The 576,716-nt window shown below is 40.4% G+C and overlaps 6 protein-coding genes and 2 pseudogenes across 28 annotated transcripts in view; 2 read left to right on the forward strand and 6 right to left on the reverse strand.

Annotated features, from left to right (window-relative positions):
* Positions 1-16,439, reverse strand: part of GNB5 (G protein subunit beta 5) — a 33,100-nt gene extending 16,661 nt beyond the window's left edge. Inside the window, exons 1-4 of the mRNA XM_081048869.1 lie at positions 16,195-16,439; positions 6,203-6,339; positions 3,088-3,129; positions 1,814-1,890 (exon numbers count right to left, since the gene is read on the reverse strand). Of these exons, the coding sequence (XP_080904995.1) occupies positions 1,814-1,890; positions 3,088-3,129; positions 6,203-6,339; positions 16,195-16,306 (368 nt within the window). The 5' untranslated portion in view covers positions 16,307-16,439. The remainder of the gene's footprint in view (positions 1-1,813; positions 1,891-3,087; positions 3,130-6,202; positions 6,340-16,194) is intronic.
* Positions 16,440-23,038: 6,599 nt separating this feature from the next.
* MYO5C (myosin VC) lies at positions 23,039-110,527 on the reverse strand. Its single transcript, XM_081048637.1, has 41 exons — positions 110,342-110,527; positions 98,941-99,051; positions 95,644-95,809; positions 94,914-95,058; positions 91,841-91,997; positions 89,929-90,072; positions 88,400-88,481; positions 87,356-87,463; positions 82,046-82,152; positions 80,550-80,815; positions 76,660-76,741; positions 74,378-74,518; positions 72,435-72,560; positions 70,054-70,137; positions 68,194-68,328; positions 67,663-67,760; positions 66,826-66,912; positions 66,193-66,304; positions 65,217-65,428; positions 62,722-62,887; positions 61,941-62,087; positions 61,033-61,197; positions 59,637-59,730; positions 56,813-56,876; positions 54,606-54,786; positions 52,606-52,699; positions 52,232-52,295; positions 52,066-52,146; positions 51,000-51,180; positions 48,744-48,837; positions 48,213-48,276; positions 46,762-46,930; positions 42,471-42,558; positions 39,145-39,243; positions 37,769-37,923; positions 35,717-35,806; positions 33,599-33,749; positions 32,652-32,934; positions 26,270-26,444; positions 25,674-25,754; positions 23,039-24,402 (listed from the first exon to the last, which is right to left on the reverse strand). The coding sequence occupies exons 1-41, from the start codon at positions 110,366-110,368 to the stop codon at positions 24,250-24,252; spliced, it is 5,229 nt and encodes a 1,742-aa protein (XP_080904763.1). The 5' UTR covers positions 110,369-110,527; the 3' UTR covers positions 23,039-24,249.
* A 3,104-nt stretch (positions 110,528-113,631) lies between these two features.
* MYO5A (myosin VA) lies at positions 113,632-279,024 on the reverse strand. Its single transcript, XM_081048126.1, has 41 exons — positions 278,872-279,024; positions 225,637-225,747; positions 222,466-222,637; positions 220,184-220,328; positions 211,514-211,670; positions 206,602-206,745; positions 203,887-203,968; positions 203,168-203,275; positions 201,224-201,330; positions 194,917-195,182; positions 194,204-194,285; positions 188,213-188,353; positions 187,115-187,240; positions 185,704-185,787; positions 179,755-179,916; positions 178,509-178,606; positions 175,107-175,193; positions 174,910-175,018; positions 172,963-173,174; positions 171,425-171,581; positions 167,908-168,147; positions 166,672-166,920; positions 163,890-163,983; positions 161,406-161,554; positions 157,224-157,337; positions 152,117-152,260; positions 151,768-151,821; positions 149,600-149,827; positions 145,287-145,387; positions 142,303-142,383; positions 140,285-140,483; positions 137,748-137,822; positions 137,004-137,097; positions 131,765-131,911; positions 129,138-129,292; positions 127,189-127,278; positions 125,446-125,596; positions 123,244-123,526; positions 121,539-121,713; positions 120,246-120,326; positions 113,632-119,962 (listed from the first exon to the last, which is right to left on the reverse strand). The coding sequence occupies exons 1-41, from the start codon at positions 278,896-278,898 to the stop codon at positions 119,810-119,812; spliced, it is 5,634 nt and encodes a 1,877-aa protein (XP_080904252.1). The 5' UTR covers positions 278,899-279,024; the 3' UTR covers positions 113,632-119,809.
* Positions 279,025-286,872: 7,848 nt separating this feature from the next.
* Positions 286,873-302,279, reverse strand: ARPP19 (cAMP regulated phosphoprotein 19). 7 transcript variants are annotated; one of them, XM_081047297.1, is made up of 4 exons: positions 302,197-302,279; positions 301,918-301,986; positions 291,395-291,517; positions 286,873-287,423 (listed from the first exon to the last, which is right to left on the reverse strand). In XM_081047297.1, the coding sequence occupies exons 2-4, from the start codon at positions 301,960-301,962 to the stop codon at positions 287,253-287,255; spliced, it is 339 nt and encodes a 112-aa protein (XP_080903423.1). In that variant the 5' UTR covers positions 301,963-301,986; positions 302,197-302,279; the 3' UTR covers positions 286,873-287,252. The 7 variants fall into 7 exon arrangements, with proteins under 7 accessions (XP_080903423.1, XP_080903422.1, XP_080903425.1 ...); XM_081047296.1 differs by having other exon boundaries at positions 302,192-302,278; XM_081047299.1 differs by having other exon boundaries at positions 301,918-301,972; positions 302,197-302,274.
* A 5,190-nt stretch (positions 302,280-307,469) lies between these two features.
* Positions 307,470-391,561, reverse strand: ATOSA (atos homolog A). Of its 15 annotated transcripts, none has more exons than XM_081047284.1 (13): positions 391,048-391,561; positions 389,625-389,739; positions 335,738-335,922; positions 334,520-334,722; positions 334,046-334,171; positions 331,432-333,280; positions 329,542-329,658; positions 325,472-325,551; positions 324,668-324,776; positions 319,357-319,515; positions 314,098-314,166; positions 311,634-311,833; positions 307,470-309,037 (listed from the first exon to the last, which is right to left on the reverse strand). In XM_081047284.1, the coding sequence occupies exons 2-13, from the start codon at positions 389,638-389,640 to the stop codon at positions 308,884-308,886; spliced, it is 3,267 nt and encodes a 1,088-aa protein (XP_080903410.1). In that variant the 5' UTR covers positions 389,641-389,739; positions 391,048-391,561; the 3' UTR covers positions 307,470-308,883. The 15 variants fall into 15 exon arrangements, 12 of the variants coding, with proteins under 12 accessions (XP_080903410.1, XP_080903417.1, XP_080903420.1 ...); XM_081047291.1 differs by having other exon boundaries at positions 329,542-329,661; XM_081047294.1 differs by lacking the exon at positions 391,048-391,561 and adding an exon at positions 390,069-390,907.
* LOC308497485 (large ribosomal subunit protein uL22-like) lies at positions 354,359-354,925 on the forward strand (annotated as a pseudogene). Its single transcript has one exon. The product of its transcript is annotated as a large ribosomal subunit protein uL22-like (transcript).
* A 59,076-nt stretch (positions 391,562-450,637) lies between the features above and the next one.
* On the reverse strand, positions 450,638-486,022 carry ONECUT1 (one cut homeobox 1). The gene is made up of 2 exons (XM_081047989.1): positions 484,820-486,022; positions 450,638-451,476 (listed from the first exon to the last, which is right to left on the reverse strand). The coding sequence occupies exons 1-2, from the start codon at positions 485,922-485,924 to the stop codon at positions 451,184-451,186; spliced, it is 1,398 nt and encodes a 465-aa protein (XP_080904115.1). The 5' UTR covers positions 485,925-486,022; the 3' UTR covers positions 450,638-451,183.
* Positions 470,157-470,502, forward strand: LOC308497347 (large ribosomal subunit protein eL33-like; annotated as a pseudogene). The gene has a single exon. The product of its transcript is annotated as a large ribosomal subunit protein eL33-like (transcript).
* Positions 486,023-576,716: the final 90,694 nt, after the last annotated feature.

Below are 576,716 nucleotides of genomic sequence, written 5' to 3' on the forward strand. Positions count from 1 at the left end.
CAGGTGGCAATACTCTGGGCATACAGTCACACTGTAGCTGGGAGGAGGTAATGCCGGAACCCTCCTGGGCTCTGCCCTGTGCGTCTCGTCCTGGTTCTCATTGTATCCTTTCACTGTCATAAAACTGCGAGCCTGAGTACAGCACTTTGCTGAGTTCGGGAGTCATTTTGGTAAATTACTGAGCCTGAGGGTGGGGTGGGGACTCCTGAATTTGAAGTTGGTGCCTGAGGGGAGGGAAGTGTGGGGACTATTCCTTCTGACTGTACAGCTGGCTGAATTCCTTTGCACCTACCTTGTAATTGTGGTATATATACGTATGAATGTTACATATGTGGCATATACATAAATACATATATATTCATATATATCCCAGTGCCAAAAAAATGTATACAAGTGTACACTTCAGTCAACGTTGCTCAAGCAGTAGTTCGTCATAATCAGAAGTGTCTGGACTCTGATGGCAACCACTTTGAGCACCTCCTGTAATTGCAGAAGTCAAACGTGACTTGTATTCATCTTTTGTTATCGGTGTATATTGAGTTTTACAATTTTAATAGTTTTTTCCTTTCTTAACATGTGTATACATTTTTTTGGCTCCCTCTGTGTGTGTGTGTGTGTGTGTGTGTGTATTATATCTGTGTCTTTTACTGTGATCACCTCATATCCTTTCAGGAAGTAGATGGGGATAAATTTTATATAAATATTGCCATCTAGTTACAAAATGGAGAAACAATCTACTTTTGAATTATTTAAAAAATTCAAAAATGTGAAATACACGTATGTGAGCATGGGTTTAAAGGTACACCGAGTCTTGGCAAGTAGAGACAGAGAGTGGGAAGATGCCACCAAAGCAGCCACCTAAAGAGAGGGACACTGGGGATAGTGGCTTGTGTGACATTGGCTGGAGATGACTCCAGAGCTTTTGCTTGGAGGCCCAGGGTTTTCATATTTGAAATAAAACTCTTTTCTCCTGATTATAAAAATAATACATGCTTATTTTTAAAAAAAGAAATAAGAGTATAGAGAAAAATACCCCTAGCCATGTCATCCCGAAATGCATTTTCAGTATAGTTCATCACAGCCTTTATATTAATGCCTCTTTTCTAAACATGGCTGAGATTCTACAGTAGAAATAATTTGAACATTCTCAGAATTGTTTAACACACACAGGGACAGGAAATCATTTTGGTTATAGTTCTGTCAAACTGAGCTCCAGGAGAACAGAGAATAAGGTACAATCTTCCTAGTAACCTGGATGCTCTTTTCATTTAGTGTAACTAAGAATTTCCCTTTTAATGGCTGTACAGCCACTCAATTCATGTACCACAATTCACTTAATTTCCTGTTATGGGCATATTGTTGCCCCTTTTTTGGTTTAATTTTAAATAATACTACAATAAATGTTATTGTTCACATTTTCCCCCCTATATTTTGGATTACTTCTTCCAAACAAGTTCTTAGATGTAAAATCACTATATCAAAGGTTATACATTTTTCCAGGCTTCTGATGTACTTTACCAAGATGCTTTCCAAAATGTTTGCACCAATTTAGAGTTCCCACCAACAGCACTTGAGAGTGGAGGGCATAGGTTTAAAACTTATACTGTTGTAAGTCCATAATAAAAATTTAGTCTGAAAGAGATTTTTGTGTGTGTTTTTTGTCTTTGATAAAGTTCAGGGAGGAATTTAACACATTGCTTAACAAGTGAGAAACAAAAACAACAAGTTCTTATTTGTTTGTGTGTTTTCGCCCATACAACAGTATTTTATAGCTAACTAGGAAACCTGAAAAGCTGCTGTCCACCCTACTTACCCACATGCAATGGCACATCCCGACGGGGCATACGCACACGCCATCACCCACGTGCAGGGCATAGTGACTGCATGTTCCTGAAACACAGAATGCACTGTTCATAGCATCAATAAGGGCCGGTTCTACACAGAGGCCTTAACTTTTCATTTTTACCAAAAAATAAAATAAAATAGTAATCACTGGTGTTCCTATTGAATTTCATTACAGTTTCAAAGGGCAGTGGAGTGGGATAACAATGAGCTTGAGACTGACAAGGAGACTCAGCCCTCTATAATCAACGAAACTTTATGTCATAAAGTCTCAAAGTTAAAAATCTCACTAGCAAAAAATAAATAAATATTCTTAATGTTTAACTTTCTTAATGTTGTACTGCCCTTCTTCTGAAGGAATGAATATTGGGGCTCCTTTCCTTTAAAAGGTCCATCCGAATGTCATTTCTGATATATACTTCACCGTATTTATTGACTCCCCCTATTTTCAAAATATGTTCTTGAATGACTTTTTCTATGTATACTGTAAGTCTGTTGACCTGTGAGTATATAAAGAGGCTGCTAGAATGCAGAATATGGACACTGTTCAACCTGAGACACATATAGGTCTCGGTTTTTAATAGACTGAAAAGGAAGTCTTTCTAAGTAAATATCGGAATCCATATGAGTATTTAATACATAATACTTGTTATTGTAAATGCCGCCACAATGGAGGCACGCAAGCGCACCTACGCATAGATTTCGGTCTTTCTCTTCAGTGAAGAGTCTAAATTCAGGTCTAATATGGATGCTCAGGCCAGAGTCGCCAGGGGCTCAGACTCCACTGCAACCCGGGAGAGTGCCGTTCATCCCCCTGCAGCCTGGGCTCTCCTGCCCACCATCTGCTCACGTCCACAGTGCTATGGAGTCTGGCCCCAGACAGACAGGGGAGAGAAAGCTGTGGATTTGAGTGTCTCTTACCATCACTCAGAAGAAGAATGAATGCAGCTGCATGCGGGAATGTGAGCCGTCTTCCAGGCCACGCCCTTTGTGCCCCCCTTTTTTTGCACCCTCTGTGGTGACTCTGCATGCTCTTCACTGGGTGAGGGGTTTCAGCTCGAGAGAGAGATATGAATGCTAAAGTGGGCTGTGGAGCTGTCCAAACACAGATGGGCTTTTGTGGGATTTCCATCCCCAGAAAGCTCCCCGAGAGGCAGAGAATGAGGACAGGGCTGGAGAGCTAGACTACCTTTAAACTAGGCTGGGGTTCTGAGGTGCCTCAACGTACCAGGGATGCCACTGTACCTTGTTAGTTGTGAAGGAATCCCACACGATCACCTTCCCATCCTGGAAGGAAAAGAGTAAACAGCTCAGGAGTTGACAACAAGTCCACTTTCACCATAACCACACTGGGGGTGGGGGTCATCTATTTGTAATACAAGACCACCAGAGATAAATCCACACGAGCCCTGGTTCCTACAACACAGTGTCCTGCCCAGACGTGGTGTGTGGGTTCTGAGACCCCCAGGCTCTGGCTGAGGGTAAAAGAGGATGGATGAGCCTACGTCCTTCAACACATGGGTCCCCTAGGCACCCTGAGAGATGATGAATCTACATCCTCTACGGCACACTTGATTTTTTTAATCACTCAAGCATTTGGAGCTATATATGGTGAATGAGGGGGTGGCGAGGGTGTGGAGAGCAATGCCACTTAGGGGCATGAACAAGTTCCCATTATCTGAAGTGACACAGCTGCTTGCTTTACATGATTGGATGGAGGAGTTCCATATCCACGATGTGTGTGGCTAAGGGGCCCTGAAATAAGGTCAGAGTCAGCACTTTCAAGTCTTTCAAGATTCCTAAGTACATTGGTTCTTCTGGTCTCATTTCTCTGACTACACACCCAAACATGACATGTGGGGTAGATTAGGTAACAGCAGAGAACAGAGCAGGGGCTCCAGGCCTATCTTGGGGTCTCCCACGTCTGGAGCCCCTGCTTGCTGGGCGGGAGTACTGACTCAGTGCACGGCCCACGTCAGTATTCACTTTGGTGACCTCCTCCCCTGTTCTGCCTGCCTGCCCGCCTGCCCCCACTGCCCACCCACTGCACACTCTGGAGAGAAAAAGGCACCCAAGAGGCGAAAATCAATCTCATGAAACCAAATGGAGTCCCCTCCGTGAGCACAGATGTATTCAGCAGGGGCCCACGTACCTGGACAGACTGTGCCTCACCCCAATCCTGGCCCACACACTCAGGCTGATTAGCTTCCTGCCTTTTAAGGGAGAAGGGCTGCTCTGAGTCACTCAACATCTGTTCCAGAGCCTTCCTGCAGTTTCCAGCTTCCTCCCACACCCCACCCCACGGGTCTTCTTTCTGCAGCAGAGGTAGATGGATGGAGGGCGTCAGCCCTCCTCACCTCCCTCCCTCTCTAATCAGAGTTCTACGTGAGGGAGAAAGAATCCAACATACATTATACTTTTAAGGATTAGAAAAGTCTAAAAGGCTAGGTAGCAACACGTCCATCTCCATAACCACTTTGTAAACATGAACATTTGGAAAAATAAATGTCTAGAAAGAAATGCTCTACAATACAAATAATGGTTGTGACAGGATGGTGGGAGTGAAAACCTTTCCTGGGTCCTCTTTTCCAGTGTTTCTGCAATGTGGTGAAAAAAAAAAGTGATAAATTTTATACGAACACAAAAAAGCAAGTGCAATGCGACATCCTAGATTTGTGACACACAGGAGATTAACAACACCTGTTCTATCAAACACAACACTGATATAGATGTTAGAGCTTGTGGGTTATTTAGAATATGTACTGTTTTTATACTTAAAAGTGTTATTTAAAAAAATTCCAAAGTGTCCTCTGAAAAAGCTGAGCTGAAGGCAGGGGTGGGGGAAGCCCAAACTGGCCATAAAAATATATGACTTCATTGGAAACAACCAAAATGTCCTTCGATAGATGAATGGATAAAGAAGCTGTGGTATATACACAATGGAATACTATTCGGCGGTAAGGAAAGATGATATAGGAGCATTTGTGACAACATGGATGCATCTTGAGAGTATAATTCTAAGCGAAATAGACAGAAAAAGCAGAGAACCCTATGATTTCACTGATATGTGGTATATAAACCAAAAAGAACAAGACAAACAAATGAGAAACAAAAACTCATAGACACAGACAATAATTTAGTGGTTACCAGAGGGTAAGGGGGTGGGGGGTGGGTGATGAGGGTAAAGGGGATCAAATATATGGTGATGGAAGGAGAACTGACTCTGGGTGGTGAACACACAGTGGGATTTGTAGATGATGTAATACAGAATTGTACACCTGAAATCTATGTAATTTTACTAACAATTGTCACCCCAATAAATTAAAAAAAATATGACTTCAGCTTATGGTTTTATGTTCAATGCATATAACATCAAAATAAACATAAAAAGTACTAAGCTGTGGTAGCTACCCTCCTGATACTCACACCCTTGTATAGGGCCCTCCATCATGACATCAGAGTTGGTCTGTATGAACAATGGAATACAGCACAAGTGATGGAATGTCACTTCTGAGGCCAGATCTATGACCTGTTCTATGGCGTGGCTTCTGCCTCTGTTTCCCTCTCGTGGATCACTTGGTCTGGGGGAGCCCAGCTACCATATCCTGAGCAACCCATGGAAAGGTCCGCATGGTATGGAACTAAGACCTCCTGCTAAAGGCTATGTGAGTGAGCCATTTTGGAATTGAGTCTCGGCTTTAGTCAAGCCATCAGATGCCTGCAGCCCTGACCAACATACTTACTGCAACTTCACGAGAGACAGCCGGGACCACCCAGCTCAGCCGCTCAGGACTCCTGACTCTCAGAAACCACGTAAGATAATCAATACTTGTTTTAAGTTGCTAAAATTTGGGATGAGTTATCCAGCAATAGATAACTAATATGTAAGACCTAAAATAAACTGCCAACCATATAAAATGAATGAAAAATTATACTTCACAAAATCTATATCTTCAATTTGTTCTTTACTGTATAAAAATTGCTAAACTTTTGAAAGAAGCCACGGTGGACTCGCAACCACTTATGCCTTCAATTTGGGGGAAAAAAACAACAAGAACCCACTGTTTTAAAAATGGTTTCACTTACAAATAAGACTGTGAAACATGCTCAGGAAGAAATACTTTTGAATGGTTTGTCAAATAGAGTTTACAATGTTTCAGTTATTACCAATTCCAAATTTTTCCTAGTTAGTGAAATTCTGCAGTATAAAAGATAATTCTAGACTATGTTAAACTCATGTCCTTTGGAGAATGAGCAGAGTCATGTGGATCAGAAAGGATTTTTTGAAAAGGACAGTTCTAGTCCCCCTTAACTATAAAATCAGAAACCTGCTCACCATCACACAACAGGAGCGACATACCTGTGATGAGCTCACGATCCTCCTCTTATCTTTGCACCAATCCATGCAGAGAACTTTGTTCCCATGGCCTTTTAGGGTCCTTCTGGTCTTCATGACAAACTGCCCCAGAGCCTCCACCCGCTCTGCCACCTGGTGCACTGGAAGAACAAGGCCATGGTCAATTCCGTTGCCAAGACCCGGCTCTGAGCCACACCCTGGCACTAGAAAAACTGGGTCTTTTTCTGTGGCCACGGCTTGAGTCTCCTGTTCTTTACCACCATGCCCTCGCAGTGCTCCCTTTAAACCTCAGTAGAGTGTAGAGACAACACTGTTATTCTCTCTTTGTGTTTAAGGCCCTACAGTTTTCAAAGCACTTTCATATATGCACGTTGAGGGATGAAGCACAAGACCATCTCGTGTTGGTAAAACATTCTCCAGTGGAAGGACCACAGCTCTGCAAGGTGGGAAGGACGGCAGCAGAGTGCGACGGCTATCGCCCTTTAACAGGTGAGGTGACTCTGGCTCATAGAGATGATTTGGCTAATCCAAGTTCATGCAACTAACTGGGAGCGAAGCTAGTGCTTGTGGTTGTTTTACCTACCACTTTCCAGTCACCAGGAAAAGTGGCTTTACACAAATTGTCCTGGCAGGTGCCATCCTGTGCACCCACGCGGCTCAATGGCAGGTACTGGGACTCATAACTGACCCTCCGAGGCCTATCACAGGCCTGGGACATGGTAGGAGACCCATTAACGTGCTGCAGGAAAGAATGAAAGAGCAAACCACCAAATGGTACACCGGTGGGTTTACTGAAAACCTACAGTAGGGGGAGATCAATGCAATATCCTAACAGTTTAAACGTATGATCTACAGAAAGTACCTAGACCAGGAAGGAGTTCCAAAAATCAATCTCAGGGCTGGGGCCACAGCTTCTTTCCTGAGGCTAAGGAAGCACTTTTGAGGGGCTTATAGAGAGGCTGTCACTGATGAGTCTCAGAGGGAGACAAGTTCCCACGAAGCAGTGGGAAGGGCCGCAGAGACCATCTAGTCCAGGCCCCTCATCGTGCAGGTGAGGAAACCCACCGGGCAGGGTATCACTTGGCTTCTCCCCCCCCCCCCCCCCCCCCCCCCCCCCCCGGGCAGTGCCACTCCCTTTCTGGTAGAGGCTGTGTCCAGGTCTCCTTCCTCTAAACCTCTCAGCTGGGCCTTTCTTCAGCGAGGAGCTGCGAAGCTTACTGGGGAAGTACCCACCTCCCTTACTTCAGAAGTCTGGGGTGGGAGGGGCTGACTGAAGCCCAGTGACAACAGCATTCCTTCTGGAAACCCTTCCTTCCTTCTTCCCTCCCCTGCTCCGACCCTCCCTCTCTTCCTCTAAACACTTTAGCGTGCATTTCCTAAAACCAAGGAACTCTCTTACATAACCAAGTATAATTACCTCGGTCAGAAAATTAACACTGAAACAATAATCCATGGGGGTGTCCTGAGCTTTAACTAGGAAAGCAAAGAATGTGTAATTATTAAAGCACCTAGCAGGTGCTTTATCTGCCAGAATAGGAATCAAAAATGTCGAGTTGCAGTACTAGGGGCTTGGGACTAGAAAATCAGACAACATAACCCGGAGGAGAGAGGGCTTCTGAAATGGAAGGGCCAGAAGGGCCATGAAACTAGAGATTGTGTTTAGGATAGGAGAGAAGGGGAGAACTAAAAGAGGAGGCTACGGAGAGGGAGAGGGATTTGTCTTGATTTATTTTAATAAAATTACAGAAGTGCATATCCACTGAAAATAATCAGAAAATAGAAACACAGGATCACTTATTGTTCTGCTTTGCCCAACCATTCTTAACATTTGGTGTACATCCTACCAGACTTTTTCTCTGCATATATACATACGTGTATATGTGTGTAAACAGATTACACTCCACATACAATTTTGGGGACCTGTTTCTTTCACTTGATATACAGAGGGTGCCAAAAAGATGTATACACAGTTTAAGAAAGGAAAACTGTATTAAAATTGTAATACTCAATATATATCGGTAACAAAAGATGAATACAAGTCACGTTTGACTTCTGCAATTACAACAGGTACTCAAAGTGGTTACCACCAGCATCCAGACACTTCTGATTATGGCGAACTATTGTTTGAGCAACGTTGACCAAAGTGTCTACTTGCATACGTTTTTTTGGCACCCCCCGGTATTTGTGGATGTCTTTCATGTTAAATGTAATTATCTGTCATTTTAAGTGACTGCATAACATTTTAAGTGACTGCATAACTCTATAACTCTATGGACGGACCATAATCCAAAATCTGCCTACTGGTGGATGCTTTGCTTCAGGGCTGCTCCGATGCCCAGGTACTGCTTTAGTTCTTAGATACATTCCAATTCGTGGCATTGCTGAGTGAAAGGGAAAGCACATTTTTAAAGGCTTTCCATGCGTGTTGCCATTACCGACCACTTATTGCATGTCTCCTGGGTGACAGGCGCTGGGCTGAGAGCTTTACACATAGCCTGAGGATACAGGCTTCACCCCCATTTCTACAGAAAAGGAAACTGAGGCTCCAAGAGGCTAAGGACCTAGTGCACATGCACACTCAGACCCCTAATAAGAGATGAACACCTCCCAGAGAGAGGTAAACTCTGGGCAGGTGGCTTAAGTCTTTAGAAAATCAAGGGTTAAATGATGCAGTGATAACAGTTTCTCAGTACAGGAGACACCCCAACCTTGGAGCCCCCACACTTCTTGAGGTCAGATAGAGACTCTAGACCAGGAGTAAAGAAGCCTGCCCTGGTCCTGGCTGGGAAAGTGGTGGACACTTAGAGCCAGAAGAGACCTTAGCGACTCAACAAGTAGTGCTGGGCACCCTGCCCTCCTCCTCTTCCTCCTGGAGAGAAAATCTTACTAGAATTCCCTTACAGGAACAGTGCGGAGCCGAGCTCCTGAATGGACAGGGGAGGACGCCGGGCTCAGAGGCACAGCTCTCTGCTCAGCACGCCTCTCACCCCCTGGTCCCCAACGTCCAAACAGCAAGTGTGCAGGCCAGCGAGCTGCACCGGCTCTGTCACTTCTCAGTGAAGGAAAATGAGTCCTGAGGGGAGGACGTAGTTTGCCAGCTACTGGTAAACAAATGTCTCCTCTGAGCCTGTGCCCTCCTCTGAAAAACAGGGTGTGAAGAGTTTATCTAGATGGATAAGGCACCTAGAGGAAACCTTGGAAATCATCTAGAATCCTCGTTTTAGCAAAGATGAACTTTCATCAGGATGTGGCTTCCTCTCAACTTTCAGGGAAGAGTGTTGCTATGTGTTTTATAATCTGTGCACACGTGAAATTCAAATGTATCGTGTGCAGGTCAATACACAAGAATTCAAGCCACGTAAATTCATAAAGTGAAAATATGCTACAGGGTCCTTCCTGTCATTGAAAAGCCATGAAAAAAAAAATGTCCTGAGCGTGCACAAGCCCTAAGATCTCCCTGAAAATAAACATCGTGAAGTTGCTATAAATACTGAAGACAAGATCAAAGGCAAGGGAGATGTCTAAGGAAAATGGAAACATTTTAAAACTTATCTTGCATCACTTTCTAAGTGCTGGACCAACATACAGTCTTTTGATGGCCACTATTTGGTAGATCAAAGGAATCGAGGAGGAAAAATTATACAAAGCTAATTTAAAAAAGCTTATTCTGATTCCACCCCAAGGTAGAATGGGGTGGGATGTATACAAACCCTCTACCACCTGGATGGAAGGAAAACATCTACAAGCACATTACCTCGCTTGAGTTTTTCAGAGATTTTGAATTGCCTTAACACCATGTATTCGCCACACAAAGAAAGTCCTAACCTGAATTCCCTAATGAAAAGTTAGAAGGGTTAAGCTATGGTACAGCATTTAAGACGGAATACTATGAGGTATAGCATGTAGTAATTTTTAAAGTGACATTAAAAAGAACTGTAAATGACATGGGGAGCTCTTCGATCCAATGTATTAAATTAAACAGGCTCCAACTCTATACCTATTAGAGTCCCAAGTGTGCATGGGTATAGATACACACACAAACAAAAATATAAGCTATGAAATACATGGAAATATTAAGTGGCTACCTCTGGGTGGTGCGGTTATGGATGACTTGTTTTCCTCTATATTTCTAAATTTGCTACAGACGGCATTAGTTTATTATGACATTATTCTAGAAACATTTGCATTGGCCAGCTTGTGTGCATTATGAAGGCAGAGCAAAAGCACGGGGAGAAGCAATGAAAGGCAGGTTTGCTTTCTGCTCCCTCTGGTGGCTGCAGGCAGCACGTGCAAGAGCAGCCAGAGAGGATTACTCTGCAGGGAAATGCACTTCTGTAAGCATCACTACAGGCAGCGTGAATCAACACATTTCTGGATTCAGACGAATCCAGAAATCTGGTTTTCCTAGATGTCTCCCTAAGCCATAAAATCAGAATCGTCCAAGGCTCCAGCCATAAAGCCTGTCCAAAACAAACAAACAAAAAAACAGAGCCACTTTAAAATGGAGCTGGAGCTGTTATGCCAGAGGAACTGCCTTGTACATATTATGTCTCAAACCTTGGGACTGTTAAAACAGGGCAAAATAACCTTTGGACTGGGGCTAAGGCAATATTGTGCCCCAAAGAATTGTTTGCAAAGATAATAAGAAAGCAGTTTTTATGACTACTGGACTGATGACAAGACTGAAAATTCAAAACATTGTTTAGCATTAACTTCACTATGTTATATTATCTGCACCGATGGAAATGTCTTCCTTCTATTGATGTAATTGTTCTCCTTCCCTTTCTCATAAATACCCATTGCCTTTGTCTCCTAACTGGAACATTATCTGGGCTTCTGCCTGAATCATTGCTTCCCAAATATTCTTACTAATCTCAAATAAATGTTTGTTGCCTCTCTTTGAAAGACCTTTTTATTTTTATGTTAACAAGCCTGTGAGAACAAAACCCTCCACTAAGCTACATTTAGAACAGACAGAAAAATGAATAGCAGCCAATGATAAACCCTGTGATTTGCCCAAATTTCATCTGGAGTTGTACTTAGAGAAATTACATAAATCTTCTGAATTGCTTTGTTCCTGCATAATATTAGAATGTGCCCCAGAGAAGCTGGCGAGCTGGAGGAAGCTCCACACAGCCCCATGAGGCTGCCATCCACGTTGGCTGAAATGAACCTGGTGTCTGTCCTGCTCTGCTGCTAGCCTGTCTCCTGAGTCATTTGTCAGACTTATTTCAAGTGAAGGACTCTTTATAGATGAATTCTCTCCTTTTTGTCTTGATCTTGACTCCCATTCCAGTACTCATTCTTTATTATAAAAGTAGTACATGCACACATGGGTATAAAGGGAAAAGAACCTCTACTTCCCCCACTCCCTGGGGGCCCTCTCTAGAGATCAGTTTCTCATGTACTCTGCCACAAACTTAATGCATACACAAGCATCTCGTTTAAGCTAATGAGATCATGTTATATACACTATCCAGCATTTTGCTATTTTCCCCCCCAAAATATTGACCCCTTTTCATAGACACACATGGATTTACTTTTTTTTTCCTTTTTAGTAAATCTCAACTTTCTGAAAGATGGCCCGGCATGGTGAGAAGGAAAGCTGTACTAGGAGTCTGAACCCTGGCACCTACTCCCCTTTGCCTCTTAGAGCAGCTGCATTACCTTAGGGAAATCTCCTGAACCTTCCCTAGATCTCAGCTGCTTTCTCATGCATAAGGACAGGGGGTGGGGTTATTGGGAGAAGAAAACTTTTTGTGCCTGAAGACTGAGGATGAAGCAGGTGACCCTCTAGTTTAAAGGGTTGTGTGATAGGCCCTCCAAAGATGTCCACATCCTAATCCCCGGAACCTGTGAATATGTGACCTTATGGGGTAAAAGGGAGCTTGCAGATGTGATTAAGGATCTTGGTAAGGAAAGATCATTTTGGATTCTACACGTGAGCCCAATGGAATCACAGGATCCTTATAAAAGGGGGGATCAGGTAAGGGGCTAATATTCAAAATATACAAGGAACTCATGAAACTCAACAACAAAAAAACAAACAACCCAATTGAAAAATGGGCAGTGTGGGGACAGAGCCCCAGAAAGCAGTTTCCAGGCTCTCGGCCTCACATAGAAAGGTGCTGGCTCAGGTAGTAAATGGCCACCAACTGTGATTGGATGGCCATCAGCTGTGGCTAGTTGGCCGTCAGCTGTAACCAGTGAGCCACTGGCCACTAATATAACTGCTGTGGCTACGCTAGCGGAAGAAATGGAGGCTAGCAAGGGCGGATTGCAGAGAGGCGGATGCCGCCGGTGAGAATATAGTGATATGACTCCCCTACTTATGGCTCCGTGGGTGTTCCTTTTTGGCCTCACCATGTCCTGCGTTCTTACGTGGGGAGCGGGAGCAGAGACCCCGCCTGACACCCGGCACAACAGGCAGATGATCAAGATTTAACCTCATGATTCCAAAATGCCTTAGACTCAAGCAAGGAAGCACTTACAAATGGCAGAAGGCAAGCTGAAGGGATAAGGAGAAACATCCAGGGCAGGAAGCTCTGGAGGAATAAGGGAAAGGCAGGGACGGGGACATGGGCCTAGGGCTGTGGAGTTTGATGGCGGTTGGTTTCCCTTTAGGCCGCCCACATAAGCCACTTCCTGTATGTAATATTGGCTGAGGAGGGTCTGACTCGGGCATGAGGGCCCCACAGAATGGATGCTGTCTGAGGGTCAAAGGGATGGGAGGTGAAGAAATTAGTGTCTGGAATTGGGGAAAGTTCACTTTTCCTCCAAGTTCATGTTGTACAATTTTGTTGTGTTGATTTTTTTTTTTAAGATTTGTTATTGGGGAAGGGGAACAGGACTTTATTGGTGAACAGTGTGTACTTCCAGGACTTTTTCCAAGTCAATGTTGTTGTGCTTTCAATCGTAGTTGTAGAGGGCGCAGCTCAGCTCCAGGTCCAGTTGCAGTTGTTAGTTGCAGGGGGCACAGCCCACCATCCCTTACGGGATTTGAACAGGCAACCCTGTGGTTGAGAGGACGCGCTCCAAACAACTGAGCCATCCAGAACTCAGCAGCAGCTAAGCTCAAGGTGCCTTGTTCAGTCTTAGTTGCAGGGGTGCTGCCCACCATCCCTTGCGAGACTCGAGGAATAGAACTGGCAACCTTGTGATTGAGAGCCCACTGGCCCATGTGGGAATCGAACTAGCAGCCTTCGGAGTTAGGAGCACGGAGCTCCAACTGCCTGAGCCACCAGGCTGGCCCCGTGTTGATTTTTTTTAAACCAAGAATTTGGGCAAGTCAGAGCTAACAGAAGGCTGACCAACTTTCCTGGTTTGCCCAGGACTGAAGGGTTTTCCAGGATGCAGGAATATCTGTTTTACTACTGAGTCCCAGGCAAACTGGGATAACTTGGTCACTTTAAGCTTATGATCCAAAGAGGTTTCCCCAACTGGGGTAGGGGTCACAGGGCCACCTATATAACACCACCAAAATGTGAACATGTATAGAAAGAGGCTGAGAGACTGGAAGAGAGAAGAGCCGAATGATGCTAGATCATGGAGATCTCCAAAGGGAGAGACTGTGGTCAGAGGAGGAGCAGTTCTGAGTGCTAACAAGATCCCAGGGGGCTATCACAGAGTGTGAGGGGACAGTATGTTAGGAGGGTCACCCCTGTGAACCCTGAAGACACCAGGGCTTAGGGTCAAAAGGAAGGCTCAAGCCATGTGCTAAAGTCCTTAAGAAAGAGGGGGCCTGGCTGGGAGGTCAGAAGACAGCCCGTGGGGGAGGAGAAGAGGGAGGGAAGCCAAATGACAGGAGCCTCAGAAGAGCCAGGGTTTTATATAGGAGGAGCGAGTGGTCTGGAAGCTTCAGGGGGCATAGACAGGAACATGACCACATGACTTCTGGTCTTTTCAAATCAAAAATTCTGACTTATAGGCAGGTGAGGATAGATCCTCTTACTGTGAGTCCAAAGTTAGCCGTGACCTTTGAGGGCACTGTATCCTTGGCAGGACAGGGACTCCTTATTGAAAAAAACTGCATCTTGACTATCTCTCTGCCTTAAGGCAATTTGCAAATGCACAGAAAAGGCTGAAAAGTATCCCAGTGGGCACTACTGAGTAAGGGTTTCTGGAGAGCCCCTCTAGACCAGGCATGAAGCTGAAGTGAGGTTAGATTGGAGTTCTGACTGCTTGCGCTGGAATCCTGATCCCACCACTTATTAGCTTGGGTCTTTCCGAAAGCCCTGTCACCTCTGTGCCTCAGTTTCCTCATCTGTAAAATGGAGAAACCAGACCTACCTCAGAGGCATTAAAAGCGCACTCGTTGCATCATCATCACCATCTGCAGAGTGTAGGAATTTGCAAAGGGAAATGGGGAAGACTCTGTCCTGCGCCTCCCAATCTTCATTCCTTGCTTCTCCCCTGATAACAGAAACCCAGCTCTGCTTGGGGATGACAATATGCTCAGCTCAGTCCTCCCTTTTCCAGCCTCCCCTTGCAATCAATAGCCATGTGACCTAGTTCTGGTCAATGAAGTATAAGCAAAAACCTGTTGGGGAGAAATGAGGTTTAGGGGGAAACTGCTTTCCTGATAAAAAGGAGAAACAGAGGTTGGTACCCACATTCCACCTTCTTTCTGCCCTGGATACAGGGGTGATGTTTAGAGCTGTGGCAGTGATACGATAATCGTGGGGCAAATGCCACTGCTCTCAGGGTGGTGGAGAAGACAGACAGAAGTGTGGGTCACTGAAGGCAGCTAAACCAAAGCGGTGACTGCCTACCCTTGTTCTTGTTATGTACGAGAAATAACTGCCAATTTGCTTAACTACTTTATTAGGCGTTTATGGTTATTTGTAGCTGGACATGTTTCTAAATGACATAGGGGCTTAGTGTGCTTCCCATTTAAAAGAGGCCCCTCCAAAAGCACAGCATATTCTAGAATCAGGTCACCTGCTTCTATCAAGTGATTTTCAAAGAAAGGAATCTGGTGCTGAAGGACCTAGCATGAACCCCATTTTTCTTTTCCAAATAGAATTTAAAGGGGGGTGATACCAAATAGGAATGGCAGGAGCACCACGTAAACGTGTGCCTGAGGGCACACCAACGGGAGGCCTTGCTCAGCAAAGCGGAGCTGCCACCCTTAGAGCTGAAACGTAAGCAGATAAGACCACTTCCCCAAGCGTGGCCCCCAGCCCAAGCTCTGCCGAGGATGAACCACTGGACACAGAACAGGGGAGCTGATCCTGCCAAGAGTCATTTCACCAGGCTAGTTAATGGCTCACTCGTAAAAAAAAAAAAACAATATCAGAGAGCCTGTTCTGAATTATGGTCGTGGTCCATAATGACGCTTGTGTAAGACTGCTATTACTCTCTGATGCTAACCATACCGCATCCATCCAAAAGCTTTTCAAACAGCCTTAAGTGAACTAAATGGTTGGATGTGGTAAGCGCCTCTGCTTCCCTTCCCCCATCCGGCTGTCCACCTCCAAGGAGAGTGGGCAGATTGGAATAACGAGCTCTAAAAGCAGTGTCTGGTTCCATGTAAAAGCAAAACTGAGAAAGGACACAACAGTGATGGAGAAAGCCAAATAATTAAAAAACCAGACAGTTTCCCCTAGGCCGCGCCCACAAGGGCTCGCTGTGCTCGCCACCCCCCTCCATCCGGCTCCGCCCGGGAATGGCAGGAATTCGATCAGTCTGCATCTTCCAGGCAGGTGATGACCGTAACTGGTCCCCGATCCATCCTTGGGAGGCCAGCGCCCAGGGGCTGCTAGCCTCAGGTGCCCCGGCCCAGAGGCGGCTCTGCAAGGTGCCGGGAGCCTGGCAGGGCCGCCCCGCTCCTGCCCCACACCCGGCACGGAGTAGCCGCGCCTGGAGCCGGGACAGCCCAGGCCGCCGCCCCCACATCCCGGAGCCGGGTCTCGTCTCCTCGGCCCGCCCCCCCCGCCCCCCCCCCGCGCGGCCCCCCCCCCCCCCGCGCAGCCCCCGCCCCGGCCCGCACTCACGCTCCACGTCGTGCAGTTTGGCCCGCTCCTCCTCCAGTTTGCCCTTGAGGCTCTCGGCCTCGCTCTTCAGCGACGCCAACGTCTCGTTCTCATGCAGCCCGTCCGTGGCCATCTTCGCGCGGGGTCGTGGCGGGGAAGGAAGCCGAGAGCCGGGATGCGGGTGAGCGGCGGGGGGAGGCCAGGGCGGCCACACGCGCAGCTCCAGCCGCAGTCGCCTCGCGCGGCCCCGCCCTCCGGCGCTGACGCGAGTGGCTGTGAACCCGCGGGGGCGGCCGACCCCACCCCCCCGCCGGCGTCGCCTGCGGGCACAGCGCCCCCTCGGCTCCCCCCCCCCCCCGCCCCCCTTGGCACACAACCACCAAGCAATAGAACTAGGATTTGAACCCAGGAAGTCAGAGATCAGAGTTCACACCCTACCCCCCCCCCATGTTATACTGTCTCAGCCAGTGCAGCTGCGCTGAAAATGTTTGTCTGTGTAAACGGTTTCCATAGCAACTTGTCAGTCACAGGACCCTCACATTTGACATCATGTCAAGACAGGCCACCACTTACATTTTTAAAAAGTGGCACTTACGATTTCTGCACATATTGAACAGTAGCTGAGCTGTTGAGATTTCTTGAAAACTGGTCTCAGAGCCCTTTGCTTGAAACATTTGTCACAGGAGCCAAATACATTAACTAGAAAGGTCTGATCACACATCTTTTACCCAAGATGAAGCTGGAAAAGAGAGAGAAAAAAGGGATGTAAGTGTGTGAGAAAAACCAACAGAAACAGCTTTTTTAAAGCTCGTCTTCCTGTTATCATGGTAGTTGCTCAGACCTCTACATGTAGGATAAAGTATATGCAGTTAATTTGTAAACTTTGATTTACTACAACATGCTGGGTCAACACCAACTCATTTATTTAAACAGCAAGAAAGCGTCAGACCATAGGTGTTCTGAACTTACAGTTAACCAGTTGTTTTGGCAGCTTGCAGACAAGGACACCTGAATTTTTGCAGTACAATGTTAACCTTGTGGGGCTTCAAAACAGAAAGCATCCTTGTAATGAATAGTATAATTTAAAAAAAACAAAGAACTCCTCCCATCAGAGTGAACTTTTGGAGTAAAGACAAGAGTCAGAAAATGGTGGAACCTGACCGCAGCCAATGCCATGAGGCTGAGTAAATGTGTTGGTTCCCTGCCAGGAATGCAGCATCCCATTTACTTGGTAAACATTTGACAGCCACAGACCCAGGATCCCTGCCTGACACCCAGAAGTTGACAGGCCCAGGCCAATGAAGGGAGGGTAACGTGGAGAAAGCAAAACCATCTCGTGGCTGAAGGTGCTGTCTCTGGCTGGCTGGATCCTGGCCCCACTGTTTAGGCAAGTTACTCAAACTCTCTGAATCTTCGTTTGCTAATCTATCAAATGAGGATCTTAAAAATATACCTCATAGGGTTGTCAGGGGAATTCTAAGAGACAGTGCATGAAGCATTTAGCTCAAGGCCGGAATATAGTGAATGCTACGGAGGTTATGCTTCCTGTGAGTGGCTGTAAGAGCAGCAGCAGCAGCGGCAGCGGCAGCGGCAGGAAGGAGGGAGGGGTGGAGCGGGAGACACGGAAAGAGCAGAAAGGAGCCTGTGGCCACAGTTCAGGCAAGAAGCGAGAAGGCCTGACCTGAAGCTTTGCTGTGGGATGGATGTGGACCACACTTAGAAAGGAGAAGGAGCTGGACTCGGAGACGTGGAGACGAGAGGGAGATGTCTATGATATCTCCTAGGTTTCTGTTTGGGAGGCTGAGGGGTCAGGTGCCATTGTTGGAGATGGAAGACGAGGAGGTGAAGGTGGAAGGGAGTGGCCATCGTAGCTGTGCCAATTCAATAGGTGTTTCAAAGAATGGGCACGTCAAGGTTTAAAGAAATGACTTCCTGAGTATAAAGATATTTGGGGACACTGATCTGTACATTTCAACAGAGCCACATTTTCAAGGATGTATTTGTAAGGCAGGTATTTGTAAGGCAGGATGTATTTGTAAGGTAGATATTCCTGCTGAGGGGAATATCTGTCATGCAGAGGTCACAAGGGGACTGCAGGGAGAATGTGAAATCATGAATTGGGTGAACTCCTACAGCAAAGGGGCAGCTGGCATAGTTCTGAGAACGCTAGGTAACAAAGGAATAGAGGACAGTCCCTTGTGGGTGAGAGAGCAGAAGGGAACTAGCTAGTGATCAGCTCTGACCTCTCACAACCACCCTGAGAGGGAGGCAGGACATCTGTGTGACAGCTAAGGAAATGCTGTCCAAGGGATTCAATGAGTTCAAGGTCAACGGTGGAGCCTGACTCTGTATGCAGTGGGACTCCACAACCCCTACTGTGGAGCCAGCACCACCACGCTGCTCTGCTTTGTCACAACTGAGTTCAAAAACACAAAAGAGCTGGTCCACTAGAGCCTGGCCCATGGTAGAGGTCCAGTAGTGTTGCCCCCCACTGCCCGAGCCTGCCAAGGCAGCCAGTCACAAGGTTGTGCTGAAGACTCCAAGTAATAGCATTAGGAAGGTGAGCCATGGGTTTTTCAGCAAGGGAGCCACGTCATTTAAGTGGATTATTCCAGCATTTGTGCTTCTAGAAGTAGGTCAGAGACAGACTGTACAGCAGGAAAATCAGCTAGCTTAAGAGATTATTATCACGTTGTGGGAAAGAGGAAATGAGCTCTGGACAGAGTAGCAGCTGCAGGAATAGATGGTGAGAGGAACTGAGTGGGGAAGGAACAGAAGGATGGCTGGGAGTTGTGGGAGATCAAGAGAAAGAGAAGCTGAAAAAATTGCTAATATTTCAAATCTGGATAGAGACAATGTTTTCATTCCCAGACTGAATTAAAATCTTTTTTCAAATTATAAGAGCTGTACATGTTTTCATTATAAATTATTGGAAACAGAAAGACACAAAGAAGGAAAATTAATCACTCACATGCCCTATACTAACAAATAATTGACCTCTGTTAGCATTTTGTGTTTTCTTCTCACATCTTTATAGGCATATATATACTTTTTTAAAAATTGGAATTATATGCCACATACAATTTTGAACTTTAGTATTTTGCTCAACAGTGTTTTCATCTTCACATGTCATTGTATATTCTTGGAAAACACCATTTTTTAATGGAGACCACAAGTTTTGAGTCATATCAACCTTGAATCATATCACATTTTAGATCTGGTTGGCTACACATGGGCAAGCTACAAACCAAGTTTGAAAGACTATAGTATTTTAAAACCATAAATGTTATGGTCATTGTAAATAGACTGGAAAAATGAAAAAGGTATAAGGTAGAAAAGAAACACTTAGACTCCCTGCCCACAGAGACGCCTTTTCACGTTTTGGCATATGCAAGATTTTTAGGACCATTGCAGTTACACTGTTCATGTATACTCTTATATCTTTTTATCCAGATACTTTCCATTTAGTATTTATGTCATGTGAAAAATTTCATTTTAGACTATTCTATTGTACTTATTGTCAATAATCCTCTTTATGACGAGGGAACTTTTTATAGAGAAAATACTTCAATAAGCGAGTTGACAAGAAAAAGATAAAAATGCCTCATTTTAATAAGTTTTTACATGAAGCTGCTCTGCAGAAGAAGTTCATAGAACTTCTCAAACCTTCTGTTTACCCTACACCAAACACAAAATTTATTTGAAATGTTTCACCTAAATATATGGTTTAAAAATTACTGAAAAACCCACCACTCCATATTTATTTTTAAAAGAGTCAATGCCAAAGATAGAAAGTCAAAAGGGAAAAGTCCCCGTTACCTGTTCCGCATCTACTCTCCTTATTTAGTTTGGTTCATATTCTTTCGTATTTTCTGACACCATAGATACTGCTTTGTTAATTATATAATTGGGGCTGTTAGCGACTTGTTTTTTTCTCCTACCTTATTCTGTTAGCACTTATAGAGCTGCTTTTTTATCTTTCGGTAATAACTTTAGTATTATTCTATACTATGGAGTATCATAATTTATTAAACAAATCTATTTTTAGATACATAGAGTATCTCTACTTTTTACTTTTAAAATAATGCTTCATTGACCCAATTAAAAATGAGGAAAAGAATTTTGCTGGTGGGAATGTAAAACGGTGCAGCCGCTGTGGAAACCAGTTTGGCAATAAACAGAGTTATTACCATATGACCCAGCAAATCCACTTGGGTATATCTAGGCATATACCCAAGATAAAACGTATACACAAATGTTTGCAGCAGTATTTAAGCCAAAAAGTGGAATCAATTTAAATGTCCATCAACTGATGAAAGGATAAACAAAATGTGTTATATCCATACAGTAGAATGTTATTTGGCAATAAAAAAAGAATGAAGTTCTGGTATATGTTACAATATGGATGAACCCTGAAAACATTATGTTAAGTGAAATAAGCTAGACACAAAAGGCTACAAGTTATGTTTCCATTTATAAGAAATGTCCAGGATAGGCAAATCCACAGAGACAGAAAGTAAATTAGAGGTTGCGGGGGGAGGGGGGGGGACAAGGGAGGATGGGGTGTGGGGTTGGGAACATTGCTTAATGGGTATGGGGTTTCTTTTTTGGGGTGATGGAAATGCTCTGGAATTAGATAATTCACATCCTTGTGAATATACTAAAAACCACCGAAATGTAAGTTTTAAAATGGTGAGTTTTATGTTATGTGTATTATATCTCAATAAAAATTATTTTTAAATGGGCAAAAGACTTATTGAGACACTTCACAAATACAGATATTCTTGTAGTCAATAAACATAAAAAGGTGCTCAACATCATTAGTCATCAAAGAAAAGCAAATTAAAATCACACTCTGGTATCCCTAGTTACCCACCAGTATACCTAAAATGGAAAAGACTAACAATCTGAAGTGTGGGCGAGGATGTGAAGAACTGGACCTCGTTCCTTGCAGGAGGAATAAATTGGTAAAAACAAACAAACAAACAAAAACAAAACAAAAAACAAATGTCATAGCAGCTTTATTCATAATAGCTCTAAACTGGAAAAACCCAAATGTTTACCAATAGTAGACTAGATAAATAAATTGTGATATGTTGGTGCAATAAAAAAGAATAAACCACTGATACACATGACAGTGTGGCTTTATCTCCAAACTTGTTATGACTATATAATATTTACGTCAAAAACCTCTTTCAAGTCAGTAAACTGCACTTGGAGGCTTATGTTGACATGTAAAGTGTTACCTGGATCAAGTTTTAAAACTGATTAAATGATTTTAAAGAGGCTTAACTTATTCCCTAATGCCAATACTAAACATATTTTAAAAACAGAACACTTTTTTTTTTTAATTTATTGGGGTGACAATTGTTAGTAAATTTACATAGATTTCAGGTGTACAATTCTGTATTACATCGTCTATAAATCCCATTGTGTGTTCACCTCCCAGAGTCAGTTCTCCTTCCATCACCATATATTTGATCCCCTTTACCCTCATCACCCACCCCCCACCCCCTGACCCTCTGGTAACCACTAAATTATTGAACAGAACACTTTCTTATTTCAAAAGAAATGCATGTAAATTGTAGAAAAATTAGAAGATGAACAACCGCCACTATCCTTCACCTTCACACAGACCACTGCTAACACCTTGGTATGTACACATCTGAACACTTATCTGGGCATTTCAGAAAGCCTGAGTATTAATTTAATGTTAACACATCCATACCTTCCACAGACTCAACACTTGGAACTGCTCAGCAGAAAGGCGAGAAGTTAGAGCTGCAGCTGGAAGGTGACGGTGGGACAGGGACTGATTGCATCCTGTCTAATCTCCTTATCTGGGCATTACAGCTCGGCTGCTTCATCCCTGCCCCCCTGCAGCTCCGTGTTCACTGCTGGGGCACTCACTGCGGTTTGCGTCACTTACCCCTTGAACCTTCTGCCCATCTGTGCTGCCAGGTGCCCTCAGAACCCCTGTGGGCCAGTTTCTTGAGCTCAGTTCTCTGCCCTCAGTGGGAGGCAGAGTTCACAGGTTTGCCTGTGAATCCACGCCCTGTTCCACCAAGCAATCCTGACGTTCTGTTCACCTGTGACTGGATGTTATTGGCACCTCCCACCTCCTCACTGCCCTCATCTCACCAGCACCTCTTTAATGTTGGCCACCCCGCCCACCTTCAGCTTTGTAGCACTGATCAACTCTGTGGGGTGAGCGAACCCCCACTAACCCTTCTCCATGCATACGTTTCTTAGCTTCTGCAGGTCCCCTTGTCCCCAAACAAGATCCATTCCTTCCCAATGCTGACCAACCCTCCCCCACTCCTCTCCCCAAACCCTGCCCCCTCAATAGGACCCAGCTCCCGCAGTTCTCTCCACCTCGCCAACATCCATCGAGATGAAGGCAGGGATGAGTAAGATGTGGACCTGCTCTCCAGGATCTCACAGGCCAGTGGGGGAAATGGGGAACATGACTGATTTACAGCCCAAGGTAAGTGCTGGCCAGGTAAGCTCGCCCAGGGCGAGAACCTGGAGCTATGGGAGCCAAAAAGTAAGGGTGATGGGCTCCTCAGGGCATAGGGAAAGTCTGGAAGGAGCACGGAAAAGGCCGTGGTGCAGATCAGAAACCCAGCCGACTCTCTGAAAGTCGCCTCTCATTCTGGCAGCCTAGGAGCCCCACAGAGACACCGCCTGAGCTAGGACTTAGGGCATATTTACTCCTCTCTAAAAATTCTTATATACGTTTTAAGAGCTATAATGACTCTATAAAGATTCCAGCATCTGTAAGTATGACCCATAGAGAAAGGCATAAACTTGTCTGCTTAAGAAAAATATAATCTCCTAGCAATTAAAAGAATCTGACCCAATTCATATGGGAATTCATTTTATTGATTAAACTATTACAAGTTCTACTTTTCATTTCTTCATATACAGTGTATCTAAATGAACTAAATTAAATCATTTATAATGTGAAGAGACATTATTACATACTACTAGGGTGATCATATATTACTTTCACTGCTAAAATAAATGTCTGTTACAGAAGCACACCGATTGCCTGTGACTTTCAGAAACAGAATTGCCAGTTGGGATTCATGGGGTGCTGCAGAAGGGTGCTTGGCCCACCGGCCACAGGCGAGGAGGCTTATTAAATGATGTTTTATGCTCTGAAAGGGAGGAATGGAGGGTGTGGAGGCCAAAGAATAGTCAGTTTCCATAAAACTTGGGAAACAGTGACTTCTCAAAACGAGGAACCTGATACAATTCTTCAAGTACTTTTATGAGAAAAATGTAAAACATATTTGAATGCTGATAAGATAGAGAAAATCATTTAGGTTGCTTTTTTAAGCTTTGTTTTTTAAAAAGTTATTGTATGAAAAATAGTAATGAAAAATGATGGCAAATATGTTGGCAGACAAGATTTAAAGAAATGTTCTTTCAGAGAAGATGATAGATGTAGCAATTAAGCTTTAACATTATGTTCATTTTAAATATATATATATATACATAAAATACTTCATATGGTTCTTTTCAAATTAAATATTCTCTTAAAAATTAGAGGGGTCTGAGATAATAAATACTTCTTTATGCAGGAGCATTTTTAGTAAAAAGAGTCAGTAAACTCAGCCCACACTGAGGCATGGGGTGAGAGGCCTTTTGGTAGGCCATCATGGCCAAATGGAATTATTTCCTGGAAGACTCGCCTCTGGACCCCGCTGTGGCTTCATAAATGTACCTGGACTTCACATGAACCTTAGAAAACTTGGGAAACAGTGTCCCCCTGGATCTTATGCCCTCTGAGTGGTGCCCTGTACAAGATAGATCTGGACCAAGAGGCACCAGGAAGAAAACATGAGCCTTCCAGGAATTCTAGTAAAAGCCAGGTGAGATTCCAAGTTTTACAAAACAACAGCGGCCACACCCTCACAGTGAGTGACAGAAGATGTGGCCCATCTGGGAGAATTCTTGTTTTCTTCTTCAAATCACATCCTAGAGCATTTCCAATCCCAATGAATAAACCACATCCCCATACTTGAACTTTATTCAGCTTCAGAGGTAAAAGTATTCTTTCTTCTTCTGCTATAATCTATTGAGAAAGCCTAGCTTGAAACTGCTGGGGATCTCGATCATTTCCAGAGCATGGGGAGAGGGGGTAAAAGGAAACGTGACTTGAAAGAGATATTTGGTATCCAACATCAGCTGTGATGAGTCTTCTCGACTGTTTAGGAGAGCCTAAAATTAGAACCAGAGGAAACGTGAATAAGGAAACCAGCTTTATGGCTAACTGGAAATCAAAGGTAAGGAAACACAACTCGATCTCCAGTGAAACACCCCTTTCAAAATCATGTGAGATAACACACAAAAGAGCTTTTAAATAGCACAATTCCAAGGTGAAATAGTCTATCCAGGACTTTCAGATCAGCTCTCATGAATACTTCTTGTTCTGTTTCTCTTCATAAGTTAATTTCCCACAGGATGGAGTGACTGTAAATTGATGTTTTCTCTTCTTATCTATTCTCATGGCATAATTCTAAGCCCAAACGTGAGTAGACCTCAAGTATTGATTTTTTATCACACTTGTCTTTCTTTTTAGTTCAGTGGTTTGGAAACTCTTTGGTCTCAGGACTCCTTTATACTTTTAAAAATTATGGAGGACGCCAAAGAGCCTTCGCGTGTATTGGTCTAACTACTGATATTTATCACATTAGCTAATTATTTGTCATATTAGTAATTAATCATATTAGTAATTAAAACAATAACTCAAAATATTTATTAATTCATTAAAACAACAAGAATGAAACCAACACATATTCACCTATTTATTTTTTTTGGAAAAATAACTATATTTTTGAAAAACAATTAGTGAGAAATGGTATTGTCTTATATTTTTGTAAATCTTTTCTTTTTTAAATTTTTATTGTGGAATATTGGAGAACAGTGTGTTTTTCCAGGGCCCATCAGCTCCAAGTCATTGTCCTTCAATCTAGCTGTGCAGGGCGCAGCTCACTGGCCCATGTGGGAATCGAACCGGCAACCCTGTTGTTCAGAGCCCCCTCTCTAACCAACTGAGCCATCCGGCTGCCCCTTGTAAATCTTTTTAACATTTGACAATATGATAGATGGGATCTCATATCTACCTCTGTATTCCACCTATTGTGATACGTTATTCTTGTTGAAGTATAGGAAGAAAAGTCGGCCTCACACAGATGTGTAATTGAAAATTACACATTCAAGTGCTCACTTGCATAGCACTCAAAGACTGACAAGAAACAAGACCTGCTGAAGGAACAGACTCTGAGTCATGGCTCTGGTGTTTTCATTCCCTTTCCACAGGGCTAAAATCGGTTCTGAAAACTGGGGAATCTGATGGAAAATTCCTGCTGCTTTTGATGGGTGCCCTTTGTGTGCATGTTCGGTAAATAGACTTTAATCTTGGACTTCTATAATGTTAATTAAATATCAACTTAACTATAAATTAAAAGGCACATTCTTAAGGATCTCACCTGTACTTTGCGAACAAAGGATGGAGTCACTCTTTTCTCAAAGTCATCTATAGGTGTGTATAAATTAAGGATCTTTATGATCTGCAAACAGTACAGAAGATGGTGTTAGACCATGAAAAAAGATGATTCTGTCCATGAAATAATGGTTCTGGTGGTTTGGCAACTGTTGGGAACCATGGCTAATTCTTTTATACTGTAATTTGCCTCTAGGAACCATGGGTTATTTTTTTTCAAGAAAAGAAAACAAGGTGAGAGGAGCATAGAAGGGAGCAAAGACAAACCACATAATTAGGTGACAGTAAGACAATTCCCCACTTCTAGTCTCCTTCCCTCCATCCACCCCCTTCCCACACCCTCAGCACATCTGTGAGTTTAGTGGGCAGGGAATGTGTCATATGCACTTTTGTGTTTTTAAGGTCTAGAGTTAGTATTTAATAAATGCTTACTAGAGAAGAGGGTGGGCTATGGGAGATATTATGCTCCCCAAAAAGCAGAGACTCAGTTGCATACCCCATGGCTGGCTATGCCAGGAAAGGTGACACCAATTACATGACCTGTCGATGTAGATCAGGGAGATATTGAGCAAGCCTGGTCACCTGCACAGCAGACAGTGAGGTACAGCGTTCATAGATCTCCTTGGCATCGCTGTCTGTGGTCTTCTTAACCTGAAGCAACCAGGCTGCCTGGGAGAGAGGCTCCAAAGTTTCCTTGGCCAAGCTGTTCTGCAAATTCTTATCTTTAAGCCATTCTTCTAAGTAGCTGATGTTGCACCTGGAGTAGAAGCCAGAGGAGCAGAGAACAGTGGATGGTTCCATACACATTTGGAGAGGGTACCCAATCCCCCAGTATGTCCCGAGGGGGTTCACTGAGAGCCTCAGGACCACAGTCCAGCAGTTTTGTTTGTACCGTGAGGAGGTTGGACCAGATGATCAGCTCTCATGATTCATGCTTCTAAGGATCATGATGGTCTATGATGAGGGCCTGTACCAGGATAAACTTTGGGGAGAATCTGAGCAGAGCACAGTGCAATAATTTATAAAGCAGAATAATCTACTAAAATACTCTTAATAGAATTGAAAATCTGTTAAAGGAAAGAAATCATAGTACTATTTGAAGACTTACAATGGTATAAAAAAATTGTTTGATTTCTCTTCCTTAATTGGCAGAAAGTTTTCAATTGGCAGAAGGCTGTCCTTTAGTCTAATGGGGTTTTCATTCTTGTTTCTGTCACTAATTATCATACGTTTATGGGTTAAGAGACATGGGTTTTAGTGTTATCAATCCACTGTGTGAGGTTGGAAAGTTACTCAACCTCTCTGGGAAAATGAGAGTGCTGAGAACACTCACACATTGCTAGTAGGAATGAAAAATGGCATAGCTGCTAAAGAGAACAGTTTGGCAGCTCCTCAAAATGGTAAATATAAAACTACCATATGACCCAGCAATTCAACTTCTAGATATGTACTCAAGAGAACTGAAAACATGTCCACGCAACAAATTGTACACAGATGTTCATCGCATTTCACTTAGCTAAAAATGGAAAACAACACAAATGTCTACAAACTGATGACTGAAGAAATTTTGGTCTATCCATGCAACGGGGTGTTATTCAAAAGAAATGAGGTAGTGACACCTGCTGCCACGGGGAGGAACTGTGAAAGCATTACGCTAAGTGAAATAAGCCAGTCACAAAAGACAACACATTTTATGATTCTACTTATTTAAGTAATGTGCAGAATAGGCAAATCTATAGAGAAACAAAATATATTCATGGTTGCTTAGGCTCAGGGTAAGGGGACTGGGACGTGGGACATAGATAGGGGATAAGAGTGGCTGCTAATGGCTATAAGGCTTTTTTTGGAGTGATGAAAATGTTGTAAAATTGCATTATGGTGATGGCTGCACACTCTGTAAGTATACCCCAAACCACTGAACTATACACTTTAAACAGGTGAACTTCATGGCATGTAAATTATATATCAATGAAGCTGTTTTTAGAAATTGAATGTTGAATTATGTGATCTCTAAGGTCAATTCCAGCTCTGACCTTCCAGATTAGCAATTCCCCATGGGTGGGGGGTCTTCCCTTGGTTATAACACTGGGACAAGAATGCTGAATTAACGTATTCCATAGGGATTAATGAGTGTGAGATAACATCTCTTGCACTTTTCCCTCCCCCCCTGCCCCCCTGCCTTTTTTTGCATTGTCCATTTTGTCCTGCTAGTTTGAGTTCTTATTACAATAGATTCCTAATGGGCCTCCCATCTCATCCCTGCTAATTCATCGTATTCAATCCTGCCACAGTGCTTTCTAAATCTGAATTTCCAGCACGTTAATTCTCCTGCTCAAAAATCTGGGGTGGAGTTCTGGTTCTCGGTAAGACGGAATAAGCACACTCCATTTTGTTTCTCCCACTGGATGCAGCTATAGAGCCTGGATGGAATCCTTGGAGCAGCTATCTGAGGACTCTGAAAAGTAAATAGTAGCAGGTGGATTGGGGAAAAAGACCCGACTTTGAAGTATCTCCAAATTGATAGTGAGTTTAACAGTTTTTTCCCCCTCTGCTCTTCATTGGCCTAAACTCAGAGCAGGCTGAAACTAAGTAGTGGGCACGGAGGCCAACAAAGAGCTCAGAGAGGAACGTTCTAGTTCCGTCTCCAGGAGATGAAGGGGGCATCCTCATGCCCTGAAAGAGGGTGGAAATCTGATTTTCTTTTTTGTTTTCTTTCTTTTTCTTCATTCTGTCCTATTCAAGCCCCAAACGATCCTATGGTGGTGGCAGTGGGGTCCAGTAGAAACCTAAAACTCTGAGAGAAGGGAACCTTCTGCAGGTGGAGGAGCTGTAGCTCAAGAACCCCCATTGCTCTATCTTCCCACCACTTGGTCCCAGATGGAGACATTTCTAGGAAGTGAACCACACAGCAAGTTAAGTAAAGCCTCAGCTTTCTGACTGGGGGACCAAAGAGGAGAACCCCCAAGGATCTGGAAAGTACCAAGGGGATTATGGAAAGGAGCTTGGGAAAGTGACCCCTTCAAGTTGTTTATGAACTCCTGGGCACATCTCTGGGCCCATGCATGGATCTGACCCTCAATAGCACACAGAGATTTGAGGACTTATCCTATGGGATAGAACACCCACGTTCAGATGGCCACTGTGTGTTACACATGAGACAAAATCAAATAGCATAACTAAGACTTTGAAAACTAAACTGACATGGGAATCACAACCCTCAGAATATGGTTAGAATGTGCAGTATGAACCCAAGTAGGTTGATAAAAATATCAACATTCCCCATAGGATTTAAAGACCCAGAGTTTCATAGTATAATATTAAAGTGTCCAGGAAACAATTCAAAGTTACAGACGGTCCCTGGGTTACAATGGTTTGACTTAAAATTTTATGATGATGTGAAGTGATACTCATAATAACTTACATGAGTTAGTCAACACTAGTGTGAAAAAGGCTTTGTGTTAGATGCTTTTTACCCAACTGTAGGCTAATGTAAGTGTTCTGAGCACATTTAAGGTAGCCTAGGGTAAGCTATGATGTTTGGCAGGTTAGGTGTATTAAATGCATTTCCAACTTAAAATATTTTCAACTCACAATGAATTTTTTAGGATATAACCCCATCATAAATTGAGGAGAATTTGTTTTTGGCATATGAAGTACCAGGAAAATCTCAACTCACTTTTAAACAAGATAATCAACAGATGTCAACAGTAATCACCTCCTCTCAGTAATCAATAAAACTAAAAGAGAAAATCAGCAAGGATATATACAAGAGGTGAAAAACACTATCACAAACAACAGTCTAATTGACATGGATAGAACATTCCACCGAACAACTGCAGAATATACATTCTTTTCCATTGCATGTGGGAACATTGACTAAAACAAACCATATTGTGGATGATAAAAGCAAATCTTAGCAAATTTAAAAAGAATCAAAATCATACAAAGTTTATTATTATTTTAATATAAAAATATTTAGAAGTTTTTATGTTAAAAATAAACCTGGAAAAGTCTCGGGCAACACCATTCTACCTTCTGTTTCTAAGAGTTTGAACAAGTATGTTCTTTGGGTATAATAGAATTAAACTAAAGATCAATAACAGAAAGTCTCTAAACACTTGGAAACTAAACAACATAATTCTAAATAATCCACGGTCAAAGAGTAAGACTCAGTGGAAACTGGAAAATATTTTGAAATGAACAGAAATGAAAATATAACATAAAAAATTTGTCGGATATAGTTAAAGTAGTGCTTAGAGAGAAATTTATAACATTAAATGCTTATGTTAGAAAAGAAAGGTCTCAAAGTCAATAATCAAAGCTTCTACTTTAGGAACTAGGAAAAAAAGAAGCAAAATAAATCCAAAGTAAGCAGAAGGAATGAAATAATAAAGACGATAAAAGAAATCAATTAAATTTTAAAAAGAAAATAATTAATGAAATCAAAAACTGGTTCTTTGAAAAAATCAGTAAAGTTAATTAAACTTTAGCAAGACTGACCAAGGAAAATAATGAAGACACAGATTACCCATGTAGGACCTTAAGAGGGGATATCGCTACAGATTCTGCAGAAATCCAAAGAAATATAGGGAAATATTATGAATGGCTCTACACACATAAACTCAATAACTTAGATGAAGTGGACCAGTTCCTTGAAAACCAAAAACTACCCAAAGTTATCTAAGATGAAGTATATAACCTGAATAGTCCTACAACTATTAAAGGAATTGAATCATAGTTTAAAGCGTTCTGATAAAGAAAAAAGCATCTATAGTGGCTGCCACTGCTGAGGGACTAAAGCATCCATTCCTCCCTCTGGCATTCTACTTTCTCTTTCTAACCAATCTTTCTAGGTTCTCTCATCACTCCTGGTGCTCCTTTCAGACCCTGCCATCACATTTTCTTCACTGAGGCCTGTGCTCATTCCTCTAATTTATGGCCAGCTGAAATCCTATCTGTCCTTTAAGACCCAATTCAGTGCCTTTGGTATTCTCCCCAGATTCTCTCAGGCCAGCAAGCAATGTGTGTGGTCAGGCCTCGTTATTCTGGTTCATAACAGAACTGTCTCCATGAACCCTATCTAGGCTATTCTCAAGGATCACTGGGCAAAACAGCCACAATGAAGTGTGCTGTAAAAATGCAACTGTGGAGATTGTGAGACAAAGTTCCATATGATATAGTATTTTTATAATTCATGAGTAGGAACAAAGAATAATTAGGTGCTAGGAAAATCTAAAGACCACCCCAGGGACTGGTCTGTCTCACCAAACCCAATGAGACCAGAAAGCTGGTGATGTTTTTTCGCTTTTTGTCCCAGCTGCTGGAAAGCCCAGAGCCAGTTTTCAAGCTACTCTGTTATTGTTTAATTTTTTCTTTTCTTTGGTCTTGATTTTCTGCTTGTGTTCATGTTTGATTATTGTGTTTCCCTTGTAAAGCCACCACAAATCCTGGTGGGCCTTGCTTAGGCAGGAGCTTAAGGAATATCTGAATGAATGAACATCTCTAAAATGCATGTGCTAGCTCAGAGCAGAGCAATGCGCTGTAATGGCGTTACTTCTTTGATGGCCACTTTCAGTTGGTGAAAGGAAGAAGTGCTGAGCAGCTGAGGGAACAGATCCTGCTTATCCTCAAGGCAGTTGTCACTCATGTCCCATGTTCACTCATCTTGAGGGACCCACTGATGGAATGAGATCTGTGCCGCAAAGGCTCTGGTGGCACATTTAGGATTATGGCTTTACTTTAAATAGGGTTGACATCTACCTCAGAGAGCTACAGGCCATCTGCTCGGAGTCTGTGAAATAAACAGAACTCTTTCTTTTCTCAATGAAGAGAAAAAGGTCCACAGAGCCCAGTCTTTGTGAATGCCCACTCCTATCTGGAAACCACAACCTGGTGACATGGGAAGTTGCCAGTCTGGTTTGTGGAAATGTCCAACTCCATGTTTCACGCATGCCCAAAAGATACAATGGATGCCTCATGTTTAATTCTTTGCTTAACATACTTCCTTTGTCACTGTCCCTTACATCATTGCCATCATCGCCACCCCAGGTTCTCATTTCACATACGGGTATCAAATTCCTGTACATGTTATAAAAGTCTTAAATATCTACCCCCATATTATGTGTTTTCCAATCACGTGACAGCATTCCAACAACAGCTCAGGGTCCGTGCTTCCTCAATTAAGAGATAAAGAGAAGTTGACACACTTCCCAGCTAGAACCCATGACGTCAGGATGAATTCCGAATGCCTCCCTTAGCCTGGCATTCTAGACTGTCCCACTCTGGATCCAAGCTGCCGCTCTGCCTCAGCACGTCTGCTCCCTAAACAACCCTCTGACTCCTCTGGACACAGCTCACTGCTGCTGCCTGAAGAGAAGAGGGTCCTCGCTCAGTTCCAACACTACGTCTTTGCTCACCTCATTTCCCTGCCTGGAATGTGCTTCTCCCTTTTGAAAAACCGCTCAATCCACAGCTCTCAGGCTTCTTTTACTTTTCTGTTCATCGTAATATCTTTCTTCTGAAGCACTTCCCGCACCACTTGTTCCTGACTTGATCATAGTCGCCTCGCATTATTTAGTTATTTTGAGCTTCTCAAGGGCAGGGATCAAATCGCCCTTTTCTTTGTTTCCTGTGTCCTCTACCAGGCTGTGCTATTCACAAAGGTGGTGGTCAGTAAGTACTGGCTGAATGTATGATAATCACAGAGGGCCAGAAGTTAAAATCTACAATTACTAGCTCCTAGTGATAGCCTGAGCGTCAAGTTAGGGTGGTGGAAGGTGATGGGAGGAGGGGCCGGGCAACAGAGGGCAGACAGCTCCAAGGTTCTAACAGTTATCTCGTACACACGCACCCCAAGCCAGCATTGCAGCTCTGGTGAGGGAGGCATGGGAATGTGTGGCTGCAGATTTTATGAGTATTCTTTGCGACCAGCCTCTCTGGAGTAAGCAGTGGTTTATGGTTTTACCTGATCTGCATCCCTTTTCTGCAGGAGCACATGTCCTTGCGCAGGAAGAGGCTGTTCAGGGTGACGGCTCCAATCAAGAAGAAGAGCTGCTTCACAGCCTGCCTCACGAGCTCTGGGTCCAGGCCACTTTGGCACATGGTGCTGTAGAAATAGCTCAGCTGCTGCAGGACTGAGGTCATTGTGTAGGCGTCGGTGTCATCTATGCTGGATGACCGCTTCCGGAAGCCTGTGGGCTTCAGGCCGGAAATGCCCTGCAGACTCTCATACTCCAGCATGCCTGGCACTACAAAGAACAATGGGAGCTTTTCTTATACACACAGTGGGGACAACCACAGGGCATTTCTCACTGCTCTTATGTGTCTGTTTCAAGAGGTGGGATATTTTCTACAAGAGTTAGTAGTGCATGTAAGTTGTGACAGAGAAAACAAGAGAATAAAGGGCAGGGGAGCACCAGCCTGTAAGGGGTGGATGGGGATGGATGGCTGTTTACAACAGGGCAGCATTCCTTTTTCTAGGCTTGGAGCACCTCCTCTTTCAACATCACAGGAAAGAGAACATGTTAGCATGATCACTTGTGGTCTAGAACCATTTAAAGCCTAAAATATTTAAATTTCAGAAAATTGGAGAATGTATACAAGAATTTGAGAGGGACTTTAGGATTTCAAAAATACTTCACTAAAACCCAAGATTAGCCATATAAGTAGCAGCAATTCTTCCAAGTTTTTCCCTTCAGGATGAATCACCCTTGCAGAAAGAAAACTATGAACCATGTACTTTTATATATGTAATCCTTTCAAGCAACCAAAGAATTAAAAACTGGACATATACACAACTAAATTTTCTTGGTTTTAAAATTATATTCTTTGTAACCCCACATTCCATACACCTGATTTGTTTTTTAAGGTTTCAATGTTACTATAAATATTTTTTGGTAATTCTTTTCTTACCTATTATTGGTTGAATGCTGTTTTCCATTACGGTAATGAACTGATGATATATTCGTATTGCCACATCACTAAGAATCTGTCTGTATTCTGACAGGTCAAAATTGTTCAAGCAATTCTTATTCTGATGTGGGCTGTTATGCTTCATGAATTCCTGAAAGTAATTTTGAGCATATAAATATGAAAATAATATAGACATGTAGGAAATTAAAATACTATCTTTACTACTGATATTATAATCAGCTTCTACTATAACTCCTATACTTTAAAACGTAATGTCTGATTTACATCAAATGAGCTCTTGATGTCTGAGGTAGCATTTTCTATAAGTTACTGTCACCGTACTGCCTTCTCCCCCACAAATATGTGCCCCCAGTGCCAATAGACTATAGTGGGAAATAATTTCCATGGAAGCGCAGAGGAAAAAACTGCAAAGGACCCAAGAAACAAACTGCTGTAAGAGGTCAGTAGATCCAATAAATAAGATTCATAACTTTATAATTACAGAGCATAGACCTATCTGAAATATTTTAAAATGTGTTATGGACTGAATGTTTGTGTCTCATGTTAAAGCCTTTCATTCATGTTAAAGCCTTTACCTCCCGTGTGGCTATATTTGTAGATTCGGTTTCTAAGAAAATAAGTAAGGTCACATGAGGTCATAAGGGTGGGGCCCTCATTTATTAGGATTAGTGTCCTTATAATAAGAGACACTACAGAGCTCAATCTTTCACCACCCCCATGCACTGAGGGAAGGTTATGTGAGGACTAAGTAAGAAGGCATCTGTCTGCAAGCCAGGAAGAGAGGTCTCACCAGAAACCAACCCTGTCAGCACCTTAATCTTAGACTTCAAGCCTCCAGAACTGTGAGAAGATAAATTTCTGTTGTTTAAGCCACCCAATCTGTGGTATTTTGTATATAGCTGCTCAAGCAGACTGGTACAATATGTTTAATATATTCAAAGAGAAAACATAAAAAGAAAACATTAAGAAGAAGACATTATGATAAAAGGCAGAGGTGAAAAAGAACCATTGAAATTTTAGAAATAAAAATATATACTTGAAACTAATATAAAATAATATTGAATGTTGACTATAATATAAATATACAGAGGGTGCCAAAATAATGTATACACATTTTAAGAAAGAAAAACTGTAATTAAAATTGTAATACTCAATATATACTGGTAACAAAGATGAATACAAGTCATTTGACTTCTGCAATTACAAGAGGTGCTCAAAGTGGTTACCATCAGCATCCAGACACTTCTGATTATGGCAAACTACTGCTTGAGCAACGTTGACCAAAGTGTCCACTTGTATACATTTTTTGGCGCCCCTGGTATATATAGTAACGGGATGTACAGTACAGCATAGGGAATATAGTCAATGGTATTGTAATAGCTATGTACAGTGTCAGATGGGTAGTAGATTTGGAGGGGTTATCACTTTGTGAGGGGTGTAAGTGTCTAATCACTATGTTGTTTTGTACACCTGAAACTAATAATAATAAAAAATATATAATTGAAAAAACATTGAGACAGGGAAAAGAATATTGTATACATGGCTGAAGGGGGCAAAGACAGGATCAAAAAATAAATGCTGTTGGATATTATTCTTTCTTTAATGTCTCACAGATGCCAGTTTGTCTTAAATGGATTGGTCTGTGCCACTCCCTGCTTTTTGGTATTTTCTTTTTATATTTTTTTAGTTAGAAGTTAGATTTTCTTCACTTGTTTCTCCTTTTGTTCTATAGTACCAGTAGGATTACTTTTATATATTTTTTTTCTCTCCATTGGGCCAATTGGCTATCTGTGTGGAATAAGATAATGAAATCATTACTTCACATGTCAACTTGGGACAGATAAATAATCACACCATTTTTGGATACACAAAAGCATAACTGTGAACTCTAAATTTGAATTATAAGAGTTTAGGAATAACTAAGAGAATATCTTCATGATCTCAGGGTAGGAAAGAATTTCCCGAAACATCACAAAAGAACAGGATAGATTTAAGTATATGAAAATTCAAAAATTCAGATCTCTAGCGAGATCTGGCTCATGAGGAGGTTATAGACCGGCTGCCAGCACAGAACACAGAGCAGGCCAGCGTCCCTACCTCTTCTCCACTGTACTGCTTCAGGCAATTGAGGAAATGGCAAGTATTGGAAAGCCAAAAAGACAGCATCTCAAAGTCTTCTAAATGTGCCTTTAAAAAAAAAGAAGAAAAAAAAGACAGGTGGATTTGGTGATTACCGGTGCCTTGGAGCCAAGAACAGACATATCTTACTTGTTTGGTTAGTTGGTGGCTTTTAACCAAAATGAATTCTTATTGTATTCACTAAAGCCTTTATTAAATTTCTTTTATGATGATAAGCTGTTATATTTACTTAGCAGGTTAAGGTTCGCAAAATATTTCTGTATACGTTATGTCATTTGTCATGAAGCTTGAAGCAGGCACGACGGCAATGCCTGAGAAATGTTGGTCTTGGTCCTCGCCCTCCGAAGTTCACAGTCTGACGAGGGAGACAGACATAACACATACAGGGCACAGTAATTAGGTGGCCCGTTGCCCACATGATGGGTGCGGACTGCGCCACAAAAACTCAGAGGATGGAGAGATGATGGAGAACCAGGGCAGCTGAGCAAACCTCATGAGAGAGGCAGGAGGATGGCCTCCTTGAAAGGGGTAGAGAGACACGAGCTCAGAATCTAGGACTCCTTTGGGAAGAATACCTCCATTTATGCAGCAGGAAGAAGAGGAACTAGCAAAGGAGGAGGAGGTTCGATATCAGAGAGGTAAAAGGAAAAGCGGGAAAGTCCTGGAATTTGAAAGACAAGGAACCAGGGTTTCAAAGAGATAGCACTACTGCTTCAGTCCTTGTAAGGAGAATAGAAACGAAGAACACAGCATGGGATTTAGCAAGACGAATTACTGGTGATCTTTCTATGGAGTGAGAGGGGTAGAAGCCAGATTGCAAGCGGTGAAGAAGAGAACTGGCAGAGAGCACCTGTTTAAGCGCTGTTGGCAGTGGAGCGGGTGGTGGTGGAGGAAAAGACACGATGGCTGAAGGGCTGTGTGGGCCGAGTGAGGGTTACTCTGATGTGCTGTGCACTGGAACCCGAGGGGCAGGTCCTAGCCACCAACAAAAGCAGAGGGCAGCGGGCTGCTGGGGAAGATGCTGGTGAGAAAGGGTTTATACTTCTCATGCCATGCATCTTTGGATTTCTAAATATGTAAACATTCCAGAGCAGCAAGACAGGGCAATACTGTGTGCCTATGCCCTAGGACACAACGCAAGTGTGTGCAAAGAAAACCTAATTTATGAAAATATGGATGGGAAATATTAATTCACAGGAGCCCCTTCTAAGACCATTCTGGTGGCTACTGTGAAGCAAGTGACTATAAAGCACCCAGCACCAAACAACTTTTCTACTCCTAATTCCTAACGAATAATGAATTCTTGGTATAAAATTTGGAGGGGAGAGGGAACAATTACCCATACTCTGACCTCTCATGCATCCATTGTTTTTCTTCTTCTTTTTTCTGAGAGTATTTAAAACAGGACTTAATTACTGGTGACTCTATTAAAACATACATTTTACTAAAAGTGAGATAGGACTCTCCCCAACTAAAAATTCAAATGTATGTCAACATCAAACACTGCTTCTCATTTGGAAAGGGGATGAAAATATTAGATCCATACTTTACTACTTCCCACTAATACGTAGCTCATCTTTGTTTCTGGGCTGGGAATAAAGGTACATAATGTGGTTTTAGAAGGGAGAATTACAGATGAGTAACTTTTCAGCCCTTCCTATTCCTCACCATTCACAGTTGTTACATCACTAGACACTACTCGCTGGAGATGGGATTCTACACCCTGAGAGGATAAGAAGTGGTGGGGAGGATAGCTACCATGTTGTCATCTCACAGGTAAGAATTCAAGGTCTACCGGAGATCCCCATCCCTGGGGATCCCTGACCTAACTTGTCTTTCCTTAACAGCTTGGCTTCCTTCACCGACTGGGCCTCAGACTGGTCTGAGGAATCACGTGGTTCACCAAAGCCTGGAGGTGAAGGAGGGGCACAGGAAGGCCACCTGGTCATTCCCACAGGTGTTCCTAAAGTGCCTATAATACCACAGGCCAATGGCAAAGCTGGGTCCTACCTTAACCACTTGCTTGATGCCGTTGATGGTGCTGTTCATGAGGGACTTGAGCATGTTGGCATCATTCAGCGAGTCTGCGTAGCGCACACACATGAACAGGATGTGAGCCGGCAGCCCGGGAATCATGTTCACCACCACACCACGCGGCTTCAAGTCTGCAGCAGAGAGAGGCGATGAGGATTACAGCTGGCCATCAGCTCGCCCCCTAGGGAACCTCTGACTGCGGGACAGGGCTCGTCTGCTGTTCTGCACCGGACGCAGCACCTGAATGCACAGGGATGTCTTTTCTCTTTGAGGAATTCAATCTGGCTCTTTCCTTGGCAAAAATATACAGGGGCCACCTGCTCTTCTTCTCAAAGTACTTTCCCCCTCGTGTGGAGACCCTGGATTTCAGATCTCTAGTGTAAGAGAGGAATCCCAGTGCCAAGTACGCTGGCACCTGCCTCTATGATGAGGATGCAATACAATCTTAGCAATCACAGGCCCCTGCCTTGAACCTGGGAAACGGGTACATGACAGTTTGGCAGAGGAGGCCTTGCTGACCTTAGGCAGAAGAGAATGGCGGGGAGTTAGATGGAGATGAAAGAGGGAAACTTTATAGAACAAATTAAGATAAACAAATCCCTCCCCATGGTGGCATGAAGACTGGGAAACAAAGCAGAGGCCCAACAGCTGTGTGCCAATGAGGGTAGAAAGGGTAGGGGTGCTCTTGTGCTCTGAGGGGGTTACTAAGAGGAAGAGGAAGTAAGGCTACACATCGACTTTTTGCTTTGAGATCCTGGGGCCGTCTGAGAAAGAGGCAACTTTTCTACTTCTCTCTGGAAAACCATGTGGTTTTCCTGGTGAAGACAGTCTAGTAAGATTAGTTCTAAGACCACAAACCCTTGTGCAAGCACAATGGGACACTCCTGTAACTGAAGTGTGGCTGGGAAGCCCCTGTCACACTGTCTGCAAATACATTTCTTAGTAGAAGTCAAATGGAGCACAGAGCCACGATCACTTCCACCACGTATCCTACACTCAGACACAAACACGTGTCTTCTTATTCAGTCCCAATAAGACTTGGGAAGAGGTTAGGGCAGTGTTTCTCAGCTGACGGCAACATGCCCCCACAGGGCATTTGGCAATGTCTGGAGACCCTTTCATTGTCATGACTAGGGGTTGCTACTGGCTCCTACAGGTAGAAGCCAAGCATGCTGCTCAATATCCTAAAATGCGCAGCCCCGCCACCAACAGTGCTGAGGCTGATAAACTCTGGGCTACGGGAAGAAACAGTGAAGGAAGAGAAGGGACTGCCATCACCCGGAACTGCAGCAATGACTGACATTCAAGTTCTCAAAGATAAAGCAAAAATTCAGAGTTCCAGGTTTCACTACCAAGAATGAGGTTTTGAATGAGCTTGGCCTCATCTTCTCTCTTGTATTCCAGCATTCCAACGTACTCCTTGGGTCCTGAGGACAAGTGCACGTCATTGCCTGTAGACAGAGGTAAACAACCAGTTACATACACAAAACAGCTGCCACAGGCGTTATAATGGTTCTGCTCTGTCTCCTTCCTCCCCGTTCCAACTGGTTTGCACATGAACTCCTGCATCTTTCTGATAATTGAGAACTTGATTGAATCCTGGAGAATTTTTTCTGGTAGTGATTGTTTTCTTTTTAAGATTTTTTTATTGGGGAAGGAGAACAGGACTTTATTGGGGAACAGTGTGTACTTCCAGGACTTTTTCCAAGTCAAGTTGTCCTTTTCAATCTTAATTGTGGAGGGCAGAGCTCAGCTCCAGGTCCAGTTGCCATTGCTAGTTGCAGGGGGCGCATCCCACCATCCCTTGTGGGACTCGAGGAGCCGAATCGGCAACCTTGTGGTTGAGAGCCCGCGCTCCAACCAACGAGACATCTGACCACCCGGAGCTGAGCGGCAGCTCATTGACTTCATTCTAGTTGCGGAGGGCGCAGCTCGCTGGCCCATGTGGGAATCGAACCAGCAGCCCCGTTGCCCAGAGCTTGCGCTCTAACCAACTGAGCCACCCGTCTGCCCTGGTAGTGATTCTTATGTGGGTATCTCAGATGAGTGTAGTTGGTGCTGAAAAGGCTGAGATACCCTTGAACGAATCCTTATGAGTACCTGGTGTGTGTCCAGCACAGTGGGGATATGAAAGTGACCCAAGAGGCAGCCCCTGTCTTCAAGACGCTGATGTTACAGACAAGGAAGATTCATGGACCATGTGGTGTGCAAAGTACCAAACTGCACGATCCTAAGGGACTATACTGGTGTCCTGTTCGCTATACCAAGTTAACACAAACTTAGTGGCTTAAAACACCATAAACTTGCAGTTCTGAAGGTCAGAAGACTAAAATGGATCTTATGGGGCTAAAATCAAAGTGTCAGCAGAGCTGTGTTTCTTCCCGAGTCTGTAGGGGAGAATCCGTGTCTTGCCTTTTCCAGCTTCTAAAGGCTACCCACCTTCCTTGGTTTGTGTAACCTCGGCTTCTGTTATCATATCCTCTTCTCTCCCTGTGTTTCCATTGTCACATCACCTTTTCTCACTCTGATATTCCTGTCCCTCTCTTATCACATTGGGTCTACCTGGATAATCCAGGATAATCTCCCCATCTCAAAGTCTTTAACTTAACCACACCTGCAAAATCCCTTTTGCCACATAAGGTAACATATGTAGAGGCTCCAGGGATTGGGACGGGAACATCTTTGGATGGGCCACAACAGGCCCTCTGGGCCCCAAAGATTCATATCCTTTCTGAGAGAAGGACATGTGATAACAGACGCAGAGGTTAGAGTCAGAGAGATTTAGGAGATGCTGTGTTGCTGGATTCGAAGAAGGAGGGAGAGGAATGCCAAGGAATGCAGGTGCCCTCTAGAAGCTAGAACAGGCAAGGGAATGGGTTCTTTCCTAATGGCTCCAAAAGGGATGCAGCCTAGCTGACACCTTGATTTTAGCACAGTGAAAACCATCTTGAACTAACCTCCAGAACTGTAAGATAATAAATGTGTGTTCTAGTAAGCCACTACTTTTATTGTATTTTGTTATAGTAGCCATAGGAAATTAATACAGGGGCCATAAGAATTCATGCAGACGGGGGTGGGGGGGTTGGCACTGTTGAAAAATGCTTCTTGAAGGAGGTAGCACTCCGGTTGGGCCAAGAAAAGTGAGTATCCTCTGGTGAATGAAAAATAAGGTAGTGTAGGTAAACAGCTGACAGAACACTCTCACCACTGCATGAGAATTTCTGTTAACTTACTAGCTCTGTTCCCTCAAAGACTGATACAGGTAGAATGTCAACTCTTTTACTAAGCAACACTGTTCAGGGCAAAAATGACCTCTGTAAATTGTGTCTGGACTGGGAAGAATAATAAATGAAGCAGAAATACCTGGTAAGGACATACTTTGGATATCCTTGACTGTGGTGACTTGTATCTGGGCATGTTTTTTGGAGGGACCCTAGAAGCTAATGCCTTCTATGCAGTGTTCAAGAGACACCGGCTTCCTGCCACAGCCACGTGAATGGGCTTGGGTGCAGGTCTGCCAGCTGCAACTAAGCTTTCAGAGGACTGCGGCCCTGCTCATGGGTTGGCTGCAACTCGGAGCCAGAAGCACTGAACTAAGCCTCTCCTGGATTCTTGACTTTCAGAAACCGTGTGTAATGACACAGAGTATCTGTTGTTTGAAGTTGCTAAATATGGGGTTATTTGTGACACGACAATAGATAACGAATACATAAGGGGAAGCCGATGCATGCCACTTGAGACACGTTGAGTTGGAGGTGATAATAGGAAGGCAAAGAAGGTAGTCTTAGAGTCAAAAAGGGACCGAGACTCCAGAAAAGAGGTGAGGAGTGGGAGGTAGATTTTGGAAGACTTTATATAGAGATGGCAGTTCATTCATTTATTCCAACAATGGGGACACAGTGTGGGTCGGGAAGGACAGACATGGTCCCTGCCCTCCGGGGACAGACTGACAGTTATCATTTATTATTGAGAGGAAAGATCACTTTGGTTTTGAACACTTTAATTTGAGGTAAGAGTTGAATAAATAACAATAAAGGAGTTCTTCAAAGAAATGAATGTAGAAAAAGGAACAGATAGTTCAAAATACAGTCTTAGAGATTAAGATTTGCAGGAAGAGGAAACATGGACCAAAAGATGAAGAATGTTAGAAGAGGGCAGAAATCAGAAAAGTTCAGTGACACAGAAGCAGAGGAAGGAAAGAAAGGCGCGGGGCCCTTTCCACGGGAGTCCATGAGGACACTCAGAGTGTGCAGTTCAGGCCAAGGTCAGGACTACAGTCCGGCTTCTCAGTTCTCTACTTTTTCCTCTAATAGGAATTGGGATACCGATCGTATGTAATTGGGGAGGAAGTGAATTTCAAAGCCGTTCAATTGGAAACTTGTTCACAGTTTCATTTTTAAAAAGGGAGAGCTCATAGAGGAAGAGGATAAAAATACTCATTATAGGGTGTCCCTTACAATGGCATTAGCATAGCTGGTATTATCTGAGGGTTGGGGAGCTATATGTTTGCCTGAAAGATCTTTCCATCGGCCCATCACTGAGCCCCAAACGCTGCCAGCTGAGAATCGTTCCTTTGGGTTTCAAAGACTTTGGGCCACATCAGGAAATAAACACTTTAAAGCATGTGGATCTGAGCTGAAAGTTCAAAAAACAGGAAAGTGAATGTTATCTTTCCTACCTTTTTCAATTGTCTTGGTTAGAGTCTTGACTTGATCTTGTAGCTTTTTAATCACTCTGTCTTTCATGTCTAATTCCTCTTCAAGATCCTATAGAGACCACAAGAAACAAGGACATTAGCTTAGAAGCATGTAAATTCATTTTTTGGTATTAGCTTTATTGAGCTATAATTCACATACCATCCCATTCACACACAATATAAAGTTGACTATACAACTCAGTGGTTTTTATGTAGCCTGTTATGCAACCATCACCATTCTCTAAATTCAAGAATATTTTTAGCACACCAAAAAGAAGCCTGTAACTTCTATCTGTCACGCCCTAGCCTCCCATTCTTTTCTAGCTCCTGGAAACCACTAGTCTACTTTTTGTCTCTATATAATTGCCTATTCTGGACATTTAGTATAAATGGAATCATACAATGTATGGTCTTTTGTGTCTGGCTTCTTTCACATAGCATAATGTTTTCAAGGTTTATCCATACTGTAACATGCATCAGCACTTCATTCCTTTTGTGGCTGAATAATATCCTATTGTGAGGATATACTACATTTAGTTTGATTTATTTTTCCCTTAATGAACTAAGGCCCATTGTAGAGAATTTAAAAATATGAATGTGTGAAAATAGGCTCTCTGGATATCAGAAGGTGGAGGCAGAGAAATTCTTCAGAGATTGGAGCCCTGGCTTTGCCTTTCTTTCCTGAAAGGGGGTGGCTTTGCCCAGGCTGATTTTGGCTCAAGAACTGGGAGAGTCCTGGATACCTATACATATTTCCTATAATCGGCACAGAGTGTTTAGGTTCTTCCTGAATTCCAAGGGCTCTGACACCGAAAAGATTCAAGCTTCTCCAGTCCAGCGATGCCCATGTTGGAGAGTCACTGCACCCCTGTGTCCTCTGGGGACTCTTGGGACCAAGGGAAATGGTGCTGTTTCTGCTCTGTGGCTACCTCTCCCCTTCTACGGTTCTGTGTCCCTGGCTAAATACCTTAGAAATTTTATCTGACCTTTCAAGTGTGGATATGGGTATAGTTTTTTCCCTCCAATTTCAGCCCATCCTATTATATGTCTAAGAATAAAAAAGTCACCTATCAATCCATAATCTGGAGGAAACCACTGTTTTCATTTTATTTCATTCCTTTCTCTTTTCCTAATATGGCACAGGTACGTTTTATAAAATGGGGATCATACTGCATGCACATAATGTTTTATACCCTATATTTTTCTATAATTATATGACAGACGTATTTCCCATTGATGATATACCCAAACCATCATTTTAATGGCTAAGTCATATGATATACAATTTAATCTATCTAATCTTATTGGACATCCATTCTGTTTCCTTTTTTTTTTCAAATTTTGCTATGATTAATAACTCTACTATGACTACTCTGAACAAAAATCTTTGTCCACGTATCTGTTTACTCACTAGGGACAGAAGCTTAGAGGTTGCATTACTGAGTCAAGGGGAAGCACTGCCAAAGTTCATGATGTTTGCCCGCGAATCACCCCTGAGAAAGTTGATACCAATTTACACTCCCAGACACCACATACGACAGTGCCCACTTCAGGGTGGTCTCCCCAGCATCCTCAGATCTCTATGGAGAGGCAAAAATGACATCTGGTTTTAATTTTGAATGTCTGATAAATATTGGCATGTTCACTAAAAATTTTTTGTTTTCATTATTCCTTTTTTAATAAGGATTTTCTTTGACTCAGATGATCATTAGTGGGTTATACTGTATTCCCTCAAAATTCGTGTCCGCTCAGAACCTCAGAATACGATCTGATTTGGAAATAGGGTCTTGTCGTTATAATGAAGCTAAGGATCAATGGGAGATCACACTGGATTAGGGTGGGTCCAAAAATCCAATAAGACTGTCTTTAGAACAGACAGCGAAGCCACACCCACAGACACAGACGCGGGGCCATAGGAAGATACAGGCAGAGAGCAATGCCATGCTGTCACCAACCAAGGAATTCCGGAAGCCACCAGAAGCTGGAAGAGACAAGGAAGCTTCTAACCTAGAGACTTTGGAGGGGTATAGCTCTGCACACACCTTGAATTTGGACTTCTGGCCTCCACAGCGGTGAGAGAACAAATTTCTATTGTTTTAACTCACCCAGTTTGTGGCAATTTATTATGGTAGCTCTAGAAAACTAACCCAGTTAAGTCTCATTTGTGGATAAAATCCACCACTTAATAATAGATAGGAATTGTATTCTTTTGTGACATATTCATTTGTAACACGGAGGCTCCTCATTGGTTCAGGAAGAGTTTGCTGGAACGAACGTGTAGACATAACTGTTCCCCAGCGCAGTGCACTGTGGAAGCACCAGGGCTGGTCTATCCCTGCCTGAAAACAGAGCCACACACGTGGGAGGGCTCTTGTGGAGGCGCACTGAGTGGGACAGCACTGTTCCCGGAGTGTCAGAAACAAATTCACACAAACCCCCCACAATCCGGGGACTGGCACATACCCAGAGACACATGCTCGCAGCTAGGGAATGACAGTTCACGTGGACAAGACATGCAGCATACACACAACCCACCCACATGTCCTCTCCCTTAGCACTGGCCCCAGCTGAGAGCCCGGGACACGCATGCAGACACAGCTGCAGAAGGCACGATGGCATCTCACACACGTTCAGCAGACAGTTGCTTAGTTGGTGTGATTTGCAGAGTCTGCTCTCTGAGGAAGTTGTATTCCCCTGAGAAACGATGGCTGTCATCTAGGGCCCCTGACTGGAATTTGTTACTTCCTAGTAAATGTTAAACTCCCTAGATTCCTCATTTTAGCTACAATTACTCTTGAAGGTTAAATTCTGACACTGTAAAATATAATTTTACCCTATCCTGGTTTTCTTATGAGACATGAGATCTGACAACAAAGTTCGTAAACCTGTTGCAACGATGTTGCTAACCTTTTTGATATCAGAGGGATTATTCATTATGAACTTGTACCAATGGGATAAACAGTTAGCCAAGTTTACTAATATTGGGAAGTGCTAAAAAGGCTGCAGAAAAAAGTTAGATGACAACAGCCTGAATTTTTTGCCAACAATTCATGGCTCTTGCATCATGACAATACGTCAGCTCACACGGCACTGCCTGTGAGGGAGTTTTTAGCCAGTAAACAGATAACAGTATTGGAACACGTTCCCTATTCACCTGATCTGGCTCCCAGTGACTTCTTTCTTTACCCGAAGATAAAGGAAATATTGAAAGAAAGACACTTTGATGACATTTAGGACGTCAAGGCTAATACAATGACAGCTCTGATGGCCATTCTAGAAAGAGTTTTGAAGGGTGGACTAGGTGCTGGTGTTGGTGCATAGCTTCCCAAGGGGAGGACTTTGGAGGTGACTGTAATGAAGTATGTAGCACTTTTTCTAGGGTGAATTCCGACCTTGTATAAAATGGGGGGCCCTGATAACGGGGAGCAGGGCCTGTAGGCATGTTAAGGTGCCCACTGTCCTGGTGAACTCTCTCCTGGTCATGGTATTCGATGATGCCAAGCCAGCACGGGGCATGAGAGTGCCCAGCTCCCAGGAAAGCGTCCCATCTGCTTCTTTGGTGCTTCTCAGTCTTGTGGGTTTCACATGCCAATTAAATCTCAAAAGAATGACTGAGGATGGACACAGCGTTGCCAAATTTCGTTCTCTCTTTTTTCTTTAACAGATATTATCTATCAATTCTTTTTTCTTCAACTACAGTTAACATCCAATTTTACCTTATATTAGGTTTCAGGTGTACAGCACAGTGGTTAGACATTTATTTAACTTTTTAAGTTGTCCCCTCAATTAGTCTAGTACCCACCTGACACTGTACATAGTATGTCGCTGAATTGCATTTTGACAAGGGCATTTACAATTTGATGAAGATTTGAACAATTTTAAAAGTTTGTCCTCTACTGCCATCATCATTTCATAGAAGGACACTTTGACTCTAAACAAAATTTGTAGGAAGGACACACCCCCAGAGGCAAGCATGGGCATCGTCATCTCAGATGAGCACCGTCCATGGGACAGTGCTCAGGACCACTGAACCGCCTCATTCTCCTCTCTACCTTCCTTTACCTTATCGAGTACTTCCCTGGTGTGGCCCATTAAGTCCCAAGGCTCCTGGCTGTGGGCTCAACCTCAGCGACCACTGACCACCAGAGATAAGGAAATAGACGGTTGTGACAGAAGGTGGCTCTTCATCGTATACTTTAGGTGGCATGTCCCCCTTTCTGTGACATCCACACACACAGGCAGCGATTTATCTACAAGTTAGAAAACTTCTCACCCTGTTTTCCATAGTGAGACGAGATGCTTCCTGCTGGAAACTACTCTCAACTTCACTTTCAGTTTCAATTTGTCTCTTCAAGTGCTCGCTGGCCTCCTGCATTTCTTGACTCTTATCAATCAGCTTCCTTTTCTCTTTGGTGGGTATTTCATTGTAGGCTTCTGTGGTCCTGAGAAAGGGAGAGAGGAAACTTGGGCATCAGTTTGACTGCCATGGAGAAGTCATTCCTTGTCATAACAAGCACTGATATTTCCAAAGATGGAAAAATCTTGGCCAATTTATGTGTAAAGCAAATAGTATCTGAATAGAGGAGTCCTAGAAGAGGGCGGAAAGAGACCACGGTTGGCTGGGGTATAAAATTGTCCATGGACTGCCCCAGTCTCCTTAACCCGATAAAACATACTCACCTCTACCCCATCTACACCCCTTGACTGCTCCCATGGGACATCCACTCCCACTCATACCCTTATGACCAAAAACCTAATGATTGTCTCCTTTGTAAACAGCCTGGGGACCAGATACTCAAAAAGCCAGGAATCAGAGAGAAGAGGGAGCCCATCACAAGAGTTCTATCACGGGTATATACTACACAGCATAAGGAATATAGTCAATAATATTGTAATAACTATGGATGGTGTCAGATGGGTACCAGACCTAACTGGGGATCACTTTGTAAGTCATATAAATGTTTAATCACTATATTGTACACCTGAATCTAATATAATACTGTATCTCAAGTATAATGGAAAATAAATTAATCAAAAAAGAAGAGTTACAAAATGATGTCTCATCATTGCTACTGTTTTGGGCCCTCATTTCATCCCAGTCCTACCAATCAAGTCACGTGACTAAAAATGATCTCTGGGACGTAGAGGGTCCATTTATTGTTCTTAAAATTAAAAATCTCAACAAGCTGGAAGCAAAACAGAACACTTTCCTCAAGAGGCTCCACCAGGGCACCAGGCTCTCTGCTGGTCAACATGTAAATTTGGGGAGATTATCAATGAAGGTTCTCTATCAACATGGGTTTTAAGCCTTATCCTAAATGGTCTGCTAAGAGAAAATCTGTTCTGTCTCACACAATCTTTTTTTTTTTAATCAATTTTTTGAACAGATAATACATGTGTACATGGTATAACATTCTGAGGGTTTAAAAGGGTATGCAGGGAAAAGTAAGTCTCCTTCCCTCCCCTGTGCACCAGCCATCCATCTACCTTCCTTGGAGGCAACGATGATTTATTTGTTTTGTTTCTTGTACATTCTCCTACACAGGGTGTGTGTGTGTGTGTGTGTGTGTGTATACACATGTATTTCTGTTCTTCACATTTGAATGCTATTATATACCTTAATTAGCATCTTGCTTTCTAAGCTTAGTAACATATCTCCCACAATTTCAGTAAAGAAAAGCATGGCATGAACTTGAACTGGAGATAACACATATTAACACTTACTTTCTTTGCATTCCTGCCTCTTCTGGATTGCGATTCAACTGAGTAGAGAATTCTTCTAATTTTCCTATAGTGAGAACAAGTGTCAGTAATTTGGGAGCCATACCAACTGCATTCTGATTTAGGCTTGGGCCTATTTATCGTTATCAGGGGTCCTAAGCTGTATCCAGCTAGAGATTAGATTTTGTTTGGTATGAATGATGTTTAAACATTTTTTAAGCCATTATTTAAAAGTTATGATATTTAAGATCAAAATCTGTATTTCTGGCTTTTTTAAAAAAATAGAAATGTCAAACAACACTGGGGCCTGCATTCCTACTTGGCAATAAGCCACAGAGCTGGGAGGCAGCTGCCCTCTTCATGTGCCTATGCACCTTACTGTACCATCCACCCAGCCCACCTCTCACATTTATGTCAGCTGCCTGGCCCCACAGAAAATCAGAGCATGAGACCCCTGGGTACAATGACTTTTCTGTCATTTCCTGGATATAGGAAACTGATTTCTAAAAGCAGGTTCAGGATGGTTCCAGTTACCTTTCATGTTTTCAGTTTGTTCCTTCAGGCGGATTTCAAGATCTTGCTTCTGTGTCTCCAGTTCTGAAATTTGCTGTTTAAAGTCTGGGATCATCTTCAGTGAAAAATTAGAAATATTAGAATATGAAATACTTTAATTTGTGAACTTTAAAATCTCAGAGCAAAAGGCCAGTTGGCTCAGTGGTTAGAGCTCAGCACTCATAACACCAAGGTCTGATTCAATTCCCACATGGGCCAGTGAGCTGCGCCCTCCACAACTAGATTGAAAACAATGACTTGACATGGAGCTGATGGGTCCTGGAAAAACACACTGTTCCCCAATATTTCCAAATAAAAAATAAAAACAAAACAAAACAAAAAAACATTAAAAAAAATCTCAGAACTACTCAGAAACAAACTAAACTGTATAGGTATTGAACCCCATGAAACCAAAGCCTAGTTAGCTATGTCAGAGGGACAGCCAAGACATTAGATTGCATTGGTGTCATGATTGTTTACCCCAAGACCTGTGTAGTCACAAGAATCACCAGCATGCTCAGAGGGAACGGTTCTCATACAGCCTCCACCCCCATCTCACTGAGGTCTCCTGGGGAGAAGGAAGTGTAGTGTCTGGGAATTCTATGCTGAGTTGAGGGAGAGGTGATGTAAAGAAATGGCAGCCAGCCTCTTTGCTCCAGACCCAGAGACATTATCTCCTCGTCTAGGAACAGGAAAATCATCCCAAAGGCGTCCCATTGCAAACTTTGAATTCCAGGCTGTGCTTCGTGGAGGTCTGGAGTCATGTCGTATGTTTCACAAGCCTTTGTCCTTGTCTACCTGTAGGGTTCTTTAAATATCCACCACCTCCTTTCTTAGGTAGGCAAACACAGTCTTTCTGTTGTCCAAGTGTATAGAAACACTCATGCGTCTGAAGTTCACATGAAGAATACTGGTTTGACTGTGCAGTGGATCTCACTAATGCATAGTCCTCATTAACGTTTGACCCAAGGCGTCAACAAAGGTGTGAAAGTCCTTACCTACTGTCCCTCATGTCCACTCTGCCCAGGGTCACATCTCCTCATCTGTTCACACAGCCCTGATTTCCTAAGACTCCCAGGTTAGGCGTAAGGAAGCTGAGAAGGGGCAGCCAGTGAGGCAGGATGAGAAACCTAGGAGAGCATGGTTTCCTGGAAGCCACCAGCACAATGTGGAGGGAGAGGGCATGATTACTGCCATCAAATCCTGCTGAGACTAAGATGAGGGTGAAAAGGAACCCTTTGTGCTCAGCCTGGTGTAAGACTCGGTTAGTGGTAAGGACACATGACAGAAGGGGGTGGCCTAGTAGAGTAAATGAGAGGTGAGTGGAGAAATCACAGTTGGATGGCCATTGAGAAGTCTGGCTAACTCCTGCAAAGAAATAGGGTGGTGGCTGCAGGGGACGTGAGGTCAAGAAAGGGATGTGTTTACAATAGCTCAATTGTACAAGATGCTGCTTCCTCTAGTACTTGCCTTTCCAGCTCCTGTCAAAAGGCCTTTGCCAAGGGCTGGTAGTTTACATTCTACTTCAGAGGTCACTGCCTCAGAGACACTTTCCTTTCTTCCTGTCTGTCTTAACAAGATCAAATCAGAACCTCACAGAACTTGTGGGGATTATTTTAGGTAAAAATTTATCAAAGTGTACACCTTAAAGACGTGCAGTTTGTTGTATGTCAAGTATACCTTAATAAAACGTTTTTTAAAAAAGAGAGAGAGAAAAAAAGAAATGGATGTGTTTTGAGTGAGGAGATTCCTAAAGCATTTCTCCATGCCAATAGGCATGAGATGGAAGAAAGGATGAGACACATGCAGTGGAAATGACACGCATCATGGAAGAGGGAGGACTTTGTAAGGTAAGGTAAGAGCACGAGTAGAGATTCTGACCTTCTGAATGCATGACCCTCTCAAGAGCTACCCTTTATCTTAATGTTTTTTTCCGTCTTTCCGAGTGTTAGGGCTAGATTTTAGATAGATTTAAACACACACACACACACACACACACACACACACACACACACACACACTTTGGACCCAGCCTATGGTAAAGAAACACTCTCAAATCAAAGTACTCTCTAGCCTGGCGTAATTTTACAGTTTCTCTTCTGATCCAGTTATCTCACTCCTAGAAAATGTAATTCTGATACAATCTTTAATGCCAAGAAACTGAATGTTACCCCACTAATGGATCACATCTCTAGAATAACGGCCATGACCAGGGCCCATCTATGGCTGAGACCATACCATGTTTTCTGATGTTAGCCTAGTAACTTCATGACGAATACTTTCATTGATGTCATTCTCTTCTCTAAATAATTTCTGCAGGTGGTTGATCTCTTGACTTAGATGCACCACTTTGAAGTTTAAAGCTTCAATCTCCTTTTCATAACAATCTTTCTGGGACTGGAAATGGTTCTCCAAAACGCTGTTAGGAGAGGGATCAGGAAATGAACCACGTGGTCTGGACCCCACCGTGCTGGTGACCGTCAGCACGTGCACGTGTGGCAGTCACCAACGCCACAGTTAGAGCCCTGCGCTAAGCACAGAGAGTTTTCTAATGTGCACATTCTTACAGGCTATGGAATTAGGAACATACAATTACAAAATCCTTCCAGCTAGTGAGGAAGCATTGGATGATGTTAACAAGCAGTTAATGATAAGAAATTTTATTGTAGACATTATTAAAATTACATTTTCACTCCAATAGCTTAAAAGCATGTTCTATATGATGCAATAGTGGTGAAGATACATGTCATTAGACATTTGTCAAAACCCACGGAATGTATAACATCAAGAGAACCCTAACGTAAACCATGGTGATTATGATATGTCAGTGTAGGTTCATCAGTTGTGATAAATGTACCCTTTGCTGAGGGAAGTTGGTAATGGCTGTGTGGGGGCATGTGTGGGGGCAGGAGGTATATGAGAAATCCCTATACTTCTGCACAATTTAGCTGTGAACCTAAAGCTGTTCTAAAAATAAAGTTTATTAATGTAAATAAGACAGCAAACTCCTTAAATTTAAACATATGTATATATCTATAGCAACACTGGCTAACTTATTTGATACAATCAGTTTTCACTCTATAGGATATGGATTTTATTACTCAGCAGTTTAGCCCATAAAGAGATTGTTCTTCATTACTAAACTAATTACTTAATTCTTGAAAAAATATTTCCAATGATTATTAGACCATTCTACTACAAGAAATTTACTTTGTGTATCAAATCTATGTAAGATAAACATCTGACTTTCCAATAGTCTATTATCACTAAGAAATCAAAAAGAACCCTGAGGGGAATTTCTCACCGCGTTGCTTTCTTTAATCCTTCATAAGCAAACCAAAGTTCTCCATCTTCATTTAAATGTTCCAAATCCTCCACAGAGAGCCTAGAAAACAAGGAGGGTGAGAAAATCTATCATCTCTCTCATGCGTTACATGTTTCTAAATGTTTGATAATGTAAAAATGATTACCTGCTTCTTACATCTTTAATGTCATAGCTTTCAAGAAGTTGTTTAGTGATTTCGGACATCTTTTCTGAGAGGAAAAGGCAGAGTGGGCATGAATTACACTTTTGCATGATTTTCCTTCCCCCTTTCTCTTTCTAGGGCCTAGATTTCCAACCTCACAGTCTTCAGCTAATCATCCCATCAGCTAACTAATTGACCAGCTATTCAACCAGCCAGCTACCCAACCAACCAACTAACCAATCTACCAGCTGTGAAGCCTGTAGCCAGCCAGCTATCCAGCCCATCGCATATCCAGTCAGTGGACACATTTGCTTAGCAGTGACACTTATGATAACCTCCATCTGCACCCCATGGGCCCAGTGACGCCTTTTTGTTACCTCTCATTTCCCGTTTCTGTGACTGCACATGTTTCTCCACATCTATCTTCTGTGTCTGAAGTAGCTCTATCTCCTTTTCAAACTCAGAGATTGTCTGAATCACATCAATGACCACACCAGGTGAAGAAAAAAATAGCTATTATGATTTGTATCAGACAAAGGGAATACCGTTACAGTACTGTGTCTATGCAGGTGTCCTCGCTGCAGTTTCTTAGTTAAAAACTTGTTAAAGCATCACTGCCCCTACAGTGTGGTCTTGAAAGATGTTTAACTGCTTGAAATAGTGTTACTTATTCCCAGATCTACTCAGTTGTATCAATAGAATTAGTTCCCTTACATAAACAATAGCCACTTACTCCAAGCTTGAGTGGGGTGGGGTAGGGAGGAAGGGGAGCCATGAGAAGTAAAATCAATGGGGCTAAATTCTTTTTCACTGTGTGATGGAATGTTGGGTGCAAGGATGTGGGTAAGGCTGCCAACTTTGGAACTGTGGGTTTGGCCTCCAGCTAGGTTTAGAAGTGGCACAGCAGCAGAGCCAGGACGCACGCGGAGCTGGGAGCTGGCCATGAGAGTGCGACCGGGTCCACGGAGGGGCCGCTCTGGTTGTGGGGAAGAGGCTGTATTCTGCCTTTATCACCATGTGAGCTCAGCTTGAGTAAGGATCTCAGGTGTGTGGTGTTGTAGCTGTAAGAGTCATACAGAGGTGAATAACCCCTCCTTGATATTTTCTCAGTCTAAGTGTTTAAGGGTTACAACTCCTGTTTCTACAGAGGGGAGAAGGGAGATGGAATTGACATTTATGGATCACTTTACATAACACCACCTCATCCTTGTAACAGGCCCATAAGGTGAGGAAAGTGATTTTTTGTAGATTGGAAAACGGAAGCTGTAGAAAGGGTAAATGGCATGTTCAGGGTTACACAGCAAGCTGAGGGGGGCCCCAGGACTATCCCACCCGAAAGCCCTGCTCTCTGTAATGTTTTAGTAGATGTTCCAAGTCACCTGTGTATTTACTTATACACGGATTATAACAGGTATAACTTGATGATGATGGGTTTGTTTTCTTTGAAAATCAGATTAATCTCCTTAATGTATCACATTGGAAAGTTTGGACTGAAGTTTCAGTTACCAAAGAGGAAGTTAAGGGACAAATATTGGCGCCCACTCCGAGTTCAGCCACATGATTTCCCAAGACACAGACTATAGCAGATGGCACGACCGCCACAGATTGACATCAGTCTTATGTGACTGCTAAGAATGAAGCGGTCGTACGAATATGTGGTCCTTCCTGATCCCACAGCCCAATGTCTTACTTTTAAGCAATAGGAAACCAGGGCCCAGAGAATATGGACAGCACTGCTGCGAAGTTCAGGGGCGACCCAGATGTGATTCCTAATGCTCTTCCAAGCCACATGTGGCTATTCCATAACAATGACAGAGAATATTTGCATAACCTTAACAAATATGCTACTAACATGTGTTTCACATATTTAGGGAAAACATAAAAGCTTTCCAACCTTACGCTGAAATGTTTTGCAGTTAAGAACAGAGGGACACATAGGTTTGTGTTTCCTGGTACAGAAAGAATGCAATTAAGCCTGACTTTTCAAGCATGGATCATTGCTTTTGCGGGATTTTTCTAATAACAGTTTAAAATGTAAGATTCTGATAATAAGGTAATTGAGTTTTAATCATTCATGTATAGATATATAACAACATGATGAATTGTGTAATAAGCGCTCATGCCAATTTATAATTTAATTCAGACATATCCTCCAGGTCAACATATTTGAGTAACTTCATGTAAATGTAATTTCAAGAAAGTTAGAAAGCTGACCTTTAAAATACGAAAAACAACTATTGCTAGGTTAAAGGTGGCTTGGGGTTTACACATGGAAGAGCTGAAGGCACCAGAGCCTGTGGGAACGAGAAACTGCTCCCTCTGTGCAGGTGAACTGACTCAGCCAGAGAGCTCATCCACAAGTGAGAAGGGCTCCTACCTTTGCCTGCTTGCTCAGTCGGGCCACCTCCCCCTTTAAGCCATCAGAGGTGACCCGCTCTTCCTCCACCTGATGCTGCAGTTGCATTTTCTCATCCTTGAGAGCTGTAATTTCTTCTTTCAAAGACCAGATCTTCTTCTCATAGTCTTGTATTTTTAGTTCAAAACTTTTTTCAAGAATTCTGGGGCAGCAAAAGGAAAAAATAATTTAGAATTGTCTCTAAAGTCTTTACGCTGAATTAGAACTATATGTCATTTTGAAAATAGTAAGAGGAGACTTGGAAAGGAGGAGACAAGCTAATTAGGCTCTATTGTGACAGTTACAATAGACACTGGCCTTATTTTTAGCCGTTTCCTGTCCCCTTAGGTTAAGGAAGCTTCTTACACCTTCTGATCTGAGAAGTGGGGCTCTCCAGTGGTCACCCACAGGAAACACAGGACAGGGAGGCTGAAGTTAAAGACTCAGTGCTGGTTGGGGTGCTGTATTCCCAAAGCTACCCTGGTTCCCTGCGGTCCCTTGGAGGGGCTACTTCCCTCAGCAAAGACCTTGGTATAGTCTACCAAGTCCTAACATCGGCCAAGTTCCAAGGATCCTGGAGGGTTTGGCTTAGTCCCACACAAGTGAATACAGCCATTTAATATGTCAAAGGCTTTAGCCCTTCAAACATTCTAGAATAAATAGCAGCACATCCAGGTGCCCCAAATTCCATGAAAACCCAATTTCTCGTAAGACACTTGTTCAATTAAATATGGGATGACTGACCAAGAAAATAATCAAAGAAAGGTACATGACCTGTCCCACCAGCCCAACATGGCCCTCAGGGGCCCAGTCAGAATTAGCAGTCCTAGGGGTGCTAGGAGTTTCTTAATCATCCTTCTACTTGCTGGGCTGACAGCTCAGTTCATTTGATGACTTGCTTTCACAGCACAAAGGGAAAAGCCCCAAGTAAGAGAGTCGCATTCCCAATAGGTTGTTTCGCTTACTTTTATAGATATTAACAAACTTTTAAACTTTGTTTTCGGGTCTTAAGAAAAACTGCAGTGTCCCTAAGAGGCCAGTGAAATACCTTTGAAGAAGCAGACTGCAAGCAGAAATGTCACGTAAGAAGAATCTTAGATTTGCAGCCTACACTGGTCAGGTGTGCACCCACAGGCTGTGGGCATCTTTGCCCCTCTTGAGGGTTGGGAGAGGGGCCAAGGCTTCCCTAGTCAGCTGACCGGGCACTAGACGAGCTACAGGTGAGAGGTGGAGAGGGCTGTAAAGAGCTCAAAGGGACCCGGCCTCAGCCTGGCTCTCCAAGTCCTTTGCTTGAAATGGTCACTCTCAAGTGCCCCCAGTCCACAGTGAGATGCCCACTGCACTCCTCTTCTCAAGAGGTCATTGAAAAATAGATTTTCCAAGGTAAGAGGTCAAATATCTCTATTTTAAAACTGATGTAGGACCATGAACCATCGTATGTATTTCTTAACTCTTAAGAGCTCTCAGGGACACTCCTTCCCCTTTTTGGCCTCCTGCCTCCTTACCCAGACTCAGCTTCTCCTGCTAACTAACTGCATGGGGGAGTTGTATATCCTACCACCCCAGGCAGCCCGGAGCCTTTTAAAGCCCCCAACGGGACATGCCAAGAATGTTCCATCTCTCCCCAACACCCTGCCACGCATCCCAACTTTGAGATCTAACACCTTTCAGTTGACTTCCTAAGAGAGGAAGCATGGATTGAAGTCTTTGGAGATTAACAAGGGTTTGATATTGACATAGGAAAGGTGGGGCTGGTACAGTGCAATCATGGGGAGCTGCCTTCATTTTTGTGAGGGGGTTTATATCCCTTATTTTTTGGGGCAAGAGTCAAGTTAACAGATATAACAGGTAGGGGAAGAGAAGGAGGTTTATTTCCTAGGCAATAATCTTCTTGGACTTGATGGAAGTTAAAAGGGGTGGCAGTCTCTTAACTTTTCACTGTCTTAGCAATAAAGGGAAAGCAAGAAATTCCCAGTGGTCCACAGTCCAGAACTGCAAACCTGTGCAGTGTCTGAAAGGTACACACTGTGGGACTTAGCTCTCACAACTCTCGAAGTCTCTCACTTCCCCCAAATATTCACACCTCGCTCTCCTGTACCTGGGATCTGCTCTGTGCAAGCTGAGAAGCTAACTATAAAACAGCAGAGAGAGAAAGAAGCAGTAGTTGTAAGGCAAACTAGATTTCATACATCCTTTGTTGTTGTTCTTTTTGGACATCATCAAAGAGCTGCTTGGTGAGGTCATCCATTTTTCCTGTGAAAAGAGAACGCTTTTTGAAATATGTCTGCAAACCAATGCCCTGATGGATTCACATCATCTTTGAGAAAGTGAGAATGCAAGAACAATGATGGGGTATTTATTACTAATAAGACTTAGGATGAGAATGTAACTTCCACTTCTATAAATTAGAAATATGGGTAAGGGGGGGGATTCAAAATAATAATTCTCACAAATTTGTCTGGGTTGGAATCTATGGAACTGTTTCATTTATAGTACTTTATTGGTCTGACTATCGCTTGTCTAATTAAAATACACATATTGGCTTTGAGATAATAAATATGATTATTAAAAGTAAAGAGGAATCCTTTGGGAAGAAGATGATCAACTTATGACAGGGTTTCTCAATTCCAGCGCTCCGGACACTTCAGGCTGGGTAATTCTTTGTTGGGCAGAGGGGGCCTGCATTGCAGGCTCTTGAGCACCGTCCCTGACTTCTACCCACTAGCAGCCAGTAGCACCTCTGCTCCAGTTGTGACAACCAGAAATGTCCCCAGGCATTGCCAAATGTCCCCTGGGGGGCAGAGGTGAACAAAAGTGCTTTGGTTGAGAACCACTCATTCATGGTAATCAAGAAAATGATAAACTGTCTGCCTGCATCTTGGGAAGAGGAAGTATAAAAAGATGCTGCTGCATTTAAATACAAGAGTCTCTAACACACAGTGCAGGTTAAAGGGGCACTGGGCAACTGGGAAACAGTCACCGGGATTCTGGATATTCTCTGGCTACGAGAGCCCCATGTGCCCAACACGTCCTCATACAACAGGGCCCTTCAAAATGGGAGCAGGATGACAGATGCAGCCCATCAAAGCCCGACGTCCCTATTTGTACTTAGCTGACACCTCATTTTGAGTTCTGCCTCATTTCTGAGTCCTGCCCCAGAGGGAAGCCCAGGGATGAGGAGATGATAGCAATCTTCCAAATTACTCGGTTAAAAAAAACCCAAACAGCCAAGGTTAATAGTTTGTCTAATGCACAGTCTCATGTCTTTGAATCCAAACGATTGCTTTAGAATGACATGAGTCAGCCAGAAATAGGAGGCGAGACGCTTAAGCTTTAATTTAGAAGCAGCATATTTGATATAATTTCAATTTTCAGTTCACTCACAGAATTGGCTTCAGATCTGGTGCTTACCATCTTGGGCCATTGCTGCAAAGGGGCTAAAGAGGTGGCTCAAATGTGACTTTCTTCCCGACCACAACGGGATGGTGTCCACGTTGGAATCTCAAAATGGGGAAATGACTTTGATAACATCCCTTATTTACAGGTTGCAGAGTAAAGTGAAGCCTGGTGCGTTTCACTAAACATTGTTTGGCACATGTAGGGAGACCCTCAGGATAAGTGCTTTATAAACACTGGATTTGAAAGTTTTCACACACTTTTTAGAAGAAGGTATCAAATTACCCACCCAAACATGTCAACACCGTCAAATATGTAATTTTCAGAACACACTGGTGGGAATTTACATTTTCTTGGGGGGAATTCCACTTAAAGCTAGAGAAAAAGAACACCTAAGAGGAGTGTATTATAATAAAAAGGAGGCAGTGGGGAAGCCCTTTCCTAATTCAGGTTCAAGGTTAAGTCGCAGACCTCTGACAGCCCTCTGTTCATCACCGGCCACATACATCACCAGTTCTTAGAGATAGGGTGGAGGGCACACTGTATCTGGAGCAGGCGGGCACGCCCGTCGTTGGCATCATCCAGACGGCCTTTCCTGCTCGGCTGGGCAGGCTCAGGATGTTTACTTCCTCCTACGGACACGTGCCTCTCCTGCTCTCTGACTTGAACCCCCAGGGTTCCTGCTCTCCTCTGGATCCTGGTACATCCAGCCCCTGCTGGGCCTGGGGTGTGTGCCAGATCTCCAAGCCCGAACCCTCGTGACTCGCGCCCCATATCAGAGCCTAAGGAATGGATCCCTGGACAAGACGGATAATCAAGTGTGCTGATTTAAATTATCTGGTCAGGAACCACCAGACTTATGTTCCTGTTGGAATTTAGCAAGTGCTTGCAATTAGAATTCGAGTTGGAGAGCTATGAATAGACAGAGCTAAGCTAAAGGTGGCTGCTCCATACCCCTAAATAAACGTGATACCACCCCTGGTTCCAAGGGTCTGCGTCTGACAGCCTGTGGGTGGTGCAAGTGCTAAGCAGGGTCCTGCAGGTAAGGCCAGGGCAGTAGCAGGGGATGGAATACCACGGAGGCCAAGCAACATGGACAGATCTGAAATTTGATGGCAAATCCCTGGCAAGCAACAAACATTACTCCAACATTACCCTGCCTATGCAGCAGGATTACCACAAAGTTCAAAAAAAAATAAAAATGCAGATGTCTGAACCACCCCTGCCACCACCACCCACAGGCACACCCATGTACACGTACACACACACACACACACACACACACACACACACACACACACACACACATCTTCTCCTCTCCTGATGGAAAAGCTCCAGGCTTATGGCACAACCATCTGTACTTTGCAAATAGCCCAGGAGGGTTGAGACCGGGATTGCTGCGCTGTCTGACAAAAGATAGAAATAAAAGCAGATGAATCTGTCGTTACCACAATTTAAATAGTTATTTTCTGTGGGGCAAAAATTTTCTCATCACACTAAGTATACACCAGAGAGTCTTGATTCTGCCTAAAACTTGGTTCACACCCAAAAGTTATTTCCAGAACAACTGGACAAGTGAACTCATGGATGTACAGATCAAGCCACTTTGGGTTTTACCTTTCAGCTCTTCAGTTTGCTCCTGAAGCTTCCGCTGTATTTGCCCTTTTTGTATTTCCAGTTCTGAATTATGTTTCTGAAGCTTTGCCAATTTCTAGCGAAGGGAAAGGGAAAAAAAAAACTTTTTTGAAAACCTCATTTCAAGTTTTGTCACCATTGCCTTTCTTGGTGAAAAGATGTATATTTTTAAATGAATATGGATATATATATCCATAGCTTAGCTCCTTAGCTCCTATCTGTGGCTAACAGCCAGCACCAGCCCATTGCACTACATTGCATTTACTTTAACATGCAAGGGCCCCAGGTGACTTCAAACAGACACCAGTTTCCAACCTGGCCCAGCAATGGCTGAAATCAAGGAGAAAGAACCAAACTAAGGTCTCCTCAAAGTCAAGGATCCTCCTCTATCCTTTTCTTGAGCTTCTCAATAACCAGGGTATTTATAGATTTAATATAAATTACTTATGATATAACACAGATTTGCACTTCAGGAGTGTTATGACTCAGGAAGGATGTGTGATCATGACAGAATTTCTATTATTTTAGCTTCTCTCGGTCAAGTGTCTGCTGGCCTGGCAGCTGGGCCCCTGGGTGCTGATTGGTGGTGGGTGCCCAGCAGTGTGGGTGATGCCAGCAGCTGTGATGGTGCAGCTGGGTATGGCTCCGTGGGGAGTGCAGAGCAATGCTCTCGGGCTCCAGGCTGCCACAATCCTGGGTGCTGCAGGACTTTGGAAAGTGCAGGAGAACAGACAGTAATAAAGACCACCTCCTTAGAAAATATTAGCTCAAGCCTGTGCACGGCTCTATAATAGGCATTTGGCTCAATCATTTCATCTGGAAATTTCATCCTCACAACAACTCTCTCAAGTCCCTTTTTGTTATCACTGAATGAAATTTCAGACAGGGTAAGGGACTTGCCTACGGTCACCCAGCCAGACAACAGCAAAGACAAGACTGAACCTGGGACGTTGGATTTTTATGGCTACTGCTCTTTTCACTACACCACAGACATGAAAACTTGCCCGGAGCTTTGCACTGCTGTTCTGGGCAAGATGCTTCAGGGGACACACCAGATGGGCAAGCAATGGGGGACCGAGATCACCCTGGAAGAGGGGCAGCATGCGGCCAGGGCTCCTTCTCGGCCTTTTTCACTTTAGAAAAGTTGAAAGGAAGAGGAAACCTCGTGTTGTGTTTCTTAAAGATTGAACCTCCTCCTCCTATGCCAGACTCTAGGGCTCTGTCCCCCCTCCCCTAAAAGGAGGCTTCCTCGGATCATGGAAGCCAACAGCAAAATCTGCTCTGCTCTGCAGAATCCTGCCTTGTGGGAAAATGCTGCGCTCTGGTCTCTTCCATGGAAAGACTCCCAGGTATTGCCAGAGTCCCAGCCAGCACAGACCTCTTCCACAGCAGCCTTGTATTTCTTCCCCTTCTCCTCATAATTGTGCCTGTGGGCAGTGGCTCTGTCCAGCTCCGATTCCAGTTTCTGAATCTTCTCCATGTCACCGGCCCGAACAGCAGCCAGGCTGGCCAGCTTCTCCATCAGCCCGTGGTTCTCTCTGTTCTAGAGAAAAGAGACAACAGGTGCTTAGGGGGTTATCAAAACTAAAAAAGCAGCACGACGAGAAGAAATTACACCAAGACCTCACATTTATTTATTTGCACATTCATCCATTCATGAAGGATCCCTATGGTATAGTTTAGGGCTAAGTTTAAAGTTCACCTTAGGAGAATCTCGGTATTAATTGAGACAGGTCCAGGAGTGAGTTTTATACATCTGGACGCTGCATATTCTGCAGCCCTCACCCACTGGCTGACAGCATGTGGACTTTTTTCCTACCAGTGGGAATGGCATGGGGAGTCTTCCTAAATGAGGGAGGGCTGCAGCTAGATCATATGGATCTTTGGGTAAATTAGAAAATGGCAACTCCTCAGAGCCAACACAGCCCTGAGGGAGCGTGGCTCGGCACACAGACAGCAGCTTTGTGCAAATTTTAAAAAGGAGTTCCTGCCTCAAGGCAGCCCAGCTCTATGCCAGGACACATGGTTGGCAAGCAGAGCCAGGCTGGATTTCAGCCCCACTTGCCTTCCTGGGCAGCTGCCCTTGTGCAGTGTACAACGTATACCACTGTACAGAGCAGCTCTTTACAGTGTGCTTCTGTTTTCTAGCTCAGGTGGTCCATGTAAACTGTTTGAACCTCCTGACATGGGTATAATAAATCTTAACTGCATTGCTAAGGAACTGGCCCAGAACAAAATAGATCTGTTAGGAAAAGTAAGCATGAAAGATGTGTTACCAACACCTACTTGGTCTTCTAGCTTTTTCTGCAAACGCTGGACCCTGTAAGTAAGCTGAATGTTGAGCACGAATCGCCGGATATTCTGGAATCTGCGTCTGGCCAGCCATGCCCGAGCGTATTTCTGAAGAATCACAGCCTTGTGTTCCTCTAGTATCTTTAAAAAAAGATTTTGTGAAATGCAAACTGGATCTCCATTCTTTGTCTCATCAACTCCTCTAATGTGGGGAATGCAACTACCCAAATATTCCCACTGTGTAATATATGAATTTCTTGCAATCAACCCACAAAGACCTATGACAGACTTTTGAAACAATAACTAAATTCTACCTATAGCAGACATTCACATACTAGACCTCCCTGCTCTTCATGAAGAAAAACTATCTCACTACAGGCACACCTCAGAGATACTGTGGGTTCAGTGAATATCGCAGTAAAATGAGTCACACAAACTTTTTGGTTTCCCAGTGCTTAGAAAAGTTGTGTTTACACTATACTGTAGTCTACTAAGTGCACAATAGCATTGTGTCTAACAAAAAGCACATATCTTAATTAAAAAATACTTTATTGCTAAAATATGCTAACTACCATCTGAACCTGTTGGAAACATGGTGCCAATCAATACATTTGCGCAACACAGAGTTGCCACAAACCTTCAATTTGTAAAAAACAAAACAAAACGCAGTATCTGTGAAACACAATAAAATGAGGAATGCCTGTACTGTTGGTGAAAAATAACACGAGCCCTGGGAAACATGTGTCCCCAAAAAAGCATGTGGTCTTAGTCACACCTTTCGATACGTCCGCCTTGCCAGGAATCCTCGGGTATAGGCCTGGATGGTGATGGTGGCCACGCGAATCAGTTGGTACAAGTTGCGAACAAGATATCCACGACAGTACTTCTGAATGATGATGGCTGCCCAGGCCTCTTTCAAGGCCGCTGCAGTAACAGCTCTCCTGGGTTAAGAAGAATGTGGAGTCCCTCCGTTATTCACAGAGCACTGACTAGCTCGTGCAGCTCTTTTCTACTGAGCAATAGTCAAATGTTTTGCAAATCTACCCATTAAACTGTAAGCGATGTGTTCTAATGCCTACATGAGATCAGTCATGGCTACCTCCCCTTTCACCCTGTTCTAAACGTGGATCTATTCCAGGCATGAGGAACCATGTGGGAACATTCACCCTTTTTATATCCAGGCCGACCCATCCACTCGCAGGCCCACAGGGATCGTGACAACAAAACCGTGCTTTGGCATCGTACTTGCTAGTTCTTCTATTCCCTCATTCTTGTGGGAAATCATGCCGGAGGCTCTAGACCAGGGCTGGCAAACTATGGTTGGAGGCCAAACCTGCAGTCTCCCACCTGTTATTGTTAGCGTATCGGGACACAGCCACACCTATCACATACTTACTGACCGTGGCTGGTTTCATGGTGTAAGGGCAGAGGCGAGCAGTTGTGGGAGAAACTGCAGGGCCCCCCAAGCCCAAGGCATTTGGCTCTTACAGAACAAGTGTGTCAACTCCTATCCAAAGGATTGGAGGAGAAGACAAAGTTCTTACCTTCAGAGTTTACAGCCTCATAGAGTAGACAGACTTATAAATGACCAAGTGGGATATGAGAAAAATAAAATAACTACGAAAAGACCTATTAGAAAGTTCTTACAGAACTACCATTCTGCTTGGGAAGGGTTGAAGTGTGAGCCAACCTTTGATATAAAACGATTTCCGTGAAGGTTGGAAAAAGCGTTACACGCTGAGAGACGAGCGAAGAAGGCATGGAGGCTTAGCAGTGCCCGAAATATTCAGAAAAAGAGAATCTGTCTGGAATTGCTAGAATATAATATGCATGAAGAAAATTTGTACTCAATGAGGTTAGAAAAATAGATGGGGCTATTTAAAATATACATACATATATATATATATATATATATATATATATATATATATATATATATATATATATATATATATATATATATATATATATGTGACAGGCACTGTGTTAGGTCCTAGGCATGGATGTACTGGAAACCAACAAGTATGGTCCTTATCCTCACAGAGTTCCTATTCTTACGAATGCCTCGAGGCCGTGGGGCCCTGAGTGCCATTTCGGAGACTGAATGCTATTCTGTAGGAAACATGGGGTCACTGGAGGCATTAAAGGCAGCTGCAGGGCAGTGGCTCCATCAGGCCCTGCTTGAGGAAGACAGAAGAGAAAGGTGGCAGGTGAAGAGCTGTGCTGCATGAGAGTAAGGTAAGTGAAGATGAAGGCATCATTCGGCACGGGCGTGGGAATGGAATGAATGAAACAGACACAAAAGGCAAGCACTGAGGAGGGGTAGAATGATCAGGCCTTGGTGGTCCCCAAAGGAATGGGAGCACAGGTTTGGGGAGGGAGAAAACTCTAGCATTTCCTGCCTAGGAGACTGCTGTTATTAACCAAACCTGGAAGCAGTGGTGGCTGCGTGACCATGTAGATGGTTGCCTGGGGGAGCGAGGGATGGAATGGCAAGCACAGTGTGGGGTGTGCTGAGGCGAAAGAGGAGGTGCACCAACCACATGGAAAAGCCCAGATGCCGCTGGAGGTCAGGCCTCAAGCTCAGGAAGTGACACAGCCTGACCCTTAACACTTGCCTTCTCGACAATCCTAACAGCCTGCGAAGCAAGGAGGCAGAACCCAAACACAGAAGCACACGATGCTGTGTGGGAAGGACACCAGTCTCACCGGCCAGCCCAGCACGGCCTCTTGGGAGCACTTGAGGGATGGGATGGCAAGGCTGACGGAACTGCCCTCCACTTAGACGCCCCTTGGGGCCACTGCGCTAGCCTTGCCCAGGGGTTCGGCCTTGCCGTGGATCCCCTCAGGCATCGTCTGCCCCCCACCATCTGCAGGTAGGCTGGTCAGTGGCTATTTACAGCATCTTTACTCAGGGGCTTCACTAAGACCATGGTCATCTGAGGCATTTTCAATTCCCACAGCAAAGTGGCCCAGTCCCTCTACCTGGTCTCACCCAGAAGCACCTCTGACCCTCTTCAGAGACACCCTGATGGGGCTTCCACTCTCCAGGTTCTGGTTGTCACCCTTCCCACATGGGGACAGCAAGCAGAGTCAGCACTACCTGTCCCCGAGAGACACACCTTCTCACCTCGAGGCTCACGGCCACCTCAAGGAGATGCACTCTGGCTCCCAGGAGAAAGGCCCTTTGTATTTGACAGCACCCACCACCGGAGGTCATCAGCAAAGATAGCTGTACAATTCCACACATCTGCCTTTGTTCCAACATACCTCACGGTTTTCTGACGCCGGAAGTACTGCTGGATTATCAGGGCAGCTTGTCTCTCTCGGAGGAATTTTTTTCTCTGGAGCCAGCCACGAATGTGCTTTTGTATCACAACACAACCCTGCCTCAGTTTATCTAATCGGAGTTTCTCTAAATAAGCCACTTGCCCTGCTCTGAAGAAAATTTTGGTTTTACCAAACTGGTACTGATTAGAATCCTGGAAGAGAAAAATGATATCATCAGAAACAAAATCTTCTCAGGTTTTCTGTATAGTAATTGGAAAAGATGTTTAGAGATTCAAAGATACCAAAAACATTGTTATTTGGACATATCTGGTCTTTGACATAAAACAGAAAAACTTGATCATGATCTAGAAATTTGTATTTTGACTTGTTTAAAGCCATGTTAGGGGAAGAAATGGACTTGAGGTGGAGGTGTCCATCTGTGAGGTGCAAAGGGGTGTGTGCATTCTCAGTAATTCTCGGTGGAGCTGTTGGAGAACTTTAGCCTCTCATACGTGGTTTTCACAAAAGGGCAGAGATGCCTGCAAAGGCTTGGTTTCGGTCTCCATTTTGGCTTCTCTTCACCACCCTTTTTCCTGGCCATCATACCTCCTTCCCTAGCTCTCCTCCATCAGAACTCATCACTTGAGCAATAATCTAACTCTACACTGAGTGCCATGTCTGGAAGCCCCTGGCTTAGTAACCATCTAGTTGACCAGGTAAGACTGTGGGAAAATAAAGCAGGACAGGGGGTCACCGGGGGAGGCCAGGGTTCGAATCTGGGTCACTGCTATCAGGAGCTGATGCTCCATGCATGCATCTGCTTTGAACTCCTTAGCACGCAATTGCTTGGGACACATTCTCCTTCTTCTTAGCTATTCGTGACAATTGTGGTCCAGAGACTGAGGCACAGATGAGGAAATGCATTTGGAAGACATGCTTCTAAGAGCTCATGACTCAGGAGGTGAGCAAGACTGACCTGGATGAGCCTGTGTAAAACCACTTTGCACACCTCCTTTTTATCGCTGAACGAAAGCTCATGTTTGGTCATGAGGATACCGTAACGACTGTAGAACTCGATGTACGTCCACCTAGAATGTCAAAGCAGGATCTAAGGAGGCATACCAGAGAAGGCACGTGTTGAGTCTGTGCTCCCTGCGGCCTTACCTGTCTCTGCTGGGGGGGGGGGGGTGTAGGTAGAGGTGGGCTAGAGTCTGTTCTGAGGATATGGCACTGACCTCTGACCTGCCTCCCTCCTGGGACATCACCCGAACCTCACACTGAGCACACCCATCTGCAATCTGGACTGTTTATGCTAAATTTCACTCCAACAATTCTCTTCCCCACCCCCAGCTCCCTTTCCCAGGTGCACTGGGAGGCAGTGGGTGACCCTCTCTAGCAGTGGAGGTGGGTGATGGGTGGTGATGATGGCAGCCTCTGTCCTGCACAATATCTATATGTCATCCTCTTCTGGCCTTCCCACAGCACAGCGGGACAAATTTTGGGAGCATCTTATGAAAGTCTCTGACAACAAACATGGCAGCTGCTCCCTTGGTTTTCAGCACAGATGTGAAATTGGACACTTCCCTCCCATAAAAGACTGACAATATACCTGGAAGGGTAGCTCTGTGCACTGATGCGAATCGTTTCTAAAACACCACAGGCTCGCAGCTGCTGAACAATTCTTTTGGAGTCAAACCTTAAAGAAGACAATTTTATAATGCATTAAGTTAACATTATAATTGATAATAGCACCTCTGTAAAACAGTTCAGAGAGCTGAGGATACAGAGAAAGGAGCACCTGATTCTGACCCAAGGAGAAAAACCTCATGGGGGGAAATGGCTTTTAGGTTGAGCTTCGAATGACAAAAAGAGTGGAATCTCGTCCAAATACCCATCTGATGCTTGAGTTCCCCTTTGTAAGACACCTAACAGGTGGCCTCTGGCTCAGGTGTACCCTCGGGTGACCCACAGACACACTCACCACGTCCGTGGACAGCTCATCCCCCTGAGACACCTCTTAGCTGGAGTCAGCTAAAAGGGACTCTACAACTTGCACTCATGGGTCTGAAGCCTTTTCCTTCGGGCCCCGGGGAACAAGTCCAATGTTTCCTGCCACGTTTGAGGGACCCTTCTAAAAGCCTTCCTCTTACAAATTACATACACATTCTTCTATAATCAAGGAACAGGTTCTGGCTTTGGCAGTTGCATCAACTTCAGGTGCAGATGACGCTTTCAAATCCAGCCACTTTGTATAATCCTGGAGATGAGGTGGCTTAGCCAGAGCGGTTGTGTTAATGTGATATGGAAAGGGCAGGAGTGTTCTGAATCAGTTGAAAACCCAGAAACAGGATATAGTTCAAGACAATTGTAAGCCCATTCTCCAACATCATGATAGACACACTGGATTGCTCAGTGTTTTCCCTGTTGGTCTCATGAGAACACTTACTCAAAGGGCAATTTCACATCATTGGGTTTGATGCAGCGAACGTAGTGGGGCGTGGTTGCGTTGAGGGTCTCCATGAGCAAGGACAGAGAGCTGCGGAACTAGGAGACAAGTCAGGCAACAAACATCGGGCTGAAATGTGAGGCTTACATCGAGGCAGAAAAAAGGCCCCACCTTGATGAGAACAGGAAAGGCTAACTTCATGCACAAACACCTATTACAAAAGGCTTCAGCTCATGACTGTGATTGTAAGAGTGTCCCCCTGTTCTGGATGGAACACCGCCCTCTCCAACACTCCCACATAGCATGGAATGTAATAAATCAGGTTATTGTGCAAACGTGCCATTTCATCAGTTGTGTGCGGCCTTGGAGGCTGAGGTACGATGACGATGAACTACAGCTGTTCTTTGCATTTGTATTTACACTAGATTTGCAGAAGCTCGGTGCCCATGTGCAGGCCTGGAATGTGGGTCCTCCCAGCGGCAGCTCCCAGGGGCCTGGCCTGTGTCCCCCTCCCCCTCACTGTCTTGTTACCTTGCTCCCCACTGTGGTCCGGAATTGCCTGTTGTTTGGCTTGATGACTTGCTTTGCAGATTTAATCGTGATTGCTGAACCAAAAGGGGAAGGAGGAACTGGATTTTCTTGGAAAAATTTGGCACAGAGATGAAACTGCAAGGAGCAGAGAGGATTTCAATGTCCGGAAGTACTTTCCCACAGGCCTCAGCTGTCACAAGCCAAATAAGTGGTCACGAGCCCATTGAATCCAATGGAAGTTCAAATGATAGCCTCGGCCAATCTCTACAGCAAATTTCAATTCCACACAGTGGATTGTCCTCACTCGGGATGACTGTGGCTTGTTTCCCAGGAATGAGGGCTGAGAATGTCTACATGTGGGTATCACTCAAAAGGTCAGGAAAGTGGAACTGTTATAATTCCTACCTCTGTGCCTTGGCCCATATTGTTTCTGCACCTGGAATTTCCTCCCTCTTACCCCACATTCTCATGCCCACAAATCCAAATCCAACCCATTATTCAAAGTTCAGTTAAAATATTTTCCTGTCCCACCCCAATACCTTTTCTGATGCCTCAGGAGGAATGAATCCCAAGTTCCTCTAAACAACCTTAATCTTTTATTTGTACCTCTCTTATGACTTGTTACTTTCTTTCTTGCACCAGTTTTCTTTAAATGTTGTATCTTCTTTCTTAGAGTCAGCCTCATATTTTTTCTTTTAAATCAGACATGGAGAATCTCCTTCAGGGCAGAACTCCTGCCTGATGCATCTTTGTGTGTCCCCCGTGCGAGGAGGGGATCTGAAATGCCCACGCCTCTCTGTGCTTAGCAGGGAGAGCTCTCTGTGCTTCTACACGATTAGAGCTCATCTTCCAGCCTGGACCCCAGGGTAAGCTTGGGGGCGAGTAAACAATTGGTGAATTAAGTCAACTAATTTTATATACAAGATGCAGGCCACTTCCACATTGAATTCTCTACCATGAACCAGTTTTAGTAACTGAAGGGGTCTTGGCCAGTGATTTATTTGTGATCATTAGTGTAAGTGCTCATACTTACTTAGGAAACGGTCAGAATATTCGGTTGGTGCAAAAGTAATTTAAAAGGTTAAAAATAAGTGCAAAAACCGCAATTACTTTCGCACCAACTTAATACTTGCACATCAACAGAGGACTAGCATCTTTTAAAAGAAGGACAGTAAACATGATAATCAAATCTTCACAAAAATGAAGGCTTATGCATGAAATACCCCTAATCTCAAATTTTAATAAAGAAATGTTCAAAGAGGAAACAAAAACGCCGGAAGTCATTCTTTGAGTGGCACCGCTCACCACACAGAACTGTGGACGTGAGGAGCTCACACACCTAAAGCAGGAGGGCCCCTCCCTGTGTAGCTGTGTCGCGTCTTGCTTTGGCTTCCCTCACGCAGGCACTTAGCACTGCCTCCCATTGCTTCATTAGGTGTTTAAGGCATGTCACTCCCTCTAGGATGTGAGCTCCACCAGGGCAGGGCCCTAACTGCCTTGTTCGCTGCGCTGTCTAGGATAGCACTTTGGCACATAGTAGGTGCTTTATCAATATTTCAGCCTGAATGAATAAAATGTGAGCTGTGGCTCTTTAAATGGTTGTGTCAGTGGCCCTTCTCTGTCACCTGTACATTTGATTTTTGATTTTGCAAATAGTGGAGATTCGCATGCTTTCAGAAGCTAGGAACATATTTCAGTCCCAATTCTAAGATAGTTCTTTTTGTATATATGAGCTATAATTTGCTCCTGCAAGACAGTTTCTCTCTCTCTCTCTCTCTCCTTACTCTTTCCTGATAGGCATCTGGATCTGTGTCAGGTACATAACGCATAACATTAATTACCCCTTAGGACGTGACAAACCTTGCTTGCTCTCAGGATTTCAACCAACATATCATAGACGGTGTCTCTGTTCTTTTCAAGGAAGCCTTCACATTTATACTCAACCTATGCAGAGAAAGGAATTAGTTATTTCCAAAGAGATAAAGCAGACAGCATCTAAGTACCACAAGTTTCTTTTCTTTTTAGAGAAAGATTAATGTGGGTTTATAAAGGTTATCTCTAAAAAAGAGATTCAGTTTCTGTTTATCGCAGCTACCCCATTATGTAAAGCTTAGAGAGCTGGGACTACATCACCTGATGGAAAGAGCCAGGCCTCCCACTGCCTGGATTTCTCACTGGCTGCTGGTCACCCTGCACTCACCTGTGAGTTTCCTCTGACGACATGTGACCATTCTCTGCAATGTGTGTAGTTAACACACACACATAGGTCTCAGAAAACCCAAGTTAGGGCTTACTTTGCCTTAGAAGCCACCAGGAGGGGAAAAAAGTTCAATGGTGTCCTTTGGGTTCAAACAGAAATGTTTTCCTAAATCAGCATTAATGTGGTAGAAACGGGGAAAAAACCTGACCACAAAGCTCCGAAGGCCCCAAAGCCCTCAGAGTCGGGTTTAGAGTGGGTCAGTGTTTGCACTGCTTGAAATTGCCTTAGAAAAGCTCTCCACGCAGCCCTTCTGATTCGTAAGGCTTCTCGAATCCCTTAAACAACAATGTATTCCAGAGGGGCTGCTTAAACATTCAAAACTCAATAGTTTATGCCTCTGGGTTATATATTTTAATATGTGATTATATTCTTCATAAATTAAAAAGAAATACATGTTAAAAAATAAAATATAAAAAAATTAACTGGGAGGAAACAGGCTCACGTGGGTGCTGGAATCTGGAGGCAGAGGGTGTTCAGTGACCCCTGGGTGTGGACTCTACTTTGTTCCCCTGGACCAGGAAGTGTCCTTACTGGTACAGAGTTTGAGTTAAGAACCAGGAATATTGGCTGTTTGTAAATACTCCTTTGTGAATGAAGTACTTGGATTCTGGTGTAAATTTTTCCAGGCTGGTGGTATGAGCCATTAGTCTAAGTGGGCAAAGGTGTAACAAATATAGAGCTTTCCCGATCCAGAGAGACCATCTGTGGGGACAGTGTCACAGGTGGCTGATTGCCTCTGTCGGGGGCTCTGGGGACGGAGGGAAGATGTGCTGACTTATTGCATCTAAGCATAGCTGCCTCACTTTCAAAATGATTTCATTTCTTTGGTTAATTGAATTGAGAACCTAGGCTGACCTTCACATGCATGTGTTTTCTTCCTACCAATTTACAGTACACCTGAATTGCTGCATTGTTAGCTCTTAAGAGGGACTTCTGGGAAGTGCCAGGTGAGAGAATTAAATGCACAGACACTATATCTATAGAGAAGGCCTCCGGAAGTAAACCCCATATGGGCTTTGTATGAAGTCTGATGTTTTCTTTTTCCTTTTCCCCATGGGATCCCAAATGTGAAGTTATAAAGGACAACAACTAGACAATATAACCTGATATATCATCACTCATTTCACATGCATGCTTTCAGGAACCAACCTGAAAACCTCGAAGCACTAAAAGGCTATCATATTTAATAGTATCCCTTTAGTCCACAAATGTTATTATAGCTTTCCAGCTTGTTGTCTCCTCCCCTGGCCCCTCAGTCACTCAGGAACGACCAGCAGACTCTGACCCACAGCACTAGCCTCTGGGACAGACAAGTACAGGCTATGCCCACGATCCTCAGGCACCGGCCAGGCCACCACAGTAACACCCACTGAGGATAGGCGTTTCCTTGGGAAAGGACAAGATGAGAACACATATATAGGGCAGGTAGTTATGGTGATTTTTCTTTTTTCCCTTCTATTTTCTAAGCTTTCTGTAATGTGATTTTTAAAAAAAATAATTTTCTTTTTATTAGCGAACATTTGTTTCATAAAAAAATAGGAGTGATATAAAGGAGAAAATAAAGATCACTTAGAAAACACATCTTTTTGAGTCAACCTATGTTACCAACATAATATGTTACAACTTGGAAAAGGAAAACCTCAAGAAAAGATACAGCTTTCATTTTAGGGAACAATTATGCTGTCTTGATCGTGACAATTTCATGGAGAAAAATAAACTGATAAGAGATTAAGGAATTCACAATAAATCCAAAATCAGAAATGAGATCCGCTAGCAACACACATTGATCTTTAAAGCAGTACAATCAAAACTCATGTATTTTGTGATAAAAAGACTTTAAGACTTGCTAACACGCACACACTCTCTCTCACGTGTATCCTACATGCTAAGTGTGACTTGAGAAGTCTCTGGACTGCCCGTTCTGTCCGGGAGGCAGCTTTGGCTCCACGGCAGACAGCTTCGTTCCAGACGCTCACTGTACCTTGTCAGCAAAGTGCTGGATGATAAAGGATGTATTTGACATTCTGGGTTTTTCAAACAAAGAGTTCTTGTTGACGAAATTATTATACAGCTTTTGAAGCCAGTTTTCATCAGTTCCATGTGGTAACTGGAAGGAAAAAGCAAACCAAACAGCAAGTAAGAAAACTAGAGACGGAAGATGAGGAGAGGGAAATGCCAATTCTGAGAAAGCAAGATGGTCTGGCACCTCAAAGTGAGCTGCTCTAGACCCGTGGCTCCTTGTTTAAAAGCAACTCTTGGCATAAGTCTGTCCTTGATCTCAATAATCTTTAGAGTGATATTTAAATGGATATAACAATGACCTTTCAGAAGAAGAAAATGTTGTAAACTAAAAGAAAATGGCCATATAATGACTTAAGAATGAAGAATTTTACTTCTGCAAAATTGGCAGTACTTTCATATTTCCCCCCCAAAAGTCCAAAGGTTCAGGAAAACATAGTACAGATTCCATTATGTGAATGTGACTTTTATTCTTAGTTGTTGAATGGGGAAAGACTGGCACCTAAATGTAGTCTTCCCCTACCCCCCAGGAAAATAGTTTTTCCTTTGCTTCACTGCCTAATGAATAACTACCTCCTTGCACAAAGATCTTACATCTTCAAACTAAGCTCATTGCAAAACTCCTTCTGGATAACTAGTGATTTTAAAGCTATCAAGTACATTCAGCCCGAACGTTGTAAACCAATACCCTCCTGTGTTCAAATGAGTCATGCATACATACTTCTCTGTGACACTGGTCACCTAGGGAATGTCTGTGTTGCGTGGGTACAAGCATTTCCTAGAGGCTACTTGGCCCCTGCACCCTGTCCCTAGTTGGTCATTGCAGAATGTTAGCCCTGATGGCAGCCCTTTCATCTTATGTCACTGCAGGGGCTAAAGCACATGTGGCACTTGAAGAGATAATCTGTGAGGAGAACCAGGCACTTGAGAATTCTAGGGAGGAAATGCTATTAAGTTTTCAACATTATAATTGCGGTTTATTGTTTGTTGTTTTTTTGGTACAAACAAATCTCTGGAAAAGAAACAGAACCTATGTTTAAACATCAAAATACAACCATTAAACCAAAACATTAACACTGTCATGAGGATTACTTGTTCTAATGGCCCCATGGAGGACGCTGCTAGGCTGACTCACTATAAAGGTGCCCCTCCCAAAGGGAAAGAATAATAGGAAAACTCTTAGAGATCTCTTCTCTTGAATTGTATGGTGTTGATTTTTCTGCTTCACCTCCCGAGGGGTGACTCATAGACTCAGGAAGTAAAAGAAAACTCCATTCTTGTTAGTCATTAACAATGGTGTGGGGTCACTTGCTGTTTCCATGTCCACTGTACGGTCACCTAGGGATGGCCTCAAAGGGCACTTCCTTGCTGGACATGACCTGAGAGGTTACCCAAGAATGGGCTACGCATGCTGAGGGTGGAAGGCTCACCGGACCTTCCAGGGTTCTGGCTAGGGTTACAGCGTTAATAGCCTACCAATTGGGTAACACGTCAGGAATTTACACGGACATTTAAAACACATCCACTTTGTAATATGCTCACCTGTTACTACTCAGAAGTTGAAAAAAAATTTTTTTTAAATAATTCAAATCACGAGCCCTTTGAGCAATGGGCTGCATCCTACTCATCTCCGGGCCTATGAGACAATGTGTGGAGGCCCTGATGAGACAATGTGTGGAGGCCCTGCCAGTACCTGGAGCAGTACCTAACACAACAGGCACTCAAATATTTAAATAAAAATTTTTATAAACAAACGTGTCACTTAAAAAAATTATACCTAAAAGTCTAAGCTACTTTATTACAGATTCCAAAATAGGTATGACAAATGACATACACTGAAATATTAATACCACGCAGCTGCATTCACTCTATAAAGGCATAAAACCAATAATTTTTGAAAGTTACCAAGCATTCTTCATCCAGTAACTCCAAAATGCCCATTTTTGCTTCAATCAGGTCAATCACTGGTTGGTTGTCATAAAAATCTATCAAAGTCCAAGGGATATCTTCCTTCATATATTCTTCTTGTTCAAGTTTAAAGACATGCTGGGAAGCCAGAAGTTAATACAGAAAGTAAAACAGAATTTTAAAGTGTGCTTCTGGAGAGCAGAATGTAAGCATTTGGAAAATGTAGATACGTGACTGATTTGCAACGTTTACAGCAGACCCTGAGGTGTGGGCCACCCCCCGACCCATGATCAATGCAGTTGAGTTCCTAATGTGGGTTTAGACATCATCCTCTCACCGGGTCTGAGTGGGTGCCCATGTCCTGTCACCTCCAGCACCGCAGGTACTCAGGGTGGTCCTGGAGTCCCTCCGTGCTCACAACCACTACTGCTACCCAGGACAGAGCCAGCCTCTTTGGCGGGGTAGAGGCCAGCCTGCCTGAGAATGCTGACTGTGTGGCCAGGGTGACAAGCCAATAACTGGGAAAGCTCTGCTCACTACTTGTTTGGGCCCCAAGGGCATCAGGGGGGCTTCCCAGAGGGCTGGCTCAGGCTCCTTCTGGCTGCAGGTGGCTGGAGGGGAGGGGTGTCGAGGAGACAGCCTCCCGCAGAAGAATCCAGTGGGAGCAGCGGGGAAGCACAACAGGTGGTTGAGAACCAAACAGTGCTTGTACAGACCAGGCAGAGAACACAGTGATGGGGGCAGTGCAGAAGCACAGCAAGATGGCAGAGGGGGATCACGCAAGACCCTTACATGCCCGAGAGCATTCTGGTCCCGTGGCGTTTTCCTAAGGGCAGTGAGGACCCACAGAGGACATGAGGGAGGGATGAGACCTGGAAAGTTAGCTCGGCCTGGGTGGCAGATGGCTTTGAAGAGGGCATGACTGGAGGCAGAGAGGCCAGTCAGGACTCAGCTGAGTGTTCTTTGGTGGCTGGACACTGTGGGAGGAGTCATGGAGGACTCTGGGGGAGGAAGATGAGCAAGAGTGATGAGTTAGGCCAGGACACTGGGTCAGTGCTGGTGATTTAACCACACAAAGGAGCACGGAAAGGAAGGACGCCAAGAGAGGAAGGTGGTGGGTTCGCTTTGTCACTGTTGAGCTCCCGGAGGCCCCCAGGCACAGGAGTCCATTAGCTGCCAGATTTATGGAACAGGAGCTCGGAGACCGTCCTCACTAGGGCTTTTGTGCTGACATTTTAAGGTCTTACCCCTTCCAGAAGGATCTGCACATTGCACATTTTTCTTCGAAAAAAGAAGAAAAAGAAGAAAAAGAGAAAAAAGGGAGGAGGAGGAAGTGGAAGAAGAGGGAGGAAAGGGGAATTGCAGCCTCTGATATGCTCTTTTCAGGGGGTGTCTCACATGTGCATTATCGTCAGATTCAGGTGATGTGTGCATTGGGGGACAGCATGGCTCTGGAGTCCTAGGAGGGGGGCAGAATCTGCAGAAATAGTTTACTTATGCTGTATATCTACTTGGAATAAACCTTCATTGTGGTTACTAAATGCTAAACTGCCAGGGAATCCTTGAGAATGCTAACAAACTAGAAATTTGCAATAGGATGAAATTTAATGCTTATATATGGATTTAATTCTGGGGCAATGAAAAGGAAAGAAAAGAAACATACTGGGTATGATTCATTGTTAGGCCTTTTCTTCACAACAATATTAGGCAGACACTATTGGCCCATTTTTGAAGTGAGGAGAACTGAGACTCAAAGAGCCGAAGGTTCCAGAGGAAGGAGGTAGTAGAGCTGAGATTCAAGCCCAGTTCAGTTTGGACAAAAACACATGCTCTCCATGATGTCATACTGTTTTTTCCTCAGGGGGTGTGTGGGAGAAACTGAATTTCAAAAGACAAGCAGGAGTTTGCCAGGTGAAGACGAAGGGTTGGAAAAGGACAGGAGCCCAGGCGGGTTATGGCAGAGAGTGCAGCAGGTGCAAAGATAGAGGCCCACAATGACGTGAAGGCTTCAGGAAGCTAAATCATCTGGTCCGACTGCACAGGGGATCTGTATCCAAGATTGGCATACGAGGAAACCAAAAAGTTGGCAGCGGGCTCCGGGAAGATGCAATAGGAGGGGAAGGTGCAATATCAAGATACAGCCATAAGGTGGTGCAGCGACACAACGTGCAGCTCCGTTACTAGTCAGGATTTGGAGAGAGAAGCCTGACTCGGCCTCTTCCCAGGTTCCCAGAAACAGGGCTGTGAACAAGTTTCAAGAAGGCAGAAAAGTCACCTACCAGGTTAAACTGCTGTTGCAGCTTTTCATTAGCATAATTGATGCAAAACTGTTCAAAGCTGTTCACATCAAAGGTTTCAAAACTGAAACACAGTTTAAAGAAGTTAAAATATGACTTGGAGGACACTTTCGTTTATAGGACAGTATTTTTTGAAAAACTTCATAGTTAAAAAGTTTGCTATGTTTTCGGAAAATTTTAATATCCTGGCAGTTGGTTTATAAATCAGCTTTACCCAGGTGGCCTCAGAAGGAATCTGGTATGTACAAAAGACCTGCCCTGAGGCAGACATTAACACAGGCCCATCACAATATCATGTATCATTTCATCCACACCATAACACTGACAGAATTATTATCCTCACTTTATAGATGAGGAAATAGACTGAGAGGTTAAGAAACCTGCCTAAGGTCACACAGCTAGTGTCAGACGCAGGTGAGTCTGCCTGACCGCGACGCCTCGGCTTTCAGTGAAAAAGCAATGCTCTTTCCTATTCCCCCACTCTTTGCCTGTTGAAGGCAGAGGCAGCACCGTTTTCTGCCTCTCCCAGGGGTGCTTTCATTGTTCTTGGAAGAAAAGGGCAAGGTCATTTAATACCTATAGCCCAGCAGACCCCATCAGGTCTGGGACAGACACGGCCCCGCCTCCATTTTCAGGCTTTCGGTGGCTGTCACTGGAGCTGCCCTGGAGCTGAGAGGAGGCAGTCAGCGGACAGACACGGGAAGCAGGCTGGAGAGAGCACACAGTGAGCTGTGCGAGGCCCGGGCAAACAGGACTGTCCAACGGGGCAGCTGCTACTCAGCTCCAGCCAGCTGTGGCCATGGACTACTGCAGGTCAGGACGTTAGATCGCCTGATTCTCAAGAGAAGCCAGAAATCTGGACTTTTTTGTGAATCATCCCACTCTGTAAAACATGTTGTGGGCTGCACAAAACTCAGGCACTAATCTTACCACCTGGCCAGGTGAACTGCCCTAGGTGGAAGGCTACAGTGACCCACTGCTATACACGATGGTCAGAGGAGATGGTGACCATCGCAGAGACCAGCAGCCAGCAAATTGTGCCAGACACACAATTTGATCCCAGCTCTTACTGCCTCCAAAGCTTTGGTTCTTAATCACTGGAATCCTGAGGGGTTACTGCCAGTGCCAACCATGGGTCCCTTGAGAGTCTCACTTGACCGAGCCAATTTGGCTCAGTTTAGACTTCCTGGGCAGGGCAAGGGCCTGGACTTTCCTCTAAGCAGCTCCACAGTGACTCAGAGCAGGCGCTGAACCCACACAGCTCTGACAGCCCCATTCCACATGTGCTCTGGAGGTCCAGAGGCTGGACAGTGCGGGCAGGTCTGGGCTGGGCTGGCGGGGCGGGGGGAGAGTTAAAATGACATCATTGAGTTTCACATCCCACAGCTCAGGCCAAAGACAGGGCTTTCTAGAGCACGGGCGGAATGTCAAGCATCAACGATTATTTTCCTGCTCCTTTGTCCCCTTTCCCCCAAAGAAAGAGCAAAAGGAGCTCCAATTCAAATCCCATCCAATTCTGGGATTCTGGCTCCAAATCCCAGAAGCACGTTAGCGATGACGACACTTAACATCTGAACAATGTATATGGCCCTTTACAATTTCTTCTATTTGATTTTCATAATAACCCTGCAAGAGAGGCCCCGTCTTACAGAAACTGAGGTTCAGAGAAGTTCTGTGACTTTCTCAGGGCGATACAACTTGCATGCTGCAGGGTCAGCTCAGGCCCAGGCCTTTCCAACTGAGTCTAGAGAACACTAACACCTCAATGGCTGGGGAACTACAAGCCCTCATGTTATACTCAGCGGAAACCTCAAAGCCTGCAGCTTCGGATTTAAACGCTTTCCGGGAGGGTAACTCTTCCTCTGAGGTTACCTTATTTCCAGGCGAATCTGGGCTCAGTTCTCTCACAAGTTGCAGGGCACACATGGGCGAGCGCTAATCTACACTTGACTGTACTGGAGAAAGGCGTGAAAGGATTAACCCCAGGCCGTACCTCTGTTACTTACAGAGGGGCGCTTATGATTTTTGGAGAGTGTACCATGAATGCATGGGTGGGAGCAAGCATGTTACTTTCATCATTTTTAAAGAGGAATTTAATTTTAAAATTAAGATTTCGCACGTATGCTAACAAGTTCTTGTGAATCTATAAATACTCCTGTCTCACTCAGGCTTGCACACTTCGCCAAAACAATTCAGATTCTTTATTGTGGCCCCCTCAGGAGGGGCCACAGTGTTCTACGGGCCCATGGATCCAACTCCTGCTTGCCTGCCATTCTCCTTACTCACTGCTCCTTGCACTCTGCCGCCGCTCTCTTCCCAGGCCCCGTTTACCCCCAGCACATTCCTTTATTCCATTCACAGGAATCATCCCCATCTAAATTACCCACCTGCCTCCCCACTAAATGTAAGTCCCAAAAGGGTTGGGCCATGTGTCTGCTGTTCACTGGTCACACCGAACACCGTGCCTGGCATACAGATACTTGTTGGATGCATGAAATAATATATTCTTAACATAAGGGCCTATTATTTTTAAGGCATTTAAAAAACACAGCCAAGAACACAGAATAATATAACAATCACCTATCTCAAGAACAAAGAGACTATTGTTAAGCAGGATTCTTTCTTTTTACATCTACTTAAATTAGTACTGGCTGCTCACATGCTTTTTTAGGACAAGAAAAGGTAAATAATTTACTAGACTATCCCAGCAATTTAATGGTATTTTATAACTGTTGACATACACTATTAATTGGGAGTCACATGTATTAACTCAGAATGTAATTTAAACAAAGTAGCTCCCTGGAGGCATTGTCTTACTAAACTCTACCTGGATTCACTGCGGTGCCTCTGCCTTTCCTGCCCACCATCCCCCGCAGGGAGCAGCAGGCCACAGGCCCAGAGCCCAGGCTCTCCCCTCTGCATGAGGAAGGGAGTTGAGCTGCTTTTCACAGGATGTGGGGGACGACTCCTCCATCCAGGGAGAATAGTCCATGATGTCTTTCCTGGGACAATCTGCCCCCTTTCCGATGGTACAAACCAGGGTTGGTGCTGGGACGGGGGAGGAGTTGGGCATGGGAGGCCTGGTACTAAGAAACAGAACCTGAGTGCTGACAGGCCCTCCGAGCCCGCCCCCGGCCTCCTCACCTCCCTGCTGCCTGGCCTCACACACTCCCGCTGCCTATTCTGCCCGCATCTTTAGCACAAGTCTGACCCAGGATGTAGACAAGCAGGATGGGGCAAAGGAGGAAGAAGGAAACTCCAATGTGGGAACTCCGGCTCCCTGAAGTATTAGAATTCCTGGGGAGGGGCCAAGGTTAATACAAGACCCTCATTATGCAAGAAAGGATGAGGATTTAAGGCAGGTTGGTAAAAGGTCTGAGTCCTCCTCTGGCCTGTGAGCCTGGGCCAGGTACAGGACCTCTGGGATGGTCATTCCCCCGGGGAAACAGGAAAGGGATGTCAGGGGCCACACCTCACGGGGCCTCCCCCAGCGCTAGGCCCTCCCGCCAGCAGAGCAACTATGAACGAGGTACTGAGCCTTTCTAAGTCTTGGCTGCTTCATCTCTAAAATGGGGATAATGATAAATGAAATTGCTTGAGCAGTAAGTGAGAACGTACGTGGGAACCACCCAGCATGGTAGCTGGCATATGGAGAGCTCTTGATCATGGCCATCACTAATTTAGCATTTATTTAATACACTAAACAAAAGACACTACAGCCCAAGAGACTGTATGTAACACCCATACATAGGAAAACAGAGAACTTTCTGATCATGTAAAACACAAAGGAGAATTCTCAACAAAATGATCTAAAAATAATGGGCATGCGACAGCTAAACAAGGAAAGACAGGCTCACGGAAGAGAATCTTACCCATAAATGTCCAAAACACCAATAAAAGTGTGCTGCTTGCCTGAAAACTGCAATGCTTGGTTAATTCTCTCCACGATGAAGTCGAACAGGTGAGCATAGATCTTTTTGGCCAGTGCATCCCTGGCGTTGACAGCCTGGGGCCTGGTCATGGGTTTCACCACTGTCTCAGAGGTTGTGACGATTTTGCGATTGCACAGCCACTGGGCAACTTTGCCACTCTCCAGGCCCAGGAGCTCACAGAACACCTGCAGGTGATTGTCAGCCTCCTTCAAAAACACACACAAGCCCCGTCAGGCCCATCCAGCCACCTAAACCAGCACCCACCCACCCAGCCGGGGCCCCTTGGCCTCCACTCGGGCCAGTGTGAGATGACCACAAGCTCGTATGAGAATGTCCAGGGCGCACGAGGCAGAGTCGGGCCTGGGAGTAAAGCAGGAGGGGCCACAGTGGCACTGAGCCTGCCCCTGCCCTTGGCACGGCCCCACTGCCGTTCCATTTCATGGAGACATTTTCTACTGTGTTATTTTCTTCTTTACATGGATATTGATGAGAATAACGAAATGTATACCTCCTACCAAGAATCACTAATAAATATTTGTCACAGAAGAGGCACCCACATAAACTTACCTTGTGTCCATTAAATAAAGAAATCTGTCACAAAACTTACATGGGACTACATTTCCAGAGAGGAAGCCAGCACCACTGGTGTTTGATTCAGGTGAGTGTCAGGGGTAAGAGGTGTCCTTTCTGTTTCCAACTGTCCAGTGACCCTAAGACCCTACATGACCTGCACCCCCAACACTGCACCCCATCCCCACCCTGCACCCCCGCTTCCTGGCCTCATCTATGACCCCTCTTTTCATTAACTCCTCTTGGGATACAGGAGTTTTTGCTATTTCTTAAATTACACCTCCTGCCCAAGGGCCTTTACACTTGCTGTTCCCCCTATTTCGAATGTTCTTCCCCCACATATCGGTACAGTTCACTTCCTTGCCTTCAGGGCTCTGCCCACCGCCACTGTATCAGAAGGGCTTTCTCTGAATGCCCTGTACAAAAGGCACAGCTCCTCTCCAGCTTCTGCTCTGCTTTATTTCCCTTTTCAATGGCCATCCCCAGTTGTCAGAGCCTATAATTATTTATTGTATCTCCTCCTCTCTGCTTCCTTCCCCTAGATCATAAGCTCCATGAGGGGCTTCTTATTTCATTTTGTTCACTGCTGTTTCTCCTGAGCCTACAACACTGCCTGGCACAGAGTAGGTGCTCGGTAAAAATTGGTTGAATAAAAGAAAAACACATAGAAAATGCCCTTTTCCTCTCCTCTCCTGTTGCAAGGGGAACAACCTTTACTCTTGGAAGGTACCCCATGGGAACTCTTGCTTCCTTGTTAGACTGGTCCCCCCAGTTGGTCCAATTTGTCTGATGCTAAAATGCAAAAGCAGGGGCACCTACTGGGGACCCTCCAAACACAGGGAGGGTGAGACAAACAAGTATCTTACACTAACTGTAGATCTCTCACTGCCCAATGCTGCGATCTGCACGTTGCCCAGATGTAGGATGGCTGCCAGGATCTTAAAAACATCCATCTGAAAATCCTCCTTTAAACCTGAAAATAAACATTTTCCCAAATTAGGAATACTGCATTTCTTCTCCAATTTAATCACTCGTAAGATAACACCTGAATTCTTTCAAGAACTCTAGTACCATCAGTGACAACGCTGGGACAAGGAACGTGAAGTGGACCCCAGGAGAACCTGGTTCACTATTCTTTCCAGCTTGGCTTGTGTAGACACACAAGGTGAACAGCTCTACAACCCACTAGGTTCCCCTTTTGCCATGGCTGCTAGGAAGTTCCACATAAAAATTCAAGTAACCATTTCACATCAAGAACATGGGAAAATCACTTCTCATTTGTTCTGTGATGTATTTGCTGTAGTTTTAATGTGTATTTTGTGTTTTCGCTCATGAGCTCCCTGAATTCGTTTTATGGTGGAGTGCTAGATGGATTCTTCTTGTGACCTCAGCTCTGCACCCTGCTCTCTGCCCCAGGGTTTGACCTGTCTGGACCAAGGCAATGGGCTCTGATGTCCTCTGGCCTCTGGTTGGGTTTGGCCAGTGGGGACCCTGGTAGGAGGTCAGAGGGTGGGAGGACCGAGGTGCTGGTACATCATCCTGTCTCTTTGCCTGCGAAGCTGCCTCAGGCTGGCTGTGCTGCCGACTAACATGGTCTGGGACTGACTTTCCCCCACACTCCTTTCAGGCTCCAGTAACACCTGTGCCCAAACGGAACGAATAGTGAACAGCTCTGCAGCTGTCCCGGGTCCCTACTGCCCTTGTAGCTCCCCTCGCCCTACCCACATTGTTATAGCTGCTCCCTTCAGAAATAAACGTCCTCCTTGCATCCTAATTGGAGTGAGCCCCATGTTTCCCACTGCGTCTCTAACTGAGACGAGTAAAATATAAACTATGAATATATAATGTATTTGAACATCATGAGGAGATAAGCACATTTCCTGGAGCCAAAAAAAAAAAAAAAAAAAGGAACAAACAAGCCAGTTCCTGGGAAGGACTTTACGCCTGGCTCCTGGAAATCACAAGGGAGAACCTGCCCATTGTGAACAGCACGTTGCTGGGTCAGGATCCTGGTGCAGGAGCGAGGTGGCTGCGGGTGAGGGCCAGGTGGTAGTAGTGACACTGCGGTGAGTCATGGAGCTTGGAGATACACTCCGGCAGGTGGGGCCGGCTCCTTCAGATCGGTAGCTATACTTTTTGGTCTGCACTGGGACGGAAACTGGAATGGGGACTCACAACTCCCTCCACTCCCTCCAAGCCCAAATGCTGAGTGACAGCCACTATGGCCACCCACTACTTCTATACGAGGACACCTGGAATATTTCTTATATTCTTAAATAAGATTCTTAAATAATTTCAAAACCTAGAGAGTCTTCTCCACTTCAAAGATTAAGCAAAATCAAAGTCAAAAGATATCAGGCCAAAAATATATGGATGGCTCCAGCTCAGTCTGGGTCTGCGAATTTGCTGCCTTTCCACTTGAAGCTAATGCCTCCATCTGAAGGACAGATGCTAACAGAAATAAGCTCTGCCACCATGATAAATGACAGGTAAGTGATGAGGAAAAGCAACTAAAAATCAAAGTTTGGTCATCTTTGTTCGGCCACTTCATTCTCTGCGTGATTCACAACTAAATCACTTAACTACTCCATGTCTTCCAGAATCAACAAAAGTGAAATAACTCCAAAGCAATGATGTAAAAGGAAGAACTGAAGACCTCAGTTAAGTAATTATCAGTTAAGTAATTATCTCTAGTGAGACAAAGGCATGCAAAAGCACTATTGGCCTGAGTTAGATTTCATCAAGAAACAATGGTCAAGTTCCTGGAGACTGAGTGTCTATTTCCAGGGTGTTCTTTCTGTCAGAGACCTAAACACCCAGGCAAGGATCAAAGGATGAATTCAATGAGAATCAGCAGGAGAAGAAAGGCTTTTGAGCAAAATGCTTCCCCTTCTGCTTCCTCACAGGGTAATTGTGGTTGGTACCTCAGGAGCAGAATGGGAAGGGACAGTGAATAAAACTCTGCATCAGGCTCTGTCCCCAGTACTTCCCACTGTCCTCTCTATAAGGCTTACAATAACTATGTGAAGTAAGTACTAGTATTATTCCCATTGGACATGGGGAAACTAAGGCATAGAAGGGTTAGGGAACTGGCCCCCAGTCATACTGGCTATGTCATATCTAAGCAGAATGTGAGTTTATGAAGCCCTCTTAGCTTTACCCCGTGTGTCTAATATGGAAGCCCTCTGAAGACCCCGTGCCAGGCACAGAAGTTTGCAGGCTCCAGAGATCCACTTATTGGGCATGTTGTGAAGTGGATTTGTGTGTTGAACTAATGACCTCACTGCTAACTGTGCCCATTTCTTTACACTGTTTCTATAACAAAACACAGGAATGGACACATCAACCAACAACTACTAATTCAGCAGTCACATTTTTAAAAAGGGTGATCTGCCCAAGTGGAAGCCTATAGAAGATTCAAGTTAGGCAATCTGCCCTTGAGGAGGTCCCATCTAAGATAGATAACACCGAGACACAAACAAGAAGACACGGCCAATGGGACAAGCAGTATAAACACGGCATTCACATTGTTAGGAGATGCGCTGTTAAATGGAACTTTCTGAGATGATAGAAATATTCTATATCCGTGCTATACAATACAGAAGCTATTACCCACACATGCTGAGGAGCACTCAAAACATGCCTAGTGCAACAGAGGAAATGAATTTTTAATTTTATTTCATTTTAATTAAAGTGAAATGTAAACAGTCGCTTGGGGCTGGTGGCCACTGGATTGAACAGCACAGGCTTAGAGACCACAAAATCAAGTCATAGCATGAGGTCATTGGTTGTGGGGGGTCACAGGAAGATGTCAGTCTCAAAGTTACAGTGAGGTCACCCTGTTCCCGGCATGAATCCCCTCCACAACAGTAAATGGACCTCTGGAGCCTCCTCAAATTTCCTTTCCTGGCAGGGGGTCACCAAGGGACTTCCAAGTGTAGACACACTGGGGTGAAGCTAAGACGGTTTCATGAACTCCACAGGTCTTCACATATTGCAAGAAAACTCTAAGGAACTCATTGACTATTCTCACTCTATCGTCTAGGACAAAGGGCAGCAAATGTTTTCTTATTAGGCTTTGCAGGCCGTGTAGATGATGTCACGGTTACTCAACTCTGCGTGAAAACAGCCATAGATCATACGTACATAAATGAGTGTACATAGTTCCAATAAAATTTTATTTACAAGTATAGGTTGCAATCTGCCAACCTTTGGTCTAAGACATTTTTTAGTGATTCATGCAGTGAAGTCATACTTTTGTTCAGGGTTTACTGATACCTAATATAGCATGTCACAGTTGATAAACCATTTTAGACATTACCTCTTACCCTCACTACGTCCCTAACGGCTACTGCTACTGCGGTGGGTACTCCAGAGATGGCCCCAGAGCACACCACTCCCGGCAGCCAAGCCCTGCGTAGCTCCCTCTCGTGAGTCGTGAGTCTGGGCTGGCCCTATGACTTGCTTTTGATTCTTAGCACATGGCAGTAGAGCGGCTGCATTACCTCTGAGTTTGGCTCATAAAAAGTCCTGCATAGCCTGTTGGAACTGGCTCTGGGAGAAGGTAGCCACAACACGTGCAGTCCATCCACCCTGAGGCCAGCATGCTGTGAGGAGGCCTACATGGAGACACAGAGAAAGGCCCACCCAGCCCCCAGTAGTTCTAGCCATCCCAGCCCATGTGAGAGAAGACTTCAGAGGATCCAGTCCCTGCCACCATCCTACGAAAGTCCCCAAGCGAGAAATGCCCAGCTAAGCCAAGTCCACCTGGACTCACAAGAGATAATAATAAATTACAAGACACTAAGGTTTGCAGAACAGCAACAGATAATTGGAACAACTAAATATTCTCATTATTATCCCAGTGTACAGATGGCAAAACTGATGCCCAGAAATAATAATTGACCTGTACGAGGCCAAAGACCTATTTTATGACACATGAAATAATTGGAGCAAATACATAGCAACAGATAATTAAGTATTAAATTGTGAGGTTTAATGGCCAATGCACAGGCTATCTGAGGAAAGAGACGTCATTGGGCTAACGTCTTTGAATAGCAGGCTTGGTGGAAAGTAAATGTATGCAGATCCCACCGCAGTCCTGGCATTCTGCCAGCCATGCCCACTCACTTGCTGAGCTGCCTCTCTGGTCTCACACTGATTGGAAGCTTTGACTGGCAGTTACGTGTGGGTGCCTAGACTAATGCACAATGGGAAAGACAATGACTATTTTTATAAATCATTTGGCAGACAGTCTTTCCAAACATGAGCTCCATGTGGGAAAGGCAAAGTGAAGAAAGACTGGGAAGAGGACCTGGTTCACCTGCGTCAGCCTCCTAGCAATTGAAAAATGTGGTTTTCCATATAAAAATGAGCTGTTTCAGACTCTGCAAATGTCAGTGCAAATGTCAGTTCCCCTCTGTACTAGCCAAGTGACCTTGAGTAAATCACTTATCATCTCTGTGCCTCAGATTCCCTTTTAAAAATGCAGGAAATACCAGTGTCTAGCTCATAGGGTAAATACAAGGTTTCAATGAGTTAATATGGGTAATAAAGTACTTGGGACAGTGCCTGGCACACAGCAAGCACCACATAAGTGTCCATATTTTGTCATCATCAAGATAGCCATGAAGGTCATGTGGAGTCAATACGACGCTCCTGAACCGAGTTACAGCCCAGGCCTCTCCCTGCAAGCCAGTGAGCCTGCGAGGAGCCTGAGAGCAAAGGAGCTGACTTCTAGACCTTTTCAGGGAAAGGCACAGTCTTGACCTCTTGTCCTCTAAATATGACCTGATTGGCTCATTCTGAAATTAGGACTTACTAACAATCTTCAGAATACATACATACTGGGCATCCTTGCCTTTTTAATTATTTTTTTAAATTTTTATTGGGGAAAATTGGGGAACAGTATGTTTTTCCAGGGCCCATCAGCGCCAAATCAAGTCGTTGCCCTTCAGGCTAGCTGTGGAGGGCGCAGCTCAGCTCCAAGTCCAGTCGCCATTTTCAGTCTTCAGTTGCAGGGGGCGCAGCCCACCATCCCATGTGGGAATTGAACTGACAATCTTGTTGTTCAGAGCTCGCGCTCTAACCAACTGAGCCATCTGGCTGCCTCTTTACACTTTTTATTATTTTTTAAAAGAAAATGGCCATACTTTGGACAGGACGTTTTCACCTACCCAGGAGTGTGAAGGTCTTCTGAGTCTCCACCATGTCGGCCCTGTCATTCACACCCTCAATGACAGTGCTGCCTCCCATTCTTGTATAATTAAATTCTTCCGCACTTCCTGAAATAAAAAATAAGATTTCGATGTCTGTAACAATAACTTGGAATGCATGTTCATCAAGAGAAGGGAAGTTCACACTTAAGCTATATTGAGCATTTTACACACATTATTCCATTTATTCCTTAGAATTCTGCATTACAGACTCAGAAGTTGGGGCTCAGAAGTGACTTGTTCAAGGTCCCAAAGCTGATGGCAGGGCAAGAATTTAAACACAGGCCGGACTCCAAAGTTTATGGTGTTTGTTCCCCCACCTGACAATTTTATACAGCTTTTGGTGTCAAATTTCTGTACAAATGTCTGTGTCACAGACATTTTTACTAAGGTTTATTAAATGTACACTAAAAGCACTCATTCAAGGTGTACAATTTGATGAGTTTTGACATACGTATACCCTTTGAAAGCCATCGCCCCAACAAGATGATGACCTCAGGTACATCTAATACTTGACCCTTCAGAAAGCTCTTCCATGTTTGCTATTCATGTTCTGTTTAGCAGACAAGGCATGGATATTATCTTCACGTGACTTCATTATGACTACAAATAAGGCTGACCTTGAGTCATCGAGGAAGTTCAAATTATGATAGGGGTACTCTGTCTCAGAAGACAGGAAAATATGTCACACATGTTAGAAAAACGACCATCCAAGGAATTCAAATAAAAAGAAAAGTTTGGGGACGTAGAGCACAATTACCCATGGGCTTTGAAAAGAACCCTGGGGTTTGGAGGGTTCCTCCCTCCCTGGACCCACCCCACTCCCAGCCCTATTTTGTCTCTTTAGTTAGAGGCATCAATTCTATCCCAAAACTCAAGGATCTTATGTCTTTGGGCAGAATATTTTTTAAGTGATATTACTATAAGAAGAAGAAGAAGAAATTAATCTAGAATTTAAACCCCTACATAAAAGAGAGACTCTCCCACACACCATCCATCACATACCCAATTTAAGATGTTTAAATTCCGACTGCTGTGAGGATGCACAAAGCTGATAGAAAATGTGGTAATTTCGTTCATTTTCCGACTGTAAAAAAAAGAAAAGTCCCAAAATTACACCAACCTTTTATAAGTGAAAATGTGAAGTTTTTAACCGGAAGGTCTTAGGTGGCTAATCTGGATTGACAATTCTGCTCTTAGGGACCTTGACACCTACGTGTGTGTTTTGCTGTGGTCAATAATGCTATGACCCAACCTGTTCCCCTGTGCTGGCTCACAGGTGGGCCCTTCCTCTCACAGAGGGAGAAGTGGTGGCCCAAGATTGCCCCCAAATAATGACCCCAGGGAGGATGTTATTAAAGGAAAACATTCTATGAAATGGGAATAATGTAATTCATACTTACTGAAATTTTAAAGAAACTCCTCACAATACAAGGCTTATTGCTACTCTCCTTGTGGGCCAAAACTATGAGACTTTTCTCCATTTTACTGACAGAAGAGTCTTTCTTAAACTCCCCCTGACTAATTCTAATCCCATTCTCTTCCTGATAGAAAAGCCAGTCTAACAGCTTTGTCTGTTTCAAACAGCTTCTGTGTCCTAGAAAGACAAACTTGATTTTTAAATTCTAACGATTTTTTAAGTGCCCCAAATTAAAAATCATAACCTTTTCTCTAGGTCATACAACTTCACTGATATTGTACCTATCCATGAATTTTGTTTGTTTTTTAGTACAGAGGTTCCTCAAAAAATTAAGAATAGAGCTACTATATGACCCAGCAATCCCTCTTCTGGGTATCCACCCAAAAGTCTGAAAACACTTATTGGTAAAGATATATATGTACCTCTGTGTTCATTACAACATTATTCTCAATAGCCAAGACACGGAAACAACCTGAGTGTCCTTCGACAGATGATTGGGCAAATAAGATATGGCACATGTATACAACGGAATACAATTCAGCCATAAGAAAAAAGATGAAATATTGCCATTTGCAACAACATGGATGGATCTTGAGAGTATTATGCTAAATGAAATAAGTCATATGGAAAAGGACAAGAACCATATGATATTACTTATATATGGGATATAAAGCAAAAAGCAACAAATAAAACAAATATGCAAATAAACAGACAAAAATAACTCATAAACACAGACAACAGAATGGTGGCTACCAGAGGGGAGAAGGAATGGGGATAGGATGAAGAGGGTAAAGGGGGTCAAATATAAGATGACAGAAGGAGATTACACTTCAGGTATGAACATGTAATACAGAATACAGATGTCATATTAAAAAGTTGTATACTTAAAATTTACATAATGTTAACCAACGTTACCCCAATAATTTTAATAAAAAGTAAAGTAATAATAATAATAATTGTTTTTAAAAAAACAGAAAAAAACCAAACTGCAAATGAAAGCTAGGAAAACTCTTCAAGTCACAGAACAATGTAGGTTGTCTAATGAGTATGTAAATTGAAACAATACTTTAAAAGTTGGGGAAAAGGAAATTTAACTAATATTTTTTATCCTTACTTGAAAGACAACTCTGGATTTCTCCAGCAGGTAAGTTCTCATGTTGGCTCCTATAATTTGATTTCTCTCATCAAAACTGATTTCCGTGTATTTCCCAAACCGACTACTATTGTCATTGCGGGTGGTCTTGGCATTTCCAACAGCCTACAAAACATAGAACCCTCTTTAAATAACAACATTAAAAAGATCTTTGCATCAATATTATTGGAGCAGTTTCAGTAAAATCCAATTATGTATGCGGCAAGGTCTGATTAGTGAGAGAGGTCGGGGGCGTGGGCCAAAGCAGCCCGAAGGTTACAGGGAACATGACACACCTTCAGCCTGCCATTCAAGGCTCTCAATCTTCTTGGGAGACACTGAGCAGAACCAGAAAGAGTACAGCTGCTGGTTTTTCATGGCCCTAGGTTCCTATTTTATTATCTGTGTGATGCTAGAAAGGTTATTTCATCTTTCCAGGTCTCAGCTTCTCTGTCTGTAATATGGGGATCTTGCAGAGTTGGGAGGATTCAATGAAGTAATATAAAGTGCCTCGACTCATCCATGCTCCAAGAATGCTCAATTAAAAGTCCACATCCTTCATCTAACTTTTATTACTATCCTTAGCCCTTACGACGTCCACACTCTAACTTTCTACTCAACCAAAAATCTACCCTCTACCATCCCTCCCACACTCTGAACATGATTTTTGCTTTTTAGTTCTACTCTTGAATTCCATTTCCTCTGCCCATCCTCTCCCCCTTCCTGAGCACCCTGAGGAAGTACCCTTCTTATGTACACACAGTGTACTTCCTGCCCCGGTCATCATACTTCATTACAATATATATTTACTGATCATCTGCTATGGGTCATGTGCTCGGTAGGCAAAGGTGAACCAAGCAGACGTGGTCCTGCCTTTGTGGAACTTACAGTCTAGTGTGCAAGACCAACTCTAAACAAATAATCACACAATATTATCCACTGTGCATTTACCTAGGCAGTGCCTCTTGGCAACTTTTCTACTGCTATCTTGGATTATGATTTATGTTTCTATTTAACTTTAAAATATGCTTATGTTAGAGGAGTTTTAAAACTTGGGGATTGGGTCTTATTCTTTTCCATTACTTCTCATATTATCTGGCACAGTGGCTAAAACAAAACAGGTGGTCTGATAAATATTCATCGAGGATTTTGTTTTGAGAAAACAGGGCCAAGAGGTCTAGGAATTTAATGCTCTTAATTGTTGTACTTCAGACTAAATCCAAATCAGTCCTCTTCCCATTTTGTGAGGCAGCCAGAGCTGGCCTTTGCCCTGCCTGTTACCTGAGCCTTCCAGATGCCCCTTCTTCCTTGAGGGTTGTCCCCTTACCCCTGGGTGCTATCATGGCTGGCCTTGCCCACACCTCTGATCATCAGTGTTGTGCTGATGAATCAGATGGAGGAAAGGGAAAGAAGAAGAGTCTTGATATGTGGCATTTGCCAATTTCTAGGGTGTAAAGTCTCCCACTGTGACTGATTTCAAGCTACCATAGGTTTAACAATAGCATGTAAAAATATTACTGAATATTTAACAATCAGCTCAGTTGGTACCCACTGGCTGGAGAACTCCACTGGTTTCAGTGCACCAGCAGTGTCTGTGGTAGAGGAAATTTCCCCTGGGATATAAATGTAAACAGGGGACTCCTGAAATCTGATGATAGAATTTCTAGCCCAGCAGGTGGAAGAGGAAAGTCTTGGAACCGCCATCTCTGCCCCAACCACCTTTCAAATCCCAGGAGAACAGAATTCCAGGCTCTGACACACTCATTTCTTTGGTCCTCAAAGGGCGGGAAGTACAGTTAGTCAGGACAACACAGAGATAACCTACCCACCTGTCTCTCCATCACCTCCGCCTCTGCCTTTGATCCCGCGCCCCACTCCAGCACAGGGTACCCACCTCAGTTATGGGGTTTGACGCCAAAACCTTCTCCTCCACTCGAGAATTACTGCTCGACTTGCTGACGGTGGCAAAGTACCTCATGGCATAGCGAGCAGACACTGTCTTTCCAGCACCCGACTCCCCGCTTACAATTATTGACTGATTTTTATTGTTTCTAGAACAAACAAATGAAAGGACTTTTTAAATGCTCATTTCTTCCTATTAAAAAGGCAACATATACTCATTAAGAAAAATGCAGGCAAGCTGGAAGAAGGGAGACTTTGTTTCATCACTCTAAAACAACTGTTCTCAGCATTCCAGTGAATTTCCTGCTCGTCTTTTTTCCTATGGGATCATGCTGAACACACGTTTGTTTCCTGCTACGTATCTCCTGTGTTGAGCGTCCCCAAGAGTAATTCAACAATCCACTAGGAGGACTCACAGGGCTCAGCACTGAGTCGTACCCATGGCTAAGATTTATTACACCAAAAGGATACAAAGCAAATCAGCAAAGGAAAAAGGCACATGGGGTCAAGGCCAAAGGAAGCCAGGCGTAAACTTCTAGGCGTCCTCTCCCAGTGGACGCACTAATTTTCTCCAGCAGTGGAATGTGACAACACGTAAGAAATGATGTCTACCAGAGAAGCTCATTAGAGACTCAGTGCCCAAGGGTTTTATTGGGGGCTGGCCCCATAGGCATTCTCTGTCTAGAAGACACCAAACTCCTAGATGCCTGGAGGAAAGCAGATGTTAGGCGCAAACCACATTGTTTACACAAACAGTGTAAGCTTAGGTACCATGAGCCACTCTTATCAGTTAGGACACGGTGGGAACCTTCCTGAAATCCAAATTCCCAGCGGACAGTCATGTGCCAGCCTTGCTAACAAGCCTCTGAGGAGAGCAGTCTCAGGCCTATGTCAACTCCTTTCTGCATAGTCCCACTTAAACATAAAAACATTTTAAAGGCATTATTTGGAGAGAAATTATTCAAAATATGCCTGAGAATGCATGTACTGCAAGCCACTGTTATATAATTTAGAGATCTTAAAAAGTGCATCAAACTTTTCACGTCATAAGATTATGATGGTAGAACCTTATTATAATGCCATCCTATGTATCTAGCACCACTTACATGCCAGGGGTTTTTTAATACTTTACAGGGATTCTCATCGAAGCCTCAAAAACCCTATGCCACATATATCCATTTCACAGATGAGTAAAACAGTGACTCAGAGCGGCAAAGCGATTTGATGGAGGGCACAGGGCACAGAGCCTCCTTTGTGATCACGGGAGAGGACCTGAGAGAGAGCTCCTGCTGCACACGAAGAAGCTAAGACCCTGAGGTGAACGATGTCCCTGAGTCCTTCAGCCAGGCTGGGTTATTAACGCCAGGCTCGCCTGGTCCCAGTCTACCATCAACAAGTCCAGCCTGTCTTAGGTTTGTTCTGCTATTACAGTTAGACAGGCAGACCTCCATAGAAAACTGGCTCTTCAAGCTTGAACCTGGCTCAGGCCTGCAGCTCCAATGAGCTCATACTGCTGACGCCCTGCCCCTCAGGCTCTGAGCCAGGGACTCTAATCACGCAGATGCCCTGGAGACCGCCAGGGAGCCCCGGCAAATCCCAGAACCACAGGGGATCGAACAAAACTTGCTGCTGCAGAAACCAAGGTAATTGGTTATTAAATGGTAATTCACTACGCAACTTGTATCTGCCCCTTCCTTCCTAGGGACCGTGCCCAATTTTCAGTGGGCCTACTGCTGCCCATATAAAAGACTACATTTCCCAGCCTCCCTTGTGGTTAGACACAGCCATGTGAGTAGGTCCTAGTCAACAAGCTATGAGCAGAAGTGCTCCGTGGGGCTTTTGGAAAGTCTCCTCAACCAGGAAGGGCACAACCTTCCCCTGGAATACTGTTATCTAGAATATGGAGGAGATGGCTAAGTACCATCTTGGTCCTGAGGATGAGAGTCTCGCCGTAGGGACAGGGGAGCAGGAAGCTACCAGGTCCCTGATGACTCGGTAGAGATGCCACGTTAGCGCTGGACTGCCCATCAGACTTCTCTGCAGGAGAGAACCGCACGCTTCTATCTTGGTGAAGCCACCATGATTTTCCCTGCTGATAAGCAGTGGAGCTTGGAATGGGCACTCTCTGAGCATCTAGCTCCCACAGGAGGACACCGAAGCTGAGGGAGATGAGGTGCTGTGTCCTGGGTTATGTGGTAAATAATGAGCAGGTCCAGGTGCCTTGCTGCAGGTTTCTGTGAAATGAAGTGATGACAGCGCAGTCGGCTTCGACAGGGTGTTGCAAGACTCAAAGAAGCCCACTGTCTGTGAAAGATTTTTTGCAAACTGTAAAAGGATCTGCAAAGATGGTATTTCTATTCTTCATACTTTACAGATGAGGGATTGAAGTCAAAAGAGGACAGTTATGGGAAAGAGAAATGACACATGGAGTCAAAACATCAGAGTGCAAATCCCAGATCTGCCTGTTACGTGCTGGGTGACCTTGGGCAGATGACTCTCAAATCTGTTTATTGCCCTGGCATCTTCATTATGGGCTATTCTGAGGGCACCCAAGATCATGTACAGGAATGTGTGCATGGTTCTTGGTCCACAGGAGGCTTTTAATCAATATTTGCTAGCAAAACAACTCCACAAGGCCACACAAAAAACAAGTGGCAAACCCGGGATAAAACCTCAAATCTCTCACAGTTGAAATCTACCACTAGACTCCACTGCTTTGGATGGGTAAAAAAATCTCAAAAGTCTCACAGAGGAGAAAAACTCAATATTCCTCCAATCTAACATACTGTAAGAGAAGCATGTGGTATTCCTACATTGAAAGGACCGACTTTGGACGACTTAGAAGGAACAAACCCAGGAAACTCGGTGTAGACAGGTCAGTTACACATAACAGTCATTTGCTGCTCAGTACAGGCAGTCTGCTCTACCAAGTGGCCCCTCTGGTCTGATGGGCACTTTTGATGACGTCAAACCAGATAGACGTATGTCTCCTCTCCACAGTGAAGACCCAGGAAATGCAGGAGCACTGGAAGAGCAAGAGGAAGCCCCGCCTGGCAGGAGACTACCTGGCCATCTGCTTGTATGCCTCTTCTGCCACGGCAAATATGTGTGGGTCCATATCGCCCATGTTCTGCCCGCTGTAGGCGTGGATGATGGCATCTCCGTATATCGGCAACTGCTTATAGGGATTCATGGCCACCAAAATGATTCCTGAGGAAACATGTTACATACAGTGATGGGATACTTACTGTCAGCCATTTCTCCAGGTTCTTTTGATAAACACCAACTCTGCCACTCATTAAACCTTCTGGGTGACTTTGGGCAGGTGACATAATGCTTTGAATTCAGTTTCCTGCCAATGCCACCTACATTTCTGGGCTATGCTGAGGGTTCGATGAGATGACAAGTGGGATTGCCCTAAAACTGAGACATTTTTGCAATCCTCAGTGTAAATATCGTGATACTATCATTGTCTAAAATAAATAATATATTTATCAAGTCCACTGAGAAACTCGAACACAAGCTTGATCCACATACATGTATATTTTTCTTGGTAGTCCAGTCTTAGTTCCTGTTGAAAATTCTTCCCACCTAGATACTTCCTTTTATATATACAGACTCTAAGATCAAAGGTCCTTTTAGACAGAAATTGGGCAAATGTTTATGTGTTATTACACATTCCGACAGATGTCAACATTTATAATATAAATGTGACATAAAAGTAATCAGGACACTCTAGACAGTAAGCATTAAGTTTCCATGCCATTCCTGCTCTCCTGGAATCACCCTCCTTACCGCTGTAGGTGTAAATGAGCTTAGATTCTGCAAAGCGGATCCTGAGATTGTGGAGCACTGCGGGCTCATGGAGATAGCTGAGGGCCGTGAGGTCATTCTCACCCACGAGGATGTCAGGGTTCCGGAGCGGAGGCAGAGATTCTGGATCAGTGGGGTAATCCAGCTCCTGGGGACCAAGGTTAAAGGAAAGTTCTGGACGTAGAAGATTTTTGGTGTTTCTGCTGAACCACTGTCTTCTGTCCTATCTACACCCCTTTGGAGTGATCCCTGACACTCTGAAAAGCACACTTATGTACAGCAGTGAGAACATAATCTTCATGGCTGACTTAAAAAGTGGGAACCAGGGGACCAGGGTATTGGCTGTGTGCCCTATGACAAGTTATTCACCCTCTCTGGGCCTCTCTTCTCTCATCTGTGAAAAGACTGGCTAGACCAGGTCATAGGTCCTCAAGGGGTGACAGGGAAGCCATGTGGGCACGGACCTGGGTGTCCCTTCCCTGATCCTACCACAGGGGCTCCACTTGTATATGGTTTACATGTTGGGTGTGATGGAAGCTTTGGTTTGAAAACAGGGTGCTGCTGCTAAAATGACATGATGACCCCAGGTCCCTTGCAGCTCAAAGGTTGCCGAATCTCTATTGAAAGTTGACATGTTTCGTGATAAGAAGTGTCTGAAGGGGTCTGTGCTGGTGGCCTGTCTGGGAGAAGGTACAGTGCAGTGACTCCTGTGTGCTGCTGCCCCGTGTTCCCGGGGTCCACGGCTCCCCCTGCAGGGCTGCCTGCTCCTGTCCTCCTCAGCCGGGGCTGAGTGACTTACAAGCTGGCCTCTCTTCTGCCCGATTTTACAGTGTTCCTAACGTAGCTGCCTGAGCAGAATGAAGGCCAGGTTAGCATGCCTGTGGTGTCCATGCCACAGACGACTGAGCCGTCGGAGCATTAAGGGACCTTGTGACGACCACCTGTTCTAACTTCCTTCACTTTCATTTCACTTGGCGTAGTGACTTGAGCGAGGTCACCTGGCAAGCTTGTTTCCCTCCTACCTTTCCAGGCGGCCTTCCTTTTATACCTGGTCCTGGACCAGCTCCACAAGGTGATTCAGCTGCCCCTTAAGAGTGCCCACTGTCCAGACCCTATGCCAGCGCTCAGCACTGGTTGTTTCATTTAATCCTCAAAACTGCCTTTGAAGCAGGACATGAGTATGCTACCAGTTAAGAAGACAGGTTCAGGAAGGTTAAATTCTTTGTCCAAGGTCACACGGTTACTATGGGTCTGACTGGCTCTGAAGCTTACGTCGTGATGCCTCCTATGAACGCTTAGAGTTTGGTTTGTTGATTGCTTGGTCTGTTTTGCAAAAGGAGAACAGCTCAGGGAAATCCAAGACAACTGGACATGAGTCCTTGTAGCAGCTGCCTGCTTACAATTATATCCGTAGACCTCCCCCAAGCAGAATATTCTTCGTGTACACACTTTTACTTTGAGAATGAAATCAAGAAAAATGCTGTTTACACGTAATTTTTATAGTCCCTGAGTTTTTCTGTTATCTGCTTTTAAAAAATAGCCTCCTTTTCCAGGTAAGCCATTGTGTGTGTGTGTGTGTGTGTGTAAGAAACAGAGGGCGAGAGAGAGAGAATGACAAACAGAACAGACAGTCTTGGGGAGAGGAAAGAAATGTGAAGAACATCAGATTGACAGTCAGAGGCAGAGATGCCATGTTCCTACACAAAGCAGGCTCTGTCCTTCGTGGTATAGACAATGGGTTAAGTTACAGAGCAGTTTGGCTGCCTGCCATCTTACCTGCCTCTTTCCTCCTCCTCTGGGCAGCTGGTTCAGGGCCAGGAATGTTGCCACCTGAAGCCCTGCTGATATTATTAAAGCAGCAAACCATCACTGCAGCTGCTGTCTTGAGATTTTTCTCCCAAAGCCATCTGATCCCTAATCATAACCTTGTCTGTGGCCAGGAGGTTCTGAACAAATGCTGCAAGAAGTTACGGATTGGAAAGAAAAGGCTGGATGGAAGCCAGGATCCTCTCACTATCTCTCTTGCATTTGAACATGCATACCTGGATTATCTCACTGGATCTTCAGCAGCCCTCCTTGTGATGTTGTGTCATTATTAACTCCATTTTACATATGGCAAAACTGAGCGGCTCACTGTCACAGACTTAGCAAGCGGCTGTGGCAGATTTGAATCCAAATGTCTTGATTCTGGAGGATGTGCCCTTAATCTCTATGTTCATCTCCCTTCCTAGTATCCCAGGAAATGACTCCCAAATCCACCATACTCTGCTTAGAAATACTGTGTCGTCTCTCTACAGAGGCCATTCACATGCCTTGGAAATCCCAGCATTTTAATATTCATATGATATTCCCCAGAACAACTCTGGCACTGAGATGGATCACAAAGCCTCTGTCCAGCTCTGCACCCAGATACTTGATTCTGAAAAAGTAAGACCACCCTCGCTGTGGATCCAGTGGGATGTCATTAGTGCTATTCAGGGGAAGGACGACTCATGGTGGATACCTAAAGCAAAGACAAAATCTGCAGAAGCTGGTCATCAAGACACACCCCGCCTTTGAGAGGTCCTCCTTGCCAGCGTACTCCACCACGGGAACAACTGCTCATCTTTCTGCTCATCCTTCGTCTCTCCCTCACCACACCAGCACTGACAGGTCCCTCAAAATGTCACACAAAGCCTAGCATTCCTGTCTTCTTGTCCCGTCTCCCGTTCCTTTCCTAATTGCTCAGTCACACTCCCTTCTGGAAGCCCCAATACTTACATGTTTCTATCCATCCAAAGCCTGACTCGCTCTCCCTCTGTCCATCTCTCACACCTCCCTCTACCTTTCTATTTTCAGTCTCCCTCCTCTATTTCTTTCTCTTCCCATCCTGATGGTTTTCTCTGTCATTTTATGCCTTGGGATCGAACTATTTCCCTCCCAGTTTCTTATCTTTGCCCAGTCTCTGTGCTGAGACCCATGAAACCAAAATGGCTGATCACCTTTCCCCATTCTCCCAACACTGCTGAACCCCTGGAAATGCAGCACAAGGAACAGACCTGTCTACTGCATCTCATCACAGAGAGAGGCCCGGCTAAGGTCAGGCACTTTTCACCTTCATTAGGGAGCTTGGGGTGGGTGGGGAGAGAAGGAGGAGTGGTACAAACACATGAATGGCCGTTGGAAGTGCCCTCTCATGTGCCTTCCCCTGGGCTGCTCCCACAGGGACCCTCCGCCCCCCCCATATTCTCCATTACCCTATCATACATCATGGTAAGTATGGCCAGCAAGGACCCTCACCGTTCCATCCTCCAGGAGCAGTCGCAGGACTTTGTCACCGACTCTGTAGTCCTTTGCTATTTCAGCAGATTTCCAAACTTCTTCAGGATCAGGAATCCAAACCCTGTTGTACTGACCAACACAGTAAGACAGGCTTAATTTTAGCACTTTAAAAACAAAACACAGATTATTTGGTGATTAGAATCAGGGAGATTTCTTTCTGTTCACTGGGTCAGTTTCTTCATGAGGAATACGTTTACTTAATTTTTGCTTGTGAGGCGATCTTTAGTGTATCTATTAGGTTGGTTGGTGCAAAAGTAATTGCAGTTTAAAAGGCTAAAAATAATTGCAAAACCGCAATTACTTTTGCATCGACCTAATACAATGTACCAGGCCCGGTAGCTTCATTTCGTAGGCAAAGGAATTCCCAAAGCCTCCTGAATACACCTTGAAAACTGAGAGCCTGGGAGTGAAAAGGAAATTCATGAGTGCCTTGAAAGGTAAGATCTGAGTGCTGTTTAAAAGATTTGGAATAGAGGATCTGGTTTACCACTGATAGACTAATGGAGCTCTGGGCCAGACACTTAACTTCTTGTGTCTCATTTTTCTCATCCATAAAATGGGTACAATACTTATCTCAGAGGTTTGCTGGGAGATTAAATTACACTATGTACCTGAAAGCACTTTGCGAAATGCTATGCAAGTATTGTTATAACTGCATTATTACAGCCTTATCACACGGGCCAGTAGCCAAGGATTCCCACTGTGGGAAATGTGGAAGTACAGATGTAGCTGCCCAGCTCAATTCCCAACAAGCAAGTGGTACACCTTGCTCCATGCTGATGGGCAAGTCTTTAGGCAGAACCACGCTGCTATGTGCTTCTGAACTGTGTCCCTTCCAAAACTGTTATGTTGAAGCCCTAAACCCCAGCATGCCTCTATTTGGAGATAGGGTCCTTAAGAGGTAATTAAGGTTAAATGAGATCATAAGGCCCTGCTCTGATAGGATTAGTGTCCTTAGAAGAGACACCAGAGAGCTCCATGCACACTCTCTACCTGTGTGCACTGAAGAAATGTGAATACACGTGAGAAGGCAGTCGTCTGGAGAAATCCTCACCAGACACCAGTCTGTGAGAAAATAAATGTCTGTTGTTCCAGTACCCAGTCTGTGGTATACTGTTATGGTAGACTAATACAGATGTCTAATAATTCACACAGTAGAAAGGGGGCAGTCTCACTTCAGAATTTATCAGTGGTACCTCAATGCCGACCAAAATAAAGACAAGGTGACAGCCATATGCTTATACTGCAGCTGTAGTCATAGGGTCCCACGATGCATTCCTCTCTCTCCTCTCGGCATGCTGTCTGCATCCTGCCCTGACTACGTTCACTCTTCCACCTAGACCTCATATCTAAGTCTCCTGCAACAGTCTGTTCATTCGTCTGTCTGCCTTCTCATTCATTCATTCATTCATTCATTCATTCATTCATTCATTCAATAAGCACTTGCTACACATCTATTATGTACATGTTTGGCACAGTGCTGGGTTACCAAAAAGGAAAGGCAGCTTCTCTTCGTCATCATGGTTTTCCTACTAACCCAGCCAATCACTCACCTGAGGTGCATGTGCATATGTGTGTATTTGCATCTCTCTGCTCATGTATCAGTGGTTTCTACCAACAGGGCAGGATACACTGCTGTCCTGGGACATAACCAGGCCAACCGGAACAAGAATTGGGAAGCACTCACAGGGAGACATAAAGCAACACCTAGGAAAGCTCTTGCATCCAAAGGCTCAATAAACAGCCCAAGATCCCAGATCTGGATGAAGCCTGAGAGGCCATCAGCATCTGATCCTCATTTCCCAGAGAAAACTGGGCCCAGGCCCCCAAGTTCCCCAGCAGCAGGGCTGAGATGAGCGCCACAGTTTTCACAGTGCTAGAACCCGTAAGACTGAAGCGCAGTGGGGATCGATCAGAACAGTAGTCGCCTCTGGGGGTAGGTAGGGCCAGAGAGTGACTAGGAAGGTGCCCAAAGGAATGTTCTGGGGTGACGGCCACATTCCATATCCACCACACAGGTGTTACGCACTTTTCATACCTCAGAGAATGTAGACTTAAGATTTGTGCATTTCATTGCCTGGAAATTTTACACAAAAAAACTAAACAAACATGGAAATCACAATATCATACTAAAATATTTAGGAGGACATGTACTGATGTATACAATTTACTCTAAAATGCTTCAAAATATACGATAGGTTGAGGACAGAAGGCTAGAAATATGGACAGACATGAGATACAACAAATGCAGTAAAATGTTCAACCTAGAATCTACGTGGTGAGACAGACACTCACTGTAAAGTTCTTTCAACTTCACTGTACCCAAATTTTCATAAAAAGATGTTGGAGGAAATAAAAATTATGTATAAAAGTTGTTTCGGGGCTTCAGTACTAGACTAGGGCAAAGTTGATTGAGGAGCATATCTATTAATCTATTAGTTAATATAAATTACATATATATATATATACATATATATATATATATATATATATATATATATATATATATATCATAACTCCCTAAGTTATGTGGGTTGCTTTAATTCTTGACAGCTAGCTAAGAGCAGAAGCTTGCTAAAATGTGGCATGGGATGGGCAGGATTTGAGAAAGAAAGAGAGACAGAGAGAGAGAGAGAGAGAATGGAAGAATGACCTAGCAGGCAATGACACATACTTAGATACACACAGCCCTGCAAATAGGTGGACAGAAGCTTCACACACAAACACTCAGACACACACCTCTCAGACACACACCCCCACACTTCCACACATCCTTGTTGCCATGGACTACCATTTCTTACTTCAGGTCTGCTCTTGAAAATATTTATTGCTAACCTCATAAAGCCAAAATCATTAGCAGAATATCCCAATTTATCAAGAATTGGCCACTATGGGATTTTAGAGCTGAAAGGGTCCTTCTTGATTGTCTGCTCCAAGTTGTTTGTCAAAGTTCTTTTTACAGCCGCAGAAAGCTACTTCAAATGAAACAGTGGCAGCTCACTTGTGAAACAGGTAAAAGTGGAGGAGTTCTGGTGGGAGCCCAGCTGGGGGCTACAGCTGAGGTCTGTCAGGCCCTTTTACAGAAGCCTGGGGTCTGAGAAGTAATGTTAAAGTCCCTAAGCCAATCCATCCCTTTTGTTTTACTGATCCCCAAACTCAAGCCCAGAGAGGTCAATAACCCACCAAATACCACACAGAGAGTCTCAACAGCCTGGAACTCACTTTTACTTGAATTAAATGAGTCTGGCCCTGGAAATAATCCTAAACTCCACTGCAACCATCTACTTGCGGGTACACAGGCTCTCCCGGCACTCGTTTTGGATTTGTTAGTTTCAGCTAAAAGTAGTATTAAATGGTACGTGGTATAAGGACCTATGAAACCAAATGTCTGCTTCTCTCCTGGAGTGAACAATGGCCTCCTTGGCCCCTGAGTCCTGGGGCTGCCCACACCCCACTGGGCTTGGTGCCTCTACCAGCAAGGCTGCCAGTCATTTAGGGCCCTGCAGTTGAAACCCAGCCTGGTAAGTAAACACACGGAAGTTTACCCAGTTCCACAGAAGTTACTCTCACCCAGTCCCTCCCTTCTTCCTCACATTCCTCTACCCACAAGGCAACGCTTCAAACCGAGGAAGAGCTAACTGTGCAGCATTTGGTCAAACAAACGCACTCCATGCAAACAAAGCGATTTAGCTTCCCTGTGTGATTACTTCTCACCAGGCAGGAGCCTCCCAACTCAGGCCACCCCCTGGGGGCGGGCCGGCCTCCCACACCTTTCCTGGGAGTCCTCACTGGTGGAGGGGGAGGGGAATAGTAGTGTCCCTAAATCATGGGAGGCTTGGGAATAAGGCCAAGGCTTCAGGAGCACTGACCCTTAGGAGTGATATGTCCTCAGGTACGTGCTCAATCGGCCCATCCCACAGGCTCAAGTGAGACAGAGGAGCGTATTCTCAGGTCGCCGCCTATTTGAGGGGGTCTACTGGCATCAGCCACAGAAATAGCTGGAAGAACTTACAGAGAATGTGGGACGACACGAGCATCCTTCCTGCCGCCTTCTGGCCTGGAAGGGCCTCTCCACATTCTGGATCAGCCAGACCAGAGAAGCGACGCTGGGCCCTGTCTCTTCCCTCATTCCTCAGGGCCCTCCTTGGGCTCTCTGGCCTGCTCCTGTACCTTCCAACGTCTTTCCTGGCTTCACCTGACAGGCTGTTTCCGGAGAGTTTCATCCATTCCCACGGTTTCCACAACTGCCCTGGCACCTGTGTACCAGGAAGCTCTTCACCCAGATCTCTCAATGGGTCAGGACTACGTTTTCAGTTGCCTCCCAGATGTCAGCCCCGAAACGTCCTCAGACACTCACAAATCCCAAGCTCAAGTGGTCATGATGCCTCCTCCAAACCTGCTCCTCCTCTGGTCTCGTGCCCCTCAAGACAGAAACCTGGGACAATGCTGGGCTCCCCCTCCCTCCCTCCACACTCAACAACCCAACAGTCGCTGGGTGCCAGAAAGCCTACATCTTAAACAGGTCTCATCTTCTGTCCTATCCACCCCCACTGGCACGGTCATCCGTCAGCTCCCCTGCCCTGCCCCTGCGGCCTGCTGAGTGCTTCCTCAACCAGGCTGAGCACCAGGTTTCTGTGGACACACAGATTCCTTCACCCACACCTGAATCAGAATTTCCATGGGTGGGGCCCAAGAAGATGAAAACTTTAAAAGTTCTCCCCTATGTATTTTGATGAACAGCCTGGCCTGGGAGGCTAATCGGGCCTCAACCACTTATCAATCCACCCTCTGTCTGCTGCCACCCCAACCACTGGCAGTTTCTAGAATATGCCCAGCTCTTCCTTGGCTCTGCACTGTGAACTTCTTTCTGTTCCTTCCACCCCCATGTCACCCCTCCTCTCCCCCTTAGTGAGTAAACTGCTCTGAGCTCTCAAGACTCCCCTCCTCTGTGCCCCTTTCCCTGCCATCCTCAGCCCAAGGAGGGCTGAATGCTTCCTCTTTAGAGCTCTCTCTCCCCTTCCCCAGGTTTCTGGGTCACTTCCATCTCCCCCACTGACATTTGAACTTTAAGAGTCTTGTCTTTGTGCCCTGGAACCCAATACAATGATTCCCCAGAGCTAACACTCAATAAACATCTATTGAACAAAAATTTATATTCCTAGTAATTCCGTTGCACCATTTAAAGACTAAACTTGGTATTTTAGTCTTGATGTCCCTTTTTTTTTTAACTCTTTTGAACTACCCATCTATAATACACTGGATAAATCTAACTTTCCAGACTTGTTAATGACATCTAGAAGCTGCCTACAATAGCCAAATACAAAGTCAGTAAACTGAATCTGATTTTATTTTAGCCAGAGACCCTGGACAGCTATTCAAGACACGTCTCTTGGTCTCGTACATCTGAGTTTCAGCAAAACTTCCGTGAAGATATCTTGTGAGTTTCTCATGCACAAGTGAGAGAAATGGATGGTTGAAATATAATTTGTGAATCTGTGGCTAAAACCAGTGATGACCTGAGTCCTGATTAATGAGCAAAAACAATTTAAGAAAGGTTTCTAGAAGCAGGCCGTAGGGCTCTGCTGGCTCATCCTCCATTCATCACTTTCACCAATATCTTAGATAAAAAAAACAAACCAAACCACGTGTATCAAATATACACGTGAAATGATTAATTAGCTAAAGACGGTCAAGATGTAAAGTCCCGTATGGTACCAAAAATCAACTGTATTTTAATAGCATCAATATTTTTAAAAAGCTTTTATTAAGCATATGTGTCAGGTGTTGTGCTAAGGATTTTACATCGATTATTTAACCCTTACAATGACTGTTAAGACTTAAGTCCATTTCACAGGTGTGGAAGCTCAGAGAGGTTAAGTAACTTGTTCAGTGTCACTCAGTTAGGGGCAGGACCAAGACTTAACACCAGCCACATGCATAGTGCGTTCCAGAGGCAGCATGGAGCAGCTCTGCTTAGAACAAACAGAACACTAACTTAATGCTAGTCTGCATTGAGGCAACTCGGGGGAGGGTGCAGGCCCACGATTTCACGGTACTCATGGCCGAGCAGACCAGATAGAGAACAGTGCCACTAAGATGGGCACCAAGGTACTGAAATTCGCCCAGAGATGGCGGCCTGGAAGGTGATCTGAATTGAGGCTGTAAGTGAAAAGGTTGGTGGTATGGTCACTCTGATCCAGCTCTCAGTCCTGCCCATGCAGCCTTCTCAGTAGCTGTGAAGTCCTCTGGGCTTCCTTCGTTTTAAATATATCCGTGTCTTCCAGTCGTGCCATCACAGCCTCGGGTCCCCCACTCCTTTCTGAGGCTAACCCCTGCCTGGTGCCTGTCTTACAGCTTCCGATTCCATTCCTCTACTGGTTCCCTCCCTTCAACCCATGCACATGCGCAGGTGTCCCCTTGCTCCCTCACAATTCTACTGAAAGAGCAGCAGTGCCCAGGACCTCCTAAATGGCCAGGTTGAAGGACGCTTCCTCAGCCTTTGTCCTCCTTAACTTCTCTGTAGCCATAGAACAATGGACTGCCCAGTCTTCAGTTATTGATATATCCATAATTTTTGCATAGTTTATGTTTATGATCACATAGCAGATACAATTTTTTGTGCCCTCATTTTTCACGTGCTATAAGCATTTCCCATGTTGTTATGAAGTCTTCACTAAGCAGCATTTTTAATGACTTCATACTATTCTACACTGTGAGGTATCGAAGGATAATTCATCTAATTCTACCCCTTTTGCTGGACAACGGGTTTCAGTTCCATTTATTATTAGAAGGAAGAATCTGATAAATAAGCAGGTGTCGGGCAGTTATAGACAGATGGACTTCCCCACCGGTCCTCTGGTGGGGGAAAGGTGAGATCTCCTGCAGAGGAGGAAGATGACAGGCAGTTGAACCAAACTGGTGGCAGCCGGAGGTATTACCTTAAGAACATAGGCTTTTAAACTGAAAGCAACAAAGGAACAAGACAAAGAAACAAAAAGTCATAGACACAGACAATAGTTTAGTGGTTACTAGAGGGTAAGGGGGGTGGGGGTGGTAGATGAGGGTAAACGGGGTCTAATATGTGGTGATGGAAGGAGAACTGACTCTGGGTGGTGAACACACAATGTGATATATAGATGATGTCATACAGAATTGTACACGTGAAACCTATGTAATTTTACTAACCATTGTCGCCCCCATAAATTTAAATAATAATAAAAAAAGAACATAGGCTTTTCAATCTGGCTCCATCACTTCTATGTGACCTTAGGCAACTTAACCAGAGCCATTTGTAAAATTGGGAGAAGAAAACATTAATTGTTCAGATTTAGTAACAGGAGGCACAAAAAGTTCTGAGGATGGCATCTGGCACATAAGAAGTACTCAGTGACTGTGAGATAAAAGTAACCATCTGAACATCATCATCTTCATTCCCATAGCTTTTCCTAAAAGCAGAAAAGCTCATTCACTCATGCATGCACACATCAAACATTCATTGAGCCCCCACTGCTTCCTGTTCTCTAGAAACTCTCGGTCAGCAAGGGGGACAGAGAGTTAATGAGCTGTTACAAGTCAGCGTCAAAGACGCCCAGCTGGATTTGCTGCAAAGATTTTTCAGAAGAGGAACTGCTCAAATTGAATGTGGAAGGTGCGGGTGAGCAAAGTAGACAGAGAGACAGACAGACAGACATTTCAAGCAGAGGGAGTTTCATGTGCCAAGGCGCTGAGGGACGACAGCAAAGAGTTTGGTGAAACAAGAGCCAAGGTAGGAGCAGGCAGGCAGGGGGCTGGGCGAGGACGCAGAGAGGTAGGACCCAGTGGCTGGTTAGTGAATTTGAAAGTGACTCCAGAGGGCTCAGGTAGAGAAGGGCGCGACTGGTTTTTCTCAGAGAGATTTCAAAGACTGGAACTGCTGGGTCAAATGCTCTGAACATTTCTAAGGCATATCGACAACTAGCTTTTGAAAAGGGATGGGTCATTTTATACTTCCACCTTCCAACTGCTACTCTCACCGTGCTTCCTCCCAGGAAGCCCCTTTCTCAGAATCTCGCCTCCTTTGGTTCCTGATGCCCGCTCTCCTGTCTCCACCTCCCTGAAATGGCTCTGCCTCAGTCCCCTCTGCTTCCTCTCCCTCCTTGATCAGATGCATTCCCTAGCATTCTGTCTTCTCTCCCTTGGGGAAGCCCTCACTGCCTGAGCTTCGACTCCGCTTCTGGGAAGAAGACACCTGGCCCGTCCTCCACACAAACCTCTGACCACCAGGCACTTCCCCTGGAAACCCACCACCACCTCAACCCCTGCAGGTAGTTGCCTCATGACTTTCCTAAGAAATCTCTCCTCCTTCTGATGTCCCTAACTGTGTCCATGGTGCCACCCTGCTCTCACTCATCCAGATGCTAACCTCCACGCCATCCTTGGCCCACCGCTCTCCCCACTCCCCAGTCCAGTCTCTCACTCTCTCCTCCTCCAAGCGCTCTCCAGATTCTGCCCCCACTGTCTGTTTCCAATACTGAGGCCCTAATTCTTTCCCCAGATACTTAGGATGACCTGAGAATTCAGCTACCTGACTCCAGCTTTCTCCCACAGGTACAGAGTCCTATAGGCACTGCTGGCATACCCAGCTTCCTAAAATATCCCCCTTGATCCTGTCATCCCCATTTAAAACCTTCACTGGAGTATAAAGCCCTGACCTATGGCTGCCAAGAACCCCTCCCCCTGCCCCCGCTTTGCTCTACTGCCCAGCAGGATCCTCCATGCCTTCTATGTCTCAGCAGACTGAATTACTTGCCATTTCTCATTTTTCACAAGCCAGAAAACTCCTTGAGAGGCAAGACTGTCACTTAAAATCTTTCTAACTTCCTCCAAGTATAATATTTTATGTACAGGAAGTGCTAAATAAGTGTTTTATGGGCGATAATATGCCTGTCTTCAAGGCTTATGCAGGAAAGGAGATTAGCCAGGGGACAGGCAGGTAACAGCAGTGTAAAGTGGGTGACTGGGGCAGCCTAGAGGTCAGGGGGTAGGTGTGGCTGCCACACAGGACCTGGCTGCCAGGGGTGGATTCCTGAATGGACAGCCCACCCGCCACCCTACTGCAGGGTCACTATTTGCCTGGGTGCAGAAATGGGTTTCAGGTTGTTTGAAAACATTGTGGGGTAAGATTGTACAATGGCAGTTAAATGTGGCCAAGGGTTCCCTTTCCATTTAAAGAGACACTTTTGCCGTAGATATAAACAATTGTTTTAAATAGGTGTTGCAATGGTTTAAGCAAACTTTTTCCTTCTACTTTGTTTAATTAGTAACAGTACAAATACAAACGAACCAAACAGTATTTTCTGCTCTAATGCATTTTCATTAACTAAAGTTCTAAATGGACAGTGTTTGAATTGCCTCTGTTCTACAACAGTTTTACCAGTGAAAATGTGAGCCATCAGATATCCAACAGTGCTTCTTTGGTCTTCAACTTACTGGCGGTAAAAGAAAATTCTTGAACAAAACTATTCTTGGAAGATACTTTGGAGGACAGAGAAAATTGTTAACTATTTTAAATAACAATGCCCTCTCCGCCCCCAAGCAAAAATACACAGGCGTGAGCACCCCTATCATCAAGTGCCTCACGCCACAAAAATTTATCAAATACTAACTAGGTACCAGGCGCAATGTAGGAAAAATGATATGGAAGAGTTTTCTAGAGACGAGCTTGAACGGACAGAGAATCGGAGAATCCCAGAGTCAGAAGGATTGATGGTTGTCCCTACCCACTTTGTATCCGGTGTCTCTAGGCCGCCACCTCCCTTCCAGGTGGTCAGTCAGCCCCCCACTTTATCAGTTCCAGAGGTAGGATGCCCCCCCATTTGTATAGCTGCCTGTTTAGGTTTTAGAGTTTAATTTGTTAAATAGTTCTTTCTTAATCTAAACCCTCTCCCTTGCTTTCCTACCACTCCTCTCAACCCTCCCGAGTCCCAAAAACTAGCCAATTGTCTTGGATGCCCGCACACAGCATTGGCCTACGTCAAAGTGTGTGACTGGGGACCCACGTTTAACTGCCATTGTACAATCTTATCCCACAATGATTTCAAACAACCTGAAACCCATTTCTGCACCCAGGCAAATAGTGACCCTGCAGTAGGGTGGCGGGCAGGCTGTCCATTCAGGGATCCACGCCTGGCAGCCAGGTCCTGTGTGGCAGCCACACCTACCCCCTGATCTCTAGGCTGCCCCAGTCACCCACTTTACACTGCTGTTACCTGCCTGTCCCGTCTAATCTCCCTTCGTGCATAAGCCTTGAAGACAGGCGTATTGCAACACTTATTTAGAACAATTTTTATATCTACAACAAAAGTGTCTTTTCAAACATAAAGGGAGGGCATGTGTCAGGGTAAATGGATGGATACTAGTCTCATCCATCTGAATATTGGGAACTGTGGATTTCCTCCATTACAGTGTAGAAAGGTCCGGCTTTATGGTTATTCAAATGGATATTTTTCAAAAGGGCCAACACTTTCACACCTTTTATCCAAATAACTAACCAACATCATTTCAGCCGGTTCTGGATAGCCTGTGGGAATGCGCCCTTCCTAGATAAGGGTGGAGTACTCGGCCCCTGGAAGATGAGGTTTCAGAGGAATGTTCTAGAGTGACTCCCAGAGTCGGGTTGTGTGTGAAAGGAGCTACACAAACTATGAAACAACACCGTATAAATATTAGGTGAAGAGCTTGTGGTCGCATGTCAGGACCCCTGGGTTCCCAGAAGCTCTCAACTTCTACTACAGGCGATGCCTGGGCCACACGTCCAGGCAGGTGCAGCTTTCCGCCGCAGATGAACTTCAACGCACGTGCAGGTATTTTGAAGGCTCAAGAAATCTAGACATCGTCCCGAATATTGGGGCCCTACACTAGGCCAAACTGTTCAAGAAGCTACCAGGAGGGTCGGAAAGATTATGGATAATATTACTCGCCCACGTCTGAGATTTCTACGTCGCCGCCAGCAACTCGGATTCCACTCGTGGCTCCCGAAGGGGGGGCCGAGGGGCGCGGGGGACCGCGTTAACGCGCGACCACTAGGCCCCGAGGCTCGGCCCCGCGAGGCGCCCCTCTCACTCTGTCTTCCAGTCACCAGGGGACCCAAGCTCGCCAAGCTCTCGGAGGCGCCTTTCCCGTGAACGAGGGCCCGAGCCCTCGAGGGGCGCCGCTCCCCGGGCCCCACCCCCGGGCCCCATCCCCGGGCCCTCCGCGGCCCCTCCCCACGGCCGGCGCGCCAGGTGCACAGGTGTGGCCCGGCCAGCAGGTACAGTCAGCACTCGCGCCGGGCCGGCTTCCCCCGCGCGCGCCCTCCCGCTGGTCGGGCCACCCCGCCTACCTGCGTGTACAGGTCGGCCACCGCCATGGGCCCGAGAGCCTGGGCCGTTCAGGCACGGCGACCGGGCGGCTCGGGGTCTGCGCCTGCCACTCTGAGGCCCGGGGCAGGGAGCTGCAGGCGGGCGCCGCATCAAGCAGCGCGGGGCCACCTCGCGGAGAAGTTTTCCAGCGGCCCACACACTTCCCCGAGGGCTGGCGGCCGCGGAGCAGAGAAGGCGCGGATTGGTCTCTCCCGGCCCGGCCTGGCGAGTCCTCGCCGCGATTGGCTGGGGCGGGGGCGGGGGTGGGGCGCGACCCTCCTCCCGGCGAGTGGTCGGCGGTGAAGTGGGTCCACCTGGCGGGGACCCAGCGCTTCTCCGAGAAGCAGCCCCCGCGGGACGCGCGGGCTCTCGGGGGCAGGAGACGTAGTGTTCCCAGGCGGTTCCGGCCCGAGTTGCAGCTCCCTTCGGTCGCAGTGTGTTTACTGGGAAAAGGACATGACCATGTCTATGGAAACCCCAAGAGAATCACCAAACTATTAGAACTTGTAAGAGAGTTCAGTCAGGTGACCATATTCAAAATCAAATACAAAAAAGTAACTTGCCTGTGTATCAGCGATAACCACTTAGAAAAAAAACAATAGAAAGTAAAATAGAAAAATAAGATATTTACAATATCAACTAAAATATAAAGTGTCCAGAAATTACACTGACAAAAATGCACTTGGCCTTTGTGGAGAAGTATTTAAATTTCAAGGGCATAAAGGGAGACCTGAATAAATAGACAAACGTGCCATTTTCATGGATGGGAATGTTTAATATTGTACAGGTGTCAATTCTACCCAAGTTAATAATCGATAAGACTAACATAATTGGAATAAAAATCCTAGCAGGACTTTTGGAAAATTGTGCAATGACTTGATATCGTATATAGAATAAAAGTCCCATCCTGGCCGAGTGCCAGCCCTTGGGAAAGTTTGTGGACCGCTGCAAACTTCTCCCGCAAGATGGCTCAGTCATGTTTTGTACTTTTCAGTGTACAAATCTTACACTTCTTTAATTAATTGGTTCCCAGACTATTATTCTTTTTATTATAAATGTATATGAATGTTTTCTTAATTCCATTTTCCAATTGTTTATTGCTAGTGTATAGAATATAATTGACTTTTGTATATTGATCTTATATCTTGTGACCTTTTCTGGATTCGTTTATTAGTTCTAGTAATTTTTTTTGTGTGGATTCCCTTAGAAATTTCCACATAAAAGATTGTTATTTGCAAATAAATACATTTTTTTACTCTTTCTTTTCAATTTAGGTGCCTTTATTTATTATTATTATTATTACTATTATTATTATTTTGGTGCCTTATTGCATTGGGTAGAACCACCAGCACAATGTCGAATAGCAGTGGTAATAACAAACAGACATGCTTGCCTTGTTCCCAATTTTAGGGGGAAAGCATTCAGGATTTTGTTTTTCGTTTTTTTGCCATTAATTATGAGGTTAGCCATAGGTTTTTCCATAGATGTCCTTTGTCAGGCTGAAGAAGCTCCTCCTATTTCTAGTTAATTATAATTTTGCTTTTCAGTCTTGAATGGGATCGGTATGTCTTTTTCTCTCCTTTTTTCTCCACCTATATGTTTTTAAATCTTAAGTGTGTCTCTTATAAACAGTATATAAAAAAACAGTGGATGTTTTATTTTGTTTGTTTGTTTGTATCCAGTTGGACAATCTGTGCCTTCTTGTAGAAGTATTTAATCCATTCACATTGAATGTAATCATTGATGTGGTTGGATTTACACCTGTCATTTTGTTGTTTCCTATATGGCTTGTGTCTTTTTTGTCCCTGTTTCTCCTTTACTGACATTTTTGGCAGTAGATTTTTTTTCTTTTTTTCAGTGGACCATTTTAATTCCTACCTTTTAAAAATAAATAAATGAATAACTATTTCTTAATTTTTTTAGTGGTTCTCCTAGAGATTAAAATATTTATCTTAACTCATCACAGATACTTGTTTAATACTGTATTACTTTACTTTCCTACAGCTGCTGTAACAAAATGCCACAAACTGGGTTCCTTAAAACAGCAGAAATGTATTCTCTCACAGTTCTGAGACCAGTACTCTTACTACTAAGTGTGAGGTTTCACTGCACTCCCCTCCAAACAAGGGAGGCCCTCCAAAGGCAAAGCTGCTGGTTTTCACAGTTCATCTGACTGGTAGAACTACCATGCTATCTGAGCTGGGAGAGTGGAGGATGACGGGAGTAGCCCCCGACAACAATGTCAGACTCCCACTATTCTTACTCAGAGTTCAGTGGTTTTTAGTGGATAACCACTACTAATTTGTTGTATGCTGTTGGTCAATTTACAAAGCCCTAAAATTGTTGTTTTTGACACTTTTGTCCAGTGTTGTGCTTGTTTTTTCTTTTTGAGTAGAGAATTTGCGGAGCTCCTTCCTCAGTCTGCCATGTCAGAAGTCAAAAGTCTACTTAAAAACATATTGCAATATAATTTTCATAGCATACACTTCACCCATTTAAATTACACAACTCAGTGGTTTTTAGTATATTCACAGATATGTTAAGCTATCATTACAGTTAATTTTAAAACATTGTCATCATCTCAAGAAACTCCAATGGCCTTTAGCTATCACTATCTCATTACCCTCCTCCTTTTGGCCCGAAGCAACCACTTATCTACTGTATGTCATCACTCTTTTTTTTCTTAGTTAGCCTGGCTAGAGGCTTGTTTTCTATTGATTTTTTTTTCAAAGAACCAGCTTTTGGTTTCATTGATTTTCTATATTGATTTACTGTCCTCAATTTCATTGATTTCTGCTCTAATTTTTATTTCTTTTCTTCTGCCTACTTTGCATTTAATTCTCTCTCTCCCTTTTTTAGTTTCCTAAAGTAGAAAGTTAGATGATTGATTTTAGGGCTTTCTTTTTTTCTAATAGTATATACATTCAATGCTATACATTTCCTTCTTTCACTGCTTTCACTGCATCCCACAAATTTTGATAAGTTGTATTGTCATTTAGTTCAAAATATTTTTAAATTTCTTTTGCGATTTCTTCTTTGACCCATGTGTTATGTAGAAGTATGTTGTTTAATCTCCAAGTATTTTGGGATTTTCCAGTTATTTTTCTGTCATTGATTTCTAGCTTAATTCTATTGCCATCTGAGAGCATATATTACAGGATTTCTACTCTTTAAATTTTAAAGGTGTGTTTTATAGTCCAGGATGTGTATGCTCCATGTCCATGTGTGGTGGGTTTATTGATAAGACACCAACAAAAAATCCTTTATATCCACATCTTTATTTCAACAATTTTCTATAACAGCTAGGAGACTACAGCATTAATGACGCACATTTACTAAGTACAACATTAGACGACTACAAATTTAGAGCATAAATATCAGTCTGATATTGTTTTGGTTTTCATCTTAGCACTAGGTGATATCTAGTGAAAACCCATGTTTCAAAGGCTTTTGTTGATATGAGGTGAATTACTAACTTATTTTTAAAAACTCCATATGAGATATGCTGGGATGTGTTCAGTTTAAAACTAGAGTTGGTTGATAATGCCTTCATTTCTCAGTACTTCTGTTTTCTTTTTAATGGATGAATACTTTACCCAAGAACTTTCCAAGGATTAAAACTATATCATGTTTTTCTGTGTAAATCAAAGTGGAATTCCTTTCCAGATCCAACAAAGAAAAATTTTTGGAAAATTGCAATGTTCAATTTCATTTTAGTTAAAAGGCATATCCATTTCACAGTAAATTAACAATTAAAGTTAATAATTAAAATATAGTGTGTTAAATGTCATGAGCTCATTTCTATGCAACACTGTTAGAGCAATTTAAAAATTTCCAAGGATACAAAAAAAAAAAAAAAATCAATGTTACTCCAGGATTCCACAAAAATAACAAAACTAGGAATCATAAATTACAACATACAACATACATATCCGCATTTAAAGGAAAATTTCACCATTTGTTGGAAAAAACCCTAAATGGCTTAAGAGATTTAGAGAGCCTGAAATGTAGGCAAAAATCATACAACATATGGTAACAATAAGATTTTTAAAACTATTGACTCTGAAAACTGCATGAAACTGTACTGACCTACCAAGCATTGAATTATACACACCAATTTCAACTCAAAAACCATTTTTTCTTTCAAATATTTCAGGCAACATTACAATACTAAGGAAATGTTAGTCATTTTTAGATATTTATGACTCTGACAACACCCGTTATGTTAGGCTAATGAACATTGTAGCCAGACCAAATTGCAAAATAAAAAAATGTATAAAATGCATGTTGGCAGATATTTTACATAGTATTTTTCAATTTCTGATCTACTGAGAAATCCAACTGTGACTCCAGCTTGTTTTAATTTAGGGTAATACAGTTGTTCAGAATTTATAGCATTCTTTCTTGTTTTCAGTCAATCTTCTATAGGGTTCTTAAAAATTATATTTGAAGAATGTCCATAAAAGGTTTTTATAGTTGTACTCTTTATCTTTATTAAGAAAAGATCAGTGGAAAACAAGCCATTTAAGCGTTACCAAGAATCTAACTCATCTCTATATTTTTTCCATATGTTCATTTGCTTACTTATGACACAGAGCCCCCAAAACTCAGGAACACTCTCTAAGCCCACATTTCACTGGCTCTGAGATTGTTGCTGCCTCAGAATTCTAATACCTATTTGGGAATAACAGAAAAAAGGAAGAAGTAACAGGTCGGGGAGGGTCATGCAGAAAGGGGAGAAAGGAATTAGTGGTTGGAGGCCACACCCAACCAAAACCTTCACAAAACCTTGAGAAACAGGGCTTGATATCCTCTCCAGGCAAGACATCCCCTTACAGAGGAAAAGTTCCAGAGAATTTAAGGCAGCTCCAGGAGGGAAGGGAGCAGGGGGTAAGGCGGCCCTCACAGCACAGCCTGAGAAGAGATTACAATGCACTTATCCATGAACAGAGGCCACAGCAATACAGAGCTCTAACATGCATACACACAGCACACCTCCTAACTCCAAAGTAAACACTGGCGGCATGCACACACCATAAAGTTCAAACACACCCTGACTTGTATATGGCCTGCCCCGGGACAGCCCTCGGAAGGCACACAGGGGTTTGGCCGGCAGCTTCAGGGTCTCCACAGGCAGCCCGGCTGGATCTGACAGCGACTCTGAGGGGTGTGTGTTGAGTGACCTTCCTCTTAACTTTTGGGAGGCTTTCACTGCTTTCCATCAGGACGAGACAGCCTGCTACGAATTAATGAGCTAAACACGGAGCATTGCGCCTTCCAAGGGGGCACTGATTCAATACAAAAGTCACACCTAGTTACAGCAGGTAACTGATATAAAGAACCACCAGGCTCCAGGCGCTTTACCTTGTTAGCACGAAGAACTTGGTACTCGGCATTGCTCTGTTCCCATATGCCAGTTGCCAACTCTGATAAGGAAAAAGAGCACCTCTTGCTAACATGGGGCACCCCACAGGTACCAGGAGGAACAGAATGTAACCTCGGGACACTTTAAAGTCCCCTGCCTCCCATCTGCCCACACCGCCACTGCTGCATATAGGAAAGCAACTGGGCCGGAGGGCTGTGCCACCTCAGGCAAGTCTCTGGCCTTACCTTTCTCTCCAGTTATCATCAGCAAATGACGATAGTAACTACCTCTCTGAGGAGTTACTACCCTTTCAGCCTTCCAGGGCTGCTGCGAGGTTACAGTGAGGTAACAGAAAGTGCGCTGAAGGAACGCATAGCCAGACGCAGGGTACCGCTCTGCACAGCGGTCAGCAGAATGTAAGGGTCGAACTCTAATTTTTGCTTTCTGTTTTATCCAAAATAGTTGAAGTTACCCAGAGGATCCTTGATTGTGCCTCCTGGGGAACTTATGGACTGGTGCCTGTGTGTGTGTGTGTGTGTGTGTGTGAGTGTGTGTGTGTGTGTGTGTGTGAAAGAGAGAGAGAGAGACACAGAGAGAGAGAGAGAGAGATCATAAGAATATTATGTGAGAACTCAGGATGGTGACAGGTGACCCTTTAGCTAGGGTTACCAGGAAAGTAATTTCTCAAAACAATCACTGAAATTCTAATTAATAAAGTAAAGAATTTTCATAGCTTCCCCCACTGTTATTAAAAGATGTGATCTATATTAAACATAATTACTCACCTAGAAAAAGCCAACTTTCAATTATTCACTGAAATAAAGCAAATCACACAAACGGATCCAAATCCCCCAATCTCCTTTTAGTTGGCTTTGGAATATATATTTTTGTACTTTTGCTCTTGAAGAAAGAACTGTCAGGTATATGGGGATTTTTTAAAACTTCCGAAAGAATCATGAAGCTACATTTGTGGATTTTATGCCATATTCATCTTCCCCATCTTTATAGTTATTTTATAGTTATTCTCAGGCAGACCAAAACCTTAACCTAAGAAAAGCTATAAGAAGGGAAACGGCTTCTAATTTTTCAACTTTGCATTCCAGGGTGTGAGCTCAATCTGTCTGTAAAGTGAGTAGGGTGGAGAGTATTGAGAAGAGGCTGTTAAGACATTGAACTGTTGTTCTTTCAAAATCTTTCTTTGATTCCTATTGTGTGTCAGTCATAGAGGAATTATGAAAAAGCAAATGAGTGATAATGTTAAAGAAGATACTGCAGAGAAGCGAGGACAAAGAGAACTTGTGCACAGACCGGCCTGAAGGTAAGCCACAGGCAGGCCAGCGGGGGCAGCTGAGGGCTGACCCCACCACTGCCTTCAGTGCAGCCAGAGCAGTCGTATAGGCAGGTGATAGGATCCATGGTTGACTCGAGGGAAAGTGAAGAGCGGACAGATAAATGGGCAGGTAGAAGGCTGCTGGAGGTGTGTTTGAAGCTTCATGAGAAAGTGTGGATGGACAGAAAAAAGGGTGAGCTGTCCTCAGAGTGGCCAAAGGATACCCAGAGCCAGCAGAATGCATCCTCCACAAAGTAGTACCCAGAGTCATTACCAGGTCTTGGGGTTCTTGGTTGTAAAGTACTCTTGTTAGGACTGAAGCTCTTTAGGCCGCTAAGATAAATTAATGGAGATCCCCACCTGGGGTTCTGGGTAGGCCTTGGGGGAAGCTAGAACCCGGGAACAGCAGAATCTTTGTGTGGCCGTCCCTGAACAGGAGAGACTCTGGCCCATGTGTGGAACTGAGGCTGCTGCACTTTCCAGCAGAGAGACAGGAGACAGGAGAGAGAGAAAGGCCCAGACTAGAGGGGCTTTGGGACACAAGCTATCCCGGGGTGAAGATAAAAAGCTGCAGTGGCAGTGGGAGCTAAGACATGACAAGAGTGAGGGTTTACATGGGACATGCTCCACAGGACTAAGCTGGGGCAGACCCGGGAGAATCTGCAGCTCTGAGGTGAACAGCCTACACCATGTGGCATCTCCCCAGCCCAGGCCCATCTATGCTCTTAGACTCTGACACGTTCAGTACTAACCAAATGGTTATAAGTTCATGGTTCATTGAAAGTCACATTCACAAACCAGGCAAAACTGAGAGAATCTGATCAAATTAGTAGTGTTTTTGGTTGGTTTTGCAAATAAATAAATGTACCCAAACAGAATACAGCATTATGGGATTCAATAAAAATTCCCTAAATTAATTAACTTTCTAAATGCATGGATATAAATTATGTACATTTAAGAAAGTTTATAGCTCCACAAGCTGTGATACTACATTTGATTAATCTCTCAGAATTAACAGGTACCAAATGCTGGTCTTTCCATCAGAGCATGAACTTACAGAGTAACTGCAGCTCATTTCTCTAGGATCCAAGTGCTTGGAGGAGAGAAGGTTAGACATGGAAGGGACCTTAAGAAACAGTTGTCCAACCCTCTTATTGTATAAACGAGGACTTTGAGGCCCAAATAAGTTGACAGTATTTATCTTTTAATAACAATCTTTATCATTGATTTGAAACTGTTTGACTTCCATTAATAATATTGCACATATCTTAATAAGATGTCATTTTTTATAAACCATCTAAGAGTTAAATTATATAAATCTATGATTGTAATGCAGAACCAGACTTTCTAATGAAAGCTACTAATTTGCTTTGTACAACCTGAAAGATTAATTATATAAGATTTCTAAGAAAAAAAATGGAGACTATGTTTAATTAGAATTTCAGAGTGAAAACAGAATCTGGGTCATACTGAGCCAAATCCTCTATAAAATTCAGCAATCTTCTTATATTTCTTATATAAGTCAAAGTATTTCTAGTATGATGCTCTTTAAAGTATCTAGTGGTACTGAGAACATTTATACATGGTGCAAAGCCTAAAAAGATGGAATCATAATTATTTATTATACATCTTCTTTTGCATAATTTATAGGATAATCAAGGTTTCAAGACCTGAATCATGAATATTCTGACAATGCTCTCTAGATAGTGACTGAGATTAATTCTTAATAAATTAAGAAGAAAGAAAACCTGTCAAGGTTGAATATATGCACTGCAGGAATCAAATCTGGTAACTAAAAATAAGTCACTTCACAGAACACTGTACCCCGATGTGATACCCACCCAGGGAAAATTAATGAGCACGTCCATGTAATACATCTTCAATAAATAATAACAGCAACAATAGCCATTCTGTCTAATCCTAACCCTAAAAAATGTCATTTTGTCACATTACTATATGACCTCCCAGTGTCTGCTACTTCTGCAAGTGAATCTGTGGATATCTGCACATAATCCAGTTACAACTGTGATCTGATTGAATTGCAAACAGAGTTGATATAAGAGAAGCTTATTGTTGTAGTGCCTAATAAGAATATCGCTTACATTTTAAAGAACACAGGATGTAGCAGCAATTTAAAATGCTCAGGAAACTACAGTACAAATGGGCTTCTATGCTATACAGCAAACCGACATTCTCTTAATATCTCTACATTCTAGTGACACACACAAGGAAGTTACTTGACCAACCACTATACATATTGCCAGTTTATTTATTTGATGCAGTTCACCAACATCAACATAATTCATTCCTAAACTGATATGCACTCAATAGTGATTTTTCTTCTGGTTAGCACAGAGGAGGTTCTTCTCTGTTGGTACCTTTCTAACAACAGCACATATCTGGAATTTATGTTTTTTATACCATTTAGACGCAGCGATAAGGATTTAAAATAAATGCTAGCAGCTGAAGACACATATTTTTTCTTTCTTTCTGTCATTCACCTACATGTAAATTCGGGATACCTAACTGAGAAGGGTGAGTGTTGCTCTATAGGGTACACGGCAGAAAAGAGCCTAACTTCCTTTCTTTCCAAGGTGATGCAAGTATTCTAGGGAGATTTCCAGTTAGTAACCTCTTGTTTGAAAGATAATCACTACTTTCTCTTTAAAAATGTGTTTTCAGTAGCTCACTGGGAATAATGCGTTCTTATTTCAGGCAAGAAATGTGCTGTCACTGTTTGCCTTGACATCACTTTCAGACCCGGGCTATGAATCCCAGGCCCAAGCTGGCCGGAATCTGGATGGTTTCGAGCGCGAGGGAGGACGGGTTAAAAGGAAAGGTGACAGGAAAGATGTGTTTAGCATCCATGAGCAGCTGAGGAGAGTCTTTCCTGTCTCGTAAACGCATCTGAGAAAATTGAAACACAAAAAAAGAGTATCAGTTCTTTGAATCTATAAAGATTTTTCTTCTGCCAACAATCCTACCAAAAACTCAACTAATGAATAACGTTTATATTTGTTTTAAAATCACTTCATTTTTCCAATAAGCTGTTATCAAAACAACCTCATGCACTATAAAAATAAGATAAAACAATATAATAAAAAACACATTATCCTTCAATAAATTGTAAAATTTCCATTCAAAAGTTTGTGTTGGTGAACCATAGGAAAAGAAAGCCGGGAGAGCTTACCTGTATAGTACGAATAAATGACACAGAGACTCTTTCTTCAAACTCATTAACTGGCGTATACAAATTCAACACTTTGACAATCTGTGAGAAGTGAAATGATCAAAGTTTTCAACATATTAAGAAATATACACTGGGTGCTTATAATCTGGGAAACTGAAAGGATTGTGCATACAGTTTTATATTCTGCTCGGGGCTGGGTTGGGACAACAGGGAAGATAGAGACAGTCTGAAGCACATTTACTTTCATTATTTGAATTTTTACAATAAAAATGTATTAATCTTTGTGCATTTTAAGAAGCAATATAAATTTGGAAAAACATTCAAACTGTACAAAAGAACATAACATGAAAAATGAAAGTGCCCCTACTCCCATCCTCCTAAGTCTCCCAAAGTGGCAATTTTGGAGAGTGTCCTTAGAATCCACCTACGTACTTTCTGTGCATATTCTGTGTGTAATCTATGTAAGATTTCCATGTTATGAGATATGTGGTGAACATTAAGAAAGTTCACGAGTCAGCACAGAAATAACTGGGCAAAAGACCAATGGGCGTGTTTAAGCCTACGCCTTGCTCCATACTTTTGCCCTTGTTCTCAACATCTTTCCTTCCCCTCATCTCACTCCTTAAATTCAATGCCAAGCTTGATGGGACCTTCTCTGAACACACTCAGTTATCACCCCCATCACTTCCTGTAGACATCTTACCATTGAACTTGCCAGAATCTCTTATAGTAAAATCAATTGGGTACATCTGTCTTCCCTACTGAACTTGAAGTTCCTTTTAAGCAGGGATTGTTCCTTATTTATTGAAGTATCTCCCCCAAAAGTAAGTATGGTGCCTTGAAATAGCAACTCAATTCATCATTTCATGAATTGCAGGAACAAGAATGTTCTGTCTCAAAATCAAGAAGTTTAAAGAATCATTCCATTATGAAATAATATAGAAAATTATTTTTTGGAATACAAGCTCCACAGAATGCATAGAATATATAACCCATGAAAGCAGGGATTTTGTTTTGCTCATGATTGTGTCTCGGTGCCTGGGACATTACACAGAACACTGCAGAAACTCAATAAATGTTTATACAATGTTGACTGTGGATGACTGTGACTAGCGCCGAAATGTACTACTTTCTGGTAAAATTTCCTTTCTTCAAGATCTGTATAGATATAGTATCATCTCTGACACAGATGAAGTCAGCTCATAGACAAGAGCAACAGCTAGGTGGCTTATTTGCCTAAATATCACCCTTGATGAGTGTTAAATTACTTCATACTAGGGAAAGCTACTTTACCTGGGCAGTAGTTAAAGCATTGCACATGGAACAAATGGCTTCTGCATCATCATCTGTTTTCTTTTTCACTTGCAAAAGTTGAGCAGCCTGAATGAGAGGTTCCAGGGTTTCTTTAGCCCCACTGTTCATCAGATTCTTGTCACGCAGCCATTCTTCCAGTTGACTGACATTGTACCTATGCCAGAGAGAGAGAGAGAGAGAGAGGGAGAGAGAGAGAGAATGCAAATTTACTGGATGTTGTCATAAATGCCTCAATTTTTTGTATGTGGCTTTGTCAGGAATTTCAGTTAAAATGACAGGCAGTATTTCTGTTCGCTTTTCTTAAATCTTATCAGCTGTGCTTAAAAATATCATTATAAATAGTCATGAGGTTTATAATCATAATTATATAAAAGATTAGAGAATATAATTATCTTTAATGGAAGAGAAATAGCCGAAGTTATGAAATAAGACTTGCTAAAAGACAAAACGAAATACATTCTACGTACGGCTGCGTCCTTATTAAACAGCTGACCAGAAAACACTTTCTAGCCTCTCTTACAACTTCAGAGGTGAGAATTAATAATCCTTTATGTCCTCGCTCTTTCTGAAGTCAAACTGCAAGCTAGTTAACGAAATAACATAATTCCCTCACATAGACTTTGCGCTACAGCCTTTTTTACGGAAGAGCCTGGGCAATGGAGTTAGTGGCCTGAGGAAGCTTAGGAATGGAAGGAGAGAAAGGCGAGTGGGGGCCATTGGAAGTGACGAAGAGCCCAAATATGGAGAGAGACAAAGAAACTACACAGAGACTGAGGTATCAAGAGGTGCCCCACCAAGTAACAGTGGTTCTTAAACTAAAACGAGGTAAATGGACACACAATCAGAACTTAGTAAACAGGCAAATAGCAGGAATTATGACAGTACTACAGGTGCTTCCCATGTATAAACAAAGGTTATAGAGAAATAAACTCTACTGCCTGAGTGGAAGGCATTATCTTCTTAACGTCAACCATAGTGGATGTGGGTCAAAATGAAAAATTTGAAAAGAATGCCAAGGTGTCCTGAGATTGACTCACTAAAGACTTTTGTAGAACTCTTTTTTCCCCTCTTGGTGAATATTGTAGCTATTTTAAAATAAATTATTTGCAAAATAAATCAATTTTATTATGGTAATGAGGTTATGCAGAAGAGTAAGTAGTCGGGCATAAAATCGAGTGCAGCTTTTCTTGAAATATAGAGGGGCATGTTTGCAGTGTGAGTAAAACATCTGTTAGACACGTCCTTGTTGCCCTAGGTACAAAAAGGAAGTTTGTCAAAATAAATTTCTAGGAGCAATCAAACATTAGAAACCTTCACCATCATTCGATATTTTGTTATTGTACAATTAAAATACACACAAAAGGAGAGGAAGCAGCTATCTCATCTTTACGTGTTTTTCACCATCTCTCCACTCCCTCAAAAGAGTTAGCTTCACAGTGGAGCAGAGTTCCAAACAAGCAGTGAGTAGAACCTGCTGGAAGGTACAGCCAGGAGCAATAACGGCTGAAAGTGGACAAGTCCAGCCAGGTAAGAGGTAGCGGCTCCAGGCCAGGTCTCCCCTTGCCGCTTGGCTGGTGGCAGCAGACATCAGGTGCACGGACCTGAAACAAGCCATCAGCTCTCCACACCCCAGCAGGCAGCTGGGCCTCGAGCAGGGGCCATCACCAGGTTGGTGTTTGCTCACCTGATCTGCATGCCTTTACTCCATGAGCACATGTCCTTCCGCAGGAGGAGGTTGTTCAGGGTGACGGCCCCCACAATGTAGAACGTCTGCTTCACCACCTGCTTGATGAGCTCGGGGTCCATGCCATGCTGACACATGACCGAGTGGAAGGAGTTGAGCTGCCGGAGGATAGAGTCCAGTGTGTAGGTGCCCTCATCGGCTATGCTGGAGGTCCGCTTTCTGAGCCCTGTGGGCTTCACGCCAGACACGCCCTGAATGGTCTCATGCTCCAGCATGCCGGAGACTGCAGGAGTAGTTCAAGTGTTAAAAGATCTGGAGGGAAACCCGTTTCATGTACAAACACACAATCTCACACATTCAGTTTACAAAAATGATAGGAGCATCAAAATAGAGGGTACAAGAACTTCACGAAAAATGGGCTTCTGGATTTTCAACTTCAGTGAAGGAATAATTCTTTAATGCAAAAATTTACCATGATATTAAAAAATCTTAATGATGTATTTTCTAAAATATGAAGTAAAAAAAAAAAAAAAAAAAAAAAAAAAAAAAAAAAAAAAAAATAAAATATGAAGTAGCAGCCTTGTAATAGCACAAGTGAGTGGTACCTTGGAAGGGTTTCTGAGAGAGAGGTATGTAGCGTTAGGGAGAAGGTGAGCGTTCTCCAGAGCTCCGTGAGCCCCAGTGGAAAACACATCAAGTAGCAAGAAAGGCAGGAGAGTGGGAGGTCTTGGAGGAGACTTGGGTGGGGAGAGGGCAGTCCTGCAGGACTGGAGAGCTGGGTCCTTCCTTTTCCTGAGCTTCCCACACTGGCAGGGAGACCTGGGGTTAGCCTCTGCCTCTCAGGATTCAGTCTTCTCATCTGGAGCACTGCTGTCCCCTCTGCTGCGCTCTCATAGCATTTGGCTTATGTCTCCTCTAGGATGGTTTTAATATGCCCACTCCTGGACTGGGAGCCCCTGAGAGCACAGGCCAAACCTGATTCATTTTTTTGTCTCCTAGTGCTAAATTCAGCTTTCACAGAACCTGTGGAGCCAAAATGTTTGTTGTTAAATCACTGGGAGATGGGGGTAGTGGGTTAAAGTGGGACATCTTAGAGGTGAACTCCTTGTTTAGCCAATAAAAATAGGCAAAAGGTTGGCTAAAGCTGACCTTGTATCTGTTACCTCTTGCACTTTAGCTGACCTAGATTGTTTTAAATTCATAATCTTTTAGAAAACAAGTGACAAAATCACTGCTATCTCCAATGGTTTCCTCAGCCTTTTGTTTTCAGTTGTTTAATTGTGAGAGTACGATAGAAAATGGAATACTATGAGCCCATATAAGGGAAATGAAGTTTTAGAAATGAGGAAAACACCTGGGTGGGGCAAGAAAGGGTAGCTTTCAGAGGGAGTAGCCTTCGGAGGCTGCTGGCAATTTGTCTGAAGATAACAGTTTGGTAACTTAAAAATAATTTCTTTAATTTCATGCATTCTAGATTAGCAGCCTGCAATTTGTACATGCCTCCTAATTCCTACTTCACACATGCTGCACATTCCAAAGGAATATAGGTAGCATGATACATAAATACCGAGAATGAGTGTACACATATAAAGAGAGGTACATGGAATCACACAGTTAGCTGAACATACACACACACACACACACACACACACACACGCTCATCCAATAAGAAACTGCTGCTTTAAACCAAATTGCCTTTAACAATTCCAGAGGGCCCTTGAGATAGATGTGCACCTCAGCATGGGGTGCCTGAGACCTGTTCTGCCGCCATGGTACCGTCCAAACCTTTTCCTGTAGCCTACTGGGCAAAGTGCAAGCCCTCCCCAGCTTCTTTAGTTGTAGGTGGAGTAGTGTAGTAGGGTCCTACACCAAAGTTTAAAGTGTTTTTGAAAACTGGACAAGGAATGAGGTCTACTGCTGGATATAAAGCATAACCCAATCTTAAGAGAGCGGCATTCCACGCTGGGGAGGGAAACGAGATACTGCTGACTTCATCATATGGAAGCAGTGATTTTGATGCGTTCTCGTCAGTCATGGCTAACACCCCATGTTCTGAGATTCCTCAGCTAACGTGAGGACTGAATACACGCCCTGAAACGTGTCCATATGAATACACGCCCTGTAACGTGTGCCACTGGTGGTCATCTACCGGCGGACATGTGAGGTACACAGATCTCGATGTCCGCAACGCCCTGGCCTTACCGATCATCGGCTGAAGGATGTTTTCTAACACCCGCACGAGCTGCTGGTAGATCTGAATGGCCAAATCACTTAGCACCTGCCGGTACTCAGCCAGGTCAAAATTGGTGAGGCAGTGTTCATTCTGGCGAGATGTGTTGTGTTTCATAAAGCCCTAGAGTCACAATGCAGAGTTAATGATACACATGAAGTAACCCTCTCGGGGGACCAGCATCCACCTGCCCTTTTCATCGCTCTGAAGAGTTTCCACCCCTCCCACACATGGTGCCAGCATAATCAGTCTCAACACTGTGTATTTGTTTTCATCATAAAGGTGCCACTTCTTACTAGCTTTTGAATGATGTCTAAACTTGGCAACCCAGCATTTAAGCCTTTCCAAGGGCAATGGCAATGAAACAAGATGGGGGAACTTAATTAAAAAATAAGTTAATGAGTGTTTTCACTTATGATACAGGAGGTTTACTGCCAAACACTGAGTTATCAAAAGTACTAACCTCTTAAACTTCAGTTTGTTAAATATAGTCCTATTTATAAATACTGCACTCAAAGGACATATATAATCTTATTAAAATAGACCAATTTCTACAGAGACTGGTGAATAAATTTTAAAAAATTTCCTTTTCATGGTATCCACACATGATTTGCAGTCTGAGCTTGGAATAGCATCCTTTGGTAGTATATTTGTTAAATTGGAAAGCCAACTGCACGAGCAGGTACTTTTGCCAGACACTGCCTGACAAACTCAAGTCTGCTGGATGGATGCTGCCCACAGTCAAGCATCTGCCGCCCTGCAACCTACTTCCCAACATGGTCTAGAAGTGAGGAAGGAGGACAGTTAGTTAATGGTCCCTCTGGGGGACTTGGGTCTGTCAGTCCCACCTTCTCAGGGACCACATCTTGCTCATGTTTGTATTTCCTATCATTTGCCAGGACAGCCCCCTGTTCCCTAGCCTCTGTATGGGTGCTGAGAAAGTTGCGACTGCTCGCCTCTCGGCCTACCCTCCCGGCAAATGATGGGGAGGCATGGAGGGTAGTGATCAGGGTCACAGGCTCTCGGAGGCAGGCTGACCCGGAATTCCAGTTCTGCTCCTTACGGCTGACAAGACTTGGGCAAACTAATGAACTTCACTGAGCATCAGTTTCCTCATTTGTAAAACTGGTTTATAATTCCTACCTCATAGAACTATTGTAAGAATTAAATAACATAATGTATAGTAAGTGCTATCTGACACATACTCAGCAGCCCTTAATAAATAATTATTAGGTAATTATTAATATATTATAGTTCTAAAATATGAAGTCTGTCAAACAACAGATGAACATATCACTACAAACAAAAGCAAAACAGATTTCTGGACAAATCTAAAAAGACAGGTCTTAATTTATCACCTTTAATGTATTATAGTAAGCTGACATTTATTAATTTTTAAAAATAGTTCAATATTCCTGTATTAGTCCTTGAAAAGCCCACTTCCACATATTGGCAAAAAATTCTATTGTTACATCTAAAATGCTCCTTTATTTCTTCTGTGTTTTCTCATAATACAAACTCTCAGAGGGAAGAAACTGTTATTCCCCAAAGTCACTGTTCTGTAAATAATGAACATCAAAGCTATGAACCTCCAAGCCACTTCTAAATTCAGGTTTCTAAATCAACAAATGGTTAAACATTTTGTGCTTTTAAATTTTCCTTAAAAAGGTCAGAGAAAGTATAGCATGCTGGTTTTATAATCAAGATTTTCTCACCTCTTCTCCACTGTACTGCTTCAAACAGTGCAAAAATCGGCATGTGTTAGAAAGCCAGAAGGAGACAGTTTCAAAATCATCACCTCTTTTCTGAAACAGAGAATTAAGTTTAAATTCGTTTCTTCCTTAGAGAAATAACCTGAAAATAACCGAACAGATACCAGAAGGCCCGTTTCTTGCAGTTACCATTATAAATGATTATAAAAATAAATCACATTGCAATTTTAAAGTCTTACATCATTTTAGAGAATTTCAACTCTTGGGTTAATTGGTTGTTTGTTACGTTGCTTGGCATCCATTTTCTTGCCATCAGAAAATGATTCCCAGTAATTCTGCTTCATGGGAGCTTAGCAGTCCCTTTAAGCAGAAAAAAATTCACCAAGCCGCAGCTTACCCAAACTCACTTCCCTCAGGGTGACTGAGGGAATCAAAGGACTAAAAGCACAAAAGGGAATCACAAAGATTGTGAAGCGCTGAAACCCAGGTTAAAGGTCTGTCAACAATAAGATACAATTTCTGAGCAGTGAATCAGAAATGGGATAGCGGAAGTCCAGGGCAGAGCTGAACAGAGAGGGGAAGCTGCGGGACTCCTTATCAGGACTGGGGCACATACCAATGACAAATCACTTCAATTCAAAATGAGGATGCAAGACAAACACACATCAATTTTAAATGACATCAAAGGGTGTTATGCTCTAGTACCCACGCCTTTTTAATCTTCAAACAATTTGGTACAAAATTAGTTAAATTAGATAAATGTCTGCTTGCCATTAAGATGAGAGGGAGAAAACTTTATGATTTGGTTTTGTTGTCTTTATAAGAGTTGATGTAAAAAGCAATAAAATGTATAGTCTATTTAAGCTCAATACAGCATCAATATACCCCAAATTAAATGAGTTACATTCAGAAGACATTCATCAGTTTGTAAATGTTAAGTTCCTGATCAGGGTTGGGGAACGGTGTGTTTAATGGGAACAGAGTTTCAACTGGGGAAGATGAAAAAGTTCTGGCCACGGATGGCAGTGATGGCTGCACAATAATATGAATGTGCTTAATGTCACAGAACTGTGCACTGAAAAATTGTTAAATGGTATAAAATTTTTGTTATGTATATTTTACCATAATTAAAATAGTTCATGAAAGACATCTTAGACTTGAGAGAGTCCACTGGTCATGTTAACAATCCACTTATCTCCATCCTAAAAGTTCTTCTTATGTTAGACAATCAGAAAACAACGTACTTAGAGCACATTCTCTTAGCTTCCAACAGAAACACTGAGAGTTAAAACTAGGAATAATGTTTATTTTTTTTTAGAGTCAAGAGGATTATGTAACACGACTCAGTGATTACCGAGTTATGTAGAGCTTTCTGCTCTGTTATATAATTTTGCTGCCTTTTCCAAGTCTTCCCTCTCTGATTAGTATCTGTGTGTTGCTTCTCACCAGAAATCAGGCATTTCAGGTAAGAGGAAAATTATGGGTGAGTTGGAGAAAAATGGGAAGAAAAGTTAGAAGAAAAATTTTAATGTTTTATCAAACAGTTTTTATATCAATGAGTCATGTATTATTGAACTTATTTAATACCAATTTGAACTAAAGCATCATATTCCCCATATACTCATATATGGACTCCACTAAATAGTTCCAATTTAGTTCTAAGACCTTAAAGCAGACTATTTCTGTCTATGAAGAAACAATTTATTCCACAATTAAATGCCATTATATCAAATTAATGTTGATTACTGTTCAACATGAGTCCTGTTTTGAAAGAAGCAGACAATTTTCAAGAAAGAATGTTTCCTACAATGGCAGGTAACAGTTAACACTGGAAAATGTTCTTAACCGGTAATTTACCTCAAGGCTAAGGAAGGAAAAGTGCCTCTGTACAGATTCTGTCATAACTACACAACTAATATTCATTGTGAAAATATTGTTGAACTTGAACTGACCTTTAAGACTTTTTTGATGCTGTTAATTGTTGATGTTAGCAACGACCTTACTTTCTGATCATCATTCAGGTAGTCAGCATGTCGAACACACATGAACAGGATATACGCTGGTAAACCTGGGATCAAATTGACTGCTACACCACGTGGCTTCAGTTCTGAAAAAATAAAAGAGGACAAAGACTCTTACATAACATTGTAAGTCTTCATGAGAAATGCTTTGTGAGATCCTGAAAGCACAGTTCTCATGTAAGAGTTCATTCAGGGTAAATAGGTCATATAAAAGACCATATTTTAATAGCTCATTAAAAGGACAAGTTCTTAAGGGTGAGGACATGTGAATCCTCACTGTCTATACAATGACAACTCCCAAATTTCTATCTCTTGCCCTGACTTTTCCCTTGAATTCCAGTCTCGTGTATCAACTGCTTTTTTTTTTTTTAAGTTTTTATTGGGGAATATTGGGGAACAATGTGTTTCTCCAGGTCCCATCAGCTCCAAGTTGTCCTTCAATCTAGTTGTGGAGGGAGCGGCTCAGCTCCAAGTCCCGTTGCCGTTTTCAATCTTTAGTTGCGGAAGGCACAACCCACCATCCCATGTGGGAATTGAACCGGCAACCTTACTGTTGAGAGCTCGTGCTCTAACCAACTGAGCCATCTGGTCATCCCTCCGGAAGCTCAGTGGCAGCTCACTGTCTTCAATCTAGTTGTGGAGGGCGCAGCTCAGCTCCAAGTCCAGTTGCTGTTTTCAATCTTTAGTTGCAGAAGGCACAACCCACCACCCCGTGTGGGAATCGAGCCGGCAATCCTGTTGTTAAGCGCTCGCGCTCTAACTAACTGAGCCATCCGGCCACCCCTCAATTGCCTTGTTGACAACTCTGCTTAGGCACCTCAAACTGAACCCCTCCAAACCAAAGTCTTGATTCCCTGTGGTCCCTGCTCTTCCAGGAATTGTCCCTATCTCAGTAAATGGCAGTTCCTGTCTCCTAGTTTCTCAGGTTATAAACCTTATCATCATCTCTGACTCCTTTTTCTCACACCACACCTCTAATTCATCAACAAATCTTGTTGGCTCTACCTACAAAACACATCCAGAATCCATCTATTTCTCTACTAGCTGCCCTTGTCTATGTCCCATCATCTTCTCCTGGATTGTAGTGAGAGCTTCCAAACTGGTCTCCCTCATTCATCCCTTGCTCCCCAGTAATACAGTTTCACACAACAACCAGAGTAATTCTATAAGAAAATGTAGGTCAGATCATAACACTCTTGTTCTGAAAATCTTCCAAGAGACTTCTCATCACATTCATTTACAAACCATGGCCCGTGATCTGGCCCTGTTCCCCTTCCCGAGGTCACCACGCTCCAGTAAGATGGGTCTCCTTGCTATTGGTTGAACATGTCAGCTATGCTCCCACCCTAGGGCCTATGTACTATTTTCTGCCTGGAATGTTCTTTCCTCAGATATCAGCATGACTTGCTTCCTTACTTCCTTGGTCTCTGTTCAAAGATCATCTCATCCAAGAGGCCTTTCCTAACAACTTTATATAAACTAATACACCTGCCTTCATTCTTTACCCTTTTTACCCCATTATATATTTCTTCATTTTTTCCCTCTATTTTCCTTCCAACTGGAATGTAAATTCTATGAGAATAGGGACTTGACTTTGTTACCCAGTACCTAGAAAATGCTTGGCATATGGCAGGAGGGTAGTGAATGTTTATCGAACCGATGAATCTTTGCTTAAACTCTATGCTTAAAAATCAGTGGCTCCTTAACATTTTTGCTGAACGAAGATCATGTTGAAACGTAAGTGCCTCTACATCTATATATAGCACTAAGTTTAATGCCAGCCACCCTAGGCACATTAACGCAGGTGTAACTGCCAATCAATTGCTGTCACCCTGGCACCCGGGGGAGGAATGCTAAGTACAAACTGAAAGGAGAGGTTCTCAACCTTTTAGGTTCACAGCTTTCAGGCTGTGTATCCTCCCTCATCATTTCCCACCCTCCCCTCAAACGTCTCCTTGCAGAGCCCGTGGGCTGCCCCCCCTATCTTAAAGGTCTTATGCTGCTCTGAAGTGCTTCCTCCACGCCCATTTCATTTGTCTGGTTCTCTCCTTCCATTGCTGGGATGTTTTCCTGAATTCTTTTGTTTTTTTCCTATCACTGAACTGTTGTTCTTGACATATTTAGTCATACATTTTCTAGGGAAGTAAGGGAAACAGAAATTCAGGAACTTGAGTGGCCTAGAGCAGTGGTGTTCAACTGTGGCTACACTTCAGAAACCCCTGAAAGATTTTGAAAAATACCAGACATGGCCCAGCTCTTCCTCTGGAGATTATGATGTATTGAGTCTGTGATGAGGACCACACATCAGTACTTTTCAGAAGCTTCCCAGGTTATTCTAACGTGCAGCCAGAGCTGAGAAGGCCAGGCTGGCCTCAGGGGCTCCTCACAGGCGGTCTGTGAGTTAGACTGGCAGCGCATGGGGTGGTCAGGACGTCTCCGCATCACAGTGAAGCACAGCACGCCATGGTGACTAAACACACTGGTGTCGGCTACTTCAAAGGTTAGTGGCCAGTCTCGCCCACCAGAAAGACCTGTTACCCCATGCAGAAAACACTTGCCCAGAATCAGGTTCTTAACGAGTTTTTGCTCATCCTCCTTCTTGTATTCCAGCATTCCTTGGAAATCCTTTTCTTTCCTGGGAATGTTGACTGGACGAATGGGTTCATCAATGATCTGTCCTGGGGATATGTTTTCCATCTGGCCCACTTCGTGAGAAACAAAAAGGAGAAGAAAATGTTTTCTAGGTAGAAAAGATGAGAAGGTGCCATGTTCCTATAATTTTTAAATGAACTCTGTAACAACAGAAACGTGCCACATGTGTATTTGCCACTTCATTGTCCCCTCTTTAAATATTTTTTCCTGCTAAAATTGGCAAAATTATATACTGTCACTCTGACAGCCACGAGTGCATGGCTACTATCAACATCAGAGAACCTTACTTCATTCAAAAGCATTTTTTTGGTCATAGAATGTACTCTGTAATAAGATCAAATGTCCCCAAAGTGGTTGAACTTCTGGGTTAATGAATTGTTACCAATCATAAATGGTTAAAGATATTTAGAGTTTAAATCACAGAAGGAAAACACAATATTCTATAGAGAGGCAGCAAGAGTGTAGAAGATTCTTGCTCACTTTTCACTCTATGAATCTAGTCATAAAGAAAAAGAATGTCTACTTTAAATGTATCATTGCAAACAGTTCAAACCACATCGAGATCGCTGGCAGGATGGTGCTTCTTCGCACTAGCAGATGTGACATAGATTATTTTTCACAGAGGCTTCCTAACACAAAGACCTAACTTTCTCCCACCACCCCTCATTCCCAAAGAAATCATGAGCAGATAAAACAACCTTTATCTCATGTGATTTCCTAAATACTATTCAGTTTTTAGTTTGTTTTTAGTAAAATGCTAAAAATCATACTATGAGGTTGCAACCATTAAAGTACAACCACTAGTTCACAACCCTTTCAGATGTTAAAAATGGTCACTACTGTCAATAGCAGCTGCTGGAGAAGAATTATGCTAAGGATTAAAAAATGTCCTCAATTTCATCTCAAACTTCAGAATTAAATGGGAAATGCAAGAGAAGGTAAGAGAACACAGGAGTGAGAGTTACGGTGGTGTTTGTGGAGACATATGCTAGTAGGCAGGTTTTTAAAAAACTCTTTTACCTACAGGAAGGGGGACAGTTGAGAAGTCTCTTTAGGTGTAGATTAAGTTTGAGTTCAGAGATTGTGTTCAAACAAACAAAATGCAGATCAGATGCATCAGAAAGTTGAACGTTGCTGCCTCCACAAGGTGTCAGTAGTGCTGTCTGTCACTCTTGGGCAGTTGCCGTGTTAGTTCTGGGAAGCCAACTCCACAGAAGCGGTTATCACAGAGAACACCAATACCTGCCAGTGCTCTTCCTTGTGTGGCAGACAGCCTGGTGACACCCCGTCCACCTCATGCTGCAGCATCACACACCAGGACTAGCAGCGCTGCAAATCACCACCATCCATCAACAGTATGATATCTAAAGTGTGATCAGATTGTGACTGGACAAAGAGGGCTGTTGAATCAAGTGTTTCATATGCATGATGCAGTCGGGAAGCCACAGGACTGACTGTGAAATGTCTGCCTCTATACAAGAGATAGGAGAGGCGAACTATTCAGTTCTACAGATATTGTTTCTGGAGTCAGTTTAAACACACCCCCACCAGGATCTTAAAATCAGCATACAGTGGCCGGCCTTCACGGCTCGTGTACTTGCTGCATGTAGAATACAAAATAATAAAATCCCTGCCATCTACGTTACTGCTCGCTTTCAGCCACAGAAACAATTCTAAAAGGGGAAACTGGGAGGAAATAGATTCAGCATATTAATTTTAACAATCAGTGTACATATTTGGACTACATATGATGTAAAGAGAATGCTTTGAACCTACTGATTTCATATCTAAGGTGAAATACCATTATTTTCTATAACACTAAAGAAGGAAAAATACTGCCAATTAAACTATAACCCATCAACAGTTATAAGTTCCAGTTATAATTCCAGAAGATGTTAAAATGTCAAAAATTATGCATCTCAGAATTTATGAAATATGGTGAATATTTTTACTAAGAGATTTCATGTTTTAAAAGAAAGTTTCATTTTCCTTTTGCAAAATCTCTAACTAAGATATTTTTGGTTCTATACAAAAATGTCACAGACAAAATTTGCCATACTTTAATTAAAATTTTTCTCTCTGCCTTTGAATCCTCCCCAGAGATTTGAGTCTTTACAAAAACTCACATATAAAATATGGATGTCAGCTCAACATAACCTTGATTTATTTAGCAAATCATCTATTAACTAAAATAAAATTTCAACTCTTATATAGAATCAGGAAAATATAAAGCCTGAAAGAGAGAAATCAGGACACCACCCCAGTTTTCAAATACCCAAGAGACTTTATGCTCCATCTAATTCTTCTAGAAAAACCTGAAGCAATCCCTATTTCCATCTTCTAGATTCTTTCTACTTGAGGGAGAGATTTCCTTGAACCTTTTTGTCCTGGAAAAGGAAAGGAAACTGAAAATTTTTTAAATTTATTTTTTCCTTGATCTCAGGTTTAATTGAGACAAAATCAAATAAATTCCTGTAAGTAGAGAGATTCTATTGGAAAATATGACACAAAGGAGAGAAGTCAGTGGTTCTCAGAAGGCTTGGGTTCTAGTCCTAGTTTGACCACTAGCTGGCTGAGACCTTGGAGGTCACTTATGATTTTTGAGCCTAATGACTTATGGGTCCTATGATTTTTCTCCTATGAAGCAATTAACTGATTTCTAGAATTCTTGTAGGTCTAAATTCCTTGACTCCATGACAATTGAGATGGAACACCCACTCCTGAATTAAAATACAGCACAAAGCAGATCAAATTTTGAAACACTCTCGATTTAGCTATATAATTTCTGCTAAAAATTGTATATGTTGTCATTTAAAAAGTTTTCATTCGCGTCTTAAAAAGTTTCCTAAATTATTAAGTGTAGACCATAGTAGGAGGCAAGAGTCTTGCTATTTTAAACCAGAAAAATTTAAGTATAATATACTTAAAGAAAAATATCAGAAAACTTGTAGATATTAGAAGGTGCTTTGTTGTACAAGGTTGCCAGTATTTTCTATGTAATGGAGGATAAGAGAAAAGTGTTGTAAGTCTGTCACCTTTATTTTCTAATTTCAGAGAGGGGTGGGGATACTGCACTCACCAAGTACCCAGACCACATAAACAGATTTCATTTAATTCTTTAGTCATGCATCTTTTCACTCCACTTTTCTTAAGAATATGATAATATCTTTTTTGTTTAATCTATGAATGCCTTCTCAAATGCTATTTATAGGTTAAGAACATAGCTGGCAGGATAGCTTAACTGATGAAGTTGATTTCTGATTGATAATTACTTAAAATTGCTAACATCTTGAAATACCCTAACTTACCTGTTCAGTTAAAAACATACATGTGAAAGAAAGCTGAGTAAAAACTTAAATAAAAAGTGGAACTATTAGAAGTTTAAAAAATAATCTTACAAATTAATATCCTTGAAATCAGTTTCTTTCAAGCAAACACTCTGCTATCTAATCATCAGCTCATTATATAATTAGTGCAAAGTTAAGTGCAAACAAGTTCTCTGAATAAAGATTTTTAAAGTTCTGCCAATAGACCTTAAAGCCCATGTGTGTGATTTGGAGGTTCAAAACGTTAATGTAATATCTGAATCACAAAATGCCAAAGGATTATACATAAAATACGACAGCAAAGTAATCTGATCTCTAAATAAATATTTCAGCATTTTTATATAGAAGGGCATATTATCCTCTGCCATGTAAACATCCATGTTGCCATTCTAAATATTTCTGGAACTGACTTACTCAACAAACATTTCTGGAACAATCATGACAGGTCAGACACTATGCTAGGTGCTGTGAAAAGAAGGCGAAATGAGAGGTGGTGGCACCTTTGCTCTGGAAGCTCACAGTCCACAGAGGAAGCCAGTAATTAATTCAAACAGAAAAATTCCTAAAATTATAACAGTGAAAATGGTAAATGATGTGAGTCAAATTGTGGTACCACAGAGGGTGTAAGCCATAAGGTCTGTCTCAGTGGTCAGGCAGGATGTTTGTGAGGATGTGACACGTGACTCTGATCTCAAAGGATGAGCAGGACTTTACCAAGAGAAGCAGGAAGACCAACTAGAAGGAACAGTTATGACAGGCCTGGCATGTTGGAGAATGAAAACCACACGGAGTAAGTCATGGCAGGATCTTGTGAACATTCCCGGTGATGAGGACTCTTCAGCCATTGAGCCAGGCAAAAATTATGAAGAGTGACATTGAGAGGATAGATGGGTAGTCAGACTGTATAATTTTCGGTCAGAATGATAATAGTTTTCATAGATTTGCAGGCAATTCCAAAGAGGGTCTATAAACCTCTTAAACAATGAGAGTGTTGTTGGAATACGCTTAGAATTTGTCTTTAGCCCTGCTCACTGCTATATCCCTGACATCTAAATCAATACTTACTAAATGAACACACTAATACACAAGACAAGATTCATTTGTATATAATAGTAACAACTGATAGTTCAGTATTTCTTTAGGTATTTTACCATCATCATCATATATAAATCATAGGTGTTTTAAAAACATCTTCTTTATAATCATAATTCATTTTTTCTTATTTACTTCCCTTTTTCTCTCCATTAGAGGTAAGTTCTTTGAGGACACAGACTTTGTCTTACTCACCTTAGTAGTCCTAATACTAAAAATTAGAGCAATCATAATAACTAAGTTGTACATAGCATTAATTATGTGTCAGGAACTATACAGAATAGATTACACATATTAACTCGTTTACTATTTACAAACTGTATCATGTATACCATTATAATTCCCATTTAACAGGTAGGAAAACTGAGACATGGGGAGATTCAGTAACTCGTCCAATATCAGATGACTAATAATAGAAGACCAGTATTTGAACCCAAGAAACTTGGTTCCAGAATCCATTTCCTTAACCTCTGTGCTATAGCACAGAGCCTGACAGATAGACACTAGTCATTGATATTTGAATAAATTATTTTGCTTTGTAAATTATTAGTATACCGAAAAGAACATTTTTCCCCACCTAGCCATGGAAATTTCCACTCCACAGACACTAGGTTTGCTGAAAGTCATTTTTGTTATTATACTTGATATTCACATGCAAACCTATTAGGCCACTAGTTATAGCAATACAAAACAAAGAGTCACCAATTGTCATAAAAACATGACCTACCTTCTAGTTCACCAATTTTTTTGGCAAATACTTTCAGTTGTTTTTTCAGTTTCCGGACAGTCTTATCTTGTTTTTCAAGTTGTTCCATCAAATCCTAAAGATTAAAATGAGAAATATAACAGAAAGATCAAAACAGGCCTTCTAAAATGCACAGAAGGAAAGCAGACACAACATCACAGAAACAGCACGTTAGTTTTACAGAAAAGCTCGTCGGTGGAGCCACCACCTGGCTAAAACTAGTAGGCACGGGAAATGCAGCTACAATAAAAGCCAAACGTTAGCGTATTCAGTGCAGTCAAATCCTTTACAGCGTGATGGATAGCAGGCTCACTGGGGAGTCGTTTCCAGTAGACTCCCTGTGGGTAAAGCAATTAAATGCTCATAAAATGTACTGCTGTTCCAGTGGAATGTTTTCTTTTAACAGGGAAATAGGCAAAATAAATTTTGATGAATGCACAAAAAGTTTATGAGGAGTTTTAAGGATGGCTGAACTTAAGGAGGGCGGTTGACTTTTTATTTCCATCACACTGCAAGCCTAGTGTTAATAACAAACCAAACATGACAATGGACATAAGACACTGAGAGAGGTGACACCACTGGCTAAAAGATAGCTGTAGGGAGAAACAGGTTTCGTGAAAGTCTTTGAAGAGACTCCCTGGCGAGGGGCAGGCAGCAGCGTTCTTCAGTGATAGAGGGCTAGAAGTAGCAAGGAGGACAACAGAAAAGCACTCTGAGTTTACATACAATCATCCGTTTGTAAAGTGAAATCCGGTATGATTGATACTTCTTAGGGTCATCTGCATATAATTCCTCAAAATACTGAAAAAACAGGCACAATGGATATTTGTTTTTCTGTGTCTGAGGGGAATGCTACCTCTCAGCAAAATCAATCTTAAAATATTTTAAGATACAAATAATGAAACTGTATATACTCAAAAGGCTCTAATTTGTCACCTGCCATTGCCATCTGGTCTTTCTAGTGTCGATGATTTCAATTATACATATATACACATCTATTTTCATATGCTCAGAGGAAACCGGCTATGGCCAGGAAACCATCTTTTAGCAGGTAAGCAGCGTGGCAGTCCATATTCCCCAGATAAACCTGCTATTTCACTCCTCAGACCTGTTCACAAGTTGCTGCACTTGTTTTGCTGCCAGCAGCAGCAGCAGCAACAGCCAAGAGTGGGGAAGGCAAATAAAATGAAAGTGAGAATATTGGCAATGTTGGCACTCTTCTTTGAAGGTGCAAAGGCTGGTAAGAAGCTGTGTGCCTTCCTTCCCGGAAAGGCAGCACGGGGGAGGCCTGTGAAGCATGTTCCCGGGAGGAGGGGGAGAAACTGTTTCTGGGTTTGTGTTGAGGGGTAGGCGGATTACACAGGGCACAGTTTCCAGGAACTAAGCCTAGGTCCACGGCAGCTTTACTATTCTGATCAAGTGTATCCTAAAGAAATGCACAATTAAGATTGAGAAACTATAATGACTTCCAAAAAGCGCATTATTCCCAGTACTTAAACTTGAATCTATTCTGAATCAGCCGTCAGTGAGGCAGGAAAACCAGCTGACTTACGAAGGGTTTTCCTAAAACTCAAACTCATTAACTAGACTCTACCAGCTTAGAATTTGGGGACTTAGTTTATTTTTGTATTAGCTATGGAAAATTGCCAAGAAAATTAAAACTGTAGACAAAGTTGCAAGGGAAATGTTTAACTTAGTGAAAAATCTCTGGGTAACTGCCACCCAGAAGCATCTGTATTTCACGGTGTCACCTCGTACTTTAAGACAATCACTTATAAGCACAGAATTTATATGCTGATCAATCATTATTATACTATTTAGTATATTCATCAATTTTTAGGCATTAAAGCATTGTTAGTTTAATTTCAGCAACAGTGTACTTGACAGTAATAAAATGACATTGCAAAAATAGTCCATAATTCAGAAGACTTCCCCCCACAATTGAGTGCTATTTCAGTTACTGTAGAAAGAGTCCAAACACTGCCCTTAGCCACCTCTCCCATTCCCACAATGGAGCTCTCTCGCAGCATTTTGTCGTCCTCTCCTAGCATGGACAGACAGGATGTGAAAAGAACACCTTTGGGTTTTAATTCTAATTAACATAAAAGATGGTTGAATAGATGACACTGGAACACTATCTGTAATGTAAATGACCACTAATAGAGCAATGGAGGAATAATTCAGATTGTTAAATCTTCAGAGACAATCCAAACTATTTTATTATAGGTCATTAAGACCCTGAACTTAAAAAAAAAAAAAAAAAAAAGACAAATCACTACCAGTCCTGAAAAGCTTTTCTCAAAACCAGCAGTCACTATAATATAGATTTTACATAGAAATGTGGAATTAAAACTTTTCAATGACTTTTAAAACTATTTTTAATTATAATTCACATACAGCATTATATTAGTTTCAGGTGTACAACATAGTGATTCAACATTTATATACCTTACAACTTTTCAATGGCTTTTAATTTAATAAATATAGTTATTAAACTTGAGTAGGTAAAAAAAATCTGTAAATCTGTAATAAGTTATTTTGTAACTGAGAAAGAAATATTCTAGAAAGTATTTTCTGTGAAAGAAAGAAAAAAGAAAAAGAAAAAACTTGGACTGTGTGCCAGTGTTTAGAATCTGGCAAGGGAATAGAAATCTCCTTAATCATTGCACAAGTTCTGTTTAAAAGAATAAAAAAATGTACAAACTTGAATCCTGCTGTCCGTCCTCCCTGACCTGGGAGCTCCATCCAACACCAACCAAAGTGCCTGCTTGGTCCTGCCAACCGCCTTCCCTGACCGTAATCCTAACCCCTGCTCGTTGCTAGCCATAGAGGCTGGGATGGCCTGGGCGGCTGACTGGGGACCAAAGGTGAACGCAACTTGGCCCCAGTCTCTCTTGTGACAAAAGCATACCCAACCTTCTCCAATGGCAGAGAATCTTCAGTGGAAATGGAAGAAGTGACCGCCTGGGTTCACGAGGATATCAAAGGCCAGGCATACAGTCAGGTGATACTTTCCAGACCCTTCGAGTTAGGTCGGAGAGCCTTCTGTGAATAACACAGCCTGCACACATGCCTTTTTCATGTCTACCAACAAGGTCATATGTTCCTCACCCTGTCTCTGCTAGAATAAGAGAGGAACAAGTATGGCGCAGTGAGTTTTCCCAGCCCTGGAAGATGTGTTTGATCAACAAGAAAGTAAGATGATCCTGGAGGGCTAGGCCCTGCCTGCTGCGGAGTGAATGGGCCCGGGCAGCTCTGCTCACCAAGTTCTCATTGGTCAGCCGGGTGATCTCATGCTGCAGGCTGGCCTCAATGCGGGCCTCGGGCGGCAGCTGCAGGTTCTGGGCCAGCAGCTGCTGCTGCCGGTTGTTCTCCTCCTTCAGGCTCTGGATCTCCCCGCGGAGGGCCTCGGCCTCATTATCATGGCTCCTCTTCTGCGACTGCAGCTGGGATTCCAGGAGCCTGTGGAGAAGCCACACAGGAAGGACAGGCAGATGAGACCAGAGTCCCTACTGAGGGGTGGTGGGTGCAAGGCTTGTACCCATTTGCAAGAGCTGGCAAAGTGGGGACTCTTTAGCACCTGCAGAACTTCTGACTTGATTAAAGTCAAGAAACTCAAACAAGGGCCAGAAATGGAAATGAATGCTCTCTCATTTGTCTTTCTGAATTGTAGGCCCTGCTACAAATATAAAGTTCTCAAAGGCCCTGAGAAATAGGAAGAGTTGCAGCTCTTTTGAAATGATGACTAAAACAATCAAAAGTCACAGCTTTAACCTGGCTTTCTATATTTACAAGCCAGCACTGAAGTTGGCAAAGACAGTGCCTTTGCCACAGAATAAGTCTGCACTGTAGGAAGACAAGATTACAAACTTCCAATCTAATTATTACAGCTAATAAATATGGCTTTAAGAATTTCAGCGTTACTAATTTCAGGCAGAGGGTGCAACCAGGGTCCCGTTTTCACTTTCTGCTTTTATCTCTGAAGGACAGAAAGGCTGGAGTACTCCTCTGAAATATACACAGACTTACCCAAATCCAAACAGGCAGTTCTGAAATTTCATATACATATATTCTCAATTTGTCATCTTCTCTTTCCCCATAAACTTCCCTATCAGTAACAAAACTCTAACAAGACATGGCTTTAGAACATAAATATTCATAGGACCAACAAAGTGGTTACTGCCTCTGAGCATTAAACATACAAGTCAGCTGTGCCTATAATTAGACCCGAGCACTGAGAAGAGCAGGGAGAAATAGCATCTTCCCTTTACCATGCACCTTGCACCCCCACTTCTCTATTCACCCCTTTCTAAACACAAAACAAAGTTACAGTTAGGGATTAGTTAACATGGAGAACGAAAAAATATCCTTTTATTCCAAACCCCTTGGTTACCGATTCTGGGCAAAACTTTTTGCTGTCATTGCAAGAAAGCTATTAACAGCAGACTAAAACTATATGTGATTATACAATTTCAAAAGGATTTGAACCAATAACACCACAAAGTTAATGACAATGGTTTAGGATTAGAACAAACAAAACAGAATAAGCAGAAGCCCCTTGAACAAATAGCATAAGTATTTTTAAAATTTAATCACTAAAATGGTATTTTTATGAGATTTTTAAGACACAAATATCACTAGAGCAGATGAGTGTCTGTTAGAAAGGTGTTGCTGTTTCAATTTCACTTGTTTTCCCCCAACATATTTAACATGTCGAGTTTGGATAATTATTTTGAACTGTAGCAATGCAGGAAACCCTCCTGATTTGCTGTTTCACAAATGTGAACTTCACAATAACCACATAGAATGCCAAATCATATACTTAGTAGTGCTGTTAGGCAGCATGATAATGATATACGAAAATGTAGCCACGTTACCATAGGCACATATATCCTTTAGATTATTCCGAACAAGAAACCCCTAAGCAATAGGTATTAATCTCTCCCACAGTAGTTTGAGCTCTAATTGAAAGGTTTTGGTTTTCTTCCAACTCCTAGTGAGATATTCACAAATTCCAGTGCCTAAAGGGAACTCTAGATAGCATCTTTCACTTATGGGCAGCAACTCTTATGTTCACCATCAATCCATTTCAGCTTTAACAGCATTCCTTAGTTAGAGATGGTTTTTAGGAAGGTGTTTGGCTGAATGTTCTAAATTTTACTGAAATTTACCTAGGAAGACAATTAATGTAAAAGAAACATAGAAGTTAAAGTTAGGAGGCCACTGTTAGTAAGAAAAGCAACAAATTAATAACATTCCCTTCTGAGGAGACAAATATAACCTGTTGGCTTGTTTTAACCCTTCATAAACCAGCCACAGCTCTCCATCCTCATTCAACTCATGGCAATCCATAGCAGGTGATCTTCCATGCAAAAGGAACAACAATGCAAAACACAAAAGGATACAGGATGGGAATGAGATGATGATAGTCAAGAGCAGCACATGGTATTTCAATATTTTATTAATTCAATATATTCTTTTTGTTAATTACAGATGACTTTAAGACATTATCACAAAACATTATTTTTGGTTAATTTCTAAAAAAAATGTGTAACATGTAACATCATATGTAAATGGGTAGAAATCAAAACAAAATAATCAAGGACCTACAGCTACTTTTCCTGCAAAATAGGAAATGACTCAAAATGTGAGAAAGAAGTTGCTTTTCAACATTCTTTTCAGCTAGTAATCTTATATGTCACATATTATATTAGAAACAACCACAGTAGTCATACACATACATAATGAAAAGTTCAGATAGTGTCTTTGTGTGCCAATCTTCACAATCCATTTCAAAATGAAGTTTTATGTCTTCTGGGCAGGAACTTGTTTTAACTTAATAAAGTCTAATTTCCTAGCTTTAAAATTGCTTTAAAAATTCTTATAGGAGTAACTTCGAAATAAGAAGATATCCAAAGTTCTCAGCTTTTACAACACAACTTTTAAAAGATTGTTTTCGTGTCAAAAATAATTTTAAGACCTGGGGAAACTGCTTTTATATTAGAGATATGACACGTTTTATTTAAAGTATGTATAATTGATAAATAATAAGGACAAACTTTATTATAGGTATTTTTCTACCCCTGCTATATAAATAATATTTTTGAGTGTTTGTTAAGTGTCAGACACTGTTCTACATTTTCCCGCATGTATTATTTCATTGAGTTCTCCCAGTAACGCAATATATATCCTTTGCCACATTGCAGAGGAAGACCTGGAGGCTCAGAGGTATGACACCTGTGAAGGCTACATAGCTACAAGGCTACCTGTCTCCAGAGCCGAGGTTCCTACTCCTCCTCCTACACTTCTGTTGTTGATATAATGTTTACAGAAAACAAATTCCAGACCATGTTCCTCTATTTTCCACCTACCATCTCTCCCTGGAGGGTTCATCTATTTGCACGGTCTCCATTGTATTACCATATCCCGATGACTTCAACATTTATATTTCAGCCTATGCTTCTCTCTGGTTCCAGATCTGTATTTCAACTGTCTAAGGGATTTCTCTCCTTAGATGTCTTCTTAGCTCCTTAAATTTAATATCTGTGACTCTATTAATCATCTCCACCCCGGACTACCCCACACCCCAGACCTAGGAACATGAAATGGCATCACCGTATCCAGCCAAGAACCCACAGCAGATACTTGATTCACCCCTCATGATTCCCTGTTTCTCACCCACGCAGCCAATAAACCACAAGGTTTACTGACCTCATCTTGTGTGTCTTTCAAAGCATCCCATTTCTCTCAATCCCAACTGCCAGCAACCAAGTCAGTCACCAAAAATCGGTCATCTGATTACAGTAATAGCCTCTTCACTGGTCATGATGCTTTCAACCCTGTTCCACTGCCACCTAGTCTCTAACATAAAAGCCAGGCTTAGCTTTCTAAAATTCAAATCTCTGTATCATTCTCCTACTTAACACCTTTCAACAGCTTCCACTGTCACTGGAGTGTAGTCCAAATTCCCTTGGCTATCCCCTCAACAGCCTATAACCCTGTACAAGTAAGGACTGTATTCACCTTGCTGACTGCTGCCTTCCGAGAGTGTGTCACAGGGCCTGGCACGGAGGAGGCATGCGGCACAGGCCTGGTGACTGAGCAGCTGAGTGGGTGGCTGAACAGTGTAATCTAGCTTTTTTTACACTTGCACAGTCTTAGATACAAGATATGTGTTATTTATAATTGACATTCATAAATTTAAATTCAGGTTTAACCAAATACTTTTATGGACATTCTCCACCCTTGTCCATAGAAGAAAGTAACAAGTACTGTGCATTTTGGATGGCGATGTAGTTTAGTTTGTGACATTTTTCTATCTACCACCCCTGATACTATGCATCAAGAGACCTAGACTGCACACTGATAATAAAAATCTCCAGAAGTGTCTTTTTCGCCGATCATCGCTGGCCATGTTCTTGTAAGCATGTAGTCTTTTATTTTTTTATGTTTTATTTTTTATTTATTTTTTTAAGTTTGGTTTATCTAGCATGTAGTCTTGTAAGTTCAGAATTCAACAGCACTAAGGCTAGGAAGGTTGGGAAGGGGTGACAAGAAGGCCGAGGGAATTCCACAGATGAGCCTTTATTTTGTGATAATCTCAGCTATAGAAAAAGCTTCCGGAAAGTTCAGTCACTTATGACTGTGCAAATCCTACTGTCTCATTCAGCCCACCTCGGCTGCTTAAATGTATATTGACTGAGCTAAGTGCCGTTTGCAACTTCATTCATATTTAGAGTAAATAGGATAAAACCAGAGTTAGGATTTTCTCAGAACACCTTAGGGAAACATGACAAAAACTTGCTCTTGGTTATCAGGGCCCCATTGCAGAGATCATGGTAACCTTTTAGAATTATATGGCTACACTGATGTAATTCCAGATACTTCATCATTGCTCTTCGCATTAAGTTCCAATTACTAAAAGCTGCAGTTGCCTCTACAAACCTGCCTGAATAACCAGCCTGAATAACAAATAAAAGTGACTCCCCAAGGCAGTCCAACAGTGAGTGACTGGTTTCCCTCTCAAGGCTAGGCCTTTAAATATACAGACATATATTTCCTTGATGTAAAGAACATTTTCCCTGATACCTTGCATCAATACTGCTGCCTTACATTACAAAGGAGATTTAACTGGGGATATACTGAAACACTTGGATTCCCTTTAAAGGTCAGTGGGTGCATAAACACGCTGACTTACTGTACAAGAGGCTTGAAGACACAAGATCAGGAAGATTAAAACAAATGAATAAAAAAGGGTGAACTTACCTGTTTGTTTCTTTCAAACCAATGTATGCTTGTGCTATTTCGCCTTTATCTTTCATTTTTTGTACATCTTCCAAAAGTATTGTGGAATCTGTCATTGTATTCTGAAGGAGGAAATGACACATTTCCACATTCACTAAGAATCAACTCAGAAGCTTTGGACCACATACAACATGTTTCTTTCCTCCAGAATAGGGGGCTTTTTGTGCTCGCCCACAGCTCGGCCCCTTCTGAGCATCAGCTCCAGCCACAGAAATGCAAGAGGAGAGGGGGCTCAGGCAGCTAAGAGAGAGGAAGCTTCAGTCCCTTTCCTGAGAATCCTTAAAGCTCCATTACGAAGGTAGTGAGATTCTAGGGTACCATTGCCCTGTAAACAAAATAACTGACGGGCTATGTGTGTTTTACATTATGTGTGTCGGGGTAGAGAGAATACAGCATCAGAATAATAACCAGGCAAGATCACTAAAGAACTATTTAGTGAAATGGACAAAGCTGTTCTTTCTACTACTTTCTGATCAGTTATAATGAAACAAAAACACCCCAATAAAACACTAAACGTTTGACATAAACCTCATTTTTCCATTAAAAACTCAGTACAGATAAGATGGTATTTATATGACATGCTTTAGCAAAATTAAGTTTTTTTCCTCACTTCTTTAGATAAATATAAATGGGAAGGATTTAGCTTCTTGTAAATATCTATCATTTGCTGTTATTCAATTCTTTTCCCCTTTATTACAGTACAGCATGAAGCTTTTGAAATAAACATTTGACAGGTCAGAATTACTAAAGATTTTGTATAAAAAGGAATTTTCTGCCAACATTTCTACTTCCCTTTTTAGTCTAATCTACCTGACAACCCATGTAATTTCAAAGTCTTGCTTCTACTCAGCTACTCTCTTCACCTCTCTCCTAAACCAGGGCAAGAACAGACAATGAGAACTGCTGCTCTATAGTTTCTAATGAAAAGTACACTTTAGAACTCAATGGCCCACTCCATTTGCCTCAATAGTATATATGTCTGATCCTTTAGTCATGGTTTGCTCTATAGTCTGGTTTCACAATGAAATGGTGTCAATAGGATACACTTCAAATACCATGACCCTAGAGACTAGGTTCAAGATAACTCTAATGCCAAGTAGAGCCAACAAATACGTGCTTTTGAATTTCAGCATTCATAAGAAGCATCCTTTTTTGAAAAATCCCACTTTTCTCCTAATGCTGTCCTTTTGTGCGCTTATAAATGCTTCCTTAGAGAAAACCAAATGTAATCTGATAAAAGCTATTAACAAAAGCTTATATTTGATTGAATTTTAAATATCTTTCCCATAAACACCCCATATAGCATTTCTTTGTCTACGTTTTATAAATATTTTAGTACAAATTTCATAGAAAATTTCTTTTTCCTTTTTCCCCGAAAGGCAGAACATCTTTCTATTCTATAAAGGGTCATACTCAGATTTTGAAATGTTAAGTAATCACTCTCAAAGGCCCAGGTTCTATAACGCTACATGGATTCTCTGATATGAGGACCTACCTACAAGCTGTGGTCTTGAACTTTTAGCAAATTAGCTAAGTCACCTGATTAACTAACCCTAAGGAAAGACAGGCTTCTCAGGATGGTGCTGCCCTGGCAGCAGGTGGTCAGTCCGTCCTTCACTCATCTGGCCCATCTTAGCTAAGAAGCGGTGGTTGGTGCATGAGATCACACTTAGATGGCCAGTGTTAGGAAGCTCTGACTCACTGCCCAGTTTGTCTGCCCCAGTTCAGTGACCAGAAGTGATGAAAGGGTTGCACCATGTAGGAAAGTCCCAGCCTCCTCAGGAAGGGTGTGCTCAGCAACTCAGGCTCGTCTTCGCCCTTGGCCAACAAACCCACAGCCCACAGAAATGAGAGCATGGGAGAGCCTGTGCGTTGGAGTGAGCTGCAAGTTAGGGGCTTCCCTCCCCCACCTGTGGATGGCTTACCATAACTACTACAGTGAGTCACGGAGCTGACGGAATTAGCAGTTGTGGAGCCCTTGTTTGGGCCAGACTGGAGCCTGTTACATCCGTATTTTCCCATGCACCTCCCAAATAAGGAGGGGTTAAAATAGGAAATCAATTTGTAAATGTAAAAATAGACTTGGTGTCCAGAAAGCGTCAACTACATATATAAAGCGATATTTGTAAACTAAAATTAGAATTAAATAGAAGTACTTACTAAAAATTTTATAATTACCTTATCATCCTGAAAAATCACAAATCAGTGAGCACAAAAAAAGGGAGAAAACATAAATAAATAAATAAATTCCATAAATAAATTCCATCAAGTCCCCATCATAACAAATAAAAGCTAACTGTAAAAACCACAAATTGTTTATCCTAAAACTATTTCGATAAACAAATATTCACGGAACTGACATGAAATGGACATTACTATTTATGTGATGGCAACTCTTAATTCTCAGGAACAAGTGCTTGAAATCCTTTTTGAGTTTTTTTCCCTAATTGTAAAGTATTTTTGAGTATGTGAGAAAATGAACCTCCTGTTAATGTATATGGGTGAAATTTTTATCCTCGGTCTGTGAGAGTTACAGCAATGCCCTGATAGGATGTCATTTGTCCAAGTAAAGCCTCCCAGAACACTCGTGGAAGTGGAGCAGATAAACTAGACCTGGCTAGGCTGGGTCATCCCTTGCTCACTGGGTGTCACTCACCACTGTTCTGCACGGGAGTTGTAAAATGATGAGTCTATGACTTAGAAACTGAGTGGGATGAATAGCCCTGTGGTATCTGAAAGGTCTCAGTCAGCATCATAGGCATTTTTCTGAGGACAGGACAAGCTGCTGCCAGGTGTAGGCTGGGAGCTTGGAAAGCAGGGACTTCAGTTTGACAGAGCCAGCCCACTAGGGGCGGGCAAGCAGTTGTCACATGGAGTATGTGAGATGGGTAGGTGAGAATGTGTGATCCCAGAACGATGTGCTCTGTTAGCTGGATTGCTTTTTGTGCCCCTTGGTTCATTTTTTTCTTTTTTTGTGCCCCTTGGTTCATTTTTCTTTTCATTTAACTTTTACTAAAATTTCTAGTGAGAATACCAGTTTGTCACAAGGGAATCAGAGAAAGGAATCCTGATTGTGGACTCTGCTCCAGCTAGCATGCAGAGGAGCCTTGTTTCATGCGGCCCAACCACAGTGGTCATCATGGGAACCAAAGTGAGACAGGTGAGATGTGCAGGGCCGAGCCAAAGGAGAGGTTCACCTCTCCAACTTCTCATTTCAGAATTAAGGGGTATGTGATTTGTTTTAAAATAAGGAAGCCCTTTCTTTATATAACTCCACTTATTCCTAGAACTTCCCCCCTAGGATTCTTCAGTCACACACCTCGTTTTGATAATTGGGTATTTTTTCCGGATTAATCCTAGGTGAGAGTTGCCTTTATCAATCCAGACTTTACGCACCGGGTTCAGTGTCTTAACCACATACAGAACTATCATTTCTAAGCGACGCACTCTCAGACCTTTCAGACATCCAGTTCATCTCGTATCACAGTCATATTTTATACAGCATGTCACGCAATTGGGATAGTTGACTGCCTAAATTCTTGATAACACTTTGCTGCTTCCACATGGGCAGGGATACAGGTTAGGCTCTAAGACGATTACTCAGACCATTTTTGTCTGAGGGCAAATGACAGAGGCCCTTTTCTGATCAGCATATGGCAGTGACAGATCTCTAATTACCTGAGGGCAGGGAAGGACTTCAAAGGGCCATCTACATTCTCCAGTGCAGGTCCTTCCTGTTGACTCAGTAAACACAGCCCCTCCCCACTGGGACAGCTCCCCCTCTTAAACAGAACTCCCTAAAGTGAGCAGAAATCATCTCTATGTAACTTCCATTGACTGATCTCATTTCTAACCTTTTCATATGTTGCCTTTCCAGTTAAACAGGCTATTTTCAACAAATAATTTTAAAATTGTATTTTACACCTTCCCACAGCAAGATAACTTATGAACTTTTGTATTTAACAGAATTTTATTTTTGATAAAAATTTATTGTGGCCACATTACTACAAAAAGATTAATTTTAAAAGCCCTTTGCTCATGAGTGAGAGATGAAACTTTGAAGATCATCTGGGATTTTATTGGCTTTTTGCTCACTGTAATTGACACAACAGTTTTAAAACAACATTGAGTTTTTTTGCTTTAAAATGATGATATCCTCAATTAGATTAAAAAACGCTCTTAAGTGTTTGCTTCATTTTAAATGTGAGGGAAAGGATAGGAGGAAATAGGGGCCAGTCCCCAAACACCCTCTTTGGCCACTTGCTCGTTCTTACCTTGGGTTGGATGGCCTCTTTCTGGCTCACCAGCTGAGACCTCAAGATGAGGACTTCCTCTTTGCGGACGTCCAGCTCCTCACTCACAGAGGTCAGCTGCTCCATGAGGACACGGTAGGCGGGTGCTCCTGGAGCAGTCACCTCGGGGGCACTTTTCTCACTAAGGGCCTTGCGTAACTCATTTAACTCATTTTTCAGTTTTTTGTTTTCTGATTCTAGTTCTTGACGCTGTATGTAGAGACAAAGAATAGTTCATCACCGTCATTCTCAGCTTTACATTGGAATGCTCATCTTCCCCCAAGACTGCAGAAGAATTCTTCTGGAAAAGGTCATCAGAGCTACCCTAGTGAATGGCTTCCAGGTTCTACTGAGAGCTCTGCTTGCAAATTTAGGAAGTCTGACATCCATTGGAATTGAGCAAAGTGAATGGTAGCTTGCTTCATCAACCCAAATTCCAGAGTCAACTTTATTCCAGGCCTGCCCAGGGCGTGTTCACAGGCCTGGAGAGATTGCTGAGTTCCCAGGGATGAGTTTAGCCTAGCCCTAGGAGCGCAGGTTTCATTTGTGGGTAAATATAAGGGCAACTATGAGGGTCCAGCTGGTCAGGTTATATCCAATGAATATTTCAAATGAGCAGATCCCTGAAATCTTGGGTAGCATCCTCTTAATTCCTTTGCAAAGCAGAATGGAAAGATCACTGAAATCTTAGGCTTTTAACTTCTAATAAAAAAATTACCGTATCCCTTAAACCAATAAAATTCCTTTTAGCATTTTGATGACAACAAATGGTGTTTTTTTTCATATTTACTTCCTGTATGGCAGGCTTTGAAGTTGCTGGCAGAAGCTTAGAGGTGGGAGGAGAGGATGGGCCACCTCTTCCTTTGGCCGTACAGATGGACGTACACATCCTGTGCCCCCCCCATACTTGCACACACCGCCCGCCCTCCTTGTGCCACCAGTTAGTACTGACCTCTGCACATTCTGCTCACATAACAGCATATAAACCCAGAATAGAGCTCTGATACTAAACTGTATTTACTGACATTGAAACACAAATGGCAAAGGATACTGGTTGGCAGACACTGAAGTAGACAGTCATTTAAAAGCACCACGGTGCCTTATTTAGTCTCAAAGGGTTCTGATTCTGGAAAGCAGAGGAAGGAGCCAGGTGGGACCCAGCCTGCTCTGTATCAAGGAATGGGCCTTGTTTTTCTTTTTTAAACTTCAACTCTTGTGTTACCCAAGATGCTTTGTATTTCAGGAACTACTGTTCCTAATCCAGAGCCTTTTCCAACTGCTCTGGGACTCACATGGGCAGCTCATCACTGTCTAGGTAGACATTGCCTTTAACCAGTAGGAAGACAAAATTCTCCACCTTCATCCTCGCCTCTCGACTGTTTTTTAAAAATAAGTTAAAATGTTTCTACTCTGCAAACTAATAGCTAGTTACCTTTGTCTACAACACATAGTTTCAGTAGGTTTGGTGGTTAGAGAAGGGGATTGGGAGCCAGAGACCCCAAATCCTGTCTAGTTTCTAGTGGGATTATCTTAGGAAAGTTATTTATATCTCTTAGCCTCAATTTCCTCATCCATAAAATGAGAACTAAAATACTGACTTGCAGGATTGTTATAAGCATTAAAACTGATATATAAAGTATCTGTATTTAAAAATGATGATAATGACAGCTGCCGGCATTTGTTGGGTACTTACTATGTGCTGGGTACTATTCTACACAGGTTACATAGACTACTTCATATAATCCTCATGATAGTCCTATAAAATAAATATTATCATTATTCCCATTTTACAGATGAAAAAACTGAGGCACAGAAAGGATACATAACTTGCATGCAGCCACATAGTGGAGGATCTAGCATTTGAACTCAGGCAGTCTGACACTAGAGTTCAAGTCCTTTACTACCTTCTATAGCTTCCAATGGCAGCTACTGGTCCTGTTTTTGCTTAGACTGAACTCTAGTTTACATGAAATAGATTCTACAAAAGGGAAGAACACAAGGCTAGAAATAACACAAGGCTACACATAATGCCTGAATAAGGCTTAAGCTAGGGCCTTGGGTGCCCTTAAGGATGTTCTATGAGAAAAAGAGAGGCTCTGAGCAGGCCTCTTGCCAAAACATGACATTCTTGGGCAGAAACTTCCCATTACCTTGAGTGACTCATATTCCAGTTCTGCACCTCTAATTGGTGGCCGTTCTTCTTCCTAGGGAAAAATATAAAGTTTTCGACTTTACAAAGAAGTAGTTATATTTTAATTGTTACATTTTTACTCTTAGAATATTTCCTTGCTCTGCAGACAACAGTGAGGAGAGTTTAGCCCGTCACTACTTAAACCAAAGGCTGCTTGGTTAAGGTATTCCTGGGATGAGCTCCCATTAAACAGAGACTGCAGAACTGGAGCCTCTGGGCCCCATTTGCCTGAGGCCCTGGGCGGTGTGTGTGTGTGTGTGTGTGTGTGTGTGTGTGTGTGTGTGTGTGTTTGTCGCAGCTCCACGCACCTTTGCCCTGCTTCGGAGCACCTGCTCCTCTTTGCGGTCCAGCTCATCCTGCATCACCTGCTTCTCCTGCTCCAGCTCCGTGACCCGTTTCTGGAGTTTGAGGAACAATGACATATCCAGAGGCACCTTCCTCTCGCTTGGCTCCTAAACCCCAGAAAAAATAAGATGGTTGAGACGATCCAAAAGGTGTACAAGCCAATGAGAAAATGATGAATGGCCCAACAGAAAAATAGGCTAACTTACAGAAGAAATATAAATGGCGGAAGAATATACAAATAACACGTCCAACCCAGCTAATAAATAGAGACATGCAAGTTAAACAACAGTGAGGGTCTACTCCCCTCTCACATTAAGATTAATGATGCCATGTATCAATAACAGTGTCTTATATGATATTAGTGGAAACATAAGTAGGACTTTTAAAAGAGCAAGTTAGCTGTATTTATTAACATCTAAATGTGTAATAGATACCCTTTAACCTAGCAATCTATGTTTAAGACTGAATCCTACAGAAATATTTATACAAGTACACAAAAATATATGGAAAAATATGTTCATTCATTGCAGCATTTTTTGTAATTGCAAAAAACTTGAAAGAACCCAAATGTTAGTCAATAGGAGAGTTGCTTAAATAAATTATGGTGTAGCCCAACTGTGACATACTTTAAAATGTCAAAAAGAATGAAGTAGATCTACATGAGGAAATAAATGTGTCCTAAATAAAACTATTAACTGAAATACACAAGGTGCAGGACAGTATTTATATTATGATCTTATATGTGTTTAAAAAACAAATATACGTGGACTTTTAAACATATCTAGCACACGGCACATACAAACCTAGAAGGCCATCAATGGTTACATTGGAGAATGGGAGGCATTAGGTTGGTGCAATAGTAATTGCAGATTGAAAGGTTAAAAATTACAAAACACACAATTACTTTTGCGCCAACCTAATACTAAGGGAAAGTTTCATTTACTACTTTACACATTCTATATTTGAATTCTTTTGTAACCAGGAAAAATGATTTTTGAAAAGGTGAAGTGCCAGCATAAATACTTGAGATCAAGCAGAGAGAAAACTAAAAAACCAAAACATATATATCCCTTAATAAACTGAAAGATAACCTAGTAGCATTTTAAAAGTATGTCAATTGGTTCTAAAACAGTGAAAACTACTAGGATCAATAAAGACACGTGAATTAAAGCTAAGCAAATGGAGAGAACTAACCACCATCATGGAAGTTCTGAGAGTGCCATAATTGTTTTACTTTGAATACTTTGGTTTTGAACTTTTAATGAGGTAAGAAGAGAAAGAATTGTATCCTTAGAGTTAATGGAAAGGATAAGGAGTCTCTTTTTGTTAGATAGAAAGAAACAGAACAATAACAATAACACTTATTTAATTAAATAGTCAAAGTATAATTCTTAACTGGCTAGCAAATCTTATATTTCCAATTGTCAGTTTTTAAAAAGAATGTTTTTTTCTGATATAAAGGCAAAATAAGTTTTTATAGAAAATTTAGGAAAGAAGAAAAATGCAGGCATAATTTCATATCCAGAAAGAAACTCACAATTTTTCTATGCTATTTTTTCTATAGATTTATAGAATTTGGAATATTTTTGTTATAATTTTATTTTGTCTTTTAAACTTAGCATCATATTACAATTGTTTTCCAAATTTATGATATGATATTTGAAACCTTAATTTGTAATGGCTGTGTTGACATGTGTATCATCATTTGCTTTGCTATTACCTTACTGATAGGGAGTTATGCCTACATTTTTGCTATTGAAATATACTAAGATGAATATCTTAGCACAAATATCTAAACTTTCACATTTTTAAGTCTGTTAAATTGGTTGGGCCAGTTTATATTCCATCAGCAAACACCACTTTGCCTAGAAGAGCAATGACTATTAATAAAAAACAAAAACAAAATTGGCTCAGTTGATAGACGAAAAGTGATAGTTCCTTATTGTTTCAGTTTACACTTCTTTGCCTTTTGATAAGGTTGAATAATTTTTATATTCATTGACTATCATTGGTTGTCTGTGAATTCTTAGTAGTGTCAAGTTCAGTGTTATTGCAGTTCTAAAAAACACACCTAAGAAGAATCAATTAAACTAAGAAGTCTGACATTTATAGGTTGTCAAGGTCATTTACCCACAAACTACTTAGATCTGGGCTTTTTCTTACTGTCCACTTTTGTAATGCTAAACAGTAAGAGAAAGTTTAGATATGTGATCTTCACCATAAAGTCTAGCCTGACCTAGAAAAAAGATAACATCCTGCCTGAACATGATTACTATAGAATTCATTCATATAAAAACTCATTTCAATACATCTCACAAATATTTATATTCTAGCTTTGTTACAATGTAACCATTCCATATTATGTATTTTTAATATATATCTATTAATAATATATGTGTCTGTGAAATTTCTAATTATTTAATGTTTTTTATGCTGTAATAGAAGACTTTGTCCTACGGAAAAAATATAATATTGAAGTGTCATCATTGTACCTAAAATGTTGCCATTTGGGAATCATTTCTCTTAGGCTTGAATGGGCATTTTTGTTTAAAAGGAATCCTCTCATTAAAATAGGATGGGGTAACTTTTTAGCTATCAGTTAATACTGTATAAAGAATTAGGTGATTGCTAGATAATAGCAACATTCTATAGATAGGAACATTAAAACAGATGGAAGAACACAAAAAATAACATTTAAGAACTGCAAAATTGCTTGAGGCATAATAATTGGTAAGAGTGCTCTGGATGGCACCCGTTTTTCTCCCCCATGACTCATCTAATTGAAGAGATACCATTTGTCTTCTCTATACGACAGCACATGAGCAAGAAGGAAGACTGGGTGTCAGGCCCAGGACAGAAAGTTCTGTGGTCTGTCCCGTGGTGAAGACAGCATTCCCAACCAAAGCCAGCTACGTTTCCGATCATGTACTTACGAGTAGGCACAAGAACAAGCATGACTAGTCTGGTGAAAAGCCTTCCCCGTCACTGAGAGAAGGTTCTGGGGGCAAGGCCGACTGCTAATGCCCCGCACTTGTGAAGGACAGTACACAATACTCTAAGACCTGTCTGTGATTTCTGGAGTCCCATTCATAGTCATTATCCAAAAGCTATGAGAAATGTACTGAATCTCACTCTAACCGATCTCTTAACTTGAGAAAAGATTTGGTAGAAAACAGATAAGAATTAGAAACAAAAGGCTTACCCCTCCACTCAAATCTGTAAGAATTTGGAGAATACTTGAAAAGAGTAGAAAAAAGAAAAAAAAGAAAAGAGTAGAGACCTTGACAAGTACCATTACTGGTAAAAATTACATTAAGCACATAAACGTTTTTTAGTTTACCAATGTAATGCCCTCAATCAAAACTACCAACAAGAGGACTCTTTGGCCTGAGTTAATACTAATTAATTTGCAACACAACCTTTTTGCCATGGCTTTCTCCCTCCCATGTAGGAGATGCTCATGGTGTTACATTGAAACCAACAGTTTGTAAACCACTTACTTCCCTGAGACTACTGAAAGGAGTATTCCCATTGAGACCAACAGGATGTGATCCAAAAACCTTCATATCCACTAGAGGCTCAGAAATTGTCATTTTGAAATCTTCAAAGTCTAACTTTGTAGGCGTCTCCAAAGATGGCCACCAACGTTTCCTCCTAACACAAATGCCTTTCCTCCCACCAAGAGACGAAGTTTATTCCCTTCCCCATGAATTTGGGCTGGCTTTGTTACTTGTTTTGACCATAGAATGTGGCAGAATTGACACTGTGCCAGTTCTGGGCCTGGCTCTAGTAGGCCTGGCATCTTTTGCTTTTTCTCTTAGAACCCACTCACCACGCTGCTAAAGAGAGAAGCCCCAGGGAGAGGCGCGAGGAAGAGAACATGGGCTCCCCCGCTGAATACAGGGAGGAACTCCATCTAGCACAACACGGGGCAGAACGGCTCAGTCAAAACCCAAAGAACGTGAGCAATAATAAACTGCTGTTATTTGAAACCACTAACGTTTACGATGGTTTGTTGCACACCTGGAACAACCTCTCTCTGCTGTGTACTGGCCATACTGCTGTGTTGAGAGTCTCCAGCCTAATGTCAGCTATAGACAGAAACGGGACTAGAGAACTACACAGTAGAATCCCTGGATGGGAGGAGGGAGAACACGAAGAGCCGAACAGACAAGCCCTAGGGAGGTTATTGGCCCTGCCACTTACAAGCGGTGACCTTGGACAAGTAACTTAGCTTTCCTGCATATATGATTCCAACTTGTATATATGACATCCCAACTATGTAACATTTTTTTTTAAAATGATCAGAATGAGAAGGCAGGAACCTTTCATTCTTAAGTAAAACTAAGACAAGAAAGGAAAGAATCATTCTATTTTTTTTCCAGCTGTTCTGCAAGAAGTCTATTCCTGACTTGGCCATTTTCTCAGAGTATGATATAAAAATAGAAGAGTTGTGCTTCAATTACCCATTACTGAAACTAATGTCAGAGTTGAAAAGAAGATCTGAGAATTGGTTTGGGAACAATCTAACTTAAAGTCACTATGCTCTTGGAGTTACAGTAATATGTCATTTTGGTTTTGTACCACATAACAGAAAACACTAAGGCAGATTTATAAGCTGTTTTCCGTGAATATTTGTGGAAGGAAATGACATTGGTAAAAACTGTCATGAAACAGAGGCAGTAGTTTTGCTAAACTCTTGGGCACTGGTATTTGTAAGATTCAAGGGCAAAGGGCTTACTTTTTAAACAATTTACCTCCACCTGAAATAAATTCATGACAGACTATGTTTCTGTACATAGAATAAGCGAAGGTGTAAAAGGGAATTACAAAAGGGAAAATCTGGTCATCAAAACTACATTAAAAATGAAAATGTCTATTGACAAAAAGTATGTGCAATAAGTATGTATGTACACAGCTAATTAAGCACCTATGAGCCACTTATGAAGTATAAACAGTTCAAACCAAATGTTATACTTATGGGCAAATGGGGTCCACTCTGCAATGGAAATGTTCTGTTCATAGCAGCGCGATCACATTCTACTGTTAGTGACAGGTGGCTGAATGTACCTCTGTCCTCAACGGAATGTCTTCAGTTTCTGCAAGTTCAGAGCTAAAGGTGTATTCGGACTCATTGCTGCTGTGGGTGGAGTCTGTTCTCTTGTGTCCAGGCTTAGGCACATGCTGCAAGGCAAATAAACCGGACATAATAAATATGACATCATCAAAGCAGCTATAGTCAAGGCAGCGCCCACTGTGACGTGGTTCTAAGCCCCCCTCACTGACTCTCATGCGCAACTGATCTGCGCCACATTGCCTTGACCAAACGCTTACGAAAGGGTGAAGTTCTGAGCAGAAAGTGGGAGATGCGCCTTCAGGGCATGACAAGAACTGCTGTAAAACCAAATGCTCAAATGAAGATCATCTGTGATGATCAGTGGAGTGGTCTTCAGGTTTCTAAAGTTGTCAGTGGCCAGCCAGTCACACAGGGTGAAGCGCAGGTATGATGCCTCAGCACCCAAGCACTGACTTCAGTCTTGTGATCAAGTAAAACTCACCCAAAGTTCACAAGATATGCTTAATGACGGCATAACCATTTTACTGCTCTGTATTTGGGTATAAATAGGCAGGGAGGGAGGGAGGGAAGGAGGGAGAGAGGGTAGGAGTGACAGAGAGAGGAAAAGGGAGGGAGGAAAGGGGGGAGGGGAGGAGGGAGGGAGGGAAAAGGGTAGGAAGGAAGGAAGGAAGGAGGAAAGGACAGAAGGAAGGAAGGAAAAATGGGAGGGAGGGAGGGAGTTTCACTTAGGTGACTATAATTTCTGTCACTTTTATGTATGAAGTTGACTCTGGAGTCAGCAGTGGGAAGGACGCACAGTGCAGGAGAGATAAGAAACTGCTCAAAGAATCCTCTGAAGATCCTTGGGTTATTAATTCAGGGAGTCAAGATGACAATTTTATGACATGCTTATGAAATTGCATTCAGAAAGCTTGTGGGGAATAGGAAAATTAAGCAATTGTAGTCCTTTTCTTTCTGGAGGAGCTTGAAGGAAGAAGGAATAAAAGGCTGGGTTTGTGCCCCTCACCCCTAGCGTGCCCTCAAGGAGAAGGGTGGTGAGGTTCAGAGGCCTAGATCTCGCAGGCTTATCGATCCTGGGAGCTTCAGAAAGGCCTCTGAGAGCTTTCTGGTCTGTCCAATTTCCTTTACTCCTTCTCCCCACTGCAGGAAGAACCCGAAGCCACAAAGAGCTTCTTTGCCGCTTTCCTTCCAAACATCCAGGCGTATGGAGACATCCATCTGTGCAACCACAGGGACACCAGCGGGCCGAGGCACTGGAAGTCTCCCAGGCCGGCCCAGCCTGTCCTCCCGTGTGTAGGGAAGACCCAAGCACACCAGAAGCTCTGCACTCTGTAGCAGCTGGGGTGCACACTAAGGGAGAGAACTGCCACACATCAAGCCAAAGGCACTCAGGTTTACTCTCTGTTTATACACACAGGTGCTCTTACTTCGATTTCTTAGCCCAAGCCAACATTTGTATAGGATGATGTTTATTTAATAAATTGGTTGTGTCATTAAGAGAAACAGGTAGGTCCAGAAACTCTAGGACAAAGATTTTTAATAAGCTTATTAAAGAGGAGTAAGACCCCTAGTTTTTTCCTACATGTGTGTATTATTAGACACATGTTAAAGTATGAATAGAAGCAATACTGTATATTTGCTACTTAATGTAACTTTTGGATACACGGTCGCAGTTAAGTGCTCTGGCTCTGAAACAGGAGAGAGCTGAGTAGGAATCCCAGCTCTGCCACCTACCTGTCCCTTACCCACCTTCTCCAGGCCTCCCTTTCATCATACGGATAAAGGGGACTATAATATTATCTACCTCACAGGTTTTATGTGAGGATTAAAGAAGACAGCGCAAGTAAAGAGTTCAGCATAGCACCTGGGATATAACAAGCATACAATTAACGGTAAGAGATGCTGCTATAATTGTTAGGACCCTGCAGTAATTCAACAACTACCTTGTTGGTGGCCTTTCAGTTTTTATTCAATGTTATTCAGTTATAAGGACAAACAACTGACTTGATCATCCTGTTTTTCAAGCTCTGCATGCAGCCCCTCCTCTTTTCCTTCTGTCATTTCTCCCATAGTTCCTTCTTTTCTTGAATCTGTTTCACTCCCTTCATCAGGACCCTATTGGTGACTGATGGATTCCTTCCTTACTAGGAATTAATTTATCTTCACACACTTCACAAGCCTGGATTCCCTTGCGTCATTACCCTTTCATTGTTGGCTTGAAACTCCTTAGCCCTGGATCAGTCTTTTCTCGTTGCCGCTGCCCTCCAATTGAATGTTCCTGGAGAAAAATCCCACGACACTTCTCGGTACCAGAGAAAACAAAGCTCGGCTCTGGTACTCAGTGGCACTATCTTTGGCCCCTGTATGGCACAGAGTAAGGGAAGCCCTGAGGCACTCTATCCATTCCCCTCTCTTAAGTGTCCCGCCATCCATTTGAGGAATCTGTTTACTACAAAATGCTTCTTTAGCCTTGTGGCCAGTGAGAGCTCCATTTGCAGAACAGTGTCAATGAAATATTAGGCAAGTACCACCTGTTAGTTGTAAATTTCTATCTAAACATTAAAATAAGAGATGTTGCTATTAATGTTTTAATTAGTCCTAAATTCTAAAGGCAAATTTTTATTCTCTGCAATTCAAAGCAAACATTTCCTGCAATCTGCAATCTTGATTGCATCTGGAGCTAGGAAATGAGACCTAATGAAGAGTAGTGTAGGAGGCAGGCAACCTCTGAGCTTCCTTCCTCTGTTCTTTTCCTTTCCCTTCCTCTGAGCATTTTGTTACCCAAGAGGAATGACAATGAGTCATAGTCATACAATAGAGAGGGTTATAGGCTGAGAAATCAGAAATCAAGCAGCTGAACTGCCCCTGGAACTTGGTTACATCTTTTTTTTTTCCCACAGCACTACTGAGGACAGAATGGATAGCAGGCAGAGACTTGCTCAGCAGGAAGGAGTAGCTAGCCCTGTGAAGCTGCTGGAGGATGGCCATTACTGGAGGGGCTTTTCTACAGATGGCTCCCTCTCTGACTAAGCAGACTAGCTAACCTCACAGATGTCCCTAGAATGTGCTCAGGGAGTGATATAAATGGCATATGCTTCTCTCATTTTATTTTCTGAGGTTTAAAAGGCATACACTGTTGAAAAAGTCCAAAAAATTCTGTAGGAAAAAAAATCTGTTTATCTCTATGTAAACAGGTTGACCCCCACATTATTTGACCTCAATCATTTACTTTCCCAGTGCCACTTCTTAACATCCCAAGTAACCAGGGGCCTCAGAAACACCCCGTGGGATACAAAGCTCAGCTCTAGCCATAGCTGAAGCATAGATTAACCACAAATGTTGGTGCGGTTATCCTGTAAATAGGATACAAATACACACAAGAATGGAACTCTGGGGAGCATGATGTTGAAAGACAGAAAAAGAACTCGAGAGAAAGCTGAGAATGAGAAAATTTGAAAGAAGAAATGTGACTTTGCAAAGTCACATTTTAAAAAATTTTGTCAAAGGATCCAGATAGAAGCAAAATTTGAAGCAAATACCCCATAGATAATCAAATTACCTTTTTTTAAAAAAAAGATATTTCAGAGCATTTTTTGCCATTTGTACCAGGAGGGTACCTTTAAGGCTGATACTTTTAGGGAACAAGAGAGCTAGGGAATTCTTTGTTTCCCGATAACAGGTGAAGTAGAACAGGGAGGGAGAGAAGAACTATTAAAAGCATGGGAGGTACACTGCCAGATGCAGAAGAGTCCTTGAAATAGATAATTTATTACAAACAGAGGCTGAACTTTCTTTTTGTAGGAATATGTCTTTGAAATTATAATATAAACCAGTGGAGAAACTACTCAATTATATGTATATTTGCTTTATATTCAAATTTTACATTAAGTCATTCAAAACATAAAGTCTAGGTATACTGACTTTATACTGTCTTATAGTCCAGTCTTCAAAGTGTTCGACTTTATTAAGTATTTATGAATAATGTCATGATTTCTGGAATTTGCATTAAAACAATCCAATCCATTGGGTGGGATGGGGCGGAGGGGTAGAATGGAGGGTAGAAATGTGTTGACCATTTTGGAATTGGGTTTTGAGTACACGGGGGTTCATTCTACTATTCTATCTACTTTTGAATATGTCTAAAGCTTTTCATTAAAAAGAAGCATATGACTCACCACCATCAGAGTCATTTCTTCTTTGAGGTCATCATATCGTTCTTCTAAGCGACTGAACTCATTCAAAAGGTTCTGATATCTCAGCCTTTCATCATTAAGATCGAGTTCCAGTTGTTTTGTTTCTTCTACTAACTTCTTCTCCATAGTCTCTGAAAGAAAAGTATACCAAAGATGGCTCCACACTTACACTGACTTCCAGTTTCTCTGCAACTCTGCAAGGGGTTTTACTTTTAGCACTACTATGATCTATGAAGAGTATCGTCATAGTGAATGTAGAAAAAGAAAATATCATGACGCAAAACTGAAATAATTGATTCAAAGAAACAACCATCATCTACTGAGTTCTTCCATGTACCACAGACCAGCGCCTCTAGTTCACTCAGTGGTTACAGCATATCCTTGATAAACTTCCATTAGTCGTTGTCTAGTAATAAAAGTACATATTTTTTATTCCAATAGTATTCTATTTCAGGCTATTCATAAAATTCTTTTGTCCAAGTTAGTACATGCTGTTAAAAAGTCAGAGATATTCCTCAAGCCTCTGAGGGAATGGTGGCTTCTCAGAGGACCTGGCTATCCTACTCTACAGAATCTCCATTCATCTCAGTCCCGGGTTCTATTTAACAATTTCCTGCACTCTGAATTCCCTCGCTGTCATGTTACTCCCCCATTTCTAACCAGAGGAGATCCCCATGCCTGGTCATGTGTGTTGTTACTTCTCCTATGGGCTGCTGGGGACCACGACCTTCCTTTTACCCACTCCACTCTGCCCGGTCTGTTGCCAGAAGCTTGCATGTGCTTAGCACAGCATCTGGAGGCTGGAGATGACCCCCTGAGTGCAGATAAAGCAAAGTGAAAAAAAACCTCAAAGCTCAGCTATGTTTTAACTCAATGAGCCAACCATCCATATTTATAAATGTTAAGCTTCCTACCACTATGGCCCATTTTACCCTCATATTTTGTGGCTAAATCTTCATCTGCCCTGCCTGCTTCTACTGTTTCACTATTTGTTTCTCTGTCAGCTCCATGAGGACAATGGCTGCAAGTGTCTTACCACAACTGCTTCTCTGGTGCCCAGCACACCACACTGTTTCCTTACCACAGGGCTTTCATCATTTGTAAATGAATGAATGAGAGAATTTCTTCTCCCTATAACATTCTAGAAATTGCCTTTTATTCCCACCGTTTGTAGAAGCTGCCTAAGGCTATCAACAGATTTTTCCCTAGGTAAACCCATTATTAGTTCTTTGTTCTTATCACTGAATTTTGAATAACATTTTATAATTTCCCAGAAGTATTCTCATCATTCTGAATCTTTCCATCACTTCTGCACCCTAGCAGACTTCTTTCTATGTCTTTAGTGACTGTTTCTCCCTTCCCTTCTTAGTTTTCTTTTCTGGCTTCTTCTTCTTCTTTTTTGTTAAAACTCTAAACCCTTACTTATGGTCATCCTATAAGGCTTAATTCCATCTTTTCTTCTCTTTCTTTTACCTTATTTCCTTTAATTGGGAGGGAGGGGGCGGTGTGGGGAAAGCACAAAGGGCTCTCTTATCACCATAGTGTTAGTGGGTACCTTACGGCTCATTTCTTTCTCTCTCTAGTCGTTAATCTCAGTTTGCTTTCAGAACATCTCTATCTGGAGGCACTAGCTGACGTCCAAAATTTAGCACTCTAACCAACTGATCTCATTAATTTTCCTCATGAACGTGTACTTTCCCCCCTCAATTTCCTCATTACTAATATCATACGTCATATCAAAACTTTAGATATTTTTATTCCTTTTATGAATATAACATCAAAAATGCTAACATTTTATTGATTCTTTTAATATATCCTCCTTCCAATCCATTACTTCCTTTCCATTTCCACCACCAATTACTTTAGTTCAAATCTGTATCTTCTTATCCAGTTTATGTATATGTGGATTCCTTGTAAATTATCACTCCATTCTCTCATGAAGAGAAAACAGAACGAATGTCCACATCGAGTTAGTTCTCTATTCAAAAACTTGGTGGGTTTTTTGCTTGTTTGTTTGTTTTTTGGTCTGATGGCAAAGAGTGGTTGATCTTGGGAGAATAATATCCATTGGTTTAAAAATAAATAAATAAATAAATAAATAAATAAATAAATAAATAAGAATACATACAGACACATATACCCATTAGCTCAAGAATTCTTCCAAAATCAACAGGAATCTTATAAGCCATAACTGATTAATCATACATGAAGAACAATTAATTTTTTAAATTACATATGATATTGACTAAATATGAGTTCACATTTGTACATAAAAAGACCAGATTTACAAGTTCGTCAACTAATTCAAGCAAAATATTTAGAGCACTTGCCTCTTAGAACTTCATAAACTTATTGATGACAGTCTCAACTCTTAAAAATATTTAAGCTCTAAGCAAAGCTGTAACTTATAAAACTTTGGTCTGAGGTAGGTTGGCATGCATTAGGTTGAGACCACGTGAGCTTTACCTGTCATCTCCTTTGCCTGCTCCACGATAAGGTGATTAAGGGTCTCTTTTTCCTGCTTCAGCAAAGTATTTTCTTCCTTCAGATTTGACACCAGCTATAAAATGAAACAATAAATTGAAGTGACTGCAACAGACAGGTGAAGCCCAGAACGAAGTAGAAAGACCACATGCAGTCAGTCACTCCTTCTTTCCACATCTCTCTGCCTCATTTCTTTGCTGAGTTATATCTAGTCACCTTTCAAACTTGGCTCAAGCATTATCCCCTCCAGAGAGCCTTCCTGAAAATTCCTTCCAAGTAGATGTCTCTCCTCGGGGCTACTACAAGACCCTCCCTGTCTACGCCTATTTAGAGCCCTTATAAATGATTTACTTTCACTTCCCTAATAGACTAGAAATTCCTGGAGGACAGAGATGATTGCTGCTGTTGTTCTCCTTTGTACCTTGAGCATTTAGCAATTGCCTGGCACCTAGTAAGAATTTGCTCTTAAAGCAATGATAATGCTTTCCTCACCTCAACAGCCTGACACAAAGCCTATGTGTATCCGTGATTCAAGTAGACACTGAAGAGGTTAAGAAAGACATGAAGGGTATTTGGCTTCTGCAAATTCACTGAAGACTTTCTGAAGCTCCCTGCTGTCTGTCTTTAAAAAAAGAATTTCCCTTTGATCTTCTTTCAAGAATTTTGCAAAGTTGCAAACTAGTCCATTGATTCCACATTTAAGGACTGACCTTAAAATAGTATGAATGGACGTAAGTCCACTAAACTATACACTTAAGAATGGTTAATATGGTACATTTTATATTATATATATGTATATTTTACCACGACTTTTTTTTTTATTTAAGCATTGACTTTTAACTTTCTAGTTCCTGGCTGGATAACAATTCCCAGGAAGCAAAAATCAAAACCAAACACAACTTTGCAAAGTTCATAATTTACTAAGTTCATCTTTGGAATAAAATATGTGCTTGAAATGAGTGAAATCTGAATTCCTTTCTCTAATCATAAGTTCAGGGAGCTCTCAATAGGATAGATTCAATAATAAAGAGAAAGTGTTAGGAGGCCAGAGATAGAGAAAGAAGACTCTGACTAAGGAATCCCGAAGAACAAGGCAGTCAGATAACACTGTGCCACAGCAGAAGTCAGTCCAGAAGGTGTTCCTTCTGATGGTCCAGTCTCTTCCCTCGGTACAGAACGCCCTTAACATCAGCCCTCAGTAGAAAGGCCCAAATTCTCTATGTACTCTTGAGAGAAGATGTGCTTTGTCAGGGGTGTGCACCCAATAACCTGTAGTGCTTTTTCAAATACATGTGCCTAGACCACACTCCTAGAGCTTGGGCAGGTATACTTTTAAAAACTCTCCAGCAGATACTGATACACACTCCTGGTCAAGAACCACAGTTCTAGCTTACCTTCTAGGCTCCTTGATCAGTTTGACTGGGAATGTAGCTTTCCTAACCATAAAGCTGGCTGTCACAGTGAAAGTTTGCATTTTCCCCCACTATTACACTCAGTCCAAAAGAATCTACTATAGCTATCCCTGTGAAAAGCATACGATACTAAGATAAAAAGAAAGGAGAAATCTGAATCTGCTCATGTGTAATATTCTATCATACTAGAAAGGTATAAACTTAACTTTGAAGAGGAAAAGAGAATATTTCTACCAAGCTAAAATACTCAATAGATTCAGAGGAATCTGGAAAACTTCTGTGAAATGAGAGAGAGAGAGAGACAGAGAGAGAGATAGAGAGAGAGAGATCTTCAACCTCAAGGGTATTTCTTTGAATGCATATTTGAATTTTGACAGAACAAGCTTTCCATGTCAAAATAACATATATTAATGGCACTGCTGTTTCCCTAGACGGCGCTCAGATCTACTAGAGATATAGGAGGAATTGTCTTGTTAGGACCTGAACACCATGGAAGAATTGTAATTTTATTAGCTACGCTATCCTACCTGAATTGCATCTAAGCTCCTTCTGAGCTTCTCACTCCATATGTTGTGGTTAACATTCAGAAGTCAACACAAAAACAGCACATTGGGATTCTTGCCCACGGTTACAACCAATAGAGTCAACCTGTTTTCATTTAAAGACAGTCATCCTAGTGGAATCTCTGAAAATTACTTTTTTTCCAGTACGCCTTATGTTGAGGTGCTTTTATTTGGTTTAAACAATACATCTCATTACCACTTGAGAACCTTAATGTTTTTTTTCCTGTGTTTAGTAGAGTTTTGACATAAGTTAATACAAATTTGTAGTGTGGAAGCACTGATCAATCGGTAAGGATCTTATTTTATTTTTTTGGTTCAATGTGCATAGCAGCTCTTGGCTATAATCAGTGTGCGGACACTTAGATTTCTCCTTCTTGGACCTCTTAGCACAGCCTTAATGCAGGTTTCCAGAAAGGTCTCTAGCATCAGCTATTGACAGTTCATTGTTTGACTTGCTCCTTAATCGTGTTAACCCTACAGAAGAAAAAGGAGTCTACACTCCATCCAGACCTCTGCATTTAAAGAGGGACTTTGCCATTAATTATCTTCTTACAATACTGCCTTTCCTCTGTTCTCATTAGAGTCAAAAAGTTCTACTAAAAGACCTACATCTACTCATCTATAATGTGGAAGAAATGCTTGGGAAACACTAATAATGAACAGTAAAACAAATGAAATTTGTATTTCAGCTTTGATTGAAACCAACACTGAACGACAAGGGCCAGGTCAATATGACAGCATATTTCTTTTGTGAAAGTAGATGGGGAGATGACATTAGTTCCTTCCTACCTGCTCAGTTTCTTGTTTGTATCTATCTGCACGTTCCTCAATGGATTTTTTCTCTGACCGAGTTTGTTCCAGATCTTTCCGGAGCTTGGCAATTTCTTCCTGCAGACTGAGGACCCGCCCAGTGGCAATCTTAGCTTCCTCCTCACTTAGCTGAAGACGCTCTAAGTCACTTCGTAGTTTCTCAGTCTCAGAGTTGTATATTCCTTCCAGATTGGTCAGTTTCTCCATGAGGCATTTGTAGTCTTTGTTCTTTAAACACACACATAAGTAACAACAAGTAAATATACACATCATCACATGTATTTAGTGAGAAAACCATGCTTATTCATCATGTTCGTGCTGTATCATCATAGCATTGATGTAGTATCTGACCAAAATTCTAACCACAACATTTATAATAACACAATCAATACCCTCTTAGTGATACAAAGAGAGAACAGGCACCGTTACTTCTGTTTACATCATGAGCAACATAGATATGATTTTCTCAGTCACAAGGTGAGTTACCATTGTACAGTCTTAATTTCCTGAATCATAATCCAGAAAGAGGAAAATCTATACTTGCTTTTCAAAACAAATCAGTGCACTACTAAAAGCCTTGTGCTAGCCACGTGATGCATAAAAATGATAAAATGGCATTAAAATCACAAATTTTTGACAAATCTCTTTGTTTAGTATCTCAAAACTCCTCCTCCCACTCAGAAAACCTTTCTGATGAACCCTATTTCATTCTGGTTTCCTTTGCCCTACTTAACATTTATGCATTATTAAATCACCTTTATATCATTTGCATGTCCTAAAATATTAAACTTAGTAACTGTCTCTAAGAAATCAAACTTTGATGTCTGCAAATAGACTGTAGATTCCTAGGAAGCATGGACATCTTCTTATTCCATTTGCCCTCTCAGTCCTAAACAACCTGCAAAAGGAACATCACACTACATGCAAATGGACGGTAATGACGAAAGAGCTCTGCAAAGCATAAAGTACAATACGGCTCTCCGTAAATGTTTGGAGCACCGGTAAATCTGCTGTTTTCTCAGAAATAATTTTCTGCCTTAGTCCTTGCAATTGTAATCTTACCTATGCGCTTGTCACTATTGCCACACTCATTACCGTCATCATTTCACTTTCTTGCTAAGACTGAAAGGTAAGTCAGGGGAGACGATGCTGCACATAATCCCCGTGGGTTTCTTGAGGCATGCCCCACTTTCAGGGTTCCTGTTTAAAACACACCTGCTCGTCCACTTTGCGCTGCAACTGCATAATCTTGTTCTCCATGCCAATGTGCAGTTTCTTGTAGCGCTCCACGGAACGGGCCTCAATCTTGAGTTTTTTCAGCTCGCGCTTGGCCATCATCCGCCGGAAGCAGCACTGAAGGTAGATGATGGCATGCATGCTCCTCTTGTAGCAGGTACGAGCCAGCCAGCCCCGGACCCACTTCTGAATGACTACTGCTTTGTGGTCATAGAGTATCTGCAGAGAAGGGTAAGTGCAAGTAACGTCAGGCCCTGGACTAGACTCAAAGTTCAGTTCTATCAACCTATGCCTGTCAGGCTGAGAATCCATAAGTCACCTAAAGGGATAGACACAAAAGCTGAAGTACCAATGTATTATGTGGATTGTACATATCACAAGTATATGGAAGAACAAAATATTTTTAAAAGTGATTTAAAAAGTAGACTTTAAAAGGTAATTAGAGATAGAGTATACACATAGAAGCTGTCTAAATAAAAGGTACCATATTACTAAAAGGCAAACAAGCCTAGAAAGAAATGAAAAACCCACTACGTTTCCTCCTGGAATATGATATCTGTTAGCAACAGGTGATCCTCTATAAAATGAACAGAATTTGGCACCCTGTGAATTATGTGCTACTAAAATAAAAGACTTACCCACCACCCTTACTGCTGATACAATCTCACTGTGTATTAGGTCTATAGGTTAGGACACAGGGTATGGCTAGTAAGCTGGCTATAAAGGCTAACAGTTGGGATACTGCAAAGTGTATTACTGATTTATTGATTTTTTTTTTCAGAAACAAACAAAAACATGACACTCTTGGTTGCCCAATTTGAGGAACACCATTCTAGTGAGGATTTCCCATTGTTCTTTCAAATGTAGCAGGAATCCACCTACGGAATTCAAAGGTAGTAGGGATCAAGTTTTAAAAGGAAGACTAAAAGTAAGATGAAGTAAAGTAAACGAATCTTAATTCTGATTTAATATTAAAAAAAAATGTTACCCTAAACTTATAAGCAATTTATTCATAACTAAATGGTTGCCTTGCAAGATGAATTTGTCACTAACAACCATCAAGCAGAGACTGTGTAAATAATTTCCAAGAATGATAGAGAAGAAATTCTTGAAATTAATAAAGCTTGAACTAACAAAGCCTTCTAAGGTCCTCTAAGTCTATGATTTTATGAAGCAACTCTTGCATGATATAAATGATACTTAAATGTATGCATGGGATTAAGGACTTTTAGTGATTATTACAAATGGACACAACATATCCCTCATGAAACTTCTTAAATGTTAAAATCTCTGAAACCATCTATTCAAATAGATAGCAGTTTAATGAGATCATTAAAAGAACAGTTCCTATTTTTAGGTTATATGAGTATATCTGAGAAAAACAATGAAAAAAATGTGCCATTCTAGAAGACACATTTTGGAAATAAGTGGTTAAGCTTTCCACCCTCAAATACAGGAGAAACATAGATGGAGACCTAGACAGTATCATCAGCTAAGTCAAGGCTGCCCCTTTTGGCTGTTTTCCTAATGCTAAGGCAGCCTTCAGTTTCCGGTCGGTGCAGTTACTGTACATCCTGCTGCAGGGAGGCTGGGCGTCCTGAGCTCTCCCTGAACATCACATCCCTAGGGCACCCCTTGTGTTACCCAGATGACTAGTGACCAACTGGACAACACTCAGTGAAGGTAAATTGGAGGCTTTCAGACTTTAAAACTCAAGCAGCACACAGTGGCAAAGCTATTAATGCCCATTTTCCTATTCCATTTCCTTATCTCCATGTAGCTTCAGACATTGGTCCATTTCTGTAATTTCAATCAAATGGAAACAGTACATAATTAGAGTTTCCATTCTCGTTTCATTTCCATCAGTGAGTCAGAGACATTAAACAATACTCCTTTCCCTCTAAGACTCCCAAGCCCCATGAAGCGGAAGCTTGGACTGGAAAAACAACCAGAAGGAGCACTAATGGGGTGCTTTTGGCCTATACGTGAGCTAGTTGCTAACCTGCCATCCCTACGGTGTCACCGCAGTGGGAGCTGAGCTGCCAGAGACTGCTGCTGCGAAACCAATGACCTCAAAATCCTGCTCAGATGGTCCTGGGAAGAGTAGTGAGGACAATGGAAGGGTAACCAGTTTCCTGTGTCCAAAAGGTCAAGTTTAATAAGGATTTTCCCTCCCCTGAAAGCTCATGCTTGTGAAGGAAGAACACCAGACTATAAAGCCAGCACGGGCAGAAAGACCTGCAGTAGCCGTCTACAAAATTTCTTCCAAACACAGCTATTAAACATGCTCATTCAAGCCTCATTAGCTTTCTATTTTTCTTTGTTGTCTAAACTTAGTTCAAAATGAGGAATTAAAATACATACATGAATGGAGGCTAGGTCACTCCCACATACTGCCTATGCTTAGACAGCTGTCCCTCAAAACACTCTATTGACGTTCCTTTTAACTGTGGTGCCCATAAAGCACTAAGATCCAGACTGCATTTCCTAAAGGACAGAGTCAAAATTGTGCCAAAATAAAAGAGAAAAACCTTTCATCAACGAGGTCATGTATTATCAGAGGTGATGATTCAAATTAATCTGGTGATCCATTATCTAAAGTCATGTTGATTATTACTAGATATAAAGATTATTTGTCAAAAACTTCTAGAGCATCATATTGCAAGTTTATGTAAGTTTAACCACATTAATGTTATTTATTTCCTTTTCACCATGGTAAAATTATTCCAAGATGATTTCACTCTTGGAACAATCTTCTCCCCATTAGTCATATATTCTACCTCGTCAAAGCCCATGATAACTGAATAAAGGCCCCCCAAAGATATCAGATCCTAATCTCTGGAATCTGCAAACGATACTTTATTTGACAAAAGGATCTCTATAGATGTGATTAAGAATCTTGAGATGAGGAGATTATATTGGATTATCCTGGTGGGCCCTAAATCCATCACAAATATTCTCATAAGAGACAACAAATGAAGCGAAGTTACACACAAAGGGAAGAGGAGGATGTGAAGATGGAGGCAGAGATTAGAGTGATGTGGCCACAAACTCAAGATATACTGGTAGCCACCAGGAGCTGGAAGAGGTAAGGGACAGATTCTCTCCTAGAACTTCTGGAGAGAGCTCTGCTGACACCTTGATTCTGGCCCAGTGACACTGATTTTGGGGTTTTGGCCTCTAGAACTGTGAGAGAATACATTTCTGTTGTCTTAAGCAACCAAGTTGGTACTGTAATTTATTACAGCAGCCACAGGAAACTAATACACTAGCTTTTTTTCAAATTACATAGACAAGGGGACGAAAAGGAGGCAAATTTTCTTTTTCCGTTGTCTGGTTATTAAACATATGTACTAATTTAAAAGTATACTTCAAATGTTGGTTGTCTCCATATGGTTCCTATGTCCATAGGAGCCCCTGTGGTGACTTTGTACAGATGTGGAATTTGATTTACTGTTAATAGAATGAATAAACAAAGTTGAAAATAATGGCTCACCTTGCGATACCTATTTCTGGCCAAGTAGCCTCGTAAATAAGACTGAAGAACGATAGCGGCATTTCGCGTGATCTTGTACCTCCTTCGGGCTACATGCATCCGCCAGTACTTCTGAATGGTAGTTGCTGCCCTGGTTCTGCGCAGGAACTTCGCGTAGCTGGCCACAGGAAAGGGTCGTGCGTTGTCAGTAATTGAAAAACCCAGGAATACATGTGGTAGAAATTTAAAGCACTAATACCTTTGGCATACCAAGTAGTACTTCCATGGTATCATTATAATAATATACATGTAAAATCAATATTTATATTTCTAATATTTATATAGCAATTTATATTTCCTTAAAATATGTTTGCATTCATTATCTCATTTCAGCCTTCCCTAACCCTGAAAAGTAGGATGTCTCATATTACCTGATTTTACAATAAAGGAAGTAAAGCTCAGAAAGGTTCACTCTTCCTAGAACAGTGCTCACCATCCCAGGTTATGCTCCCCTTTCATAGCAGACCCGCTGTACACAGCAATCCCATACTTACTTATCACCAGTTTTCTTAGATCTACCCATTGTAGATTTAACGTGCAATATTTCCCCAAATCTATCCATTTGGGCAAAGTCTTTAGCAGTAGTTCATTTCTACTGATATTTCTAAATTAAAATTATCCCTGTTAGGCCATATTTAAGCCAGGAATAGGAAACTTCCTATCTTAAAAGCCATCTTGTCTTGCTTTGTACCTGTACCAGCCGGCTTGTGTTTGCCTTAGGCCTGGAGAAGCCACCTGGAATGTAGAAACCATCTTATCCTGTCCTGCTTTGTACTTTGTCTCCTAGGGGCTTGTGATCAGTAGACCTGGGGGGACCTGGGCAATCCAGACAGAGGCCTGGGGACTAGGGTACAAATGACCGAAACCCTTGGTTGCTAAAGACAATGCAACGAAACCCCCCTGAAGCATTGAAGGGGAAACAACCTGTTTACCCCCTCCTATAAAAAAAACTACATACCCCTTTTTGCTCGGGGAGGTTATGGTATTTTCTAGCCTGACCTCCCGCAGTTCAAGCACGCCAAATAAATTCTAATAGACCAATTTTGGTCTTCCGCCACTCACTCCTCTGGCCGTGCCTAACAGTCCTAATATGTAATCACACTGCAGTGTAGTTCTAGAAAGACCTCAGTTAATCACTCCTGAAAGCTCCTCAATGGAGTCATTATTAACTGCTCAAGTTCATGACTGTTTTAGTTTACAGATGATTTCTTCAAGCCCACATAAAAGTATAAAAACATAAAAAATACTGAGGACACGAGTATGCAGTAATTAGTAAATTTTTTTTGGAGGATGAATCTGAATCATTCATAAGGGTGAACGAAACTTTATTTAACTGTTCTATGAATTAATTTGTTATTCCTTGAATCTAAGAAGAGGCAAGGTGTTGTCTTCTCAGGTAGGGTGAGCACTCAGAACTGTCCTAGGGTGGACAATGAATCAGATGAGCTCTCTAATCTTAGGAGCCAGGTGCTGCACTGGACGGGTGCCAGGAGACTTACCATCGGGCCTGGTAGCCTCGCACGTATCGCTGCACGACGATGGCTGCCTTCCGCTTGCGCACGTACTTCTTTCGCAGCAGCCACCCTCGGATTGTCTTCTGGATCCGGATGCAGGCAGCCCTCAGCTTGTCTGCCCTCAACTTTTCTAGATAGGCCACTTGACCGGCACGAAAAAAGATCTTTGTCTTACCAAACTGGTATTTGTCCTTGTCCTATTTTTGGAAGAAATTGTACACTCAGAAGTAGAAATAATGACCATATAAGTGAAATTTTAAAAGAGAAAAAAAATATGTCTAAAAGCAGAATCAGTAAAGGGATGAATCTATAAGCTAAAACTTGGGCTACATCACAATGAACTAATGGAGCCACTGTTTTGATCCTATGCAAGTTGAGCAAATAGAAGGGATTTTAAGGAAAACTGCAGTGTAAGAGTTATTTTCCAGAATTATTCTACCTGGAATTATTATCTGAGGCCAAAACTTGGTTGTGGGTTATAGGCAGCTATTATTTGCTTGTTTGTATTTTAAATATCTCAGGGAAATGGAGATGCTGAACTCCCTCTGACTGACCCGGGCTGTAAGGATTACATCGGGCTGTATGCTCCATGAGAAAGCTGAAGGGACAAAAAAACCAGTATGAAGAATAAGGCAGGAAGTAATGCACACAAAGTAAAAGTTAAAAAACAAAAAACCTTGCTTATTCATGTTAAGAGTTAAATTTGTGTTGTATCTTGGCTTTATCATCAGTATCTGAAAATAAACAAAACACTGTAAGTGTGTTTTTCTCTACATTCCCATCTAAACCCAGGTTAGAAAGGAGTTGGGACAAACTCAAAAAGTACCAGATTCTTTTACACATTACTAAGAAAGGGGTCTTAGCTCTTTCAAAGAAAAAATAGTATGACTAAAAAGAAATACTATATTTAGTTAATAGTAATCATGATTAACTACCCCAGAGTGAGGTAATCTATTCAAACTGGTGTCAAACAAGTGAAAATATATTTTTTAAAACATTTCATGAATCTTAAGGTCTCCATGACGGAGGGGTTCTCAAAGTATAGTTCAGCATCGCATCCCCTGGGAACTTGTTAGAAATGCAAGTTGTTGGGCCCATCCCAGACCCACTGAATGAGAAATTCTGGGAGTGAGGCCCAGGAATCTGCGTTTCAAAAAGCCCTCCAGGGGACTCTGATGCATTCTAAAGTTTGAGAACTCCTTTTCTTGGAATGCAAGATTCCAAACACCAACCTACATTTCCTAAGCATTTTCCTACTGTCCCACATACACCAATCTTATACTGCAAAGAAACTACTGTTTTCTGAGCAAATTCTATGCTTTCCTACTTCTTTCCTATTAGGAGACTCCACCACGCTTCCTACTAGAATATTCTCTTTTCACTTTTACAAAATCTTACCCATTCTTCAGGGCCTGATTCTATAATAAACATACATCTTCCATGAAATTGTTCTTCCCTCCCACAGCAGATGTGGTTTTGCCTTATTCTGGTTTCTTGTCTCACTCATCTGATAGACACTAGGGTATATTATCTTTATCCTTAAAATACATTAATTTCCAAGCTAGATTATGTTACCTGAGGACCAGACTTTTTGCTTACTCACACAGCATCTGGCCTGGTATCTTCCCTGAGTAAGTAGTAGGTAAAGTTTTCTTGCTAATGATTGAAATCTAACAAGAATATGTCTCGAGTCTGCATCCGAGCCTCACCACCTATTTCCTGATGGTGGACCACCATCCTCACTAGTCAGTGCTAACATCCTAAAAGCAGTCAGCCTTGGCCTCCAAGACTGGGAGCATGCCCTTTCACCCCCCGCCCCCAACAACGTGGATTTGTGCTATCTGGATGCTCCCAGGGCTTCCAAAGGTTACAATCACAAGGCCTTGGGCCATAACCTGTTCAGATACATATAAGAAAGAAAATCTTTCTTACCACTATCAGTTTCTCTAACACATTCTTGCATGTTTGCTTTCTGTCACTCAGCACATCTTTTTGCTTCATTAGGACACGGTAGCGGCTGAAAAATTCTTGATAAGTCCACCTATAAAAAGAAATTCACATCAGCATATTGAAAGACGTAGGAGTCTCTTCTGTTAGGACCCCTTGTATTTGAGGAACACCATGCTCACCGTGAGGGGAACCCTGCCGCACTGATTCGGATGGTTTCCAGGACACCGCATGCTCTCAGTTGCTGCACTGCCCTCTTCTCATCAAACCTACACGTGAAAATGAAAATTATTAATACACAAAGAAGCCTGGCTCACTCCCCAAACTACTCTCCTCAGTTCAGAGATTAAATTATTCTATAAACAGCCAAATAGATAAATTAGGAAAGAGAGCATTCCAAAAGTTGGGACAGTGATCAAAATAGTGAACTCCATGTGAGAGTGAGGAGGACACAATTAGCAGTAAAAATAAAGAACCATAAACATTACCTGCCATTCATACCACACACTCGTAAGAAACGCCACTGAGCATTCACATTTTAAAAAACCCCAACTCCTCTGCACTTTGCCCACACTCATTACATGGCTTGGGTTCGCTAGACATTCTCATAATTCTTTAGCTCACCATACATAGCTCCCCTGGAATAAAGACAGGCCAGCTCTGGAGATTTCTCTAACAAGAAGGGCAAATTCAATATGCACTGTTCACTTATTAAAAAAAAAAATACATTGGTGTTCTAAAAGCTATTCAACTCAGCGTGTATATACTAAGAATTCAGAGTGTCCACATCAATGAAAAATGTTTTTTGCATTATATCTTATATACTTTATGTTTATTTCACTCTAGACAAATGGCATCTTAATGTTAAACTGATCCTAAAAGAGGAAGTGGTAAGGCCTGCCTCTGGCTGGCTCATCACTCCTCTGACTCCCCGAGTTAAGCTCTGAATAACCTCTCCAAGCCTCTGCTATGCTCTTCTCAGGTGGTGCTGGAAGGTGGGCTGATGGGAGGCAATGGCCTCTAGGGAGAGTGGCCAGAATGTGGCAGTTTCTTCCTGCTTCCCACTTCCTACAGAAAGGGTTGCTTGGCAATGAGGAGGATATAACAGTCTTTTAGAATAGTGCTGCCAACTAAGGCAAAATCTTCAGAGGGCAAGACTGCCAATGGCACAGAGAAACAAGCACTCAAACACTGTACAGTGGGAGTTGGAATTATTACAACGTTGGTAAATGTGTTTAATCTTTGACCCACAAATTCCACTTCTAGAAATACATTATCCTAAGAAGGTAATCAGGCAAATATATAAAAATGTTGGGCAAAAGATGTTTATCACAGCATTATTGGAATAACGTAAATGGCAGTCACTAGAAAATCATTTAAATAAATGATAGTATGCCTATACAATGGGATACTATGTAGCCATTAGAATAATGATGTGGATTTTTATTTACTAACATAAAAAGCATTCACAATTTATTAAGATAAAAGCAGATACAAAACAGCAATTACAGCATGAGCCCTTCCCTTTTATTAGTTTCTCTCTCTCTCTCTCTCTCTCTCTCTCTCTCTCTCTCTCTCTCTCTCACACACACACACACAACACACACACACACACACACACACACACACACACACAAAGCGGGGAAGGAAGAAATGTTGGCCAGTTAATACCAGTTATCTCTCTGGATACAATGAATACTTTTTCCTTTATTTTCATACTATTTTATATTTCCTGAAAATTGTTTTTACAATGTGCATGCACTACTTTTAAAATTAGAAAAATAGTTCCATTTTGAAAAAACCTTCCCTTTCATACATGGCATATGTTTGGGAAAAGTAGATATTCTCTGATGGTTTCAACAGTTAAAAGGTAGCAGGGATAACTCTGAGCCTTTTCCAAAGGAGCCTTATCCCACCCAGCTCTGGTTGTAACTAATGCCCAAATTAACAAAAGCCTAGATATATCTTGAACTGAAATAAATTTAAAACAAAAACTAGAACTAGGAATGCTTGGTTAACCGCAACTTTTAAAATGTTCGGAAGGCCAACTGCTAATTTGTTCTCACATTCTCACAGGGTACGAAAACTGAAAAAAATGCAACCAAAGCAATCTTGAGAAAGAAGAACAAAGCTGGAAGCTCCCTGATTTCAAACACTACTATAAAACTACAGTAATTGAAACAGTATGGTACTGGCATAAAAACAGACATACAGAACAATGAAAAAGAATGGAGAGCCCAGAAATAAACTCATGCATATATGGTCAATTAATTTATGACAAAGGAGTCAAGAATATACAATGGGGAAATGACAGTCTCTTTAATATGAGGTGTTGGGAAAACTGGAAAGCCACATGCAAAAGAATGAAACTAGACCACTATCTTATACCACACTAAAAAATTAACTCAAAATGGATTAAGACTTGATCATAAGACCTAAAAACATAACATTCCTAGAAGAAAACACAGGTAAGGTCCCTGACATAGGTCTTAGCAATGATTTTTTGAACCTGGCATCAAAAGTAAAAGCAACAAAAGCAAAAATAAATAAGAGGTATTACATCAAACTAAAAAGCTTCTGCACAGGAAAGGAAACCATTAACAAAATAAAAAGGCACCCTACTGAATGGGAGAAAATATTTGCGAGTCATATATCCAATAAGAGGTTAATATCCAAAATAGATAAAGAACTCATACAACTGAGTAGCAAAATAACAAACAATTTGATTTTTTAAATGGGCAGAAGATCTGAGTACATATTTTTCCAAAGAAGACATACAGATAGCCAACAGGTACGAGAAAAGATGTTCAAAATTATTAATCTTCAGGGAAATGCAAATCAAAATCTCAATGAGATATCACTTCACATCAGTCAAGATGGCTATTATCAAAAAGACAAGAAATAACCAGTGTTGGCCAGGATGTGGAGACAACGGAACCCTTGTGCACTGTTAGTGGGAATGTAAATTGGTGCAGCCACTATGGAAAACAGTTATGGAGATTCCTTAAAAAATTAAAAATAGAACTCCTATAGAATCCAATAATTCCCCTTCTGGGTATTTATCTAAAGAAAACAAAAACACTAACGCAAAAAGATAAATGCATTCCCATGTTCAATGTAGTATTATTTACAATAGCCAAGGTATGGAAACAGCCCAAAGTGTCCACTGATGGATGAATAGATAAAGAAATTGTGGTATATATAATGGAATATTCTTTAGCCATAAAAAAAAAGGACTGAAATCTTGCCATTTGTGACAACATGGATGGATGTTGAGGGCATGATGCTAAAAAAGTCAGAGAAAGACAAATATCATATGATCTTTCAGATGCTAAATGTAAAAACAAAACACACACACACAAACTCATAGATATAGAAAACAGATTGATGGTTGCCAGAGGTGGGGGGTGGGGAATGGGAGAAATGGGTAAAGGAGATCAAATGTAAAAAGAAAAAATTCTATTACCTATGTAATACTTTCCCTACAAGACATGAAGATGTACCCACTCTGTTTTCCTTCTATCGGTTTGGTAACCCTTATGAGATATGGACACTTTTAAATTCAGTAGTTGAGAAATGCTTACGTGAATGGGAACTTGAAGTCATTAGGCTTAATACAGCGCACATAGTGAGGGGTAGTGGCATTGAGGGTCTCCATAAGCAGGTGAAGGGAGTTTCGGAACTGCAAGGAAAAGGGCAAAAAGGGGCATCAAGGTTTTGTCCAAGTCAAAGATAATGTAAAACAACTAAAAAATTTTTTCCAGTGACAGTAGTAGAGATGACGTTGCTACCTGTGGACCTGATCCATCCTCAGAAAGGGAGTTGCTACTAAACAAGAATGCTAGGGCTTTAGGTTATAATTTACTTAAACTCTACCATTCACATGTTTACTCTGCTAAATATCCATTTACTCTCTCCCACCCCTTTTTTCCACCCATCCCCTTTTTTATAGACTTTTTAGGTTCACAGAAAAACTGTAGAGAAGGTACCGGGATTTCCCATACATCCCTTGTCCCCACACAGGCACCGCCTTCCCCACCATCACCATCCCTCACCAGAGAGGAACATTTGTCACAATTGATGAACCCACGGGTACACTGACACATCAGAATCTTCCAAAGTCCATCGTTTACATTAGAGTTCACTCTTCCCACCCTCTTTTTAATACAGATATCCATAGCCTTGTATTGTGAACTCAGAATTTTGACTAAAAATATAACCTCACTTTAAGACTATTTAAGCCCATTTAATCATGTACAGTGGGAGTTTTGCTGTAAGATACTGAAAAAAGTAGCAGATGGCTTAAGCATATGGAAAATAAGTGAGAGAAGGGGAGAGTCCAGTGAGGGTGGGGTTACCATTAGGAACTTGGGATGGGGACTGGAGGCTCTGGCCCTATGTCAGGTCCTTCTTCCTGTCTGCACTGGGCACAGGGTCCCACGCACAGGGAAACACACTGACTGGTGCTCAGTCTCCTGTCCAAAGTCTCCAGCCATTATTCAGGCACTATGCATGTGTGGCATGTTTCCCACTCCCTACGGAGAGCATAAAACATCAAAGAAAGGAAAGGGCAAGGTTCCTGGGCTGAAGGAGCTGATGCTCTGTATGAATCCAGAGAGGAAACTACCAGAGAACAAAACACAGGCAGCAGTGGTCTGTGAGGGAAATATGCATACATGAATTAAGACACAGAGATAGGAGAGGACGGTGTTACATGTTCTCACAGTGAAAGCTCCAGCCTCTCCTCTTGGGCGGCTGGGAAAGGAAGCCCTGAGGCTTCAGCTGGGCCAGAGGGGCAGGAGTGCCACAGCAGGGGCTCCCTGAACTCACCTGGTGCCCCACCGTTTTCTTGTGCTCTTTGGCTGTCTGGGTTGGTCGGCCTTTGGTGGGCTTTGCAGGAGTGCGGGTGAGGAGTGTGCGCCCTGAAGAGGTGGCTGAGGTTGGACTGATGGTCTTCTCATCATCCTGAAATAATTCTGGTAGCATCTTAAACTGAGTCAGAAACAATAAAAAGAAAGTATGCTCTAAACCCAAACTCAAATGTAAACCTTTACACAAACATTATGAAGATTTGCAATCCATAGTGATTCCCTTCCGTAAGTAAACCTTTTCAGAGTCACATTCCAGAAATAGTCAATATCTGTGCTGGGAGCCAAAAATATTAGAGAGGAGTGTGATATAAATGCTATAAAAATATGGGTGGAAAAATGCAATAATTCTACAATCATGTTTGGGGGAAACAAAATCAAAACTACTACACCAAGACTTGAAATCCTAATCCACAGGAATTGGCCACTATGAACATATTACTGGTTTTGAACTACAATCATTTTATGAGCAAAATACTAGTTGAAAATCCTATCTTATTACCTCAGTTCCACAAAATGTTTTCTCACCATGCTTCATTTGTCTGCCCACTAATTTAGCACCGGCTAAAAAATATCACTGAAAATCTAAGCAGGAAGGGTATCATGCATTAGTTCTACAGTATTATGAAATTAAAAATTAATACAAAATTAATAATAATTTTTAGAAAATAATTTGGATTACAGAAAAAGGTAAAAAAAAAAACCCCAAAACCCATCTTTATCCTATAAGCTGTTATATTTGTTTTCAAGGGATTTATAACTTGATTGAATAATTCCTGTAATCAGTTTTGTGTTCCATCGGGTTAGCAGTATGAAAGTCTATTAACAGATCTGGTACTTAGTAAGTGGATGGATGGTATTAGTCAATATGGTTGGGAGAAATTTTATGGAATAAAACAGACTTCAAATTAATTCACAAGAACATCTTGATATATGTCCATATCTTCATAACAGTGCCACATTCCATATAAATAAAATAAATCCTTCTCATAAGTGAAATTATAACTGTAATTACTAATTATTTGTCTAATAATTTCAGAATGTCTCTAGAAGAAATAACTTTCTTAGAAGGATTTTTTTTCATTAAAAAACAAAATCAAATAATTTCATTTACTGTGAATGTGTATATAAACCATAAGGATAATTTGGAAAATAATTCACGATGTATATAACAAATTGTTATATATAACATACCAAAAGTGGTTGCTTGCTACACAAATGAATGTATCCCTTGCTTTATAGGTAAATAATACATTCTAGCTTGGTTGGTTATAAAGAGGAAATATATGTTTTTTTAATATCTTATATTATAATGTTAAAGCTGTTTTCCAACGGGGGAAAAAGAAGAGTTCCTAATAGATTTGAGGTGAAAACTCAGCCCGGGATTAAGATGCTAGGCTAGTCAATGACAGACCAAGTACTTAAGAATCTTATCTACGTGATTCTATCATTTCCAAATAAATTGCTCACTACACATTAGCATTGCCTACCTAAACTTTGTTTTCCTCTCTTCTGTGTGAAATGGTTAATAGAGCTGGGCTCTAATATCATATTCACCATTAGGTGCTAGGTTGTCACGCAGCAGCCTAACCGTCTGTCCCCTCGTGCCTATCCCTAAAGAAAGAAGGGTCTGTGAGACTGTTCCTTTCAGGGACTTGGCTTCACCTTTGTGCTTACACTTCCTGTCTCTCTATTTGGCCCCCAAAAGATGGCTGGTCAGCCACTGACGGGCAAGATTCCTCACGGGAGGAACAACCCAAGCCAGGTGGAACCCCATGGGGACCACCAGGAGAACTCACGGGGTCAACAGAGGTGGGCACAGCCCCCACCTTCCCCCGGCTATGCCTATGTGGCTGTATTCCTTCCCACAACCTGCTTGGGTGAGTCAGTGATGTGATAACAGCAGTTCTCCTTCCATTCTTAGCAATAAGTTTCAGCACAAAGGATTTGTCCCTGGGGAGGCACATACCGTAATTGTTAAGACATCATGGGACTTTCAATTCTGGCTGTTTGCAGCAAAGGTGATTTATTTGAATCAGTTTTCTGGTATGATGTATGAGACTCACAGACCGTGGAGAAAACAATACTACTTCCTTGTGTGCATATCAATAAAAGCCACAAGGGGGCCCGATTCCATTCGGGACTCTCAATCCTTTGAGGCTGGGAGACCCTTGGCCCCCAGTTTCACAACTTTCTTGATTTCTGTTTCTTTCTTAACCCTTTGCCGCCCCTTCTCATTCTCTCACTGCCTGCATTGCGATGGACGCGACAGTGCTACAATTTAACTTAATATCTACTAGAAAATTGCGTAGTGGTCAGAGTTCAGAATACATACGTATATATGCATATACATACATGTGTGTGGCTTCCTCTTTAAAGAAACCATAAGAAACCATAAATTTAAAATTCTCTACATTGAGTTTTCTTTTAAAAAAAGTACATTTTACGTTGTTGTATTAGGAACTGCTCTATAATTTCTTTAGGCAGTTGTGAAGGAACAACAATGTGAAGTTGTTCCTGCTTCATCATTGGCCATTTTTCTCAGATATCTTTCCTGATTCTTCCTCAGGCCAGCCTCTAAAAGTTGGAATGCCTACAGACTCTGGCCTTACTCCCTACTATTTTTTTTTTAAATCTATTTGTTCTCCCTAAACAATCTCCCAAAGCATTGCTCTACATACCATCTAGTTCTGAAGACTATCAAACTTGTATCACGTACTCTGACTTTCCCCAGGAACTGCTGACTTTTATTTCCAACTTCCTTTATGACATGTCTACTTGGATTATCTAATTGCCATCTCAGGCAAAACACATTCAAGGCAGAACTCTTGATTCTTTCTCCCAAAGCCTGATTTTTTACATATTTTCACCTCAGTAAATGGCACCGTCATCCATCCAGTACCTCAGGCTAAAAACAGAAGTCTTCCTCAATTTCTTCCATTCTTTCACTCTCCATACTGAATGCATCAACAAGACCTGTCAACTCTATCACAGATCATATCCCTCTCCACTGTTACTATCTCAGTTCACCACCTCCCCCCTAGATCATTACTGCCCCATCTCCACTCACACCAAATACATCTCCTCCCAGCAGCATATCATTCCCCATATGAAAACCTTCTAGGTTTTCCAAGGCAGTAGAAATAAAATCCATACTCTTTACCATACTTCCCTCCAGAAAGTGGCCCCTGCCTATCCATCCTACACATTCTACTCACCTCCCATGCTCCAGCCACACGGGCCTTCTTTTTGGATTTCAAACACCACCAGCTTATATAGTCGCAGTGCTCCCCACTTGCTCTTCTATCTGACTTGACGTCTGTCTCCCATTTTTCAGGGTACAACCTGAATGACACTTCCTCAGGGAGGCCTTCCCTGATCACCCCAGCTAATGTAGACTAAGATACTCTCTAGCTTGATACCCTATTTTACTTTCTTTATAGCACCTACAACTTTATTGAATGATATTATCTAAATGTTTGATTAAGTGATTATTACCTAGCTCCCCACAAAAGCAGGGACCTTTGCCTATCTCATTTACCTTGTTTACCTAGCTAAATTCCCAATTTTCTTAAATCATTTATTGAAGAATTTACCCATTTTCCACTGACTGAGGATGCCAACTTTATTTAAAGAGAGAAAGATAGATATACAGATATATAAGTAGACAGATATGCCTGGACATTCCACCTTGTTTCTTTCATCTATCTATATCTAAGATAGGGAATTGCTTAAGACTGAATTGCTTAAGACTGCACTTATATGTCTAGGAAATAGTGTTAAAGAAAACAGGAGGATCCAAGTAAGAGCTTCATGAAAATGTGGGAAATCATTTCAGTAATGACAATATTATTTACTCAGAGCTTTTAATATATAAAGCCTTGTTTAAGGGCTTAATAAAACTTATTTAATAAATGAGTTTTAATAAATAAAAATGTAATAACACTTAATCGTCATTAACAACCCCTTAAAGTAGACACAATCATGATTCTATTTTATAGATGAGCGATCTAAAACATAAATTCAGTAGATAAGCTATGCTTCCTCTCATCAACGAACACATGGAAAGTTGGAGTTATAACTCTTTTTAATGGTATTTGGTAGAGTTGCAATTTAGTAGCGTTCAGTGGAGTTGCAATTTATGCATGTGCTCCCCAGTATTAGATGTGGCAACACAGGATTTCTTAATGATGAAAAAATATAAATTAAGACACTTTCTGTTAAGTTCATAACACCTTAATTCCTTTTCAAGTTACAGATTTGGCTAAAGCGTACAAAATTAAAGAAAGAAAAAAAAAAGGACAAAATACACATACATAAGTAAAACTCCACACTGCATTATCACAAACCTAATTCTATTCAAAGCACTTAAACCAGTCTTAACGGTCTAAAATTAGTACTTCCAAGAGAACAAATCAATATTATACTACACTTGCTTCCTACCAGGTGCAAAGAAACTAAAATATGAAGTTCACACTCTCAGGTCGGGTTTCTGCTGACTGGGGCAGGAGGCCTTTAAGCTTTATGCAAGTCACTCAGTGTTACCATGCCAACTGCGACACCGCTGCACAGACTGGTAGTCACTCCAGTGACTCCTCAGAATGCGTAGCTACCTTCTGATGATGACGCTGATAACTATCCAATCAGAAAAGTTGGGTCAGAATAACGACACAACTGATTATAGGTGCTTGGGGAATGAGAACCTGTGGATGCTCTATTTAACCTAAATTACTTAGGCAGAATCGTAACCCTAGAATTTCATGGTTTTTATCACTTCTGTTTCATGAAAATTATTTATAATTTTTAAATGAATAATACTCAAGGATTGGCACTGAGAGAAGATTTTCTCGTATAGCTCAATCTTATAAGCTATAAAGCACTAATGCCCAGTACCAAGGAGGATAGGTGAAAACCTGACTCTTTCTACAGATACCTAGACTCATTATTTTCTGAGTGTTAAAACTGGAATTTGGTCTTTATATGATCTTTCTATTATTAATATAATTGAAATAAAACAAGAGTCAAATGTTCATATAATATTCCATTGAAGTTAAAAGGATTGTTTTAGAATAAACCAGAAAAACAAAAACGTGTTAGTCAGTAATCTAGAAGAATATGCATCAATATTTTTAGCTTTTTACTGATTATTTAAATATTCATTTTGCTAAACTGAGCAACTGGTTTCCTGGTTTGCTCCCTATAGAATGAAAGTGAGTTGTGTCTCCCTATCTTTTTCTGATGAGAGTCAAAGAGTGGAGGCTGGAATCAACATAATAATCAATCTAGTGTAACCATCATAGTTCTTTGCCATCTGGAATATTCTTTTCCCACTAGAAAGCAGTGTTTCTAGTATGAATGCCTAGGAAAAGTAATTTCAAAGTGCTTTGGGCCACACTTGAAGCTGTACTCAATGACCCAGAGATCAACCTCCATCTGGATGGGGTGCATAGGGCCATGTTTCTAGTGCATCCCTTCAGAATGACACAGAAAAATACTGTTTTCTCTCATAGTCTCTCACAAAGGCACAAAAATATACAACTGCTGTGGAGGCAACAACTTCACATAAAACTGAAAGACAACATTGCATTGTAGTTAAGAGCACAGACTCTGAGCCATACAGCCTAGTTTTTAATTTGGCTTGAAAACTCATTAGCTATAAAGTCTCTGCCTCATGTGCCTCTTCTGTAAAATGGACAGAGTAATGATAATATCTCATAAGGATTAGATGAGTTAACATTTGTAAGGCATTTAAAACAGGACCTAACACACAGTAAGTGTTATGATAAGTTACAAACTAACAGTAACGCTGATTTTGTTAGAAAAATCATTATTATTGCTAAAAAGCTAATGCTTAAGTAATTAACATTTTATTGACTATATCCTGATTGGAGAAAATCATATACATGGTTACCTTGCTTGATTTAAGAACTTTAATTTGTTCTTCAAAAACGGTGTCTTTATTCTTTTCCAGAAAGCCTTCACACTGGTATTCCACCTGAAAACACAAGGAAAAATCTCCTTAACTAATAAAACTTTTGAGTAGATATTATAATCATCAACAACAAAAAAAGTATTAGTCTATATGATAGGCTCTCAGCAATGTGGTATCATTGGTTCTATTCTAAGAAACTAGAAACTTGGGAAGAAGTATGTTAACTACAGAGTGAAACTCCTTAAATATTGTTTTTCCTAGGGAACAGTGGTAGTACTTGACTAATTGCGGTCTAAAAGATCCTCCCAAGTCACGGGTAAGCAGACCCATTTGAAGTGGATTCTTGTCTCCCATGTTGGCAGCTCCTCCAAGGCTGACCCAATGTATCTCCTTCTAACCTAGTTCACCATCCAGCAAGGGTCAATCTCCTCTTGGGAGAGAAGAGATTAAAGAGAGAGGGGATCAGGAGGAACAAATGGCTGTTTCACAGAAAGTACAATAACTGATGATGGATGCAGGTGGAGGCTTGTAAATACTGTATGATTTGGTAAGTGGAACTACTCTAGAATGGACTGTTCCTTCTTCCAAAACTCCAGTGACTTCAACTATTTACCACTCGTGGGGTTCCCAGCCTGTACCACAAAGCCCTCAGAAGGCCCTAAAGTCATTCTAAGGTTTCTAGCCAGGATTATAGTGGACTCAGAAGACCCTCAAACCCTGAAGGAGATCCTGGAAAGCTTACCCGAAAGCCTGCCTCACAACCTCCTTGAAATATAAATTAGTCTCATGGCTCCTAATTTTCACAGGAGACCACAGAACTTCTGGAGCAGAAAGTCTGCCTGCCTTGTTAGTAGGGATACAGTGACTCAATCACAAAGGGTGACACAAGTCCACAATTTCTATCCTGAAAACCTTGTGGTCAGCTATGTTTTAGAACTCAGAATTTTTCAGCAAAGTCTGAAGCAGCAATCTGTGATCAAACATATTAACATTTCTATATTGAAATATGTAAATATCCAGCCTAAATGGGATAAATAAAGACTATACATAACCTCATATTAGTTCCGGTCAGAGATCAGGTTTAGCCACTAAATAAATTATAAAAAAACTTGGTTTTCAGAGTTTCTTGGATTTCAAAATTACAGATAGAGCATTATAGACCCATATTTATTTCATAATATAATTCCATTTAGGTTAAAGGAAGAGAAAAACAATAAAATAACAATGAAGATTATTTTTCCTATAAAGCCTTAAAGAATGTAAATGTAAAGAATGTAAACGTAAAGCCATAAAGAATGTCAGCAAAGAAAAAATGATACCTCTTGACAATTGATTTTTTCCCTCTTTGAACTTAAGTATTCAAAATGAAAAAGGAATAAAGCTTCCTTACTTTATCAGCAAAATGTTGGATGATGAAAGCTTTGTTTGATAGACGGGGCTTTTCGAAGAGTGCACATTTGTTCAAATGCGTGTTGTACAATTTTTGGGCCCAAGTGTCATCTGTACCTTTAGGCATCTACAGTCAATGAAATAAAAAAGAAAGAAAACAAGATGGATATTGTTATAAGACTCTTCCAATGCATCAATCAAGAGATCATATTTTGGCTTCACCTAACAGTTTTGATATTCAATTTAGGAACTCATTCTTTTCATATTTCTCTCTTAGAGGCCCAAAACCAATTACTAATGAAGAACAATGACTGAGACCTTCCCATGGATGAATCTGCCCAATCTCTGGGCAACTTAATCTGCCAGTACCAGGAATCATCAAATAAATACTTGATTTGCTTTAGAAACAAAGCCTCATAAATAAAAGACGATATATCATGATATCATGTTATTTTCTCAAAACTCGTTAAATAAAGCTAACATTTGCACAAAGTGAAATATTTACTAATTCAGAAAGGTATGAAATAGAAAGTAGTTTTCTGGATTATTAGGAGGATCAATCTATGTTGGAGATGTAATTTATGGCATATAAACTAAAGAGATATTAAGAGAAAGCATAGGTTACTTGTCTAATATCAGTCAGTGAGTAATAAAGCTGGGGAATCTCACATTTTTCCAACTTGCTGCATCTTCAAATAGTAAAGCTAAAACTCACATAATTTTAAATTATGGATATTTAGAACTATTATTCTAAATGTCTTTTGTACAATTTCTTGCATTTCTTTAAGTATATCATACCACTGGACAAAAAGTACCAAATATAAGCATATTGATCAACAAAAGTGGTTAAAATAGGTAGTAGTTGTATCTAATGTCAATTTTTCACATAACTTAGGCTCAGCTGAAAAGAGAAGGAAATTCTCCTAGTTCCATTTATATTTAAAGTCCTTTGGGTGTAGGGCCCCTTCAAAATGCAAGTTAGAGCGACCCCCACAGTGGCACCTCATGGTGTACTATGAATCTCTGCTTAAATCCACTTACCTTCTGACCTTGATATATCTGTTGTGATAGACTAAGTACATCAGAAAATCATACTTACTTTGCATTCCTCATCCAGCAAATCTAGAATACCCAGTTTAGATTCTATAAGATTAATGCAAGGTTGATTATCATAAAAATCTATGAGAGTCCATGGAATTTGTTCCTTCATATATTCTTCTTGCTCTAATTTGAAGACATGCTAAAAGAAAAAAGAAAAAAAGTGGCATTACTGGATTATCATCATAAATGTTAGTCAAGTAACAACGTTTATATAAAATACTCTAAGAAAATACCAACATAATTTGAGATAGTCCATAGCTTCCAGCAACAACAATCTCGAGGGAGAAACATCATTTACACACAGAGAACAATAAAAGACAGCAAAGAAAAACCACTGGCAGTAAAACCTCAGCTACATACAACACCAAGACACATCATAATTAAAATGCCAAAGGTTAAAGACAAAGAATCTTAAAAGCAGCAAGAGAAAAGCAGTTAGTTACCTACAAGGGAGTGCCCATAAGACTATCAGCTGATTTCTCAACAGAAACTTTGCAGGCCAGAGGGATAGGCAGAAATATTCAAAGTGATGAAAAGTAAGGACATAACAACCAAGATTACTCCATCCAGCAAAGCTATCATTTAGAATGGAAGGACAGATAAAGAGCTTCCCAGACAAGACAAAGCTAAAGGAGTTCATCACCACAAAACCAATATTACAAAGAATGTTAGAGGGACTTCTTTAAGATGAAAATAATGAATAAATAAAAAATATGAATAATAAAATAGTAATGACTACATACCTATCAACAATTACTTTCAAAGTAAATGAATTAAACACACCAATCAAAAGACGGGGGACAGAATGGATAAGAAAATAAGACCTTTACATATGCTGCCTACAAGAGATTTACTTCAGATTGAAAGACACAGACTGAAAGTTAAGGGATGGAAAAAGACGAAAGTGGAAACAAACAAAAAAGTTTGGTAGCAATACTTATACCAGACAAAAAATAAACTTAAAAAAAAAAAAACTATAACAAGAGACAAAGAAGGACCAGGTACTTCTGGGTATTTATCCAAAGAAACCCAAAATGGTATTTTGAGGGGACGTGCTCATCCATATGTTCACCATACCATTATTTACAAAAGCCAAGATATGAAGGCAACCTGTGTGTTCCTGAATGGATGAATGGATAAAGAAGAGGTGGTATATATGTACAATGGCATATTACTCAGCCATAAAAAAGAACGAAATCTTGTCATGTGACAACAGATGGGCTTAGAGGGTATTGTGCTGAGTGTAGTAAGTCAGACAGTGAAAGACAAATGTCTTATGATTTCACTTATAAGTAGAATCTAAAGAACAAAATAAACAAACAAACAAAACAGAAACAAACTTATACAGAGAATATTTTGATGGTTGCCAAATGGGAGGGGTGCTGGGGGTGGGTGAAAAAGGGGAAGGGATTAAGAAGTTCAAATTTGTTGTTACGCAGTAGTCATGGGGATATAGGGTACGGCATAAGGAATATAGTCAATAATATTGTAATAACTATGTATGGTGTCAGATGGGTACTGGAGGTATTAGGGTGATAGATGGGAAGGGGGTTGGAGGCAGGGTGAAAAAGATGAAGAGATTAAGAAATACAAATTGGTAGTTATAAAACAGTCATGAGGATGTAAAGCAAAGCATAGGGAATATAATTAATCACATAGTAATAACTATGTACAGTGCCATGTAGGTACTAGCATAGTCAGGAGCACGACTTCGTAAAGTATGTAAATGTCTAACCATTGTCCTGTACACCTGAAATTAATATAAAATAATATTAAATGTCAAATGTAGTTGAAAAACTGAATAAGTGGAGAAAGATAAAGGGGAATAAGAGGTTCATATTTCCAGGTATAAAACAAATACGACTTGGGGGTGTAATGTACAGCGTAGGGAATAGAGTCAATAATATTGTGATTGAGTGGTACAGTGTCAGATGGTTGCTGGACTTACGGTGATCACTTCTTTAGCACAGGGAATATAATTAATAATATGGTAATAACTATATATAGTACAAGGTGGGTACTGTTGAATACCTATAATGTGCACCTAAAACTAATATAATATTGTATGTTAGCTATATTTTAATAAAAATCTTTTGAAAAAACTCTCAGCTACATAGGGTTCTTGGTAAACAAGTAAATCTAGGTATGTGGCTGTTTTAAGTAGCTGATAAATTTAACTTAACTGCAATTCACCCATTAACTGCCATTCACCCATTGATATGTATCCATCCCAAACTGCACTATATACTTTTTCGCCTCTTTAATTATTGCACCGTGCTATTAAAACAAGGGAACAGAAATGCCTTAGAGGGCCTTGAACAACTATGCAGAGTGGGTGACCTACAGACCAATGAATCACGCTGCGCGATGCTTGCTGCCTAACAAAGTAATTCTCTCATGGGTCTGTGGTGTTGAAGTTCCTGTGCTTCAGAACTGGATAATAGTCAGGCTTTTGTGTCTGCCTTGATTATTCTCCAGTCAGGGAATCTATAGCTCACTTCTCTGGATTCTAGATCCAACCCTGTAAGCAGCTGCAGCCACTACCAGTTCAGGGCTATTTCTGCTAAATGCCCCACCATTGCTCCTGATCTCCATTTACTCGTTTAAGCAAAAATATGTACTGACTCTCTACTATGTGCCAGTCACTACACACCATGAACAAAACAGACATGGGCTCTGCCCTCATGGTGTTTGGAGACTAGTAGGAGAAACAGACAGAAATCAAATAATCACAAGGAATATAATTCAAACTGCAATAATGTTACAGAGGAAAATAATGCGAGCTATGAGAGCAAGAGTGCTCACCTAGTTTGGATACAGGATAGTGAGAGAAGGCTTCCCTGAGGAAGGGCGTGTGACCTGAGTTCTGCAGGGGAATGGCAGTTACGTTAGTCCAGGTGAGAAGGGCACGCCCACCTCTGCTGTAGCCCCTGCTTCAGGCCACCCAGCCAAAGCAGCCCACCCACAACTTCCAGTCCCTGCAGAAGCTAATGGCCCAAGCACTTGTTAGTGCTTGGAGGTTTCTGCTTTCCTTTACTTGCCTTTGTCTTCCTTAGTTCTCTCACACATCTTGCTACTTTTCTGGGATGATTAGCCCTTTATGGCTATGACCAGACAACGCATGTAGGATCCAAAACCCCATGAAACTTAGGTGTCACCAAGATTTCTGATACATAACTCTCCTCAGGCTCCGGGAACTTTCCCACTTTTTTCTATACTTATAATGCCACTCTTGGCTCATTTGCGGCATTTATAGTCTAACCAGCTGTAATAAACTTTAGTTAAAAAAAAACAAACCATGGTCAACTTTCTGAATATTTATGTCATGCTAATTAGAAAGCAAATGTCTTCTGTTCTTTTGATTAATGAGAAGACAAATAGGGCACCATGTTGTCAGCAAGATGCCTTGACTGATGGAACCAATATTGTCCAAAACAATAAGCCATGCTTTTTTAAATTAATTTATATGCAGTCTCCACATTGACAACAGAAACACTGCTCCAGACTTGAAATAGGGCTTGTTTCTCACACATATCTCTATGTCTATGTTTGGAAAAGTCTGTGGGGCCTCAGAAATGTTGGATGCTCAATTGTCAAAATGACAATGTGGGCATGAGGTTCAATATGACGAGATCCTTGGTCGATAGGGTAATGTCTCTCAACACTAAACCTGCCAGTCACCGTGTTTCTCCCGCCCACTGCCCACCCACAGCTCCTGCTAAGGGAGCAGCCCTAAGTCGCCAAGTTCTTTCCTGTGACACCCGATGTTCCTAGTCACAGCTGACTAGACCAAGTGTGGGGATGCACCTGAGGGCGCTATTGCCAGAAACGTCGGATGAAAAATGAACTGGGTTAATCAGATTCTCTTTCTCAGGTATAAGAATGGGGGAACAGGCAAGTAACAGTGGAAGCTGGAGCTGAAAGAAGAATGGGAGCTATCGTGTTTCCCCGAAAATAAGACCTAGCCAGACCATCAGCTCTAATGCGTCGTTTGGAGCAAAAATTAATATAAGACCCAGTCTTATATTGTAGTAAAATAAGACCCGGTATTATATTGTGTGTTATGTTGTTGTTGTTATGTTATGTTATATTATGTTATGTTATGTTTTATGTTATGTTATGTTATGTTATGTTATGTTATGTTATGTTATGTTATGTTACACCCGGTCTTCTATTAAAATAAGACTGGGTCTTATATTAATTTTTGCTTCAAAAGACGCAGTAGAGCTGATGGTCTGGCTAGGTCTTATTTTCAGGAAAACACGGTCAGCAAGTTAAGAGAATGGGAGGAGCACTCCAACTACTGCTGGGTTCACAGGAAGTTAGAAATGACTGAGGAAGCAGAAACTTTGAGGAAGCAGAAATCTTGAGGTAAAGAAAATATGTACAGAATAGAAGAAAAAATATACTGTTTGGTAATTAGAGGGAATGGAGCAGTTGTGCAGAGAGAAGCTAAGATGCAGTACTGCATGTGTGTGTGATGGGGAAGAGGGGAGAAAGATTGAGAGAGATAAAGAGAGAAAGAGAGAGAGGAGGAATGGATAGAAACAGAAAGAGGGAAAGAGAATGAGAAAAAAGAGGATCAGAAACACATTCAGAGACCCGAGGCCCTTGAGAAATAGACAAACTAGCCAGTTCCTAATGAGGTTGACACTGGTTCCTTATACTTCTAGTCAACTTGTGCCAAAATATACTGGGAAAGAACAGAAAGCTGTGGCACTGATTAAAGTGTTAGGAGACTCTGAAAACCATTAAGAAAAGATAGTACTCAATTTAGTCTCTGATAGGATCTTATTAATGTTCCTTATGCAGAGATGAAAAATACGCCCATCAAATTCTTAGGGAAACAGTCATAAGCTTACGGTTTTAAGCTCACCTCTGCATCATTGTGCTAACTAGCTTAATTTGCTAAATAAAGATGGTCTAAATTTTTATCAAAGTGTATGCAATATTTTTAAAAAGTCATAAGTTCTAAAGATTTTATGCTCACAAGCAACAATCCCTTGTCCCATCCCTCCCAACCTCAGTCTCACTTCCGACAGGCAACTGTTTTTAATTCCCTTAGCTGTTTCTTCTGATATATATACCTTTAAAGAATATGCTTATCTGCTATTTTTTTATTTATTCATTGGAAACATTATCTATTGATTTCTTGATAAGATAGATGAGTCTAAATTCACATACACCACCTCTTCACTGCTCTTCCCCATCTTCCCAATATTACTATTTTTAGATCTTTTTTTGTTTTTATTAATTTTGTAACATAAAATAATACATATATTTAAACTTCTGTTTTTTTCTTCATCAGCAATAGATGATACTATGGGGATATCTCTCTTTGTAAGATGAGGATATTTATTCAGGGTTCTTTTCCTGTCCTTCGGCCCTCTTGTCTTCCATGTGTCTTCCAATTCCTATGGGTGACTCTTTTTTTTTTTAAGGAAGGTGCAGCTCACAGTAGCCCTAATGCTAATGTTTTAAGATATTTCATATTACTAATTCACAAGAGTTACTCTCAAAATAGTCCCATTGCCATTGTCTTGTTGAAAAGAGAATACATAAAAAAATATGTAGAAAAGAATTTGCTCTGATTTTTTGTTCTGACAGCTTGCTACTACAACAAATCAGAGTTAACTCCACACATAATTAGTGTCAGGAACAACAAACTGAGGGATATCCCTGGGCTCAAAGCTCCATACTCCCTATGTTACTCCCTAACACACTTCCTGCTTCTCTCATTCAATTTACTTGAACCAAATTTTCACTATTCTCAGAAAGCAATCCAAGAAGGACCTTGAATCCTATCTGGACCATAAACATTTTCCAGTGTTACATCATTTATTAATCATAAGTTCCAGTTTAGCTGTTCTAAACTCCAGATGATAATTGTAATTCACAACTTCATTTCAGGAACCAGGCTTTAAACACAGACTAGGAATTCAAGAGAATAATTTATAACAGAATAGTATTGAAGGAAGAAAATTCTTACCATATTGAATTGTTGCTGCAGTTTTTCATTTGCATAATTTATGCAAAACTGTTCAAAACTATTTATCTCAAATGTTTCAAATCTGTAAAACCAAAAATAACATGGGAAGAGAAGAAAAGGGAACAAAGAGCTTTTTAAAAATTTTCAAAATGTGCACATTAGAAAGAAAAAAATTGGGAATTCCCCAACACTGTAAAACTTTCTTTCCACATCAGTGAAGATAAGGGTTATAAGTCATTAACATGGGATGAATATCCAGCAGACAGGCATCAGCAAGTGGCTGAAAGATTTTTTAAAAAGGCTCTAGCATGCAGAATTGTTCAACAATGTGAGTTTTTGAAGGCTAATTCATCCCTAAACGGGAAAGACTCGAATTATGAAAAAGCCATTGCTCCTGTCAATGTACAGACTCACAGTGTCCACATAGAAGGGAGCTGGGAATAGAGATCTCACAGATTCTTTTGAAAAATTGAACCAGATAATGAAAAATTAGGCATCAAAAAGCACAAATTGTACAGGAAGTGTTTTAACAATAAAGAAAGGTACCCAGGGAAGGCAAACTAGCAAATAAATTTAGATTTTTAGAAATTGTCTTCTAATTTTCCCTTCTCCTCACCAGTAGGAGACAGAATCAAATACCCACACAGAGTCACTGCAAAAGAGTCACTAGAAAGAAATGCTCTCTGGCAGACCATTAAGCCAAATATACTTACCCGTAAATGTCCAGCACACCAATAAAAGAGTGTTGTTTGACAGCAGCATGGAGAGCCTGATTAACATGATCTACAATCCAGTTGAAGAGCTTGGCATAGATGTGCTTGGCCAAAGCATCACGGGCATTTGTGGCCTGCAGCTTGGAGATGGGCTTGATGTATGTCTCTGTGGCAGTAGCCAGCTTCCGATGGCAGAGCCAGTGACACATCTCCTCATAGTCCACGCCCATGAGGTCACAGAAGATGCTGAGAGGTTCATGCTTGGGCTGCCAAAGGAGAATGGGTTATTTCCTCTGATCAGATCCATCAAATAAGAATTTACTGAAAAATACTAATAAAGTAGAAACAAATGAAACCTAGCAATTTCTTTGTTATAACAAACACCAAGATCACTGAAAGCTGATCAGTGATAATAATCACAATCATCCATCAAACCAGCATCTAGGAGCATTTTACAATCTCTTCCAGGGTTCATTTCAAAAACAACCTCTTCCTGTCTCTTCATAGCATTTGTCTGTGTCTCTCTTCAGGCACACTCAGTCAGTCAATCAGAAAATCAGTCAGCCTGTCAACAAATATTTACTGAGTGCCTCTAATATGCCAGGAAACAAAAGCAGACATGGTTCCTGTCCTCCAAGAATTTACGGTCCTGGGGAAAAAGGATAGCCATCAAATGATGACTTCCTAAAATGTAAAATTACTGCAAAGGAGAAAGACACTATACAAAGATTGCATGTAAGATGCGTGTGCCCGATTCAGGGAGGCAGAAGACAGTTGCTTGAGAGACGGAGTTCAGATTTAAAGGATGAGGTGTTAACTCGGTAAAAGAGGGAGGAAAGGGTCTTCCAAGCTGATGAAATAGCTGGTATGGAAATCCTGTGGTGGAAGGGTTACCAGCAATATGAGGGACTGAAGCTTATGAGGGAGAAGATGCATGACAGGAAGCCAGAGACGGTCCATTTGGATGGTGTCACTATATTGTTCTATTACATCAAGGTTGTTAACTGTTTGGTTCACATTTTCTATACCTTTACTAATTTTTGAACTTCTTCACCTACCAATAATTGAGAAAAGTCAATAATCTCCCACTATGATAGATTTGCCCATTTCTTCTTGTGGTTTCTGTTGATTTTTGCTTCATAGATTTTGAGGCTACGTCATTAAGTACGTGCAAGTTGAGAACTGTTACATCTTCCTGGTGAATAAAACCTCAACCATTACATGTTGACTCTATCTCTAGTACTGCTTGTGGCCTCAAACTCTATTTTGTCCAGCATCATTAGAGCTCTGACCGTTTTTTTTGTTTTTTTCTAGCTATTAGCTTTTCTAAACCTTTTATATTCAAACTTTCTGTACCTTTATATTTAGGAATGCTCCTTTCAAAAGCATACACCTGAATTCTTAAACCAGTCTGACAATTCATTTTAGCTGAAACATTAATCCATTTATAATTATTTTGTGTCTTTATTTATTCCACTATTTCTAAGTTTTTCTCTCCCTTTCTTGATATATGTGGATTATGTTTTTCAGTCCATTTTTCTCTCTACTAGTTTGAAAGATTTACTTTCTGTTTCTATTTTTATAAAAGAAGCACTAACTTGTATTAGTTAGCTTAATGTAGTTTAATAATACTAATTCCAAACACTCTCATCCCGATCTATGTGTTCTGTTATCCAGTACTTTAATTCTATCCTTTTTGGGGGAGGAGGGGCTGGTGATTTACTTTATTTTTTTTTTAACTTTTCACTTTGAACTAATTTTAGACTAACAGAAAGGTTGCAAGAATAGTACAAAAAATTCCCTTCATCCAGATTCCCTAAATACAGTTTAACATTTCACCACATTTGCTTGTATCATGTTTTTTACCTCTCTTTCACACATACATTTCCACATACATTATTTTTTCAGAATGTTTTGAGAGAAAGTTGCAAACATAATAGCCTTTTAGTATTAAATATTTCAGTGTGCACTTCCTAAAAACCAAAGACATTATCTTACATAACTATGGTATATGAACAAAATCAGAAAATTAGCAATGGTACAACCCTATTTTCTATCCTCCAGATCTAATTCAATTCTGTTGATTGACTTAATAATGTCCTCTATGGAAACACACACACACACACACACACACACACACCATTTCTATGGTCCAGGATCCAACCTAGGTTCATGCACTGAATTTACTTACCATAATTCATTAGTCTCTTTTAATCTGAATGTTTCTTCACTTTTTTTTGTCTTTTGTGACCTTGACATTTTTTAAACCTCCCTCAATTTGAGTCTGTAGGATTTTGCCTCATAATTAGATCTGGGTCATACCTTTTAGCAGGAATACCAGAGAAGTGATGTTGCACTCTCCTCAGTGCGCCATATCAGAAGTTATGGGATGTTGACCGGTCCCCTTACTGGTCATGTCAATCGTGGTCACTTGGTTAAGGGAATGTCCACCAGATTTCTCCACTCGAAAGATACTTTTCCCTTTGTAACTAATAAGTATTTTGTGAGGAGTTCTATCTTTTGTTGCCCAATACATTATTCATTATTATTACTGTTTTAATTAATCAACTTTTATCTACATTTGCCTATACTTTACTAGTTTATTGATTCATCCTTTCTTCTCACATTTTAGATCTTCTACCTGGGATCACGTTCCTTTTGCCTAAACAATGTCCTCTAATATTTCCTTTAGTGTTAAGGCCTTATGCAAATTATGCAAATGAAAAACTGCAGCAACAATTCAATATGGTAAGAATTTTCTTCCTTCAATATTATTCTGTTATAAATTATTCTCTTGAATTCCTAGTCTGTGTTTAAAGACTGTCCTTCAGGCCTATTGGTGACAAATTCTCACAAGTTTCATTTGTCTGAAAACACTTCTAGTTTTCCCTCATCTTAGAAAGATATTTTCACTAGATATACAATCTTAAGTTAATAGTTATTTACAACACTGAAGATGGTAGTCCACTGTTTTCTGGGTCACACTGTTAAAGTTGGGAAGTGAGCTATCAGTTTAATTGCTATTTCTTCAAGACTAATACAGAGGGTGCCAAAAAAAGTGTACACATTTTCAGAAAGGAAAAAAACTATTAAAATTGTCATATTCGATATATACTGATAACAAAAGAATATAAATCATATGTGTACATTTTTGTGGCACCTCTGGTATATGTGAGTGCTCTGCCTTAAGATTTTCTCTTTGCCTTTGCTATCATTATGGGGTGCCTTGGGTGGATTTCTTTTTATTTATCCTAACTGGGATATTTTTGAACTTTCCAAATCTGTGGTTTAGTGTCATTGCACAAGTTCTGAAATTTGTTAGTAATTATTTCTTCAAACACACCTGCATCATCCTCTTCTTTTTTCTTTGTTATGAATTCTCATTAGATTAAAATTATTTTAGACAGCTTCAATACCATGTGCCTTGGAGAAGGCCTGTTGGAATTGAGGTAATTAGGTGTTCTATTTGCTTCTTCGATTCAAGGATCCAGTTCTGTCCACAAGTTTGGAAAGTTCTCATCAACAATTTGTTTGAATATATTCTCTGTTCCCTTCTCTCTTTCTTCTCCTTCTGGTATGCCCATTATTCTTATATTGCTCTTTCTGATGGAGTCAGAAAGTTCTTGTAGAGTTCTTTCATTTCTTTTAAGTCTCAAGTCTCTTTCTTCTTCCATCTGTGTAATTTCCAGGTTTCTATCTTCAATGTCACGGATTCTTTCCTCCATCTGGTCAACTCTATTACCTAAGCTGGTTATTTCATTCTTAATGTCTTCTATTGAGTTCTTAATTTCTAAAAATTCTATTTGGTTCTTTTTTAAAATTTCAATCTCTTTCGTAAAATGCTCATGTCGTTCTTTGATTGTGTTTCTGAGTTCATTAAACTGCCTTTCTGTGTTTTCTTGCATCTCGTTGAGTTTTTTCAGAACTGCAATCTTGAATTCTCTGTCATTTAAGTCACATATTTCCATATCTTTAAGTTCCCTTTCTGGAGACTTTTCACTTTCTTTCTGAGCTGTCTTGTTGCCTTGGTTATTCATGGCAATTACTGATTTATTATTTCTCTTCCTAGACATCTACAGGAGTGGTTTCTACAACAGGTTGACAGGAAGAGGTCTGTCTTTTGTTTTCCAGTATGTGTTGGTAGAATGTTTTATTTTCTCTCTGACTGCAGCCTTTTTTTCTCTCTCACACGGTAGTGCTATGTTTTCTCTACACTATTCCAGCTTCTCACACAATGGGGGGACTCCCTGGGAGACGGGCTTCTCCTCTGTTAATAGTTCGCCTGGGTCACAGGGCACAGTGTCCATGTGGGTATGCAGAGAGCTTTTGAAGTTCCAAAGCTCTTCCTGCACCAGATTTAGAGCCAGTATATTTCAGCAGTTCTGTTTACTCCTGCAGGGATCTGTCCAGATAGGTGGGGTCGGGGGCTTCGTGAGTTGTGAGAGGTGGCCCAGAGCAATGGCGGCGACCACCACCACAGCCGGTGCTGCTTCCAGAGCTCCCTCCCCTTTGCTGGAACTAGTTGGGCTACAAATCTGTGTCTGCAGTCCACAGTTCTCAGAACAGCAAATATTCTGTTCTTTTGATCTGACACTGCTACTGTTCCACTTCTAGCACCGGGCAGGTGGGGGCGGGGCGAGCTCTGGGAGGGTAAGAAGGGGCCGGCTAGTCTCAGTGCCTAAGGCTTCCGTTCTCTGTGGCAGTGAGGGCTTAAACCACCGTTTTCAGCCTTCTTCCCTCAGTCTTTTCTCCGAGGTCTCTGCCGTGAGCGTTGGGTTCAGCCGTGTTATATGCTGCCTCCTCAGCCCTGTGGGCCATAAGCAGAGCTCTAGCAGTCCGAGTTCTTCCCTCTCCCGCAGCTGCGGAAGTTCCGGGATGCAGCGAGCTCGGAGCACTGAGCTAGGTCTGCGTCCTGCGCCCAGGTGGCTCTGTCTCCGCAATTCTCCCTTCCCTCCTCCCTGCCCGCGATTCACCCACCTTGAGGTGAATTCAGTAGTGGGCCTCTTCGTCTTGCCTGTCTGCTGTGCAGGGAGTCCTTTGTGGAGTTATTGTTGTTCGATTAGTTGTAAATTCCAGGGGAGCTTTACAGAGGCTCACCTCACGCCGCCATTAAGATAACCGTGCTGTTTCATTTTCTGAGTTCCTATTTTCACCTCGTTTTTGGCCTTTGCGGAGTTCTTGTGTAGTTATTTAAAAAATATTTTTAAGTACAATTTGTTCAGCATGAAAGTCAATCAGAGCACCTAGTCAAAAACTCTGAAGGTCAATCAGAGCACCAAGAGGCTTTCATTTTACAGATGAGGAAACTAAGCTTCAGAGAAGCTAAGCAACTCACAAAACACACAGAGCAGGTAAATAACAGAGTTGGGATTGAACCCAGACAGAGATACTGAAACATACATTTCAAAACAAAAGTCAAATTTATCCAAATTTAAGTCACACACGTTAATTTACATTTTATTTGCTAATATCATCTCAGGTATCTGAAGAGTGTAACATATATCTCAAGATTGTCGTCTATTACAATCTTTGAGGAAGCAGAACTGAAAACTAATTAATTATATTAAAACTTACTCCAGTTTAATAAAGTTAAAAGATATCTAATAAATGTGTGTGTGTGTGTGTGTGTGTGTGTGTGCTTGTGTGTGTGATCTTTGATGGAGTAATCAGCAAACACTGCAAATCACAAATGCCCAATCGGGACAATCAGGACTGTCAGGTTTGTTACAGTTTAAACACAAATGTTTCCACATATGGAATTGGGTTTTAATTCTCAGTATGCAGTTATCACTAGGTGTAAATCAAAGTGAGGACATCCTATCCCACAGCCATCTAGTCCCTTTTCCCAGGAGTAACCACTGCTAACAGTTTCTTCAATAGCTTTTAAATCATATTACATTTCCACAGCTGGAGACATAAAGTTATCAGTTCTTGGTACTGGTGCCAAATGAACCCTTCTCTCCAGACTCACCAATCCAACATTTACATCTCATATTTCCTATCTCTGTTTATATAGATCAGACATGTATCCAAGTTCGGGTCCCCCCGCCATAATACACACACACACACACACAGACACACACATACACACGCAAACACACAAACACAAAATCATTGTGCACCAGGGATTAGAATCCATATTTCATTATTTTCAGTTCAAGATTTTATTTTGGATAATACATTTTTCTGATAATTATCTCTCTCATAATGTTAATAGAGAGATTTTAAATATATTTCTTCCATAAAGAAATCAACAAAACTAAAACACAAATCAACTGTCATCACACTAAGCTTGTTCTGAACTTACAGGTATTGTGCAGCTGTCTGAATCTCGAGACATAAATCCAACATTGCCTAAGTGAAGGATGCCAGCAAGTATTCGGAAAATTCCCATCTGATAAGATTCACTAATTCCTGCAACAAGAGTAAATGAGCAAGTGATTAATTTTGAAATAGGAACTAAACAATTATAGCAGACAATTTTAAGCCTATTTTTAACTGTTGAATATTGCCAGATGTTGTGCACATTATAACGTGTGATAGTTAACAATACTTAAGAGGGTTGAGAGCCTGGGCTGTGGAGTGAGACAGACTCGGGCTCAAGGCCTGGCTCTGCTCCCGACCTGCTATCTCACGTAGGCAGGTAACTTCACCCTACTATGCTTCCACTTTCTCATTTGAGACAGGGAACGACTGTTACTACCTCAAAGGGTGTTTATGAACATTAAATGAGAAAGTACTTGTAGTATATTTAACACACTATATGATACATGGGAAGTGTTATATAAATCATTATTGTCATACACCAGATTTAAATATTTTATTAATATGATTTGCTTTTGTATTTATCTCCACTCCAAATGCAAGTTGCAGTCAAATAAAGCTGTTTTAAGTCAGATTATTTAATTACTTCTTTTAACTACAGACCAAATATAAGTCAAAGGGACCGTAAGATTAGTGTTCAGGCTGGTGTAACCCACGCTGATGAGTGATGCAAATGCAGCATTAAGCAGGACCTGAAGGGTGAGGCAGGATAAGGAAGCTGGACAGCTCTTGGCTTTTTATCAGATCTGGCTTCATTTTTAAATAAGGTAGGAATTTCCACAATATCAGATACCCTTATATGCAAGTAAAAATAATAATACTATTTCCAAATATGTAATCAGATACAGCATAATTGAGCACTGATCTTTTTTCCCCTTATTTTATTTTTTTTTATATTAGTTTCAGGTGTTCAAAACACCATGATTACAAAGTGATAACAACCCCCCCAACATCATATATAGCTGTTACCATACCACTGACTATATTCCCTGTGAGTACTGATCTTATAATGAATGTTTTTGCCATTTCCTGCATTATGGCTTTTTCAAATTTATAATTTTCTGTTTATAAACAGATTTAGGCCTAGAAGTAAAACAGTGTTTCCCAAAATTGAATATGTATATGAATCACCAGTGGATCTTGTTCAGATGCAGACTCTGATTCGGTAGGTCTGAGGTAGGGTCTGATTACGAATTTTTGCTGTCCAGTGGTCCTGGACCATACTGTGATTAGTGATGCTTTTAAGTTAAACTAACTCACTTCAGGGTAATCGTCAAAATACGATTTTAAGTTTATTCATATTCTGAGGTTTTTAAACACATAATTCACCAGTAACGTTGTACACTGCAGCTCTAAAGGTTAATTTATTTATACGTAGACCTAATATTTTTAAATACCAGAAACAAGACAGTGACATCTGAGCCATGTCAAAAACAGAATAAACTACATTAATACATTGTTTTGTCACCCAGCCTGCTCAGCCATGTAAAAACACCCAAAGCAAAAAACCCCACAGAATGTGAGTTTGCACAGGAACCCATTTAACTATGGGTTTCAGATTTTGAAAAAACTTAAGCAAAGTTCATTAGTCCTGCCTCCCTGATGCCCTGAATGTGTGTGTTAAATAATTTTATTGAGGGATAATTTGCATTCCTTAAAATTCACCTGTTTTAAGCAAGCAATTCAATGACTTTTAGTAAACTTACACAATTGTGCAACCGTCACCACGATCTAATTTTAGAACAGTTCCCACCACCCCAAAAAGGAACCTCATGCCCATTTGCTGTCCAAATGTGTTTTATAAGGAATGTGAAATCTCTCAACAATACTCACCACTTTAATACCAAGCTAAGTAAATATTCTAAACAAAGATTGCTGGCATCAAAATGCTACTGTTCATAAGCGCTCAAGACTAAAATTACATTACCTAGCAGAGCGCAGGCCTGCCTGGTGTGTGCCATCTCCTTGGCATCGTCGATCCCTTCAATCACAGGGCTGCCACCTTGCTTTGTATAATGAAAGTTATTTGCATTTCCTGCAATTAAGAAAAAAAGATTTGTAGTCTGTGAAAAAGACTTGACTTCTACCCTTCTGTCTACTCTAAATTAGGGGCAGTGATAGTACAGTTAAGTGTGTAGAGTTCCATTGCCTATGTTTTCAGTTATATTTTAATGCAAAACTCAAAATTAACTAACGAAGGGAAATGTTTGTAGTTTACTTATCTTAACTGATGAGATGAATAGTCCTTTCCTAAATACGTTTTATTCCAATCTACATGCTTCAAAACTTTATTACCTTCATCAAAAACCTCACAGGCCTCTATCACATAAACTCCTTTAAATTTTTTTTATTTTAATCAAGGCAAATTTCAAACATATATAAAGGTAGAGAGACCAGTATAATGAGCCCCTATGTACTCATCATTCATTGTAAACAAGTATCAACTCAAGACCAATCCTGTTCTGTTTATACAGCCACTAACACCTTCCCCAACCCATGGGTTTATCTTGAAGCCAACTGCAGACCTCTTAAGTCATCCATAAATATTTCAGTATGAGATAATCTCCTTTTCAACAAGTAAGCATATGAACTCAGAAATTAACAGAAAACAATACCAATGCAATAAATCTAATGCCATATTCATACCTAATCGCAGCATTTTAAATTCAGGTAACTTTGCTGAGGCACAAAGCTGATAGAAGATATGATAGTTTCTCTCTTCTTCTGCCTTTGAAATAAGAAGAGTTTTCAATTACAGCATTTTCTCCTAAAACTCAGAATATGCAATCATAGAATAAAATTTTAATATTTAATTATCTCAGTGCAATAAATTGTCCTTTCCCAAATCTCCTAATACATATTTCTTATTACTCAACCTTATGATTTATTAGCCATGTATATATGTGTGAGTCTGTATCTGTTAGACACATTCAACATAAAATATCTGATAGCAATGCTTTTTGAAAGAGTGAACAGCTTGATATATGGCTTTGTCATAAGAGAACATTACCTTTAGGGGAAGCTAAAACCATTTTTTTGGAATACTCAGTATTTTCTCACAGTACCTCTTAGATTCACAGTCTTCTTAACACTCTGAATAAAAAAGAATATCCTGTTTTTGCCATATTTTATTTTTATTTTTTAAATTTTATTGGGGAATGTTGGGGAACAGTGTGTTTTTCCAGGGCCCATCAGCTCCAAGTCGCTGTCCTTCAATCTAGTTGTGGAGGGCGCAGCTCAGCTCCAAGTTCAGTTGCCATTTTCAATCTTTAGTTGCAGGGGGCACAGCCCACCATCCCATGCAGAAATTGAACCGGCAACCCTGTTGTTCAGAGCTTGCATTCTAACCAACTGAGCCATCCTCTTTTTGCCATATTTTAGATGGGACCATCTACTATGGTTGTTTCAAGAAACCCACGAATGCGCTATGTCTTCTACATCATTTTAGTTTATATATTTTAATATCAATACAAATATTTTGTAAAATAAAAAATAAATCATGTACAATTCTAAGATCATTTCTTATTATTTCCTGTTAGTCTTTTTTCACATGTACACTTTAAAAATACAGTTGTAACAATATTATAATAATATTCATGCAAAACTGAATCTTTATACTCTATTATCATATCCTTGAATTCTGCAGTGTATTCAGTTGACTAAACAACACTGCAAGTAAGCCCAAGGTCAGGTTTGATGCTCAAAGGGGTCTGATATCTGGTAAAGAAAACCTATTACAGGAACATAAGCTACTGAACAAATTAACAATGTACCAATGCTCATAAGCATGATTAGGCAAGAGATCAGGTAGTTCAGCTCACAGACAACTAGAAAGCCAGGTGGATCTACAGAAATGCTTTGGTTGTCTTTGTACACGGACAATAGCAATAATGTTCTGTCTGACTTATTTTGACATTCTAAATTCCTCAATATTATATAGCCCTGGGGATTGGGGAACAGCTAGAATTGCTTCCATGTCTCTAGATAAGACAGGATTAGGCCTCAATGTTTTGTCTTAAGCACTACTAACCTCTGGTCACCATACCCACTGACCCTTTAATTGTCTACATACCGATCAATCAAATCTGTACCATTTAAACCCAGTCTTCTCTTAGATCTACATATTTTCCCCATTCTTTCTTTTGGCTATTAAATATCGTCTTTAAAAAACCTATACAGGCATGGCCAGTTGGCTCAGTTGGTTAGAGCGCAGTGCTCGTGACACCAAGGTTGCCGGTTCGATTCCCACACGGACCAGTGAGCTGCGCCCTCCACAACTAGATTGAAAACAATGACTTGACTCGAAGCTGATGGGCCCTGGGGAAACACACTGTTCCCCAATATTTCCCAATAAAAATAAAAAAAACCAAAAAACTATACAAGTATATATCTGTACATATTAACATTGCTCTGTATGTACCTACATTATTAAAAAAACTTTATATTTTTCAATTACAGTTCACATACAATATTATATTATCTTCAGGTGTACAACATAGTGATTAGATATTTATATAACTTAAAAAATGAGCACCCCGATAAATCTAGTACCCATCTGACACTATACATAATTATTATGATATCATTGACTATATTCATTATGCTATACTTAACTTTCCCATTACTATTTTGTAACCACCAATTTGTACTTCTTAATCCCTTCACCTTTTTCACCCACACTAGAACAATGGCGGAGGGTGACTATTGCTTTACTATACAAATCAAGTATTATAGTCTAGGTGGCCCTAAATCAGGCACATCTCCCAAACCAAAGCCAGGATAGTTGCAGGCTGCTGAAGCTCATGGCTCTCAGTATGTCCCAGAGCAGACATGTGACTGAAATCCTGCACACAGATCAGTGTGCTCTTTGACAGTAGTTCACAACTGGGCTATGAAGATTTTTTCACCCTTATTATTCTATTTAAACATATAATAACGTCATATTCTAAGAGAGGAGAAGAAAGAAGAAAAGAGCACAGGATAATTTCATTTTTCTTGAACTGAGTTCAAACTGTAACTCATTGAAAGCATAAACCAATGTCTTTCCTATCAATTGGGAAACATGAGAGACGAGACTAAACTAATAGCACCTCTTCTTACCTACGTTTTTCTTACAAGCATCCATAGGAAAAGTCACAACCATTAAACCTAAATCAGGGCTCTGCCCCAAAGACTGTCTAATAGGTATTCCTCTGTCTCTAACAGGCATCATTTTACGTCTTTCAGTTCAAATGTGGTTTGTAGTAATATTGTCATAACATGCTCAAGAGTACCTGGGAATAAAATACATACCAGCAAGCATGAGCTCTGGAATTATATGGCAATCTAACACATGTATATACGTGTACATGCCCAGCTTACCTGGAACACCACTCGGGATTTCTCTAAAAGATAAGTTCTCATATTGGCACCAATGATTCGATATCTCTTATCAAAACCAATCTCGATATACTTCCCAAAACGGCTACTATTATCATTCCTGGTTGTCTTAGCATTTCCAATTGACTAAGAAGCAAAGGGAAAAAATAAGATTTTAGAACTGTAATTCATGACATATCACCTACAGGGCTGGTTCAAGAAGAGAAAAAATGGCATAGGACACAACCCTTTAAAATGGACTCTTTTAAGAACAGCACCAATTTTGCCCCTGCAGACACAAGTGTATGTTTTACTCACTGCACAACCATGCAAATATATACTAATAGCTCATATCTGCCTTATTATGCTCACACAAATTAGTTTCAAAAATAGTACACCTAAACCAGCAGCTGGGCAGTTTCATAGACCGTTTGGAGTATCTGAACACACTCATTCATGCCAGCAAAGAAAGAGAACGGATGGGACTCGGAGCTGCCAAGGCACAAGCTCTCTGAGTTAAACATCAGGGTTTTTTGTTTTTTTGTTTTTTTTTTTTAATTTTATTTTTACATCCCTCACACCGTGAACCCCCCTCCCCCCCTCCACCACCACCCCGACCTCACACCGAGCCATCACATCATACACATAAAATTATAGTTGGCATTCATTAATGTCCAGCCTCTGGTGTACAATGCAATCACCAGGCATCCACAGCATCCCTGAGGTGGTCTCCCAAACAGGACACATGTCCATCGGACACCCAACAAAATCCCCAAACACTATTGAATAAGTTCCCCAAAGTAATTGTCAAAAAACCCTGAGGCCATCCTGTGGTCACCAGCCGCCCCCCAATCCCTTCACCCTTCCCCCCATCCCCAACCCCCTCACCCCCGCCCATCTAACAACTCTCGGTTTTTTCTTTGTGTCCCCAAAACTTAAACATCAGGGTTTTGATTTCTTAAAAAACTTGGTCTGTTTTACGTAAATAAGCTGGTTAAGACACATTAATATTCTCCTGAAAAGGTTGCTTTGGTATTCAAGATCTCGTTAACCAGAAGTTTCTATCATCTTATCCTGTGACAACAAAGGTCCAGTTGGACTGCTTATTTGTGAAGTATTAGCAATATTCCACTCAATTCAAAGTCATTTTCTGAAACCAGAGACGATATAATTTGGCTTTGGATTTTGATAGCTGTATCAAACTTGTAAAACATCTGTTATAGAATGCAGAGAATGTAGCTCAGCTAAATTTTTTATATAATCTTAAAATAACGTATGTACTGCTTTCTGATTTAAATAACATGCTTCTATACATTTTTCTTTCAAGGCAAAGCAAAAAACATGGTGTAGTTAGAAAAGCAAGTGTTCACATAATGCATATGTTAAATGTTTCGTATGCTAATTTCATAAGATTAGTGTCTTTCTCTCGTGCAAAACCACAGCGGATAGAAAGATGTAAAAATGTTTTGGAGTGTTACAAAAGCAACAACATAAGTGATTAAAAGAGCAACACAGGCACAAAAGTCAACACATTAGGTTCTCTGATCCATCAAATAAAATGTATTTTCACTCTCCGAAATACAGAGCATGTAGTATCCTATTTTGTTTTGGCAATGAGAACACTGCTATATTTCAGAATAACGTGTTAAATGGAAAGAATGACTGAAAGCTATCTTTCCAGCAAAATAACAGCGTGATCTGTTTGTGGCCTAAGGTAATTTAACAATACAGATATTTAATCATAGTCCTCTTCTTGATACTACAAAAAGCACAGCAAAAAGTCTCGACATATTCCCATTATTTTTATTTTGTTTAGAAAAGGAAATTAATGATAAATACAGAATTTTCTTTCAACACAATATATTCTGTCAAAGAGCAGATGAAGGGTTACATACAGTAGCACTGGCTGCAGCAGTAATAGTTACTGAGTGCTTACCAGCCACTGTCCTAAGCACTTTTAGCAACGAAGCAAGTTGGTAGGAAGGGTGAGCCACAGCTTCTCCTCCTTCCGACTCGTATCCCACTTTCCATATGTCATCCTTCCCCCATCTACTCAGAGTGGGAGTCAGAGCAGCCAACCTACCAAAATAACACTACAGTCTGTGAGAAGAGGCAGTGAGTAGGCAAGGGTTGAAACAGACCCCTTTGTCTTTGTGTAAAAGGTACTTAAACGTAGAGCAATGGTAGAAGAAGCAAGTGAAATAGAAATCTAAAGGGTATCAGACCAGGCCCTATTACTAACTTGCCATCATTTAATCCTCCGAGGAGTCTAAGTGTCCCCAAGTGTAAACTGACTAGGATAAATGAACTCTAGGGTCCTTTTTAAAACTAAAATGATAGGATTCTAATCCTTGAACCTGATATGGAAAGAAGGTTCTATATACAAAGTAATATAAACAGTATCTCCTGTCATTCCCCCTAATTGCTTTATCTGCCTTATAAGTACTGTATTTACAACAGCCTCCCTTAATGCTATTTTCATTTGAATCAGTAAGAAATTGCTAAAGGAAAGAAGTTTTGTGGTCTTAATTTTACCATTGATTTCAGTGAAATATTGAGTTACTCTTCTTTACTAAATGGAGATGAAAATCTTCAACGACGGTGACTGAAGACGAAAATAAACTATTAAGACCCAGTGTGCCCCAAGAATCCTCCCTGTCCCCATCTTAGGATAAAAATTTCCAGGAGAAAAGGGAGAAAAAGAAAACAAGAACAAAAAAAATAATTTCTCTGTACATCATTTGTATTTTGCAAAAGCAGCCCATGCCGAGGATGAGGGGTTTGCTTTTTAAAGGATAATGTGCAAATCCCAGTAGGCACGGGGCTCGGACGGTGATCAGGTAAGATGTCCAATGAGGAGTTATCCTTGAGGAGTCGCAGCAGATCACTGGAGACCTGGACTTGCCTTTCTTGACATCACAGTAAAGGGCTCTGGTACAGAAGCACAGTCTTGAGGCAGGCTTAAAGCTAAAAATGTTCTATTTTACCTACTTTTTTTCCTGCACATTTTAATCTTTCAAATTGGGATGCCGTCATTTGTAGTTGTTGAAAATTAGTTCTCTCTTTACCAAATTTCCTTACTCCAAATTGTTATAAAGAAACTTAATGATAATATAGAGGGAAGTGGCTAGATATAACTGATGACTTTATCTCTTTTTGTTCATCCTAGCAAACTGGGTAAATTCCTTACAACCACATATTTAAAAGTAGTATCTGTGACCATTCCAAATTTTTAATATCATTCTTAACTAACACAACTCAAATCTATGTTGTAGAAAAAACACGGTAGCTATTTTTCAAAAGAGAACATCCAAGGTCATAAAATATTTCATTCAACTTGACATATTCTAGAAGCTTCATTCCAGACTCGTGTTATTATATGATCCAGGCCTAGAAAAGATGGGGTTCCCTGATGCCATCACAATCAAGACTTTGGGATATTCTAACATTAGGGACTATGAATGGCCTAAACTATTGCCAAATGTCAAGAATTCATTGCCATGATCAAAATAATGGTAGGAAGCAAATCCCTGCTGCTTTCTAATCCAAAACCTAAAACCAGCTCTACAGACTGTATTTCCTTAATATTAACACCAGTAGTATCCACCACTATATCTGTAGCTTAAATTCTTCAAAATCTTAATAGTTGCTTAAAATCTTCACTACTCTCTTTTGGCACAAATATCTGTTTCCTCCTCTCCGTGCTATTTCAGAAAACTTTTCCAGTTCTCTTTCCATAGTGCACTCCACCCAGGAGGCCTCTTAACTTCCCCAGAGAATCTTGTCCTCTCAACCCCAAGAACAGAAGTCTTGCTGCTCTAGAGGCAGCCATGCAGGCAAGGGGAAACAGCATTCTGTCCTGAAGTATCACACACAGCACTGCACACCAGGCACAATTACCTCTGGACTGATTATTGCAAAAACCACTTGTACCACAGGTTCATCGGGCCAATTTTAAACTCCATCTGTGTTTGGGTGACAAATAAGGCTTGACAAAGGAGAAAAACAGGAATAAAAAAAATGCTGAATTGAATTTTTAATAAGAAAGTTTTGTTTCTGCATGTCCAAACTAATTTCTCTCCATTTAATGAGGCTTCCTTTTCCCATTTAATGGGACTGCTTACAAAAATGTAACTTTCCTAAAATCATATTAGACAAATAATTCTCCAGTTACAAATCCTAAAATACTCAAATTCTCACACAAATAAGTCCATTTTTTTTGGCATAAGCATTTCTACTTTGCATACATATTCTGCTTTTGAAACAGACTTTATAGTGTTTCCTTGCCTCAAGAATTTATAGTTATTGAATTTCTTTTTCTAACCTAAAACTGTGAGGTATGCTTGACAGAAACAAGAAGAAAAATGTTTATAAAATCACAATTTAAGTTTATAGTTCAAACCTGGAAAAAAATGAAAACTTTACAGCTAAACAGGTTGGACTAAATATAGAAAACGAAATGTGGGTAAAGGAATAATGAACCTCATTCACGCTTAACATAGTGAATCCTGTGTTTTGGAAAGAGCTTGAATAAGAACTCAGGATTGGGAAAAAATGAGTAATTTATACTTTTAGTACAAGGAGCAATAGATCTGAGTCAATTAACTAGAAGAAAGAAACTTTAGAAAATGAAGTACCACTACCAGCTACTTAGAGGCAAAAATTCAATGGTAGGTTAAAAAAGCACGATTCTGAAATGAAGTAGAGTCCTTTATAGTTGAGCTTTACTCAAAATGTCTACCTTGGTGAATTTTCACTTTTCCTATGTCTCTTACTAACACGTGGAAAAGTATTTTCCTACTTTTAGTGCATGGGAGATCCCAGACTGCCTGACATGTGCTGCATCAGTCATTTTCTTTTACCTGTCTCTTAGGCAGAGAATACAGTCGGAAGGCCAAGCCTGCTGCTGTCTTACCTCCATGATGGGGTTGGATGCCAAGACCTTTTCCTCAACATTGGCTTCACTGGCAGAACCACTCACAGTGGCAAAGTATCGCATGGCATACTTAGCCGAGACTGTTTTTCCTGCCCCAGACTCTCCGCTTACAATGATGGACTGATTTCGTTCATCTCTGTAAAACAAAGAAGAGTAGCTGACAGTACTGCTCACTTCTCAATGTGAGTAACATTATTTCCTCGTGTTCTCCTCAATGAGCCATGGTGAATTTCTGCTGGTTCATACAGGCGGCAATGTGGGAAGGAACTTAAGAATGATATTTCCGGATAAAAATAACCATTTATAAACTAACAATGAACAGAGAGGGAGAAGAAGACATCAACCATTAAATTAGAAAGCATCACATCTAAGGATAAATCTGTAGCAGAGGATCTCTGAATGTTTTGTGTATTCACGTCTCAAACATATTATTTTATTCCTAGAGGATTATTTTGGTACATTACAGTGCTGTTGTCAATCACCTCAGAAAAGGAAGGAGTCACAGCAAAGGAATTTGAAAGAAAATTCTGTTTAATTAAAATTACAAATTGTCCATAAAATAGTGTTTCCCACAAGCTCTGTCTTCTACTACAGTATCCTCACTACCAGAGAAGAAATGGTTCATTTGTTGGCTGATTTGTTCAAATATGTCAGAACTCAAAGACTATCACTATTACTTCTTTAGTTCACTCACACAATGACTCAAAACTCTAAGTGATGAACTTGCTCATAAGACTGTTATTTCTTTGAGAATAAGGACCTATGTCATCTTTAATATCCAGCACCTACTCCAGAGCCTGGCACATCACAAATGCTCAATAAATGTGTATTGACTATAAGGAAATAGAACTTCAATGAGGAGCGTAGCCTAGGAATCAATCTCTCTGCTTTGGCTATGATTTCTATTAGGACATAAGCAGGAAATGTCCACTTACTGAGATGAAACCCGCAGCTAGCTTTAATTCACCAAAATAACTGAACAAGTACATAATAGGGGTATCATTTGCGCCCTTCATTTACAAAGAGACAAGATTACTTCAAAGGTTTTTAATGGAACTATTCTATAAGGCCACAAGATAGGGAGGTTATTCCACTACAAAAGAAGATCTTTTAATCTTTTAAAAGAGATTTATTTATCCAACAAATACACATGCCAAACATTGTGCTAAATTAAATAGTAGAGATGCAAGTTACATAAACCATGATTTGCATCCTCAATTGGTTGGTGGTCTAGTAGGAAAAACAAACTAGTATTTCAAGGTTTTAATATATATGATGGGGCACTGAGAGGATGAAGAGGTAATGGGGAAGACTTCCCGGGGATGAGCAAGGTCTAGAAAGAGGAGTAGGAAAAAGCAAGCAAGGGATGAGAAAGTTAGGAGAGAACGTTCCAGTGAACAGAGATAACATAAACGAAGGCTCAGACATGTGAGAAGTTAGGAAAAAGAAGATAATTCACTTTGGGTGGAACATGGAATAATGACAGATAAGATTGCAAAGTTAGCAAGAACTGAATCATAAAGTCTTATATGAGATGTTAATGAATTTGAAGTTTACCTAAAGGTCATCGAGTGCCATAATAGGGTTTCAAACAGAAAATACCACAAACCAATTTGTAAAATCACTCTGGCAGCAATGTGGAGTATAGGTGTCAGGGGGTCCAGATGAAAAATTATGACAGTCTGAACAGAAATTGTGGTGGTCGTGACTGAGAGAGGCAGATGGGTTTAAGAAATACAAAAGTGGTAGGAATCAACAGTACTTGGTAATAAATTTCCAAAGTAGAAATTTAGGACTTTTCTAAGGAAAAGATTCTGTTTTCTTCGAGAAAATGAGGCTCACTGCCTTATTTTCCAGACTTTGAAAAATACAGTGGGAGTGCTCAGTGCAGACCTGATAAATACATTCACATCCCTCTGACATGGCCCTATAACAGCCTGTTCCTGTCACGCTGACTCCCAAATTGTGGGGAAATTCAAGAGGACCTTGGTGACACACTAAGGAATGTCTGATTCTTACACTACAAGCTTGCACATAATCCCATTTTTATGAAATTTCCTTGAACCTCATACTTACCATCTCATTTTCTTTCTATTTGAATTTCTAAACTATACTGGATACTCCCATTGCCTCTTTCATTCATGGCTGATTTCAAGATAAATCACTCTAGTAAAACAGTTCTCATTGTGGTGCCAATATCCTTTTTTTCAGTCATTTAAAATGTCTTAAGAATTTATCTTTTTCTATACTTTAATCAAGGGACAGTACCAGCAGTCTTCAGATTACCTTCTACAATATGATTAGAAAATGATCTCTTCCTAATTCCTGTGTGATCAGTTCTGTCACTACACCCTGTGTGACAGCTAACTTGACAAAAGTCTCCTAGCACTTCTAATGGCAGACTAGGTGAGGAGGCTGCCACTAATATGATGAAAAGGAAATATTAATAGGAACCGCTATCCTAAACTGTACTACCTTTGAAAAGTTATTTCAAGTCTTAATAACAAAGTTTTGTATCAAAAAATCTAAAAATTCATATAAGCCCTTTCATATAAAACTTCATATAAAAATTCATAAAAGCCCTTTCCTATAATACAGACAAGAAGAAAAATATTAAAGGCAATAAGATCAAGATTATTCAAATGAATAACAGAGATTTGTACAAATACCTACATATACACACTGATGTCAAGCACATGCCAGATACATTTTCTTTTCCACAATTTAGGATCCTATATTCATATAACCAATAGTTTTTAAATGTTTTAAAGGGACTTTATTGTTTCTTATATTTTCCTCACTTTTGGCAGAGAGAATTCCCTTTTATCCAAGCCTACTAGAGCATTCCAATATATAAATAAGTGCCACTCTTGCATTATATAAACTTCTCTGAATCCAGATTCCAGTCCTACTTCTGTCATTTACCAGCTTCATGGCTCTGAGTAATTGCATGGCCTCTTTGGGTCACAGTTTTCTCATCTTTAAGATTAAATGGCTTCTAAAGTCCCCGCTCAAAAGCTAAAGTACTATGATCTAAAAATCAAAATAAGTCTACAGTGGAGTTTTCAGATGTTGGATGGGCCATAGCCTGTACTCTAAGCCAGGGTAAACTCTTGGGACAACTGGACCAGGCCAGGCCTATGGATACTTAGGTGGTCTTGAATGGCTGTATGTGAGATGGAGGATTTCTTCTCTGGAGGACCCCTGAGTCAGAGATGGCCAAAACCAACAAAGGTCTACAAAGAGAAAAACGTAAAATAATCCATTGATCTGCTTTTAAATTAAGAACAGGAATCAGAAATCTTTATAATAAGTACAATAAGTCTTTAAAAATGTCTTTGAGTTCTATGTGGCCATAGGAAGAAATGCCACAAAGACAGGACAAAAGCAAAGACAGACAAAGTAAGGAGCCAAGCAGAGATACAGAAGGGAGTAAGGTAATACAAAATGAAGAGATAGAAGGGAAATATGATAGAGATGGGGAGAAAACAGACAGACACCTCAGGGATAAAAAATTTATGGTTCCAAAGTAAATATCAGAATCTACCCTCTTCTATTCATTTGAGCTGTGGCTTTTAGATTACTATGTACATGTAAATAATAATTTAGTATTCTTTGAAATTCTGATTGGCTGATCAGCCACTGTTCATAATATTTCAGGGGTTCGTGTCCTTACATTGCAAGAACCTTCTTTGTACTTTTGGAATGTAGATATCACTTCAAGGGCCTGATAAAACCAAGTTAAGGAACAGAGATTCTCCACTCCTCATCAAGGACAGATCAATCTAGAACATCCGAGTGATGCATAAACGAAAGATTTATGATTTCTGGCCTGGCTTGTCACCTCAAGGGCCTCTACAATGATTGTAAGTAACCTGGGTACTGGATGTCCTGGAGTAGAGGCGAGCTCTTCTGACCTGTCTCAGTCAATGGTGGCCTCACAGGCTCCTATGTGAGCTAAAAACCCCACCTAAAAATACTGCTTGATTCATTCATTCATTCATTCATTCATTCATTCATTCATTCATTCATTCAACAAATGTAATAAGTAGTCACAATGTGCCAAGCACTTTTTGAAGATAAAGACTTTAGGGTCATAGCTTACTGAGGGAAAGTGAAAAGTGCACAGTTAAAATACAGTAGAGTAAAACAAAAAACAGTAGAGTAAATGCTAGAAAAGCAGACTATCCAGGACACGATGAAAGCATTGAGGAAGTGTATGGAATTACTGGGAAATGTGAGGAGGGGAAGTCAGAAAATGCTTTCTAGAGAAGGCGATGCCTGAATTGACTCTTATGTAGTGATTAGGAGAAACCAGATTGTGTGGGAAAAGGGAAATGGAATTAAATAGGTAAAAGCACTGGAAACCCCAGGAAAAAAATTATTTAAGTATAGACTATCTGCTCTGCATGATGAAAGAGATTTTATGCTTTATTCTATTTCTCTTCTATGGTCTTCAGTATCCATATCTATTTAGTATCAAAATCTCTGTCTATTGGGTCTGTCCAACCTTTCCCTATATTATGTCAATCAAGTTTTCATTTTGTAGCAGGTGTATTATTTTATAGATTTTTCCTTCTAATCTTTACCCTTTAAAATGTGTAATCTCTAGTTTACCATCGTCACACTGAAAACTATTCATATCTTCCAACACCATCACCTTGTCCTCTGCAAATTTAATGATCACACTCCCAATTCACAGCCAGGTCATTAATGAGGAAACGAAGAAATGCCGGTCTCTGGGCTGACTCATGTGGAACACAGTGGAATATGCCCACCCATGTAGATGCCGTCTCTCTGATAACCACTCACTGGTGCTGCCGTGTGCCCTGGTAAAGTATAAAGCGCCTAGGACTAACTTTTAGCTTATAAGTGATCATGGTCACGTGAAACAAAACGTAAGTTTTGCTTTTTTGCAGGCAATCAATCTAATTATTTCTCCCTTTATTTGGTCCCTGGTTTAAAAAAGAGAACATTAAGTTAGTGTAATATAATGCTTTCTTCCCAAACTGTGTTTTTACTGTGGTGGCTTAAAGGTGTGCCTTCACTTGAGACTCTAATTCCTATCTCTCTTCTCAGAGACATAGTAAGTTTTTCTACATTGTTATCACTTGTCAAAATCAAGCTACTCTGCTATGTCTCTCTGACTACCACTTTTGATCAGTCCCAAGAAGAAAAGATTTAAACTTTAAAGGATTTACACTGTACATGAGTTCACAATGACAATATTACTTTTGAAGTGTAAATGTTTACTATAAGAGTGTGTTGGCACTGGTGAAAGCTGTGCTTTAGAGAGGCAGAGAAACTATTCAGGAAATGAAAATAAGCATTCCCTGGAGATATGTGCTGAGGTCATTCAATTCCTGATGAGAAGCCTCTCACATGGTTATCAGATCCTCTCATGTCCATCTGACTTTTCTGTGCCATCAGCACAGAGCCTCCAAGAGTCATATAAAAACGTCGTAACAGAAATAGCTAAATTATATTTGTTTATAACTTTTATAGACTTTTATAGTTACTGTATTTTATTCCTATTGCAACCTTACGGATTACCGTGTTTCCCTGAAAATAAGACCTAGCCAGACAATTAGCTCTAATGCGTCTTTTAGAGCAAACATTAATTTAAGACCTGGTCTGATTTTACTATAATATGAGACTGGGTCTTTATAATATAATACGATGTAATGTAATGTAATGTAATGTAATGTAATGTAATATAATATAACATAACATAATATAATATAATATAATATAATATAATACTGGGTCTTATATTCATCTTTGCTCCAAAAGACGCATTAAAGCTGATTGTCCAGCTAGGTCTTATTTTCGGGGAAACAGGGTAGTACTAAGCAAGTCCCAAATTCACTTAATAAAGAACCCTGAAGAGGAGTCGTTTACTGGGAACTGAGATGGTGTAAAAGTAAAATTTGAGTGGGATCATGAAAAACAAATAGAAATCAGGCAGATAAAGGAGCATGGAGAAGGGCATTCTAGGATGAATAGAAGGTGTAGAAGTAGAGGTATGCAATGTTAATTTGAAGGAATAGACATGTTAGAGTGAGGCCACATAGCTGAAAGTAAGAAAACTAAATGACAAAGAAGAAAGGCTTTGGAGTCTCAGAGCTGGACTGAAATCTCAGCTCCCAGATACTATTTATCAGCATGACAGCCTGAACAAGTTACTTTCCTCAGTTTCCTCACCTGTAAAGCAGAGGTGATGATAGATGTTCCCAGGGACGTAAGGAAGATTAGAGGTGACAGCTGACACCATGCTTGGCACACAGCAGGCATCTAAACGTAGTAGCTGTTACTTAATGTAGGTTAATCTACCTTTCCATTCCATACAGTAAATTCTCCTTATCTGGTAGCACGCATTACTTCAAGCCTACTTGCGTAGACAGGATACTTGGTACCACATGGCAGCTGAGTCACAGATGGTCAGAAGCGTACTATTTTTCCAATCTTTTTGTAAGTCTAAAATTTTGTTTTTAGGTTTAGAAAAAAAAAGGAGCTTTATAATGAAGTTTTTCCCTGGGCCTAATACATACACCCTCTGGCCCACCCAGCATTTCTTACCTTCTTTTCTAATTTTATTTCTCACAACACCACATATTAATACATGACAGCCTGTGTATCTTGTTTATTTTTATTGTTCATCATGCCTCACTTCATGAGGGTAGTAGTTTTGTCTAATTTGTTCACTGCTGTGTCCCCTATACCCCAAATAGTGCTTGGATGGTGCTCAATAAAGGTCTAGTGAACAAACAAGGAATTGGACCTTCCCTGAAGATGGCAGGGGCCTCGAGGAGACCAGGATTCACATCTGGTACAGATGGCACATCTTCATTTAGTAAGAACAAGAATGGCAAGACATGATGCTGCGACAGCAATTCCCAACCGTAAGTCTAAGCAGACATAGTCAATTTAGCTGTTGTGGCACATTTTATGGGTGTAGATTTATTCATAATATCATAACTGAATGAAAAATACTTTAAAAACGCCTGAAAAACAAAACTGAGCAAAGAGAAAACCAACCAACAAACCTGCAGTCAAGAGATCATATTGAGTGGCTACGCCACAGAAAATAAGAGAGTGGGGGAAATGTTAGAAAACCAAAGTAAATCTAAGGGTCAAAAGGCAGAAATATTCATATAAATCTAACACTACTTGTGGATTACCAGTAACAAAGATGGTAAGAGCCAAGCTTTCATATTTAAGGAGAGTACGTTCAAAGAAGTCACATAGGTTCTCTCTATGAGCAGTATAAAATTTTTCAGAGACTGTTTTTAAGCTCTAGCACTCTATGCAATTCCCTCTCTGCCTAGTAGTTGTCAGGTTGTACCTGTGTGGTGCTGACTCTGTACTGCAAGTCTCCAGTACTATATGCAAAACTGCTGGGTTTTCTAACTTTAGGGAGAAAATTATACTGACAGATGGAATTTGCTTAATTTTAAGCTTAAAAAAATAAAGTTTCTTAAACTTGGGACACTTGTTACTATTTTACAGTACAATCTGGTATAACATGGCACATTACATAGTACAAAACTCATTTTATATTTAATATGTTAATATTTCATAGTGTAAGGCTAATGGAATTTGAAAACTAGTCTTCCTAATTATGTGGCCTTGGAAAAGTTACGTAACTTCTCAGTGCTTCAGTTTTCTCATTTGTAAAATGAAGATTGATAACAATACCAACCTCAGAAGGTTCTGTGAGGATAAAATCAGTTAATAAATGGAAGGCAAATAAAACGTATCTTTCACACAGAGAGTACCTAATAACTGTTTGTTGCTATTAGATTAATAATATTTTATGAATAAAAGGGCACAGTGATTTCTATGGACTCTGTCACTGAAATAATTCTAAAATTCTGGCTCATGCTGATCTAATTATGTATAAATAAACACTCTGTCTGGTTGGAAAATAAAAATCTCTGCAGTATTAGTTTTCTCTCCACTCCAGAAATTGCTGGAGGGTTTCCCGTATCAATTTACAACATTCCAAGTTCTTATCTGTAAGCTGGAGAAATTTCTTAAATATATACTATTCTTCGACGCATCCATAGTTTTGCATTACATTACATTACATTGTTAATATAATTGTTAGTATAATCTAGTCTCGAAAGTAGCCTTTTTCTCCCATTTTCCATTCTCAAAATGTTAGGGTTCCATGGTTAATATCAAAGACATTTTGCTGGTGCTGCTCAGGACCACTGAAGCCCCAGCACATAATCCTAACATTAAAATTCACACTTTCCTACACATGTAATTCTCTAAGATACAGGCAGATTTCTTGCAGCTCTCAGGCCTTTTAGTTCTGAACTGCCACGCGTTACCTGAAAGACACTGGGCGAGGCACTTCATACCACCAAACCTTGATCCACTCATCTGTAAAACATGACACCTGACCTTGCAAAGTCACAGGAACATGATAAAATTCAAAGGCAGTTTTTAAAAACTGCATGTCCTTTTATAGGCTGTTTTAATAATAATGCAGGCCATCTGAGACAAACTAGTCAAGGCTGTTTATTTAATAATAATTTACAAGTTGCTATTTGCTGTATTTTAAAATATCTGTGACTCAGCAAAGAAGGAATTATCACATCTAATAAAAGGTATGAAATAATAAATAGAGCTTCCACCAACCTGGCCATTTGCTTGTAAGCTTCTTCAGCTACTGCAAAGATATGTGGATCCATATCACCCATATTCTGACCACTGTATGCATTGATAATATCTTCTCCATAAATAGGCAGCTGTTCATAAGGGTTTATAGCTACTAGGACTATACCTGGGGAAAGGCGTGAAGAAGCAAAAGAAGTCAGTGACATCCTAAGGGACACATCAAACTTGGTAAAGTGAGAATCACAGTTAATACAAATTTCAATGTCAGTTAATACTGAATTAACAAATTGTTAAGGATCAAAATATGTCATAGTTTTTGCCTCTGAATCCATTATATCTATGTAGTCCTAACTGCAACACCACTTAAAATAATGAAAACTGGCACTGTTAAAAGAACTTTAAATATTTTCACAATATTTAAAAATTCCACTTCTAAGGGTGGCTGGATGGCTCAGTTGTTTAGAGCTCGAGCTCTCAAGAACAAGGTTGCTGGTTCAATTCCCTCATGAGATGGTAAGCTGCATCCCCTGCAACTAAAATTGAAAACAGGCAACTGGACTTGGAGCTAAGCTGTGCCCTCTTGGAGCCGATGGGTCTTGGAGAAACACATTGTTCCTCAATAAAATTAAAAACAAAAAATTCCACTTCTCGAAATTTATACAAATGAAATAATCATGCAAAGGGTCTTATTTTAAATAAAGATGTTTATCACAATGTTATTCACAACAGTGAAAAATAAAACAAATAAAAAATATACAATAAGGAGTGCTTAAATACATTCTGTTACATCCAGATAACAGACTATTTTGCTACCACCACAAATCACGTTTGCAAAGAATATTAAATGTCATAGGAAAACATGACACAAAATTATATAGAGACTGATTCCAATTTTATATCTATTTATACTCTCTCACATATATATACATATAGGATGTAAGTCAACATGCCATTTGTTATTTTTCAGTGGTGAATTATATGTAGTTACATGTAATTCTTTTCCTTTTTATACTTTTTTTGTATTTCCTTAAATTTTATAGTAGGTATATATTAACTTATTTAAGTCATTCATTCAACAAATATTATTTCATTTCCAACTATGTTTCAAGTAGAAGGGCTAGGTTTGCACAACAGTAAGCAAAAAAAGACAAATCTTTATCCTCATGGACCTTATTATATTCTAGTAGAAAATTCAAACAATTAATAAGGAAAAAATATGTATTATAGGTTAAACAGTAGTAAGGAAAAAGGAAAAAAATAAAACAGAGAAGAGAGATAGAGACTAAGAAGATGACAAGGGGCTTGTGATTTAGATGGGAAGTTGGGGCAAGGGAGGCTTTACCAAGAAGGTAACGTATGTGCAAGCAAAAAAATACATTAAACAAAAAGGAAAATTGAGAAAAAGAACTATTTAGTTAATAGATAGGGAAGAAAAATATTTACTGTCTAGGATATAAAATTCTTTGAAGAAGAATATATAAATTCTTTGAAGAAGAAAAGATATCTGTCCCTGTCCAAAACAGGAGAGTAAAGAAGAAATGACAGATAGCACTCAGGTGGGTATACTAAGCAAATAAAGTTAAAAGAAAACGAATGGAAATCTCGAATCTTAGTTTCAGAGAAGAACGATTAGTGAAAGAAAGATAAGAAGTCAGTACAGAAAAAAAGAGCCGGGAATGAGAGAGAAAGTAAAGGATAAGAAGAAAATAGAGAAAGAGAGAGAAAATTAGGAAAGAGGGAAAAAAATCCAAATGTACACACATGTGTCTGCTTAATTTCTAAGAGAGAAAAAAAGAAACCTGAGCCGGGTCCCAGGCAGCTAATACTGCAAAAACCAGAGGCCTAGGCAAGCAGATCAAGCTAGAATAGTTACTATGAGTCAAGTCAGTCCTGCATTTCTAAGCAATTGAGAAAAAGAGAACACTAAATTTCTCAAACCAGCCCCAAAGGTAAGTCTTTGGACATTGACTCTTCATGTAATAGTTTTTGTAAGGAATAAAAAAAAAAATAACTGGAAATTGGCATTGAATTTGTCATATGACTTCCGCAGGGGAAAAAAATCCAAAAGATGAGGCCCGGTTCTTTTCATTTTGAGAAAATTATGTAAGTTCACAAAAGAACTTATTTAGCATAAAATGCAACTAGCTAATGAACACTGGTAAATCCTTTTGATAACTCTGAAGTGAATTTGTCTCTCAGAGAAAATCCAAACACAGTCTTCATTCCCCATGTACAATATTTTCAAGGCTATGTCCATTAGAGGAAAGAGTTCCCAGTCCACTCAGACAGCAAGGCACACTTACCACAATATGTGTAAATGAGTTTGGAATCAATAAAGCGGACTTTGAGATTGTGGAGCACAGCTGGCTCATGAAGATAGCTGAGGGCTGTGAGGTCATTTTCACCCACAAGGATGTCAGGGTTTCTTAAGTGAGGCAGTTCCTTGGTCTTTGGATCTAGACGATATTCCAAATCCTGCAAATGCACAAGATACAGCATGTGGATAAATCAGGGCCATAAACATGGAACAGGCCCATGCATTTTGCTTATTTCCTATTTCTGATTTGCTTCGTAGTTATTAAACATTCTTTTCCTGGGCATCTTCCAAAAGCATATAAACTGATGGAAATGGCAACAAATAAGGAGTCTTCTTTTTCATTAGATGTATTAACTCATATTAATAATTTTTGCCAAAAAAAATAATAGTAATTTTTGCCAGTATATTAACAGTTTGAGCAGTCATAGTCTAGACTTTTTTTACCCAGTTACTGGACCAGAAGTTTCTAAATTTCATTTAAGTTTTTTCTTTTTTTCTCTTCAGCAGTGATAAGTGAAAGGTAGTAAAACACAGTGGTCAAAACCTTGGTTCTAGAGTCAGATCTACCTGGGTTTAAATCCTAAAACTGGTACTTAACTTCTTTTGTAGTTTTAGGTATGTTATTTAATCTAAATCCTTCATTTGTAAAAAGAGAATAATAAAAACAGCTCACAGGGGTGTGGTAAAAAATTAAATGAGGCAATGCCTGGCTCATGGTATATACTTAGGAACCCCTAAACCCCAAGAGGTCCAAGAATCCCCTGATATTAGGTATATGTGTATATATTTCTCAATATATACACATGTGTGTACTTTTTTTGAAAGACAGTCCAAGTTTTCATTTGATTTTTAGTGAAATACTTGCCCCCAAAAGTTAAGAAGGACTATTCACTTTTAAGCCAAGGGAATACGGCTTTATAGCAAAGCCAAGCATGGAAGTATCAAACAACTACATATTAAGGGCAAATAACATACAAGTGAAAAGGAAAAAAATGCAATTTAATCGTAGGGAGGGATAAGCAGATTTTGTAAAAAGCCACTTTTGTTAATACTGAAGAGATAAATAGAGATCCCATATTAAATCTGGTCTAAATGAACTATGCAGAATGGGAGAAATTTTACAATCTGCTCCTTTATCTCTCTCTGCCTGTTTACTAGGGTACAATGTCTTTCCCTAAAGCTGACTGGTCCTTGCATTGGCCCCTGCAAGACACAAAAGCTACTTCTGGTCGTGCAATCTCTGGCAGAACGACTTACTGTCTCTGAGCCTTGGCTTCCTTATTGGTAAAACAGTTCTAATACCACTTACAAACCCTAAGAGTTGCTGTGAGAATTAACGTAAGAAAATATAGGCCAAAGTGTCAAATGTATACCTAACACAGAGTAGATGATCAGTATGTGTTGTGTTGAATAAATTAATTCCCTACTTTGGCATTCAAGGCCCTTCTGATTTTGCCTAATTCTTCCCTACCTTCTTCACAACTAATCTCCTTGTCTCTGTGTTGCTGTCCTGAAATTCATCCTCCATCGGGAGGCCACCAATGAGTCCTTTGTAAAGCAAAAGCCTAGTACCTTTCCTCTGTTTATAAACACTATAATCACTCCGTGTAGCATACCAGTTGGAGTCCGAGCTTTAGCATAGCTACCAGGCCCTCTGTGGTCCTGTACTGGCCACTTTACCCCCAACAACATGGAACTTGTGGAACTTGTGTAGTTCCTGAAACACACCATGCTTTTCTGCATCCCCGAAATTCACTCCCCCTTGGATACTCATTTCTCAGAGAATGAATCCCAGACTCCTCACCTTCACCAGCTCCCTGACCACTCCCCGCTCCCTTCTCCTTTTTTTTTTTTTTTAATTTTATTGGGGAATATTGGGGGACAGTGTGTTCCTCCAGGGCCCATCAGCTCCAAGTTGTCGTCCTTCAGTCTAGTTGTGGAGGGAGCAGCTCAGCTCCAAGTCCAGTCACCGTTTTCAATCTTTAGTTGCAGGGGGTGCAGCCCATCATCCCATGCGGAATTGAACCGGCAACCTTGTTGTTGAGAGCTCGTACTCTAACCAACCGAGCCATCTGGCCGTCCCTCGCTCTGTTCTACTTTTGTTTCTTGTTTATATTTATTATATCATGGGTCACACTTTTCATAAATACATCTACTTCTCTTACCTGACTCTGATGTCAGAAAGCATACCTTTTGCCACCTCTTACAGAGGAATACAGCAGGTACCTTAATATGCAAGCCTTGAACTGGAACACAAACCTTTCTCAATCTCTGCTCCAGTCAACTTGTTACATTCATGATCTCCAAAATACAACCCTCATAAGGTCTACCCCCTTTCTCTTTTTCAATCCAAATTCTATCTACATTTTAAGACCCAGTCAAAATCCTTCCTCCTCCTTAAAGCGTTCCCTGACAAAGCAGCCCACAATGAACTTCCCTCCAACAGGAGTTACAGCAAACAAAGCACTTAGAATTATGCCTGGCACATAGTAAGTGTTCAATACATGGACACTGTCAGGATACTGTTACTCATTTGGTAGTTAATCAGAAACTAACCTTTGGCACCGTAGCAGTGTTGAACTACTCTTTATATTCTATATTTTATTTAATGTTTCATGTATTTATATCTAGTTTCTCTAGCTAGACTAAGTCGTTTAAAGAAAATTAATGTCACAGAGGTTTTTAAGAAAAAAGTGTGACATGCCCTGTCAAATGCAGTGTAGAGATTAAAATGGGTGGAACTAAGCCGAGTCCACTCGTGCAGTGAATGCAAACAGGAAAGTACAGAGACGCAACTGATTTTCGGCTTTTCTGGTCATTAACCAAGTGCTTATATATGATAACTTCTCAGTAAATATTTCTCAAGTGATTAGTTCCAGCAAATATCAAATCTCAGACTGGCTTCTTAAATGTTTCCTTAGTTAATATGAAAACATTCTTGGTAGCCTAAACAAAATACACATAAACAGATATATCTGGGAGGATTAGATGTGAATCTAAACCTGATCATAATAAATTCATGGATTTTTGCCATTTTTATCAGTCAGTGAGTAAAAATATTAACCTCCAACTGAAGTCAATTACGTCACAGCAAAGTTACCATTTTGAATTCCCTTCACTTTATACTAATGATAACAAATAAAAGCAAAATTTTTACCTTTCCTTCCTCAAGGTGAAGCAAGAGGACCTTATCTCCTGGCTTATAATCTTTGAGCAGCTCTGCTGACTTCCAAACTTCTTCGGGATCAGGTATCCAAACTCTGGCAAACTAGAAGATGAAAAGAAAAAAAAATTTTAAATGAACAAACCAATTACTTTTTAATGACATATAAAACATATCATGGATTTACTTGTAATTAAATAATTTATGAAAAATAAACCTTGGCCAATATGAAATTTAACTTTTAAATTAGTAGGTGAAAAATCTTACCCTTAGAAGTAGTACCATCATGCCCACATTATATAAAAAGTATGCTCTGTAGTGTGTAATAATTTCACAATATATGTAAGTCAAATCACTATGAGGTACACCTTAAACTTAGATAGTGTTGTATGAAAACTGTATCACAATACGGGAAAAGTATGAGGAAGAAATAGCTACAGTGAAAGTATGACTTTCCTTTATTCAGCAAATGCTGAATGTAAATGAGGTTAAAATGTGCATATAAATGTGGACTTTCATAGATTTCAAAACATGGTTTTGAATTACTGGTGTGGCAGCTCTGCCAGTTTCAGTACCACAGCTATCCTTTCATGGAAGGATTTACAATCTGAATTTCTTATTGTGGTTTTTCATTCTATGCTCTGTGAGCTTTAGTGATTTCTCAGGTATTCCTCAGGGGCCATTATGGTGTGGAGAAGAGGAAAGCAAGCATGTGGCTTCACAGCTGGTTTACATACTAGGCACCTGGAATTTTCTTTAAAAGTAGTTCTGTTGCTAATAAAAGAAAATTGAGAAAGTATTATTGTCTAGTACTTTGCCTCATTATTTTATAAAGATGAGTACAAATGGTATATTTGGTCAGCAATAAAGTTGGTTCTTGTCACTGAAATATCATGAAAGAAGTATGGTAACCACCAAGGATTCCTGAAGCAGCAAATCTTTAGCTTCAACTAGACATTCTGATCTTAAGCCAATTTTGGACTTCCAGTCAATGTTGAAGAAAAATAACAAAATATATTAACCTGAATGAATACTCCAAACACCATGTTGAAGAGATGTTTTATAACTTCTTAGATTCCTCAGGAATTAGTCTCCCTTTAAAACACAGGTACACTTAAACCTAGGTGCCCATTTTTAGGAATATGTAACATATGAAAATACCACCACCACCGGCCTTTCTCAACTTCCTTTTTTTCAGAGCTCTTATTACTACCGGAACTTATTTACTGTTATGCTATTGCTTGTTTACTTATTTATTATTTCTCTTCCTTCATTAGAACATAAGCTCCATGTCTGTCTTGCTCAATACAGTATACAGTGCCTGTGTACCTGGTACACAGCTGGGCACTCAGTATTTGTTGAAAGAATCTCAGAATAAAAGGCATCTCCTTAAATTGAATTAAATAGTATGGTAAAAACAAACTCACCCATTGCTTTATTTTTCTCTTATTATCACAGACTCATGTAAACTTTTTGTCCCAGCAGTTGGCAGAGGAAAGAATACTGAACTCGGTTATGGGTTCTAATGCCATGACTACCATATTGGCCATTTAGCCTGTATTTCAAGAATCCGTAAAACGAGGATGACAGCGGTATTCATCTAGTTTAGCTCAAGGGCTCATACACATAGAAACCTCATGAAAAGCATAAACCCAAACATAAGCATAATTGTTACTAAGTATGTTTTCCGTAAGAAGTGATTGCTAATGTTCTATGTCAAATATGTTACTGAAATTTGTTTGATAACTTTCTCCCCAGTGACGCAGTCCATACACTGTGATATCTGTACACATTACTAAAATCTTACTCAATAAACATTTCTGTGTACCAACTGCTCCCACCCTGAAGCTCACTTTAGAAAGCCAATATTTCTGTAACTTTCTCTGGAAAAATTTACTGGCTCTAGACAAGATATGTAATATGTGAGATTCAGAGTCATGAAATGACCTACTATCCTGACCAACGAAAGCACAATAAAGCAAAAGGGGTCCAACTGAGTGTGTAGAAGCATGCCTGACCCGCTCTAAACAAGAGGAGATTTTAACTAAATCTAGAGAGAAGCGCGCCTTTGTGTTCTTTGTCAACAGCTCTGATTTTCACAAATATTAGACACAGGAATGAGCAGATATTTTGCCAAAGGCTGGATTCCCAAAAGCTGGGTGTTAGCAACAGATAGCATAGGGAGGTTAAGGCCCTGACACTCGGCAGAGAAAAGATAATTAAATACCACACATCACCCTGTTAACCAACTTCCCCTTTTTCCTAACTTTGTTTCTTGGTAAAGTATCCAATGAGAAATAGGTCAGAAATCAGTCTATTCCTACCATTGTCTTTTTATGGTTCCTTTCCATCTTTAATGGTGACTGCAGAAACAACTCTACCAGAACTGGGTCAATTTGGGAGGTATATATACCTTAGTTGCTGAAACCCGGGAGAATCTCAACCTGACAATGCCCCTTCCTATTGCCTCTGTCACTTCCAACCCTTCTTTCCACTCTTCTAGGCTCCCTATGAAAATATACTTGGCAGTCCTGGGAATAGGACTAAACTAGTCTAGCCACATCCAGTGCAGAGTGCGAGAAGAAAGACAAGGCCCTAAGATCACACGGGAAATCTAGAAATGGGACATGGAAACAAGAGTCAGGCAGGAATCAGAAACCCATAAGTCTGCTCTCGGGCTTCCTGGTGAAACAGATGCAGTTAGCAAACGACAGCCCTGGCCAAAGTGAATCAGACTGGACACAACTTCCAGAAAGACAAGTGAGGGTCAGAGGCCACGTAACTCACTCTTAGCTGGTGGAGGGTGGGCTTTCAAGCAATGCTCCTCATTCCTTTTTCCCTTCACACTGCTCCAGTTTTGTCCCTCGTTATCTTGTGAGCACCTCAAATATCTCACTCATGATACCTCAGACCTTGTTTGAGTTATTTATGGGTCTATTGACCTCCCACACTAGGCTGTATATCCTTAACCCATCTGAAACGTCTCTAAGGTTGGTCAAGTTCCTTGCCCACAGTTGGTGGGCAGCACATTTGTGTTGATTTTATTTAAGAAGAGGTAGGGCAAGGGAAGGGGGAAAATGGGAGAACTGGGATGAGAGGTAGCAAAGGCAAACTTCACAGTCCTACCCCAGGATTTTCCTGAAGCCACAAAACACAGTTGAGAAGTGGGAGGAGTCAGAGAGAAGAGAGATTCCTGAAGTAGTAGCAATGAAAAAGGAAACGGATGTAGGAAGTGGTAGGAGAAGGGAAAACAAAGATTTGGGATATGAGGTACTGTCACTAAAGCCAAAAAACAAACAAACAAACTAACTAACTAACTAACTGTAGGAGATGAAGAAAAAAGGAAAAAGGCTTCAAGTAGATAACATTAAAATGTAAACACGTATCAAAGATTTATGACAATTCAAATGAAGACCTGATTAGAAAGACATTAGGGACAAAACGAAGATAGGCTTAATTTTACAAGTCAAAACCTGAGAGAATAATGCTTGCACAAAGTTACAAAATATTATAGCTTGCAAGGAAAATAAAAACCATCTATCGTTCTACAGTACAATGTAATGAATGAGGTCTGAGGGGCCGATATAAGGTAATTCTGACAGAGTCTAATGGACGAGCACCAGAAAGGCAGGTTCGCGGGACCTGCTTGCACTAGTACTCTCCAGAGAGGGGCACTAAACAGTGCCGGCTCAGACTCTCAGGGCCTCAGACCTGCCCAGCGGGTACACCCATCCCTGTGCCCTTAAGGAGACACCAGTTATCTTTGTTTTTGTGTCCTACCACAAGGACAACACTCAAGAGGTCCGTGATTAGTGCTGATAACTCACTGGAAGTTTTGCTAACTTGAATGTTGTCAGCCCAGGTGTGCTGAGATGTGGGCACCAAGAGCAGCTGTTTCTGATGTTTCAGGCGCTTCGAGAACAAGACTGACAACACTTAAGGAATAAGTGAGCAGTCCCCGAGTCCCACGCTATGGACCCATGGGCTTCTCCCTCCTTGCCCAAACTCCCACATTCATTACTTGCTTTACATACAGCACATCTGCACATCTTTCCAACTCCCCCATTACAACACAAGCGGCGTGGCAACATGGAATCCGCCTTGGGTTGTTTTTTTGATATCTCATTGTGAATATTCGCAAAAATGAAGTTTTATGTGACAATTCAAACAAGCCTATAATGTAAACTATCCCTCTAGGCTAAAACTGAAGCAGGAGAGAAATCCTGAATCATCAATACCCTTTCTCTGAATCCTGACATTAACATTGGTACTCCATGTGGTTACTAAGTAATTCAAATAACCCTCCTGGTATGTTTTTGATGTAAAAAATTCAGAAACTACTACTCTAAAGCACATAATGGGCTTTCTAGAATTTTTACACACACACACACACACACACACACACTATTTGTTGAATGAAAGAATGATGTAATGAACTCCCATGGGCTCAGAAATAGAACATTACTCATATTGAAACTCCTCAATGGAATATGTTCTTAAACATTTCATTCTTCCATCCATTTTTACTCACCACCATTATTCTCCAGTCCTACCAAACTATGGGTTTGCTGTACCCTGAAAAAGCCCTGCTGTCTCACACCTGTGTGCCTTTGGTTTAGCTATTTCCTCCATCTGAAACACAATCCTTCTGTTTTTCCAGCCAGCAGACTCCTATCTATCCTTCATACCGGTGTAAAAGTACCAGCTCCGCTAAGAAGGCTTTTCTGACTTACCATCATCATTTGGCATCCATTCTCAATGTCCCCTCCTATAATCTTCCACTAGAATCCTTGTCCCACTGAGTGATGACTCTGTGTACCTATCTCCCTCCCGAGACGGTGAGCTCCTTGAGAGGGGCTGCATCTACATCTTTGTCTCTTCAGCACTTAGCATAGGGCCTGCCTAGAATAATTTCTTCGTGAAGTTTTTTTATATGAATATTCTTGGCCTCAGTTATTACATTCTAAGAGGGCAGACTAAAAGCAGTATTGGCAAGAGGCTCTCAGAATCTTCTGAAAGAGTCTATAATCCCTAGAAATAGAGAAAGATATAAGCAACATTAGACCACTAAATTATGTTGGAAATCTTGGTATGACAGAAAGAAAAAGAGCCAGGAACTTAGTGGGTAGAGCAAGTAACAAAACATCCTTTCCTCTCCCCCACACACAAATCATACTTCTAGCCCTTCATGACTCATGTGTTATTATCCCTCACTTCTAGAACAGAGAGCCCCACTCCCAACCCCACCAGAATGCCTCGCTTCAAAGGTCAAAGTGTTGTGACCATCTCTCACCAGTCATCTCCTGGAGCAGCAAAGGGGGGAATAGATGGAAAGAAAGGAAGTCAGGGAGTCAGGGCAGGGCAAGGGATCACACTAAAATGGGAGCAAAGAGAAAAGAAGGGATGGGGTGAACACATGGTGCATTCTGGGTAGGGATGGTGAAGAGTGGAAGTGTCTTATGCCCCTGCTGCATGCTACTGCTGAGCAAAATGACAAACACCAACCTGCCTCATGGAACTTGACAAAGGTTGTGGGGAATGAGAGCTAACATTTACTGAGCACTTTCTCTGTGTCAGTAGAGGCCTAGGTAGTTTACATATATAATTCCACTCAATCATCACCATAGCCCTATTACTAATCCATTTTAACAGATATTGAGGCTTCGACCTTAAAAGTGGTAGAACTGGGGTTAAATCTATGGCTACTCTAAAAGCCAAATACTCTCTCCACTCTACCACACTTCCCCCTTGTTAAAACAGCAGATTTCATGAAGAAGAAACTCCCTTCACCACTCCAAAAATGTTCCTCTTGGTATCATAATGAACACAGCTATTTCACTGGTCGGTGTCATCAGGTGAGACTTAAAAATGTCTCATCTAAGACAATGTGTCAAAGCCACCGTAATCAGCCTGGCATCCATCCTGCAGTGTTCCAATTGGCTCTGACCACAGAAACGAGCTTAGGGAATAACAGCAAAAAATAATCTGAGGATGCCAAGGACTAAAATTTTAATAAAGGAATGATGTCGGGTTCATTTACTTCTATAAACAAACAAAGTGATAGGGTAAATTTAAGATTTTTAATTTCTTTGTAACTCTTGAAGTTACCCCGCATGCACATGATTTAAAAGTAAAGTTCAAGTCAGCTTCCAGCAGACACTAAAATTATTTTAAATTCATGAAGAACTTTGTTTTGTCACCATCAAGGAGCAAAACTTAAATAACCTTATTTCTCTAGAATTTTATGTGAGATGGCAGAGCTTTGTAATGAATATTTTTAGATACTGCAGTTCTGTAATATTCCTATAGATTATTTTTGGAACTAGGTCTCACTTTATAGGCACAGTCTTAATATGCACATCAAGAAAAATTATTATTTCCGTCTACAATTAGCTAGTGGGTACTTGAGGATAAATTACAAAATTCTAAGTAAATAAAATAATCAAAAGTAAAACAGAATCACCAACAAAAAAAGGAATCATGTTGATCATTTTCATCACAAAGCTTTTTGTTTGATTGGGATGGAGAATGCTCCTAACTTTCCTTTACTTAATTTTGCAATATTCTTTATAATTGTTATTACTAACGAAGTCCCTCACTCAACAAACAATCTAAGAGAGGTTAAACAACTGGCCCCAAAGTCACTCAGCTAATAAATGACAGAAGCAGGATTCAAACTCAGGACGATCTCTCACTTCAAAACGCTTAGTATGTACCGTCTAAGGAAGAATAAAACAAACATAGTCCCAAAGAATCACTTTCTCCTGATTGTGACCAAAGTTGCCCAATTAAGAAAACAACTCACTTTTTCCCACCATTTTCAACACTTTCCTACCATTTTCAACAAATATTCCATCGAGGAGTTTAGAGAGAAGTATAAAAAAGGGTCATGTTAAATATGTCCAGACTTCTGCTATCGATATTTTCCTCCGGTGCAGAATACCTATCACTCTGATAAATGATTTGGTGTTAAGGAAATCATGGATAATTTTTAAATCTGAAATAAAATGTTTCAACATCATAAATTTTGAAGAAATCAGAGACTATATAGATTATATGAGACAACATAGATAAGCAGGCACCAGTATGTGGTTCCTCTTGTTTGTAACAGGTGGCTGCCTTTGTTTTGCTCCCAACTTTGGGGACAGACAGTTCTGGCTGAGATCATGGCCTGGTGCAAACTTAGGGCACATTACAGGTCTCTCGTGATCTGGCCCCTGCCAATTTTTCCAGTCTCATCTCTCACCATTCGTGGCTTGTACTTGGCTCTCTAACAACTGCAAATAACAACTGGTTCCTCCTTATCTTCCTCTCTTACTCACATTCTCCCCAAGCCTGGCACACCCTTTCCCCATCCCTGTCACCCATTTAATGCCTACGTATCCTTTCAGAGCCTACCTTTCAGCAGCATTTGATCACTGACCTTAACAACCTACCTGGAATACTCTCCTTGGCTTCTGAGACACTCCATTCTCACAGTTCCCTCTTACCCCTCAAATCACTCCTTTTCTGTTTCTTCTGCCAGGTCTACCTTCTCTATCCGACCTCTAAATCGGATAGAGAGTTGGAATTGCCCTCTCTCTTCTAATGTAATATTAAGAGTTCAGACTTTAGGAACAGAATGTCTGGGCTTTATTGTTTACCTGCTCTGTGGATTTCTTGTACCTCATCTACAACGAGAGTAATAATATCTATAACACTGAGTTAGTATGTGGATTAAATTGGTTAATATGCATAAAGTCCTCAGAACAGTGCTTGGCACATAGAAGGCAGACAATACATATTAGCCATCCTCGTTAATATTAACATTATCATTATGATTAGATATCACTATTGTGATTTTTATATCGACACTGTATCCCACCCTCGTGAGTTTAAATACCATTTTTTCTCAAATTTCTCTCTGGCCCAGACCTTTTTATTCAACTCCAGACCCACAGACTCACATAATTATCTTCGATCTCTATTTAGGTGTCTCATACACATCTTAAATCTAAGTCCCAAACAGAACTCTCCTTGCACTGCCTTTGAAATCTGTCCTTCCAGCAGTAACCCCATGTCAGTAATAGGCATACCTGACCCAGCTCTTGGGAGAAAACTGATCATGAGCTCCATTCTCTCTTGGACTCCTATCAAATCCATCACTAAGTCCTACCTCCAATATGTGGCAACTTGGGTCCACCTTTCTCAACCTCCACGGCCACCCCCAAATCCTAACACCATCATCTCTCACCTTGATGCTTGAAATAGCTCGATATCAAGTTTTCTCCCTCATTCTCCATTCAGCAGCCGGAACATTCTTTTTAAAATGGGGGGAAAAAATCTGATGATGTTTTCCCCTTGCTTAAAACCCTTAGTAACTTGAAATAAAACATTCACATCACCTCCTAGAGCCCTGCATCATTTGGCATCTGCCTCCAGAAGGTCTCGCACACCCAGCCTCATCGCATGACATTGCCCACTGCCCCTGCTGCTTAGCCCCTATCTCCATCCCACTACGGGCCATCTGCACTGGTTTTCCTTAAACCACTGAAACAATCCATGCTACCTCAAACCCCAAGACCTCTCTCATACTTTCTCTTGGCCTTGAATCCGTAGCCTCACTGGTAGTGTTACTATTTCCACTTACCTATCACATCTCAGCTTTGAGTATCTGTTATTTGGAAAGATCCTCCCTGAGCTGTCCATGTAAATAAAGCCCCTGTTACGCTTTCTCACATAATCCTGTACTTTTCTTACTATAAAGGCCATGAGGACAAAGACTTATGCCTATCTTGCTCAAAACTGATGCCTAGGGCTAAACATAGTGTCTGATCTATACTAGGTGCCCAACAACTACCTACTGAATAAATGAACGTCCTATTTTATCAAATCTAAGATACCACCAGTGATAAAAGATGCATTCCTAATGTGCTTGTCAGAATTGAGTGAATACAGCAGATCATCATTGTACACATTTGCTTAGCCACTTCTCTGACTCTATTTTGTCTCTGCATTGTTTTGCCTTCTCTTTTTTTCTACTTTTTAAACTTTTGTCTAAAAGAAAGGTACAACTTTTCTTGAACAAAGCAGAATTTAAAAAATAAAACAACTTATTGAACAACTCAGTTTAGTGTTAAAGCCTCCAGGAAGCCTTCCTTGACCCCCAAGTTTAGGTAGGGGCTCCTGTTTGGATCTTCCATAATACCTGGTTCTTCTCTCTATTCACATGCCACATTCCATTAGTATTATCCGCTCACAGGCCTAGTTCTTTAACTAGACTGTGACATCTTGAGGACAAGATCTGATTTAGCCATTGGCATAACTCCCACACCTGGCCCAGTGCTTAGCAGAGTAGATGCTCAAGAGATGTCTGTTGAGTGAGTGGATAATTCAATGGCTTAGCCTTTAGGAGCCACAGAGCTCCCACGGACTTGAAATGTGAAGGAATGCTATGTATGCGAAAACAGAAAGCCAGTCATGGCAGAAGACAAAGAGAACTGAACGTAATGTAATTAAGCTACTAAATACAAGCATGAGTGAAAAGTAGTAACTTGGTCATCCACGCTTCAAAATACAAGCCTGGCTTGCCCCAAAGAAATAGCGTTTCTCAATAGGAGGTTACTTTAAGGATGGTGAACAGAACATGGATAAACATGAAGAGCCTAAAGGTTAGTAAAACATATTCATGTTTACATTGGATGTGCTAACTATCCCTCTGACCATGGCTTGGGTAGACTTTTGATCAACAGAATCCTTATAAAAACTGTTTGAAAAAAACTCACAATTTCTACTTTGTAGCATTAATATTTTTAAATGCATATACAACAGGTTAAGCTAATAACATAAGGCTGCAGTGTTCATTTGATATATTGAAGGCACAATGAGTACCAAGGAGGCAGGTAACCCCAGAGTTACTCCAAAGAAAGAGGAGAACAACAGAAGTGGTGCTGGACCCAAGACAGCTGCTTGTCAAGCTTGCACCTTGATCATGGTAAGACAATTAGTAGAGAACCAAGAAGCAGAAATAATTAGATATTGAGGCTATGAAACTCTGGGTCAACAATTCCCAAACTTCTAGAAAGACCAAGAGTATATTCTTCTTTCCTTAATTGTGACCGCCTTAGGTGCTAAATGGTATTACTGGATTGATAAAGATCATTTGAATTGGTTGGTTGGGGGTTCTCAATAGGAATGAGAGGATCTGACAGGACAATGACGGGGGAGGGGGGGTTATAACAGAAAAATCAAAATCAACTGTCAGTCTATATTAGGTTGTAAAAATCTCATAGTTCATGAAATAAATGACATTTGAGCAAGAGTTACTCCCATGTATATGCTGAGAGACTATTTTGAAAGATAAAGATAGATGCAGCACAAACAAGTAGAGATTCTGAAAGAACTTGTGCCTCAGCTTTTTCCTCAGGTGTCAAGCTAGTGTCCTGACACTGACCACAACATCCTTTTCTAGCAGACCAAAATGGATTTCCCTGGAAATAAGAATGCCACTCTGTCTGTGATGACTGAGGAAAGATATTATTTCCTTCTATCCTTCTATAGTGGCTTCTCATTAAGAAAAAAAAAAAAAAACCATGAGTTTATATACTTCTTAATACATAAAAAACTAAAATTTATAAATATTGTAAAATTATCACACCTAAAATTGTTTTTATTTTTTTATTATTATACATAGAGTTAGTTTCCTCTTACTCATTCTTCCCTAATTTTCTTAGTTATTTAAGCTTCCATTACAGACAATTTCATTGGTATTTTAGTGTGCTTCATACAAAATAGGTTCTGTTTTGCTAACTAACTCTACAGCCTTCAGAAAAGCTGCTCTAAATTTTATTTTCAATCTGTACGTGGGATAATCGGCTTCTTCTGTTTACTACCCACTGTTTAAAAAGCACTTCCTTTTATTTGACATGTAATTACTTCTTTGAAGTTTCAATAGATGCTCCTGAGTTCTTATTGATATGGTGAATAAGTCCATGTTGCCCACTTCATGTGGCTTCATAGCTTTCTGAGATGCCACCAGATAAAAAGTTCATTCATTATCCTCCCAGATCGAAGAGTCAATTTTTTTAACAGTGCCTCACATCCTCTTACTCATTCTAGCTTATTTTTAATCTCTCTGAATTTCAATGTTCTCAGTTACAAAATAAAGCAAATAGTATATAATTGAAAGTCAAGGTTAAGAACACGTGCTCTGGAGTCAGACAGATCCAGTGGCTCCAATACTTTCCAATTGTATGACCTTGAGCAAATTACCCAACCTCCTTCCTCAAGTCCTCAACCATAAAACTGGTTATTTATAATACCAATGTCAGAAAGTTGTTATGCAGATCAATGAGATGAAGTTTAAAGACCATTACATTATAGTGTCATCACTCCCTACCCACCACAACCACAGATTGAAACCCCCCACTGTGCTGAATCTGAATTCCTTTACTATATTCTACAAGGCACTGTGTGAGTCGGCCCCTGCCTCGGGTTTAGTCACCTGACTGGAGTATTGTACCTCCCCTGAGCTCTTGGCTGTGCCAGCCTTCTGTTCTTCTTAGGATACCCCAAACTCTTGCTGACTTCATGGCTGTTACTGTGCTCTCTGCCTAGAGCATCCTCCACTCATCCCCCAAATCTTCTTACAGCCGCCAGTTCCTTCTGCAGATCTCAGTTTAGATATTTCCTCAGAAACATCCTCCCCAGCCGCACTGTAAATTGCTCTGTTTACTTGGGATTATCTGTCTCCCCAGTTAGCCTGAAAGCCATGTAAGAGCAGGGATCTAGACCACTAATTCCAGACCCTATAGAACAATGTCTGGCAAGTAAAAGGTACTCAATAAATATGCGTGGAATCAAAACGCTTAGCAGGGTTTAGCTGGTTGAAAAAAACTGGTTAGGACCAGGATATGAAAGACCTCAGGCCATTTGAGGGAGTTTGGCCTTTATACTACAGATAGGGATTCATCAAAGGCTTTTCAGTAGGGTAATGAGTGACCAGATGTTTCTAATGGCCTAGTTCTAATGGGCAGTTCTTTCATCATAATCGGAAGTGGACCATGTACAACTTCTGCTTGTAATTAGTTGTTCTCCCCCCAGTCATGTGTATACTGCTGCCACTCACATTCTGTCTGTAGATAAGATTTACCTAATTCCTACATAATTGCTTCCAAAATGCCATTCATATTAGGCAAATCAGGCTTGCACTGGAGTGACTGGGAGTCAGCTTCACCAAAAGGCAGGGGCTGGATGGGCAGTTCAGCTGCTATTGCCTCATGAACAGTGGAAGCTGGAGGGGAGATTTCTGGCCCTGGAAACAAGAGTCTTGGTTGTAAGGTCGGGGGTGGGGGCAAAGGAGAGACCCTGTAATGATCTAGGTTTGAGAGGGCAAACGAGCAGGACAGCTTGCAGGCTGGGTCAGTCGACTGAGGAAAAGATCCCGGCTGGCCTGCTTCTGAATGGAAGCACTGACCCCTGTGCTGCAGCTTACTCCTTTATCTCATCCACTGCTCCTCTTTCTTTAAGTGTCCTTGTAGCTGAATTCTAGCTGGGAAAAGCAGCTGTGAAAGTTGACCTAGGCCCTATTTTCAGAAGAAAGGCTGGCTCAAAAGATGTTTTAGAAAATGAAAAACTTCTGGGTGGCAAAATACATCATAAATAAAGTCAAAACACAAATCGGCAAAAAAAAAAAAAAAGTAACAAACTAACTTTCTTAATGTATAAAGAGCTCTTACAAATTAATAAGAAAAAGGTAAACAGCCCAGTAGCAAAATAGGTGAAAAAACAAACAAATGAAAGAAACAGGCAACTCATAGAGCACCACTAAAAAAACAAACAAAAAAACATAATAAAAGATGTTCAATCTCACTAATAATTAAGGAAACACACATTTAAAAACACAATTTAATATTTTGTATATTATACGGTGATGGAAGGAGAACTGACTCTGGGTGGTGAACACACAATGCAATGTACCATAGAAATATACACTTGGAACCTATGTAATTTTAGTAACCAATGTCACCCCAATAGATTTAATTTTTAAAAATTGGATTTAAAAAGATTTAAAGGGTTGATAATAACATGCATAGGGGAAAAAGTGGAAAATCGGGCATTTTCACGGATGGGTGAGAGGATAAACAGGCACAAGCTTTTTAGATTGCAATTTGGTCCTTTCTTTTACGCTGTCAGATGTGTATTTCAGGGATGCATGCATACCAAGCTGGGAGGGGGGCAGACTTGATTTTGTACTTTAGGTATTTCAATACTTTACATTTTTGATAAGTATTATTTTGTAACAAAACCAAAAGATTTTAAAATATGCATATCCTTGACTCAGAAAGTCTATATCTAGGAATTTTTCCCATGGATACCGAAAGCACAAACAATTACAGTTGACCCTGAACAACATGGATTTGAACTGTGCAGGGGTCAACTTTATTTCCAAAATGTTCTGCATCGTTGTTTGTAAAAGTAAAAATTCAGAAAGGACACAAAGGTGTATAAATATACACATATGTATATATACATATGCTAATATAACTTGGTAATATATAGTTAACAGATTATGGTACAGCTATACAAAGGAATACTAAAAAACAATAAGGTAGGTCTATATGTACTGCCATGGAAAGATACCATTATCTGAAAAAGGGCAAGTTGCAAAACAGCATCATTTTAATGATTTCATTTTTGTTCAATATCTATTTATAGAGCCAGACAATATAGTGGCTTGACAGTCAAAGATTTTCATTAATGATTTCCACTCTGTGAAAAAGGCTGGAAGGCTGTGCCATCTGCACATTTATCCTTTGCCTGGTCACGAGTGAGTGACACTGTGAGGACCTCTCTGGGGAAGGGAGACCAGAGCTGGACAGTGGGCCTGGCCCTGCCTTGAACTCTGTATCTCTGCTCTTCTCCATGAGTGCGCACACTCCTGAAAAGATAATAAATAAATAAATAAATAAAACTTTCCTTGTAGGCGAGAGCTCTGAAAGCCCCGTTGGCAACTGTGATGAAAGTGAAAATTATGGAAAGAGGTCTCTGAAAGTCACTGTTCTAACCACGAGCTGTCTCCTCTACCCCAAACCCCCCCTCCCATCCTAGCTCAGCCTTGGCCTACAAAGTCGCCGGCCCCTCCCTTCCAGCTTTATCTCTCTTCACACTGCCCCCTTGATTGTTTTGTACTCCAACCCCACTGGCCTTGTCTCAGTTCCTCAAAGGTGCTGGACTCGCCCCAGCACAGGACTTCTTGCAATCCATGCCCTCTGCTAGCAACTCTCCTCTCCCCTCCTCCTTAATAATTAGGCTTCTTTCAAACCTCAGCTTGGCCTATACTCTTTCAGAGAAGCACCCCTGAATGATCAGTTCCTGCGGCTCTGTGTGTCTTCACAGCACTATGAACCTCCCCTCTTTGGCGCTTAGCACAGCTAAGACATCTAAGACATGACATTTGCTGCTCTCCTCCCAGTAAGCTCCATCCCGTCTATTTTTGCCCACTGCTGCATCTCTACCATCTAGAACAGTGCCTGGCACATGAATGAACGGTATGTGTGTGTGTGTGTGTGTATATATATATATATATATATATATATATATATATACATACACACATATATATATATATATGCGTGATTATGGATAACATATCAAACATACTGTATGAAAAATTACCACCAGCAATGAACAAATGGAATTTGAAATTGAAAACAGTACCATTTACATTAGCACCCACAAAAAATGAAATACATAGGTGTAAATCTAATAAAATATGCACAAGATTTATATGAGGAAACTACAAAATGCTGATGAATAAAATCAAGTAAGAACTAAATAAGTAGAGAGATATTCCACATTCATGATTAGGAAGACTCAGTATTATCAAGATGTCAGTTCTTCCCAACTTGATCTATAGATTCATTGCAATCCCAATCAAAATCCCAGCGAGTTATTTCCCGGATATCTACAAGCTGATTCTAAAACTTCTATGGAGAGGAAGACCCAGAAGAGCCAGCACAATCTTCAAGAAGAACCAAGTAGGAGGACTGATCCCATCTGACTTTATGACGTACTGTAATCAAGACGGTGTGGTATTGGTGAAAGAAGAGACATATAAATCAATGGAACAGAATAGAGAGGCCAAAAATAGATCCACATAGAGTTAACTGACCTTTGACAAAGGAGCAAAGGTAATACAAGGGAGCAAAGATAGTCTTTTCAATAAATGGTGCTAGAATAACAAGACATCCACATGAAACAGAAAAAAGAAAATGAATCCAGACACAGACCTTATACCCTTCAGAAAAATTAACTCAATGGATCATAGGCCTAAAATGTAAAATGCAAAACTATACAATTCCTAGAAGATAACACAAGAGAAGACCTAGATGACTTTGAATATGGCAATGCCTTTTTAGATATGACACCAAAGGCATGATTGATGAAAGAAATCATTGATAAGTTGAACTTCATTAAAATTAAAAACTTCTGTTCTGTGAAAGACAATGTCCAGAAAATGGGAACACAAGTCACAGACTAGGAGAAAATATTTGCAAAAGACATATCTGATAGAAGACTATTGTCCAAAATACACAAAAAAAACTCTTAAAACTCAACAATAAGAAAACAACCAACCTGATGTAAAAAATGGACCAAAGAGCTTAACAGACACCTCACCAAAGGACATAAACAAATGGCAAGTAAGTATATTAAAAGATGTTCCACATGACATATCATCAGGGGAATGCAAATTAAGACATCAATGAGATACCATTATATACCTATTAGCGTGGCCAAAATTTGGAACACTGACAACACCAAATATTGGCAAGGATGTAGAACAAGAGGAACTCTCATTCATTGCTGGTGGGAATGTAAAATAGTGCAGCCACTTTGAAAGACAGTCTGGTGGTTTCTTACAAAACTAAACATACTCTTACATATAATCCAACAATCGCACTCCTTGGTGGTATTCAACCCAAAGGACTTGAAAACTTATGTCCACACAAACACCTGCACGCAGAGCTTCATTCATAACAGCCGAAACTTGGATGCAACCAAGATGTCCTTTGGTAGCGGAATGGATAAATAAACTGTGGTACATCCAGACATTCAATGCTAAAAAGAAATGAGTTATCAAGCTGTGAAAAGACATGTAAGAACCTGTAAAGGTTACGCACTGTATGATTCCAACTATATGACATTCTGGAAAAGGTGAAACTATAGAGACAACGAAGAGATCAGTAGTTTCTAGGGGTGAAGGTAGGGGAGAGATGAATAGGCAGAGCACAGATTTTTAGGGCAGTGAAAAAATTCTGTATGATACCATAATGATGGCTGCATGTCTATACATTTGTCTAAATCCATAAATGTATAACACCAAGAATGGACTTTGGGTGAGTATGAATTGTCAATGAGGGTTCCTCAATTATAACAAACATAACACTCCGGTTATGTTTAAGTAACACTGATAACAAGGGGGCCTTTGCTTGTGTGAGGCAGGAGGTGCATGGGAAATCTCTGTACCTTCCCCTCAGTCGTGCTGTGAATACTACACTGCTCTTTAAAAAAAGTCTTTAAAAAAAAATTATCCACTTTGTTCAAATTTGTAATTTTACATAAATGAGGCCTGTCTTTTTACATCAATTACAGTGTTGGTTCTAGTGATTATGACTGGAAAAAAATTGGTCCTTCTAATTTTTTACAGCATGTCTGTTTTACTTTTCATGTCTGAAGGAAGAAATAAGAAGCAAATACTAATCACGAAGGAAATATGCTTGTCAAATAACTACAGAGTCTTTGGCTAAAACTCAAAGAACCTCAATTACGTCATCTATAATTTGATCTATTTATATTCAGTGTTTAACCCACTCAGGAAATAGCTATAGAATTTAGGAAAAGCCCTAACTACTTCAAACTCCACTAAGACTGAAAGTTCAGAATCAGAAGAGAGCTTAAAGATGATGTGGTCTAAACATCTCATTCACAAAGAAACTTAAAGCTCCAAGGGCAATACATCTAGACTGCAAAGCAAGCTCAGACCAGACACACATCAAAAACAGCATGCCCTGAGTCCCCTGCAGTCCTGAGGCTCTTTCTGGCTCCCTCTGGCTCGCTCGCTCGCGCTCTCTCTCTCTCTCTCTCTCTCACCTAACAGATCTGTAAGAAATTATACAGCCACACAGAAGAAAGCAAACTCAAGAGTCAACTAAAATTCCACTTCATTATTGCACAACTTGGTTTCCCACACCTTTTTTTCTAATAGAGAAAATTTTTTCCTTAGCATCATCTCCTAGCTTCAACCCTTAGTTGTGCCTCCAGCAGAAGCAAATTCTACAGAGCTACAAAGTGCAAACCATAGATTCTTTTGCACACAATTAAATCCATTTATCCAAATGTACGCATTCATTCAACAAGTATGTACTGACCCTATACCACGTGCAGGTCTGGGTCCTGGGATACAGCATCTCCACTGGCAGCTGTTTGGTTTCCCTTATACCCACCCACTTAGGGCACTGGGGGGTCTGCAAGAGCCTTGGCATTTGATTGTGTGCTGGACCACACTGTACATTGGATTACAAGTCTTCATAATCATGTCCACTGACTAAATTCAGAGGTCAGGACTGGCACTAGATTCAAGCACATTTATCCACACCGCCAATATCCCAGTCAGCCCTTACGCACTAAAAACCAGATGGCGTGTCGCTACCTCATGACTGATATTGCTGCAACAGATGCTAGGAACGCCCTTGCTGGAGACTTGGGGAAATGATCTCTAGCAATGAAAAATAATTGTTTAATGCAGCCATGGATTGGCTAGAGAACCTATAAGACTTTCTATTTGACATTATACCATGAGGGATTTTGTTTGGTTCCACATGTGTTTATTTATGTGTATATTCTATTACATGCACTGTTCTGAGAACTGCAGAAACAAAAATGAGTAAGATATTGTCCTTCCTCTGAAGGGTCTGCTGTTGAGATGGAGGCAGATCGAGTCACTATGATGTGGTAAGTGTGGTGGGGGAGGTGCCACGGAGCCCAGGAGGCAAGCCTCACTCTGCTCAGGCAAAGCAATGGAGCACCAGGGGCTTCCCAAAGGAGGGAGCACCTGAATAGGGGCTAGAATGATGAATAGGAGTTAGCCAGGCAGGTGGGGAAAGCATGTTCCAGACGGAGACAGCATGAATAAAGGCACAAAGATGTGAAACAGAATGAAATCTGTGTGAGGAATACTGAGCAGTTTAGAATCGCTGTAACAAGAAATGAGAGGAAATCAGAGAGACACGCGGAGCTCTGATCGGGAAGGACCTGGCACATAGTAGGTGTTCAATAAATAGTTGTTTGATAAAAGAATTGGCTAGCGCTTTCATCAAGGAAAAGATATGAGCATATGGTTATGCGTATTGGGCATATTTTGTATTTTATTTTGTTAGTAGACACAAAATATAATACATCAGTAGAATTACAAGAACATGACGCAGTCAGCAAGAACATGGCTCACTCAGCTTGATACTTGGAGATGCAGGCATAATAAAGAGGAAGTGGCTGGGCAGTTTTGATATCCTTGTGACCACAAGAGAGGAAAGAGCTGGGGTGGGGTCTGCACAGAAGACACAGGCTGAAATCATATGGAGAAAGGTAAAAAGGGGGTGCTCAGGCTCTCTGAGTTTAACTTCCTGGATATAGCAAACATCTCTTTTTTCATCCACCTGCCTAGACACAAACCAACTATCTGTGACTCTACCTGTCTTTCCTCACGGCATCTCGTAGAGGAAAGTCTGAACTGGGAAGGAGCAGAACTCATATTCCTGGTGGTTGATTTCTATAAGTGGACCTGAGTCCTTCGCGGCTGCTGAAGAGGGAAGAGGATCCCAGAGCTGGGAGAAAAAAAAGTCAGCACGACCCATACTCTAACAACTCCATATTGAAACACACAGGAACTCTGGCCCAGAGTAGATTTTCAATAAGTATAAGAAAACAGAAGCAATGAGGTTAATAATGAAGGCAGACACCCTAACTACTAGTCATAAATTCTAAAAACTTTTCATCACACTCACACCAAAAACAACTCAACAAGGTGAAATTTATCCTTTTGATATCTCTAATACTGGTTTTCTGTTCATAATGCATCTTTCTTTTTAAATAAAAAGTGGGGCTGTGCACGTGTGGGGGCAGGGCAATATGAAAACTCTGTGCTTTCTGCTCAATTTTGCTGTAAACCTAAAACTACTCTAAAATATAAAGTCTGTTTAAAAAAACAAAAAGTGAAACCGGTCCATTAGTACAGAAGTTGAAGCAGCTCGAGGCTGGGAGCCTGAAGTCCATGTTCCTGCCTGGAACTGTGACTGACCCTGACACCCCTTGACCACCCTCCTGTTTTTTCTCCTCCAGGCATCTAAGGGCCGATGGTTGAGCTCCTATGATGACAAGGGGCTGAGGCTCACTTAAGCTCGTTCTAGTGAAGGAAGGTAAGAGCGTATGTTAAGAATTCAGGGGAAACCAAAGGATAAGTAACCAAAGGAGGGCTGAATCTCAGAGGCCAAAACTTCAGCATGGTGTTGATTCCAAGGCAGTCCCAGGAAGCTCAGCAAGTAGGAATCTGTGGCCTTTCCAATGTACCTGTGCTCATGCGGTCCTTAGTAGCCATGTGTCCACACCACTCTTCTGTGGTTTATCTTCCCATACTCCTTGGTTGCAGTTCCCAAAACAGAACATCTGAGTGGCTCAGTTTAGACTGAACTTTTGAGACTAGACAACATCACCAGGCCTTTGACAGCCTGTGAGTGAGCTATCCTTGGGTCAGGGCGTCCCCTACTCTAATCAGTTTGGCCAGAGGGCCTAGGTCATGTGGCTTTTAGCACGAGTCCTGGTTCTTCAGCACGAGTTAGCCTCAGAAGGGGCTGTGGGTGAGGCAAGCACTGTAAGCTCATTTATGATGAACTGATGGCAGCAATGCTTCGGCAGAAGTCTCAGGAGGAAGATGGAAATGTGACAACTGGCTGGTACTAGAGATTTAGTAACATAAAAAGTATGTGTGTGAGGTCTTCAGCAGCCAAGACACACCTAGACATTCCTGAAATATCCATTCTCAGCACACACCATTCCTTTCCCACCCACTCCAATCACATAATTTGGAAAAACATCTGCCCCTACTCTCCAAAATCCTACATTCTGAAGACATTTTAATTGAGCAAATGAGATCTTGAAAGACACAGTGGAAAGGATTTGAAGATCCATTCCCAAACTAGATGAACCTTTTCCTTAGTTCCTAAGGAACTAAATTCCTAATTCACATTCTTATCATAGGCCCCCCTAACTTAGTTCCTAATTCACATTCTTATCACAGCCCCCTAACTGTGGTTCTTCAATTTTTATCATTATAACACAGTGATTTGGAAGATCAGCCTGGTCTATACAGCTGACACCACATTTTACAAATGAATAGTTCGGACCAAAAGCCTTGCTTCCAGCGGTGGTAATCCCTTCTTAAAGCTGTAGGAAGCCCTCTCCCAATCAGGAAGGATCCAGTGCAGCTAGAGCTCTGGAAGCCTCCCTAGGTTAGGAAGTCAGTCAAAACTAAAGAGACTACTTTCTTTATCGCTCTTTAAAGGTTTATTAGTATAGACTGGAATTGCTGAACTCAGACACAAACAAGTAGACCACAGGGGAAAGGTAGCTAATCTTTGCAGCCCCATTTTAAGAAAAACTAAAGTGATTAAATTTATTCACTAAATGGCTATATAAGCAGAATCAAAAAGTATTCTATGACCAATATAGGAAGTTGAACATTTTATAGGTGTGCCTTGCTTTTAACACACTGCATTTTCCTCAAAAAATAAAATCGAATTAGAATGCAAAGAACTGGATCATAAGAGACCTTGGCTAATTTGGTAATTATAGCAGAGAAAACACACACACACACACACACACACACACACACACACACACACACTCTCCTTTTAAAAAACTAAGAATGTGGACTGTTCCAGTAGCTGGGAAAGGAGGAGGTGAGTATTCAGTGTGAAAACACTGTACTCTCCTAATTCTTTTTATCAGAAAAAGACAGGGCACGACATGAACTTTGACCCCGACCACTGCTTCAGTTTTCACAGGCTTTTACATATCTAAATACTTCAAAGCGATTATTCTACGAGATGCCATTAGAGGACAGAGTGCATCGTTATGTTCCTCAACTACTAACTTTGTAGGCAGAACCAAAAATTATAAGTATTTCCTTATTCCTCCAAATATTTTCTGATTTAATACTGTCTTTTTTTTAACCAAATAAACTGTTCTTTTGCGTGATCATAATAAAAACAGAGACTGAGTAATTACAGAACTTTTCAGAGCTAAAAAGTAACTAAGTCACTAAAAATGATCTCCATTTCTAATCGGTCTTCAACTGACAGAGAAGTCCCTAATACTTTAAATTACCCTTCTTCTAATAATGACTTGTAAATGATAGAACACTAATTTTTAAAAGAGAAGAAAAGATTTTGCTGTGTGAAAAAAGACTGTCAGGTGATGAATCATTTTGATGTTAAGACATGTTTTGGGTACTGAATTTGAACAAAGAAGAGCACATTCGCAAACACTATTGGACTTTAGGGGACTCTTAGACAGTTCAAGTTTTCTGTCACATGAGTTAAGTAGCCTATTTAAAAGAAGTCAGTTGATCTCTACATGAAACCTCTGATGAGATCATGAGATACTGAATTCTTGAATAACAAGGTCTTCTTTTTAGAAATCTTGCCCTAGGTAGCACTAATCAATGTTACTGAAATGAAATAAAAAGGAAAACATAAATCAGCATAATCTTTACACTTTTTCTTTTTTTATTTAGATTTATTAAGATACTAACTATACGCATTTCTACTATACAAATGTAATTTTACACACCACAGCTACGAAGTAGAGTGGGTGGATGACTGAAAATCAAACCACTGTTGGTAGAGAAAGCCCCCCACAACTTTGAGGAGATAAGATAAAGATTGTTGCTCTGTTTTTTTAGCATTATGGTAAAGCTAAATAATTAAATTTCTTAAATCTTTCCTATAACCTACCTATTTGTTAGCTCTGAATGTTGTTCTTGTAAAAACACGATGGCAAATCCTTTAGGCTGAATCTTGAAGTGATTTGAACAGCGTGGCATTAAGTAACTATATAAAATTATGTTAAGTTGCTAATTATCACCGTAAACAAGCAGTCAGGAGGACATGGTTCTAGCAACACTTCCCTGGTACGCTGTTTTTCATTTTATTAACTGTTTCAATCCCATCCAGTCTGTGACGGTGAGAGCAGAACAAGGAGGACAATGGTATAGTCTGTTCTCTGAGTGCCAGGTCCAGGCCTCTCTGCCCCATCAAATGTCAAAAGAAGGTCAAAGAACCTGGGTGCATTTTAACCTCAACACCCCTATCATTAGGCATTCTTATCCCTGTTTTACCGATGGAAACACTGAGGCTGGGTGAGGTAAGGTAGCTTGGCCAAGATGGTGGTTTAGTTCAATGGTGGAGCCAAGATTTAACCCAGGAATGTCTAGCCCCAACTTTCTCTCTCCATACACTGTGCTATTTTCTTATTCAAAGATCAACTCAAATTTCACCTTCTTAGAGAGACCATCCTTTTAAAGTAGTAGTGTTATTTTCTTCACATTTTTAAAGATATTGGACCCATTAATAAATCGTAAGTCCTTTCCAGTGGAAAACAAAGTCTTTTTCAACTTTTTTTTTCAAATGACACACCAGCAGAGAAAAATAAGGATGATGCTAAAAACAAAAACAGAATTACACTTTCTCTTGTTGCTTCCCTGAAAGGCTAAAAGGAGAGGGAGCCAGTTCTAAAGGCCAAGGTGCAAACCTGACCACCATCCTGCCCCCTGGGGTAATCAGATGCTCACAGTCAAGGCTCTGTGGAAGATTCCCCACAAAGATACACCCCTTTAGGCACATGGGTGAAACACATTCAGGGTTTAAAATGTCAGCATGTGGATGTGTGGGCTTTCTTAAGAGAATAATGAATTAGTATTTGTGTCATGTATGAATGCTTCTTGAATACCTTTTCAGAAGACTTTGTAATAGTTTTTACCTTGATATTGAAAATTTAGGGCTTCGCAGAGAGGAGAAATAGGTTATAGGACACAAACTACTTATCTGAGGCATGTATGGAACAGTATGCTAAAATGGGTTTTACACTACAGCTTTTCCTGGTTTCAATTTTGCGTTATCCTTAACCACTATTCTTGGACTTCCAGACCCTGTACATAGCCTTAATTCTTCCCCGATTGAAGGAACCAATTTATCTGAACAGCAGCAGTTCTCAACACCTCTGGCCACCTCACTCCCCACACCCACAACTACCAAACAGCCGTACTTCAAACAGCTTGCTGAGATGACCTATCTGGAGCCCCTTTTGGGTCCCAGTAGCATCGATAATCAAGCCGTACAAAGACTAAGAAGAAAACCGTTAGAACCTTGGATGAGGCCTCTACCTCTCAATTCAATGGTCTTGTGTTTCTGAATTCTTCATGTAGTACTTCTATAGCAAAAAGTTTACCACTTGATTGAACTTTATGAACTTCTCCAGTTTAAAAAAAAGTAAGAGGTTGAAAGAATAATGGATCAGGTAGTTGGTACTATTAAATAATATCCACTAGGACACAACCCACCAAGGGAGAAAGTGAAAAAAAAAAAGAGAGAGAGAAGCATGTTTTTGTGATCTTTCCTATGAGTTCTCCTCACAGCAGTTTATGTATGCAGCTAAATATATGTAGTTGATACCTATAAATAACTGAGCTCTGGGAAACCACATTCTAACATACTTTCTCAAAAGAGCAACATTATAATTGAAGTTTCAGTTCCTGAGGCTTAGGCAGTATAGTAGTTTTATATATGATCAAGGAAATGCCATAAAGCAAACATGCAAAATTATAAAATTTTAAAACAATTTCAAACATTAAAATTATGCTACTGGGCCTGTCCTAGGGTTTAGAAACAATACAAACCGATTATACAAGTACTCTACTGTGAAATACATAGAAAAGCACACTCTGACATAATACATATTTGATCAGAAGTCTGTATGTTTACATTAAACATATAAACATAAACAAAATGATAAAGTGATTCGGATTTGCCTTAAAATATTCCACAAAGAAAAAAATTGTTGGGAAAGGGACTAGATGAAATAAGCTGTGCAAAATGCTGATATTTGTTGAAGTTGTGTGCTTGGGGTTTATTTTACTATTCTCATTACTTTTTGTATATTTGAAAACTTTTCATTAAAAAAAGTTTAAGAATTTAAACTATAAGTTATAAATAATTACTGCTTAATAATTATTTAACAATTTCTCTTTCATTCTTAAAACTTAGAAAGACTCATTGGGGGATAATGAGCTAGGTCGTAACAACCACACAGGGGAAGAGGCGTTAACAAGTTTCCCACAGCAAGTGTCTGTCAGTAGTGTAACTGACCCGAGAGACGTCCCCCCACCTTCAGATGGTGCGCCTGCACCATTACACGAGGTATAGAAGTACAACCGCAGAGAATGAAGCTAGATTCTAACCTTACACCACATACAAAAATTAACTCAAAATGGACCAAAGACCTAAATGTAAGAGCTAAAACTATAAAAATCTTAGAAGAAAAGATGTAAGGAAGCTTCCTGACATTGGATTTGGCAATGATTTCTTGACTATGACACCTAAAGCACAGGCAACAACAACAACAAAAAAGATAAATTGGGCTATAGCAAAATTTAAAATTTCTGTGCATCACAGTAAACAATCAACAGAGTGAAAAGGCAACCCAGAAAATGGGAGAAAATATTCGCAAATCATATATTTGACATGGGATTAATATGCAGAATATATAAAGAACTCCTACAGTTCAACAACAAAAATCAACAATCTGATTTAAAAATGGGCAAAGGACTTCAACAGACATTTCTCCAAAGAAAATAATGCAAATAGCTAACAAGCATATGAGAAAATGCTCAATATCATTAATCATTAGAAAAATGCAATTCAAAACCACAATGAGACACTACCTCACACTCATTAGGATGCATACTACCAAAAAAATAAAATAAGTGTTAAAGAGGATTTGGAAAAATTGAAACCCCTGGGCATTGTTGGTGGGAATGTAAAATGACGCAGCTGCTATGGAAAACAGTACGGCAGTTCTTTAAAATAATTAAACATAGAATTACCATCTAATCCAGCAATTGCAAAGAACTGAAAGCAAGGTCTCTCTAAGAAATATTTGTACACTTATGTTCATTGCAGCATTATTCATAATATCTGAGAGGTAAAAACAATCCAAGTATCCATCGACAAATGAATAGATACACAAATGCAATATACACATACAGTGGAATATTATTCAGCCTTGAAAAGGAAATTCTGACACATGCGACAACATGGATGAACCTTGAGGATATATGCTAAGTGCAATAAATCAGTCACAGAAAGACAACTACTATATGAATCCACTTATATGAGGTATCTAGAGCAGGCTAAATTCATAGACAGAAAGTAGAATAGTGAGTGCCAGAGGCTGAGGGAAGGGGAAATGAGGAGCTGTGGTTTAATGAGTATAGAATTTTAGTTCTGCAAAATGGAAAGTGTTCTGGAGATTGGTTGAGCAATATGTATGTCCTCAACACCACTGAACTATATACATAAAAACGGTTAAGAAGGGAAATTTTATGTGTGTTTTAGTAAAAATTTAAAATTTTAAAAGCTTACATCTGTATTCTAAATGTTTATTAAAAGCCCAAACACATAGTTCAAAAAGGCACATCTCCAAAGATGACCTATGATAACTACATTGGACACTTATTGTCAGATTATTCCTATAGAGTTGAAGTAAGAAGAATTAGTAACTCATTAATTAGAAAGAACTTAGTTACTGAGATACTGAATGGTTCTGTTGCATAGCAAATTAATGCATGTTAGGCTTTACAGATTTTAGTAGGGTTCTGATGTTTTCGGTCTTAAGTTTTAGGGCCTTAAAAAATAGTAACATAGACTTAAAAACAAACAAACAAACAAAAAAACTACATTTCCACCTACATCATAACATCTGGTCACCATGGCACTGTACCAGCCCTAGATAATTAAAGCCAGCTTGAGCTCAGGGGACTCTGCCAGCGTTAATACCTGAAAGGCAGGTAATAAACACTAAGCCATGTACTTTTAATTGGATTCTCTGAAGTGCAATGAGTCAGATTCCAAGTGTCAGAAGATCTAGTCTCATGCTAATGAAAACAAAGATATTTACTGTTAGAGCAGAATCCCTTTTATCCAAGTACCTCAAAGTGCTTGGCAAACATTAATCAAATGGAAATTCAGGGATAACCTCAGGACACATGAAGGCATTGGGCTTTCAAAAACCCTTACAAAAAGCCTCCAGATACAACTATCAATTTACAGGGAAATGCGTGAAACTATAACATGGCAATAAAATCAGCAAAAACAAGACAAATGACCCACTTTCTTCAATAAATAAATTTCAAGGAAAAGAGAGAGAGAGAGAACCTACAGATTAAGAGAGACTTGCAGACATACCAACCATCGCAATATCTGAAACTTGATTCAAACCAACTGTAAAAAAGACTATGACATTTATGACACAATTGGAATTGCAAACACACTTGATATCCGATGATATTAAGGAAATATTATGAATATTTTTATGTATAATAATGGTATTGTGGATATATATAATAATGATATTGTGGAGATATATATAATTTTTAAGTGCTCGTTTTAAAGATACTGTGCCAGGGATCCCCAAGACCATTTCCAGGTTTAGTGATTTCCTAGGAGAGTTCATAGCACTCAGTATGTACCATACTCACGGCTAAGATTTATTACAGCAGAAGGATACAGAGCAAAATTAGCAAAGGGAAAAGTACATGGGGTGAAGTCCAGAGTAAACCAGGTGCAAGCTTCCAAGAGTCTTCTCCCAGTGGAGCCACACAGGATGTGTTTAATTCCCCCAGCAAGTTGTGACAAGACTGTCTACCAGAGAAACTCATTATAGACTCAGTGCTCAGGGTTTTATTGGGGGCTGGTTACATTGGCTTGTTCTATCTAGCACATGGGGATTCCAGACTCCCAGAAGGAAAGCAGTGTTCGGCATAAACCATATTGTTTGTACACAAAGCTTAGGCACAGTGAGCCACTATAAATTAAGGTGATATTGTGTTTCCCCGAAAATAAGACCTAGCTAGATAATCAGCTCTAATGCATCTTTTGGAGCAGAAATTAATATAAGACCCGGTCTTATATTATATTATGTTAGATAAGACTCGGTCTTATTTTACTATAAGATAAAATAAGTAAAATAAGACCGAGTCTTATTTTAACTTTTCCTCCAAAAGATGCATTAGAGCTGATGGTCCGGCTAGATCTTATTTTCGGGGAAACACGGTAAGAACCCTCCCGAAATCCAAGTTCCCAGATGCCAGTTAAGGGCAAAACTTGTAAACAAGCCTTCCAAAAAATAACCAGGTCTCATATGATAACTCTTTCCTGCAAAGATACACACTGAAATATTTGAGATGAAATGACAGTATGTCTGAGATTTGCTTCAAAGTAAAATGGGAGGGGAGAAGTGGGTACCGGTAGAAGATTAGCCATGTATTGTTGAAGCTGGAGGACAGATCGATGGGAAATAATTGTATTTTTTTCTACTTTAGTATATGTTTTAGATTTTTTCATATAAAATGATTTATTTGTTTGTTTTTCCTCACAGAGAAAACTCAGAACCAGTGCTTAGGCTGTGAATCGACAGGGCGGTGGCGTGGTGGGGATGAGAACCAGAGCTTGTAGAAAGAAGCCCTGGCTGCTACCAAAGTCTGAGGGAAGAGAGAGTGTCCCAGGCTGTGTGTGAACAGGCTTTGAACCGTGACACTCACTGGTCAGTTAACATGTTCTGGGAGACAGGGACAGAAAGGGCTGCCTCTTATCCAAGGCAAACTACAGAGGGTGCCAAAAAAAATGTACACACATTTTAAGAAAGGAAAAAACTGTACTAAAATTGTAATGTTCAATATATACAGATAACAAAAGATGAATACAAGTCATGTGTATACATTTGTTTGGCACCCCCGGTATACCTCAGAGCCAAAAATTTGAGAGTGATTTAATTGTAGCCACAGATTAAACAGCTGGCAAATGATCTTGATCTATAAAGTTTTGCAGTTCAGATTTATTATACTTTGAGTCATTAATTGCTGAGCCATAAAATAAATATGTAGCTACTCTTTCCCATAGCACATTAATAAAGAATGGAGAATGTTCTTTCATTTCAAAAATGTGTTCTTTAGCACTGAGACATGCTACTCACATATTATACAATGGAAGACATTAGCCTCAGAGTGACTAACACCTTGGCACCAAGTTCCAAACACTAGAGCTACTGAGCATTCAGACTCACAGCTACACAGTCTCCACAGACACCATTAAATTTTGCTTTCCTTAGATGAGGTATACAGGAGAATTGAAGGAGGTAGGGGGAAATATGGGTAAAAGCATACTCTTTCCTCTGAAACAAATAATCTGTATTTAATAATAAATTATTTGTAACATAAACATAATGAAACCATGTTTTAGCTTGCATTATGAAAGGGTGGTAAAAACAACAACTAAAAGCCCAATGGTTAACTACCAGCATAAGAAGCTTCACCACCTGGCCCTTTGTTTCAACATCCCACAATATGACAGCTCAACCTGTAATACACAGAAAAGAATGAGGCAAGGAGGATCAGACCAAATCAGCAATATGGATTTCCACATCTCCCCTCTTTTATGTTAAGAAAAAACATGCATTCACCACTGAGTGGTGCCATCTCTGATCTCCAAACCAAAAGCATTTTTAACTCATCATAAATGACTCATCATTAGCAAAGCATGCCCTGTTAGTGAGGATGGTTTTCGCTAATCCATCCACACTCACATTCAATTGCCAATATGACCAAAAACAGGATGAAATCTTTGAGCTGGGGACCAGAACAAAGCCTACAGGCACAAGGTGCCAAGGGTCTCCTTGATTCTGTATTATAACCCACAGATCTCTCCTACCAATGGAAAAGCACAGCAACTGCATAAAGCACATCATCATCTCCATCACTTAGCAGCGTGTTCCAATATAGTACAATATTTAGTCACAGAGTTCCTTCAAGATAACTGTTATCAAGATAAAAGTTATTCTGATTACATAAAAGGTAGAATGTTATTTTTTGTTTCCTATTATCTAGGTGCCAAGCTTCAGGCAAGTACTAATGATTCTGCTGAATTTATATACCCGAGCACTGAAATCTACGCATGAAATGTATATAAGTACTATAAAAATTCAATTGACTTATAAAGTGGCTAAAATTCAACTATCCAGAACACTTCCAAAAAATACAAGGCAAAAAATAGCCTCTGAGTGTCAGAAAAGACAAAGTCTTTGCATGCTCTAAAGCTTTACTTGGAAGAGAATTCCTCAAGTTTTCATTCACAGGCTCTACCTCTAGTCTTCCTTTACAATTTTATCTGTTCCACGTTCATGTCAGTTTAAAGACAGAAAAGTAATGTTGTTCTAAGTAACAAAGTTGAGTTAACCTAGGCGGATAAGGAGGATTTTAAGTATGTGGGCTCTTCATGAAGTCTGAGCACAGGAAGAGCTTCAGACAGAACTGGGAGCGGGGCTTAAAATCTCATCAGTCCCTTTCAGTTTCTCATCTTTGTTCCTTTGTGCTCATCTATAACCTCTATTTTCTGGGCCCCATGGCTGATGAAAAATGCCCACTGCACAGCTCCTGAGCTTCAGGTCTACAGGTCTAAGCGCAGGGAAAGTCCCAGGAAACGGACATGAGTGGCCAGCATAGGACGGGTTGCCACCACTCATCTAGCTCATGTGGCTGAGGTGAGAGGATGTCAAGTTATACACAACGGCTGGGGATTAAAGGAGGTTCATCACAATCTAGGGGCTTTTCAAGCCCTACAAAGGGTATCCATTACAGGTAAAGACAAGCTACAGTAATCATGGGAAACAGAGAGTTGCAAAAAGGAAGATTTTATGGCCTCATAATGAAGAATGCAGGACCTCTAAAAATTTTGACCAGAGGTAATTTAGTATATGGGCAAATGTTCCTTAACGCTTCAGTAGACTATGTGAGTTTCACTGTACTATATTGCACTACTAGTCACATTTATTATGATGACCCATGACTCACAAATTGTATTCAATATCCTCTCTAGAAAGGAGAGCAAAGACACGAACGAGACACTTGGTGAAGGACAGTGATCAATCGCTGATGGAAGTATAAACTGGTATACTCTGAAAAGCAATTTAGCATCATACACAAAATACCTTAGAAATATTCAGTAACTCTATCTTTAGGAACTGATTCTATGAAAATAGTCCAAAACACTGCAAAAATGGATTTACAAATATTCATAACAGCATTATTTCTAATACCCAAACTGTGCAAATAAGTGTCCAGCAATAGAGCAAACATTATCCATATGATAATCTGAAAAATATATAATTTTAAATTACAAGGAAAATATTCATGTCATAAATAGGGAAAAGAGCTGCACAGAAAAAAAAATATATATACACATATATGTATGTATTTGACTATATAAAAAAGTAATAAAAGAATAAAGCTAGAAAGGGACTGTCGCAGTCTGAGTTCTCCAGAAAGCACACTCTGAGTGGAGATCAGCATACAGGCAGTTTATTAGAGAGTGCTCTTAGGATCTGCAGTTATGAGAGGAAGAGAAGGAAGCATGACTGTGAGAGAGAGAAGCTGAACTGCAGTGTAGGCCTAACAAAAACCTTAGTCAACTCCACATGGAGTTGCGAAATGCGAATGGCCCTCACTCTGAGTTGCCACGAGGAGGCTGGGCTTTCAAAGCCCTGCATCACCAGTTATTGGATGTAGTCTGCCCTAGAAAAGAATGCGACCTTGGGCTAAATGGCTTTTTTAAGCTGAGAAAATTCCCAACCACCTTGCAGCATCTGGGAAGAGGCGGCTGGGGAGTCCTGAGAGAGAGATATGTGTAGCACGGTGTCTCCAACAGAGACTATACCCAAACATCAGCGTCGGCTGTCTTTGGAGGGGGGTTTTTTGTTTTGTTTTGTGTTTTTAATTCTTCACCACGATCTTCTGTATTTTCAAATAAAAAAGTACACCCTATTTTCAATGATAGAATTTAGAAAGATTTATATCCAACACACTTATAGAAAAATAAATTTGCTTAATAGGAGTAACTATTAGTATATAGAAAAATCAGTTATAGAAAAATATGTAATATGTACAGCTAAGGTTTGGTTATTTTTAAAATGTAATAAACATATTCAAATTTATCTCTAAGAAACATTATAAAAAATGCAAAACCTTTTTCTTAAATAGATCATAACTTGAATACTAGTCACAATTGGGTATTTACTTTGTATACAATACAACCAACAAAAATGTGAAAATTCCAAAAACATTTGGAAAAAGTAGTCTGTCTTTAAAAATGGAAAACTATTTTAGGGTTTACTTCACACCCACACACACGCATATGCTGGGTTATACATCTTTGGCATGATTGATAATATATCTGAAATAAAATTTTCTTTATTTTCTTTATTTAATAAAACTGTTACTTTACCTACCAGAAATAGTTTATATTAAATCACCTAAATAATTCCTGCATCTACATAAGAAAATACTTTTAACACATACTTAAAAGTAGCTTAGCAAAAGACTTCTGGTTCTAGATATGATGGAATAAGGTGTATCATATTTACTGAGAACTAAGAAAGGTAGATAAAATGCAAAACCCCCCAGCAGACTGAAGGTTGGATAGCAACCAAAGAATCATGATTTGAGGGACAAAGATCCCAGAGAAAGGGGAAATGCATTTAGGTGAGCCTTACCTTTGCTACTGTTTTTTTCTCAAGTCATTTCCCAATTCACTTTATGGGGTGTGGAGGCTGAGCAAAGAGTGTTGACTCAGAACTTGTGGCAGTCTCACTGGTCTAAGAAGACAAAAACTTCCTGTATTACTAGCCTTGAACTCCAAGATTAGAGGATCTTGGAGAAAAAGAGGTGGTACCCGTCGCTCACAATTTCCCGTTAGAGCATTTTGTCAGTTTCCAAATTGTAAATGTGCAGACAGAGTGGCTGAGAAACCAAACAGAAAGTAATCATTAAGAAGCTAAACAGCTAAGTAGAAATTTTGGCAACTCAAGTGATGAGGAACCAAAAATCAGAGTTCAGGGCCAGGAAGAAAGAAAGGTCTAGTGAATATGTCCTAGCTTTCAGCTGAGATCCTTAAAACATTATATGCTAAAATGAAGGCCAAACTGGAAATTGACTGCCCTTACAAAGCCTATAACACACTGAAACAATCTCAATCCCTAATTGGACAAGGTTATCAGTCTGGCTGCCAGAAGAAAATTAAATCAATTCTGAAATAGGATATTATCCAGAGCCTCTATAATTTTTCATACAGAGTGTGCTCCATTTAATAAAAAGTTAGTGAGCATGACAGGAAAGAAGACTAAATCACCAAAAACCAAGAGAATAAATAGCCAATAGAAAAGGAACCACAGGTGATCCAGATACTGGAGTGTTCAAACACAGATTTTAAAATAACTATGATTAATATATTTTAAAATATGCAAATAGTTATTACTTTTACCAGAGAACTTGAATATTTTAAATAGGCAAGTAGAACCTTTAGAACTGAAAAATACAATAACTAAAATTAAGAATTCAGTAAATAGGCCGGCCCAGTGGCTCAGGCTGTTAGAGCTCCTTGTTCCTAACTCCGAAGGCTGCCAGTTCAATTCCCACATGGGCCAGTGGGCTCTGAACCACAAGGTTGCCAGTTTAATTCCTCGAGTCCCACAAGAGATGGTGGGCTCCACCCCCAGCAACTAGCAATGGCAACTGGACCTGGAGCTGAGCTGCGCCCTCCACAACTAAGACTGAAAGACAACAACTTGAAGCTGAACGGCACCCTCCACAACTAAGATTGAAAGGACAACAACTTGACTTGGAAAACAGTCCTGGAAGTACACATTGTTCCCCAATACAGTCCTGTTCCCCTTCCCCAATAAAATCTTCAACAACAACAAAAAAGAATTCGGTAAATAGACTGGACGCAGCAGAAGAAAGGATTTATGAAGTAAAAGATAGCTCAGTAGAAAATCATATTGAACCAAAAATAGAAAAAATAAATAAAGAAAAAGTGTTCAGAGGCAAATGCAATAAAGTGATGTAGTCTAACTTATATGTAATTGAATCCCAGAAGGACAAAAGAGAATAGGGCAGAACTAATATTTGAAGATACTGGCCAAATGTTTTCCAAAACTGATGAAAAACATTAAGCCATAGTAAGAATCTCTAAAGGCCCATAACAGAATAAATGAAAAAACAACAACAACAAAAATCATATTCAGATACAGCACAGTAAAACTGCTAAAAACTATAAACAAAGAGAAAAATCTTAAAAGTAGCTGATGGCAGGTAGAATTCAGGGAGGGGGTTGGGGGGTATTGAGATGGCAAATCTCAACAAATTCCAAAGAACATACACAGATAACAGAGTAACTTCATTGCCCACAGTGGAATTATGCTACTAATCAGCATCAGTGAGAGAACTAGAAAACTGCCAAATTTTTGTAAATGAAGCAATATATTTCTAAATACCCATGACTCAAAGAGGAATTTTCAAGGGAAATAAGAACATATTTTGAACTGAATGATAATAAAAATTCAACATAAAAACCAGAGGAATATAGTCAAAGTTCTGCTTTGAGGGAAATTTATGTCCTTCAATCATATAAGAGAAGGAAAACTGAAAATTAATGTCTAAGCATCTATCCTAAGAACTAGACAAATAAAAGCAAATTAAACTCAAAGAAAGTAAAAGAAAGAATATAACAAAGACAAATATAAAAATAATCAACAAACTAGAAAATAATTGTAAAGAAAAATCAATAGAGCCAAAAGTTAATTATTTGAAAATACTAATAAATTAGATACTATCTTTGTACAGACATAATCTATGTAACACATCCCTTTTGTTGGACATCTATATTGTCTCCAGTTGGATACACTACTCCACAGCACTGAAATTACCATCCTTGTATTATAGTATTCATTCCTACTTATTTCTTTATAACAAATTCTTATAAATATATTACTATTGGCTCAAAGACTGTAAAACATTCTAAGGCTTTTGATGCATATGTTGCTAAACTGCCCTAGAGAAACACCGAGTCAATTTTACTCTAAATAGCAGTTTATGATAGTGTTTATATCCCTAAATAACAAGCATAATTTTAAAAAATATTTATCAATTTAATTGATAAAAAACAGTAACTCATCATCTTAATTTACATTTCTTAAGTTACTGATGAAGTTGAATACCCCAGTATTATTGGGATATTTAAATTTCATCTTTTGTGAATTGCTTATTAATGTTATCTACTTTTCTACTAGGGTGTTAGTGCTTCTCATAGATTTTATTACTTTTTTATGTATTAAGTATATTGAGCACTTAACCAAAGAATTGAAAATATTTTCCTGTTCTATCAATTTGCCTATTAAATGTCATTTAGAGCATTTTGTTTTGTTGTTGTTGTGGAGAAGTTTAAATTGTTTACATCCTTGTCAATTTTTTTTTCCTTTATAGTTTGTCTTTCATTTGATGTTTGCAAATACCAGCCCTATCCCAAGATTACTATGTAAATAATCACCTGTATTAACCCTAATGGAAAAGCATGGGTAAAAATTTAATGAATCTCTACAAATATCTTGCTGGCCCAGGAATGTAGTCTGAAACTCTATAAAGCATATCAAAGGTAAAATATCATTTAAGATTCTTAAAAACTCTGGAGATACTATTGGTTCTAGGCTTTGTGGGGCTGAGCCAGGGTAAGGCAAAACTGTGATATAACTGAAATTGTCTTAGGTGACCTAAAGTTAACTTGGGCTTTTTTTACTTAACAATATATCCTGGATATCTATCCATATTGATCTGAAATGCTGTTAATTATCTTTTTTATATAGCACTCATGAAATACTTATATATGTAAACTGAAAATTGAATTTTAAAAACATTCACAAAACACAAGACGAAATGGATACTAATATGATCAAAAGCATTTGGAGTCTAACACTCAACTACAAAGTGAGGAAGAAATGGAAAGTGGAGCCTGTGATTACTCAGTATCACTTGAACATGAGATCTAAATCTCACAGAGCTGCAGTTGCAGCCCTCCCATATCTGCCTACAGTGCTTTCACAAATTCTTTCTCCCTCTGTACCAGAAATAGTATCTTCTCTGATCATGCTTCATCTACAGAAATGTGTGATCAGGAAGGCCAGCCATTTCCAAAACAGAAAGGCTATCAAACTTGTTGATCAATGTAAAAGACAGAAGAACATATATAGGCGTTTGTGCGTCAGCCACCATTTAAAGTTTAATTCTCTCATTGTGTCATTGGTACACAGCATTTTGGTTTATTTCTTCAGTTACACAAAGAATTAGTGTTTTGCTTTATGATTAACTTTAAAAGGCACTGTTTTGGGAGTCTCAACAAATGACAAAATTTAAGTATGAGCAACTCCTCAATGGAAAATGTAATCATCATGTTCATCTCATGATATAGTCAAGTTTCCTTAAATTTCTACCTTCCATAAGCGTTCTCCGCATTTTCTCACTTGTATTTCCTTTTAACATTTTCACACCAAATGGACAAATCTACCAAACATCTTAACAACATTAGATAATCTAAAATTTAACCGGATTGGGTTAAACACAATTGATTGGCATGGCTTCACCACAAACATCACATAAGAGCTGAGAGACCAAGTGGAAGTGAACTTCAAAGTTGAAGGGGCTTTTTTTAACGCTTGCAAGGAATTTTTCTAGGCTTTCAATGACTGCTGCTGCTGCTTCTCCTTCTTTGTCTTTTTAAATATCTTACTCTCTTCTTCCCCCAGTGAAATTCAAAAACATTGAGCTTCAGGATATCCTAGCAACAGGCTGGCTGGAAGACGGGTATGGTCTCTACACACTTATCTTTTAATTGATGTCTTCCACCCACTCACTTTCACTCATACCCAGCTTTTACCTTAGAATTGAAACTTCAGTTCTTGCCTCTGTCATGTTCAGGTTTCTAAGCCTGAGGAAAACAACACTAAAAATTCACAGGTAATGTGGGAAAGGACTTGGGAGGTAGCCAGAGAGCCTAGAAATTACGACTAGGCCTGGATTATTAGATATTACTACCCATGTTTTGCAATATCAAAAGCATGACTAGAATTCATTTTTCACCTCTTGAATTCTGTCATATTCCCATGCTACCTGTATTTATTTTGTGCATAAATAACACTGTACAAATCGGACAGATCTCCCAAATTTATATTAACATTATTCACATTAAAGCTGCTACCTCTTGTTTAAGTGAGGAATGTTTTCAGCTACAAAGAACAGAGACGTCTGACTAAGTAGCTCACACTCTATCTAAGGCCTTTAATGATGCATCAGACAAGAAATCCAGAGAAGATGATCTCAGGGTTGTTCTGACAGCTCGGTGATATCATTAAGAACCCCGACTCCGTCTGCTCTGCCACCTCAGCTTGTTAACTTCATTTTCAGGCTCGCTGCCTCATGACTGCATCTTTGCTGTCACAAATCCACATCCGATTCCACTCTGAAGATTGGAAAAAGGGATGTGCATCCAAACTGTTCTATTGCTTCTGTTTCTCTTCAGAAAAGCAATTTTTGAAAGCAATTTTTGTTTCCCTGTAGAGGCCTACCAGAAGACTTCCGGTTCTATCACCTTAGCCCAGACTGAATCATACAGCCATCACGAACTGCAACAAAAGTTAGAAAAAAGAATATTTGTCTTTCAAACCCCTGTACTGGCAAGAGTAACAGGGTTGGGGCTGGCTTTTGAGGTTCAGCCAATTGTTTATGGCATATGTCTATATAATGCATAAAATGCTAGTTATACTAGTTAATTACAACTGGGTGCAAGAGCATTAAGAGCCCTCGTTTAGAATAAGTTCCTCTTTCTGACAGAAGGTCAAGAATGCTGATGGAGACGGATTAAAAAGGGACGGGAATGAAAGCTACAGCTGTGTCAGACAATGCTGACAATTTAAAGTAGAAGTAAATGCTAGCAACGCTGAGTTGCAAATAGATTATAACTGAAAGAGTATCTCTAACCAAACCCCATCCAGCATGAAGGGAAAATTGTATTACTGTGCAAAACTCATGTCCTGAAACCTTCCAGGAGCTTTAAGAGTATAGTAAGAAGAGATCTCTCTGGGGACATGAATTTTTTTAAGGAAACAAATTTTTACAAACCATTTAAAGTAGAGAAGTCAATAATACCAGCTAAGAGTTAACATTAAGGAACTTCATTATGATATGCAAAGTACTGAGCTAAGCGATATATGTAATATATATAGTACACTTACTAATTTGCCTATATCATACAGGAAGAAGATCAACCTAACACTCATGGTTTTAACCATAGCACGTTACATTTGTTACTTTATTTGGTCTCAGTATTTACCATTTGTTTTACGTATTTGTTATTGAATCATTCATATTCATAAAGTTTAACTCTTAGTTATATATTGTAAGTAGTCTGTTCTCTATTTTCTTTCCATAGTACATCTGGCTCAAATCCTAAAGTGGCAAAGCTGTCTCAATCACATCTTAAAAAAACCTACAGTCAGGTAATCCAAATAAATTTTGCAGCTAGTTTTAGAAAGCTTAGATAAAAAATTACAACTAACCTGAAGAAACAACCAACCAAAAAAAAAATCATAACACAAAGACAATACACAAACAACAAAAGTAGAAACGTAACTATACATCTATCTACATTAGTCCTATTTGTGCTAATCCTTCCTGTTTCATCTACTCTGAGTTTGCTGTCTCTACAGCACAGTGGCCAATATTATTTATAGACAAGTCACTGGTCCCCCGAGTTATCGTGCTATTTCCCTTCCTAAAACATAATCCCATTTGCCCCACAGATACATAGCAACACACACTTGGATAATCATACTCAAATCTCCCAATTATTCCTCAGCACTTTTTCCCCCCATTTTTATGTTTTCTTGTATTTATTTTTTAACTTTCTTTTTCATTACATCTTTATTATTAAGCTCCCAAAAATTTATTTCCTGAATACACATAAGATCCTGAGCATATTTTCAACACAATGAAATCCACACCTTTTTATCTGTCAAAAAACTGCAAACCATATGCTATGTCATAATTTCCTTTTATTCTCTTTCATCTACTATTAAAATAAGAAGTAGATTAAACTTTCTAGTTTTCTCAAAGGCAGTGTCCTCAAAGGTTAGATCACAAGATGGGAGCTTCTACCGATTACAAAAATGTTGGGTTGAAAACCAAGTTAATCATATATGGGAAAGGACCTTCCTACTTACCTCTCAACCTTAGGTTTTCCCTAACTTTGGCTATCTCTCTCCAATAATTCCTGTCTTAATTATTTGGAAGACGAAAATGTGAACCTCAATAACAGCGGAAGAATACAGTGAGGGGAACATACATATCCTCTTCTTCCCTCCCATAACCCAGCAGGCAACCTGACCTGGTATTTGCCACCCTACTTGTACACACACAAATGTTTGCTTGCTAGGTCAACTGTACTTAAACTAAAATATGACAGCTATAATAAATAAAACAATGAAATAGAGGCCATTTTTAGATTCTGACAAAGCCAAAGTTCATGGATTGCTCTCTTGAAAACCGTCACTTAAGGCAAGCAGAAAGCCTCAAGAGAAAATCACTACACGGCCTGAATGATTCCTGTTGAAATCCTAACCATCAGATGAGGGCTTTAAGATGGATCAATAGCTTAAAATGGTCTCCAGTGAACAATCTGTACCATTCTCCTTCTCTAGCCCGTAGTGGGGGCGGGGGGGACTCTAAGGTCCCTTAATGAGGCTGTTACTCCATTAGTTATTTGAGGCAGTTTTTTGTTTCACTGGAATTAATTAACATGACCCTTCTTTAAGCTCCAGCTGTATGTGATGTCACTGTGCTATGGCAATGAAGAATAAAAACCAAAGGACAACTGGCTACTTAAGGAATTAAGTTGACTAGAGTAAAAAGCATGCATAGAGACAGTTCCAGTGCTCTAGCTGAGACTCTCTGTCTATATATCGATCACACTCTGAATAAACTCTGTGTAATTTCAGACCTACAAAACCTTCACTGCTGCTGCCCAACAGAAGCAATTTTCAAGCTGGAATCATGTACTCGTATAGTGGCACTACTCCATCATGGAATAGTGCCACTATACGAGTACATGATTTGCCCATATATATTTTAAAATAATTAATTTGGCCTCCACTCATACAGATATATTAAATTTCATGTAGTCTGATAGTTACCTTAGAAAATCCTAAAAAATAACCAATAGACAAGCAAGGCAAATCAGAATACAGGAGATGTTTAAACTTAAAAATAAAATTATTTTAAGAATCTAGGTTTGGGCCCGGCCTGGTGGCTCAGGGGGTTGGAGCTCCGTGCTCCTAACCCCGAAGGCTGCCAGTTGGATTCCCACATGGGCCAGTGGGCTCTCAACCACAAGGTTGCTGGCTCCCGCAAGGGATGGTGGGCTGCGCCTCCTGCAACTAACAAAAGCAACTGGACCTGGAGCTGAGCTGCACCCTCCACAACTAAGATTGAAAATTTCAACAACTTGACTCGGAAAAAAGTCCTGGAAATATACACTGTTCCCCCATAAAGTCTGTTCCCCTTCCCCAACAAAATCTTTCTTTCTTCTTTTTTTTTTTTACCCCTCCCCTCCAACAAAATCTTAAAAAAAAAGAAATCTAGGTTTAATGTACAGAATGACACTGATTACGACTGAGTCTTACAGATCGGTTAAATTGGTACTGATTTTCAAATGTCCCCATCACTTCATTTTTCATAAACTCAGAGAAGACATGCCAACCCTTACTTGAACCAGTTAAGTTGCGCTCTACCTGTTTGGTCCAGATCCTTGCGAAACACTCCATAGTGGAGGCCCAGCTGCAAAAGACAAACTGGACCTCTGTGACTCCAGGGACGGGACCAAGGAGGTAACGTCACATGGTCCAGATTCTTCTCACTTTCCTGAGACTGAGGCTCAGCTCCTGACACAGACCAATAAGACTCTTGGACCCAAGGAGGTGCCCCCGCTGCCCCAAGGGCCTTGTACACCTGCTGAAGACCCGGGCCCGTGAGGGTCCATGGCCAGGTTCCCAGACATAGTTCAGTTGTAAACTTGTTATAAGAAATATTTAGTTACAGTATATGTAAAGGGGGGGAGGGGTATTTGAAATACATTAATAAAAAAGACTCCTTTTCGGAGCTTTTAAGATCCGTCTTATGTCTCCGAGATTACTTCTCTTGATTTAATAAACGTGTTTTTCTTGAATAACCGCCTCTCTTATATTTCTTCTCCTTGCAGCCTAAATCAACTCTTTCATTTCTGAAGCCAGCAGTTCTGAGCAACCAGGCTATCCCGCCATTAAAAATGGAGACATGGGCTTGACAAATCCCAGGTGGCTTTTATTAGTTGGGGATAGTGTCTTCAACCAACAAGAAAAGGCAGGTATATTAATGTGTAGATTACAATATAATTCATGGCTTCCAAAATACTGGGATCGGAAGAGACCCACTGCCCTCACAAGGTACAGCTAACCTACACTTTGATTCACCTGGCCCGCTGATCACTAATCTCAATCTACCTGTATAGTCTGGAGGATTCCTTTCTAGTGGCTGTCGTGGCTGAGATCCCAAATTATATTTAAGGCTTTATTCCTGATTGCATTGATATTCTGTGGGGTTTTTTTTAATTTTTTAATTTTTTGCCCTTCTAAACTCTAGCTAGACTTATCTTCTTAACATTGATATGATAATCAACTTTTTGTACCAATATTGTTAGGTAGAACAATTGGGATGTTTTGTAACTACAGTCAAATTCATTAACAACTACAATGGATTTCTTTTTAAAGGAACACACAAAGGTTTTTGATTCTCTTCAGTTTTTAAATGTAAACTGTCAGAAAATTGGAAGTACTTATCATAGGGTACTGGTTAAGTAAGGTGTCTAATTCATGCAACATAGTGCTCTGAAGCCATTAATAAACATATTGTAGAAGGGTATGTAGCAGCAGGAGAAAATGTTCACAATACATTACTTAGAGAAAAAAATCTTGCTACAAAACAGTATGCTTACACACACACACACCAATTTTGCTAAAGAAAATAGACATAGGAAAAAAAGCTAGAAGGACATACATCAAAATATTAAGAGTATCTGAGGACAGTGGGATTACATGCAATTTTTTTCTGTTGAATTTCTGAATTTTCCAAGGCTCTGCACTGAACAGTTACAGTTTTTTTAAAAAGAAAAATAGCTCCCAAAGTGATTTTGCAAGTCATTTCTTATACTAGTTCACTATTATTAGTAAAGGTAATGGAACATCTTTCACCATAGAAGATTCTAAATTAAGTTTTAATATAAGGGAGGCAGTTTTTCCAGTTGCCTTTAAAAATAGCAAAAAGATTTACTGGGTCACTACCATGTGCCAGGTATTTTCACATAGTCTATTAAAAGTGAAACATTAAGGACAGCAAGGGAAAAATAGTGGTTGACAATAGGTCTACAGTATATCATCTTACAATTTTGAAAAGACTCACCACCACCACTCAACAAATAGTTTGATTCAACTAACTTTTATTGAGCATGACTAGGTGGGCGATTCTGGCGAGAGGGGAGTCCAAAGCCAAGAAAAGCAGGAACACCGGCTCAAGCAGGAAGATGGCTTGATGTTTCTGAGTGAGGGTTCCACACACCACCTGCATATATGGTGTTAAAAATGCAGATTCCCGTAGCAAATCTACTGGCTCAGCATCTCTGGAGGCAAGACCCAGGACTCTACATTTTAAAAAGTGTTCCAGATGACGGCTATATAACATCTGAAAAACCCCAGCGTTGTGAAAGATCAAGCCAAGTGAATAAATGTCAGGCGAAGGAATGAGTTAATTCTGTAGTAGGTAATTATGGCAGAGAGAGGAGGGGTGGGGGACTCGGCAGGGGTTTTAACTGGCGAGCAGCATGTTAAGTTCTGTGCTTTGGGTCAGTACTGCTCATTCCACCATAGGTTGAAAAAGAGAAGTGGAAGCACTAGGGGACTGAGGAAAATGGTCTATAATGATGCATTAAAATTGACCAAGAGGAGAATAAAGTGGTTCCTATCACTGGGGCCAAAAAGAGGGGTGGAAGGAGGAAGCTCATGAGAAGTTACTGATGGATAAATAAGATGATTTGAATGCTGAAATGTTAAACCCAAAAAATACAGACATGGAGAGGAAAATTTAGAGAAAACTTTAGAACGGTACTTCAATGTCATTAAATTCATTCATTCATTCAATCATGGGGTTGTTACTATGTACCAAACCCTGGTCTAGATATTGGGTCAGAATAAAACAGATAAAAACCACTGAATGATACAAGTCAACGAACTATCTTATGTGAAGCACACATCAATAAATTTGTTACTGAAACTAAACAAATGAGATATTTCCCGAGTCCTTAAGGGGCTCAGAGAAGCCCTGGTAGATAGACAACAGCAATGCAAGCGTAAGTGTCAGGGCAGAGGTAAACCGCGTTCTATATGAACACACAGAAGGAGCATCTTAGCCAGGCTGGGGTCCGGAGGGACTCATTCAGGAATGAAGAGTAAAGAAAGCCAGGCAAGGCGAATGCTGCAAAGCAGGAAGAAGACAACCTGGAGAGCTCTTGACTTGAAAGTGAAGAACTGAACACCAGGAGGGAAACGAGAGAGAGGCAGGCCCAGGTGCAGGCAGGTCAGGGAAGGCCCTGCGTTACAGCCTCACTACTCACGGAGTGGTCCTCCTTCCAGCAGCACTGGAGCACCTGGGAGTTGTTAGAAAGCTACTCCCATGGGCCCCCATCACAGACCTGCATCAGAATCTCCATTTTACCACGATTCCTAGGTGATGCAAATGAAAACCAAACTTTGGGAAGCGTTACACTAACAAATTTATTCTCAAAACAAAAATCCTATGGGGACTCACTGAGGAATTTCCAGACAGAGACCAGCATGATCAGATATGTGCATTCTACAAAGCAGATCACTCTGGTAGCAGAACGAAAAATAGATTACAGTAGCTACGACCAACAATAGGTTAGGAAGCAGTTTCAGGATCCAGGAAAGCAATATTAAGGGCCCAAACAGAATAAGGATGGTACCAGAAAATGGTAACTGATTAGTTTTGGGGCGGGGGAGGGAGGATTTCTAAGTTTAAGTTTTTGGTTTTGGTAAATGGATGGATGTTGATGCCATTTACCAGACAGGGAATACAAATAACAACAATAATTATAATGGCTAACATTTCTTAAATATGTACCAGGCATTATCCTAGGTACTTTCCATAAACTATCTCATTTAATCATCTTAACAACCTAGGAAGTAGGTACTATTATTATCGCATCCTATAGATGAGAAAACTAAGAGGTTAAGTAGGGTAGAGTGGCATGAAGAGGAAAGGAGAAGATGACAAGTTCAATTTTGAATATTTTGAGGTAAAGACATCCATAAGACAGTTGTTTATAGGGATCTAGGTTTGTAGGGACAGCAAACAGATTAGAAACAGAGAATTGGAGTCATCAGTACAGGGTTGGTACTTAACTCTTCAGGAGCAGATCAGACCCCAGTGGGAGGGAATGCAGGTAAAGGACAGAGCCTAGGAACACCAACAGCTAAGGGGCAATAGAAGGGAGGTAAGCTTCTGAAGACTAAACAGACAGAGAGAATGAAAACGATTAGCTCTAACTGCAACAGCAACAAGAACAGCTAACGCATATAAGTATGTACTATGTATCAGTTACTAATCTAAGTGGTTTTTATATAATTTAATCACCATTAACACCATCTGAGGTATTATTCTCCCTATAAAAATGAGGAAATTGAGGCACAGAGAGGTTAAGTAGTTTTGTCCAGGTCGTACAGAAAGCGAACAGTAAATCCAGGATTTGAACCAGAATTCAAACTCTACGTGTAGATAGAGTCCATGTCCTTGACTGCTATGTACCAGGCATTATTTTTTTTCTTTCAAGCACTGGGAGAGGTGGAAGCCAAGGAAAGAAACAGTTGTACAAAGCCCTCAGAGTACAGTCTGGTCCATAGGAAGGCCTCAGTGTATTTCAACCATTATTATTTGATAATGATACTGCCATGGAGCCATGCATTTACGCAAGCCACACTTTTAGAAGAAAACAAATGACAACTAAATAAGGGGAAAATCAATGATTTAGTGAAGGAAGAAAAACAAAGAAACTTCCAAGAATGCTAAGGCTTCAACTCCGTTTTTCAGGCCTTCAATACCTAAGTTTCCACACCATCAACCTCCATCCACATTTGGGGCTACCAGTCCCAAGGAGGGCTGCAGTACCCAGCACTGACCTGCAGGCCTGGCACATCGCACAGGAAGCATCTCACAGAAGTGGGACAAATGATTTATGTAAACTCATGCCCTGAAGCAATGTACATAAAAGTGCTATTTTTAAAATGAAATAAATCTGACTAAATAAATGTAAATGCCAACCCGTGACAAGGAGACTTGGAATCCAAAATTGACTAAAACTAATTCAAGGAAAGATTTATGTACAAAGATGAGCATCATAGTACATTTCTTATAATACTGAAAACACCCAGCAGTAAATAAATTATGGTATATCCAGATGATAGAATATTATGCAGCCATTAAAAACATTCTCAATGAATATTTAATAATATAAAAAATTCTCACAGTTCACGTTAAGTTTTAGAAAGTACAAAAATTACTATTATAAATATAGATAAAAGACTTAAGGAAGTAAGTCAGTAGTTTACAATGATTATCTCTGGGTGGTATAATTAATAGTTTATTTTTAATTTTCTTTCTTTATATGTTTCTGTATTTTCCAAATTTTCTACAATATATCATTTCTCTAAGCAGAAAAATTTACTGCCAAGTCAATTATGTTTTTTAAGTTTTTCCAATTAATCTCTGTTTCTGTTTTTAACTCTTTCCCACTTTTTGTTATCCAAGTCTAAATCTTAATTAAAGTCTAGGCCAAAGGTTCTTAGGGGGAGGGGGGACTTAGGTCCCCCCTCCCCAGGGGACATTTGGCAATGTCTGTAGATAATATGGGTGTCACAACTGGGAGTGGGGGAATCTAGCAGATAAAGGTTAGGGATTTGGCTAAACATCTTACAATATACAAGTCAAGCCCCCCAGAAAAAAAGAATTATCTAGACTACTATATCAATAGTGCAGAGGTTGAGAAACCTTGATCTAGGATGGAACAAAAGAGTATAAACAGGAAGAGTGGGTTAAAATACAATATTAGCTCTAGTGGGTTTAACTTTTCACTTCTAAAATAAGATTATATATATATATATATATTTATATATATATATAGATTATATATATATAAATTTTATATAAAATATAAATTGGGTTAATGAAAGTTTAATCCAGGTTTTGACCAAAATTCCTGATTGAGATACACATTTCCTGATTTATGGACATCTCCAGGAGTTCTGCTCCCAACCTGAGCATGATGCTTGTCAAACTAGAAGTAAAATTTTTCTCATTTTGAACACATAGAGATCAATCCTATACGTAAAAGTTTTTTAAGTTCTGCTACAAAAATGTTTTAAAGAAGTCATATCTTTAAAGTAATAGCTGGTCATCTTATTGTATGTACTCCGGTACGGTGGCTGAATAAATTCTAATTAGTCTAACTAGTCTAAAAATTAGTCTAAAACAAATATTTAATTGTTTAAAACACCTGCACACTCACACACAGAGAAAATGATTAATGTAAACTCATGCAAAATTACTTCCTATTGTGATGTCAGATTCAGGGAGTGGTAACAAAGCAAAAGTACATGGATTTGAGGAAATGAAGTATCCTCTTCGATCTAAGTTAGTAAGTAACAAGTGTTCCGTTATAACAAAGTACAACAGAGCATTAAGGTGACTGGATGAAATAAAGTAGTAGGGGGATCAAGAAAGAGACGATGGGGTGGAAGGCAAGAGAACAGAAAAAGATATTACACCAAAGATAAAAAAGGGACAATTCAGAAAGTCAAAAGGGGGTAATTAGAAATTTTGCCAATTTCTGGGTGAAAATGAGGGGAGAGAATTAATGTATACAAACTAGGATGTGAAGAAAATAAGGGGAAATAAAATGCTAAGAAAGTATGGCAGAAAGAGATCACAAGGAAGAGTGACATAGGGTTCAAGGTCCCCTAATTAATTGAGACTAAATGAAAAATACTTTCCAAATCTTCAAACTCTAATATGCTTTTAGTAACATTTGCTTGTATGAATTCCCCGTGGCTTTTTTTTCTCTTAATTCAAAATGATTTTCTAAGGGAAAGAAATCCAATGTCCTCCTGTTTATGCAAAACTCTCCCAATGTTCTACTCAAAGATCACTGTCATTTCTCCATAGTGGACACTGAGTAAGAGTAGCTGCTTTGTTGTCTACAAGCACTGTACCTCCTGATGGAGGACAGCTCTCACCACCCCACCAGGTCAGAGTGGACGAACACTCACACTGCCCTGGCTTCCCCCTGGCCTCTTGGGTGAGCACTCGTGATGATGCTCCCCCACTGCCTACACAGCACAGTGAAAGGAGGGGGCACATGATCCTAAGCAAGGGTACCCAGAATTCCTCCACCAGGCGCTCTCTTCTTCCAGGTCTACAGCTAGGAGATCATCGGTCGGCAGGTGCCGCTGACCATCTTTTTCACCCTGAAGAGAGCTGACCTGAGATGAAACCAATGTCAGACAGCTGACATGACAGCCAGTGACAGAGAGCCCCAGAAACCACGTCTGAGCCGTAAATCCAGCCATAACCGAGCTTTCAGGTCACATAAGCAAATAAAATCCGTTTTGGCTTTGAGCTGGGTTTATTTCCAACCACAATCATCTGGCTGGCGAACTGTTCAACACTGTCAAAGAGAGGTTTGGTAAGTCAGTGTGTTAGACCTATCATCCATGAATTATCCAGACCAATCTCTTCATGTACTACCTTTTCACTGATATCATAACTTTAGTTTCATAAATGCAAAACTAAATGTTTAAGATAGAAATTCATTTTAAATGACATATTTATTTATTTCAAGGTCTAACAAGAATCCTGCTGAACTGAGATTTGACGTTAGAAATTTCTACTATTCTTGCTGTTAAATACTTTGCCATCTGCCCAGCTCACCTTCATCTTTCTAAAGAGTTCTATCCTTTTATCCATCTAGCGTCTTCACTGCCCTGATGACTTTATTTCTCCTGTTCTGAAAATCCTCTAGTCTCAGTGTGTATTTATCAAGAAGTGAAAACCCCAAGCATACACACAGGATTCCTAGCCAGGACAAGGCATGATTTTATATGAATGACCAAGGATAGACAAAACTTGTCTTTTTTGTGTCCGGTCTCTCTCCAGTCTAGCATTTTGCTCACATTTTGGCCACAGCACACATCAGGCCAAAGGAGGTAGACAGAGGGTCACTATGGACATTCAGGGGTAAATAATGCATTTCTCCCTGATTTCAATGAAGTTTGGAGTCATTATCTTGAAATCAAAACATAATTACATCATCCATAAATGCTTCCAGTGGCTCTGTTGTATAAGATGTGCAATGCTAATGTCTGCTGGTTAAGGAGACTTCCCACTGAGGAGGGCTTAGCAGAGAAATGCAGACTGCCCGAAGCAGGAAGAAGCCAGGGATAAATTTCTGCTAAGTTCAAAAATCTGTATCAGCACAAACCCAGACTGACATTGCAACCCAGGCAGATGGGAGAGAACTATTAACAGGCGAAATTGACCAAAGGGCATTTTCGCACACTAAGGACTGAGGAAACAAGGCACCAAAGGGAGAGACCATTTTTAAAATTAAAGGGGTAGGTGTGTGAAGGAAAGATTAAATCAACCATCCAAACTCCTTTTCCAGCTACTCCCACCTCCCACTGTCAATGAAACTCAACAGGAGTGACTCCCAAGGTCAGTCTTCGGTATTAAGTATCTTTATCAGTTGTGCTCAGGTAGAATCATAACATACATTTTAAAACAAACAAAGAAAACAAACTCTTCCCTCTGCCCTGATGGGTAAGCATGACTCCAGAAAACTCTCTGAGTAAGCTGGGGAAGAGAAGTTAATCACTAGGGGACTTTGGAGGGTGACAGAAATGTTCTATATCTGGTTAGCGGTGGTGGTTTCATGACAGAATAGTTCTGGCAAAATGCATCCAAGTCTACACTTGAAATGAGTGAATTGTACTACATGTAAATCATACCTCAATCAAGTTGACGAGAGAGGGAGACAGAGAGAAAGAGAGAGAGACAGAGACAGAGACAGAGAGACAGAGAGACAGAGAGAGAGAGATGCTGGAGGAAAAGGGGGACAAACTCCCCAAGTAGACAAATGGAAAAAGTCTGGGAAGGTAACTGTGGGCCAGACGATATACCCCCCCAGGTGGAGTGGGAGCAGTGGGGCCCAAACAGTATTTTTCTGAGGGCCAGACTTTACTCCATACATCAACCAGGAGTCTACACTTCCGATTGTACCTTACACTTCATTAGGAACTGCGCACAGTAGAGACCAATGAATCCATGTCCATCTTCCAGTGCACCTGTGCCCCTAGATTCTCCGGAAGGAGCTAAAATCCATCATAAAATGAAAAACAGAACAGCTGACTTACCTTCTGAGATAAGAGGCAAGGGGGTACATTTCACCTCTCCCACACTCTCTCCTATAGGAAAGTGAGCAACCCACCGTCTCAACCCTTTGAAGGTTGCAGTTAAATCCCTGGAACCCCGTTCATAGACCTTCCTCGTGTTCCTCTACTTTAAAAAGCTGAAAGCCCCAGGGAGATTTAAACTGCTTATCTGACAGTAGCAATCCTCATGAGAATTAGAACCCCTTTGTCATCTTTTAGCCACTGGGAAATACACTCAACTTTCACACTTCAAGAGACAGTAACAAATTTCAAGAGGAACTCATGAGACCTCTGCTTTGCTCCAGCAGTCTAAAGAAGCATTTCTGAGTAGCCTACAAGGTCCACGGAGTCAGCAAACATTTGTGATGTGACAGGAACTAACTTCCATTTCCAAAGCCAGAGCTACCAGCATTAATTTACACTATTCGCTCTCCTTCCCATCCTCTACCTAACCCATCACAGAGACCTGTGTCTCAGACCTGTCCCTTTCGGTCCCATACCTTCTGCCTGTGCCTCAGTCTACCAGACCTTCATCACTTCACATTTTGTTTCCTGCAACAGTTTTGTTGGTCTCCCAGCTCTCCTCTATTACTTACCCTGTTCAACAAGCCTGAAAATGTGCATATTTGTTTAACCACTTCTTTATACCCTGCTTCATGCCTACAAGTGGACTAATCATCCCAAACCATTATTTTCAGTCTCTCTTTCTTCTGTTTAAGTATTCCTTCATTCATCCAATAAATATTTAATCAGCACCTACTGTGTTTCAGACATTCTGCTAGGTTTCTACAGGAGGTGAACAAAACTCTGATTAGCATCTCGGGTGACTTACAATATTGTGGGAGTGGCAGACATATACACAAGTAACTAATAAGATAGAAATGTGTACAGATCACGAAGAGAACTGCCAGCCAGATGTCAAGTGAAATCCAAATTGGTAAAGAAGAAGCAGAGTGTAAGGAGACAAGGGAAAAGCTTCTGGGGTTTCCAACCTGAGGGATAGGAGAATTGCAGGCCGACAGACATCAGGAGGAAATACGGACGGAAGGGGCACGACAGGTGACTTTGAGGAAAGTGAATGTACTTGCCAAGCCCTAAATCAGGGCAAATGATCAAAGATGAGATTGTTGTCGTGCTTTAAGGTATTGGAAGCAGTCCTGAGAAATGTAATTTTGACACCAAAACATTAGAATTTCCAGGATTGATGGTTTAAAGGGACAATGGCGTAGAATATAAAACCGAAACCATCCCAGATAATATCTAGGCCATGTGGCTTCAGTAGGTGGGAAAGGAAGGTTACAGATATACAGTCTACTGGCTAAAATGGCTGTTTTCCTCTAAAAAAGTTTCCATGGCTCCTGAGCAGGGCTTTTTAAATCCTTTCACACCGTTACAAGACTCAGCATCCTGACACACAGTGGATTTTCCTAATGAAATAACGTCAGGTAATCTTGGCCATTCTACAGCATTTATGTCTGGGAACCTCAAGCGAGGCGGACTAGCATGGCACGTTACTGCTGCTGGTGATCCATCTAGGTCTAATTATTCAACTCTGTTCCATAAATGCTGAATCCTTTGAAGCTGCTGAAAGCATCTATGCGTGATGTTATGATTCAGATATCCACTGGCAAGTCGAGACTAGCAAATATTTTCAAAAATGAGAAGCAATGAGCTACCACAGTCATCTTCAGTTCTTTCGGGAACAAGCTAAGGGATCTAAAAACAAATCGACACACAACCCTATGAGTATAATAAAACCACTGTCCACTTTAAATTGATGAATTGTATGGTATGTGAATTACATCTCAATAAAGCTATTGGCTTAAAAAACAACATGTTTTAACCAAAATGTTGATTTCCAGAAACGTTATATCCTAGGAACCTAGCTATTGCCCTTAAAATGTTCACAGTGCTGGAAAAATTACAAAATGGAGGCCCCACTAAAGTGTTGTGACAAAACCACTATCATTTTAGCTAAAAGGAATAAACGGAATGGTCTCTTGCCTTTCACCGTAATAAAAGCTGATGTGTATCACATATCAAAGTCCACCTTTAAGCTCCTGAATGGTATTTTTTAAAAGGGCACTTTTCAGATTTGACCACTATGTGGAACACCGTAATTACGGCATGTCACAAATGCATCTTTCCTACTTATCTACCCCAGAACTTCCTTTCCTATAATCCTCTGCAAGGGAAAAATCCTTGTGTTTAGCCATTGATGTTACTTCTAAGGATTTCTCTCTTCCTCTAAATAATCACTACCCAAACATTTGTCTCTAGAATCTTTCCAGCATTCCCCATGTCCCAGACCATTCCCTAACTTCCACTAATACCATACCCGCTGTCTGCCTGCTGTTGAGTAACAGCAGGTTATTTATGTCCTTGGAGATTCAAAATGGGTCAAGAATCAGACTGTGAACCCTTTGAGGGAAAGGACTGTGTCTTGTTTATTGTTAGAACCTCTCAACATTAGGCAGAGTACCTGGCACCCAGGAGGTGTTCAATAAATATTCTTGCCCACAATTAAGCGAATGCCCATACACACACACACAAATTAGCCAGCAATAGCCAAGTGACCAGATTATTCTTATACATAACGGTATTTAGGAGAAAGAAGTTGAAGCTCCACTTCAGTATCCAAGTCCAAATCAGTCTGTCTTCACAATAACTATAAGGTGACTTTTAAAACAGATTGTGATGACTGAAGCCCAAAACCTTACAATTGAAAAATCACAGTAGCTTTTTTTTTTCTCACAAATTATCTTGGTGGAAAAAAGCAGACCCAAAGTCCAAGAGCAATTTAGTATCCAGTCGGTCTCTAGAGAACCCGCCTACAATTAGGCAGCTCAAGGATGGACTCTTCACCACAGTGAAAGGGGGAGGACCAGCTATACAAAGTAACCAGAAATGTTTACAGACCTTTATCTCTCCATGTGAAAATGACTCTGATGTTTCTTAGTAGGCACCTTGTTCATATGTTAGAGATCTACAATGCTTAAAATTACCAGGTTTAGAGACATTCCAGTTCTCAAATCTGGGGCTGGCAAGACAGGGGTCCCAGAAATTGTTTCATGAAAACTCCTCACTTCATGGTTGAAGAAACTGATCATATACCTTATATTTGTAGAGAAAGTCACAGGTTACAAAAAGCTTTCCTATTAAATTCAATCCTCACAATAGCTATAAGAGATGCAGAGCAGGTATAATCAACCCACTTACTGATGAGGAAACTGAAACATAGAAAGATTAAAGACTTGCCCAAGGTCACACAGTAAGTGGAAAAGGCCTGGGGCTAGAATTCAGTGCTCTTGTTGGGGGTGTCCAGACCTCTTTTCTCTGCAACATGCTGCAATGTGGGCTCTGTGCTTACTTGGGTCACATTTGGAAGGAATGATTTTAGAAACCTAAATGGGGATTCTGTTGCAAATGTGAACTTCAAAAGTTAAGGCCATTCTGTTACCTGTAATGAGGAGTAATTAATAGCTGGCAAAACACCTACCTACGCATGAGTTACAGTATAAAATGCCATGATTACACCTATTCACAAAGGGTACCACGTACTGCCCAAGACAAATTTTCAGAACAGTCTTCAAAGGGACAGTTCTCCAAAACATGCCAGTCAGAGATTCCCAGACCCAGAGAACACTGGTGTCAGTTATTACAAAGAAAAGGATGCCCCTTTCCCTTCAATTAAACCCAGAAGGAAATGGCTCGTCCCAGCGAAGGGTGAAGACGTGGAGCCTAACAAGGTTCTAAGGGATTACACGCAGGTTGCAAACTCCCGGCGATAAATGAGTCCGGACCCTCCCAGCCGGTGAATCAGCTCGCCTCGGTCCGGCTGCGCCGCCCCCCCCCCCCGGGGCTCGCCACCCCAGGGCAGCAAATCGGACAGCGGGCAGCTAAAGGTGACAGTCGGCTGGCGACCGCTCGCAGCATTCCGAATAATGTCACCGAAAGGCCGGCGGGCGGTAGGCGCGGCACCGCATACCAACACGAGACGTTATTTGAAGCGCGCGTTCCCAAGGGAGGGACCATCTGCTCCACCCGAGGAGCATCTCCCACCAGCCGGGATTTTTCCTCCCGAGAGCCAGAGGGCTGGGCGACCCCGACCCGGGCCCACCCTACTCAATGCTCACGGGACCCCTCCCAGACACACGGTCTGCTCCGAGCCCGGGGAGCCCGGCGGGGCCACAGAGCCCCCGAAGCCGGCCCCCCTCCGCCGCCTTCATCACCATCACCGCCCCAAAGAGGAAGGCACCTCTGCGGGCGGCGGGCGGGCAGGGCCGGGGACTTGGAAACGCTCGCCAAGGGGGTGGCGCCGCCGGCGCCCCCGCGCCCCCCCCCCCAGCCTGACAGCCCTCGGCGCGGCCCCCGCGGCCCCGTCCCGCCGCCCGCCGGGCGCCCTACCTTTGTGTAGAGCTCGGACGCGGCCATGGCGGGCCCGCGGCGCCGACGCCCCCCGCCGGTGCGGAGGCCGCACCTCGCCTGGGCAGCCGCCCGCGCCGACTAGGAAGCGCCCAGGCTGCCGCGGGCGGGGAGTCGGGCACGACCGCGCGGGGCGGGGCGGGGCGGGGCGGGGCGGCTCAGGCTCGGGCGGCCCGCGGGGGCCTCGCCATCACGCCCGGGCTCGCCGCGAGCAGCCGCGCGCGCCCCGCGTGCCGGGGATCGGAGGAGTCGCCGCGCTGCCCCCTCGGCGGCCGGTGATGCTGCCGCCGCCGCCGCCGCCGCCGCCGCCCTGTGCATTGTGGGAGCGGGAGGAGGCTGCGCTCCAGCGCGGTCACCGCGGCTGCTCGGGGCACAGCCGGGCTCACGCTGCCTCCCGTCGGTGCGGGCTCCGCGCAGCAGCGGCCGGCCAGCCCGCGCTGCCCCGGGACCGCCGCCCTGGCACCCCTGCCCCCGGGGCGCGTCGCACCCTGCACGACCCCACACCGAAGCGGCCCAGCCCTCTAGAGGGGCGGCGATGGCTGGTGTCCCTGAGAGGGTCCAGGTAAACGACTCGGAGTCTTCAGTCTGCTTCTCCTATCCTAACGAGAATTTCTAGGGAAAAGATGTGAGGGGTTTTTTTTTTTTGGGGGGGGGCAAGGGGGGGCGGGAAGAGAGACTTCTTGGAAGGTCATAGAATAACCTAGAATTCCAGAAGAGCCATGTGAGCAGCAGAGTTCTGGGAGTGAGGATCGGGAATCAGAGCTAAAGGATCACCAGTCACCCGAACCCTTCAGCATCTGCAGCAGGGTGGTTTCCTGATGCCAGAGCATAGCGGCCTGTTTGAAGCTACAGAAACTTCAGTGAACCTGGAAACAAGATGCTTGCAGGGTGCGGCCCAGGAAGCTGCCGGGTACCAGGCCTGTATGTTTGTAGAGCTGTCACTACCCTTCTGCCCAGCCCTCTTCCTCCTCCTGTTCCCCCAGTGATTATCCACACAATACATAATCATGCTGAAGCTGGTGCAGTGACCTGCAATGTAGCTCTGAATCAGGACAGAGAAATCGCGGCAGCAGCATTTAACCTGCTCACTGTTCTCCTTGCCCATCAAGCACAGGAATGTGGTCTTTGCACACCCACCCCGTGATGTCTTCACCCTCCTTCCCACTCACACTTTCACTCCTGGTTAATCAGTCTCTGTATTTTTTCATCCCAGCTTCTTTTTAATGTGCTCATCTTTCTTCTTGCTTTTAAATCTAAATGGTGCCCAGTGCCTCTCATGGGAATCTGGGATGGTTTCTATCAAGATCATCTCTCAAAGTTGGAGCCCATGGTTGTGTGTATCCTGCATGTATATCTGAAGGAACACCACTGACCCAGAGTGATATTTGGATCCAGTCCTTACCCCCTGGAACTCAGGCCTTTCCTGTCCTTGCTCACGGCCCACAGTCTCCTCAGAGATGCCAGAAATAAAGGCTACCAAGTACAAAATCCTGCAGAATTCTGTTCTTTCTAATTCTCAAACCCAATCTCTTTCATGTTTTGGGGGCCTACTCTTAACAAAAAGCGAAAACATGTGCAGTTATGACCAGTACAACAGAAAGGGCACTGGATTGAGATTTAAAAGGCCTGAGTTCTACCCCTTGTAGGTCATGCTTGCTCGTGTAAGGTGCTAACCAGTCTATTTTCTTGCCTTTAAGAGAATACCTTCTCCCAGAAATGCTGCGTATGCTAAAGAACGAGTTTAGGGCACGTCACCTCAGAGTATGCTGCTTTGGCATAGTGTCTATTTCAAGGGGCACTGGAAAAACAGCAAATACAAGAAAAACACTCTGGCCTTCCTTCTTTTTCTTAAAAGCAGGAGATGAAATTCCTGTGTAAGAGATGTCCTCCCTATACCAGAGGGAATGTTATCATCAAGGACGAGAAGTTGAAACCGAGAGAATTCTATACAAACAGACCTTGTTAGCACCACTCTTATCTTCCTTTAGCCCTCCCCACACAATTTAACCACTTTTCCACAATAGCTTCTCTTTGTTCAGCCTAATATAAAAGCAAGTAGGTTTTGCCATTTCTTTGGATCTTCGTTTCCTTGTGAAGACTTTCATGTCGTGTAAAACAATATAAATTTGTATGCCTTTCTGCTGCTCATGTCGTCAGTTTATTTTAAATTGATAAAGTTCTCAATTATTACTTTATAATTGGGAACATATTCATGTAAGTTATTTCCAAATAAAAACAATGTAGAAATTAATATGAAAATTCCTTCTCCAAAATGTTCGTGAATGACTTTTGAACAAATACTGAGACCACAGACTGTTCTACATGCTAAAGATTCATGAGTGAACAAAACAGACAAAATGGCTGACCTCATGGAGCATCCATTCTAGTCAGGGAGACTGACAATTAGAAAGGTAGACGGAGATCAGTGTATTAGTTTGCTAGGACTGCTGAATAAAGTACCATAAACTGGGGGGCATACAGTAACATACTGTATGAGCTGGAAGCTAGAAGTCCCAGACCAATATGTTGGCAGAGTTGGTGCCTTCTGGAAGCTGAGAGGGAAAATCTGTTCCATGCCCCTCTCCTACATCCCAGTGGTTTGCTAGCAATCTTTGGCAATAATTGGCTTCTACTTCATCACCCCAATGTCTTCATCTTCACGTGGTGTCCTCCCTGTGTGCGTGTATGTCTGAGTCCAAATTTACCCATTTTTTTATAGCTTTTTTTAAAAATATTTTTTTGTTTTATTTATTTATTTATTTATTTATTTATTTATTTATTTGTTTCAGGTGTACAAGACAAGGTAATACTTAGACGTTCATCATTTATATCCCTCACACTGTGAACCCCCCTCCCCCCATCCACTATCCCTCCGACCTCACACTGAGCCATCACAAATTTACCCATTTTATAAGGACATAGTCATATTGGATTAGTACGCACCCTAATGACCTCATCTGAACTAGATCATATGCAAAGACCCTATTTCCAAATAAGGTCTCATTCACAGGTACTGGGAGTTAGGACTTCAACATCTTTTAGGGGGGTGGGGAGACACAATTTAACCCATAACAGTGTGCAAAGGTGAAATTAAATGAGAGAATGTGGGAGACCAGCAATTGTAGTAGGGTGGTTGGTCATTGCTTTATTCAAATTTAAAAGCAATGTTTTAAGGGCTTATTATGTAACAGCAGTTAATAGACATGAATGAAATATGGTTCCTGGCCTGGGAGCTCACTGCAACAGGTACCCACAGGGGTAGAGGAAGGGGCAGTCCATGCTGCATCGTCATACGAGGTTGGACAATTAAGTCTGTGAACTTGTTGAAATGATGTTGCTAACCTGTTTTTGATATCAGAGGGATTATTCATTATGAATTAGTACCAATTGGACAGTTAATCAAGTTTACTATTTGGAAGTGCTGAAAAGACTGCGTGAAAAAGTTAGACGACCTGAACTTTCTGCCAACAATTCATGTTTCTTGCATCACAATGCACCAGCTCACAAGGCACTGTCTGTGAGGGAGTTTTTAGCCAGTAAACAAATAACTGTATTAGAACACCCTCCCCTCCCTACTCACCTGTCCTGGCCCCCAATGACTTCTTTCTTTACCCAAAGATAAAATATTGAAAGGAAGACATTTTGATGACATTCAGGCCATCAAGGGTAATATGATGACAGCTCTGATGGCCATTCTAGGAAGAGTTCCAAAATTGCTTTAAAGGGTAGACCAGGCACTGGTATCAGGTACACAGCTTCCCAAGGGGAGCACTTGGAAGATGACCGTAGTGATATTCAGCAATGAGGGACGTGTCAGCACTTTTTCTAGGATGAGTTTGTGAACTTAATGATCAGACCTCATATACAGAGGGTGCCAAAAAATGTATACACATTTTAAGAAAAACTATATTATAATTGTAATATTACATACTGATAACAAAAGATAAATACAAGTCACATTTGACTTCTGCAATTATAGGAGGTGCTCAAACTGGTTACTATCAGTATCCAGACACTTCTGATTACAGCGAACTACTGCTTGAACAATGTTGACCAAATTGTCCCCTTGTATACGTTTTTTTGGCACCCCAGTATATCTATTTCTCAGAATGTAAGCTCATTGTTTCATCCATCTTTCTATTTCTGACAGCACTGTACTAGTGTCTTACCGTGTCATAGAGACTTACAATCTGCAAACGTTTAATGTTATTGTAATCACAAGCCTTTACAAATAATGTTACTTGCTAGGATCTCATTAACGTACATTAAAACTGAACACTACAAAATCAAATTACTTCTGCATATAGTAGTAGCCAAAATCTGAAGGGATCAACTTCAGAAAATATTCTGAAAAATATAGCATTTAAATAAAAAAAAAACTGCAAATTAAATCAATACAAATTAAGTAGATCAATTTATTTTTCTGTATATTTCACAAGTATATTTCTGGACGGGCTATTTGACAAATTTCAGCATTAACTGCCAACTCTATATAGACATGTTCAACAAAAAAGGCATTTACTCTTGGCCCTTTTAATACAGGCGAAGTGTCCTATTGCATCACAAATGACAGATATGTGGTAACAGATTTGAGGGCATATTAAAGAAATTAGATGTTTTCTTTCAAATGCCATTTAGTTGATAAATAACATAATACAAACACACATTAATGGTTATCATGACCACCAGTGATATGCAGAAAACCCACAGGCCTACTTATTTAAAAGGCTGAAACAAGCAAAACAATGTTGAAATCAGTGTTTTTATTCTTAAGATTAACAATCCCAGAAAGAGATTTCCTTCATCTCAATTTTACAAGGTATGGTGGGGAAGACTGGCAGTGGATGCTGAGTTGCAGTTGGGACAGTCGCTCAAATTAGTCATTATCCAGGTAAGGAGCGAGTTTTAGAAAATGAAAAATGTGTCATTTGTCATTTATTGGGACGGATATTAAGGATAGGTAATTCATCAGTCCTAAACACTATTTAATGAATGCCATCGGGCGCTTAAATAAGCCAGCATGGGGGAATGAATAATTTTTTTTGTAATGTCTTTGTCTGGTTTTGGAATTAGCATAATGAATAAGGAAAATTAAGAGTGAAAATGTGTTTGAATGTTGGGGAATGTGAAAAGGCCACCAGAAAAACTGCTTTAGTTGCCACGCAGATGTGCTCTTCCTATGGGCTACCTGCCCAATTCACCAAACACCAAGTTTAGACCACAATTTAAGTGGAGATTACATTTCAGCTTTGATAAAATTTCACTAATTTGGATTGAGAAAGAATACATGTCTGATTTAGTAAAAAGTTATCAATAAATATTTAGAGGTATAGTCCTGTTACATCAAGTAAAAACAGCAATTCCAACCGTTGTAATAACAACTGGAAGCCTTACTAGGCCTTCCTTGATGAAGAGTTAAGACCTATTGTTAAGTCAGCAGCACAAGAAGATTGAGTAATCTGTAAATAGACTGCAAACAAGCTCCTTCCAGTGTATCAAAACAATCCAAGAATGTTTATTTTCCCAACATGCCAAGAACTATAACTGTTTTAGTCAGCTGTAGCTTTCAAAAATGAAACCTTTCTCTAAACTGTACTATCAAGTAGGAGCTACTAGACATGAAACAGGTTATTTCAGATGTTAGCCAATTTTCATGAAGTATTTGTTATCTCCAGCTTTGGTTTTACTTCAGCATTCATTTATAACAAACAGGACAATGATTAAAATTAGTAATTTCTCAAGCCACAATTCTGAAATCATAAAAATTTACGATTAAGCTATCTGGCCAAAATCATCATTTCAGCAATGGTGATATAGCCTGCAAATGTGATTTCAATAAACTGAGCTATGAGGCGGAACAAAAAAATAGAAAAATTTAAAGCCTCTCTATCCCAAGCACCAATAATGGAGGCTAAGCAATTATACCTACAAATCCTTAATGACAGGTCTTTCCTAATGGAAAAATCCTGAGATTTTTAAGCACTGTAACTTTATAGAAGGCAGATTGGTTTAATGAGGAAATTTACTTTTAATAAAGACAATCAACAATATTTTATTTTGGGCACTTACTCAGTATTTCACAGATCCTCAACAAGTTTTGAGGTAGGTTAAATATTAGCATTGTATTTTACAAACTAAAACTCAGGCAGAGGTTACATCACTTGATGCAAACCACAGCAGGAGTCCTATCACGATCAAGAATAATTGGTCTCTCTTTCAGATCTTCCCTGATGTGCAGATTTAATGGTGATAGCGTGCACATCTTCACTACAAAAGACCAGGTATCACAGAAAATTCTACTTTGGGTATTTTCTAATTCTTAAATAGATCCTACAATGATTATACATATTGTGGAATAACCTACTTGCTCCTATGACAAATATATCTATATAACTGATTCTTAAAATTACAAATTAGCACATTACTGATACTGTTGCTTTTCTGCTTTTTGGGGCAGGTAGAGCAGAAAGGTAATCAACAAGCTTTCCTCAGAACATTAGGCAGTCTTTAAGTGCAGGTGCTGTGCTCAAGGCACCATCTATGATGATTTGGGTCATAGGAAAGCAGGTATACAAAGAGCCAAGATCCAGCAAAGATGCTTGGATCCCAAAGAAGGGAGGCCCTGTGCAAGTCAAAGATGAAGAGAAAAACAGTATCATCTCCAATTACTGATTCTTATTATCATGCTTCAGCATCACAACACCTTACGGGAAGAGCTCCTAAAAGAGCAGTAAATTTGTCCCAATAAAGTGTGTTCAAGTTCTTACCAACTAGATAAAAAACAAGTAAATTAAATTGCTATTTTATTAAAATGACATCTATAGAAGCAAAATACCTAAATATTTTAATATGAATATGTTCCACTTATGTAAATTACTCTAATTGTCACAAGCCTAATTCACTTAGCTCGTCATAATTACTTAAAATTATTTATCAGAATTTAGCTCATCCTGACATGGTTCCTGGGCCAGTCTTCTCAAGTATTTGTTTCATTATAAAGTTCCTTTTATTTAAATAATTGTAAAGTATTAGTAATACAGGATTAATAATGGTTAATAACAGAAATTATAAGGAAAACATCCTTAGTATGTTATAAAATACAGCATTCAGCACAGCAAATTTCAAGGGTGAGGACAGACACCTATGCTTCCGAACAGACTGAACAGCACAGCCCAACATGATTTGAGTCAAAGCAGCAAGAAAAAAAGGAGGGAGGGGCCACAGGAGGCAGAGTATTGAAGCCTTTTATTCTAGTGTCCCCAAAACTGACTGTGGAAGTAAAAAGTTTCTACATTTAAAAAGTTTATATAAATTACATGAATTGTAATTTTCATAAAAGTCAAAACGAAACGTTCTGCATAGGACAAAAGATATGCCTAAGCAACATATCATATTTGCACAAGGCCACTGAATGTCATGGATATTAATAAATGAAAAAGCTTAAGTCTATGGCAGACTGAGCAAAGATTTCAGTTTGGTATTCTATAAGCCCAAGATTGTAAACTACTCTTCCTATACAAAAGCTCTAATGACATACAGTTTTGTGTGTGAACTTTGTGCTTCTGGTTGGCACATCATGTACTTTTTAATATGTGAAATTAATACAGACATTTGTGAGAGGTTGTGCAAAACTTGTATTTACAAAAATGGCACAAAAGTGAATTCAACAGTCGATGCACATGCATACTTCATTCACATCTTTAACAACAAAAGGTATTCTAACTATAGAACTGAATGTTAGCATCAAGGGCAGCTGTTAAGCAATAGGGTCACATAAGTTACACCAGAACGGGCAAATATTGCCCAAGTAAACTTCTATTGTTAAAGCTGAAACAGGTTTAAGGCCATTCAAGTTCAAGCACAGAAATACAAATTTTTTGGAGCCCGATCTATTTGTGTTTGAAACATGTGACCTTTCTTCCAACTTGTGGTCTTAAACTTCTGTTTTATAAAATCTGAAAGGATAACACAGAAGAAAAACAATATAGTAGAGATTATATTAAATAAGAGTAACACACAAAGCTATAATTAAGATGAAATAAAGAGAGCCAAAACATTAAAATTGTAAAACTTGCTTGGTAGTTGTTAGGACCAGTTCTACACTAAAGAGTTAGGTAATATATACAATTATCTTCAAGTAGATTACTTTATGTTGCTCTAACATGTTTTCATCAGTGCACTGTAAAACTAATCAAAAACTCTACACATGTATCTTCCCTTACAATAGCAGCACACACTACCGCTACCTGCAAAGCTGTCACTCTCAAATGACTTAGTGAATGAAAGGAAATAAAAAGCGGGGAAGTAACATAGTAAAGAAAAATAATGGGAATTAGAAGATTCATGCAGTTCAGCTCTTTTAATCAGCCAGCCAGCTTGCTAGCGACAAGGGATGGTTTCCGCTGGGGAAGGTCCTGTGGAGTGGGAATGTGGTCACCAGTGACCTCTGTCTTATCCGGCGCTGCAGTAGGAAGTTGCTTGTTCTTCATTTTTGCTTTAGCCATGTTGTAATCCCCAGAATCAAAATATTTTTGCTGCAAGAAAAATTAAAAAAAAAATTCAGACGAGTGTCAAGGCTTTCATACGCAATTACAATGGCTTAAGATGTAGCTGTGACCTTATATAGTCAGTACAAAATCTTAAGATAGTCTAATAAAATTTAAACAAAAACATTAATGAGATGAAAACAGCTATGTCTCTGTAGTGAGTTCCAGCACCAGTCAACAATGAGAAGTCAGGCAAAAACCCCTCCTCTTCAGGCTTACTTGTATCATTCTGGTTTCAGTACGGAATCCTTAAGACTGCCATCAGCTTCCTCATCAACCTACCTGAGAATGAACAGTCCTGAACTGAAAGAGTGAAATGCTAAACTTGCATTTACTAACAGAAAACACAGGCTGATGTTCTTGCTTAAATGATTTTGAAAATAAAAATACGTAATTCACCAATTTGCATTTATAATGTGCCACCCACTTTCAATCAACCTTAGAGTTATTAAAACTATTATTTACACTTGCTGGTATTGTCAAGCATTTCTGCGAGGATTTAAATCATTTACTTGAACCTGAGCAGTTCACTAAAATCAAAATTAAGGTTAAAATATAAATGCTGGAGTAACGGAAGAAATAAACTCACTAGAAATTAATCATCATTTAAAATGCACAATTCTATCCTACACCACCATTTTTCACTTAAGACACTGAATAAGTACAATTATTGCTCTCTTTTAGTTTGAGGGATGAATAAGGTAACAATGATCACTAAAACAGAAATTGTGATGGAAGATCAACCTTAATACGATAATCTATGTGAGTTATCTGTTCCAGAGGGAAAACAGATGAACTTGTCTGGGTTCCGACATTACCTATCACGTTTAGTCAAAAGCACAAAATGAGATATTTAATACACAGTGCAAAATTTAGGCAGATTGTCCCAACATAATCAAGTCAGTTTCTAATGATACTTATTTTATCCTAAGCAAAAGTTCATCATAAGGAGTTCTCACTTAACTGTAGATTAGGCTACTTTGCTTGGGGAAAAGGAATTACATTTATTTTGTGTGGCTACAGACAAAACTAAAATCAATGCTTAACAATTTTAACTGCCCTAGATAGGAGAGTTAACTAGATCAATGTTTCTCATACTGGGAAAGATACACAGTCTAAGAAGGCAGTATTAGTTTTTTTTTTAACAATTTTTAAATTTTGTGTGAAGTGAAAATCTTTAAAATTAACAAAACTATCTGGATCATCTGGATGACAATCTTATAAAAGCCTCCTCTCACCCAAATTCAGGGACTACAGTTACATCAGTATTTATAATTGTACTGACACTAAGTGATCAGCTAAACTGACAATGTTTAACTTTTAAGACCATATTTCTTAAAACTGGGTCCTCAGTTTTCTTGGGACTTCACAAACTCCACAAATAAGAAAAACAAATAAACAAACAAAACATGGGCTAGAGCACTGCTTGATATCCCTCCCAGCTCTGACAGTCTATAGTCACTATGTACACATATTTAAAAGCCTAAAGTAGGAGTCAATCCTTGACATCTCATAATGACACTAACAAGTACAGTGAAACAGAATGGGACCTAATATAAATAATATCTAACCAATTCTTTCAAATGAAAAAGAAACTACTTAAAGACGTCAGCTTGCTATTGTGGCAGAGGAAAACTAAAACCCAGGACTCTGTGATCCAGACTTCTTAAAAAAAAGAAAAAAATCAAAACTCTTTTATCATAGAGGAAATGTGTGGTTGAATATTAGGACTTCATTTCCCTAATATAAAGTGCTTATTTATTAACATACTGGTATAATATACAGTAATTCAAGAGAACCCTTCTCAAATTCTGTATACTTATTTCTTGGTTCCGTGGCATATTCTCATTTGGAACTATTTACACCTATAATACCAATACCAGGATACCATTTGCTGACTTACCATAATTTAACTATTTCTCTGCTCTTGAATAGTGGTGCTGCTTCTAATTATAGTTAAAGCTACAAAGTGTATCTTCAAACTTAAAGACTTTTTCCTTATGTTGAATTATACCCTTAGATCAATTCACAAGAAAGTATTCATTCAAAGAACATGAACATTTTTATAAATCTTGACCAAAACCCCTTTCCAAAGCAAAAGCAAGAATTTTAAATGCTATTCACAGCAAAAAGTATATTGGCAACATTCAACTTCAACCTCACCAATGGGTATTTAAATATTTTCTGATTTAGTTGGGTGTATACTATGGCATGATTGTTCTTGTTTACACTTCATTGATTTCTATCATGGATAAATATTTTTCTTTGTGTTTAATATCTGTATTTCCTGTTAAAACACTTTCTGGGGGCGGGGGTCGGGGGGTCCTTATTGTTTTTCTTATATATTTGAAAGATCCCTTTGTATATTATAGACACATTTTTGTAATAATTTCCTCAGTGGCAGTTATTACTTCCCATGGAACAGAAGTTTTACATTTTTATATATTTGGTATAATTCTTCCTTGTCATCCTATTATTTCAATGTATTATTTCATGTAAGATAAGAAAAATACCATTCTATATTTTGCCACTTTAAAAAAATTAAAATATTCTTTTGATAGAAAGATAAATAGTGTATAATTTCACCTATATGTGGAATCTAAAAACATCAAACTCACAGAAATAGAGTAGAATTGTGGTTGCCAGGAGCTATAGGTGTGGAAAATGGGGAGATGGTGGTCAAAGGGTACTTTGAATTTTAAGTTCCAGGGGTCTAATATGCAGCAATGTGACTATAGTTAACAATACTGGACTATACACTTGAAAGCTGCTAATAAGAATAGGGCTTTAATGTTCTCACCATAGCAACAAAATGGTAATTATGTGAGGTAAAGAAGGTGTTAACTAACCTTCCTGTGGTAATCATTTCACATATGTACGTATATCAAATCATCTCATTGTACACCTTAAACTTACATAATATTACATGACAATTATATCTCAATAGAGCTGGAAAAAATTTCCTTTTGGAATTTGGTTTGAGAAAATAATCCATATAAACTATAGCTAATATAAACACATAAACACACACACGTTTTTGTAGGCAAACTGCAATTACAAGTATATTTAAAGTATTCACTTAAGTAAAAACATGATTTGGCCTCTGATTCAATAAACAACTCTCTTCCATAAACAGTATTTCATCCTTCCCTGCTCCCTGTATGGTAAATAATTTAAATGTGCTTAAACTAAAGATGGAGCCCTTAAGTTTTTTTATAAAAAAAGGGGGTAGAAAAGAAAAACCTAAGGAACAACCATGACATTATCTCAATTCAGATCTCATTATTGAAAAATAATGGTTTCTACCTCATAAAGTGTGGTTAGATTTCGAAAATATGTTTTCAGTAATTTAAATTACTAAGTATACAATGTATAATTGTATCAGAGTAACTCTGTGAAATGTACTATGTAAAGGAGATAGTGGGGTATGCTTCTATAAGTGAGTATTGAGTCCAAATAAAAAGTATTTTAAACTTTTGGGTATTGTATGGAAATCACCTTTAAAACAGTCAAAAGTTTAAAAATATATGTATAGACAGAAGAATAAATACTAGCTTCTGGATAGTGGTTGCTTATGGAAAAAAATGGAGAAAGGTGATAATATATATACTATATATACACAGGGTAGGTTTCAACTACATCTACATTTTCTTTCTGACAAAGACAAAACTGAAGTAAATATGGCAAAATATTTAAACATTAAATCTGGGTGGTGGGCACATGGGTTCTATTATAATCTACATGCTTGAAATACTTTACAGTTGAAGTGATAAAGAATTGATTCTTATACATATTTTATAGAATGAACAGTCTAAAATACTGGGGAAAAAACTATATATATATATATGTCTGGTAAGGTATATACACAGAGCCACAGACGCAGATATCCATTTTCAATTTCTATTGGCATGCTGAGTTTATAGAGCTTAAGTATTTCAAGATCACACATAAGAACTTACCCCTTTCTGCAATCGTTTCCTTAAGAAATCTGAACCTCCAGGCTTTTGTCCCAGATGAGGATACCTTGCTTTTAATTTTGCTTCTTCAGCTTTCTCTGGACTAGTCACTTTGTCTTCCATTTCCTGAAATATTTTAAATAAATTACTTCTCTATTACAATTCAGTTATTTAAAATAATTCACCTTTTAATATCTGGATTCTGACTTTGTCAAATGCCATATACTGCAGCATCTAAGAAATCGAGCACAGGAGCTTTTAAAACATCTCTATCTTGTTTTTCAAATGATCCATGTGATAGTTCTATTATAGCTGTGATGCATGTGTAACACCCCACACACTGGATAAAAATATCAAGATAGCTCAGCTCTGAAGTCTTGCTTGCCATTACTTTCTAGTCACGTATAATACATTTATAGTTAGTCACCTTCTATGGAACGCGTCAGCTCTTTGTCTATATTTAGAGAATCATCTTAACACTGTTAAAATACAAAAAATCTTTTTGAGTACTTATTTATCCAAAATCATGCATAATTGGAAGCTCGAGATTCTTTAATAGAAATTAACAGCAGCTTACTTACCAGCACATTTTCCCAGAATAACTCAATACAGAAGACCTTGCTATTTGTAAAGGAGAAAAACATCATCAATCTTCACGTCTGTGTATATTATTGCCTAATTATCTCCTATATTTAATGATCTTCATGCTAAAGATTTCATCTTTAATGTATCAAAAACATGTTTTCTAAACAAGGGCTGTCAATGTCTTACGGCTATTCCCTTTTAACACGACAGCCTTGAGACAGTCTACTTTCTTCCCAAGAGCCAAATTTTATAGGGAAGCTGGTTATTGCTTTATGGCAAGTACTGCAGAGGAAAGAATGAATCAAGAAAAACAGAGTTGCCCTAATAGGGAAGGCCGGGCAATGGCAAGGTACACTTTCTAGCTAATAAACTCATTTGCGCTTATCAGCTCAGCAAAATGACACACCTCTGCATATCTCAATTCTCCCAGGTTATTTATGAATAGTCAAAAAGCACGAATGTTAAATACATAAATGCCAAGCCTAATGTTTATGTGCGAATGTACAGTAAATAAATCATTTATCAATCTAGGAAATGAAGAAACAACTTCATACAAGTTTTGCACATATTTTCCTCAAAATTATATTCATACATTTTATAATCAGCTTTATTCACCTAATATAGTCAATGTCTCCTTCATCTTGAACAGCTTCTTCTTGTGTTACACATCTCATTTTTAGTCTTAAAGGATTTTGAGAATAAAGCTGCTACTGCCAAATACACTTCCACTATGGGGCTTCTTTTATGTGTATGGTCCCTTCTACTTTCCTTTTATGCTGCAGTTTCATTTATCTATTTTGATTTTGTCTCTTTACAGTGGTCCTATCATTCACAAAAAATCCAACTATGTGTGCTCAGCCAGAGACAGGCTCTAAAAGAGCATCAGTGATTACGCCAGTCATTCCTTCAGGAAGGATGTGACCCAGAGAGCTCAAGTGTGAGGTGTGTGATCCAAACTTGCCGTTCCCATGATAGTCTCAATCGCTGGGTATTTTTCAGAGTGTAAGCATATCAATTTACTGTCTATCATTCCAGAACTAAAAAAACTCAGCCCCTACAACACAAGCTTACTACCTCAGCTGGCAAACAATTAAAGAATTAACCCAGACATCGGTTCAAACACCAGACACAAAGTGACTACTTGACCTGAGAATTGACAGGGCAGTTGCCAATACGGCCATGACTTCATTGGGATTTTTCAAGGGGGATTTTAGTTATATGCGCTTTGGCCTTACTAACTTTAGAATCTAACTCCCATGTAAGCTATGAATACATTGTACTGATCACAGAAGCTGGAGAAATAATATAAATTTAAGGTTACCAGTTTCCTGTAGGAGGTAGGCTGGGTCACTGCAGTTTTTCTCTGTGGTTCAGCCTTCACGCAAGCTTCTACTATGGCCCCGGAGTATTTGTGCGCTACAATTCAGAAGTGGAACTGGGAAGAGTGACCTACTCTTGAGATCCCCTGTAGAGCTGTTTATTGAATTGGTTGACATTAAATTTGGACATAGGTAGGAAAAGACTCCAACCTGATCACAGCCTTTCAGACCCAGAACTTTTAAATTAAAGGGTGTTAACTGAGTTCTACATTTCCATTAAAACCACCCAGTTTTCTTGGGCCTAGGAAATGCGGGCTTTCCACCACTTCTTCGTTTGATGTTAATTATCAGTTCTCTGTATCTGAGAGAGATTCCTTAAAATTTCTGGTATAGGGGTAGTATGCAGTGTTTCTTCAGGTTTTCCCCATTTTATAAATGAGGGGAAAAGTTGTACACAACATGCCATCATATCTGGCATTCCCTTATTTTCTTATTAAGGAATACATTTATGTATATATTTATATAAAATAGTAAGCATGTTCAAATAAAGTAGTTTACTGTAGAAAAATGTTTGGGGCAACACAGCAACTACAGCTGAAGATATCATTTAGGTTTATAATGTGAAAAACAAACCAATTCTTGAACTTTCTTGCTGAATACACTGCACAACGGCAAGTCCCTGCTCAATGCAACTTCATAGCTGAAGTCAGAATTTCAGCTGCATTGAACACTAAAAGGGGAAACTATGACCAAAGTTACGTTTTAAACATAGTAAAAACCATCAAGATGTCCACAATACTTTTCATGGACCATATGAAAACACTCTTAACCTTCTGCAGATGTAGACAATTCTAGGCAAGTTCTAAGCAAGTTCAAATGCTTGGACATTCACCAATGTTTCGACACAGCTACAGATTTGCTTGTGGAGTGAAGTATAAATAACACGTCAGGTGGCAGACTATGTCTACTGGCATTCAGTCCAGTTACCCTTCTCTAAACAATCCCCCGAATCACTACAGTTAGAAGCCTGAAGCTACATTTCTCAGACTGAATTCCTATCAGGTTCTGCCAATGGTACATACAAGAGATTACAAGACATGGGAGAAAGAACCCACTCTGTTTCTGGTGATGCCACCAACAATGTGCAGACAACAATAGGCCCTGTGAGCTCCTATAGGAAGCTCAGAGCAGACAATCTGGGGATATTTAGCAGCTACATGAGAGTGGGTGGAGGACACTGGGTTCAGAATAATGCTCTCTTGCAGGGTCAACAGCATTCTGCAATCCCTCCCTCTGGAAACATTATCTTCCCCCTTTGCTGTTCTATCTCTTCTAATACTTTGTAACATAATTCCCTAAATCACAGCCCTTTCTGTTTGAAATACCCATAATGGTTTCTATCCTCCAGACAGGACACTGATAAACTCAGGTAAAATAAGCAATTTAGCCCTATAATTATGCTTAAAAAATGCGAAATGGGACACAGAATTTGGTGCGACTGCTTATTTCTGAACATCCTTCAGCAGAATTGTAAGCATTTATTTCAGCTAGAATGAAAAAAAATCCCCCCAAAAGTCTGAGATATAGAAGAAAATAGCAAACAAATTGGTATATGTTCACGTATACAAACAAGTCACTTTTCCAATTTTCTCCCAGTTTTAGTGAGATATAATTGACACATTCACTTTTAATATTGTTTTAATATGTGAGGTTAAAAACAGAACTAAACTTCTATATAACAATACAGTATTTTTAAGAGTTTAAATGTTCTGCGGACCTACATTGTTTAGAAAAGGGTTTATGATATTAAGTTTACATTTTAAGGATGCATAAAATTTCAAGGAGAACCAATCAAGTAACAGAAACAAAGCATATAACTTCCAAACTAATAGTGGGGGGTAAAATGGAAGAAAAGAAAATCAATTTGGAAAAAAAAAGAGGGATAAGGGCAAGACAAAAAAAAATTAAGACCAAAGAGAAGCAAAATGAAAGATGGGAGAAATAAAACCCACTATGTCAATAACCACAGTAAATATAAATGGACTGATAAACTGTCCATTTAAGTATAGCAGGTGAATTTAAAATAAAATCTAGCCACCTGCTGAGTACCAAAAAAAAAAAATCTAAATATATAAGGACACAGTTGAAATATACAGAAAAACAAAACAACATACCAGGCAAATGCTAACCAAAATAGAACTAGTACTCCTATATTAATATCAGATAACACAGACTTTGAGACAAAAAAGCATTATTAGGGATATAGAAGATCTAAATATTCATGCTTCTAAATAAAAATTCTCAAAATATATAAAGCAAAAATTGACAGAATTACAGGGAGGAACAAGTCTATCAGCATAGATTTCAACACACACTCCTCAATTATTGATAGGTAAAAGACAAAGTAGTGGAGATACTTGATTTTAATTCTCTACCCAACAATTAGGAAATGCATATTCTTCCCAAGCAAAAATGGAAAAGTTGACTAAATGTTAGGTCACAAAGCAAGCTTTAATCATTTGCATCCAGACCACCATCTATGACTAATTCATGAGGTTAAAAGTCAGTAATAATAATTCACGGTTAAAATAGGAATAACGTGAATTAAAAGAAAATACTCAGAACTCACTGATAATAAAAATTCTACAAATAGCAAACTTGTGGGATACAAGTGTCCCTTAGGGCTTATATTAGACAGAAAAAACCCGAAAACTTAATGAGCTATGTATCTAATTTAAGAAACTAGACAAAGAACGGAACCCGAAGAGATTAAGAGAAAATAAAAAGCAGAAATTAATGAACAGAAAACAAAGACACAATAGAGAGAGCTCAACAAAGGGGGGAAATGACAAACTTAATCAAGCAGTATTTTCTAAAATTCAAACCTGGTTTTGAAATTTTACTCTCCAAGAAGCCTTTGTGTTGTTATAGAGCAATTTACTACTTTTTAGAAATAAATGCTGGAATAGATTCATTTAGCTGATAATACCTTTGGAGGGGGGAATATGGGGATAGGAGAAGCATCATTAGAATTCTGGAACTTTTGACTACAGACTAGAAACTGGGAAAGCAGAAAAAAACCCAGGATATCCTAACAGAGATATATGCTTATGACATACAAAAGACATTTCTAACTACATTTTAAATCATATTTATCCTCTTGACAAGTACCTATGCCCCAAAATAATCTTCGTTGTATACTCTGTACCTAGCATAGGGCCTAACATTTATTAATATTAGGCAATTGCATTTTTGTGAACTATTCTATTGAAATACATTAGTTATCCTTTCTATAAGTAGGTAGGGTATAAGGTATAAGTACATACATATAAAAAGGACATTTTATCACATGATTAAGGATTATTTTGTAGTCTGTCATGGACTGGTATTAAGTATGAATTACTGGTATCACTTTTCAGCATTCAGCAGAGAAATTACACAGCAACAACAGCAATAGAAACCTGACCACTCTAAGAAAATTCTCCTCTATCTGCTAAGCAAGCGATATGTTCATGGATGCAACAGTTGATGAATAAATTAGAAGAGACTAATGAAAGCCAACAAATCCTTTAGGAAACTGCCAGGAAGGTATCAATATAGTCAACCACTATGAAATATACTGTAGTCCTCTTAAGTCGTTGCTTCTTGCCTAATGCCTGGCATTTAGTTGTTCAATAAAAGTCTACTGAATGAATAAATACAATGTACTTCAAATGTTTCAATAAAGCTAAGGACCTTTCTAAACACCTGATAGTTTTACCATTAGCTTATCTTTGAAATATTTGGACCTTACAGGTTCAAGAAGAGAAGTTGATATTCAAGTCCTTCACAAACAACAGACAAGCCTAACTGCTGTATAGCAAACTGGTAAGGTAGCAAGAAGAAACATTTAAAAACTCCTACGGTTTACCTCTAGATTACTAAGAATGAATGGCTGCACACAAACCCAAGTAGCACCTTGTGCTCTGAACTGAAAGCACGATTGAGCCTTTTGGTTACCAAAGGTAGTGTCAAACTAGCCCCAGAAAAACATCAATATTAAAACTGCACTTTTTTTAAAAACTGAGAAACTAGGAAATCAATTTATATCCACTCTTTACCAATGGTGCATGGAGGTAATTTAAATAGTTCTCTTCCTCTCCCATCATTCAAAAAAAAACACCAAGCATGTTTTAAACTGACTGAAATATTTGAGACATCTACTTGAGTTAGCCTCCTCCAAGACATCTTACTAATTTGATAAATCTTGTAATAAAATCTTCAGAAAATCCGCTATTGAGATCTTTTTTTAAAAGCTACAATATACCAGGGGTGCCAAAAAATGTATGCAAGTGGACACTTTGGTCAACGTTGCTCAAGCAGTAGTCCCTGTAATCAGAAGTGTCTGGACGCTGATGGTCACCACTTTGAGCACCTTTTGTAATTGCATTAGTCAAAGGCGACTTGTATTTATCTTTTGTTGCCGGTATATACTGAGTATTACTATTTTAATACAGATTTCCTTTCTTAAAACATGTATACATTTTTTAGCACCCTCTGTATATACACATCCCTCCACTTTTTTAAAATTTATTTTTAATTGTATTTGACACACAGTATTTTATTCATTTCAGGTGCACAACATACTGATTCAACTTTTGTATACCTTACAAAGTGATCACAGTAAGTCTTGTAACTATCTGTCACTGTAGTTATTAATATTGCAATGTTATTGACAATATTCTCTATGTTGTACGTTATATCTCCATGACTTATTTTATATACTTTTTAATCCCCTCCCCTTTTCATTCCTCTACTTTCATTCAGACGTAAGTGGGTCTAAGCTAAGGTTTTTATATCACCATGGTCTATCCGTCTCTTTTTCTCTTTTTTGAACTGTAGTACTAGCGTTGTCTTTGTATTGGAATAATACTCTGGCAAGTTTCAACTGAAAAGTTCTGAGAAAAATTCATTCAACCAGCATTTCCTGAATAACGCCAGGTACTATGCTAGATGCTATGAGAGAAAAGATAAAGAAAGGTCCATGGAGAACCATGATTTCACCAGACATGTGGGATATAAAACTGTAACAACAAAGGAACAACACAAAGAAAAGAAACAAAAACTCATAGACACAGATGATAGTTTAGTGGTTACCAGAGGATAAAGGGGAAGGGGAGTGGTAGAAGAGGGTAAGGGGGATCAAATATATGGTGACAGAACTGACTATGGGTGGCGAACACACAATGTGATATATAGATGATGTATTACAGAATTGTACACCTGAAATCTATGTAATTTTACTCACCACTGCCACCCCAATACATTTTAATTAAAAAAGAAGGGTCCCTGAACTTAAGATGCTCACAATGAAAACAGAGTCATGTATTTTAAATCTCTGCAAACCTCCTCTCACCCCCAAGACCAAAGTGCATGCCTGTCTTAACTTAGTGGTATTCAAAGTGGAATTCACAGATAATAGACCCATGAGGTCTCTGCTAAAATTTTTGTGATGTTTTGTTTCGACTTCAGTGATAATCGAAAAGAAAAATACAAGCATATTCTAGGGCGTCTGAACTGCCATCTCGTAGCTAAGTAGTGCTGTGCGACTTCCTTGTCTGAGCTTTCATCTACGATTGCAGACTCAGCAGTATTATTCCTATAGTCCAGGATGAGAAAAGAACAAACCTGAATTACAATTTCAATGATGTACCAGGTCAGACAATTAAGTTTATGAACTTGTTGCAACGATGTTGCTAACCTGTTTTAATATGAGGGATTATTCATTATGAATTTGTACCAACTGGACAGTTAACCAAGTTTACTATTTGGAAGTGCTGAAAAGGCTGCGTGAAAAAGTTAAGAAGACCTGACTTTTCGCCAACTCATGGCTCTTGTATCACGACAATGCAGCAGCTTACACGGCACTGTCAGTGAGGGAGTTTTTACCCAGTAAACAAATAACTGTATTAGAACACCCCCCCACACTCGTTTGATCTGGCCCCCAATGACTTCTTTCTTTACCCAAAGATAAAGGAAATGTTGAAAGGAAGACATTTTGATGACATTCAGGCCATCAAGGGTAATACGACGACAGCTCTGATGGCCATTCCAGAAAAAGTTCCAAAATTGCTTTGAAGGGTGGACTAGGCGCTGGCGTTGGTGCATAGCTTCCCAAGGGAAGTACTTCAAAGGCGATGGTAGTGATATTCAACAATGAGGTATGTAGCACTTTTTCTAGGATGAGTCCGCTAACTTAATTGTCAGACCTCATACCTATGACTCCACAGTTAAATGACTGTAAAGCTTACTTGTAAAAAGGAGAACTGAGTCCTCATATGGTCTTGGGGAGTGTGAACTTGCCATATTCAAAAAGCTCCTGCCCTTTACCGACTGCTACCGTATTCTCAATACATTGGAAAATTTCACCAAAATACCATGTCACTATGAATTAATAATTTAAACTGGTTTTTGTCTGTACTTGATTTTAGTTTTAGAGTCTATAAAAATAGGAGTTTATACTTATCTTTAAGTTTGTATATATTTAATCCCAATTAAAAATAGTGGTCTATACAGTTTTTCTCTCTTAACAAGGGTGCACACATTACTCAAGTAGAGAAATAGTGATCTAGTTCTTACTCTACGCAGAACTCATCTCTTCACCTTAATTTTTCAGACGCAAGAGACTAACGTACCATGAAACTGTAAAGGTATTTTAGCTAAATATAAATACTTTGACTTTAATTGAAAGGTAAACTGGGTACACATACAATAATCCAATTTTTAGGTCATATCACCATTCTTCCAAATAGAAGGAACAGGTGATTTGGCCGATAGGAACACAGAAGTGACTGTGCACATTTTCCTCATGGTTAGGGATGGTATCCATGCTACAGGCACTCAACATCTACAGCCAATCTTTAATTCAAGAAGGGACATTACATTACTAACACTCTTTGGTATTAATGACAGCAGCATCTAAAACCAAAGGACCTGAAATAAATTTTTAATGTAGACACTCAAGAAGAGAAAACATTCAAGATACCCTTAATACTGTTGAGACATACTATTAGGCTCTTCCAAGCCTTTATACTATAGAAATCAACACTCCACTTTGGCAACATACTAACAAATCTCATTTGAAAAAATCACATCACTATTGTACATCAGAAGTCAAATCTGAGGTTGATTTCAGTGTTTAGGGCAAGACAGCATAGACATGGGTTTGTTTTTCTGGATTCTGAAATCCCAAGCAATCATGAATATCACGATAAATATTTTACAATAAATAAACGATGTTTAGTATTACTATAAAGACTTTAATCTTTCAACTATAGTTTTTGACCCCCAAATCCATTACGTTACAAAGTGTGAAAAATACCCAACATTGTTTTCACTGGAATATTCCCAAATAATGTGGTACCTCGGCCTATTATGTACGCAATTGCTATTTTCTTGGTTTTCTCCAGTTACTTGACAATACGACACAATAGAACCATCCAACCCAGGAAAACATGGTTTTAACATGGTTTAAGAACCTATGGAATAGGTTTAGAACACTTACCAACTTCCAACCCGATGAAGGGCATGGGTGCAGCAGTAAGCGGAAACTCTAACAGTGTACAAGCTAACATTAGACCAAATACTATTTACGATATGCAGGCTGATTTTCTTAAAGAACGTGCTGGTAAATCTCCATAACCGATTCGGGAGACAAGATACCCCGACTCGCGCGGCCCAGCCCCAGGGCCCGGGAGCGCAGCGCGGCAGCAGTAACTCTGGTGGGGGGGGGGGGGGCTAGCTCCGGCCTAAGTAAAACATCAAGCCCTTTTGTTTGTAATTCGAATCCCACCGAATCGCGGCACATTTCCCTACATTAAAAAGACGTTTAAAGTGAGTTACAAGATATGCCTGTTTCCACGAGGAGCCTGATCGACCACAAACTGTATATCCCAACCCTCCGATTTTCAGTCAATGACCACGTGCGAATCCCACCGGCTCCCATGTTTGAGCGCACACGGCGCTGAATGCGGTCAATTCCCTACGTCATAAGCCTCCTAACCACCGTCCGAAGCCAGAAGTGTTCTTCTTAGTTTTCAGGTCGGGGAGACCGAAGCCTGACGAGTCTAACGACCGCGACGACCCGGCCGACAGGGGCTGGAACCGGACTTCCGACCCCGGTCCGCCCGATCCCCGCCTCTGGAACTCCGAGTCCGCCGACAATAGCAGACGTCGTAGTTCCAAGGGGAAAACACGATTTCCTGAGCCACGCGAAGCCACGGAAAAACTTCGGATCCGCGCGCGAAGGACGGCGTGCGGGGCCCTTCTGAGCACCGAAGCGACTGCGGATCCGCGCGACCCCCCGAGCGTCAGAACCGGCGCGTTTCCGGAAAGACGCGGACACGGTGCCAGCTCGCCGCCCGTGGGCGCCCATGACCAGGGGGACGGCGGACAGCCGATCCCGCGTGTTCCGCCTCCACAGCCCAGGCGCGCCGGCGCCACCCCGTCTGCGGCCAGCGCCGCGGCTCGGCCCCGGGCGCGCCCCTCCGCACGCGGCGGCAGCAGGCCGCCCGCCAGGCCCGGTGCCCTGGGGGCGCGGCGCGGGGCCTCCCGGGCCTGCCTGCTCCCGGCGCGCACGCTCACCTTCTGCTCCTCCGCTGAGGCCGCCTCGGGGACTTCCGCGGACATGCTGCTCCCTCTGCAGACGAGACACTGGGAAAAGATGCGATTATCCGGTGGCCGAGGCCGCCCGGCCACCTCCAACCCTCCAGTCCCCGCTCGCCGAGCCCCCGCCCGGGCCGCCTCCGCCCGCGAAGATGGCCGCCGCCTGATGACGACTCGGGGCTCCGCAGCGCTCGGCGATTCCGGCCCGCCAGCGAGCCGGTCGTCCCTCCCGCGCCGCCGCGCCCCTGCCTACCTTACCCCTCTCCTCCGGCTCCGCGACGCCGAAGCACTTCCTTTCTTTCTTCAAAGGTCGCGGCTCGCGCCTCACCTCATATCCGTCCGCCAGATGCTTTCTGGGACTTGTAGTTCATAGGTGCAGCCGCATCTCCCCGCCCTTTCCGGCCCATTCCGAGCTCTTCTGTTCCAGGAGCTTTACCCCTGCTTCCATCTTCTCATACTCGCCTAGTCCCGTCGCCCCCGCGTCCTCTGCTCTGTAGCCACCCAGACTTCCTTCTGGGCGCTCCCAAGTTCTGTACTGCTTCCCTCCACTAGTCTTTCCTCCCCAGCTTCACCTCCTTAACCCTGTTCATCTTTCACGTCCCCAGTCCTGTGTCACTGCCTCCGGAAAGCTCGTCCTGAGCCCCATACACTAGGTCAAATCCACCTCTTAAATGCTATCACATCTCTGTATTCTTCCTCAACAACACACACTGTATCATTAGACAGTAATTGTTGTGATTACTTTATTAATGTCCCCTTTCCTGCTCAGATAAGCTACACCAGGGCAGGGACCTCACATGGTTCTATTTCACTCCCAGAACCCAGCATTTCCTAGATATTCAATAAATATCTGACCGTTCCCTTGTCTGCTCCTGGGGATCTATTGCCACAACTTCACTGAGACTGCTAGTGCCATACTCCTCCAATGACTTTCTTAATTGCTGAATTCATTGGCTTTACATTTAATCCTCACTCTACTTGCCATCTGAACACGTAGATACTGGCAATACTTGGCTGTTCCAATGAAGTGCTCTCAGAAACCAGCAAATAAGATTGCCCTCTAAGAGCTGAACTAGTGAAACGAAACAGATAATGAAAGCAGTTCTGTGGAAATTTGGAAACCATCAAAACATCCAGGGTGTCCTTATAGAATCTCAGACAAGACTAGTATTAGGATTGCAATTTAAAAAACGAGTTATACTACACTCCTTTAGGAGAAAAGAAGGGCTTTGTCTGGCGATAAAGTATTTAAAATACAAGAGTTCAAGAGGCCAACTCTTTGACAAGGATATCACTTGAGCTGGGTCAGTTAAGAAACTTTGTAAGCTCAACTAAATTTGTTCTCAGAAAGGAGAATGCACTAGTTAGGCTAACTGGAGTATCTACCAGTTGTATTTTTATTAATAAACTAGCATTCTGGAATACGGGGGGTGGGGTGTCAAAAAATGTATACAAGGGGACACTTTGGTCAACGTTGCTCAAGCAGTAGTTCTCTGTAATCAGAAGTGTCTGGATGCTGATGGTAACCACTATGAGCACCTCTTGTAATTGCGAAAGTCAAACGTGACTTGTATTCATCTTTTGTTATCAGTATATACAGAGTATTACAATTTTAATACAGTTTTCCTTTCTTAAAATGTGTACACTTTTTTTTGGCACCCTCTTTATATCCCATATCAATGTATTTGTTAGCTTGGGTTAAAATCTGATAGTCACATACACATTTAAAAAAAAATCACTATACATGGCTTTGTATAAAGAGACTATGTTCCTGAAAGATAATGACACTTGCATGAGGGCAAGGTTAAATTTCTGGGAGGCTGACTTTGGTCAATGGAGAATTCACAAAGGCCAATGCCCCAATGTGGGGATCTGAGTGGGAAGCCATCCTTCCCCAATTAACACCCCTCTGCATCATCAACCATGAACCTTAATGTTTAAAATTGCACACTCATCACCAACACCGTGTCACGCCGTGGACCCTGCTTGCTGCGCCATTTGTCATGCGGGGCATCCGGCGGGGCGGCCTGCGGGGTCTCTGCTCCCGCTCCCCACATAAGAACGCAGGACATGGTGAGGCCAAAAAGGAACACCCATGGAGCCATAGGTAGGGAAGTCATACCACTATGGTCTCACTGGAGGCTGGGTTTACACGACATGTGACCTGCTGTCCGCTTTGCGCCAACCGACCAACTCTCCTCGACTCTCTTACTCTCCTTCAGTCTCCTCCTTCACTCTCCTCGGCTCCCCTCCGTAGCCGCGGCAGTTATATCAGTGACCAATGGCTTAATGGCTACAGCTGATGGCCAACCAGCCACAGCTGACGGCCATCCACTATCTGAGCCAGCACCTCTCCACATGAGGCCGAGAGCCTGGAAACTGCTTTCGGGGGCTCTGTCCCCACACCCTGTTTCTTAAAACTTTCTTCTCTTGGTCACTGGGATACCACTGTCTTATTCTCTCCTATTTCTCTGGCCAGTCCTTCTTAATGTCCTTTGTTGAGTCTTTATCTGCCTCCTAATGGGAGAATTGTAACAATTCTGTCCTTGGCTCCTCTTCTCTTCTAGTTCTACCCTCTCCAAAAGATCACTTCCACCCTGATAGCTTTAACTGCCATCTATATATTCTAGATCAGTACTGTCCAATAGAACTTTCTGTGATGATGGAAATATTCTGTCTGTGCTGTCTAATATAGTAGTCACAGCCATATAGCACTATTGAGCAGTTTAAATGTAAGTGAGGAACTGAATTTTAAATGTTATTTAAATTTATTAACTAAATTAGCTACAGGGATTAGAATCAGAGAAAACCTATTGAGATTCTCATTAGGTCTGAAGCAAGGTCCAAACATTAATGTTTAACCAAAGCTCCCCCTGGTGATTCTGACGCACAGTGCACCAAAGAATTTTGGGCTTAGAACTTGGTAGGTGTGTAAAATCTTTTATAAAAAGATCAGGGGTCTTTTTGAGGTTTAGGTGCCCTTAGCTCAAGAGTTTGTAGGAGTGAGTAAAGTAGATGAGATAATGTCCCACCACATCCATTCTGCAAACATGTGAGAAAGGAAGTCCACTTACATCATTGCTAATATTGTAGCAAATACCGAGAACAGAAGACATTTTTAATAAAAGAGACAGGAAGAGACTGGGAGATCAACTAAGGGAAACCGAGTGAGACACGGAGTGCCAAAAACCCTGAGCATAAATGGTGACTTCTGTGAGCAAAGTCTAGGGAAACTTACCTAAATAAGCAGTCCAGATAACTATAAAGAGAGCAGTTTCCACAACTTGAGTGTTGGAAGTAGAACCTAGAAAGTGGAAGATGAACACTTCTTTAGGGATTTAGTGAGATGGGAGACTATATAAACTGGGAAGGTTGAAACAGAAAAGTATTGAACGCATTAAAAAGAATGATGAACAGTGGGGTTTGGAAGACTTTAAAAACTTTAAACCTTTAAAATCTCATAAAATATTTGCCACAGTGTGCTTCTAAAACTTCCCTCAACTGTATTTCCATGTCTCTTGACATTATAAGCAGTTGAATGGCCCCTGAATTGTTTTAGGATATTCCTTTCCAAAGTCTATTGTTTTAATCAGTCTTTTGTTTTTTTGCCCCTAATGATTAACAAGCATTGCCTTATTATATCACACAGCAAATTACAAACTTGGTTGCCAAGAATATTGATGAAAAGTATATTTTAGTGCCAGGCCATAATTACTAGTGGAAAAAAAGAAAAAAGAGGCAAAATGCCAGTGTAGCAGAATGGAAAAATTGTAAGCTTTAACTTAGATTTGAATCCTGGCTCTTCTACTTACTGTGTGACCTTGGGCAAGCTCTTCAAGCCTCCCTTTCTTTCACTGTAAAATATATTCATATTGTCTCTGAAGTATGGCTTTAAGTGTTAAATAAATATAAATTGCTTACAGCGCCCGGCACATAGTAGGCATTTATATTATTTTCCTCCTCCCACAGTGTCCAAGTTTAATACACGTATCTCTCCCAGATAATCCATGATGGAGTGGAATGGGCTGATTCCAATAGGGATTGAGTGAATTCCTACTATGATGAAAAGACCACTTCCTCTCTAGACTGATACTGTGTTCCTAAGTCTAGTAGACCATACGAGTGTCATATACCAAAATTTTAACAGTGACCATCTCTGTAAAGTGATACCCAGCAGGGCCGACAGAGGGAGGGATTTTCACTCTTAGTTTATATAATTATGTAGTATGAAAACATTTTTTTAATAATAAACATTGCATAAATTTTAAAAATTAAATTGAAAAAGAATCACTGCTTCATTCACAAAACAAATTAGGGAAGAGGGGATCCTAAGGATGAAATTTTTGAAGGAGAAATTTTTTCCTTTCTTTAACCCTCTGGGAATGACAGATACAGTACCTAGTGGGGAAAATGACAAGAGGAGAGAACCTTCTGTTGGGTGCCTTCCAGCCAACCGCCATAATTTATTAATATTTTTCCTTCTCATCTGATAAGAAAACTTCCAAAGATATTTTTCCTTCTCATCTGATAAGAAAATTTTCAAAGACTTTCTGCATGTTACTTGTGACCTAGAGTTCCATTTTAAAGGTAGTTATCAGCTATGACTCATTTTGTTAGTCTGTAAAACTGCCAAGTGAACCTGCAGCAAGTGAGGAAATCTCTATTATCTACCATAGGTAGTATCACTGTTGATTATCTGCTGGTATCTTTACCTGCATGCCAACATTCAATCTAGTGACAGAATTTGTGACTATAAAGAGGAGCCATGTAGGAGATGTGGTAAAGTTTTAGCTTATGGGAAAAAAAAGGTGAAAAAAGAATCATTATGATACAGTACAAGGCAAGCGAGAGCAGACAGGTCCTGGGTGACGCTATCTCACTGGGAAAAACAACATGGGTAAAAAAGTTTCCAAGAGGTAGAGGAACAAAATGTTTCTCTTGCACAAACTTGCCAGGAAGAGCACACGATGCACCCAGATGCTTCAATCATCTTGACATTTTCTAAAAAAAATGCCCAGTAAGGTGGAAAACCATGTACTGGAAAGATTACAATGTGGTGGCCATGTAAAAAGACAGCTACATAAAATATACATTACTAATTTTTGGATCACTGGAGAGGTCAAAGAAGCAATAACTTTTAAAAATTTTGAAAAGCACAAGTGTTTTAACTGCTTGGTGTTTTTCAAGTTTTATATAAAATTACCCATGTTGACTTTGCTTAAATGTGTAAGTCTAGATACGTGTATTGAAATCCTTATCCCAAGAATTAGATGACAGGATTTAGGAAGAAAAGGCCCATTAACGATACTCACCCCATTTTCTTAATCACACAGACCTAGAAAGGTCAGCGGATTCTTGGGAGTCAGTCCCATCAGATATCATTAGAGCTAGGACTACAATCCAAAGCTTTTGGGGCCCAATCCCATGTTGCTTTCACACAGCCTGAAGATTGAGAACAATCTTCATAAATTTGTGCCAATCAAAACTTTTTTTTTTTAGTTTTATAAAATATAAATAGCCTTTTCTCTTTTAGCTGGTATTTTAAAATAAATTTGTAAGAGACTTCTTGCTGACCATCCCACAGCCTATAGCCGCACACTCATCACCTGTCCAGATTCTTTTGAATAGTCTACTCATTAGCTGGGCCCCCAAATAAAGACCTTCCCGTCTCCCAAATTCCACATTGCTCATCTGGTTCTAGCTCCCAGGTCTCCTGGGTCTGGCCTACCTGAATGGTACATATTTTCTAACCTGCACTTGTAGCTTTGTCCCATTATTCCCAGTATCTGTGCCTTGTTATCTGGTCTGCTGTTGCCCACTGTCCCTGCGCAAACATCTAACACCACTGTTCTTTCTAAGGGGGATGGAGGGAAGGCTTTTGATGCATTCAGTCAAATTCCCTTGCTCAGTGGTTTTCTCAGGTGCCAAGTGCCTTCCATTGTGACCCAGAATAAGAAAGTAAATTGGGACAAGGCTCAAAACATCTCCCCCACTCCTCCTGTCAGTGGTAAAGCTAGAGTGGAAACTGTCTGATGGCCACCAGAAATCTACTCAATCACATAAATGCCTCATTTGAAAATAAAAGCCAAATACACGTTTCTTTGTTTTTTGCATATATTTACAATATAAATACTAATTTGTTTTCAAAGTACATATTCTTTTAACAATTTGCAAAAGTTATCTAGCATGAGACAGCAATTTAATGTAAAGCTTCTGTAGTAGTGATTAAGGAAAAATAGAACTGTTTGGGGCATAAGGGATTCTAGGAGGAATATGAATGGGCATGATGATCAGAACTTGCAAAGGGAATGGGAAGCAGCTGAGCCCGCATTGCACTGCTAATACAGAATGTTAAAGGACTACTGTGTGAGCCAGCAACCTGGAAGGGGTGTTGTAAAAATTAAACTTGGGAGATATAAAAAGTACACATGCTTGCATAGTGCGTTAATCTTAAAGAAGCTCAACATTTCATTCTCATTTTCAATAACTTAAAATGTATAGTACTTAAAACACATCACACAAAATTAAAGACTTGTGCATATATTTCAGATTTCAACATTAATGTCAAAAATACATAGTATGATTTTACATAGGATTTGTGCTACATTAGAACACTAGAGACAAACATTACTTGAGTATTAAGGAAAACATTAAATATTAAATAACTGAGAAATAAAATGTGTAAACACTAATCTAACCGGGGGTTTTGCTATTGCAACATGTCCAATGAAGTGGTTTCAACAGTACAAAAAGGTTTAGGACATGAGTGTTTCCAGTCTACTTGGAATATGTGGATCTCATTCCAGGAATCCTTTAATGAAGACTGGTCCAGGATAACAGGAGAGGATCCACTCTCCTGGTTGTTAATTTGGTACACTCTGTTCTACACTAATTTTTACTTTCAAACTTGGGTACTGAGCAAATACTTTAAAATGTCACTCCTTATCAACATCTTGGTGAATATTGAGGGTTTGTTGGCGATTCAGTGTAAGATTTGAGTTCGTATGCAGCACCGCTATCAACTTCCATTGACTTTCTAGAGAACAGGAGTCGTACATCTCTATGGAGGTAGATCTTTCCAGATTTAGAACTCTGGAACCTAAACAAACAAACAAACAAAAAGATGCATCATTTCAAGGAATGAGTCTTTAAAACAACAACAAAAACACCCCATGGATAATTAAAATTTAAAGGTAGGAAGAATTAGTCTTGCCACAAAGTTAATAGAAACTTTTTAACAAGATATTCAAAGTCTTATATTGCCAAAGCACGTGCAGCTATTTAAGTGTCTCTCCCTTGCTGTTCCTTAAACACGTCATACTTCTTTTCCCTCTCACAATGCCAGACATGCTTCCTTCTGTAAATCTGGGTTTCACATACAATTCTACTTTTCATCCCTGACCCCACAGGACATGCGCCTGTCCTCATCGACAGTGTCAAGTTTCAGTTCACATGAGCCAATTATACCACATTCGGACTTGGCAAGCCTAGCGTCTTCTAGCCACGCAGATTGATCCTTTTCACACAACTCACCCTCCCACAATTGGAGTACATTAAAATAGATTCCACACGTGAAAAGTCACCACAGAAAATAATCAAGTTTTGAGGACAATCACAGGAAGAGAAAGGACTGCTGTCAACAACAATGGCTAGCTATACAAAGCCTAATCATCATTAAAAATGAGAAAAGTTAGTAATAAAATAAAATGGTTACCAAAACTGTTCGTGGAACAGCTTCTATGCCCTGCTAATATCTATAGCGTAATAGAGGGGGCTGGAATCCTTCATCAGATAAATTTTTCTGGCAGATAGTCAAACATACCATTTAGTGCTAATTTCTCTAGTTTTCCCTTTGCATAACAGAAGTACTCTCTGGGTTTGTGGATTTTACTCCTATATTGGCCGGAAATTTTGGCTGTCAGTTGTGTATATTATAGCAGACCTCTCTGTCTCACTCTTTTCTTCTTTCTGAAATTTTTCACTGTCTCAATCTGAAGGAGAACATGGTTAGCTTTGGGAATTATGCCATACTTGGCAAACAAGTTTCTTTAGAGCATTTAAAGTATCTAATCATTAGGTGAGGGGGCGGATTATAAAAGCTGGGGTAGTTGATTTTTACTTTGGTAAATCTTGGTTTCATATGGTTAAGGTTGTTCGACTGGAAGAGAGAGGAATGATATCAAATGGAAGTTTAGAGAGAGTTGAATCTTTTCCTGGATTAGGTTGGGAGTTATTTTTTCAACCTGCTATTTTCTACCAAAAGAGATTTAAAAAGTCTTCCTAGTCTGTTTTGGTAGATTTCTTTTTTCATTCCCGCAATCTGTGTAACATTTCCCATGAGGCTCATGTCCGGTGTCATAAAGCTGGGTTTAAATACACGGTGCTGGTTCAACATGTCCTTAGGCGCAGAACACCAGGCAGAGACCTCAAGGTAAGAGTACAACGGGGGGAACCAATGAACTTAACAAACTTTTTCAATTGTGGGACTTAAGTGTACAGCTCACGACTTCTTCACTCCACGTCACCATAAGGCATATCTATTGAAAGATAGCTGGTGGTCACCCTCAGTAACAGATTACAGAGGACCTCTGCCTGGGCCCTGAATAGAAGGTGCCTCCTCCAGAGGAATAGGGCTCCTTGCAGTAAGGAGTTAGGATAAGACAAATTACTCTCACTGACATGATAGATGGCTTACTATGAATGGCATCACAAAATTATTAGGAACAGAGTTACAGGCAAAAGGCTATCGAGCTCTATCTTCTTATCCAACAGACTTGCTCATTGATCATGAGCGCTACACACAGATTTCAGGTTGGAAAACCTTACCTTAGGGTGCTGGCAACTTGAACCTCAAGGGCATACAAATGGTTTCTCACAACATAGAGCTGTGAGGTGGGTAGTAACAGTTAGAGGGAAAAAAATATTTCTGAACACAGTGCCTTAGACTGCTTTACCATCCTGACTAAGAAAAGATATTTCTAATGGAATCACTAGAATATAAGCTTTGTGAGAACAGAGATTTTTGTCACAGCTGTTTCATAGTGCTTAGAAGGATGCCTAGCACATTATTTGTGGAATGAAGGAATGAAGTTTAAGAACTTCCCTGTCTGATACAAAAGCCACTAACCACAGTGACTACTGAGCACTTGAAATGTGGCTAGTTCAAGTTGAGTTGTGCTGTTAATATAAAATACATACTTGATTTTAAGTACTTAGTATAACAAAAGAATGTAAAATACCATTCATAATTTTTATGTTGATTATATATTCAAATTATAACATTTGGATACATTGGGTTAAATAAAATATATTAATCTTTCCTGTCTGCTATGACTTTTTTAATGTGGCTGCTAGGAAAAACAGAACTACATATATGGCTTACATTATATTTCTATTGGACAGCAGTGGTTTAGAAAATGTGTTCTAGGGCCCCAGATTTATCAGCATTTCTTTTTACACAAAATGCTTTATATTACACAGCTACAAATGAAGACTCCCCTAATGAACAAGTAATAATGACCGCAGGAAGATATTCCCTGTGTTTGCTGCATCTTGGCATATCATCAGGAGTTTCCAAATTAAGCAAATTCCAAGGGGCAGTGGTCTAGTTAGAGCAAGTTTTAAAAATAAACTGAAAATTAATTTAGAGTTGTTCTTCTAAAGTAACATATTTTGATATATACTTGAAATATTACCTCAGATGTATGAGGTAGCGTAATAACCGTTCTTCTGTATGTCGGATGTTCTCTTTATGAACACTTCTCTTCATTTCTTGTTTAACCGGCACAGAAAAAGTTCGTTGTCGTAGGAATGTCTGATGATTGGCTGGCATATCTCGTAAGTCATATATCACAACAAACATCTTCACCACAGTCTTATTAGGATTAAATAAGGTCTATAGAAAACAATATAGAAATTATTCTTTAAAAGTGGTGATCTGTTGATTTGAGTCAAAATGATTATGCCAATAATAGATTTTTAAAATAATAAATTAATCCCAGTATATATAATTCAGTTTTGGAGACTAAAGTTAATGAAATTTCAGAAGTTTATGAGATAATATTCAGTATTTTTTTAAAAAATGGTTCAATTTATTTTTATTTCACGATAATGTAAAATCCTGTAACAAATCAAAACCTTTAGTCACAAATTTCATGTTAATAGACAATACATAACTTTTACTCCTTGTTCAGATTTCAAGAAATGGCTCCACTAGATTAAGCAAAATATACCCTCTGGATTAAAACATTCCAGTTCATTTATTTCAAACATTAGCTTCATTAAAATGTACCAACTGCAAATTTCTCAAAACAGAATTTTAATTTTCCTTACATTTTAGTAGTGAGTAAATAGAATTTTTAAAAAACAAAATCATGGTAAAACTACACTTTTTGGTGTGCTAGGTTGATACGGTTATTACAAAACTTAAAGTATAAAAATATATTCTCAAAAGGGAGATTTCTTTTTCCTACTTGGAAATGTATCCAAGTTTAAAAAATAAACATTATTATTAGTTACAAAGTAAGCTAAATAATACTTCTTGTTCTCACAGTTGGATTGATTTCAAAAACTGCAGCAACAGTTTTTTTAATCATCATTAATATCATAATATACCAAAATATGTATCCTTAGTGAAGACTGAGTTAAATTCAATTGATACTTGGCTATTAATAATCAAAGACATATACTTTTAAAAATACTGGTTTATAAACAAAATCCCAAGCTGCTGATCTGACTTTAACCAAATTACCAACACATCAATAGGTAACTTGGTGCCCATGCTTTCAGAAGCTCATCCGTGGCACTGGACATCACTCACTGAATCAAAATGAGAAATATATCAATATTATGATCCAATTTTTTTAAATCTAGTGAGTCTTAAGATTAAGGCTAATACATTCAACAACCACACAACTAGCAAGCCAGGAGTTCAAACCATGTTTATACATAATTAAACTATATAAGGAACACAATACCTAAATTTCAGATTTAAAATTAACCATTAAAGTTGGCAGTCCTCAAACAAGAGATGACCTGCTGTCTTTGTGTTTATGTCTCATCATCATGACAACTGATAACTAGCTTCCCAGTGACTCAAACTTTCACCGGAGCTACATAGCCAGAGGCAAGAGAACAGATCACTGTTTTAGAGCAAGAGGTCCACTCAACATAAAAATCTTAGTTTAATATGCAGTGCTGCTTCTTCAGTAAAATGTATATATGTATATATTGCAACACACAAACACATAGTACTGTGTTTCATTCCTGTGTGATATAATATAAGCAAATGTATAGACTCCTTTGCTGTACCGGAACAAAGGTGATGAGTAAAAGTGGTCTGGTGAAGGAAGTACTGATGGCACTGAGGCCAAAGGTCATACAAAGGCTTGTTGAATTATACCAGATCCTGAGTATGAGGAACTCTGTTCGACTCCCCCCCCCCCTTTTAATTTCAGCTTTACTGAGGTATAATTAAGCTAGACAATTTTCAGTCTGCAAGAGCCAACTCTGTAATAGACTTCTGGGCTTTCAAGATTATCTTGGATCTGACTTGGAGAAGAACTCAGTGGTAAAGGGGCCTTGATATCAAATTACTCTTCTGAGAACCCTAGACCAAGGATGACGAAGGATTGCTCTGGGCTAGAAGAGTTCTCCTGAACCCAAGCTAGATCGACACAAAAGGAAAGATGGCTTCTCTGCCCTGCCATCTGTCAGATTACATTTCTGCTTTGTGTAACCATTTCATCAGATCAATTTAGAAATTATTACACTAGGGATAATGTAATTTTGTTTCCCAAGTTTTCCTGCCAAAGCAATACTAATATTTAGGGTCTCCTTTTAAATAGGTCAATCTCAATCTGGCAATAGAAGGCACTGGTTATGCTACGTTCTAATTATATTGAAAATTGCTCTATTTAAGTCATGTAAACTGTCATATACTATTTTTCTAAAGCATTCACCTTGATTAGCTTATTAATGCTTCCTTTTATGGAGTCCCCAAATGGTCATTCCTGGGGCAGAGCAGGGAAACTCCAAAGAAAGCTGCAGCCCCACTGTTACTTACCAAAGTTGTTGCAGCAGCAGTAGCAGGAGAAAGGGCTAAGTTCTATATGTATGTGAGAGAATGATTATTGCAATTGTAGGCTATAAAACACATACCACTTGTATTGTTCCTGAAGGAGGTACTCGATAACCCCTTTTACCAAGGGACTCTAAAGTAATCACACCCTTGAAATGAAAGAAGACAAATTGATTACAAACTGACGCATAGGTAGATAAAAGACTAAAATAATATTAATCATGTAATTACTAAAATTTCAGAATCTATTTGTATGGAAAACCATTCACATTGAATGAATAGAGAGAGATACATTCTATGAGTGTGAAACAGTGAGGGTCCCACTGGTATGGAAACAATTAATTTACTGTTTTTCCTGGAGATGTTGCGATAAATAATATATAACATCAAATATATAATAAATAACAAATATATCAAATACATGACAAACATATAACACCCTATTGCTTGAAATTTCTATTAAGATATAAGATGTAGAAGTAAGGAGTTCCTTATCTAAAACGGATAAAGGGAGATGACAGGGTATATCCTTGTGTCATGTGGGAAGAGGGAAATTAACAAGCAAAACAATTTATTGATCTTTGGACATATAAAAAAATCAGGAATGTGGAAGGGTCTAAGTCTTGGCCAAAAATGAAGTCAATTCTCCAGTCAGCGAATTTGGTCATATATATGGATTTCTGAGTAGAGACGGACCAACATCATCAGTATCATCTGCGAACTTGTTAGAAATGCAGAACTTCTGGCTTCTCCCCAGACCTACCAAATAAAATCTGCATTTTAACAAGATTCCCCATATGATATCATACACACATTAAAGTTTGAGAAGCACTGCTGTACAGTAGTTTTCTGAGGAGGACGTTCTAATCACTTCAGAAGCCGAAACAATGGGAAATAAGTATATATTAAAACAAGAGAACCTAAGATTGAATGCGTGAAAATTTTTAGATAACTAGGATGACAAAAGGACTAAAGACAATGAATGTGATACTTAATTCATAGATAGCTTTAAGAAATAACTGCTGATTCATTTGTTTTAACTGGACTAACGGTTTTCTTTTAAATAATTAATGTAGTTAAGCAGAATACTTGCATGCTCTACATTTCATATCCCATCATTTTATATTGTACGTACCAAAACAAGTCAACCTTATGTAAAAGAAAATATAAAACAGGACTGTTCCATCAGGCAACACCTCTGTTGGGTTTGAGAGACAGGCCAGGTTTGTGGGGGTAAAAAGGAGTGGACAAAGGTAAAAGGGAAGACCAGACTCCAATACGCGAATACCTCAGTTCCAAGTGAAGAGCACAAAATCAGACTATTAAATTACCATGTTACTATTGGGAAACGTTCAGAGAAATGGGCAATGAGAAGACATTTGTGGCTCTTAACAAACCTGATTTATCACATGGTCATATGAAAACAGCATATCAACAAATTGTACCCCTAACAAAAACAGCAATGAAATTTTAAACAATTTCTCTCTTATAATTTGCTCTAAATTAAAAATGCTACAGTATGTAATACCCCTCTTCTTCCTAGTTCCAGAAAGAAAAAGTAAAATATATCTAAATAATAGCTACCTTTATAATCACATTGCTACAGGCAGTATATTACTGTTCTTCCTTGCCACCCCCAAAATAAATAAATAAAAACTGGGGAGGCAAAAACTACTATCAAGCCGATACTTACTTCCTTTAATACATACAATCCTAATAGTTTTTAGAACATGATAATAGCAACTAAATCAATTTATGAAGAAATATTAGGTTGGTGCAAAAGTAATTGCAGTTTAAAAGGTTAAAAATAATTGCAAAAACCTCAATTACTTTTTGCATTAACCTAATAATACAGATTTTTTTAAACCTTAAAGATTAAGGCAACACTTTACAACAATTACTAAGCAATGCAAGGTAAGTAATGGCATTGGCAAATTAGGAATTTTAGAAAGGAACTGAGAAATTATTTGGAATTTTATTAATGTTATTAACTTCGTTATTATTTTAATAGGTCAGCGTATTAATATTTCTACCTAGAAAAAGTTACTGTATTGAACATAAATAAGAAAAATACACTTTCTTCTGGCCTTTTAGGATGGAATAGAAAGGTTAAGAAACTTAAACTGGGTTAAATCATATACAAAAGCTCATCCTCAAATTATTATGGAATAGAGAAAATACAAAGCTAAGTAAAACTGAAAGAAGTTTATCTTAATTTGGTTAATTACAAACAGGAGAAAAGAATATACAGCCCTGATAATACGATGTTAATGCAAGTCATTCCATGAATTTGCCGCTGGTATACTTGCTTTAGACCTTTCTGCATGGTTCCACCATGTTCTAGTTTATAAACCGTGAAATGTTATTATATAACACTTGGAGAACATTTTTACCACTGACAGCCAATTGGAGACAGATATTATATAGCTTCGAGTTAATCTTTAAGGAATTATTTAATGAGAAGTCCTTGCCCACTTCTATACTATTAAGACAGAATTTTCTGTGCTAAAATTTTACCTTGGTAAGTCATTTGTATAAGGTGTGATGAGAGGTCCCAAAGTTATTGTTAGAGTAACAAATAGGAGTTTGGTGTCTCAGTTCTGCTGGTCTGTAATATGTATTATCTTATCAAAATGTGATCAGTCCTTTGAAAACAGACTAAACTACCAATATATAAATAAGATTCCCTGAAAGAACGTTAATTTTATTAATTTACAGTACGAAAGATCTGTGGTCTAAGATTTGGACAGAGTCATTTGCAAAGGGTATCCATTCCCGAGTAAAACTGACTTAGGAAAAAAATTACACAATGGAAAATTTATTGAAAAATATTATCAGACAAAAAAGTCAGGGATTCTTAAGGGACAGACTAACTCAACTCAATAACCTGATTTAAATTCTTTCTAATATCTATTCAAAATCTGTAATCATTTGTGTGTACTTTATGGAGACAGAGTGACAAAATCCTTTATCTCTTAATTCTTCGTTTTTCACATGTCAACCAAGGTCAAGGATTAACACTGTTTTGCTTTTTTAAAGCATAGTTCAAATGACCTCTTGCTCATGAATTTCTCACAAAGATATTTATTTGAGCTGATTTTCAGTGAATTCACCCTTTCATCTTGTTTCTAAGCCATCCTAATGGTCATCAGAACAGAACTCTGTTCACTAATGACAGATTACAGTATTTTAGACCTTATTTTTCAATTCTCTATCACTATGTGCCAGTAGAATATGTGAACTTGATGAGACTTCTTGACACCCTGGTAAAGCAAAACGGGCATCTTTACAGTTATATCTTAATATTGTCAGCATTCCAATATAATACATTTCTATTCTGATACTGAATTTATACCAATGGTGCTTTCCATTTTATTAATTATCAAAAATCAGCAGTTACTTTTTCAAAATTTTACTGGATAACTGGATCCATCGTTCTATGGCAAATGAATAACAGGTGGCTTATGTGATAACTGGGCACGTTTATGAAGGAGTAGGCCTCTGTTTTTTATAATAACCAATGTTGTGCATCTCTATGATTATGATCCACAAATGTAAACAGTATTGGAAAAAGAAAACTTGGAGTAAATGAGCAGACACCAGCATGCTTTTTCTATCAAAGTATGAAACACTGGTCATGCTCTTGACTAAAATTTTCACCCTTAGAATGGACTAAGGCTTCCTTGAGCAAATTGTGCCAAAAATGAGTAGCCTATACTTAGATCCTTATAAAAGATTAACTTCCCTTACTGTTTGTCGATTATGTAGAATTCCCTTTTCATAACTTTTATTAATAACAAAGACACTGTTATTGTCCTTGAAAATACAGAAGATAAGGGCAAGGACGCAATTGTGCCATGTGGTACCTGGGACATTCAAGTAGCAAGACCAGTGCTGTATATTTCTATACCTATAGCAATACGTATTTCTCAAAGTAAGACCTAACATGAAAACCCAGATCTGACTCCATATTTGACACTGTCGCTGTAAACTTTTTATAGACTTGCATTGCTACCCACTTCTCCCTCTTTGTCTTTTGCAAAAGGGCTGATACTAATCATACTCCAGGACTTGGTATCATTTTCGCAGTTGAAGGCTTATTTTATCCTCAATCTATTGGAATAAAAAAAAAAGGGCAAAGATGAAATCATAGGATCGTAAGGCTCAAAACTGCTCTAATTCCCCTAAGCTATTTTACTCTCCACTAAAACATTAGAAGAGTCAGAAATACCTAATATTCTAAAGAACCCTAGGATTAGAAAAAAATGGTCCAAAGACAAACCAAACAGGAGAAAGGGGGTAAAAGGGGCTCAAAAAGCCTTAGGTTACCAAATCTTTTCCTAATTTCTACTGAGATGAGATCACATGTGAAAGCAACCCTCGTGGGACTAGAGTTCACAGTAAGCACTTTAGAATTTGTGTGATGTCAGTAAGATATGGAATTATAGCATCACTTATAAAATGTTTATCATTTTTTCAAATCACAGAGAATAAATTTTCAGCACCATCCTCAAATGCAAGAGGATATCTACCGTGTTTCCCCGAAAATAGGCCCTACCCTGAAAATAAGCCCCAGTTAAGATCGTCAACCAAACGGACACATTTATTTATTTATTTATTTATTTTTATTTTTATTTTTTTTTGATTTTGTAGTATTTATTGTGAGACCTAAATGGATTGTAATTATGATAATGCAACTGCCAACTACAACACAAATGTTAGGAAAGAATTCTTTTTTTTTTGCCTTAATTTTTATTTTTTTAATTTTATTTATTTTTTTATTAGTTTCAGGTGTACAAGACAAGGTAATACTTAGACGTTCATCATTTATATCCCTCACACTGTGAACCCCCCTCCCCCCATCCATTATCCCTCTGACCTCACTCTGAGCCATCACATTGTATGTATAAAATTATAGTTGGCATTCATTAATGCCAAACGGACACATTTAGTACGTTATAACAATGTACCAGAAGACGATAAATTACTGTATTTGAATAAATGTAGATTGTGGTACATGAAAAAATAAGACATCCCCTGAAAATACGCCCTAATGCATCTCTTGGAGCAAAAATTAATATAAGACCCAGTCTTATATTTGGGGAAATACAGTATAAGACCCGGTCTTATTTTCGGGGAAACATGGTATTGTTAGCTAGCTCAGTTGTGGAGTAATATTTTGGTATATTAGTATCTATTCAGCTTTCAATTTTCTCTTAAGAAACGCTTTGTATTTTCAAACATTGCACAAAAGCAATCCTCAATCTTTTTAATCTTAAAGACATTTGTCAGTAAGTTGGTTGATTTTAGCAGAAAAAGACAATTTAAAAAATACTTGCCATATAAGGAGAGGGAGCATTATCATCTGAAACACTGTAGAATGACACTTCAACTGGAAGAATCAAATGTGTGGGGCAGAAAACACCACTTGCCCCTACCTCGGCAGTAAAACCATCAACAATACCGAGAGGATCTAAACGATAGTTCAAGACAGATTCCTGAAAGACAAAAAATAATTTTTAAGAAATAAATTTAAAAATTAACACAATCATTTCATTTTCTATTTAAAGAAATACATTACTATGCCCTCTAGCACTAGAAAAGTGGTTGCTACCATTGCCATGCCCTCATTTCAGATGTTATCTGATCTGAAAACAACCCCTCCCCCATCAATCTTCTACCAACCTGTAAAGTTTGGCCTCCTCTCACTATCCCATACTGAACTACCCTTGAACTTCACCATTAGACCTAATTGTTTAATATGTTATTCTTATCTCTGTAAATAAAAATATACTCTACCAGAGCAGATACAATATCAGAAATTTCCTTATCCTTCACATGGTGCTAGCTACAGAGAAGCACCTGGCAACTTGTTAGCAGGTCACGTACACAAGTTCCATCAAAAAAGAAAACCAAGTACGTATAACTTTACCCAAGAAATAATTGCATCTTAACAACAACAACAAAAAACTGTTGTATGTAACACATGTCTTATTGTCTAACTTTAAAAACAGTAAATGCTCATTAGGAAAAAAAACTTAAAAGTCCAGAAATACAAACAGAAGAGAAGACCGTTATCCATCTTTCCCAAGCTCACTCGCTGAGCTAACCACTTTTAACAATTTTGTGTTTAGCTTTCTAGGTATAGAAATGTTTCCAGAAACATTTTAAATCTTTCACAAGCTCTCTTTTATATATGTAGTCCTATATCAATACATATATGTATATATCATAAAATATGAGTAGCGTTTCTTTGATTCAGTAATTCTTTGAAAAAAGAACTCTGTAAGCTCTTACGAATCTAATAGTCTGTGTACTCTAAATTTGAAAGACTGAATAAACATTCTAAAATCCCCTTGTCAAAAAGATAAGAAGACCAAGAGACTCCCGTTACAACAGCCGTCTCTATCTCCCACCTGTCCTGCAGTCAATCCAGTTCATAACCTGGTGATTTGACTGCTCAGTCTCATGGCCTCGGCTCTCTACCCCACCACCACTAACCTTGCTCAGACCCTCACAACCTCTTCTCCAAACAAATGCAACATCTTCTAAGTCTTTCCTTCTCTAGTGTGTCCTTTGTATTACTGCCAGAGTTGTTTTTCTTTTTTAAAAACATTATCTTATATCACTCACCAGGTTAAAAACTTTTGTGTTTCTGGTATCTATGGGATGAAGTCAAATCTTCATAGCATGGCATGTAAGGCCCCTGTACCTTTCTTGCCTCATTCCTCCCCACTTGCAGAGTCTCATGGTTCAGTTCCAGTTGATGCTTTCCCACATCTCCATGCTCTTCTAACACTTTGCACATGCGCCTTGGTACACGTAGTTCCTTCTGTCTAGAATCCCTTGTTATACCCCACACGGATTTATTACTTGGCAAATTCCTACTCATCTTTGATAACCAAGCTCACGTGACAGTTCTTCAGTAAAGCTTTCCCCAGTCCCTTTAGCAGAGAGAGTGGATCTATGAGCACTGAAGAAACTTCTATTACAGTACTAATTACTTGGGTTTATAAATCATTTACATTTCCATCTTTTCCAGTAGACCACAAACTTCTCCAAGGCAGGAACTTGATCATTTGGCTTTGTATTCCTAGCATACATCACAACACATAGTAGGTATTCAATAAATGTTTCGTTAAGAAAAATATTGTAGAGATGTATAAAATTTTCATAGGAAGAACATATGCAAAAATGTTGTGGAAAAGGCCAATGATCCATATTGGTTTTTTACTTTATTTAGATTTTTGTGACTTTAAATTAATATACTAACATGGATGCTAGGCCCTACTCAGTGCAAAACAGCAGGAAAAGGAATAAAAAGCATACAGATAACAAAGGAAGAAACAAAACTGTCCCTATTTGTAGATGATATGAGTATGTACCTAAAATATCCCTAAGAATCTAAAAAAAAAAATCAACAAAATTAATAAACTAGTTGAGCAAGGTCATAGGAGATTATGTATATATACACACATATATACACATATATGTATATGTACACACATATAAAATCACTTATATTTTAATATACAGCAATGAAATATTCAGAATTAAAAACTTTTAAAGTATAACTTACAATATCACCAGAAAACATGAAATACTTACATATAAATTTACAAAAATACATCTAAGATCTATCTGCTGGAAACTACAAAATACTGATGAAAGAAATCAAAGACTAGCTAAATAAATGTAGAGATATACTGTGTTTGTGTATCAAAAGATTTAATATTCTTAAGATGTCAATTTTCCAAACAAAATCCAGCAAGCTGTTTTATAAAAATAGACAAGCTAATTCTAAAATCTATATAAAGAAGGGAAGGAACTGTAAAAGTAATTTTTAGAAAGAACAACACATGAAAGGACTCACATTACCTGATTTCAAAACTAGAATAAATGGACATTCATATTCATAAAAATGAACCTTGACCACATACTTCATATCACATATAAAAATTAACTCAAAATAGATCACAGATATAAATTTAAGGGCTAAAATAATAAAACTTTTAGAAGAAAATGCTGAAGAAAATTTTTGTGGCTTTAGGTTAAGCCAGTGATTTTCAACTAGGGGACATATGTCAATGTTTAGGGATATCTTTGGTTGCTACAACTGGTAATCTAGCAGGCAGAGGCCAAAAATTCTATTGCTAAACTTCCCACAATGCACGAGACAGATCCTGCAAACAAAGAATTATCTGGCTCAAATATCCATAGTGCTAAGATTGAGAAGCTTTGAGTTACGCAAAATTTTTTTAGATGAAACATCAGTCAAGATCCAGGAAGGAAAATAATAAACTGGACATGAACAAAATTAAAATATTTTGCTCTTCAAAAGACTGTTATAAAGATGTAAATCTAAGCCTTAGACTTGGAGAAAATATTTGGAAAACAGGTGCTTATTTGGGAATGCAATGCTAAATGATAAAGCACAGAAAGGAAGCTCTAACAGTATTAGTCATAGGGAAATACAAATTAAAAACACAGTACGAACGATAGCACTATACACCTACTAGAATGGCTAAAATTAAAAAGACTGACCATTGCCAACACTGGCAAGGATTTGGAGGTACCAGAACGCTCATATACTGCTGGTGGGAATTAAAAATGGTATAACTACTTTGGAAAAAAGAGTTTGGCAGTTTCTTAAAAAGTTAAACATACACCTACCATACTAATTAATATACTAACCTGGATGCTATGCCCTACCCAGATATTGCATTCCTAGGTCTTTACCTAACCCAAATGAAAACTTATGTCCACACAAAATCTCATACATGAATATTCATAGGAGCTTTATTTGTAATAGCCCCACACTGGAAACGATCCAAATATCCAGAATCAGGTAAATTAATAAACAACCTTTTATTGCCATATAACAATAAAAAGGAATGAACTCTTGATACACAGGACAACACAGATAACCTCAAAATAATAATGGTACATGAAAGAAGCCTCTGTTTCCAAAAAAGAGTAAATACTGAATGAGTCTACTTATGTAAAATTTTAGAAAATACAAGCTATTTTATAGTGATAGAAATTAGTGGGATTCCCTCTTGTAGGAAAAATAACCCACTTCTAATGGTTGTCTGTATTGTGCTGGACTGAACTGATGGAAGAAGAAAATCACAGGACAGATGAGTGGAATGAATGAGAGAAAGGTTTTTGGAATAGAAAACTCTAATTGGATTTTTTTTGCTATGGAGTTGTATGACTTCTTTATACATGTTGGATATTAACCCCTTATCAGAGGGAAAGCTCTAATAACTAGCCTTAGAAATCAGATAGACAGCCTTCGACCTGGGTGTTACTCTGCATCAGTGTGTTTCTAGACTTCACCTAAAGGCCCACAAATGATGTCAAAACATCCTGATTCTCCTCAACAAACTTGCAGGGGTAGGCTTTGCTGTTTCATGAAACAAGACCACAGTGTCAGTTTAATAATTCAAGTCTATCCCCTCCCCATTTTCAAATTGCCAAAGAGAGTTATATTCACAAAGCAGAATAAATATCTTCTGTGATTTACTGGAGAGAGCATCAAATTCATTATAAATTAAAGAGAACAGTCTCGGAACTTCTCTATTTTTCTACTTAAGTCACATGTGGCAATGTACACATATCTGCACAAATAGAATCATGTGAAGAGAACAGTATATTGATCTTTTACCTGTCTTCCCTTTCCTAAGCTTTTTACATATCAAAGCTCTCCCCCCCTTATATTAATAGATGTTCTTGTAATACAAAGGTTGCAGAGGATCTGACCCTCCCAAGGGCCTTATGTAATTTTAAATCAATGACAAAGAATAGAGAGTTTAACATCTCTGAACTGAGACAGGTTGACAGTGACATGGAAAAAAGATGAACTTACCTAAAATATATTTTTATCTCCACTAAGACTTAGAAAGACAGCCTCAATGTTAAAATATTGCCTTAAATAAAGCATACTCGTAACACATCAAACCATCACAACTGTGATAAAGCTATTTAAGTTAAAAATACAAATTTCAAGTTATTTTTCCCATAAATCACCAATTAAAATCACTGCTAAATGTCATCAACAGGTTCATGTTTAAGGTTGTTTTCTATTAATAATTAATGACAACGCCATAATAACACACTTGGTATCAAGCAGAAATAGCTATATTAAATAAAGTAGCACATGCATCAAAGACCTTTAACCATTTGATGTTTTTAAAAAAATGACCTTCTTACTTTAGAATAGATTTAGAACTACAGAGAAATTATAAATATAATACAAAGAACCATTTGATTTTTAAAGTCAACCTCCTTGATCATGAAGAGGCTGTTATCAGCATGCCATCCTCCTTCCTGGGTGCCAGAGCCAATTTTACCAGGTAAGAAGGTGAGTCAAGTTTATCCTCTGGCTAGAGTAACAGATAACTTGATCCAACTTTATTTCTGTCTCCTCTATAGGCTACCCAATTCTAAGATGTTACCGCCAACAATTCTCCTAACTTCTCTTCTCATGAAAAGGAAAGGAAAAAGGAAACAAAGAAGATGATTTTAAGGCTTTGGAAAAAATACAATTCACTTATTTATTTCCCTTTCATAAATAAATGACACACATCATACCCTGGATCAAGCTTAAAAAACTTCAACTCTTAAAACAATTTCAAAAAACATTACCTCAAAATTTCCTAGGAGACTAAGACTTGTTATAGGTGGAGCACTAGAACTCAGAAATGGTTTTTCATGAATATCTGGATCATCTTCAATGTTTAAACATGGCTGAGGACTAATAAAAAAAAAAATCAGTAAATGGACATATTAACCACAATATTTGCTAATTTACTTTTGCAATAAATTAAGATAATCTGATTAATTTTACTTAAACTACCACAATAAAAAATTAACCAAATTTTAAGACATGAAATATCCAGTTTAAAATTCCTGGTTACATTTTATAATACTTCTTATAAAATTTGATAAAGAATATATATAACATCCTACAAGGTTTCAAGGGGGGAATTTATAACGTATTACATAGTGGCATCTACTGGAAACATATAATAATGCAGTCTTTCATATCTTTATTTTCAGTTAAAAAATGAGAATACAAAGGCAAAATTATGTGACTAAAAAATACGAAAGTATGTCAACATGGAACAAAATGCAAAGGCTTTTTTGCAAAGGAGTGTAAGGCAAAAGAGCAGGTGAGTGACCAGAAATATACAGACCCACTTAAATGTTAAAACTAAAACTAATGTGTTTGTTTATTATGATGACCAATAGAATCTACTCTTCTTAATTTCTCCCTAACTCATCCTTAATAAATTATGCATGTGTGTGTAATCACACTGATAATGATAACCAACTGGAAAATAAGATTCCTGTTAAATTTCTGATTTTTAGAGCTAACATTATTTATTGTGAAAGATCAGAATTTTGTATAAGAGTTTCAGATAGACAAATGAATGTTAAGACAAATACCTTCTAGATGCTAAGCTTTTCAGATGCAGTAACGAAGAATCCAGATCAAAGCAACCTGATTGTGTCTTTCTTTGAGGAACCTAAAGTGAAAATAATCATTTGTGACATTTATAAAGACTATAATTTTTTTCTTGAACTGATAGAATACTTTTCAAATGAAAACTAAGCATATCTTAAAAACAATAAACTTCTCCCATAAGAGCTTACTTAAAATCGTGCTCTTTATTACACAGTGTTATGTTCCTACTTTATTACGGAAAAACAGATAATAGAAGCACTTTTACTAGGTTTTGGTGGTGTGTTTTTTAATAGAAGCAGAACCAGGTTTTTTCCTAAAACCAGATCCTACATGGAATCCCAACGTATAATAAGACTTTTTTACTTTATATGCTTTTGTATTTTTTGGAGGTGAGTGGGGAATAAGAGATTTATAGCTTTCAAATAAAAAGGAAAAAGCATTAAATGGTGATGGGAGCCTGGGGTCCTGCCAGCTGTGTGGGTTCTTTGCTCATTCCATCACCCTGCACATTTCCAAGAACTCTGGGGCTTCATAGGCAATAGGTTTGAAAAATACTACATTCTGGAGTTTGAAGCACCACTGTAAACCAGATTACATTTAAGACAAACCACCATCTAGCTCAAAATCTGAAAATGAAAGACCCAAGTGTAAACTAAAGGTAAAATCATACACAACATGCAAGTTAGGCAGCTTTATTTCTACAATATTAAATATTTATAAGTATCTGAGTGATTAGTCTAATTGGTGACTAAGGAAAAACAGATGATACTGAAAGGCCAAGCATCGTCAATATTTTCTGAGAGTTGTACCAGTATACCGCACGATTTTTTTGTAGTCAGTACTTAATGTGAAATTTTCAATCTAAACTCTCATTCTTCAATTCTGGCAAGTTCTCTACCTTCATTTCTTCTAATATTGCATTTTCCTTACTCTATCTAGTTCTCCTTTTGGAATTTTTACTAGACTTACATTGACCATCGCATTTTACCATCTCTCTTCCTCTCTATGCTTCATTCTAGGTGCTTTCCTGATGTCTGTCTAATCCATTCACTAAATTTCTATTCAGCTGATTCTAGCCCACTGTTTAATCCCGCTGTATGTGTACGTACACATGTGTGTACACTTCAATTATAATATTTTCCATATATAGAATTTCTATTTAGTTCTTTTACAAATCGGTATGTTCTTTCATCTCAATCCCCTGCCTTTACCTTCATTTATCTCTTGGCATATTTTAAACAGAATTGTTTTTTTCTCTCTTTCAGGTTGCCCTGATAACAGGATTCCTAAACATGAATTCTACTTCTTGCTCCCGCTGTCTTTTAAGGTGTGCGTAGTTTTTTTCCATCTGAGATAATCTTTAGCTAGAGCTATTTTCCATGAAAAAAATCTTTGGTCATAGATGTGGGATAGTTTCATGTTTCCTCTGCTGGGACTCCATGTGTTTCACTGGTTCCAATTTAGTTTTACGGTTACCGTATTTCCCCGAAAATAAGACCGGGTCTTATATTAATTTTTGCTCCAAAAGACGCATTAGGGCTTATTTTCAGGGGATGTCTTATTTTTTTCATGTACAAAAATCTACATTTATTCAAATACAATCGTGTCATCTTCTTCTGGAACATTGTCATAACTCTCCAAACCCCGAATTCCGGCTTGAATTTCTTGCGACTCCATTTCCTGTAGAACCACTGGCCCCAATCTCTCATGTTCAGCAATAGAGCTCTCCTTAAATGAGTACTTCTTGTCCATATAGCCTGTTCGTAGTGCATTGGCAACCCAGCTGTCCGTGATTTTATCCCATAAATTCTTCACCCTAGTCACAACCTCTTGCAGGCAAGGCTTCACAAAGTTTCCACACTGATTTCTCTCCATTTTATTTTCAATGTAGTCATTGATTTCCATGCACAAATGGTCCTTGAATGGCTTGTTTATTGCAATATCAAGAGTCTGGAGATAGGCAGTCATTCCTGTGGGAATCATTATTTGATCTAGTCTCTCTGCAAGGAAGTTCATGTTTTTAGCATGGTGAATGCTGGCTGAATCCGAGACCTGCAGATCTCTTTGGCCACCTCGCAAAACAAGTGGCAGCATTAAATCAACCCACTTCCTTATAACTGCTTGTGTGCACCAGGCTTTTTCGGTTTCAAGAACATAAATGCCTGAAACACATTCAAACTTATCTTTCTTGCCCTTAGTGATGATTAGAGGTGGGGCTTTTTTTCCATCCAGATGAATTGCCAAAATACAGGTAACATGTGCACTTACATAACCAGGAACCCCTCTGATCAATTGTTGTTTGAGATCCTTGGCCATAAACACTGCAGTTTCATCCATAGCAATCATGTTGGAGTTGGTATTGAGAAAAGTTGATGCCATCAACCAAGGACTTGAATGCAAGTGCACGTTTAATAACTTCGGTATCATCCAGCGTGAACAGTGTTGTTGATCTTAGAGACAGTTCACACCGCGGAAGGAAGCCGTCCAGCCAGTGTTGTGATGCTTTGAATTCTTCTGGGGATATTTCTAACTGTGGCGCCATTGCAAGGGCAAATGCTTGAATATCAGCCCTGTGCACAACCAAAGCCTTTGCTCTCCTGTCAGCAATCCATTCATAGATGTCTTCCAGCTCAGGAAATAATGGTTGTCGACCTGATCCACACTTGCGCTTCTTAGCATTTCCCTTGTCCACCTGTTGACTGAGGTTATCGTATTCTGTTCTCCATTTTCAGACCATTAGGAGATTCAACTTCTTCTCTTTGCAGAAAGCCATAAGATTCTTGTCCCGGGAATCCTCCATGATTCTTTTCTTGTACTCGATGAATAGCTCTTTCTTTTTGCACTCATCTTGTCTGGGGGTCAAAATATTATTCCCTTTAAATCTACCATTAAATCAAGTGTTAACTGAAGACTTACGAGACTGGAGTGGCGACAAAAATGATGACAGTTAAGAATGATGGTCCACAAAAAAGCGAAGAAAAATTGCAGGTACCAAAATTCAGAAAATGTTTCTTTATTTCACATGAGTGCATTAAGTATATCCGTTACAATACACAATGTACTGAATTATGAAGATTCATATTAGACACAACCACATCCGTTCATTATCAAGTGCGCATGTTATTCATGCATTGTGTCTGTACTCCGATTGGTCATTCGGCAATAAGTCTCGAGTTCCTCTGTTTACATAGGCTTTTACCTCTTGTCCAAAGGTGCCCGCTTGGGTATTTACAAATACTTAATTATAATTTACATTATCATTTATTTTAAGTATTAATGTCAATTATATTATTTATATTTAATTATATATTACTATTATTATTTTATAATTCAACACGTCCGTCGTGTGTTGCAATGGACGCACTAAATGTGTCCGTCTGGCTGACAATCTTAACTGGGGCTTATTTTTGGGATAGGGCTTGTATTACGAGCATCCTGAAAAATTATGCTAGGGCTTATTTTCTGGTTAGGTCTTATTTTCGGGGAAATATGGTATTTCATAGCTAGATGTTTCTAAATCTCACATTGCACAAAACCATAAGTGGTTTAAGTTTAGGTCAAAATTCTTTTGGGGGCTTTTCCCATTCACTACCCACCTCCCAGTTTGTACCCTTAATTAAACAAGTGAATGTTTTCCACTTCTCCCATGTCTGGTAGGGTAGTCCACCCCCGTGTCTAGTTTTATGAAGAGTTTGGTTTCAGGTCCTAGCTATAACTGGTGCAGACTTGCAGCCTTGACTCCTGTTCCAGCAGGGGCATTACACCCTAGAACTATTTAGGGTCAGGTAGCCTCGAGGGCCATAATTTGCCCAAGTTAATATTAATTGATTTATCTTTCTTGTTCTTACACTATATTATGTATTTATAAGTTGTGTTATATTTTATCCAGGATTTCTTTGTTTGGGAAGGAGGAGGGGTCTTCCTGTATCAACTAAATCCACCACAGTGAATAGAAGTTTAGTACTTTTTATACCAGAATAGTACTGATAAATGATTTACAAACATTTTAGACATTTCAAGTTCTACACATGAGATCAGATAAAATACTTACAGGACTTGAAAGAAGAGGCAATCCAGTTCGAGGATGAAAGGCTCTGGTTGAGGTTCCATCCAAGGAATGAAAATTATGTTTCCGCCAGACACTTGACTGTTTCAGTGGTATAGTCCTCTGCTGAGAAAATGATTAGGTTTTAATGGTAATATTTTTGGTCTTAGACTATCTATATCTCTATGCACACACACACACACACACACACACACACACACACACACTAATCAGAAAACAGTATCTAAGACCTTTTTTCTAAGTTGCTGAATAAACTCATATTCTAAAGAATGTTCAAATTACTTTATCAACATATGATCATATTTATAAATACTTAGAGTCTTGCATCTATTAATAGTAAGCTAATAGTTGATTCTTTTAATTTATTGAAAAAAATTACTCCAAGTAGAAAAAATTAGCATAATATTCTAAAATATAAAACTGTCAATATCAAAAGGTATTCTCAGAGGACAAAATTTGGTGGCACATGATACAGAAACGTAATAAATACGAATTTAAAAATATATCTAATGCAGTCACAGTACCATGTTTTTGAAGCGACACAGGAAATAGGCTAATTCTTAAAAGTTTAGACAAGTTTATACCCAAAGATCAGAAATTCATACAAACACATGAATAAAAATCAGAAAAGACTAATTTGGGTTCTGACTCTACCATTTCTAACTTTGTGTCCTTGGGCAAGTTTCTTAATCTCTCCAGTCATAGGGTCCTCATTGGTAAAAACTGGAGTTAATAACAGAACCTAACACCTTGCCGTGTAGTAGTAGGATTAAGTAAGCCAACACACATAAAACACTTAGAAGAGTGCCTGCGCACACAGTAAGTGAAGTATGATTAAATGTATAACAAGTAGATGAAAAAAATGAATCGAAGTGGCTTGAAAAGTACCATGGCCAAACTAAGCCACTCTATTAGGTACCAGAAAGGATCGTGAAAAGCTGATATTCTTAAGGCCAGGGTAGGTTTTTGTGACAATTATAATTTTAAGAAATTAGAAACCACTGTTTGACTAACCCCGAATGTTAAAAAGATGAGATTTTTCTGTTAAAAACTAGAAATTGGAAACAAGGCACAATTTTGAAACTCTCATGCCCAGTAAAATTAATCTGAGTGATAAAAAAGATAAACCAAGGTCATTCAAATTTGAATCAAGACTGTTAAGAGGTAGTTTTCCATATATTTGAGACATAAATTTGTAATACTCCGTAAAGCTATAAAGAAGATTTGAGCCTAATAATTTTCTAAGTTAAAAAATGGTTTAGTAGAAAGTTAAATAAAATGGAAATATCTTCAGATATCTTTTCTTTATATAGCGCATTAACGTTTACAAAATATTTTAAAACACTGAGATAAACAAGAGATTTGTCATTTTTATTTTAAAATTGAGGAGACCAAGGGTTTTAGAAATTATGTGACTTATTCAGTGTCACCCAAGGACCAAATGGTGAAGTCAGTACTGGCAGCCAGGCATTGTGACCAACGGCCTAATGATATCACTATAGATATTACTAAAATCCTTAGCTGAGCAGGGGCATAACACAGCCATTGTGTGGCACACAGCCAGAGTGACCAATCAACAATACATGACGTTAACATGAGTTTTACTTCTGCGTCCTATTTACTCTCCAGCAATTGTTTATACTACTGAAATAAACAAAAATGGCCAACAGGAAGAATTCATCTAGCATTTGCTCTTAAGTGGGTAAGTTATTTGCAAGGATGCTACTACTAGTTCCATAGCAGGTTTATTATACCAGGCTGTGTGTTCTCTAGATAATGGGCACCGTGGGCCTTTAGAACTCGATCTCCTGCAAACAAAATTCAAACCATAACGGATGTTTAAGAATTATATATGAAATATTAGATATTACCTACCAATACCTCTGTATTTTTCAGTCGTTCACACGTAGACACACAGTCTTTTATACTCTTTCTTGGAGAACAATTTTGAGATTTTTCATCAGTTGGATCTTCTTTCTTATCCTGTTCATTTTTCAATTGGTCTGGGTTTTTGCATTTGAAGCCTTCATTATCTTTATTGAGATAATTTTCTATACTATTAAGTTTCGTATTTTGCTTACATGTTGTAGGTCTTTTAGAGTCTTTATTTGAACATTTCTTTTCAAGTTTGTTCAAATATCCAGACATTTCCAACATTGTAACTTTTACTTTTGGGTCATTTTTTTTTGAATTATCAAATTGGTGATTGTTAAAAGACTCCGGATTACGATTTTCATTTTTTACCATTTTTTCCTTATACTTATTTGTGCAAATCTGTTTGTCGATACTGTTGCAATTTGAACAGCATTTATCAATTCCATTGCTAATTTCTTGCTCCTTACATTGACATTCAGAAAGTGTATTTTCCAATCTGATTGTCAAATCTAAGTTATTTTCTTTGCAATGAGACATATTTGAGAGAGCCAATAAACTAGTGGCTTTGTTCTGTGTCCCTTGAAATGTACTCTGGATGACTTCACTAGGATTGTCCTGATATAGATGTTTCCTTATTTGAGGTTTCAAAGAGGACTTGACTTTACTATTGCATTTAAAAGAACTAAAAGATTTCGTAGGTATTAAGTTTTCCCCTTCACTAAAGTCTTCTGACAAAGAAATTTTTGAATTAGAAATGGAAACAGAGGCATCGTTCTTATTTTTCTTCAACAAATTCTTGTCTTCATATGAACTCCTAAACACTTTAGAAGGAACCGAACTGGAGTCGTGCATGTTGAATGATTGCCGGGGCACATGAGATGCCGTTGGATCAATATGTTCCAAGTGTCGAGCAATCCTTGCAATAACATCTTGCCGCTCCTGGAGTAAGGAGCCTATTAAAGGATTGGCCTCACCAACAGACTGACGAGAGTAAAGACCACTGGAAGTGCAAGTTTCACTTTGAAGAGTTTCTAGTTTTACTTGAATTTTCCCCTCACTGGTGTCTCCTAAAGAGGTAAACTCTGGACTACCAAAAGAAATGGAGAAAGTTTCTTTACATTTTCTCACATTTTCATTTTCTTGTGAAACCCGGAAAACTTTTGAATTAGGTGAACTAGATTCTTGCATATTAAATGCATGTCCAGAAACATGTGAACTGCTCGGATTACAATCAATCAAATGCTGAGCAATCCTTGCTATAACATCTTGTCGCTCCTGAATTAAAGAGCCTATTAAAGGATTAGTCTCACCAGCTGACTGCCAGGAACTCTGGTGGCTAGAGACATCGGAACCAATCATTGAAAATGATTTTAGCGTTCTCACTGATGTTTCATGTGACTTTTTATTTCCTGGACCACGGAAGCCCAGAATATTGGCTTGACATGTTCCATAGTCAGATTTATTGCCAGTGCCTAGACAGAGTTTGCCATTTTTGACAGCTGCAGTATAGTCTGGAGTTGTGCCATTTTTTGTATGGAATACGCTTTCAGGTGCCATGGTCCAAGTTTGTTTGCTACACAGACGCTGTGAACTGTTTGTACTACATTGTTCTGCTTCATTAGAAGTGTGGTGTGGATGGGCTTTAAGTTCGTGTTCTTGAATTCTTTTCTCATAAAGGCCAATATTCGTGTGAATACTACAGGTCAAAACTGGGTAATTAGATTGTCTGGGCAAGGACTGAACGCTGACTTTCAAGGCCACGTTGTGAGAAACATTGGGAACAGGAAACACGTGTTCAATCGGAGTCTGTGAAAAATTCCACCGCAGGTCTACGTCAGCTGCACTGATTCTAGAATCACACAGAAAAATATGGAATCAATGGGTTAATAAAAATATACCATGACTGTATGTTATTTAAAAATTTTTAAACCGTCATCTAACTGTCTCTGTTTGTATTAGTTACTACTGAGGTTTTACTATTAGCTACTTTACCGTGAATGTTATTCTGATAAAACCAACAGAAGGAGTGTGGTAGGTTATGCTTGGAATAAAGATGATCTTTTTAAGAACACCAAACCACTTAAGCATTCAAGCTCAAGAATATTATAATTTAAAATATTTGTCAAAACAAAAAAAAGGACTTTGTATTTACCACTAAATAGATGGATTCAGCTAATTCTATTGTGCAAGGGGATTAAGTGATACTGTCTATCTCATGGCCACCTGCCTAAAGAGACAATTAGACAGTTGTTCAGCAGCCTGCATGTTTCTAGTTTTCAAAATACCAAAAATTAAGTAAGTCTGCTATTATGGAAATTCAGCAGCCCAGAAAGTTTCTGTTTTATTTATAATGGCAGCACTAACTAAGTCCATTGTCAGTCTAAAGTAAGTTTAAAAGTTCTCTGAAAACTATTCTGAACCAAATTTAACCCAAGAAATAAAACTCATACTGACTCACATCTACATTTCTCTGACTTGTTTTGAGAAAAACATTAGTAAATTTTATCCACTTATATTTAGAAATGAAGGAAATAACTGAACGATATTTTGCCTTTTAAATAGCTAACCAATGTCACTGAATACACATTGCATCCTTTTTTTGCCCTGTACATACCTGTAAAGAATATTTCGTGGAATAGCACCGTGAGAAACACTCAGCCAAGCACTTAATTGAGAAAAAAATACAAATGAGCGGACAGCCAACAGAAGAGTCTTCTCTTCTATAAATCGATCACCACTCCTAAGGGAAGTAAAAAAAAGCACCATCTAAATGTCAGCAAGTACAAAATGACTGAATTCAAAGGGATTCAAAGATAGCCTGTCCCCTGGGGACCCAGGGTCCCCCTCTACCCCCGGGCCAAGCCAGTTCCACAGGTCCCAGCGCAGGGCCAAGCTCAGGATGCATGCTTTCAAAGCATAGGAGTGGATTTACTGGTGTCACTTAAAGTCACTTAAGTACCAAATATCTAAATTTTACTACATAAACAAAGGGATTCAAAGGTAGCATATATTATCAAAATAATTTATAGAAAGTAGTGGGAACACGTGATTTACCAAAAACAACTTCAAACTCAGTTCTACAACTTACTGGCGAGGAACTGGCTCCAATATCCATCTTTCTAATAATAACGCATCTTGCTTAATTGCAGGATCATTTAGATCAATGCCTTCTGTGGTGGGCCCATCATCGCTGTAGCAGCAGTCTGGCAGTAGCATCACTTCCACCATGATTGGAAGGTTGTTCTTCCACAACAATGCGACCTCAGACCTGGTTCGTCTGGCTTGGCGACACTTAAGAGAAAATGAGTATAAGCAAAATGTCTCCGTCATGCACACAGCTTTATATTAAAATTGAAAATTATAACTGCAAAGTTTACATCTGTATGAGAAATGAGTCATCAGTTGTAGAACTTGCTTAGATTTGTCTATTTAGGTTTCCTCATTAAATAATGAATTAACACTCATGAGCTCTAGAGTGCAAGGATTAGTACCGAGCAATATTTATGAGGCAAATTTTCTTGCGGGGCGGAGAGGGGGATATCTTTGCTCTATCGCGTAGGAAAAGAACTGCCATACACAATGTCTGACAGGCCTCAAGGTGGCCCAGCCTTGCCTAGTTTGTTAATTACATCAGCCTTACAAAGGGCAGATTCATTCTAAGTGAAGACCGAAATATTAAAAACTCATTTTCATTAAATGCTTAAAATACACAAGATTTTAAAAGTTCAAAATTTTGGACTACATTTAAGAAACTAACTGGCAGGAAAATCCTTATAGCAAATAATACACTACTTACCAAGATAAATATTTTTAACAGGATTATACAAAAACATTAACAGGATAGTAAAAAGTATATGCCCATCAAACAAAAAAACGAATATAAGAGCAAAATTGGTTAATGTGGGAAAATAATTATTAACATCAATCTACTAAATAAATAAGAATATAAAGTCCATGAGCTCGGGCTGATACTCTAAAAAGAAGGTGAATCACAGTAGCAAACATAATCTTAAATCTGGCGTGTGAGAAGGCAGGCCTGAAACTGGCTGCCCACTTGCCTGCTGATCAGCAAGGTTACCTGCTGTACCTTCAAGAGCCCAAGGTACAGTAGGTAACTGGATCTAAGAGCCACGGTTATTGGGTATGGTCCAGGATTAGGATTTTTTTTTCTTTACAGTTGTCACCAATTTTATATTTAAATGTGAATATTGTAATTGTGATGTGCAAAGGTGATGACCGACTTTATACAGTTTGTATAGGTTATACAAAAAGTAAAAATAAAAAACATTCAACACACAATTCTTACCTGGGCCAACTTGTCACTACATTCATGTTTGGTGGTTACTGGGTAACAGGACTGTGCTGGAGGGCAATGGAAACTTTCTGAGCGACCTTTTACAGAACATTCAGGTGTTCGTCCTTCTGTTATTAACAAGGCCAAAGAGACCAGGAACTCCTCTGCATCGTATTCAAAATATTCATCTAGAGTATCTGGTATGGAAAAAAAGAAAGAAAGAAGAGCCCTCGCTTTAGTGTACTCTTCATAAGAACTCATCTTTTATGCCTAAAATAACTACTGTCATATTCCATATTCAACAAAATTTTTTTAAAAAAGAAAAAAACCCAATCAAACAAAAGAAGGAAAATACAAACATTCCATATTCAAGTATATTCACTAACAAAAAGTGAAAAGAGAATAAAAATGAGGCAATTATAATACAGTAAACTCTTGATTCACAAGGCACAGCGTCAGGAGACGGTGGAAAATTCAACATTCCAGTTAAGAAAAGGCTGGTTAAAATTATGGCATAAAATTGTTTTTATGCAAACTTCAGTTAAAATACCTAAGATTTAGGAATATCTTTTTAATCCTACAGATAACAATGTGTTTGGATGTCAAGTACAATAGTTTTCCCACACAAAACCACCAATAGCCAAAGGTTAAAATGTTTCATGTCAGATATTTTTAGATAAGATGTTTTATTACTATTATTAAATAGTAGAACAAGATAAAGATCCAAATGCATGTTTCTCCTCTTTTCTCCCTTCTGCTTTCCTTAACTTGTTCCTTGTTCTCACAGCCTTAATTCTGTGATGTGGACGTTCCTAGCCACGGGTTCCTCTCTGACTTCCCATACAGTAACAGTAGCTTCAGAGGGAGACAATACTATAGTTACCTGGCAACAAATGGCAGCCCCAAATTGCAATATATGAAGTGTGGTATTTTTTGGTTACTACACAATTCCAAACAATCCAACCTGCAGATATTTTAACTTTTCTGTAGTAATTTTTAAATTTCTCACAAGTGCTCTAACATTTTCAAACAATTTTAATCTTCAAAATTGTCAACCTGCTACACAGGTTGAACATACACGCACATGCACATACACATGTACACGCACAAAATTCCATCCTCTGTGCAGTCCAATTAAGCAACACATATTTGAAGTACCTACTACACTGTATTAGGTCACAGGGGGACAGTCTTACACTGCACACAGCTCCTAGTCTCAAAGGGTTTATGATTCAGAGATGATAGTAAAAACAAATGGAAGACTGTAGCATTTAACAAATTCCAAAGAAGTTCAGATAACAGTGGTAAAATTTTGCAAAAGAGGTAGGTGTTGAGTAGAACCACCATAGAGAGCGTGCAATTTGTATGGACAATTTCTATTGAGAAAATGTGAAAAGGGCATGACTGGAGCTAGACTGTGAACAGTCTTGAAAGGTATGATGAAGAATACCTATTTGTAGCCTCAAGAAGGCTTATCTGGAAAAGGAGCTCTGAAAGCCAACTTTATTGAGCTGGTATTTTAAGACGATTCAGAAAAGTTTCCCTAAAATGACCATTTGTAATACATAAAATAAGAGCCAACACTTAGCAACATTGCCAATGCATTGCCAGTTTTAAGTACTTCCTATACATTAACTCATTCAATCTTCAGAACAGCTCTTGAAGGTGGGGACTATTACCACCATTTTACAGATAACTGAAGCACAGAAAAGGTTAAGTTACCTGAGCAAGATCACTTAGCTAAGGAAGAATTAGCAAAGTTGGAATTTGAACCTACGAAGCCTGGCTCCAGAATGTGGGTTCTTAACTACCCTATACATGCTTTCTTTCATCACGGCTATAAATTTTGCTTTTACATACTTTAATATATGTTTGTAAAAATGTAAATGGAAAGAACATACATTTAACATATATTTTACAACATATTTTGGAATATTTATGGCATAGAATTAGTTTCTAGGAATAGGACCCTAATTTATAAGAATGTGCCAACTAGAAAAAAAAAAGAGAAGACCCAACTTTCAACACTTCTCCAGAAACCAATGAGGTCATAAATCAAGGGTCTCCAGGGACTCACTGAGTTAAATTATGGTGTCCTTCAGAAGCAAGCAAAAGATGTAAAAAGGATTCCATTCAGTCTTTCTCTGGTGGTTCTGCAGGTTTTCAAGGCTAGCTCGGGCTTGCCATGGGCTGCATGGCAAGATTTTAGCTCCCGAGAGCCTTCTCTGAGCTCATCCGGTTTCCTCACTCAGTTTGTGAGGTAATTCTGGAGAGCTAAGAATTGTGGCAGAGCAGTGGCTCCGAATCTATGGAATCTGAGGGATGCCAAGATGTCAGCTACTCCGTGTGAGAACCAAGCATGGCCCACAGCCTAAGTCGTGTCTCCAGGGGTGTATTTCTATTTAAAAAAAAAAAAAAATCTACAGTATTTCCACTACTGAGAGAAAACTACCAGATCAGATTAGGAAAGGGGGACGGCCATGAGGAGGTGGGAGAGCATTTTTGAGAATGTTTTTCTTTTGGGTTCCCAGGACTCCATGACTTATTATCTTTATGCCCGCAATACTATAATTCATCTCCAAAGCCCTAGCAGGGAATGGTTTACTTAACGCACTAGGAATCATCAAATTTAATGTGATAAAAACTGAACTGTTATGAAAAAACCCTTTTGAATAATATAACATTTGACTAAAATTTGGGTGCTTTGGTCATTATTTCTTCAGGTAGTAAACTAAAAAAATTTCCAAAACCATCATCTGCGATCCTTTGGATGACTTATTGAACTTAGCCAGAATTGTGACTATTTATATGAAAAATCTGAAACACAGATTAGAGATGACAGTAGTTATCTATGTAACTATTACATAAGCATTGCAGGGAATAGTATGAATTATACAATGGCATCATCAAACACATAAAATACTGTCTAAGTGCATGTGACTATGTGATGACAACCTTTAGGAATTTGTCAGGAAAAAATTTATGGGTAATCTAAATTTTCATAAATGAGAATACTAAATTCCAGTAGTCATTAGAAAAGAGGCAGTTAAAATTTTGATAATGTCACCCTCTAAAACATCAGGGAGCCGAGTTTACTGTCATAAACAATATGAACAGTAACTAGGAACCTCACGTCATGCTGAAGAAAATTCAACAGATATAACTTGATATTTTGATACATAGCTTACTCCAGAAATAAGTTATGATCTTAGGGCCTCTAAAGACAATTCACCTTTACAAAAACAAATAGTCTTTCAAATCTAGACAAATGTGGACAGTTAGGCTTCTTACTGAGTAGTTACACGTTTTAGAAGAGAAATTATTTTATGTGAAACATAACAGTGAAGAAAACAGAAAGGATGGTACAGATTTTCACAGGCTATGAAGGACAGATCATTGGAGACTGGGAATGAATCGATCAAAACATAGTTCTAGAATCCCTCTCCCTTTAAGCCCTCAAAGAGGATTGTGCTTACACCAGTCTAACTGGTAGCCATGACTGGACTGGTTGCTTCTCTAGTGGCAGCTGTTCTGGCTTGGGAGTTTAGCCATTTTCTTAAAGTTCCCCATCTATTCCATCCAACAAAAGAGGTGAACAATTTGGCCATTGGGAAAACTTTGAACAATCAGATTGATCCCCAGATGAAATGGACTAACTTGGGAAGTAAATTCTTTATCAGCAGGGGTGTTTAAGGACAGACTGATAACACTTGCCAAGGGTGTCCTTGAAGGGATTTAGACACCCAGTGGTGGCTGGATTAGACTTTCAAGGGTTCTTTCAACCCTGAGAGTCTCTGAATCTCTGCGCTTCAGAAGTAGCTCCGAAAAAAACCAGAGGGAGAAACCAGAACCACTAACCTCCTTCTTGGGAGGCCCTAACCTGGAGCCCCTCTAAACCAACACACTTACTGATTTAGAACCACACCCAGGATAATGCAGAATTACTTCAAAGCTGTCTAAAAGGAATGGAAATAGAATGTCTTACCCATTACGGGGCTGCTGCATGTGCTGTCCAGTTTACTTCTACAGCCTGCAGAAGTAGTAAAAGATGCCACGCCCCTCATGACATGGAATAAGCATGAGAACAATCTGGGGAATTGCTAGTAAGAAAGTTTCTCTAAAAATAATGTCTGTTTGAAGGATGATCTGGAATATGAATCAAAATTCTCCTTCTATGAATTTATCCCAAGGAAATGACAGAACAAGCACACCAAGCTGAATGTTCGAGGATATTTATTCAAATGTTCACGCCAGTTAAAAAAATTGAAATAAATCCAGATGTACAACAATGTGGGACTGGCTAAATACACTGTGGTACAGTTATACCTAAAATAATGACATAGATCCACTTCTGACAAGTACAGGTATTTACAGTGTAAGTGAAAACACAATGTTTCAAAGGAAAGATGTTATGATTATGTGTTTGTGGGATCGCCTGGGCATGCATGCGCAGAAGGTATACACACAACAAAATATTATTGGTCTTATACAGCAAACACACAAACTACATTTTAAATAAATTACTATTCTCTGACTGGTATTAGATAAAGAAGACGTATTAACTAAAAAATAACATGTAAATAAAAGCATTACCTAGTGTTAAATATTTTAATTATTGTTTTGTAGAACCTCTAGTAGGTACATCACAGTTTGGTTATTTAATATAGGAATTTGTGAAGTCACACATATGTAACAGCATACTGACTGGTTCTAGTGTTTTCCTTTCTCTTTCTTTCTCCCTTCCATTTTAAAAATAAAGTTTAAAAAATTAGGTAAAAACTAGAATCTCATACTGATATGAGAAACATATATGTATGGATCTAAGAATGGGTGTCAAGATCAGCAGAAGAGGTTACGCAAAAGAATTGGACTCTCAGTTGAGATAGCCAGTATATAGGTATTAAGACTTCATTTATTCAAAAAATATTTATTATACACCTACTGTGTGCTAGGCACTTTCCTAGTCACTGAGACTTGGAGTTTATATTCTAGTGGTGGCAGAGAAAAACAAAAATAAGAAAAATATCAGATGGTACTAAGAGCTACACCATATTTATAAAAAGGGTGATGTGAGAGCTACTACGTGAACGTTTTATTCCAAGTATTCAGGGAAGGATTTTCTGAGCAGATGACATATAAACTGAGATCTGAGGAACAAGCCATTCGGATATTAGGGGAAAGAGCATTAGAGCAGGGGGTCTAAGGTAAGAATGAATGGGTAATGTCCCTGGAACTAAAAGAAGGTAAGTGAGGCTGAAAGGCAGGGGGAGAGAAGGGAAAGTTTAGAACGGTGATCAAAGACTAGATTATAAAAAATTTTGAAACAGTGCTTGGACTTTAAATTTTATCCTAAATGCAATGGGAAGACATTGGAGGTTTTAACTAGAGAAATGACATAATCTGATTTCCATTTTAAAATGATCACCCTGGCTGCTATGTTGATGATAGAACAGGAAAAAGAATCAAAGTAGGTATAGTTAGTTTATTGCAGTTGTGCAGGGTTGGGGATACAGTTTTGAGAATCATTGGCATTTGGAGAGTATTTAGGGTCAAGCGTTACCCTAGAGGAATTATGTAGGACGCTCGTGACAGAGCCCTGGGGCACTCCAATAAGTAGCAATCTGATAGAAGACGATGAACCAGTAAAAGGAGCTGTCACGTAGGGTATCATGGAAGCCACAAGGGAAAAAAAAATGTTTCCAGGAGGGCGTAGTTAATGGCCTCAAACACTAGTGAGGTTTAATAAAATATAAACAAAGAAGTGACCACTGCATTTGATACTAAGAAGCCACTGGTGACCTTGACAATAATAATCTTAGTCGATGGTGATGATGGAAGATTGGACAGATATGACATACACTGTCAATTATTCTGAAGGGTATAGATGATAAACACAAAAGTGTACTTTCCTAGTCCTCTCTTAACACGAAAACCATTCATGTTTCACAATAGCCCTTTCTATAAAAGCAAGGTAAGTATTAAATACGCAGTGTCATCACTCACACAAAATTGTCTCCAAATCCCCCAAACAAGAAGTTCCCTTCTAAGTCTATGGGACAGGGGCAGGAGATTTTCCCTCTCTTTGGTCCTGAAATCCAGTCACTAAATCTTACTAATTTGTTGTTTTAAAATTTGTCTTGCAATGAAACACTTCGTTTTAACCTCAAGAAAATTACCTAAAATTAAAAAAAAAAAAAAAGGAAATTCTCTAGTTAGGTTCTTAGTACTTCATACCTGAATTACCACAACAATCTCCTAGCTATTGATTCCAGTGTAAACTCTCAAGCCTGCCATCAGGGCCAGGGCCACCACACAGAGCACTGCCAGATTCTGAGGTGAATGCTGCCTTTCGGAGCTGTACACTGAGGTGACCCTGCTTTAGACTCCACCTTTGAAGTCTCAACTGTCTCCACCTTTGCTTCTTCATCTCGTCTTTTATTAATCCCTACATGGCCTCTCTGTTGCAGCCAAACTGTTCTCTATACCAGGCTCGACTTATTTCGCACCTTGTGCCATTGCTCATTCTGTTTTAGCTAATAAACATCATTGCTTGTCTCCTTTTCACCAATCCTGAGCTTTCTTTCTGAAGAGCTTTCCCGACTCCATTTTCATTCACAAAAGAGCCCTTTCCTAATTCATTTTCATACTGGTCTTTCACACTGACTGTGTACCCTTCCCCAGAACTTAGCCATCTTAGGCTATGAATGGTTACTTCACAGTGCTAGCACACAATCTTAAGGGCATGAATTACACCTCCGCATGGGTTTCACTCTGTTCCACCGACATATTGTACTACTAACCTCCGCCAACCTTCTCCCAAACTTGGGGCACTAATCACAAATGTGACCATGAAAAAGCAAAGGGCAGATCAGTGTAAATCAACCGTCATTTCAGGAAAAACTCAGCATTATCTTACCAGCTCCATAGTAACAGCAACCCATCCATGTCTTTATAAAATATTCTTAACATTTCACAGATGTATACCTCCTAATGGGTTAAATTCTACACACATTGAAATATTTTTGGTTTCTAATCTATACGTTCCAATCTCAAAGGTATGTGTTGTGTTTCTGTTTCGAGTGAGAAAAGGATCCTAGAAATTATGTAGTCTCATCTACCTTACTTATAGATGAAGAAAATCAGGTAGGTACAAAGACATCACTTTCTGGCTTACTGTTGTATATTGCTGCAAACTAGAATCCAGTTTTCTTTATTTCTACTACAACTTGACTTATATACCGTGAGAAGTCTTTAAGCAGAGAATAAAAGGCAAAGTAGATGTTAGTGACAAGTATAAAAAAAATAGTGGCCATGTCTGTAAACAAAAGAGCAATTTTATTTTTATTTTTTTTAAGGAGGGCACAGCTCACAGTGGCCCATACGGGGATCAAATCGGCAACCTTGGTGTAATTAGCATCATGTTCTAACCAACTAAGCTTAACCGGCCACCCCAAAAGAGCAATTTTATAAGTGCACTATTATTTTATGGGTATTAGTTACACATAAATATTTTCACTTGCAGAAGAGTATTCTCCAAATACAAAAATATTCTTTATTTTAGTTGTTAAGCAACAATAAAATTTAAACTGAATTTTAAAAGGTCCTCTCAACACCTGTTATGAAAAAAGCAAGTAATCTGTAAACAAACTGATTATGGAAGGACTTTCAAAAGTAACTTTCTGGATTTGCATGTGGTTTGTTGAATTCAACCAAATATTTCTGTTGTACATTCACATTATATAATAACCACTGAAGTTAAAACTGTGATTAAAGCATTACAATATTCTGAGGTGCCATCTGAAAAACTAAGTCATATATATGCTTTTTATAATAATCTAGCTCTTTGAAAATTGGCTATACATTTTAATTGCTATGTGATCCAAACATTTAATTAAACAAAGATGATCACCATCATTTTAAGTTGTGAAGTGTTTTATCAAGTGCTTCCTCATTTTAATTCTCATGACGTAACAGGGAGTAATAGTTAAGAGCATGAACTCTGAGGTCAGGCAACCAGTTCTACTTGCTAGTTTTCTGGCTTTGTACAAGTTACCCAACCTCCCTTTGCCTCAGTTTTTCAATCTAGTAAATGGGAATAATAATAGTATCAAGCTTCAGAGGATAGTTACCAGGATGCAGTTATTATTTGTAAAGTTTTTGGAATATTGCCTGGCACTTGGTGAGCACCACATAAATGTTTGTTAAATTTAAAATAAAAATAAATGCAATGATGTAGGTCTTTCTCTCCTTTTATAGATGAGAAAACTAAATTTATAAAATCATTTGCCCAAGGTCACATATATTACCAGTAAGTAGAAAACCATCTGTAAGGAACAGTTCTTAACAATTCTCAATTATAGAAGCTCATACTTATTTTTCATTTCACACAAAAATGATTCAAGAGCCGACTCTACCAACTCAGGGCATAGATTCTAGAAAGCTCCTCAGACACAGGTGTCTTCAAGGATTCTTGGTATTAAAAGAATTTGGACAGCTACTCCTTTCTTTCTTTACATGTCCTCTGTTTAAAGCTCTCCCAATTTAGATATCATGGAAAAGGCCTAGATCATACAGTTCCAGAAAGAGCAAGAGGATATTTCATTTAGAAGCATTATTCTTATAATGCTTAGAAAAGCTGTACAATTATAGTTGCTTATAAAGAAAGTATTTCAATGTTCTGTTTTGTGCATAAAAACACTTAGAGTTAATTAAAATCAAGCCTGGTCCCTTTATCACCAAAGGAAAACAAGTGACTTCTGTAGACAAAAAGACATGGAGTGAGATTTAAAAAAGAAAAAAAGAAAAAAGGCGACGTCCTGACTTTTGTGTAGAATTCATGAATTAAAGAACTCAAAGGAACTTTCAAGAGCATGTATTTTTATTAATTTATAGATGAGGAAATTGGACTACAGAGAAGTAAAGTGTTCAGCCACACACAGCAATATAATGGTAAAAGTGAGGCCGAAACCAAGATCTCCTTTGTGTGCAAAATGTTAGAAATTTGAGGACTGATTTACAAATCTCAACCAGTCTGCCTAAATTCTACCACCCTACTAAGTCCAATTCCAATTCTGACTCAGAGGAGAATCATGGATGGAGAATAATCCTTAGGTATTTGCTGGCTCAGTATCCAGGTCGTTCTTGCTGCTCATCCTGCGTCAGTTAACCAGCCTCTGGACATCAGTTCTGGTCCTTACTGTAAAACATCTCGGTGTCTAATTCCCAATCCCTGTGAATTCTAACTGGGTTTTCCAGTTTACATGGCTACCAGATTACCAGAATGCTCTTTGTCTCTCTGCCCATGCAACCACTCAGGACCCTATTGTTTGCCTCTGAGAAATAAAGCACTTACCTATCTAAGGTGTGTTTCCTCAATATCTATTATATCTGGTATGGATTCCTGCATGACATGGACACCCAAACTAAAATCTCACACTCTGAAAGTTGCAAAAGAAGAGCTGTGAGTTAGAAAACACCAAATAGAGAAGGGAAGCAGGAGTTCAAGTGTGTTAAAAGGAATTCAAGAGTACACTGCTATAAACTCCATGTTTTCCAATGGAGGAATTAAAAATCTTCTAACTTCTTTCTAGTTCCCAGTTTCAGTAAAATTTCAAATCAGGTGGGAAGCAGATGCAAAAAGAAATCCTCTCATAAGCTTCGGTGTTCCCACCGCATGATCACGGGACTGTAACGACTGTTAGTCTCAAATCAGACTATAAACTCTAGGCGTGCAGCAGCCAGATCTAACACATTTACCATTCTATTACCAATGCCAGGACAGTGCCTGGCATACAGAAGGTGCCCAATGAATACATAAGCAAGTGAATGAGTGCTTATGTGGTGCTATGGAGCTCATTAAAAGACTGTGGCACTTGTATATCAACTTGGAGAACTCAGATATTGTAAGACAGGTAAACTCAGATTATTAGCTCTACAACAAATGGCAGGTTGAAGGTGGTGAGGACATCAGGCAATGTACAAGAAGTCTCTTTAACTTCTATTTTACTGTGTTTTTGAAAAAACACCATTTAACTTATTCACACTGATATTTTAATAAAGAGTTGTTAACACACACACACCCCACTAAAATGATATTACATATGTTCCTGGGCCTCAGTCAACAGTATTTCAAGATAATTTATATCGTTAATTCCAACTTGCTAGCCAGTTCTGCTATCTGACAGTATCTTCTCTAAAATGCTAAAAGCTAGTAATTTTGAGGGGCAGGTCTCGCAGATTTCATCACATTAAATAAATCTCACAGAAATCAAAGGAAAAGCCTTGGCCAATTCCCTAATCACTAATTCTCTATCCTTAATAATTAGCACCACCAGTATAACCGATGGAAATAAATGGAAGAAAGGCAGGCTTAGTGATTTGACACGTGGGAATCAGGAATTTAAATTATTTTCGACGCTTTGAAATGTTTCTTAAAGTTTTCTATGCTGCTGTTTATGTTTGAAGACACTCTGACTATCAAGTCCAGAACTAGTATTTTGAGAACATTTTACATATGCAAAAATTAAGATGATTGTTAGTAAAATCAATATAAGATATTCACTCAATCATTCTTAGATATTTTAAGATTAATAGTATTTTATAAAGCACTTTGAACTTCTTGAAACAAAGAATCTAAATAATGTTAAAAGTCGAATATTTCTAGTCCTAAGATTAAAAACAACCTAAGAGAATTCTGGCAGAATAGAAGGTGCTCCTTTGATAGGAGCTATGACAGGCCTGTGTGCTCAGAACTCAGGCCACACTGAGTTCCTATGTATTCTAAGTTACTTACAGCCAAGTAATAACATAAGTACTAACCCTTTATCCACCTTCGCAATTACCCACCAATTTCAATTTGTTTACCATCACTATTTACTATAGTAATAAAAAAATACAAAGCCATATAGTTTTTAAAGCACTATTGTAGATTATAGAAAATCTTTTGAAAAAGTATGTATTTTATGTCATTTAAACTGCTTGGGTGATTATATTACAGATTAAAAGCTTATATGACAAAGAAATATGGCATTTATGATTAGTATTTACATATCTTCCAACAATTTTAACTAAAAATGTTACAAAGGCATAACATAAAAGAAACAACTCTTTTATAGTAGTAAAACAATTGGTGAGTTCATAAAAAAATTTCAATCTAATTAACTTATCATTGGATTTTTTTCCCCCACCCATTTCATCTGACATTTTCTAGGTCACAAAAGAGCAGAAAGAGTTCATCAAAGGCTAAGGAAGGTAAAGTGCGTCCTTCATGCAATTCTGAAAGGCGACTCTCTTCCCAGAGGGCTGTTAATTGGCTGCCATAACAGACATCTCCTTTTCCTCTCCTAACCAGATTGCCAATAACACAAAGCCTTTAATATATACGTGCCGTCCACATTCCTCCAATGGCTCCTTCACAACTCAACCACAGTTATTTGTGTGGAGGTAAGGGTATTTTTTAAGAAAACAACCACTTAAGATTAAAAGGATAAGTAACTAAGAATTGGAATAATAAAAGAGAAAAAATGGGAGAAAAAGGGCAGGGAGAAATAAAATAAATGAAGAGGAAAGAACAAACAGCAGTAAACTAAGAAGGGGGTAAATATAAAAGAAGAGAGAAAACAGAGTAAGAGTAGAGCTTGAAAAGTTGATCAGATTTAGGGGAACTGTTAGGAAAAGCCCTGTGTTCCCTAATTGTTCCTCAGACTCCTTTCCTAAACTGCTATCTTTCAAACACCCCAAAGTAGGCCTGTCTTCTCACACATGGTCTACGAGCATCTCTACAAAAGGAGCCCTAAACTTCTAAAAGGGTTGTGTTCTAAAACTTTGTCTAAGCTGGTTATTGAGCATTTAGAACAGCTGTCTTTATTTTTTTTCCCTCTTCTTCCGCCTCCCCACCCCCACTCCGGTTCAAGGCATTGTTTCTTAGTCTAGTTGTGTAGGACACAGCTCCCTGGACCATGCTGGTATTACGGGCCTTGCGCCTAGGAGCAGGGCACTCCAAACACCTGAGCCACCCGGCTGGCCCCCAGCTGTCTTTATTATAGTTTCTGGGCACCAACAGAGAGAAGCTACACCAATGGCATCATGGAGACTGAAACAAACAGAAAAACCGCCAAAACAAGGAGAAAGTACTTGCAACCCTAATAACCAACAAAAGATGAATATCCAGAGTATTTCACCTAAGAATCCAGAGAGGCTAAAGAACATAAGTTGCTGAATTCCTCTAATCATCACAAAATACAAATTGGAGCCACCATGACATACCATATCACAATTACCAGATTTGGGTTGGAAAAATTAGCCTGACCAAGTAAGTATTGGTAAATGTGTAGGTCAAAAAAGTATTCATACCTGCTAGTAAAAGTATATACTGGTGCAACCAAATTGAAAAACAATCAGGCATTATTTAGCAAAGAACTGCATGTCCTATAACTCAATAATTACTCCCCTAAGTAAAGAACCCAGTGAAAATTCTGTGCGTGCGTACTAGGAGACCAATACAACAATATTCAAAGAAGCACTGTCTGTAAGAACAACAAAAATTCTGAAAACAATAACAAATATCTATCATCTAGAGAAGGGATAAATTATGGTATATTCATATAATGGTATCCAATACAACAGTGGACATAAATACAAGAATAAGTGAGAGCTGCATGTGGATTATAGCAGACTATAACTAGCACGATTCTATTTATACGAAAGTTTAAAAAAACAAGCAAAATTAAACACCATACTTGATGGTGACATACATATGTAGTACAAGTATAAAAATAAAGCACGAGGGAATAATTAACCCAAAATTCTAAACAGTGGATAGTTCACGTGTGACTGGTAGGGCTGTAACTGAGGTGAGGCACACAGGAGTCAGCAAAAAAGGGACTGATGACGTTTGTGAACAAGAGCTGCATGAGGGGTTGTTCTTATTATTACTCTCCGAACTGTCTGTAATGCACACATTCTTTGTATGTACAATGTGTTCCATAATTTTAAAAAAACAGATTACTACATTGTCTTCCCTACATGACAAAAATAAACTTTTGAAAATTTCAGCACACACATGGAAAACCAACACCTGGAAATTGTGCACTAATGTAAAACAGTATTATCTCGTGAAAAATAAGCACTGTGCTGGGATTAACCTCTTTTGTTCTACCGTGTTTCCCCAAAAATAAATCTAGCCGGACAATCAGCTCTAATGCATCTTTTGGAGCAAAAATTAATATAAGACCTGGTATTATATTTATTATATTATATTACATTACATTATATTATATTATTATATAAGACTATTAGAGCTGATGCATTAATTTCTTTTTTTTTTTTTTTGCTCCAAAAGACGCATTAGAGCTGATTGTCCGGCTAGGTCTCATTTTCGGGGAAATACGGAAGGTTTGACTCTTGTCAGATTATACCACCTCTAAAAAGATCTCTGCCAGCTTTAAGATTCTAGAAATTATTAAGGTGAAGAATCACTGTATAAAATAAAGGGGAAAAGACAATACTCAATTTATAGTATTGCTTAACTTTCTACAGGATACAAAGCTGATAAATTCAAATAATGAGAAAACACCGCTGCCTAATTTACCATATATATTACTTCTGGAGTGAATTTTACCTTTTTTAATGTAAGAATCAGGCTTTCAAGCAAGACTCACTTTGAATTGAACACCAAAATTGAAAACTACTATTAGCAAAAAGTTAGAAGATTCTCTTGTTGGTTGGACAGATAACTAAAATGTTCTAAAACACAATAATAATGACCCAAGTAATTGTATGTCTCAAAAAATTTTCTTTTGAAATTGAATAGGCAATCCTTCGCTTTAACACGAGTACAGCATTTGCTTTTGGGTTAAATAAATGTCAGTAAATATACACTAGACCTACAACAAACTTGCTTCCCTGGGGTGTTGTTTGCAGCTTGTAATGCAGTCTGCTAGAAGTCATGGACTCTTCTGTTTGTGGCAGAACTTAAAGCACCTCTCTTAGTCCAATCCTTACAAACTATATGACTTAGTTATTTATAGGGTTACTACATGTCTGCCCCCTATAAACTGTACAAGGGCAGGGAGTCGGGTCAGTTCTGTTGACTAACATAGCTTCAATACCAGAAACTATGACTGGTACATAATGGCACTCAAAAATATTTGTGAACAAAATTATTTATTTCTACATTGTGAAGAAACTAATTATATAAATCAATACTATATCCAGCCAATAACAGTGTTAGTATTTCCTAAATAACTTTCCCTTCATTATAAGAAGTTAGCTGTATAGCCACTGACTAAAAACATTTTAAACTAGAAAAAACCCAATTCAATCTGAATTTTAGTTCATGATAGTATTCAAAAGGTACAGTACTTCAATTTAGTGAGCACAAAATATTGACTGTAACTTAAGTAAGAAGCTCTCTTAATGATTTCTCTGGTATCTCTAAGAGATTATTGTTTGATAACCACATTGCTTATAATAATTTCTTTTGTTGGTTTCAAATGATCTTAATTTTGTTAAAGGTTAAGAGGTTTCAAAAATATCAAATTATAACTCATCTAAACCTTTGAAAATTTTGAAATTTGATACTCTTATAGCACTGTGATGGTTCTATAATATAGTCTGAGAGAAAAAACGAAAAAGGGCTTTATGATGGAATAGATGTCAATTCAAATACCAAGTGACTCTAGGCAAGTTAAAATAATAATTCTCACCTCTGAGAAATTTCTGAGGAAAAAAGACTGCCCTTTGATTTTTGTTATATCTTGCCATGGTAGGAATTATCAGATTAGATTTCAGTTATTATTTAACCTTAAATAGTAAACCCATTGTAGTCAACAAGTATTTAAAAACCTTCTCACAGCCAGGAGACATTCTTGGTGAAGTTTTCATATAAAGGACCAGAATGTAATTTAAGAAACTATTGATTTCATGAAGTATTTCCTTTATAACGTAATTTATTCAAGGAATGCCATGATGCATAACGTCTTCCCATCTTCAGAAATGAAATGATATTATACAACATAACTGATGGCCAAAGAAAGTAAAAATTAAAATTCACGTACAGATTTGAAAACAAAATTGACCTTTAATAACTATTTTGTAACTGCAATAAGTAAAATACTCACTGTAGAATTCAAGTTGATTATTTCACAAAGATAGCAGTAAGACCCAGTAAATTCAATCCTGGGCAAGTTCAGGCATGTTACTTAATTTCTTCATTTATAAAGTGGTAATGATAACAGTTAGGGGAGAAAGGAACTTCTTCCCTTTCCTCAGATTGGACTTCTGTATACAGGGAGAGCAGGACTTGACCACAAGCCTTATCTCCCCACCAGAGTGTATATTTAAGGTAAAACAGCTGATTTCTATATTTACCACTTTTATGAATTTTTCCACAAATCCGGTGGGGTGGCTAACCTGACTGGTTTGATTTTGGTAGTCAGTGGGCCATTTCCAGTCACTATGGAGTAACACGGACCTGATTTATCCACACATCTTAAACCACACAAAATATACAAACAACTGTTTTCAGGTGTTGGAGAACAGACATTGCAGGACCGTGATTCCGGAGAGGAAAATTAACAGGTGAGCCCTACAATTGCCCAACCTTATTGCCTGGAGTAAGTTTCTAGGCTGAGTGTAGGAAAGAGGAAGCCAGACAGAGCCCAAAAGTCTCTGAATTGAGGACAAAAGAATTAGGGGGAAGGGAGGTCAAGGTGGCTAAAGTTGCAGAGCAGAGTACCAGACAGGGGAGAGTAGCCCACAGAAAGAGAGCTCTAGAGAAACAGAGAAGTAGTGAAAGAAAAAAAAATTGTCAACTTAGAATGCCTTAAAAAACTAAGCAGAATGCTGTTTTGTTTTTTTGGTTGTTTTTTTTTTAGTTTTTTTTTTTAATTAAATTTATTGGGGTGACAATTGTTAGTAAATTTACATAGATTTCAGGTGTACAATTCTGTATTACATCATCTATAAATCCCATTGTGTATTCACCACCCAGAGTCAGTTCTCCTTCCATCACCATATATTTGATCCCCCTTACCCTCATCACCCACCCCACACCCCCTTACCCTAGCAGAATGCTGTTTTAAACACAGAAAAACTGGAAAAAAAATTCATCACCAACAAACCTGCACTATCAAGAATGTTAAATGAAGTCCTTCTGTCATAAGGAAAATATCATTTAGAAATCTGAAGCTACCCAAAGAGCACTGGAAATCATAAACATGTAGGCAAACATAAAATAATTTATTCTTAGTTTTTACATCACTTTTAAATAGAATTGACTAAAGGAAACATAAAAGGAATGTATTGTGTGATTTATAACTGTAGAAGCAAAATGCATGGTAGCAATAGCATAAAGGACAACGAGGGTAAAATGGAAGTATATCATTGTAAGGTTCTTGCATTATACATAAAGCGGTATGATATACTTGAAGGTAAACTGTGGCAAGTTAAAGATTATTATCACATACCTTAAAGTAACTAGTAAAACACAAAACCAGAAAAATCCCACAAACCTAATTATAATTAATAGGTTAATGAAAGAAATACAAAGAAATATTATAAAATTCACTCTAAAAGAATGAAAAAGGAACAAACACCAGAGAGGACAAATAGAAAACAGTAAGATGGTAAATTTAATCCCATCCATGTTAATAATAACCTTCAATGTGAACGGTCTAATGAAAAAAGCAGAGATTTTCAGATTGGATTAAAAAGCAAGACACAACTATATACTATCTATAAGAAACCCACATTGAATATAAAGATATGAATCAGTTGAAAGTTAAACACTAGAAAGATATACCATGCAAACATTAATCAAAAGAAAGCTGGAGTGGCTATATTTATATCAGAGAAGTAGACTCCAGAACAAATAAAATTGCAAGTGATAATGATAGCTATTTCATAGTGACAATGCGGCCAATCCATCAAGAGAGCATAACAGCCCTAAACATTCATGCAACTAATAAAATAATAGTTTCAAAATGTATAAAGTAAAAACTGATGGAACTGTAAGGAGAAACAGATGCATCCACAATTATATTTGGAGATTTCAACACTCACTTTTCCAATAATCAATAGAACAAGGAACAGAAAATCAATAAGAATGTAAAAACAGTACTACTATCATCTCGACCATATTGGCATTTACAGAACACTCAACAAAAGCAGAATACACATCTTTAGGTTGGTACACACAAAACATTAATCCAAATAGACCATTATTCTGGGCCATAAAACTAGTCTCAATAAATTTGAAGGATTTAAATCATCAAAAGTATATTCTCCAACCACAAAAGAATGAAATTAGAATACAGTAAGAGCAAGATAACTAGAAAATCTCTAAATATTTGGAAACTAAATGACCAGTGTGGTTTTAATAGTCATTGGAGCACCCCTTTACTCTGAAGTGAGGTTACCAACTGCTATGGGCTGAATTGTGTCCCCCAAAAATTCATATGTTGAAACACTAACCGCCAATGAGATTGTTATTTATATTTGGAGACAGAACTTACAGGAAGTAATTAAGGTTAAATAAGGTCATTAGGGTGGGGTCCTAATCCAACAGAATTGGTGGCCTCATAGGAAGAGGAAGAGAGAGAGCGCTCTCTGTGCAGGCACAGGCACCAAGGAAGGCCCACGTCTGCACACCACAAGAAGGCGTCAGTCTGCAAGCCAATAACAGAACACTTACTGGAAACCAAATCAACACGGCACTTTTTTTAATATTGTAATTTTTCTGAGTCATAAATACTTCTGTAGTTTACTGCAGTTATTTTCACAACTTCTCTCTGGTTATAGATTAAAGAAGTATCAGAAAAAGTCTAGGCAGGTTACGTAACCTTCCTAAAAATACATAGAAAATCTCTAGAATGAACAAATCTTAGTCCCATTTCAGTATTTAGTTCAACACTGTCTCTGCTAAATCAAATGCAGATATCATTATAAACTTTCTGGCTTTTTGTTTCTAAAAATTTTTTTTAAACTACTTGTTTAACAACTGAAACAGATTGGCCTAGATGAAGTCTCTGTGTCTTAAGGATTTAGAAATGGTTTTATCATAAATGTCATTATTATATTTGATTATAACTTGAATACATTGAAAATATTTTACTCAGCATTTAAAAACAAAGAAATTTCTTTTCCACAATTTTTCTACTTTCTAATAAAAAATTTTAATTGATTATACTGCTAAATGTGGTACAGAAGCTTTTTAATATTGCTGATATGAACTAATATGAAAAACTGCTAAGATATACCAAGTGAAAAAAAGAAGTTGTAGAACACTGCATATAAAAATGCATATAACACTTTTGCATATATCAGTTGTACAGTTATACAACTGGTAACAATTTTTACAGGAAAAAAAGCAGAAATACATACCAAACTGCATGTTACAGTTAACCCTGGGACTGTGGGATAGGATGATGGGGAGTCATTTACTTTCTATGTCTTTGGTTGCTCAATTTAGCAAATAATAATACAGGTTGCCCAGTTAAAATTGAATTTTAGTATAGGCCATACTTATCTTAAAAAATTATTCTTTTATCTGAAACTCATTTATCTGGGTATCTTGTATTTTATTAGAAAAATGGCTGAATCGCTTACTGTAAGCGCCTGAGGTGACCTCTGAAAATGGTTCGCTATTCACTTGACCCAGAGAACCCCATAAAATCATGTAAATTGAGAGGTTCAAATCTACGTGTTCATTTTAAGAACACTCGTGAAACTGCCCAGGCCATCAAGGGTATGCCTACCCGAAAGGCCACCAAGTATCTAAAGGATGTCATGTTCCAAAAGCAATGTGTACCGTTCCGTCGTCGTAACAGTGGTTGGTAGGTGTGCCCAGGCCAAACAGTGGGATTGGACGCAGTGTCGGTGGCCCCAAAAGAGTGCAGAATTTTTACTGCACATGCTTAAAATGCAGAGAATAATGCTGAACTTCAGGGTTTAGATGTAGACTCTCTGGTCATTGAGCAGAGCCAGGTGAACAAAGCTCCCAAGATGCGGCGCATTCTGCGCCGCAGAACTTACAGAGCTGGTGGGTGAATTAACCCATAGATGAGCTCTCCCTGCCACACTGATGGGATCCTTACTGAGAGAGAGCAGATTGTTCTTAAACCAGAAGAGGAGGTTGTAAAGAAAACATAGGTCTCCCAGAAGAAACTGAAGAAACAAAAACTGAGAGTAAATTCAGCATGAAATAAATGCTAATAAAAATTTTTAAAAAATAGCTGAGCAAGCCTATGATATACATGTCTGATGTCTGAATTTAGATGTTTACACATGTTGCATACAGGTTTGTTATGTGTATGTAACAACCAAACACCCTCTGATATAAATGATTTACATATTAAATCCCTATAATAAACAAATTGAATGATCAAAACTTTAAAAGATCAAGTTATGGATGATATAGAGAGAATAATTCCATTTCAGTTTTATGAGGCTCGGGGAAAGGGTGGAGCTAGACACATACACAAAACTGCAGACACTGCTTATCCCTGAAAAGTAAGCACAGCAGAAGGTGAGGGGGAATCGGCAGTTTTCCCAATTTGTTTATACATTTGTTTGTTTGTTTGTTTGTTTAAATTTTGTTTCAAACACCAGGTACTACTTCTATAATTTTTTAAATCAAATTTTTCAAAACTGGGAAGGTGGGACTCAAAGACACATGCAAGGTACATGTGCCTTGAACAGCTTTTAAAATCACAGATAAGACACAAAAACGCTAGAGGAGGATTACCAACTTTTTACTTTGCTAGGTATTTTGTAAAAGACTTCTGACATAAAAACTAACATAAAATGACTAATTAAATATGAAACTTTAAGGCCTCTATCTTATATAAGCTTTTTAAGACAGAACAGAATATTTTTTAAGAGTTTGAGTATACACAGTGACTGAGGGAAAAATATTAAGTATCTACCGTACACCAAACGGTTCTCACATTTTAATTTGTCTCAATTTTGTGAGAGACCAAATAAGAGCCTCCCAAAGATGTCCATGTTCCAACCTCTGGAAACTCTAAATATGCACCTTGACATTAACTGGTTCCTGCAGTAACTCGACCACTTGAAGGACGCAAACAATGTCACCCGTGTCTCCATTTGTTCAAGTAGATTCATTCATTAACCTTTGCACAAATGTGGGGAGATCAATTATTCCGAATGGAAAGTTACAGTTTAATTGTAAATGGCTATTGTAATGATATCATCTTGCTATATAACGTGGGTGAAAACAGAAACAACATTTTTTTCTCTCTAATTTATTTTCCTCCAAGGCAGTTTCATATTCCTCTATTTCCCCTTTAAAATGGTAACTCAGTATTCCTTTCATAAAGATAATGATCAAGCAGTGGGATTTAATGCTAATGTACTACTTTTAATTAATGTTTTATTAGATGACTCTGTGGCCATTATCATCAACTTCAGTCAGCCAAGTATAGACTATTTCCTAGAACCAGATTAAACTGATTTTAGGTCAGCCAATTCACACAACACAACTATACTTAATTGAGTATAGTTATTATGATCAAGCAATTATTTATTGTTGTATTATTCGAAATCATCTGTTTAGAAAATAAATGTGCCAATCTGCTTTCATAATAAACTAACCTCAAGGCCTTGGGAAAGGTCAATTAAACTCTGTGACCCTTAGCAAACTCACTTGTAAAATGAAGATGTGTGAAACTAGTGGCCTCTTCCAATTTAACTAATATCTTGCACCAATTTTTGGAGTCGTAAAATAATACCGTCCCATTTATTGTTAGTATCCCTTTGGCCAAGCAGACTGGTGGTGGTATATCTAGTCTCCCACAAACTAAAAATAATAATGGGTGTTGATCACAGTATAAAAGTTGCCCAAACCACAACTATTTTCACTTTCTGTGACTCAAAATCTTAGAATCATCTATAGCCCTCCTCCCTTTTTCTCGTCCCCAGTAAGCCATCATTGGTGAAGTCTGACTGCTTCTATTAACAACCTTCCCCATACCTGATCCCTAACCAATCCCAGTTTGCCCAGAGGACTGGATCCATAAAGGACAGTCATGAGAGAAGCAGTGAAAACAGGTAGATAGGGTCCTTTTCCACCTCATCTCTCAATACTCTTCTTTATGCATCCAAAGCTCTGGCTAAACTGATTTACTCATTTTCTCCTCGAGCCACCCCACGATGATCCACCCTCTCTGTGTTCCACTGCATCACTAGAATTCCTCCTATTTCCACCACTCCCCTCCTGGCAGTCCTCATGGCACTCTCAGTTGTTTTAATCCTTCTCTCCAACCGTGCCAGCCACGCCATGGAAAAACCTTGTGGCAAGGAGGTGACTTATCCTTTTGTGCATCAGGAGAGCACTCCAACTCTCTTAACCCTCTTACTGCTTTTCTGGTCTTCACATACTTCACTGATTTATCAATAATTCCCCAAAATTATAGTTAGTGAATCAAACATCATTTCAACTAATTTTTATAGTTAGTGAACCAAACATCATTTCAACTAATTTTTTCAAAACTGCAGCTCAAAGGTTCAAATCTCACCATTTATACAAATCTTTTAAAACATTTTTTGGAAGTGTTTTAAAATTTTCTTTATAATGGTCCTGAATATTTCTATTACGTTCATTCAAAATTAGATTCGTGTGTTGCTCTTGTACATGGGGATTTTTTAATTACATTTTTTACAGAATTTCTACTTTCGTGGAATTAAAACTTTACTACTTGATTAAAGTTTTACAGATTTAAAAAAATAAGGAATTTGAAATAAAGAGATGACCTCTATTTCAGCTTAAACACATAATTCTTCAATAGGTCTTATTCCATCTCATCCGGTCCCATTACACTCTTCCATGGCTTTTTAGTTTTTAGAAGAGCTCAATGCAACTTACATTTTTTCCTTCCTAAACCTTAGCACAATTCAAATTAAGTCAGTATTTGCATCTCTCCTCTATCTAACCCATTAAGCTCCATGAGCAAGTTGATCTTGTTGCCCAGCACAGGGCTTGGCATGAACAAGTACCTGAACACTTGTTGAAATAATGAATGGTCAATATTCCATCATATGTTGTTTTCTTCTATTTCAGCGTATTTCTGTTTATAGTGATAAAATCTTGCTGTTATCCTTTCCAGATAATTATTGTTTTATTCTTCTCTTGGATTTAATATTTTACTTGCCAATTGTTTTTCTATTTTTTTCAAATTTAAAAAAAAATCAAAATTGGGAATAAAATTCTACAAATGTATCATCTAAAACAATGCGATAAACCTAATTAGAATTTCCGGACCTTTCTTTGCTTCCTAAAGTAGGTCTTTAGTCAAAAGGAGTTTAGTTAACTCTCTTTCGCAATCAAATTGTTTTGTGAGTTGTTTTTAATGTCCTTTATCAATACAATTCTCTTAAATGGGACAATTTGTTCCCATTTAAGGAAATATTTGTTCTTAAAATAATGAAACTGCATTAGGTAATCACCAAATCTCTAGCCCAGGGAAAAATCACTTAAGTTGTCAAAAATAAAAAAGAGAGAGAGCACTTTCTGAGTTCTAATTTCCAAACTGATTATTGGAATTTTAGGCTTCAACAGTTTTTTAAGGGATTATAGAGAAAATTCATCATAGCAACCTACTGGCTGCTTATGTGATGACTTGAGGCCAACATAAGCTATAGAAAGAGAACTGAATTTTAAGTAATTTTAAAGATCGGCACAGATTTCCTGTTTCTACTACCAAAAAAATTGAATCAGTAATCAAAAAACTCCCAACAAACAAAATTCCTGAACTGGGTGGCTTCACAGGTAAATTTTACCAAACATTCAAAGAATTAACATCTGTCCTTCCCAAACTATTCCAAAAAATTTAAGGGGAGGGAAAGCTCCCAAGCTCATTTTACAAGGCCACCCTGATTCCAAAACCAGACAAAAACATTGTTTAAAAAAAAAGAAAATAATTATAGGCCGATATTCCTGATGAACATAAATGCAAAAGTCCTCAACAAAATATTAGCAAGCTAAATTCGGCAATACATTAGGAAGATCATACACCATAATCAAGTGGGAGATATTCCTGGGATGAAAGGTTGGTTCAATATCTGCAAATCAATTAACGTCACATCACATCAACAAAATCAAAGGTAAAAATCATATGATCGTACAATAGATGCAGGAAAAGCATTTGACAAAATCCAGCCTCCATTTATGATAAAAACTCTCAGCAAAGTGGGAATAGAGGGAATATACCTCAACATAACAAAGGCTGTATATGACAAACCCACAGCCTACATCATACTCTATGGGGAAAAGCTAAAAGCATTCTCCTTAAGATCAGGAACAAGGCAAGGTTGCCCACCTTCACCATTTTTATTCAACATCCCTATTCGAAGTCCTAGCCACAGAAATCGGACATGAACAAGAAATAAAAGGCATCCAAATTGGAAAGGAGGAAGTAAAACAGTTATTATTTGCAGATGATATGATATTATATATACAACACCTGAAAAATTCCACCAGAATACTATTAGAACTGATGAATAAATATAGTAAAGTAGCAGGATATAAAATTAATATTCAGAAATCAGTTGCCTTTTTATACACCAATAATGAACTGTAAGAAAGAGAATTTAAAAAGATAATCCCATTTACAATTGCATCGAAAAAAAATACCTAGGAATAAATTTAACAAAGGAGGTAAAAGACCTGGACTTGGAAAACTATAAGACACTGAAGAAAGAAATTGAAAAAAATACAAATAAATGAAAGCATACACTGTGCTCAAAGATGGGAAGAATTCACATTGTTAAAATGTCCATACTACCCAAAGCAATCTACAAATTCAATACAATCCTTATCAAAATACCAATGGCATTTTTCACAGAACTAGAACAAATAATCCTAAAATGTATACAGAACCACAAAAGACGACAAATAGCCACGGCAATCTTGAGAAAGAAGAACAAAGCTGGAGGTATCATTTTACCTGATATCAAACTATACTACAAGGGCATAGTAATCAAAACAGCATGGTACTGCCATAAAAACAGACACACAGATCAATGGAACAGAATAGAGAGCCCAAAATAAATCCATGCCTACATGGTCACTTAATATATGACAAAGGAAGCAAGATTATACATTGGGGTGAAGAGAGTCTATTTGATAAATGGTGCTGGGAAATTTGGACAGGTTCATGCAAAAAATAAAATGAAAGTGAACCATCTTCTTAATCTATATACTTAAAGAATAAACTCAAAATGGATTAAAGGCTTAAATGTAAGACCCAAAACCATAAAACTCCTAGAAGAAAACATAGGCAGTAATTACCCTTACTAATATTTTTCTGATATATCTTCTCAAGCAAGTGAAACAAAAGAAAAAATAAACAAATGGGACTACATCAAACTAAAAAGTTTTTGCACAGCAAAGGAAACCATTAACTAAACAAAAAGACATCCTACTGAATGGGAGTAGATATTCGCCAACAATACATCTGATAAGAGGTTAATATCCAAAATTTATATTTAAAGAAAAAACCTCATACAGCTCAACACCAAAAAACCAAACAACCCAATTAAGAAATGGGCAGAGGACCTGAATAGACATTTCTCCAAAGAGGAGAAATACTATGGAAAACAGTATGGAGGTTCCTCAAAAAATAAAAAACAGAGCTATCTTATGACCCATCAATTCCACTCCTGGGTATTTATCCAAAGAAATCCAAAACACTAATATGAAAAAAATATATGCACCCCTATGTTTACTGCAGTTCTATTCACAATAGCCAACATATGGAAACAACCGGAATGCTCATCAATAGACAATTGGATAAAGAAATTGTGGTACATTTATACAATGGACTATTTACTCTGGCCATAAAAAAATGAAATATTACCATTTGTGACAACATATATGGACCTAGAGGGTATTATGCTAAGTGAAATAAGTCAGACTGACAAAGACAAATACCATATGATCTTACTTATATGTGGAATCTAAAGAACAAAATAAATGAACACACAAAACAGAAACAGACCCATAAATACAGAGAACAAACTGATGGTCATTAGATGGGAGGGGGTTTGAGGGGCTGGATGACAAAGGTGAAATGATTAAGAAACACTCATTGAGAGTTACAGGTGAGTCACGGGGATGTAAAGTACAGTATGGGGAATATAATCAATAGTATTGCAAACACTTTGTATGGTGTCAAATAGGTGGTAGATATATTGGGGGGATCATTTCATAAGTTAAATAAAAGTCTAACAACTACGCTGTACACCTGAAACTGATCTAAAATAATACTGAATGTCAATAATTTTAAAAAAACAGTCACGGGGATAAGTAGTGCAGCATGAGGAATACAGTCAATAATGTTCTAATAACTATATACAGTGTCGGGTGGGGTTAGACTTGTTGCGGTGATCACTCTGTGAGTTATGTAACTAATTACTACGTTGTTCCATACACCAGAAACTAAAAAAAGACAAAAGAATTGCAAATTGGTAGTTACAAAATAGTCACGGTACATAAAATACAACATAGAGAGTATAGTCAATAATGTCGCAACAATTATGTATAGCGCCAGGTCTAATTGGGGGGATCACTGAATAAATTATGTAAATGTCTAACCACTATGCTATACACCCGAAATTAATATGGAATAGTACTGAATGTCAACTGTAACTGAATAAAGGAAGGAATGTAGGAAGGAAGGAAGGAAGGAAGGAAGGAAGGAAGGAAGGAAGGAAGGAAGGAAGGAAGGAAGGAAGGAAGGAAGGGAGGAAGGAAAGAGGGAGGGAGGGATGGAGGGAGGGAAGGAAAGGAGGGAAGGAAGGGAGGAAAGGAGGGAGGCAGGCAGGCTAAAACTGCCTGAAGTTCAGCTCTTCTCCAGACAGCAATGGGAAAACAAGCTGCTGTGCTGCCTTCAAGTTGAAGACAATATTATGGAGAGGACACAGAGAAGTCTAATTCATGGTGATGTGATAAATGATAACAGGGGAAGATCAGGGTATTATGGGAATGCTTAGATGGGAACTCAGTCTTGGACATCAGAAAAGGCTCCCAGAGGACTTGATATTTAAAATGTAAGAAATAGAACTAGTCAGTGTTACTGAGGAAATTTATTGATATCCATTTGTTCTATCTCATTCAAGTTCAGGCTGCCAGACTTTGCTTTTAGCCATGCCATCATAAATTCACAGGCACAAACTGAGAGCTACACAGATTTTATTCACTTTTTTCACACCTCACTAACCCTATTTAATTTCATTGTTCTGGGTTCTGCATAAACCATAGGCCTAATCCATCACTCTTTTAGGGCCTAAAAATCCTCAAGTAAGAAATATATTGTCCTTTTTACTGTCCTTTGTGGGAATATTCCTGATTATATATGGTCTTATTACTCCACACTCCATGCAGAAAGAACCATGGGACAAAAAGCTGAGAAAACACTGTCACAGAAGAAAACAAAATCCTCTCTCAAAACCACAAATGGTAGATTTAGCTATATACTCGGAAGACAAGCCTGTGCTAAAATAACTACAATCCACTATTCTAGTGCTGTTTTGTTTTGTTCCAGCTTTACTAATCCCAGATAACTGGCACATAACTTTCCAAAATTATCCTCAAGCTTTACCTAATTTAGTCTTACATTTTTATCTCGTGGGAATATGGTTACAACATAGGCTGGTCCCAAAAAATACACTCTGTCCTTTCAATCTCCTTCCCGCTACCACATGTGTGATCCCTACTTCTAAGTACTCTCAGCATTCATATTTTCCACTGTGTGTGTGTGTATGTGTGAAACCCAAAACTCCTACAAAAATAAAAAGTGGATGGAATAGAGTTGTTTTTCATTAAAAGTTGAGAAACTTGAGCACACATAGTAAGATCAGTGCTGCTCGGTTCTCTCCAAGATGGGACTCAGTGACGTCATTGCAGTGGGCCTGTCATCTCTACCGCAGAGTGATTTCTGGAAGAGATTCCAGGTGATAGCCTGAGGCCCAAGGAGTTCTTCTAGGCCTCCTGTCATCTCATTCTACAACTCAGAGATGGCATGTAGGTCCTGGGTACCTGAACACTGCATTCCAGGCCTGGTTCTCTATCAGAAGCCCATCCAGAATACAGAGCCAACGCAGGAATATGGGGCCCTGCCCAAGGCAAACCTGTCTGCAAGAATCGTAATGTAGGGAGTACCTGTGGGAATATTTTACTATCTCCCTAGAAGCTATAAAACAGGTTCTCGGGCTCACTACTTAACACTTCTGTTGATACATACCCTTGAAGTCCTTAGCCAGTCCGTTTTAAGCCTCGATTTTTAAAAAGTGTTTATTATCTGACTCGGTTTATTCTCATTAACAAGATTTCTCAACCTAAGAGAATTTATGGGCCTCTGGGTATTTTTCACAAATTATGTGTGTATGTACTAGATACATTTTTTTTCTCCCTAGCAAGGGGTTGATAGTTCCCCAGAGTCTCAAAAGAGTCAGTACACTACACTGAGAAACACTAACATACTCGTAGTGACATCTGTTCTTTTCTGTGTGGATTTTTTTACTTAAGGTAAATATGCATTACCCAAAACAAAAACACCAATGCAATGCAATCAGGTAAAACCAGGATACTTATCTCTAAAAAGGTTCTTCTACCCTTTTTGTAGTTGCAAAATAGTCTATGGACCCAATGCAGAAGCCACTTGGGCAGCCCTACTGGATGCAGTGATAAAATGGAGTATACTTGGAAGAGATAGTCTTTTCTTTACATTTGTTAGTTCTCATTCTCAGTAAATTAAACTGTATATTCAGCAAATTAGAGGGCTAAGTAATATAAATTTATGTAGGAATCACAAAATCCTAGAACTTGAAAATAGGAAAACCAGGATGGGAGCCCAGATTAAACCTCTCTCCCAAAATAACATAAAATTATGACTTCTCAAAGCAATGAAAATTCTGTGGCCAGTTGAAATTCTGTGTACTTATTAAAATGACAAGTGAAAGAGCATTTTCTGAACATTTGGCTTAGAAGTTTGAGTTTTCAAAATGTAGCCCTACACCACCAAATTTTTATTCTGGAAGTTCTTGTATTTCAAGACAGTTACATTCATCATGTATGAGAAATTTAATTTTTGGCTCCCAGGCAGTTGGCTTGTCCCTTGACATTAATATGGGTGGCAAATGCAAGGTCACCCTTAGCCCAATGCTTACTGAGGAATTCAAAAGAAAAGTCAGAAACAAGTTATTTCTCAGTAAACAAATCCTCAAAGGACTTAGCAACTCTAGTCAGTCAGCTCAGCATTTGTGGGCACTCATATGTGCTCACACATACCCCCCCCCCCAAATCACAATACATCAAACAGCACACATTTTTTTTTTTTTTGCCTTCTCTTTTTTATTTATCTTCCCATTTCACTCATGATTTCCTTACCATTACTGACTATCGCCTTTCTTCAGAGATTTAGTCATGTATTTCCCTACAAACTGTGTCCTTTCATGGGCCCAAATCCCTGTATTTCCATGACTGTCCAGATCATGAAGCCTCAAACCTTAGAAAACTGAGAAACCTAAAAGCACACTTGCATATATAAAGCCCATGAGGGAAGTCCAAAAACTGTACTGAAAATTCTCCAAACTTTAAAAAGTATAATAATTTCAAAGAAAAGTTTATTATAAGAAAGTATCAGGTATGATTGAGTCTTAACACTGATCACTAATCTAAGGAGTTTTCATACATTATTTCAATTTAAATTCCACAATTACCCTAAGGCCTCATTATATTGATGGGGAAACTAAGACTCAAAGAGGGGAAACCATGCCCACTATCATACAGTTAAATACTAGTAAATCATACAAGATAGATAAGACAAGCTACCCCAAATTCGAACCTAAAACAAAACAAAACAAAAAACACCTCAAAATATTAAGAAAATAAAAACCAATTTAAATTTTAATGGGCAAATTTAACAAACAAATGTTAAAAAACAGGGACACAGAGAACTGATTGGTAGAGTTTCCCTTTCATATTATGGATGACAAGAATCTCCCAGCAAAATCTGAGGCCCAATTACATATGAACCTTATTTGTCCTTCCCTATCTTGACTGCTTACTGTAATTTATCATTTTAATGTCCCTGGGCTTATCACAAACCTTATAATTCAAATCCTTTGATATTCAGAAGTCTTTGAATGAATAAAATTGAGGAGATAAGTAAAGAACAAGAAGATATTTCCAGTTTCTCAATTAATAGTCATCATGCTACCACTTGTAACTTGGCCTCATCACAAAGGATTATATAATCAGATTCAAGCAATACTGCAAACAGCTATATTTTTAAACCTTGGTCAAGTCTTTGATTTTAGATACAGTGACACCTGAAAATAATTAAAAAAGATTTACTATACTCTTGCAAAAACAACCTAGTTTATGCAATAGCACCGTTGCCACGTGAAAATGCCTGACAAAAAGTTGTCAAGACTAAATTTCCCTGCCCAGTTGACTCTGATAATCAAATAATTTTCGGATTCAAAATATGAACAAGAAATGGAATTTCTGCAAGGAAGAGTCAAAGAAACATTGTGTCACACAGCATATGTACAGGAATCAAACATTAGGGATAATACTTGAAGTAGGAATGATTAAAAAGATTTCACAGATTTCTAGAGAAAAATAAAAACTCAGATTGGTACCCCTTCCCAACCTGAGATTTTAAATTACAGAATTTTTTTAAGAACAGTAAATAAGATACTATTTACATAATACTGCCTGGTGATTGCAAAATAAACAAAATAATTTATTTTATTTAAAATAAAATCAGTTATAGCAATCACTGTATCTGATAAACATGAGCTTTTCTACTTGCTGTTCTTTATTAAGAGGCCAAGACAAAAAAGAAAATCATTATTTTTGAGAACTAAAGTATTTTTCTACTTGTAAGTACACAAAACTATAGACAATTTAAAGGTTTGACATAGACCAATACAAAATTATATTGTCAAATAATAGATAAATTCAAAAAGTTGAAATAGTCTAGCAATTTTACTATATTTGACCAAATTATAAATATCAGTTATTATCCTGCGGTTTTGATACTGAACCAGAACTTTCATATGTTTCAGTATGAAAAAACATCTTTCAGTGCTGAGCCCAGGAATAAAATCTGGGATTCCATCAAGATCATTCCTCCTGCAACACAATGGCAAAGCTTTTGTGTGACACAGCAATAGACCCAACTTTCCTGCCAATATCACGTTCCTTTATCTTTGGCAGTTGTATGAATGAAATCAGCCCACTTTTGTAAATCTATTAATTCTTAAAAAATAAACCAAGGGGAAAAGAGTAGCAAGCCAATTAAAGCGAAACTTTAGTTTTCGTGGTTCTATAATTTTAAAAAGGGAATTGATAAAAAAGTAATTGATGAGAGTGATAGCTCAAAAACTGGAAATGACTAGATTGCCCTGCATACAGTTAATTAATGAGCGTGGGTCCTCTCAACATAACTCTGCCTCCCATCTCTGCCTCCCTCATAGCTCATCTTCTGCAAATGAGTGCTTTATATTGTGGAGGCCCCCAAGTCCAAAATATAATAGCTTTCTTCATTTTGCTATAATTTGTGTAATACCAATGAAGTTCAAGTTTTGGGCTACACCTAACAAACTGGAAAAACTGAGAAATTCCAGTCTTTTAAAGTTTATCAGCATATAGGTTCATGTGTAACACGTTTTTAATGTTTAAGCACAATTTATTTTGTAAATTTGCATCTACTATTTGAATTCTTTAACTTAATATAAGTATTATACGTATATGTATCATTACAAATGATCAGTAATAGCAGGAGATATATTTTGAGTTCTTTTCAAAGAAAAGAAATATTTCACCTCACTTACCAAATATTGCTGGCACTGATTGCTAAGCTTTCCTAATGACAGGCAATTTCTTGAAAAGAACATCAAAATCAATCCCATTCCAAAATATACCATTTGTAGAGATAAGAAATAAAGTTTGAATAGTAACTTTGAATTTATATTAACACTAATTTTATTCATCAGACACAAATCCCTGACTGAATTAAAAAGGAGCCACTTACATAACCAGGTAAAACTGAATGAGCAAAAGAAAATTGCTCATAAATGGGCAATATGCTAATTAGCCTTCTGTACCGCTTTAATTAATTTAAAAGAATCATTAGCTAAATCAACTATGTAAACTATAATTTCACAGTATTTGAGAACGTATAAAAAACTTTTGTTTATCTAAGATATTTTAAAACTTTCCTATCATCAGTTGGATAAACTGGTTTTTCTAAATCCCATAAAAACAAACTGTAACCCATATTCTGTTCAATTATTATAAATATTGAATTAAGGAGGTTTAATTTAATAAGATTCTACTATATTGCAGTATTAACTAAGTCAGATATTACAGTTAAGAGGCCTACTTTAATTTTAAAATATGGCCTTAACCATTTGTGGTATGTTGTCTTCAAAATCCTTTATTTTTCAATTTTCTATATGGACATTTAATAGAACATGCCACTGACTCTGCGGATGGATTATACTACTATCCTTTATCTGAACTGCACAGAACTAGTCAACGGATCAAATAATTAAGAGATTCTACAATTTGAGGCAGCAGCTTCAGAAATCCTTTATAGAAAGATAGCACATCAATTCCTTACACTATGTCAAAATTCTCACTATGCTATAGTCTGACAATCTCTTGTCAAATTCATACACAATAAATTTCAGTTAAAAATACATAACTTACTTTAAATACATTCTCCTTAACAGCTTTTATTTTAAAAAAACACCTCCTGCCTCCAAATACAGTTAGTGCTTCTGACTAACCTATTTTCTTCCCAGTACTCTCATTTTTATCTTATTTCCTCCCCATTAAAGTGAGCACATTGTATTTTGGTTTCTTTTCTTCCTACTCATTGTTCAGATCAGAATTTTAATAATCTTTAAAGCAATGCTGTTCAAAGAAAACAGGCTAGCTGAAGCTAGAGAAAATTCCTTAAGTTCAGTGTTTTTCAAAGTGAGATCATTTTTCTAGACCGATTTATTAAAAATCCATGCAAAGCAAACACCACAACTGGTAAACAGCTACAGAAAATTGGAAAAAAAGCCATTAAAAACACTTCATTACACACCTTCTCTGTGAAGCCCTTTGTTTCCACTGAAAACCATACTGGAATCTTTGTGTAAAAGAAGTTGCCTTCTGGCTGTCAATTGCTATACAGTCAGTAACTGAGGGATCCAGATGTCTGCAGTGGTTAAAACAAATGTTCAGTGGTGGGTGCTGATTCCGCTTCCCTCCGTGTAAGGTTTTTCACAAAGGCAGCAGAGTAAGAGCGCACATAGCAACAGCACTCACAGCTGATTGGACGGAGTGTGCTCAGCCGCCCTGCTTGCTGGGTCCACTACGGCTTCCTGTCTACTTGGCAGCACTATTCTGTTGTTGTCTTTGCTCCTCTCACCAACTCAGCTGTGTTTAGGCAACTTGAAAGTAAAGAACAGTAGAGCGATAATGAGAGTATTCTAGCATGAGCCCCTAGCATGTGTGCCTCTCGGTGCTTTAAAAAAAAAAAAAGAAATTCATAAGGCAAACATTTTTGTCAGTGTTTTATATAAAACTGAGGACAAAGAGGGTGGTGCAGAGAATCAATTTATTATTTCGCATTTCAAGTAAATCAGGTACTGTCAAATGAAACCCCCTGAAAACACAGAAATATACATTTTACAACAATTAGAATGAAGCACCAACATTCATCTACGTAGAACTATGAACTACTTCACAATAAACTTCACAAATTCCTACAAAAGCACAAACAGTTAATTAAAATGGGTGAGGGCCTAAAACAGTCCCCCCACAAATTTATGCAATGCCTTCTAAGAAGGCAAGAAAAACTGAGGTTAACAGATTGATTAGAAAGATTTAAAAAGGAAAAATATTCAGCTACTTAGAAACTGACAACAACAAACGATTTAACTAGGTATTTGCATTAAAATCTCTTCTTACATAAAACAGCAATGACATTTAGCCTGGAATCATTTCTTTTCTCTATCATAAAATTACCTGAAGATACAAAGGCATAGGAGATTTGTTTCAGGTTTCAACTACTGAGCTCCAATACACTAGTTAGCACTATCCACAAACTTTAAAAACAACAACAAAAATCCCTCCCCAACTTACAAAGATGTTTGGGGGAGTCAATGCAGGCAGTAGGAGATAAACAGATATGAAGGATCAGGAAAAAACCCTCATTTAGGAAATACTTTTCCAGGACATCACATAAACTAGGGTAGTGTTTTTTAAACTTTTCAAGCAATGGAACCATTTTTACTTGCAGTTTTCCAATAAAATGCATTATTAGTGGTGGTCTTGGATTTTTATACAGGGGAGGTCTGTGGGTGTAGGCAGAGGCTGCAGCAGAAGCACACTGTTTATTACTCAGATCTTTGTTTATGTGGAGTGTCTTTGGGGTAGGGAGCAGAGGCTGATGGAAATGTTGGCTCTATTAAAGCACCCCATGAGCACCACAAGGCTATTTTTAAATGAGAGGCCACCAACAACACTGCAGTTTCCTATCAGCCCCAGAATCCACAAGATTCCTACCCCTCTAAAGGCTCTTAGGATCCCTGGAGTTCTACAATATACAAATAAGAGTACACAGTCTAAACCTGTAAGAGTTAAATCTCATTATTACCGTAACGTAAAGAAAGAATCTGATCGCTGGCTCCACAATTAGCCAGAGGGACAGCTGCTAAGCCCTCTGAGAAGTAACATGAAGGAAGATGTGGTTGGGAACACAGTAAGCCTGTGAGGTAAGGGACTCAGTAGAATGGCCTAGTAGACAGAATAAGGATTTTGGAGTTAGGCCAACCAGCCTGGATTCAGAACATGAACCTGCCATTTACAAACAGTAAGATCCTACCTAGAAAAATTACTGAATCACTCTGAGCTTCAGTTTTCTTATCTATAAAATAGTTAATTCACAGGGCTACTGTGAAGGCTAAATAAAGGGTGCTCTCTGTCAGCCACACTGGACTTCTGCTTACTAAGGACCCTTAAACATCTTCAAAACTTAGAGTCTTTGCAAATACCATTCCTCTTCCACTAGGAGTGGTCTTCCACAACCCCCTCGCGATTGATGTCTCGGCTTAAATTTCTCTTCTCCAGGGCAGTTTTCCTGACCCAAGACTAGTCTCAGGCTCTCTGTACTTTCTTCTTAGTACTTAGCTCATAGAATGTTAAATAATTATTTGCAAAATGACTGGTTTAATAACATTTCTTCCACCACACTGCAAGTGCTTTAAAGGGAGGTACTATGTTTGTCTACATTATTGCATACCTAGCACCATGCCAGTTTTACCTATATATACTATTTGATATCAACCATGGGAGGTAAATAGAACAAGTATCATTATTTGCACTTGTTAAGTAAGAAAATCAGCTCTAAAAGTCTGTTTACTCAAGTGATACAATTGGAAGTCAAAGGAAATAAATTTTTTAAAATTTTTGGATAAATAACTTTAAAATTCAAAATTAACCTCTTCCTATGTCTTTCCAAAAAGGATAATATATAATCCCTAAATTGTTTGGGGATATTTCCTTTCAGTTTTAATCCTTAAACTTTTTAGTTAAAGCCTAACGATAGCCTATATTTATAACCTAAAACTATTTGTTAACATCATATACAAAGAGAACTTACAGAAAAAAATATTCAATTTAGTCAGAAACGTAATCATAAGTGAATAAAATGCACTCCAAGAGATGTGCTTCTACCTTCAAAAAAGCAAAATCCAATGAAGAGATTTATTTAGTGAAATGCTTCTTTTGTGCTGCCAGTTTGCCAATAAATTTCAAAAAGGCACTTTATATAATTCTGAAGTATGCTTGCTTTTCTCTGATTTGTTCATCTTGGCATACAAAGCTATAAATGAGTACGCTATAACATAATGGCACATTATCTACTTTGTAGATCTCAAGAGTCTACAAGTTAAGAATCTGAATACTATGAAATTCTATACTAAATGTTAGTCTCAGGTTCTCAATTCTCAACTGCCAACCATGAAAAACCCCTATTCCCCGGCACCCCACCTAGCATGGTCATAATCGGGTTCTCCAAATGGGCTAGTTCAAGAAATATAAATTATTTATATTACCCTAATGCAAGGAAAGAAATACGAAAGCAGATCTTCCGTAAGTTTTCTTTAAAGTACATACTCCAAATATAAAATGGAATCATTTCAAGGATCAATTGTTTCAAATTATCTATGCTCTCTGTTAGCTGAAATAATTGAGAACTACCTACTTTTTAAGATACTTTAGAGCTAATCATCTGGCTTGGACACTTTCTAAACAAAAAGAAATACTGCTAGAAAAAAAACAAAAAACCCGTCAAAAGTTACTGATTAAAAAGCTACCGTACTACATACATAAGGCCTATGGGCTTGGCATGCTGCTAATCCCTTTACATACCCATCTCCTCTGACCCTGTGGTTACTATGCCCACAGATGAGGAAACTGGCTTGCTCCTTGCCCAAGTAACCAGAACTAAGTGGGCAAGGCCAGGATTCAAATTTGGTCTTCTTGATCTAAGAATTTAAACACTGTCATCCTTTCCTTAACAATTCCTCTCTTATATACACTTCCATAAGGCAAATATGGCATGACGTAAGAATAAAGTTTAAATACAGTAATCTCAAATTAACATTTTTCATTTATTACTCATTCAATAACCAGCACTACAGCCCCATTACACCCCAAAACTCTCTATCAATGGCACACTACATATAATACAGGAAAACAGGATTTGACTGCTTAACAGAGAGCCAGGCTGTAGCTATAGTGTGATCACTACATGAGGACAGGATAAAAGATTCATTCTGTAGAATTTCACTATTTCATGATCACAGATCACATACCTAAACCAAGACGATAAAGGAAGTGGGAAAGAACACTGAACCAAGAACCACGGATCTGAGTTCTAATGTAAACTCTACCTCTAATCAGTTTTGTGATCTTCAGCAATTCTCTAAAATTGCTTGTTTTTAAATCAGGAATCCTTCTCTTTTTTGTTTTCCCCCCACCCCCCGCAATGTTGATATGTTGTAAGGATCAAATAACATAGGTTAAAATGGTTGTGAAAATAGCACCATGCTATACTAATAGGATATCGTTATCCCTGGTGGTCTTCTAGGAGATAGCACTGTAAATCTGCACAAAATCCAACCTCGTTACTGGAAAGATCCCTTAAAGCAGCACAATATAATGGAGAAGAGTCAGGGGCTCAAGTTCTTTCCACTGAACAAGCTGTGCTGTCAAATTAGTTAACTTGTCTCAATCTATTTCTTCATCTGTAAAGTGGGAATAACAACTTCTCTAAGAGTTATAAACAACCTAGCTCAGTACTTTGCTCTCGAGCAATTTAGGTTTCCTCTTTTCTTCTGCAAACATCAGGACTACAGGATGTTAATAAAGGGTGAATGTGCATGCATACACACACCCACACAGACACACACACCCTGACAAATAAAGGGCAATACATTAACAGTATCCCATATTAATAACGAAGGGGGTGAAATTTAAACCTTGACTAGCAAAGAAAGATTTTAATGACACTGATATTTTTTAAGTTTCTTAAATATGTCACATTTCACAACACATTTCACAGCTCAATCACTAATTTGCAAGAAAGACTAAACAACAGCTAAAATTTAACATCATTACCAGTTTTGGAAATTCAGGGTTTTTCTCATTAAATCAGTTTTTATTCAAAAACAAAATGTTATGCTGTTAGGTCAGTTCTGGGACAAATTAAGCCATAATAAATTACATTAATTTCCACTTGCATGGAGATTCCTAGCAATCATTATTGCTGAAATGATTACCCAGTGATTTATATTCATTATGACATGGTACAAATAAGGCAAGTAGCCAAACAGCGATCCAAGAATACTGTGCTTTTAAGAGCTAAAATACTTCTTAATTTTAAAATATTAAAAAGTACCAAAGAGTCTTAATTGGGGTTCTCATCTTTCAAAAGATTTTGGGTTATGATGACCTAAATTAGTTCCAGGAGCAGAGCTCTGTTTACAAAATCTAAGATCTTGGAGAGAAGAAAATGTTCTAGCCTGTTTTTTTTGGCATCATTTATACTACATTGTTTAAAATGAGCTAGAACAGGGGTTATTTATAATCTAAGCTACCGGACATACACTTTGTCTAATAATATCTTGTACACACAAGTCAAATTTAATAAGTATCAAGATCAGGTGTAAAAATTCACTTTCAATATCCTATATACTTAGTCTTTCTAAATTAGTATCACCATTATTACATAAAATGTGTGCCAAGATGCACATACTTCTTTAAAAGTATACCCATACTTTTATGTATGGTATACCCATACTTCTTTACCCATACTTCCTTAAAGACATGTTCTGGGATGTTGTTAATCTCCTGTTATTATTTTATAAAGAATGGTATGTTTGATTCACTCTTAAAAATCTAGAACTTGGTTAGAGCATGGTGCTAACAACACACCAAGGTTGCCGGGTTCGATCCCCACATGACCGTGAGCCGTGCCCTCCTTAAAATTAACAACAATCAAAATCTAGAACCAGTAATGAATTTTTTATTCTGATAAAATGATGTTTTACTAAAAGTATTTTCACGAACATAATGTATGTTACATTTATCTGTCCCTTTGACAACTGTAATTTTGTGAAATAAGAATATTTTGTAGATGAAGAAATTAAATCATAAGAGATTAAGGTAGCTGGTGGGTTATCTAGTTGAATCACCTAATCCAGGTTTAATTCAAAGTCCTGTTTTGGTTTTTTTCTACAACTACCTATCACTGGTAGGTGTCACTACCTCTACTAATTATGCCAATGATTATACAAATGACAACTTCTGCATTTTAAATTTTGGAGAATGTTAGCTGAAATCTGATAAAGTAAACCAGTTGTATAGAATTAAGTAAACCTTATGTAGCTTTACGAAAGAATTAATTGTTAAGTCCCCAAAGTTTGTTTGCGTTTTTTTAAATTTGCTAATTTCAGACTATTTCATATAGTCTTATTTCCAAATGGTGATTAAACTCTTCTGGCTAACTATAACGCCTCAAACTCTGATGTACCTAAAACTGAATTAATTTTTCCCTGAAGAAGATTCACTATTATTATCATTCCCAATTCCCTAAGCTAACAAACTTTGGAGAGAATTAAAATAGCCATTGATTATATGTTTAAGTGCCTGGCACAACCACTTTACTCAGGTTACGTCATTATAAGAAAAAAACAAAAACCTGTAAAATGAATACCATTATTATCTCAGTTTTAACCAATGAGAAAACTGAAACCCAAAGAAGTTAGGTAATTTGATCAAGCTTACATAAAGCAGGTGACAAAACCAGAATTTGAACCCAGGTCTTTCTAGTTTTTCTAAATGCTAAATAAAATAAACTGCAGGACTAAATGTGCTGGGCAATGAATTTAAGGTGTTGGGACTATCACTTTATTTTTAAATAAAATAGGGAAAAGAAAAGATCAGCCACCATTTCATGAGCAAGACTGAGTAAAGGCTATTCTTGTTTGGGAAGAGGGTGTGTTGTTATGGGGCAGCAACATGAATTGCCTTTGCAATCGTGGACAATCAAAAAAAATTAAAGCCACTGCTTCATGTGATAATCTCTCAATTACCACTATCACGTACATTGTCCCCAAATAGGTATTTGGTTCTACTATAACACATTCAACCAACATGGACTCCGGAAGTATATATAATATTAAAGGTTGATACGACGTTTTATTTTACTAAATAGAGTTTGAGAAAAAAGTACTTGCTAGAGATTTACAACCAGAATTCACACGCCTCCCAGGCCACCATAACTCAGTTCTACAAACCCTCTTTACTAGAGGTGACATTACACTACTAGAGACACTGATGTATAGAGATCCCAAAGGATTCAGAATATAACTATTGAAACTACTGAGTATAGCTTTTGTGTAGAGGGAGGCAGCAGTTTTCTTTTTCCTCACACAAATGCAACAGTCCATTTGTCTATGAAAGCTCTCCATTTTCAACACAATGTTAGTTTATACAATTATTTTACCAGCAAGCCAGTGGAAAGTACTTATCATTTGAATGCCTCAATAGTGTTTCAGCTGCATTGCATAGAGGAAGTCAGTAAGGCCTCATGAACTAAGCACCTCATTTGAATCCTGCACTTACTGAGAATAAATTTCCACTGCTCACTCAAAAACAAAACAAAACAGAACATCCAACACACACACACACACACACACACACACACACACACACACACACTCAAACCAAAAATATCTGAGACCACCACAGGTAGAAAAGAACAGTGGAATAGTGAAATGTAGGAATTCTGTAAGTCTGTACCAGCTGTCTAATACTCTTTTCCTCTTTGGTTACTTCCCCTACTCCCCCGCTGTGCCTTGTCCATAACAGCACATGGTAACCACCAGTCTGGACTTGTCTGTTGACTCAGGAAGAAAAGCCAGGAAAAACTACATTTGAGTACAAGTTCCAGAGGCCTGAGGCCATGTTAGCTCTTGTTCATCATTTGATTTCCAGCACATACGTGCCAGGCACATAGCAGGTGCCCAATGAATATTTGTTTCAGAGAAGAGAGGGAAAGGAATCCAAATGTCTCAATTTTACTATATTTAACACAGTAAATGTAACAGTAAACATAACAGTAAATTCTAAAAATATTAAGTCATTTTACCCATATACCATGTAATCACTAATTTAATATAATATTTATCGCAAAAGGCCCTGTTCATAAGAATTCGGATGACTTTGAATAAAAGAACATTTTGTCAATATAGGTGCGTTTTGGTAGAAACATTTTAGAAATCAAGCATTTCTGAAACAAAATCCAAGTGTTTTGTGCTAAATCAAAGCAAGCAGTCCATGCTGTCAATCCCCTGATTTAGGACAAGAGTCCACATAAATCCTAAAATATGAGATGCACTAGCCTACAGAACACAGCTGGAGCAAATTGTCTACATCAAAATATACTAAAGCTATCTAAATACAGAATGAAACACAGCTGACTGTTGAACAACATGAGTTTGAACTGCATGGGTCCACCTATACACACATTTTTTTCATAAGTACGTATAGTACTATAAATGTATTTTTCTTCCTTACAGTTTTTCTTAATAACATTTTCTTTTCTCTAGCTTATTTTATTGTAAGAATACAGTATATAATACATGTAACATACAAAATATGTTGATCAATGATTTACATTGTTGGTAAGTCTTCCAGTGAACAGTAGGCTATTAGTAGTTTGGGGGGAGACAAAAGTTACATGCGTATTTTCAAATATATGGGGGGCAGTCAGCACCCCTAATCTCTGCATTGTTCAAGAGTTAACTGTACACGTTAATGGAAAACAAGATTTGAGTGCACTAGCAGGACAGCAAAATGGCTAATAATGAGAGTGACCACAAAATTCTTTGTCCAAACAGTGACATATTTAGAGTGAATGGAGACAATTGTGAAATAGGATGGAACACAGGACAACAGGCATAAACCAGGACCGTCTCAGATAGCATTTAATCCATCCCATTCTCCAAGAAAATTTGAACTTCATGGTACAAATACAGATATAAAACAGTTGACTCAAACCACTTTAATTTTTTTAATGATTTTGCTTCATGAAACTCACTGATGTGAGTCAAAATATAAAATTTGCGATATTTTCTATTTGAAATGCTTCATAACTGTGTGCCAGTTTGTTTTTTCAAATGCCCTTTAAAAAAAAGTTACCGTATGCAACTCACTGCATCTAGCTTACTCTTGTCTAAAGGGAGGGGAAAGATCAAATCCTTCCCCATGAGGTACTGACAATGATTAAGCACGCAACAGGCGCTTAAATGTTTTTTCAAGCATCTGATAAATGTCAACTCCGTGCCAAGCACCATGACAGATGTGAGGGATACAGCAGGCAAGAAGTCAGATGTCCCTGCCCTTGAAGAACAAATAACAACAACAACAAAAGGTGAAAGAGACAGTCTCAAATGAGAAAAGGAAAGATGCACAAATTGTGTTCTGTGTCCTGGTTTTCCTTCAGTTCCTGGTGCATGCCAGGCTCTTTCTAAATTCAGGACCTTGGCACATACTATTCCCTTGGCCTGAAATGTTCTTCCCCTCACTCCTCACACAGCTGGCCCCTTCTTGTCCTCGCCTCACTTTCCCAGACAGGCTTTACCTCATCATCCTAACCAAAGGGGGTTGGATCCTGCCCTTAGTCACTCTCTTTGCTTCTGTGTGTTTCCTTTCGAGCACTCAGAATGTGTTCTTACCTTACCCGTTGAAGAAATGTTAGTATATTCACATTAGTAGGTAACCTTTATTGAATCTTTCCTCAGAATCAAATACAATTCTAAGCACTTTACATTGATTACCTCATTTAATCATTATGCCAGTAATAGGTATTATTACTAGCCCTGTTTTTCACACGATAAAACTAAAGACAAGATTTCTTCTAGACTTCTAAATAATAAGCTTACACTGATATTTCTTGATTTTTAAATTTTAGATATTATCTTTAAATTCTAATTTCTTTATACTGTATTCCTTTCTCTTTTTAGCATCTTAGTTTCAAGGATGAAATATTTCATTACTGAGTCTATTTCCACTTGGCTTTCTTATACAGGTACGTACATATTAACTGCAGAACAATGTTAAAATATAATCACCTAGCCATTGTTTCTTTCAAGTTCCTTGAAGAAGGCCAGAAGGCAATTACGTCATTTCTGGTGCCAAAACCTAGAGGTAATTGTGTTCTTGCTATAGGCAGCGTAGTATAGAAAATACTCAACTGGCTAGGAGGAAATTTTGAGTTTTACTTTTGTAATTGGACAGATTACTTCTTCTCTGGACTTTGTTTTCCCAACTGTAAAAATGAAAGAGAAACACGCTCTCTAAAGGGAACACTAATCCGTCATGTAGTACAAAGAATGGTGGCAAAGGAAAAACAGAAATAACCCCTCCAATTCACCATAGTCTACATGCTATGCCTTAAACACCTTAATTGTTCAGAATGTCCTCTAGTGTCCTCTCCCTCTCAATCTCTGTAAAGTTCCATTGTTCCAAATCATACCTACCTTTTATTTTTCCTTCTAATTTTAAGTGTGTTTTTCCAAGACCCATCAGCTCCAAGTAGTTGTTTCCATCTGCTTGAGGAGGGCACAGCTCGCACACTGGGCATCGAACCAGCAACCCTAGTGTTACGAGCATCACGCTCTAACCAACTGAGCTAACTGGCCACCCCTTATACCTGTCTTTTAAGGCTCAGTATAGCTGCTGTCTCTGCCAAAGGACACCCTCTGCCCTGGAATTAATCACACCAGCTGAAATTAATCATTCCCTATGAACTCTGATGGTAGACATGACTGCTACCATTTATTCAGTTATCAAATGTCTTGCATTATATTTGTGTAGTTATCTCATTTGATGCCCAATAACCTTGAGAAGTGGTCATAAGTATCCCTGTTTAGAAACAAAAGCTGACACTGGGGAATTAATTCGTAGGATTACCAAACTAACAAACCACAGAAAAAGAACACATAACCGTCTCCAGTAATAATAAGTTTCATGCTACAACACAATGACACTAAAATGCACGCAAGCATTCATTGGACATTAAATATTTATTGAGCAGCTACTAACTGCCAGGCACCAGTCCACATGTGGGGAAACAGCAGTGAACAAACGTCACCAAGTCCCTGCCCTCATGAAACTTGCATTCTTACGGGGGAGAAAAACAAAAAAGCACATAAATAAACAGAACATCAGGTTAAGCATGGATAAGTACTATGAAGAAGAGTCACGCAGAGTAAAGAGAGAATAAAAGAGCTGCACTCTTCCTGACAGGATGACCAGGGAAGTCTTCTTTGAGGAGGTGACAACCGAGCAGAAAGTCAAATGAAGAAAAGGACAGTCATTGAGACTTGTATTCCTACAGGGGACAGCAAATGCAAAGGCCCCCAGTGACAGTGTGCTTGTGGTGACTGAAGAACAGCAAGATCAGTGTGCCCAGAGCGCAGGGAACCTTAGAAGGGTACTAAGAAAATGAGGTCACAGAGGTAGCCTGAAGCTTTAAATGAAAAATATAATTCTTCCCAATGCAAATATAATTTTCTTTCAATTGAAAAAAATCTTGAAATTTCAATTATTTTTCCCTTAAATCCACTTTGTCTAAGTCATGGTTTTTTTTTAAGCTAAATAAGGAAAAGCTGCTAAAATCTTAACTACTGAATTTACATGACCTATTTTTTTTTCCAAAAGCCAATAATTTTATTCACTTCTTTTACAAATTCTTGTAAACCTTTCTAAATGTTTATAAATTCTAAAACCTTTCTAAATGTCCAATATCAGGGTCTAACTCCCTTTCTGTAACAGGAAGCAACTTACTTCCTTAAAAGGCAGTGTGATAATAAAAATAATATTAGGATGACTAGGGGAATATGAATGTAAACTGCATACTGGATATTAGTATCATGTCAATGTTAGATTTGAGTGTGATAGCACAATTGCAGATATGTAGGAGAACGTTATTTTTAGGAGATACATGAAGTGGCATGATGATAAATGTTTAACAACTGGCTCTCCAGAGAAAAAAAGCCTCTTTTGTAGCAACATCAATTTCCATCGCTGATTTTATTAAGCGACCAACTTGACGCAGACTTGGGAAGAAATGTACAAAATCAGCTTTTACATTGCTGATACCAGCCAGCTCCATGTACACAGGGTTGAAGTATCATGATGTCTGCAAGTTACTCTCAAATTATAAAAACAAAAAATTAAAAAATAATTTTTTAAAAAGGGGCCGGCCCAGTGGCTCAAGTGGTTAGAGCGCTGTGCTCCTAACACCCAGGTCGCAGGTTTGATTCCCATATGGGCCAGTGAGCTGCACCCTCTACAGCTAAGATTGTGAACAACAACTCTCCCTGGAGCTGGGCCACCATGAGAAGCTGAAGGTTGGCAAGAGAAGCTGGTGAGCGGCCCACCAAGGACTGGCAACTGACTGCCTCAGCCCGGGGAGCGCAAGGCTCATAAAACCAGCATGGGCCAGGGAGCTGTGTCCTACACAACCAGACTGAGAAACAACGGCTTGCACCGGAGTGGGGGGTGGGGGGAGGCGGAGGGTCAGGGAGGCAGAAGAAGGGGGGAAAAATAAAAAATAAAAAACGAAATAAATCCCTATGTCTTTCTATCTAATAAATCTACCTATCCACCTATCTATCAAATGAGAGCTAAAAACAAGAGATAAAATGTTCACAATCTATGAAAAGTTATTTGGATGTTATTTGTAAGATTCCACTTTTCTGTGGCTTTGAAATTTTAAAAACTTAAGATGTAAATTAAATTACAAAGCAAACAAAGTAGGGAAGTTTAAAGAAATCCTATGGCTAATTATTCTGTAAAAGGAATAAATCAGAATTTATTGTATATCAGTATCCTTCCATCGAGTATACCAAATATGATATAGAGGTCTAACCTAAAGTTAGTTTTAAGACCAAACCTCAGAAACAAAAGGCAATTTGGTAAAGGGGATCAAATATATGGTGATGGAAGGAGAAATGACTCTGGGTGGTGAACACACAATGGGATTTACAGACGATGTAATACAGAATTGTACACCTGAAATCTATGTAAATTTACTAACAATTGTCACCCCAATAAATTTAATTTTTAAAAAAAGGCAATTTGCCAATATTAATGCTAAAGTTACACATTCTCTTATTATAAATTTAAGTAGAAATGACCCACTAAATAATGTGACAAACCATGTTATCTCTTCACAAAAGAAAACTGGTGATTTGGTTAAAAAGTATAAAGAATTTTCTAAGTGTCAGGATAAATTTTATAAATGGCCTGATTTCAGATATTAATAGCAAATTTTAATTCCATTCAAAAACATATAAACTCGGTAAGTGGGAAAATAAAAAAATGGAAACTTTATGTTAATTTGAAATGTTAATCCCCAACTGTAAATTGGTTGTGCTTCCAAAAGGGGTAAGCTTTTAAGCTGACGAAACGGTCATATTTGGAATAATTATTATTATTTATAAATAATGTGAGTTATGATTAGATTCCAGGCTAGCCTACCAAAGTTTAACCGAAAATGACCACTCCGTGCAGCATCACGGAACAAATCTAAATTCTGAGTCACAGTAGTAGAAGGACTATGTTCCAAGCACTGAATCAATCCTAAGTAATATTCTGAAATAAAGAAAAAAGCAATTTGGGGCACTATCTCACTACTCTAATATTTTCCATCAACCTCCTTCTAGTGTCCACCTAAGCCCCAATCTCTGTCCTAGTGATGCTCTAAATGCTCATACAGTATGTTATCACCCAGAAATAGTTGGTGTGCTCCAATTACCTACTTTCCTTCTCCCATTGCATATGCATTACAGATGGATAGTTCAATGCCAGTTTTGAGTTCCTCTGGTTGTGTATAAGCATACAAATTTCAGAGTGACACAGTAAGGGTCTGTTGATCTCTTATGCCTATTTTGATTAGCTTTTACAACGGAGCATTGGAACACTCATCTTCTCAGTGCAGCTGATCCAAGTTGTGTATTCTTGGAAGTAAAACACTTACCAATCCCTACCAGGCATATGGTACCTAGGTGCTGAGCCACAGGTTCTCAGTTCATCTTTCCCACAATCCTGAAAGTTGATGGTGTTAGAACAAAAAAACTGAAGTTCAGACAGGCTGTGTAATTTGCTCAAGGTAATTTAGTAAGTGCTGAAGTTAGAATTTCTAAGTTTGACTGCAAAGCCTTAGCATCTTAACTCTTTCTGCTTTACAACATGATGGTAAGAAGGGCCCTATGGAGTTAATTTTATACAAAAACATGGCCATCATTTCAACAGTCCCTAAAATGTATAACTAAATATACATGTATTAATGAAAATGAACTTCTAGTTGGTATAATGTCCAGACAACAAAGAGGAACTTTAAAAATAATAAAAATCAGGCACTGTGTGAATGGATATTTTTAGACAGAGTAGCCCCGACTAAGATGCCTGTGTAAACTACCTGCCCATAGAGTAAACCAGTCGACCTAATATATACATATACGTAGCACTTCACAGCTTACAAAGTTCTCTGACACATCATCTGACCTGAAGTTCAGAAGTAACACTTTGAGCCCGGGACACATCACAGATAAGAAAACAGGTTTAGGACGTAAGTCATAAAACCTGTGACAATGGATCACCAATAAATAAAGGATAAACTTTATATCCTTTGTGTCTTTTTCCTGTTGACCTATCCTACTTACTTGTGCTTGTAAACCTGAAGTTCTCCAACCAATTTAATCTCTCTTGCTCAGAAACAGCAACAGGAGCAAATTCGGCATGGTGGATGGAGGGCAGAGAGCTTCCAACAAATGTGTGTGTGTGGATCCTCTGTTAATGAGATATATATAAACGGGGACCGCCTATACCACATAGCTTTTGCCTACTCCTTAGTTATTTTACAGTGTTTTATTTCAATTCAGTGAGAGTTAATCAGTTAAAAAATATATCGTTCCTTTAATTACAGGCAAGTATATTTTAAGTCTATTTTTTAAAAAACTGGGTATAAAGTTGTGATAATAGCCTAACAGTCAATAATGCAAACAAATCCCTTAACTAGCTGAACTTGGTGTGAGTAAAACTTGGTATGAGTAAAACAATGATTGCTAATCATCTGCTTCTACTCCTATTTGATCCACAAACGTTGAGACATACTGGTCATTCATTCTTTCCACAAATATATATTTAGCACCTCCTCTGCACCTACAATGCATCTACCATGCATAAAGAACAAAGATGCTGGCCTCAAGGAACTTGAGAGTCTAGTTGTGGAGACAGGCAATAAGCAAACGGGGGTGGAGTACAAGATGTGGTAAATGGTATCAAGGAAACAAGACTGCTGAAACAAAGAACAACAAAGACCATTTAATAAATAATAATAGCTAACATTAATTGAGCACTTTAGACAGTGCTCAATCATCTCTGAAAAGTGACATTTAAGCCAAGACCAACAGAATGTCAAGGAGTTACCAATGTGATGACTGGACAGAAAGGCTTTTCAGAAGAAATAGTGCATGTAAGGCCCTGAATGACAATCAAAAACCTAAAAGGCGGCCAGTGGGGCTAGGCATGGTGAACAAGGGGAGGAGATGCAAAAAGCCTTCCTATAATTTTACTGAATGAGTATCTTTTATATGGACAGGAAAATAAGAGAAAGCTCAGCTCATATTATTGCTAGGTGTCTTTGCTATTTGCTATTTGCTGTCCAAATATTTTTACTAGCTACTGGCATTTTTACCCAGTCCATCCTATTTCAGTTTAATAAGAAAGTCTGACATAATCAAGAAACTATTCTGATTTTTCACCCACTTGAGCAAAGTCAGAATTAATGACTGACAAATTGACCTCAGTTTACCGACTCAGAAAAAAATACTGTTTCCAGGTAACAATTTTGATCTTTCATTACAATAAAAGAGTCCGTATTAGTTATTCTAAGTTTAATATTCTCTCCATTTTTGAAATCCTTAGCCTCACATGGGGAGAAAACATTAGCATAATTAGGTACAAAGTTGAGAAGGGAAAAAGAAGAAATATAAATGTTCTAGGTTTAACAACTAATTTTTTTTATCTGTATTTGTTCACAATGCAGAATGCTCAGGCCTCATGGGTTTCTTCACTTGCTGAAAAGGCAATCAACTTTTAAGTTACTCTGCCTATGTATACATTTGTTGCTCAATTCTGCCTTTCAATTAATCTTTGTTCTCCTCCTTCAAAGAAACGACAGTGTTCCATCCACTGAATCATTTTCTTCATACTGGACGACAGGCGGAAGCATATACAGGGAACCTCTATGTCAATCCCTTCAGTATCTGATTCTCAGAAGTTGTATCAATAGCAATTATTTGACAGCTACTGATGTGTCAAGATCATAAGTGTAAATGGATGAGAGACCAACAGCGGCCAGTTTTTGACTTGAGATTACCGTGAGTATACAAAACATGTATAGCTGAATTAGCCCCTTTCTTTGGTCCTCCCCAGCTTTCCCTAAATGATTGATTTCTTAATTTAGAAAATGTCCAATCACAATAGCAGTTCACATTTGAATGTTTACTGTGTGCCAGCCACTATTCTAAGCATACATATTACACACATTAACTTACTTAATCTTTAGCATAACCCTATTACTAACCCTATTAAAGCACTGTTATTTCCCCCATGGCGAAGACGAAGAAGCTGAGAAGGTAAGGAGCTTCCCAAGGTCGTAATACTTACCAAATCGGTTTTGAGTTTCCCTCAAACCTATTTTTAAGCCAGTTTGGTCCCAATATTTTTTCCCCATTTTAACAAGACTTACTGCTACCAGTCAGAGTTAAGAGCATGTACTCAAATGTACATCAGATCTGGGCTAGCCCTCTTACTAGCTGCGTACCAATGGGCAAGTTATCAAACTTCCCTCCCTGACTCAGTTTCATCTATCTATAAAATGGAGATGACAACAGCCTCTACTTCCTTGAGCAACTGTGAGGATTAAATGAGTTATATATGCAAACTACTTGGAACAGTGCATAGCACAAAGTATGTACAGGTATTAGCTGTTATTACTAATACTACCACCGCCACCTCCATCTGGGAATATAGCAAAAGGTGCTCTATTTAATCTGGTCAACATTTCTTTTCTGCCAACACCTGTCATTTCTATTGTTTGATTTACATTGGCTAACAATGTACTATTCTTAACAACTAACCTATGCAGCCATTCCCTTGCTATTCTTTTCTAGTCCTCCTATTTCAGTTGCCTAGGAAGAAACTGTTTGAGCTTAACAGGGTTGCATTAAACTATAAGTAAATTCATAAGCCACTGCAATACTAAGGCTAAAGCCTAAATTAGTAATATAATCAGAAAGGGGGTGTCTTAGTCCCTTTGGGCTGCTATAACAAAGTACCATAAACTAGGTGGCTTATAAACAACACAGTTCTGGAGGCTGGAAAGTTCAAGATCAAGGAGCCAGAGACTCAGTGTCTAGTGAGAGCTGGCTTCCTCCTAGATGGCTGTCTTTTCACTATAACCTCAGATGGTGGAAGGAGTGAGGGAGCTTTCTTGGGCCTTTTTTATGCGCACACTAATGCCATTCATGAGGGCGTCACACTCATGACTTTATCACCTCCCAAAGCCTCCACCTCCTCCTACCATCACCTTGAGGGTTAGGATTTCAACATATGAAGTTTGGGGGAAAAGAAACATTCAATCTTTACCAAGGGGAAGAACTAAGGCAGCACTCCTTTCAATTTTAACCTCAAAAAAATCAAATTGTTCGGTATTTTGCTTGTGGAACAAGTTTTGCATTAATAGTTTTTACTTAAGAATCATAAATGGCCTACAATGTATTTAAATATGAATTGAAACACAGTGTATTTAAATTACTAATTTATTGGTGATTTACTAGATTTTATAGGCCTTAATCTTCTATAAGTTAATAAACTCAGGTAACATTCGTAGAAATACCAGATGAAAAACTGTTTCTAACCAAAGCATAAAGCATAGCAATTGACATTTATCTTTTAAATTAAAAAGATTTTGATTCTCCTCAGACTGTTGTACACCATAAACTTAAGACTTTGAAATTTGGGGAACTTTTGAAATCAAAACATAAGGTTATATTCCATTATTCTGAATATGTTTTTATAGGGGAAAAAACACCACTCATTCAAAAGTAAATAAAATTAGAAATAGCATACATTTATAACATAATGTTTTAATTACTTCTACACGAAGATCATACTTTAGACTTCGTTTGAAACACTGGACAGTTAATACACATCTGGGGCCAGGTCCAGACTTTACATACATCCTTGAGTACAAGGAAGGTTATTTAACCTTCCCAGCTGCCCAGCTCTACTCAGCCGTTAACATCATTTAAAAATCCATTCCCAGGAAGCTTAGTTGACCTATGTCACCCCTTACATAGAGAAATTAAGCTGTAACTGTAATAACCAATGACAGTATAAAGACATAAATTACACATAAATAGCAAGCATCCTTTGGTAGTTTTTGTATTTTTCTCAGATAACTATATATTAAAAACCGATTAAATCTGCTTGAGCCCTAGCAGGGTGAACACTATGAATATAAAATAAAACAAAATACTGTTAGGTTATTGCACATTTGATTATTTCCTTACCTTTGTTGAACATATTTTGTAATTAACCAACATACAAGCTTCTGTAACGTCTTGTTTAACATGATCAAAGTTATCATTTAATTTATATCTACTCTGTGGCAAACACTGTCATATTTCATTATAACAACCATGGAAAATTGGAATTATCCCCATTTTACAGACAAAGAACCTGAGACTCTCAGGGACTCAGTAATTTCGGGAAGACGACACAGCTAGCCAGTAATGGAACAAGGATACAATGACAGCTCTGATTCCACAGCCTGTGCTAATGATAACATCAAAAGTCATCTTTGGCAGCACTGCCCAAGTAACGTTATGTAACTGCTTTAAAATTTTAAAAATAATAAAGGTTTACCTCACACCATGGTACAATACTATTGACAATTGTGAAATGGAGCCATCACACTATAGAGGCTAACATCTTGGTTATCTGACAATACAGTACACACTCTCCTGATATTCACTTAACCGACTAGAAGGATTCACCAGTGCTTTCCGTACCTTCCATAAAAGCAAACTAACAGACACTAGAAGCTAACAGGGCATAGCAGGCCCTCAACTATTGTTTTGTTATAACGTTGATGAGAAAAAAATTGATTCACAGATGGGTGTCTGTGTGGAGTTAGCACGTTCTCCTCATGTCTTCCTGGGTTTTCTCCAGTTTCCTCCCACATTCCAAAGGTACCCATGTGAGGTGAACGGCATGTCTAAATTGTCCCAGTCTGAGTGAGTGTGAATGTGTGATGAACCCAGCGATGGAAGGGCATCCTGTCCAGGGTGGTTCTCCCTACTTTGTGCCCTGAGCGGCTGGGAAAGGCTCCGGCCACCTGCAACCCTGAACTGGAATAAGTGGGTTGAAAAACAATTAATTCCTTGTTTTATTAATCTTTCTTAAATGCATGTATAGCTCACATTTCAATGTTTAATACTAGAAGCGTTTGGGGTCTTTATTTAGAAGTTTGGTGATGTTTTTATGACCAGAAATATGCCATAGGAACTTAACTCTTGTTTATATCAATTAGCCTATGGGAGAATTGATTTCGTTATATGTTGTTTTGCTTAAAGTCTGTTTCCACAACGACATTAAGTGAGGACTGTACTTTTAGTTGCCTGCATACTTTTACTTCAGCTAGTTAAGTTGTATGCTTTACTAGCATCTGGTGTTATTTTAGAAACCTGTTTATCCTACTAGATAATAACTAATTTATTTGAATATTACATAAGCCAATGAAATTAGTGCAAAAAAAGTTACTTCTGTGAAAACTATGTCGAATGCTTTGGAAAGAGCCTATTTTGATGAACATAATTTTGATGAACATACATTCCCTCTCCCACCAAAACAAATTCCTATAGACTATCACCTATAAAATTGTGTGAAACATTAAATAATTTTTAAAAATTTTAAATGTAGAAGATTCCACACTCAGATTGCTCTGCAAAGTCCTACTCACATTAAACAAAACTAGAAATCTTAGATATACATTACTGGTGCAGTTTATACCAAAAAAAAAATCATATCTAACTCTGAAAAACAGACCCCATTTCACCTCCCAAAATGGCCTTGATCCTACATCAAAAGACAGGCAAAATAATTAAGGCTGTTATTTTTTATAATTTCCCACTTACATTGACTTTTTCAACTAGCCAACCATCACACTTAATCATGTATGTAAGAGGCTCCTATTGTACTTATTTAGAAACTCTCTGAAGCACAGCTGGATCTCACTAAGTAAACATCTCAAAATTTCTACACTAGATTTCATACACTTGACTGAGATTCTGAATGAATATCTGAAAGGTTCTCCTATTTACTTTCACTTTATAGAGAACTTAGTGTTAAGCATGGTTATCAAGTTCTTTAGCCCAGAGACTAGAAGTGATAAAATTAAAAGAAGGCAAGAATAAGCATATTAGCAACAAAAATGTTGACAGCATGAGAATTTAAAAGTCAAAACCAAAAAAAAAAAAAAAACAAAAACAAAAAAAAAACAACCAAATCGGCTGAAGTGGTTTAAGCTAGAGGCATAAAAAACAAATCTTATAAATCTAAGTATCTCTTCTTCAGGGCATTTGTATATTACCACAAGAGTACAAACTTTACATTTATAATAATGTCCCTTTATCATTACATCAAGATTAAACTACATTGATTCTATAATATCCTTTTTTTTAAAGGACAAGGAAGCATTACTATTTTAGAGGTCTGTCCATATAGCATGATTACAATTGAAAATATTTTGGGGATTTAAAGCATAAAGTTTCAGTTATCCAGAAAATTCATAGAACAGTTTCTTAGATACCAATGTAGAAAAGGGAAGTATTGCTGTCATCTAGCTAAGTGCTGCCCACAACAATACAGAACAACAACAAAAAAAACAAATAGCGACTTTGATTTTATTTGCTTGTTTATTCTGAGATGCAATTACTGACCTTGGTGCCACTTTTCCAAAGTCACTGATGTAATCTAAAAGTCTAAACTTGGCATTCTACACAACCAAGCTTAGTAGCAATACACTTGCAAATACTTCATGCATAAATACCTGATTTTAAGAAACAGCCAAACACTTAAAACTAATTTAAGCCACTAAATTTAAGTATGGCTTTCTCCACTTCTTTCTGGTGAATTTTAAAAGACATTAGTACCAAAGACATATTTTAACAAGAAAAGAAAATTTGTATTTCTAATTCACTTTGAAAAAAGTATATGGAAAAAAATAACCAGTTTAATATATATCTTTTAAACAATGAGCATCTAATTCATATGAGGATAAATTAACATTTTCATTCCTAAAGTTTCAGATTTGGAAGGAACTTTGTCATCTAGTCCAACTCTCTACCAAATATGATAATCTTCTTGCAGCTATCTTCCTTGGAATCAAATCTCCATTTAACTGAGAAGCCTTTACTCCTAACTACTACTATATTAAAATCTTCTAATCTTGGTCCATGCCATTAATCAAAAGAAAACTGATTCTAAGTGAATTTTCAATTCCTTTAAAGCTAACTGCGTATGCATTATTCTCAGAAGTCTTGAAAATACAGATTTGGAAAGGAAATAACATACTTATCACTAGGGATTTTAACAGCCCTAACTGTCAATATATTGATACACTGAATAAAGCCCCGGAGTGTTTTGCCAAGTTTTAGAGTTTGCCCAAAGTGCAAAAATCAGCTAATGAAAGCAATACTAACAATAAAATAATATTTGTCAACTTAAACAATCTTTGCATTTTCTCAACTTATCAAGTTCAAATTCTTAAGTTGAAAAAGCTTATAAACTTCTTTAAAACTGAAGTTGGATTGACTTTCCCTAAAAATGAGTAATGCAAGTATACAATGATCAAGTATTGTGGCAATATACAAATGCTGTTCTTGACAATTTCATTTTGAGAGACGCTAGAATCTCTCTTGGAACTACTACTTCACAAACAGTTTTGAAGAATGTATCCTCCTCTCCAGATCCTAACTTTTCCTTGTACACTTCTCTACCTTACCAGCTGGACATCTGTAACAGAACCAAGTAATCCCACGTGATACACAGAGTTGATCCTGCCACAAAATTAGGTTAGCGTTTCTAAAATGGGGAACGGGGGGAAAAATAATAATAAAATAAATAAGTAAATACACAAATAAATAAATACTTAAATAAATCATTTACCGCGGTCTGGCTTCATTTTCACATCCAATTTCAACCCAGGGTGCCGTGAAATACACGTAGGGGTTCTTTCAACAGGCTCACCGCTGATTTTGTAGCTACCGCTGTGTGCAAAATGCTGAAAAAGACCAAAATAAATTTAATCAGGTCCTGCTCCAACACTCAGTCAGACCTTGCAAGAAAACTACTGTTAAGTTAGGCCTCTTCCTGGCACTAACTGAGGTGACAGCACCATCCGCAGGTTTGAAAAAAGCAAAACTCTTTTTGCACCACCTCCCCCATCTCCTCGGGACCGAGCACCCCTCTTCCCCGCCCCTGTGGTTTCCAGGCCAAAGTGTCCTTCTTTGACACAGTGTCTCAGAACCAAAAGGAAGATCTATTTATAACCTAGAGGTACAGGCAAGGAAAAAAAAAAAAAAAAAAAAAGATTCAAGCAACACAACTAACCCCTTTGTAAAAAACGCCGTTGGGAACAGTGGCACCTCCGCAGTAGCTGGTATAGAATCGCTCCGACCCGGTGCCTGGGCGCAGGACACGCTTTAAGACCCCCTGGCGCCTTCCCAATCGCTGCCCTCGCCCCGCAGAGCCTCACCTGTGTAATTACCCCCTGGCTAGCCTTCTCGCAGCTACCAAGGCCAAGTGTACACAATGAGATCAGAAAGCGACGCGAGTTACCTCCTGGCGCCCAGCGCCCAGCGCCCAGCCCCCAGCCCCCAACGAACTCCACGGGGCCGTCCCGGCTCGCCCCCCCCCACCCCTCGCTCTGCGTGGCCAGGCCAGAGGTCTGCCCCAAGCCGAGGCTCACGGCCGAGCCGCGCAGCCAGCCCGCTGCGGGCCCCTTCCGTCCCGTGCGGCCCGGGACTTCCTTCAGCCCCGCCGCCCGGAGCGCCGCGCCGGCCCCTTTCCCCGCCGGAGAGTTGTTTTCATGGCTCCCTCGGCCGACCTCTGCTGCCTGACTCGCTCTCTTCTCCCGTCCCGATCCCTCCTCCTCTTGGCACTTCTCTCCGCCGCCCGCCCGGAGACTCACATCACACTCCCACCTCAGACCCGAGGCTCCGAGAGGCGCAGGGCGGGCAAGGACGGAGCGTGGCGCGCAGCGCCCCCCGAGGCTGCGTTAAGGGGCCATCGGGGCCCGAGACGACCAGCCCGACGCGGCTCCCCGGCGCCCCCGTGGCCATGCACCCCCGCCTCAGCGGCCGCCTCGCTCTGCTCCCAGCGCTCAGCCCGAGCCCCGCCCGAATCGCGCCCAAGCCCTGCGGCCCCCGGCCGGCCCGCCCGCCCCGTGCCTCTGCCAGCTCCTCGCCCGCCCGCTGTCTCTAGCTCGGGCGCCTCAGCTGGGGTCCCCCTCGCTTGCCCAGTTCTTTCTCTGCTGTTTGCCCTGTCAAAACACTGCCCGCATCACGTGTCCTAACAACAGCCAACCCACCGCTCGTCACTTCCTCCCTGGCGGCCTCGGCGGCGGGCGCCCGGTTGTTATGGCAACGCGCGGCGCGCCCCGGGGCGCTAGCTGCGGGGTCTGGGCTTCCGTGCAGGTGCGGGGCGCCTGCCAGAGCGCGGGGCCTGCGGGCTGCGCGCGCCCCCGGAGCCACGCGCCCCCGGAGCCACGCGCCGAGCGCTGGGGCGCGCGCTCCTGCCTGCGCTCCGAGCCGGCTGCGGCGCGTCTGGGACCAGGAATCCGAGCTGCGCGATTAGAGCACAGGGTAACTGGGGAGATGTCATCCGAGGGCCTGCCCCAGACGGGAAGGATAATTATAGTCTCCTCCTCCACACGGGATGCTGGCGCTGAGTTGTGATCGAGCCTCGAGGGGATCGCGGCGCACAGTGGAACCGGGTCTGAACGTAGCGTGGTCGGAACAGGAGAGTGGGTAGCCACGCGCGTCAGGGATTGAGGAGTTGAAGAACAAGCCCCCTCAACCCTAGATTTCCCAGGTCGCTAGGGAGTTTAGTAGGATTCGGAACCCAAGCTCCTGAGGCACTGGCTGTGCTAAAAATAACTTTTATAACGTCTAAAACACTGACTCATGCCAGAAGGACACTTCTGACACCGTGTTATTGTTGGGCAGCTGTAATTTTCTTGTTGTGCTGTAACAATGTGACATTACATTTTGTGTTGTGATGTTGTGTCATCCCTTAAATACAAACAGATGACAAGGATCTGCTGTAATTTTAAAAAGCAAGCCTAACAAGCACTAAAGCTATTAGCTACTCAGTTTATAGGCAAAGTACAGACGGGGTTGTGAGCTCAAAACAGAGGCAAGGAGAAATACTAAATTTGCCATGCTCTTTGGTTTCATTAGAAAAAGCCTTTTTTTTTTTTAGAAATAATTTTGCATACAAGAATCACAACAGGAAGGTATTAAGATAAATCTGAAGGTTTTTTTACTTTGGTCTTTGTATTCTGTGGTTTCCAAGGTTTGACCGTATGTGTTACTTTTACATCAGAAAAGATTTTGTAAAGTACAAGATTGGAAATTGCATTTTTTTTGTTTGCCTCACAGCCATCAAATACCTGAAATTTATATTATGAAAAATTAGTAATATTTTCCAGATGTGTTGGTATGTACTATAAAATTACATTCTCAACTGCCTTAAGATTGTATCTAATCAAAACAGGACAAAACATACAGGAAGTTATTTTATTTTCAAAGAAATGTTCTGGCATTATTAAGATAAAACTTCGGACAAATGGCAACAATTCCTTAATCTATGTAATGGCTACAAATGTTAACTCTTGGTAGATTTGACTTTGATATTATTGAATATTGTATTATGTAGTTTCTTTTATGAACTGACATTTTACTTGCTTTACAATCACTTCTCAATTAACCTTCGTAATGGGAGACAGAAAGAACAGTTACAGATAATCCAAAATCCTAAATTTAGCACAACAGCTGGGACCAGATAGATAACAGCTATTGTAAAAGACTTACTGGGTGAACAAGGCAGCAGGATCTGTGGTTTAGTTCCTCTTCCTCTGCTTAATTTGCAAGAGGTACAAAGACCAGAAAAAATATTGAGAGTAGAAGCTGAGAATATTGGATAGTTTGGAGCACAAACTAAAGAATCCTCTTTTAAATAATTAACAGCCCACGGATAAATGATGCTGTCTGAACATTTTCATTGAGAATTGTAAGTCTGTTTAAAAATTGGAGATCATTATGGCAGTGGAAAAAGTATTTAAAAGAGGTGTGTTTTTAGTTATTCCTATTATTGTTTCATTCACTCAGCACACATTTACTGAGCACTCGCTATCTGCTAGGTACATGCTAGTCCCTGAGAATACAAAAGTCACCTAAAACAGGGTCACTACTCTCATGGAGCTTCTAGTACTACTATAGTTGCATGGCCTTGATCAAGTTACACTCTTCAGCCTTCTTTCACCTATAAAGGTGAGGTGTTTGGACTCTGACAGTAATCTCTTTTCTTTCTAATTCTAAAACAATCCTGTAATTGCATAAAACATGTCCAGAGTGTGTGGAAATAAAAACCTACATACAACGGCAATTCTAAGGGCTGGTGACAAGTATGTTTGTACCTTGGGGCACCCAAGCAAAACAAACATCTCTGGTTCATATTTGGAAAGGAGTGAGGGTGGGTGAAGCAAGGAACTCAAAACAGCTGGCAGGACCATACCCCTCTTCCATATGATTTGTTCTCCATTTTGTTTTCCCCTAGTACTCCAAAGACTTATGAGTAATTAACTTCAAAAAAGTTAACTCATCTTCAGCAAAGAGGTAATCCCCTCAGCGTTGATAGGCTTTGTTGAAGTGGGCATTGTATAACAAAACTGTGTATTTAATGGTCTCTATCAATTCTCTTACTGATGAAGGTAACTGGTTTGCTCACTTATGTAATACAAGGCTATTACCATACCCCAGGCCATGGAAACAGTCCAGGCTGTGAGAATGAGCTCCACCAAAGTAGGGACTGGTGCCTTTTTCTTCTTGTGTCTCTAGCACCAAGCAAAGGACTTGGCACGGAGTGGGAGCTCAATACTGATAAAGTTTTCTTGTACATGCCCACAAACTGGACCTCTAATACTGATGGGCATTTTCTCCGCAGTGAGATCAAGCTAGAGTGTTGGGAAATCATTGGGTGGCACAAACTTCATAAGTGAAGGATACATTTTCATTACACTTTTGGTGTTTTCTCATAATAGGAGGAACATGTTGTGGGTTGAATTGTGGTAGACCACCCAAAATGGTATGTTGAAGTTCTAATCCCTGTACCTGTGAATGTGATGGAAATAGGGCCTTTGAAGATATAATCAAGTTAAGATGAAGTCAGGCTGGGTTGGGATGAGCCCAAAATCCAATTACTACTGTCCTTATAAAGTGAGAGAGAGTTGAAGACAGAGGACATCCAGGAAGATGGCCATGTGACAGTGCAGCAGAGACTCTTGCTGCAAGCCAAAGAACGCAAAAGATTGCTGGGAGACACCGGAATCAGGAAGAGCAAGTGAGGATTTTACCCCCCTAGAGACTTCAGGGGGAGGATGGCCCTGCTGATACCTTGATGTTGTTCTTTTTGCCTTCAGAACTGTGAGGGAATGAATTTCTGTTTTTAGCCACTCAGGTTTGTTGCATTTTGTTACTGTAGCCCTAGGAAAGTAATATAGAACTTTAACTAAGAATACTGCCATCATTTTTTTCTTGGCCTGTAAATTGTGTTACTGATATAGCAAGTTTTCTAAAAGTTCCAGGTTCTGAATGGTCACCAAACTGTGGAGATCTTTGATTCTGTAAAAATTACAGTCAATCAGTTGCAAATGTGAAAATCTCTCAAGTGTCACAAAGGAACAATCTTATGACCTACAGTTAAGGAAATGATCATGAATAAGTGGTTGAAAATCATCAAGTGAAAATAGGCTATTTTAAATAGGGTGATTGGTAGATCTGTTTCATCATAAACTATTGTGGAAGTAAAGAATAGTACAATTAATTAAAATGTATAAATAAATCTAGTCTTGCATAGTAAGTAGAAAAATAAATCAAACTGTGTACTTTTGTTCTTAAAACAATGAGATGAAAGGCAAACTATCCTTTCCATAGCTAAATCGTTTCCAGTGATTCACTTTAAATTTATTGCAGGTCAATTTTTTTCTAAGGGGGAAAGATTGGGGAGTCATTGCTAAGGTATTGGTTCATGTGAACAACCCTCCACCTTCCCTTAAATTGGTTAGCTGCTTTGTCCTCTCCTGTTTGTCGACCTTCTGTAACCACAGGTATAAGGAAGTGAAAAATGATTCTGGTTCCTGCCTGCAGAAGCGACTGTAGTACTAAGAAAGACAAAAGCCTGTAAACTTCAAACCATGGAAACCTTTAATCTGAACGTTTGCTGAGCTACTGAAGTTCTCTGAACTGTCAAGACTTGAGATCTTTTCAAAACTTAATAATAATTGCTCACTTTTGTGACAGTAATTGTGCTTGGCACTTCATGTATATTATATATTTGATCATATCACCTTGTGGATTAGGAAACTGAGGCTCACAGAGATGAATAACTTTCCCAAGGCTACAGTTAATAAGTGGAAGGAGACTGCTTCCTAAATGGACTCATTTTAATTTCCATTACAACATTATGAAGTAGGTTAAATTATTCCAAGATTTTCAAATGGGGACACTAGGCTCAGAAACATCGAGAATGGTTGCACATTTAGAGTGGAAATTGGTTTATATAAACTTGGGCTCAATGCTTTGAGATACAAGTTCTAAACAAAATGGCTCTCGTTTATTTTACGTAAACTCCAAAGAGCAAATAGTCACACTTAGGTGATCACAGCAGCTCACATTTCTTGAGCACTTTAGGTATTAGTTCATGTAATCTTCACAACATCCCTATGAAGTATTGTTATCCCTATTTTATAATCAAAGAAACAGGAAAAGGGAAGTTAAATAACAGGCCCAAAGTCAAGCAATTAGGAAGTGGCAGAGCCAGGATTCATACCTAAGGAGCATCACTGGAGTATAAATTCTTAACCACTACCTGATATTGGTCCCATTTAGTTTGGTTTTCCACCCAAACCCTGCACCTTCCTGCCACTGAGCCTTTGTCATTTCCTCCACATAATATCCCTCTCCAATTCCTCTTGAAACCCTTCTGGACTTTTAGGAAACCCAAGTCTTACCCCACAATGTTTTCTAGAGCCTACACTCACACACACACCCATCTGTTTTTTTCTCAGAACACATATTTTATTAATGATTTTAAAACCACATATTCATTTCATCTCTTTAAGGGCAGAGATGACCTGTGGTCTCAAGTTCCTTTGCATTTTTTGTGTTGAGTGGCACTATCCTGGCAAAGCCTCAAATGATTATTGAAGACTTGAAGCCATCACTATTCTGTAGAACTGCTCCAGCTAATACAGTAGCCAATGGCCACATCTGGCTGTTGAGCACTTGAAACGGAACTACTGAAACAGAGAACTTTTCATTTTCTTTTTTTTTTAATTGGGGAATATTGGGGAATAGTGCACCACCCCAGGGCCCATCAGCTTCAAGTCACCGTCCCTCAACCTAGTCGTAGAGGGCCCAGCTCAGCTCCAAGTCCATTCACCATCCCCAATCTTTAGTTGCAGGGGGCGCAGCCTACCACCCCATGCAGGAACCGAACCAGTAACCCTGCTGCCCAGAGCTCTCTCTCCAACCAGCAAAGCCATCTGCCCCCCCAATACTGCCCCCAACCCCAAGACCAGCAGGAGCTCGCCATCCCCAATCCAGCTGTGGAGGGCACAGCTCACTGGCCCATGTGGGAATTCAACCAGCAACCCTGTTGCTCAGAGCTCACGCTCCAACCAACTGAGCCATCCAGCCGCCCTATTTTAATTATTTTAAATATAAATTTAATGACTGGTTCTTGGTTCCATTATTAGAAAACCAAGTATGTTTGGAACAAGTTGGATATATGAGTCTACTTTTTCCAACTGCAAATTTTAGAAATTCTAAATATAAATCAATTATTTATAATGAAAAGTTAGCATCCAATTTGAAATGTGCTGCAAGTGTAAAATATAAACCAGATTTCAAAGATTTAGTGTGAAAAAAACAGAATGTAAAATATCTCTATTAATATTTTTGAAATATTGATTACATTTGAAATTATCATACTTTAGATATATTGAGTTTCTTTTCATTCTTTTTTAAGTACTCCAATTGGAAAGTGTAACGTTACATATGTAACTCACTTAGTATTTCCATTTCACAGGACTGCCCTAGGGCTTAGTAGCTTAGCAGCAACAAGACAAAAGACATTTGAAAATCAGCTATGCTCTTCCGGCCAAATGATGTCTTCTAGCAGAGCACATTCTGGGCTAAGGGAACTTGCTGCTTTTCCTTACTTTTCCTGTCAAGAGTTCCATGCATCCTAATGAGACTTGAATGTACCACAGCAGTGAATGACCCTTCAAAATACACACTTTAAACCCAGTAGAGTTTTCCCAGAAGTTATTTTTATCTTCATGCCTGTTAAAGAATCACACACAGAACTAACTTCCTTACTCCAAACACTGAGCTATTTTCAGAAGCAGCGATGGGTGGACTTCACCAAACAGTTAAATTCTTCATGATCTGATAGAGATACTAAGTCTGTTATAAATCAAGTTATTTTCCTTTAAATCTTTTCACCAGAATATATCAGTTCATTGCATCCTAATGAGAATTCTATGATGGTGATTTACATGGTAAAAAAAAAAATAGAATTCATACCATTTGACTTGAAAAGTAGATATAAACAATAGCAGTGATCTCTGTTTCAAAATGTACATAAAAAACTAAATGATCAGATATTTCAGAAAAATAGTTTTTGAGTTTTCATCTTCAAAATGGTTCGTAAGAAGAATCTTTCCTTAGGTTATTATGTTATTATGTTAGGTTTTAGAAAAGAAATAAAAGGTTTGTAAAACTGCACAAAAATAATGCAGAAAATCCCCAACTCCTTTTCACAAATGGGAATACTCTTAATTGAAACTAAATTCTTCACATGAACCAGATAGAGTACGATAAAGTAATCTGTAATTTTTTTTTAATAAATCAAATTTCTGCTGCTTCTATCAGAACCCAAATGCTCAGTGCAGCATAAAGAGAATTCTAGAAGTGATTCCTTTATTTGCCTGCAGTATATAATTCCACACTCAATAATTCCATACTGCCATGCTTCTGAGAGAACGGACATCAGCGACCTTCTCCTTCCAAATAGCACATGCAAAATTCTGTACTTGCAACTCAATGTAACGGTCTTTATTTCCAAAATGTTATTTCTGTCTAACATAGTTTAATTCAATTCAGCGTTCATTGAACTTTGTATGCCAAATAGTTTGCTGGGCCCTGGAGAGACAGAAACCAGAAAAGCAAAGACCTTCAAAAATTTTGTTAAATCAAAAGGATACAGCCATGTAACTTAACAACTATAATTTAATTTGAAGAAGCAAAAAAAAAAAAATCATGCATAAAGAAAATAAGTGACACAAAGAAGAAAAAGTTGCTTCTCTCTAGGAGAGAGAGTTGCTAAAAAAGGAAAAGAGAACATATTGGCTATGTGTTTTGAAGGATGAAGAGAAGGTCATCAGACAGGCAAATGGGATGGTACAGAGATGGGGAAACTTGCTCCTAAGAGACAAAACAGCATGTCACCGAGGCATGATAGAACATATTTTGTTCAAGATGCCAGATTACAAGGTCAGATTCAAGGAAGTTAAATGCAAGCAATAGGTACAATATTAGACAGAGGTTTTTTTGTTTTGTTTTTGCCATTGGCACCAGTTCTTCATCCGCCCCCGTATCCACGCCTTTCCCATGTAACTTGCGGTCCCTCCCAGTAATAGCTTAGAATACATTTCCCAGCTCCAGGTTCAGCCACATGAGTTGCTTTAATGAGCAGAATGAGGCTGAGGTGACAGTTTTGAGCTAGATCTTAAGAGGTCTAGGCTGTTTGCTCTATTGTGACTCTGCCATTACCATGAAAAACAAATAGGAGCCTCAGCTAACCTGCTGGTCCCTAGAAGATTAGCCACCTCAGCTGACCCACAGATAAGCTCAGCTTTGATTAGCAGAACCACCACAGCCAACACATGCAGCTATGAATATAAATTGTAGTTGTAAGTCACTACATTTTGGAATGGTTTTTTGCACAGCATTATTGCAGCAATAGCAAACTCATTCAGCCATTGTACTGAATTGGAATTTTGTCTTGTGGATGACAGAAAACTACAAAGGATTTTACTAAATAAACAACTAGATTATTTCACAAAGATGGCTTCAGCAGCAACGTGGAAGGTAGAGATGGAAAGAGGATGGTGGGAGAGGAGGTGGCACAGAAGCTATTCCAATGGTAAACTACAAAAGAAAGATCACAGAGGCCACTGAGGGCTGGGGTAGTGGTGGGGACTAGAGGTATAAAGTATTTCATTTTAGACACATTAATTTTGAAAATCCTATAAGCATCTAGACAGACATTCTGAAGGCAAAGAAAGCTTCTGCTCTGGAGCTTGGAGATGAAGTCCATCCAGATCATATATATATATATTACTCAGAAATCATCAGCATACAAATGGTACTTATTCATGGGTGTAGATGAAGATATCATGGGATACAAGAAGGACGGGTGCTTAGCAATGTTGGCTGTTGCAGAATAAGTCAAATGAGGTAAGGACTGAGAAATATTCTTTTGATTTGTAATTGTGTCACCCATAAGAGAGGGAACAATTTTGAAACTCTTTTACAAATGGACAGCGGTAGCCTGGGCCCAATTGAATTCACTGTGTATTCATAAAATAACTCACAATTGGGAAATTCACAGTATCATTGCTTTGAATCTGATCACTACTTCACACCAGATCAATGTGACATAATTTGGAGAATAGTTGATCGATTTACCCTGCGCACAAGTTTTGTGAATTCAACATCATTTGTACTATTCCCCAGAAAGACCATTATCCATGACCTCACGAAGTGTTCTAGCTACATCCAACACGCAGAGATTTCACAAAGATTGTTTTTCTGAGAGTAATGTACCTCAGAAATATTTTCTGATTTATAGGAATGTCACATACAAAAAAAACAACAGACCCTCTCCAGCTCGTATTTCTAAGTGCCTATGTATTGAATTTCTCTTCAGGGTGCTATAATCATGACATATTTTCCTCTCAATAAATCACAACTCATTTCTGACTCTTCCTCAGGATGCACCAGGGATGACTCTAGGAAACATGACTAGATAGTGACAGCTTGTCCAGCAAATGAAATCCACATCGCAAATAGTGAACATAAAATAAAATCACTATGGCTGTTTGGATTGTTAGATATTGATACAGGACAGACCCTCATTACCGCTTTTAAAAGTAAGGTAGCACTAGGCCACGCAAGGTGCCTCAGGGTACCTGCCTTATTTGTAGCCTCCCTCCTTTTGCCATGTGACCCTACTTCCCTGGCCACAGGTGATGGAACTTGGGATCCATCCCTGACCTATAGGTAACCCTTTATAGGCCGGCAACCTCTTAAGCCAAGAACTGCAATTAGACTGCTGGAGGTGCTGCCAGCCCCATATGCTGAGAATGATGGTCCGTTTTTCTGTGAAGCTTGGCTGTACACCTGCTGAGGTATTTTTTTCTTCCTTGTATGGCTTCATGAATCCTTTCTATAAACCCCTACAACAAAGGCAATCTGAGCATTTGTGATACTTGAAGCTGGAAAGAATCTAACACAATTTTACACTGCTTTTAAATCATGAATAAAAATGTTAAGATACATTATCACATTAGATTCCCTATACATGTCAATTAATTATTCAATCAACAATATGTACTGATTATCTATTATGTGGCAGACATGTACTAGCATTAGGAATTTAGTAGTGAACAAGACTGACCTGACTCCTTCCTGTATGGTGCTGTGGTCTAGCCTGGAATACTTAGATTACTTGGGTCTTAATATGAACTATATGGACAAATCTAAACTTAACATGTCTCAGAAGCTTGTGATCTACATTTGTTTGTTTTCTTTGGTTTCAAATATTCATGATTTTCCCAATATATTACATTGATAAAGGTATAGTATTAAAATGCATGTCTTAATATTTTAAGGATATTTACATTTATATCAAAATAAAGTTTAGTTCAAAGCTTTCTGAGTTTTACCACATCTGAAACAAAGCACATAGCAGGATTAACCAAATTATAAACTATTTACTAGAACATGGTCCTTTAGCAGAGTCAGAAGCAAAGTAACATTGAAGCTTGCAGAAATCAATCGTAGAAGAGAATAAACTGATGACACTTACATGCCAGGATTTTGCAATTGTGGTAATGTGCCACCTACAAATGAAAGTGAGTCCTAAAGAAAGAAAGCTGAACATTTTTCTTTATCCTAAGTAAAAGATAAACTGAAAATTAATGGCATGGTTTTTCCAAGATAACAAAGCCGAAAATAAAGATACAGGTGATTCATTAAACTAGATTGAAGAAAAATGGAGAAGATGGAATCTGGTGCTTGGTGAAATTGAAATGTCAAGGAAATGACATTGATGCCTCCTGCTTGTAACTCAATAGTCAAGCAAAAAATTTTAATGCTATATTTCTTAGACCGACTAAAATTAAGAGTGAATGTCTTTCTCAGTGGAGATAAGATGGTCCAGCGGGAGTAAAAAGTTGGGGGAACACTGTTAAGCTCTTCAGGGTTTCTCAGACTAGCTATTTACTTGGAGCACCAAGGGACTGATATGCTCTGACCGTATATCCCCGAAAATAAGACCTAGCTAGACCATCAGCAATAAGGCGTCTTTTGGAGCAAAAATTAATGTAAGACCTGGTCTTCTTTTAATGTAATATAAGACTGGGTCTTATATAATGTAATATAATAATAAGACCTGGGCCTATTTTAATATAAGATGGATATAATATAATATAATATAATACTGGGTCTTATATTAATTTTTGCTCCAAAAGATGCATGAGAGCTAATGGTCTAGCTAGGTTTTATTTTCAGGGAAACATGGTAGTTATATTCTACCAATCAATTTTTTTCAGGCTTTCCTTCCAAGATACACAAATGCCTCAACACCTGAATTTTTAATTGCTCTATGAGACTTAGTCTGGTTACTATAGTACTGCCATAGAAATTATCTCTCATTGTCTTCAATTCAATAGGTTGCAATTTAAATGTCTGCAGTTCTCTAAGCAGAGAACACAGACAACATTAGAAATTAGAGAGATATGTGGTATATAAAATTGAAAACAACAAAAGAACAAGACAAACAAATGAAGAAACAAAAACTCATAGACACAGACAATAGTTTAGTGGTTACCAGAGGGTAAGGGGGGTGAGAGATGAGGGTAAGGGGGATCAAATATATGGTGATGGAAGGAGAACTGACTCTGGGTGGGGAACACACAATGTGCTATATAGATGATGTATTACAGAATTGCACACCTGAAATCTATGTGACTTTACTAACAATTGTCACGCCAATCAATTTTAATAAAAATGAAAAAAGAAAGAAATTAGAGAGATGATGTAACTATTGCTACAGAAGATAATTTTAATTACCACAAAATTTTATTTGTATAATTTTATACAAACAAATTTGAGAATTAATATGAAGTAGATAACCTTATGGAAAATATAAACCATAAAATGGAATTAAGAACTGATAGAGAACCTGACTAGACCAACCATCATCTAAGAAATAGAAAAGTTAAAGATCTTCAAAAAAGATCCCAGGCCCAGAAGAGTTTATGAGAGAATTCTACCAAACAATCAAAGAACAGATAATTCCTTTGTTACATAAACTGGCCAGAGCAAAGAAAAGGATAAAAAGCTTTCCACTTCATTCTGAGACAAACATAATCCTGATAACAAACCAAAATAGAAAGCACTTACCACCCCCAATAAAACACAAGAAATAAATTTCATTTATGAACATAGAAGCAAAAATCCCCAGTACAGATATTAGCACAGAATCTGGTAGTTTATGAAAGGACTGTCACATTATGACCAAGAGTTTATTCTAGAAACACAGGACTGCTTCAATGTTATGAAGTCTACTAATACAAATCACCATACTATCTGATTAAAGGAAATAGGAACCAAGTGATCGATCATCTTATGCTGAAAAATACACAAGACAAAATTTAATACCATTCCTATTAAAATGCCTTAGAGAGCTAAAAAGAGAACAAAACTTCCTTATAGAGAATTTACCACAACCGTATAGCAAGCATCATACTTAATAGTGAAACATTCAAAACCAGCATTCCCTTGAAAATTGCGAACAATACCTACTTCCACCCCTACTACTGGCTATTACATTGGAGGTTTTAATCAACATACAGGAAACATACAGGAAAAGAGGCATCAGATATAAGGAAATGGAAAGGCTGAGACAAAACTACTTCAGAGGTTATAGTGAAACTAGTAGAACTAATAAGAGAATTCAGTTCTACAGTCAAGTATATGATAAACATTTGAAAAAGTAATAGTCTGTAATCCTCCAACAATAACCAGTTAGAAAATGTTAGGGAAAGGGGATCCTTTCACAACAGCAACAAAGCCATTACATCACTTAAAAACACATCTAATGAAAAATGCTAAAGACTAACCTGAAAAAAACAATGACATAAAAGAAGCTTTAAATAACTGGAAAGACAGACTATGTTCCTGGATAGGAAGACTCAGTGTTTTAAAGATAAAGTTTCTCAATCTATAAACTCAATGCAACCTCAGACAAAATCTCCAAAGAGATTTTTAATGGAATTTGACGAGCTGATTACAAAAGTTTACATGAAACACTAGAATTACACTTAACACAGTAAAATGCTTACACTAAGAGCATGTGAAAACTAATACCAGTTAATGGAATGGCCTCTTTAAGCCTTGCTTCTCAGACTTACATAGAAAAATATATTAACTCAGGGGAATGGCAGATATGAGTGCCTGCACTATTTAAATCCCTCTCTTCTCTCTCACACCTAGATCTGCTTTCTTTTTTCAACCACTATAGGTCTCTAAATTAAGTCACTACATGATGTGACCGCTTTGCACTTTGATACATTTCTTTCAAACATGTAAGCCTAGAATTTTGCAACTTCTCACATCAGTCTTTTTTGCATTTCTTAGTCACTTAAACCTCCAATCAAGTACATTTTAATATATGATTGCTTAGAGTTAAAGCAAATAATCACCATTTCTCCTTTGAAGCTCAAGAAGCCATAAAAATTTGACCTGGTGTCTTTGTGTTAGGTCAGCTAGAAAACACAAAACACAAACAATGCTGAAACAAAACATTTGTAACACACACAAAACCCCACTGTTTTACAACAGCACTGTTGCCAAAATGAGAAAAACACATTACACATGTTTTTAAAATGTAACTTAAAAATATATTTTGTCTCACCAATTTCTCTGGATCACCATACTTTTCCTCTTTTAAATTTAATAATTACTATATGTTCTTTGACAGCAAAAGAAGAACAGTGGAAAGAGTTATCACCTCCTTTCTGACTATGTTTTAAACGTTAGGTTTTCCAAAATTTTATGTTGTCTTCTTTCATCGGTCTACAGGTACTCTCTGAACTACCCCAACCTTTGACTATGCCACATGCTAATCAGCTTCCAAATCTACAATTCTGTACCTATCATTCTTTCTCATGATCCCCAGACCCCAGCATGACCCACAGATTCTTCCTCAGTATGTTAAATCAATAACATTTTTAAATTATTATTCCCTGAAATTTCTACTCCTCTCCTGCCTGCCCTACCTCCCTTTTTTTTGGAGATATACCACCTTCTCCTATTCATTCATACAATATCTCCTGAGTAGCTGCTATGTGCCAAACACTGCTCTAGGTTTGGAACTACAGTGACCAAAACAAAGACCTCATGGGGCTTACATTTTAGTAAGAGAAATTAGAAAATAAGTTGAATAACTGATAGAATATACAAAAGGCAGGAAAACATAGAGCAGAGTAAGTGGGACTTGAAGAGAGGCTATTTTATATAGGGTTGTCGGGGTAAGCCTAATTGTCGTGATCTCAAGGAGGCTAAAGGAGCAAAGACTTGAGTTTTGAGCAAAGATGAAGTAGTTAAGGGAGTTGGCATGTGGCTAAGTTAAGGATGACTGCTACCGACTGAGGGGAGAGTCAGTGTAAAGGCAGGAACATTCCATTGTATGTTTGAAAAGAGTTACTGTGGCTGGAATACTGTGAGTTGGGGAAGGGGTGGAGGGGGTAGTTGGAAACAATAGGAGATGAGGTCAGAGAGAGGATGGAGGTCCAGATCATATGGGGCATAAGGACTTTGGCCCCAAAGGGGCCAAATATTAGGGCTTTGAGCAGAAACATTATGTAATCTTGCTTATGTTTTAAAAGTGCACTCTAATTGCTCTGTTGAAATTAGACTGTAGTGGGGCAACAACAGACACTACTAGCTGGTTCATAGGATATTATTGCAATGTTCATTGGATATTAAGAGCTAGTGTGGCTTGTACTGCCATCATCCCTCTTACCTAAGCTTGGGACGTCAGGGAACTCCTCTAGTCACTCCTCTCTCCCACGTCCCCAGCCATTTCCCAACCTGTTCCCAACACACACACCTCAATTCTATTTTTAAATACCAGGCTTCCATTTGGGTTTATCTAAACCATTGAAATGGCCTCCTAACTGGTCTCCCTGCCTCCAGTTTATCCCTCCTTCTAGTCTATCCTACCAGCCGGGTTATCATTCAATCACATCCTTAACATGGGATACACACAGAGGATTCACTGGGTGTGTGACCTGGGTGAGAAACGTGCATTTTCGTCTTCACTAACATCTCACTGAAAGTTAGTATTTCCTTTGATTAAGACGGTACCAAATCATAGTATTAGCAGAACCCATGACTGTCAGTCATCAACAGAAATTGCAGATACCTTCATATCACATTTCAGTTGAAACATATATCTCAAGACATCACTTACACTCATTGCTTTGACATTATGATAATCATTAGACCTACCAGTAGGTCTTTTTTTAATGTGCTAAGAACAGCCAATATCATAATTAAGAAGTATTTTTAACGTTATTAGATTCCTTTTCATTCCTATGTATTTTAATTTATACATTTAAAATGATTATTCTTAGGAATTCATAGGCTTTATTAGACTTCCAAAGGGGTTCAAGGCCAGAAAAGATATCTAATATGATCAGACCTGATCTTATTACTTTCATACTTTCAAAATCCTTAGGTGGCTTGCCAGCACACAAGATAAAGTCCCAAATTTTAACAGTGCTGACAATGTTCTCCTCATCTACGCTGGGCTAACTTTTTCTACTTTGGTACAAGTCATTCCTCATCTGTCACTGCATTCTGGCCACCCTTGAGCCCTGCTGGTCCTTGGAACTTGGCCCTTTCATTCCTCTGGACATTTGCTGCTTATGTTCCATTTTCCTGCAGGGCTTACCCAACCACGGAAAACTCCTGCTCCATCTTCAAGACCCATTTTTTTCTAGCACTGTCTCCTCTTAAGCCAAATTACATTCTCCTTCATTCATGCTCCCACTGCACATCATACATACCTTTTTACATCCTGTAGTGGTCTTGCTTGACTAAGTTGCCTCTTGCTGAACAGTAACACCTCATGAGAAAAGATTACCTTACATACCTTGGAATCCTTGAAGGGTGTTAACAAATGCTCCACAAATGACTGGTTGAACTGAACTAAGTTAATATCTTTTTAGAAAATTGATCTGATAACATGACTCACTTTTCTAACTCATAAGAATATGATGAAATATGCCTCAGACTTTTTCCCTCAGTCTTCTTATTATCTGTAGCTTAAGAACAGGAAATTCTATTTGCTTTTATTCTACTAATAAATTTGTTAGCAAGTCATAGACTAGAAGAAGACATTTGTAATACACATATCTACAAAGGATTCAGAATCACCATTAAAAATGATTCCTACAAATCAATAAGAAAAAGACAACCAATCCAATAAAAACTGGGCAAAAGACTTGAAAAGGAACTTGGAAAAAAAGGTATCCAAATGGTCAATAAAATCTGAAGTAAAGCTCACAAGGGCTTTGTATGATTCATCAGGGAAACACAAATTAAAACCACAATGATAGACTACTATTCCCATCCTAGAAAGTCGAAGATTTAGGAGACTGACAATATCAAGTGTTTTCAAGGCTATAGATATCATAAATTGTTGGTGGGGGGTGCAAAATGATACGATCTCTTTGGAAAACCATTGTTAGTTCCTACTAGAGTTAAATATGCGTTGTTTCATTATACAACAATTACATTCTTTATCTCCAAGAGAAATGAGTGCATGTGTTCTCTCACATTTATAGCAGCTTTATTCATAAAATCTAAAAGATGAAACAACCCAAATGTTCATCAACAAACAGATAAATTGTGGTACATTTATATAATGGAGCACTATCCATCAATTTAAAAAAAAAAAAGAATAATTGGCTCCAGCACAACAAAACGAATAAATCTCAGGGATTCTATGTTACATGAAAGAAGTCATACACAAAAGAGTTCTAATATGTGATTCCAATTATATAAAGCTTAATAACAAGCAAAACTAAAAGCTGTTTCTAGAAATCAGAAAAGAGATCAACACTTCAGGGAATAGAATGAAAAGTGCACAAAGGAATCTCATGGGATTCAGGAAATATTCTAGTTTCATCTTGATGGTGGTTTTCCAGACATATACATAAGTAAAAATTCAAACTATATGCTTACGATTAGTATACTTTATGCACTTTACTATATGTATGTTATTACTCACTAAGTAAAATAAATAAAGTTGGTCAAACCTGCAGGAGCAGTGGTGTTTTGGGAAACTCAAACCATGGCAAAAAAAAACACTTGGAAAATGGTTTTAATATAGTCCAAAACAAACCACCAATTGACCCAATGGAAAGAATAAGAAAGTTATTCTTGGATGAGTAAAAAGGAGAATGAAAATAGAAGTATTTTGAAAGCAAAATCACACCACACAAATGTACTATGTTCATAAAAGCATGCCCCAGCTGTGGACCCATAACAACCTGGGTTAAGCCAATGGTTCATAAATCACTGAACACTGTGACAATATTGGCCTCCTAATTATTAATCAGTACATGTTTAATTTTCACAGTTTATTTTTATTGAGATATAATTGATGTATAGCATTGTGTAAGTTTAAGGTGTACAACATGTTGGTATGATACATTTATATATTGCAATATGATTACCAATGTAGGGTTAGCTAACACCTCATGTCTACTTCCTACTTCCTCTCTTCTTGTCTGTGTCTCCACACTGACAGCACTTGGGACTGAAGAACATTTTATTCCTTTCACAGTTCAGGCGTGAGACAGAAAAAGGAGTTTGAGGGAGATCGTTTGGTTAAGGAGAGAGGGTGTGATCTCCAAGCCCGACACTCTCACATCCTTGTAAGTCCACCCAGTCACCCTGGATCGATCCTCCTAACGCAACCCCCAAATCTCTTCAGTCCTGCCTCGTGCCTTCCAGTGCCTTTAGTATAGTCTCCTAATTAGTCTTCTTTCCTCAGCTGTCCTCTCCATCCCAATTCCACTAATAGCCAGAATGATTTACCCAAAAAGTAGGTCCGATCGTCATTCCACTTAAGTAGTTCCCTTTGTTTCAGAATAAAATCCAAACTGTATGGTGGCAAAGAAGGCCTTTTATGATCTGTCCATGCATTTTCCCCTCCAGTCTTATCTCCTCAGCAGGCATCCTGTGCAAGTCCTTAGAATGTGACATCATATGCAAATGTCCCCAGGTTAGCTTTCGATCACCACAAAGCAAGAGTTCTAGGGGTGTCTTATCTTGCCTCCTTCTGTAGTACTTGGATTTAGTATTTGTGAGAATCGGAGTACTAGTGACATCAGCAACAATTCTGTCATCTGGCTTCTTGCTTTTTTCTCCCAGAACTGTCAGCTCTAGCGTGAGATTTCCAAACGTGGCATAGATTAATTAGTAGATATGGGGGTTTCCAGAACACAGCTCCCTCTTCTTTAATACTCAAAATATGTTTGCGTGTGGCATCAAGTACTTTATTCTCAAGGCATAAATCCTTTAGAATCTAAACTTTAGATTCTTAGTATGGAATTAGATTAACCACCAGTGCAGGAAGAAGGTGGATACTTATTCTCTTTCTAGTCCTTTCACACTGACAACACTGTCACCTTCTTGGTGGGGCTTTCCATGTCAAATTAAAATTTGCTCAGAACCAGATTATGTTAAACTACAAATCCCTCAGAAGAAATACGGGACCATGAATAATATGTATTAATGTCCGTGGGTAAAGTATCAAAACCTATGGATATTGCCTATGCAGCTGCAGGGTTGGAAGCCTATAACACATTATCAGTAGTAAAGGGGTTCAAAATTAGCATCCAAGATTTGGCTTCAGGGAGCCTCTACCCCTTCGTCCCCTATGGAAAAATGTTGTGAGCTGATATATTTTGGGAGAAAAGGAGTCCATGGCTCTCGGATTCTCAAAGGGATCTAAGACCACTTCAAAAACAAAAAAGCTTTAGAGTGATTAGGCTTATCATTTATACCTAGAAGCAACTACCCATCACACTCAAAGAAGTGATATCTAGGAAACTTGAATACTGCAGACCAAACTGCTTACAATTCCTGAACACAATTAAAGATAATCAAGCAGTATATTACTATTGTTTTAAAATTGTCTCTTTCCTTTATTGGAAAGAAAGCAAGACAGACTTCTTGTCTCATGGAAGTAATCTCTGGTTCAGATTTTCTTATATATATAGTTACCTCAAACATGTCTTTCTTTGGCAAAAGAAAACTTTAACAAGGGCAAAGATATCCCTTGCTTATGGTTAGGTCATCAAACCATCAGTTCTCCCTAAGTTAACTTATAAATTTAACATGATCCTAATAAAATTACTTTTACATTTTTTTCTTTTTCTAGACAGGTTGATATTGAAAAACCTCTATTCTTAAAACAATGTGGTGGTGGCACATGAATTAGAGTGATCAATGGAATAAAACGGAAAATCCAGAATAAGCACAAGTACATATGGAAATACAGTATATGGTAAAGGTGATTTTTTTTTTTCAAATCACTGAGGCAAAAAATATCAAGGATTTGATATTCCAATACAACTGGATAGTCATTTAGAAAAAGATAAATTATATCCTTTCTTCACATCACACACAAGAATAAACTTTAAATGGATAAAGAATCTGAATGTAAAAAAATGAAACCATGGTAATACTAAAAGAAAACATAGGTGATTTTCTCTATAATGTGGGTATAGGGAAAGGATTTCTAATCCTGATTCAAAATCCAGATGCAATAAAGAAAAAACAAATATATTTGACTATATAAAAATTTTAAATTTTGCATTAAAAACGCTAAGAAAAATTAATATACAAATGACAAATTGGGAGAGAATATCTGTAATATGTATAAAAGAAAGGTCTAATATTCCTAATACACAAAGAATTTTTTTTTTTTTAAGGAGGACACAGCTCACAGTGGCCCACGTGGGGATTGAACGGACAACCTTGGTGTTATCAGCACCACGCTATAACCAACTGAGCTAACTGGACACCGGATAAATAATTTTAAAGATAGAGAAATAAGATCAAAATCTTATAGGAAAATGGGCAAAGACATGAATAAACAATCACAAAAGATAGAAAAATGGCGTTTAAGAGATATTTAATTTCTACGAATAGAATTACCATATGACCCAGCAATCGCTCTCCTGGGTTTCTACCCCAAAAATATAAAAGCATTTCTCTATAGAAACACATGTACGCCAATGTTCATTGCAGCTTTGTTTACGGTGGCCAAGACATGGAAACAACCAAAATGTCCTTCAATAGATGAATGGATAAAGAAGTTGTGGTACATATACACAATGGAATACTATTCGGCGTTAAGGAAAGATGATATAGGAGCATTTGTGACAACATGGATGGATCTCGAGAGAATAATGCTAAGTGAAATAAGTCAGACAGAAAAAGCAGAGAACCCTATGATTTCACTGATATGTGGTATATAAACCAAAAAGAACAAGACAAACAAATGAGAAAGAAAAACTCATAGACACAGACAATAATTTAGTGGTTACCAGAGGGTAAGGGGGTGGGGGGTGGGTGATGAGGGTAAAGGGGATCAAATATATGGTGATGGAAGAAAAAAAAAAAGAGATATTTAATTTCACTCATAATAAGCCAATTTTCTTCCAGGTGTTTACTAAAGGGAAACAAAACATACGTCTATACAAAGATTTGTACACAAATGTTCATAGCAACTATGATGTGGTAATTCCAAACTAGAAAAATACAAATGTCTATTATCACACGAATAGATAAACAGTTTTCCTTTTGTTATTTATTTCTAACTTCATCCCACTTATAGTCAGAGAAGATACTTTGTATGGTATCTAAATTTTTAAATCTATTGAGACTTAAGTTGTGCTCTAACATACTCATATGGTTGATCCTAATAAATGTCCCATGTGCACTTCAGAAGAATGTGCAGTCTGTTGTTGAGTAGAGTGTTCTGTATATGGCTATTAGATCAACTTGGTTTATTGTGTTGTTTAAGTCCTCTACTTCCTTAAGGAGGAGGGAAAGAATAATAGATGAAGAGTTAGAATTAGAGGAGACATAGAAGGAATATGACTGGAGGGGGAGGACGGATGGAGGGAGAATAATTGGAGGTATGGAGGATTTAGAGAAAAGCAAGTAATCTTATGGCTTGTTATGATTAATTTTTTATTTGGTGTTGTTACTACTAATCACAACTATTAATAATAGTAATGTAGTTAGCACAGATATGGTCCATAGTAAAAACCTAACAAATATTGTTAGTATTTTCTTTTAGTTGATGTGATGACTTCTCTCTCATCCACTGGCTCATTCACTTGTCATACTGTGCTAGGTTATGCTGAGGACACAGTGGTGACAGAGACAGCCCAGGCCTCTCCCTCGTGGAGCTCACCACCTGGTCAGGAAATAAACCTCTCCCTGAACAGTGATGACCCAGAGTGTGCAGACCTAGGGAGCCATTCTGGCTCCAAGAATGGGGGAGCCCAGGAGCACGGAAATGATTGGTTTGAACAAGAATGAATGCAAAATCAAGGGGGAAATGTTTGATGAAGAGCAGGGTATTTGCATGGTTTCATTGTCTTTCCAAAGATTGTTTACTGGTTGTAAGTGTAGAATAATAAGTATACAGTGAAGAAGTAAACAGTGACTATGTGGTTAAAATTAACATCACTCAATAGATGCAGACAGATATCATGTGTCTCCATAGTGCACAAAATTGCCCATGTAATAATCCAGCCAGAGACAAATAATCTGAATCTAATTATGAAGAAGCACCAGATAAACCAACTGAAGAACACATAAAATAATTGGCCTACATTCTTCAAAAATGTCAAGGTCATTAAAGACAAAGACTGAGGAGCCGTTCCAGATTAGAGGAGACTAAAGACATATGATATAATCTCATATAGTGTGTGTTGGGGAATATTAACTGGACAATTGACAAAACTGGAATATAGACTGTAGATTAGATAAAATTATTTTATCAATATTAAATTTCTGAAATTTGTTAATTATATTGTGGTTATGTAAAAGAATACCCTTATTTTTAGAAAACATATACTGAAGGAGCACCGACTCTCCAATGGTTCAGAAAAAAATAAAGCAGTGGGGGGATGAAGGAGGGAGAGAAGAGGGAAAAGAAGGACAGAGACAAAAGGATAAAGCAAATGTGGCAAATGTTGAAAAACTGGTGAATCTGGGTATAGGATATAGAGAAGCTCTGTACTATTCTTACAATGTTTCAGTAAATAAAAGTTTAATAGAAAAGTGTTCGTAAGAAATGCTCATTAAAGTCACAAAATGATATTGTTAAACTCATTTCCCTTTCATATGGGAGCCCTGGAGAGCAGTTTACTTATCCAAAGAGGATAAACCAGGAAAATCCTAGTCCCAAACCTACACTATGTCACAGAAAACTTGTTACCAGACAGTGAAACCACAGGAGGCCCAGGAATGTTTTCTGGGACTTCAAGAAACAAACAAGTGACTGTTAAATAAGAATAGCAGTAAATAGAACTGTTAAAGAACAAAATTCAACTGACCACATTTACAGATCTAATTGGCTTTATTGAACGATTCATGAATCAAGCAGCAACCCATCCAGTAAAATAAGAAAGTGCTCCTGAGCAGTTGTACAAAACAGAAGGTTTTTATAGCCAGAAACATGGTAGGACAAGAAAGTTAAGAGTGGATTATTTTAAGCAAGGATACCTTCCTTTAGGTAAAGGCAGGGGATCTTATCAGGCAGATCACTAGAACAGACCAGGACATTCCAGACTGATTGGTTTAAAATTCCACTCCTGGGAGAGGTTGAAAACTGCAGTTAGGTTAGGTATTAAGTCTTAGTGGGGCTTACCACAAGTGACTCCATTTTGGGTGGGTTGTTTCTTTTTAATAGGACAAAATGAAAAATGAACACAATGAAGGGAAGGTCAATCCCTCTGAGAGAAGGGGGGTCAGTCCTGTTTTGAGCTTTGAGCAACTTGGGGGACTATGACTCTACAACCATTACAGCCAGTCTCTTCCAGAACCTCTTCTCTTTTCAAGTATACTTTCTAACCTTGAGAGAAAAGGCTGCTTCCTGAATCCCATTCCCCATTCAAAGTTAACTCCTCACCAAAGTCTTAATCCTTTAAACAGAGAGCAAAGTCTTTCATTTGTGATAATGTCTTCAAATGTAAATACTTGGTCAGAGTAACACACATAGAAATGCATTAAATGGTAATTAGCTAACTAATCAGTACAACCCTCAATTGTAAAGGACTAAGAGAAAACTAGGAATAGATTTTCTCATTTTGGAAAAGAGAGGCATTGAGAAAAAGAAAAAGAAAGAAATTTCTAGGAAGTAAAGAGAGGGAAGAAAGAAAGAGGAAAGGAGAGGTACTTACTACTTTTATAATTTGCTAGAAAGCTAATTCTAGGATTCCTGGTGAACCACTTAATGAAATAATTATTTTTAAACTGTAGGACACAAATTTTCCTGCTTACAAGTTTTATGAAGTTTGCTTATCAGACTGACTATATAACAGAACTCACATTTTGGAGGAGTTTTTGAATCAAGGTAAGATGTTAAATTAAGGCACTTTTCTTTGCCTCAGTTTCTCAGTCTGTAAAGTGGGAATAGTTATATTTAAAATCTACCTCACAAAATTATTGGTACTAAAGAGATAATTTCTTTACTTAGTTGCTTTAGTAAAAAAATAATACAGCAGCAATTTAAAATTGTATACTTTTTGTTTTTTTTCTGTTCCAGTTGATCTGAACAAATTCTCCTTCAGCCTCTTACTTTAACCCCTAGGTCACTCACCCCAGCATTACCCAATTTTTCACAGATAGCTAATTGTTTCATCAATGTATTACAGGAATCTTCTCCCTTCCTCCCTGGTAAAATGACATTTCTTAGTTGACCAGTGGTCACAACCTCAAATCCTCCAGGGCCCAACCAGGTAACAATTCCACACCACTGGCTGATGTGCGGTGAGCAGTAGGAAATGGTGAAGACTGAACCAATGGAGACAGCATGCTCTGCCTGAAAGCCTTCAAATACAAAAACACATCCAGGCAAGTGGGTCAGTTTAGCTCCGAAATCCTGATTGATTATTTTGAAATTTCACATTTGGCAGGTTAACTGGCCTGGAGCCGTTTTCCCAGTATTTATTAACCTGCATGTCTCTTGCTGGTCACGTATCATTGCAAAATCATTGGCCTTTATTTGGTACAATGGTACTATTGAAGAAGTTCACAAAATGTTTCACATACAGTTGACCCTTGAACAAGCAGGGGGTTAGGGGCGCCGCACCCCACGCAGTTGAAAATCCACAAATAACTTTTGACTCCCCCAAAGCTTCACTACTAATATCCTACTGTCCACTAGAAGCCTTACCAATAAAACACTGTTGATTAACACTCATTTTGTATGTTATATGTATTATTGTATTCTTACAATAAAGTAAGCTAGTCAAAAGAAAATCACAAGGAAAATACATTTACAGTACTATACATATTTACTGAAAAAAATCTGTGTATAAGTGGCCCCACGCAGTTCAAACCTGTGTCGTTCAAGGATCAACTGTATTTGCAGAACTTTACCCCAAAGCTTGAATTCTGCTGTCTCTCTTTCAGAACCAAGCTATGGTTACAAAACAACAAGTTACAGATTATTTTTCACATTGACCTTTTAACATAAACTGTGTACAGGACCCTTTCACCCCTCCAAGATTGCACCCAATTTCCATCTTATCCCTCTTGAATACTCCAGATAACTCTTACCTCATCCAATTACAAAGCTATCTTTTTGCCTAGTCTCTTCAACCTCTTCCCCTGGGCCCACCACGCACCCATGCTCCCCTTTCCCATCACTTATCCCCTTACCCTCAACCCCCTTCACACTCCTTTCTCAGACACATACCTACTAGGTCTTGTCCACAGGGGCCAGAAGCTTCCCTGCCACAGAAGATGAGAGGAGCACCTGGGGGTCTGAGAGGGCAGCAGCAGTGAATTGGCTGCTCCAACTAAATAGACCAAGACAGAGGGCGGAGTCTGTAGGAGGGGAAACCCCAGAGGAGCTCATGAGAGAGAGAGGCCAGGAGCCCTGGCTTGGTGGAGGAGGGGGCTCCTGGATTGTCACAGCCTGGCTAACCCCAAATAGTGTTGTTGTTATGGTCTGTTGTTATGGCTCCTGATATTGCAGTCTGATTCATCCAACCTGCAATAAAGCAGCTCTGGAAGTTTTTATTGTTATAATGATAATGATGTTGAACTAGGTTGACATCTGCCCCACAAGAACTCAGAATTTCTAGAGCGAGTGAGCTGCTGACTAGTCCCTAGTGAGCTGTACTGCTGACAGCTGATCTCAACGTCAGGCAGCCGTGGGGTCAGGTGTCCTGAAGTTCAGAGGCCTGGTGTGAGAGGTAGCACCTGGAACACTGCAGCTGGAACTAGTGAAGTTTCTGTTCCTGTTGTATGTGTATTTGTGCTTTCTTTTAGGTCCATGAGGGCCGGACCTGGGCTTACCCAGCTCCTTTGCTCTTGTTACAACATGCTGCTCTGTACCCCCTGGAATCAGCCTGTACTATGGTCTGCAAGGCCCTCTGTGCTCTGCCCCTGCCAATAGCTCAACTTTATCCCCTGCCACGTGACCCTCTTCCAATCTGCTCCAACTACACTGTGTTCTCAAAGTACCATATCACCTTAAATAAGCCAAACAAGTTCTGTCTCGGGACCTTTGTACTGGCTATTTCTGCTACTGGAACATTCATCTCACTGCTACTGCTCTCCCCTTTTCATACTTGTAAACATCTGGCTCCTGTCATTCATTAGTCAGCTCAAGCAACAGTCCTTCTAAGGGTTTTCCTCTGACTTTCTACTCAATCACAGGACACTTTGTTTTCTTCGTAGCTATTAGCTCTACCCGAAATTATTCAGTTTATTTATTTACTTGGGTATTTCTCCAGCCCCCTCCTCTCATTAGATTTTCAGTGCCATGTGGGCAGATTTGGGCCTGTATTACTTATAATATTATCCCCACCTCCAAACCAATACCTGATACATAGGCACTGACTAAATGAACGGGACACCGTTCATTGATTAAGTATTATTGTGTACTTGGTGTGTGCCAGGCACTGTGCTAAGTGCAGGAGACATAACAGCAAACAACAAGCAAAGGCTTCCAGGCTAGAAGGGAAGATAACCACTAAAATAATAATTAATTGAAAATGTATCTTAAAAAACGATAAACAAAGGGTGGCTGGAATGCTCAGTTGGTTAGAGCACCAGCTCTCAACAACAAGGTCGCTGGTTCCATTCCCACATGGGATGGTGGGCTGTGCCGCCTGCAACTAGATTGAAAACGGCGACTGGACTTGGAGCTGAGCTGCGCCCTCCACAACTAGATTGAAGGACAACGACCGATGGGTCGTAGAAAAACACACTGTTCCCCAATATTCCCCAATAAAAATTGGGGGGGAAAAGATCAACAAATAAGAAGTTGCTTGTTTGTTCCCAGATTGCTATGAATGTACGTACCAAAAGTGTTGGTGGGGGAGGTAAGCTGTCCGCCACAGAGCTCAGAATTCTCAGCACCCCAAGCCACACTGATGAATTAATAAAAGCATTTCATTCCTGGAAACCTGAGGGGATCCCATGGAACAAATGACCTGTTTCTAGTTCTCAGACTACTTTTCTGCTGAGGAGTCTTTCAAGACCGCCCTGTGGCACCAGCATATTCGTCAGGCTTAGTGAGTTTGAGAATAACCTTTGAATCCATGTTTCAACATCCAAAGAATTCAGATTCTGGGGATGTCCCAGGGCTCTGCGCGTCCTTCAGAGCTTGTAAAAGAGATCTGGCATGAGCCAGGGATTGCAATAGGTCAATAGGGCTTCCTTTAAAGTTTCAGAAGGGAAGGTGGGACCAGATCACTTTCCTCTAGAAGTCACACACCAATAATGTTGAAATCGTCTAACTTCCCTCGAGTCCTTAAATCTCTACTTGACTGATTTCTTTTACCAGTCAGGCCCCTGAAAACATTCGATTCTGTGATTCCTGCTTCTACACATTGGGTTGGACATGCTGAGAGTTTGCTAGGAGTCTGAAATCCTTGGAAATTTTCTGTTAAATAAATAAACTGTGATTTGGGGAAATTCAAATGCTAAAATGTTGGTGATTTGGGTATGAAATCCCAAAGTCTTGAATACAAAAGTGTCCAAGAGGGTAGGATTATAAATCTCAAATATAGATTTATAAAATGAAAGTTTTTTTTGGCACATTCTTTTGAATTTCCTCAGCGGGAACCAATTTTATCCTTTCATGGTTGTGGAGTTACTACTACTGCCTAACAAGCCACCGTGAAACTTAGGGACATAAAATAATCATTTTACTATGTTCGTGGATTCTGTGGGTTAGGAATTCTAACAGGGCAGAGAGGGGACAGTTTGTCTCTGCTCTGTGATTCTGGATTTTCAGCTGGGAAGAAGGCTGGGGTGATTCCATGGCTGAAAGTCGGAATCAGATGGAGACACTGTCACTCCTAGGTCTGACAGTCAATGCGGGCTGTTGGCTAGGCACACCTACGTGCGCATGGTCTCTCAATGTGGTCTCTGCACAGGTCTGTTTGGACTTCCTCACAGCGTGGCACCTGGGTTCTAAGAATGAGTGTCCCATGAGAGCAAGGCAGAGGTGCATGACATTTCTATGATCTGGCTCAAGGTCTCATTGTAAGATCATGTGGGGATCGGATTATTGCAGACATCTTTGGAAAATGCAATCTGTCATAGGGATAGATTTGTCTTTCAAAAATACCTAAAAGCCTTTAGGAGTTAAGTTTGACGAAAAATGTAGATGAGTAAAGCTGTTTGGGCCTTGAAAACTGAGGAGTATGACCATTACATAATAAGAACATTTCTTTGTGTGAATGACATCCAACCCAGAATTCAATTTCAAAAGACCACTTCTGGCACTTTTAAAGCAACCAGCATCATGCCACCCATTACCATGGTGGAATTGATTGGGCATTGCATTAAGAATATCATCTTTTAGGGAAGAATTTGAAGAGCTGCCATGTAGACAGGTAAATTCTTGCATTTGGGTTTATTAAAAAACAAATAGCTTCATCATCTTATATCACATTTAGTACATACAGCCATCACCAAGCACTACATTTTGCTTTGAGGATAAATTCTGCAGTGCTGGCAACAATCAGTAGGTCCAAAATGTTTTCTAATGGTGTTTTCCAAAACTATGCTCTGAGCTCTGGTTCCTGGAGATGAGAAATCTTCCTCCTGGAGATTAATAATTGAAGGATCTCCACCAAAACAAAACAAAACAAAACAAAACAAAACAAAACAAAACAATAACAATAAAACCCTTATCTGTTTGACATTATTTCCTCCAGTGACCCAAAAAACTCCCTTTTCAAGGAGATCCTATTAATATCCCTTGGAACTGGCATACTGTGGAAAATACTGCCCTGTGGTCTTGTCCCTAAAAATGTTTGGAAATAGCAACAAAAAAAGTACTGTTGGTTTGCCATTTTGTCCCCAATGTTCATTTTTAACTTCTGATTAAACTGGTGCCAGTTGATCTGATTAAACTGAGGGGATGAGGACACCTGGGACCATTTGATAAAGACTCATTAATATAACACAACCGTGTCGCCTGCATTTCAGGGCCACTTTCACAAATGTGAAAAGCAATCTGGGGTATAGACTGTAAAAGAACCACCGAGCTGGAAGAAACCTTAGCGATTATCTACTTCAACTTCTTTATCTTAAAGATGGAAACTGAGGCCTAGCTCTGTTGGATGACTTCCCCAAGAAACATTAGTCAGTGCCAAACCAGAACTGGAAGCCAAATGTACTTTCCTAGGGTAATTTTTCCAATATAAAAAGTGCATCTGTATGCTTTTTTTTTTTTTACCTTTTATTTCCATTTTTATTAAATTTATTGAGGTGACATTGATTAGTAAAATTATATAGGTTTCAAGTGTACATTTCAATAATACATCCCCTATATATCACATTGTGGGTTCACCACCCAGACTCAGTTCTTCTTCCATCACTATATATTTGACCCCCTTTTCCCTCTTCTACTACCTCCTCTCCCCTCTTACCCTCTGGTAACCACTAAACTGTTTTCTCTGTGTATGAGTCTTTGTTTCTTTCTTTGTTTGTCTTGTTCATTTATTGCTTTCAGTTTTATATCCTAGAGTAAGTCTGGATCCTGTAGCCCTAAGCAAGAAGTTGGAATCAGGCCTTAGAAAACTCTGCTATTCATTAGCTGTGTAATTTTAGGCAACTCATTCACTTTCTCCAAGCTGTTTCTCAGCTGTATACGGGAATGTACCCTAGCTGCCTTACAGGGGTAGCTGTAGGGTCAAATGAGGTGAGGTATTGTTTGGAGGCCTATGCTAATGCAGGTGGTTGATTGATTTGCTTGCTCTCTGCTGGTAGGTAATTCTCTCAATTCACAGAAATAGGACTCTGGCTCCTTAGTAATTTGATTGGTTTGAAATGTTGATCAATGTACTCACCAATGCAGTTAGTCCTTTAAACAAGATGCTTTCTTTTGTATCTGTTTGTAAATGACACAGAATGAATAATGGAGGGCAAAACCTCAGAGAACATTTCCAAAGATTCTTAGAGATAAAACCAAGATACCACTAATGTCTCTGCATTGTGCTTATGAGGTGAAGGAGCTCATGCTTCTCTTGAAAAATTCTGGGTGTAGTTGAGGCCAGTTAGGCAGGTCTTCTGTTAATGCTAGTAGGGCTCTGGCAAGAGTACACAGGCCCACACACCATATGTCTAAATATTTCAGTTGTGAATAAAGCTGACCAATTGCTAAATAAAATATGTTTTATCCTCCTACCTTCATAACAACCTGGAGAGCCAGGTTTGAATTTTAAATGATCACATCAGGGTGAGTTGAACCTGGCTCCCAGCCCCTGCCCTGGAGCCCGCCCGTTGTATTCCCCTGACATCACCTAGCTCTGTGAAGGCCAGTCTCGCGTCCAAACTGTACATCTATACTCTTTCAAGCCACCCTAGGCCACCCTTCAGACCCAGGGATCTAACATTCACCACTGGGAGGATGGACCCCAGGAAAAAGCCTGCACAGTCTCTGGAAACTGGCTCAGGACTACATGGACAAGAAATTCCAGGATCTGAACAATAGTATTCCAATCGTGGTCTAAAACTGGGGGTTTGGATTCCAGGGGCGTATCCCTCAGCTCTGCAGTATCCTTGCTTTTTGGAGAAGGGCTCAGCCACAGGAAGGCCAGGGCAGGACCCCTCACCTGGAGCTAAGAACAGCACTGCAGTGAGAAGGCTCTGGTAAAAGTCCCAATAAAGGGTGGCAATGCTGTAATCAAAGGAATGAAAAAGAGATAGTAATTGGGAAAGTCATACAGGGAAGATTTTGTGGTACTGGGAAACTACCAAGATGTGGGGAACCAAAAAAGAAAGGAAGCAACAGAAGATGCCAAATTTTCAATCCTGGGTTATTGGTAGGGTCGGTGAGGGGAGGCTATGACATAGGAAAGCTCAGATTTCTGTAAGAATATATGATTTTTCATGATTGAGCAATATTGTTTCTTCAATATTTTCAAACAGAATTTTCCCCCATTCATACATGCTTAGGATAGTGCAGATATTTAAATATTTGCTTCCAAACATCAGATATAAGAACACTTCTGCTTAGAATTGTTTATTAACAACAATATCTAATAGCGACATACTTTAGGAAAATATGTGACTTCTATTTAAATACTGTGTTACCTCAAGTCATGCAAATGAACTTCATTCTGTGGTCTCTATAAGCTACACAATGAGGCTATTGAAATTGTTTTACCACTGATTTTGAAAGGCTACTTCTAGAGTGGAATGGAGTGAGAGTATACTAAGATTGAGTCCTCAAATGGCTGAGACATGACTTTTCTTATTACAAGTCAATCCAGTTGAATCGTAGGTGGAAAATATGTAGATAGAATATAATTATTCTAATTGGAATACGACCATGACAGCCAGCCAGCCAACATTCCAGACATAAAAACAATGGCTAATTTTTTGTTTCATTGCTTTTTATGAGACAGTGCAATAATGATTTGTGCCAGATAACTCTGACAATGTTGCACTGTAATTGAATTCTAGAGTTATTGTTTAAACCCACTTGTAATATGAGAAACGAAAATGTGTCTTTCCTTAAAATATATTAAATGCTTGCTTGAAAGATAAAAATATTTAGGCTTATAAAAGGTCTCATTGAGAAATAATACATTATAGTATTCCCCCTGTGGTTTTTCCTAAATAGTAAGGATTTTTAAAATGGTCCACCCTTTCCCTTAATATTGATAACTGTGCAGGGAAACCATATACACTTAAGTGTACCTCAGGTTGACAGTCTTTAGAGCATTCCAAATACCATGGTAATCCCACAGGTGTCCTAAATCAGAGCCTGATGGATACTGAAAGGGAGTGGAACAGGATATAACTTGTGGGTAAGTAGGTCCTCATGGACAACTTTAGTTGTTCTCCAGCCCGTGGAATACATTTGACAAACTCTAAATCTCCGATGAGGGTGGGGGAAGGTGAAGACTAGGGGTAGAGGCAAGGGTGGGGACAAGATCTCTAAGAAAACATAGCAAGATCTCTAAGAAGAATAGGCTCCTGTTCTTCAGGGGGCACTGCGAAGCAAGGGGGTAGAATTCTTTGCTAAGCAATTCTCCTCAAGTCGTGGTTGACATCTCAGCGATGCCAGTTGGTCACACGATTTCTCTTTTCTGGTTCTGAATCAGTTGAGAAATAGGCACACAAGTCTAGGGAAAAGAAAACCACATCTTCACGGATGGTGCAGCTGGACTAGGCGACACAGCTCACACCTGTGTCCTAGGTAGGATCTACAGCTCTCCCCGCAGGCGGGGAGAGCTGCTTTGCAGAACACACTTGACGTGCCTCTGCAGCAAAGGCAGTTTCTACTCTCACTCCCTATCTGATTCCAAGAGGAGACCTACTCCAGAAGGTAGTCCTGAGCCCTCACCCAGCTCTGCTTGTTTCATGGGAATGTACAAACAGGTCTCAGCCAGAGAGAGTGAGCAAGCTGTGACTACTCCCATTTGCCTGGTCATATCAATCACTCCTCCCCCAAAGGGCAGAGCTGGGAGCAGCTTTCTTGCTTCCCTAAGGACAAAGTGTGTGGGCAGAAGTTACTATTTTAGGGGTCAATGATGGAATATGAGAAGAAAGAGAAAAGTGTTCCTTCAGTTGTCAGATGATTCAGTCTGACCCTCTCCAAACATTCCAGAACAGCTGGGTCCTGGAAGTTATATTTTTTAATGAGCCCATGTTTTAATCAGGGCAGAGCTAGCTAACATTCACTCCCAGTTGCTCATGGTAGGTGAGTAGGGGGAGGCAGATGTAATTTGCAGTTCAAGCATTTACAACTGAAACTCTGAGCTCAATCCTGAAAAGGAGCCAAGGATTCCCTCCTGAGAATCCCTCAGGACTTGTTTGGAGGGAAGACAGTAATTTATATTTATTTTGATTTGAAGTTGCCTTGAGGAATGAAAGGTATCTCCCTTCTGAGTCTGTCAGAGGGAGCAAAGCCCAGGGTGCAGGTGAGAGGCTGGAGGGGGATCCTAGGTATGTGCAGATGGGCAAGGCTGAGTTTTGAAACAGTTTGAAAATTAGGTTCATCTCTGGTATCCTCATTCCGTTCTTCATTTCACCAAAGCCCTCCCGCATGTTTCCCTCACCTCGCAGATGACCTTTCCTTCCATCTAAACTTGTCAAAACAAGCTTTTCTTCATTCCTTCAAGTGCAGCTCATAGGTAGATGGCAGGAGAAAAATCAATTAATTAAAATAATTAACAACAAAGTGCAAACCTTAGCCCTCTTTAGCCACACCTTGGTGCATTTGTGTTTTAGAAGATAACACTGGTTTACAGGTATAAATATCTCAGTGGTTTACATTTCAGGCAGAATTCTGAAGCTATTTGCCTGGGAATCCAGGATGGAATTGTTCCCAGCACCGAGCAGACAATACAGCCTTCTGTGAAAACATGGAATGAGTAAGGGCCAGGCACAGATTCAGCAGAGGTCAAGAAGGATGAAGACAAAGAAATGACCATTGATTGGCATAAAATGAGGTCATTGGTAACTTAGAGGAATGGGGGAGCAACAGTAGTAGGGGTGATGGAGATAACACAGGTAGTTATGGATTCAATTCAGCCAGCAGTTTCGGGACACTTATTATCAGCTAAACCCTGGGCTGGATACAACAAAAGCCACAAGAAAAGAATACATTCACTTGGAAGCACAGGGAAGGGCAGTAGAATGAAATAGTTTACAGTTGGCCCTTGAACAATGCAGGGGTTAGGGGCATTGATCCCCGTGCAGTCCAAAATCCACGTATAACTTGACTCTACAGTTGATCTTCGCATCTGCAGATTCAACCAACCATGGATCCAAAACAGCATTTTCCATCCATGGTTGGGAATGTGAAAATACTGTGTTCCATCCATCCGTGGTCATTGGTAACTTAGAGGAATGGGGATGTGAAATCCATGGATATGACGGGTCAACTGTCATGGGGGGCAGGCCGTGCAGTTCAAACACGTGTTGTTCAAGGGTCAACGGTAATTCTCCGGACATTTGAACTGGGAAGCATACTTGGCTTTTTCTAAGCAAACCCCTAGTCTTGAACAAAGGAAATGCCCACTTCTTTCGTTCTATTAATAGCCGCAGGACTCATGCACGAGTGCCACCTTGATGGTGAGGTCTGCCCTGGGTCAGTCTCATTATCAATACAAATATGTGTTCTCTTTCTTCCCTTGGTAAGCCCTCTGCTCAACCAAGAGCACCTGACTTACATCTCATATCCTTTGCACTTCTCTCCTTGCCTCTGTTCTGTTCTCCCCTGCCCCCTCCACCCCAAGCCTGGGCTGTTCCTGCTCCTTCTGAATCCTGTACATCTTTCAAAGCTGGCTCACAGTTTCAGATACTTCCTTCTTGGGGCAGGCTTCCCTGAGTGTCAGGATCCCTGTTATAATATTATATTAATAACCACGATAGTAATAATCACAGCAATAATAATAATAATAATAATAACAGTTTGCATTTGAATAGTGATAAGAATTTTTCAGTGTTGACACATATTTTGTGCACCAGAGGATTATTCAAAAGATAGTAAGGGGTTAATATTATTCCTACCTAAAAACAAAACAGAACAAAAATCAACAAGAAAAGAGAGATCCGGAAAGAGTAAATGCTTTCCCCAAGGTTACATACCCCAGAATGCATTGTATCTGCCAGTTTGGTCATTCTAATTTAAGTTTTCTGATGCAATGTTATCTTGCACTGTTTTCACATTATTCCCTTTTGCTAGTCTTGGCTCTCTAATAATCTCTAATTTTCTTTGGGGTAGGAAAAATCTCTTATGCACTTTGGTGTCAGCACCTAGAATTATACTGAACACACAATTTTGGCTTGGAAAACACTGCACTGATGATGTGGAGGGTCACGTGTTTCTATACTCTTGCACATTGTGTGGGTGTGGATATTTGAGTTGCTAGAAGTCACCCCAGCCAGGGAGTCCATGTGACCTTATTTCGGGTGTTGGAGATCCTGGAGTACACAGACTGAAGAGTAGCTCTCTGAGGTGGTGGCTACCATCACTATTCTAAAAGGACTTCAGTGTTGTATAAAGATGGGAATAAAATATCTCTATTTAATGAGTCACCTCCATAGCCCCTACAATATTAAGTTTAATTTGGAAATATCTGCCCTGCCCTTATGAGCCATCTGGTTTTAAATTCCTTGCCTCCATCTTTGCCATCTATAGTGGCATCTGTACCAGATTCTGTGAGGAAGAGGGGAAGCCCTGACTCTATGACTGACACAGTAATAAATTGGTGAAGAGAGGGAGCTGGGAAGATTAGCAGTTGCGCTGGCGGCTTAGGCCATCTGAGAGGGAAACGAGGGAGGCAGGAGCTGGCTCTCCCTCTCCTGGGGCTTTGGAGGGGAAGGATAGTCTGCAGATTACTGGTCTGGCTTAATGGTTGACCCCTGAGGGAGAAGAAAGAAAGGAGATCTGCATCGGTTCCAAATCAAATTCCTCTAAGGTGAAGCTACTGAAGATCATTGAGGTGACAGGTAAAGGACAATTTGGGACTCAGTTCAGGGATAGGCTGACCCCATGTCCTAGGAGTGATGGACCCACTGGTTGATATGTAGACCCAACTTGTTGCCATGTAGATTTATATTCCACAGTTAGGGTGTACAATCTCAAAATATAATGACATCATGAAGATTTGCTTTAAGTTACATCTGTAAATATAGTGGAACATTGCCGTTTCAATACTTGGAACAAATCTTATCAACTATAGATCATTTATAAAATATTAATTTAAACCAGCATTCAAATTCAAGTATGTAAGCTTGCCAGCAAGATCAGTGTATCCTGATTTCTAAATCACTCTTGTGGATCACTTTTAATAAATATGTAACACCTACTTCATCTCTATATATGACATCTAATGTTCCAGAGAACTTGACCTTCTCCAGAGGGAAATCAATCAAAACAACATCCTGGAACAAACATAAGAACCGGGAAATAAAAAGAATATTTATTTTTGATAAGAATTATTTCCTGTTCCAGAATTTTGACCCTCAACTTTATTAGACTGACAAGTCCCAGAATTGGCTATGAAATAAAAACAAAGAAGGTAGTTTTAAAATTCTGAGTCAGAAAATATTTATTCTATACAGATTAAAGTATAAATCTTACTAAAGAGCCAAGACTAGCAATAGGATATAATTTGAAAACAGTGAAAGATAACATTTAATTAGAGACCAAACTTAAATCAGAGAGACCAAAATGGCAGATATAATGCATGGATGCTGGTATACAGTGGGAGTTTAACTCATGATTGAAAGTAAAATAGCAAATACTCACGTAGGGCTAATTACATGCCAGGCACTAAGTGATTTAAGTATATTAGCTGATTTAATTCTCACAACAACCCAGTAAGATAGGCCTCATTATAATACTTTTACAGATGAGGAAACTGTAGCACAGATCAGTTAAGTAATTTGTCCAAGGTCACACAATCAGTAGGTGAGAGTGCTGGGGATATGACCACAGGCAGTTTAGTTCTGAAGTCTGCGATCTTAACTACTTGGCATCTTATACTTCTGCTACTAGTAGTAATAACTTTTTAATTATTATTTCCTATGTTAATACCCAAAGTAAAGCTTCAGGTAGTAAGTGAAACACATGCATGCCTGTCCCTGGCTTTTGTTCTAAAATAAGCTACATCCAGAATATCTTATCTTCCTATCTCCCAGACTACAATGGACCAATTCTATGGGCAACCTCCTCATTACCCAGCTCACTTATTCAAAGCCTCAAGTTGTTTGTAGCCCCACAGCCCATTCTTGAGAGTTCCTTGTGCATAGATTGCTCTAATTTATGCCGTGGAGACATGACCTGCCACCTCAGGCATAAATACCTGCTCCAAAGGCAGCCATCTAAAGGCTGGCCAGTGAATGGATTGGCCTCACCTGAGACCTGTGGTGACTGGACAAGTCATTCTTTTTCCATATGAGACTTGTAATGTGTGGCAGAGAGAGGGTGCTGAATGAGTGAATAGGGGCTGAATTACAGAGAGACACAGAGAAAGCAGCAAAGAGGAGTCATGTGGCAGTAGAAACCATGAGTAAGAAGGAGCCGTGAGGTAGACAGAGACAGCAGGGGAGTCAGTCCACTGGGAAGTAGAAGGAAAAAAAAAAAAACAGGGAAAGAGAAGGATCTGAGGAAATGAGTCACAAAATCAGCCACTGATGGGGCTTGCAGACTGGATTACCAGAGCCATGTGGTACCTTTAAATGGCAGGAATGATATTTTCATAAAGCCAGCGATACAGTTACAAAAGTGGTTCCTTGTCCGCTTTCGGTTTTCATGGATCCTTATAATACACTCCCATTCATAGAGGTATTTTGATTATACTTTTGCATCTTGCAACCTGCAAAAACTGACTAACCCAGAGTCTTACAATCTTAGCTTTCTCTTTCTCTTTGGTCCCTCTCCTCCCATACGCCATTATCAAATTCTGCCAAAGTTGTGCTCAGACCCCTTTTTTCTACACCTACCTGTTGACTGGAGGTCTTAATCCTCCTACCCACGTAGCTGCAGTGGCCTCTGAGTAGGGCCTACTGGGAAAAGGCAGACATAAATTTGTAATTTGTTTAAAAATTGTTCTGATGAAGAATTTCAATGAAGTTTGGATTCATTTGTTTAAAACAAACAAACAAACAAACAAAAAACTGTAAAGCAGCCCATTCTGATTAGAACGCTATTACCACTGATTGAAACCAGAAAACATGGAAATTTCCTAGCTGAATTTCAGCAAAAATACTCGCATAATTGGTACATGGAATTGAAAAAATTATTATGCTTTACTAGCACACTTCTTCCTTTGGGTTTGCTTCACTTTGATGAGGTATCGTTTATCAGCCATGACAGCCACTAAAACCCAATGTCAAAATGTACCCATCTTCTGTAAATCAAGATTTCCAAAATAATGACTCAGAACCAAACGAATACCTAAATTATTACTATTGGTTTTAGGAAGAGCAAATATTAAAAAGCTTATTTAACTAACAGGTCTCACTTAAAAATTATTTTTGTATGTTTTATAATGTACATATTAGTGAAGTTATACAAATATTACATATGGGAGTACAAGCTCAAAACATATAAATGGATGGGGTGCGTGATTTAAAAAGTTGGGCTAAGAATCGGTAGATGACTGGATTAAGAAGCTGTGGTACATTTATACAATGGACTATTACGTAGCCATAAAGAAGAAAGAAATCTTATCATTTGCAACAACATGGATGGATCTAGGGAACATTATGTTAAGTGAAATAAGTCAGAAAGAGAAAGACAAGTACCATATGATCTCACTTATATGCGGAATCTAAAGAAAAGAATAAGTGAATGAACTAGTCAGAAACAGTTTTGGGGACAAAAAGGAAAAAACCGAGAGTTGTTAGATGGGCGGGTGGGGGGGATAAGGGGAAAGGTGAAGGGATTAGGAAGCAGCTGGTAACGACAAGATGGCCTCATGGTTTTTGAAAATTAATTTGGGAACGTATTCAGTAATGTAAAGATTTTGTTGGGTATCCGATGGACGTGTCCTATTTGGGGACCACCTCAGGGATACTGTGGATGCCTGATCATGGCATTGTACACCAGAAGCTAAACATTAATGAATGACAACTATAATTTTATATATATAATGTGATGGCTCGGTGCGAGGTCGGAGGGATAGTGGATGGGGGGAGGGGGGTTCACAGTGTGAGGGATATAAATGATGAACGTCTAAGTATTACCTTGTCTTGTACACCTGAAACTAATAAATTAAAATTTAAAAAAAAGTTGGGCTAAGAGTTCTCATAAGGAGAACTTGTTTTTACTTTTATTTTTATTGTATCTATGTGAGATGATGGATGTTAACCAAACCTATTGTGGTATCATTTTACAATATATGTAAGCCAAACCATCATGCCACACAGCTTAAACTTATACAGTAATGCATGTCAATTATTTCTCAATAAAACTGCAAAAACATTGGGGACCCTTGCCTCCAGGATAAAATGTTGTCTTCAAAGTTTTTCTCTAGTGTCTTTCCCTTGCCTTTCCTCTCCAGCCATTCCTCACCACACCTCCTCCACTCCAATCAAGCTTGCTGTTTCTGGAAGGTTAACTTTACTAGAAGTGTCCCTCCAAGTTTCTCTTCTTTTCCATCAAGTAAACTCAGGTGATATAACCTTTGTTGTTTGTCCATCAATCGAAAAGTTCAATTTTATTCTTTTAAAAGTAAACTTATGGTTCCTAACGTTTAATTTCTCCCCCTCTTAACAGTGATGCAAACTCCAACTGAAAATATGCTGGTATCCAATATTTTAGTTATATTCTGTTTTGATTTGTGTTGGAGTACAAAAATAGATACTACCATTATACTTTTATGCTAACAGTGTTTGTTTAGGCATACCTACGTGGTTGCCAATTTATTGACTCATTAGTGCTCACAGCATATCAGGCCTTCCCCTTCCACAATCATTTTGCAGTTTTCCTGCAGTAGAGACAGGGGTAGTAAGTAGACTTTGCCAGTGGCCTTCTGTATCCCCTCAACACTTACCATTTCCAGACTCAGCCGGCCAACTTCCAATTCTCAGCACCTGCAACTCTCCTGAGGGCTGTGATGGCCATGTAGGCCTTCTGCTCCCGGCAGGTGCTGGCAAGAACCATCAGGGGAGGAATGACTCTTGGGAGCGGCCTTAGCCAAGCGCTGAAGGGAATTGGTGGATACCCAGCTCTCTTGCTCTTTGGCGCAGGAAAACAGAAACATTTTCTACACTGAGCACAGGGTTCCACAGTGGGATGAAGCTTCAGGCCCATCGTGGGGGCTTGCTTGATAACGCTCCTTTTCTGGCCTCCTTTCCTTTCCTCTCTCACTTCCCCACGGCTCCATCAGTGTTTCCTGAAATTACTGCCCAAATAAACTACAGTTCATCCTTGAACTACTTGGGTTTGAACGGCAGGGAAACCACTTGTATTTATGTGGATTTCTTTCAATAAATACAGTTGGCCCTTCCTATCTGCAGATTTGACAGTCAGCAGATTGAAAACAGTATTTTCGCATTCCCAACTGCAGTTTTCCCAGCCGCGGGTTCCCAAACCCAGACTGAGTACTATACTGTTTTCGATCCACCGATGCAAAGGGCCAAATGAAGAGTAAAAAGTGTCCCTACCCCCTGCTTTGCTTGAGTCAATCAGGATATACTTTTTTTTTTTTTTTTAAGGAGGGCACAGCTCACAATGGCCCCTGCGGGGATAGAACCAGTGGCCTTGGTGCCATCAGCACCAGCCTCTAACCAACTGAGCTAACTGGTCACCCTCCAGTGTATATTTTTGAGGGAACCCAGAGACAAGATCCTTTAGAAGTCCCTTAGTGCAAGTTTATTGGTGGACGACTCAGTTTTGTTTATCTGAAAATATCTTCGTTTCATTCCTATTCTTGGAAAATATTTTTGCTGGATACACAGTCTGTTTGTTTGATTTTAATCTATAGTACCCCTTGTTACCTGCCAAAGTCTGTGTGTCTGATGCTTCGGAAGGCCAAAACTCAAAACACCAGAGTTTGGAGTTAGTAAAGACCTATTGATCCAGACTGAGAAGATGGGAGCCCTAATCCTCAAGTTCATCTTAAGAAAGTAACAAAGTTCAGGATTCTTTCTTGTCAAGGGAATGGAAAATAGGAAGGGCTGTCTTTGGAAAAACTTAAGCCCCAAGCAGAATTCCTCTGATGATGTGTAAAGCAGGAGCTATTATTAACCTGAAGGCCAAGGGAACAAGCAGGCCTAAACAAGATGGAGTCAAAGAGATCTAGTCCTTCACTCTGTTACAACCTCAGGGCCTAACTGGGGTTGCTTTCTTTCAGAGCAAATTTTCATTTGCATCTGCATTCTGGGGGCACTATCTACTGGAAACTTTTGGCCCCTTCCAGGGTCCTCGGCTTAATCTGGAGTCTAAGGTTGCTGCTGACCCAAGGCTTAGGCTCTGTTATGGACTGAATTGTGCCCAACCCACCCCCCAATTCATGTGTTGAAATCCCAATGCCCAGTACCTCAGAATGCAACCTAGTAGATGATAAGGAGTGGTCAAGTTAAAATGAGGTGGTAAAAGGGTGGAGCCCTAAACCAATATGACTGGTGTCCTTATAAAAGGAAGACACACCAGGGAGGCATGAGTACACAGGTGACCACGTGAAGAGGTGACAAGAGGGTGACATTCTTTAGACTGAGGATAGAGGCACCAGAGGAACCCAGGGCTATTGGCACCTTGATCTTGGACTTCTAGCCTCCACAATTGTGGAAAAGTAAATTTCTGCCATTAAGCCACCCAGTCTGTGGTATTCTGTTATGGCAGCTCTAGCAAGCGAGTAATATAAGCTTTATAGTGCCGTTCATTAGGATTTGCCCTCAGGCTAACTGCAGCTTTCCTCCTGTGTGCTTTATTGTTCACCACTCTGGTTTCCCCCACTCACATTTTAATCTCTACCTCTGGGAAATTTCCCTTCCTACAAGCTCACTGATGCAAAGGAAAGCATGTTTCACTGCAGATCTAGTGGGTTGGGGTATTTATTCAGATTATTTAGTTTGCCATGTTGCCGAAGTGCCTCAAACTCTATTGCTTTCTTAAGTAGGCATTTCACTCTTTTTTCTTCTATGATACCTTCCTGAGTAATCTCCCATGGTAACCTTTCCTTTCCTTAAACTCTTCGCACTTATACATACATTATTAACTGCCGGTTAGGCAACCTCACAATTAGTATTGAAAACAGAGGCCAAATCTTACACCCTCCTCTCTCACACAGCTCGTAAGGCAATCCTCAACACAGTAGGCACGGATGTCATGTTTAGGACGTGAGTGAATATAAAATGAAAAACAAAGGACCAAAAATGTGTTAGCTGGCAATACTACACTGAACAGACTGCATGAACCATAGAATGGATTGTGGTATTAAGTGGTTCAAATATGTTTTAACAACACAGAGATCACGTCTGAGGCCTGATTCACAGCGATCCTTTGAGAAGTTAATGAAAAGACCTTCTATTATTGGCCAGTAACACCCCTGAAGGAAATGAAAACTGAAGTGAATCAGAGCAGTAATCCTAGTTTATTTTACAACTCCTGCTCTTCCTGAGAAACAACAAAAATAATGAAACTAAATTTATCTTGTACCGCCTCACACCAGAAAGGAAAATACAGTCACCTGTTGTGACTCATGCAGTCAATTTGGCATGATTTCCTGATTCCTCTTCCAGTTAAGAAGCAAGACAGGAGAACCAAGATTGTTTAGCTAAGTCTGTGTGGCAATAGATATTAGACTATCACTACATGAAGTGACTTACAATAGGGGGATTTAGTCTGTAAGTGAATTCTGATTTTGAGAATTACAGAGATTTCAGGTTTCTTCCATCAATTCTATCATTTCGTATTGCTGAAGAAATTAAGTAAAAAATAGAGACCTAATAGTTATATTGTCACATGGTCAGAATTATTTTATTTTTTTAGAGTTTGAGTTTTTAAAGCTAACAGATAAGACCCAGTCTAGAGGAAGAGGGAAGAGTAGTTGGGAGGAAGTAATGGAGGTATGAGATGGAGAGATGCCACAGGTGAGGGGAGCTGGGTACCAAAACTACCTTTTTGAGATGACTCAGAAAGCTGGAAGCGGCCCTCCTCCTTTCCAGCCCTGAGGGGTTCCTTGAGAGGCTCCAAACAGGTATTTGGAATCTAGAACAAGACAGACAGCCATCGACTATATATTACCCCATGCTGCCTTGCAACCGGAAGCATTCTATGTGAGTGATACAAGAGGAGCCAGTTCTTAGTTTACCGTGATCTAAAAAGCTACTAAGACCTGGACGGAATTTGATGTATATTCTTCAGTGGGCTCCATTTTCTGAAAGGCCATCAAATTAAAGGATCACATTAGCCTCATAATCAGAACACTGATGGTCTCTAGAGACATACCTTCCTATTGTTTCTTGTTTTGAAACAAACTCACTCACTACCTGTTTAAGTTTACCTTCCTATCTCTTAACGGAAGGGCCCAGATTTATTACTTTTTCTAGCCCAGCACTTACATCGCGATATATAGTTACTTAAATGATATGTCTGCATCCCTCTTTTGTTAACAAATCTGTAAATCAGTATTCCTTCATTTTTCTTTTTAAATTGTATTTCCAGGACCCATCAGCTCCAAGTCAAGCGGTTGTTTCAGTCTAGTTGTGGAGGGCGCAGCTCACACAGGCCCATGTGGGGATCAAACTGGCAACCTTGTTAAGAGCACCGTGCTCTAACCAACTGAGTTAACCAGCCGCCCCCTATTCCTTCATTTTCAACTTCGGTCAGAAAAAAAATCTACAATCCCCACAATCTCCTAAGAATCTTTCTGCACACGTATTTTAGCACACATACCCAGTACTTCAACTTTTGTTCTGATCTCCCAGGCAACGTGGTCAGTTTTCTGTTGACTTGATTTGTCTCATGCACGTGCCATGAGATCTTATGACTAATGTATGCCACCTACTGAACAGGACCTAAATAACCTACCTGTAATTCTAGTTCTTTTGTAATAGACTCACATCTGGTTTGTCTTCCTGGTCTAGTTGAGGCAGGTGATATGGAGGTCATTTTTCTATCCCCTTCCCCATGGGGGTAGGGTAGGAGGTAGGGTTAGCTGCCCAGCCCTGCACTGCACTTCTGTATCAGAAACAAAAGAAAGATGATATCCAAAGGGTTTCTGGGGAAGCGTAATAAATAGTTTTCACTTATTATAGCTTTTATAGTCCAATTCTCCAAGGTGCATAAAACCAGCACATTGAGGTAGGGCAAATGAGTCTAAGCATCAGATCTCAGCTTTCTCATCTCAGAGTATACCCCGGAGAATACCTGAACCTCTGTGTAAGCCAACACCAAGGTTAAAAATACCTCTCTCGGCCGGCTGGATGGCTCAGGTGGTTAGAGCTCCATGCTCCTAACTCTGAAGGCTGAGGGTTCGATTCCCACATGGGCCAGTGGGCTCTCAACCACAAGGTTGCCAGTTCAATTCTTTGAGTCCCCGCAAGGGATGGTGGGCTCCGCCCCCTGCAACTAAGATTGAACATGGCACCTTGAGCTGAGCTGCCTCCCAGGTGGCTCAGTTGGTTGGAGCATGGGCTCTTAACCACAAGGTTGCCAGTTCGATTCCTCGACTCCCAAAAGGGATGGTGGGCAGCGACCCTGCAACTAAAATTGAACACAGCACCTTGAGCTGAGCTGCTGCTGAGCTCCCGGATGGCTCAGTTGGTTGGAGCACATCTTCTCAACCAGAAGGTTGCCGGTTCGACTCCCGCAAGGGATGGTGGGCTGTGCCCCCTGCAACTAGCAATGGCAACTGGACCTGGAGCTGAGCTGTGCCCTCCACAACTAAGATTGAAAGGACAACCACTTGACTTGGAAAAAAGTTCTGGAAGTACACACTGTTCCCCGATAAAGTCCTGTTCCCCTTTCCCAATAAAATCTTTAAAAAAAAGTAAATACCTCTCTCTGCTCTGGCTGGAGGGGCGTTAGGGCCACAGACACACCTGCTTGACCAGGGCATCCTGCTGCTGGAGAGCTGCCCCAATACTAGTGGAGCCCACGACACACTTCCCCAGAAGCACGATGGGACAGTCTTGAGCTGTCATCATAGTCCCAGAAGGGTTGGGAAAAGCTTTCTCCCCTGATAACCAGCCACCTGAAATTCTATCACTGACAAGTGCCCTTAGCTGAAGACGTGTGAAAATGCAAATCTTCCCCAAATCTTCCCCAAAAGGATAACATTACAGATTAATGTATTAAACAAACAAAAAAACTAACTTGTTGTTTTTGAAAAAGTCATTATTTGCACATGGTAAAAAAATTTAAATAGTACAAAAGGTTATACATTAAAATTAGTCTTCCTCCTACCCCATACCCTCATTGCCACCACCCCTGCTGCCAGCAGTACTACTCGTCAGACTCTTATTGTGTATCCTTCCAGAGATACCCCACATACAGTCAGGCATATGTGAGATAGGTGTCCCTTTATGGCTTCCTCCTTTGTTTTCTACCTACACGTGAGCATGGTTGGGGCTCCTTGCTCTCCCAACCCCGAAGGATTTTTTTTTTTTTCTTCCTTGCTTTTGTTTTTCATGGACTGATTTACATGGAGGGTAACTTAGCATATAATCTATCCTTTCCAGCCCCTGCGCAGTGTTCCATGATCATCATAACAGAGGGCAGAACTGACCGGTTAAGGGTGGTCCAGAGGTTCCACATTTCCTTGAACAGAAAAAATGGCAGAGATCACTTATGGTGGCTTATTTGAGTAAGACCCACACTCACAGAACAAATTATTTGTTCCATAAAACGTGGTAAAATATTTAGAATTTGGGGTAAATTAAATTTTGAAATAAGAAGCTCTTATAAACTTTGAGAACAAGGTAGAACTTCCAATGTTCAACCTTCTTCTACCTGGATTTGTTATTGCTACTCTTAATTTGTCACTGATCAGGGCAGGGCTGAGGTACACACTGGACAGAGCAGGTGGGAAGTAAACAGGTTGGATTGGGACCAGAATCAGTGGGGTCAGTGTAGGCCAGTGTCGGCTGTCAGTCAACAAATGGAAAGAGATCCATTTCCCAAGAGAAAACAGGGCTACTTCCCACAGAAGGTTTAAATAGAAGGTTTAAATATTCTGATTTCTTTTATGTCAGTTTCTTCCAAGACCTATCAGACTACATGTTTGTGACTTACAAGATTCTAAAGATAGAATTATAAGGAGACTCCCATCCATATGATGAATAAGTGAGTAGGTTTTGTGTTTGCTGAGATTAAGATAGATGTGGTCTCACTGAGCAGTACCAGTTGATATGTGTGTGATACTTTATGTAATGTATGTCATTGTCATTTATGTCATTCAGCTTTGGACACTTTATCCTTTTTATAATATATATGTGTGTGTGTGTGTGTATATATATATATAAAACTTGGAATTCTGGCACTTTAAAAACATTTAACCTGAACCTAATTTTTACATCTGACTTCAAGGTTACAGGAAATCCAAGGGATAGAGAAACAAGCTAAACCACATCTGGAAGTAGCCATCAGACACACCCAGGAGGCAGGCATTCTACAAGTCACCTGACCCCATGTCTCCAAGGAGTCAATAGCATGAAAAAAGAGACTGTTGTTGACTAGGAGAGGATAGGAACATAAAAAAAGGTGCAATGTATGGTCCTTTTATTGGATCCTAGTTTAGACAAACTAACTATAAAGGACATTTTAAAAGACAATTTGGGAAATTTGAATTTTAACTGGGAATGATATATTAAGAGATATAATTATATAACTTAAAATGGTTAAATGTGAAATGTTATTTTGACTATATAAAGAAAAACACCTAAAATGTTCTTATTTTAAAAGGACATACACTGAAGCTAAAAAACAAACAGTACCCTCTCCCACCCCCATCCCACATACTTTGAGTTCTGAAAATGAAGGTTACCAAATCAGGGTAGGGTAATAGGGCTGTGCTACATTTTCATTTTCATTCTGGTTAAAAGAAAGTGTCATCATTGACAACTGGGGTGTGATGTGTGGGGAGGAAATTACAGCAGCTCAAACTGTTTGCAGCAATGCATGGCTATCTTTCTTTAGTTGCCTCTGTGGATATGGAATTTTTGTATTACATTTTGCACTGTCAGCAGAGCAGGCCATGTGTTATGTAAAGTTGTGGATGCTTGCATCACAGTTCAAGCCCTCTTACCCACATCCTGTCACATTCAGCTGCAGATGTGGCAAGAAGCTCCAAAGCAGCACAAAAGGCCTCTCCCCAGGACTGCAACCTGTGCTCTGCGCCTCAGTATATTGTGGGTCAAAGTGAACTGTGAGCACTTGGATTGGGCTAGAAGGCAGATGCCAGTCACTTGGGACTTCAGTGTCCCTTCAAGCACACAGACTTCAGAATCATGTCTGTGCATGTACATTGTAAGGAGTCCTTTCTCAAGAGGAACCATTGAGAAGACCACCTATAATCTGTACCCTCTGGCTGCCTGGGCCAGCTGGCTTGGACTAGACCTTAAGAATCCCACAGCAGTAACTGCCCTCAGTGGCACCAACCTGGGCCTGGACCAGAAACTCAAGAACAGCTCCTGTTGGAACTGATTCTTTAAACTCATCCCCTGTCAGTCTTAATATCTTTCAGGCCTAGGCCCCATGGGTCCCTGCTTCTGGCTGATTCTGAAGCCATGTCTTTCCACATATGCTTCCAACCTGCTGCTTTGCTGAATGGGCTCAGGGGGAGGGGGTAGTAGTTTCAGGATACCAGGCAGTGAGTGTTAACTGAGTGTTTTAATACCGGTGGGGAGATCTCTGAGCCAGCACCACAATGCCCACCTGTCTGTCCATTAGCAAAGGCTGTGGATTAGGAGTGGTAGAAAGGATATCTTTAAATAGATTTCTTTTTTTGTTTGTTTGGTTTCAGGCCTAGTGATTGAGGTCATTCTAGGAGAAGCTTCAGGAGTAGCAGGAAGCTCTGAGCAGAAGCTTTGGGTTTTACATTTCATGACCATTATCCTCCCACTTCAATGGGGGAAGGAAAAGGTTAGTCGGGTGAGGGTGTGGCATGAGGAACAAAAGTTCTCAGTCTAGGAAAATCAGAATGTAAAACATTAAAATATATATATTTTGTATGTCTTAAGCATTGAGGGGCGGGTTTGGCTTAGTGCAACTCACCTTCACCAGGCAGTCCTTGGTGCCTACGGCCAGAAATCTACCCCGTTCCCTCTCACCTTTGAGCCCACTCTTCACAGATACAAGGCAGGAGCTTAAAATGGGTGTCAGCTCTGTGGAAGGAGTTGAGGGTGGACTGGACTCATCCAGAGTCTGAATTGAAGTCCTAGCCCTGCCTGGCACGTGCTGGCTGTGGCATTTCATACAAGTCTTTTGACTCCCCTGGGGCTCAGCGAGTACACTCAGGTATTAGACTTAGATGAGCAGGTCTGGGATGTGAGAGAGAAGACAAAGAGAGGAGAAAGAGAATTGAATAGAGGTCCCTCCAAGCCCACAATTCTAAGAAAAACCACGAGAAAAATTGGTCAGTCTTATTTAAAACGTATTTAACTTTCTATACTATTAATGATGTATTGTTTCTTTGTAATTCATTCTTTGAAGCTCTTAAGAAATGTGCAAGTCGCCTTTTGTTATTCTTTAACAGGGGCATTAGCACCTCACGGAGGTGGTGCCTATGGCTCCTTCCTGATGGCCCAGGCTGGGAGTGGGGGCAGGGTGGGGATAGGGTGGGGTGGATAATTTTGCTTCCAAGCTTTATGTCACTGTTTACAAGTTCTTTCCTCCATGCCTCATCACCTAAGTGCCCATAAAAGTGGCATCACCCTGTAGTGACGGTACATGCAATAATGACACTGTCACCGTTTCGTTTCTGTGCCAGGGAAGTCTCTCTGTTTTACCTTCCAGTGTTCAATCACAGCTCTCTTGTATTCCTGGGTTTTTCCTGATGAGAAACTGGTTAAGTGCTGCCACCTACTGTATATAACTAAGAAGCCGTGGCACGGAAAATACTATAAAACAGATTTCCAAGACAACGTGCTCTGTTATAGTCACTGGGTTGCTTCTTTTCATTTTATTCTGTTAGCGACTTATAAAACAAAGAAGGGATCCACAACTGTACTTCAGGGAAAAACGAATCTGGAGATAGTTGTTTAAATAAAAGATTTTCAACTTTTTATGTTAAAATAATTTTAGACTTAAAGAAAACTGTACAAATAATACAGGGAGTTCCTGTGTACCCTTTACCCAGCCATCCTAATAGTAACATCTTACATAACCATAACAATCATTAAACCAGGAAACTAATACTGATACAATATAATACAAAGCTTCTGATGGGAGCTTCCTCCTACTCTACAGACTTAATTTGAATTTCGATGATTTCCCCACTGATGTCCTTTTTCAAATCCACCTTTTTCTTATCCAGAATGCAATCCAGGAGCTCACATTGTCATGTCTCTTTAGTCTCTTCCAATAGTGACACTTCCTGAGTCTTTCTTGGCCTTAACGCTTCTGAAGAGCACTGGTCAATTATTTTGCATAATGTCCCTCGGTGTGTCTGATACTTGTTCAGGATTAGGTTGAAGACACACATTTTTCACATTGCATCCTACCAGGAAATACATGGTGTTGATCCATCTTACTGAAAGATGGTGACGCTTTGATCTCTTAGGTAAGGACAGATTTCTCTGTCAGATTTCTCTGTGCAAAGTTACTATTCTCCCCTTTGCATCTTGTGAGGGGATACTTTGAGATTTTACAAATACCAACTTCTCATCATACTTTTAGCTACTGAGTTTAGCATTCACCAATGATTCTTGCCTGCAGCAATTATTATTGTGGTGTTTGCCAAGTAATGATTACCTATTTCCAGCTCTCCTTTTACATTTTTAAATTGGAATTCTACTGTAAGGAAAGGCTATCCCTCCCTGCTCCCTATTTATTTATCTATCTATCTATCTATCTATCTATCTATCTATCTATCTATTCATTCAGTTATGTATTTATATTGACATGAACTCATGAATATTTATTTTATTCTATGGGCTATAACCCAGTACTCTCATTATTTATTTTGTTGTTCAAATTGTCCACGCTTAGGCCTTTGGGAGCTTTTGTAAGTCTGCTCCTGTGCCCTTCAACATGTCTTATCATTTTTTAAATAACGGCGTTATTAAGACATAATTGACATACCATAAAATTCATTCCTTTAAAGTTTACAATTCAGTGTTTTTTTTGGGGGGGGTTGGGGAACAGGACTTTATTGGGGAATAGTGTGTACTTCCAGGACTTTTTCCAAATCAAGTTATCGTCTTTTTAATCTTAGTTGGGGAGGGCGCAGCTCAGCTCCAGGTCCAGTTGCCTTTGTTAGTTGCAGGGGGCATAGCCCACCATCCCTTGCGGGACTCGAGAATTCAGTGTTTTTTTTGTATTGTCACATGATTGTGTAATCATCACCAGTATCTAATTGTAGAACATTATAATCATGCCAAAAAGAAATCCCATACCCATTAGCAGTCACTCCCCATTTCTCCAGGCCCTGACAACCACTAATTTATTTTCTTTTTCCATGAACTTGCCTATTCTGGACATTTCATACGAACAGAATCATACAATATGTGCCCTTTTGTGTCTGGTTTATTTTACTTACCATAACTTTTCGAGGTTCATTCTTATTGTAGCATGCATTAGGTTCTTTTCATAGTTCAATAATAGTCCATTATATGGACATACCACATTTGTTTATCCATTTATCTAGTTAATGAACATTTGTTTTTTTTCCAGTTTTTGGTTATTATATAACTAATGTAGCTATGAACATTTGTGTACAGGTTTTTGTGTGAACATATGTTTTTTGGTTATATACCCACAAGTAGAATTGCTGAATCTAATGGAAACTGTATGATTAACTTTTTGAGGAACAGCCAGATTGTTTTCTAAAGCATGTAGCTGCAACCTTTAACATTCCCACCAGCAATGTTTGAGCCTTCCAATTTCTCTACATCCCTGTCAATGCTTGTTATTGTTGGTTTTACTATATATCCTAGTGAGTGTGAAGTAGTATTTTCTTGTGGTTTTGATTTGCATTTCCCTAATTACTGATGCCCAGCAACTTTTCTTGTGCTTATCTGCTGCCATTTGTGTATCTTATGTTGATTTACTTAGTTGATGTGTTGCAGTTTTCAGTGTACAAATCTTGCACTTCTTTTGTTAAATTTATTCCTAAGTATTTTATTCTTTTGGATGCTAATGTACATGGAATTTTTTTCTTAATTTCGTTTTCAGATTGTTCATTGCTAGTGTATAGAAATAGAATTGATTTTTTAAATAAAGTTATTAAGGTACAATTGGATTTTTTTTTTTAATTGGGGAAGGAGAACAGGACTTTATTGGGGAACAGTGTGTACTTCCAGGACTTTTTTTTCCAAGTCAAGTTGTTGTCCTTTCAGTCTTAGTTGTGGAGGGTGCTGTTCACCTTCGTGTTGTTGTCCTTTCAGTCTTAGTTGTGGAGGGCACAACTCAGCTCCAGGTCTAGTTGCCGTTGCTAGTTGCAGGGGGCGCAGCCCACCATCCCTTGCGGGAGTCGAACCAGCAACCTTGTGGTTGAGAGCCCACTGGCCCCTGTGGGAATCGAACCGGCAGAGCTCCAACAGCCTGAGCCACCGGGCCGGCCCAGAATTGATTTTTGTATAATGATCTTGTGTCCTGAAATCTTGCTGAATTTATTAGTTTTTGGTAGATCTTTTAGGATTTTCTATAAACAAGATGATGTCATAGTGATAGTTTTACTTTTTCCTTTTCAGTTTGAATGACTTTTTCTTTCTTTCTCTTGCCTAATCGCCTTGGACAGAACCTCCAGTACAATTTTGAATAGAAACTGTGATTCTGGACTTGTCCCTGATCTTAGGAGGAAGCATTCAGTCTTTGGCCATTAAGTATAATAGTACCTGTGAATTTCTTCATAGATATGTTTTATCAGGTTGAAAAAGTTCCCTTCTATTTCTAGTTTGTTGAGAGTTTTTACCATACAAAAGCACTGAATTTTGTCAAATGCTTTTTCTGCATCTGTTAAGATAATCATGTGGATTTTGTTTCCTATTGTATGAATATAGTATATTACATTAATTGATGTTCAGTTGTTAAACCAATCTTGCATTCTTAGGATCAGAGTGGGTTATTTCAGGCAAGGAAAGCTTCCATAAGGGGAAGGCAGTGGGTTTTATTAGGCAGATTACTTTACTAGGCCTGACCAGGAAATTTTATCACGATTGGGTTTAAATTTCACTCCTGGAGGAGGCTAAAACTACAATTAGGTTATGGATTAAGTCTTGGTAGGATTTAGCAAAAGTGACTCCATTTTGTCTGTGTTTCTTTTTAACAGCATATACCCTATGAGATTATTTCCACCAAATATCTGACTATCACCATGCTCTCCTGTTGCTTAGATTTCATGTTTGCAACCATCGATTTTAGGCACACATGGCTCTATCTACAGTGAACTGATCTAAAGACAGTTCCAGAGTTGAAATGTCTGTTGGCTTTCTATGATGTTCTCAATATGTGAAAAGGGTATGTGAAATCCTCCTCTCTGATCACAATTCATTGTACCCAGTCCAGGCCCTCAGGACCTTTCCATTTTATCCTGTGTAGAAACAGACTTGGCAGGACAAAAATAACCACCATGTTGAAGTTATAAAAGTTGAAAAAAAAATTCTATGAGTTCTAAAGATTGTTACCACTGCCTTGTGGTTGGCTGCTTTGCTGAAAGGACACCTGGACCTCAGCTCTGTGCTTTCATCCTTAGGGCATGGGGAATGGCAGAGTAAGGATCTCCAAAAAGCTACTCCTCCATAAAAGCAATGACTATACTGGCAAAATCATCAAAATCAATGTTTTCAGAACCCTGGGATTAACCAGACTTGCAACAATCTGAAGAATGTTTATTTAAGAAAAATAACTGAATCTTCATAAGAACAACTAGCTTGGTTTTACCGTGTTTCCCCAAAAATAAGACCAGGTATTATATTAAGTTTTGCTCCAAAAGACACATTAGGGCTGATGTTCAGGGAATGTCATCCTGCAAAATCATGCAGGGTTTGTTTTCCAGTTAGGTCCTATTTTGGGGGAAACACGGTAACTTATGCTATTCCCATCTGCTTCCCCTTCCTGGTTCTGCAGTAGCCTTGGAAACTAAGGGCCCTGCAATCAGAGTGAAACCAATAACCTAGCAGCCACTGGAGGGGCTTGAAGCTCTCCCAAAACACCATTCTCAGAGAGTTGTCATTATTTGACTTGTCTGGAAGTTCCCTGGAAATCTCCAGTAACAAGGCTTTTTAAAAAAAAAAAAAATTATTTTTGTTTGACCTAACTCAGAGCTTGCTCAATTTCAAAAACCTTCTCCCTAGGACATTTGTCAAAAACAATCAGGGAGAATTGTTTAACACTGTAGCTGCCTAGGCAGTGGCAACAGTGGGGTAAAGAATAAACCGACCAAAAATCTTAAAAGAAAAGCTGGGGAATTAGATACCCGTAAAGGACTTTGAAAAGCTCTGACGTATTTCTCGGAATCGGAACATCTTATGCACCTGTGTGGGATAATCTCCTTTACTTAAAGTCAACTATGAACAATAATCACATCCACAAAACACCTTCACACCACCACCTAGATTAGTGTTTGATTGACTGGGGACGAGAGTAGCCAAGTTGACACATAAAACTGACCATCTCAAGAGAGAACAGAACTCTACAGAAGCAAAGTTTTTATGGACTATAGAAATAAAGTTGGTATCAGTTATCCTTGGGGAAGAGCTTGGAAAACCTCCCACCATCCCACTGGTAGGCCCAAGATCACACAGCTAGCAATCAGCACAACAGGAATTTCAAAGCTAGTTTCCCTCGTCCCTAAACCAGGCCTTGTGATCAATCACTACACTATTAAATAGAAGAGGATCCTAATTTCCCTGTCCTTGTCTACCTCCTGAGACAGACAGACAGACATTTCCCCCCACCAACCCCGCCACACACACATTATTTTACTGGAGAGGACTTTTAAAAGTCACCTTTCTAATAATAATTTTATTTCTTCTGAGAGTCAACCATGTTAATATAAATGGCTAACATCTACAAATAGAACGTTCCACTTCCATTTTAAAACGTCCTTCTGTTCCACTAGAGAAGACTTCCTTCTTTCTTTTTCCCCATTAGTGAATCTTTCTTTAAAACTCGGCCCTGGTTTTAGTTCTCAAGCATGGTGTCCTCTCAGCTTCATCCTTCCTGCAAACAAAATCCACGAGCTACTCACTGAGGATTACAAAGAGAATAAAAACAAAAGAAGGCAAGTATTGTCTAAATTTAAAGTGCTGGAAAATCCAACATTTTATTTACTACATTTTGGTGACTACATAAATGCTGAAACATTTTAACACTGAAAAGCATGATGGCATCATCACTTGCTTTTTTTTCTTTTTTTCTTTTTTGCTTAGCAAACACAGCAGATGATATTGCACGGCATAAAGTGAGAACAGTAGCGAAGCTTAAAAAAAAAAAAAGAAGAAACCTTAATGCAGTACAGGAAATACTCATAAACAAACCAGAATAATGCCTAATGCATTACACTTTTTTGTTGCTACACACAAAAATACAGAAGAAGCATTGGACAGAGAGAAAGAGAGACAAAATATTAGCAAACAACCATAACTGGGTACAATAATCATTTCGTCTGAAATGTAGATGCAACGTAGAAACTACCACTGCTTTCTAATTGACAAAGAAAATGACAGCAACGTTTGTCTTTTATCAAAATCTTCTAAGCTCCTCATGGTTAGGTTTTTCAATTAATTATTTAATTATGTGTTTAACTTTTTTCTTTTTTCTTTTTTCTTTTTTTCCCATTGCTAAGGAAGAACTCCCTCTGCTCTTGGAAGATTTTCTATTCTACTGATCTTTGTTTTTTTTATTTTTTTTTATTTTTATTTATTTATCTTTTTACCTGATGATTGTCTTAGGCACCCTCCTTACATAATAAACCATCAAGCTAACTTGAACAGGGAAATGGAGTCACACTCAAACGATAGCTAAGATTAAAGGTGTATTTATTGGAAATAGAAGAGGGGGGAAGAACGGGTCTAAGTGCGTGACAGATGGACTGACTTCAGAAGGGACAAAAACACAGGGAGAGATGAAGACAACTACCGAAGCAAGTGGAAGACAATGTTTTAAAGTTTATTTCGTTAAAAAATACGTGTCACTTGGTTCAGACGGCATGTCTAAAATGCGCCCACAATGATTATGTAATAAATGCAGAACATACCACACAAAACAAAAATTGAGACTGACGCAGAAACAGAAAATATGACCTTGTGAATACAATTCTGTTCAGCGTTTCACTGCTGATGGTCAAAGTCTTCTCCCTCCACCATTTTCCTGGGCTTTCTGTAACTCACTGCACAGCATTTGTATTCAAAACAAATATTTAATCAATGTTTACCAACAGAGCACTGAATGATCCTGCAACTCGGAGCAGATTTATTGCCCTATTAAAATACATAATGAGTATAAAAATGTTTCTAAGAAAATGTGACATTTGACCCAAAGTCTAAGCCCTCCCTTTCCTTCCCTACCCCAAACACCCTTGCAAAAGAAAATAAGGTAAATTTCTTTTATTGAGAGGAAGGTATTTACATCTATGGATTTATGCCATATAGTTGAAGCAACTTATTTCAGCAAAATAAAGCAAAACAGTGGGCACTGGGTCTTCTGAGGATGCCATGCGTCAGCCGAGAATTCTGTGTGTGCTGATCTAAAGCAGGGCCAAGTAGCTGAACAACCTGATGAAGGGGGCTTTAGCATGTGAAAAAGAAAACTAGTGGGAAGACAAAGAGTGAAAAGACACCAACTCAAATAGGCCTAGGGTACATTTCACCAGGGGACTCTGACATTTGAGAAGAATTCTTCCAATTATGATGGTTAGGGGTATGGGGAGGGTGAGTGGAATTGGGGGTAGCAGATTCTAAGAAACAGATGTGGGGAGGAATATGTAACTGTGAAATAGATTTTCCTTAAACTTGATTGATAATTGGGGCCAAGCAATCATGTTTTGCTTCTTCCTTGGGTTGGCTAGATGGGCAGAGGCCTGGTCAGCCTTGACTTTCTGTGAAAGGCAATGAAGCCATTATACTCTCCTCTGCAAAAGGAACTGTGTCTCTATATGCTGCCTCCTGCCCTGAAGCAATTCAGAAACTTGGGGAAACTTAGAGGATTTCCAAATTCAAGTTAGCTTGTCTCTTTGAGTTTTCACACTCTTTACTTCTCATACCCGTGGGAACGGCAAAAAATAAAATAAAAATAAAAATAAAAAAAGTAGCAAATTATTTCACAAATGCCGGTGCTTTGGAACAATTAAACAAGTCTTAAATTCTTTGGAATTTCAGGTCTAACCTGCAAAGTAATCCTTTCTAACTAAAAAAAAAGAAAGAAAGAAAGAAAAAAATTAATAAATTAAAGGAAGAACATGAATAATGCCTTTCTTCTAAGTGACAAAAAGGACTACTTTGAAACACTTATTTTGGCATGTACAAGTTTTTTGAGGGGGGAACCTGGCAGTGTTCACAACACACATTGAAGTGCCTGCTAAGAAAAAGCTAAAAATACACCCTGCAGTGAAGAGAAGCTCTTGCCTTCAGCTAATCTTAGCATCGAGAACAAAAAGATTGTAACATAAAGCTTTGGCCATTTCAATTCTACTATATACATTTTAAAAACTACACATAAATTAAAGCAGTGATTAAATAAGCTCATATAAAATGTAATTAAATTAAAAAAATCACAGCACATTATAGAGAAAAATAGGAACCAGTTTCACAAGAAAGAGATTTTATATATATATATATATATTTTTTACCCTGTGGAAACAAATTTACTACGAAACACAAAAACTTCGTAAATAACCATCAAAATGAAAAAAACATTTCTTATTCCATTCTTGCATTTTTACACGACCCTTAACCCACCTGGGGAACATTTCCAGAAATTAAGTCTTCCTTGAGCAACAGAGCAGTTCTGCCAAGAAAATAAACCCCAAACCTAATGGGGGAGGGTGCGGACATCCCAAACATACAAACTACAAAATAAATAAGAATTATAAAGTTTCTTTTAAAAGTAACCTTAACAATTATCAAACTAGTAAGTTCTGCCTTATCACATAGACTCTCTATACAACATAACCCTAAAACTTTATTACTATGAGGTATTTGGAGGAATTGGTAAAAGTGATGCACGGCCTGCCTGGCGAAGGGGCTCGGTGAAGTGGGGGGACCTTGAAAGGGACCGAGGAGGAGGTGGAGGAGCTTTGGTTTATCAGCAAGAAATTGGGAAAAAAAAGTCATCCTTTGGTATCAAAGAAAGTTTCATTGCATGGTTGCACGGAAAAAGCACCACGGTGAATAATTATTCCTTTTTTTTTCATTAGTGGCCTTTCTAAGAGGCTGAGGTATTCAAAGAGTATAAGGTGAGAGAGGTCAACAGCGGTTTAACACTTTGGTTCAAGCAAGGCACTCGTCCTAGGAGTTTACAAAGTTTGCAACATGTTTGCCTAGAGATTTACAAGTAGAACTAGAAGTAATAAGAGTAGTATTTCCTAATGTTGTTGTTGTCGTATCATTATTATTAAGAATGAAGACAAGTTTACACACTGAGTGAAGAGTGAGGAGGGGCGAGGAGGTGGGAGAAGGGTTGGGACAGGGGCGGAGTTCCCTCTGCAGACGGAGGCCGTGCATGAAAATATCTTTGGTATTCTTTGGTATCATATCAATGTGATTAAAATCACCAATGGAAATCGAGTGAGGTAGCGTCTTTGGTTCACACTATAAATAGTAGATCTTTACATTTATTTTTTTACACGTGGAAGTAGCTATTTCTTACCTTCTGCTGCTTTGTCCTTCCTATTTAGGAAATAGTTACCAAATGCACTGTAAAGCTAACCACACCACAAGAATAATCCAGAAGGCCAATTGCATCTCAAAACGGCCTCCGGTGTTTGAATGCACCCTAAACAACTAGATAGGAAAGGGAGAAGTGCTTTCTCTTTGTTTGCTAAATGCATAGTTTTCATCCTTTATGTACAAAGAAGGGAGGACTTTTTTTTTTAGGGAAAATGCTTTTATAGCTCATGTGAAAATGTCCTAGGACTCTTTGGTATAGCAAAGTTTCATTTAACCTGCAAAGACGGGTCATTCACCTGGGGTAGCAATGGGAGTGGCATGAGTCCAAAAGTAGCATAGTGCTTTCACCTTTTTTCCTGGAAAATTAATTATGCTTTTTTTGGGGGGGAAGGGACAGACTGATGACATGTTCAGTTGGAACTTCTGAATTTACCCACATATTTTCTTTGGTTTTTGGGGTCTATTCCAGCTGCATCCAGGGACTGGAACACTCAGTTCCTGACATCCAGAATTCTTTTACCTGAACATTTACCGAAGTCTGGGCTTTTGGGGTGTCCAGACATCACACCTCCCACTCTTTCTCTTGGCCCCCTTTCAGGGAAGCTTCTGGTCATGAGAGGGCCAGAATGATTTATGGCCAAAAACAGTCTAACTTCCACTCTACCAAAAAACAAAACAAAACAAAACAAAACAAAAAACCCAAAACATGTTATTTGAAGTGCAGTTCTGGAATAAATAAACATGCAAATAAAAGATTGAATATCTTTTTAGGTGAATTTTTCTAAAGATTGAGAAATGATGGGTGAAAAAACGGCACATGATGCACTCAGTTGTGGTAGGTTAAGAAACCCGAGCCATAAATTAATGTTATACTAAGAAGGAATGGAAGCATTTTTTCTCTATGTGCCAAGTCAGAAGCAAAACAGAATCACTCATACATGATGGGATAAGTGTATTGCTTGTGAGAAGCTGAGTTTGTCCATTATGATTTCTAAGAAGCAGAGGTTGTGAGAATGCTTAAAGAGTTAAGTAAAAAAAATTGCTTTTCAGCCTCTGATTTGTGCATCTGTGTATGAGAAAATATATCTCTAGGCCCTGAAATTGCATAATGGGTGCAAATTCAATGCTGGTATGAAAATTATCTTTGGTGTTAGCAAATAGAATCACTGGTTATTTTTTAAAAAACCATTACGGTGAGAATATTAAAAACGTAGTAATATTCCTTGAAACTGTGTCTACACAGCAACAAAATAATTGGTTGAAATTTTAAAATGCAGTTAGATTAATTTGAGGGGGTATTGTAATGAAAACAAAACAAAAAAATCATGGTTGTTTGAATTTAACTTTTGTTTTTCCTGGGCTATTGAATTTGGTAAAATTGTGTGTAGACACAGCTTGAATTTCCCTGCATTTAAATTCTCATGATTTAAATAAATAAGGCTTTCCTCCCTCCTACATTATACATACATTACTCCTGGCCCCTTTTATTCCTGGAGAGAGAAAAAAAGTTAATCAGTTTTTTTCCTTTTAGTTTATGTCTTTGACAAGATTAAATTTTTAGTGAATCTTGGAGGGTTTAAATGGTCTCTTTTAATAACTGAATTATAATTGTGCCATATTATAAGGGAAAGTTTTAAGGTGGAATTTGGGGTGAGATTGAAAAACAATAGTAAGACAAAATGTGTCAAGGCAAATGCACTATTTCATTAAATGGGAAGTGTGTGTTGGTTTCCTTTTGTCATTCTACAGCAGACATGAAGGAGACGCAGATGGCTTGTTGGTTTTGCCTCATTTCTCCAGGTCCCTGCCTTTTCTAAACCTAGATAAGATGCTGAAATTTGATCCTAAGGAGTTAGGTTTTATGTCAAGATGATTTGATTATTTTTTCTTTAGCATTTTAATGAATCTCAAAAAACAACATATTGTTGAGGTAACATTTAATTTTATATTTCTAGTTAGGTGTGCTAATTAACCAAGAGTACCCAGTTCTTTACCTAATACTAGTACAAAAGGCATCCACTTATATGAGTTACAATTCAATTAAATTAAGAGAGAATGGGGGGGGGGGAGGAACGCATCAAGTGATTCACTTGGGTACTACTAAAAAAAATTTTTTTGCCTTGATTTCTATAGCCCTGGTTAAGTGATTTGGGAAAAGAGAAATTTAAATTTTTATATTTGGAGGTTCAGGTCTAGTTTTTATCTGTCCCTGTTAGAGAGTGGAATCTATGTTATAAAACTTCCAGCTTAATGCAGTAGCAAGAAAGAATGTAGTACGCTTTGGAGGCTATGCTTAGTGAAATAAATATGTTAAGACATATAGAATCCAAAGTTTTGTCTTTTACTAGAACACTGGCTTTTCCCACCATTTCTTGGTTGCACCCGCTATTTTTATTGATGTCCAAGTCATAAAATGTCTTGGATTAGCCATAAAATCAGTTTGATCATATTTTTTAAATGATTAAAATATTGAATAGTTTACATTCTAATAATAATGTTGGTCTGCTCACTTTATTTGTGTTTGTAAAGTATTAACAAAAAGCATTTGGTGTCAAATGCATACAGCAAACATGTCAAGTTAATCTAAGCATGGAGTCCTTTATTCAGTAGTCTTTTACTAAAAGGCATTACTTTGAATAAATTTTCTAATTTAGTTACCTGCCCTGTTAAACTTGATTTTCTAGTTTACAAATCGGAGTCCTACTTTGGAAGAATTCCCAGGTTTTCTCAGCTACAAAATGATTCTGGAATCGTGTCTACATGTCTACTTAAGTGACTTTTATGGATCCCGAAAGGGAGTATGCCATCTGGATGTATTTGTATTCTGCATTGCCCTCTCTGGTGTGATATTAATTGCTTCCCTGAAGCTACATTCTTTCTTGCCAGTTCTGAAAACTAATATTTCAAATGCTTCAAGAGTCGTAAATAATAGTCATGATTCTACGTGGCATGTGTATTACAGCTAGATCAGTTCATACGTATAACTTTACATAGTATCTTGTGTAAAAATAGCTTTGGTTATTAAAATCATTGCGATAAAATACCTGCACTATAATATTAAGTGTGTTCTTTGGTACCTAGGTGATTTTTTTTTTTTTTTATGGATGGACTCTTGTTTCATTTCTTAAAAAATATCTGAACATTCCTTAACAAACAAAGAGAATGCACTGGTTTAGGTGTCATTCGAATTTTCTTTGCTGGGTTTGAATCTGCATGTAGGTTGCGGGCCTGGCAGGTTCAAACGCTAGGCTACATGAGCGAAATCACATTCCTAATCCAATGAACTTAGACAACCCCACACTGTGTTGGTTGCACTCCTATAGCACAACCCTTCCTGAAGACCAGCCCTGCCTAAGTCCCTAACCACTGGTGGTGTGTGTGTGGGTGTATGTGCGTGTGTGTGCACACACGCACCCACACACCCACATACAGTACTGAGACACCATACACCTCCATGGAGCGGTGCAACAGATGAGAAAGTCCGATCTTAAAAGACGTCCACTCAGTGGCTCACAATTACTATGCCCCAAACCACGAAATAGCCAAGCACAGAGAGAATGATCATGGACGGAAGGTGTGAGATCCAGTGGTGGTTTCCTGCTCATAATTTTTCTTGCCAAGTCGTCGCCCCGCTGAAGTATGTGTCTCCGAACAAAGTCAGAATGCAGGTGAGCTAAGTCTTTGGTTTCTTTGGACTATAAATAACACTTTTTTTCTTCAAATATTTCTAAGTATAAACCTGCTATCTTGAGGTCCTGGTCTCTTAAAATTTTTTTTTCTTTTTTTTCTTTTTTTTTTTTTTAATTTAAAGCTTTTCCACCGAGGTTTTAGTTCGTGGTTTTTCCTTCATGCTTTGGTACAAGTGCTTGATGAAGAAGATGAGTTGCCTGAATTGGAGCTGCCCTCGTCCTGCCACTTGTCCAGACTCCTCCTTCTGGCATTCATGAAGAAGTTGCTGACGGTGCTCAGCTCCAACCCCAGTTGCTGGGAAATGGTGATTTGCAATTCTTTGGATGGACGCTTATTTTCCTTGAATATTGCATGTAGAGTTCGACGCTGGACATCTGTGAAGACCAGCCTGGGCTTTTTGGGTGTGTTGCCTCTATCCTTCCCGTGTTCTTGCTCTTTCCTTTTGCACGCTGCAAAGAAACATAGAGACTGTGAGAACCAACTGCCAGGGAGAATCAAGAGTGGAAAGGCAGAGCCAATAAAATTCGTGAACCATTCCTCACGCCCACCTGCTTTCTGTCTGCTGATCTCTGATTTTAGCACCATGGTGGGCTGGGAGGGAACTGTAACAAAAGGATGGAGAATTAGGAGGGGGTGGAGTTCTGTGAGTCCTGCCCATGAGTCCTAGCCTGGACAACTATTTGCACTTTGTCTGAGGTAAAGCAATTCTAACCCCATCCTGGGCCTCAGAGTCCCCAGCTGCAGAATATAGGGTTCTGGCTAAACAAACATATGGTTTGAATTTTTATATCACCATCTGCAAAATGGATAGAATATCTACTTGGCTAGGTTGTGGTAAGGATATATAGAATAGTACATGTAAACGTTTATGTTAACTGAAGTGCAAAGTCAGATCCACCAGAAGCGGTTGCAGTCCTCAAAGGTTTCCAGTCTGTGCTGGTAGAACACTAAGAGCCTAATCGAGAGTCTACAAACCAAATAAAAAGAAATTGCATTGGTTTCCCCTCGGATTTTCTTTACTTTCTAGGAAACACTGTATATACGAAAACTGTACGTAATGTCCTACCTTGCCCATCCAACGGCCTGCCACTGATTCTTTAGTGGACCCAGGACCTGTGCAGATGTGAAGGCTGCTTCCTCGCCATCAGGGCTAACCCTGTCATGTTAGGCATGTTCACCTTTGGGATCTCTCTGCACCTCCTTTTTGCTCGTCATGAAAGACTTGCTGGTGGAGTCCCCCTCTGCCCTTACCCCATCTCCCACTGAGAAGGCCCCTTCCCTGCTCATTCCTCTTGGTCCTGTATCATGAAACTGTTTCGTGGCTGCTACAGCTATTCCGCCACATCGTCCCAATGCAGCCCTCAGGCCCCCAGGGTTTGGTACTGGGTCAGGGTCTTTCCCTGTCTCAGATGCCATTCTCCTCTTTCTAGCCTAATATGTCACCTGGCTCCCATTTGCCAAAGAGGCACTAAGGGCTACAATGCTAACAACACCCTCCCCCCACTCTCCATTTCCACCATCAATCAATCCCTACAGCGATCCCCAAATAACTACACAACTCAAGTAAACACAGTGATCTGGTTATGCCAATGCTCCTATGCCCTGACTCCAATCAGATTGCTGCTTCCTCTCAGCCCCCATACCTGGGCACTCTGGAGCAGCCACTGCTATCTTCATACCTGGCTGGCTATACTCTGACATGAGCTCCAATCACAGTGAGAAGCAAGTGGGGTGTGTTCCTGGTGGAGGTAGGGACGTTGTTCTTTCAAATCTCCTCAGACCTCCAGTAGGCTGCCCATCCCATTGCTGTCTCCTGCTCCACATTCTGCCTCTTTGTATTCCAGGTTCTCAACTCCTTACCAGATGGTTCACCAGCACTGACTAGATGCAGCCTTCGTGCTCTCCCCAGGTTGCCCCCTGCCTGCCCCTACCTTTCATTCCTAACTGCTCCAGATCCTGGATTTCAGAGCTCCCCTAAGGCCTTCAGTGCTCATTAGCGCAAATTAGCTCAGCAATCAGATCAACTGAAAAGCTAATGGATGAAGGCTGAAGGAGAGTCCAGTCTTCGGAGTCCAATCTAAGGGTCTCTAGGATTTTTTAAACCATGTGCTACTTACTGTGTTTCCCCGAAAATAAGACCTAGCCGGACAATCAGCTCTAATGCTTCTTTTGGAGCAAAAATTAATATAAGACTCAGTCTTATTTTACTATAATAAAAGACCGGGTCTTATATAATATAATATAGTATAAGACATAGAAATCCCTTCTACAGATGCATCAGTTTGCCCGGGCCCTAGAGTACATTCACCTCACTCAAGGGACCACTGGTTTAATCATTAAGAAACATAAGGGTAAGAATAAAACTGGACTGCTATCTGTCACCATACACCAAAATTATCTCAAAATGGATCAGAGACCTAAATATAAGACCTGAAATAATAAAATGCATAGAAGAAAACATACATACTAACTTTATGGACCTTGGGTTCAAAGAGTATTTTATGAATTTGACTCCAAAAGCAAGGGAAGTAAAAGCTAAAAGAAATGAATGGGACTGTATCAAACTAAAAGGCTTCTGCACAGCAAAAGAAACCATCGACAAAATAAAGAGTCAACCTCAGGGGGAAAAAAAAAAAAGAGGCAACCAACCGAATGGGAGAAGATTTTTACAAACAACGCCTCCGATAAGGGGCTAATATCCAAAATACATAAGGAACTCATTCAACTGAACAACAGCAAAAAAAGAAACAATCCAATTAAAAAATGGGCAGAGGACCTGAAGGGACATTTCTCTAAAGAAGACATACAAATGGCCAATAGACATATGAAAAAATGCTCAACATCACTAATCATCAGAGAAATGCAAATAAAAACCACAATGAGATATCACCTTACACCAGTTAGAATGGCTATCATCAACAAGACAAATAGTAACAAGTGTTGGAGAGGCTGCGGAGAAAAAGGAACCCTCATACACTGTTGGTGAGAATGCTGACTGGTGCAGCTGCTATGGAAGGCAGTGTGGAGGTTCCTCAAAACATTAAGAATAGAATTACCATATGTCCCAGCAATCCCTCTCCTAGGTAGCTACCCAAAAAATCTGAAAACATTTATCTGTAAAGATATATGTCCTCCAATGTTCACTGCAGTTTTATTTACGGTGGCCAAGACATGGAAACAACCAAAATGTCCTTCGATAGATGATTGGATAAAGCAGTTGTGTTATATATATGTACACAATGGAATACTATTCTGCCTTAAGAAAAGATGAAATAGTACCATTTGGAACAACATGGATGGATCTTGGGATTATAATGCTAAGCGAAATAAGTCAGACAGAAAAAGTTGAGAACCATATGATTTCACTGATATGTGGTATATAAAACTGAAAACAACTAAAGAACAAGACAAACAAATGAAGAAACAAAAACTCATAGACACAGACAATAGTTTAGTGGTTACCAGAGGGTAAGGGGGGAGGGGATGATAGATGAGGGTAAAAGGGATCCAATATATGGTGATGGAAGGAGAACTGACTCTGGGTGGTGAACACATAATGGGATTTATAGATGATGTATTACAGAATTGTACACCTGAAATCTATTTAACTTTACTAACAATTGTCACCCCAATAAATTTTAATTAAAAAAATAAGTTGCATAAAAAAAGAAATATAAGGGTAAGAATTTCAGAATGCTCTGCTGTACACCTGACATTAATATAATATTGAATGTCAACTGTAATTGAAAAGTAAAAAAGGTGAGGGGAAAGGTGAAGGGCAACAAGGGGTCCAAATTTCCAGGTATAAAACAAGTAAGTCATGGGGATATAATGTACAGGATAGGAACACAGTCAATAATATTGTGATAGTGTGTGGTGTCTAATGGTTGCTGGACTTACCATGGTGATCACTTCTTTAGGTATATAAATATGAATAACTGGTGTACACCTGAAGCTAATATAATATTGTATGTTAACTATATTTAAATAAAAATCTTTAAAAAAGAATTTCAGAATGGACATGAGGGGAGACCTGTCATAAAAGAGAGATTTTTAGGCAAGTCAGGCCAGACCTGTCATAGCACATACTATAGGTCACTGGCTACGTCCCTTGCCCAACCTGAGTGGGTGGCATCAACATAATGAGAAGTATTTATTAAATACCCAATTCCCTCAGAACATTGAGCTATATATATGCCAAACCAGCTGAGAGTCCCCAGATAGAGTTCCTCCCTGCAGGGACCTACAGCCCTCACTGGGCAACTATATTAAGTCCCCGAAGAAAGAGCTGACTAGACTGAAATCAACTCCAGTTAGTTCACATCAGTCCATGTAAACACAGCTTTATACAACACTGATACACATGGTTGATTGACTCACTCATTCCCATTCAAAAATAAATACAACAGACTTTGCCCTTAAGGAGTTCAGTCTAGTGTTCACGTAAGCAAATAAATGCAAGAGTACAAAAACAGAATAAGGATGTTATCTCTGCTTGAGGATCTTAAGGAAGGTATTGCTGAAAAGGGGATGCTTACCCTGGGCCCTGAAGGATGAATAGGAGCTTTCTAGTGAGAGAAGTGGGACAAACCTATACTGAGCAGGCGGAGCAGCATTCATGAAGGGTTGATACGTACTTGTACGTTGGTATTAGTGAGGTAAGAGTGCATGCCAGGAGGAAAGCTGTGGGAAACAAGGCTTCACAGGTAGACAGGGCTCAGAACTGAATTTTCTTGTAGATAAGGAGGAATTATTGAAAGGTTCTGAGTAAGGGTATAGTGTCATTAAATTTAGATAAACCCCTCTGCTGGTCCTGTGGGGGATGACTTGGAAAGCCGCAATATTATGAATAAGGGTGTTGTGCTACGCCACCCTGATGCCCCCCAGGACTAAGGCACTAATTCCTCCACCTGCTTGGAAGAGTTGGCAGCTGGTGGCTCTCAGCTGAGGTCCATTCTGGGAACCACCCTTGACCAAAGGTTATACCACCCAGGTTGTGAGGTTGGGGATACCCAAGACCAGCGTGGGGTTGGGGGGAATAGGGATTGGTATGGAGGGTGGAGGTTGAAAATGTGTTGGTTTAAGGCTCTCCAACCACAACCCCTTGCATCAGTTCTGAAGGGTCATCCAGTTCCAGAGCACCCCATAGGATTGGTTGAGGCTATTCTTGCAATGACATTGAAGTTCAACTTCTCCCTCTGCTTGGTCTTATCTCCTCCATGCCTCCCCTAGGGGTTGTTCTCCATAGCTTTCTCTGATAACCTTTCTGCATGCAAGTTGCAGAAAGCCAGAGTCTGTTTCCCAGAAATCCTGACCTGAAATAGAAGCTATTAGAAAACCACTGTAATGAGGGTCCCAAATTAGATCATTGAAATTGAGGATGGAAAACAGGGAAAATTCAAGACCTTCTTGGAAGGTATAATCAAGAGGACTTAATAACAACTTGGCTGGGAGGGTGGAATTCAGAATATCTTCCAGGTTTCTGGTTGGATGGTAACAATGGGGCCATTAGAAAATGCAGATGGAGAAATTAATTTTATGAGGGCAGTAATCACTTTTATGTGAAGCAAAGTGCATTTGAAGCGCTTGCTGGACAGCCTGTTAAAGATCTCCAATAGGTGTTATCCAGCGGACCACAGGATATATGGAGTCTGGAGCTCAGGGGAGAGGTCTGGGCTGGGACTACAACTGGGAAGTCGTTAGGGCTCTAGATGGTCAATTACACAGAACACGTACCTATGGAAAAGTAAGTAACTGGGCATTGGGTACAGACTCAACTTATTTATCGTTCAAAAGGCAGAGCAAAGAGAGATCACAAAAAGATATCCACTTTCCACCTAACCAGGATGTATGTTTGAATGACCCCAATCTGGTTCTTGGCATTTGGCAGGATTGAGCGGGCTGAAGCTACTCCTGAGCCAGCATTTCCCAAATGGCGTCAGAGGAATGATACTGTCTGAAACAGGGGTTCCTTGAAAAGATGGTTTGCAGATCAAATACATTTAGAAAAACCTATGATATGTAGCCACCTCTTCAAAATTCCTAACATGTATTAGCACCTGTAATTCTGTTTCCCAAATTTACTTCACCCAGGGCCCTTTTGCAGTGGCGATTGTCTGTTAATGTCTCATACATAATGGTGGGAAATGCAGTTTGGAAGTTCCTGCCCCGAGCTCTCGAGCACGGTAGATGTCACCATGTCAGAACCTGGGAAGTGAGATTCTCCCAGAGCAGAGAGCCTGGCTGACTTGTTCTACATTCCAGGGTGTCCTGGCATCGTGCCTGGCTAGGAGAGCTCCGTACCTGTGTGGATATCAGAGGGGGTGTCTATGACTAAATGCACGTGGTATATTTGGAAAGAACTCCGTGCAGAAGTTGGAGTTGCTAAATAAGAAAGCAGAGATATCGGTAGAATTGGGAGTGGACTACAGCTTGTTGAGGGTCACCAAGGAGGCTAGGAGTAGCAACCCACAGAAATAAAATCATACTTCTAGAAACTTGTGCAGAATGATAGCTATCAGACTGTTAAGAGAATATGAATGAGAGCAGTGCTTTGGAATTGCCATAGAATTCAATTCAGGGTACAGATTACCTGTTATAGGGTGGGAAACTACCGATGGGGGGTCATGAGAGTCCACACAGTGAGCAAGGTAGAGAGAGAGAGAGAGTAAGGGCGTGCGAGTGGAGCATGACAAGAGCTACTGCTGCTTAGAGAACAGCAATATATGTGTCTTATGGGAAAGTTACAATTTTTGTGTGGTTGTAGTTTCCATGAAAAATAGACAAGTACTTATCATAGTACCAGATTAAAGGGAAGAGGATTCCTATTGTTTGTGAAAGGTGGTACTGAAGAGGAAGACGATCTGTCATGAGTCACCTCCATGAATGTCGGCAAGCAGATGTATTTACAGTATGCAGTGGCAAAGCGGAGGGGAGGCTATCTCCCATAGGTGACTGTGATCTCCTCCAGGGCTACACTCACGCACAGCGAGTCCTATGTGGGGGGCATAAAAGCCATAAAAGATGGTAAAAAGACTGTGTACCGCAAGAGTGAAAGATTATAAAGAGTTAAAGGAAAAAAGGTAGCACATGAGGACCTGGGCAAAGGACAGAGGCTGTCAGCAGGCCTGGGGCCTGTGCTTTGCCCATAGTCTGCAAGACAGAGCCAAATATATTACAAGAAATATGAATTCTACAGGATGTTGAACGGTATTCTATGAACAATGAGTTTTTCAGGTCAGTTTGCGGAAGAGCTGAGTTACTGAATGATTAAACAAGCTTTTTAATGCAGGACTTCTCAGAGCCTTTAATTGCTAACGTGCACAGATACTTTCAAGTTTATGGAGTCTCCCAAACTTATATGATTAAGGAACTCTTTATTCAGGGAATTTCTCTCAGGAATGGCATTGCTTAGAATAGTGTCTATCCAAATGTGGTTGGCAGACTTGTGCTGGTCTCTGAACTGTCACTGACCGGTGGCAAGATCGGTACAGGAAATTGAGAATAAGCAATTAGAAATGTGTGTGGCAGTTTGCCATTGCTGCAACATTCAAGTATGTGATTGTTTTTTCCAGTAATACAATTTTTAAAATTGTATTATCAACATTATTGGTTCAGGACAGATGAAAGTTAGAAACTAACAACTAGTTCTTCACTACATAGAGATTAAGAAGCCCTGTCTTAGACCACACTTTATAAAACATGGTACACAGAAATATCCTAGAATCACCTATCAGCCAAGCATTCATGTACCAACTTACATCCATTGTCCTGATTTAATGACACAAAGGACATTACAACATCTGAAGTGCTCATCAAGCTATGCAAAGTCTGCCAACAATTTGCCTGGGAGTCGATGGGCACTCAGATTGGCCTGGGGGACAGTTATATAGTTAGACAGATTTATAATTACAACTTCTTAGACTCAGAGGACTCAAGTTCAAGTCCCAGCTCTGTAGCCACTGGTGTGTGTTCTTAGGAAAGTCCCTCATCTTCTTTGAGCCTTAGCTTACCCAGGTGGGAAACAGAGGACAAGGCCTTCTTTCCTCACCGGCCTGTAATAAGCATTAAGTAAGATAATACACATTGAAGTGACTATTAAAACTATACACCCCTAAGGAGTATTCTAGATGTTTGCAAATATAAATATCTCTTTAGTCGAAATGCAAGTATAAACACTGAATTTTCACAGCAGGCTGGAATGTTTGCTCTGTCTCTAGCATGTGGTATGAACTTGGACACATCACTTGATCTCTTTTTCTGCATCTTTTAAATGAATAGGCTGTGTTCTAAGGCCCCAGCAGGCCTGAAAGCCATGTGAATCCATGAATGTACAGCTGCAATGTATCCTAGTTTCCAGAGTCTATTAAACATTTTCCGAGGTAACCGTAATCTGTCTTTTATTATTTTTTTTCTTTTTTTAATTTATTGGGGTGACAATTGTTAGTGAAATTACATAGTGTTCAGGTGTACGATTCTGTATGACATCATCTATAAATCCCATTGTGTGTTCACCACCCAGAGTCAGTTCTCCTTCCATCACCATATTTTTCTTTTAAGGAAGGTGCAGACGCACAGTGGCCCATGTGGGGACTGAACCGGCAACCTTGGTGTTATTAGCACCACGCTCTAACCAACTGAGCTAACTGGCCACGCCATGTACTCCACCTTTTAGAATATATACCCACAATGTTGACTTTTCCATTGTATCTTCTCCATCCTTATGGTTTCTCAAAAACAGCAGGTACTGGCTCTCTAGGGACATTAGCCAGTCCTACAAAAGATCCAGATCTACGTTCATCTGAATGAAGGTGATAAAACATAAACTCACATTCCTCACAGTTGCTTCAACTTTCTGAGCTTGTGAGCTTTGGAGAAGAAAACAGTTACAACCACCATCTCACAGACTCTGCAAACAGTTCAGCGTTTGCTCTCCTAGGACTCTGAGCCATCAAACAATAGGTACTTTATATGTTGACCGAGTTTCTACTTTTTCATTAAAATTGTAGGATAATTTGTTTAACTTGTTTTCTGATGTTCTTGGTCTATTTGTCCCAGAGTTGGCTGCTTCACATAGAATGCAATTGTGAATTAGAGAAAAGCTATCTTCTTGGGGGCAGCAGAGCTATGTCTGTCATGTGGGGTCTCAGCTCCCGCTCCCCACATAAGAACACAGGACATGGTGAGGCCAAAAAGGAACACCCACGGAGCCATAGATAGGGGAGTCATACCACTATGGTCTCACTGGAGGCTGGGTTGGAGACACAGGAAGCAGGAGCCACATGATCCGCAATCTGCCATCTACTTCTCTGCCAACCCACCAACCAACATAGCCACGGCAGTTATTTCAGTGGCTAATGGCTAACGGTAACAGCTGATGGCTGCTACCTGAGCCAGCACCTTTTCACCTGAGGCCGAGAATGTGAAAACTGCTCTCTGGGGCTCCGTCCCCACAATGTTTCAGTGTGTACCTGCTGAAAGTACACTGAGAGTCCAGGTAAAATAGGGGCATGCTCCATATTCCTGGTCTACGGGTGACAAAGTTTCTGTAAAAAGCATCGCACAGGTTGTCAGAAGTTTTGAGTTCTGGTTCTCTGTCATGAATTAGCTGAATGACTGGATTAATTCCCTCAACCAAACTGAGTCCAGGTGCCTTAATTATATGATGAAGGCACTGGACGAAATACCTTGCAGTCCCTTCTAGGTACAGCGCTATGACTGGATGTGCGTAAATAGCTTTCAACATCCTACCAGGGAGAGCAGCAGGCGGCACAGACCTGACCAGGACTCCAGGGGTCTCCATCGTAAATGGGCACCTGGAGCAGGGGGTGAGGGTTGGGCTGTTCACTCTAGAGAGCTGGGCCACCCTTCCAGTTCACGCCCCCTCATTTGTCAGCCTCTCCATAATCACTACCTCCACCTCACTCCTGGCAGGCAGAGATGGCGGCTGGGGGTCGGGGGCGGGACTGGGGAGAGAGGGCCTTTGAGGCAGAGCACCTTCAAATGAGGCAGGGAGGGAGCAAGACCTCTGTGCTCAGTAAACTATATTATCAGGTCAGATCACAAAATTGGACTTTATCAATTGAGGTATTCTTTGACATAATTTGTAAAAGTCCTTTAGAACATTCTAGTTTATGTTAGTTACATGAAGGAGGACTATGGAGAAGTGTGTGTTTGTTTTTTGGGGGGTGGATAATCATACAGACAATCAGGGGTTGGCATGCTTTAGGAAGCCATGTTATCCGATAGAAAAAGATGGAAATGGAGCCAAATGAATGGCAAACCTTGTGCCTGTCATGTTAGAACATTATTTAATTTTGGCAACAGCTCTGTGAGCTGTCGCATTTAATAGGCTGAAGGAAATTTAGGAACTTAACCTGAGGGGATGTGGGGACAAAACCCCAAAAAACTGTTTCCAGGCTCTCGGCCTCACATAGAAAGGTGCTGGCTCGGGTAGTAAATGGCCATCATAAAGATGCCAGCAGCTGTGGCTAGTTGGCCGTCAGCTGTAACCCGTAGGCCATTGGCCACTAATATAACGGCTGTGGCTACGCTAGCAGGAATACGAATGGGGGCTAGCGAGAAAGATGGTGGCTGGCAAGCGTGGACTGCTGTTAGGCAGATTATGTAGATCCTGCTTCCTGTGTCTCCAGCCCAGCCGCCAGCGAGAATATATTGGTTTGACTCCCCTATCTATGGCTCCGTGGGTGTTCCTGTTTGGCCTTACCGTGTCCTGCGTTCTTGGGCGGGGAGTGGGAGCTGAGACCCAGCAGGACAAATGGCGCAGCGAGCAGGGTCTCCTGCGTGACAGGGGAGGACAGTTTTGGCCGTGAAGTCTGGATAGAGAACCTTAGAGAGGCACGCCTCTGGGTGAAAGGCCTGAGGGGCCAGGGAATGATTCAAATCAAATTTATCTGGCAGTCTGAATCTAATGAAAACAGCCTATACGCCTACAGCTTCCCATTCATATGTGGTTTGAACCCTATGAGTCCTTACACACTGGCCAAGTATTTTCTCCCTCCAAACAACTGCTTCAATGTGTGCTGTCCTAACATGATTGCAGGGGAGGTGTGCAGAGAGCAGTAAAGGGGAAGGGTACTGAGATTTCCAGGGCACTGTTAAACCTCCTTGGCAACTAAAGACAGCGTGGCATTTTAATAGGGGCTTGCTAAAGGCCCAATGTTTTTACCCTAAAGGCCCATGCCAGCACTGAAAACTGCAACCTGTAGGGCCAAGTATCCTTGAATAGGTACGCCTGTGACGTCCCACGTCACACAGAAGAAGTCCGGCCTGCATTTGGAAGAGGAAGGTCCAGGCAGCTGCTAAGGCCCTCAGCTCCTTTGCTGAGCGCCTCTGGGGGCAGGTAGGGTACACTGGTAAGGCAAAAGCACACCCTGAAATTCTATCCAGATTCCTGATAGGCTTGGCAGGGACATCCTGTACATCTTGCTCAGGGGAGCTTGAGGCTTCAGGGGTGGGAAAAAAGGATGAAAAAGCAGTTGGGTCAGAACAGGCAAATCCATAGGGACAGAAAGCAGGCTGGTGATTACCGATGGCTGAGTGGGGGGGTGGGCAATGGGAGTGACTCCTCATGGGTAGAGGGTTCTTTTTGGGGGAGGTGATGAACATGTTCTAAAAACGATTGTAGTAATAGCTGCACAGCTCTGTGACTAATAAAAAGCACTAAATTATACACTTTAAATGAGTGAATTGGATGGTATATAAATCATATCTCAATGAAACTGAGAGAAGTAGCTGGGTCTTACCTGGGGTGAGCCCTCTGCACTTGACCTCCTAAGCTCCCCACCCCCATTTGCCACAGAGAGGGACTCTCTTCTAGACGGTGGCAAGGACAAGAAGGGGTCAGCTGTTTATGTCTATTGAGCCCCCAAAGACCCCCTCTTGATAGCTGAAGGTGCTTTTCATAGTACACTCTACAGAACAATATACATATACATGGAGGAGCAACCATGCAAATAAAACAGATTTCAAGTAAAACAGATAGGGTTCGGGAGGGACAGAAAGGCAGAACCAGGCAGGTAAACGTGGCAGGTCTGCTCCTAAGCCTACTTCACAGGCCAGTGATCCCACTGTGGAGTTCAAACCGCCAGAGGCTGGGCCACGACAGCTTCGGGATTAGAGCCTGGACTGCAAGAGTCCTGGGGCTTACTGTTATCTGCTCTGCCCTGAGTCATTTGGCTGTACTGTGCATAGTTTCACAAGCTGGGCTCCCAAATGTTTTTGGAATGAGGCAGCTGTTAAGTGGCAAATTTAGAGGGCATCGCACAACATACAATTTGAAAAGCAACTCCCGTTAGTTCTAATGGATACTACCAAGGGCAGTCTGCACAGGAAGCGAACTCCTGCACAGACTGTCTGACACTGTGATGCCGAGAAGAGACAGGTGACCGGCCTGTTGGACACAGGCTAGTTTTGCTTGCGTTTGTGAGTTTGTGGGCAGCCGGGGCACCTCTGGAAATTCTTCTCGGTATACACATGAAAGGCCTAATAAAAACACACAAAGAGCAGACATTCCTAGTCAGGTATGATCACTATAACCCACTCCCGAATCTTGCTTTGCAGTGCTTAAAACACCTCTGTTAAAGCTTCCCATGACAGCTCCACAAGACTCAGGTGAGGTACAAATGGGTATCATTTTCTGTAGATGAAGAAACAGTGTCACAGAGGGCAGGAAACTTGCCTGTGGGCACACAGCTGTTTAGTGGGGGGCCTCCAAATCCACTGTGTCCCAGAGGCAGATGTCAGCATGGTGGAGACATCATGAAAACTTCCCCCAGGAAGGGGACATGGGCAGAAGCAGCTGGTGAAGGGGAGCCTGGGGCCCTGCAGCTGTGGTGAACAGGGCAGGAGCAGTTGGCCAGCGTAGGCAGCAGGCCACTTGTCAACCAGACCTGCCTTGCTGAGGCTGAAAGACCTACAGTGGGCGCATCCAGGAAAGAGGGCTGCGTGGAAGTAGAGATAGAGGGAGTTCAGGCAGCAGAGGGGACAGTACACTCCCGCTGACCTGGGAGAGGGACAGGAGGGAGTCTAGTTTCAGAAGGAGCACAGAGGAGCGCGAGACAGCTGTCTCCATGTGCATATCTGCTTTGACAGGAAGCTGAAGGCCAATGACATGACCCACGGAAAAGGAAAGATGGGAGCAGTGGATTAAAGCCAGGAGAGGTTTGCTCCATCAAATTTTGACTGGAAGTCACCCAAACCTCTTACCACTCCACCTATTGGCTTCTTTAACAGAGCTGTCCAGGACAGAAACTTGCCTTTTGCTGCATCTGCTGCATGGAGTCCTTCTGGAGCCAGCATATCAAATATTTCCACTGACCTCTCTTTTGTAGTCCAGGAGAGGTGGGGGATTGGACCTTGTGAACAAAGGAGGGCAGAGGCTGCCTGGGCCAAGAGGGGTGGGGCAGGATAACCAGAAACAAATGGCTGCTTCCCCTGTACTAAGCCCCCCCCCCCTTATCACCTTACAGGACCTCACAACAATGATGAGAGGTCCTTACTATTATTATCTCTCGTTTAAAAATGAGTAGCCTGAGGCTCAGAGGTAAAGGAAATGGATTAACTTCACCCAAACAGTAAATGGTGGAGCTGGGATTAGAGCTAGTGTGGGGCAGAGTGATGGTACCAGAGGAGACCAGCTGTGGCCTGGGTATTCCTTAGGCACAGCTGGGGGGAAAGCGGAGACTCATATAGTAAGTCCTCATTTAATGTCCTCGATAAGTTCTGTAACTTTAAGCAAACCGTCAGAACGAAACCCATTTTGGCACAGGCGAATTGATATAAACAGGAGTTAAGTTCCTCAGCATCTTATCATCATTATAAGGAAACTGTTATTGGAGGGCCTGCTGTACCGGTTTTCACTTTCCATGGCTTCTCAACAGCTCTTCTCCTGTGTTCTAGACTCTCAGTTCTTCTCCCCACAAACTGTTTTCTCTCTTCTGTTCTGTGTTCCCTCTGGCATAGCTGCAGCTGAGATAGAAAGGTGAACTGGGACTCCTCAACGGATGAAGACATTTTGATACGCCTATTATACTTGCGTCATGGTCTTGCTGGCCATTCATGCTCACATTTTCCTTGGCAGAGGCTCAAGCTTTTGGATACTCACAGGAAGAGACACCCACCCCTGACCCTTCCCTCCATGAAACTCTTTCCCGACATTACAGCTTCGAAGGGACCAGCGGGAAGAGAATCTGCTGCCTTGCACTGGCTTGTCCAGTCAGTAACAAAAGGTAATGTGGCTCTTTTCCGAAACGTTGGCTCAGGAATTCTGATTTCTAAACTTCTGTTAGTACCTTATCCAGTGGGGCTTTATTAGATCAGTATCCTTCATCTTAAAGAACCCCTTAATAGTTTGGAAATATGTGATATTAATAATTGGAAGTAGTTCATGTTGATGCCCTAGTTATTATGTTGATTCCACAAGAGTCAAAACAAACGGCACACCTGATGAATTACATGCTTATTATGCATGGTTATCGCATATAAGCTTATTGTAAATTCTAAGTCTTAGTTTCATGATTCCATTTCTTGAATGAATAGCTGTATATAATACCTTATAATTTTGACAGCAATTGAAAATTATAAAATGGAATTCCTTCAAAAATAACCTACAGTTTTGACTTTTCACTAAATCATCAGACATTTCCCACAACTAATTTCAAATTAGTGGTTTGCATTTATGGAAAATTGTCAGTAGAGTTCAATAGTAAATGATATTCTCCTAATGACTTGTTCTATACAATTAGCCTTACAAGGGTCTCCCAAAAGCCTGAGACGAAAGCTCTTGATGGCTGCTCTACAATAATATTCGGGGATCTTAACACTGACCCCAACCACCTTTCCCACCTCACTTCTCTCTACTGCCCACCCACTACCCACAGTAGTACCCATAGTAGTGGGTACTCAGAAGTCAGTCCTAAATATATATGAACTTTTATACGCCTATTCTTTTGCTCAAGCTGTTTCCTCCACCAAGAATGTCCTTCCTTCTCTTTCTTTTCCATACAAAAACTTCCCTATGTAATCAAGACCCAACTCAAGCATCTCATTTTCTGCTAAGCCTTCTCCACCTCCTCTCCCATCCAGGGAGAACTGCTATATTCAATGCTCATGGAGACCCCTGGATAACTCGTTTTTCACCTACTTGTCTCTCTCAGTAGATCATGAACTCCATAAGGTAGACCGTGGATTATTTCTTTGTCATATTTAGCATCGTGTTGCGTAAGTTGGATGTGGCCCCATAGAAAATAGAGATACCTAAGACACAAGTCTTTATCTTTTGAAAATATGTACATAGAATGCTGTTCCATGAAATGTCCTTAATCGTTTTGCTGGATAATTATTTTGAAGCACTTTAATGGCACGGTGAGGGGTATTTCTCAATTGTCATTGAGAAGTCAATGAAAGGGGGCTGGGCCCCTGGTGAAGGAAGCTGGTATTGCCACCATTCCTATGATTGAGTTAGACAGTGTTCGGGCCCAGGGAAGAAGGAGGCTGGAGTAACAGCTGGAAGAGCAGAAGGTGCAGGGTAGGATGAGGGGGCTGAATTTGGGCTGGGGCATTTAAATGAGCTGGGAATAGGACAACCAGCCCTGCTCAGATGAGGTACCCTGCTCACTGGGTACCAGAAGGCAGAGGGATGCTATCTGTGTCTGTCCTTGCTAACTCTGGTGGGGATTGGTCCATATGCCTTAGTCAAATACAGAGTTGATAAGGATCCAATTTATGGATAATGTCAGCAACAGAGTCTATGCAGTGGAAACCATACAATAAATTAGTGAGAGGACTCCAGGGGAATAATCTCAGAGAAATTCAAGGGATGAAGGACTTAGATGAAGAATGCTTTACAAATAAGGTGAAATGAAATACCATTTTGTTTCTTTTTCCTCTAGCAACTGCCTAGTCATTGGGCTTTTTGAGTAGGCCCTCTGGCTGTTGGTGCCCTGGATTCATGGGTGAGGGTATCATTCTTTCCCTGTGGACTTCAGGGCCAGCCCGAATTCTGCAGTGGAAGAGGCTGGAAGGACCCTCAAAATTCTTAGCCTTAGCTACAAATTGGAATCACGTGAGATTTCTGGAAGCTCCCCAAGTGATTCTAACACTTGAATGTACAAACTTGAACCATTTGGACATCTTATTATAATGAAGATCCTGATTCCGCAGGTCTGGGCCAGGCCTGAGATTCTGTACATCTAACAAGCTTCCAGGTGATGGCCAGCTGCTGGTTAGGACTACTCTGCATAACCGGGGTCTAGGGTACTCCAGATGCAGAAAACACCGTCCTCTAGCCCTGCTGACTGCATTCTCCAAGAGTGGCACTCATGAACAGACGTTTTAAACAAGCTTCCCAGATAATTTAGTTGCCTGATAAAGTTTGAGAGACACTTGCTCCTAGGGTAGTATTTCAAAACTTGCCAAGATCAAAAGAATCATGCCCCATATTTGTCAAAAATACAGACAGACTGAATGAGAATTTTAGGAGTGGCCTGGGAATCTGTACTTTAAGAAGAGCACAAGGTAATCCCTCTGATTTTAGCTCTTGGAAAGCCTGCTTGGCAGGATCTTTTGGTGGGGTTGGGGAAGATCCAGCTAACCCTTTTCCCTCTCTCCACAACAAAATTGTCACTGTAAAATCCAGCTCCAGTGATTGTCACAGACGATCTGCAGAGGAAAAGAAATGGATGTGTGTGTGTTGGGACAGGCCCGGAGGTGGAACTGTCCAAGGTGTTCAATGAGAGAGGCAGAGGGTTTTGTTCTGTGAGTCTGAGAAGAGAGGAGGTCGCGTGACAACTGGGGGAAAGTATCAGATTAATGGCTGTGAGCTTTCTAACACTAACAGAACTTCCTCCATCTTGAGTTTGCTGCACATGGCTAAAGCAGAAGGGTGGAGTGTGGAGGGCAGCAGCTGTGGTGGAGAGTACCCACTCCAGCCAAGGGCCCTTTACCCTCCCCTCCTGTCCCTTCCTCCTGGTTGATCCTCCACCTGGCTGGCACAGGAGGACAGCTGGAGGTGTATTTTCTTTTACGTCGATAGCTTCACATCCATGTGACAAAAGGACCCCAGCAGTCTACACTGGATCTGTTTTGTGGCTGTTACATTTTGAACATGTTGAAAGTATGATTTTACATAATAACACATGGGCACGTGGGCTCACACATAACAATACCATAAACCCAGGCTGTGTATTTCAGGCTGTGCTCCTCAAACTTTAGCATGCATTAGAATCACATCAAGGTCTTGTTAAAACATAGATTACTAGGTTCTACCCCAGAGTTTCTGACTCAGTAGGATTTAACCAAGTCCCAAGTGATGCTGGAACGAACGTGGGGGAAAATGGCAGGGGAATCTTACATAAAAAAGTTTTTAGCAGGTTTATTTATTTAGCAGTATGGGCAAAGCAATTTTGAAAGTATTTTAGATGAATTATAGGACAGAGTAAATGAGTAAATGTGTGTGTGAGAGAGAGAGAGAAACAGAGAGAGAGAGAGAGAGAGAGATTATTGGGTAGCCGGTTCTCACTGTAGAGGAAGGGACGTACAAATATGGAATAGCGGAAGGCAAGAAAAAATCCTATGGGGATAGACCACAATGGAATGTGGAGGTATTGGTGTGAACTCATGGTTTTAAAAATATGCATATAAGCATATTTATGTGCCCATATGTATTCTGTATGTATGAATGTGTATATATACGCTCATGTGTGTAAATACAGATGCTTTTTCTATGATTTCCTTGTTTTTGGCCAAAAAACAAAGTCACCCTAGTAGCCATGAGCACACCTAGTTGCCCAAGTCTTCTTGGTCTCTAATACCATTCCCACCAAAATAAATCAGGGCTCATCAAAGAAGAAGCTGATTCTAGGGCTGGGGCAAGATAGGTAACAGATGAGCTTGAAACATCTTATTATGATGTCATAAAGTTAAAAAAAAACAAAGATAGGAGAATGCAGGAAGGCGCCAGATTAAAGGGACTCCCACTGGTCAAACCTGGGATAACTTGAGCACCAAAATAGTTAAGTACAATAATGAATTATAAACTATTGGACAAAAGGAATGTATGAATTTATACCAATAATAAATGGATAAGGAAATGAGAGGAAAGGGGACTCTTGCTCACAGTGGAAAGATGAGAGCTGACTGTTAAACATAACACGAGTGCTGGAAATGGAAAATCATTTTGAAACCATTGTGATAAAGACTAGATCAGACAAGAATCAATAAATGCTAACTCTATGAGAAATTTTGATGAGGCATCGGATATTTGCATGATCTTAAAGTGTCACCCCACAGGTTGCATATTAACTGTAAGGGAGGGAAAGAAGCCCAGTGATTATATAGTGGAGAAATTAGTACCTTGACTGGGTGATCAAAATGAACTCACCAGTTAAGTGAAGGACAGTCAGACTTCCTGGGCCTCCAAATGAAATCGCCTAGGAAGGAAACACCTCTCGATGCAGTTTTCTGGACAAGAAAACATCACCTCAATCTACCATGAGGTAACATACGATAAACACAAAATGAAAGGTATCTTTTTTAAAAAGTAGGGAATGTATCCTTCAAACATGTCAATGTTACAAAAGATAAAAATAAGCTGTGGAAATATTTCAGATTAAAGAAAAAGAAGATATATGACAACTCAGTGTGAGACTGAATCCTGTACTGGAGGAGAACAATGCCAGGAGGACATTACTGGGTCCACTGGCAAAAGCAAACTGTGGCTCTATAAGGGAATATCCCTACTCTTGGAAATATGATCAAGTATTTAGGGATAAAGGACCATGATATATGTAATTTACCCTACAGTGGTTCATGAAAAAAATATTCTATACATGAAGAGAGAGAGAGAGAGAGAGAGAGAGAGAGAGAGAGAGAGAGAGAGAGAGAGAGAGAGAGAACATGCACAAGCAAATGATAAATAGGGCAAAATATTAACAATTGGGCAATTGGTCATGTTAACAATTGGGTAAAGAGTATATGGATGTTCTTTGTACTATTTTATTTTTGTACCTTTAAAAATTTTGAAATAATTTCCAAATAAAAATGTGTTTAAATCATGCTTTTGCTTTTTCCACCATCTTGGAGCCTGTGGAGGACTGCTGGAAATAGGACTTCTAAAATGACAAATGTGTCTGGAAGGCTGTGGTCCAAAGCCGTTTTTGCTGGTTATAAGCGGGTCTCCGGAACCAGAGAGAGCACACAGCTCTTCTGAAAACTGAAGGCGTTTATGCTCGAAATGAAATGAATTCTATCTAGGCAAGAGATGTGCGTATGTGTACAAGGCAAAGAACAACACCGTGACTCCTGGTGGCAAACCGAACAAAACCAGAGTAATCTGGGGGAACGGAACTCGTGCTCATGGAAACAGTGGCATGGTTCGTGCCAAATTCCGAAGCAATTTTCCTGCTAAAGCCATAGGACATAGCATCCGTGTAATGCTGTACCCCTCAAGGATTTAAACTTACTGAAAAGTAAACAAAGTGGATTTATTCTCTTGAAACAAAATCATGCTTTTGCATATTTAATGACATTGAGATATGTTCAATAGTAAATTCTCTATGAGCTCAATTTTGTGAAAAATAAAAAATTTAAATGTATCTTATTTATGTAACTTTTAAAAAGCTAGAAGAAAACAAACTAACATACAAACAGGTATTATCTCTGGGTTATGAAATTACAGATGATTTGATTCTGTTGTATAATGTTTCATATTTTCCCAAGTTCTCCTTGTACATGCATTACTTTAATAATTGGAGAAAAATTAATTTGAAAGATGAAACATTATTTCAGTAAAGTCATATGTATAATGGTGCTGACTTCTGTGTCATTCATTAATGATAGCAAAACAAAATCAAACAAAAAAACCTGAAATCATTGACATGTCCAATGATAGGAAAGGTTGTTGAAGACATTGTGTAAATCATGATACTTCTAAAATATTATAAAGTCATAAAAATTTGTGTTTACCCAATCAATGTATGGACCAACCCAAGTATTCAAAAATAGGGGATGGATTAAACCATAGTATAGCTTTAAAACAGAAAATGCGTAAGTTTTCTAACATAAAGTACTTCAAGAGCAGAGGGATGGATTTACCTCTTTCTCTGCTGTCTTGCAAACTGTGAACACTCTATCACTACATATCTCTTGAATGAATGCATGCTACTTATGAGATATGTGGGAGGGGCCAGGGATGGTGGAATTACCAGGGATTTTTATTGTCTCCTTTATCCTTTTATGTATTTTCAAATATCCCACCATATATTTAATAATGGGAATTTTAATTTCAAAAGTTGCAAAGCACTATGTATGTATCATCCCATTGAAAAACTATTGGAAGGATATTCACAATAAAGAATCTCTGTGTGATTCTTGTCTTCTTCTATGAGTGATTCTTGTCTTCTTTTTAAAATTAATATGTAATACTTTTACAAAAAGAAGTTATTTTTTAAAGAGCATTGGAATCGGGGCTGGCCCGGTGGCTCAGGCGGTTAGAGCTCTATGCTCCTGACTCCGAAGGCTGCCGGTTCGATTCCCACATGGGCCAGTGGGCTCTCAACAACAAAAAAAAAAAAAAAAAAAAGAGCATTGGAATTAAAAAGCAAGTTACAAAAATAAGATACAAGGTGTTGGACATGGTAAGTATGCAAAAAGGGTAAAAAAAATTACTAGGGCTATGTCATGATGAAAGCAGGATCCAAAATTATACATACACAGTGCAATAATTAACATGCTAGAAAAAAATCTTCACCCTTGTGTTGAAGGCTCTAAAATGACAAAGTAGTTGTTTCTGGGTGTACTACTTTAAAGTAGGGAGGCTGGGTGGTAGCTAGAATATATTTTCATAAGATTAACTTTTGGACCAGTTTCATACATTGAATTGTCTTTCATAAAAGAGCTGGATTAAAGGGACCACCATTGTAGCACTTGAGACCATTTTCAACATACTCAGAAGGATGGTCACCCTGTGCTACTCCTTTAATTTCACTGCTTAGATAATTGCACTGGGCAGTACCTTGCCAGGCATGTAAACATACCAGGGGTGCCAAAAAATGTATACAAGTGGACACTTTGGTCAACATTGCTCAAGCAGTAGTTGCCATAATCAGAAGTGTCTGGATGCTGATGGTAACCACTTTGAGCACCTCTTGTAATTGCAGAAGTCAAACGTGACTTGTATTCATCTTTTGTTATCGGTATATATTATTACAATTTTAATACAGTTTTCCTTTCTTAAAATGTGTATACTTTTTTTTGGCACCCTCTGTATTTCTAGGAAGGACTGCCAGTCAGAAGACAGAATTTAAGAGGAAGCAAGAGGCATTCACTATTTTCCCTAGAAAGTTATTGTGTGGGAGATGGACGAGGCCCTTGATTATTTTAAAAGATGGATACACACACACACACACACACACACACACACACACAAGTATGTTCACACACTTGAAAAGCCATAGGCTATCTATCAAATACATAAGAAATCGGTAACAGGGATTGTTTCCAGGGGAAGTGGACTGAGTAACTAGGGAATAGGTTGGGAGCAAAACTTAGTTTCTTCTCTATACCTTTTTATGCTGTTTAACTTTTTAAAAATGATGTGCCCTTAGTATGTATTCAAAAATAAATATTTACTAATTAAAAACAATTTTTTTTTAAATTTGGGGCTCATGGGCAACCATGAAAATAACTACGATAGAAAAACACAACATTTTCTTTCTTATAAGAAAGACTTAGTTCCTTTCCCAAACTGATTTGAAAGAGGCTAAAACCAAGACTTGCCAACACTTGTCTGCCCCTCCAACAGGCCTGTGTTTCTATCTCCTCTCCTATTGTCTTCACTTATAGACCGATGGCTCTGACCAACAGTTACTGCACATTACTCTGTTTCTTTACTACCAGGAATGGATGGGGGCTAATCCTTTACACTGGTTCTGCGTGGCTCTTGTGTACCCAACGGCAGGCAGTTGGCTAGAATGAGAGTGCCCATTACTGCCCACCAACACTGCGAAGTGAAAACCAGACCCAGAGCACTGAACCCACAATCTTTACCTCATTAGCAGCAGGCTAATATCACATTGCCTCCATTAAGTGACATGTTCTGGTGAGGCAGAGACAATTTACCTGATTTTATATATCAATTATGTACAGAGGCCACAGACTGAGAGTATTGGCTATGCTGAAATGTTATAACTTTATATTTACATTACCATAGCCACTCTATAACTAAAGGTGTGCCCAAACACCCAGCTTCTCAAGTCAGAAGCACAAGGGTCAATTCCTCTTTCATTTTTGCTCTCCACGATGTCTTCTCAATTTGACTTTAGAAATATCTCTCAGATTTTGCCACCTATTTTCTCCACCTCTGCTGACAATGACATACAATCAGACCTCCATAATCTACTGCCACCCCTCCTATCTAGTCCCCTGCTACTGCCTTGTCTCCTATCATCTCCCACTCAAGCTGGCTTTTCAACAGCACAAATCCCACAACTTCGCTCCCTTAGAGAAACAACTTCCTTTAGTTCCTGCTATCATATGTCCAAATCCCTAGGGCTACACAGAAATACTAGGTTCTTTGTAGTCTCTTTTCAGTCTTCTTGCCAGTTTCCTTTCCTGCTCTCAGAAGTTTATTCTTACCTAGGTGAAAGCACTCATCAGAGATACTGTAAATATTTATTGCCTGCACGCATCCTCCCCGAGTTCCTCTTGGATATGACACATCATTCCTTTTTGAGCCCCAGCACTTAGCCCAGTGCCTGGCACATAGGAGGCACCCAATCGGTGTTTCGGAGAATGAAAGAAAACAGACCTTTTGGATGATGTGATATGACCCTCAGTGGTGTTTCTCAGACTTTAATGTGCATGTGAATCTCCTGGGGATCTTGTCAAGATGCAGATTCATTCAGAGTCGGTAGGTCAGGAGTGGAATCTGAGAGTGTGTCTGCACTTCTCTCCAAGTTCCCAGTGAGGGCCCGTGCTGCTGCTCCTGGAACCACACTTTGAGTGGGAAGGACCAACAGAACAGTAATAATTTTTTATATGGAAACAATTATTCCTACAGGAATCTTGAATTTTGGAGTAAACTTTTGATTTCAAAAGAGATAAAAATAAGTCAAATATTATATAGTGATATATAACACAGTATATATTATATAATATTACTATTATATATATTAAGCTATGGAGATATAGGTTATTCCAGAAAAAGAGTAAAATAAATAAATGATAAAGGGGCAAAAAAAGTCATTTGCTCTTAAATTCTTAAATAATATTCTAATTCTCAACTTGCAGTTACAGTAGATTCACCTGGGAGGCTTTTTATCCAACATGTATTCCGCACCTCTCCTCCACGAATCTGATTTGTTCCCCTACAGGGATAGGAAACTCTCTGCCACCCCTCCCCACCATTGAAAACGACAGCTTTGGAGAAGGCGTCTGTTACTGACAGGGAGGTATCGTGTCATTCAGCTGCCCGAGGGTAGAAACAGGCCTCTAGATCTGTAATAACTCAGATTCAAGAAATCTTCTGCAAAGGGATTTCAGCCAGGGCCTCCACGCGTGCTGTTTATTGTTCCTTCTGCCTGGAAACATCTCCCTCCACTTCTGACCCAAATCCTACTTATCTTGTAGATCTTCAAAAATGTCACTTCATCAAACCCTGAACCTCTTCTTGGCACAGAAAAACCACCAAGAAGAAGGATATGAACAGTTATTTGTCTCTCTTCCCCACTCGACTGTGAGTTCCAAGGGACTAGTCCGTTGTACACACCATACCCAGGGCTGAGCATAGCACTGCTAGTTAGCAGCTGCTCAGACGAATGAAGAATGTCCCCTCTTTCCATATTTAATGAGATGTCCTCTTTTGCTTTCCTCCACAATTGGCTGAATATAATTCTTAAGAGGGCTGACATTTATTACAGGGCTAGGAACTGCATAAATGACAATACAAATGTTTTGGGGTTCCTTTGGTCCAAATTGTTTGGCTTAGGGAACCAGACAAAAACAATCCTTCTCCTTCCCAATGTTAAAATTAAATAATAGTTACCACCTACACCACAATACTTCATGTATCATATACTTAAGATAGGCAGCATAGCAACAAAATGAATACCTGTGAAGGCTACAAGGGCGGTCTCTCCTCTTATCACCTGGCTTTCCCCTACCAGAGGTAACCACTCTCCTGAATTTGTATCCATTACTCATTTGTTTTTTAAAACAATACTTATGTACCTCCCAACAATAGGTTATTTAGCATTACTTGTTTTTGAGTTTTGTAAAAATGGTATTGTTCTGGTGTGATAGTCTATATGTTGTCCTTAAAAAAAAAAGAAGCAACATTGTTCCTAAGACTCAACTAGCTGTTGTGTTTTGCTGTGGCTCATTCATTTTCATCACAATACACTACTGCATCATATAAATACATCACAATTTATTTATGCATTTCTGTCAGTGGACATTTGAGTTGTTTCTGTGTGTGTGTGTGTGTGTGTGTGCATTTCTCTTATGAACAATGCCGCTACAAACAATTTTGCACACATCTCCAGGACCATCTGTGAGTTTATTGCAATTATGTTTCAAAGAGTTGCTGGATAGGTGTATGTTCAGGTTTAGAAGATGATGCCAAATTATCTTTTAAAGCAACAGTGCCAATTTACATCCCCTCCAGCAGTGTATGATTTCTTGATCCATATCCTAGCCAACAGCTTGTGCTATTAAGACAGAGAAACTGCAATCTCAAACTGCAACTTTTTTGTGTGCCAGAAGGCTGACTGGATAGGCTGTGTCCTCCTGACCACCTGACAGGAACACCTTGTTGAATCTTGACTTTGAGACAGAGCTCTCAATTGAGATAAGAGACTTTGCTGTGGGTACACAATTATCATAGAAGGCGATCGATCACAAAACGTGGGACCTGGAAAGGACCGTAAGGCCAGTTAAGGAGACTGAGGCCCAGAAAGGTTAAATGACTTGACAAGTTTTCAGAGCTAATTAGTGCAAGAACCTGTGCCCAAGGCTCTTGATTCTTAGTCCAGCGTTTTAAAAAATTTGTTTGCTTGTTTTAGTAACTTAAGATGGCATAACATGATCTATTAAATTAAAACGGCTCTGTATATTCAAATAATTGCCAATTTATTTTTAAAATGTAGTTGTTTGACTTAAGTGACTGATAAATTTGATAACTTTAGCTTCTTTGTTTATGAAGTAAACAGGGGTAATATTGAATTTCAATGACATAAGTAGGGGAAAGATGGCATCTCTACAATTATGGTTTTCAATATACAAATTTAACAGTATTAAAAGACACCCATCTCCTGGGGGAAGATAATCCTTAATTTTCTGACTGACCTTCCTTGTCCTTGGATCATCCTCCCAGGCAAATGTTAGGCACTGCCTTACGAAGCCATTTTGTGAGGAATGCAAACTTCAAATTGACTCGGTTTCAATTCATCCTACTGTTAAAAGCACTCAAAATTAAGCCATCGCAAGAAGCTGGGAACTGTTTGTGCACATTATGGCAAAACAGTCACCGGATGGTTTATAATCTCAGGTGGCTTTACATGCGAATGTAGAAAAACACTGAAGAGACCAATTTGCAGCTGAGATATTTAGCGCTCTTCAGAGTGCGCCGAATAATTAAACACCGGCATAATCCTGTGCAGAGGAATCTGTCTCCATGCAAAGGCAGTACAAGTGGAACTGGAGAGCGGAAGAAGAACTGCTTAATAAGGAAGGGTGTTTGAGTGAAGGAATGTGGCTCCCCAAGCCTGCAGTGGAAATTTTCATTCTGGAGCTGTTTACTTCAGAATCTCCCCCCAACCCCCTCCCCCCCCACATCTCTACCCCAAGAATCTATTTACCATATAAAAATATCTTTTGGTTTAACAATGTCTGCAGGTGGCAATAAAAGCTTTCTGTGAGCCATCTCTCTTTTAATGTCAGGATAAAACTCAGGAGCTGTTTATTACTTTGGGGTGGGAAAGAACACTAAGTAATTTTGCTAGGAATGCTGAGCAAACGGTACTGAGGTACTCCTGGTTCAGGTTTTCATTCTAGCAGTCATTTTAATCAGTACTTCCCCTATTTAATGAGCTTGTAATGCCATTACATAATCACCCAGCTCACTGGATTAATGATGAAAAGAGGAACTGAATTTTCCAGTTGCATCATCTGAAGTAAATGTTAACTTTCTTTCTGAGTCCTTAGTTAACCGCATTAGTGTGACAAATATGTCTTTGTCTAGCATAAGTAATTAGAATTTAATCACTTTAACTGCATCTTAATTACCCCAAATGAATTGAAAGCACATTTAATAGCAAAGATTAAATTGCCTTAATGAACGGTTTTTGTGACTCCATCAATACTTGAACCGCGTTAGCCACTCCTCTCACGCACTTCACCTGCAGTGAGCACGACGGTCACGAGGTGGCGCGCGGCGCTCGTTTATTTATTTAATTTTCCCCATTGATCTGTTTTTAAGAAGACGACAGGAAAAGAAAGGGAAAAGCACATAGTTTATTGTGTTCCTCTGATAACCTCTCTTTGGGACTATGAGATCATCACCAGATGTGAAGACGAAAGCAGTGATTTCAGAAACCGTCGATTCTGAGTACCCTATGGCATATGCAAAGGAAGATGAGAAACACATGGATAACTGGAAACATGCGCTGTTTGATGGAAATTGGAAGTTGCCCTCTGGATGATTGCCAACATCTATACAGAGTTTTAGTCAATTTATTATTTTTTAGTGCAGAGTCCTAAGATATGAATAATAGGCAAGCTTTGGAATAGCAAGACAGGCACTGATGTGAAGCCAAGAAATGTAATAGCTGTACAAGTGCAAATCAGAAGACCAATGCCGGCAAGTGTGGGAGGTTTGGGCCTTTGGGCCCTCCTCCAGGCATGCGTCCCAATGGGCCAGTCCTACCCACAGAACACATCTAATGAGATGGGTCTTGCCCATCAATAATTGTTTAAGTGAACAAATGGATAGGGAGACTTGGGCTCCACATCTAGCTCTGTTACTACCTTAACATTCCCTCTGGCTGTTTCTTCAAAAGAGAGCAATAAAAGAAAAAAATCTCTCTTATAAGTCTTGAGCAAAAAGGAAATAAGTTTCCATAAGTAACTCTTTGAGAGTCCCAGAGGGAAGATACACTCTCTAATTTCAAGACCTTTATTATGCAGAAACTTTCCAGATTGGGTGTTTATGGTAGACAATCAGACATTTCCACATTTGGGGTCCACTAACCTGGCAGGCCTGTACTAGTAATAGAGGCACAAGGTGGCAGGTAAGAGGGTTCTGGGCTTTGAGCTAAGAAAGCTGAGTTCAGGGCATCGGTGATTTCTAGCTGTGTTACTACAGGTAAATTATTTAACTTCATTGTACAGAGAAACAGGAGAAATTAAGCTTCATTAGTATTAATATACTTGTGTTAAAATAAAAACCTTGCAAATCTATTGATAGAAGATGGGAATTTATGATTGTGCACTAAATTCATGAACCTTACAAATAAGTCTCTTCTTTTTAGTGAATTCTATGACTCTGACGCCTTCCACGTGGAAATAATATGTTTTTTCCCTCCATATTCATCTTATTTAAATGGAGACATAATGAAAATAGTTTTCAATGAATACTTGTTGAATGCTTTTATCCACAATTATTAGAAATTTATCCTCTAGCTACCAGGACTTCAACAAGACTCTCCTTCTGTTGCTACTCAATGGGACCATTCAATTTTACCAAGAGTGTAGAAATTCTGCTGTTTTAATGGGGACTGAAATGAAACTAGTCACTCCTCATCCAGTCAATCCGTCAAGGCTCCTTGATTGATTTAAAACATTTAGTTGGTGTTTAACTTCCGATATGTGGAGTTTACAAAGAGCAGTGAGCACTGTTACTTGAAGGGCAAGACTTCTAACTATGGATTCTGAGGAGCAAGACACTGAGAAACTCCTTTGTAATTACTTACCTTCATCAGACGTGAGGATCATCTTTCTTACATGGAAATTAACATTATATATTTTAGTAATATACTCTGTAGGAACTATTTCTTCTGAGAACTTTGGGGAGCAGTATCTGTTTGATTAGCTGAATTCACCATGAATGTGGAAATGATGACATCAAAACAGCTCGTGTAACAACCTCCTTAAAGACTCGGTAGATTAGAGATGACTATAGATTTTCCCCAGCATGGATCAAAGGTACTGAATTGAACGTTTTAGCTTAATGATTCAACCCCTGTCATACCCATAGGGACTCAAACTCCGATTTTATAAGCAGGTGTGCACATGCACTCAGACGCACACAGAAAGCTGCCAGAGAGGGAGGAAAAGATCAACCACCTGATCCACGAGAACAGGTTTGATCTTTTCGATTCCTTGACTGTGCCTGTGTATATTCCTGGCGGGGCCCTTATGATTTCTCATAAACTTCGGAATATTATCTGTTAGTGTTCGTTTTCTCACCACAACTCTTCAAAGGCATTCTAGCCACCTTCCAGGGGTGAAGAGAAACTGGACCAGGTAACAAGCCCGCGGGGCCCTGTCCAGGGTCCTGACTCTGCATCGGGGCTCGAGGCTGGTTGGTCTCCGAACACCCTTTCACCCGCTGCACACGGGAGGAAACAAAGACCTCCAAGCTCAAGGCCTCAGCGCAGCCTCCTAACTCCTATCCAGTTAGCTGGAAGGGGAAATAACCAAACAATGGAACCGATAATCCGCCCTCCCAGTCCTACATCCTCCAGCCCCAACCTCCAACTTTATTTAGACCGCCCAGGACCACTTTCTCTGCTCTGACCCCTCTTTTCTCAAATAAAAATATGCCATTAAAAGTATAATTCGAGTAGAAGAACCAAATATGCATCTTGTTTGGATAGATTAGAGTTGGGGTGTACTGGGGTGGGGGGGAATGACAATTTTGTCTCATTACTGGGGTAATACCTAGGCATTGTTGGGAACCAAGGTAGATCCACAGGTATCCTTTTCTTCGTCCTCTATACCCACTTCCTATCAAAAATAGCCATCGTTTTTGAAATCAGTGGGACAAAGATTTTCTACACAACAAAGCCGCAGCACGCATCCCTTTCCGCAGCGGGTTGAACCACCGAGGCTTGCTGGGCTGGAAGCCCCGAGGCCCACAGGGGGCGCGCGCAGCTATCGCAGCACAGCCTGTCGGGCTACCCGGAGAAGGTGAGCCCAAACGGAGCGCAGCAGTCCGTCTCCCCACCGCGCGCTAAGGGCTCCACGCTTGAAGATAAGGAAAGTTGCACGCTGGGCTTTGAGTCACTTTGCTGCTACAACACAACTTGCTATTGTTGGTACAGTCCGTCCCAAGTGCCAGTTGCAAAACAGCGACTGCAGGGCTTAGTCTCTACTGACCACAGCCGCCCTGGGCCAGGTGGTTCGCTACAGCCGACCGGATGGCCCTGGGAGCACTTCGAAGGCGCTCCGGGCTGCACCCTCTGGCGGGACAGCCAGCCACCCTCCGGGTTTGTCTCCGTGGCCCTCTCCTCCATGCGCTGACAACAGGGTAGCCACACAATAACTGTCAGGCCTCCCTGAGCCCAAGAATGTCGGCCCGACCCTAGTCAAACCACGTGCAGTCTTAACTCCACGAGCTCCGTTCTCTCTTCACTGGGATTTGTGCTCCCTAGTGGGGATGACAAGAGGGAACTACTGTCTCACATCCTCGAGGGGTCAGACATGGGCTGTGAGAAAGCCCCATGAGAGCTTTCTGGTGATTGTCCGGAGAGAGGCCTTTTGGTTTCCTGCTCGGTGTGTGTGTATGTGTGTGTGTGTGTGTGTGTGTGTGTGTGTGTGTGTGGTCCCAGCCAACTTCCCGGGTGCACAGCCACCATTTGGCCTGGGGTGGAGGGTGGCCTACTCCCACCTCCAGCTCTGCCTGACAACTGGCCAGTTCCTCAGCCACCTAGGAGAAAGCCACCCCAGGCCTTCAGAGAAGGCACTCCCAGGCTGCCGAGGTTGGCTGTGCCCTGCTGGCCTTTTGTTGCCGCTTCAGGCGGCTGGGAGCACCTACACTGCCCGAGATCGGTCACACCCAGTTGCAACCTGAGGGAACCAGTCTGCTTGGCACCTTCTCCTCTTACTCTTGGGCCGAGGCACCCTTCCAGTCCCGCGTCCCACACTCTCAGTGCTGGCTTTTCTCCCGGCCCAGAAGTCTTCGAGGATTGGGAAAGAGGAGTTCCCAGAGCCCCAAATGGCAATCCTTCTGCTTGGCTCCCTGGCCCAGGGAACCGAGGGGACAGTTGAAATGTCACCCTCCGGGATAAATATTAACAAAAAACAAATGAACTTGCGCGGGGTCCAGTTATCAATCAACCAGGCCCCAAGGCCACTTAGGGCAAACACAGCCCAGGTTGGCTGGGGTTGAGACTTTCTCATGGCCACCTCCTGGTCTGACCGACCCCCCCCTTTTCCACCCTCTCCGCTTCTCCTGGGCTCAAGCCCTCTGTCCAAGTTGCTCTGGAGCAAATCTGGGACAGGAAGTGGGCGCAGTCCCGGCTTCGGACACGGGCCGCTCTGCGGCGCCGTTTGGAGGTTTCCTGGTACCAAAGCGTTCGAGTGACTCAGTACCCACCCCTGCCCAGGGTCCGCAGTGCTGCGCCAGCTGGTGGGTGCCTGTTGCAGCCTCTTCCTGGGCTGGCAGATCTCTTACTGTGACTGACGCCTTCTGGAATTAGAACATTTAATTGGAAACTAATCTCCTGAAGTCTTAATAGGCGCTCACGTCAGAGGCGGGGCACTCACCTACCTGCACAGCACAGCCCAGCCCTCCCACTCCACCTGGGACCAGATGCAGCGCAAGCCTGGTTGCACTACACTTTAATGTAGCAGCAAGTATTACATTGAGAGAATATACATTGATTTTTTTTTAAAGGTAGTTAATTGGGTTAGAATTTCTTCCTGTCTCCAGTCTTCCAATTTCCTAACCAGAAGGTGCCGCCCCAAACACAGGGCCACGTGCGGAGGTCCTGCCGCTCAGCAGGCTGCGTGGAACCTGGGGTACAAGGAGGGGCATGGAGAGGCCACTCTCCCGCCACCGAGTGACAGAACTGACCTCGGTGGGTCCCAGTCTCACAAGGGGTAGGGACTAGGTTGGAGGGTCTTGGAGTGCAACAGCGAGCAAAGCTGTAAGGAGCATCCCTGTGCTTGGGACGTGGCGAAGGGGATGAGACGGCAGTGTCTCATAGCCCCGGCAAACATGGTCTGCAATCCGTTTTAAATCTCCTGCAAAGCCCAGCATAGATCATTTGGAGAGTTCAGGAAACGGCCTCACTCTCATTTATTTTTCCAAATGACAGTGTTAACCAGACGGCTCCTTGTTCTTCAATGACTTAAAAACAGGTCGTGGCTTCTGCAGCGTAATGGGATTGCTCCGGGTTCGCTCCGCTCCCACCCTCATCCCAGCCTTCCCCACCCCTTTAATTAAACTAAAGAAAGAGGTGACGCTCCATCCGGGTCTTAGGATGCCGAGTCCGTTTAGGATTTGTCGCCAAACGCGTGTCCTACCAGGCTCTCCGATTTTCCTTTTTTCTTTCCCCTCGAAAAAAAGGCCACATCCCTCGGGCAGAGAACACCACGCCACGGGCTGCTGGGTGCCACACAGGCGCCCCCTCGATAGCCTCCTACGTCCCGTGAGCCTCAGCCAGCACGCTGCCCGTGTGTGGGTCGCAGTACTCAGGGTCCCCTTCAACGGCACTGCGGCGCCCACGCATGGAGGTCAGAGGACGCTCTTGCACTGCAGGGCACTAGGTCGTGTTTCCAGGGCATGAGGATGGGCTCTGAACAGAACCTGTCAGTCTGTCCTTCCAGGGGGCGAAATTCGGGGACAGTGGAGGAGGGTTCAAAGTAAAAGCTTTCACCTGGTGGCGGGTGGACGACCGGCTTCCCTGGGGGCACCAGTCTATTTCCAAACCCCTCACAGGCCTGTGCGGGCCCTGCCTGGGTAAAAGGTACTGAAGCCGGGCTCGAGCCTGGCGTAGGTGTGTGAAAAGGCACCGACCACCCTGGGCGCAGGCAGAGGCAGAGCAGTCAGGGAGAGAGTAGCTGTTTCGCCCAGCCGCTCTGGAATTTCAGGTGCCCTGGGGTCTCGGTCAGCCCACGGAGAGGGGACATATGGTGGCTGCACACATAGAGAGTGTAATCGCGGGAGCCCACAGGGCACCCGGTCAATCTCTCACTTACTGTGCTCCTACCCCTGACTTCCCCGAGTGAGGAATTTGCTTGGAGGGAACGAGCGAGCGCGAGGCTGGGCTGGAAAAACCTGGAGGGGCAGAGGCTCAACCAGCGCGGCGCCCCGCCTGAGCACCCACACGGGAGGACTGCTGGGGGTCGCACCCGGCCCGGAGTCGCAGGATCGCGGGCACGCCAGCACCTGCTTCCCTCTAGCTTCTCATTGGACTGCACGAGGTGGGGGAGGGGGCTCTGGCCTCGCTTTGATTTTAGACAGTGAAACTGCTCAGTGCCCCCGGCTCTGAGCGGATTGACTGTCTCTCGTTCTCCAGGGACGAATTAATGGAGAACGATCAGTTAATTAACAAACCCTCACACCGGCTTTTACCTTTCTCTTTCTCTTGGCCAGGACTCAGGCCAAGGTGCCGGACTGAGATTGGGGGTTGAGAGGTGGGGGCATGGACCCAGGAGTCAGTCAAGTCAGCGTAGGTGTCCTCAAACCGCGTACCGGGTCGGCTGGCCCTGGCTCTATTTCCCCTAGTGTCCTCCGCTCTCAAAGGTCGCGGAATCCGCGTGAAATCCCCGGCGCGGTTCAGGCGGGGCTCCGCTGCCCCCCAGGCAGTCGGCCCGCGGGAGCCCTGTCCGCACCTTGGCCTCGAGCGACCGGGGAGCCGGGGGCTGCGTCTGCGCAGCGCCGCCGAGACCTTCTCGGTCAATCAGAAACGTCCCGGCCTGGGGGTTTCGGGTCGGGAGACCTACGCTCCCAAACCTGGGGGTCATTTCCACATTCCCACCGCCCCGCGCGGGGATTCAGACGAAAAAATCATGCAGAGGAATAAAACAAAATGCGAAGTCTTAAGCGAGTTGGCAGCGCTGGCTGTCCCTGGGCTCCGCCGAAGCTCCCCGGTAGCTCGGTCGCCCTCACGCGGACCTCCGCCCGCTCTGCCTCCCTCTCCTCGGTCTCCGGCGGGTGACACGGGCAGCGTGGGTGCTAAATCTCACACACAGTCCGCGCCACACACCCACAGCCCCGCGCTTCAGAATCTTTTGCTAGAACACTGGGCTCCCTCGATTCCCGCCCGGCGCCCATAAAGTGAGGGCGGGAGGGGGTCACCGCAGCGAGTTCAGCCAAACATTGGCAGGCAGATCCAGCCCAGCGCCCGGGTACGTGCCAGGGGCAATGGCTGGCAGCACCCGCGCGCAGTTTCTTGCACGCGTTGCCTCCCTCTTCCCAATCCCCAAGTGCCCAACCTCCGGAGAAGGGGACGCACAGCCAGGCGCGGGGATTTTTCTCCACCTCGGGCCATGCGAGCTGCCAGTGCTGTTTCCGAGCACAAACGCGTCCCCGCAGTCGCTGAGACCCCGCCACTCAGCTCCCGAGGCTGCCACAGCCCAATGCACCAAGTCCGGGAGGAGTTGGTCTGCTTCCTGGAGCCGTGTGCTGGCTCGTCCAGGTCCAAGGACCCCTCACTCGGGGAAAAGAGGACGGAGTGAAGCGGTCCCAGCCCTCTCTCCTTCCCTGCCTCCGTCCCTTGCTCCCCCGTCCCTTACATCTCCGAGCGCCCGGTTCCCTGAGCTGCTCACCTGCTAAGCGGAGCGCAGACATGCGCTGGAACTCTGGCTCCTGCAGCCACTTCCACATCCTCCGGAAGGTCTCGCGGCCGGATTTGAGTTTGCTCCAAGGTTTGGGGTTGCGCAGAAGGTCCGAGAGGGTCCCTTGGGAGCGGCAGAGCACCCTCTGCGCGAAGATGGCCTGTGGGATGCTGTAGCGCTTGAGCTCGGTGGTGATACGCTGCGCCACCTCTTTGGTATTGATCTCTTCCATCTGCCCTGAATTACTTCCATTGCTGACCTGAGCGCCGGTCACGGAAGGGTTGGGATCCCGGGCTGTGCCTAGGAGCTGCCCGTGGCCCTGGGCATTCAGGTGGGCGTGGGGGTGGTGCGGAGGAAGGCCGTTGATGGGCACCATGCCGGCCGAGGTGGGCGTGAGGTGCTGATCCCCGTGACGGCCAAGCATGGCGGGGTGGTGGGCCTCGAAGCCGTTGGGGGTGAGCATCTTGTCGGTGGGCATAGCGGCGCCCGGGTGGGCATAGTGGGGGAGCCCTTGCTGGGAGTTGTGGATGCTGCCCAGACCGGAGCCGGAGAGGGGCGAGAGGCTCTGGCCCATGCCAGCCACGTCCTTGTGGTAGGGGGTATAGAGGTTATTCATGGAGGCCAGTCCGCGCTCGTCCCGCATGAGCGTGAAGCTACCGCTTACATTGCCCGCCAGGCGCTGGTGGTGGTGTGGGTGGTGGTGGTGATGGTGGTGGTGGTGATGGTGGGGGAACTTGTCCGAGACGGTGGAGATGGGCGGCAGCGGCTGCAAAGGGGTTAAGGTGGTGTAGGTCGTGGGCATGCTCATACCTGGGGGAGTCTCGCAGGCCATGGTCATAGTGGGATGCAGGGGGCCGGCCAGGCTGTGCTCAGGGGCCCGGTGGTGGTGGTGGTAATCGCCGCCGCTGCCGCCGCCGTCCAGCAGAGACGCCATGCCCATGGAGCGCGGGTGCGCGGGGGGCAGGTGGCTGCCGCGGTGAGCCACCGAGCTGCGCGCGTGGGGGCTGCCGCCCAGCAGGTCGGCAGGGGCGGGCACCGGCTCATGGCTCACCCCGTGCAGCTCGCCGATCGCCTCCATGGTCAGCTGCGCATTCATCGTGATCCGGGCGAGCGGGCGGCGGACACAACATCGATGAGGCCGGGCAGAGGCGGCAAAGGGCGCACGGAGTCCGGTCTTCACATCCGCTGCTGGCGACTGTTGCCTTCCTTCCTCCTTCTCACTGTGGGGCTCTGTCTCCCTCTGTGTGGCTAGCCTTCCCTCTTGCCCCCACCTTCTCCTTTGCGTCCTCGGCTTTTTTTTTAAATATTAATTTCCAAAAAGGATCCGCGCCGTTGGGTGAGCGCGGTGTCCCCAGCACCCTCGCCCCCAGTGCCGTCTCGCCCCTCTCCTTCTTAGAGTCGTGGGGCCCCCGGTTCTCCTGATGCAGCCCACGCGCCTTCCGCGGCTGGTGCTTGCCCGCGCCGCTGGCCAGCTCGAGCCATGGCTCGGTTACTGTTGCAGACTCTGTGGCCGCGGTTCCTCCGTCGCCGCCGCCGCCGCCGCCGCCGCCGCCGTAGCCGCCGCGGCCCGCCCTCCAGCCGGCAGGGCGCAGCGCGCAGGCGCGGGCTCGGCCCCGCCCCCTCGGCCCCCGCGCGCGCGGTCCGTGACGTCCCCTTACAAAAGTAGGAGGGGGCCCCCGCGCTTCGCCAGCCGCGCCGGGTGGCTGAGTGTGCGACGCGCGCCCGGGAAGGCCCAGCGTAGAGAGCGACCTGGGGCAGCCGCCGCAGCCCCAGGAGACGTGCGCCCGTCTCGGCTCCCTGGGTTGGGTGGGCCGTCCTCCCAGCCCCGTCCGCACGTGCCGGGCTTCCATCCTTGGGGGTGCGCTCTGCTCGGGGAGCTGTCACCCCTGTCTCAAGTGGCCGCCTCCCGGCGCAGCTTGCCCGGGATGCTGAGGACTGTGTCATCTCTCCTTCCACCCTGGCCCACTGAGCTTTATGTCTCGCAGGGCTTCTGGGAGTCCGCGTTCTCCCCATCCTCAAGTGCTTGGCCTTTTTGTAGGGGGAGGGGAACAAATATCTTAACAGCCTTGGGCAGCTTGGTGGCTGTTGACCCAGCAACCTTAGTCCTCCCTGATAATTCCCTGCCCACCCCTCCTCTTCCGTGCCCTGGAGAGAGGAGCGCTCGGTGCCAAGAGTCCCCGCCCGGGTCATACCTCGCTGTGTTCCGCCGCCTGGGTCCTTCTCTGGCTCAGCTGACAATTAAGGCGGCGCGCCGGCTTCGCCTAAGACTCGTGTGTGTGTGTGTGTGTGTGTGTGTGTGTGTGTGTGTGTGTGTGTGTTGGGGGCGGGGAGTGCCCTCGTGGGTTCCCATGTTAACTTCTGGGTGCTGGTGGTGCTGACGAGGCTCTCTCGGTTCCTGCGCTTCCTCCATGGCCCTCCTGGTAAAGCACCCAGAAGCCACTGCTTGCGGGAAGGACTGACGCCGGCAGGGTGGACCAGTCACGCCGGTCTCCGCTTGGCCCATAGGGACGCCCTCTTCCCGGCGTCCCCGCGAGAAGTCTCCAGATTTGAAAATCAATTCAGCTTCGGGTGTGATTGTCCGCTTCTCACAATCAATGCTCCAATCCAGAATCGAACATGGTCCTTGAGCCTGGTGGGGACGCGTGGGGAGGCCCCCAGTGTGGGACGTACACCCGGCAGCCACATGCCGGGGCTTTCTTTCATTTACAAAAGAAAGAGAAAAAAATCTGTAACAAAAGGCAGAGCCGTGTCCGCTTAGGTGCTTTCATCCCTCAGAGAAAGGACAGATGTGCCCATTGTCAGTCCCTTGGCAGTTACGACCGGGTCAGCTCCAAGCCCGGGCCCCGGGCGGGTGGTGGTCACAATGGGACACTGCTTCTCAGACCTTGGGTTTCTGGGCCCAGATATGAAACAAAGTGTGTGTGGCCTGCATTGGGTCAAACTCAGACGGTGCAGTTCCTTTGCTGGGACACCCAGGCAGAGCTCACCAGTGGTGTATCTCCTGGAAATGTTCCCAGACGCTAGGAGAGGCCAAAGCTGGGTGGTGCTGGTAGGGGTACTTGGGTCCCCTTACACGAAAGCTTGGGCATGCTCACCTCCCACCGGCTAAGGCTTGAGCAGGCCCATCTCTTTGCCCTGGCACCATCAGGGCAACATCATGATCCAGGTAGATTGAGGCCAGTGGGTACAGGCAACCTGACTTCCTTGAAAGTGGTCAAGTCCTGGGATTAGTTAATCTGGCTGGTTTCATCATCAGAGACACTCTTATCTTGTCCAGAAAATGCCTCTGGAGGCCCTGGAAATGGGAATCCATCTCAGTGGATTTAACATCTACTTGCACAGTGAACATTTAAGAATTTAAGGCTCTCAGAGAGGAAAAGATCTTTGGGGAAAAATACACTGACATAAAGGAACTCAGAAGACAAAATTACTCCATTTAAACTTTTATCTACACTTATCTATTCATACATACACACAAGCATAAAACATTTTATACCTAGTAGATCGTAATATGTAGGTGGGAAGCTGCATCCTTGTTTCTTTATTGTTTCTGTTCTCTTTTCTTACAACATAGGGCATGTAGCTTTCATATGAAGCCAAACAATGGGTTAAAGTAGCAGGAAGCCTGTGAGCTAAACTATCTCCCCTCTCTCCAATATTTTAATGCCCCTGGAAATGATTGATTTGCCTTCATGACAACTGTCTTCCCAAAAGGCAGTTTGTTAAAGAAAGAAGTAAATACCACCAAGTACACAAATTGTTATGGTTTTCGCTTTGTGTAACTAATTAGGGACTTGATCCTGGAAACCCACCTTCACATGAGGCTTCTGCCTGAGCCCCTGGAGGCTACCTGAAGAGGGCTGGGATCAGATGAGCTCAACTCCCCTATCCCCCCTTGCAAAAAGGGGGGCTGGTTTGGTGTTGGTCCCTAAAGGAGAAGTCAAAGACGAGTATTTGAGTATTAGATGAGTCTGGATGAGTATTATATATGTTGGGCTAACACATGCGCATGACTTGCTTTAGTTTGCAAATCTCCCTAATCTTTCTTGGCTATTCATGCCTTTTAGTTAACCATTGTTTTCCTGTAGTTGCGTGAATCGCAGTGATTTGTCAGAAACATTTTATTCTTACTCAACTTCTTGGAAAATTTTTCTGTCCTTAAGATGTGGGATGGGTGGACAGGATTCTCTTAGGCCTAGTTAAGGTGAATGGGCATGTGTATATTTGTGTGGGAGGGACACTAGACAGATTGTCAACTGCTGGAGGGTGGGGTAGTTTTCTGTCATTTTGTCCCTCTCTTCCCTTCCCCCTTCTAGTGCTCAGCACAATGCTTGGCATCCATCAGGTGCGCTTTGGGAGAATGAAAGAATTAGAGCCCCAGGAGGGGCTCCTTGACAGGGGGCCCCTTGACACTACTTGGTTGTGAAGTGTATTACAGGATGCAGTGCAATGCTTTATGAGAGCCAAGAAGTTGGAGGGGAGGGCTTATTGTCACCTGGTCGTATTTTAAGGAGCTATAGGGACCTTTAAAAAATAGTTTCAATCCCTGCCACAAAATTACATACATGTATGTATATTTTTAAAAAGGTAATTAAGACTATCGACCTGATGCTTACTGCTGGCAATATTTTCATTGTGGGAACAAGGATTTCAGACTGTTTATTTTGTAGATGTTGAGGTGGTGATGTTGGTCGGACCGGTACAATCTTTCCTATGCTGGGTGGGCTAGAGCTTGCCAGGTGACCCCACTAAGCTTAGAAAACAGAATGAGAATAATAAAGCCATTCCTCCAAATGCTGGTCTGAGAACACAAGCTTTTCGGACAACCTTCCTTTAGTTTCATAGTTACTGTTTTAGTTCTCTTTGTGAATAATGGAGAGGTAACATAGTCCAGTCCCAGTTGACAGGACCATCCCAAAGAAATATTCCTAGCCCCTGTGACAGATCAAATGTTTACTTCCCATTTGTTGACCACACAAACAGCAAGCCTGGGTGTCAGGGCAGATCTTCCCACCCAGGGCTCCAATGGGAAGCTGACTCCTTGGCCAGAGCCTCAGAACGTAATTTAACAGTGTTTCTGGTTCCTGTAGCAAATCTAGAATTAAACTACTGGTGAGGAACCATTTCTCTGGTGTCTGACAATAGTATACTGGTCACGACTTGATAACTGTGGGGTGAAGGATTTGGTTCTAGCTGCTTTCTGCCAGGCTCTCCTGTCTTCCTCCCACTTCTGCAGAAATGTCATTCAGAAAATCGGCTTAGAATAGAACACCAAGAATTTCAGAAAGGGTTAGTCTGGTGATTCACTATTGAAAACCATTTTTAAAAATTAGCCAATAAATTGTCTCCACTCTCTGGAGGCCAAGGAAGTGGTAACCAATAATTCCAGCCCTCTCCGTCAATCTTTGATCTTCTATATAGCATATAGACTTTATAGTTCTGTTAATTTTTTTCCCCTCTTCACCTAAATTATGGTTTTTGCCCATGACAATATATATAGTTTTACTCTGTATTTCTGCACTCTCCTTTGTTCCATCTCCTACCCCACCACCTCCAAAACCCAAAGAGAAGATGCTCTGGGGAAAGGCTCCAGATAGCTGGTGCCAACCCCAGCTGACTCCGTCGTCTAGAGATGCGGCCGGCGTCCAGAACAGCGGGGCCAGACGTCAGGACTCTCGGCGAGCACCTCCAGTTACTTCATCCCTTCCGCCAACCGATAAACCAGAGGCGGCTCTCTTGGGTTTAAATCTGTTCCGGCGGTCCCAATTTCAGCAAGCGCTTTTCAAGGCCTCAAGACAAACACGCTGAAAGTAGAAGGGGTGTCTTAATGCTGTGGGGCTGCGGGAAGGGTCCAAGGCTGCCTGGTGATGCTCTGGCGGTAGAACCCTGCGCTGGATTCCTCAGCTAGTTCGATTCCGGGGGAGTTGGCCTTCTCTTACTAACCTTTCAGTGGATTTTCTTTCTTGGATTTATCTTTATATCGTTGAAGTATATTACAAAGGAGACCTGTCCAGGCCGCGAGGGGCAATGATTTTTCCAGATTTGGGGCGGTGGTTAAGGGTCTCTGGTGCCTCCCATCGGGGGCTCTGCTCTGGATTAGCCGCGCGAGGGGGTAGAGGGCCAAGGCTGGGAACTGGGAGGACAGGGCAACGGACAAAGGGCCCTGGCGCTGGTGGTGTTCTGAGGGGCACAAGGTGGGGAAAACTCAGAGCAAAGAGGGCGGGCATAGGCCAAAGTGGGCGGGCGACCGTCTCCAGATTCACCACCCTCCCACCCTGCAGGACCGAAAGGGTGGAAGTCGTGGGTCGCGACCCAGCCGGGAGCCTCAGGCTAGCTGAGCTTGGACCAGTCCTCCCCCACCCCCGCCCGTGGGCGGGTTGCGGGTTCTGTGGCCGGGCGCGGGGCCCACTTGGCGAGCTCCTCCGCAGCTTCGCGGGATAACGCCGACCCGGCCCGAGAGGAGCTGCGCTTGGGAAGGAAAACTCTTTAAACAAATCATTTTGGTGTCTAATCAATTAGTGTTTGCGCAGTCAAGTACCATAGATTTAACAGAATAATCGTTACCGCCCTTGTCTTTATTTGACCCGCAGACACCTAGAAGATTTAAAAATGAAACGCCGGTTGTTCCGGGCTGCCCACCCCATGCCTACGCCCCTTTCCTGGCCTGCTCGGCCCCCGCCGGCCTTTTATTTCCTCCAGGTCGTGTCTCCTTTTTCTCTCCTTTCCTTGGTCTCTCCTTTCCACTTCACACTTTCCATCTTTGTCCTCCTTTCCTTGCCCATCCGGCCCTGTCCGCCTTACCTGTCTCAGCCTCCCAACCCTTCACCCCGGTGGCTGTGGGATGCTTCCCGCTCTGGGCGAGCGCGCCTGCCCTTTGGCCCGAGCACCATCCCGGCGCAGGATTATGGAGTCGTCCAACGCCTAGAAGTCTTTCCCCAGGACCCTCGCCCTCTAACCCTGATGCTCACCCTCTCGCACCCTCTCGAACTGTGCAAGACCCAAGGGGGCTTGTGTGGGCCCCTTCGCTTTCCTTGGAAAAAGATCTTTTCAAAGATCTTTTCCCCTGAGCGGCGGGGCTGCGGGCCTCGCGGGGTCTGGCCCTATAAATGCGGGGGCCCAGGGCGCAGGACTCGTGTGGAGAAGGAAAGCTGAGAGTGCGGCCTTGACCCCCAAACCCTCAACGCAACGCGAGGAAGCCGCGCCCGCGGGGGTCGGTGTCCCTGGAGACTGCCGTTTGGGAGACCTGTGTTGCTTCCTTTGCTCTCTTCTTTGGGTCGGGCCAGCGACCAAGGTCTAGGGGTCGGGGGCGGGAGGGTCCCCAGGCGCTCGTGAGTAGCTGCTCCTGGGTCTCCCTCCCCACCTCTTTCCTTTATTCAGAGTGTGGTGGGTGTGTGTGCATGTGTAGGGGCGTCCGCTGTGTGCCTCGCCTGGCCTCAGGCTACCAAGGCTGGGATGTAGGCGCCTCCGCCGCCCCCCTAATTCCTGGGTGGAGACCCAAGAGGGCTGTAGGGCTGCTCATCAGGACCAAGAGATCTGCTGTTGGGGCCGGGAAGCTGTGGGGCACAGGGAGGGTGGCCAGGGACACCTCTCCCTCCCAATTTCTCTAATCATCATTTAACCCAGCAGAGAGGTTACCTAAGTAGTGTGGCTGTAATTCTAAATGGGGGAAGAAAGAGTGAGCTGGAGGTGAAGAAACTCCCTGTCCCCACACTGCCAGACCCCGTGGCTGGAGCTGCCCCAACCTGAGCCTGGATGGTCTAGAGGCTCTTGGAACTGTCTCACAGTCCAGTTTCAGGCACTCACCTGAGAAACTTCCTTCTCAACAATAGATGATTATAATGTACTTGACTAATGCCTGTATTTTCCTGTTTAACATACATTAATCCAAAGTAACAAAAAAAATCAATATTGCTAACAATATGGCAAACAAATCCTAGTCTCGCTCACACAAAAACCTCATCAGATTTTCAGTCACCCCTACCCACTTGAGTTTTGCTGTTTCTCCCAGCCTACTGGTAGCTCCTGACTAGCCTGAGATCCAGTCCTAGCTTTGGACAGCCTTTCTCTAAAAATACTGCTTTTTTTTTTCCTACTGGTGGGGGCAAGGGATGGGATGGGGTGGAATCAGCCATCCTCCAAATCCCAGCCTCCTTCCTCCACTGAGATCCTTTGCGGACACTAAATTTACTTCAAACTTCTTCCCTTTCTGCACCAGCGAATACCCAAAGTCACTTTTCAATGACTTTGGATTTTGTTGTTTTCTGTCTCTAACAAAACCCCTTCTATGGTGCGCCTGGCCTTTCCCAGGGCTGGAGATTCCACACTCTGCTATCTCAGTCATTCTGCCCCATCTTGCCATCCAAAGCTAATTGCAACCAGCTGTTCTTTTTGGGAATTTATTATGAATCTTATGACTATTTAAAATTTTTGGTGTTTTCCACCTGGAAAGAAGAAACCAGAGGGGCTGACTAATGAAGGAACTTAGGTTTGCAAAACACTGTAAATAATTTAGTATTGTATTTCAAGGAAAAAAAATAGCTTTCTTAAATCATCCCCGCAATATAAATTGCAGACTTACAGTATGGTCCTGGTAAGTCTAAATTTTTAAAGGAGCAATATTCAAAGAGACATAGATGTCTGTATTAATTATTTATTCGCTGGTGCCTTCCTTCGTTTCTAACTTATTATTAATTAGGCGCCTCTAGTCTTTCGCAGAGCGCTCCACCGAGCCGGTTGCAGCTTTAAATATGAATTAAAAGCAAATCCAAGCTACTGTAATGCGAAAATTATTCCGTGTCTTGCATGGCAGAGATGAATAGCTGCGTGGATCAATACCGTGAAACTCGGCTCCCAACGACAGGGTTATTGATAGCTTATATTAATGATGTTAATGATGGAAAAAGGAAAACAACGGCCCACCCGACTTAGAAACTTTTTAGCCGCTGAAACCCCGCAATAAAAACGGGAAGGGGGCAGGAATTGGGCTTAAGTGTAATAAGAAAATTATTTATGAAACCGGATAAATGACTTCAGAGCCTTGATGCATTTGAACCTAACGCTCTCGGCTCCTGGCGGCCCGGCTCCAGCTGGGGAGACCACGAAAACCCCAAGCCGCGGGGAGATGGGAGGCGGGGGGCACTTCCCCCGGTCAGCAGCCGCCGGTTCGCCGCCGCCTTCCGTCGTCCCCGCCGGGAGAGCCCTCTGGGCGACGGTAGCAGCACTTTTGGAAGTTATTGGAATGGGGCAGGTGCGAGGCTGGTCCCTGCTGTCCAGGCGTGGACAGCAAGGCCGTCAGTGGGTCCCGGCAGCCTGGACTTTGGCCCGATTTCCTCACTGGTTCTCTTGGCTCCCGCTCCCGGAGAGGAGTCAAATGCTTCGGGCTTGAGGCGGGGCACGGGTCTGGCTTTGCACTGTCGCCTTGGCACCTCTGGCCTAGCCTCTCGGGATCCCCAAAACACAAACGGGTGGCTGGTTTCTGGAAGGCGGAAGCTTTGGATGAAGAGAAACTGCTCTAAATAGGGCAGGAGAACTGGGGAAACGCCCACTTTCCTTTTCCGTGCCTCTGCGAGGTCTTTAACAGGCACCCGGTTAACCGGGCAAGTGAGGGATCCTGGAGACTCGGTTTCCTCGACCTGCGGACGGGAAGAGCGCACTGGTTTGGGCCCCATCCACGCGCAATTCAGCCTAGGCGCCGCCCCTTTTCCCTGCTTGTCCCAAATATCGACCCACATTCTCTTTCTCTCTAGTCGAGGGCCACTGAGTGGCGGGGGGTGCGGTGGGGTAGCGAAAGGTTAAATACTGACCCTGGAGCACGGCGGGAAAGGTCACAGCCCCAGGGTCACTTGCAGGCCCAAGGTTCCTTTCCCCTTTGCTGGGCTTTGAGGAGCCAGGTCCCCTCCCCCAGCCAGGGTCCGCCGTGGAGGCGCGGAGGAGTTAGGGGCGAGCGACCCCTGCCAGCCTGGAGGGGGGAGGGGGTGTCGGCGGATGCTAGGGGTCCCTGCCTGATTTGCAGTCAGCCGTCCTGAGTATAGTCTTTGGATTGGAATAGGAAGATGGGGAGCTTTTAATTTGTTCTCGGGACTGTCATTTGTTCTACGTTTGAGGAGGGAAGAGAAGCCACCCGAAGCTGCAGGAAAAGGCCAGGTAGTCAACCAGGACAATCAGTTTTCCTCCGAAGGATAGAAGATAATTTTATATTTTTTCTTTATTAGATCTTTTAAAATCCGTTTTCCCTCTTTCTTTTCCTTCCTTCCTCTCCTTCACCACGCTTTTCACTTTCTTTTGTTTATTTCTCCCTTCCTTCCTTCCGTTTTTGCTTTCCTTTCCACCACTCCTTTCTTATTTTCTCCTTCCTCGCCCTTCCTCCTTCCCTCTTTTTCTTTTTCTTTCCACCTCTTTTCTTCTCTGTCACTTTCTTCCCTCATTCCCTCCATCCTTCCCTCCCTTTTTATAGGTAGGTGGAGGCCTGGCCCACCCCTCTGTACCTTAAGACTATCCCATGGAAAGTGCCAACTCCATTTGGCATTGACATCAAATAGTCTTGTTTTTGAAAAAGGAAAGAGGCGAGTGAATACCAAAATGCGAGGGCGAACCAGCGTCTTTTTGCGCTTTTTCAGGTAACTGGCTCCTCTGAGGCTACTCCGTTGAGTCTTTGCAGCGGTAGGTGTTGGGGGGGCTCAGGGTTGTACCCCTTTCTCGAGTTTGCTCTCGGTAAATCCAGAGACTGCTCTCCTCTTGCTAAAGTCCCCCACGGCGCCATCTGTGCCCCTGACATCAGCAATATCTTTGAGTTGTTGTTTTGTTTTTATTTATTTGATTATATTTTGAAAAAAAAGTTTAAACAAAGTGAATCTCTGAGGCCATAGTTCCTAAAACAGCCAGCTGAGCCTTAAATCTATTCTAGGGTACCAGAGGTGGTCAGTTGAAACCATTACCTACATAATTAGACAAAAACGCAAACTTCTACCACCCAGCAAGAGGCCCCTTGCAGCTATCTGGCTTCAAAGTCTACAATCAACTACAGTACCAGTTTCAGATAAGCACATCTGTAGACATAGGTTTATAGCCACACAACATACCAGCAAAGGCCCTTCCTCAGAAAGGAAACACAACAGACACTGCACAAAATCACTTGATTCTGGGAAAAAATCAATATCGTAATTAGGTTTATTGTCTGCTTATATGATTAAAAATGACAAAGTGTTGCCTTTTATTTTCATAAAAAGACAGAAGGCTGAACAAAATAATTTACTATCGAGTTCTGCTCGTTTCATTTGCCTAGCAAAACCTGGAGGAACCTAAGGGTGGTTGGGAAGTGCAGTGGCTGAGCCAGGGTCCCCCCCTATGCAGGGGTGAGCTTGCCATCGGAGGAGGTGTGTGCAGCTGTGAGTTCGAGAATACATTTTCTAATCTCCAGTGTGCAGCAATGCTGGTCCAGCTGGTTGGTTCTCAGTTCTGCCACGTTCCAAAGAAATGCTGATCAATCTGTCCCCTTGCTCCTTTAACTCAAACCCAGGTCCCAGGTCTTGTTCCCCCAAATAACTCAGGATGATGCTGCAGAAGTGGTTGCACGAATCCAGCAGCGCTAAACCCTTCCTGGCTCGCTGGCTTGCTCAGGAGCGGCCTCCTAGACCCCCATCCAGCCACCCTGTATCCTGGATCCCACGAATACGGCCTCTTTTCGCTCGGGCGCGTAGCTGTTGCTTGGCCGAGATCAGGCTCCCTTCCCTGCAAAGCTCGCTTGAGTCCCAGAATCTGGGCTGCAATCGGGAAAATGAGGGTTCTGAAACCTTTGAGGGCTGGATTCTTCAATTGTAGCAGGCGGTGCGCGCATTCGAGGAATACGACTGCATTGGGCGCCCGCTGGTTACACCAACGCCGGGGGTAATTTATCTAGGTTAAAAACAAAAAGGAAAACCAAAAAAAAAAAAAAAAAGAATATCTACCGTGTGAATTTCATCTTAAACTCTCCTCCCCCATCCTTTCACCCCTGTCCCCACCCCACCTCCCAGCCCCAGAGCCGAGCTAGAATCTACCCTCATCTCTCGGCAGTTGCTCTTCGGTGAGAGCCCAGCGTGCGCAGAACACGCTATCGGTTCACTGCCTTGTTCTAGAACAAAGTGGCTCCAAAACGCGGGAGGGTTCATAGAGCGCGTCCCGCGAGATAATGAGAGTATCTTCACGCACACTTAACAGCACCATTAGGAAAATAAGTACCAAGCCAGGTCCTTCAGAGACCCTACAAGCGCCTTCTGATACGAGCTGGCGCTGTCTCGCCGGTGCATACGTCGCGGACTCATTTGTGAGTTATTAACTGGTCCTCCTTTTATTCTGGAACCGAGAGGGCTTATCTCCTGGTGATTACGGAAATGAAACCCAACCAAACCATCTCCTCCACCGAGTCCCTTGGGCATGGCTCCTCCAAGGTCGTCCTGGTCTCTTCTGGGGGCCGAGTGCTTAAGGAGAAGCGGACGTACAGTCCTTATTACTTGAAAATCTGACAGGCCCACGACGCCGGGCTAGCAACGGTCCAGCCCTAGCAGCTCAGCCGCCGCCCGCTTTCCCTTCGTCCTTGTCGTGCGTGGCCAGAGCACCCTCGAATCAGTGCATCTTCCCGGGAGACGCGGGCTGGGAGGCGTGAGGGCGCGTGATTCCTGACTAGAAGGCCTGAGGAGGCCTCCTTATGGGGGGGGGGAAGACAGCCGGTAGATTGGGGAGTCGGGTGGCCCCTGCCAGGGCGTGGGGGTCGGGGCAGCTCTGGCTCCTTTCTGCATGAAGGCGGGTGCAGCCACCAGCTTCCTGGGGAACAAACTCGGCGTCTGCTTTCCTCTCCAGTCCCTCTCTCCAGCCTTTTTCCCCCGACCGGCCTCCCTCTCGGGTCTTGAGCGCCTGGGGAGCAGCCGGCCCGAGGGTCAAAGGTCAGGCCTTCACTAGGCCCAGGCCTCCACCCCGCGAGGTCTTTGGCGTGAGTAGGGGAGTCGCCCAGCCTGTCCTTCCAGGCTGGATGCTCATTGCCAACCAAAGAAAGAACAGATGCAAATCTCTGAGCTCCCTCCTCCCCATTAGCCCTCTCTGATGACGTGGGGTCTTGATGGGGGGGGGGAGGTTAATTTAGGAAATACATGGAGACTATGGAGTCAATCATCTGGTTATTTGAGGGTTTTTTTTTTTTGGTGGGGTTTAATGATTTCTGAAAATATCCAAATTGGTGTGGTTTTGAGCACAGGATTAGCCACAGGAGCAGGCTTCCATTGTATCATTTCTGTTGCTCAAACCCTGGCCAGAGCTGGAAAGAAGTTTCCAGAAGGGATCTAGAGGAGGCAAACGAATGCTGAGCCCTCCAAGTAGGCAGATCTGTTCCAAAGGGGCCGACCTTTCGCATGAGTGGGGGCAAGGCCAGCAGAGTAAAAAGCAGATTTCTATGCATGTTCACGTGGCTCAATGTAATGAACACATCTCCATCAATTCCTGGAGGCAGAGGGCTCAATTTACTTTGGTTTTAGCAGAGGAACGTCCTCAGCCTCAGCTCTGACTGACTACAGAGCAGCCGAGTAGTTAGAATTCTCTCTCCAACGAAAGCGATGGTCAATAGAATTCTCGGTATCAAATGAGCAATAATTTGCTGCGGCTACATGCTGGATAATGAAAGATGTTAGCAGGATCAATAAAAAATGAAAACACTTTTACTTACATCTTGAGTTACTGTTTTAAGAGAGCAAGAGGGATGCAGCAAACCCAAAGCTAGGTTCAGAGCCTACCCACACTCCCCTTAGCCCTGCAAAGCTCTGTCACCATCCGAGGCTTCTTGTGGCTGGGCCTCTACTTCCTTCTGTGCTCACAAGAAAGTAGATTATTTACATCAAATTAACCCCTTAGAAACCAGTAATAAATTATCAGGGTTTTAAATTTTTTTTCTACAGCCAGAATTTAAATTTTATATATGGATGTAGAAAAAAATTTAAATTGTTTTGCTTCAGAGCCAAAGGTCACCTAACTGGCTTATAGGTTACAGAAAAAGTAGGAAAACATTCCAAAGCTGAACTGTCCTTTGAAATCCCTCAAAATGTGCACTTGACAGAGATACTCAGGGGGCTGTGTTCTTTGGTTGTGAATACACAGGCAAAGGAATAGATTAATTCCTTTTGATTTGTTATGTGGTGCCATTAAATATGGAAAATTCAGACTTTCAACTCACTCTTTCCAGATTAGTTAATTCCCTTATCTTCTTTCATAATCATTTCGTCTGTTCAGCTTGTTTTCAATTTTCACTGGGTTGATTTGTACCTTCCAGTCTGCTTTTCTCACTATTCAATGCCAACCACTCCCCTATAGATCTGGTCCCTAAGAAACCTATTGTGAAACTATTGGGAAAGCATTATACATATAGAATATAAATACACATATATATTATATATATGTAATACATATAATATATACATTATATAATATATTATATATATACACACACATATATAAAGATACCAAGACTTAAAGAATCAGAAAACATCCCGAATCCTCTGCATAAAACAGGCGAAACAAAATAGCTCACGGCAATAGCTCACGGACACTTCCAGCACCCGAACCAAATAAGCAAAGAACAGTGGGAAATGTGTTTGGCTGCTACTGTAGTTTTCAGAAGCCTACATCTTCTCACCACTTAACAAACAAACAAACACACACAAACAAACAGGAATTTAGCCGCCGCTTTATGCCCTCTGACAAGAGGAGCTAGTTCTGCCACCAAGATAACGGTCAGTGCTGTAGTGACAGCGGACTCTGACCATTTTTGGCATGTTTGGGCTGGATTTGGAGAGATAGCTGAGCAACCGGGGAGATTTAGAAAGCAGCAGCCAGCCTAGGGAAGTGCAGACAAGTTCCAATCTGGGATTTCCCCGGGTGAGTGAATCTGACTGGCTCCATTTCACCCACACAAATGCAGGTGAGATTCTACCGCCGCACCTGCTTTTTGCGGGAGAATCGCGCACAAACCGCGGACGCGCAGTCTGGTATCCGCCACTGTTGGGCACACCCGGATATTTACACCCTGTGCGGAAAGCCTCCTCCCCGCCCTCATTTGTTACTTTAAACTCGCCTAGAGGACCTGTTAGTGGCGGTGGCTGGGAGGGGCGCCCCCCGCTCTGCTCCCCGGCAATGACGCGGCTGCTGCCCTCCGCCCTCGGCTCCCACCCTCTTTGCGTGGCCGCAAGCTCAGCAGTGGACCAGCGTGGCCGGGCCCCTGGAGCCCCTGACCGGGCCAAGCACCCCCGCCCCCGCCGCATGCGCCTGCGAGACTGGCTTACCCCAGTGGGCGAGTCGCCGCGCATTAGCGGATTTCATGGCAAGTTGGTTCTGTGACTAGCGATCAGGTTCGCGTTTGAGGATTTGCCTCCTAGGAGGGGGGAAAAGAGAGTCAATCTGCATAATTTCAAATGAGAAAGAAACGAGTAAACCCGGAGCCCCATTTCAAGCTCCCTGACTCCCCCACCTTCCCCGGCACCTGTACACCTCCCTCCCCTCACCCCCGCACAAGGCACAGTAAGAACAACTAATCCGCACGCGTCGCAGGTGATACCTTTTATTGCGCTCATTTAAAAGACAGGGTCAGGGTGGCCCCCTCCACGACGCCTTTCTCCGCAGCCGGCCCTGGGCAGGTGGGTCAGCCAGACAGCTCCTGGCCCCGCGGATTCCTGCCAGGTCGCGAGGTGAGGGGTGCGGGGAAGAAAGATCTCGGGCTCTGGGCCAAGCGGACCCCTTCGGCGCCCAGGGTCTGAGCCCGACGCACAAGCCCAAATTCCCTCCAGCGCCTTCGGCTCCATCTTTAAGTCCAAGCAAAGATCAATTCTCCCTCTCTCTCCCCCACACACATTTGCAGCCATAAATAAACAGCTCCCAGCTAAATCGGGAACCAAAGGGAGAAGAAAGGAGAAAAGAGGACGAGAACCGGAGCACGGGTCTCGCTTCTCCCTGGCGCCGGGTGGCTCTTTTTGGCCAGGCCAGCCTCGCATTTAGGGTTGCAACTTGCATTTGAATAGCTGCCTTGGCTTGTTATGGATCCGGGAGCGCTCTGAAAGGGAATCACTATGCAAATTGTCCCAGTTACAATCGAAAGGTTCGATCTCTGGGAGCTGCCTGACGGAAGTTGATGTCAGCTATCTGTGCATTAGGGTTGCATTACCGCCTTTGCCGGCCTCGTCACCACCCCCGCTCCCGACTGCCGGGGAGGCTTTTCTTTCTTTCTTTCATTATTATTTTTTTTGCTTATGTGTCTATTTTGCCTCGGTAATTGAAAAAAAGGAAAAAAAAATAAAAGGTGACGGTGGCCGCGTAGCTGACTTAGGCCTGGGAGGCCCCTGGGAGGAGGTGCGGCCACTCGGGCGGGGGCTGGTGGTGGTGGGCAGCCTTTGCAGCAGGTGTTGGTGGTGTGTCTGAAATCAAACATTTAGAAACGGTTTTCCAGCGCTTTGCAGGACTAGGCGGCGGCAAAGGGTGGGGGCGGCGAGGTCTGCCTCCGCCCGCCCGCTGGAGCCTACAATGCCGGCTGCAGATCAATACCCGCTCACTGTAATCCCAGTAATTGTAGGGCTCGCAGCTTTTATTTTAAAGACAGAGGACACTAGTGTGCGGACTGGCGGCTGAGGCAGCGCAGCGCGGCCGCCGTGCCTCGGGGCGCCTTTTGGGGCGCCCAGCTTTTCCCCGAGAGCTCGGCCAGCTCCCCGCGCTCGGTGGCTTCGCGGTGCAGGGCGCGTGCATTAGCCGGCGTCCACCTGGGGCCGCCGGAACAGCGAGGCTCGCAGGGCTTCCGGCCCGGAAAGGCGCCCGGGCGAAGGCGCTCCTGGTGGCTCGGGGCAGGCCGCGTACGACGCGCGGGCCGGCAAACCGGGCTCGGCCGCCGGCCTGCGGGCCTTGGGCCGCGGAGGCTCCCCGCCTCGACGCGCGGGCGCGGAGACGCCGGAACCTGGGCCTTCCGGCGCAGACGGCGACACGGTTTGTCCCTCGTCGGCCGCCTTCCAGGGCCCCGGGTCGGGCCAGGCTCGCGCCTGCCCCGCGGACGCGGTGCCGCCGGCCCAGCGCGGGCTCTGGGAGGCTGGCACCGCGCTGGGCTCCGGCGAGTGTTCGTCCGCCTGGCCGCTGAGGCCCCGGGTCCTCCGGCCTGTGGCCGAGGCCCCGCGAGCCCGCCGCGCCCGCCAGCCGGGCCTGCCCCGAAGGCCGCCTGCTGCGTCGCCGCCCGCCCCGCGCGGGCAGGGCCGGGGCAGGACCGCGGGGGCCTGGGGCCGCGGCCCCCGCGCGGCGGGCAGCCCGCAGCTTCTGGCGCCCCTGAAGATGACCATCTGTCATTCAATTAAGGTTTCAGGGCAGCTGATGGGGGAGCCAGGGTCAGCGACCCCGGGACAAAACGGCCTGCTGCCTCGGATAGGAGAAGTTCAAATGTTAAATGCGGAACATTGTGCCCTCTCCCGGTGCCGGCCCCCACCCGGCCGCAGGTCCGGCGGGTGGACAGCCGTGGGGTGAAGGGCAGCGGTCATTAGCACTTAGATTTCAGCTCTGGGCCGGGCTCCTTCTGTTGGGTCGTTTTGACCACGGAGCCTTTAACCCTTTCATGCCAGCCCTGCTCCTAGGCAAGGCCAGCTTGTCCGGAGGATGAAAGAGAGACGTACGCTTGTAAAGACAGAGGGGTCAAACTGTGTTTCTGGCCACGTCTCCGCAGGAGGAGAAAACTTACAAGACAGGAGAAAGGGTTCACTCCAGGCCAAACTAAAAGGTCTTTCTAAAGTTTTATTTTTTAAGTTTTAGTTTTGGGGAAAGACGTACATTTATTAAATACGATTGTGGAACTATTGGACCACTGCGGGGAGAATAGGTTTGTCCAGAGTTGCCTCCCATAATAATTAAGTTTGTTTACCCGAACGTGTGTGAGTGGTGATGAACTTCATCCAGCTGCAGACAACTCCATTTAGTTAGTGTTGGTGATGAAGTCTCCCTTGCGCTCAGCCTCAGCTACTGTTGAAAACAGGTGGGAGAGTTGGCCTTTCCTTTCATTATAGGATTTTCCCATAATAAAATGAGGGGAAAAAATAATTTTAGCTAATGGAATTCATAAAATACATTAATTAAGCACCCACAGGCTGTGGGCATTTAGATGTTGATATTCTTGGCTTGCCTACACCAGACAGAGGGAGAAGCAGCCACATACTTAGCAGTTTTCAGTGGAAGATCCAACTAATCCTCTCAATTATAAACCATGAAGCCTGAAAACAACTCTATTAGCAAGATATCATTTCAAGGTTTGGAAAACCAGGTCCTTCAGCAGGCTAGTTAGTAATAGAGGAAGGACCCAGGGCTTCTGGCTTCCAGCGCCAGTTCTCAACATAAAACCTAGTCCCTACTTTTTGGAAGTAACTATCAAATCAATTAATCAAACATTCAGCAATGAAGCACCTTAGCAAATTTTCCATTGGATAACAATGAATAATGCATGGGCCTGTAGTATATTGACTGTGGTAAATGATCTTTAAAGGTGCTGCAACAAGTACCTTTAAATAAAATCAAAATAAAAAGTTTACCACAATCATAATAAATTGTTCAGTCATCTTCCTATTGACTCACATAGCATCTTTCTTCAGGGGCTTTGGAGTTTTTTTCCCCCTTACAAACAGACCAGAACAAATTGATGAATTGAGCTTTCACTATGCTAATTTAGACATTATAAATATTTAATTAACATCCCTAATAGCCAGTCATAGAGGGCCCCCTCTCTACTTTACACTGTTCTTAATCTAAAGTAAATGCTTTTCCCATTAATAGCCTGATGCCATATTAGCAGCTTCCTGGGTAAAAGGGCCCCATTTAGTCCAAAAGGAGGGGGGCATTGAGTAGTCTGCATTAGATATGGGTTTATTCCTGTTTGTAAAGGATCCTGGGAACAGTATGAAGTCTCTATAAATTCCACCTTTGCAGTTCTTGCTTAAGTGAGGCTATCCTAAGAATAGGGGTGACCTCCCAGTTTCATTTTTCTAAACAAGGTAATCTTTTGAGGTTGTGCTAGAATAAAATGTATTTATTATAGTAAGGCTTACATTAAAAAGTGATTCATAGACAATGTGTGACAAATTTCCCACTGTGGAATGTATTAGTCTCTTCAACAGAGTGGTGCAGTGAAAAGAATTCTGAGCTAGAAGTCAAAGGACCTAACTTCAAATTCTATGGCACTCACTGGCAGTGGGACTGCTGGGCAAGGGATTTCACCCCCTTGGAGACTCAGTTTTCTCTTTGAATGTGGAGATAATTAATGTCTATGCCACAGGGTTACTTTAAAGATTAAATGGGAGGATACATGTGAAATTGCTTGGCATATACTCGATTGGGTTAATTCCAAAAAGATTACCAAGTATTTATTAACCCTTCTCTCCCCGTATATTTATTCTTGTCTTCTCTAAAATATCTTGTTTTAATCTAACATTATATTTGCAAATGTTATTTGTGTCATCAATTCTTGGATCTAGTTTCTATAACATGAAGTGGGGAGAAACCGGGCCGCTTAAACCCTGACTAAGATGCAATGTAAGAACAGATCCTGGAATTTAGACTTTCAAAAGCTCTGAGTCATAAACTTTGATCAGTGAAATGTCCTTGTACAACAATCCTTGTGTGGTTTAGAAAGATTCCAGAAGCAGCATTATATTTCCCAGGGGGCAGGAATCAGGCCACAACTGAGAGTTCAAGAAATTAGAAACTCTCCAAGCTGATCTAACTCTGGGACTAGAATCTGCAGATACCAAATATTAGAGTAAACGTTTGAAAGATAAGCCATCTTATTCTGAGAATATTTTCAAAGAATTTGAAGAAAAAACTGAATTGACGTGTTGGATGCTGCTGGTTACAGAGACAATAGAAACCTCAAATTATTATTTTTATTTATATGCACAAAATAAATACTACTTAATGTGACATAGGCATTAATTGGACAACATAGATATTTATCTAGATATAGTAAATACCCTAGTAAAATCACATCATTTCCACTTTTTGGTGCAAACAAAATTTTCCTTTTTATTTTTGGTTAGCAGTGGAAAGGCCCAGATAAAAAGATCAATGGGAAAGGGGCAAAGGATTGGCTGGGAAGATTTCCCAAGCTGCAGGGGGTAATAGGAGGTATGGGCAGACAGACAGCAGAGTCTGGCATTTGATAGCTTGCTGTCTTCCTTGCTCTGCTCTTCCTCTCTCATTCTCTCTCTCTCTACTCTGTCGTGATCCATGAAATAAAAAACGTTTTTTGCGCCCCCGTCCTCAACATTTTGTTTTGAGATACCCATGGGGATTGTTTTTGACAAGGGGCTCCTAGGGGTTCCTTCCTTCCAGGGTTACCTCCGGAGCATACCATTCATTCTATGGGAATGCTTGGTGTGGGCTCAGAGAACTCTCTTTTTCACTTCCTGGTCCTCCTGAGTGAGGGACAATGGGCCTCTTGTAGTTCAGGTATGGGAAGTTACTCCTGAAGCTCTTATAAACAGGGTGGAAAGTGATTTGCAGCATGGAAAATTTCATGTTTGCTTAGCCATCCACTGCCCACTGTGTGCCACGCACCTTCCTGGGCACTGGGGTTAAGAGAAAATAGAAAAAAAATGGTCCGTGTTCCTAATGTGAGGGCAGTGCCAGATATTTAGATGCTATTTCAGAGATCTGAGGAAAAGCTGTGAGAGTAGAAAGAATGCGGGTAGCTGCCTAGAGCAGGGAGTTTGTCACTGAAGACTTTACCAAGGAGGTAACTTCTCAAACTCAGGAGAGGTGGAGCTGAGCAGGTGAAGATGAGGATGGGGGAAGAACACAGAGGCAAAGAGAATCAATAATATGTGCACGGCATAACAGTCTGAATGTTCAACCTGGCAGGTGTGAGGGTGTACAGCTCAAAAAGAAAGTCAGCAGCTGGCGCCTGTGAAGGCCCTTGTTGCCAAGCTGGCTTTGGATTTTACCACTTGCTCAACAGGGAAGCAACAGAAGTTTTTAAGCAGGCAAGTGAGATGATCAGATTTATTGCTTAGGAAAATAACTGGTGGCAGAATGAGGGGGCTGGGGACAGGAAGGCCAGTATAAAAATGAGAAAATCCGCAAACTAAAACAAAACTGGCATCCATGCTATTTGTATACACAAAGCCCTAATTCATGAAATGATTTTGCAAATCTCCATTTTTCTTCTTTAATCACAGAGAGATCCTAGTATCAAGTTTATCCGAGGAGAATAAGTGTGCATTTTTTCTGTTCAGTATTACTTTTGGTTAATTTTCCCATCTGTGACAATAAGGATCCCATAGCTGTGGCTTTGAATTTTGTTGTTCTCTGTTGAACTTAATTTGCATGTTTGGGGTGGACAACCATTGTCCCTGGACTGGAAGCTTGTTTTCCGTGGCAGTGAGTTGATCATATTCATACGAAATACAAAGCAACTCAAAAAGCCTTGAAGTGGATCTTCACTGTCTTCTTGAAAGTGTCTTAAACCTGCACTTTCTTATACAACAATCTACGCATTAAACTTTCTAAAGTTCACGTTGAGACACCTTTTTGTTCTTTCTCCCCTTCTTCCTTAGTAATGACATTCCTATATTGTTGGTGTAGCTGTATGCCCAGATATGCAACGGTATCTCTCAATCTCTCTTGCAGAAAAGGGTAGTGATCCAAGAATGGTAAGCAGGTATCTTGTGGGGAGACTTCCAGAAAAGTACTTTAACGGAGGCTGAATCAGCTGGAATGTGTGACCTTTGGTCCTTGCCTTTTTAGTTTTCCTGATCCCTGGATCAGGATGGTTGGAGCTGCAGTGATCATCTTGCAACTGTGGAGTAATTTCGAGGATGAAAGCGGTGCAACAGAAGGATAGAAGGAGCCTGGTATCTGATGATCATGGAGCCATCACTGCAGCCCTTAATTGTGTACCTGTGGATTTTTTTCCCACAGGAAAGAAATAAGACTTTATCATATTTAAGTCATGTTATTTCAGATGTGTTACTAGTAGCTGAATGTATTTCTAAGTGCTATAGACTTTCAATCTCCACAGACTTTGAAAGGAGATTCTAAAATCTCTCTCTGTCAGAGAGATGGGGTGTAATGACTTTATTAATCAATCCAAAAAAATCATATTTCCTCATTTTCTTCACTTTGACAGTTTGTAACTTGTCATGGCATATTGGTTATTTCCCTATTTGTCTTATTGCACACAGGTACGTTTTGATTTCTTGTTACTTACCTCACACTATTTTTTTAAAAAAAATTAGTTCCAGGTGTACAAAACAATGTAATAGACATTTACACCCTTCACAAAGTGATAACCCCCCTCTCCTAATTTACTACCCCTCTCACATCGTATTCCTAACACTACTTTTAGTCTATATCCTCCCATTTATATGTTCTCTTTTATTTATTTCTGTTTCTCATGTGAAATGGCTTTGGATTTTCTTGTATTTCTTAAACCAAACTTCTTCATTACTGATAGCTGTGAACTTCCAATTACTTTATTAAGTCTTCAGTGAGCTTATGTCTGAGCATTTACATTTTGAAATGTATATTCTTAAATGATAAATTGCTTTATTTCTATTTCTTCTTTACATCATTATTGGAGCATTATGGAACTTGTGCATCAGTATGTCATATTATTAATTAATTTTACTTTAGAATAGGAACAGAGACATAACAAAATGTTTTTTAATAAAGAGGGTATTGGGTCTGATTCGGTTGAGTGATGCTCTTCCAGACCCATGCTACACAAAATGTCTGCTTACCCAGATTGACATGGGCTGGTCCTTGAGGCCAGCCTGCATCCAGGTGGGGCTTAAAGTGATGGGGACTATTAGACATGTACAGAGCAAAAATGAAACATTGGTTAGTGAGAGGCTTCCCTAAATGACTTTGTCCACAAGACATGCAATTAAGGGCTTCACTTGTACTTGACTTTGATTTATCTATTCCTGTCACCTTTGAAACTTACAGCATGACTTTTTTTCTATTATGATATACCGTTTTCCATTCAGATTTACTGATATGAATAGCAAAATCCCAAAATCTGTGTTCATATACCTTTTTTTGTTATTGTTTTTATTTCAGTACTGGAGCATTTGGCTTCAAACTACTGACTTTTATTGTTATTACCGAGCACGGTACCCAGTTACACAGTATAACGGCCAGTGTCTTATGGCTCATTTGATCTAAAACTCCTAAAACAAAATACCGATGCATGAAAATGCTGAATCTTTTCCTTGAAATATATTTTCCTTCCCCTTTGTGTTTTAGAAATTCAAAAGTCATAGTCACTGCAAATGTGTCTGGAAAAATAAAAACAGAATGAATCCTACAAGGAGAGAGAGAGAGAGTGATAGGCAATTTGAAATAGGAATAGAGCTAGAAATAATACTTTAAGTCAAAAACAAAATCAAACTATGCTTTTTCTTAAATTTGTATTATAAAATCAATCATTTTCAATAGGACCAAAAGTAAAACTTCAGCAATTTCTGTGGATTATAAAGCAGGAATCTTATAAACTCCAGGTTCTCAGGAAAACTGGGGTAAAGGGGTGGCTTTGAAGGTGGAGATCTGGATTTTTATCCTCACTCAAACCAGAGTAATTCTGTTTTCTAAAATATTTTAGGTATAAATTAGTTTGGATAAAGAATTTGTCTCCAAAAGCAATGAGTAAGCATTGTTTAGTACTCTTTTTGTTGATCTGAACTAGGCATAAGTAATCGGCATTTTCAGTACTGCTGGGTAATTGGGTACTCCTCACTCTTAGGGAAATCTGTGATTACTAACAAATAAGCAAATACAATGAAAAATTCTTTCTTTTAAAATTAATTTTAGCATTTAAATAAAAATAAATCTTGACTCATATTGATAAAAATATTCCATTTGTTTTTTCTGAGTTTTCAGTTTTGTTTTGAAATGTCAGATTCCTAACTAGATTTTTGACATCAGAAAATTAATGACAGTCCCTTATTAATATGGGTGGTTTATATATTTGAAGATTTTCTTTTGCCATGACAATACAAATGCAATTTTGCTCTATAGAGATAATCTGAATTGAAATATCACAATATTCAGAGACAGATAATGATGCAGATGTTTAAAACATGATTCTTTAAAAATGAATATAAGAGATGTAACATTATAGTTCTTAAGAGGTTTTGCAATATAGGGCGTATATTTGATGCTGACTTAATATTACTCTGCAGGATGAACTGTAGTCTCAAGTTCCATTAACATTTAATTTACATTTAAGTTGAGGTAGATGTGGCTAGTTCATACATTATGACTTCTCTGCATATTTCAGCTTCCCAAAGAAGAACAATGGTATGTGTCTACCTGTTTCAAATTTTATTTAAGAGGTACAAGTAAGGCAATGCAAACGTTAGATTTTTAAAAAAGGACAGAGATGGAAGTATTAGGATAATCATCAATTTTGTTTGGTGATATAGATGGTATGTCATCTTCCTTCTGTTGACTCTAACAAAGTTGAAATATATTTGCTCAAATCAATAAATGTGTCTGTTAAGATGGACTAATTTGATAGTTAAAGAATAGTAGTTGAGTGCTACAGTGGCAAAAGATAAGATTGGAGACTGGGGCAGGGACTGGACCCCATAGGGCCTCTGGAGCCATGATAAAGATGTCTGCATTGTATTCCAAATGCAATGGGAAGTCATTGAAGGATTTTACATAGAGTGACATGATCTAATTTGGGTTTTAAGAGATTCCTCTGGAGGCTGTATGATAAATGAATAGTAAAGGTTTAAGAGTAGAAGTGGTGAACTTTTAGGGGGTTATTGTAGTTTTAGGTGAGAGAGGATGTTTTGTATTAAGGTGGTGGCTGTGGAGAGGGAGAAAGATGAAACTTTTGAATGCCAATCCTTCCGAAACGCTTCCAAAAAATCGAAGAGGAGAGAACTAAACACTCATTGTATAAAGTCAACATTACCCTGATACCAAAACCCAACAGAGACACTAATAGTAAAAAAACAACAAAACTATAGGCCAATATCCCTCATGAATATTGTGATACTGTGAAATACATATTTGGTCTTCATCCCAACTTCTGGTACAGAGTGCCTAAAACCCTTGGAATTTCCTAACTGATGGGAGCTATAAAGGTGTCTTTTGTTATGTTAATGAGGTGAATTTTGAAACACACTTAAAGATGGGGGCTGTTTGCCAGGAGAATCAACCATGTGATTAAAGTGTTGGAATTTTCAGTCCTGTCCCCTGACCTCTGGGGAGGGGAGAGGAAGGAGCTGGATGTTGAATTGACATTAACCGATGGCCAATGATTTAATCATTCATACCTATATAATAAAACTTACATAAAAACCCAGGAGAATGAGGTTTGGTGAGCTTCTGGGGTGGTGAACACGTGGAGATTCAGGAAGAGTGGCATGTTTGGAGAGGGCATGAAAGTGCCATATCCTTTCCCCATACCCTGCCCTATGCATCTCTTCCATTTACCTGTTCTTGAGTTATATTCTTTTATAATACACCACTGATCTAGTAAGTAATATGTTTCTCTGAGGTCTGTGAGCCACTCTAGCAAATTAATTTTAACAAAGGAGGGGGTTGAGAGAACCTCAGATATACAGCTAGTTGGTTAAAGTGCAGGTAACAACCTCGGCTTATGACTGGCATCTGAAGTGATGAGGAGGAAGTCCTGTAGGACTGAACCCTTAACCTATGAGACCTGATATTATCTCTGGGTAGATAGTATCAGAATTGAGTTGAACTGTAGGACACCCAACTGGTGTCAGAAAATTACTTATTGGATGTGTCTGAGGACCCCTTGCACCATATATTATAATTGATAACAAGATACCTTTTAAACATGATGCAAATATCAGCAATCCCAATTCAATAGTACATTAAATGAGTCGTACACCATGGCCAAGTGGGATTTATTCTTGGGATGCAAGGATGGTTCAACATACAAAAATCAATTAGTGTGATACACTACATTAGCAGAATAAAGGATAAAAAATCACATAACCCTCTCAATAGATGCAGAAAAAGCCTTTAATAACATTCAACACCATTGTATGATAAAAGCTCTAAACAAACTATGAGTAGAGGGAAATAACCTCAACATAATAAAGGCCACATATGAAAGCCTGTAGCTATCATACTCAATGGTGAAAAACGGAAAGCTTTTCCATTAAGATCAGGAAGAGTTTGAGAAGGACAGGTATTAAATCCTCCTTGAATGTTTGGTAGAATTCACTAGTGAAGCCATCTGGTTCTGGACTTTTTGCTTTTGGGGAGGTTTTAGATGATTGTTTCCATTTCCTTACTGTTGATCAGTGTGTTTAGATTTTCCAGTTCTTCATGATTCAGTCTAAGAAGGCTATATATTTCTAAGAACTTGCCCATTTCTTCTAGGTTATTGAATTTGGTGGCATATAGTCCTTCACAGTATTCTCATATGAACCTTTGTATTTCTGTGGTATCCGTGGTAACTTCTCCTCTTTCATTACTGATTTTGTTTATTTGTGTCTTTTCTCTTTTTTATCTTAGTGAGTCTAGCCAAGGGTTTGTCAATTTTATTAATCTTTTCAAAGAACGAGCTCTTTGTTGTATTAATGTTTCCTATTGTCTTTTTGTTCTCTATTTCATTTAGTTCTGCTCTAATTTTTATTTTTTCCTTCCTTCTGCTGACTTTAGGTTTCATTTGTTCTTCTTTTTCTAGTTCTTTCAGATGTAATGTTAGGTTGTTTATTTGGAATATTTCTCATTTCTTGATATAGGCCTGTAATGATACAAATTTCCCTCTTATTTCTGCTTTTGCTGCATCCCAATAATTTTGATAGAATGTATTTTCATTCTCATTTGTTTCTATGTATGTTTTGATCTCTCCTTTTGTTACTTCTTTGACCCAGTCATTCTTTGATAGCATACTGTTTAATCTCCACATATTTGTGGTTTTTTCTTACTTTCTTTTTACATTTGATCTCCAATTTCAAAGCTTTGTGGTCTGAGACTATGCTTGGTATGATTTTAATCTTCTTAAACTTGCTGAGGTTAGTTTTATATCCCATTATATGGTCTATCCTTGAGAATGTTCCACAATGAGATATCACCTCACCCCAGTTAGAATGGCTATCATCAACAAGTCAAATAATAATAAGTGTTGGAGAGGCTGTGGAGAAATAGGAACCCTCATACACTGTTGGTGGGAATGTAAATTGATACAGCCACTATGGAAAGCAGTACGAAGGTTCCTCAAATTATTAAGAATGGAATTACCATATGACCCAGCAACCCCTCTCCTGGGTATCTACCCCCAAAATCTGAAAACATTTATCCATAAACATATATATACCACAATGTTCATTTTAGCATTACTTATGGTGGCCAAGAAATGGAAAGAACCAAAATGTGCTTTAATATATGATTGGATAAAGATGTGGTACATATACACAATGGAATACTACTCAGTCATAAGAAAAGATGAAATACTGTAATTTATGACAACATGGATGGATCTTGAGATTATTATGCTAGGCAAAATAAGTTAGACAGAAAAAGTCTAGAACAATATGACTTCACTCATATGTGGGATATAAAACTGAAAACAACATGAATAAGACAAACAAAGAAACAAAAACTCATAGACACAGACAACAGTTTAGTGGTTACCAGAGGGTAAGGGGGTGATAGAAGAGGGAAAAGGGATCAAATATATGGTGATAGAAGAATTGATTCTGGGCAGTGAACACACAATGCAATATATAGATGATATATTATAGAATTGTACACTTGAAACCTATATAATTTTACTAACCAATGTTGTTTCCTAACCAATACATTTAATAAAGAAAAGATCAAGAATAAGACAAAGATGCCCACTCTCAGCAGTTCTATTCAACACAGTATTGGAAGATCTAGCTGGAATAATTACGCAAGAAAAAGAACTAGTAGGCGTCAACATCAGAATGGAAGAGGTAAAATTGTTCCTGTATGTATATGACAGGATCTTATATCTAGAAAACCCTAAAGACCCCACCAATAAAAGCTGTTAGAACTAATAAACAAATTCAGTAAAATTGTAGGATATGAAATCAACATAAAAAAGTCAGTTGTATTTCTATATACTGATAACTAACTTAAAAACACTAGAGTTAGTGAAACAATCCCATTTACAATAGCATCAAAAAGGAATAAACTAAAGAAATGGAGCAATTATGCACTGAAAACTACAAAACATTGATGAAAGGAATTAAAGAGACAAATGGAAAGACATCCATCGTTCATGCATGGGAAGACTTAATATTCTTTTTTGTTTAAAATTACAATTTATTGGGGTGACAATGGTTAACAAAACTACATAGGTTTCTAGTGTTCAATTCTATAATATGTCATCTATATATTGCATTATGTGTTTACCACCCAGAGTCAATTACCCTCCATCACCATATATTTGTCCCCCTTTACCCTTTTCTTAAAATGTCCACATTACTCAAAGCAATCTATAAAGTCAATGCAATTCCCATCAAAATCCCAATGGCATTTTTTGCAGAAATAGAAAAAAATGTTTGTAGAATTCATATGGAACCATAAAAGACCTTGAATAGCCAAATAAATCCTGAAAAAAAAAATCAAAGCTGGAGGCAACACACTTCCTGATTTTATATATATTACAAAGCTGCAGTAATTAAAGCAGTATAGTCACTAGCATAAGGACAGATGGAACAGGACCAATGGAACAGGGCAGAGAACCCAGAAATAAATCCACACATATATGATCAACTGATCTCTGATAGGACAGTGTCTTCCACAAACTGCTGGGAAAACTAGATGTCCACATGCAAAAGAATGAAATTGGACTCACACCTTACACAAAAATCAACTTGAAATGGATTAAACACTTAAACATAATACCTGAAACTGTAAAACTCCTGAAGAAACATAAGGTAAAGCTTCATGACATTGGTCTTCGTAATAATTTAATGGATATGACACCAAAAGCACAGGCAACAAAAGCGAAAGTAGACAAGTGGGACTACATCAAACTTAAGAGCTCCTGCACAGAAAAAGAAAAAGACAATTAGTAGAGAGAAAAGGCAACCTATGGGATGGAAGAACATATTTGCAAACCATATATCTGATAAGGGGTTAATAGCCAAAACATGTAAAGAACTGCTGCAACTCAATAGTAAAATAACTAATAATCCCATTAAAAGTGGGCTAATGACTTGAATAGATATTTCTTCAAAGGAGACATACAGATGGCCAACAAGTATATGAGAAGATGCTCAACATCACTAATCACCAGGGAAATTTAAATAAAAAACCATGAGATATCACCTTATATCTGTTAGGATCGCTGTTATAAAAGAAACAAAAGACAAGTGTTGGTGAAGTTATGGAGAAATTGGAACCCTTGTACTCTTTTGGTGGGAATGCAAAATGGTGCAGCTATTATGGAAAACACTATGGCAGTTACTAAAAAAATTAAAAATAGAACCACCAACTACCATATGATCCAGGAATCCCACTTATGGATATTTATCCCATAGAATTTAAATCAGGATCCTGAAGAGACATTTGTACTTGTATGTTTATTGCAACATTGTTCACAATAGCCAAGAAGTGAAAAAAACATAAATGTCCATTGCCAGATGAATAAAGAAAATGTGGTATATATATCTATATTATATATCTATATCTATATATATCTCAATATTATATATATCTCAATATTATATATATATATGTATATAATTCAGCCATAGAAAAGAAATTCTGTCTTATGCAACAACATGAATGAACCTGTAGGGCATTACAGTAATTGAAATAAGCCAGTCACAGAAGGACAAATACTACATGATTCTACTTATATGAGATATCTAAAATAGTTCAATTCATGGAAGCAAAGAATAGAATTGGGTTGCCAAGGGCTGTAGGGAGGGGAAAACAGGGAATTGCTAATCAACAGTTTAAAGTTTCAGTTATGCAAGATGAATAAGGTCCAGAATTTGCTATACAACATTGTATCTATAGATAACAATACCGTATTGTACATTTAAAAATGTGTTAAGAGGGAAAATCTCATGATTAAGTGTTCTTACCACAATGAAATTACAAAAAAAGCACAAAATAAAGTAAAATAAAAAACGAATAATGGAGACATTTGGAATATGATTCAGAAGTGGAGCTGATAAAAACTGAATTGGAATTGAAGAGGTGTTAGTGAGGGAAAAGAATTTAAAAGATAACTAATAGATGATTGGCTTAAGCAAGCAGACGGTACCATTTACTGAGAGGAGTAGTCTGGAGGAAGAGCAGGATTTTCTTGGAGAAGATGGAGGGAGGAGGAAATAGAGAATTTCATTTTACATTTGAGGAAGCTTTTATATACATCCTCCTTTCTTCCTAAGAGAGATGATAAAATACAGTGAAGTCATCATAGCTCTCTTCAGGGCTATGAAATTGGTGAAACTGACAAACTGAATTAGGAAATCATTATATATTGTGTTGTGTCTAATTTGTTTTCCTGATCACCCTGCAGTTAAAATAATTTGTTTATTGTTTTTAAGGATTTTGTTGAAATGCTATAATGGATCAACATGATCAGGCTATTACAAGGAGAACAGTGGCCTTACTTTGAAAACAGGAGGATAGTCATGAGGAGAAATTGCTGCTAGAACATAATCAAGGATTTACTCTTCCCTCTAGGACTCTGAATAAGGAGTAATGATACACAGAGGCAAAGAAATGTCTGCACAAAATCCTCCGCTATTTGTTAAAGATTGTATATTAGTCAGGATAGACTATCTGCTATAACAAATTAACCTCAAAAATGTCAATGGTTTATCTCAATAAATGTTTATTTCTTGTTCAAGAAAAGTCCAGCATAGGTGTTCCTGGTTGTTGGGCAGCTTTCACTCAAGGATGCAGACCTCTTCCAGATTGGTGTCCTCTGATGGAGCCTCTGCATTGGCTTGGGAGGTAGGGGAGAGAATGAAAGCCACCCATGGGAGGTCTTAAGGTCCAGGTCCAGTAGTGCCTGTCACTTCCACCTATATTCCATTGGCCAGCCACATCCACCTGCGAGGGCTGATGAGGAATGGAGTTTAGCTTGGTGTCCAGGAGGAAAGGGAATTAGAGGGGGCATTGCATACAGTTCTCTTGGTTCTGATAGACCCTATTCTTGAGATCACAGTCCATCAAAGGCCCTTTCCTGAAGCTCTTAATGGAAAGGAGGTAAAGAATACCTCCTTTCACATTTGACAAACTATCTCTCTAAGCCTGCCTTTTGAAAATTGGAAATTAACATTTCAATTCTTTTGTTTAATAAAAATCAAGTCTTCACTCCCAAATAAGCTCTTCTGCCTGTTTGCCATATCTTACTTTTATATAATTACTATTTGCTGATTCTCTTATTTGAAACATTTTAGATTGGTGAAATTCAATAATTTTGATTTATAAAAATGGCAATTTCATATTACTCAACCTAATAGAAGGTTGATACATCTTAAGTACCTTCTCTTGCTTTTCTTCTGACATTAATTGGTCTCCAAGTGTGGGTTATTCTATTTCTGAAATAAATAGGCAAAGGACTACAATAGACATTTATCTAAAGAAGATATGCAAATGGCCAATAAGCACATGAAAAGATGCTCAACACTATTACTCATTAAGGAAATGTAATTTCAAACCACAGTGAAATACCACTTCACCCACTAGGATGGCTATAATAAAAAGGATGGATAATAAAAAGTGTTGGAGAGGATGTGGAAAAATTCGAAGCCTCATATATTGCTAGTGGGGATGCAAAAGGATGCAGCTGCTTTGGAAAACATTCTAGTATTTCCTCAAAAAGTCAAACATAGAGTTACCATATGACCCAACAATTCCCATTCCAGGAGAACTGAAAACACATATCTACACAAAAATCTGTACATAAATGTTTTCAGTAGCATTATTTATAATAGCAAAAAAGTGGAAACAATTCAAATGTCTATCAACTTAACAATGGATAAATAAAATATCCATTCAATGTTTTATTATTCAGTAATAAAAAGGAATGAAGTACAGATATATGTTATAACATGGATGATTCTTGGAAATATTAAGTGAAAGGAGCCAGACACAAAAGGCTACATATTGTATGGTTCCATTTATATGAAATGACCAGACTAGACAAATCTATAGAGACAGAATATAGATGAATGGTTGCCAGGGGCTAAGGGGAATAGGAAGTGATTGCTAATGGATATGGAATTTTTTTGGGGGGTGATGAAAATATTCTGGAATTTAGATAGTGGTGATGGTTGTGTAACTTCCGTACATTGTCAAAATTACCAATTTGTATTTTTTGTAAATATGCATTTTATGGTACATGAATTCTATTTTAATACAAAATTTAAAAAAATGCATGATATATATTTTGCAGGTAGCTAATTATCCCAAAAATAGACATATGAAAAAAAATCAGTTGGGCATATTTGTTTGGGTTTATTTCTTTCTTTCTGTTTGGTTTGGATCTATTTCTGAGCTCTTCATCTTGTTTCATTGATCTATGGGTCTACCCCTCAGCAAACGCCATATTGTTTTATTACTACAGCCATGTAGTGAGCCTTAATATTAGGTAGAATATTTTCTCCCATGTTATGCTTCTTTGTCAATGCTGTTTTAGCTATTTTAGGGCCTGTGTTTTTGCATATAAATTTTAGAATAAGCTTATTTTTATCTACAAAATCTTGCTGGGATTTGGAAAGGAATCGCATTAAACCTGTATATCAACTTGGGGAGAACTGACGTCTTCACTTTGTTGAGTCTTCCATCATAAGTATGGCACCTTTTTCAGCTTCATTGAGATATAATTGACAAAATTGCAAGATATTTAAAGTGCACATTGTGATGATTTGATATATGTATGCATTGTGAAAGGATTCCTCCCATTTAGTTAATAGACACATCCATTACCCACTTCCCCAACCCCCCACACCACACTTATTTTTTGGCTAGAGCATTTAAGCTCTACTCTCTTAGGAAATTTAAAACATACAATATAGTGTTATCAACTATAGTCACTAGTTTATATATCAGATCCTCAGACCTTATTTATCTAATAGCTAGAAGTTCGTACTCTTTTACTAATCTCTCCCTATTCTTCCCTCCCCCTAGCCCCTGATAATCACTTTCCTATTCTGTTTCTATGAGCTTGAATTTCTCTCCCTCTCTGTTTTAAAGACTCAACATATAAGTGACACTATACAGCATTTGTCTTTCTCTGTCTGGATTATTTCACTTTGTATAATGCCCTCAAAGTCCGTCCATCCAAGTAGTTACAAAGAGCAAGATTTCCTTCTTTTTCATGATATACCACATCTTCTTTATCCAGTCATCCATTGATGGACACTTAGGTTGTTTCCATATCTTGGCCATTGTAAATAATGCTGCAATGAACATGGGAGTGAAGGTATCTTTTCAATATCTTGTTTTTATTTCTCTTGGATATATACCTAGAAGTGGGATTGCTGGATCATATGGCAGTTCTTTTTATAACTTTTTTTGAGGAACATCCAAACTGTTTTCCATAGTGGCTGCTCCAACTCACATTCTCACCAACAGTTCATAAGGGTTCCCTTTCCTTCACATCCTGGACAACACTTGTTATCTCTTGTCTTTTTGATAATAGCCATTTTAACAGGTGTGAGGTGATATCTCATTGTGATTTGGATTTGCATTTCTGAGCACCTTTTCATGTACTGGTGGCCATTTTTATGTCTTTTTTGGAAAAATGTCCATTTAGATCTTCTGCCCATTTTTATTTGGAATTTTTTTTTTTTTTTTGCTATTGATTTGTGTGAGTTCTTTATGTATTTTGGATAGTAACCCCTTGTAAGATATATGATTTGCAAATATTTTCTCTGAACTTTGCCTTTTCTTTTTGTTTATGGTTTCCAAACACGGTATTTAATTCCCTTTATTTACATCTCCTTTGATTTCTCTTATCAACATCTTGTAATTTTCAGCATACAGATCCTGTAAGTTTATACCTAAATATTTCATTTTCTTTGGGGGTGATTATAAACAGTATATTGTTTTAAATTTTGGTTTCTACATGTTCATTGTATTTAGATACACAATTGATTTTTGTGTGTTGATCGTGAATCCTGTGACCTTGCTCAACTTACTTATTAGCCTAGAAGATTTCCTTTTTTAAAAAATGTGTATCATCTGGGATATTGCACCTAGACAATCATGTCAGGAGCAAGTAGACACAGATATATTTCTCCCTTTCAATGTATATATTTGAATTTTCTTTTTCTTATTGAATGTTGAATAAGAGTGGTGAGAGTAGTCATCCTCACCTTGTTTACATCTTAGAAAGGATTTAGTACTTCACCATTAAGTGTATGAGCTGTAGATTTATTGTACCTGCTCTTTATCAAGAAGCTGAAGTTAAAAGTTTTGTTGGGTTAAATATTATGAAATATTTATTTTGAGATATTCTTAATTTTCACTGAAAAGAGGTTGTTTCAGTTATACTCCTACCAACAATGACTGAAAATGTTGCCCTATATTCTTTCCAACACTATAGTTTAAACTTTATGGTGTTTATCAATCTGGTAAGAAATAATGTTTCACTGTTTCACTATTTGTCTATTTTACATTTTTTTTTAAGGAGGGTGCAGCTCACAGTGGCCCATGTGGGAATTGAACTGGCAACCTTGGTGTTATTAGCACCACGCTCTAACCAACTGAGATAACCGGTCACCCTCTATTTTACATTTTTATGTAATCAAATTTATCTTTTTCTTTATGCCCTTTGAATTTTATAGCATTTCCAAAAAGCTTTCCTTATTTCAGCTTTACATTTTTTTTACATGTTATCAGATCCTCTTAAGATTTAATTTCTTTTTAGACTTCTGTCAATACTTCATGAATTGGTATTCCTAGGCAGTTCAAATATTTTTGACAAAATACACTTTTATTTGTTATGTCTTAATCTTTTTCTGTCAGCATAAACACAATTGTAGTCTGTTTTAATTTCCATCATAAAGAAATTACTCTCATAAGAAAAATGTCTAAGATAAACGTACATAATCATTTAGAAAAATATATTGCACACATTATGAGAGCTGCAGCATATTATGGTGAGACACAGATTTCCAGTCAAAAAACCTGGGTTCAAGTACTATACTTTGGGATTGTGTGGCTTTAGAAAAGCTGACTAATTTCCTTGGTCCTCAATTTTTCCTTTGTAAAACAAAAGAGTTGTACCAAACAATCTCTATGTTTCTATTTTCTTCTGCACATCTTTGAATCTATGCAGATGTATATTATTAAATCCTTATGCTTGCAGTTAATAAATGGTATAGAAAATTTGAGCATACTTGCCTTTCTCCAATGCAGTATTTACTTCGCTGATGTAAAATTGTAAACATTTTTTAAAACATTGTAGCAAATATTTTCTTGTTCTAAACGCCATTATATTGCTAATATTTTTGTTGTCTACTGTTCTTGCAAAATTTGACAATTCAATACAAAATCCGTAAAATCCAGTTTACATTTCCACTAAGCCAAATCATCTTATTTTCATTCTTTTCACCCCCAGACTTGAGTAGAAATCGTCTATTTGAAATGCCTGTGTACCAGTGCTTGGTACTTGTATTGATGATCTAATCTCCCCAAACATGTGTTCACTGTGGTCTGAAGATCATTTAGGTATCAAACATCTTGTAGAATGTCTTTTCTGTGAACCAGCAATAAAATGCAAACAAGTAACGTTTGCTTTATTTCACCTTTATTAGAATATGGAAATAAATTGGCAGAAGATATTATGGAACTCGTGGAGGTGGAGAGCTTAAGTGGGTACAAGGGCTTCAGATGGGATAATCTTTACCTATGGGAACAAAGGTCCACAAATCACTTTCTTTATGTCCCTTGAGAATTAGTGTATTTGTTTCTGATGTAATCCTTATACAACAAGGACACATATGACTCATTCTTGGAGTCTGGCAAAGAAACACTAACCAAATAGGTTAGGTCCAATTTCAGAATAGGTCCAATCCTCTACCTGTATTTCTCAAAAATGTGAAAGAGATTCACATACATAGTCCACTGAAACACTTCTTAAAATCTTCGTTCCTTTCTCACTCACTTCTTTCACAATCCCCAGCTGCTGCAGGGCATTTTGTTCTACAACTCACTTTAGATCTCCTAAGTTCAGCTTGCTGCTGCTCTTCCTTCCCACCTCACTTCCCAAATCTTTACTATGTAGAACAATCTTTTCTTTTTTGGAAAACGGAGGAAGAGAAATTGGGCTTGAAAATATATATTTTCTTTGGCAGGGTGGTGTTAGAGAAAAGGCTGTGAACACTCCCACATGAACAATTTTGGTTGCATAACAATGTAGCACAAACTAGATGCTCATTAAATATTTGTTGAATAGATGAATGAACTCTGATAATTCTCATATCCCATAAATTGACCTGCTTAGTAAACAGGATAGAGTTAAATAGCTCTATTCTGTTATCAAGTTGGATGGAAATAGATCTTAAATTAACTGTAATCACCTTGACTGTAATCTTAGAGAGTTTTCTTCTAGATGTAGAATATGCAGAATTTCACTAAGCTATGCCATTTTGCTTCTAGGGACAGGCTATGGAGGTGGCCTAAATAGTGGTGGAGTTGAACTTAGATTGCTTTTATTAAAAGTAACTGGTGCCCTCAAAATGAAACACTTAGATATAAATCTAAGAAAATATGGATAGAAAAACTATGGGAGAAAAACTACAAAACTCTGATGAATGACATCAAAGAAAACCTAAATAAATGGAGATATTCCATGCTCATGGATAAAAAGACTCAATATTGTCAAGATGTCAGTTCTTCCCAACTTGATCTATAGATTCACTGCAATCCCAATCAAAATCCCAGAAAGTTATTTTGTGGATAATGATCAACTGATTCTACAGTTTATATGGGGAATCAACACAGAATAGCCAACACACAATATTGAAGGAGAAGAAAAAGTTGGAGGATTGACACTACTGGAATTAAAGACCTATTACAGTAAAGACAATGTTGCATTGGTCAATGGAACAGAATAGAGAGTCCAGAAATAGACGCCTTTGTGAAATGATGTTTCACAAAGGAGCAAAAGCAATACAATGGAGCAAAGATAATATTTTCAACATATGGTACTGGAACAACTGGATTTCCACATGCAAAAACAATGAATCTAGACATAGACATTACATTGTTCACAAAAAATTAACTCAATATGGATCACAGACCTAAAGGTAAACAAAACTATAAAACTCCTAGAAGCTAACATAAGAGAAAACCTAGATGACCTTGGGTATGGTGATGCCTTTTCTATATGACACCAAAGGCATGATCCACAAGAAAAATAATTTATAAGCTGAACTTCATTAAAATTAAAAACTTCTGCTCTGCAAAAAGCAATGTCAAGAAAATGAGAAGATAAAACACAGACTGGGAGAAAATATTTGCAAAAGGCACACTTGATAAAGGGCTTTTACCCAAAAAATGTAAAGAACTCTTAAAATTCAATAATAGGAAAACAACCTGATTAAAAAATGGGCTTAAAACATTAACAGACACCTTACCAAAAAAGATAACACAGATGGAACATAAGCCTATGAAAATATATTCCACATCATATGTCATCAGGGAACTGCAAATTAAAGCAACAATAAAATACCATTACATTGAAATAAGTATTAGAATAATCAAAATCTGGAACACTGACAAAACCAAATGGCGGTAAAGGTGCGGAGCAATGGGAACACTCATTCATTGCTGGTGGGAATGCAAAATGGGACAGCCACTATGGAAGACAGTTTGGCAGTTTCTCACAACTAAATATACTCTTATCATATGATCCAGCAATTATACTCCTTGGTATTTACCCAAAGGAGTTGAAAACTTACATCCACCAAAAAACCTGCACACAGATGTTTATAGCAGCTTTATTCATAATGGAAAAATACTTGGCAGCAACCAAAATGACCTTCAGTAGGTAAGTGGATAAACAAAATGTGGTATATTCATAAAATGGAATGTTATCCAATACTAAAAAGAAATGAGCTATCAAACCATAACAAGACATCGAGGAAACTTAGATGCATATTAACAAGTGAAAGAAGCCAATCTGAAAAAGCTGCATACTGTATGATTACAAGTATGTAATGTATGTATGAAACTCTGGAAAAGTCAAAACTATGGCGAGTGTAAAAAACCAGGGGTTCGGGGGGAGGGGTGAAAAGGCAGTGAAACTGCTATGTATGATACTATAATGGTGGATACGTGTCATTATACATTTGTCCAAACCCACAGAATGTACAAACACAAGACTGAACCCTCCTATAAACTACAGACTCTGGGTGATAATGATGCATCAGTGTAGGTTCTTCAATTGTAGCAAATAAACCATCCCGGCTGGGGATGTTGATAATGGGGGAGGCTGTGCTTGAGTGGGGGCAGGTTGTATATGTGAAATCTCTGTACCTTCCTCTCAATTTTGCTGTGACCCTAAAACTGCTCTAAAAAATAAAGTCTTAAAAAATAATGGTAGCTACAACAATAATCTTAATTTTTTTGTAATGGTTCACAACATGTTCAGAGACCTGTATGAAAGGTATCTATATTCATTATCTGCTATCTATCTATCATCTATCTATCTATCTATCTATCTATCTATCTATCTATCTATCTATCTATCATCTATCTATCTATCTATCTATCTATCTATCTATCTATCTATCTATCATCTATCAATCATCTTCTTTGTCTATCTATCTCTATGCTAGGGTCACCAATTTGTCCCCAGTTTGCCTGGGACTGTCCTGATTTTAGCACTGAAAGTTCTGCATCGCAGGATTCGCCTTCATCACAGGCAAATTGGAATGATTGGTTATTCTACTTTGTGTATATGTTTGTACATATGATTCCTATTCCAAGAGATCTTTAAAAATACACATATAAGCATTTGTTTTTGTACACTTTTAGCTAAGATTGCTATTACTCATCTGTGCAGGATATAGATTTATATTCTTATGGTGTTTAATTTTGCCTCACATGTTTTCAGTACCTGATATCATGAAGTAATTGCTATTCATTTCAAGACCCTGGGAAATCTCTTGGAGTATCTTACATCTTTATGATTTTACCTTTCCAAATCTAGTATATTCAAACTCTGTCATATCTTAATGTCCTTCCTGCCAAGTTTCAGTTACAAAGAAATACCCTTTCCATTGTAGTTACATTTACTTCTCATAAATCTCCCCAACAGACACAGAAATGTTTTCTTATGTAGCTTTTCTTTTCAGTTTTTCACCTTCTTGCCTAAATATTTTCTCTTCCTCCTATGACCACCCTCCTCCTTCATCATCAATTGTTGTTTTGAATACTCATATTCTTCAAGAATCCCACATAATAATAGGTATCTTGTGGGGTCATAAAGGAAACATTCTAAGATATGATTAATTTGGACTATTTATTTGAAATTTGTAATAGTTAGATTGGGCTTTATAATATCCACTAGAAATATTTTGTCATTCTAATTAAAAGCACAAACAAAATGTATGGAGTTAGAAGGAAGGGAAGCAGAAAGAGTGTTTAAGAAGTAGAATTGTACTTTCAAGTTTTAAAGTCAGTATCATTTAATGTCCACAATAATGTGGTGTAATATTTGTATGTCTCTATTAATGCAGATCCAATGATGTCTGTTTTCAAATTTATATCTAAATTAAAAACATAAAATACATAATATACAAAAATAACAAAAATATGTAAATAATATAAAAACATATCACATGTAATATATAAAATGTACAATATATACAGGCATATATACACATACATTTATGCAAATATACATATATACACACATATATGTGTGTGCATATGTACATATTACATGTAGCTATACACATATTTGAAAAATATAATTATAGCTACTTATTTCTAAACAGAGAAATTTATTTTAAATAAAAACAATACAGCTGAACCTAACATACTCATTAGATAATTTTTATAATACACATATATTAAAAATTCAAAAGACATAGGGTATGAAATAAAAATAAAACTCTTTCTCCATCTATTCCTCACCAGTAGACATCTGTCAATAGTTTCCCACGTAGACTTCTATACATTAGAACAATTTAAAATCCCCCATGTGTATGCAGGCGTATGCCATTAAAACATTTATACAAATAGAGCATACTACACATTGTGAGTCTTTTTGTTTGTCTCATTTGATAATACATTTAAACATATTTTCATTCCATTTCAACAAGATCTACCTAATTTTTTGTCAGGGAATTTTTTTGTATTCCATGGTATAGATATGATATAACTTATTTAATTATAATTAAATAATGGATATTTAGTTTTTCTCTAATTTATTTTTTGCTATTGCAAGTAACACTGCAACGAATAACTCTGTGGTGTGTGTGTGTGTGTGTGTGTGTGTGCATGTGTATATGTGGGTGTGTATGTGTATTCCTAGTGGTGTAATTTCAGGGTTAGAGTACGCACATAGAATTTTAAAAAAAATAGATTTACCAAAGCGTGCTTACCCAAAATCTACTGATTTAACCTTCTTAACAGTATATGAGAATGCTTGTTTTCCCCATCCATCGTAAAAAAAAAAAAAAAAAAAAAAAAGTGTGCATGTTCTGTAAAAGAACTTTTGCTATTTTGGCAAAAATTCAAAGGCAGGTATTTTAGTATTGACTCTCAATCTTGAAAACTCTTCATTAATCACTTGCAGCTCCCAGCAAGATCCCTTCCTCCTTTGGGAATGACTGGAGACTTCTGAACTGTAAACTGGTCTTCTTGCCCAACCTTCCCCCACAAATAAGCCACTTGAATGAATGGTGGTGATTGGTGGAGTTGTGGAGGCGGGGTCCTGGGAGGGTGAGTAAGTGGTTTTTGGTCAGGTAAAGAAGGCCTGTGATCTTTGGTCACTCCATAGGAAGTAAAGACAGATCATATTATTGGGTTCAGATTGCCAAACTCTGGGCCTATGAAAAGCAATGAGACCCCAGTATGAAGAGTGGCACACAGAGATTTATTTCTACTTGGCTATTGACAGAAAATGGGTTTCTACTCCTATTCCCTACAAGTTTGTGTGCAGGGGGTGGCAGTCTAACACTGATAATTAGCCCGGATTCTGGAGCCTGGTGGCTTAGGTCTGACTCCGGTTTCCACTACCTGGCAGCTATGTGATCCTGTGCCTCGGTTTCCTCATCCATAACATGGGGTATTAATCAAGCCCACCTCGCAGGATTGTTAGGAGGACTAAACATATTAATATCTGTAAAGTGCTAAGAAGTGTACCTAACACGTGGTAAGCACCATATAAATGTTTGTTCATTTACTGAGGTAAATGAGCTAGTTGAGTTTTTTTCCTTTAAGCAAGTTGCGAAGTACAAACTTTTAATTTTTTCCTTCTGTTCTTCAAAGGCTCTTAGGCTATGTTTAGAGCCCTCTCTTTGTAAGCTCATAAGTCGCAAGAAACAGTTGACTAGAATTCATGAAGTCGAAACATGACAATGGAGATGAACAGCTGGTGCCCAGAGTAGAGCGATACGAGGCGGGGCCTTTTGTGCATCTTTACATGCACTCCAGCACTAGGGAGAGTCAAGTCCATCTTGATTCACTAGGTTCTGTCTCAGGATGGGGCCAGCCTGAGTAGTTTTGGAAGGCACCTGGGGAATACTGGGAAGAACTGGGCCTTTAGTCCCAGGGAAGAAAGCAGACCAGGCTTCTGTCCTGTGCCAGGGACATTGTAGGCCTCTATATGTTTAAACAACTGAATGGAGCGCACAGGAGCTGCAGTAAATGGCTGTGTTGTTCTAGGCCCAGTCGGTTTGAGCTGACTGAGCACAGGAATTGTTCAGAGGAAAGGGACTCAACAGCTGAGATCCAGAAGAGATGCCCTTTCCTTGTCACTTGGGTCACACTCCCTTTACATATGCCCATTGTCTCTAACGTTCCTGGCTCTGACTGGTGTCTCCTTATTTATACCAGGTTATACTTAGCAAACAGTAGAAAGTGAAGAGAAGAAGAATCTTATCTCTATCCCATCATAGAGAGGTAGCCATTGTATTTTTGTTTGGATGGAGAAGTTAATGGATGGAGTTAATTCCCTTCTCTTCTGTGTCATGTATTTATTTATCATATATTTAAAAATTGTTATGAAATATTTAAGATACACCAAAAGGTGTAAGAAATAATCCAGTTGTCATCCAGGTACTCTTAAGCAGGTACCCTGCTTAAGAAAGAAAACATTCATCTGTACTATTGAAGCTCCCTTTGTGCCCTTTTCCTGTCATGTCTCTTTCCCTGTCCCGAAGAGGTAACCATTAAACCGCATCTCTTTATAGCCTTATATTTATATACAACTATCATTAAGTTGATGTTGCTTTACATGTTTTTAAGATTTATATAATTATTTTTATGCAATGTAATCGTTGCTTAATATTAAGTTTGTGAGAGTTAGCCATGCTTATGTAGCTCTAGTTTCTCCATTTTCATTGGTATATAGTATTTCTTTGTATGACTTGACTACTGCTTATTCATACATTCTCTTATGAATAGAAATTAATCATTAATAAGTTGTTTTTGTAGTTCACTTTTCCAAACAGTAAGCTTTTCGGTGGTTGTCTCTTTATGTACATATAGAAAAATTTTGTTTGATATATACCCAAGAAATTCTTCAATTTTATTACATATTGGCAACTTATGGTACCATTTTTTATTATTTCATAGCCTCACTAACACATGGTATTGTCAGGCTTTAAATTGTGCTGATCTGATGGTGTGAAATGGTATCTCATTGTAATTTTATTTGCATTTCCTCTAGTGAAATTAAGCCCCTGATTTTTATGCATAGATTTTTATATATTAAGATCATCCTATATGCACATATTTTTGTGTATTTTTCCACTTAGAATTAAATGTAAATATTCCCCCTTGCTACATGCTCTTTATAAATAAATCTTAATGGCCATATAATGTCCCAAAATGCGAGTGGAATAAAACATTCTGCTATTATTAGATATTCAGGTTGCATCCATATTTTCAGTGTTATAGATGAGGCTCTGAATGAGTTTGACTAGAAAGCCTTTTATGTACTTTGGATGGTTTCCTTGGGTTAGCTTTCCAGAGGTGAATTATTGTGCCAAATGATATGCATGATTCTAGAGCTCTTGCTATGTACCTTGCCAAATTGCTCTTCAAAAAAGGCTTGTACTAATATTCTTGCCAACCAGCAGTGTACAATTTGAAACTGGAATTTGAAGGCATTGCTGATGCCTTTTCCTGGTTCTGGGGAGAGTGGTTCCAAAGACTTTCTATAAGCAATTCAGTCTGTCTTGGACCACATGACAAAGAGAAGAGATGAGCACTAACGAGAAGGATCAGAGGCTTAAATATTATAAGGTTTCTTGTCCAAAGGAGAGGACTGCTCTTCTTCTTGTCCAGGGAGGACTGTCTGTAGGAAGGGGCAGGTGACTCGCCACTAACCTTGTACAACTAGCTGCTCAGAGGCCCCCATCTTCTCCACGGTGACTTTCTTCTGCTATGGACCATCTCTGAATTCTTTTCTGTCTGCTTTCTTTTTAATTTTCAAGTAAAGGGTGGTATCTGAAGATCAACACATATAGGAGTCAGAAACCGCTTTTCAAGATTGAGGCATTTTTTTCTTAGAAATAAGATAGTATATTATCTATCATGTTGTATATAATAATCTGATTCAACAAATATTAGGCACCTGCCATATCCCAGGCTAATCTCTGGGGATATAATGGTGAAGAAAATATATTACGATAGTTTATTGTATAAGCTATAATAACCACACTGGTTGTAGAGAGTTTTGACAGTCATTCTATTATTGGCAATTATAGTTAAGATTACTATAGTGACTAGCGGTGCCTGAGAATTTGTTGTGATGGAAAAGTGTTTTTCCGGGCACTGCTGGAAATGAAGTGTTATTGTATAGGCAGATATTTTTTTCCTGAAGTTTCTAGATCTTTCATAGATGAGCAGGTGTGCCAGATTGGTTGCTTATTAAAACTGGCACGGTGCCCTGCAGGGCTAATGTGTTAATAATAAGTAGTGCTTCTCTCGGGCACTGGCCCTGCCCCTTATTAGCATCTCCTAGGATCTGCCGCTGCCGCGTGGGTCTCCATTCTGCCCCCAGCGTTCCATTGAGTGCTTCTGGGAGTGGGGTTTCAGTGCTGCTCATACATCATAGGTGACTCTTTAAAAAGGAATCTTAGAGATGGCAGGATAATTTAACAGCCCCATGTAACATTTGTAGCTCCAGAGGCTAAGCTAATGATAAAAGCAATGAAACCCTGGGGTCCAGAGCAGGGTCTCCTTACCAGATAGGGTGAAGGAGGCATCTGGCAGTCCATGCATGCTGTGGAAGGGGCATCTTTAAATTGTTTGATCATCTTTGAATGTTCATGTATTTGCTAATAGGTCATGAGGAAAGGAAGGATATAGAAGTAGCTAACGAGGAACCATGGTATTTTGAGCTGGTATGACAGAGTGAGTGCTTCTACTGTCTGGAGGAATCTTGAAGAGGGGTGACCTTCTCCACAGACAAACCTGGGAACCTGTTAACTACAAATACCAGGCTCCAGTTCTTTATGGAGAGGGCTTTCTCAAGCTATATCATGCCTTGAACTCTAAGGACAGTTTTTATTCTTTCTATGCACACATTTGCAGCAACGATTTACCAATGTAATTTATGCAATTATAAGCTTTAATGACATATTTATTGCAATGTTTCAGCTTTTTCTATTTGGCAACACCTTCCAGTAATACTGGGGGAAAAAAAAGACTGCTAAAAACTCACACTGTTAGTGAACTGATGATAGAATTTAAACACTCTTGGATAAAATTTCTCAATATAAAAATTGTATCTGATATATTAATTTTATAAGCATATTAATTATTATTACTATTATTAAAACTAATGAATTCCACTTGGTATTGGATCGCCATATAATGAGAGAAATAAAATTCTCTCTCTGAATGCTGAGTTCATTGGGAATGGGTAATTTGACTACTCCAGCCAGTTCTATTATTAATTTCAGGGTTGTTCAGTTTAGCTTCAATTAAAATCAAACATTTATTTTATTACTTTCAATTTAATTGAATTATCTTTGAAGAGGTAATGTGGGTAATATATGTACAAGGTAATATATGCAATGGTAATAAAATTCAAACAGTACAAAATGGCACACCGAGAAAGTAAGGCTCTATCCCACCACCGACCCTGTGTATCTGTGCCCTCCTTAATGGCAACCACTGTTATCAGAGGTTTTTTTTGTGTGTGTATGTGTGTGTGTATCCTTTGAGAGATATGGCAGAGATCAATCTATTTTTACCTATCTTTCTATCCATATCTAATTTTATTTTATATAAATGGCACCATGGTTTAAACACTTTTCTGCCTTTGCTTTTTACTTAATGCTATGTCTTGTCCATAGTTTCGTATCTCTTTTGAATGGCAGCTTAGCATTTCACGGTAACACCAAAACGTAGGAGAATCTACCAGGTGCTAGGTGTTGCCTCAGAAGCAAAGGTGAACATGACAGGCCTCTGTGTCCTAGGGCTCATGTTCCGGTGCAGGAGACGGTGTGTACTTGGGTAATTATAAAAAAAAAAATATAGGGGGAGGTCGCTTAGCTCAGTTGGTTATAGCATGGTGTTGACAACACCAAGCTTGCTGGGTCGATCCCTGCATGGGCCACTGTGAGCTGTGCCTTCCTTAAAAAAAAAAAAGAAAAATGCAGCAGAAAAGAAAAAAAAGAAATATATATAGGCTGTAGGTGTGCTGTAAGAGAGATGTAAGTAGAGTTCAAAGAATGAACCTAAAAGGAATAAATTAATTCTGTTTGGAACACATGAGAAGTTTTCCTAGAAGTGGAAGATTTGAATAGGTATTGAATAATTGGTAGATCTCTAACAGGTGCAGATGTGGGCTAAGGACATCCAGGCAGGGAGGAGTAGAAAAGGCCTGGTATTTTTGGGATATGGTAGGGACATCAATTTGGTTGTGGTAGTGGGATGTTGGTGAAAAGATGGGAGTGGGGATAAAGCTGGAAAGATGATGTGATGCTTTGAATGTCAGAGTGAAGAGCAAGCTGTGTGTGTGTGTGTGTGTGTGTGTGTGTGTGTGTGTGTGTTCACACACTCATGCAAGCATGATGGGCCAGAGAAGTGGGTGGAGATGAAGGAAGAAAGCTTTTGTATAGGCCAGATGTAGGGAGGGCTTGAATTTGAGCAAGTATTGTAGGAGGAGACAGACAGAGATGAGTTCTTGAGACATCACAGGGCTAATTTTTCTTTCTTTTCTTTTTCCTTTTCTTTGCTGTTTCTGGAATCTTATTTTAATAAGAAGCTATAGAGAAATTATTATCTATTAGAGATAGAAATAAGAAGTTTCCTAAGTCAGTTTGGATAAGAGTCTTTAGTTCAATCTATTAAACTCTTACCATCCATTACGTGTCAAGCATTAGCTATATGACATGAAAGATAAATTGATTTATCAAATTTATTCATAATCCACCAGTATGAGAACATGAGGCAAGGGTGTGCCTGTGCACACAGTATGAGGTTCCCTGAGACATTCACGGTTCTCTTGAAGAGAGTAGGGGGAGATGTTTATCTGAAGGCCCATTTTACACTCCCACATGTCTGGGGAGAGGGAGTTGCTGCCACTCAGCCAAGTAAGGAGTTATATGAGCTCTACAGTGTGCATAACCCAATTCTCTTAAGGGTCTCCAATATTTTGGAAGCATAGTGAAAAAAAATTATTCCTGGCATCATGGGGCCATTGATGAATGAAGGATGTCTATGGGATGACAAGTACCTTTACACACGATCCCTTTCCAAATCCTCTAGAAGCATATCTAAGAACTTCTTATCAACTGTACTCCATGGTTATTGGATCTACTAATTTGGAATTTTCCCCATGGCTCTGTGATTGGATTTGGCATCTGGGCTTCCTCTCCCTGAATCCTCCCTGCTCTGTCTTAGACTGCTGGAACATTTTGCTTCCACAGCTGTTGGAAGCAACCCGGTGATGTAGCCAGAGGCAGCCGCTCAGCATCATGTTCAGTTCTCAGGTGGTTGTTTCAACCTTCAGTCATTTAGGGTAAAATACTGGAACTCATCTCTTAGCTCCCTGGTGGCTGAGGGGGGAAAAGTCATGTCGGATATTGTCTGATCTATTCCTTCAGCCAAATGGAACAGATTTAGCCTGAGAAATGGGTGCTGAATAGATGATGTGACTTGAGTTAGGTAATTCATTAGTAGAAGTACAACACAATGCTGATGTCTGGTTGCATTGGATTCAGATGACAAACCTAAGTATCGTCATCTTTCTTCTTGTGATGATAAGACAGTAACATGCCACTGTGGCTATACTTTTGCAGTTTGAAGTGCGACAGCAAAACTATCATGGATTTCTTTTTCCTTCTTTACAGTGTTGTGGACAGAAGATTCATTCTTACTGTAGAATATAATTTTTTAATTTCCTTATTAAGTTGAGAATTTTCACCGTTTCACTTAAAGGACCACTTTATGGCTTCCCTTCGGTATATCTGTACTGCCAGCATCACTACTCTGGCACTTTGGGGCCACTCACTGTGAGGTAAAATAAGGGTCACTGGAACACAAGCACTGTGATACCAGGACAGTACGTCTGATGACCCAGATGGCTGCTAAGTGGCTAACAGGCAGGGAACATACTCAGCGTGGAGATGCTAGAGCTACTTTTGCTTATGAATAAAGGTTGGCAGCTTTGTAACATCATCAGCCATTCTAAATCTATTTCCGATGAACTTGGAGTTTTGAACTCCTAAAGAGGACCATCTGACCAACAACCCATTTAGGATAATGTACCTTAATAGAAAAGTCAAACACACTTATTTTAGCAGAGACATGCAACACCATTAATTTGCAGAAGAACAATAACTTGCCATGCCGCTATCACAGACATGGCTGATTGGAAAAGTCACTGAATAACTGTGCATGTGGAATTGTGACAACAGGGAACACACTTCTGTGTTCAACTGTGCCACTGTTTGTAAAGGTGACTTTTGTACAAGCAAAAGTGCTAGGAAACCTTTGAAAGGCAAAAAATGAAGGAAAAGAAAATGGTCCAGATCACCTTGAGAGCAAAGTATAAATGACACTTTGCAAGCCAACTTCATTAGCCTGTCTCCAGCATGAGTGCCGTAGTGACAAATGGACAATATTTATTTTTCTTCATCATTTGGGATCTCTCACAATTCCACATGGTTCTGTATTAGAAAATGGGGATGCTGGACAATAAACACAGAAACTTGTCAGATTCAAACAGAGTCAGTTCTTAAAAGAGCATACTTAAAAAATTATAGCTTCCTTTTAGCCCACAATAGCTTTTTCTTTTTCTTAAAAAAAGCAAACTAGACCTCTTCTTGCCCTCCAGGGACAAAAACATGTAGCACAAAGTGAAATTAATATCCTTTTCTATGTGCCCCCAATAAATACTTTCTTGCCCTGAGCAAGTGGCTATTCACAAGGCCTGTCAAATATTTCAAATTGCCGGCAGGAGAGATGCTCAGGTGAGTGACCCACTGCCTTTGTTTAGCACAAGCCCCTTTAAAAGTTCAAAGTGGGTGGGAAGTCACATAGAAGATCCCATGCGTCATCACTGTACTCAGGGCTGGGGATTAGAGATCCTGTAACGTGGGAGTCATGAGTACTTTGAGTGAGGACAAGTGGCTAGAACGTGGCAACCTTCATGTTCCTTGAGATCAGGGTGGCTAGGAGTGGTGATGGGATGGCACTGGAGTGTACAGCTATTGGCTGGATGGGTCATTGTCCAGCCTCCAAAACAATGCAGGATGTCCCTCTGCAGCTTCCTTTATCCCTGACCTTCCCCAGAACACTCCCGGAGCCAGATAAGTCTAATTGTTAGAAGGCTTCTGATATTTGGAGTTGATTTCTGCTTCCTTCTGACCCCTTTGTCCTAGCACTACCTGGAGAGCAGAACTTTAGGATGAATAAGAATCACCTGGAAGTGCTTTTTCCTTTTTCTCTTTTCTTAAATATGTTTATTATGGAAATTTTTAAACACAATACAACAGTAGAGAAAATTATTTTAAAAAACTATGTCATTGTTACCCACTTTCAACAGTTACCAATATTTTGAAAACATTATTTCATCTATCTCGCCTGTGCTAATGGAGTAATTTAAAGCAAATCTCAGTCATCATATATTTTCATCTGCATATACTTTAATATGCATGTATGCCAAATTACATTCTTTTATGCATTCACAATGCCATAATCACACATAACAAAATTACCAATAATTCCTTAATATTAGCTCAGACCCAATCCATATTCCTATTGTCCTGATTGTCTCCAAAATGTCTTTTAAAGGTGGTTTCTACACATTATACATTGCATTGGACTCTATTAAGTGTCTTTTAATCTGTGACAGTCCCCCATCCATCCAAAAAATACCATTATTTGTTGAAGAATCAAATCATTCACCCTATGGGATGTGCCACATTCTGAATTTGGCTGATCGTATTTTTATAGTGAGTATTAATTAATTTGCCACATTTCCCATTAACAGATAGCCACTTAGATCTCAGACTGGTTTAGATTTAGTTCCATTTTGGGGACATGAATACATGACAGGTAGTGCTGTGTGCTTCCTACTGTGTCAAAGCAGGAGGAGTCCCACTTTCAGTGGTGCTGAGATTGATTCATGGGTTTAGGTGTTATGGTCCCGAGTGCTATTCATGCATGGATCCGACCCAGACCTCTGAATAAGAATCTTTAAGAGAACAGCTCAGGTGATTCTGAGATAGGTGACCCATGGACCACCAGTGTCTGAGAAACACTGTTCTAGGAAGGCATTCTGAGAAGGGATGCCTCAGGCTAAGTTTGGGAAACACTGTGTATGATGGTTAATTTTACTCATATGTGTTACCTTGACTGGGACATAAGGTGCCCAGACATTTGGTCAAACAGTATTTCTGTGTATGGCTGTGTGGGTGTTTCTGGGTGAGATTAACATTTGAATTGGTAGACTGAGTACAGCATATTACCCTTTCTAATTTCACCTACTATGTGAAAAAGGACAAATAAGCTACAGAAGTCATAGAGATAAATAGTTGAAATACAGAGCAATCCATGTTACTGTAAATTTATATGCAGATTGATTTAGTTGCATAACAATAAGATAAACTGACTTTGACCCAGGATTAGGAGAAATGTTTCACAAAAGAAATAAAATTTAGTGCGGGTTTTGAAGGATATGTAGGAGTTCACCAACTGTGTAGTGGAGGGAAGAAGTATCTATGTGTGTGATGGAGCCTGGAGCCAGCATGTCTGGAGAACAGATGGAAGTCTGGAATGACAGAGAACATTAGATTTGTGAAGAAGTGACTAATGTAGGAAAGACAGCTCAAACTCAGGTTTTAAAGAGTTTTATAAGTGACAATAAGGTGTTTAGAACTTTCTTCTGGCCAAAAGCTTCCAATGACATTGCAAAACTTTCTAAACAGGGAATACACATGATGACCTCTGAATTTTATTTAAAGCTCAAAATTGTATTATCAAAAGAGATAATAATGATAATAGAAACAGCTGCCATTTACTGTGCATTTACTGTGTAGAGACCCTATGTAATCCACTTTATATTCATTATTGCATTTGATTCTCACCATCACATCACAGTGGGAGTGTTATGGACTGAATCCTGTCCCCCCGCCAGATTCATCTGTTGAAGTCCTAATCCCCAGTATTTCAGAATGTAATCATATTTGGAGATAAGGCCTTTAAAGAGGTAGTTAAGTTAAAATGAGATCCTTGGGGTGGGCCCTAATTCAGTCTGACTCGTGTCCTCATAAGAAAAGGAAATTTAGACACTGAAAGACAGTAGGGTTGTTTGAGCACAGAAAAAAGACCATGTGAGTATATAGGGAGAGAGTGGCCCTCTGCAAGCCAAGGCGTGAGGTCAGAATCGACCTTGTTGACACCTTACAGCCTTCAGAAATGTGAGGAAAAAAAATACCATTGTTTATGCCACCCAGTCTGTGGTTTTCTGTTCTGGAAACCCTAGCAAACGAATATAGGAAGGCTATGTTCCCATTTTAGCTGTGATGATCAAGACACAGACAGCCTTTCCCCCCATCATTGCACAGCAAACCCATGGCAGAGATGGAATGAGCCCTAAGTCCCTCCACCTCCAGGCCTTCTCAGAGTCCCACACGGCCCCAGAGACTGTGAGGGACAGAAGGCATTAGTCCACTTGGGGTTTTAAAGGTGACATAAAGGAGTGGCAGAAAGATGAGCTGGAGGGACCCAGGCTTAAGGCTCACTGTGTTTCCTAGACACCCCTTTTATTCAGAAACATGACGCCTAACTTGTCTCTTTTTTATATTAGTGCAACTCAAAGAATTTCTATAGTTTTTCTTCAGATCAATGGTGAGAATCTGGAGGTATATTTAAAAACTCAGGGTGTAGTTCATATATTAAGATAACCAAGGAAGAAATATGAGGTTGCCGTCCTTGCTGTAAATTGTGTACCTTATGTTAAAAATGATTACTGCAATCATGCACATGGCAGTTGGGGATGAGCATCACCCACGTCTGCAGTCCATCAGACCGTCCAGCTGCAAGGCTGGCCTGGCACAGAGCACAGTTTTGGTTTTCCAGGATAAAATTTAGTGTTAGAAGAGTGTATGTGCTGCTTAAACCCCTGCAGCTTATAGATAGGAAAAACATTCTAAATGCAGTCATTATATTTTTAGAGTGCTGGATTTGTGCTAGTAAAACAGAGAGGAAAGCCTGGCAGGATTGGGGACTCGTGCTAAAGTCTGTAACATCAAGACTCTGACCTCCCACTTTCATGCTCAGCCCATTGAGATCCTAACAAGGAGGGCTAGGGGTCTGTATGTAGCAAGGGGAGTCTAGGATTCAGCATCAGGATACAGTCACTTAGGAATTCCATATCTTCTTGTCTCTTTTCATGAAAACAAGGGAATTTACAAAAGCCTTCTACTGATTATGTTGGGGGATCATTAGAAACATGACAATGAATATTTCTTTTTAGTTCCTCTTTCTCTGCCTCCTCATCTATTTTCCTCATCCTTTCATTTTATTCCCATTTATTTTATGAAAATGAATGATAAAGAGATGGGAAAAAAGACTGCAATATTAGTAAAAAATATGCACGTGTAGTGAGGAGACCTGGGTTTTAGTTCTGAAGTTGCCACTAATTGGCTGTGTGTCCTTGAGGAAGTCATTTTACCTCTCTGAGCCTCGATTTGACTCTATAAAATGAAGGGGCTAGACCATGCAGTTCTAATATTTGATGATCCCAAATTCTCTTAGCTCCGTGAAATAAGCTTGAAAAGGTTGGAGAATATTAACTAGCACGCGCTGTTGATATTGGGGCCAGATCTGAGAGAGTTGGTGATGTACTCCTTTGTTTTGACTGCCCCCTTTCTCCCACTCCGTTTCTCCATTTACTCCATTTTCTCTGGTTCCACTGGTGGTGGTAAGGACCTCACACATGGGTGACCCATGGGCCATGCTTCAGGCATTTCCCAGTCCTAACCTTGATAGCAAACCTTGCCAGTTCTGGGTCCTATTCCCCCAGAGCACCTTCAGGTGAAAGAAAGAAAATGGATAAATAATTTCATAATTAGGTGTAAATGATTTATTTTCTCTAGGCATCATTTTTTAGATGTCTATGGCCTCTTCAATCCAATGACCCCTATGGACCACCCACTATGTGCCAAGCACTCTGTTATTGACAATAGGGATTTAGATGAATAAGATGTGGTCCCTGCCCCCCGGAGCTCACACTTTAGGGAGGGACACACACCACTGACTGTGATGTGAACTGGTCTGTGAGGAGAGGAGGAAAGGCACTGTGTGGAGCTGGGGCTTGCTGGTTGACAGACTGGATTTCAAAAGGCAGCAGTGGGTAGAGGGGAGGGCAGGTCAGTTGCAGGAGACCTGTAATATAAAGGCCCATGACAGGGAGCATTCAAAATGTGCTTAGTGAAAGGCAGGTAGTCTGGGGGGTAGGTACCGAGTTAGGTGTGAGGACAGGATTGGGAGATGAGCTGCTGTGGAAGCAGAGTGAGTGGGGCTTTGAATACTATGCGGAAGAATCTGGACTGGTTGTATAGGTGACTGGGAGCCACTGAAGGTGGACTGGCTCTTGGTGTGAGCTGAAATTGTGTTTTTTCCTGGACTGTGGCATATTTGGAGGATGAAGGTGGGAAGGCACGGTCTATTTGGATGAGGGATCCAGAGTCCTAGACTTCAGGAGGAATACAGGTGCTACTTTTGGTGTCAGCTCTGATGGGAGACACCTCGTATACCCTGTAAGTGTAATAGTGATAGGGGACATTGTTAGCCAAGAAGTTCGGTTTTGGAGCATCTAGGAAATGCCTCTGGGGATTCTTGAATGATTTGGGAGGTACTAGAAGGGTCTGCGTGTCCTGCAGAGTGGGTGGCGGTAGAGCCAGAGAAATGCTTTTGTGTGAATGTCACTGTTTCACTGGGAAGCTGTGGTTAAGAAAACAGGGTGGGGGTTCAGAGGGCAGTGAACTAGGGAGAAAGGAAGAAGGTTGATGACTAAGACTTTAAGGAACCACAGTGATGGAGACCTCTCACCGCCGAGGTTGGTAAGTACTCCTTTGGTCTCAGCACAAGACTGATGCTAACCAGACTCTCCTTTATGTTTCTCCAAAGGTGGGGGGTGCGGGGGCAAATACAGGGAGCTCTTTGCCACGTTTGACTTGAGCAGCAACACCCTAGGAGACACCATAAGTCTAGTAGCTTAAAATGTTTTTCTTATTTCTTTCAATCTTTTAAAGCCTCGGCATTAGCCAGTGTGTTTCCTCATGTCACAGAAAGGACTAAGGAAGATTTGCAGTGAGAAGAGCTGGCCTGTCCACTTTTCTGCTGGTTCTGCTAGACAAACAGATCCCGGTAGGGGCGTACCCACCTTGGCCCCTGGAACCTGAAGAGTTAGCAAAGGGTAGTTCAGAAAATAACTAGAGAGAGATGTAGAGAACAGGTATCAAAAGGCTGAGGGCTCATTTCAGTTGAGGTAGAGTCACCTTTCACATTTCAACGCCCCAGATGTTGCCTTCTCGCAGCAGCACCTGCTCAGACACGCTCAACACATCCATTTAAGTAACTCAATTACTCTCGCAGGCGCTTTTACATAATGCACCTCCCATCAGGTGAGACGCTCAATCATTCAGTGCAGGACCCAGTGTCTCTCCTCTAATATAACTTTACACACAGCTAATGAACACGGGTTCCCAACAAGTGACTGCACCAGTCAATAAAGAACGTTACAATCCTACCTGCTGCCCGCACTGCCACGCTGCCTCTGGAGCCAATTAGCCTGCTCTTTCCCGGGTGCTGCGGGAACACATTTCCCAAAGTGGTTCTCCAGCCCACTCTGGGGTTATCTTTCTCTCATTCTCCTTATTTGCGGAGGGCATGCCAAAAGGGGTGCAGTGGCAATTTCATTGATAGGCTAGACAGCTGAGTGCTGGGAACTGGGGACATGGTATAAATCCACCATCCAACTCCACTGCTTTGTTCCAAGCAGAGGGGTGCAGGGAGATTTGGGGTGTGAGGAGCCCCCACCATTCCTGATGCTCTGAAAAGCAAGGAAGCTGCTGACAGAATAGGCTGGTATGTATCTCAGCGGCCTCATGCTCCTCATGGTTTGAATGTTACCTGACAGGTACAGATTCGAGAAGAAATGAAAGCACATGTCTGATTTGCACTTGTCCTTTGTGCTGCTCACCCCTGTGGTGAAATCCCAGTGAGATGTAAAGGAACCATCCTGGTGCTGGGGGTCAGGATGCATGGGGTCTCTAGTGGGGTGATTTCAGGCAGGAAAACTCACCAAGATCTTAGGTTGCTCTCCTGTGGAATTTCTACACTGCTTCTCCTCCCAGGCTGTGGAGAGGACCAAATGATAAAATGTCTGGGAAAATACTTTGTAAAAGTAAAGCTCTGCACAGATATACAGTGTTGAGTGGATAATGGGGTGAAGTGGAAACATCGATGGCTAGAAGTCAGCAGATTAGAGCCCTGAATTATTTTCTGCTCGGCTCTGCCATTTACTAGCTCAGGGACCTTGGATACATCACTTCACCTCTATAGGACTCAGTTTTCTCATCGATAAATTGAGGGAGATAAAGCCTACTTCATAAAATTGTTTGAAAATGAAAAGAGGTAATGGGTGTGAATATTTAGAAAACTGTGGCGTATTATACAAATGGAAGGAATTATTTATTATTGCCTATGTTGACATAATTGTGGCTTTAAGCCAACTCTTCCTGGCCCTTGGGTATTTCATTTGCATTTTATTATTTTCCACGAGTTTTTATGCTGCTTTTTCTTTAGTTTGAAAAATGCCTCTCTTCTGTTTTAGATCTTCTCAATGACACAATAAACTTCTCAAGCAAAGGCTACGAGTTGGGTCTGCAGTGGGTTCTTCAGACACAGCTGAAGGATTTGTATACAGTCAGTGCTTAATAAATGCTGCAGATCCACTGAAGTCACTCAAGCACTCAGGCCCACCTTCTGAGTGTTACCTCATTTCTAAGAAAGATGCTAGTGGTCCAACTCAAGGAAAGAAAAAAAAGTAAGCCCATAGAAATTCTTTGACAATCTCTTCTTTCCTTGAAGTCCTTTTTCTTTGATTCAATGCATAAGTCTGGTTCCCTAAGTCAATTGTGTAAGCCAGTCACTCGTCACAAGTTCTCTCCCAGCGAGGGAGTCAAGTCTTTGCTGATGGAGCCTTGTAACTAGTAATGGAATGAGACTAGAAGAGATATCTCTTGAATAAAAGTTATAATCTCTGTTTCAGTCTAATACACTATCTTAAACTGAAAGATGCAATGGTATTGAAATACCTTTATTCTTCAGATTGGCCGTATCAATGCTTTTGAAACTTTAAGGCTACACATCCATTGCATTTATATATAGTTTTGAACAGGATTGATTTCCATAGGAACTAGCAGTGGTGGATCTTGTGAATTTTGTATCTGGAGAGAGATTGCTAAGAGCAACTTTCCATTTCTATCTACTACTTGCTTATTAAGTTTCTATGAAGTGCAAAACACCGTGCTGAGCTTTGTGGGAGACATAAAGAAGGGGGAGACATGGTCCTTGTACTTACGTTAACTCCTACCCACCCAGGGTCTGTATTCCAGGGAAGTAGGGCGTCCTGGAGATGTTATTTTGCAATTATTAATGAATGCTTTCTTTCAGTATGTGAGGGTCTAGAATCAAACCCCATGACTTCAGGCCTCCATGCTTTATTTCTGGGAGTCCAAATCTTAGTACAGAGAGTCATGCTTCTTTTTCTGTTTATTCCACAATAACAGTGGCCACAATAATATCTGTCAAGTTTCTGACTTGTCAAAGGAATGGCTACAGTGACTGACAGATTGATGTTGAAAAATCACGGACTAGAGAGATAACACCAGTGAAAGGAGTCGGGGATGGTTAGCATGAGTAAGGAAGCAAATGTGGTGAGATCAAGGTACATTTTTTTGGATTGGAAGTAATTTATGTAATCCTGATCATTTAAAGAAATTTCCCAAAGCTGTGTTGATATTTTTTCCCCTCTGCTCTCTTCCGTCTTGAATCTGTTTCATCAAGGCCCCGAGTGGAGGCTTGTGCATGTCTCTGGATTCACTATTACAAGCTATTAGATTGAGATTCCAATGATACACAGATTCAAGTCCAAAGTTATTTCAAATGTTCCCACAAAGGCACAATTTTTAAATTAAGAAAACCAAACTGACTCAAGTCCCTTGAGAGAATTAACACGGGAAGAGTTGCAGCTCAAGGCCAAACCACACGGTAAATGCATATTGCAGGCAAGTTTCCATTTGGATCCAAAGGTAGGTCTCCCTCCTTGTGATTAATATGCAAACAAACTGGGTTTCTGTAGTCAATGATTCATGGTGTGAGTGTGAGTGTGTGTGTGTGTGTGTGTGTGTGTGTGTGTCTAGAGGAAGACACAATCCCAAGGGAGGGTGAGAATTGGTGACAGGAGTAAACTATTGATGAGCCCTAACACTGTATCTGATTAAACTGGGTATTGAGAATGGGATGAGTGTAAGGGTAAAAAAAAATTAACAGAGGATTAGAGTCTGGAAAACACAGCACAGGCCTATTTCATTGGAAAGTTTCCAGTTTGCTATTAAATGACATATGGACAAATATGTATAAAGCATATGATTTCCTGCCCTGCCCCTTGCATGGCATGTTCAGTGAGAAGATTGGGGGGTGGGTGATGAGTGAAGGAACAAGGAGAGTGGCAGTGGTCCAGGCCCAGGCTACCTGCCCCGCTCCCAGAGCTGCTTGACTGGAAACAAAGGAGAGGTTGTACTTTCAACCTGCTCAGTCTGGATTAGTATTTTTTTTCTTTTAAACATTAAAAAAAATGGACATTTCCAAGTATAAACAAAGGTAAGAGAGTAGCTTAGTAAGCCCCTATGTGCCCATTACCTGGCTTCAACAATTACCGACATTTGACAATTTTATTTCACCTATGACTACCTCCCCTCATTTCTTTGGAGTATTTTTAAAGGAAATTCAAGGTATGTTTTGTAACTTGTCAATACTTCAATATGCTTTCAAACTGGTAACTTAGAAAAAAGTTACATACACCTGATGCTATTATCACATCTAATAAAATTGCAATAAATAATATTACCTAGTTCATATATGTCATCATTCATATATATATACATCATTCACATATATATATCATTCATATTATCAAATAATACCTAATTCATATTCAGTTTTGCTAATTGTCTTCAAAATGTCTTTTTCCAGTGAGAATTCAAACAAGTTCAACCACTGCATTTAGTTGATTCTCTTAAATCTCTTTTAATATATTCACTTTTCATGTCATTGATTTGTTGGATAAACTGGTATTTGTATCCCCAGTGGATAAAAATGGTCTTTGGTGGAAGAAAGTCCACTGGATAGGGAACCAGGTGACCCATGCTGAAGACCCAGCTCTGCTAGTAATTATCAGGATGACCTGGGGATACACTGTTGACCTTGATGGGACTCAGTTTCCTTATCTAAAAAATGAAAGAGTTCAACCAAGTTGTGTAAGAGATCCCGTTCTAAACAGCAGAGGAAACAGGCCTGAAATGGCTGCTACACTCTGTACGTGCCAAACCCTCATACTCTCAACCCCTGCTACAAGGTAGGTGTTGTTTCCAAATCTGAGAAGAAAAATCAACCAGCCAAATCCAGTCAGATTTGGAAGACGGTGGACCTTCCTCTTTGAAACTAAAGGGAGAAAACCTAGAGGCTCAGAGAGGAGTTACAAGTGGCACACTCTTATTTTCCTTATCTCAAACTTTCCTACCTCCTTGACTGAGTAACAGTTTATTTCTGGCTCGTGGACAGGGCATGTGATGTCTGAAGTTCCTTCATTCTCGTATAATGCATTACGATTTAAATGACTAGATTCCAGGACCATGGAACATTAGAGTAGGAAGGGACCTGAGCAATAATTTACTCCAGTTCCTTATGTGACAAACACATCACCAAAGCACTTAGACTCCCTGTGGAGGCAACTCATGGCCTCCTAAGGCAGCCCCTTCCCATTCAGGTGAGTCATTAGAGAGGACTTCCTTCCGGGAGGTTTCCCTTTCTGAAACTCCCCGTTTGGGCCTGCTCTTGTTATCATCATCATCATCATCATCATCATCATCATCATCATTATTTAGAAAGGGTTCATTTTCCATCGGTCGCATTTCCATTTTCTGTTTAAGAGTTTGCGGAAGATAGCTGAAGACCACTCAGTGGTTGTTCGTACCCATTTGGTGGCCTGAACAGAGGGAGTCGAGGACCAGTCGTCAGGGCAGGCCGAGGGCCCCAGGCTTGCGCAGGGACCCGCTGACTCGGCACCGAGGGCACCGGCCTCGGGGTGAGGCGGGGGCAGTCATGCAGTCTGATAGCCTCCTTGGTCACAGCCTCGGCAGCGGCCTGACTCTGCTTTGCAGCCTCTTCAGGACCTCTGCAGAAGCAGAGATCAGGCGGGACCTGCGTGGGTGTTCGCGCGAGATAGTGCTGCACATGCGCAGAACTTCCTGGGCGGCATCCACCACCTGGGACCTGCCGAGTGAGCTCGGCGTTGTTGTTGCTGGGGATGGCAACGTGCACACGGTGCAGGGGAGAGTCTGCGACACGACACCAGTAGGCAGGTGAATGTAAGACGTCTCTGTGAGGGGCTGGTGGCCACAGTAACCACTGGAGGTTGCAGCTCCAAGTCGGCTGCCCGGATCTGCTTCGTGAAGCTTCCGGGAGTCCCCTGGCCTGCACTGTAGGAGGGGCTCGGGCTCTAGTGGCAGCAGCAACTGCAGCAAGCTCCCCGGCCAGTATTCCTGGAGCCTATGACACTGACACTTCGGCTGGGTTTTCAACAGTAACAATGGTACGAGCTGCCCACAGGCGTTTCTCCCAGGTTCTCTTCAGATTTATGATGTAGATGCCATCACTTTTTATAGATGACCTGTTCTACTTGGAAGTCAAGGTTGGTGCCACCTAAGTGGGTTCCTGCTCCAAGGAATTTGAGAACAGCCTCCTTCTGCATTTGCAGGACATCAAAATGTCTGAACATTGGGAAAGTTTCCTTTAAAGTTATGATGGGAACCCAGGACAATGCCATTTGGATGCCTCTATGCGGGGAGCACAGAAAGGCCTTACTCTGTTTTTTGTAAACATCTCTTAGCTTTCACATGGCAACTCTCCAACTGATTGAAGACTGTACTCATTCTAGTCTTCTTTGGCCGATGACCTTCAACGACACACAGTGATATTGTCGTCTGCTTACGGCTCCAGATGTACCCCATTAGTCAATAGCCCTCATGAAATGTGACTCCCACAGTTGGACACGATATTCCAGGTGGGTGACCAGTGTGGAGCGGGGACTCTCACTGATCTTGTTCTATACATTATATTCAGGTATGGAGCTCGATATACCTTAGATGGCCTTTCTGAAACTTTTATAAAGATATCTATGGAAGGGAGATGGTTTCAGAAAGCAGAAATCAGGGATATAGGAATAGCGTATTAGTGCTATGATTCTTCAACTGGAGAAATTGTCATAGGAAAATAAAACACCAGAAGTACACTATAATTGTGAATTTGTGTTTCCAAAGACTTTTAGGTTGTAATGTCATCCTGAGGATGTTCTTTTAAAATGTTTAGTTATACCAGATATTCCTTGTCTATATAGAATTCCTTGAACTAACTTACGTATTTTCCTCTTAGAAATTTACCCCCCTCTTCCAGCATGGAAAGTCTGGGTTATGCTATTGTGATGGTTTTTGGATTGGTCAGCTTCATGGCATTAGGTGAAATTCTCCTGGAATATGCAGCTTTCTTTTATAAAGGAGAAGCAGGTGGGTGGAAGTTGGAGTATTGAGAGAGCTCAGAACTGGAGGGTGGCCCCTGGGAGTGGCTTCAGGAAACCATGGAATGAATGAGGCTCAGATGAGGTAATGAGAGTAAAAGCCACAGACAAGTGTGAAATTCCATGAAAATATAAGGAGCACAGTATTGTGAGCAGGCCCTTGTTCAATGTGGTAAGGCTGAGAAGCATTGCAGTCTGCGCCGGTTCTTATAATATAGAACTCCTGCAGTGTTTCCTCTTTGCCCTTCTCTAATCCTAATTGGACAAGTTAAACAAGTTGCTTAAACTTGAAACCATGTTTTTCTTGTTGTTACAGAGATTATTTTACTAATAACGACTATAATACCCTTTCTATGTTTCTTCCAATACCTTCTGCACTCTCATAGTTCTAGAAGGGTGTATCTTAGGAGCTGGTAATCGTTATCACCTTCCTGTGGCTTCCATGATATGAGGACTGGGACATCCATCTATGGCAGTGCTGTCTTGGGCAGAGTGGGAGGGGATATTTATTGTTAGCCTTTGACCAAATTTCTTGACTCAATCAATGTCAGACTTCTCTTAGCCACGGTGGAGCTCCCAGGGCCTTCCTGGCCTGCACCCCATGCCTTCTCAAACTGGCAGCAGTGGCTAGGGTAAGGGAGGGATATAGGGTATGGGCACTGTTTCTCTTTTCTCTGGAGAAAGGGTAACCAAGGAAGGTTGAAGTTTCCTTGGGTACTCTGCCAAAGCCTGCCTCTCTCACAAGAATGGGGCCGGAAGAAAGGAACTAGACTTCTTGGGTGACACACAGAGGTCAGGCCACCTACCAAGTCTCCTTACTAAGTGAATATAATGGTTTCTCTTGGACCAATGTAGGGAGAGTACTTCCGTGATTGCAGTGTACTCAGTAGCTTCTAATTCAGCCAAGCCAAACCTTCAACATAAATCATCCTTTGCCCCAGACATTTGCTTTTTACCCAAAGTCATCAGATTCTTACCCCAAATTGTGCAAGGAACGTTTTAGAAGAGCCCATGTGAAACAAATTCCTTTCCTCCTGTGTCCTCCCCCTGCCCCTCTGCAATCCCCATTGTGCAGCATGGGGTTTACTGAGCGAACCAGGCAACCTCTCTTTCACTCAACAAAGAACTTTAGCAATCTCTGAGGCTGTGTCACCTTGCCAGCAGAAACATTGAATGGCAATAGCACTGAGAGTCAACACTAATAGCCGACACCAAATTAAACTGCCAGACTTGGTGTGATGTAGCTCTGTCACCTCTTGACACTTCTGATGTGAGTACAGGGGCTTCTGCAGGAAATTCATCAGCTGCAGTTCGTGCCGCGTCATCTTTACATATCTGTCCATCTACATTTGTCAGCAACAGGCAAGCCTCAAATGACTTCAGTGATTGGGAGATAGATTGCACTACCTCCAGACATGGTAAACAGGGTTTTAACTCTTGGAGCTCCTTCAGCTCTGCCTTCCTCACTGACAAGGCCTGGTTACTGGTGTTGCCATTCCCCTTGTGTTTCGGGTGGTGATTGACAAAGGCTGATTAAGAAGGTCTCCTTTCTTTCTTCCTACTAACCAGGACCTCAAATGCGTCCCTTCTTTCCAAGTTAGCTATTCTGCTGACACACATTCTCTCTGATGTGTATTTCTAGACTGTCATCTGAAAACGTGTATTTGCTCATTCGTGGCTTGATTTACCATTGCTCTGATGGGGAAGATTAGAAGTTTACTACAGGCTCATCTTGATAAATAAACTTGTTTGCTTCGCAGTGGAGAATGCCTTTGATTTTTCCGTGCCTTGCAGGCAGGTCATTTTAGTATAGCAACAGCTATCAACGTGCCAAGATCAGAGTCTTGCTGATTTAAAAATATTTTCAGACCCTTAAAATTTTCATTGGTCATTGCTACCTGAGATATTTATTTTGTACATTTGTCAACACCCTCAAGCTCGTATACACTCTAGGAGTAAGTTAAGTAGCTTTTCAGGGTGTTCAGACATATTATTTTCTTGCATCTTTTCCTAATGTAATTTCAGAAAGAATAGTCTCAAATATATAAATAGTTGTTAGGGCATGGGGGTCTGCTTTTGGTATCGTATTACAAGCTCCATTTTAATGTTTTTTGGAGGGTGTTCATTGCCACGATACCACTCTCCATATGCATTTCTGTGGCATGGAGGCTGTATTTGTTTACAAACCACATGTGTGTGTTTCGTTTTGTTGTTAAGGAAAATTAGTGTTTCTGTGGTAAGGATGATGTTTTCATGTTTTTAGTTCTTTCCTAATAGAATGCCTGATGTTGTTACTTTAGTGAGTTCTCTTATTTCACAAAACCACTGGTTTTGGTGTCAGACTTAAGCTCCACACTGCCTAAGGGAAGCCTGATGTTTGATGTACTTACCTAGAGTATTGTCTGTCACTCCAAGAAAATAAGGCTTCCTCCTCCCCGCCCTCTCGGCCTGGAGTTCTGACAATTGTGGCTGTGGAGAGGGGCTTGCTGAGAAGGGAGGCAGTGCTCACAAGACTGCATGTGCAGGAATCATGTTTTTACACAGATATCATCCCATTTGATTTTTATTCCTGTTCTTCAGAATGCTCTCTTAATTCAAAATGCAGGAAACCCATTACTTTTAATAAGGCTGGTCTATACATGAAGACAAATAAGGTCATGTAAAGGTTTACGGCATAACAGTAAGATTAAATGTGTAACACTCCAAATCCCACATGCGTTTTATGAGTTAACAAATATTAAAGAAAACATGCTTCGGATGAATGCACAGAACAGAATGGTCGACTGATGAACTTGCAGTACTACGGTCTAACCTAGCCAAAAGCAGGAACAAATTCTTGCTTTTTCAGAACAATGGTGGTAAGGTCAAGACCCAGTGTGCCGAGCCAGCATGAGAGACAACAGTGAGAGAGATGATGGAAGAAAATGCTTCGAATCTCTCTTGGAAACATTTGGAAAGAGTACTTAAAGAGAGGAGATTTTTGTAAAAGGATAGACATCTCAGCTATGAGACCTCTGTGAGAATCCCTTTCATATGGGGTGGCTCTGCTTGAATATACATTTGAGATGCATATGAAACCTAGAGATAGTTAGAATAAGTCCGGGGGTAAAAATAAATTGAGACTGGCCACACAAGGCCATGTTTCAAGGCTGTGACTTGAAGTGGCTGAGATAAACACTTAGCTCACTCAACTGGGGATTATAATGGGAGTGCTGACAACCCTCACTAATTAGGGTGCTCTCAGGCAGCTCTGTAATAGCTGCGGGGAGCTGCTGTCAGTAAACAGTGTTATATTCGGGGGGTCATCGCATCGGGCGTCTCTGCACCACAGAGACTTGGCTTGCCTTGCTCCTAGCAGTCATCTTGCTTCCAGCTCTTCCTCTAACACCCCAAGGATCTCAGTGCCCTTCTCCAAGAGACACAAAGGATTCTGAGCTCACCCGCCTCCTCCTCCTCAGGCAGAGGGTGAAAGATGACACCTGCGAACACACAAACTAATTATAACCCTATTTAGTTCCTGTGGGTGAATTTCTCCATCCATCCCCTTTGCCCTTTCCCACATTTAATTCCTATTTGGTGAGGAGGGAAGGATTATTTCTGGAAACCAGCCTTCGCCCTCCAGCTCTCTCCCAGCCGCCAACCGCCAAACACAGGCCAGTCATCCTGTGGTAATTAACAATCTCATCTTGAGGAGCACATTTTATGGTACTCTTGGTCAGGTAAATTCTAAATTAGCTCAGTTAAAACGGGTCATAAGACACAGTGCTGCCGTCCCTATTAGCTCCTGGACCTCTGCCAATGCACCACACTATTTCGGGAGCTGCGCTTCTGGCAAAAGGAATCATTACCCAGAGATTATGTACAGAAGTGATGTGGAGAACATGCAGTAATGGTGGCCTTCCCTCCTCCTGGCTTCACTCTCAAGTTTTGGGGTGATTAATAAAGGGTTGGAACGTATTTATTGTGGGGAGGGCAGAATATCGGATACTGAGGGAGTGCTCAGGGACCTGTCACTGAGGTCAGTGTCCTTGCTGTCACCCAGGAATGCTGGGGAAAGACTGATGCCAGGTTTACCCTTGGGATTCCCAGTGTCCTGGAGAGGATAGAAGGGCTTTCCACCCACAGCCGAGAGTGGTTTGATTGTTCCAGGCCATGTGTCTAGGGTAGAATCGAATGGACAGAAGCTCCAGGCCCTTCTCAGGCAGAATATCTGGATGACCTTGAGCAAGTCACTTTCTCCTTTCTTGTTCTGTTTCTTCACCTACTGATTGAAGAAGTTGGGCTCTGTGACCCCTGAGGTCCTTCCTACCTCAAACATCTTGTGACTCTGGAATTGTCTACAAAGCAGTGGAATCATCCAGAATGTTTGCTCCACTCTCTGTAGACAGTTGTGGGCTCTGCGGGCCCAGGTTGGGTGCCCTCCTGAGGGTGGTGTTTAAGGCATGGTTACCCCTCATATTGAAAATACATCGTTCTGAGATTTTTTTACTGGGCACTTTTGATGTTCTGAGTTCAGAGGGAGCAAGGAATTCAGCACAGAATAACCCACTGTATCCTGAATGCAAGGCAAAGAACTCAACTTTAAAAAGATATGCAAACAACCATTTTTTAAAGGGCCCACAATGTGCCAAAGCAATTTGTGTGTGTACTGTGGGGACGGGAAGGGCATAGGTCACTGCCATGAACCTCTCTGTTCTTAGGGAGCTTGCAGTCTAAGGGAGACCATTGTGGGCTCCAAGAATTCAAAGGAGTAAGAAGAAATCAAGAGGGAGGGTTGAGTTTGAGCTGAAGTATTCAGTGGAAAAATTTGAAACTGGAACAAGAGTGGAGGAACAACTTTTAAAAGTATAGTGGTGTTGGGGTCCTATCTAGATCTGGGATGGGGACATTTGGTGGCCCTTGACTTTGGGGCACTGGTGTCATTAAGGATTCCACAGCTTTACTTCCTGAGGGTATGATTTATTAAGCAAGGGAGCATGAGAAACATTATTTTAAGCCTCCTAGACTCTGATACATAGCTGGGGAAAGACCATAGGAGGAAGATTGAAATAGTTTCTAGTGATAAAGAGCTTGAACTGGATCCACAGAACAATGACAGTCCACTTTGATACATTAAAGTGTGGGCTGGTATGCTCATCACATCACTGGAAAACAGAACTTTGGCAGCAGTCAGAAGGTATGGTGGAGGAGATGATCATCAATGCAAGAATTTAATAAAACGATGGCAAACAGCTCAGATTGTAGAAAATGAGATATGAAAACTTTGTGAAGTTTTGAAGCCAAGAGATAAAATAATCTCATCCACAATGAAATATGTGCAATATTTATTTGAAAATAATCATATACAGATGTAAAGATGCACATTTAAATTAAGAAGAAAAATAATAGTATCCGATCTCATTAGGGAGACAACCTCAGGGATGATGCAGATGCCTGATCACTGCACTGTACACCTGAAGCTAAAGCTGAACAATAATGAATGCCAACTATAATTATATATATATATATATATTTATATATCTATCTATCTACAAGAAGCGGAGTACCTCATTAGGAATAGAAACAGTGGAGATGTAATGGCTGTGTGCGATATCAGAAGGGTAGTAAATGGGGGGAGAGGGGTTGTCACTGCGTGAGGGATATAAATAATAAATGTCTAACTATTACATTGCTTTGTGCACCTGAAACTAATAAAAAATGTTAAAAAATGGCTACCATCTACTGAATTTTTATTATATACCAGGTGTGTTTTACTTTATGTATTACCTCATTTAATCCTCACAACAATCCTATGTGGTAGGAATTGTGACTTCATTTTACAGATGAAGAAACTAAGTCTAAGAGACATTAAATGACTGGCCCAAGGTGCATGATTAACAGCTATGGAAGATCAGCTTATACCTAGGGGACAGTCCTTCCTTGGAGTCGAAGCTTGTCTGATTCCAGTATGTGCAGTATTCCAGTAGCTATGCAGTATAACCTGACTTGTTGATGAAACATCATGCTTGTTATGTTATATTTATAACATTTGCTAGTAATTTGTAAGAAAAATAGGAATTCTGAAGTATTTTAAGGTCAATAAGTAAAGCATTTAATAGGTAAGATATTAATGCAATACTGCTGAGACCCAGTGGCCCCCCCCCACAAATGATTTCTGAAAACCACTGACAGGAATGTAATTATCCTCGTCATCATAGCTCTTGCTATTAAGTGCAAACATCAGAGGACAGATGTCATTCAGGAGCTGGAGGATGATGAATTTATGTCCCTGAAAGGGAACTGTCATTTTCACAAGGGAAGGAAGGAATTCAGGTGGATTTCCTCTTGTTGACTTTTGATATAGAGATATGTGGAAGTGTTCCTGATTTTCCCTTTGGCTTCAAAAGACCAGGAATGGAGGAGGAACTGGAAGTAAGCTCTTTTTTTGAAAACAAGTGCTTTTCACGTCCGTGTGACATGGAACTGTTTTACATTAAATATAATATTGACATTTTTGTCCTGAGTATTTGTCTGATTCACGTTGAACTAGAAAAAATGAAGGTGATGATTCCCTAATGTTTGGCATTTGGCAGCTCCATTTTAATTTAATAAAATTAAAACCATTAAATGTAAATTCAGTGAGAAAATGGGTGATTTAAGTACATTTTCTTTTAAATGACCGTGAATAGCTCTTGTATCTCCTTGAGTATGAAGGTAGACTTTCTGGCACTGGGTGTTGTAGGATCCTAGAATGATGTACTTTAGGCTGCGCAGAATTTTCTCTGTGGAGACTTGAAAACTAGTTTCTCATTTGAGGTGGTTTTTAGGTAAAAAGTAGGGGAGACTAAATGGGGAGACTAAATGGCCCCTTTGGGTTTCTTTATGCTAATATAAAATGATATACCATGTCATACTGTGTCCTTTACTGTTTATTTTTTTCTACCTGTATCAGTCACGGACTTAGTCATGAAAAGCAGAGTCCACTCTGATTAGTTTAAGCAATAAAGAAAGTAACATAAAGGATGTTAAAGATGGGAGAGAAAAACATGGGGGTTAAGCTTCTAGTAGCATCACTCACCCCAAGCTGCAGAAATGGGCCTGATGGGAAAACCCTGAAGCTGTTGAGCACCAGATGCCAGGAAAGCAAAGTGACTACAACTGCTAAAGACACCAGCCCTGCTGCCACATGTGTGCCAGAAATTCTACCCAGAACTACGGGAAAACACAAGTGTTGCCATCTCCACCACCAAAACTTCATGCCTCTGCCCCTCCTCTCTCTAGGAACAAGGGACATCCCTCTCGCCCCATCTCCTACATTGCACACTTCCAAAACACAGTGTTACTTTCGTGTGTCTGGTTGGCAAAGCCTAAATCTCAGACCTGTGTCCTGGCTGCAAGAGAGGCTGGGTATTTGTGTTCTACTCTGGGGAGCTTGAAGTGACAAGGTGGAGATTTCCCCAGATAGAGGACGTCAATTCAGAAGATCATGGACCCTGTACATGTGGCAGATGTCATGATTCCCTCCCAGGCAATTTCTTGTTTCCAAGTATATGGAGGAGTGGCATGTGGGCAAAGAAAGACAAAAGGAAACTTTTATTGAGGGGCTCCATAGTAGATATTGTGGGGATACCACCAATATCCATTGGAACTTACCATATTAAGGTGCTCCATCCGTTCCAGCTTCCAGCATGAGCATCTCTTTGCCCAGGGTGAAGGGCTGGGGGAATTAACACCACTCCAGCTGCTGTCAATCATTCATTGCGCTCAGCTTCCTTGCCTCTTGGGCAGGATAACCCAGAGGCTATTGTTTTTCACCATGACCCAGAATTCCTCCCTGGGACTAATCCCAGTCGTCCGTGGTGGTAGCTTGCTTGATATCCAGTTCTTTACTTCTTCCTTCCCTTCCGCGTCTCACTTCTTCCCTTGCCTACTGGTGTTTCCTGTGCCTCTCAGATACATGACCTATGCCTGTCTCACGTCTGCCTCAGGGGGCTCCCACATTAAGATGATCTATTTGCCATAGTTGCTCTCATGTTAATTTTGAGTTAGTACTTTCAGTACCGTCATGTGATGGTATTTCATAAGAAAAGCAGGGCTCACTTATCAGCATGGCTTCAATAGAAGGCTTCTTGCTCACTCATTGAAGTCTGTAAAGGGCTGGGCTGTTCCCAGGCAGGGCGGTGCCTCCAGGTCTTCAGGCCACAAAAGCCCTCTCACAGCTTCTCTTTGCTGCCCCAAAGGATATCTCAGGTTATAGAAAATCGCTTGTAGGAATGTCCTCTTGCCCACATTGCTGCTAAAATACTTTTAAAGTGTTCAACTCACTCCTCTCAGAGCTCCTCTTGGCTCCTTCTGAGAAAAAGGAGGGAGGATGAAACAACATTTTTGGGCCCTTCCAATGCTAAAAAATGTAGGCTCTCTGCCTTCTAAGGCTAGATTCTTGCTCAGCAGAAGGAGGTAATTTTTACTTTGCATTATAAGAAAAAATAAAGCAATCACCCCTCTGTTAGTTTTCCAGCTTGGAGTTCTTTCAGGGGATTATTTACCCAGCAGCGCCGCTGTTGACAGAGCCTTAGCTGGACTGAGCTACTTGCAAACCTTTCCAAAGTTCCTCCATCGGAGCCATGGTGGGAACGCTTTCCCGAGAGAGCCTGCATATTCTACAAAGATGAGAAAATTCTGTACATAGTCGTTGAACATGGGATGGAAAAGTTTTAGGACCCTTCAATGCATGCTCTTCTAAGAGTGGCTTGAACACAAGGAGATAGAAATCCTGTTTTGAAAGGTGCTCTCTTCCCACAGGCCTCTCTTTCTACTGGCTCCTACTGCTGACCAGCCTTTCCACCCCTCCATGTTTAAAAGGGCTTCCCACACTTCTGCCTCCTTGCTTTTTCCAGATATAAAAGTCAAACACTCCTATTGCAGTGCCTTTCTCTGAAAACACTTGACCCACGAGTTCCACAAACACTCTGTTTTCAAGTTGTGGAAAATGGAGGCACAGAAGGCAGAAGTGATGTCTTTAGAGTTACTCATGGCATGGAGGGAAGGAGAGAGCTGCCTCAGAAAATGCTCCCGTAAGAATTAGGCAGGCAGGCTTTTTTTTTTTTTTTTTTTATAGCACTTAGTGCTTGAAAGGAACCACTAGAAGGGGCCAGAGTGGAGGACGCTTGAGGACGAATTCAACAAATACTGTAGAATAGAAGGTTTTGTTTTTTTCCTTTCTCTAAATTATCCTTTGGAAAATGAGTTGCCTTATGGCCAGCTAGTTAATACCATATTTTTGTTGAGTGCCTACTATGTGCTAGGCAATGCCCTAGACCAGAGATCAGCAACCTTTTTCTGTAAAGGGACAAACAGTAAGTATTTTTAGGGTTTCCAAGCCATACAGTCTCTGTAAGACCAGTTCAATGCTGCCATTGCAGAGCAGAAGCAGCCATAGGCTGTATGCAAATGAATAGGTGCTGGTATTCCAATAAAACTTTGTTTATGAAAACTTTATTCACGAATCTACCACCTCACCCCCCCAACCCAGCCATATTTGCTGGTCCCTGCTCTAAGCCCTGGGGATATAAAAGTTAACAAAACAACATCCTACAATCTGAATCTTTACCAGTGGGTACTTGTGACTTGGGATAACTAGCGTTATACATGGATTCAAAACAGGCCTAGATGGAGGTGAAGATATGCCCTGGAAATTTGTGTGAAGTGACCACAAAAGTGGCTCTAAAAAAACACCAATATCAAACATGCTTGTGATGAGTTTGAGTAAACTTACTCCATGTAATTGTGAGATTGACAAGGAAGAAATATTTATGAACTGATATATCTAGATCGATTTTGTAGATGTAATTTAAATATGTATGTAAATAAAATTAAAATACTAATGTTCTAAGTAGAAATTAGACTATTTAATTCACATTCTGGAAATCATATATTCAAGTTGGCCAAAATACTTTTGGGGAAACTTCTCTTTGGGGAAATGGGAGAGCACCTTCTATTTCATCCCCCAAGCTATCATCATTTTCTAACTGCTTGATCTAGCTTTCTCCCTGCTTCTACTCGTGCTCTCCAAACCCCATGCACCGCTCACTAACAAACCTGTCAGAGCAATTATTTTAAAATGGAAATCAGATCATGTGGGTCTCATGCTTAGGACCCTGCAATGGTTTCCCCACATTTGGAATACCAGCCAACGTCCTTTCCATGGCCCACAAAGGCCACCATAACCGGGCCGTGACCTCCCTTTCCAGCCCCATTTCCAACCTCTTTTCTCCTCCCTCACTCTGATTTAGCCTTGTTTACCTCCTTGCTGGTCCTTGACTTGGGGCCTTGCATTTGGCCTTCTTTTTGCATGGCACTCTCTTTGACATCCACATGTCTGGCTCCCTCACTTAATTCCTGCGTCTACTGGGATGCCACTTCCTCAGAGAGAACACCCCTTAGTCACGCTCCATCCTTTTATCTGCTTCTTTTTCTTCGTAGCATTTATTACTATCTGCCTTTGTTATGCGCATATTTGCATCTTTGCCAGCCTCTCTCACTGGAAAATAAGCTCCACAAGGGCTTTGTCGTTTTAATGATAAATTTTCAGTGTCTACAACAGTGCCTTGCACATAGTAGACAGTTCATAAATATTGAATAAGTGAATAAATAAGTGAATGACTGTGTGCTATGTATTGAGTACCAATTATGGGGCAGACATTTCTACTTCTTCAATGTATATTTTATATGTAACTTCTTTATTATATGTTAGCCCATGTGTGATACAAAATGAGCAGATCACACTTTCGTGTATAGATGACAAATATTATTTGAGAATATAAAATCAATTAAAAGAAAAAGGAACTTTTATTTGCCTTATAAGTCTCTTTGTAGCTGTGGTACGGCCTTTATTTTATCTTTGTTTAAGTTCAGTCTTTCTCAGTATCCCAGGGCGGATTCTCCTCCCTATCTTTTCCCCGAGGATAATAAGAAAATGTATGAGTTCTCCCTTTGCTTCCTGTCTTCCATTTGCAGAACTTGTTTTCAGCCCTCTCTGAAGAATTGGAATTCCTTTAATATACTTTTCAAGGATTTCTATTGGTTTGGGTGCCCAGGGTAGGGCAATTCCATACTGATCAAAGCTCAAACCCTAGTATGACCCCTCTACTGACCTAGAAAACCCTTTGGATTGCTAACCTATGTTTCCTAAGCTAATGTTTTCCTGAATGTTTGCTACTCCTTTTTGGTTTATGATTCAGACATATGGCCTGAATCTGCTGATTTATTTAAAAATTTATTTTGGTATCTATATTGAACTGTGTTAATCTAGAGCACCCGATGAAAAGCTAGGACCATAGCTAAGCATTATCACAGCTACAGAGCTCAAAATTGGCAGATAACTTCTCTGTCCTGAAGCACTGGTAGCCAGGTGGCTGAGACCCTTCATAAAGAAGGTAGCACATGGTATGGTGACCTCTTCATTTAATATTCTCTTTCATCTGCCCCTGTGCTCACTTCATCCTTCATCCAGCTTGTCCCACTGGCAGCTCTTCCCATCTCACCATTGACCTTTGCCTTCTCCATGTGTTCATTTTGAATGATCATATGGCCCCTACATTGTCTTCTCGTTTCCAGGCATTGTTTTGTCACCTTTTAGGCTCATTCAGGTATTTCATGTTGAAGTTTCCATCTTCCAAATGATGTCTCATGCTCTCCACGTGAGTTGGCATTAATCTTGATGATGATTTCCAAGTCGATGAAGGATTTCTTTCACCCCATGGCCAGGCCACATTCTAACTTTATGGCTTCCTTTTTCATATTTCTTTGAAAGCTTTCTTTCTGAGAAGCATGTTGTTTTGAACTCTTGCATTCCTCCTCTAGTGTGAGTGTCAGTTGTTTGGAATCTCCATTCTAATTTCTTTTTTAGGCTAGCAGATGAGGTTACTTGTTCTGCACACGGGTATCACTTCTTTCTTGATTTAGCTCCTAGAAGATGTGTTTCTGGGATGAAGTGAAACATGCCATCCTGCTTGTCTCTGGCTCCTGTTAAGATTTTCCAAAGGAATCTATACGCCTCTACACCCTCATCAAGATAAGGTATCCTGGGCATAGACCAAAGAGTTACAGTTCTTTGGATTTTAATGCTGACTTGGTCATTTCCATTCTCTGCAATTTTTGATAGGTAATGCTTTTGGGGATGAAATAGTTTCTTAGTAAATATGCCATTAGAGAGGGCTAAGTTTGTTAAATGAAGATTCTTTCCTTTTAATTTAACTGTTACCTAGTTTGTTTTAAGCATTATGAATATTGTAGCAATGCTTTTCTTTAGATTTATCATAAGATGGTAAATGCTCCTTTTTTTATTGCTGCTTCTTTATACATTTTATAGCTTCTTCTATTTTTTTTAAAAGATTTTATTGGGGAAGAGGAACAGGACTTTGTTGGGGAACAGTGTGTATTTCCAGATTTTTTTCCAAGTTAAGTTGTTGTTGTCCTTTCAGTCTTGGTTGTGGAGGGCGCAGCTCAGCTCCAGGTCCACTTGCCGTTAGTTGCAGGGGGCCTAGCCCACCATCACTTGCGGGAATCAAACCAGCAACCTTGTGGTCGAGAGGACGAGCTCCAACCAACTGAGCCATCTGGGAGCTCAGCAGCAGCTTAGCTCAAGGTGCTGTGTTCAATCTTAGTTGCAGGGGGCAGAGCCCACCATCCCTTGAGGGAGTCAAGGAATTGAACTGGCAGTCTTGTGGCTGAGAGCCCACTGGCCCTTGTGGGAATCGAAACGGCAGTCTTCCGAGTTAGGAGCACGGAGCTCCAACTGCCTGAGCCACCGGGCCGGCCCTATTGCTGCTTCTTTATACATTTCTGCAATCCAAAGAAATTTGGGACATGCAGAAATGTATAAAGGAGCAGCAATAAAAACAATAACAACAAGAACAACAACTTATCTATAAGTTCACCATCAAGAGGCAGGTACTTTTAATATTTTGGCACTTTTTTCTTTCATCTTTTTTCTAATCCAATGATATGGTTCAGTACAACCATTTGTACCAAAAATTAGCAACCCACAAAGTGATATAAGACTACAGTAAAAACCCTGAAAGATTTGCTATCACTTACCATTTTAAATACACGTTGTAATTCAAATCACTGCCCTTACAGAAGTAGATATCAGCACTGGCAGGTGTCTTACTCATCTTTCAGTTTGACTGCTTCTAATTTATGCATGAATCTCCCACGATTTTCCTAGAAAGTGCCATACAATTTCCATTTGCTGGGCTCTGATCTTTGCTCTGTGGTCCGTTCCCTGGAATGAATTCCATCCTTCTCTGTAGTTTAAGTGATCCCTTTCTCAAATCCCTCTCCTAAAGATTTACTTATTCCCTTCACATGAATATTTTTGGTTTACTCTTTCATCCATTTATTTATTCATTTCAGTAGGATAATATTCTGAGCCTAGAATACAATGTTCATGAAAGCTTGATGGTTAGTGAAATTTTTTATTTCAAAGATGACAGCAGTTTTCTGTTTTCCAGAGGTAGAGATTTTATATTGTGGATGATGGGAGGACTGTTCTCTCTCTTTTTCTTTTGGTCTGGGGACTCTGACGTTTCACTATGCCTTTGGTAATACAAAAGTGAAGTACAGATCCTGTTTGGAAAAGACAGTTGGAGACTACGAGGAAGGAGTCCAACTCAAAATGATGTGAAGTGGTGTTTTTTGTGACAGAGTTGCTTCTTTGCAGAGATTGTTTTGATACTGACTGAGAGACGAAGGAGAAAGTTCCTCCTGCAGCTGGAGTGAAGAGAGTGTCAGGTGTTGGTTTCTAGGTGGGAAGCTTTAGTCCATGGAGGTAGTAGGTTGGCTTGGAAACATGGTGGCATGTGTACTGGGGGACTAAGGAGAGATGCCTTCAGAGACATGACTCCATGGACTCTGGGAGCAGTAATCACTCACACCAAGCTTTATGGGTCTTCCCTGTGTTATAACTCTCCTCTAGTACCCCGAAGCCTTCGGTAAAGGTGTGCTGAATACCACAGCCTTCCTAAGACTGTGTGTTGGAAAATTAAGGCTGAGTCAGTATCTTCACTGGGGAAGAGTTGGTCCTGAGAGTTCTCAGGGGACCTGTAGAAGCTGGCTATGCCAAGCAGTGAACCACAGATAAGTTCGGAGTAGCCTTCCAGCTCTACACATGACATGTGGCAGCCAAGATGACTCCTTGGATACAAATGTATCCTCAGACACTGCAGAAATACCTGGGGAGGGAAGCCAGAGTAAAGACTGTACTTTGCAGGAAGCAAAATAAGGTGAAACAACAAGCCCACACCATTGTTTTGGAAACAAGGGAAACAAGAGGAAAGGGCATTCCCAGGGCTAGCGAATGGAAGACTGCTTGGTTGTATGTGTCTTCAATAAATACTTGTTCTGTGCACCTACTCTGTGCTGGCACTGTGTTAGGCATGGGATACAAGATGTCTATGACACAGTTCCTATCTGGTAAAACTCACAGTAATGTGCACTGAATTATCTTGATGGTAACATGGAAATAAAACATAACAGGGAAAATGTAGTAATAGAGGTGTATACACAACACCACTTAACTATGACTAACCACATAACTATGCCTAAGAGGGTGGGAAAGCTCAGGAGAAGTTCATGGAGGAGGTGATGTTTAAGCTGAGTCTTAAAGGATGAACAGGAGCTTAGACAAGACGGTGAAATGAATTTCAGGATGAATATGAGCTTACATAGAGATGGCTTTTGGGGGAAGTGGAGTAGTTTAGTAGAGGGGAAGAGTAGAAGGCCTGGTTGAAGTGGGCAACTTGGACAGGTGACAGGTAGGAGAAGTGTCTGGAGAAATAGGTAAGAGCTTATATGATACACTAAGGTCTGTGGATTATTACATAATGGTGTATAAATTTTTAAAATATCTGGAGTTACATGACCAACTATGCCTTTAAAAATGAATTATTCTGTGCCAATATGAAGGATGTCTTAGGTCAGATTCCCTAGAAGCAGAGTCTGAGATGGGGATTCCTATGTAAGTGACTTATTAAAGGAGTGTTCTCAGAGGAAAAAACTACTTTGAGAGAGTGAGGGAAATGGAACAGGGCAAGGGAAGAAGCTGGGCAAAGATGTGGTTCCAGGAAGAATCTAGCCTCAGCTTGAATTTAGGAGGAGCTCTGGAGCCTGGACTACACCTCGGAGGTTGTCCCTCTGCCTCCAAGGGGACAGCATCCTAGCACCTCTAAGTAAGATGGCTCCATCAGCTGTGGACAATATTTCAGAAAAGGGTGTAAGTGTGCGTGTTAAGCAGCCCAAATCTGCAGCATCTGGGAGATGAGTGCCTCAGTTGTCAAAGGGGACCTGGGTGGGGCTCCAACAGCATAAACTGTAGAGGATGAATCAGAGATCATCCTACTGGAACGGGAGGAGCAGTTAGGAGTTGTCAGGAAAAGTGTGGTACATGGCAATAGAGAGAGGAGGTGGCTTTAAGAGATATCTGTGAGATAAAATTGTTGGAATTTGGTGACCAATTGGGTATGATGGTGATTGAGGAGGAGAGGATTCCAGGTGCCCTCTCAGTTTGGGGCTTGCGTAGCTGGGTGCTAATCTCTGATTTAGGGGTCCAGGTGAGGGGTAGAATTGTGTGTAATGATGCTGAGTTTGGACTTGCTCTCATTTGGACTTGCTCTCATTGAATTAGGGTTTCTTGACAAATGTCCAGGCAGCGATGGTCAGTGGACAGGTGGAAATCCATTGCTGTAGCTCAGGGGAGGTAGCCGAGATGGACTTTTAGACATCATCAGAAAATGCTGAATTGCTTATATTAATAAGGTGCTCATACTAGGTCCTAGACCCAGTTTCCCGTCAGAGTTCATCAACCAAGAGTTAATGGACTGAAAATGACAATGGTTGTTCTTCTTGAAATTGTGACTTGGAGGTTTGTTGAGTGAGAGACATCATTAGACTGTTGGTTCCCTTTTTCTACTCCCAGCCTGAGGTTTCAACCAGAGGTTTGAGGGCCGTGTCATAGCACTGAGACCTTAACTCTCCCTTCCACTCAGGGCTGGCTGTATGGCATTATAAAGGGGTAGTCAGGTATCTTCATGGACCTCCTCTCTCCAGGTACTTCTGGATGAGTCTAAGAGGGGTCACCCAAGCAGATCTTTAAAAGGGGTGGAGCAATACTTTTATCCACACAGCTCTAGACATCTTCCCCCTGGGGATAACAAACAGGATAAGAGAAATTTCTTCTATTGTCACCAGCCTTTGTAGTCAACAGCCTTATGGATCCCCAGAGGATTTTGGGGGGCCACCAGGCTGTTCCTTGGTAAATCAAATGGGTAAGGCACCAACATTTGGGCCTCACATTTTTGACTTCCCAAGTAAATATGGAAATGGCTATACCACATGTTTGGACTAGGGAACAAGAATTCCATATTGACTCAAAACTCTTGCCTTCTGTTTCTAGTGTACCAGGCCCCCTACTGATTGTCCACACAAGGAGTGCTATTGCCTTTAACCTCTAGTGGGTTAACTAATGCTCCTGGAGGGTGTGATAGAGGAACGTACACTCTGGGCACATTTAGTGTTACACGTCTCCACCTCAGGCAATTGTCAGATGGTGATTTATGCCATGAAATATTGACATATTCTGATGAAGTACCCTGTTATTGAGACACTTTGGCAGACCTAATATTTCCATCTCTGTATAACAGAACCATTCTCACTGACATTCTTAAGTTATGTTGTTCTATTGTGGAAAAAAATGGCATTTTCAGCTCTATTCAGGTATAATTTACATAGAATAAAATTTGATAATTCTATGTGTACGGTTTGATGAATCTCCACCACCTCAAGGCACAGAATCTCCACCATAACTCCATTACACTAAGAAGTTTCCTCCTGTCACTTTGCAGTCAATCCTCTCCCCTTAACCCCGTCCTATGCACCCACTGATGTGTTCCTGTCACTGTAGTTTCACCTTTTCTAGAATTTAAAAATGACAATATAGGAGAAATTATCTCCTGTTAGTTTGGTGCTGGTGCTAGGCCATTCGAGTGGTGCCCGGAGGTGCAGATTTTAAGGCAGCGACATGCAAGTACAGGGTTAGCACTTGCATGACCCAGAGAATGTCTTCCTTCCTTAAATTTTGAGCTCTAGATGGCTTGCTTGCCTCTCTCTAGTCCCAGCCTTGCTGGGAATTTGTAAATCACAGAAATTACCCTCAGAAAAGGCACACATTTCATTAGGACAGGGAGAGAGCCTACAGCATATTACCCCTTTGACAAAGTGGGCCTGTTTCTGTTGTCACTGGAATAGAAAATAAACTGTAATCATCTGTCTTGGGTCCGATTTGAACGTATTTGTTTTCCAGAGGGACATGTCAGCAGGTACAACCCACATGCCAGGGACCGGGGAGAGAGCAGCAACGATGCTAATTTGAAGATACTCTGTGGCACTTAGCAGGGTGTGATTTTAATTCATTTTTTGTCCCTTGATAATCATAAAGTGCTTTCAGCCTGTGAATATCCATTTTTGACCAGCATGCTCATACTTCATCTGGGGACCACATTTAATGGCCACGGTGGTGAGGAGGCTCACAGGGGAATTGTGTAAGGTACAGATATGTGCTTTCTGGAGAGAACCATGCCACTGATACTAATTCACATGGCTGTTCTCTACAAGGAAGTGCAGATCTGAATACTTGCCTATACCCAAATACTGTTTGTACACACACACACACACACACACACACACACACACACAGAGCTAATATTTGCACAGTGCTTTGTGTTTATCCACAGTTTTGTTACCGTTGTTTAATTTAATTCTTGAAATAATTCTGTGAAATTTACTGGAGCCGCTTAGCGTAATGGAAAAAGCATGGTCTGTGCCAGATTGTTCGAATTCTGTCTTTGCCGCTTCACTAGGTATGTGACCTTGGACTAGGTGCTTGATCTTTGAGCCTCAATTTCCTCAAATGTGGAATGGGGATAATCATGCCTATCTTCCATGACCGGCACAGCACCCGGTACGTAGTGGGAACTCAATAGATGCTGTTTCTTTCCACCCCGTGTCCTAGACTAGGGCCAGCGCTCTTTTCACTATCCCTGTCTTGACAATCACACTGAGTTTTGAGGGGCGGTTATATAAATTGTTTTCTTACAAGCCCAAGTGTGGCAGGAGGACCCCTCTCAGCTGGAAATCTTGGTTTGCAAGTAACCCAGGGTAAAGGATATTGTGTGAGATTTTTTAGATTGATGTCCAGAGGGCTTGGGAGGGCATATGGGCCGGGCCAGGGCACACCCTCCAGTTGTACCCCTGGACAGTCTGCCTCCCTTTCTCCGCCCAGCCAGTGCCTGTAGCAGGCTTACCCCGAGGAGAAGCAATTGGTTGTCTCCTGTAGCCACCTGATGATTGCGAGTGGCTCCTCTCTCTGAGTGGACAGTCTCTCTTTTCCTTCCCTTTTCTTTCACCTCGTCACCTCCATCCTCCCTGCTCATTACTTGGTGCCAGGGCCTGTCCAACTGCTTTCTGAGAGTTCTGACTTTCCCCTGGCAGCCCTCTGCCCACCAGGACATACGGGCCTGAGGAGCTGGTTGTGTGTTCCTCTTGTCTTGTTGCCTCACTCAGGGCTGCGAGACGCTGTCTAGTTTGCTAAGTTCAGAGAAGACACTGGAAATTCTATTTTTTAACCCAAAGCGTGTCAAAGAGTGATAATCTCTAGGACCATCTCAGGTCAATTAGGGATTTATTGTTTAGATTGAAAGAGCTTTCCACACCCCTCGAACAGACCAGTCCTGGCTCTGGGACAGTTAGACTTGGAGTCAGGGGATCAAAGCGTCTTTCCTGGCTCTGCCATTCATTAGCTTGGAGCAGCCATTCAGCCTGTCTGAGTTGTAGTTTTCCTTACATGTTAAATATAAGGGATAATAACAACCCAACAGGATTTTTATTCTGTGTGAATAAAGAAAGCTGGTAAATGAAATGGAAGGAAGGCGATAATATAATGGGCCATTGCCAGTTCCGTCAGTTGTTCTCATGCCAAGGGGGTGAATTTCAGTCAGACGCCTGCTGGCCCACACTGTCTTAGATGCCCACATCCATTACTCCCTACGGCAGTCCTGAGGGGAATCATAGGACCTCCTACCTACTTAGTAGGAATGTGTATTTAGTAGGAATGTGGACATCTGACCACAAACACACGTGTACACCTTACCTCTGCTGGTTGCTCTCTGAGCTGAGGCTCATGCAGGGGCCAGCCCAGGAGCCTGCCATGGGATTTGAACATGGCATTCTCTTGGGCTTGCAGAGAATCTATAGTGGGGGCTGTAGGATGTGTGGCTGGAAGTTCAGGGGAGAGTACCTACACAATGAGTTTAGAGAGACATTAGGGCAGTGACAACATCACTGTGAGTACGGATTCAGTCTCTCTTATTCGAGAAGCCCTCAGCCACCACTGGGGAATTACCAGGTAGGATTCTTAAAGGTTCTTCTTAATAAATTTGCTCAGTGACTAAAGAACTGCAGGTCACGCTTTTCAAAATGTATTGTTCCAAACAGGTAAAAGCCTAGCTGTTACGGGCAGAGAATTCAGCGAGATCTCTTTTTTCTTCCATGACATCACCTCACACTTTCCTTCCTGTGCTTTCTACTCATGTCATCTTCCTCCCAAACGCCCTTCTCTCTCTCTAATGATCGTCGCTGCTTATGACACCTCTGGGGAGATCCTAGGAAGTAGCCTCCCCTGCTGCCAAATCCAACCTCTGGGTCATTTATTACTTCAGAAGATACCTTGTTATTAAAGCACCAAGGCTCAAGTTTCCCCATTTCCTTACGGAGCAAATTCCATCATAGCTAAGGCCACACAATTAGGTGTATAGGAGCCGAGCAAACACCTGATAAGACAGACCCTCATTTAGCGAGAGTTCTGATAGATGACAATGACGGCTGCTTGATGTAGCAGCCACTGCAGGGTTGGATTTGTCTCTCCCTCCCTTCTTTCCTTTTTTCACCCACCCTTTTTACCTGCCAGCCGACATTTCTCCTAAACATTAGACACAGAAAATTTCTGGCAAACTGTAAAGAGCAAGAGGGGATATCTTTTTCCCTCTGTAAGCATAAAATGACTTAAAAAAGGGTCTCTTTGAACGATGAAATGATAAGAAAAGGCAAGGTCATTCATTATATTAGATTGTAGGTAGCACTCAATTAAAAGTACTAGAATATTTGGAGGCAATCACACTTTTCCTTCGTAGTATTAAGTACATCTTCAACATAGAACAGTTATTAGTCATACTTTTTACATTTATTCTTCAAAAGTGTTAGAATTATTTTTATCACTGGAAACAGAGCTCACTAGCATGGCCAAAGCAGCAAAGAAATCACTGGCGTCCTCTCCTAGGAGGTTGTTGTCAGACCACCTTGACCTCTGTGAGATGTCCAGGGCTGCTCTGTGCCCTGAATGACTGGTCATCTAGGGAGGGGTCAATCAAACCTTATGCTGTCGTGGTGGTAAAAGAACCAGCCGGAAAACCATTTGTATCACTTTGCAGAGAAAAGGGTTAAAGATGGCAAAGCACGAGGGCTTCCTGAAGACAGCTCGGGGAACTTTATGGCCAGGACATACCTAAGCTGGTTATGCTTGGAGACCTCACTAGATCCCATCTCTCCTGTTCTGCGAAACAACCCTTTTAAAGTAATTATCGTGGACCTTATAGTTTTCATCCTCCCTTGCTCTTTGTGTCACCCTATTCCTTCATTTATGCAGCTCCTGACCTTTTCTTAGCTTTCTTCTGCATTTCTAGGATCTGTTGATAGATGCCCCCCCCCGCCCCGGCTTTGACCTTTGGCACTACTAGGACTGGCTTGTCTCTGGGTTGGCTTCAGGCCTGTTGTTCTGATCACAACGGGACCCCAGACTTTCTTAGCATGGGGCTAGCCTGCCCTGGGTCTCCCTGATGGGCAGACCAAAGGGTGGTGCTTTCAGTGTTAACCATTTGCTTTTTTTTTTTTTACTGTATTGACTGGAGACCTGCTCTTCATAACACCAGCAAGAGATTTCAACAGTGAGCAATATTGGACTGGGTGACTGCTCTTCCATTTTCCAGGTTGCCTTTTACTCCTGCTGTGTTTATATCATATAAACTCATGAAATTTAGGGTTTGTGATGTCTAGCTTCCCCAGCATCATTTTGCCTGGCAAATAGCTACCAGGTCAGATCTAACTACTAAGACCTCAAATTCAACGAAAGTCATAATCTCCCCAAATTTTGTGTCTTTCTCCTACAGTTTTTGCAAGGGATTCTTTGTAAAAGGCAGTTTCTCCCATTGCAGATGTGACAAGCCATAATTCCTAATAACGGACTTACCTTTCCCTGCTTGTCTCAGCCTGGAGTGAAGGGGCTGTGCTATGACTTATTACCTCGCTGAAAAACCTTTTGCTAAGTGACCACCAAATGGCTCCTCCTTACTCAAAAGTTCCTTACATTAAAGTCTTCCCCAAACCTCACACCAGCCACTTGTGTTCTGGGGGAAATGAATCAAGGACCTTTCTTGCTAAACTATTTTGGCATAAAAAAATATCATAAATGAGAGAGGAGAAAATCTTGTTTGCTAACGGGCTGCTGGGTGAACTGCCTCTTGGCCTTTTGATAGCATCTTTGAGATGGAAATGGCCAGCTGCCTGACCTTCTGTTCAGTGACCCTTTTTGTACAAAGTCAAATTGCAGCCGCCTCACAGCAGCAATTCACCTATGGACACAAACAGGATTTCCATTTCTTTCTAACCTTTTTTTTTTTTTTCCTGGTGCATTTGTTACCATGGACATTTTTTTTTTTTTTTTTGCTATCCACATAAAAGATATCGTGGTTAAAAAAAGAAGCCCTTTGCATCAAAAGGTTTGTAGCCCATAATGATTTCAAAATACTAGGGAAGTATTTGTCTTTAATTCTACTCTCTATCTGAGACTTTATGTGTATTGTAATGTGAAACGGCCAGTGAAAAGACAATATTCTGGAACAGTTTGGGCTTGGCAATAATGTCCCTACTCTCTTCTTGCATTTCAAGGAAAAAAAATAGTCTCAGTCATATTAAAAAAGGGAAATTATTCCCACCTCACGGGGTGAACAAAAGGAGAAAAGGAAAGGCCAGTTCTGTTTATGCAATGATGGAGGATCTAAGAAAATAAATACCTTTATGAGCTTTCTGTGGAGCAATGCTGCATTGGAATAAGGAGTTCAGAAACTGGCTGTTTGAAAAAGGGACCAGAAACTGGGCTGCACTGTCCCTTCGGACTGTGTTGAAGCCTGTGGCAAAAGAGGCAAGGGTGGGGAGAAAGACATCTCCCTACTCCCCCTAGTGCTCCCTCTTCCTTCTCCTCCCTGAGTCCTCCTGCTGCTCAAACTGGGTGTGCAGAACTTACCTAAGGCTGAGCACCAACTCACTGTTGGGATTGGGAATACTCAAGACCTGCATCCTAGGGAAGCTGAGGGTGTCTGGGTGCTGCTGTGACTCAGACACCTCCACTGACAGGACTCCTTCTGGCTGCTGTCCTGCCCCAGTAGGGAGAGGTCTGCCTCCCACCCACTGGAGGCGCGTGGATACCTGTTCTTCATGGCGTGGCTGGGCAGAGTTTCACTTAGTGGCAAGGGGAAACCTCTCTTCCCTGGGTTAGTCAAGGGAGCTGAAGAGAGTAGAGCAGGGGCTTGGAGGGTTTTGATGGTGATAGGGAGGTTCTGATTCAACAAATATTTATAGGTCCCGCTGTGAGCCTACCCCATTAGCTAATGCAGTCCCAGAACAACCCTGAGAGATTGCATGCAGAGAAGGAATGGGGAAGATTCTTGGGGCAGGCAATTCTCAGTTTGCATCCTGGCTTGGCCACTTACTAGCTGTGTGACTGTGAACACATTATTTAATGTCTCGAAGTCTCAATATGGCACCAGTAAACTGAAGGCTAATACTTGTCTCATGGGGCTGATGTGAAGATTAAATGAAATGATGTATGAAAAATTGCCAAACCCAGAGCTTGGTACATAGTAAGTACTCAAAAAACATTACTTCCTTCTTTTTCTCACTTAACAGGTGAGGAAATAAAGGCAATAGCCAGATTGGGATTTGAATCCAGATTATTTTTTAATTCCACAGATTTATTTATTTATGATGTATTTTTTTTTCTTTTTAAGATTTTTATTAAAAATATAGCTAACAAGCAATATTATGTGAGTTTCAGGGGTACACTGTGGTTGTTCAACGTTTATGTATCTAAAGAAGTGATCACCATGATAAATCCAGCAACCATCTGACACCGTACTATGCTATTATAGTATTATTGACAATGTTCCCTATGCTATATGTTATATCCCCATGACTTATTTGTTTTATACCTAGAAATTTGGACCTCTTATTCCCCTTCACCTTTTCTTCCCTTTTTAAATTTTTAAATTACAGTTGACATTCAATATTATTTTACATTAATTTCAGGGGTACAGCACAGTGGTTAAACATTTGTATAATTTAAGATGTGATCCCTCACTAATCTAGTATCCACCTGGCACTATACATAGTTATTACCATATTATTGACTATATTCACTATGCTTTCCTTTACATCCCATGATTACTTTATAACAACCAATTTGTACTTTTTAAAAAATTTATTGGGGTGACAATTGTTAGTGAAATTACATAGATTTCAGGTGTACAATTCTGTATTACATCATCTATAAATCCCAGTGTGTGTTATGTACTTCTTTTTTTTTTAAACTTTAAAAAATTTATTTAAGTATGTTTTTCCAGGACCCATCAGCTCCAAGTCAAGTAGTTGTTTCAATCTAGTTGTGGAGGGCACAGCTCACAGTGGCCCTTGTGGGGATCGAACCAGGAAACTTGTTGTTAATAGTACCATGCTCTAACCAACTGAGCCAACTGTCTGCCCCCCAGTTTGTACTTCTTAATCCCTTGCCTTTTTTTCACCCACACTGCCAACCCCCCTTTCATCTGGGAACCATCAAAATGTTCTTCATATCTATGAGTTTGTTTCTGATTTGTTTGTTTATTTTGTTCTTTAGATTCCACATATAAGCAAAATCACATTACATCTGTCTTTTTCTTACACTCCACTCAACACAGTCCAGGTCCATTCATGTTGCCACAGATGGCAAGAACTCATTCCCTTTCATGGCTGAGCAATATTCCATTGTATATATGTACCACCTCCTCTTTATCCATTCTTCCATTGACAGACTCCCAGGCGACCTCTACATCTTGGCCCTTGTACACAATGCTGCAATGAACATAGGGATGCACACGTCCCCTCAAAGTAGCGTTTTGGGTTTCTTTGGATAAATACCCAGAAGTGGAGTTATTGGGTCCTTCTTTGTCTTTTTTTCAGCCTTTGTTTTAAAGTCTATTTTGTCTAGTATAAGTATGGCTACTTGAGCTTTTTGTTTGTTTGTTTCCATTTTCATGAAACATCTTTTTCCATCTCTTTACTGTCCCTCTCTCTCCCTCTCCCTCTCCCTCTCCCTCTCCCTCTCCCTCTCCCACTCCCTCTCCCTCTCCCTCTCCCTCTCCCTCTCCCTCTCCCTCTCCCTCTCCCTCTCCCTCTCCCTCTCCCTCTCTCTCTCTCTCTCTCTCTCTCTCTGTGTATGTGTGTGTCTTTCAATGTGAAATGATTCTCTTGTAGGCAGCATTTGTAAAGATTTTTTTTTTTTTTAAGATTTTGTTTTCTTATTCATTCCGCCTTCCTATGTCTTTTGATTGGAGCATTTAATCCATTTACATGTAAAGTACTTGTTGATAGATATGTAGCTATTGCCATTTTATTATTCATATTTTTGATTGCTTTTTTTTTTTCATGTCTTAAAGAAGTCCCTCTAAAATTCCTTGTAATACTGGTTTGGTGGTGATGAACTCCTTGAGCTTTTTCTTGTCTTGGAAGCACTTTATCTGTCCTTCAATTTTAAATGATAGCCTTGCTGGGTAGAGTAACCTCGGTTGTAGGATCTTACTCTTCATCACGTTGAATATTTTGTGCCAGTCCCTTCTGGCCTCCAAAGTTTCTGTTGAGAAATCAGCTGACACTCTTATGGGAGCTCCCTGATAAGTTACTAGTTGCCTTTCTCTTGCTGCTTTTAGGAATCTCTGTCTTTAACCTTTGCCATTTTAATTATAATGTATCTTGGTGTGGGCCTGTTTGGGTTCATCTTGTTTGGGACTCTCTGTGCTTCCTGGGCTTGCGTGTCTGTTTCCTTCACCAGGTTAGGGAAGTTTTTAGTCATTATGTCTTCAAATAGGTTCCCAATCCTTTGCTTTCTCTCTCCTTCTGGTCCCCCTATGCCATGAATGTTGTTATGATTGATGTTGTCCCAGAGGTCTCTTAAACTCTCCTCATTATTTTGCATTCTTTTTTCTTCTTGCTGTTCCACTTGGGTGGTATATACTACCTTGTCTTCCAAATTGCCTATTTGATCCTCCGCTACATCTAGTCTGCTGGTAATTCCTTCTAGTACATTCTTCATTTCAGTTATTATATTCTTTACTTATGACTTGTTCTTTTTTTATGGCTCCTGTGTCCTTTTTTATGCTTGCTACCTCTTTGTTGAAGTTCTCGTTAAGTTCCTTGAGCATCCTTATAACCATTGTTTTGAATTCTGTTTTTGGTAGGTTGCTTGCTTCCCTTTTATTTGGGTATTTTTCTGGAATTTTCTCCTTTTTAAAAAAATTTGGGACATACTTCTTTCTTTCCGTATTTTGGCTGCCTTCCTGTGTTTGTTTCTATATATTAGGTAGATATGCTATATCTCCCAGTCTTGGCCAGGTGACCATATGTAGTAGGTGCCCTGTGGGACTCTGGCGTGGTCTCCCTGGTCACCTGTGCTGGGTGCTCCAGAGTGTCCCTTGTGTAGGTTGTGTGCCCTTCTGTTACAGTTGAGCTTTCATTGCTATTGCATGTCAGTGGGTGGGACTGACCCTCAGGCTAACTGGCTGTGGGGTTTGGCCATGTCCACAGCTTATGGACTGCTGTGGGGGAGTCTTACCCCACTGGGTGGGTTTGCCCTAGCAGGCTCTGGTGCCTATTGAGACTGCCCTTTGTGTGTGCCACTTGTGGGGCTAATTGGGTAGTGCTCTGCTGTGGTCTGAAGCCAACCTCCAGGTATGTTGATTCTGGGGCCTCTTGAGAGAGACTCTGTTGCAGACCCAGGTCACTCACTGCCTATGACCAGCCAGGGACTACCTGGTAGGAGTTACAAAATGATCTGTGGTTTTTTGCTGCTTGTGCTAAACCTGGAGGCATGTGGGAGAGGCCACACTGTGAACTGAGGATGGCTGCCACAAGTATTGGGCTTGGAGTAGCTCTGAGTCCTGCTGCAACTTGCTGGTTTCTTTAAAGTTCAGCCACTGATAAAGCCTTATGGGGTATACAAGTCAGATGAGGCAGGGTCTCAGGTAGAATTGTGGTTACCAGGTTAGTGCAGACGCTAGTTTGGTGCCAGTGTTGGGCCTGGAGCTACTCAGCAAAAGTCTCAGAGCACACCCAGGCAAGTCGCTGCCCACCTGGGGCCCACAGACTCTGATAGTTTTCCAAGAAAGAGTGCAATGTGGGCAGGCTGGCTGCTCACGTAGAAAGTGCCTCTGGCATTAGGGGAGTTGGGTGGGACAGGATCTCAGTGAGTCAGCAGGATGGAGCTCCAGAGCTCACCAGCTGGATTAAGATTTGGCTGTAGGCATAGTAGGAGGGTTCAACACATTAAAGATGGCAGCTGCCTGCCAGCTGCATGGGAGAAGGACCCCTCACAGGGAAAATGGGACTGTCCTCCAGCCCTGGCTTTGAAGCCACATACCTCAGTTTGCTCCCCGTATGCCACTGACACCCCCTGAATCACTGTCCCTTCGCTGGAGCCCAATGTGAGTGCCTGTGAACAAATGAGTCTGTGTGTGGGCCCTTCAAGAGAATGTTTGAGTTTCCCACCGCCTTCCATCCCACTGGGATGGTTGGAATCCCTATGATTTTTCACAGCCAGATGTGGCAGCTCCTCTTCCCAGCACCAGTACTCTGGGTTGGGGAGCCTGAAGTGGAGCTGGAGTCCTTTGCTCCTCTGGGGGGAAGCTCTGAGGCTAAGGTATCCCTCCCAATTTTCATCCACCACAGGGAGGTTTGGGACAAGCCTGTTTTACGTCTCTGTCCCTCCTACCAGTCTCGACATGGCTTCTTCTTTATATGTTTAGTTATGAAATTTCTGTTCCGCCAGACTTCAGATGTTTCTCCAGGTTGATACTTCTATAATTTTGTTGCAATTTTAATGTGTTCACAGAAGGAAGCAGGCAGTGTTTATCTACTCTGCCACCTTGGATCTCCTCTCCACAGATTGCTTTGTGTATGTGAACCCAGAGGATGTTAGCTACTCCATGTGAAATTTTCATCAAGACCTGAGTTTAAAATAAGTGTCTTCTGCTTTGTTACTGGTTGACGTTATACAAATAATGATTATACGGTGTTTCCCTGAAAATAAGACCTAGTCGGACCATCAGCTCTAATGCGTTTTTTGGAGCAAAAATTAATATAAGACCTGGAACAAAAATTAATATCACAAAATTAATATGACATATATCATGTTATATTATGATATATTAATGATCATATATATTATGATCATATATATTATTTTACTATAAGACTGGGTGTTATATTAATTTTTGCTCCAAAAGATGCATCAGAGCTGATGGTCCAGCTAGGTCTTATTTTTGGGGAAACACAGTAAGCACACAAAGGGAAAAAGTGAGAGCATTCTGTTTTATCATCTGCTTCCTGTGGGGACTGTTTCACTATATCATATTGGGTTCACACCCTGTCAAAAAATAATTAAAAAAACCCTCAAACAAACCACATTATATAAAACTGAGAAAATATTCCTTTTGCCCTACAAATCCTTAATTCTTTCATCTTAATACAATACTTTATACTTTACAAACAGCAACATGTCATTTATATATCTAGTCTTATTGAATGCACCTGTTTTTATAAATCACAATAAAAGCATATGTGACAGTTTGCATTCTTTTATTAATATTATAAGCATTTTCAGGTTGCTGTGTAAGTCCTTATAATTTTAGTTTTCATCATTGCAATACTGTGTTTCCCTGAAAATAAGACCTAGCCGGACAATCAGCTCTAATTCGTCTTTTGGAGCAAAAATTAATTTAAGACTAAGTCTTATTTTACTATACTGTAAGACCTGGTATGATATGATATGATATGATATGATATGATATAATACGATATAATATGATATAATATATAATATAATACTGGGTCTTATATTAATTTTTGCTCCAAAAGACGCATTAGAGCTGATTGTCCGGCGAGGTCTTATTTTCGGGGAAACATGGTATGTCCCATCTATTTTATATTATCAAACTGATCCATTTAGTTACCAAACTTGTGTAGACAATCCATGTGTAGCAAGAAGGTTAAAAACACTTCTAAGTTGTGACTGACTCATGGTAAATAAATAATCCAATAGCGCATGTAGAGGGTAAAACGAACAAGGAGTCTGAAGTTTGTGCAAAACACAAACTATAATGGCAAGTTTAAGATTTGGAAAGTTCCAGTTAATCTTTTCCTTGGCTTTTCTCTTTTAGTCATCTTTTTTTAGCTGACTCCAGGTGGCATTGCAAGAAAGACTCCTTGCCTACTGTGGTTCATCAGCAGTATCTGGTGCCAGAAGTCCTGTTTTCATACCGATAACCAGGTATCAAAGGGGCTCAAATTCGTCAGGTTGTTTCTGATAGAGATCTGAGCTGGCAGCAGCATCACTGAGCTAAATCTATGACCCTCCTGAGACAGGGCCCTTGTTACTTGTGGAACACAATCTTTCTGATTCCACACGAGGAATCATGTTGCTTGCAAAAAGCAGGTAGGCGTCACACCTTTTGTGTGCTCTCGCTCTGTGTACAAATCAAATCCCTTTGGCTACTCTATTACTCTGACCTCATGATGGCAAATCATTTGATGAAGGTGAATACCTGCGTGGAGCTTTGGACTACCTTTAGAAAACTGGAAAATGGTTTTGAATTTCCACAAATACGATTGAATTTTCAAAACTTTGTATTTCACCTGTATAGTCAGGCCCTTCATCCAGCCCTTGGATTAATTAAGATCTAAGTTTACACCAACCCTTTCTCTTTGGCCCTGTGCCTGACACTTAGTAGGTTCTCAGTGCATATTTGTTGAATAAAGGAGTGAAACTAGAAGCCTGGATAGGGGTTAAATTCATGGATTTGCTAATACCTCCTCTGTATACTAATTACTATTACCGTAATTGTGGATTTAAAAACTTTTGAAAAATAGGAAATACTGATAAGTTTGGGGAGTATGTAGATTTAAGTTCCTGTCCTGCCACTAACTCCCTTTATAACCTTGGACAAGTTGTTTTACTTTGATGGGCCTCAGTTTTCAAATCTGGAAAATGTGGTCAGCGGGGTGTTAATGGTCAGGGCAACTGTTCAGGTTTCCTTTCTCTGAGGCCAGCACCCTCTCCATCCAGCTGGCTCATCCCAGCACATTTTCCCATGGTCATTTTGTGTCATTGGGTGATCTATACATCTCCTTCTAGAGCTAGTCTTCTACTATTCCAGGATCCAGTTACTCAGCATCCAGACTCTGGGAAGAAGCAGCAAGGACAAGTATTCTCAGAGTAGGTAGGCATTGGGGTAGATGGCAATGCTGTGGATGTTGTGTGTCCAGGCTGGGATGGAGAATCAACTGGCTCTCTCTTCAACTGGTGATCTTCTGGAGGGGAATTTTGGTACTATGTCAGAGGCCATGCATTGAATGAATATATCAGCATCCGCCTATTTAATGTTTTCACTTGGATCTGCAAATGTTTCCCACAAAAATACAGAATAAAACCTAAAGAAACATCTGGTCTTCTTTGATGTTCACTGTCTTACTAAATGCCATCACCATCCATCTGGAAGGCTAGGCCAAAATCCCTGGTGTTATCCTTGATCTCTCCCTAAATTTATCACCAAGTCCTCCTCAATTTAACTTTTTATAGATCTCTGAGTTTCCTTCATTCTCCCAGTCTTCAAAGCTGCCTCTTTGGTTTGAGTAACCACAACTTTCTTTAAAAGAATTTTTTATTTTATTTTCCAATTACAGTTGACATACAATATTATATTAGTTTCAAGTATACCACACAGTGATTAGGCACTTCTTTAACTTACGAAGTTATCACCCTGATAAATCCAGTACCATCTGACACCATACATAATTATTACAATACTGACTATATTTCCCATGCTATACTCAACATCCCCATGACTGGTTTGTAACTACCAATTTGTACCTCTTAATCCCCTCCCCCTTCACTCATTCCCCCACCCACCCCACATCTGGCAACCATCAAAATGCTCTCTCTATCTACGATCTTGTTTCTGTTTTGTTTGTTCACTTATCCTATTCTCTAGATTCTACATATAAGTGAAATCATATGACATTTGTTTTTCTCTGTCTGTCTTACTCCGCTCAGCACAATACTCTCTAGGTTCATCCATGTTGTTGCTTATGACAAGATTCCATTCTTTTTTATGGCTAATATTCCATTGTATGTATTTGTATGGACCACTTCTTCTTTATCCATTCATCCATTGATGGACACCCAGGCTGCCTCCAGGTCTTGGCTGTTGTAAATAATACTGCGATGAATATAGGCAGGTACATGTCCCTTTTTAAGTAGTGTTTTAGGTTTCTTTGGATAAATACCCAGAAGTGGGATTACTGGGTTCTTCTTTGTCTCTTGTTATCACCTTTATTTTAAAGTCCATTTTGTCTGGTATAAGTATTGCTACCACAGCTTTTTTTTTTTCTTTCTATTTCCATTTTCATGAAATATCTTGTTTTATCCCTTTACTTTCAGTTTGTGTGTTTTTCGTTCTGAAGTGTCTCTTCTAGGCAACATATGTAAGGGTTTTATTTTCTTATCCATTCAGCCACCCTATGTCTTTTGATTGGAGCATTTAATCCATTTACATGTAAAGTAATTGTTGATAGATACGTAGTTATTACCATATTACTATTCATATTTTTGATCTTTTCTTTTCTTCTTCTTAAAGAAGTCCCTTTAACTTTTTTTTCTTCTTTTTTTTTTAAATACTGGTTTGGTGGTGATGAACTCCTTTAGCTTTTTCTTGTCAGGGAAGGTCTTTATCTATCTTCTGATTCTAAATGATAGCTTTGCTGGGTGGAGTAATCTTGTTTGTAGGTACTTACTTTTCATCACATTGAATATTTTGTGCCAGTCCCTTCTGGCCTGCAAAGTTTCTGTTGAGAAATCAGCTGACAGTCTTGTGGGAGCTCCTTTATAGGTAATAATTAACTTCTTTTCTCTTGATGCTT

This window comes from Rhinolophus hipposideros, assembly GCF_964194185.1.
Source record: "Rhinolophus hipposideros genome assembly, chromosome: 5".
Classification (NCBI taxonomy): domain Eukaryota; kingdom Metazoa; phylum Chordata; class Mammalia; order Chiroptera; family Rhinolophidae; genus Rhinolophus; species Rhinolophus hipposideros.

Bases quoted from the DNA above. Each gene is read 5' to 3' on its own strand.
- MYO5C (XM_081048637.1), bottom strand. From the start codon at position 110,368: ATGGCGGTGGCCGACCTGTACACGCAG. The intron at 61,198-61,940 runs GTAGGTGTTGGT...TCTTTTCTCTAG, and splicing joins AGAAAAAGCTAGAAGACCAA to AACAGAGAGAACCACGGGCT. The intron at 42,559-46,761 runs GTGAGAAGTTTT...TGGTCTCTATAG, and splicing joins GTCTCACTATGGAAAACAGG to GATCTTGAAGAGGAATTAGA.
- MYO5A (XM_081048126.1), bottom strand. From the start codon at position 278,898: ATGGCCGCGTCCGAGCTCTACACAAAG. The intron at 185,788-187,114 runs GTAAGGAAGCTT...TTGTGTTTTCAG, and splicing joins TCCAACATTTTGCTGATAAA to GTGGAATACCAGTGTGAAGG. The intron at 175,019-175,106 runs GTGAGCATGGTG...TTCTTTTTATAG, and splicing joins GCGGCAGGGTTCCCCTCACG to GTGGACTTATCAAGAATTTT.
- ARPP19 (XM_081047295.1), bottom strand. From the start codon at position 292,038: ATGATGTTTTTCTCCTTTACAAATAGCAAGGTCTTCTGTATTGAGTTA. The intron at 291,518-291,972 runs GTAAGTAAGCTG...AAAATATTTCAG, and splicing joins TATTCTGGGAAAATGTGCTG to GAAATGGAAGACAAAGTGAC. The intron at 287,424-291,394 runs GTAAGTTCTTAT...TTTTTCTTGCAG, and splicing joins GGAAACGATTGCAGAAAGGG to CAAAAATATTTTGATTCTGG.
- ATOSA (XM_081047283.1), bottom strand. From the start codon at position 367,888: ATGGTTTTCAGTGGAAACAAAGGGCTTCACAGAGAAG. The intron at 324,777-325,471 runs GTATTTGTCTTA...TTTTTTTATTAG, and splicing joins AAAAGCTTAGCATCTAGAAG to TCCTCAGCCATGTTTAAACA. The intron at 309,038-311,633 runs GTAATATTTCAA...TTGTTTGTTTAG, and splicing joins CGCTACCTCATACATCTGAG to GTTCCAGAGTTCTAAATCTG.
- ONECUT1 (XM_081047989.1), bottom strand. From the start codon at position 485,924: ATGAATGCGCAGCTGACCATGGAGGCGATCGGCGAGCTGCACGGGGTG. The intron at 451,477-484,819 runs GTGAGCAGCTCA...GTTTCTTTGCAG, and splicing joins GTCTGCGCTCCGCTTAGCAG to CGTGCAAAAGGAAAGAGCAA.